General features: G+C 39.5%; 3 protein-coding genes and 1 pseudogene across 18 annotated transcripts in view; 2 read left to right on the forward strand and 2 right to left on the reverse strand.

Moving 5' to 3' along the window:
• Positions 1-43,383: 43,383 nt before the first annotated feature.
• Positions 43,384-75,268, reverse strand: ARHGAP36 (Rho GTPase activating protein 36; the record flags this gene model as incomplete). 6 transcript variants are annotated; one of them, XM_081124806.1, is made up of 13 exons in its annotated part: positions 43,384-44,636; positions 46,668-46,774; positions 46,911-47,008; positions 47,242-47,418; positions 47,597-47,745; positions 49,054-49,204; positions 49,414-49,469; positions 49,682-49,874; positions 50,114-50,364; positions 50,851-50,916; positions 52,129-52,287; positions 74,528-74,647; positions 75,092-75,210. In XM_081124806.1, 13 exons carry the CDS (start codon positions 75,147-75,149, stop codon positions 44,479-44,481), a joined length of 1,743 nt encoding a protein of 580 aa, XP_080980932.1. In that variant the 3' UTR covers positions 43,384-44,478. The 6 variants fall into 6 exon arrangements, with proteins under 6 accessions (XP_080980932.1, XP_080980934.1, XP_080980935.1 ...); XM_081124804.1 differs by having other exon boundaries at positions 43,386-44,636; positions 45,015-46,774; XM_081124808.1 differs by lacking the exon at positions 74,528-74,647.
• A 43,592-nt stretch (positions 75,269-118,860) lies between these two features.
• LOC308551201 (large ribosomal subunit protein eL18 pseudogene) lies at positions 118,861-119,434 on the forward strand (annotated as a pseudogene). Its single transcript has one exon. The product of its transcript is annotated as a large ribosomal subunit protein eL18 pseudogene (transcript).
• A 59,011-nt stretch (positions 119,435-178,445) lies between these two features.
• On the forward strand, positions 178,446-478,925 carry ENOX2 (ecto-NOX disulfide-thiol exchanger 2). 10 transcript variants are annotated; one of them, XM_081126174.1, is made up of 15 exons: positions 178,475-178,636; positions 180,088-180,147; positions 275,749-275,892; positions 419,525-419,659; positions 425,391-425,546; positions 434,697-434,903; positions 438,277-438,510; positions 441,192-441,404; positions 443,095-443,201; positions 455,117-455,231; positions 466,623-466,804; positions 469,012-469,119; positions 472,522-472,630; positions 475,239-475,324; positions 477,471-478,925. In XM_081126174.1, the coding sequence occupies exons 4-15, from the start codon at positions 419,563-419,565 to the stop codon at positions 477,600-477,602; spliced, it is 1,746 nt and encodes a 581-aa protein (XP_080982300.1). In that variant the 5' UTR covers positions 178,475-178,636; positions 180,088-180,147; positions 275,749-275,892; positions 419,525-419,562; the 3' UTR covers positions 477,603-478,925. The 10 variants fall into 10 exon arrangements, with proteins under 10 accessions (XP_080982302.1, XP_080982300.1, XP_080982303.1 ...); XM_081126177.1 differs by having other exon boundaries at positions 178,482-178,636; positions 466,629-466,804; XM_081126175.1 differs by having other exon boundaries at positions 178,482-178,636; positions 180,088-180,136.
• Positions 478,926-564,707: 85,782 nt separating this feature from the next.
• Positions 564,708-576,716, reverse strand: part of RBMX2 (RNA binding motif protein X-linked 2) — a 17,529-nt gene continuing 5,520 nt past the window's right edge. Inside the window, exons 5-8 of the mRNA XM_081126618.1 lie at positions 576,427-576,478; positions 571,022-571,151; positions 568,807-568,984; positions 564,708-568,369 (exon numbers count right to left, since the gene is read on the reverse strand). Coding sequence (XP_080982744.1) covers positions 567,861-568,369; positions 568,807-568,984; positions 571,022-571,151; positions 576,427-576,478 — 869 coding nt within the window. The 3' untranslated portion in view covers positions 564,708-567,860. The remainder of the gene's footprint in view (positions 568,370-568,806; positions 568,985-571,021; positions 571,152-576,426; positions 576,479-576,716) is intronic.

Here is a 576,716-nt window from a genome sequence, read left to right on the forward strand (position 1 = left end):
GGAGAAACTGAAGACCAACAGTGTATGATGACATGCTTAAGATACACAGAGCTAAGTAGTGTCAGAACTAGGTGTTAGACCTAAGTTTTTATGACTCTGCTGTCAATGCTTCTAAAACCATAGCACTGCATTTCTTGCTCCCTATTCCATGCCACCCTCCCCCAACACACACACAGAGTAAGGCCCTATTCTGGCTTTACCCTTTTCAGGCCACACTCAAGGCTTTTGTCCTCCCTTGCTCTTAACAAACATAACCTATTTTATATTTATTCCCCTGGACCATTTCCTCTATGCCCAAATGGACACTATTGTCTCATTTAATCTTTAGGAGGGGTTAAGTAACTTGCCAAATGTCACAGCCAAAAAAAATGTAGAGCCAAGGTTGCAATCCCAAGCCAATGGGCTTCAATGCCTTTGTTCTTGCTACATTACACTGCCTCACAGAGCTAATTTGTTAAACTAATCTGCTAATTGACTAATCCCATACAAACACTAATCAAAAGAAAGTTGCAATAGATGTATTTGCTTTATTATTGCAGTCAGTGTGACACAAGAGCAGTTTAATACATTTTTTTTTTTCCTAAATTCTGTTGTCAGGATATTGTCCAATGTTGTACCGTATACCTGGATAGATCTTGTGACATAATTAGGAATAATATAACACAGTGTAATAAAGCATTAAATAGAACACATTTAAATGCCCACTTGTAAATTGGAGGTAATAATATATTTTAAAAAGATATAAGGAAAATCAACAAGGAATACATTAAAGTTGGCTTGAATTATCAAAAAGCAAATAAAAGTTGAGCTTGGCTAGAAAGGATTTGGGAATTTATAGAGAAAAATAAGAGGGCTTTCCATACAAGAGGAAGGACATAAGCGAAGATGTAAAGGCAGGCTCACATGTATGGGAACATGGAAAAGGCTGGTTTGATTTCAATATAAAATACAGGTTGCAGAGGAGTTCAAAATAGTGTGTTGCTTTAGAATAGCTGGTTGTCCTCAACACAAGGAAAGTTTGCATTCACATAAATGCTGTTTTTGATATATCTACATTGAATGTTCATGAAAAAGATGGGGAGAAGGGCTTCCCTGCAAACTTTCTCAGACTTTTCTCTCCTTGGAAGCAAAAGCCTTAAAATTCCAGGGGTAGGGCAAAAAATCTTCTCACTTCCACGGTGCAGGCAAAGATCTATTGCTTTGGGGCAGGGCAGAGAAGCAAAACATGCTTTCCTCTGAGGAAAGGATAGGGAGTCTTTAGAACTCAAATGAAATCCTTTGTTCATGGGGGAATAATATAAATAAAATACCGTCTACCTCTGGAGCAAGGGCAGGATCTTACAAACATAGCAAGCATAGATATGCTACTACTGAAGGAGGGACAGGAAACTCCTGCCCAAGACCAAAGATGGATGCAAAGCTGAGTTTTATTGCCACAATGAATATGGCCAGGAATACTAGGAAACTGCATTCCTGAAGCCCAAGTGCATAGGGCCTGCCAGAGATTGATACTGGACCAAGAAAACAGAGTACATGTTATGCCCCCACAAGGAGCTAAACACAAAATAACAAGCAACAGCAGACTTTTTGCTGGAAGAGGGACAGGAGCATAGAAAGAACTCCCCTTTGTGGCCCAAGCATGCAAGGGCAAGTAAAAGCTGAAGAGGAAGTGGGAACACTGAGAAAAAACCTCTGGTAGTACAACTCACATTCTAAGGATATGATAACAGCAGCTTACCACCACAGAAATTTTTAAAAGGTGGTGCACTGATAGTAATGATAGCACAAATCACAAAGCCTGGTCAACTACTGAGTGGACTGATTAAATTTCATAATTAAATTGCCTTATAAAAGAAGAGGCAGGGACATCTCCAGGCACAACTATTTACCTTAGTTCCTACTATCCTTCTAAACACATTTCTGGCATTAAATGTAAAATAAGAGACAAACACTAAATCAAAAAAAATAATCCACTGTCAAGAAATAAAGCAATCATTCAACCTGATTGAGAGATGTAGCAGATATTTGAATGATTAGACAGATACTTTTTAATAATTATTATTAACATGATGAGTAATCTACTAGAAAAGATGGACATACATTCATGAATGGATGGAAAATTTCAGCACAGCAATGTAAACTAAATGAAAAGTAAAATGGAAATACTATAAATTTTAAAAATATATACAATAACAAAGTAATACTGTATTCTTTATCTTACACAGGTGAAAAATGTCTTTGATGAGCTAATTAATAGATGGATACAGCCAAAAAAAATTAGTGAACTTAAGGATAAGCAATTATAAGTTATCCAAACTATGATGCAAAGACAGAAAAAAAATGGGGGGAAAAACAAAGTGTCCAAAAGTTGTGAGACAATATATAGATGACTAAAATACAAGTAATTTCAATCTCAGTAAAGAAGGCCGAAAATAATAGGGCAGAAGAGTCATCTGAAAACATAATGACTGAGAATTTTACAAAAATAATGAAAGATTATAAACCACATATCCAAGAAACTCAGAGAAACAGAATGTGGATAAATATAAATATACACACTTCAAGATAGATCATAATCAAACTTCTCAAAATGAACTACAAAACAAACTACTGATGGTAAAAAGTCACATTACATACAGATGAACAAATATTAGAATCACAGTAGACTTCTCATCAGAAACTATGCAAGCCAGAAGATAACCGGGTGACTTATTTAAAATATTGAAAGAAAAATCTGTCAACCCAGAAATCTGTACCTACTAAAAATTTTTTTAAATAATGAAAAGAAAATAAAGACTTTCCAACATAGAAAAGCTGAGAGAATTTACATCTAGTAAACATGTGCAACAAGAAATTATAAGGGATTGGTGTTTTGGGTTTCTTAGGATATATTCCTAGAAGTGGGATAACTGGGTCAAATAGCAGTTCAGTTTTTAATTTTTTAAGGAAACTCCTCACTGTTTTTCATAGTGGCTGCACCAGTCTGCATTCCCACCAGCAGTGTACTAGGGTTCCCCTTTCTCCACACCCTCGTCAGCACATGTTGTTTGTTGATTTGTTGATGGAGCCATTCTGACAGGTGTGAAGTGATACCTCATTGTGGTTTTAATTTGCATCTCTCTGATGATCAGTGACTTTGAGCATCTTTTCATATGTCTCTTGGCCATCTGTATGGCCTCTTTGAAAAGTGTCTATTTAGGTCCTTTGCCCATTTTTTAATTGGATTGTTTGTCTTCCTTTTGTTAAGTTGTGTGAGTTCCTCATATCTTTTGGATATTAACCCTTTATCAGACTTGTCATTGGCAAATATGTTCTCCCACACAGTGGGCTCCCTTTTCATTTTGTTGATGGTTTCTTTTATTGTGCAGAAGCTTTTAATTTTGATTTAGTCTCATTCATTTATTTTCTCCTTTATTTCTCTTGCCCTAGGAGATGTATCTGCAAACATATTGCTACGAGAGATGTCTGAGATTTTGCTGCCTATGTTTTCTTCTAAGATTTTTATGGTTTCACATCTTACATTTAAGTCTTTTATCCATTTTGAGCTTATTTTTGTGTATGGTGTAAGTTGGTGGTCTAGACTTATGCTTCCTTATGTTGATAGCAGCACAATTTACAATAGCTAAGATCTGGAAACAGCCTAAGTACCCAACAGTAGATGAGTGGATAAAAAAGCTGTGGGTACATTTACACCATGGAATACTATGCAGCCGTAAAAAGGGGGGATTTCTTACCCTTTGGGACAGCATGGATGGAACTGGAGGGTCTTATGCTAAGCAAAATAAGCGATTCAGAGAAAGACAAGTACCACATGATCTCACTCATATGTGGAATATAATGAACAAAATAAACTTGTGAACAAAATAGATCTAGAGACATAGAAGCATGGAAAAAACTGAGGCATTTCAGAGGGAAGACAGGGGTGGGGGAGTAGGTGGGAAAAGATTAATCAAAGAACTTATGTGCTTATATGCATAACCCATGGACGCAGACATTAGTATGGGGAAGTCCTGAGGGTAGGGTGGATGCAGGGTGGAGGGGATCAATGGGGGAAAAAAGGGGACATCTGTAATACTCAACAATAAAGATAAAATTTTAAAAAAGAAATGATAAGGGAAGTTATTTAGGCAGAGAGAGTGTGATACCAGATGAAAACTTGTATCTACAGAAAGAAATAAGAAGTGCCAGGAATGATAAAAGTAAAAGTAAGTGTAAAGGCAGACTTTGAATATTTTAGACTCTTTAAAAGAAAACAGGTAGTTTCAAAATAAAATAGTAAAAATGTACATATGTATAAGTATATAAGTATTGCATAGTGACAATAGCACAACAGATATAAGAGAGGAATTAGAAACATTGGTGTAAGCTTCTTATACTATATGTGAGTTGTAAAATATAATTTGAAATTAGAATCTGCTTAGTAAAAGATGTATGTTGTAAACCATAATGAAACCAATAAACAAAATTTTGAAAACAAGGCAAAAATAACTGAATAGAGAAAATGACATCACAAAGGTTACTCAATTTATTCAAAACAAAACAAGAAAAGTGAAAAAATTAATAAAGAACAGGTGAGATAAAACAGAAAACAACTAGCAAGATATAGATGTAAATGTAACCATATCAATAATTCCATTAAATGTAAATGGTCTGAACACCTACAGAAAAGGTAGATATTGTCATATTGGTTATAAAAACAAATCCCAATTATATGCTTTTTTACAGGAAGCTCACTATAATTATAAAAACATTGATATATGAAAAGTTAAATGAAGAAAAATAAAATATACCATAAAAACCTTAACCAAAAGAAAGCTGGCATGGCTGTATGAATAAATATCAGACCAAGAATACTTCAGAACAAGTAATATTACTACCAAAGATCATAATTCTAAATGTGTGTGCACCTATCAACCGAATTTCAAAACACACAAAGCATAAACTGTCATAACTGAAAGGAGAAAAAAAACAAGTGTGCTATTACAGTTGAACATTTCAATATGTCTCCTTCATTTAACAATAGAACAAGCAGGCAGAAGATAAATATAGAAGGTCTGTATGATATTAGCAAAGAACTTGATCTAACTGACATTTATAGAACACTCCACCCAACAGCATAGAAGAATATGTACTGATTTCAGGTGCATGTGGTGCATTCATAAAAATAGCTTATTTTCTGGTTCATGAAAGAAACATAATACCTTAAAATAATTAGTATGATAGAAAGTATTTTCTGATCACAACAGAATTAAACTAAAAATCAATATTCTGGAAAATATCTAATTATTTGGAAATTAAACAATACCATTCTAAAAATCCATGGGTCAAAGAAAAAGTCACAGAAGAAACTGTGAATTATTTAAATTTGATGTACATAAAAATACTTTATATCAAAACATGTGGGACAGACATAGCACATGCATAGAGAGAAATTTATAGCAGTAAATGCTTATGCCAGAAAAGAAAAGAGTTTTCAAATCAATAATCTAAACTTCCAGCTTAAGAAACTAGAAAAAGGAACAAACCAAATCCCAAAGTCAAAAGAAGGTAAGGAAATATAAAGAGCACAAATCAATGGCAAAGAAAACAGAAAAACAATAAAAATCAGTGAAACCAAACCTTAGCTCTGAGACAAGCGTAAAATTTATAAACCTCAAGACAAATGAATCAAGAAGAAAAAAAAAGACATAAATTACCAATGTAACGAAGGAGGTACATTACTACAGATCTTAGAGAAATTTAAAAAGGATAATACATAAGCAATGTTGAAATAGCCAACATTCTTTCTAAAAAATAAAATAAAATTTAAAATTATTTATTTATGCATATTTTTCTTAAAGATAATGAAGGACTATTTTGAAAAATTTTTGCTAACACATTTAATCAGATAAAATGGACAGATTTATTGAAAGATATTACCATTGCTCACTCAGGAAAATATAATTACCCTAAATGGTCCTATATCTATTACAGAAATTAAACTCATAGTTAGAAACCTCAAAACAAACAAAAACAACAACATCATTATAAACAAATTCAGAAAATGTAAGAAATGCTGCCCAGCATGTATTATTATACCACCAGTGCTCTCATAAATACTGGACAAGGACATCACAAATAAAGAAAAGTACAGACAAATGTCTCTCAGGAACATAGATACAGAAAGGTTTAACAAAATATCAGTAAACTAAATCTATAAATATATACAAAGGAAAGTACATCATGATTGTGGTAGGCAGAATAATGACTCCTAAAAAAATATCTATGTTCTGAGCCCCAGAGCCTGTAGATATATTTTGTTACATGGCAAAAGAGAATTAAGGTTTTAGATAGAGTTTAGGTTCATAATCAGGCGACCTTAAAATAGGGAGATTATTCTGGATTACCCAGTGGTCCCAAACAGAAGCACAAGGATCCTTATAAGTAGAAGAGAGAGGCAGAAAAGTCAGTGTCAGAGTAATGTGACATGAGAAAGACTCGACTGGCCATTGCTAGCTTTGAAAGGTGCAAAGAGTTCACTATTCAAGTAATGTGGGCAACCTCTAGAAGCTGGAAAAAGTCAAGACAACAAATTCCACTCCCTTCAGCCTCCAAAAGAACACAGGCCCACCAATGTCTTCATATTAGCCCAGAGAGGCCTTAGTCAAACTTCTGATCTAGAAAGGTATAATATAATAAAGTTGGGTTGTTTTAAGCCACTAAGTTTGTGGCAATTTGTTATAATAGCACAATGAAATTAATACAGGGGCCTTATTTGGTGGGACCAAGTACAAAGTTGAAGTAATTTATTACGAGGTGCCATGCACTCTTTCAAAATTGGTAACAGGACATATTGGGCTGCTAAATGAACTTTAACTCATATGATGAACCATATTTAAAAAATTAACTTCAAATATATCACAGTACAAAATGTAAAATCAAAACCTATAACACTTCTAGAGAAATTCAATGTGACCTCAGTTAAGCAAAGATTTCTTAGAAAGGACACAAAAAGCACAGACAAGTAAAGAAAAGTCTGACAAATTTGACTGTGTCATAATTCAAAATTTCTCCTATTCTAATAACACAAAGGAAGTACAAAGGCAAGCAACAAACAAAGAGAAAATATTTCAGAACACATGTCTAATAAAGGTCTTATACTCATAAATTCACAACTCAATAATAAAACAAACAACCCATTGAAAACATGCACAACTTTAAACAGATACTCTAAGAAAGATGTCCAATATAATTTTTCTTTAGAGAAATCCAAATTAAAACCACAATAAAATAGAATACACATCTCCTAAATGACTAGAAAAAACAAGACAAAAATATCTTGACAATACCTGGTGAGGATGCAGAGCAACTGGAACTTATATACATTGTTTTTGGGAAAGCAAAATACTATATCCTCTTTGGAAAACAGTTTGGCAGTTTCCTATCAATTTAAATATATAATTTATGACTCAGGCACTTCACTCCTATGTATTTATTCAAAAGAAATGAAAACATATTTTCACAAAGACCTACACGAAAATACTTGTAACAGTTTTACTCAAAATACCTAACAAATGAAGATAAACCCAAATTTCCATAATGAATGATCAAATTGTGGTACATTTATGCAATGAAACAACACTCTTTAGCAGCAAAAGGAACAAACTACAACATGGATGAATCTTAAAACCTTTATGCTATGTAAAAGAGGACAGACACAAAAGGTTGTATGTTCTATAATTCCAGTTATATAACATCTGGAATGTTATATAAGACAAAGAAATCAAATTAGTGGTCTCAGGGGTGGGTGGAGGGCATTGACTGCAAATAAACATATGAAGACTTTTAGGGATGATGAAAATATTCTATATATTGATGTGGTGGTGGTTAAATGACTATATGTTTGTTGAAACGCAGAACTGTATACCTAAAAGGGTAAATTTTACTGTATATAGTACCTCAATAGACCTGCCTTTTAAAAAGGGCAACATAAAATAAACATCGGAGATAAACTTTAGGTTCTCAAGCAGGAAAGTAATGGAATAAAAGGGTTCTTTTTTATCTAATCTCTTTTTAAGATTATGTTTTTGCAAGATAAATTAGAAAGAAGGGTAGAAATTTGGTAGAGCAGTTGGGGGATACAGAATAATCCAGGTACTATACATATTAGGTAATGAGGGACAATAATAACCATCCTGAAACATTTGAAAAATTTGTCATGTCGAAGAAAGCTGAAACTTATTCTATGTAGCTCCAGAGGAGAACTAAAAGCAACTAAAGCTTTTCTGAAATGTAATATGTCTATACATCGATAAGCTCTCCATTAATAATAATAAAGATGCAAACTGAATATCTGCAAGTTTTAAGGCTACAAGCTGCAAGGGTTTGAATAGCAGAGGAAGAGGAACAAAGAAAAATGTTTTTCCCTTTATTTTTACTACTCCTAGACACTCCACACATTTTGTGCTGAGATCCCCATTTTGTTTCAATTTCTCCTTTGGAAGCCAGATCCCCATATAACCCAGCCTCAAATAGTCAAGTGAATCTGAAGAGATTAGTCTCTGTTCAAGCAATTTGCTCTTCAGAGCTTTAGACAAACACAGGAAGCAGTATTTCCCTCGGTGAAAGATATAAGAACCTGGTCGACAACAGCTCAAGGTGGGCTCTGGGAAGTTGATTCAATCTGCTTCAAAGAGTAGAGACTGTAGCAGGCATGATTTAGAGTCCTAGAGTATAACCAACATGTGGTTTTACATTGGTTTAATGCAGAGGCAGCTTTTCCTCTATATATGCATCTTTCATTCAGATAGAACAGTGATTCCTCAAGTCTAGCTTACACTAGTGCAAAGTTTTCATGGGCAAACATGGGTAAGTACTTCCTTTCTTCAAATAGTGCCAAGTTTTCTAAAATAATTTTATTTTTCCCTGAAGTCTTGGGAGGAAAGTTTCTCAACTCCCACACTTGCATTTTTTAAACTATCTGCTAAAAGATTATTCTACCAGTTTTCAGAACTGAGGGTGCCCTATATTCTACCTACCAACATTTTCCAAACAGTCCAGGATATGTGTCGTGCCTCATTTCAGAACTGCTGAAAAATTTTAGGTGATTTTTTTTTAAATCTAACATCAAGGCATTAAATCTCTCCCAGTATAAACATCCTTTCTCCCTCTGGAAGTATTATGGGGTCTTTCAAAAGTACTGACACATGGGATTTTATTCACAGTAACTGCTTTTGAGTTGTACCTGCTTTCTTTCCCCAGATCTTTTCACAATCTATTTAGTAAGGTTAGGGATGCCCTGAAGTTGTGCTTTAGGTTTGAGTTCTTCAGGAAATGGCTACTGGACCCTGGAATGTGGATCATTGGCAATATTACCTGGGGATGGTACCCCCTTACTTCATGCAACAGGCATGCTTCCCCCACCCTGAAAAGTGGTACATAGGTTGCTTTATTTTTACAAACCAAATTCTTTGAAAATGCACTGAGAATTAATAATAGAAAGACTTGATGTGCATTTGCTTTATAAATCTAGTGTTTTACCTACCATGCTGGCCTCAAGCAGAGTATTCAATTATAATTATGCTAGCCCTATAAATATCTCTCCCTCCAACTCTCACCCATCAGTAGTGTAGCTTAGGCTAGCTTACACTACATTGTGAGAATGAAGAAACAATGTTCTAGGTCTTGGCATTTACAATATCGGTCTGACGTCTCCCCTTGAATGCCACACAAGAATCTCAAACTAAACTCAACATTTCCCTGACTCTTCCTTCTGCTTCTCCCTGCTCAAATCAGTTCTTCCCTCCCTTACCATTGTCCCCTGTAGTTAATGGCATCACTCTCTACCAAGTTGTCTGAGCCAGAATCATGCCCCAGAGGCCTCCTGTTCCCTTATCTCTCCCTGTCCACCCCCACCCTATGTCCAATCCTGATGATTTTACTCCTATAATGCCTTATTAAACTGGGACACTACTTCAATATCCCCACTGCCAGGACTGTAACTCAAAGCATCACTACTTACTGCTTTCAGTCTTGCGAAAACCACCACTCACCGTTTCTTTCAAATCTCTATTGTTGGTTTCTCCTCTTCAATCCAAATGTTTAACATTACAACACCTCAGAGCTCAGTCCATAGACTAAATCTCTTTCTACAGTTGCTCACTTGTGATCTCGTACAGTCTCATCATATTAAATATCATCTATGTGCCATCAATTCCCCAATTTTTAGCTCCAGAATATATATCTCACCTAAAATACAGGTTCATATATCCAACTGCCCATTGGACACCATGGCTAATAAACATCTTAAATTTGACATCTCATAAAGCAAACTCAGTATCTTCCATTAATCTCAAGCCTGTTCCTATCTTAGGCTTCCTCATCTTGGCAAATGGTGACTCTGTTCTTCCTGTTGCTCAGGCCTTGCTGACCCTAGCACAAAACAAGCATACTCTTGCCCCAGTATCTTACTGTTTTATACATCCAATATGTTCTTCCACTAGATATATATTCGACTCACCCCTCATTTCATCTTGTTCTCTACTCAAATGATATCTTAGCAGAGATGACTTCCCTGACCATCCTGTATAAAACAGCAGAATTTATCCCCCATCACTATCTATCCCTTATTCTGCTTTTCTCTTAAAAATTATATATTTATTTGTTTATTATTTATTCCAGTGGTCTAGAATGCAAGCTCCATGGGGACAGGGAATTTCTTCTGTTCATTTCTGCATCCAAAGCACCGAGGAAGTTGCCTGGAATATAATAGGTACACAATGAATGTTTGCTAAATTAATGGATTAAATAAATAAATGTTATATTAGTAACTATATATACTCTACATTTCTCTGGCCTCCAATCACTTGCTTATGCTGTTCCATCTTCCTGGAATGTCCATGAAATTCTATTCCTAAGTTCCAGCTTAAGCGTTGCTTCCTCTATAAAGCTCCATCCAACTCTTCCCTTCCCCAAGCAGAATTAATCCTCTCCTTAATACTGTTGTACTGCTCTAACTCTAGCATACAGCTTTCTACAGCACTCATGACTTTCTGCCTTAAGTTGTACCAGGCTGATCCCATGACAAAACATTAAGCTCTTTAAAGTATGGTATTCTACCATACTTTAGTGCCTAGGATAGTACCTGGGACACTGTTAAATTGAATGGAAGGGAACTGAATGCTTACCAAAGTAGACAAATCCAATTAAGGATAATTAGCCTTGAGAATGGCAGTGTTACCAGCAACTCAATTAATGAACTCTAATTGCTCTTCCCAGACATGTACATTAACTGATACTCAGCTTTGGGATGTAACATGTATGGATCCCTTCATTGTTAACTTTAGGTCTATGAGTTGATGCTGCTGCCTGGGCAATGCTAGTGCTTTCTGTGCCTCCTCCTCAGGGCTACAGGCATAAGCACTAAAGAGCCCAGAGTTGGGGCCATGCCTTCCCCATTAGATTGGAGGAGTCTCTGATACAGAACAATTCCTTTCTCTTAAACTGGGGGTTACTTAAATTGGGTGGGAAATGTCTCCCTAGTCAGATTTGGAGATCTTTAGAGTAAGGAGAGCATTACTGCTCCATTGCATCGGGGATACTTCAGGGTAACAAAGTTTCTTGCAACAGACAAGCTTCCCCGGAGTGAAGACCATCCCCTCTTAAAAGTTGAAGTCCTCTTAGAGTAAAAAACAAACAAACAAACAAACAAAAACAACTGTGTCTCATCTATAGAAATTTAAGTACCACCATTTATGGGACTTGAATAGTTTATACAAGATGAGAGATCCATTTCTTAGTGATCTCAACCAGTCTGATGGTTTTAAATATCATGTATATGCTGAAGACTTCCAAATTAATATCTTCCCCTAGACCTCTCCCCTAAGCTACAGACTCCTATATCTACCCATCTAATCTTCTAATCTCTCAATTGGATTATTAAAAGAGCTTCTAATTGATATCCTTGCTCCTTCTCAACAGAGCAGCCAGAATGATCTTTTTAAAGTATAAATTATATCATGATACTCTTTTGTTCAAAACGTTTGGTTGGATCTAAATATTTTTATTATGGTAAAATACATATAACATAAAAATTACCATTAGTGATTTTTAGTGCATTCACAATATTGTAAAATTTAATTTAAGTGAAACTACACAATATGAGGCCTTTTATGTCTAGCTTTTTTTCACTTAGCATGATGTTTTCAAGGTTCGTGCACACTGTAGCCTGTGTCAGCATTTCACTTTTTTATGGCTGAATAATATTCCATTGTATGAATATACAATATTTTGTTTAGCCAATCATTTATTGTTGGCCATTTGGATTGTTTCCACTTTTTGGCTATTGTAAATTCTGCTATAAATATTCATATATAAGCATGTGTTTGAGTTCATTTTCAAATCTTTTGGATATATACTTAATTTTAGAATTGCTGGCTCATATGATAATTCAATCTTTAATGTGTTGATGAACTGAGAGTTTTCCACAAGTGGCTGGATTTAAATTTCAGTCCGAGTAAAATTTCATACAATAATCTGAAAGTTCTTACAAGATCTTTTTCACCATTTATTAACACTCTGACCTTTCTCTATTTTAGCCATCTTGACTTCCTTTACTTCTCAAACTTGCCAGGCACAACTCCACCTCAGGGCCTTTGCATTTGCTGTCTCCTCTACCTAGAAAATCCTTTCCTGGATATCTCTGTGTGGTACTCCTACACTTCCTCTAAATTTCTTTCTCAAATGTCACCTCATTCTCTAGGTAAAATTGCAACCCTAATTCCATCCCAGCACCCCCTATCCCATTTCCTTGCTGTATATATCCCAGTAGTTTGCTAGGGCTGCCATAACAAAGTACCAGAGGCTGGGTGGATCCAAGAGCAAAAGTTTATTTTTTTACACTTCTGGAGGTTAGAAGTCTGAGATCAAGAAGGGTTTATTTCTTCTAAAGCCTCTCTCCTTGGCTTACAGATGGCCATCTTCTCCCTATATTTTTACATGGTCTTCCCTTTGTATGTGTCTAGCATCTAAATGTCCTCTTCTTATAAGGACATATTGGATTAGGGGTCCCTCGAATAACCAAAGTTTAATTTAATTACTTCTTTGAAGCTCCTGTCTCCAAATACAGTAACATTCTGAGGCACTGGTGTTAGGACTTCAACATATGCATTTTGGCTTACACAATTCTGTTCATAACACCTGCTTTATATTTTTCCTTAGCACATATTTCTATCAAACATAATGTATATTTTACTTACATTTAAGTGTATTGATTATTGTCTTTCTCCTCCACTAAAATATAAGCTCAATTAAATCAATCACATGCATTTTTCTCACCAACATATCCCCAGTGCCTAAAACAGTATATAGAACACAGTACATTCCCAATAGATATATACTGGATAAATGAATATTTCCCTCACCAGACTAGAGGTTCCTGAAGACTAGGACTCCTTAGAGAATGAAAAATACCTCTCCTTCATCAGTCAGGTTTTTCTTCCTGGTCAGGAACCACATCACCTCCTGACTAGGCTATAAGTCTTATCTCATTAAATACTGAGGGTAGTGTGTTTTGTTCTTTATGAAATCACTCATTGCAAGTCCAATGCTAAAAGAAAATAATATCAATTCCTAGCAAATAAATTCTCTTCAATATGAGTCATGTTAACAAAAACTTTAGATTTATGACCCACCCATTTACCATTCTTGCTTTGATATTGGGCTTTTTTTATGTTAATTTGATTCATGTATCTCATACCAATGTACAAAGACTGCTGAACAGAGGAACTTTTATTAAACAAAAATGAAATAAAAAATGAGTTCTGCTAACCCCATTTGTCCCTAATTTTTAAAAAATTATTGATTTTTTTAAAGAGAGAAAGGAAGGGAGAGAGGGAGAGAGGGAGAGAGGGAGAGAGGGAGAGAGAGAGAGAGAGAGAGAGAGAGAGAGAGAGAGAGAGAGAGAGAGAGAGAGAGAGAGATTGTTGTTCCATTTATTTATGCATTCATTGGTTGTTCTCCAAAGCTCCAAGGGACCTTTCAAAGAGGACATCTCCAGTTTATCCTATGTGACCTCTTGACTAGGCACCCTTATACAGAGAACAGTCTGCACAGCTCTTCATAATGGATCAGATTCCCACAAAGACTCATTTACCACTTCAAAAAATATAGTCATATTTTTAATTTTTGTGCTTTTGCAACTCTGTTCTCTCTTCCCTAAATGAACTTCCCCCTTTTCAAGCTAGCAAGCACCTACTTATTAATCAAACCTCTGCTCAAGCGTTCTGTCCTTCTTGAAGTCATCCCTGTCTTTCAGGTAGCTAAACCGTTTCTTCATTCCTTGGAGTCCCATGGCATAGTATTTAGATTTATAGCACTTTTACACTGTTTTGTATTGAATGTATTCTGGTGACATTGGTTAATAAAAATTAAATAGATTTCAAGTGTACAATTCTATAATACTACATCATCTGTATATTGTATTGTGTGTTCACCACCCCAAGTCAAGTCCCCTTCTATCTCCATTTGTCCCCCTTTACCTCTTGCACCTCCCTCACCCCCTTTCCCTGTATGTAATCATCACACTGTTGTCTGTGTCTATGAGGTTTTTTGCTTAATCCCTTCACCTTTTTCACCCAGCCACACAACTCCCTTCTCCTCTGACAGCTGTCAGTCTGTTCTTTGTATCTATGAGTCTGTTTCTGTTTTGTTTGTTCATTTATATTGTTTTTTAGATTTCACATATAAGTGAAATCATATGATATTTGTCTTTCTCTGACTGGCTTATTTCACATAGCATAATACTCTCCAGGTTCATTCATGTTGTCACAGATGTTAAGATTTCCTTTTATTGGTTAAGTAATATTCTATTGTATATATGTACCACCACTTTTTTATTTCATCTACTGATGGGAACTTGGGCTGCTTCCAAATCTTGGCTATTGTAAATAACTGCAAAGAACATAGGAGTGGGCATATATTTTCTATTTTTTACTTTACTTTTATTGTTGACATTATTACAGATGTCCCCATCCCCCTCCCTTTGCCCAATTCCACCCAGGCCCCACCACACCTTCCCTCTGGCCATCACCACACTATTATCTGTGTCTATGGCTTATGCATATATTTTCTTTGGCTAATCCCTTCACCTTCTTTCATCCAGTCCTCCCCTCCTGCCTTCCTTCTGACAGCTGTCAGTCTCTTCCATGTATCCATGCCTCTGTTCCTATTTCATTCATCAGTTTATTCTGCTCATTAGATTCCACATATAAGTGAAATTATATGGTATTTGTCTTTATCCAACTTGCTTATTTCACTTAGCATAATAATTGCCAGGTCCACCGTGCTATCGCAAAGAGTAAGATGTCCTTTTTTATGGCTGCATAACATTCCGTTGTGTCAGTGGAACAGAACAGAGAGCATAGTAATAAATCCATACCATTATGGTCAATTAATATTGACAAAGGAGGCAAGAGCATACAGTGGAGTAAAGACAGTCTCTTCAATAAATTATGTTGGGAAAATTGAACAGGTACATGCAAAAAAATGAAACTACACCACCAACTTAAAACATACACAAGAATAAATTCAAAATGGATAAAAGATTTAAGTGTAAGTCACAAAACCACAAAAATCCTAGAAGAAAACATAGGTGGTAAAATTTCAGACATCTCTTGAAGCAATATTTTTGGTGATATATCTCCTAGGGCAAGAGAAACAAAGAAAAAAATAAATGGGATTACAGCAAACTAAAAAGCTTCTGCAGATCAAAAAAAAAAAATCAAAATGAAAAAGGAATCCACTGTATGGGATAACATATTTCAAAATAAACTGACATACAAAATAGGACCAGAGTCATGGACACATGGAACAGACTGACAGAAGGGAGGCAGGTGCAAGGGACTAGAAGGGATTAACCAAAGAACATATATGCATATATATATATAGCCCATGGACACAGACAAAGAGGACAATATGGAAACAGAGAAAAAAATAGTAACTTTACAGTGGAGAACCTGACAAACACTACTTCAAATCAAGTGATCAAATTTAACATATATTGATAGTATACCTTTGATATGGTATTATGAGAATGGCACTGTTTCTGAGGTTTTCTTCCCAAAAAACTTTATTCTAGTCTAATCATGAGGGGGGGAAATCAGGAAAAAAATAGAATTTGTTATACAAAATAGCTGACCAATAATCCTTAAATTTTTCAAGGAAAGTCTGAAAAACTGTCTGAAAGTTTGAAAAACTGTCATAACCCAGAGGAGCCTAAGGAGATATGGCATCTGAATGGAATGCAGTATTCTGGATAGAGTGCCATGGAACAGAAAATAGACATTAGGAAAAGAACTGACAAAATCTGAACAAAGTAAGGACTTTAATAATAATGTATCTGTATTGGTTCATTAATTGTGAAAAATGCAGCATACTAATATAAGATGTTAATAATAAAGGAAACTGGGTATGCAGTAAATGAGAATTCTCTGTACTATCTTTGAAATAATTCTGTAAATTTAAAACTATTCTAACATAAAAATATTTATTAAAAATAAACATATAGATAAAGGGAGATAGTGTGAATATCTTACAATGCAATAAAGTTATAACCGAGGTATGTCCTTGGATACTTGTGTGAGCACAAAAGCAGAAGAAATTGAATTTGCAGGGGGACAGAAGAGTCAAGGAGGGAATTAGAGGAAATGATTCTTGAGCTGGATTCATTTCATCATTCATTTTCCTAGTTGCTGGAGATATAACAGAGAGCAACACAGATGTGACCCCTGCTCTCATGAGGCTTATACTCTAGTTAGGCATGACTCAAATAAACTTAAATAAATAAAAATTTTTCTTTGGCTATGGCGAGGCAGGGATAATGAAAACAAAGGAACCATTGCAAAGGCACAGAGATGTAATGACACACCATGTCTTTGGGGACACAGAACACATCAGGCGTGTCTCCAGTACAAGAAAGGTTGGGACCAGGGTAAGCTAAATGAAGTACCTAGGGCACAAAAATTTAAGGAAGCACTCACTCTTAGGTTCATGACCTAAGCACCTTACTCTAATCCCAGCTTTGAGCACAGGGTTTATAATGAGGAGTTGGGGGAAATTAGATCAAGAGACCAGATTGGGACCAGATTGTGAAGGGTCTTGTATGCCTTCCTAAGAACTTGGGGCTTGAGGTTGTAGGTGATGGGAAAATCGTAAGAGGTTTTTAAACTAGGGTGAGAACTAGTCATATCTATGCTTAGATCATTTTAAAAACTATGGAAAAAGAGTAGGCACAGTGTAAGACAGGAGACTAGATGGCCATTGAGAGGACAACTGTTTTTTTCTATATGGGACACTCATGTCTATTTTTAAGTTCTGAGGGGAAGAAGACAGTAGAGAGAAAGACATTAAAGAACTGAATTGGGTGAGTTCCATGAAGGCAGTGACAGTTACTGTTCCATTCTCACTTGTAAACCTCAGTACCTTGGACAGTGCTTAGACCATTAGAAATTGTTTAATAACTAATTGTGAATGGATATATAAATAGGTGAAAATTATAGAAGTAAAGTCCCTCAAGATTTGAAAGATAAGAGATTTTCAGGGTATTAATTTGACTTATGAAGGAGAGGTACACCCTTTTCTTAGGAGAGGCTAATACAAAGGTGATAACTCTTTGCCAGGAAAGTTCCACCATGAATAGAGATGTAATAACTGGTCTTCTTAGAGGATGTAGAGGACAGTAATAAGATTGAGAATTGGAAGACAATGAAGCAAAATATGCATGGTCTTGGGTCAGTGGTAGAGTGACTTGTAAGGAATGACCACAAAGAAACAGATGTGGCCTCTATGGGTTTTCCATGGTCCAGGTAAGCTCCCAAGCTGTTGAATTGTTGTGATTTTCACAGAAGCTAAAGAAGCTATATTTATAAAACAATATGTCCAATCCTTTCCTTTGTTTTCTCTCTCTGTCTCTGTTTAATAGAGAAAGGAGAGGGAGGAGGAGAAAGGAGGGAGAGGGAGAGAGAGGAAGAGGAAGAGAGAAAAAACAGAATCCTCTTATGATGGTAAGGAATACTTTTCCCTGAGGATTATCAATGCCAAGTTGAAAGAAATGCAGTTGAGTAGTACAACTCTAATGTTTCTCATTTTATCCAGGGAAAAATAATCAAACAGAACTAATGAACTACAGTGAGCAGGACTAGCAATTTAAAAAGAACTTTATTTTTATAGTAAAAAGAAACAGAATGAATAACCAGACATTCCAAAATGATACATTGTGTGTAAAGTCACCAAGGTACTCATATACTCTGGGATAAAACAACTCTAGACAGACCAGAAGTTACACTGAGGAGTTGGGTCTTGGATGGCATACTCATACCAAGTTATTAAGAAGTCATTTGGAAGACATCCCCAGCCTTTTAAGATAATGTCAGGGTAACCCAAGTCCCTCCTGCCCTTTATAACTCTACTGCATTGGACAGTTAGTGTCTGAAGTTGCTCATTTAAGAGTCGCTTTATAGACTGTGTCCAAAATTCACCATTTAGCAGACATTAATAGATATGCAATGAAAGGAGGTCCTCTAGTCAAATAAGTAGGGAAAATGCTGGGTTATATACAATTAAGCTGTATGCCTTTGAACCCTTTAATATAGTAAGTTGGTTCAATAATTATCCAAGAAGAAAATAAAGTTTGCAGTTTGCCCAGTCATTTAACCTGGAATACATGACTAGTGTTCTACAGACCATCATTTAGGAAACATTGTTTTAAGGCATTATCTCTGTAAAGCCATTGTTAAAATGCAAATAAGATACTTGGTGAAAAGTAATATATTAAGTATTAACACCCACTTTTAAATTTGATGGCAACATGTTCCTGGAAGGATAGAGTATCAGAAATTTACATTGCTCTCAAAGAACTCACAGTCTATCAGTGAAATTGAGACTGACAAAGGTCAGAGGGATGGAGGATGGTGGGTGGGTGGAGGGGGAGAGAGTAACCAAAGAATTTATATGCATATATGCACAACCCAAGGAAAGGAAAAATGGTGGGGAGAGGGACTGGGGAGGGGGATGGGATGGGGTGGAACAGGTCATTGGGGAGAAAAAGGGACATCTGTAATACTTTAAACAAAAATTAAATTTTAAAAAAAGAAATACATGAAAGAATGAAATATACAATAAATATTATGGTAAGGAATTACATATGTTATGAGACGGTGGTGTCTTGGAAAAGAGTGGTAGCAGTGAAAATGCAAAGAAATGAACAGATTTTTAATATATTTTAGAGGTAAGTCCAAAAGGACTTAATAATGGATTGGAAGATGTAGGGTGAAGGAAAAGTGAAAGTTAAAAATGACCCTAAGGTGTTTGATTTTGCAACTATGTGGATGGTAATGTCACTCACTGACAATGGAAAAAAGGAGTCTGTTGAGGGAAGACAATGACTAACTGTGGGATTTCTAAAGAGTTATTCTCAGGATCACCCTACGTGGCTGGTATTGGTCTCTGCTATGCTACATGGTAAAATGAAGAATGAGTTCTCGAGAGATGTCCCGTTAAAGATTCTGTCTAAATCATTTATGCTCTCACTTATTTCTACGGTAGCTTTATTGATTAACTGAAATACCAGACATAGCCTACAGCAATTAAGACTTCACAGAAAAACAGAGCTATGCACAGAATAAGGTTGTTTCTGATCAAATAAGGAGATAGTCACATTAAGGATTAAGATTGTTAACATTCATAAGATTTCTAATATTAAAGGAGTGAAAATATAGCAATTTGAGTGTAGCTTAAAATTTTTTTATTTATCAATTAATCAATATTTGTTGTATGTCCAGTAATTGCCAAGTTCAATATTGAATTATACAAGGATAAACCTGTCAAGATTCTTTATATTGAGTTATTCAGAATCTTGAGGTAGGTGGGTGTCATAGACATGTAAAATTAAGTGAAATAAAGTTTTAGAAGTTTTATGATAGAAGGCCGTATTGAACTTAATAAGGGAACAATGATAGAAGTATTCCATTCTAGTGAAGGATGGGCAAAGAACTTGATACTTGAACTTATTCTTGCAAAATGGAAAAGATGTTTTCCAACTGGACAAAAAGGTGAGAAGGAATACAAGAAAGGTTTCAGGGAAAAAAAGAACATTTTTGCAAAAACTTAGATGTTTGAAAAATATCTTGCAGGTAATAAGATGCAACTTAAGGATTTTAAGCAGAGAAGTCAGATTTATGATTTATAAGGATAACCCCGGCAGTTACATGGAGGGCAAATTTGTTGGAATAAGATGCTCTTTGAGGGCAACAAAGCAAGTTAAAAGTTTCTGAAAGAGTTCAAACAGAATATAATGAAGTAGTATCAGGAGATAGATCACAGAGATGTCAAAAAGGTAGAATGTAAGAACTTATTGACTTTCTGCATGTGCTATGGACATCAAGAATAGAGTTAGGCTCTTAATTTTTTTCTACATGTACAACTTATTTGATGGTACTTTTTTCCATAAAATGGGAAGATGAATGGGAAGTTTGGGCTGGAAGATGATAATTTTAAGTTAAACATGAATGTGAAAGTATTTGAGAGATATGAAGATACTCAGTAAACATTTAGATATATGAGCCTGCATTCAGGTAAAAGGTCCAGGCTGGAAATATATTTAGGAGTAGACAAAGTGTAGATGTTATTTCATTACAAGGAGTGAAAGGACTTCTGCTTCCTAGTGGAATGGGCAAGCACTCCGGCCAAAAATACTGCAGAAAAAAATGGATAAAATACTAACACACACACATACACATATGCTTGGCAACACAGAAAACCCCAACACATTTATAAAAATTGGAATCATTCAGAGCATTTTCTTGACATTAGTGGAAGTAATCTGGAAACCAATAACAAAACAATAAATAGAATATATTATACAACACATTATTACATAATCAATATATCAAAGATGAAATAATTAAAATGTATTTCAAGATGAAATATAATAAATACAATGAATATATCAATATTTTTAGTATTCAGCTTTAGCAGATATTAGTGATATATATTTATCATTATATACATATATAATCACATTAGAATTGAGGAAACACTGAAAATAATTTTTTAAGCTTACATTTAAAGAAGTTAGAAAAAACAGTAAAATTTAACCTTAGAATTTTATAAGAAAGAAAATGACAAAGATTATAAATCAATTTAATAAAAAATAATTACAATATAGAGAAAAACAAAAAGGACAAAATTTTGTTCTTTGAAAAGCTGAATAATATTGATAAATATCCAGTAAGATTGATAAAGAAAAAAGAAAGCAGAAATTACTAATATCAGAAATTAAAAGGGGCATCACAAAAGTTCCTAAAGTTTTCTAAAAGTAACGAGGTTATTATGAACAAATTTATGTAATTAAAGTTAAAATTCAGACTAAAAAGACAAATTGCTTGAAAAATATAATTTACCAAAGCTGAAAGAATAATGTATAGGTAATCTGAGTAGTCTAATATCTATAAAGAAATTTACTCTATTGTTTAAAACCTTCCCATGAAGAAAACTCCAGAACCAATTTTTAAGAAAGAAGTAATATTAATATTACAAAATTCATTCATAGAACTAAATAAGAAAGACATTCCAACTCTTTTTAAGAAGTCAGCATAACTTTCCTTCAAAAATCTGACAGGGGTATTGAAAGAAGGAAAAATTATAGAAAAATCTCTCTTATTCATATAGATACAAAAAATCTTGCTAAAATTTAACATTTCTAACCTAGCAATAAATAAAACAATATAATGTATCATATTTAGGTGATATTCATTCTGGATATCCAAGAGTAGTTTATCATCCAAAAATCATTCAATGAAATTCAACATATTACCAAAGTTAAAAATAGAAAACTCAGGATCATCTTAAAAGAAGTAGAAATGGTATTTGACAAAATTCAAAACCCGGTCATGATAAACACTTGTAGTAAAATAGGAATGAAAGAGAACTTATTCACTCTAAGAAAATACATTCCCCCAAAACTTTAACAAAATCATATTTAATGGTTAAAGTGAAATATTTTACCATGATTAGTAAAACAAACAAATAAAAACAAACAAAACCAAAAAACAAGGATGACCTCTATTATCACTTTTAATCAAGTTTGAACTACAAGTCCAAACCAGCACAATAAAATAAGAAGCATAAATTAAAAACATAAGGACTAGAAAGGTTGAAATAAAAATTTCATTACTCACACACAAGATTGGATACCTAATGAGCCCAAGAAGTTATGACCAAACTATTAGAATTAAGAAGTGAATTTAGCAAGTCAATATACAAAAATCAATTTTATTTATTTCAGCAATAATTATTTAAATTGAAAAAGAAATTTAACAATATTGTACTGCAGCACTTTTTCCACTTTGCTAGGCTATACACCCCAGTTATTCAAACACTAATCTACATATTGCTATGAATGTATTTTGTAGATATAATAAACATCTATAATCAGTTGACTTGAAGTAAAGGAGATTATCCAAATATGGGTGGGCCTTCATGAGTACCTTGAAAGGTCTTAAGAGCAGAACTGAGGTTTCTCAGAAGATATTCTGCCTGTGGTCTGCAACTTTAGCTGATACTGAAGAATTCCAGTCTTCCTGTCAGCAGCCTGCCTGTAGATTTTAGATTTGTCTAGTCCCCACATTCACATAAACTGTTCTCTCCCTCTTCCTCCCCACCCCCATATATACAATTGCATAAGAAATCAAATGCTTAGAAATATATCTGATGACAGATGTGAAAGATCTTTATACTGAAATTTAAAATTATATTTTGAGAAAAAATAAAGACAAAACATGGGTAGACTATATTATTTATCAAAAGACTAAATATTGCTAGTAAGTAAAATCTCCCCTAATTAACATACAGATTCAACAAAGTCCCAATGAAAATCCAGGTGTGTTCTTTGGGGAATTTGCTAGGTAATTCTAAAATTCAAGAGGAAATGCAAAGGGCCAAGAATAATGGGGATTATGTAGAAGAGGTGCAAAGAGGAGGAATTCACTACCTGTAAAGAAGGCCTGGGGAGGAGGTTAATGGAGTGGGGGGGGGGGGATCAGACATCTGTAATACTTTCTACAATAAAGATAACTTAAAAATAAGTAAGTAAATTAAATAAATAAATAAATAAATAAATAAATAAATAAATAATAAATAAATAAAAGAATGCCTATTATAAAGAGATAGTATTAACAAAGTGAAGGCAGACTCATGGATACAGAGAACATACTGACAGCTGTCAGAGGTGGGAGGGTGGGGACTGTGTGAGAAAGATGAAGGGATTATGCAAAATACAGTGTACAGATGATGTGCTATAGAATCATATACCTGAAACCTACATAATTTTATTAACCAATGTCATCCCAATAAATTCAATAAAAAGAGGGTATAGTACAAGCAAAAGAACAGACAAACTAATTAATGGAAGAAAATGTAGAATACAGAATCAGACACATACCTATATGCTGACCTGATTTATGATAAGACACTGTAGTACTTTGCAGAAAGAATGGTTTGTTTAATAAATAGTTCTGAATCAAGTGAATATCCATATGGAAAAAATAAAATTTGGATAGAATCCAGAATGGTAGTTTGAGGAACACAGTAGACTTTATCTACAGCACAACAACTATTTAACTACTGGAAATTATTTTTTAAAGACATTTGAAGTTTCTGGAAATGTCCTAAGGGCCCAAAGCAAATGGAGAAATATTTAACAAAAAAAACCACCTAAAGTTCAATGAGAACAATGAAAGATAGTGGCATTTAAGCTTTGATATGTTTATATTACCACCACTGTCACCTCAGTGTGCTGGAAACTACTCCAAGCATCTGCAGTCAAGAAGATGGACGCCCTCTCCACCTAGTTCCTAGTCTAGGACCACAGTTTTATCCTGGGAGGGGTTGACCACCAGCATCACTTATCACCCTAAGCTCCATATTCAGAAATTTTATGCTGGGCAGTCACAGTGGCCCAGTCTTTCTCCCTGTACCCAGTACCTTCTCATAGGATAAAAGCTCTATTTCAAACATGGTAGGTAAAAAATATTCTACCATAAACACAATTGATCCAACTTTCTAGAAAGGCAGAGTCTAAAAGGGTTAAACAGAGACGATCAGGGCGCTCTCTGCTTCAGGCCCATAGCTCTGCTTCTAGAGCTGGGATGTCACTCTCTGAGAAACATGCTGCTGTCCCTACCTCTTGCTCCCTTGCTTGGCACATACATTCCTCCCAGAGGAAAAGGCTGACCTGAGAAACAAAATCTCCATAGATCACACTAACTGACTTTATTCTGAAAATAGTGTGGAGAAGTTTACACCCAAGGACATTGTTGAAAACAAGTTGATTTTACTGGTGAGCAATTAAGAGAAAACTTGTAGTTCCATGATACTTATAACAGCAAACTAAAGGGTAGAGCAGCTCAAAATTCATCAAAGAGAACTAGGAAAAAATACATCTAAGAAAAGTCCTCCTTAACTTCTATGGCAAATGAGGTTAGCTGTGGGTTTTAATAGATCTCCTTTATCACATTGAGGAACATCCTTTCTATTCTTTGTTGAGTGTTTTCCTTATGAACAGGTATTGAATTTTGTCAAGTGCTCTTTCAGCAACTATTGACATAGTCATGTGATTTTATCCTTTATTCAATTAATATGCCATTTAGATTGATTTTCATATGTTAAACAAACCTAGAATTCCTGTAATAAATCCCACTTGGTCATGATGTATAATCCTTTTTATATGTTACTGGACTCAGTCTGCTAGTATTTTCTTGAGGATTTTTTTAAATCTATATTCATAAGGAATATTGTCTGTAGTTTAATTTTCTTACATTATCTTTCTCTGGTTTTGGTATCAAAGTAATATTGGCTCCAACAAATTACTTGGGAGTGTCTTCTCTCCTATTTTTGAAAGAGTTTATAAAGGATAATATTAAAAATGTACAGGTTTCAACAAAAAAATTACAAGACAGACAAAGTAAAAAAAACTATGACCTATTCACAAGAGGAAAAAAGAAATACAAAGAAGCTGTCCTCAAGGAAGCACAGACATGGAAATTCTAGACAAAGATTTTAAATCATATGTCTTAAATATGCCACTTTCTCCTTTTTTTCTGTTTGTTTGGGGGTTTTTTGCTTAATCCTTTAACTTTTTTCACCCAGCCCCTACCACCCCTCTGCTCTGACAGCTGTCAGTCTGTTCTCAGTATCTATGGGTCTGTTTCTATTTTGTTTGTTTATTTTGTTCATTAGATTCCACATATGAGTGAAATCGTATGGTACTTGACTTACTTTCACATTTGGTTGTTTTAAAATTTTCACTCTTAACAACAATGCTGCAGTGAATGGCACATGCTGGGTCTCCCCAGGGATGATGTTAGGAGTGGAGCACATGAAATTTCAACTTTTTGTCACAGGCCACATGTGACCAACGACTTCAGTTTTACTCTCTAAAGTGGTTGAAACAGCATATCTCCCATCAATGGTATGTGCAATTAATAATTTCTCCTCAGTCTTGGTGTTATGAGTCACAAATTTTTTTCAATCTGATGTATGTGAAATGTTATCTCCTCATCATTTTACTTTGCATCTCCTTGATGTTTAGTAAGTTTGAGATGCTTTAATATTCCTAATGATCATTCAGGTTTTTACTTATGGAACTGTCTTTTTAATATCCTTTTCTCTGGAGCAATCAGAGGGCCTATGTCAGGTGCCATGGCCTTAAGCAGAGGAATACAGCCAACCTGCTCTAAACCCCTGAGCTCATTCTCCTCATGCCTCCCACTTTTCTTGGCAAAACCGGACTGAAAATCAGAGGATGCCTATTAACATAGTCTATAGAGGTCAGGGGGCAAGGATGACCATAGACACAGCCCATAAAGGTTGTTCATATTTCAAGACATGCTGGGTAGAGACAAGGAGTGTAGACTTGGAGGGACAAGTGGAGCAAATCCAGCCTAGGGGCAAGGTTAGTATGACTCTATTGTGAGTCTCTTAGAATAGACAGATGAGAGATGATGAGATGATGGTGGTTAGGATGGTGAAGATGCTCAGTTTCTGGATGTTTGTGAAAGGGTTGGTCAGAATTTGCTGAAGGATTGGCCATGGAGTGTGAGAGGAGAAAATTCAAGGATGACTTAAAGGTTTGTAGGGTTTGGAGGCAATTCACTCTCTTGGTTTTCTCTAATGCTCTCATTCTGTATATCAAGTACTCCTCATTCAATAGACTTCCACCACCCTGCTCACATTCAGTTATCATGGGAGGTTCCTCCCTTTCTCTGCTTTTGCATGGGGCCCTTTCTTGTTTCATAGAGCTCCTAAAGATTTGAGTTTGTTTTCTTTATTTATTGGGCTTTAGAAAAGAGGAAAGAGTAAACATGTAGGCACCTTGAAAAACAAATTTTAAAGCTTTATATTAATTAAATAGTTATTGACCTGATTCATTTAATGTAGAAAATTTGGAGATTTTCAAAAGTATTAAGTAACTTAAAACCAACTATAAGTATCCTTATGTAAAGTTTACCACTCTCAATATAGTGTTAGCATCCTACTTTTTTCTATATTTTATATTTATATTTTTATGCAATTGGGAACCATACTGTACACTCTTCCATAATTTAGAATTTCATTTAATAATAAACTCTAAGGATTTTCAAAACTGTAAAATTATTCAAAAGCATTATATAGTGAAACCATTTGATTTTATTTAGTCTTTCCACATATTATTTAGCTTATCCCTGAGAACTGATTAAGTTTTTCTAATTTTTAGGTATTATGAACAGTGTTTCAGTGAATATTCTTTTTTATTTATATTTGTATGTTTATCTGATTATTGTTTTCTTACAGGCAAAGTCCCCACAAGTTGAATTACTCATTTGATACTTTTCACCTCTTAAAGGTTTTTACTATACATTCCTAAAATGTATATTTTAAGATGCAAATATGCCACTTTCAACAATGGATAAAACATTTAGATGCAAGATCAAAAAGGAAATAGAGGGTTTTAATAACATTAAAAACCAATCAGACCTAACAGATATCTATAGAACACTGCACCCATCAAGAACAGAATACACATTCTTCTTAAGTGCATATGGAACATTTTCTAAGATAGACCATATGCTAGGCCACAAAACAAGACTCAATAAAATTTTAAAGTTTTAAATGTTACAAAGGTATCTCCTAAAGCAATGAAGTGACAGTAGAAATCAATAACAGAAGGAAAACTTGAAAATTAACAAATATATGGAAATTAAATAACATAATTAATTGGTCAAAAGAAAAATCAAAAGGGAAATTAGAAAATATTTTGAGATAAGTGAATATGAAAACACATCATACCAAAACTACGGTTAATCAGTATTCAGAGGAAATAGCTTCAAATGCTTACATTTTGAAAAAAGGAATTCAAATCAATAACTTAACTTTTCACTTTAAGTAACTATAAAAAGTGAAAGTTAAACAGAAGTTGGCATAAGGAACAAAATAATAAATATTAAAGCAGAGAGAAATGAAATAGAATATTTTTTAAATAACCAACACAACCAATAGTTGGTTCCTTTAAAAGATCAACCAAGTTGATAAAACTTTAGCTAGACTGACTAAGAAAAAAGAAAGGAGACTCTAATAATCTAATAACTATATAATCAGAAAGGAAAGTGGGATATTACTAATTACATTACAGAAATAAAACGTTATAAGAGAATATTGTGAAAAACTGTAAACCAACAAATTAGATAACCTAGATTAAATAGAAAAATTCCTACAAACACACAAACTATCAAAAATAACTTAAGAAGCAATAGAAATCTGAACAGACTTTTAAAAGGTAGAGATTGAGTTAATAATCAAATCTCCCCCCGCCTCCAAAAAAGAAAACTCAAGACCAAGTTGTGTCACTAATGAATTCCATTAAACATGTAAAGAATAATCAGTACCAATCCTTATTAAACTTTTCAACAAAACAGAAGAGTAGGGCACACTTCCAACCTATTATTTGAGGCCAGCATTAACCTGATATCAAATCCAGACAACGGCAACATGAGAAAATAAAGCTATACACCAATGCCCCTAATGAGCACAGATGCAAAACTCCTCAACAAAATAGTAGTAAATTAACTCAGCCTCATATTAAAAGGATTTATACACCATGCCAAGTGGGATTTATCTGTAATGCAAGGGTGGTTCAACATATGAAAATAGTCAATGTAATATGCATTAATAGAATGAAGGAAGAATAAAACATCACCTCAGTTGATGCAGAAAGTGTTTGATAGAATCCAGCTCCATTTCATGACAAAATACTCAGCAGATCCTACACCTTAGATTAGAATGTATAAAATAACAAAATACCATCAATGCCCACCCTATGAATGAGAATGAGCTGGATAACATACAAAAGTATTATGTTTTTCCAATACCATCAGAGGTTTAAGGCTGCAAAGTAACAGAAATGAGCTATTTTTCAGAAAATGATAAGCCAATCCTGGGAGATCCATGGCCATTTCATCCATAAAAGAGTGTCATGAATGGGGGTAAGGAGAAATCTGCCAAACTTGTTAAAGAAACAGTAAATGCCCCATGTTGACTAATGTGACATTTTAAATTCCCAAGGAGTCTCATTCAATGAGTTAATTTGTACCCACCAACCAAAGGCTTTACTAAGTACATGGGGTACTACACTAAAATCTGGTGACAAGGTAAAAGCTGACAAAGTATCTCACCCTAAATTGTGTTGTGCAAAAGAACTGATAGAATCCATTCTAAATCATTGCAGGTCCTCTAAGAGTACAAGTTAGAGGCTGATGAAAGTTAAGGGTGGGTCAAGACTGTTGAAAGACATTTCTCCAGAGCATTCTAAACATTCAGCTAGTACAAGGTAGCAGCTAATGTAGTCCTTTAAAGACTGATGACAGAGCATCACTGTAAAGTGGCATATCCTGTAGCACAGAAAAAATAGAAGCAGGACTGGAGAGCAAAGAGAACTAATCAGAGAACCAAAAAGCTGACATTCAAGCTCTGAAACAGAGATAAATTTTACATAGTTCTTGAAGTGATCTGCAGGGAGTAGAGCACAAAGAAATCTTCACATTCACATCTATGCTCAGAACCTAATCTCTGACAGAGGGAAAACCTACACACAAATGTTTATAACAGCTTTATTCATAATTGCCGAAACTTGGAAGCAATCAAGATGCCCTTCAGTAGGAGAATGGGCAAACAAACTGTCACATTCATACAATGGAATGTTGAACAGTGATAAAAATAAATGAGCTATCAAGTCATGAAAGACATGGAGAAACTTAAATGCACATCGCTAAGTGAGAGAAGCCAATCTGAAAAGGATACACACCACATGATTTTAACTTTATGACATTCTGGAAGGCAAAACTATGGAGACAATAAAAAGCTCAAGTAATTGACAAGAGTTTCAGGGGAGAGAGGAAGGGATGAATAAGTGGAACATTATAACGGGAATATTCTGTATGATACTGTAATGATGGATATATGTCATTATATGTTTGTCAAAGTGCATATAAAGTACAACACAAAGAGTGAACCCTCATACAACCTATAAACTTTATTTAATAATAATATACCAATATTGGCTCAGCAATTGTAAAAAATATACCAGAATAAGGCAAGATATTAAATACAGGGGAAATTGTAGGGGATTAAGAGGTATATGGATTTTCTTTACTTTTCCTAGAAACTTAAACTGATGAAAAAATAAAGTCTATCAATTAAACAAAAGCATAAAATGAAGTGAAAACAGTACTTAGAGGGAAATTGAGAGCTGTAAAATGCACAGTAAAAAGAAAAAATGAAGAAAAATATCAAATGAGCAACCTACAGTTCCACTTTGAGACACTGGAAAGAGACAGAATAAATCCAAAGCAGATAGAAGGAAGGACTAAATAAGGATTTGAGCAGAAATTAATTATAAATAGCGGTGATTACCAGAGCAAAAGAGGATGAAGGTGGTAGAAGAGGGTAAAGGTGGGGGGGAAGGGTGACAGAAAGACTTGACTTTGGGTGGTAAACACACAATCCAACATGCAGATGATGTATTCTAGAATTGTACACCTGAAACCTATTTAATTTTATTAACCAATGTCACCCCAATAAATTCAATAAAATATAAATGATAAAAAATAAAACATGGAGGGGGGAAAAGCAAATGTTGGTTCTTCATAAAGATAAAAGAAAATTGACAAACATTTAGCTAGCATGACCACAGAAAAGATTCAGATTACTAATGTAAATATACACATGCATAAGAATCAAATTAGACCCCTACCTCACATGATAAACAAAAATTAACTAAAAATGGGTCAAATAAATAAATGTAAGACTTGAAACTGTAATACTCTTAGAAGAAAATTTAGAAGCAAATCACAAGTGACAAAAGATGAAACATAAATTAGACTTCATCAAAATTAAAAGCTTTTATACCGTGAAGTATATCATAAGAGAAGTGAAAAGACAACCCACAGGATGAGAGAAAATGCATTAAAATTATATTTCTGATGAGACATATCCAGCATTTATAAAGAATACTCATATCTCAATAATAAAAGGACAAATAAAATAATATAAAAATAGGCAGACTTTATTTTTTATTGAATTTATTGGGGTGACACTGTTTCACAAAACCATACGGGCTTCAAGTGAACAACTCAACAAAACATCATCTGTACACTACGTGGTTTTCAAAACAAAGTTTCTTTTCTTCCCCATTTATCCCCCCTTTGTCCACCTCCACCTATCCCTACCCCTCTTTCCCTCTGGTTATCACAACACTGTTGTCTATGCCAGTGATACATATATATATATGAAGGTGAAGGGATTAAGCAGGACCCCTCTTCTTTAACAGCTATCAGTGTGTTCCATGTAACCATGTCTCTGTCTCTATTTGGTTCAACAGTTTATTTTGTTCATTAGATTCTACATATAAGTGAGATCATATGGTATTTGCCTTTCTTTGACTGGCTTATTTCACTTAGCATAATAATCTCCAAGTCCATCCATGCTGTCACAAAAGGTAAGATCTTCTTTTATACGGCCAAGTAGTATTCCATTGTGTAAATGGTCCCATAGTTTTTCATCCACTCATCTACTGATGGGCACTTGGGATGTTTCCATATCTTGGCCATTATAAATAATGCTGCAATGAACATAGGGGTGTATATATTCTTTTGAATTAGTATTTCAGGTTTCTTCTAATACATACTCAGATGTGGGATGGCTGGATCATAAGGAAGTTCTATTTTTAATTTTTTGAGTAAACTCCATACTGTTTTTCACAGTGGCTGCACTAGTCTGCATTCCCACCAACAGTGCATTAGGGTTTCCTCTTCTCCATATCCTCAACAACACTTGTGTTTTTTTGTTGATTTATTGATGGTAGCCATTCTGACAGGCATGAGGTGATATCTCACTGTGGTTTTAATTAGTGTCTCTCTGATGATTAGTGACAATGAACATTTTTCATATGCCTATTGGCCACCTTTATGACCTCTTTAGAGACTTGTCTATTCAGGCTCTTTGCCCAAAAAATAGACAGACTTTAAATAGACTTTTTTTTTAAGGAATACATATATGGCAAATAAACATACGAAAAGGTGCTCAATATCATGAATCATTAAGTAAATGTAAGTCAAAAGCACCAGATAAAAAATAGCAAGAATTGGCAAAGATGAAGAAATTGGACCCCTCATACATTGCTGGTTGGATGGGAAAATGATGTAGCTACTTTTGAAAACAGTGTGGCATTTCTTCAAAGTATTAAACAGAGTTTCTGTTTGACCCAAAATTTGCTCTCCTAGGATCTACCCAAAATAAATAAAAACACATGTTTACACAAAATCTTTACACAAATGTTCTTAGTAACATTATTCATAGCAGTAAACAGTGGAAACAACCCAAACCCCTGTCAGCTAACAAAGGGATAAATAAAATGTGGTATGTGTATAATATAAAATGTTTCTTGCCAATAAAAAATGAATGTAGTACTTATGTATAATGCAACATGTGTCAACCTTGAAAAAATTATGTGAAATAAAATAATCCAGTCACAAAAGGCCACATACTATAAGATAAAGAAAGTGTCCACAATAGGTAAATTTATAGACAGAATGTCGATTATCGATTGTCTAGGGCTGGGTGATAAGCAGGAATGGAGATTGCTAAGGTGCATGACTTTTCCTTTGGGGGGAAAGTAAAAGTTCTAAAATTAGGTGCTGATGATGGTTGCACAACTCTTAAAAGAGTAAAGCATTTACTAATAAATGACTTTAAATGAGTACATTTTATGTGAAACATTCCTCAATAAAGCTGTTTTTAAAAATTAAAGAAATCTGGAATGACTGTATTAATATCAGAGAATGTAAACTTCAAGCAATATTAATAGGGATTAAAATGGTCATTACATAATTATAAAGAGGTAAATTCACCAAGGAAACAACAATCCTAAATGTGTGTGTACCAAACAATGAAGTTTCCAAATAGATGAAGCAAATATAAAAATTAAAGGTAAGTAAAGAAACCCACATTTACATTTGGGAATTTTAACATTTCTTTCACAGTAATTGATAGAACAAAGACAGATCTTTACATATGTATATAAATGACATGAGTGATACTATTAATCAACTTGTCTTAATTGATGTATAGAAAATACTCCACCCAACAACAGAAGAATAAACATTGTTTCCAAGTGCACATCTAATATTTACACAAAGATATAACATACTTCTGGGTCATAAAACAAACTTCAAATTTACAGGATATGAGTCAGATAAAGTATGTTCTATGACCAACAGAATTAAATTAGAAATAAGTAACAGAAAGATATCTAGAAACTCCTAAACAGTGAGGAATGAATAAATAATTATTATTTTCCTTTTGGACAGGAAGGAATAGCAAGGGACAAATTTACCATTCCACTTAAAACAACTTTAAAAACTGTCAAAGTGTGTAAAATAATAGTTCATGCAACAAAGGATAGTGATCTCTGAAAAATGGCAAAAAAATGAGATGGGCTTGACAATTACATCAACTTTATGACTGTAAAAGGTACCAGGTTACAGTGCAGGGAGGGATAATCCAGGCATTGCCAGAAGTCTCCTTGAATTGAGAAGACAGAGCTGGAAGACCTAGGACATCAAGGTGACTGAAGTTCACAGGGCAGATAATCTTAGAGGAGAAATCCGTACAAATAAAGAACTGGGAAGATATCCAGAGGTTTCTCATACATTATTTGTCTCTGGGCTGATCAGATTGTGAATGGAAAAAAATCACACAAATTCAGAGAAATACATAACTGAAGCAATTAAAGAAAATAGTACCTGACACTCACACAGGGCTAGAAATAAGACGTATACCTGTCAGCTAGAGTTGAAGATCTCATAATTCATGAGGCATAAAGAGTACTACTCCAAAGGGTCTTATCTCAGTGATGGGGAAAATGAATCCTAGACAAAATGTTGCTTTGGTTCAGGTAGCAATGTACAAAAGCAAGACCTGTAAATACCAGCTTGTGTGCCAGTAACATGACTATGTCCTAGAACAAAGCTTAAGAATATTTACAGGAATACAAAATTTTCATCACCCTACAGGTCAAAGTTTACAATGTCTGCCATCAATAAAAAAATTACAGGACAAATAATGTAGCAGGAAAACACTATTCATGATAAGGAGAAAACCCAGCAAGTCAGAATGAACAAAACTGACACAGATGATAAAATTAGTAGACAAGAATATTATAACAGTTATTATAATTCCATTCTGTTTGTTCTAGAGGATAGAGGAAAGATTGAACATGTCAGCTAGAGAAATAGAAGATATAAAGACACAAATCTAATTTCTAGAGATGTAAACTATAGTGTATGTGGTAAAAATGCAGTAGATGGTATTAAAAACAACTTAAATATTCCAAAAGAAAAGATAAATGATCATAAATATGTAGGAATCAAAAGCCTACAAAATAAAATGCAAAAAGAAAAAAGATGCAAATAACATTAAGAGCATCATTGAATTGTGAGATAATTTAAAGTAGCCTAACTAATGTACATGTAATTGAAGTCCCTGGAGAAAAGTAAAATATATATATATATATATATATATATATATATATATATATATATATATATATATATATACACACACACATATCTATATATCTATATCTATATAGATATAGATATAGATATAGATATAGATATATATGTATATTTGAAGAAATAATGGTGGAAAACTTTCCAGAATTGATGAAAACTACAAACTCAAAGATCCAAGAATCTCAACACACCCCATGCACAAGAAACATGTAAAAGATAGCACCAAGGCACATGATAATAAAATAAAACAAAGCAAATGGAAAAGAGAAACTCTAAAAAATAAACATAGGAAAAAATGCACATTATGTACAGAGGAAGACAGAAAATTTCTCATCAGAAACCATGAAAACTATTAGACAGTAAAGCAATATCTTTAAAGAACTGAATAAAAACACAGTCAATCCAGAATTCTATCCCCACCCAAATATGTTTCAAAAAGATGGGAGAAATAACATTTTCAGAGATAAAAAAAACTGAAAGAATTAATCACCATCAGGCTTGCATTAAAAGAATTTTAAAGAAGCTCCTTCAACTAGATATATTTGGGATGTATGTGCATGTGTGTTTGTGAGTGCATGTAAATATGGATATATACAAACAAAAAAAAAAAGGGAAAAGCACTTGAAATAGTAACGGCATGAGAAAATGAATATGATTTATTTTTATTAATTTACTTTTTCAAAAAATTATTCTTTTTTTAAATTGTTGACAGTATTACAGATATCCTCCATTTTCCCCTTCTTTGTCAGTGTCCATGGGCTATGCCTATATGCATATATGTTCTTTGGTTAATCTCTTCCTGCCCCAACCGCCCTCTGAGATATGTCAGTCTGTTTCATACATCCACGTCTCTGGACCTATTTTGTTCATCAGCTGATTTTGTTCATTAGATTACACATATAAATGAGATCATGTGATATTTGTCTTGCTCTAATTGGCTGATTTCACTTAGCATAATAATTTCCAGGTCCATCTATGATGTCCTAAAGGGTAAGAGCTCCGTCTTTTTTACAGGCTCATGATATTCCATTGTGTAAATGTACCACAGCTTTTTTATCCACTCATCTACTGGTGGGCACCTGTGCTGTTTGTTTCCAGATTTAGATATTGTAAATATCTAAATTACATAATGCTGCTATTGGCATAGGGGTGCATATATTCTTCCTGATTTGTATTTTTGGGATTCTTAGAATATATTCCCAGTAGTGGGATTGCTGGGTCAAACAGCAGTTTCATTTTTAATTTTTCGAGGAAACTCCATACTGTCTGCATTCCCACCAATCATGCATGAGGGTCCCCTTTACTCCACATCCTAGCCAGCATTTGTTGTTTATTGCTTTAGTGATGGTAGCCATTCTGGCAGGTATAATGTGATACCTCATTGTAGATTTAATTTGCATCTCTCTGATGATTAGTGAAGTTGAGCATTTTTTCATATGTCTCTTGGCCATCTGTATGTCCTTTTGGGAGAAATGTCTATTCAGGTCTTTTGCACATTTTTTAATTGGATTGTTGGTCTTCATGGTGTTGAGTTGGATGAGTTCTTTGTATATTTTGGAGATTAATTGCATATCAGATGTATCATTGGCATGGGTCTATTTCTGGGGTCTCTATTCTGTTCCATTGGTCTAAGTGCATGTTGTTGTGCCAGTACCAGGCTGTTTTTATTACAATGGCTTTGTAGCATAGTTTGGTATCTGGTATTGTGATTCCCTCCAACTTTGTTCTTCTTTCTAAAGATTTCTGTGTTTTTTCAAGGTCTTTTTTGGTTCCATATAAATTTTTGGAATATTTGTTCTAGATCTGTGAAATATGGGGTTGATATTTTAATAGAATCTGTAGACTACTTTGAGTAGTATAGACATTTTAATGATGTTAATTCTTCCAATTCATGAACACAGTATATGCTTCCAATTATTTGTATATTCCTCTATTTCTTTTTGCAATGTCCTATAGTTTTCTGAGAAAAGGTCTCTAAACTCTTTGGTTAAATTTATTACCAGGTATCATTTTTTGTTGTTGCAATGGTAAATTGAATTGTTTTATTGGTCTATCTTTATGAAGTTCATTATTGGTGTATAAAAATTACATTGATTTCTGAATGTTAATTTTGTATTCTGCTACTTTGTTGAATTAATTTATTAACTGTAGCAGTTTTTTGGTGAAGTTTTTTGGGTTTTCTATGTACAATATCATGTCATCTGTAAATAATGACAGTTTTACTTCCTCCTTTCCAATTTGGATGCCTTTTAGTTCTCTTCTTCTCTGATCACTGTGGCTAGGACTTCCAGTGCTATGTTGAATAAGAGTGGGGAAAGAGGACATCCTCTCTTGTTTCTGATCTTAAAGGAAAGGATTTGGGGCTTTGCACATTAAATATGATGTTTGCTGTAGGTGTATCATATGTGGCCTTTATTATGTTATGTTCCCTCTACTCCCATTTTGCTGAGAGTTTGTATCATGAATGGGTGTTGGAGTTTATCAAATGCTTTTTCTGCATCTGTTGATATGATCATGTGATTTTTATTCTTCATTTTGTTTATGATGCTTGATATGATCTCAATCCTCTTAAATTGTAGAGATTTAGTTTGTGTTCTAACATGTGGTCTATATTTAAGAATGTCCCATTTGCACTTGAGAAGAATGTACATTCTGCAGCTTTGGGATGAAATGTTCTGTAAATATCAATTAAATCCATCTGATCTAGTGTGTCATTTAGAGTCCCTGTTTCCTTGTAGATTTTTTTTTGTCTGGAAGATCTACCCAGTGATGTCAATGGGGTGTTAAAACCCCCTATTATGACTGTTTTACTGTGGATCTCTCCCTTAAGGTCCAGCAAGATTTTTAAAATATATTTATGTGCTCCTATATTGGGCGCATATATGTTTTCAAGGGTTATATTTTCTTGTTGGATTAATCCTATTAGTATTACATAGTGATCTTATTTGCCTCTTGTTATGGTCTTTGTTTGGAAGCCTATTTTTTATATATGAGTATTGCTACCCCAGTTTTTTTTCATTTCCATTTGCATGGAATATTTTTTTCCATCCTTTCACTTTCAGTCTGTGTGAAACTTTTGCTCTGAGATGGGTCTCTTGTAGAGAGAATATATATGAGTCATGCATTCTTATCCCTTCAGCTACCTTTTGTCTTTTGATTGGAGCATTTAATCCATTTACGCATAAGGTTATTATTGATAGGCCCTTATTTATTGCCATTTTTTTCTTTCTACCTTTGTTCCTCTCTCTATTTCCTCTTCTTCTTATAGCAGTCCCTTTAACATTTCTTGCAATAATGGTTTGGTGGTAATGCAATCCTTTAGACTTTTTTGTCTGGGAAGCTCTTTATTTCACCTTCAATTTAAAATGATAGCCTTGCTGGATAGAGTAATCTTGGATTCAGATCCTTGCTTTTTATTACTCTGAATAATTTATGCCATTCCCTTCTAGCCTGAAGTGGTTATGTTGAGAAATCATCTGACAGCGTTATGTAAACTGACTTGTAGGTAACTAACTTTCTCTCTAATGCTGCTGTTAAGATTCTCTCTTTGTCTTTAATGTTTGCCATTTTAATTTTGAAGGGTCTTGGTGTAGGTCTCTTTGAGTTCATCTTGATTGGAACTTTGTGCTTCCTGAACTTGTATGACCTTTTCCTTAACCTGGTAAGGTACATTTCTTGTCATTATTTATTTAAACAGGTTCTCTATTCCTTGCTCTCTTTCTTCTCCTTCTGGTGTACCTATGATGTCGATGTTGGTTACATTTCATATTGTCCCAAAATTCCCTTAAAATACCCTCCTGCTTTTTTTCAATTTGTCTTTATTAATTTCAGAGAGAGGAAGGAGAGAGAGAGGTAGAAACATCAATTATGAGAGATTCATCAATTGGCTGCCTCCTGCAAGCCCCCTATTGGGGATCTAGTTCACAACCTGAGCATGTGCACTGACCAGGAATCAAACCATGTTCTCCTTGATCATAGATTGATGTTGAACTGCTGAGCCACACCGGTTGGACTCCTCCTGCTTTTTAATTCCTTTTTCTTTTTTGCTCCTGTAATTGGGTGTTTTTTTCTAACTTGTCTTCCAAATCACTGATTCGATCTTCTGCTTCATTCAATGTACTTTTAATTCCTTCCAGTGTATTCTTGATGTAATATATGCTATTCTTCATTTCCAACTGGTTCTTATTCATGGTTGCTATTTATTTTTTATGCTGTTTTAGTTCCCACTAAGTTTCTTGTAATTCTCACTAAGTTCCTTGAGCATCCTTATAACCATTACATTGAACTCTATATCTGATAAATTGCTTGTCTTCATTTCTTTTAGCTCTTTTCCTGGAGATTATTCCTTTTCTTTCATTTGGTGGTTGTTTTTTGTCTCCCCATTTTAGGTGTCTGTGTTTTTTTCTACGTATTAGATAGAACTGCTATACCTCCCAGTCTTTGTGGGGTGTCCTTATGTAGTAAGTGCTCTGTTGAACCAGTAGTACAGTCTCTTATCATTTGTGCTAGAGGTCTCTCTCTCTCCCTCTTGCTTCCTCTCTCTGAAGTCAATAAAAAAAAAAAAAAAGAAAGAAAGAAGAAGAAAAAAGAATCCAAAAGAATGAGGATAGCTTAAGGAGTTCCTGTGATAACTTCAAGCATACCAACATTTATATCACAGGTGTGCTGGAAGGAGAAGAGAGAGTAAGCAATTGAAACTTATCTGAAAAAAATAATGACAGAAAACTTCCCTAACCTGGTGAATAAAATAGGCATACAAGTCCAGGAAGTGCAGAGATTCAAACAAGATGAACCCAAAGAGACCACACCAACACACAACATAATTAAAATGCCTAGGTTAAAGACAAAGCAAGAATCTCAAAATCAAAAAGAGAAATGCAGTTAGTTACCTACAAGGAAGCTCCCATAAGACTGTCAAATACTTTCTCAACAGAAACTTTCCAGGCAAGAAGGAATTGGCATGAAACATTCAAAGTGATGAAAAGCAGGGACCTACAACGCAGATTACCCAGAAAAGTTATCATTCAGAATCGAAGCACAGATAAAGGTCTTTCCAGACAAGGACAGGGAAAAGGAGTTCATCACCACCAAACCAGTATAACAAGACATGTTAAAGGGTCTTCTTTAAGAAGAAGAAGAAACATCAAATGGCCAATAAATACTGTCTATTAACAATTACTTTAAATGTAAGTGGATTAAATGTTCCAATTAAAAGACATACAGTTGCTGAATAAACAACAAAATAAGACCCTTACATTTGCTATCTACAAGAGAATCACTTCAAATTGAAAGATACACACAGACTGAAAGTAACGGAATGGAAAAAATTATTTTATAAAAATTGCAACCAAAAAAGCTGGGGTAGAAATACTTATACCAAACAAAATGGACTTTAAAACAAAGGCTATAACAAGAGACAAAGAAGGACCCAGCACTTCCACTTCTGGGTATTTATCTGAAGAAACTCAAAACACTAAATTGAAAAGACATATACATCCATATATTTATTGTACCATTATTTACAATAGCCAAGCTATGGAAGCTACTTAAGTGTCCATCAATAAATGAATGGATAAAGAAGTGGATAATATATATATTATATATATGTATATATATGGATAATATATATATGTTATATATATATATTATATATATATAATGAAATATGGCTGAGCCATAAAATGGATGAAATCTTGCCCTCTGCAACAACATTGATGAACCTAGATGGTATTGTGCTGAGTGAAATAAGTCAGACAGAGAAAGATAAATTCCAGATGATATCACTTATATGTGGAATCCCTCCAAAATAATAAACAAGCATAACAAAAACATACTCATAGATACATAGAACATTTTGATGGTTGCCAAATGGGAGAGGGGTTGGGTGGATGGGTGAAAAAAGGTGAAGGGATTTAGAAGTACAAATTGGTAGTTACAGCATAGTCATGGGGATGTAAAGTACAGCATAGAGACTATAGTTAACAATATTGTAATAAAATCCATAGACTTTGTGAGAGATATTTCCCTTAATGGAATAGAGTTCTCTCTTACTATTCCTAATTTTTGGAACTCTTCAGTAAGTCTGCTTACTGGGAAAATATGTTGTTATTTTATTACATAATAAAAAATGTAGACTTTCCAAAAAACATATCATAGACAAAGAGAATTTTATTTCTTTTCCTATCTCAATGCCTTTTACTTCTTGATATTGTCTGGTTGTTCTAGCTAGGACTTCATTATTAGATTGAATAAGAGTGGTGAGAGTGGGCATCCTAGTATTGTTCCTGATCTTAGAGGAAAAGTTTTCAATCTTTCACTACTCAGAATAATGTTAGCTGTAGGTTTTTCATATATGGCCTTTATTATGTTGAGGTATGTTCTTTCTATACCCATTGGTTGAGGGTTTTTATATAGAAGGGATGTTGAATTTTGTCAAATGTTTTTTCTGCATCTATTCAGATGATCATATGAATTTTTTATTCTTTTTTTATTCAAGTGTAGTTGGCATACAATATTATACTAGTTGCAGGTGTACAACATAGTGATTTGACATTTATATATGCTACAATATGATCACCACAATAAGTCTAGTAGCCATCTGTCACTGTGAAAAGTTATTACAATAGTGTTGACTATATTTCCTGTGCTGTACACTACATCCCTATGTCTTATTTATTTCATAACTGCAAGTTTTAACCTCTTATTCCCCTCCACATTTTCACCCATACCTCTACCCCCATCCCCTCTGGCAACCATCAACTTGTTCTTTGTATCTATAAGTCTGTTTTTGTTTCGTTTGTTCACTCATTTGGGGTTTTTTTTAGATTCCACGTATAAGTGAAATAATGCAGTATTTGTCTTTTTCTTCTAACTTATTTCACTTAGCAGAATGCCCTCAAGTTTCATCCATCTTGACACAAATGGCAAGATTTTGTTCTTTTTAATTGCTGAATAATATTCTATTGTATGCACATATACCACCCCTTGTTTATCCATTCCTTTATTGATGGACATCTAGGTTGTGTCCATACCTAATGAATGGGAGAAAATATTTGCTTATTCAAGTGAAAGGGACTGTTATTTGAGGGGAATGATGTAGAAATTGAATATGAATGGGAGGAGAGTTAGAGAAGATGACGACTTGGGGCATGTGAAATGATTGCTGATTGGTCTGAGAACCCAGCTGAGGTTGGAAATTCTATTAGATGCACCAATATCTGGACGGCTACTACTTTCTCTCAACTGAGATGAAATAGTGCAGATGATGTATTTGGAGATCACAGGGATAAGGATGCAGTAATTTCTAAATCAACTTGTCCTGAGATCCTGGCTAGATAAGGAAAGAAGTGAAGAGAAAAGGGAAGACTTGGAGATACTGAACACCTCAATGAAGTAAAAAGGCAAATGAGGTGGGACCCAGCCATTGATAAGAGATTTGAGTGATAATGGGATATTGGAGTTAAGTCTTTTAGAAGTGAATTCATGCTCAGTGATGCCAAGTGACTGAGGGTGGTTGGAGTGCTAAGAAGTTAAAGAGCAGGGAGGTGAGGCCAGCGTGTGTGGGATGGGTCTTTCATGTGTATATTGTTGAAGTCACCTAAGATGATGACAGGACTTGGAGTCTCACGCCTTTTAAGCTGGTCCTTAGAGTATGGGGAAGAGTGAAGATAATGCCCACATCTATTCATCACTCTCGGCCCCAAACCCTTGGTTAGTAGTCAGCACTGGGGAAGAATATAGAGGAACCAATGGGATCAGGAGATAAGCTGGTGTCGGGGAAGGCCAGGAAGTCAAGGTAATGTTTTAAAACAATCTAATTTCCTGTTCATTATCTGGTTTATTGATTGGTTTTTAAGGTAAGTGGGAAAAGCACAAGACATATTTTACTATTTTGGCCCCATATAGTTCTGGAATGGCAATAAAAAGGCCTGCCTGATCTTAATTCAGATCTCTGAACTCAGGCAAATCATTATGAGCACTAGTGTGACCATTTTGTATAACAAGAGAGTTGGAATGGATGAGCTCTACATTTTTCATTGGCTTTAATATCTAAGGGTTCTAGATACACCTGCTAAAGTATGTCAGAGATATGACAGTTATTCTCTAACAGCTGGTCCTACCTGGAAAGAAAGGACCTATTAAGAAGGAACCTAAAGCTTGCTTGTTAAAATGCAAATTCTATCCAAAAAACACTGATTGCAGATATCACAATGCATCTTTGTGTCAATGGAATAATCCTAAAATTGATGGGCCAGTATAATCTAGTGGTTAAGCACTCCAGCTTTGGAGATTAGCTGTTTTTCATTAACCACATTTGAAATTTAGTTAGGTTATTTGGCCTCTCTGTATCTCATTTTCCTCAAGAAGAAAATGAGGATGACAGTAGTAATGTATTTGGTAGAATTGTTGTAAATATTAAATAAAATGATGCATGTAAAGCTTTTAACAGTGTCACTTTTTAAAAACTCAATGTGTGTTAACTATATTATTATTATAAAATAATTATTATTATATGAGAGACCAAATGTTATATTTCTGCTGTCTAAAGAATTATACACAAGATATATCCCAAATAAAAGTGTGTAAAAATAAATAATACAACCCAGTTCCCCTTTCTGGAGCCCTGTCCCTAACATGGGAAATTTCCAAGCATGTCATGAAGTCTCAAGCTTTCAAGAAAGGTTGGAGCTCCAATCAAACAGCAGCATATTCTTATCCTTGGAAATCATGTCTCCAGATGTTTAGGTTTTTATTTTTCACCAACCCAGGGTGACTTTCTCAATTGAGGATACCTAGTAATCTCTCTTTCTATTCCTCCTCATTTCCCTTTAGAGGTCTTTTTAAGCTTCATCCCTTTCTTTATTCCTGTTTCACCACTCCTTAACCATTTATTCTACTTTAACCCTTCCATTTTCTTTATTCAACTGCAGCTCTTCTTTCTTCCACTTTACCCCCTTTATTCCACATCATGCCCTCCTCTTTATTCTGCATCACCCCTCCTTTTAATTCCCCATCACCCTTCCCCTTTACTCTAACTCACCCCCTCCCCTTTATTCCATATCACCCCCTCCTCTGTCTGCATCACCCCCCTTTATTCCATATCTCTCCATTCCCTTATTCTATATCATCCTCTTCTCCTTTATTCCTCTTCCCCACCTCTCCTTCATCTTCAGCTCCAGCCAGAGCTTTCCAAATCACCAACAAAATTTTAAATTTAAAAAAACAAAAAACACAGTAAGCTATGAATATGCTGCTGTCACAATACAGATGTTTATTAATGATTAAATGCCAGAGAAGTTTTAACAATCACAAATCTTCGAGCTCTAAGGTTGTTACCCAATATGTGAACAATTTCTATCCCTCAATACAATACACTCTTCAGTCTATGGACATTAGCAGTTGTTATGCCTCAATATCAGGTATAATTTTGGATGTCATACATAGCCCATATCTATGTGTTACCAGAGCGTGTCCCGCAAATTTGTAACGTCCTGCATAGAGGAACTACAGAGACGATAGATAATATTTGTATTCAGGTGACTTTAACTAGCTGGAACTATGTGTCCATATCTAACTAGCTGTTTTGCTGACAACAGGGTGTGAACACCAGCTGTCTGTAAAACAAATCAAGGTATTAAAATCAAATTTTTCCTCTAAATTTGACCAAAGGAAAGCTAGTTAGACTTACACTTGAGATGGCCCTGTTGGCTCTACCTGAGCAAGACTGCACATAATTTTGGGAGTCGTTGTTTGACCAGCCATTGGTCTAAATAATTTGGCAAAAAGAAATAGCCTGAGGTGGTGGAGTTGCTGCGGGGACACGGCTGAGTTGGTGTGACATGGTTTAGCATTGATTGTTTGTCAGCAGTCAGTAGGCTGACCTAACATTCTAGCATGCCTCTTGAGGGCCTTTCCAATTGAGCTCTCAGGAGTAGAATAGGAAAGTCAGGAAAACATGCAATTCCTCTTTGGGGGAGGGAAAGCACCTCGAGATTTGTGAGCTTCTCTGAGACAGGTGTTTACCACAAATGTCACATCAATTAAAGGAAGGGCTGTAATGTGGAAAAGCCAGGATCAGGGGTAAAAGAGAAAGGCAAGATAGCACCCAGGGATCCTGGGTATGACACAGAAACTTCTCTGCTTTTACCAGCTGAAGGGACCAAGCATCCCCAGTGAAGGGGCTGGCAGTGTGTTTGGACTTCTCAGCCTGACCTGAGCATCAGGTGGAACTCCTCACCCTCAAATCTTTACCTTCAAGACACACTCTTTAATATTTCCTGTGATATTTCAGATATACCCCAACCCTTTTCCCCTGTCCTGCACCTTATAGAAGGAAAACCATCTAAGGTAAGAAGTAGCTGGTGCCAGTTTTGGCCTCCTTCTCCCGGGGCACACGGAGCAATGGGCGGTCTTGCTCCAGAATAGGAAGGTTACCCGCTCCTTCCTCATCGTCATGGGAACGGGCAGTGCCGGAAGGCACAGCTGGCTCCTCAGAGGAACCTGGAAAATAGTAACAATGTTAACTTCTTACTTTGCACAGCACCCAAGGGACTGAGACCTAATTTTGAGCTTCAAATACAGCATGAGGCAAGAAGTTAGGGCAGGAATGGTTATCTGAATTAGAATTGTAAGAAAACTGCAGCTTAAGAGTAGAATATAGATCTCTAAATCTAGGCCCACTGTGGAAGCTGGGGGGTGAGGGAGAAGAGCTTGGTTAAAGAACAGAAAGAGTTAGACAGATACCCCATGCTTAGAGCAAATAGACAATACCTTGCGGGAGGCATAGAAGAATGCAACCTCCAAATAACCACCACCCTACAAGCAGCCTAACTAGTTTTACTAAGCAAAGGAATAATAAAGCTGGAGCCAGAAGCTTACAGCACTTCATGGAGGGGAGAAAGCAGGAGTCGATCTTCAATGACTCTGAGAAGGGCTTGTAGTTCATTACTTGGCCAAGCTGAGACTTGTTTTTAAGCAGGGTAGTATCTAGAGGGAATGTAAAATCTGCATCTTCTTTATGGAACTGGATTGCCTTTGGATTCTGAACTTCTTTAGAGTCAAGATAATTAGGCATTGGTACCGCTTCCACATTCATGATTTCTTCAAGATTGACAGCAGGGTCTGGCTGAGGGTCTGGAATTGTACTGAAAATAGAGACATCTTCAGGCTCGGGAATCACATTTTGGTCTTCAAAAGTGTTGGCTCGGTCTTTCTGAGAATCTGAAATTTCGTTGTAAATTTGAGCATCCTCAGGCTCTAGAACCACACTGAGAACTGAGTCTTCTTCAAGATTGCAGTTTTCTTCAGAGTCTTGGATTTCACTGACATCAGAGGCTCCTTTGTGTCCTGGGGTTTCTTCAGCATCTGAGGCTTCTTCATTGTTTAAGACTCCACTCACATTTGAGTATTCTTCCTCATCTTGAATCTCATCAAAATCAGAGACATCTTCAGGGCTCTTTACCACATGGAGAGCTGGGGCCTCTTCAGAGTTGGATCTTTCTTCAGAACCTGTCATTCCACTGACCTCTGGAGTTTGTTCATGACCTGGGATTTCTTCAGTATCTGAGGTTTCTTCATCATTTGGGACTCCATCAAGAGCTGGAACCTCTTCGAGACTGGAATCTTCTTCAGAGTCTGAGAGTTCATTAACTTCTGGGGATTCTTCATGATTTGGAATTTCATAATCATCAGGGGCTTCTTCAGGGCTTGGGACCACATGAAGAGCTAGGACTTCTTCGAAATCAAGGTCTTTGTCAGAGTCTGAAATCCCATTGACTTCTGGGGCCTCTTCATGGTCTGAAATTTCTTCAGCATTTGAGGCTTCATCATTTGGGATTTCAGCAAGAGCTGGAACTTCTTCAAGATTGGAGTCTTCTTCAGAATATGGGTTTTCATCATTATCTGAGGCATCTGCATGGTCTTGGATTTCATCAGTATCTGAGGCTTCTTCATGGTTTGGGATTACATCAAGATAGGGAACTTCTGCAAGGACAATATTTTGGTAGTTTTCAAAATTTGGCCCTTCTCCAAGATCGTTGTTTTGGACTTCTCCAGGGTTTGGGATTTCTTGCACATCTGGGGCTCCTTCCGGGTCTGGGACTATATCAAAATATGGTATTTCTTCAAAGTCTGGGATTTCAATGAGTTCTGGAATTTCATCATCAGGATCTAGAATATCCTCAAGGGGAGGAAGATCATCAAAATTCACAGTATCATTGTCGTCATCGTCCTCATTGTCAACATCATCTTCTTCATCAAGCTCTGGTATGTCTTCAAGAATTGCACCTTGAATTTCAAAGTCATTTGGGATCTCAAGTCCTTGGACTTCTCCAAAGACTGCTCCTTGGTGGAGATATTCAAATACTAGCTCTTCGTTAACTGCCAAATCTTCCTCAGAGGACTCATCTTCCTCAAGGGGCTCATCTTCAGCAAGGACCTGGCCTTCAGGAAAGGCCTGACATTCACCAAGGGACTGACCTTCAGTAAGGGCCTGACCTTCACCAGGGATCTGATCTCCAGCAGGGAACTGACCTTCATCAAAGGGCTTGCTTTGAGGAAGGACAGCAGCCCGGACTTCAGCAGAGTTTTCCACTGGATCAGAAAGTAAAGCGTCCTCTTCCATCTTTATACGTGCACTCCTGAATGAAAATGAATTTGAAAAATCAAGTCAGTTTGTGTACATGGATGGATTAACAAAAAGATTGCCTGGGATTGGAAACTCCCATAAAAGATTCTGCTTCAGGCTAAGCATAAATAAACTGACAAAACACTCACTGGATCTTCCTCAAATTCCTGCGTCTGATAAAATCAAGGGCTTCAGGACTGGATTTCCACACACGCTTAGCAACCTGCCTCTGAATATTGGGAGGCACCTGAGGGTAAAATTAGCAATGTTAGTCTTTATTATATAACATTTAAAATTTTTACACTCATTTCTATCAATTACACAGGACTGAAGTCACCATGACCAGCTAATGTGAGACCTTCTAGACTAGGAAATTTTTAGGTACCTTTGGCTACCCTCAGGAATACATGTACAGCTTCTCCTTGCCTTGTGAACATGTGAGAGAGCTGTGAAATAAGTGTGTCCCAAACTTCCACCTACCTCAAAGAGAATATCCCAGTTATCAATCATAGCACGGACCACATTGACAGAAGCAACATAGTGGTCAATCCCCAGTTTTGTTTTCCTGGATTCCCTCTTGCCAACTTTCCCTTTCTTCAGGAGAGCAGATCCAAAGACCAATGCCAAATTGCTGGAAGTCATACGGTTGCCAAAAACCTAGATAAAAGAAAGCAGAAAGTGGTTGACTCTGAGGTAGTAATCAAAGTTATACAAATGAAAACATCTTTTTATTCTTGTTTCCCTTTTCCTCTGTCTCTTTGGCTCTGTCTCTCTCATATATTCCCACACATGTCCCTAACCACAGCCTTCACTACCCTTTCCCAGAGCTTTTTACCAACTGTCCATCAATGCCAATGGAGTCCTGGCAGTTCTCAGTGATTTTATGCAGGGCCGTCAGCAGACGCTCCAAGGTGTCACTGTGGCAGGGTGGCATCAGGTAAACCAGCAATTGCAGGGCAGAAAGCTGATCTTGTGGCTTCAGAGCTAGAGGAAGGAAAACAAGGGTTGGCTCAGGGGGCTAACCTTGGCAGCAGCCTGATACCAAGAAGTGATTCTGCTTGAAAATCACTGAAGGCTATGGAGAAAGTCCAGGGACATCTTTTCTTTGCTCATCCCCATAGCATTTGATCCCAGAAGCCCTAAAAACAAGAAGGGTTCTCATCAAAATTGAATGCCTTCTGCAGAAAGTAAATTCTTCTTTATCCTGATAAGACACACACAGCTTCAAGAAGCTCTGGAGAGATTTCCAAAGGGTACACTTATACTGGAATATTATGAGATATAAGGAAAGTAGTCTGAAAAGGTGTTTTCATCTTTATTTTATTTTTTTAATTTATCTTTACTGTTGAAAGTATTACAGAGGTACTCTTTTTTTCCCTACTGATCCCCTCCACCCAGAATCTGCCCCCCCCCCAGGCCTTCTCCACACTATTGTCTCTGTTCATGGGTTTTGCATATATGCATATAAGTTTTTTGATTAATCTCTCCCCCCACTTCTCCAACCCCACCTTCAGATGAATTTCAGAGGTATTTTCATCTTTATTTTTTAAATTTATTTTATTGTTGAAAGTATTACAGATGTCCTCCATTTTCTCCCCTTTACTCCCTTCCCCCCATCTCCTACCCTTCCTTAGGTCTTCACCTGTCTATCATCTGTGTCCATGGGCTGTGCATATATGCTTATAAATTCTTTGGTCAATCTCTTCCCACCCTCCTTTCCACCTTCCCTCTGAGATCTGTCAGTCTGTTTCATGTTTCCATGTCTGTGGTCCTATCTTGTTTGTCAATTTATTTTGTTCCTTAGATTCCACATATAAGTGAGATCATGTGATATTTGTCTTTCTTGGACTGGCTTATTTCTCTTACCATAATATTCTCCAGGTCCCTCCATGCTGTACCAAAAGGTAAGGGATCCTTCTTTTTACAGCTGCATAGTATTCCACTGGGTAAATGTGCCACAGCTTTTTTATCCACTCATCTACTGATGGTCACTTGGGCTGTTTCCTGATCTTAGCTATTGTAAAGAGTGCTGCTATGAACATAAGGGTGCATATATTCTTTCTGATTGGTGTTTTGGGATTCTTAGGATATATTCCTAGAAGTGAAATCACTGGATCAAATGGCAGTTCCATTTTTAATTTTTTAAGGAACCTCCATACTGTTTTCCATAGATGTGTATTCTGTCTTAATTCCTAGGGTCTTGCAGCCTGAGCTCTGTTTCTAGACCCCCACACTCCCTGTACTATTTCCTTTCCCTGCCCAACAAGAAAGAAGGGAGAGCAGAAAACTCACTTGCTGTTAGGAGGAAGGAAATGTACAGATCATCTGGCAGCAGAGAGTCCTTCATGTCACAGAAAAACTCCTTGAGAAGTGCGGCAACATCGTGCACATTCTGAGTGTCATCCAACACTACATCCAGACCTTGATCAAATTCTTCCCGGAGCTATAAAATGGGAGAAAATGCATGGACTGTCTGCCCTGTCCACCACAGGCTCCCTCCTGGTCATTTCTTCAATAAGTTTCAAACTTCAGTGGAGGAAGCTGGCAATATGATGTGCCTTCTACATGAAACTCCCTTCAGGAATTTGGGGGAGCCCCCACCTCACCTGTTTTTTCTCACTCGAAGAACAAGTGTAAACAAAGCCAATTTACCTCACGCACTCTCTCCTTGGAGTATTCCAGGGTGAAAATCCCTATTGTGGTTAAGCCTGAAAGAAAAGAGCAGGTATGCTAAGAATCTCTGGTCCCCTTCCCCAGGGCATTTCCCTTCTCCCAGCTGCATCCGGACCCCAACTGGTGGCAGAGGAATGTTCCAAGTCCTTCATCCTGCAACCCATTTTATTTCCCTATTTCTAGAACAGCATTTCTTCCTTTTAATTGCCTTCTACCTTAATTTGACCATTATTTTCGTCCCCCTTACCATGTTTCTCAATGAAGCTGCAGCAAGCCTCAACAACCTTGGGGATTTGCTTAGCAATCGGATTGAGGCTCATTTTCATTTTGGATCCCAGAAGTCGCTGGCCAATTGGAAAGGAAATCTTGGAAAGTTGCAGGGTCTGCAGCAGCAAGGCCCCGTCCTCCAGTTCAGCCAGGCTATCCACAGATATTGCACCCTGTGGAGAACCCAGACTATCTTAAAATGGGGAACCTGAAAGGTCGCTTCAAACCTTCCTGAAGACTGCATCACATTCATAATAGGATACATTCTTTCTGTGGCAAGCCAAGTACATGCTTCCAACATGTTCTTTTCACCTCTCCCTCCCTCTGAGGACACAGGCCTTGGCCCTCCCGACCCACAACCCTGAATATCTCAGGAAAGACCTCTGCTTGAAACCTGGAGGGTTCAACTCACTCGGCGCCCACGGCGAGTGAACTCCCGGGGTAAGGAGGGTTCTTCCCGTCTGCGACTGAAAAAGCGCCTCACTCGGCCAAGCATCCTTCGCACCACGTTTCCCCGACGACGGCGGCGGCCTGCAGTCTGACCCGTAGAATCTTCAACCTGCATAGCGGCTCTCAGTTCAAGTTGCTTGCCGCGGGCAAACTCATTCACCAGCACCTCTTCCAGACGAACGCCAAACGTCTTGAGTGATACGACTGAGGAACCTGGGGTAGAAAGACTGAGAAACGTCAACGTTCAGCAGCTCTTAAATCGGGAGGAACTGCCGGAGCTCTAGCACTCCTCTAAGCAACCTCTCGCAGCCAACCCCCACCCCTCGCGACCCGTCGCGCCCCTCTCTGGGGAGTGAGCCAAAAACACGCAGCTTTTTTCAACTACCCCGACGGAGCTCAAGATCCCTGCCCTAAGTCCTGCCAGGGGGTGACTACCTTGAAGCAATGCGGAAAACTTCTTCTGGGCAATCAGTCTGGGGTGGATTCTAAGCAGGAAGGCTTAGGCAGATCTGCAGGGACCGCCCCTCGCGTCCCCGCTGTTATTGCTCCACTTCCTGAACCCCCCCTTGATTTCTGGGAGAGGGGAGTGATTGCCCCCAGGAGCAGCGAGCACCGCCCAGTCTCCAGTAGCCCAGGACATAATAGTAGGGGGATGCAGCATCCCATTTCTTTCCTAAGTAAACTATAAGAACTCCTCACCCCTCTGTTGTCCTCTCAAAGTCAGAAACCACTTCTCAACGGTGTTTGGACTCTCAATAGGCAGAGCTACAGAAAGAAAAAAAGAAAAGACACTAACATAAATAGTACTTTATAAAAAGCATCGCAATGCATTGATCCACAGGAATTGGGGATGGGGGAATAAACAACTCTGTGCAGCCCGCAAAAAGTGTTTTGCTTTCTCTCAGCCTCAGTTTCCCCATTTAACAACGAGACTAATCCTATGTACCGCGTATGACACTCCAAGAATTTAACCAAACCAAACCAGGCAATCTTAGGCTCCATGTGGCACAGTGCATGGTGTTATGCACCGGTAATAGCTCAATACAACGCTTAAAACATAAATTCCAGGCCTGAGCCTTGGGACAGTGCAACAGGCAAAGGGAATGGCTCTGCCGGTGGCGCCTCCTCTAGTAGGAGTCGCCAAGTTACTGCGGGCACGCTCACACCCGGGATGGCATCGGCTCCACGCGCTGCGGCGGGAGAAGCAGCAACCCACGCAGTCCGCCCCCCGCCCCCCCCCCCAGCTCCAACACCCGCAGCTACGGCTGCCTGCGGGGTCTCCTCGCGCTCTGCTTCGCTCCTTTCTGCTGGCGTCCGCTGTGCGCGCCTGCCGAATCTGCTGCCCCTGCACTTTTCATTACTGCAGGAGGGCCCCTTGGCCCCGTGCGACCCCCCTCTCACCTCGTTTCAACTGCTAATCTGAGCCTTTACCCCTAAGAACCCTGGCACACTCAAACCCAGTCCACTGCTGGGTCCCTCTCGCTCTCCCGGCTGCCCGCTGAGCTGTGTGCAGCACTCTCAGCGCACCTCCCGCCTTTGCTCTACGCCGGGATTGGTGCGTGTCTCTCACAGTCTCCCTTACTCTCCATCTCTCAACCGCGCTGTCTCTGTCTGTCCCAGTCCTCTCTCAGAGTGTCCCCCTGTGCCTCGCTCCCACTCAGATTCTTTCTAGCACCGCACTTGATGCGTCTGTCTCTTCACCTGTCCTCTATCAACTTGTCTGTCCCTGACATGTACGGCATGCTGCCCCTCAAGCTCCTAGTCTTTAACCCAGCTCAACTAATCTGTCTCTTCTGCAATTCAACAAACACCCTTCAACTCCCTCTTGCTCAGTTCTCTCGGCGCCAGGAGAACTGACAGGGTCTGAGACCAGGGTCACGCCCCTCCTACCCTTCCATACCCCCAACTCGCCCCGTCCCACCCGGGAGGGTCCACTCGCTGGAGAGCGAGGACGCCACACTCCGGGGTACTGCTCACCTCGGTCAGGTTTGAATTCAGAGAGGAACTGTCTGGCCACGAGTTCGTGGTAAGCAGTCTCTTGCAGCTTCAGACGCTCCAGCTCCGAGAGACTGTGTATTGATATCATCTTCGTCCTGCGGTCCGGGTTGTGTCCTGGGGCTCCTCCCAGGACATTCACTAAAAAAATGAAGGCGGACATCAACAACAAAGGGAGCATGATTCTGGGGCACCGTGTCCTTGCTGCCTTCAGAAAAAGAATGTAGCCACCCATTCTGAAATCGGATGATTATCAAAGCTGCATCATCCAGTTGTCACTGGACCTAGTGAAGAGAACTGTGGGGGGGAAGGTTGGTAGAGGGGGAGGGAAAACTGGGAGGTGGCTTCACCCTGGAGCAGAGCTGCCTCTGGTTGCTTATTCAAAAAAAAAAAAAAAATCCAACTAAAAAAAAAAATCAGCCCTGAACTGACAGTCCAGAAAAGAGAAAACCTAATTTGACGGGGGTGGGGGTGGGGGGGGGGGAGTAGGGAGAACAAACCTCACTCACAGTTTTTAAATGCACATTGAGACAAGAATAATGTAATATTTTCCACTAATTAGAGTGCTGATGAAATTTATTTTTTTTACTTTTTAATGATAATGCTCGATGCTGTCCAGGTTGGGTGAAAATGGCACTTTCATCTAGGTTAAGAACCCTGTAAATTTGTACAGTTCTTCCATAAAGCAAACTGGACACATGAGTCTGAGTCAAAAATAATCCCCAGGTGCTTTGACCCAGTAATTCCCCTTCTAGGAATCTATCCTAATGGAATCTTCCTACAGACAGGAAAACCCATATTTACATGAGCCATAACTAAAAAATTAAGGTTAAAAAAGTTAACCCAGCAATGAGACTAATGATGCAAATTATGGAATGGTCACAGTATGGAAAATTATGCAAACATTAAAATTATGTGTTTTCTTTGTTATTTTTTATTGAATTTATTGGGGTGACATTGGTAAATAAAATTATATAGGTTTCAAGTGTACCATTCTATAATACATCATCTGTATATTGTATTGTGTATTCACCACTCCAAGTCGTCTCCTTCCATCACCATTTATCCCCCCATACCCTCTTCAACTTCCCCCCATCCCCTTTTCCCTCTGGGAATCACTAAAAAATGATATTTACAAAGAGCTCTTAAACCACAAATACAAAATACAGAGTGGTATTAATTATGATTACAACTATATGAAGAAAAACACTCATGAAAATAAGACCAAAAGGAATGCACTCAAATACTAACATACAGTATCTATATTCAGTGGTAAGAATTTGTTTGCCTTTTGCCTTTTATCTATCTACCAAAAATTGTGCAACTTGATATTATTTTTTATAAAAAAAAATCCATTTGTAGCAAAACAAACATCATTTCCAGGACAATTCTAGTGAGACTCCCTATTCAGGATGGGTGATCAGAGTGAAGTTTGTCTTAGTGTATTGGCAAACCTGTCCCTTCTCCGTGGTGCCCACTATCTCATACTGCTCCCAGGCTGCTTAGGATCCTCCAGTGGGATCTGCCTATCCTTTCCTCACATCCTCACCGCTATTATTCCTTTGTTATTTCATTTACCCATAAAAAAAGAAACTGTATTAAATGCCCACTTTGTGCCAGGCACTGAAGGTTCAAATATGAGCAAGATAATACTATTCCTTTCATAAAGGATTTAACTGTACAGTGAAAGAGATACACAGGTTAGCAACAATTTACAAAACCTTGTGATAAGTCAATTGGCCAAGATATAAACAAAGTACAGTGAGAGCAGAAAGGAGGAAACATCTAAGTCTGCCTGGAGACAGGGAGGGGTAGTGTCCACAAAGAGAGAACAGCTTGTGCAAAGGCAAGGAGATGGGAGAGAGGTCGTTATATTCTTAAAGCTGTATAAAGGAGATGGAAGGAAATAAATCTGGATAGGCAGGGGTGAGATCATGAATGTCCCTGTTAGCCATGTTAAGGAGCTGGACTTTCTCCTGAAGACAATAGGGGATTACTGCAGAGTTTTAAGTGGGGAGTGACAGAGTCAGAGTTGCAGCTTGGAAAAATCACATAGAGTAGTGAAAAGCCTGGTTAGGGTAGAGAGCCTGAAGTAGGTAGATCAGGCAAGAGATGCTGACACAAGTCAGTGTCACTAAAGCTAGAGCAGAGGATGGATTTTATGGGTATAATTGGCAGGACTTAGGGGAATTTTTTTATTGTAATAGAAAGGAAAGTATTTAAGACAGCTCTGAAGTTTATGATTTGGGTGAGTGTGCATGCTAGTTCCTGACAGAGAAGATAATTTGGAATATGGGAAACTAAACCCTTTGACAAAAAAGGAAGTTGTCACACACTACTTTCTGAGATTCTCTTTCCCATGGACTTTTATAATAATATTCTATATATTATTTGGGTGGGACTTAAATTCCAAAGTCCAAGTAATGTTACTTTGCAGAGAAAAAGTAGGTAGAAATTTATCATTCAATAATCTGTATAAACAAGCTCTATCAAAAAAAAAAAAAAAATCCACCCTACTTTTGTTTCCAAAATTCTCAATTCTCCTTTGCCCACTGTTCTTAATGATCAACACCACACATGTCAGAAATAAATGCTGGCCGATAACTAAAGTGCTGTATGAGAAAGGATGAGAAGTATTTCTATGGATTTTGAACTGAGCTAAGAGGAAAGTCCTTACCATGGGTTTTTTGAAAGATCCTTCAACTGCAAAGCACCATCCCCCAATCCAAAGAGAATGCCTAAGCTCGACCAACAAACTGCATCTACAAAATGACCACTTTAATCATGCACATAACCTTAGAATAAGCCTCTTGCAGTCCCCCATTCACAATAGCAGATCCAGAGCCTGTTAGCCAAGGGTCTCTTCCTGACACACAAAACCTAGCTCTGGCTTCATTTTTCTAACATAGCTCCCCCTCCCCCTTTGCCCCAATTCAGACATTGTTGTACCTGTTTTGGAGCTGCAGCTATTTCTTCTTGCCGAGGCTTACCACATCTGGTCCTCCAAAGAGTATAGCTGGTCTTTCACCCACAAAATCAAGATGAAAAATCAATCCCTCTCCCCCCACCTAAATAAGGTAAGAACAAACAAGAAAACCTCAAAACAACACCAGCCAAAAAGAGAGAGAAAAGCCTTTGAGAGATGAGTCAGCCTAGATGCTTACAATTCCGACGGAAATCAAAGGCCTTGAATAAACCGTTTGTCATTGCCTCCTGCTCAAAGATACAGGGCTAAACTTAAGAGCAATCATATGCTGCAGTTCTGCCAGCAAAACTGACACTGTCTTGCTTACCTTCAACCCTCACAAGGCACTAGAAGAATACACAACAGAAGCAGAGTTAGGAAGGCCAATGTGCCCAGAAAAGCAGCAGTTGGGTAGGGTTGGGAGGGGTGGGTGAGTAAACAGATTTCAATACTATGAGAGAGGCACATAACAGGTTCTTGAGATCTGAATACTTGCCCTCAGGCCTGACATTCTAAGCTGAACACAAAAGGATGTTCCTCACAGGGAATAAAGTGCCAAGAGACCTCTCTTGCTCCAAAGTGTCTTTCCTTTCCCCTGTAACATGGTGCTGGTCTAACGTGACCAGGACATCAAAAAGATACTCAAGAAGAAAGATGAAAGCAAGCCCTCCCTTGCAAAAACCATATCCTTAGACAAATACCTGTAGTGGCCACTGAAGTTGGAGCTTAATAGAACTGAGTTCAAAGCCAAGCTTTATGATTTCTTAGCTGTGTGACCTTAAGAAAGTTAGTTGAATTCTCTGAGCCTCAATATCTTCTTCTATAGCATGGTGAGGTGATGCAGTACCCATTTCAGCAGTTGTATGAGAATTAAATGAATAATGTATGTGTGATATTTAGCACTGGTTTTTAATAAACATGTTGATATTGAAGGTTTTTGCAGAGGGCCTGACTTTACCAGAAAATATCATGTTTCAAAAGTAATCACATAAAATTAGAATTTGTATAAATGCATCCAAGGACTTACTCTGATCTATCTCTACTAAATTTGAATTAAATTAAAACAGGTAAAGAGATCTTGAAAGATTGTTGGGAATAGATCTTTTTTCTTCAATCTCTGATGGCATCAGGGTCAAGTATAAAAAAAGCATCTTATAAAATTTAGAAAAAATACCTGCATAAATCAATTTTTCAAATACTATTATTCAGATTAGTAAAATGCTTATATGTCTCAAAATTTATCTATTTCAAACCATCCAATTTTACATGTCACTAGAAAAAGAATATTTAATTTCATTTGGATCACTAAAGGGGCTAGGATATAAGCAGATACCAAGAGAGAGAATTTGAACAAAGAGCAGAAGAACATCCAGATCAAGTCTCCAGCAATTCAAAAAGGGGAAACACACATGAGTGGCAGCAAACTGTTCCTCACGTCCTCCTGAAATGCATGGCACAGATGGAGAAACAAATTAATGTCAGAAAGGTCACCTGCTTTGACATTGCCAGGACGGAAATGCTCTCAGCTAGGCATAAATCCACAGCCTTCACAATTTGGAGGACTAATTAACTCCATTGCACCCACTGAATAGTTAGGGATGGTGCAGTGCTCACTAGTAAACTCCTGTGAGAAAAAGAAGCGAGGACTGTATTGATGTCATTGTTTGAATCCTTATAAATTAGTCACTTTATGGCAACATCAGAATTTTTCTCCAAGCCTCTGAGAACTCCTCAGAGTTTGAGATATTGATAGTGAACAGGGCTGGGTACCCAGAAGGCATTGCATCTATGTTATTCAAATGCATACAGGCTGTGACAACAAATAAAGACATTTTCATTAATTTGTCACAACACAAGGAAAAGATACGGGTCTATAGATGAAAACATTTGGGCACCAATTTGGTCTGCTGGCACATCATCTCATTCATCCCTGAGCATTAATGAGTTAGCCTTTAAGTTGTTGTACTATAACCTCCATTTCAGCAAAGGCAGCAGAATGAACAAAATGGCTCATTTTATCCTATGCAGTGATGAGGCTCCAAGATAATTAAATTTGGGGAAGGCATTCTTAAATATGTAGAGTCAGCCCATCATGCCATAGCAGAAGCTTACAAACTAAAGGTATACTGTTGAAATATATTGAGAAAAGCTCTGGCTTAAAAAAAGAATGTTTCATGAACTGCTTAGAATATTAGAATGGATTACCGATAAAAGGGACCTTAGCTATCACCTAATCCAAGGCTTCCATTCTAGAGTTCAGAAACCTGAAGCTCAGATAGAAACAAAAGTTTGCACAAGGTCACATGGCAGTTTAACAACAGATTCTAGACAAGAACCCAGTTCTTCTCAATCCCAGGGCTCTTTCTTCTTCTGTCCCATCCATCCTTAATCTTAATATCTGCAAAATATTGCACAGCTAAATAATTAAAATCGAAAGAATGGACACACAATCAAAGCATGATTCCATAAGCCAGAGGACATCATATCCAAAGGCAGACAGCCACTACAAATTACAACCTGTCTGTAAAATTAGTACAGTCATCATTCTATACAACGTGGGATGCCCTTTTAAAATTTTATTGACTAAAGAAACAACTCAAGCTCGGGATAGTGAAAGTCAATCTTTATGTTATAAACATTTCAAAGGATAGTGTAAACAAGATAATGTGACATCAACTACAAGATATAGATATTCTCACTGTTATCTGCAGTATGTGTCATAGTGCATAATAGTGCTAGCATCACAAGCTGTGTCACCATTTAATCTTTTTTCCCTTTTGGTTGCTGCTTCTATTATGTTGTGGCAGAAAAAGTAAAAAGTAAGATGTTCCATCAATAAGAGGTAAAAAGTTTTAAATGCCCTCTGTTTTTCATTTTCTCAAAAGTTTTCCATATATATGGCCATGATCTCCAGACCCTAACACATAGTAGGTGTTCAATAAGTTTTTGTTGCAGAAGTCATAGAATTATAAACTCTGAGGGTTTTTAGAGAACATAAAGGTCTTGTATTTAAAACAGCTATTCATGATTCATGAATAAATGAATCATGCCACTTTATTCTCACACCAACTCCTGGGAAGGAGGTAGGTTGGGTGTTATGTTTCTCCATTTTACAGATAACAACAAACTAGGGCTCTGGAGAGGTTGTGGCTTACCTTAAGTTGCACAAAAATGCCATGGAAGTATATGCTGAGGGAACCAGCTGTCCCTGTCTATACTTAGGCCTGGTCTTGCCCTTTCTACCAAACCTTGATATTTCTTGGTATACATCACCAACATTTGTTGTCTAGAACTGGCACAGTCTGAGTCAAGACTACCTTCTTTCCTAATGAGGTGACTGGATTTTTGAGGTCTTATTTATACACACTATTCTTTGAAAATGGAAATGAAGGTAGATGATTGATAGATTAGATAGACAGAACATTAAGGTAGGTAAATTAGATAGGTGATGATGATGATGATGTTAGATAGAAATGTAGATATACTGACAGATAGATATAAAGTTACAGATATATATGGTTTTGAAAAAGACTATTATGAAAGATATAGGAGAGGAGTGGATAGAGGAGAAAGACACCAAAAACCCTATGTATTCCTCCCATAACATCTCTCACTCCAGTGCACCCCCAAGCTGACAGCACAACATCCTGTAAAGGTCCTGAGGTATGGACTAGAACTTGGGTACAAATCCCAGCTTCACCACATTTAAGTTCACATTCACCAATCAAGTGACTTAGAACAAATTATCTCACTTTTCTGAGTCTCAGTTACAGCACCTTACAAAATAAGAATCATGATACCTATTAGGTATGGCTGTAGAAAGACTAAATAAAAGAGAGGAATGAAAGAATCCTCCAAAGGGTACCAAGGTGGGGAATTGCTTTCCAAAATATCTGAGAGTCAAATTTGAGGGGCAGACTGAGCAAAAGTGCTAATATCTGGAATGAGGCAGATAGTGCCTCCATTGAAGAATGCCCTCGCAGCATTCTTTGAAGGCAAAAATGGGTACTCGTCTCCTGTTAGCAGGATGAGTTGAACTATTTCATAATCAGATAAGCAAGGCAGCTAACTGTGGGAGTGGGGAGATTAGTCTGGGCTGTGAAATGTAGAAAAAAGTTAACTGGCCCACAAAAGAGATTTAGTTCCTACATTTGCTTTCCTCAGCACAGTGTACAAGCCATCTTTGCCAAAGATGGTGGAGGAAAGGTGGGAGCCATCTGGAGTGGAAAGCCCCAATTTCTGCCCTTGGGATTTTACAACCTACTTGGAGGTCCCATAAATATCAATAGTCTGAAAGACTGTCAAGAAAAGCCCATGGATATAACATCATCCTTCCCTGAACTAATTTAAATGCATTTCCTCTCCTTTGTTCCTTTAAGAAATATTAAGAACTGACTATTTCTTCAGGTCCACCAACTCTGAGCAGACCCTTACTCAGTTGTAGGTTTTCAGTATGTACTCAGTAAACTCATTCATTTTTCCCATCCTCTCAACTCCTCTGGCCTTGTAAGCCCCCCTCTTTAAGATACACTCCCTTTCAGACACATACATTTTCTCTCACAGTTATCCATGCATACATGCATCCTGATGCTCCCTCACATATGCATTTTTACACACATGGGGGAGGGAATAGACCTCTCTAATGTATTCACTACAACAAAAAGAAGGAAGGAAATGAGACTGGATTAAAGGAAGGGCCATCAAGTATTTGTCCCTCCAGACCACAGCTAGGGCTTCTACAGAATGGGCATGAGAGAGAAAAGACCACGTGGGGACACTCTGCTAAACCGTCTGGACAGAGACCTGTCAAGGAAACCTTCAGAATAAAGTTGTTCTCAGAATCTGTGCTAAGAGCTCCTCCTCCATCTTTGTTTCCCCACCCCCACCTGCTTCTCTCCTCTCTGATGAATTGTATCTTACCCAACAAGCATCCAATTTTCTGCCAGTTTTCTTTTTCAAAATCCTGTCTGAGTGACTGTCAGAGGGAATTGGGAGATATTTTCCCAGTAGTTTTCATGATAGGAATAGTATTTTAAAACTACACTAAAATAACCGTATTTTTCAAAACACTAACTACCTATCTATCCCTCTTTGAAATTAGACCACTGTCTCAGCTATGATGCAGTGAAAAAGCCCTAGACCAGGAGTCAGACTGGAGGCCTGCCTAATTACTAAGCAGCTGAGTGGCCTTAGGCAAGTCAGTGACCATCTCTAAGCTCTGAACACAACCAGGGTAATTTATTATTATCCTGCTTATCTAAGAATAAGGAAGAGACACAAGCCCTCACATCTGCAGAGTCCTTGATTATTCTACAGGACTTAGCCAACTCTAGGACACAGAGCCACAGTGCCTCTGTCCATAGCTATAAAGAGAGGGGGCCCTCTGCTCTGCAGGCCTAAGGGCTGGGGGGAGAGGAGAGTATTAAGCAGGTCTCCATCTCCCTCTTTACTGGAGCCCCAGCCCAACCCAGCAGCATGCCCTGGACACTGAGCTCCATGACTGGTGGCATCAGGATGGGGGTGGGGGAGGGAGTGGGGAGGGGGAGGAGGAGAGGGGTGGGAACCCACTGGCACATGACTATGTGCCCTCAGTCTGTAAGCGTAGTCTTGGGCCCCTATCTGCCTCTGTTCTGAAGAGCGTGTCCTTCCCCTAAGTGGCTCAAGAGGGTGTAGAACCTGCAATTAAACAAAGCCTTATGGCTCACAAAGACCACTCTTTGAGCCTACCATTGGGAGAATTCAAAAAATTAAATCATTTGCCTGCCCCCAGATTTGAACAACTTGTTCAGCACTCTCAGGCTTCCTCTTCCCTGACTCCCTCCCTCAAGTCCACTTGGAGTGCCCTCACCTCCCACTGTAGCCCCTCAATGGGCTGGACTCAGGTGCCTAGAGCCCTGCCCCTGCAGTACCTCTTGGCAACTCTCTAGGTCCGGCCAGTGAATAGTGGTGGCATGACCTGCTGGTCAGTCCTGCAGGACCTGTCCTGGGACTAGCTGCAGGTGCTGCTAGCACTTAGCTCTGCTGCTCAGATTCCCCAACTCCCTTTAAAGCTTTCCACAGAGGGGTAGGGGCTGATTCATTGCAGTTTTCCACATGGCAGCCAGTTCAGTGCCTTATGCATACCTGTTTGCTAAATTCCCTTGGCTACTCCCACTGTTTGTCATTGTACCCCACAATCTTTTCTCTCTCTATTCAAAGCTGATCCCTCCTTCAATATTCAGCCTAAGGAACTCTTCCTCTCAGGGTTTTGACTTTCCTCTCCCCTGGCCATGCCATATAATCTCACATTACAGGTAAAGGAAAGACAGATCTGGAGGTGTAGATGGCTAAAAAACTTACAGAGGGACACAGACCTAATTAGTGGCAGAGCCAAGAGGAAGGCCCATGACTCCTGGATTCCAGCTGAGCACACTTTTTGCTACCCCTAATTTCTTTCCTTCTGCCCTGACTTGTATGGAATTTGAGGGCAGGGAACATCTTTTGTTGGCCCTTTGCACACAAGGAACAACCCCTTCCCTCCTTGCCCTATTCTTCCTGCTCCTTGTTTCCCATCTTATCCAGGGACTCTACACTTCCAAACTCAGAGAGAAAAAGATCATTTTGTTCAAAATTCAATGAGCAGCAAGAGCAAACAGAAGTTAACTTCACAAAGTCCTCTACACATCTGGATGAGAATGGTCTCAGTAAACTTCCCGCTATCACACACACACACACACACACACACACACACACACACACCCCTATAGTCTTCATAGTTTTTTTTTCTATCTTGTTGGCATCTGGAGAAGTCAGAAGGCCATTCACACCTGCCCAAACCATGTTATCTTCTAATACTTCTTCCAAAAATGCCTTCTAATCTGCAGCCCAACAATCATATAAACATATCACTATTCAGCCAAACAAAAAAATGTATTTGTAAGCACTAAATATTCTCATCTGGCACAAGAAGGGCAATACTGAGTTATAAATGCAAGATCTCAAGTGGAGAAAATTTCAAATACACAACTATACCCCTTCCCAATTGAATTTCCTCTTCTCTTGTGTGAAGTAAATGGAAAAAAGGAGAGTTCTGTTGACACAAAGGGACAGGTATGGAAAAGAAAGAGGAGAGGAGAGTCAAGAATTTCAGACTATGCATGAGCCTGACAGAGGGAAGGAGAGGGAAGCAGAACCTCAGCAAAGAAGAGAGGGAAGGAAGGGAAGGGGAAAGGCTAGAGGGCAGCTGCTGACTCCAGGCATACATAGGTACTGGGGCAGCCCAGAAATACATGGACTTATTCCCCAAAGGCTCAGAGATGTAGTTTTTAGGGACCTAGATTGGAAGTGAGATCCAGAAGCTCAGTGGCAAGTCTCTCTTATGCTTTAGCAAAGGGAGAGAGCTTCTGGCTCTCGCAGCAGCATTAGTGGCACTCTTTAAGTACCACCTCACCACTATCACTACCAGGAAGATGCCTTCTTTCCTTCCTCTTTTTTACTAACCCACACCCCCAGTATTTATATAAATCTTACCCAACACAGGAATGTAATTTGAATGGTCACAATGGTTTTCCCTTCCATTGAAGGAGAGGATTTCTTCCTCTCCTCCTGCTGAAAATGGACTGGGTGCTGCCCCTTTATACATTTTAGAGCACCAAATCATGAAAAGGGGGAAAGGGAAAGAGTGGCAGTTTGAGACCAGTATAATTTTTCTCTGGCATTCATTCTCTCCTCTCCACCCCTTTGGGTCTTCTGAAACTCCTCCTTTTGATCCTGGCAGCTCTGCTCCCCTTCCTCACTGCAGCATTCTGCAGCAAGTTCTCCAACCCTTGTGATAGCGCATTGATATCAAGGTGCATCTTTCTGGTGATGCTTGTCTTCTAATGTGGGATCTTAGACTGATATGCCAGGGAAAGATCTGAGTTTGGGATGGGTGAGTGTCATGGAAGATGAAAACAGAAACCAAACCAGGTAGCCAACTGCCTTGCTGGGAAAACAACTTGAGTTGGCTTTGGGGGCAGTTGGGAGACATGACTTGAACCTGAGTGCACAGGGAGCCAATAGGCAGAGGGTGGCAGGTTGTTGGCTTGGGTTACAGTGATGCCTTGGTAACATAAATACAAAAAGACTGCATAATGTATTAGAGAGAAGGTGGATGACTGAATATCATTCAGCCTCAGTTTTGTCAACTGCAAAATAGGGGGATACATGCTCACCCCATAACAGTGTGGAGAAGAGTGTGTTAAGTAACACTGGTAAAATATTTAGCCCAAGGCCTGGCACAAAGCCCCTTGCCCCCTTAACTTCCCTTTGGTGTTGTACACAGGAAGGAAAAGGACTTGCCTAAGACCAAACAGCAAGTAGCAGAGTCAGGGTTAGAACCCAGGTCTTCTAAACATTCTGACATAAACGGGAGAGAGGAACATTTATAACGCCCCCCAGGAAGGCTGCTTCCCACTCTACTTCCTCTGCTAAGAAGGCTGCCAGGGCTACCTTTCTGGACTTGGTGGGGGTGGAAGTAAGGAGTAGTGTTAGGAGCTGACTCTATGCATATTTATATCGACACCATCACTTAGTCCCAGCCTCGAGGGCTCAGGCTTCTGCCTCATCCCCTTTCTCATCATCACTCAGGTAATCTCCCCATGCCATCTTGGACTGATTCATTGCCACTTTAGCACCACCTCTGCTGCCCAACTATGAGTCAGTGATTCACCCTCTAGCTGGCCAGGGTCTCTGCCCTCCAGGAAAGAGGCTTTCTTCTTAATTGACTGCAGAATCCTCAGCTGCAGTAAGACAACACCCTTCCAGGCAGGCAGAGCTTGAGGGCTTTGAGAAGCAATAGAATAGCCTGTTCTCCAAAAGCCACTGCCCTCCGTTCCCACAGTGCCTAGTGTACCAGTATTGGAGTCCTCTCTATAGATTCCTTGTAACTCCTTCTGTGTCCTCAGGTCTCAGTGTTTCCAAGGAGTTTCACCCAGGGCATCACTTTGCCTCATGTACATAGCCCGTGCTGTGTCCGGCACTGTGTTAGGCACTAGGGAGACAGAAGGTAAAAGGAGATATCCCTCCCTGACACCCAATGTGTTCTCACTACTAAATATAAAAAAATAACATGGGAAACTTGGAAAAAGAGAGAAGAATGTGGGGGGAGAGAATTAGGAAGTCCCTGAGAGGGGTGGAGATGATGGGAAGAATGTCCTCACTGCAGCCCCCATGGACTGGGTTGTGACCTGGAATTTCTTGTGGCTAGTGAGTGGCATCACTAAAATCACTGGTGCAGGCACTTCCCTTAAATACAATAGGAGAGTGAATGCTGACTGAATCCCTGTCTATCCACTGCCTTTGTGGGGGGCGAGGCATCACCTGATGCCCATATCTCCCTCTTAGCCTTTGATCCACCTTCTCTAAGACCCAATTTTTATCTTTGATGAGGGTGAGGGAGAGGAAAAGGGAATAGAAATTTGGAGGATCTTAACTGAGACACATTTACATGTTTCCTCCTTTAAACTTCACAACCCCCCAGCGACCTAAGCCAGTGACTTGTCAAGATAGTCAGCTTTAAAGCGGCAGAGTTGGGATTCGAACCTATAACGACTCAGAAGCCTGTGCCCTTTGCATGGCAAGGTGCCTCAGCGAGCCCAGCGGTTCTCTTCCTTCACCTCTCCATCCGCTCTCCATCTCAACAGAAAGGAGGCAAGCAGAGGAAAGAAACCAGAGAATTCTGGAGTGACCCTGTGGTCCGTTGCAGTGGGAGGGGACCTCAGTTTCCCGAAGGGGCTATACCGCCAGAAGTGCAAAACACCTTTGGCGACTCTACCGCCCTCTACCGCTGGTGGCTCCCGGGCCAAAACCTCTGTTCTGAGGGCTTGTGTGCTAAGGAAAAAAAGCTCACCCACTGCTCAAAAGCTGTCTGGGGCTGGTTCTGGGCTGCAGAAAGCCCTGACAGATTTGGTGACATAAACGGGAGAGAGGAACATTTATAACGCCCTACTATGTGTCCAGCACGGTATCAGTGATTTCTCACAGCCATTGCCTTTTATGTAAAAAATTAGTTGCTTTGCAAAATAGTGAGCTCTCCATTAAAAGAAGTCTTCAAGCTAGATTAGAATAGGTTTCGCAAAAAGCTTGTCTGCAGATCTAAACTCCTTGTTGAAACCAATAAAGTCCTCCTCCCCTAACAGTTGCCCATTATCTCGGATAGAGGGAGGAACAAGCAACACCCTCCGGGGGTGGGGAGCAGAGGTCAAGGCCGTAAAGGGATCTGGGGAGGGTGAAGGGAGGAGGAGCCTCTGGCGGGGTCTCCAGTAAGCTGAACCAGGGTCCCTGCCGAGCTTTCGCGCCAGTCGCCCATCAGAGGATTCCCCGTACTTTCCATTTTTCCTGGGTTCCGACTGAACCCTACTTGGACCCAACTCCCTCCCTCCCTTTGCTTGGGAATGGGTAACGGGCAAATCCCAGGTCAAGGGAGAAGAGCGTCTCTGCCCTCACCTCCTCGCCCGCCCATCCCCCCACCTTCCTTCCCCTCCTCCCCTGCTCGCCCCCTTCTCTTCCGCTGGGAGGGAAGGAGGGGGCGGGCTGTGTGTGTATGTATGTAAGCATGTTCGCGTGTTTGCGCGCGCGCGAGTGCTGTACTTCTGCATGTGCTGTCGGTGTGTGGCTGGATATGGGGGTGTGTGCGGTGCATGTTTTAGTCCGAGTACTTGATGTGGAGTGTATTTGGTTTACGCTTGGACATGGAGCATGTGCTAGTATGGTGTTTGTGTGTGCATGCTTGTAGGTTGTGTTTCTGTCCGATTATAGTGTGACTGTGTGGGTGTGGTCTGGATGTGGGCGTGTTCGATGTATGTTTCTGCAAGGGGTGGTGGTCGTGCTGCGGTGTGTTTGTGTGTGCTTACCCTTAGATGTGCTGTGTCAATGTGAATTTATGGGTGGTGTTTGCTGTGGTGTGCAGTGTGTGAGAGATAAGGTATTTTTATATGTTAGCCCACTTAAGGTGTGTGTTCAAAGGTTTATGTATTGAGGGTGCAGTATGTGCAGTATTTTTGGATGTGATGTGTCCATGTGTGTGGTGGGGATGCATGTGGTCAGTGTATGTACTCGGTTGGAGAGCTGGAAACTGTGTGTCTTGTGAGGGAGGGTTGCTGCGTGCGTGTACCGGTGTGTTGTGTGAAAGCACAGGGGTTGTCTAAAGAACCTGGTGATTGTGTGCCTGGTGTGTTTTTTGTTTGTTTGTTTTTAAATTGGGGAGGGGGGGCGTTGCTCCAGGATTGGCACGAGGAAGGAAGTAGGGGCCCGCAACCAGGGCAGGGTCTCCTGCTGGCTTTATCTGCTCCGTCTGAGTCTGACCCGGGCCCCTCCCATTGCTGTGCGTGGCCTGCAGGGGCAAGGTGTGTGCTCACCTGGCTGCTTAGAAGAAAGAAGAGGAGGGCGCTGCGCGTGATTGGCCAGGTAGGGAGCCTAGGGCGCGGTGCTGGGGCTGGTGGGAGTAAACTGGAAAGATTCTCTGTCACTTCCCCCACCCAGGGGATCCCAGGTTGTGCCCAACCGAGCCCAACTATTTGCTCAGGGCCTGGCTGTTTCACACCTCCTTGGTTTATGTGTGGCAGATCCAGCTGCTTGGGATCCCTCTCCCCCCTGGGAGTCCTGACCTAACTCAAGAGTCACAAAACTTTCTCTGCTTTTCTGTACCTCTCCCTCCCAACTGAGGGCCCTCTCCTTTGAGCCAACATAGTTACACTCTTCATACTTCTCATAACATGGTCATACATAACTGCAATTATTTCTCTCTCCTTTTAATTCTGAGCTCCTGTAGAGAATGCCTGGTATATAGTAAGAAAAATAATAGTGATCATAATAATAATGTTACCACTGATTAAGCACTTATTGTGTACCAGGCACTGTGCTAAGTGCTCTCTCTTACATGCATTATCACCTTGAGTCCTCACAATGACACGATAAGGTAGATAGAGCTATGATTATCTCTATTTTACACATCACACATCAACCTCAGAGTAGTTAAGTAACTTCCTCAAAGTCGCACAGCCAGTAGGAGGCAGAGCTGGTATTTGAACCCAGGTCTGCCATGCTCTCTAAAACTTTCTTCTGTACCAGGCAGCCTCACCAAGAGTATCCTGATTCCTTCTTGGCATTGAAGTCTATCAAACAGTATCACTTCCCAACAAATATTTATTTTACGTTTACTGACAGCACCAAGAGTGCTCAGCATAATTTCTTTCTTTGTCTCTCAGACAGCTGATACCTTCTCTATCTAATTACCTGCTTTGTTGACACCTCAAAATCTGTAATTACCCTAGGCTCATAAGCACCTCAACAGCTCCAGTTCTGGGAGCTCTTCTTAGGCTGGTGCTGAAAGAAAGCAGAGAATGAGCATTTTCCAGCCATATGGTCGGGAGAACTGGTTATGGAGGGGAATGGGGGTGATGGGGTCAGGATGGAGTTAAGGGAATGATTTCACAGCTCTCCCAGAACTTTTTAAAATAGCATTATCACCAGAAATTGGTACATTTCAAGCAGATCAATCATCTCCAATTCAAACTGCACATAGGAAAAGCAAGGCGAGACCCCTTAGAAAAGATTCCTAAATGGGCCCCATTTTGTATTATTCATGATTGAGGGGAGCACTATGCTTGCCTAATGGGGCTCATGCTGCTCTAATACCTTCAAAGCAGCCTCATCTGAGAAATCGAAATTAAAACAATACATTGCATTTTGGGGAACACATTTATTGGGGGGAGTCGGGCTCAGTCACAGCTAAAGGACACTGGAAGCTCTGGCTTCCAGCTCAGCTCCTAGGGAACCAGCCTAGACTCCAGCGAAGAGGTCAAGGGGTGGATCTAGAGGGACAATTCAATGGTGGTGAGTCATTTTGCCACTTTTCAAGGGGGAAGTGAGAAGCACGATTTAAATTGCTACTGTTATTATTGTGCCCTTTCAACTGGCACAAATGAGCCTGGTGTGCGGAGGAGAAGCAGCTGGAACATCCATAAAGCTTTCTCCTAGCTGAGCCTAGGTCAGCATCTCATCCTGGGTGGGCAGGAAAAACACTGTCTAAACTACTATGTAGCCAGCAAGTCTCCTTTTGAAAAATGGAAAAGAAAAAGGTTAGAGAGGCCAGTCTCAGCCACCCAGGGCTCAGACTAGCTGAAGCCCCTTGGTAAGTCCCTGCAAAGAATTCATGCAAACTTTGGTGTCTCCCAGGATCTGGTTTCAGGAAGTTGGCTTCCCTGCTGGTGTGGAGCTAATCTGAAACCTCCTCACTCTCCTCTGAATGTACTAGCTTCACTTTCACTCCCTCATAGTCCCTATGAAGCCTACTCTCCCTCTTTGAAGGTTTTCTCTCTGTCTCCCACTCCCCCACCCCCATACCACTGGACCATCTGTCTAAATCCTGTTGTACAAGTCCCACCTGGATGCATGACGACTCTGGTTCACTCCGGCTCAGTGCTCCTACCTGTGAAATGGGGAACAAACTTCAACTTTGAAGAAGCCAAAAGCTCAAGAGTTGTGGCTCCAAAGATGCAGTCCCAAAGCAGAGGCTCTAAATTATTATAATGGAAGGCTATCCTTACTCCCCCTCTCAAAACCCAGGACCCCTGCCAACACTGTCACCACCATGGGGTAGACACACACACACACACACACACTTTTCCTTGTAGTTTAAAAACCCCATTATAAATCTCTCTCTTTAAAGTCTATAACATGAGGATTATATGGGGAATTGTAAAACTGGAAAGATGCTTTAATAGCCCACATTACTACCAAATGTAAACAGAGATTTGCTTGTTTTCATCCCGACCTATACGGAGCAGGGCACCAAAAAGTGAATCTCATTAAGAGAGATCTTGATTTCCCCATGAGAGCAAAACCCTTTAAAGATTAGGACCTTCATCTTTTCCATAGGGGCAGAGGAGCTTTGGAGTAAGACAGCTTTGAGTTTTTATCCCAACTCCATCACTTACTTTCTGGGTGACCTTGGGAAGTTTACTTCATCTCTCTGAACCTCAGTTTTCTCATCTGTAAATTGGAGATGCTAACATCTGCCTTAGAAATGCTCAGATGACTGAAGGAGTCAATATGGAAAGCAGCAGCCTAATGCCTAATGTGTATAACAAATGCTCAAGGAAATGTTAGTTAATTTCCTCCCTCGATTTACTCCCTCCCACCCTATCCCTTCTCATATAGCTCAGATTGTCTCAATCAGCATGTTCAGGGACTGAAGCCTACTGACTGAGTTGCCAATTTTCCTCATTACTGGTTTGTCTGACACTCTTGAAATAGCCCCTCTTCTTTTAGGATGATGTTTTGATCAGCTTAATGCAGCCCCGGAAGAATTGGACCCTAAGTCCAATTCTCACTCTGCAGTTTCTCCTGGCAGTGTTAATGAGAGCTAGGTTTCAGATGTAATACTCCAGACAGGAAAGTTTCAAACTACTTGCTAGATTTCCCCCGACCCCAACTCCCAAACCCTTGCTGCAGACCCAGCCCCAACCTTATCCCTTAAATATGTACCTTTGTGTTCAAGAGAATGATGGCATGAATATTTCCTGGCTGAACTGCCCCAACGACCCTTGTTTTCTTTTTCTCACCTCTACCCTAGAAATTAAGAAGTGATCCCAAGGCAACCCTTTTTCTAGTAGCCACCAAGTTTGGGGGGGTAGATGGGACGGTGAGGGGAAAGATATTTCTTTAAGATATAGTTTCAGCACCTTAAATACAGCTCCAATGGTTGTTATTCATCTGTTTGCAGTTAAAGGAAAATAAAACCTACCCTTTACAAAAATGGTAAAGTGAGAGAAAACCCCAATCTGTGCCCTTTCCTCCCTGATGCTGTTGCCTCCCTCTAGAGACAAAAACAAGTCACTGCAAGCTAAAGCTGCATTTAAGAAAGGAGGGGGGAGTGGAGTTTAAGAAGTTGAAGGTAGGGGTGGATATAATTCTAAGGAGGGATAAGAAGGTTAGAGACTAAATAAGTATTGAGCTTCATGGCAGAAAAAGCTCTGAGAGGATGGGCTTCAGGTGTTTCAAGTGTATGGAAGATGCCTTCAACTCCTTCTCCTTCACCCTTTTCATCCTGCATACTACCCCTCAATGACTCTAGACTCCACCATGCAAGTTAATCTATTATAGAGTCCCTCTGAGGATTTAAGAATTTAGAAAAACTTCCCCAGCTCCTACCTGTGTCTGCTTCTGAGGTAGTCCTGTAGCCTCCACTTTGAGGAGGGAAGCAGGAGGGGTAACAATTAAGGGTCAACCATACCATGCAGAGAATAGTTGGAGTAGGTGTTCAGGATAGGCCCTGGACATTTAGTAAGCTTTCCTGAGCACAGAGACCTACCAGTAGCTGGGTACTGTGTTCTCATCTTGAGGAAGCTGCGTGGATTTCAAGAGGTGTATCTGAGATGTGACAGTAGCTGCCAACGTTCACCAAACATGCCATCTACCTATGTCTGCTGATACATATGAGAACAAATGATACTGCCAGAAGGAAACAGAAATCGTTTCCTAGTGACTCAGAGCCCCATTGATGAGGACACAGGTAGTATTTGCATTGCATCTTCCAGTTGAAAGGTGTACCTTTTCATAGAAAGGAATCTATAAGTAATCGAATAGTGCTAAAGACCAGAATTGGATTCTGGGCAAGGGAACATTATCAACATCATATTGACCACCTAGTAAATGTTTACTGCATATCAGCATAGTGCTAGAAGCTTTGCAAATGTTATCTGTTTTAATCTCACTCAAGCTTTGAAATCAGACCAAAGAAGTTGTAAACCTTGCTCAGTCACTGGGTGGCAGTGAGCAAGTTACTGAACCTCTCTGAGCTTTGTCTATAAAATAAAGATAATAATACCAGAGAGTTGTTATGAAAGTTAAATGAGATCATTTATGTAAAGTGACTGATATGTAGTAAATATTTGGAGAAGGAATAAAAAGCATCTTTTGATACCTGAGCCATAGAATACACTTAATATAATGTTATCAATAATAATAATAATAATGTTTATAACCTGGAAATGCCAGCATTATTAAATCACTTTAAGAGAAGTTGAATAACTTGCTCATAGCAACACTATAAATGCAGGCCTGGGATTCAAACCAGACTTCTTCCCACCCATTGTTAGGGAACACTTTATGATCATTGGGAAGATCACATATGGATGACCTAATCTATCCAATATATTTAATCTACAATTTGAAGAAAAAATCCTCATATTAAATTATGCACAGTGGGATTATAGATTATTGCATGAACTGTATGCATATCATAGGCCTTCAATTAGGCTTTTAAAAAACTCTTATAATTATTAGAGTTATTTAAGAACAAACCTGATAGAGAATTTAGGAAACAGAAAAAAAAATAACTATCATTCCACCAACTTAAAAGAATCTCTTACTTTATTTACCTCATTGCTGGATTTTCATGTTTCAGAAATGCATATTTGACAGTTATAATCATACTATTTTCCATGTTGTTACCTATTTTTCATAAACATCATTTTTATAGTTGTAGACTAGTCTAGCAAATGGATATGTCATATAGTTTAACCATTCCACTATTGTTGGACATTGAGGTTGTCTTAGTACATAAGTGTGAAAAAAGGAATGATGTTGCTTTCACCATTGCCATAAACACCCTCAGGGACCTGGTGTCCTGTTTTATCAATGTCCAATATGCTTTCTGTCATTTTATATTTAAGCATGATGATTGTCATCTTTAATGCTGGAGCATGAGGTACATTTGCAAGAGTACTATTTTTTGCATTTTTATCACACAGATTCTGTATTTTAACCTCATGGTGGGTAAAGTGTGGGCTAACCTAGAAACTTAAGCTCTACAGTGTCATTTTTTTTCCCTATGGCAAATGTTTTGTTGAGGTGCAAACAAGTGATTTACAAAGGAACTTTGGGAAGTTCTGCCATTGGTGAATGGAGGTGCTCATCTGATACCATAACAAAATGAGTGGGGTATTTCATTGGGAAACTCACTCCAGCTCCAGCTCTGGAAAATAATCCTGTTGCAGCTCAACCAAACCTGGCCTCAGCAAATCAATTGGATCCCATATCCAAGAAAAGATCAAATTTGTATAAAAAGTGGGCCCCAGGGTCCCTTTAGCTATAGAGTTTTGGCTGCTTTACAGAAGTCCAATTGTCTGAGGCAAACTTCAATGCCAAGAGTGAACTGGGGAGAGAATTTTCAAGTGGGTCAATCATGCTGTCCATTTCCCTGAGAAAGACCATTTTGGGACTCCATTCTTCCCAGGGTTCAATGATGCCTCTACCAGATGTCTTTGTATGATCATCCATTGTCCATTACCACCCTCAAAAGATTGCTCTGACATATCAACCATCTCCGGGGAAGGAGGGTGGGTCAGTGATAGAACATTTAGAATACCTTTTCCACTCTTACCCGTCAGTGGCCAGTTACTTCTCCCAACCTCTGACTTCTGAGGAGTTCTGGAAGGCATTTGAAGAGAGGCACCAAGGGCAATTATAGCCCTATAGAATATCAATAGTCAGTCACAAAGTTATTCTTTCATGTTGCACAGCACTTCTCAGGGGAAGTGCAACAGATGGGTTCTTACCTGGTCAAATAGACTGTACCCACAGACTAAGTACTTATTTCAGAGTGATGTTGTGTGATTTAAGTGAGATCATACATGGAAAGGAATGAACCTAAGGCTCAGCATCTGAGAAGTACTTCACGTATATTAGCTGCTATTGTATAAGTAAAAGAGCTGGTGTAGGCAGTGGTGTGCCACTGGCATCTGTGGGGTGATAGGTCTCATAAGACCGGAAATGCAAGAGCAAATATAAGGTCTTGTGCTTGGGTCCAAACAGCAACTAAATACAGAATGGAGACCGAAAGGAACTTGGATTTACTTTAAAAAGAAAAAAGAAAAAAAAAGAGTTGCTTCAGTTGAAAGTACTTCAATATAAACAAACTAGTTGTATGAACTGTGTGGCATGTACATGGAATTTTTGTGTGGTGTGTGCATGTGTCATATGGGTATATTGTGTTGTGTGTTAAAAGTACATGATGCATGTCAAGTGTGTGTGCATGTCTGAGTTTATGGGCATTTGTGGGTGTGGGAATGTGTATTTATGGCTCTGTATCTGTGTAACATGAGTGTGACGTGGGCTTCCAAAAGAGGGAAAGTCAGCCATCCAGGACTATATTTACAGTGGCACAGCTGGAAATCCTCTTTTGACCAGGTCACTGGGCATTCTCAACTTGGAGCATGTTCAAAGGAGAGCAGCTAGATATGGGTAGGAGCCTTGCAACCATGTCACATGTTATACAGATGAAGGAACTGGGGAGGTTTGGCCTGAGTAAGAACAGGTGTGAAGGAGGGTGGAGGAATAGGGAGGATTGGCACTGTTCCCTTGGGAAGATCATGAAGGCTAGCTCCAATGCCAGGACATAAATTTGGGTTCAGTTTAAGGAAAAGTCTTCTAATTCTAGTAGACATGGCTGTCTTTTGATGGGGATGGGCTTCCTGGTGTGATACTGACCCTCTCCAAGTGGGATTATTCATAAAGGATCCTTCATATCCTTGATCTCATTGGAGTCATAGGACAGCCTGGTAGGCCAGGCGGGGGTGTAATGGTCCCCCCTACCCCCTTTTAGAGGGTTGGGTGTTTGAGCAGTAAGGCCTTAAAAGGCATCTTATAAAACCCCCATTTTCCCCCACTCACCAATATCACATAAACAAAATATACGGAACAAAAATTAAACTGTGTGTATGTGGATCTCTTTCCTTCTCAGAGACCTTGGGGCCTGTCAGCAACTGTACTTGAACTAGCTAAGCATGCTGCAGTCCCTTAGCAATAGGTCAGGCTCCTAGGATGGTTCTCAGTAGAGTACTAGGGCTGGAAAGAACTAAAACAGGTTTCTGTTGAATTAAGTTGCTGAAGCCCCTCCTCTCCCTGCCTCCCTTCCCTGCCTGTGAGGAGGCAGAGGAAAGAGGAGACAACCCCAGGTTTGGTCTATGGCTGGTGACCAATGACGCACTCTCACTAATATAGATTTTGGAGGTGGAGACTATGGAAAAACAGGTGGCAGTGGGGGCAGGTGGCAGCCTGGAGGGGGTGGGGCCTACAAGAGGGAGTGAAGGACAGTGTGTGGGGGGCTCTGGAGAAATCTCAAAAAGAAAGTATCAGTCTCCTGAAACTGAAAGGAGGAAAAAATAATCAGTTTCTAAAATGTACTTTATAGAAGCAGTGCCAGGAAAAGGGTGAAATGCCACCCACATATTAATACTTGTGCTGTGATCTTTGCCCATCTATACCTCAACTGCACAGGGATAGGGGAACCAAGAATTAATCTCAAATACGCAAGGAAAGACCCAGACTAAAGACCCCAGGCTTCCATCATTGCGCATTTTGGGGCAGTGAGCAGTTGGCAGAACTTCAGCAGACCTGATTTGCTGACAACAGCTTGTATGACCTTGGGAGGGCCTTTCCCATCCCTGGGCTTCAGTGTCACCATCTCTTGAAGGGATTGAATTCCACGACTCTTAAATGGCCCATGTTGATATTCTGTAGTTGAGAATAGGATAAGGGGAATAAGTTTCAAGGCAAAAGCCCCCCCCCCCAATCTTAAGGGCCCCTGGGCCCTGTGTGCCCTGCCAGGAAAGTTCATCCATGGGCTTTTAGGTCCTTGGGTTGGGGGAGGCGCTCCTGCATGTCTGGCCCCAATGCGGCCAGTTTCTGAGGAAGGCTGAGCCAAAAGCTCCGCCCCCACGCTCGCTCCGCGTCCCGCTGAGCCATTAGCGCGATTGCTCTGTGTTCCGGGCAAAGCTGGTGATTTATGCCCGGGCCTCGACGGGGCAGTCCCTTGAGCCAGGAACAATTAGCTAAAAGCCAGCGGGAAGAGAGGCAAGGGGATGGCCAGCCAATCCCCAGGGCTCCCAGCTGGGGCTGCAGCCGCCCGCAGCCCCCGGCCAAGCACTCTAGCCCCCCTACTGGGTGGTCCCCACTCACCACGGCGGGGGCGGGGCTCAAAGGCCGACGCAAACAGGCAGTCCAGAATCCACGCCATGACCCTCGCTGAATGCTCTGCAGCCTGGAAACTAGCTTCCTCGCCGTCCCCCGCACTGGCCGCCCTAAGTAGCCCCCGCTGACCACGCCCTGAGCCGCACCCTGCACCCAGCTAAGAGTGTCTTGGTCACCGGACACCTCGGGCTTGTCACGAAGGGGGCAGGGCCTCAGGGAGCCCACCCCCACCCCCACCCCGCCGGAGGGCAAGCCGCTGGTCCCACAGCCCCTTCCCCCATGCGGAAGGAGGCGACGACACAGCTCCTGTCCCGGGAAGCTCTGACTGAAGGCAGGACCCTTCCCTTACCCCAGGGATCCCAGAGTCTGAGGGGAGACGCCATCTCAGTCCTGGTGAGCCCCGAATCTGAGAGGGAGGGGAGGTCCCTGCCCCCAGGAACCCTTAATCGGGCGCATAAGAGCGGGCCTGTCCCCAGAAGCTGGAATTTGAAGGCGAGATGGTGCACCTGTCCCAGGGAGCCTCAGATCTAAGGGCAAGGCGGTATCCCAGGCCTAAGAAACGCCACGTTTTAGCGGAGACGTCATCTCAGCCCTCAGGGGGCCCAATCCAGGCTGGGAGCGGTGTCTACCTCTGTAGCTCTGAACCGGAAGGGGAGGCACCGCCTAGCCCTTGGGAACACCCTGTCTTAGGGAAGGCATCACCTCACCCTTAGGCAGCTCCAGGTGTGATTTTATGTAACTTGGTTTTCTAGAAAACCAAGAATGTGAGTAGAAGAAAAGAGTTTCATCCCCCAAGGGGCCCCAAAGCTAAAAGTAATTTTACTATCCCAGTCCTGTGGATCCCTAGGGAAGAGGGAGATGCTTTCCTGTCTGGGAACCTTTGTTTTGAGGGAGGTGATCCCCAAATAAAATAACCCAGTGTAAAGTATGTATAAATATGGGATGCCACTCAGTTGCTGCTGATGTATGGACTCCACCACGTATGCTTTTGCTCAGGGCGCTGGCATAGGAGGGGCACTAACATTTTTAGAAATAATTTGATATTTCAATTGGGAGTGGTCCTATGCTGGATTTCAATACACTTGTTTTTATGGCTTTGTATTTTTAAATTTTAAGTACACCTGGGGCACATACTATAATGTGTTCAGTGTTGGGGGCATTTGGTGTGGTAAACCAAATTCTGGGGTAGAAGCAGCCACCAGAATTGGAACATATTGGGCAAGAAGTACTTTTAAACAAAAATTCCTTTTCTATATAAGTCCAGGGGCCCAAATTAATTTCTTCCTTCAATTCTCCATTGACAGTTGTATAGACATGACTCTATGCCTTGTTTTTCTCCACGGGAAAATGGGGCTCTGTCGATCAAAATGCTAGTGAGGATATCGAAAGAAATGTGAAAAACCCTCTTCCAGGTCTGAGGAGCGGAGGCTGTAATGATAGGTCCTTTGGGGAGAGCAGTTATTACATTTGCTTTGCTAACCACTGATATTAGCATTAATGTGGCAAAAGGGGTGCATAAAATGGAAAAATCACCTGTATTTTGCCATGCAACTCTTAGCAAAGTAGAGCTGTAGTCATAGTTTAAAGGGCTTCCACTCATTTTTCTTCCTGTCTGGGAAACATGCTACCTCTCTGCCTTTGCATCAATTTCTAAATCATTTCCAATTTCCTCTGTTTTCTAAAAGCAATCAAAGACAACAAACATTCACCAGGCCTTCTCTTTTACCAATTTCTGCTGTACAAATACCTAGTCATCCAAGCCAAACAAGGCTGACATCTAGAAATGTCCAGTTTCAGGCTCTGGACATTTAAATCTCGGCCTTGACCTTACCTCCTCCTATGAGCTTATTCACCACCAGCTTTTGTAATGGTCTCAATGGTTTCTTTTCCCCAGCTGAATGAGGTTTGTCGTTGTTGTTGTTGTTTTGGTTCCTTATGACATAAAGGCTTCCTGCCCATTCCAATCCAATGGGCCTCAGAAATTGAAGTCTCTCTGATTCCAGAGTGGTTCTACCTGGGATGCAAAGTCATGACACTTATCCTTCATTGTCTTTTTCTTCAAGGAGTGTTATGTAGTAAAGGAACAAAGCTAAGGATGATCACAGACCTAGATTGGAAGCCCAGTTCTGCTATGTACTAGCTATGTAATCTTAGGAAGATTATTTAACTTCTCTGAGGCTTGGTTTTCCTCAACTGTAAAATGGGAATATTAACAGTGTGAATGAGCACCAGGCAAGCCAAAGTATATTCTTTTGGAAAAAAAGAGGAGAAATTGAGTACAGAATTCTTAAAAAAATTATTTAGTTGTCAAGTTAGCAGTTCTCCTTCCTCGTTTTCCTTGGACCCGCCTCATCTACTACTTAATTACTTAGTGTTAAGTTTCTTTTGAAAATATTTACCCTTAACTAAATGTCACATAATAAGAGAATGCATTCGTTCATCAATTCACCCATTCATTCAACAGATATGTGTCCAATGTCCTCTGTGTGTAAGATATTGAGCTATGTATATATATGTAATGTTTACTCACTCAATGTATTATCGCACAATTATTTTTAAGTGTATAATTTGGAAACATATAATAATCTGAAAATACACTAATTATTATTTTAAATAAAAAAAATAATAATCCCTGACCAGGTTTCCCAATTGGTTGGAGCACCCTCCCATACACCAAAATGTTGCGGGTTTGATTCCCTGTCACGGCACATACCTAGGTTGCAGGTTCAGTCCCTAGTCAGGGTGCATATGGGAGGCAAACAATTGATGTTCTTCTCTCTCTCTTTCCCTCTTTCTCAAATCAATAAAAATATCCTCAGGTGAGGATTAAAATAATAATCAAAATGCTAAATGTATGCACACTATTATATAAATAGTGGAAATAAATAATAAGTCTATGCACAGAAAAAAAAAGGTTAACAGGAAACGCCAGAATCTTAATAGTAACTGTATTTAAGCAATGCAATTATGGGCAATTTTTAACTTTTATTAATTCCATATTTCAGTATTTTTCAAATTTTCTTTCATAAACATATTTCTGGAGTTAAAAAAGACTACTTATAGAAAAAATTATAGCCTTTCCTCTTCTGAATAAATGACTAGGATTTTTAAGCTAGGGTTGTGCTACTAGTACAGGGCACTGGGGCTGGCTTTGGTGACCAAGAAAAAGCTGAAAGTTGGTCTGTGGGTACAATGCAGGACTCCCTTCTTGTGCAGGGACACATAACCAGTTATAGCACCTCCTTTCCAAGAATGCAGAGGCCTTACCACCCCCACTGAGCAGCCAGGAGCCTGCTAGCCTGGTCCTGCAACCCCTTCACCCCAAAGTCTGTGCTCACAAAGGGCACATTAGGTATATCTGCCCTCACTCTGACAGCCCAAGGCCTAGAGCTCAACAGCTTGCTGCCTCTTAAGGGTCTCTCACTGCAATTCCAATTAATAGCTGAGCACCCTGCTTCTTACTTGAGTTATTGCTTGCAATGAGGTCTTTAGCAGGAAGGAAACGTGTTCTAACTTGGAAGAAGGCACAATGGTGAAGTCAAGCTGGAGGCTTGTTGACTATGAGAAGGAGGTCTTCAAACCTTCCTATCCTTTTTCCTAAAACACAAAAGTACTTGGTTAATAAAATTATATAGGTTTCAGGTAAAAAGAAAAAAGTACTTGGCACCCAGGCAAACAGTTGCTAATTAAAGGGGATCCCAAGAATCAAAGTTCCATAAACCTTGTTAAGGATCAGGAGTTCTTAAGGTGTGGTTCATTAGACCAGTGCATCAGAATCACTCAGGATGTGCTGTAACAATGCAGATTCCTTGCTCCCACTCCAGACTTACTGAACAACAATTTTGGGGCATGGGGATCAGGAAACAACATTTTTAGCAAGCTCCCTATTGGAGCTCTTGTACAAAATAAAGTTAAAGAAATTCTAATATAAAGGAAAGACATCTTTCCCTGAAAACCCTCCACCACTGTCTCTTCTCATTGCACTCCAGCTACAAGGAATACTGGGGAAGCCATCAGGAAAATTTGATCCCTTTAACCCCACTCTACTTATTTTGGGTATGTGAGTAAATACATAGCATGAGAACTTGAGCAAACCTCAAAACTTGACTCCTAATAGGGGCTAGTAGTATTCAAAATAAGCATATTCCATAGAGGTCATTCATTTGGATTTTCTAAGAATCCCTGTGTATGTCTACGTAACACTTTTCAGTCAGGTTATCTTGTTTGAACTTCTTACCTGCTGGGTTCCTTACATCAGGGAAGAGGCAGCTAAAGCACGGTGGAAATACCACGGCATTTAAAGTTGAAATATCAAGAGTGAGGCAGGGCATGCTGACTGACCAGCAGGATGAATGCAAGTATGTCTCTTTCCAACCTGAACCTCAGGCTCCTCTTCTATTAAATGGGGATCCCTGTCCTCATGCTTACCTCCCTCAATGGGTTGTTATGAAGGTCTCCACAATTTCAAAAGTAAGATAACAAAGAACTCTACTCCCAGGCCCATGGAGAACATTGGGAGATTAGCAACCCTGCCTCCTAACACCCCTTTTTGAGGAGTCCTATCAAAAGGTACACATGGTGTGTACAGGAATTATATGTACTATGTAAAAGGGGCTATAAGCCTTAGAACCTCAAGACTGCCTCCCTGTTTTTCTATTTGGGAAAGATTTATCTGGACTCATGGTGAACATAGAGTAAAATCATGGGCGACCTCTCTGAACTTCAGGTCTCAGTTTCATCACTTCTCAAATGGGGTTATACAAGAAAAACTTGCAGTTCTTTTCCAGCTACTTAGCATTCCTAGGATACTTCCATGGCACTCCCCTCCCCCCACTCCTGTAGCTCTATTACTTCCAAACATTTTCATATTGCAGAAGGCTGACAAGGTCCTGGAACCATCTTTGTGAGGTAAAAATGGGAGATAATTATTCGTATTTTTTAAGTTGTAAAAAGCTGAGGCAAAAGACAATAAGGGACCAGCCCAGGGAAGAGAGATGAACTGAGACCAGTTCCAGATCTCTTGAACCACCACCCCACCCCACCCCTGCGGCCTGTTCTTTTCCAGTACCACTCACTAGATCCCAGGACCTGTCAGTGTGCTGACACCACTCAGAAAATGCAAGTTTGATTCTGACACCAGGAAGACAGAACTGCGATTACGCTTCAGTCCCCAAGGAGGCAGAAAAATTGCTTTTAGTTGACAAGTGCATCACCCACACATGTACCCCCCTGGTTGAAAGAAATTATAAAATCAAGTTAAAAATCCCAAATGCTCACTTAATTTTGTAAAGCAGTTAGCTCTTTGAGCTAGGGGTAGGCAGAATGAGAGAATTTTCCAACTCTAGAAGTCTCGACCAGGTGGGAGAGAATAGTACAAATTAAGGGTAACTACAAAAAATGTCAAAAAGAAGAAAAACTAGAGGGGTGATCTTTTTGTTCTGTGTCATAATCCATAAGAGAAAATGGACTTATCTGAAAAAAGAACTAGAAAGAATTGGAATGTGTGTTTATGTTTTTGGAAAACTGCAAAATATGTGAGTCACTGAAATTTTAGATGAAAATTCTGTGGCTTCAAGTAATGAGATTTTGGGGGATTAGCTAGGGGACTATCCACTTCCAGAGACCTCCAGGCCTCAGCTTTACTAACTCTGAAAGTTATCTTTACAAGTCACTTCTTATATGTCTAAGTGTGGCAGCTATCAATGTGCTCTCATATCTGTTTCCACATCTGAACCCCATACAGCCTTCCCCATGAAACACAATGTTTTCCTCAGCCTTTCTCTACCTGCACTTGGGCCTGCAAAACTTCTCAAATGTATGGTCTGTGCCATCCACTCACTATTTAACCTCTTCCCACTCCACACCCACTATTTAAGACCTTCATCGCTTCCTAATTCTAGATTCAGTGGCCCTTTGTTAGTGTTCAGTCCTCTTCACCACTTGGCAGCATTTCCTCCCCCATGATGCCTTTCTCCTTATTGATTGAAATTCACTCTTTTCTTAGCTGTACTTCCCAGGTCTCATCTTTCAGACTTCTTCTGCCTGTTCAATAACCCTTTTGCTCATCTGCTTATCCATCTTTTCTTTCCCTATGGGCTTATTCTTCCCCATAGCCTACAAAAATGTTCAAACTATCCTATATGAAAACAGCCTTTCTTTGACCCTGAGTCCACTTGTAGCTATCATCCAATCTTCTTTTTCTCAGTCTTACTCCTTAACACCTTCACAGAGAAATGTAAACTTGCTCTCCTCACTTCTTAGCATATACTCATTTGTCAGTCCACATCAAGATGGTGCATTCTTCCCTCCACACACACATACACACACACACACACACACACACACACACACACACACACACACACACACTCTCCACCGAGATTCCTTTTACTGCAGCTACCAATGTCCATTTGGAAGCATAATCCAAAGGGACACATCTGTGTCTTAATTTCATTTGCCTTCTCTGCAAAATGCTACATTGTGAATCACTCCCCACTTATTGAAACTCTCCCCTTAGCTCTGAGGATGCAGTGCTATACTAGTGTTCTCATCAGTGATTATTCCTTCTGACTCTGCATTCTTCTCTGGTACCCTAAATGGGAGAATCCCTTAAGGTCCTGTCCTTAATACTGTTTTTGTGTGGAGGGGATTGTCCACTCTAATGTCCCTGATCTCTCTGGATCACTCACAGCACCTAAAACATTGCACTTGATATAGGAGACACTTAAATGTTTACTTAATTGATTAACATTTGTTAATTGCACAGTGCCTGGTACATAACAAATGTTCTGTAAAGGTTGTCATTGGGGTTTACAAACATTTCCTGTATATTTACCTGACTTCATTCTTGTAATACCCCAGTGAGGTTGATCTTTTATTATTCTCATTTTTACAGAAGAGAAGGGGAATGAAGCTAACATTTGTTTTCTGCTTATTCTGTGCCAAGTGTTTTATACACATTTTAATTTCATTTTCACAACAGCCCTGTGAAGTAGGTATTCTTGGCCACATTCTACAGATGAGAAAACTGAAGCTCAGAGAGATACCCAAGATCACAAGGAGTATATAATTTACCTCCACTGCTATTTTATTATTCTGTAAATTTGATCATACCAAATTTAGTGAGCAATACTGGAGAGGCATATAAAAAGTATCACAGAGTGATATTATAATTATTGTTTACATATAAGTATTTTTTGAGTTTGTATTCTTATGAAATGTAATGTCAGGCATATAAAGAGCTAAAGAAAAAATAAAACCCTTTAATTCCAAACATTTCTTGCCTTTTCCCCTCCCTGCATATTGTAATAAGAATTGTTTATTGAGTGCTTACTGTGTGCCAGGCATTATGCTTAGTGCTTTACAAGTGTGCTTTAATCCTCACTATCATCATATGTAGTAAGGGCTACTATTGTACCCCAATTTATAAATAAAATAATTGTTCATTGTAGTAGTTAAGTAACTTGTTTAAAGACCCTTAGTTTGTGAGGTGATTGAAATTTTAAGTCAGGTTGGTCCGACCTTAAACCTAATGTTCTCTCAATGCCACTAGGCTGCTTTTCCAAGAGGACAGGGAAACCAAGGCTCAGAGAGATTGTGACGTCAATTCTCCTGACTCTGTATTTTATATTTTTCTACTTTGTTCCAGCTGCTTGCATTTCTTTGTTGAAGAGACTGCTTTATATTGTCAATAATCTTTATATCTGTGGTCTATCTCCTCAACCACATTGTCAGCTCTGCCAAACCTCTTTAGATCCCCCACAGAGGGTTCTCACTAAATACTTGTCAATTGATAAGCACAGGGCTCTCTTCAGTTGAGAGAATTATTAATAAACCATCAGGCTTTGACAAAGCCCTTCTCATTTCCAAAGGAGTTGAGCCCTTGGTGCTGAGAAGATGTATCAATTTCTCCCCTTCCCACAGCTCGAAGTCAGTAGCCCACACTACCCGCCTCCGCAAGGCATCTAATCTCCAGGGAGCTTCAATAGCGTCAGAATCATTTCACTGAAGGCTGAATTATGTGTGTGATTCTGGGAGGATGAGGTCCCAGTAAAGGGGGAGAAGAATGTAGGCTGTGATTCTGCATGCAGGTGGACCTTGGGGATGTGTCTTGCCATCTGAGACAATGTGTCAACCTCTAGCAGCCACACTCCATAGAACAAGCTCTAAAGATTGATTGCTACTGTTATTATTGGGGATATTAATAATCATTCTTACATTTGTACAGTGAACTTCTATTTACACAAAAGGCTCCTGCATAAGGTTTCATTAGTTTTAGTTTTTGCTGGCCTTCTGCAAATCTTTTGGTTTCAAGATTTCCCAAAGGGGCGGGGGATGGGGAGTCCTCTGTCCAGCCTTTATGGAAGAGAACTGCCACAGGGAAGCTGACAGCTGAGACCCTAAGAAGAATGTTAGGCAGTTGTAATTGACAGCCAACAATTGATCCTGCTGAGCAACATGCTGTTGAGACCTGTTTAGGGCCTGAACACAGATCCCCAATATCTTCCCTTCTCTGTGCTTATTTTCAGAACCCCAGAAGCTGCCCAGTCCTCTGAGTCGAAGTAGAATCCTCAGCTCCTCCCATCATTAGAATTTTCCCTTCCAGGTCCCTTACCCCATCGATAGCCTCAGAGACACTTCTGTGGAAGCTGGTTCATCAATTATATTATCTCTTCACCTCCCCCAGACCAATTTTTCCATGCATTTGTATGAGATTTCTCAGCATCCTTCAAAGAGACAGGCAGTAGTAATAATCACAGCTAACACTCATGGAGTTTTACTATGAACCAGGCACTATATTAAGCACTTTACATGCATAATCTATCTTTATCCTCATAAGAGTTCTATGAGGAAGTTTTATTAGGATCCCTGTTTTATAGAGGAGGAAATTGAGGTTCTGAGTGAGTAACTGGCCAGCCCAAAACCACACAGCTAGCTAACACACAGCTCAGATTCAAACCCAGGTCTGTCTGAAAATTTCAGTGTCTCTTACTGTTGGCTTCCATTTCCTAGATAGAACAGTGAGACACAGAGATCAGAAGGCCACCTAGCATTCAGATGAAAGAGCCTCAGGTAGCCATAAAAATAGAATTTTCCTCCCATTTTAGTGAGTCACTTAAAAGCCCCGCTTCTGAATTTGCAAGCAAGGTCCACAGTGTGTGAGATTCTAAAGTGATGAGTAAAGGAAGCTTAATCTCTAAATTTATAAAGTTTAAAAGTATCATGCAAATGCAAAGTGTTCCTTATCATAATCCTTAATATTATTATTCCAGCCTATTCATCTACCAATGAACCTGGGATAGAGTCCTGGCTCTGCCCCTGGAATCTGGTGCCATTTAAATGCCAAGACAAATGGTCTCAGTGAGTCAGGGTAATCCATTATTCAGATATGGATTATTTCTCAGGAGTAAATCGTTATCCCTGTCGGGTGACTGATGAATTCTCCCACCTCACCTGGGGGCTCATTGCTCTGCATAGCACGTGCAGGGAATGCAAGCAGCGGCTGGAGTTGCAGTGTGACTTTGCAGACAGGGTCCTGGTGTCAGGTAGGGAGGATGTTTTGGTTAGGTTCCAAGAAGCAGCAACAACTCCACCCACCATTAAATGAGAAGACAGATAATGAAACGCACCCACCCATATCCCAGCTCAGGTTAGAAAAGGAAAACTGTCTCTTCATGCTTGAAGCATCTTTGGGGAAAACAAAATACAAAAGAGGCTGACAGATGAAAAGGATGGGCAGCATAAAGAGAATCAGGAAAAAAAGAAAAAGAAATGGAGACAGGGATAAAAGAGAGAGAGAGAGGGAGGGAGGAGAGAGAGAGAGAGAGAGAGAGAGAGAGAGAGAGAGAGAGAGAGAGAGAGAGAGAGAGAGAGAGATGGAGAGAAAAATGAATAATGGACCGCAAAATGAAACACATGGAGTAAGGGGAAAAGAGGAAAAAGAGAAATCCAGAAATAGGAGCTAAAAAGAAAAGGAGTAAGAAATAAAAACAGATTAAGAAAAAAGCCAAAAAGAAAAGGAAAAAGACACACACAGAAAATAGCTTATTTTAAAGGAAAATATTTGGAGAAAGATAAATCTAAAGAGAAAACAAATAAAAACAGAAGAGAAACAGAGAGAAATAAACTAGAAAAAATAATAAAGGCTTATAAAGAAATAGAAAAATCAGAGATAAAGAGACAGAGTGAAAGAAAAAGGGATGAGGGAGGGAGGTTGGGTGGGGAAAAGCAGATGAAAAAAGTAGAGAAAGATAGAAGAGACTGGGGTCTTTTGGAGTACCAGAAATGGCTTATTGTTTGTTTTTGTTCTTCCTATTTTTGCCTTTTCTCTTTGTGAGGCACATATGATTTTAGTGTGATGCTGCAGGCCTGGTCTTAAACATGACCAGAGTCACCAGGTTTCCCTCCTAGCTCAGAAAACTCCCCTCCTCCCATTCCCACCATTAGCCATTCTTGTGGGGTAAAATAAAGCATTGAAAGCAGAGACCAAAAAGCAAAGACAGCGACAGATAATAGAGTGCTGAACACATAGAAGAACACATGCACACACACGTGTACAAAATTAGACAGACATAGAGACACATTCTGCAGCAAAGAGGCACACAAGTGCTGGAAGACTTGAGACATAGGCAGGAACAGATCCACAGCAGACAGGGATGAGCATAGCCAACCTGAACACAAGGATGGGCATGGGCATAAACTGACAAGGAACTAGATACACTTCTGTGGAAGATGACACAGAGGCACAGAAAAATACAGGCACACAACCAGACAGGTGCAGAAGTAGACACAAGCTAGGGTGAGAGGAAGAGTTTCACCTTATCCCTGCTTTTCTTCTCTTCCTCTTGCCTTCTGGAAATACTGTAAAAAGGGCATTTATGCCTTGGCCAGTGTGGCTCACTTTGTTGGATTGTCATCCTCTACACCAAAAGGCTACAGGTTTGATTCCCAGTCAAGATACATACCCAAGTTGCAGGTTCAATACCAGTAGGGCAAGTGCGGGAAGCAACCCATCATTGTTTCTCTCTCACATTGATGTTTCTCTCTCTCTCTCCCTCCTTCTCTTCCTCCCTCCTTTCCTCTCTCTAAGATCAATTTAAAAAGGAGCATTTACTTTCCTGTGTCTCCTGCCCTCAGGATTTTCTTCTGGACTTCGTGACTGTCGGTAGCAATGTGTTTTATTTAAATAAATTCACTCCTGCTAATGAGTCTGCTAGTTGTGTCATCCTTTCCTGGGAACACATGTCCCTACCCAGTTTAAATTACGGTAGCTAAAAGGCCCCTTGTCAGGCATGAGTTTAAGTGGTGGAATATCAGATCCTGTGGCTAAGGCTGATTTGGAGTCTGTCTTGACTCTTACTCCAATACAATGACTCTACAATCCCCTTCCCCCAATCCAGTATTCCATGATCCTTTTTAACTTCATTTGACTTTCCATTTCTTCTCTGCAATTTGATGCAGATGAGAGCAGGAGGCCAAGCAGCAAGATCTAATACCTGCACCACCACACGAATGAGAGGAGTACCATAAGATTTCACAGGATTAATAAAAAAGTGTTTCTTGCAAAAGAAAAGTTTGAAAACCTCAGGGTTACACAGGGTCAGATAAGTTCTAGGGTCCTTCCAGTGCTGACATTCTGGGATTCTATGACTAAGAGCTAATTTGTTCAAATCTAAACACACAGTAATTGGACAAACCTTGATTGAATTTTCCAAGGAAACATGGCATCACTGTCTGCCCCAATAAATATTGATCCATGGCCCCAGTTTATTGATTTTGTGCAGTATCAATATTTCTTGGCACAGTTTCCAATACTTACTGGTAGACCCATGATAATGTGAAACATGCAAGCACAAGATGGCCTCCCAGGAAAGCCACAGATGGTTGTTGATGTGTTTATCTGGCTTGGGCTGACACATAGAGAGCACCACCCCTTCTGGCTTGTGCTGGGGACATGGAACAGTGAGACAACTGCCTTTGAATGGGGCATAGTGCTTGAATGGATGGATCAAGTTAGCTTACCAGTTCAGGGGTAGTGTAGCCAACTGATCACAAAGCTCTACTTTTTTTGCCTTTTTTTTTTCTCACACAAATAAAACTAATTTATTAGAATAATGGATTTCAAACCAAATCAAATGAAAGCTGCCAGCCACTAGATTTTTTTCTTGACAATTCAAAATAAGAAAATTGAATTAATATTTACCCTTTCATTTTTATGGCCAGTTTGAATATTAATTGCTTTAAGAGCTATAAATGTACTCTTTATTAACATTATTCCACTGCTGAAAATCACATTGCCAACCAGTCTGTATTTTTTATCAGTTAAAAAAAATATTTATTGCAGTGACATTGGTTAATAAGATCATATAGGCTTCAAGTATACATTTCTATGATACATGATCTGTATATTGCATTGTGTGCCCACCACCCAAACCAAATCATTTTCCATCACCATATGTTTGGAACCCTTTACCTTTACTACCCTCCCTACCACCTTCCCTCTGTGTCTATGAGTTTCAGTTTTATATCCCACATGTGAATGAAGTCATATGGTTCTTAGCCTTTTCTGACTGACTTATTTCACTTAGCATAATATTCTCAAGGTTTATCCGTGGTGTCCTAAATGGCAGTATTCCATTTTTCCTTATGGTTGAGTAGTATTCTATTGTATATATATATACCATATCTTCTTTATCCAGTCCTCTATTGAAGAATACTTTCGTTGTCTGCATGCCTTGACCACTGTGAATAAGGCTGCAATGAACATTGGGGTGCATATATCTTTGTGAATAAATGGTTTTTAGTTTTTTGGGTAGATACCCAGGAGAGGGATTGCAAAGTCATATAGTAACTCTATTCTTAATTCTTTGAGGAACCACCAGACTGTTTTCCATAGTGACTGTACCAGTTTACATACCCACCAGCAGTGAATGAAGGTTCCTTTTTCTTCACAACCTCTCCAACTCTTGTTATTACCTGTCTTGTTGATAACGGCCATTCTAACAGGTGTGAGGTGGTACCTCATTGTAGTTTTGATTTGCATTTCCCTAATAGCTACTGAAGTTGAACACTTTTTCATATACCTGTTGGCCATTTTTATGTCTTCTTGGGAGAGGTGTCTGTTCAGGACCTCTGCCCATTTTTAATTGGATTGTTTGTTTGTTCAGTTTGAGTTCTATGAGTTTTTTTATATATTTTTCACATTAACCCCTTGTCAGATCTGTTGTTTGCAAATATCATCTCCCATTCAGTTGGTTGCCTTTTGGTTTTGTTGGCAGTTTCTTTTGCTGTGCAGAAGCTTTTTAGTTTGATATAGTCCAATTCATTTATTTTTACCTTTACTTCCCTTGCCTTTGGGGTCGAATTCATAAAATGTTCTCTAAGACCAAGGCCCATAAGTTTAGTACCTACATTTTGTCCTATGTAATTTATTGTTTCAGGTCTTATATTTAGGTCTTTGATCCATTTTTAATTTTTTGTAGATGGGGACAAACTGGAACCTAGTTTTATTCTTTTGCATGTGGCTTTCCAATTTTCCCTGCACCATTTATTGAAGAGGATTTCTTTTCTCCATTGTGTGTTTTTGGCTCCTTTGTAAAAAATATTGGCCCATATACATGAGGTTTTATTTCTGGGCTCTCAATTCTGTTCCATTGGACTGTGTGTCTGTTTTCTTTAAATACCATTTTGTTTTTATTATCATAGCTCTGTAGCATTATTTGAAGTCATGTAGTGTGACACTTCCTGCTTTGTTCTTCTTCCTTAGGATTACTTTGGCTCTTCAGGGTCTTTTGTGGTTCCATACAAATCTGATGATTTTTTATTTTATTTCTTTAAAAAAATGCCATTAGAATTTTGCGGGGATTGCATTAGAATTGTATATTGTTTGGGGTAATATGGACATTTTAACTACATTGTTTCTTCCAATCCATGAACATGGAATATCTTTACATTTCTTTGTGTCTTTTTCAATCTCTTTTAATAATGCTTTGTAATTTTCAGTAGATAGGTCTTTGTAAAGCTCTATTTTGGTGATGGGAAACATCCCTTAGAGCTACTGTCTCACTTACTATTCATTCATTCATTTATTCATTCATTCTTCAGTGAGAGCTTCCTCTGTGCCAAGTTTCATGCTACAGCTAGGGATAGAGACGTGAACAAGATAAAGTTAAATACCTCTCAAATATCTCATTTGTAAATCAGAATTATGGTACAGTCAGAGGGACAGTATCTAAGCCAAAGTTGAGAAATATTGATGGTGCTTAGAGTCAACAAACTTAGGCTATGGGTAAATATTTATAAAAAGAAATAATTTGGTAGGAATATTACTGTATATGCACACTTTTAATTATTCCCACTGGCAAAACTGATGAATCAGAGACCTTTTTATGTATGCAGTATTCAAGATGCATAAAAAGTCTTATAATTAGTTCAGGTAAAATAACGATTATTTTCTAAGTAGAACTCTAAAAAGTATAAATTAACACTTTTTGTTAATATTTTAGTTGCACATTCTTGGTGATAGGGTTTTATTTGTTGGTGATAGTTTGAGAGCATGAGTTTTTTTGTTTGTGTGTTTTTTCTTTTGGTTTGGTTTGGGGGTTTTTTGGAAAGAATTAAGGCATTTACTGGAAAAGAAGATTCATTCCTTTCTTTAATGCTGCCATGACATTAGCCCTGTGATTCCCAAACAGAGATACATTTGTGTAAATTTTTCTCTCGTTCATTCATTGTTTTGCTTATTTAGTCTTTTATCCATCCATCCCCCAACTGTACATCAAGCACCTTGTCTGAAGTATGTGCTGGGTAAGGTATGGGAATACTGGAGAGATTCAGACTTAGACCCTGCTCTTGAGGGGCATATTTCCCAGGAGAGGAACCAGCAAATAACTTGAGAACTTTATGATGAATGCTGTAGCAGAGGTTTGGGCAAAGGGAAGCTGTGAAGAACAAGGACTAAGAGATGAGGGTAGTTGGAGAAGCTTTGAGAGATAAGGTGACTCATGGGTGGGAGACAGTCTGAAGGTCAGTCCTACTCATTACTGTGGGGCTACACAGAACTATCTCCATTCCCAAGCTTTTAAAAAATAAATAAATAGCGTGTATTTGTAAATAGCCAGAAAGCTACGCAACAAGCAGATCAGTTTGTGGCTAGAGCTAGCCTAGAAGCCAGCATCAGTTTCACTGTTTCAATTTAAGATGAACTATAGACACTCCTTTAAAAAATACAATGAAGCCCGGCCGGGCGTGCCTCAGCAGTTGAGTGTCGACCTAGGATCCAGGCAATCGGGGTTCCGTTCCCGGTCAGGGCACATGCCTGCGTTGTGGGCTCGATCCCCAGTCAGGGGTGTGCAGGAGGCAGCCGATCAGTGACGACTCTCTCATCATGGATGTTTCTATCTCTCCCTCTCTCTCCCTCTTCCTTCCTTTCTCTGAAATCAGTAAAGATATATTTTTTTTAAAAAAAGAATTAAAAAAATACAATGAAAGGGTTGGTCAGAGACTGGTTCCCATCCCTTAACTCCAGCTTCTTGAAATTAGACTTTCCTTGTTCATCTAACCCCCCTTTCTAGCAGAATTCCACTTTCATGGGGGCAAAGGGGGTTGAGTAGTACTGGATACTGTGGTGGATTTCAAATTATTCATATTCCAAAGGAGCCTTAATGATTTCCAAGATAATTGGTTGTAGAAATAAGTCCTCCTAAAGCCCCAACATTAGAATGTTCATGACGCCACAGGATGATTCAGAGCATTTGGCCTTAATTACTTTGATTGTCCGCCAGGATTTAATATATGAATATTACATTGTGATCTTCAATTTAATTTCTTGTGTAAATGGATTGTGGCAGAATCCTGTAGTCCTGGAACTGGCACATAATTCAGCGTGGGAGACACTATCTTAACTCATCTCATTACTCGAGCCATTTGTTGTCCTTCAGGCTTTGACAGCCAGGAGATGGGAAAGTAGCAGAGGTGATGTGATCTCTCAACCTAGGTCCAGACAGACATGAGCCATAGTCTCTGCCGATTACGTTGTTACACAGACAAAGACAGCACTTATTTTCAGGAATTAAAAAAAAACAACAACACTTCTCCATGTGCAGCTGTGCGTCCTAGTCTTTTCTAACATAGCGGAGTGGAAAATTCTAGGGCATGCATGCAAGAGTCCTGCGTTCCAGTCTTAGTTTGGCCATGAATTTGCAGTGTGACCTTGGGCAAGTCCCTTAATTTTTCTGAATTTTCAATTTTTCATCATTAAAGAGAGAACTCCACGATATCCAAGTGCTTTCCAGAGTAAAGATTTCCTAGCCTATGAGTAGCACATCGCAATTCTGACAGTCTTGGCACCGTGGCTGAAATAAGGTTCTTTTCATCCATCCTTTGAATAATAAGCAGACCTTTTGGCAGGCAAGAAGGAAGGAAGGAAGGAAGGAAGGAAGGAAGGAAGGAAGGAAGGAAGGAAGGAAGGAAGGAAGGAAGGGAGGGAGGGAGGGAGGGAGGGAGGGAGGGAGGGAGGGAGGGAGGGAGGGAGGGAGGAAGGAAGGAAGGAAGGAAGGAAGGAAGGAAGGAAGGAAGGAAGGAAAAAAGGAAGGAAGGAAAAAACACAGAAAGAAGGAGACAAGGAAGATAAGTGGGGGTGAGAGAGAGAAAAAGGAAGGAAAGGTGAAGGAAACAGCCCTGCAGCATTAGGGAGGTGTTCCCCAGGGCCTGGGTGGGCTTGCTAAGACCTTAGGAAAATTGGTGCCATTTGGGTTAGGGGAGCCTGATAGAAATTAGAGGAAGAAAATGAGACACAAAAGTAATAAATGAGAATCCGCACTGCTGGAGAATTTATTTGTAATACATATAAGAGACAAAGAGCTTGCATCTAGAATGTATAAAGAAATCCTACAAATGAATAAGAAAAGGGCAGACAATATAGCAGAAAAAAATTAGACAAAATATTTAAATATGAATTGTACAAAAAGTTTATCCAAAAGGCCAATAAACATAATTGAAAAGTGCTCAACCTTATTAGTCACCAGAGAAATGCAAATATAACCACAATGAGATAGTACTGCATACCCACCAGAGTGACTGCAATTGTAAAAGCTGACAATACTAAGTGTTAATGATAATTTGGAGCAATGGAAGAGTGTAAATTGGCATAACACTGAAAACTGTTTAGCAGCATCTACCAAAGTGCAACATGGGCAGCCTCTATGAATCAGTGATTCCACTGCTAACAGAAATGCATGCACATGTGCACCAAATGTCAAACAAAAATATCCACAGTAATATTAGTCATAATAGCTTCAAACAGGAAATGGTCCATATGCTCATTTACAGTAGAATGGATAAATAAGTTGTGGCACATTCACAAAAGGAAAAATTATACAGCAATAAGAAGGAACAAAATACGCTTCATGCAATAACATGGATGAATCTCACAAAGTGTTGAATGAAAGAAGCCAGATACAAAAGAATATATACTGAATGATTATATAAAAATTACTAACTGGTAAAACTATAGTGTTTAGGGATGAACACTAAGGAGCAGAAGTATAAAAAAAGCACAGAAGTGATTTATGTAAATGTCAGAATAGTTTTTAACCTTTATAAGGGAAGAAAGGTGTTGTGATTAGGGAAGGGGAACAAGTTGGGTATCAGGGGGTGATGATATTCTATTTTTTTTACTGGGTGATAGTTAACTAAGCTATACATTTATAATTAATGCACTTTTCTTTATGTATGGTGTATTTCACACGCAAGGGAAAGCTTTAAAAATACAAAAGTAGAAAAAAGAAAAAAATGAATCTTTGTCTCAGATTAATGTGACTCCAAGTTCTATCCATCCTCTCACGACCCACCTTCTGGGCAATGAAATTCTAGACTTTAGTCAAAAAGAAGGCTGAGATTGTGTCTCATTTTTCTCTGTACCCATCTGCCACATCTCTCCATCTTTAAAGCCAGCTTGACCCACACTTGCACCTAAACAGCCATCAGTCATTTGACTGGAGTCAAAGATACTATCCCTGCTGCTATCTAGGCCCCTTCTCATTCCTCCCATTCTTGAACTGTTCCTGTTCCATTTCAATTTTATCTTTCTTCTGAGTCATTTATTTTGCCTTCTATTTTCAGCCTTGTTCATGCCCTTTGGGCCAATGACAGTGACCCAACTGGGTTTCCTTTGCTTGAACCTCAGCAAGCCCTTTTTCTCCAAAGACTTGAATATCTATTCCCTTCACTAAGCAATTTCCTCTGCTCCTGGCCAAATCAGGTAGGCTATCCATCCGCACACTGCCCCCAAATATTACATGGCTAAAGGGCCTTATCCAAAATTCTTGGGAACAGATATGTTTCAGAATTCAGAATTTGGGGAATTTTATCAAGGTAATCCTGTGTATTTGTCTTTGTTACATATCTCTAGTAGACTGTGGCATAGCTCCCCATAATCAAAGACATTAATATTTCTATCATGAATATTCATACTGTGAGACAAATAAAATAAAGGCTATCAATGTTTTAATGTAAGTTAATATGAGTGTTAGCATCAAACTTGTGCGAAAGTTTTTGATTTTCAGAGCTTTGTGGTTTGGGAAGTACAAATAAGAATTAAAAACCTATAGTAGGAACCCAATGCTTATTTGGTGGATAGATGGAAGCATGGATGGATATAATGCATTACATATGTTTATCCCCCCAAATAAGTGACAAATGTGTATTTAAAAAGCATCTTCATAGCTTTAACCAAGATTCCCAATTGTGGTCATGGTAGATTCCACTGCTGGCAAGAGAAATAGCTATTAGGAAAATCCACCACATAAATCTGCTACCTCATCATGAATGGCCTGCCTAGCTTCAAGTGGCCACCCTCGGCCAATTAGTGACCACTTTTGTACATAAAACAGCCAGCTTTTCTTCCTAACTATGGGGCTGTGGGTGAAACAGGCTTAACTAGAACGGAAAGATGAGCATGACAAGTACCTGGGGCTATTTTGTTAGGTCTAAGGTGAAAGGAATGGGTGGACTGCATGTATCTTCAGGTGATCCTCCTTAAATAGTACTGCTTTCAGCCAGGCTTTGCAAAGATATTGAGTGGCAGTGGGTTTGAAGTTACCCCCCCCCCAGCAAGTACTCAGAGTACAGTGAGTTTATATTACTAGTTAAGGGTAGAGGTAGGTATTTGCCAGTCACATGGGGGTAGGGGTATTATATCTTGTTGTTCTGGGATGTTCCAGAGGCAAAGCAGAGAGTTATAGAAGATGCTATCAAGGGACTAGAGCATGAGTCAAAGCCAAGCCTTCAGGATCCCTTATCCAGGACACAACAAGGAATCATGGGAAGGTTAAAAACCACAATGCCTAGAGGGGAAACCCAAAGGGGAAGGTGTACTTGAGGACAAGGCTCAGACTCAGAGCTCCAGGGCACTGGGCTGTTTGCTTCCAGAAAGTGGAGGCTGAGTTACTAGCTTGCTATCTCCCATAGCAATGCCCCAGGCTGTTCAATCTTAAAACAAGGGGATAGGACTTACATGATCTCTGTGGTCTCTCCCTGCTCTATTTTTCATCACCCTTGAATCTATGATTTTCTTTACTTTTAAAAAAAAAATTTGTTGAATTTATTGAGGTGACATTCGTTAATGAAATTATATAGGTTTCTAGTATGATTTTCCCTAAAAAAAAAACCAACTTATTTTTCCTCATAGAAGTAATGCATGCTCCTTGCTGAAAATTTGGAAAACCAGGTAAATATATGAAAATTTACACTCACCTATCATCCCAGCTCTTGCATACTTGAATGTATTTCTTTTTTGCTTGCTTGTTTTTATTTTCTATCTCTTTATAAAATTGTTATCAGAGTTTTTGTATTTAGAGTTATACACTTAAGTATATTGTGAGCATTTCTAAGTTGTCACAAAAGTTATGATTCTAGTCTAATTTGAATGTCCACAAAACATCGTGGGGCACACTAAAAAGTATAAAATGTGTACCTTGTCCTTAGGGAACTTACAATCTGGTTGAGAAGATGAGACTGATATATATGAAACCAGTAGTGGAAAATAAAAAAGTGAAACATAATTAAATGTCATTTCTTGAGACAGGCTGGAAGAACAGTAAGAATCCAAAGGTGTAAGAGATTGACGTGGACAGCACCAATGAGGAAAGACTCCCAAAGAAGGCAGGTCTTAAGCTGTCCCTTAAAGGGCAGGAAGAGAATAAGGAAGTCAAAAGCAACAAAACATAAAGGGCTTTTCATTGTTCAACCCAGCCTCCCCTTTATGTTTTGTTGTTGATGATACAGAGCTACCCATAGCCAGTATTTCAGGACTCTCCAGAGGTTCATCTTACGTATGAACAAATAAACCCAGGTCCCTAACCTAAAGGGGATTTGCAGGATAATGCATGAAAAATAAAGCACTCATATTGATATGGCAGTAACTTAGGCTCAGCCCTTTTTCAATTTAGTAACTGACTTGCTTCTATGCTGCATCTCAAACAGCGATGGCTCAATTGTCATGGTGCTAGTGGCTAGAGTCCTCAGTTGGACAACTTCCTACCTAGAGAGTTGATTACATGACTCCTGACTCCAGAGCCCTGGTAACAGTCAATTCACTACTTTGGGTTGGTAATCACAAGAAAAGAGAAACAAGAAAATGCCTATGGCACAAACCTCCTCCAGCCACTGAAGACACAGCTGAAAACTCATTGAGAAAATTAATCACACTTCATCTGTGGTCCGAAGAGCTCCCCAGAGGGACTAAGAGTTTCTCAGGGAAAGAAAATCTGTGGTATGAAGAACAATAGAAAGGTACCCTTACAAGAAATACCACAGTTCTAGATTCATTTGTGATCCATCAGAAAGCTCCCTTGCCTATGGTCAGGAGACTTGCCACTAACTAGCTGTATGACTTTGTCCAAACTATATTACCTCTCTGAGTTCACCTCAGTTTTCTTCCTCATCTATAAAGTGGGAATGATTTCAAAGTTCCCTTTTGGCACAAAAATTCTATGAATCTATGATTTCTTTGGATCATCAGAGCCTTTCAGATTTTAGGAATCATCTACGACAATGCAAATAACCCTAATAAAAGGCTACTTCTTACCCTTGTGCTGCCAGTCACCACCATACCTGGGAATCGAAGTCCTTTGGGAAATGGGACCAGGAGAGGGAGCAGGCTCAGCCCAAGGGGAAAGGCACAAAAAGGAAAAGTGGGTGGGCCACCAAGATGTCACCAGTTAAGCAGAGGAAGGATCTTGATACCTCCTCCTCTATCTGCCTCTCCCCTGAGTGCCCAGCAGCAGGCTGTGCCTGACTGCATGCCTACGTAGGTGCCTGCTCAGCACAGGGTGCCCTGGCTGCCAGCATGTTGTTCCAAGCCAATGGGAGAACCCTGAGTTGAAGTACCTTGGGGCCAATCATAGTGGAAATATTTATTTAATGGCCAGAGAGACTGCATCTTTGGCTCCTTTTCATTGGTTCAGGCCAACTGAAGGCTCTCTGGACTCTCAACCAATGCTGAGCCATCAGCCAACAGAAGTGGGTTTGGCTGCTGGATCCTGTTTTCCTCTGAGGTTGATGGGTAGCCTTGCCTCAAGGGTTTCCCAATCTCCCCATTGTTATCCCTGACTGAAAATTTCTGCCATGAAGCACAGAAGGCATTAGCAGTGGGACCTAATCGAGGCAGCCTGATGAGAGGTAGGCATGCTGGGGTCCAGGAGCCATTCCCAATCCCAGCCCCTGCAGGTCGGTGCAGGTGAACCAGCAAAGGGAGAGAACAGCAAGTAGAACCGGTGGGAGTGGGCACTACAGGATTGAAGCTAAGGGCAGATCTTTACAGGTGAAACTCTTATTACTTCTTTTCCATAAGCCATGAGTATCCAAGTGGCTTTTCCAAAGCCCTATGGTACCCTCTCTATTCTTGCCCTATAGCCCAAGCCACAGCCAGGGAAGTTTCTTCTAAGACAATGAGAGAAATATGTTGGGAAAGGTGTGCTGGCTCTCAACTGGAAGCTATATTTCTTGCCTTAGGATACTCACAATGCCTAAAGATAGACTTGATGGCTCTGGACTGCAAGGACATGTGGATCTCATGATCTTAGTCTCTTACATCTCAGACTACAGTCTGATGAGTTCCTTATATGCTTTAAGGAAGACTAAGACTGTGGGTTCAACCCTGAGTAGATTAGGTAGCTTTCGTTTTACTGACCACTGACACTATTATCAGTTCCAGTCAAGGGCAAAGCCCCAAACCTAAGCAGCCATTTAAGCAATGTGTACACAGGAGGCAGAGTGAGAGTATAGAGGGTTCAGTGCAAGGTCTACCCTATGTCTGGAGTCATTCAGTCATTCATTGAACATTTGCTGAGTGCCTTTTATGTAGCAAGCACTCTGCTAGATGCTAAGGGGACAAAGAGGAATAATATATATGGGCTTTGGTGAACACCACCAGGGCAGGGCTAAGGGAAGAGTTTGTTTTGAGCATTGGTGATTGACTACTTTATGTTCTTTAGGGGTTGACCTGATGTTTTATTTGGCTTTGGATTGCTCCAAAACTGGTTTCCAGTAACCTGTGTTCAATATCCTTAAGATGCTCTCTTATTGAACATTTCTTTCAGAAAGTATTCTGCTACAAAATTGTTATAAGGCCTTGGGCAAGTCAATTCTCAGTTTCCTCCTCCTTAAAAAAAGGAGTTGGGGTTAAGGGCTGTAAAGCCCCTTTCAAATCTGAGAGATCATCAAGGAGTCTATAGTAGCAGTCATTTACTCCTTAGTATAAATTTAAATATAAATGTTCCTTCTCCCTGGGCTTAGCTAAATTTTTAAGCCTACTTTTTTCTCCAATTGTGGAATAAAAGGCTTTGTCAATTGCTAAAGAAATTTCAGAGTTCTGCCTATAAGACGGAGAAGTATTTGGGAAAGGGGAATAAGAAGGAAATGGGATATAATAAAAATCCCCAGTATCCTAACATCCTCTTTCTTTAGGCTGTAGGGTCCTGAATTCTAAGGCTAATCCCAAACCATAGTTACTGATAAAAAGTGATTAAATAATAAAGCCCTCTTTGGGGCTTATAATGCTTTAACACCAAGGGGCTCATATAACAATGAGCACAAAGAGTTTGGTGAAAAGTTCTGAGTACATATTCCACAGACCCAAGATGCAGATTTCACAACAGCATTACATTTGTCCATTACTTTCCCTCCACCTCCCCCACACACACACACACTTACCCCACCTGTTTCAGGTTCCTTTAGAGCCTGGATCTCATTTCCATTGGCCACTAATATTTTGAATTACACAGGTCAGGAAAAGGGACAGCAATTCAGAAATGCACATCATTCCTTAAGAACATTTAATTGTAAAAGACATCTAATCAATCCAGTCCCCTGTCTGAACATGGCAGCTAGAAGAGTTAAAGCAAAGCTTTTGCATTTTACTCCAAACCAAAACAAGAAGCCAAAGTGGGGAGGGGAAGAGGGTGGGATCAATGAATCCAATCAATGGTCTATATTAATGTTTCTTATATTGTAGTGCTGATTTGCAGCTCTCCAGGTGCCAAATAGCATCTGGGAAACATTACTCCATCCCCCAATTGACGTAATAATTAGATTGCATAAATGGCTCCTCTGTGCTCACTGCCAGCCCAAGAGACAAATGTTATTGGTGAGCCAATCAATCTTTTCCCCCGTTAAAGTTTCAACCTGCGTCAGCGATTATGCTGTGGAGGTCGACAACCACACAAATGAGTGAAAACTGGTGAAGATAAATTTCGGAAGTGGATTCTTCTGCATTATTTCCAAGCAGAGTGTGTATGGTCAGAACATGGACAGGTACATGAACAGGTCCACAACTGGACATATCACCAGGAGCCAAAAGAGGAAAAGAAAGCTAGTGACATCTTCTGCAATACTTTGCTTTTCTCTGTTCCAGCTGTCTGCTTCATACTTAGATAAATTGAGGGGTTGAGTAAAGTATGACAGGAGAAAGCACTAGTCATTTGGTATTAGTCTTTGTGGTAGGCTAAATATGTTCCTCCCAATATCTACATTCTAACCCTCAGAACCTGTGAATATTGCCTTAAATGAGACTTTGCAGATGTGATTAAGTTAAGGATCTTGAGATGGATAGATTATTTTGGATTATACACTGGGCTCTCAATACAAGTGTCCTTATAAGAGTGAGTCAGAGGCAGATTATAGACATAATGAAAGGAGAAGGCAATATGACCAGGGATGCAGGTATTGGAGGGATGCAGCCACAAGCCAAGGAATGCCAGCAGCCACCATAAGCTGGAAGAGGAAAAGAACGAATTCTCTCCTAGAGTGTCTGGAGGGAGCTTGGGCCTGCCAAGATTTTGATATTGGACCAGACTGCTAGCGTCTAGATTTTGAGATAATAAATTTCTGTTGTGTTGAGCCACACTTGTGGTAATTTGTTACAGCAGCCATAGGAATCTAATACAGTCCTCTATTACTAAGCTCAGGCCACAGGTAGAATGATGACCTTCTTCTTGTAGTATGCAGAGCATAAAAATGTTCCTCTACCCAAAATATGCTTTTGATTTATAACAATGCAATGTCAAGCACTAGGAATCCAAAATGTACATGTACATGTCAACATTTCTACTTTGGGGATAATTCGTACTTGCTGCTACATTGTAAACAGTACAGATAAGCCCTTGTTTTCTATTAGTATTTTTGCATGAATTTATTTATCCAATTACCTCCAATGACCAGGAAGGCCTTGGGGGGACAGGGAGGACACTGAGCAGGTAGGGAAATACAGTAAATACATCTAAATTGAAACCACAATTGGGCTCAAATCAAATCTCTTTAGTAATAACACTATGTAGGGCCTTTAGGAAAACAAGTCATGGCAGAACTAACTTAATTTACTCTTTTGATAAAGTTACAAGGCTTGTGGATCAGAAGAATGTTGTAGACAAGATGTATCTGGATTTTCACAAGGCTTTTGACTTAGGCTCTCATAAGCCTTTGTAGATCAAGTGAAGAAATACAGGCAGCAGGTAAGACTCCAGAGCATCCAGGAGATTGCTGATATGTAAATCAGAGTTGTTATTGACAAGTAACTGGTATGTAGATCAGTCCTAGTCAAGTCACCTCTATCCACAACTCACACAAATATGAAGATGACATTCTCTCTAAGAGTAAGGATGCTGGGAAGCCTGATGTCCAGCTGACAGACTGAATGTGGCAATCAGGATTCAAAACAATATCAGTAGCCTGAAACATCAGTTGATCTCTGTGAAATGTAATGTCCAGCACCAAGAATCTAAAATGTACATGAACAAAGACAGGTTTATATACAGAGCAACCATCAGGGTATAGAAGGCCAAGGGAGTCAACAAGCAGATAGCTCAATGATTCAGAAAAATGGTGAGTCTGGAAAAAAACCCAAGCTAAATTGAGTGAGAGTGTGCCTCTCTAGAAATAGGAGACAACCTTGCTCTCACTTGAGTATTGCTTATTGTCCAGACCATCCTGGGGTTCAGTTCTGGGCAAGATTCTTTTTATCTCCCAGGTGTGTGCTTTCTTTAAAAAATAACTTACCGGTGCGAGAAACAAGATGGTGGCATAGGTAACAGATGCACCCGCCGCCTCCCACAACCACATCAAAATTACAACTAAAATACAGAACAACCATCACTCAGAACCTCCCAAAATCTAGGTGAACAGAGTCCTACAACCAGGGAACTGAAGCAGCACCAAGACCGGTAGGAGGGGCAGAGACGTGGGCAGATTGGGGCTGAATCATGGAGACAGGGCCACGGGCCCACATCCGGTGCCATGGTTTAAACCTGGGAGGGATATCTCGGCGGTAGAGGTTTCCTGGAGGAGGGGTCCCAGCCCCACATCAGGCCCCAAGCCTAGGGCTCCAAGGCCGGGAATAGAAGTCCCTACAACTTCAGGCAGTAAAAACCAGTGGGGACTGTCACTGAGGAACACAGAGGCTGCGGGAGCCCAAGGCTTTCTTCTTAAAGGGCCAGCACACGGACTCACTCAGGCGCTCCCTCTGACCTCCAGTGCTGAGCAGTAGTTTGAAAGGAACCTGGGACATTTGGGGAGGAACTAAGTTGCCTGAAACTGGGGTGAGAGGTGGAGGGGCAGCTTTCTCCCAGGCAGAAGAGCTGGCAGAGGCCATTGCTCCTTTGGGGAAGCCTCCCCACACAGAGCTGGCAGACAGGTGCCATATTTGAATCTTCAGCATCTGACTCACACCTTTGGCCCTACCCTGGTGATTCCTGGAGACCCCACCCTTCCCTACCTGCAAGCTCATCCAAGCCACTTCCAGTGGCTTTTCTATGCAAGTGGCCTCTCGAGCCTCATGCTTAGGACTTTCCTAAAATCTCTCAAACAAGCAGCAGCGGGCCCCATACAGCTTGATAAGTGACCCCAGGCCTGGCACTAGCGGCAGCCTGCATTGGCTTATAGCTTGACCTCTCCTGGACAACGCCAAGCCTGGCACAATTAGCAGCCAACTACAATTTGCTGTGTAGCTCATACTGGGTGGCTCTGGGCAAGGCACTGGCAGAGGCTGACTTTGCACCTCCTGGGAGGCCCCAGAAACAGTGCACCTGGTGGTCAGACTCGACCATGCTGGATCACAACCCTACCACATCCACAAGTGACACACTCAAGGGGCACACTTGGTGAACACCAAAGCTCCACTGAAGTAAATCCTGATCCATAGAGGCATCTCCAACACAGCAGCTCTCTGGCTGTAGCTGCAGCTGGTCCTCACAGCTGATTGGCCTGGGGGTCAATTCCTCCCAGTGACGCCAGCAGCAATCAAGGCTCAACTACAAGTCAGAGCACACAGCCCACACTGGGGAGCACCTAGAAGGCCCAGCTCAAGTGACTGGGGAGGCTGAGCCACTGAACCCTACAGGACACTTACTACACAAAGCAACTCTAGAAATTCCAGGACACACAGCAGCTCTACCTAATACATAGAAACAAACACCAGGAAGCAGCCTAAATGTGGAGGCAAAGAAACATGTCACAAAGGAAAGAACAGAAGAAATCTCCAGAGAAAGAACTAAATGAAATAGAACCAAGCAAGCTAACAGATACAGAGTTCAGAATTATGATTATAAGGATGCTCAAGGATATTAGTAAGACTATTACAAAAACACCTGAGACCATCAATGACCTAATAAAATACTTATCAGAAAGAAAGGCTACACGAACTGAAATGAAGAATATTTTACAGGGAATCAACAGTACAGTAGAGGACGCTGAGAACCAAATCAGCAATTTGGATCATGAGGAAACAAAAAACACCCAACCAGAAGAGCAGAAAGAAAAATCCAGAAATATGAAGATAGTATAAGGAGCCTCTGGAACAACTTCAAGAAGCCCAACATTCATATTATTGGAGTGTCAGAAGGAAAAAAAAAGAGAGCAAGAAATTGAAAACCTATTTGAAAAAATAATGACAGAACACTTCCCTCACCTGGGGATAGAAATAGACTTACAAGTCCAGGAAGCACAGAGGGTCCCAAACAAGAGAAACCCAAAGAGGCCCACAGCAAGACACATCATAATTAAAATGCTAAAGGTTAAAGACAAAGAGAGAATCTTAAAAGCAGCAAGAGAAAAGCGGTTAGTTACCTACAAGGGAGCACCCATACCACTGTCAGCTGATTTCTCAACAGAAACTTTGCAGGCCAGAAGGGAGTGGCAAGAAATATTCAAAGTGATGAAAAATAAGAGCCTACAACCAAGATTGCTCTACCCAGCAAAGCTATCATTTAGAATTGAAGGTCAAATAAAGAGCTTCACAGATAAGAAAAAGCTAAAGGAGTTCATCACCACCAAACCAGCACTACAGGAAATGTTGAAGGGTCTTCTTAAAGAAGAAGCTAATGAATGAAAGAACCTAACAAACAAAATAGATCCAGAGACATTGACGCGGGCAACAGATGATCATATTTCAAAAGGAAAAGGAAGGGAGGTGGAGGGTGGGAGGAGATTAGCCAAAGAAGTTACATGCATATATGCATAACCCATGGACACAGACAATAACTGGGTGAAGGCCTGGGGAGGAGGTAGGAGTGAGTTGAATGGGGTCAATGGGGAGGAAAAATGAGACACCTATAATACTTTCAACAATAAAGATAAATAAAAAATAAATAAATTGAAATAATAACAAAGTATCTAAAGTAAAAGGTGGCAGTCTGAGTCCTTCTCAACCTCTAACCCCAAAGATAATTATTGTTAACAGAATAGTAAGTATCCTTCCACACTTGTTTTTCTATGAAATTATTTATTATATATAGCTTATTAACACAAATGAAAGCATGACATACATGTTGTCCTTGCCCTTGTTTTACATTTAACAATATGTCATGGGAATTTTCCCATGTCAGTGATCATCAGAGCTAATAATTATTGAGCATTTTCCATGTGCCAAGTAAATTTATTTATTTATTTATTTATTTATTTATTTATTTATTTATTTATTTATTTTTAGTCTGAGTTTTATTTCTTTTTTCTGTTTTCTTTTATATGGTACATCTTATTCTGTGATTTAAAATGACTTTGTACCATTGCACTCAGAAATTGGGGTGGAAGAAAAAATCTTATTTTCTTTTTAAGTTTCTTTATCTTTATTGTTGAAAATATTACAGACGTCCCCTTTCTCTCCCCATTCATTCCCTCCACCCCACCTCCATCCCACCCCAGGCTTTCCCCATACCAATGTCTGTGTCCATTGGTTATGCTTATAAACATATAAGTTCTTTCTTTAATCTCTCCCCACCCACTCACCCCTCCCCACCTTCCCTCTGAGACCCATCAGTCTGCTCCATGCTTCTATGTCTCTGGATCCATTTTGTCATCACTTTATTTTGTTTATTATATTCCACAAATAAGTGAGGTCATGTGGTATTTGTCTTTCTCTGACTGGCTTAGTTGATTTAACATAATACTTTCTAGTTCCCTCCATGCTGTGCCAAAGGATAAAAGATCCTTCTTTTTTACAGCTTCATAGTATTCCATGGTGTAAATGTGCCACAGTTTTTTGATCCACTCATCAACTGATGGGTACTTGGAGTGTTTCCAGATCTTAGCAATTGTAAATTGCACTGCTACAAACATAGGGGTGCATAAGTTCTTTGTGACTGGTGTTTCGGGTTCATTGGGATATATTCCTACAAGTGGGATCACTGGGTCAAATGGCAGGTCAATTTTTAATCTTTTGAGGAAACTCCATACTCTTTTCCATAGTGGCTGAACCAGTCTGCATTCCCACCAGCAGTGTACTAGGGCTCCCCTTTCTCCACATCCTCACCAGCACTTGTAGTTCGTTGATTTGTTGATGGCAGCCATTCAGACAGGTGTGACGTGATGCCTCATTGTGGTTTTAATTTGCATCTCTGATGGTTAGCGACATTGAGCATTTTTTCATATGCCTCTTAGCCATTTGCATGTCCTCTTTGGAGAAGTGTCTATTTAGGTCCTTTGCCCATTTTTTAATTGGATTGTTTGTCTTCCTTTTGTTAAGTTGTATGAGTTCCTTATATATCTTCAATATTAACCCTTTATCAGATGTGTCATTGGCAAATATGTTCTCCCATACAGTGGGCTCCCTTTGAGTTTTGTTGATGGTTTTTTGGCTGTGCAGAAGCTTTTTATTTTAATGCAGTCCCATTTGTTTGTTTTCTCCTTTATTTCTCTTGCCCTAGGAGATGTAGCAAACATATTGCTATGAGAGGTCTGAGATTTTGCTACCTACGTTTTCCTCTAGGATTTTTATGGTTCATGTCTTACATTTAAGTCATTTATCCATTTTGAATTTACTGTTGTGTATGGTGTAAGTTGGTGGTCTAGTTTCATTTTTTTGCATGTACCTGTCCAATTTTCCCAACACCACTTATTGAAGAGACTGTCTTTACTCCATTGTATGTTGTTGCTTCCTTTGTCAAATATTAATTGACCATAACGGCATGGGTCAATTTCTGGGTTCTCTGTTCTGTTTCATTGATCTATATGTCTGTTCTTGTACCAGTACCAGGCTGTTTTGATTACAGTGGCTTTGTAGTATAACTTGATAGCTGGTAATGTGATCCCTTCAACTTTGTTCTCCTTTCTCAAAATTGCTGTGGCTATTCAGGCTGTTTTTTGGTTTCATATAAATTTTTGAAGTGTTTGTTCTAGATCTGTGAAATATGCATTGAATTTACAGATTGCTTTGGGTAATATGGACATTTTAATGATGTTAATCCTTCCAATCCATGAACATGGTATATTTTTCCATTTGTTTATATTTTCCTCTATTTCTTTTTTCAGTGTCCTGTAATTTTCCAAGTAAAGGTCTTTTACATCTTTGGTTAAGTTTATTCCTAGGTATCTTATTTTTTTAGTTGCAATGGTAAATGGGATTTTCTTTTAGTTTCTGTTTCTGAGAGTTCATTATTGGTGTATAAAAATGCCATCAATTTCTGGGTGTTAATTTTATATCCTGCTACCTTGCTGAATTCATTTATTAAACCTAGTAGGGTTTTGGTGGAGTCTTTAGGATTCTCTATTACAATATCATGTCAACTACAAATAATGACAGTTTTGTTTCCTCCTTTCCAATTTGGATGCCTTTTATGTTTTCTTCTTGTTGATCGCTGTGGCTAGGACTTCCAGTACTATATTGAATAAGAGTGATGAAAATGGACACCCTTGTCTTGTTCCTGTACTTAGAGGAAATGGTTTTGATTTTGCTCATTGAGTATGATGTTGGCTGTAGGTTTGTCATATATGGCCTTTGTTATGTTGAGGTATGATGCCTCTATTCCCACTTTTCTGAGGATTTTTATTAAAAATTGGTGTTGGATTTTATTGAATGCTTTTTCTGCATCTATTAATATGATTGTGTGTTTTTTGTCTTTCAATTTGTTTATATGATGTATCACATTTATTGATTTGTGAATATTGTACTAGCCTTGCATCCCTGGAATAAATCCCACTTTGTCATGGTGTATGATCTTTTTATTATATTGCTGGATCTGATTTGCTAATATTTTGTTGAGGTTTTTAGCATCTATGTTCATCAGGGATATTGGCCTGTAATTCTCTCTGTAATGTCTTTTCTGGTTTTGGAATTAGGCTAATGCTGGCCTCATAAAAAGAGTTTGGAAGTGTTCCTTCCTCTTGGATTTTTTGAAATAGTTTGAGGAGGATAGGTGTTAATTCTTCTTTGAATGTTTGGTAAAACTCCCCTGTGAAGCCATCTGGGCCAGGGCTTTTGTGTGCTGGGAGCCCTTTGATTACTGCTTCAACTTCATCAGCAGGTATCTGCCTACTTAGGCTTTGTGACTCTTCCTGATTGAGTTTTAGACTGTTGTATTTTTCTAGGAATTTATCCATTTTATCCAGATTTTCCAGCTTGGTGGCATGTAATTGTTCATAGTATTTTCTTACAATCCTTTGTATTTCTGTTGAGTCAGTTGTTATTTCACCTCTTTCATTTCTGATTTTGTTTATTTGGGTCCTCTCTCTTTGTTTCTTGATGAGTCTGGCTAAAGGTCCATCAATCTTGTTTATCTTTTTCTAAGAACCAGTTCTTGGTTTCATTGATCTTTTGTATTGCTTTTTTAGTCTCTATGTCATTTATTTCTGCTCTGATCTTTATTATTTCTTTCCTTCTTCTTACTATGGGCTTTTCTTGTTCTCTTTCTAAGTTTTTAAATTGTAGGGTTAGAGAGTCTATTATAAGTTTTTCTTGATTTCTGAGGTAGACTTGTAGTGCTATGAACTTCCTTCTCAGGACTGCTTTCATTGTGTCCCATAGATTTGGAGTTGTTGTGTGTTCATTTTATTTTCCAGGAGGCTTTTTATTTCTTTCTTGATCTCTTTGGTAACCCATTCATTGTTTTAAAACATGCTTTTCAGCCTCCATGTGTTTAAATGTTTTTTAATGTTTTTATTGTAGTTGATTTCTAATTTCATGCCACTGTGGTCTGAGAAGATGCTTGATATGATTTCAATCTTCTTGAACTTGTAGAGACTTGTTTTGTGTCCCAGTATGTGGTCTATCTTTGAGAATGTCCCATGTGCACTTGAGAAGAATGTATATTCTGCAGCATTGGGGTAGAATGTTTTCTAAATGTCAATTAAATCCATCTGATCTAGTGTGTCATTTAGGATCACTGTTTCCTTGTTGATTTTTTTGTCTGGAAGACCTATCCAATGAAGCCAGTGGGGTTTTAAACTCCCCTAGCATGACTGTATTGCTGTCAGTCTCTCCCTTAAAGTCCTCTGGTTTTTTTAATAAATTTAGGTGCTCCTATATTGGGTGCTGATATGTTTATGAGGGTTCTATCCTCTTGTTGGATTGATCCTTTTAGTGTTATGTAGTGACCTTTCTTGTCTCTTGTTATGGTCTTCATTTTCAAGTATATTTTGTCCGACATGAGTATTGCTACCCCAGTTTTTTTTTCATTTCCATTTGCATGGAACATTTTTTTCCATCCCTTCACTCTTATCCTGTGTGAGTCTTTTGTTCTGAGGTGGGTTTCTTGTAGACGGCATATATTTGGGTCATGTTTTCTTATCCATTCAGCCACTCACCCTGTATCTTTTTCTTGGGGGCATTTAATCTATTTACATTTAAGGTTATTATTGAAAGATACTTATCTACTGCCATTTTGTTTCTTTATGCCTATGTTTCTCATTCTCTTTATTTCTACTTCTAATTATAGCAGCCCCTTTAACAATTCTTGTAATGCTGGTTTTGTAGTGATAAAGTCTTTTAGCCTTTTTTTTTTTTTTTTTTTTTGTCTGGGAAGCTCTTTATTTCACTATCTATCTCCACTGATAATCTTGATGAATAGAGTAGTCTTGGTTTCAGATCCTTGTTTTGCATTACCTTGAATACTTCATGCCATTCCCTTCTGGCCTGTAGAGTTTCTGATGAGAAGTCAGATGACAGCCTCATGGGGGCTCCTTTGTAGGTAACAGATTGTTTTTCTCTAGCTTCCTTTAAGATTCTCTCTTTGTCTTGAATTCTTGGCATTTTAATTATGATGTGTCTGGGCATGGACTTCTTTGGATTCTTCTTCCTTGGGTCTTTCTGTGCCTCCTGAACTTGTGTGACTTTTTCCTTGACCAGGTTAGGGAAGTTTTCTGCCATTATTTCAATGAACAAGTTCTCTAACCCCTGCTTACTTTCAACTTCCTCTGGCACTCCTATAATATGAATATTATTACATTTCATGCTGTCCCACACCTCCCTTAGACTGTCCTCCTGTTTTTTGTTTTTGGGCCTCTGATTGAGTGATTTTTTTCTACCCTGTCTTCTAATTCACTGATATGATCCTGAGCTTCCTCTAATCTGCTATTTATTCCTTCCAATGTATTCTTTATTTGTGCTACGTCATTATTCATTTATGACTGGTCATTTTTCATAGTTTCTGTATCTTCTTTCATGCTGTTGAGCATCCTTACAATCAGAATTCTGAACTCTATACCTGATAGATTGCTTATCTCCATTTCATTTAGCTCTTTTTCTGGAGACTTATTTTGTTCTTTCATTTGGGGCTTGTTTTTTGTCTCCCCATTTTGGCTACTTTTTTGGGTTTGTTTTTAAGTGTTAGGTAGATCTGCTAGGACTCTCAGTATTTTGGGAGGGTCTCTGGTACAGGCCAATGGCAGACACAGTTTGTGACTGGCCCTGAGTACCCTGTTTGGAGCCATGAACAACCTTTGGCTTTAAGTCTCCTCTGCTGGGGCTGGGTGCATTTGGACAGGACCAAGATGCCCACCAAAGTCAGCTTTTCTAAGGCCGGGTCCCAAAGCAGATCAGGCAAAGACTCAAAGCACCCTGAGGTCTTCCTCTGCCTGCAGACTGATTAATCTGATTCTCTTAATGAGCCTCAGGCTGTAGAAGCTCCACCGGGTGGGATGGCTGGTTGTTATCAGTCTCTCAACAAGCCTCAGGCTGTAGAAACTCCTCTGGGCAGGGTGAGAGGCTTTCCAGCAGGGTGGGGCAATTGCTTCCCCCCTCAGGCAAAAGCCAAAAATTGGCTGTCTGAGAAAGATGTCCTCCACAGTCTGGGGAAGTGACTCGGCACAGGAATCCTGATGGGCGTCCCCTGATCTCACTCTCCAGAGCCCACAACCCCAGACTCACCCCACACAGGTCCAGTCTACTCCACTCCCCCTCCGCCGGAGCCCAAGGTGAGTGTCTGCACATGAAACTTTGTGTGTTGGCTCTTTAAGATAGTGTCTGCAGTTCCAGCTGTCTCTCCCTGACAGGCAGAAACCAAGCTGCTTTTCACAGCCAGATGTTATGTGGGCACCCTTCTCAGTTCTGGTGCTCTTGGCTGGGAAGCCCAGCCTGGGGTTTAGGACTCAGAGACCTCAGTGGGAACCCCCACATTTGAGATCTCCCTCTGGACCTTCAGCTGCTGCTTGTGGGAGCCCAGTCAGCCCTCTCACATCCGTACTATGTGGTCTCCACTTTTCCTCCTTGGTTATGAGGGTACTCTCCAGCTAGTCTTCAGTTGGTTTTCAAGATAGTTTTTCTATGTTTTAGTTGTAAATCCAGATTGGTCCCGGGAGAGTGTCAGTGTAGCTTCCACTCAGTCCACCACCATCTTGGATCTCCCCTGTTTTAATTTATTTAAAACTCGCAATAACTCCATGATATGGGTACTATTATTACTATCGCCATTGTAGAGAAAAGAAAATAGGTTCAGAGAACTTTCTCAAGATCACATAGTAATTAAATGACATAGTTTGGATTTGAGTTCAGGCCTATTTAGGTCCAGAGCCTGTGCTCTTAACATCTATACCAGTATTTTGAGGGCTACTTCACTAAAAAAAATACAACATAAGAGTTGATTGTATCTGTGTCATAATTCATTTAATCTTATATTAGTGAACATAAGATTGTTTATAGAAGGACTTTTAATATGCTAATGTGTATTATGACTCTCCCAAGAAGGGGACCCAGCACTGAACCCAAAACTTCCTTAACCATGACATCCAGGACCTGAAGCATTGGGAATCAAATTTTAGTGTTCATCCGTATCACAGGGGATGCTTTTACAATGCAGATTCCCAGGCCTCAACTAAAGTGCTTCTGATATAGGCAGTTCATGGACCACACATTGGTAAATGCTGCTATGTGCTATAGGATTAATCTTTGATGTGGAAAGTAAATATGAGTAGCTATATAGCCACTGTTCACAGGGGATGCTTTTACAATGCAGATTCCCAGGCCTCAACTAAAGTACTTCTGATATAGGCAGTTCATGAACCACACATTGGTAAATGCTGCTGTGTGCTATGGGATTAATCTTTGATGTGGAAAGTAAATATGAGTAGCTATATAGCCACTGTTTTAGATAGAACAAATGCATGAATACTCAAGGAAGAGAGACACTCTCCTTCCCTCCTTGGACTACCTAATCATCTGAATCTTATCCATTCCAATGCTAGAAACCCACAGCTCAATGAAGCATTAATGTAAGATTCCCAGTGATCTAAGTTCCCGGGGGACTAAGCCAACAGTGACCATCACACAACTCCACCTCCCTCAGTAAAGAACTGTACCACCACCAAAAGTGTAAGCTAACAATAGGTGAATATTTCTGTGGAGTTTATTTTATATAGATTTGAACTCTTGCCTTTGGGACCTCTCTTCCATATTCTGTCATCTATAGAAACATTAAGAACAATCAAACACTTGAAGACCAATAATTAACTCAAAAGGGGGAAAAACGAATATGAGAGAAAAAAACGTTGATTTTTTTTTTAACTGCAAGCTTGAAAAAGTACAAGATGACCTGTTCATGCTCTGAAGTTATATTTAATATTATCAAATCCAATTCACCCTTGCAAGTTATTGCTTTAGGGTCACCTGAGGGTGGATTATAGACTGGAGAGAGGGGACTTAAGGAGAAAGAATGTGAGGTAGAGAGAACAGCCAAAATAGTGCTTAGTGTGGAGGCTCCTAGAAAAGTTTATCTCCAGTGAGTGGACAGGGAGCTTACTAGAGAAGGGGTGACAGTAGCCTATCACTGGTTTAACCCCTAGCCCTGCACTTGAAACCCTCTCCACATATCATATGCTGTGATTTTCAAAATACCCTTACCTTTAGAATCCCCAAAGATCTTCACTTTATCAGTAAGATTCTCATGTGGCATTGCTATAATCCCTATTTGAAAAATGGGAGTTTTGAAGTTTACAGGGGTTTGAAAGAGGATATGCATGGGGGGTAATAGTAGAGAAGGGAACTACACAGATCATGATGTGGTAGAAAATATGCTGGGGATACACAATTTTAGATTTAGCATAATCTCAAGTATGTCAAATTGTATACAAAAAATATGGATCAAATCAATATTGACCATTATCTCTAAGAGGTTGGATTCTGAGTGAATTATGTTTTCTCAATATTTGTCTGGGTCTCCCCTCTCCTCAAATGTTTGGCAATGAGCATTGTTGCTTTTATGCATGAGAAAAAAGGTAAATATTAAAGAAAATAAGCATCAGAGTAAAGTTCAAGTTCTAGCTCTGCCCCTTGTACAAGCTGCTTCTCTGAGTCTCATTTTCTCCAACCTTCTTCAGAGCTCTAAGGTTGGATGAAGATATTGGCTAAGAGAAAAGATGATGTGAGGAGAAGATAGGAAAGGTTAAGACAGAGATTCTGCAATAGTTGTCATTATCTTGGGAAGTGGAGATACTCTTTTATGATTTCAGAGATGATGGCTGCGAGAATGCTTTGCAAGTTGTCAGGGTTAATATGTAACTGATAAGAATTATTGCTATTAATGACCACTGATCCCCCCTCAGACACACACACTCCTTCCCCAAACTGCTTCAAAATCCACAGTTTGGTTCCATTTTTTCTTCCATTTCCCTGCAACATTGCCCCCATGATCTCATTACCAACTCCAGGCGATGTTGGTTTTCTGTTTGTTACTAGCCACTCTAGCTACCTTGGACTCTTCACCATATCTGAGCTCATCCCTCTTTCTATTGTTCTGCCATCTGCATAACTCAAAGTCATGTCCTAGGGCTCTGCTGCAGCCAGCATAGTGATTGAAAAAGCAGCTTGGTCCAACCAGGACAGGATCTGGATCTCCTTATTCCAAGCCAGACTAATTGCCTTGTTAATGACAGTGCTTCAGCTGAGTCCACAGTCTATTTTTGGAAAAAAAAAGAAAGAAAGAAATACCCTGTATACCCTGTATATTCCTTATCTTTCTGGGGCTTCACGGCAACACTGAGAGGGAGTCAGGGCAGCGATAGACACTCCTCTACAAAACTCAGAGAGGGCAAGTGATCTGTCCAACATTCACAGAGAGTGGGTAACAGATAATATCAGAATTTAAACCCTGGCCAGGATTGTTCCCCTATGTCATGGCATTTGCTCACAGCTGGATGTGGAGAATTGAAAATTAGTTACTGTGTACCTGACCACTGAGATATTTGGCATGATATAGCAAAACCTTTTTCTTATTGGAATAAGACCCATGATATGGAATACTCAGGAATGGGAAAGTACTCTGAGATTAGCACTAAGCTCTTCCACATATCACTTATTCATTCCTTCATTCATTCACTCATTTATTCTATACACATTTATTGAACATTTTGTATGTGCTAGGCATTGTACTTGGTGCTAGAGGATAAGACACAATGAAGGACAGGAATTTACCAGTCTAGAGAGAGAAATTAGAAACAGACATGGTTAACTCCAAATACATAACAAAGCAAGATTCATGCCATAAGAAAGTAAAATGCTCAGATAGTTTAGAGAGAAGACTCAGTTCTGTTTGCAAGATCTGGGATGACTTCATAGTGTATGAGGTTGACTTATGAAAGATAAGTAGAATTTCAAGGAATAGTAAATGTGTGGAACTGGAGGGAGTTCCAGAGAAAGAGAAAAACGTGACATAAGCACAGAGGTAAGAAACCAGATGGGTTAGATGGAAATCAATGGATAATTGTATTTCAGTAGAGCTGGGATTAGACATAGGAAAGGAAAGATGAGATGGGAAGATATGTTTGGGTTAGATTGTAGTAGGCTTTGAATACTGTGGAGCCAGCCTCAGTTTCTATCCTTCTCAAAGATCAGCAGCAGTGAATGTCCAAGGAAGGATTTAGAGAAAGCAGCAAAAGATGGATGCTGCAGCCTAATTGCCAGAGGCGAAGGGGGAAAAGGTGATATTTACGTGGATTTCAGAAAGGGAGAAGTCACACAGAGGCTCTTGGTCAGCATGGGTAATGATGGCAATCTGCTCTCAGAGAAAAAGTTTAATTTAGTTCACTGAAATTCTTGCCTTGGCACCTTCCACAGTTCACCTTCTGTGACTATATTTGTGATTTGTGCTCAACTCTAAACCTGTAGTGTCTTTCTCAGCCCCTCTTCCATCAATTCTGCTTGCTGAGAAAGCTGATTTATTTTAGAAGGTGTCCTTATTGCCCTTTGCCTCAATTGTCCTGAGTTCCCTATAGTTAAAACCACTGATACCTGTTTCTGCCAAGTCTCCTTCCTGGCTCCTCCTTGGCTCATCCCTTTAGAGTTAATCTTCCCCAGAATTAAGTCCTTGGTCTTTTTCTTAAAGTTTAATTCAAATATCCTATCCCTGGTCCACATTCATGACTACAACTGCTATGGCAATGGCAATGACCTCTCAATCTACATCTTCTATACATAACAAAACAAGATTTATGCCATAAGAAAGCAAGACTCTTTTGAGTCTTAGACATGCATCCAGCTGCCTATTAGACATCTATCTCTACCTTGATGTGCCACAGTTAACTACAACTCAAAATCTCTTCCACCATTCCAGAAGAAATACTCTTCCCCCACAAAACATACTTTACCACCTTATCTGCCATCATGTGCTCAATCACCCAAATCAAGCATCTGAAATTTTTCTGACTCCACACTCACTATCCCAAAGACATCCAATTAATCAGCAAGTCCTTAAGCTTCTACTTCTTTAATACTGGCTGAATATATCTGCTTCTCTCTATCCTTACTGCTGATCTCTCACATGGATTACTAAAATAACCTTCTAACTGACTTTCTTGACCCTAAACTATCTGCCACAATTCTCATACAAACCTTGAGTCAATGATCTTCTCAAATAATTACCTCTTCTAGGAAGCATTTCCTGATCTTTCCCAATCAGTGCTCTCTTTGATTGTTCTAAGGAAATATTGCCAAAAAAAAACTTTTAGGAATGCTGATATTATGCCTTGTTTCTATAAGAGAAAATGAAGGAAGGGGAGATCAGTGCTTCCAGAAATGTTTCCAGGTGTACATTGCTGTAGAGAATCCTAAGGTACATGTGTGCCCAAGGGAACAAGGTCTTGGGAGTGGACTTCAAGGGAGAAGCTAACTCTGGAAAGGCCATACTAATCTACCTTCAAACACTGTAAATTTTTTGAATTTACACTTTTTCTTTGGTTTTCTCACCGAAGATGTGACCCACTGCTGCAGGGATTTGGAAAATAAAATGTATCATTATCAAAAATTACTCTTCCTTAAAATAAAATATTAGCTCTGTTGGGTACTTAATTGTATTATCAGAATGAACAGCTCATCCTCTTTTACAAGGACTTTAAACCCTGATCACCTAATAAGTGCAGGAATTATAGTTAATCTAGCTCAAAATTTAATTATAATGAGTCATACATCACAAAGCAAAGCACACAGGGGCAAAACTCTGGTGAAGTCATGTCCAACTGACCTTGACCCCATGCCTGCTGGCTCTTTCTAAGTGGGAAACTGGAAATCCTTCCTGTTTGTGTGACAGCAGGGCCATTCAAAAATACCCACCCCAGTCTACCTCAGAGGTTTTACGGGAATGCCTGCCTTAATCAAATCTCACCATGAAAAAGCCCAGAAACAATTCTCCCTCTGGACAACTGCCTTACCAGATCTTGTTAGAATATTATGCAGTTGGATTTAAAGAACACTACTACAGTGGATCCAAGCCAGGACATGGTATTGAGGTATTGTGTGAGACCTTCAGGATTTCAAGAATGCATTAAAGACTGGCTGGTGTTTCTCAATGGTTGAGCATCAATCTATGCACCAAGAGGTCACAGGTTTGATTCCTGGTCAGGGCACATGCCAGGGTTGCAGGCACAATCCCCAGTCGGGAGCGTGCAGGAGGCAGCCAATAGATGTTTCTCTCTCATCGATGTTTCTATCTCTCCCCTCCTCTCTCTCTAAATCAATAAGAACATACTTTAAAAAAAATTTTAAATAAATTAATTTTTTGTTTTTTTAAAAAGTGCATCTAAAATTAGATTCAGAGACTCTTCAGGTTGACAAGGACCTAGAAGGTCAACTGTTCCTGCAGGTAATAGGGTTTTGAGTCCTCTCGTTCTCCTGATTGCTCACAGAACAATGTGTGTTTGCTGAGTAAAAAAGGATAATCAAACTTCTTCATATGAAATTTTCCACTTCTAATAATGTGATTTAAGGAGTTATTACCTCTCTGAGCAATTCCTGGCACCTGAATTATTATCTCACAGGTTGTGCTAATTATTTATTTTTGTACATATCCATGTTGGACTCAATCACACCACTTTTAATTAATGCTTGCTAAATTCTATCTTCTATGATAAACCCATTACTCCAGCCTATTGTGACTTTGGGGAATACTTTTTAAGCCATCCAACATAACTGCTACCTTTCCGTTCTCCTTATCATCTGTACTATTGAAAATCAAGCCTTTTTTCTGCCTGTTTATAAGTCATTTATATTTTATCTCCACCACTTAAATGGGACCAAACTCTATATATTTATTTCCTGCTAAAGGTATAAAGAGGACCTCTATTTGTCTTTATCTTTCTAGCCTCAAGACTGACTTCCTCCTCTTAGTATTTTGGAGCTTAGGAAAAAGGTTTTTACTCTAAACCTTCCATGATGATAGACATATTAGTTATATTCCCCTCTACTCCATTTCTGTTATCTATTACTGTGTAAAAGACCACCCGAAATTTAGTGGCCTAAAGCAACTGTTTTATTTTATTCACAATTCCATGGATCAGGAATTTGAGATGGCCTTGGCTAGTAGTTTGTCTTGAATTCATATGCAATCTGCTGGAGAGCTAGGGCAGGACACTCTACTTTCAAAATAGCTTCTTCACCTACACGTCTGGCACCACAAGATCTGACACCGCGTGGTCTCTCTCCCTCTCTCTCTCTCATCTCTCATCTCTCATCTCTCCCTCTCCCTCTCTTTTTCCCTCTCCCTCTCCCTCAACATGATATCACATCCTCCATGGCCTCTCCACATGACAACATTGGTGGTGTCAAGGTAGTCATACTTGGGTTAGCTTTCAAGAAGGAGGAAGTAGAAACTGCCAGACCAATTAGACATATTCCAAGAACTGTCACATTACCTTTGTTATATTTTATTGGTCAGAGTACTCACAGGACCCATGCAGATTCAAAGAAGTGGAAAAATAGACTAACTCTTGATGGGAGAGTGACATTGCAGAACAGCATGTGGAATATAAGATGTTGTTGCAGCTTTGCTGGAAAATACAAACTTCCATATCTTCTATAGATTTCTAGTCTTAAAATCTTATACTTTAAATACATGTGGAAAATTGGACAATGAAAGTGAGTGAGAGTGTGTGTGTGTGTTAGAGTTCAAAAATGACCAAATAATATCAAATAAGTCCAAATAGAGGAAACTTTAGAAAAAAAGAGTCAAGGAATTGGGGTATTTAACTTGAAGATAGGATCAGGTAGTGGATGAAGCAAGGATTTGAATTCATAAAAATATGGATTCAAATCCTGCCACACTTCTTACCAATTTTCTATCAATGGAACATAACTCTATACATCAATAAACATTTATTCAGCACTTTTCATATGTTAAACATTGTACCTAGAAATACAGAAACCTAGGAATACAGAAATCAAGTCAAGAAGCTCAAAGTATATTAAGAAAGACTGACATGAACAAATATCTGCAATAGAACATAATGAATGGTGTATTAGAGGTACCATGTACTTTGGTGGCTCAAAAAAAAAAGTTTTCACCATGAGAGCCTTAGGAAATGCTTCACAGAAAAATGAACTCTTGATATGAGTCTGAAAGAATAAGTAACAGTATGCCATACAGAAAGATGAAAGGATAGTTTAAGAAGAGGGAACACCCTAAGCAAAGACATAGAAGTATGAAACAACATAGGTTTTTCAAGGAACTGCAAATAGTCATCATGGATTACTTGAATTAAAACTTACGTTAGTGACCTGGCTGGTGTGACTCAGTTGGTTGGAGCATCCTCCCATGTACTACAGGTTCATGGGTTTGATTCCTAGTGAGGGCACATACCCAGGTCTGGGGTTCTATCTCTGGTTGGGACGCATGGCAACCAATCGATGTTTCTCTCACATTGATGGTTCTCTCTCTCCCCCTCTCCCTTGCTCGATCTCTAAAAAAATCAATTATCAAAAAACTTATGTTAGTGAAGTAAGCAAAGGATTGTGGGAGTCTTTGTATCTTATGTGAAGAAATATGAACTGTATCTTGTTGTCCATATCAACCAAGAGAATGATGTGATCAGATTTGCATAATAGAAGTTAATTCTGCAGTAGACAGAGTTCAGGAAGGATTGGAAGAGGCTTATAAAGACAAAGAGACGGTTGTAGTAGTGTAGATGAGAAAAGCCTAAAGCTTGAGCCAATGCAGTGGCAGTTTTAATAGAGAAAAGAACCACCTGAGTCACGTTAAGGAGCTAAAACTGACAAAATGTAGTCATCAAATAGATGTTGAGGTCTGGAAATAGGATGTGTGTTTTTAATGAGACCCATATTTCTGGTTTTGATAAATAGTTGTCTTGTGTTGTTTTGTGTTGCTACTTAGTATAATAGTAGAATATCAAGAGGAGATAATAGTTCTGTGTGAGCTTATGTGCCTTTGGGTAAAGCTGGGAAAGATGTCAAATAGGCAGTCAGAAATACTGGGATACTGAATGGTCTGGAGTAAAGATACAGTTTTAGCAGTGATCAGAATACAAATGGTAACTGAAGCCCTGGAAGTATATGAGTATGCAGAGTGAGATGAACAGGTGGGACAGGAAAGATCACTGGAGGAACATCAGTGTGTAAAGGGTGAATAGAGGAAAAAGAACCTGCAGACAGGATTACTGGGTTTGAAGACATAACATTAGAAACTACTGAAAATTAAACAAAGAAAGGAAAAGAAGAAAAAGTTAACACAGTGTTAGTGAGTAGTAGGACAATTCTCCTAAAGAATATTCATTAGGAGGACAAAAGGAGGAGGGAGGGCAGAAAAATATTGGAAGAAATAATGGCCGAACATTTTACAAATTAGATGAAAATTATAAACTTACAAATTTAAGAATGTCACTAAGTCCCAAGTTCAAAAAGCATGAAAAGATGCACCAAAGGAAATCATAGTCTAATTGATCACAATTAGTGATAAAGAGAAATAATAAAAGAAGCCAAGGGGGGGGGACATATATTACATACAGAAGAACAAATATAAAAAGACAGCAAAGTACTTAATGGAAACAATGCAAGTCAGAAGGTATAAGGAAAAATATCTTTAAAAGTACTGAAAGAAAAATGGCTAATCATGCTAACAATAGACCAAAGAAATCTACAGTGACGATATTAATTCATGCAAAGTCTATTTCAAACCAAAGAGGGTCATTTCATATGTCACAGAAGTCAATTCATTAAAAATATATAACAATCTTATATATCATGCTTCTAACGACAGAGATTCAAAAATACATGATGTGAACAGAGGGCGCCATCATGGGAGTCGACATCTGCCACAACAAAGACCAAAAGGTTCGGTGCAAGGAGCCCAAGAGCCAGGATATCTACCTAAGGCTGTTGGTCAAACTTATACAGGTTTCTGGTCAGATGAACCAACTCCACCTTCAACCAAGTGGTGCTGAAGAGGTTGTTCATGAGTTGCACCAACCGGCCGCCTGTGTCCCTTTTCCAGATGATCCAGAAGATGAAGCTTCCCTGCCTGGAGGGCAAAACTGCGGTAGTCATGGGGACTATAACTGATGACATGTGTGTCCAGGAGGTACCCAAACTGAAGATATGTGCACTTCACATGAGCAGCCACACCCGGACCCGCATCCTCAAGGCTTGGGTCAAGATCCTCATCTTCGACCAGCTGGCCCTGGACTCCCCCAAGGGCTGTGGCACCATCTTGCTTTCTGAACGAGGACCAAGAGGTGCACAGGTGTTTTGGTAAGACCCCAGGAACCCCTCACAGCCACACCAAACCCTACATAAAATCCAAGGGCCGGAAGTTCGAGCGTGGAAGAGGCTGAAGGGCCAGCCGGGGCTACAAAAATTAACTCATATCCTACCTTGTTATTAAAAAGATTGTGGATTCTGAAAGAAAAAAAAAAAATACATGATATAAGCACAGAGAGCTGAAAGGGAAAATCTATGTACCTTACAATTACAATTGGGGATTTCAATACCTCTCTCTCAAAAACAGAACAAATAGAAACTCAGTGAGATTACAATCAATAAAATGAAATTTATATAATACTCCACCAAAAAGAATCAAAATAAATAATTTTCCAAGTATATATACATTTATCATGTTACACCATATTCTAGCCCATGAAACAAGTCTAAATACATTTTTAGAGATTAAAATTATACAAATATGTTATCTGATCAAAATAAAATTGCATTAAAGATCAATAACAGAAAGATATATGGAGAATCTCCAAATACTTAAAAACAAAATAATACATTTATAAATAACCCATAAGTCAAATAAAAAACTCACAAGGAAAATTGAAAATATTTTGAACCAAATGAAGATGATAATGCATGATATCAAAATTTGTGCATTTCAGCTGAAGAAGTGCTTAGAAGGAAATTTATACCATGAAAAGCTACATTAGAAAACAAGAAAGGTCTCACATCAGTGATCTCAACTTTCACCTTAAGAAACTATAAAGTAAAAGCAAATTAAGTCCACCCCTGCCCTGGTGGCTCAGTTGGTTGGAGCATTGTCCAGTACACTGAAAGGCTGCTGGTTTGATATGCAGGTTTACAGGTTTGATCCCCAGTTGACGCACATGGGAGGCAACCAATCGATGTTTCTCTCTCACATCAATATTCTCCTCTCTCTCTCTCTCTCTCTCTCTAAAATCAATAAAACGAACAAACAAAAAACCAACAATATTCTTTTTTAATTTTTTTAAGTTTATATTTATTGTAAGTATTACAGATGTTGCCCCCCATTGACCCCCTCCACTCTACTCCCTCCCCCCTCCCCAGGCTTTCATTGCACTATTGTCTATGTCCATGCATTATGCATATAAGTTCTTTGGTTCTCCCACTGTATGGGAGAACATATTTGCAATGATACATCTGATAAGGGGTTAATTTTCAAAATATATAAAGTACTCATACAATTCAAAAAAAGGAAGACAAACAATCCAATTTAAAAATGGGCAGAGGAACTAAATAGACACTTCTGCAAAGAGGACATACAAGAGGCTTCTGCCAAGAGACATGAAAAAAATGCTCATAGTCACTAATCATCAGAGAAACACAAACTAAAGCAACAGTCAGGTACCACCTCACACCTGCCAGAATGGCTATCATCAATAAATCAACAAACAACAAGTGCTGGCAAGGATGTGGAGAAAACGGAACCATAGTACACTGTTGCTGGGAATTCAGATTGGTACAAGCACTATGGAAAAACAGTGTGGAGTTTCCTCAAAATTTTTTTAATTGGAACTGCGATTTGACCCAGTGATCCCACTTCTAGGAATATATCCTAAGAATCCTGAAACACTAATCACAAAGAATTTATGCACCCCTATGTTCATAGCAGCACAGTTTACAATAGCTAAGATCTGGAGACAGCCCAAGTGCCCATCAGTAGATGAGTAGGTAAAAAAGCTGTGGAGCATTTACACCATGGAATACTATGCAGCTGTAAAAAAAGAAAGAAGAGAAAAAAAAAAAAAAGAACCTCTTACCCTTTGAGACAACATGGATGAACCTGGAGATCATTATGCTAAGCGAAATAAGCCAGTCAGAGAAAGACAAGTATCACATGGTCTTACTTATATGTGAAATCTAATGAACAAAATAAACTGACAAACAAAATAGATCCAGAGACATGGGAGCATACAACAGACTGAGGGATCTCAGAGGGAAGGGGTAGGGGGGTTGCCAGGAAGAAATCAACCAAAGAACTTGTATGCATATATGCATAGCCCATGGACACAGATGGTGAAGGCCTGGGGAGGGGGTGGAAGGGGTGAGGAGGGGGTCAATGGGGAAAAAAGGGGACATCTGTAATACTTTCAGCAATAAAGATACATTTAAATTTAGAAAAAGAAGAAGAGGGGCAGTTGAGCATGTGAATAACATAAGATAAGGGGACTAATAGGGAGGTAGGGAATAAAGATTCAGGACAGAGCCACTACCAGGTGGCTCAGTTGGTTGGAGTGTCATCCTGTACACCAAAAGTTTGTCGGTTTGGTCCCAGGTCCGGGTGCATATGGGAGGCAACTGATCATGTTTTTCTCTCCTCTCTCTCTCTCTCTCTCTCTCTCTCTTTCTCTCTCTCTCTCTTTCTCTCTCTCCTCTCTGTCCCCCCCCCCAACCTTCCTCTCTCTCTAAATCAGTGAAAATATACCCTCAGGTGAGGATTTTTTTAAAAAAGAATAAACTATTATTACATGCAACACCTTGACAAATCTCCAGAGAATTCTACTGAGTGAAAAAGCCAATCCCAAAAGATTATAAACTACAGACAGTCTCCAATTTATGATTTAAAAAAAATTACTCAAGACAGAGAAGGGGTAATAATGTAAACAAGTTTCAATTGCAGATAAGAGGGCAGAGGAAGGGATACAGAACAAAGGTGGAGAAATTAGAAGAAGTAGGACAGCTCTTCTGAGACTGGAGAAATATGCAGTGAGGGCTGGTGAAGCCAAAGGGACATTTGTAGATGTAGGGATGAGGAGTTGAAGGGGAGCTTCAATTTCCTTTGGGAAGTAAGAGCCTAAGTAGTTGTTGGGGGTAGAGAAAGAGTAGAATGAAGGGGTCTGTGACTTGAGGAGATTGATGAAGAAACTTGGAATACAAATGTGAAGGTACAGAGATAAAGTGATGACCTGGAGTTTTTTAAAGGCTTGCTGAGTGGCCTGAAGGCCCAGCTGATGTTGAAAACTGACTATTATAAGGACCAATGTTTGGAGTGCTGCATTTTTCTTCCATAGTGGACATTATGGAATTGGAGAAATCAGATGTTTGGAGGTACTTAGAGCTGAGGCTAAATAGTGCAGAAATGATATTTGGCGGGCAAGGAGATGAAGATGCAATCAGTGTTAATAAATATGTCCCAAGACCTCGGCTGGACAAGGAAGAAAATGACGAGAAAAGGAAAAATTTGAGGCACTGGAAGTCTCAGTGAGGTCAAAGAGCCAATGACATGGAACTTAGCTATTGCTAAGTGATTTTGGTTACAATGAGATATTGGAGTTGAGTCTCTTAGGGATGAAGCCATGTCCAGTGATATCAAATGGCTAGTGATGGTTGAGTTAGTAAGAGATTAAAGTTCAGAGAGGTATGATGCCAGGATGTGTTAGATGGATCTTTTATGTGGATATTGTTGAGGTTGCCTAGGATGATGGCAGGACCTGGGCTGTCAAGGAATCCTGAGAGCCATTTTCTCAAAAAATGGGAAAGATTGACCAAGAGTTCAGAAAATGGTAATCACAATGGGGGATAGATGTTATGACAATGTGCCCTATGCCACCACTCATATATTTGTTTAGATACATGTGTGATCTTGAAATTTTATAGTGTTTTTGCATAAATTTTATCATACTATGAAATTCCCTTTATTACTTTTTCACTCAACAAAATTTTTAATATCCATTTTGCTTTAGGTCTATTGTTATGGCTTTGTCCCTCCATAATTCATTTGTTGAAACCCTAAATCCCAAAGTTATGGTAGTTGGGGATGGGGACCATTGAAAGGTAATTTGAGTTAGGTGAGGTCATGACAGTAGGAACCTCATGATGGGATTAGTGCTCTTATAAAAAGGGACACCAGAGAATTTGCTTCCTCTCTCTCTCTGACACATGAAGACTCAGTGAGAAGATAGCCATCTATAACTCAGAAAGAGAGCCCTCCCCTCACCAGAAACTCACCATGCTGTACCCTGATTTTGAACTCCTAGCTTCCAGAACTGTGAGAAAATAAATGTCTGTTATTTAAGCCACCTATGTTATTTTGTTTTGGCAGCCTGAGCTGACTAAGACATATATCTAGATTATTACTTCTGATTTTACATAGCATTCTTATCATGTGTACATATCACATTTTACTTATCCAGTCCCCTAGTTTTTGGTTGCCTTCATTGCTATCATAAAAAATGATCGCATAAACATCCTTGCACATGTCCTTTAATGGTTGTGTTCTAAAAGTATAAACTTTGTTATAGGGTTTATTCATATTTAATTTCATTAAGCACCTCCAGATTACTCTCCAGAGTAGCTGTACCGGTTCACATTTCCACCAGCAGTACATGAGAATATGATTCCCCATATCATCACCTGCTCATAGTATTATCTGACTTTCTAATCTTGCCATTCAAATGTGTGTTAAACTATATCTCATGGTTTTCAAATTCACATTTACCTGAGTACTACTGCAGTTGTACATTTTCCCATAACGTTAGATTTCCCATTCTGTGAAGTGCCAATTCAAATATTTTGTTCATTTGCTACTGAATAGATTTTTTCTTTTTTGTATAATTTGAAAGATTTATGTTTTATATGTCATTAATAACTCCATCTAGTTCCAAAATGGATATGAGACAGATTAACATAAAAAAATAAGAGAAATAGTGGAAGTCAATAAATATCAAAAGAGTGATAAGAAAACCATGTAGACATGTTTATCCAAGTGCCTTGTCTATTTTTTAAATTGGGTTTTTTAATTTTTTTGCTCTTGAGTTGAGTTGTAGGAGTTCCTTATATATTTTGGATACTAACCCCTTTTCAGATATATGGTTGGCAAATATTTTCTCCCAGTCTGTGGGTTTCCTTTTCATTCTATTGATAGTTTCCTTTGCTGTACAGAAGCTTTTTAGTATGATATAGTCCTCAGTTATCTACTTTTGCTTTTGTTGCCTGTGCTTTTGGTGTCATATTCAAGAAAACATTGTCAAGACCAATTTCAGGATGCTTTCCCCCTGTTTTCTTCTAGGAGTTTCACAGATAGACACTAAAATATTAATTAAAAAGATAGAACTTATATTAAGTGTTCTTGCCACAAAAGGGGGGAACAAAAGAAAACTTCTAAATGCAATGAATGTGTCTATTTCCTTGATTGTGGTTATAATTTCACAGATGTATGCATGCGTCCAAACTCATTGAATTGTATACATTAAATATGTGCTATTTTTGTATATCAGTTATACAAAAATATAAAGCTGTTCTGTTAAAAAGGTAGAGAAAGACAGAACCAAGAGTGAAATAGTTAACTCTACCTAACATAACTCTGAGGTTCCTGGTAGCCAAGAAAAATAGAAAAAGATGGTTCATTTACTCAACAAGTGTTTTATATTGAAGCATTAAGATTTAAAATTTCCTTGGTCCCTTGGCAGAGTCTGAAGATAGAAAATAGATATGGTTTTGAGACAATAACCTGACTAAATCAAGTCTGCAAAATACAATCATCAGAGCAACATTAGAAAAAATATTCTCTGGGGCTGAATCATCTCACTAATCATCATATCTGCAAAAAGCTTTTGAAACATTTGTTTTGATATGAAAAATATTTTTAAGACATGTTGATTTTTAAGTTTTTTTATACAATAAAAAACACACATTTGAACAGTGGGACACAGAATGCATAAAACCGTTTTGAAAATGTTTTCTCTAAACACTGTGATGCTAAACAGTGTTTAAAGAATTTTGATTTCTAAATGTTGATTTAAAATGGCCGTGAAAATTGCACTCCTCAGTGACAATAAAGTCTTCCATTATTAGACTGAGGCCAGCATACCATGCCTCTGAAAGAAGGCTGCACAGCCAGCCTTCCAAGAGAGAGTCCCAGTTGGGGACCTGGATCATTAGGAGTCAAGCCTTATGGACCAAAAAGAAAAAAAACACAAAAACATGCTTGGGTTTCACAGAGTCTATAGACCAATGGTCACGGGATATGTGATCATAAGGGTATGAACTGCCTTTTTTTACTTCTCTTGTACACCAATAGTGCCTAATACAGCTCTAGGAAAGAAGGAAAAGACTAATATTTATTCAGTACACAATATGTCCTAGACACTGTCCTGAGCATTTTATAATGCTTTATGTCATTAAAGCTTTACACCTCTATCATGTAAGTGGTATTAGTGTTCCTGTTATATAGACGAGGAAACTGAGGCTTAAAGAGTTTAAGTAACTTGCTCAGAAAGAAGCTAGACACATAAGAGTGGATTCTGTGTAGTTCCATTTACATGAATATTAAAAACAGGCAAAACCACTATATGGTGATAGAGGTTATAATAGTAGCTGCCTCTCCAAAAGGTAACTGATTGTGAAGGGGCATGAGGGAGTCTCCTGGCACACGTTGATCCAGGGGATGCTTACATTTGTCTGTGTATCTGTAAAAATTCATCTGGTTGTACACTTTAAGATTGATGCATGTTTTTGTACATAAATTATACCTCAGTTAAAAATAAGCAATAACTTTAAAAAATGACTTCCTTGTAGTACCATGATTAGTAAATGGTTGAGCTGAAATTTGAACCCAGGTCAATATGCTTCAACTCTCATAGTTCCAACTCCCTGCCTCCCCTCACATCTTCCATTTTTATAAGTGTCAATTTGATTCTTCTCTAGATAGCTTTTACTTCTCACAACTTCCCTAGCTGAACTTGAGCTGTGAGAACAGGATCTACTCAATATCCCACCCTTCAGCACCCACCACACCCCTCACTCAACAAAAGAGCTTCCTTTTAAATCTCATGTCAAAAATTCAAACAGAGGGATTCATCAAATGGACTCTAGTAATTAAAAGCTGATGATGTTGAAATAATTCTTCTGCTTACCTTCTAATGATTGGAAAGTTTTGCAACCATACATTGGAAGCAATGATAAACAGCTTCAATTTGGTTAGTCTAGTCAATTTACCTATATTTTTATTGGTCAGATACTCTGCACAAGCCATTGTGCTGGGGCCAGTGAAGACTACAAAGATGGCAATGAAAAAGTCCCTGAGGAGCTCTAAGTCAAGTGGAGAGGGGGAATGTGCATAGGTACCTGATAAGGTAGAACACTCTTATCAGTATACAGCTGCTGTGGGAACTGAGGGGAAGACGCTGCTTTTAATGGTGGTAAGGTAGGATGTGTCCAAGAAGGCTTCCCAGAGGAGGTGGCTTTGAACTAAGCCATGAAGAATGGGACTTGACTATTTTGTAACTACTTATTTGTACTTCTTAATCCCTTCACTTTTTCAATCCAGCCCCCCAACTCTTCTCCCATCTAGCGACCATCAGTTTGTTCTCTGTATCTATCTATGAGTTTGTTTTTGTTTTGTTTGTTTGTTTATTCCACAGATAAATGAAATCATATGGTATTTGTCTTTCTCTGTCTGACTTATTTCATTTAGCATAATACCCTCTAGGTAAGTACAGCATAGGAAATATAGTCAATAATATTGTAATAACTATGTATGGTGTCAGGTGAGTACTAGACTTATCAGGAGGATGCCTTTGTAAGTTATATAAAAGTCTAAGCACTATGCCATACACCTGAAACTAATATAATATTGAATGTCAACTGTAATTGAAAAAAATTTAAATGAATGATAATTTTTTTAAAAGAATAGGACTTGAACTAGATAAAATCCTCAGACTCATCCTTGATTCCTCTTTCTCTTTTTCTTATACCCTACATCCAAACTACCCACATGTCTATTGGCTGTGCATTAAAAATATATCTTGTCCAACTACTCTCACTCTCTCCTCACTTCCACCACTAACACGATGGATCAAGCTGTAGTCATTTGTCACCTGGCCTACTCCACTAGCTTTCTAACTCTATTTTCTTCTTCCACACTTTCCTCCTGGATTTTCTTCTCCAGGGTTCACAGATCTATTAAAAGCATCAACCAATTGTTGTCATTTGTCTACTTAAAATATTTTGTTTGCTTTTGATTTTATTTAGAATAACTTCTCAACTCTTTACTATGGGCTCTATACCCTTACATGATCTGGCCCCTGCCTAGCTCTCTGACCCTATCTCCTTCTCAGCTCCTTGCTCACTATGCTTTAGACACTGGTCTCCTTACATTTCCTGAAACTTGCCAAGCACATTCCTACATCAGGGTCTTTGCACTCTTCGTTCCCTTTCCTTGGAATGCCTCATCTGTCACCTCATCAGGTCTCTGTTCATATATTACCTACTCAGAGAGGCCCTCCTCAAAATCCCAAGTTAAAACAGGAATTCCCTCCATCATTCTATATCTTTTTGCCCTGCTTCATTTTTCTTCATAGCACTTATAACTACTTGACATTTGCTTATATAAATATATGCCCATTGATTTATCGACTGTCTTCCCCACTATTATATAAGCTCCATCAAAGCAGAAGTTTTTGTCTGTTTTGTTCACTGCTAAATTTCCAATGCCTATAACAGTGCCTTGCACATAAATAGGTATCCAATGAATGTATTGTCAGAGATGGAGGAAAAATACATTGCTAGTGGAAAATTCATCATGCATTCATTCAAAACAGTGCAAGGTGCTGGGTATAAGGTATGTCAGGGAAGGTGAACCTGACAGATGTGGTCCCTATCCTTATAGAATTACCAGTCTAGTAAACAAAGCAATTAAAATTTGTGGGATAAATTCTTTGCTAGGACAAACACTGTGGGCTGTGGAATGACATGGAAGGACCATGCTAAAATGACTAGCACAGTGACTGGCTTATGGTATTTATTCATTCATTTATTCATCTACCAAACATTTGTTGAGCACCTCTTCTGTGAAAAACATGGTACTTGGAAAACGGATTAATCGATTAACAAGATGAGTCAGTTCCTTTTCTCACATAGCTCATAGTCAAGTAGATGGACACATGATCAATGTTGGGATATAGAAAGATAAAGGTGAAGGGTGGTGAATATAAAAGAGGCAGGTAACTGGAGGCAAAGAGGCTGTTGCAATGATCCAGTCAGAAGGAAGAGGGGAGGTAGAGAGGAGGAGATTACCCTTGCCCATGACCAGTCAAGTAAGACATGGCCATTTTCCCCAAACCACCCTTAACATGGCCTAAAGAACCAATCCCATATTGGGTCTTTTACTCTGTCTCCCCTCCTACCATCCACACATGCTCATTTCTCATTTGGGAGTCCCCATTAATCCTTCCTGACATTTCATGAAGTCCTCAACATTGCTGTATTCCATTGCACAGAAATTAAATTTTCCACTGGAAATAAAAATGGTGTGTGGAGGTGTTTCCCTACTGCAAGGCAAGCTATATTAGCCCTACTAAGCATCGAAGTGCAAGAGAGGTGGAAGGCAGGCGGGAGGCAAACAGGAAGCAAGAGGAGTGTGAGAGGAGGAAAGCCCCTCCTTTAAGCCAGCCAACTGGGACAAAAGAGCATGAACCAGATTTGAGTTTCCAGGGGCCCATTCCATCTCTGACGACTGTTTTAGGCATTACTTTATTTATACCTCTGCTTCATTCCACACTGCCTTCTGATCTGATCTGCTGATCCCCTCCCCTCCCCTTACAATTTCAAATTAAATGTCATCAAGATAGATTTCCTCGGAGGCCAAGGCTACACCTGTTTCTTGCACGTGCTCAAATGGGAAAATGGCCAAGGACTAAATACAACCACTTCATCATTGGGGAGAAAACTGAGACCCAGAGAAGTGGATAAAACAGTTCAAGGTCACACAGCTAATGAATTGCTCTGTCCTAATTTTGTCTAGATATGAACCTAGGTCTTGTGATATTTCTAGTTTGCGGACAAGATTTTCTTATGTTTCAAATGACAGCAACTCAGTTCCCAGTAGAGATCTTTCCTAAATGGATTGAGAACATAATTTAGTGGACAAAGATGATTCCCTTTACAAGTTCAACTTTGCAAGAAGCTAGGCTTGTAAGTGTGAGAGTGTGGAAACAGTGTAGTATACACATGCCTATGTGGTGATTTCTATCTAGTCCACACACATATGCATACACACATACATGTGCACTTTCTCACTCTTCAGCTGCGGAGAAAACTGGGCTCATTATTGGTGCAAAAAATCTCTTTTTAGGATGCAGTAACCATTTGAAGCCTGATTCCACAGTGGTCTGCAAGACCTCAAAGTGGGTGAGAGGCAACCTTATTATTTGAGGCTTCTCCTGTTCAACTTCACGCCCTGGCCTCTCGCTTTTTTCCTCTCACTCCCTCCACTGCCTCTCAGTTTGTCACACTCTGTGTTGCTCTGGTCTCTGTCACACTTTGTTTCTATTTCACTCCTCTGTCTCTTGCACTGTCTTCTTTCCTCGCTCTCTCTCTCTCTCTCTCTCTCTCTCTCTCTCTCTCTGTCATTTCTGTATGTCTTTGTTTCTCATTCTCTTTCTCCATCACATGTTTTTTCTCTTTCTTGCACACTCTCTCTGTCTTTCTCCTCGTCCCTTCCTCTCTCTCTTCCAAAAAGCCCTCAAAGAATCTCAGACTTCTAAACTGACCAGCCAGAACTGTCCTGTTCAGCTCTCAATTGGCTATGTTTCTTAATCTTTCCCAAAAAATAAGTAACAAATTTTTACGTAGATTAAATGCTTTTTTGGGGAAAAACAAAAACTGGATCTTCGCTTCTGGGCACCCCCTTGCAGGACTTGGCATAAGGTTGGAAATACACCAGGTTCTCAAAGAATATTCATTCTCCTGCTTTGGTTCACCCCACTGACTGTTCAGCAATCACAAAGCTAATCTTAACCGCAACACCTCCTCTTTGAAGCTGAAATAAATCATGGCAGCCTGAAAGGAGAAGAGCCTCCCAGAGTGCAATGAGCACATATACCTCAAGAGGTCTTCAACTCCCACAGAGGTTTTCAACGCCCCGAGCAGCAGTACATCATTTGTTCCAGCACCTGGCCTCTGAAGCCACAGTAGGCCAGCCATGAGCAAAGGTATTCTGGTCTTATTTCCACAAGTACCTGTCACCTCAGTCCTTTAGACATCCTGCCTACAGCTTTCCACTACCATCAGATCCAAATCTTAGTCTTAATGTTTACTAGTTTAATGTTTGTTTCCTGTGGGCTCCATGGGGACAAAGTCTGTGCCTGTCTTTTTACCATGATATTGTCAGCACCTAGCACAGTTCCTGGCACAGAGTGGGCATACTCTAACATTTGTTGAATAAATCAGCAAATAAACCAATTATGCTTTGTAAATCTCCAAATAATTCCCAAGACTTTTAGAAGAGTAAACGATGAAAAATATATGTATAGTGACTGACATACAGTAGGTGTTCAGTAAATGTAAGAACCTTGCAGTGTTGTTGGGAGGACAAAATAAGATGACTGACTGGCACAATACCTGGCACAGAGGAGGCCCTCAATCAATGTTCATGCCCTTCCACTTCTTTGCCACAGCCTTTAACTATAGCTACATGAGCACTCCTCCCAACTGCCTCTGTGAATGGGAACTTGTGCCCTCAGGTAGCCTCTTTCAACAGTCCTAAGCAGGTGGACACTTAGATTGTAATCCCCAAGGCCCTGTTTTAAGCCCCTGCCCAACCTTTCCTGGCTAATTAGATGAGTAACGGTGTTTACTGTCGCTGGCTGGGCAGCTGACGAATGGTTGAGGCTGCAGATCATTAACCTTTCCAGGGTTCCCAAATGTTCTCATTAAAGAGCCCTGTCCTATGTCTTTATCCAGCCCCAAGCTGAGGACTGCGGGACTGGCTGGCAGGGTGCGATGTGACTGCAGAGGTTCTGGACAGAGTTCTCTGCTACAGCCTGAAGAATTCTGTCTGTTCTTCCCACCCCACCCCCTTGCTCCTTCCTTCAGGAAACCTCCTCCAGAGCTATATGCTCTTGGGAAACCTCCACCAAGAACATATCCCCTTTCTTGCCTCCTCTATATCTCACTAGGATGTCAGGATCAATTTGAGTCTGAAGGGCCTATAGAAAGACCCTCAGAACTCCAGGATAAAGGTAATAGACTCTCAGGACACCTGAGACTTACCCTGATCGGCTCTTTGACTTTGGGAAAACTGCTTTGCCTTTCTCTGCCCTGTTTACCAATCTTTGGAATGAGACTCTTTGTTCTTGAAGGGCTCTTCCAGCTCTTGGGATCTCTGTTTCAGAGGCAGGGGTGGTGACAAATTAGTATAAGACAGGACTCAAGAGATGGAGCTCACAAGTGGTAACTGAGCTCCAGTCTGTCAGCCTATCTAGTTTCTACTTCAAGGGACTCTCTACTCCCTTGATGCTTCTCAGAAGGCCTCTATGCAGGATTCTCGGTGCTCCTAGAGGCACACCACATGATGTGAGGAAGGGAGTCCAAAGAGCTGATGGTCGGAAATACTATGGAAAGTAGTGAGTGCTTTGGGGAAGATGAGCATGTAGCAAGGAAGGTTTTGGAAGAGAGCTATAAACAAACAAATAAACCATTAAATAAATTATCTGAGTACTTGTGGCAGAAACATGCTTTCAGATTTTGCATGTAACTACTTGTATGACTCTGGATGAGTTGCTTAACCTTTCTCGGCCTTAGTTTTTTAACAATAAAGTAGAAATAATAATAACCACAGTGGTTTGGAATATTAAATGAGACAACTGGTGTTAACTGCATTTGCCATGCTGGCATTCTCCATTTGAGCTCAGCTGCCTCTTTGCTCTCCAACCATTCTCATCAAGCCTGCAGAATCCCACCATTTGTTCTACCCACAGAGTAGTGTTTAGCTATGGGCCCTGGTTGCTGACCGCTATGCCTTTGAAACTTTCTTCCCAATTAATATAACTCTCATCTCCTTAATGGAATGAGCCAGTTTTGTTCCAAGAGCCATTTCATTTGGCTGTGGCTCTGAGTGGTGGTGGGGGAAGCAAGGGAGCTCTCTGAGTCTTCCAGAGTCATCATTTTCCTGTCCAGTACATCAATCCACTTACTTGAAGCACCTGTCAGGAAGAGGATGAAGTACTAACTGAGATGCTATGTCTAAAACCGACTGCTGCAGTGCGGGCCCATGCTGACACTGACCTGGGAGCCGGCCCAAGAAATTCACAGCATTCAACAAGTTAGCAGCCAATCAATATTGGCTTCTTGGGGATTGTGAACTGTAGAAAATTCAAACCAGAAATACCCTAGAGTGTTTCTAGTCTATCGTCTCATTGGGTTCATGAAAAACTGAAGTCTAGGAACACACAGCCTAGGAAGGATGTTTAGTAAATGTTACAGGTATTTCATCCATGTGTCTCCCTAAAGAGGACCATCTGGAAAAGTAAGTGACTGCTGTTTCAGCACCTATCTCTGTTTACTTTTTCTCAGTAAAGGCGGTCTCTCTGATTAATGGCTGGAGATCAGAATATGTTTCCTTATTGAAAACTCACTTTGTTCCCAGAGAAATAGCTTCCCTGTAGAAAAACCCTGAGAGTTGAAGATGCATACCTCAGGGATGTGAAGAGGCAGGATCATATGTAACAAAATGGCCTAATTCTCCCAAAGGCCTTATTCCCACCAATACCTGGCCCTAAAGTTTGGATTGGAGCAGCCTGGCTCTCATTCTCTAGTTTGTCTGTTCCTCATACTGAGCCGCACAATAAACGACTCTCCTTGTTATTGGAGACACAGTCCTTCTACTTTGAGAACTCTGGCCTGATGAGGGAAAAAGAGATCTTGCATTGTTGTAGAAAGATGATTGAACCTAAAGACAGAGAGATATGGATTTACAGTCCCAGCTCTTGTCACTTATTAATCATGAAATATTGGTCAAATCATGTCATCTCTCTGAGACCTATATTCCCCAGCTCTAAAATAAAGATCATAATGTCTACTTTCCAGAATTGTATAGATAAAACAATCTCCACAGAGTACTTAATACATGGTAAAGCACATAGTAGCAACTCACTAAATGATATCTGTTATACTTATTAGCTGGGTAATCTTGAGCAAGTCCACATCACGTTCCATATCATATTCCAAATGGAGATGACAATATCCACCAGATATGATTGTTATGATGGTAAATGAAGTCATGTTTCTAAAATGCCTTGCAAGATACCTGGCACATGGCAGACACTCACCACTTATCCATTGAATTTGAATATAGACCACAGAGAGTATATACCTAAGTAGAGTTTGGGTAGGGAGCACTTTAGCAGCTAGTTTTCCAAAAGCAGGGGTCTTGACATTCAATTAGAAAAGCTGGTAATTGCAGAGCCATCAGTGCTGGGTCATTTATCTTGAAGACAGGAAGCTGATTAGGGCTTGTTATGAGAAGATTTTCCAGTAGCACCAGCTTGTTCAACATCAGTTCCTATCACCTGGGTTTCCTGTTTCTAAAGTTCCTTGGGGGACTGTGACAGAGTTTGTTTTGGAAAAACAGGAAGAGCAGAGTCCAGGGCACAGACTGGCCACAGCCTGATGCTTTGATTCTATTCCTTTAACTATGGCAGCTTAGTTTGACTATTGCAGGAGGGTGAGGAGCACTCAGGCAAGTGGAATAAATAGCCTGTAGACAGCAAGAGAAGTGCTGAAAATTGGGCCTGAATAGGTGTTTTGGGAATATAAGGAGGGCACCAAAATGTCTGCTTGGGAGGGACAGGAATGAATTCCCAAAAGAGGGCACAATTGACCCTGTCTTTGAGGATGAGTAGGCATTCAACATGTAAGAGTAGAGGGGGGAAATAGCATGTGCAAGGGCAGGAGAAGTGAAATATCATGGCATGTTTGTGAAATGGATTCAATGAGGCTCAAGTGCAGAATGTGTAAACTGTGAACAGAAGGTTGGACAGGAAAAGAATTGTGGATGTCTTTGTAGGACAAAATAAGGAGTGTGGATTTGATCTTTAAAGAAATGGGGAGTATAAAAAGTTTTAAGCTGGAACACAGCGACATGATCAGATTTGTGTTTTGGAAAGATAATCTGGCTACACTGTGGAGAATGGGCTGCATGGAAGACAGACAGAGGCTGGGGAACCAGTTAGGAGGCTGTTGCAATAGTCCAGGCAAGAAACAATGAAGTTCTGTACTCAGAGACAATATGGGGCAACAGGAATAGAGAAGATAAACCAACATGAGTTTTGAAGGAAAGTAGGGGTAAAGATGATACTGAGGTTTAAATTTTAAGAAACTGGATTAATGATGATGCTAAGCTAAGGGACATATGGTTGGGGAATAATGAGTTTTGCTGAGTCTGAGATACATAAAAGATATCTAGGTGAAATTTACAATGGCAGCTATTTATATTCAGCATGCAAAGCATGGTATATTATCCATGTTTTTTTCTTGGATACTATAGTTTTATTTATTTTTTCCAACTTTATTGAGATATTATTGACATAAAACATATGTAAGTTTAAGATGTACAGTGTGATGATTTGATACACGTATGTATTACTAAATATACCACAATAAGGTTAGTTAACACCTCCATCCCCTCATACAACTACCATGCTTTTGTCAGGATAACATTCAAGATCTACTTTCGTAACAACTTTCAAGTATATAATAGAATACTGTTAATTATAGTCACCATGCTATACATTAGAAACAACCCTATGAGGTAGACACCATAATTACTCCTATTTAATGGATGAAGAAACTAAGGCCCAGAGAGGTTGAGTGACATGCCAAGTCTAGTCTGACTCCAGACTTCTAGTATTTGTCCTTTACCACTCTGCCAAGAGAGACAGACAAAGCCTTAAGGACAGGTCCGTGCATACAAACTGTGAAGTACCTATCATTCTGCAAATGGCCACCCAGAACCTAAATTGATGCTGTGCCAATTTCCAAAGTTATTTCTGTCATTCCACTTGAAACAACTTCTGGGGAAAGTTATACTCCAGCCTGGGAGGCTCTTTGCCACTTGGCTGTTGACAACTGAGAAAACCCTCAGATGCTCTTTCACCTGACCAATATCTAGAGGATTTCATGGGACAACATAGCACCTCTCATTTGCTCTGGACTTGAGCCCAGACACATTCTCAGTGGCTACTAAGAAAACAACTATGGTGACTGAAACACACACAGGCATCACACCATTTACACAGAAGCATGTAAGTTTTGAGGAGCTTTTAGTACCCAGGGGATGTATATCAGGGAAGACTTTTTGGAATTGTGGTATTTTGTCTGCTTACCTTTTTCCAAGTCTTAGACACCTCTCCATGCAAGAGACATCCTTTCAATGATTACCTCCTGAATGGTCTTTCTTGGCTTTATTCATTATTTGCCTCCTATCGACTACTTCCATCCTCAGGGGCTTTTCAGAGTCACTCCAAGACCTCTGCGGTTTTAATTAACCAAATGGTTTGGTGCCATCAGCCTCCTTCCATCAATTTATTAGTCATTTCCTTTTTGGGCTCATTAATGAACATTAATAATGGTCCCAAGTCTCTGGAGCCCTCCCCCAGCCCTCCACAATGCTTTACTCCTTGCCAGGAACTGCTGGACACTCATACCCTGGCCTCTTCCTTCTGCATCAGTTTGTAATTCATAAATATAAACTCACTTTCCAAGGCTGGAGAGAAATCTCTGGGCATGTGTGTGGGTGTGGGGATAAATATGCATGTGCAAAAGAGGGAGGGAGCAGGGGGACCCTGAGAGAAACAGACATAAAAGAGAACCACAGGGAAAGATAATGAAAAATTTTCCATAACACAGTTTTTATTCACAGACCTTTTGAAAATCAATTGCATATAATGCATATCCTTTATTCCCTCATCTGCAACTGGCCCTCACTACTGTCACTGTGCTCTCTCTCCCCCATACCATGAATGAATCACACAGGCTCATAAAATGTGACAACTAGAAGGGGCCTTGAAGAAAATTTAGCACAAGTTCCTAATTGTTCAGATGAGAAATTTGGGGCTCAGAGGGGGCCAGGCTATTACTCACCTGGGGTCACCAGTGGAGGCCCCTCCACCCACCTTCCTCAAGAGGTAGAAGACAAGCTGTCTGCTTTTGACAACAGAAACACACACACACACACACACACACACACACACACACGGTCATCTTCCACCCAAACTTCAGGAGCAAATCCCTGCCCTGATGTTAAGAGGCTAAAGTCAGGAGCCTACTGTTTGGGTTCAAATCTTAGCTCTGTAAGTCACTGCATTTGTTTCTTGGGGCTGGTGTAACAAATTACCACAAACTGGATGGCTTAAAGCAACAGGCATTTATTATCTCACAGTTCAAGAGGCAAAAGGTCTGAAATACTGGCATTGGCATGGTTGGTTCCTTTCAGAGGCTGTGAGAAAGAAACCATCCTATACCCTTCTCCTAGCTTCTGGCTTATAATCCTTGGTGTTCTTTCACTTATAGACACATAACTCCAATATCTGCATTCATCTTCACATGCATCTTACTTCTCTGTGTGTCTTCTCTTCTATAAGGACATCAGTTATTGGACTTATGACCCACCATAAATCCAGGATGATTTCATCTCAAGATCCTTAACTAATTACATCTGCAAAGACCCTATTTCCAAAAAAATTCACATCCTAAAGTTCCAGGTGGACATGAATTTTGGCAGACATTATTCAACTCACCACAATCACAAAACCCCTTTGAGCCTCAGTTTCCTCATCTGTAAAATAGAGATAATAATACTACTCATATTCTGTATTTTAGATTTTGAAGATTAAATAAGTTAATAGATGGTGAAGCCCTCAGAACAGTGCCTGGCACATAGTAAGCACAATACTGGCATTCTAACCCTATTGAATCCTAGTTCTAAGAGAATTCTGTCAGTGTCTTTTCTTCTCCTTTCCTTTTCTTTTTCTAAAATTTCATATTTTTTAGACTGTGAACAGTGTGTGTCACATAATAGGGCCTCATTAAATATTTATTAAATGAATACATGGTGTTTTGGAATCATACCCAAGGGAAGTCAATCTACACAAACTGATGGGCCCCTGGAGGACACACCCACACAATCCTCTAGCTAGGGAAGCTAGAAATCATCCAGTCCCTTGGGAAAACAACTGAAATGGCATGAGGGTTGTTGGGGGCTCAAGCTTACATTGTTGAAGGGCACCCCTAGGCCACACACAGCACTAGGGGAGACCACAGATTAGGAATAGTCGAATCACTTATCTCTGTGGGTACAGCTACAGCTATTGAGGTGGGAGGAGAGTTGGGAAGAAGGCAGGCAGGCAGGCACCAGCTGCTGGTTGACCAGGTCATTGTGTGCCAGTGGGTCTCTAAATACAATCCCCCAAAAAGGTTCTGGGGACATTGCTAGCGGGGCTAAGAGAAAGGGTCATGGAGTTCCCTATGGGCTGATTCTTCAATTGGATATTTTCTCTCAAAGGATGTCCTTACTAGGGAAGGTGCCTGGCAGGGACTGAGCCAGATGCCCAGCTGTCCAGCAAGGCTCAATTATCTTTCACTCTCTCCCCATGGTTGGAATTTTCTCCTGGAGTTTGGGTGGAAGATATCTGGGGGCGGGGGGGGGGGGGGGCTGTGTGTGTGTGTGTGTGTGTGTGTGTGTGTGTGTGTCAGTGTGAGGTGCTCATGTACCTGTTTGTTTTAGGGAAAGGTTGCTCTCCAGTTCAGGAATGTGTAATCTAAGCTAGTCTCCAAGGCCAAGACTAGCAGGGGAACTGAGATCCAAAATTAGCACACTGACCTGAGGCCTCAACCTGAATCCATAAGTGTGCACATGTCAGAGGGCTGGGTGGGGTAGGCATGGGTGAGAGACATCAGGGAACCTGAAATTGGGTGTCCCTTAGTGGGAATGTAGACTCACAGAATCATCACAGTCTTTTCCAGGACTGTGCAGTGTAAGATGGCCAGTTGAGAGACAGTTAGTGGCTGGTATTTGGAGCTCAGTGTGTGCCCTGATTGGGAATTTAGATAAGGGCTGAAATAGCTAACATTTATTGAGTATGTATCAGACACCAGGCACTGTGTTAAGATCTTTACAAACATTGACCATTTGTTCCTTAGAATCTTCCTGAGAAAGTTACCAATGGTATCCCCTTTTCCAGTAAAAAGGCTGAGTGTTAGAGGGTACACAGCTAGGAAGTGATAGACCCAGAATCAAAATTATCTTAACCATTACACTGTACTGTACTCAGAATAGGGCCCATCATGAGGCCAATATACAAAGCAGGGGCTGTGGCCAATGTTGGGGGTTTGATCTTCGCACAAATTTGGGGAAGGGTTGCTTAATTGTGGTTAGTATTCTGCCACTCCTCAGTTTGTTTGTTTTTTGTTTGTTTGTTTTTTAATATATCTATTGATTTCAGAGAGAGGAAAGGAGAGGGAGAGAGAGAGATAGAAACATCAATGATGAGAGAGTCATTGATCAGCTGCCTCCTGCACGCCCCCGACTGGAGATCGAGCCCGCAACCTGGGCATGTGCCCTGACCGGGAATTGAACCCTATTGCCTGGATCCCAGGTCCATGCTCAACTGCTAAGCCACTCCTGGCCTGGGTGCTCCTCAGTTTTAGATTAATCACTGCAGTAAAAATGTAAGGACTATATTGAAGTGGCGCCTCCTTGTGGGCAGAGCGGTGGTAACAAGTAAATGAGGGATTTTTGAAGATTTTGTTTTTCTTTTTTTTTCTTTTTTTAATTAATTTATTTTTAAAAAATATATCTTTATTGATTTCAGAGAGAAGGAGAGGGAGAGAGAGAGACAGAAACATCATTGATAACAGAATCATTGATCAGCTGCCTCCTGCACGCCTCCAACTGGGGATCAAAGCGCGCAACCCGGGCATGTGCCCTGACCGGGGACTGAACCCCGATTGCCTGGATCCTAGGTTGACGCTCAACCACTGAGCCACACCCAGCTGGGCTGTTTTTCTTTACTAATTCTAGTTGCGTGGTTGGGCTCAGGTTACATGCAGTCCCACCAGGGTCGGAAGATGAAAAGCACTGAGCTGTCATGAAATTATTGAGAGAATGACCCTAAAATGAGTCAAACTGAAGTAAAGGTCTGGGACATCAAATGTGCTTCAAAACTAAAGATGCTAAAAAGGAGTTGAGAGAAGAAACCAAGAGATCAGGTTCAGTTTCTCAGGGAAAATAAGAAAACAGAAATGAAGGAAAACCTGGTGGAGAAACCCCTAGGTCCCACCTGTTACAATAATAATCGTATTTTATTATAAATTAAGCAATCAGTGAATATTTAATAATATTAATACTAATAGTGATAGCTCCGATTTATGGAATTCCTACTACATACCAGGTTTTTACATATATAATCTTTGTAAAATTCCTGTATAGTGGAGACTATTATTTCCATTTTACAACTGAGGAAGCTGAACCTAGAGGATAAATTACTTGAGCAAGGCCACACAGCTAGGAAATGGCAGAGCATGGATCTAGACCCAAATCTGTCTGGCTTCAGAACCCATGCTTTTTCTATTGGAGAATATTTCCCCTTAAATTGTCATTAACATTTACAACTTCTGTCACTCTCTTTAGTTTCAAATGGTATTTATTACATGTCTTTTGTCTGACTGGCACTAATCTAGACTCATTTAATTTTCACAACAACCCTATGAGGCAGGCATTATTATTATCCCCTTTCTACAGATCAGAACACTGAAGCACTGAGAAGATATGTAACTTGCCAAAGGTCACATAGCTAGCAAGTGGCAGAATCCATATTCTAACTCCTGCCTGTCTGGCTTGAGGAGCCATGTTCTTACCATTCTTGTACACTGTGTCTCCACAGACTAAGCAGAACCCCCTCCCCCCGCAAAGTTTCAAAGCACCTTTCATTCTGTAATGTCCTTAGCATCAATGTGAGGAACTGAAGAGTAACCTCAGTGCCCTCTCCTAACCCTTCTCTCTATATTTCCTTACCTTGCTTCACTTCTCTTCAAAACACCTATCTACCTGTTAATAATATGATTCCCATATTTTTGTTCATTGTCTATCTCTCCCATCAGACTGTGTGCTCCTTGAAGACAGGGAGCTTGGCCATCTTGCTCTATTCCCAGCCCATAGATTGGTTCCTGGAGCATGGTACGTACTGAGTAAATGTGCACAGAATGAAACCTAGACTGCAGGTTTTTCTTGACTCCCCTTACATTTCTTCTAGGTTAAAGCTAGACTAGTCAGATCTGTTAAGGCCACAAGTGTCCTACAGGTCACCATAGCCAGCAGATATTGTAATCCCTAAATCATTGGATCTCTCAGTAGCCTTTGGCCCAGTTGACTTCCCCATCATTCATTCAACAAATATTTCTAAAACATTGCATAGTGGTTAAGTGAACAGACTCTGAAGCAAATGGTCTAAGCTTAAATCTGAGCTCTGCAAGTGACTAGCTGTATAACTTTGAGCAAGTTACTTATCCTCTTTGTGCTCTAATTTCCTCATGTATAAAAATGAAAATAATAAGAGTATCTATCACATTGAGCTCTTAGTAAGCATTAAATGAGCTAATATTTTTAAAGATCTTGGGATATACTAAGTACGTATTTCTTAATTAAAATAAAGTTATAGCAGCTACAAGGGATACAACAGTGACCAAAAAAGACAAATAGTGTGCACTCTTGGAACTGACCAGCTAGTAGGAGAGATAAACAATAAACAAAGAAATCCATAACTTTGCTGCCTCTTTCTCTTCTATCTACCCATTAAATGTACCTATTTAATGTTCTTATTTAATTGTTAAGAAATTCCTACAGGATCCTTTTCTCTGTTCCCTGTATCCATATTCACTCATTCCCTCTCTCTCCCTGTCTCTCTGCAATTCCACCCATCTATTGTATTTAGAGCAGAGCAGTCTTGCCTGAATTCAGACTGTCTCTACTTGAATTCTGCCTCTGCAATTTACCAGCTGTATGATCCTGGGTAAGTCATTTAACCTATATACCTGGGTTTTATCATCTTTTATATGAGGATAACAAAGCACCAACTTCACAGGGCTGCCATGAGAATTAAAGTAGAGTTGTTAATCCACATAAATCTCTTAGAACAGCACTGCTACATAGTGAGTGTCTAATAAATGTTAGCTATTTTTATCTATATGGTGAAGTCAGAAACCTCTGCTCAGATTTCTAAACCACACATCCACCTGTTTTCTTGGCATCTACAATTGGATATTTCAAATACACCTCAAACTTGATTTATACAAAAGTCAAACTCATGACCCCTTCACACATCCCAAACTAGTCCTCTTTTGTATTGTTGTCTTCGTGAATAACACCATCAACCACATAGTTACACAAGTCCTATCCTAGGAAGTTGTTATTGCCCTTTCCTCTCATTCAGTCCCCATAGCTAATTCACCAACAAATCCCATAGTAGTGATTATAAGGAATTTATCATCACAGTTAACAACAGAGACTTTGGAATCAAACATGGTTAAAATCCTAGTTCTACCACTTATTAGCTGTGTAGCTAGCCCTCTCTGTCTGCACAATGGGGAAAAAAAAATGGTATCTCTCTCCTTGGATTGTTATGATGATTAAATGAATTAGTACATATAAATGCCTTAGAACAGTTCCTAAAATATAGATAAAGAATTTTGGGGTGACTTTTTTATTAATGTGACTTGTTTTGTTGTTGTTATTTTAGCTGTAGTCTTGGCTTCCTTATTATTTGATGATTCTTCCATGTTTACTTTTCTGTAGGAAGCAAAACTGCAGAAAATGAGTGTATGAAATGCTAGTGGTAAAATCACTATGACAAAGCCACAGATGACCTTAAATCAAACAGAACAGTACAGATGGGTCAGACCCTCGTCTATATTCCATATTTCTTAAAGGGAGATCGGTGCCAACCTGGTATACAGTGAAACCTAGCATTTAGAGGAGACCAAAGCCAGCCCAGATGAAAATAATTAGAAACATTCATTCAATCACTAAATTTTAATAACTGAATCCCTACTATGTGCTAGACAATGGGGAGATAATTGGATCAGATCCAGCCTTGCCCTCAAAGACCTCACAGTATATAACAACTAGACCAAAACTGTGGAGGCTTCAAGTCACTGCTCCACTCCCCTCCAGGCTGTGATTTAAGCTAGTCATTAAAGATTGTTCAGCATCAATTCTCTCATCTTTGCAATGAGACAGTTGCTGAATAACTCTCTCTAATAAACCCTTCACTTGTCTGCTCTAGAACCTCTATGTTCAGGAATAGACCACAACCCCAAATCTGGAGTCACAAAGTCACACATGCCAAGGGTCAAATACCAGCTTGGCCATTTAGAAGCTGTGTAGCTTGGAGGTAGTCATTCAACTTCCCCAATTCTCTGTAACTTCATTTGTACAATAGAGTTAATAATAGTACCTCCCTCATAAGATTGTGGAGGAGGAAGAGAGCTCATTCACATAAAGTACTGAACACTGTACAGGGTAAGAGCTAAATTCCTATTGACCATTATTCTTATCCTAAAAGTATACAGAAATATTCTGAGAAGAAATGGAAAAGACCATGAGTATGTTTATATACTGAAAACATGGAAAGGTTTTCACAAAAGAAAATAATCTTTAATGTGCAAAAACTCTCACCACAGCCCAGGTTTATCACATAATCTTCAGCAAGGTCATAACAGGGCTCGTAGTGTACAAAGTTGACCTAACCTAGGGAGTTGAAATAATGAGATTAAAGCTCAGGAAATCCTGGCTTTGAAACCCACTTTGGTATTCCAAAGACAGCTTTCCAGAGGTGACATATTCCATAGTAGTTTGCATTCAGATATGCTGTCACTAGGGAAGAAGTGACACTAAGTTGGGGTCTCATGGACAACAAATCCAGAATTTTCATACTTCTTTGGTGGTAGGACAGAAATAGCATGTTTTTTCATCATTATTATTATTGTTTTACTTGTTTGTAGAGAGGCAGTGTAGGGTAATTGCTATGAATATGGTCTCTAGAACCAGACTGCCTGGGTTCAAATTCAAGCTCTGCCACTTACTTACTCTGTGACCCTGGGCAAATTACTTAACTTTTATGATCCTCAGTTTCATCATTCATCAAATAGTAATAAGAATATGCCTCACAGGATTGAACTAAGGATGAAATGTGATACATCTCCTAAGGCAAGAGAAACAAAGAAAAAATTAACAAATGGGCCTACATCAAACTAAAAAGCTTCTGCACAACAAAATTTACCATCATCAAAATGAAAAGGGAACCCACTGTAGGGGAGAACATATTAGCCAATGATATATCTGATAAAGGGTTAATTTCCAAAATATATAAAGAACTCATACAACTCAACAAAAGGAAGACAAACAATCAAAGTTAAAAATGGGTAAAATACCTGAATAGACACTTCTCCAAGGAGGACATACAGATGGCCAAGAAACATATGAAAAAATGCTGAAGTCACTAATCATCAGAGAGATGCAAATTAAAATGACAATGAGCCCGGCCAGGCGTGGCTCAGCGGTTGAGCATCGACCTGGGATCCAGGCAATCAGGGTTCGATTCCCGGTCAGGGCACATGCCCGGGTTGCGGGCTGCAGCCGATCAATGACTCTCTCATCATTGATGTTCTATCTCTCTCTCTCCCTCTCCTTTCCTCTCTCTGAAATCAATAAAGATATATTTAAAAAAAATAAAAATAAAATAAAATAAAATGACAATGAAGTATTACCTCACATTTGTCAAATTGGCTACCATCAATAAGTCAACAAACGGCAAGTGCTGGCAAGGATGTGGAGATAAGGGAACCCTAATACACTGTTCATGAGAATGCAGACTGGTGTCATCACTGTGGAAAACACCGTGGAGTTTTCTTAAAAAATTAAAAATGAAACTGCCTTTTGACCCAGTGTTACAACTTCTGGGAATATATCCTAAGAATCCTGAAACATCAGTTCGAAGGAACATATGCACCCCTACGTTCATATCAGCATTATTTACAACCAAGATCTGGAAACAGCCCAAGTAGATAAATGGATAAAAAGCTGTGTGGCATTTACACCATGGACTATTATGTGGCTGTAGAAAAGAAGGATCTCTTACTCTTTGGGATGGCATGGAGGGACCTGGAGAATATTATGCTAAGTGAAATAAGCCAGGCAGAGAAAGACAAGTATGAGATGACCTCACTTATTTGTGGAATCACAATGAACAAAATAAACTGACAAACAAAATAGGTCCAGAGTCATGCAAGCACACAACAGACTGACAGATCTCAGAGGGAAGGGAGGGAAGGGGGAGGAAAGAGATTAACCAAAGAACTTAAGTGCATATATGCATAACCCATGGACATAGACAATAGTGTGGTGAAGGCCTGGGGTGGGGCGGGGCAGGGTGGAAGAGGCAAAGTAGGGAACATCTGTAATACTGTCAACAATAAAAAATAAATTTAAAAAAAGAATAAAAGAATAAAATACTTCAAAGAAAAAAGATACAGATGTGAATAGGGGGTATGGGGATAGTTTATCACCTGATAACTTCTGTGTTCTCTATGAGAGAAGAGAGGCCAGTGACTGAGTGCAAGAAAGTGGGGTGGGCTGGATCCTGGAGGAACCTTGGAGTCATTCTTCAGTGCTAATTTTCATATTTTAATTGTGTATAGCTATTGGCCCAGTCTAGTGGCCTCACTGCCCACCTGAAAACCTGCTTGGATTAGGCACAGTGTGAATTCTCAGTGACAAACATTGTGCATGTAGCTTCTACTCTCCAATCATCTTTTCCCAGATCTAACTTTCACCTCCCCTGAGCTCTTTCAGACATGTTATATGCTGTGGCTTGTCATGAATTTTTCTCTTCCACTGTTCTGATGTCTGTGAATACAGTGATCCATCAGCAGTTTGGACTGGAAGCTTCCTGACAACACAATCAGGCTGGTGGACTTCTCTCCATGAAGAAGGCACAAGCACAGAAACTGACAGCATCGCCTCCTGTCATAGCCATTTGTACCACTTGGGAGCAACACAGACACCCAGAAGCCTCTTTGGCTTGTACTGATCTTTTCTATATGTTGAAATGGGTCTTAATTTTTTTCTTATTTCCCTTTCTTTTCTCTCCTCTTTCCTCCCCCTCTACTTTCTCTTCTTGTTTCTCTTTGGTTCTGTCTTTTTCTGTGTTTCTCCATCTCTCGCCCTCTATAAATGAATATCTCAATAAATATCTGTCTCTCTCTCTGCCTCTGTATGTCCCTCTCTCTCCTCCTCCTCTGCCTTTGCTTCTCTCTCTCTCTCTCTCTCTCTCTCTCTCTCTCTCTCTCCAATAGAAGAATCTCAGAATTTCTTTAACCTTGTGGAATTCCCTCACAACAGATTGAGAATCTAAGAAAGTGGCTTAAGGGAATGACAATGGCTGGGGCTGGGAAAGATTTACTACTGCCAGAGAAGGAGAGAGAAGGAGCGCTTCTTCCCTCCATCTATAAATGCCCTGAAAAAAGTCCTTTGGAACAACCCCTCCCCCTCAACTACACAGCTTCAAAAGAGGCCCTGCTGTCTGTCCCAGCCCCTCTGCCCCAAGATAAACAGGTTGCCCTCTGGGTTGCAATATAATGAAAGGAGCCTGGAGGGTGCATGTCATCACAGGCTAAGGGAGGACTGTAGTAGATGGTTGTGTGTGGGGGGGAGAGGGGGTTACATGGAAAAGGGAGGGGATACATTTTTATATATTTGGCCCAAGGACCTTTTCCACTTGTCAAATGTTCATATAAACATATTCAGGAAATATCCCAAGAACTCTTGGCATCAGGGACATAATGTTTGAATCAAACTTGCCCCCAAATGCTTCTTTATGTCACTCTAAACTGCCAACCTCATCCTCACCCCCTGACCCAGGCACTTGGCTTATAGAGAGGCTCAAGCTTTAGACAGGAGGCATGCCATGTGACCTTTATGAGCTTCTCCAATGTTAGACTCCTCTGATCACATGCTATGTTTAGGTTCAACACCTGTTTTATAGCACAGTTCTGCCTCCTCCTCACCAGCACTGGGGTGGTGATGTGAAAAGAACCCTGAAATTGAAGCCAGAAGCCTTAGTTTGGGGTTCCACCTCCCACAGTCCTCCTGTTATGCTACAATGGTCCCCAGTGGTTTCAGGAAGCATTTACCAGTTCAGTAATCCCTTTAAAAGAAATATATATATATATCTCCCAATGATTGACTCTTTTCTTTATTACAGTGTTAAACTATGTACAAAGAGAAAACAAGCTGCAAGCTCCTGATGCTTATGGCTGATGCACAATTATAAAGCTGAAACAAACTTCCAAATGAAGTGTAAACAAAACTGCAAAACCAATAAAAATCAAATGAACACACAATGATTTTAACAAGGTGGATGATGTTGTTTTCTAAAATTAAATTGCCATTCAGATCGTGACTGTGGTGCCGACTGGGATACAGGTTCTTTCGAGTTCATCGTGCTATACTACTGAATGCCAGGCGATGACTCAGCTCTAGCATCACTTTTTTTCCAATCAGATCTACTGCTAAACTGTCATTCCCACAGCCCTCAGGGACATCATTTGGCCTTTGCTGGGACTAAGCGATCTTTTATGTATTAAGTGTTCCTATGTTCTTTCTCATTAGTCCTTGACAATACAAGTAGGACAATGTGAAGCTAATGAGATCTTTTATACAAAATGTGGAAGCGATTGCTAGTTATCTACCCCCACAAAACACCCCCTTTCTTTCCTCATGTGCCCAACTAAAATGCTATATTCCACAGCCTCTCCTGTGTGGCCATATTACAAAGCTCTGGCCAATGAGATATAAGTGGAAGTGTTATTTGGGATTTTTGGAGCTCTCCTAAAAGGGAAAAGGACTGGCCCTTCTTTGCCCTTTCCTCCATATTACTGCTTGGAATGAGAAAGTATTAGCTGGAGCTACAGAAGTTTGTTTGAATCACAAGGGCAAAGGTTACACCTAAAGATGGCAGGACAAAGAACTGGGAGGAGCTGCAGTCCCTAACAACTTCATGGAGGTACCACAACAAACCTGCACCGTCTTATCTCCAGAATTCTTTGACATGATAGAGAATTAACCTTCTATCTTATTTAAATCACTGTCATTTTGGATTTCTTTTTATGTTACATGCAGCCTAATCTGATCTTAATACACCAAGGCAGATATAAATCAGGATCCAGAAATCTTATGGTTGCCCTTAATTTTATAAAGTGGCAGTCCAGATGTATGACACAGAACAGGCTTATATCATTTGGCTTATACTTTCATTGTAATAAAAAAAACAATTTAAACATTATCACAGAAAACTCTCTAACTACTAAAAACATTTCATACCCTAGAGATTGTCAGAGCTCAGTAGACACTCTGGCTTAGTAGCTGTCACCCAGAAAGGATCTAGGAACATAACACTCAGGTGATAAGGTACAGACCATTGAAGTTGTATTGGGGATCATCTAATCATGAGCTTGTATCTCAGGCTAGAAGAGGGCTATGTGGGAGCCTGAGTGAGGAGGGCATTAGTTTGGAGAAAGAGGGCAGACAGAGCCCCATCCTACCTACACCTACTCCCAGCCCTTTGTCAGACCCAGCTCCCTTTGTCCTCACCCCACAAAGCAGCGCAGAATACTGCTCCTAACATTTTGAGAAACCATAAGCCAAGAGAGTGACTCTCACTGTTTCCTAGAGCGCCAGGGACATGGAGCAGGTGACAGGAAGGATGGGGGCCAAAGTGCTAGCCAGAAAGAGTCAGCTTTCTATCCCTCTATGGGGCCCCAGCTGCTGGACTTAGCCAGGGCTCTGGAAACTTGACTCCTCTGACTGAAATCCCCATGCTAATTTCAAATTTAGCCCTGGGCCTTGGGCCACTTCATAAACTGCCTCCTCATTTGTTGCCCTCCCCACACCTCCTCAGAGTTCAGGGCCAGAATTTGGTAGAAGGGGGAAGCTATGAAATATGATTCTCAGTTTGGCCTACTTAACCTGTCTCCAAAAAATAAATCTTAATCAAGTCACTGGAGAGAATCCCTCCTGCCCTCACCACAATTATTTCTCTCTGCTCCTCTTTTCCCCTTCATCTCACCACCTTTTGTGCCTTCCTAGAGCCCTTGCCTTTGACCAGCCAGCCTTAGCTCCCCTTGCACACCTTGCTGGGCCTCACAGGGTGAAGTCGTGGAAAAAGCATGTGTTTGGGCTACAGAATAAAAGTTAATCCAGGATCTACCACTAACTAGCTGTGAGATCCAGGGCAAGTCACTTCAATCCTCTGAATTTGCTTCTACCCCTGAAGAATGGGAATAGTAATTCTAATAAAGCTCTCATCACAATCTACTTAAATGAAGCAAAATGTGTAAATGTCCTCAACACCTAGTAGAGGCTTTCAATCAATCTGTGTGTGTTCATGCATGTTCATGTGTAGCTTCCCAGCCATAGCTATCCCCAAACCTAGTTCTCTTCCACTGCTGCCAGCCTCAATGAATGGCACCTGCTTCCAGCCAGAGAGCAAGGAATCATTCCTGACTCATTCTTCTACCTTATCTTCTACATTCAGTCCATCACCAAGTAAAACCTGCTAATTTTACCTCCCTGTCTAGGTCAGATACTGTCTCATAATACCATGTATTTCTGTTCCTGCTTTGAAAAGTTAAAATTTTACATTTATGGATGTGATTTTTCATGCTTATCTCCCCTCTCATCATTGTATTCCCAGGTCCCAATGGCTGTCATGGTGTTAGGTGCTTAATATGTATTGTTGAATAAAAAAATGGGTAGAGGTAAGCTATTGGAGACTCAGAGAAATTAAATAACTTGCCCAAAGTCATACAGATAGTACACCATCAAGCCAAGATTTGAACTAAAACTTCTCTGATTCCTGAGTTGGTGCTCTTAAGCACAGTGCTAGCAGTGATAAGAATGCTACACCAACAGAGAGAGACATGGTACAAATATGAGGTAGGGCAGAATGGCTCTTAAGTAGCCTTTTGTATATAGTTGCTTGGGGACTGCACTTTAAGTTGAACTCTTTCCCTTCCTTGGTTAGGGGCTGTGTTAGTGTGAGTCTGCATCAGGATTCTAATCTTGTTGAGATGGGGTCTTCACCCTTTTCCATGTCCATGCCACCTGGACCTGGGCATGGTATAGGTGTGTGTGTGTGTGCGTGTGAGTGTGCGTGTGCGTGTGCGTGTGTGTGTGTGTGTGTGTGGAGAGATCAATAAAAAGGGACAGGCAGGCTTACACTGGTAAAATGGAGCAAGATATGGATCTAAACAGAGGCTCCCTGAAGTCTGAAGGTAGTTGGGATGGGGCGTTAGCACCACCTGGAGAACAAACAGCAATTATTTAAGGCTCCAGGTTCATTTCAAGTGGAAAATGACTGGTGAGCAAAGTGTTGGAGAGTGTGGGGTGGAAATGCAGGAGCAGAGAAGGAAAAAGAGCTGTATTAATTATTGAGACCTTAGTGTACTAGATGCTAGTTTAATCCTCACCAACCCAGATCAGGAACCAAAGACCAGGTGGCTAAGTGACTTTCTTGAAATCGCACAGCTAGGGGGTAATAGAAGTAGGACTTCGACCTGGGTCTATCTCTCCAGAGTGCACATTCTCTCCACTATGCCGTAATGCTGTATGCTGAAACCATGAGGAACATAGGAAGGAAATTTGGAGAAAGAATAGAAGTCAAAGCTCAGGCCAGTTCTGCTCAAGAAAAGCACCAAACCTCTGTGCTCTGATGTTCCCAGGTTCCCTCGCAAGCTACTGATGAACAGCTGGCGGTAATGTCAAAATGACCTGTCATGTTCCCAGGGCCTGCCACATTGCCCCAGCACCCTGTTGCTATGCCAACACCCTCACTCTGACTCTCATTTGCAGCAAGTTCTTGATGTCCTAGAGCAGGGGTGGGCAACCTATTTTCTGCCAAGGACCATTTAGATATTTATAACATCATTCAAAGACCATACAAAATTATCAAGTTAAAATTAGCTATGAAAAAAGCTCCTAGATTTATTGAATTTCGAGTCCCACCTGCAGTTGCCTTGGCAGGGCCAGACCAAATGATTTCATGGGCTGTATATGGCCCGTGGGATGGATGTTCCCCAGCCCTACCCTAGAGTCTCAAAATGTTAAGGGGTACCCTCTTGGACCCCTTTCTGCCCTGCCCTAAGGCAGGAGAGTGAGAAATTTTAGGAAGGACACCTATAAATCATAGGAATTTGGATTAAATTAATAATAATTGAGTGTTTATTGCAGCATAACATTTTAGTCTGCCCGGCCAGGCGTGGCTCAGTGGTTGAGCATTGACCTAGGATCCAGGCGATCGGGGTTCGATTCCCGGTCAGGGCACATGCCCGGGTTGCGGGCTGCAGCTGATCAATGACTCTCATCACTGATGTTTCTATCTCTCTCTCTCCATCTCCTTTCCTCTCTCTGAAATCAATAAAGATATATTTAAAAAAACAAACAAACAAACCAAAAAAAAAAAACATTTTAGTCTGGGTTTATGTGGTCTTTAAGATTATGAAATAGACATGCACCTGGAATGTTTAATTCCTGGCTCTACCGATTCCCACATATGAGATCTTAGGGAAGTCACTCCCTTTCTCTGATTCTCTGGTTCCTCATCTGTAAATGCAAATAATTGTTCCTTCCTTTCAGGGGCACTGAGAAAATTAAGAGAGATTGTATATAAAACACTCTAGCACAGTACAGGCATATGCAACGCTATTATTAATTACTAGCCACATCCAACATAACATATCCTGTTCTAGCAGATCTTAATAGTTATTAATAAAATGTTAAAAGGCTACATTTATTTATTTATTCATGCACTTCATTGTAAACAAAATTAACAATCTTATTCTATCCAATACAATCCTTAGTGAACTCAATGACCAAACTTCTGAGGAATCAAACTCATAAGAAAGCAGTCAGACTATCTCTGACAAAAAATGAGTTGAAAAGGTGTAAGCACTTTCTGTCAAAGGTCTTCACCTAGATGCAGAAGCACATATAATTCTAATAAATGCTTTCATACATTTATTAATTTTCAACACTACACGTTACAAGAAAATTCTGTGATTTATTTAAGTAAGACAATAAATGGTCAGAAAGATCTACAGTCTCATCTCTGAAATCTGTCAGTATAAACATTTATAAATTCAATGGCTTGGTTTTCTCATGACCACTGGATGCTTAGCATACATATTGGCCAAAGATATCTGTGAAAATCTCACCTAGCTGAACATTACAGAACACATCTGAGTATTTTATCTTGATTGAAGAAAATAGCAAGTGGCACTCTGGAGGCTCCCAGTGATCACAGTTGGGCCTATAGGCTTTGAAAATGGAATGAGCAAAGAACTCCTAAGTTGAATAAACCCACAGCAAGACACACAAGTGAAACTGTAGCACCAGAGTTACCATATACATTAGTAGAAATTCTAGGGGCACCATTTACCATGAAATGAATGACTCCCTCTGGAGTTGTGCAAGGTGCAGAACAGCAGGAAAAAAAAGGGGGAAGGCATTCTAGGTAAACAGGTAAATAATACATATCTATGGTTTGTGTGACTTGCCTGGGTTGACCAGAATCAAGCGTGACTATACAAGCCAGTCCAGGGTTCTGCCTGGTGGGTATTGTTATCTGCTTGATACACCTAAACTTATCATCCTTCCAGAGTAGTCAATGTTTCTAATTTGTCAATATGTCCAAAGTGTTCTGTCAGTAATCCAAACTATTGGTCATACCTCTGGATTTACCCTGTACCTTTCCTAGGCCTGTATGATGTTTCTCCAGCTGAATGTACAACAAAGAGTGGCCATGGTAGAGCCTGGAGCAGGAAAAGATTTGGGGTGGCTCAACAATTCCTTTTGGGACTCAGGGTCCCTTGGTCCTAGGAACATCCCTTTAGCCTGGCCCCTTAAAAAACTGTCTCCAATGGAAGACAGAGGGAGACCCAACCCACTCCAGCATGTTTTCCAGATCAGTAAACCACAGCCTCTCCTCAAGCCAGCCTTTCATTCCAATACAACCTTGCTTGCTACATAGCCACTGTGGACCCAGGACCTGCACATTCTGCCATTCTGCCCTTTGAACAGAAAAGGAAGGTAGGGCAGTTCTGCAATAGCCACAGCCATTCTGTCACAAGAAAACATGGTTCTAAAGTCAGAAACTCTGGATTTGAGGTCCTTCTTTGCCACTTAGCCAGCTGTGAAACCCTTGCAAGTTGCTTAACTTCTCTAAGTCTTTGTTCCCTTGTCTACAAAATGAGGTAGGATAACATCTACTTTACAGAGGTTTGTAGGATTAAAAAAGATAACCCATGTAAATTACAGCATAATCTTGGGCAAGTGACCTCTCTTCTCAGTTTCTTTGTCTTTAAAGTGGGAAGAATAATAGAATAGGGATTGTATGAGAATTAAATAAGTTAAAATTTATAAATCATTTATAGCAGTACACAGTAAATGCTATGTATATATGATTTTGTTGAATAAGTCAATGTCAGATTCTTCTTCATTCATTCCACAAATATCTATCAATTGCCTATTATGTGCTAGGCAATGAACAAGATTCCCTACTTTTGTGGACTCAGTCTTAACAGTGAGATAAGGCAAACAATAAGTAAGCCAATGATAAAATAAACAGAGCAAATATATTTTTCCAGGAAAGAAATGAAACAAAGTAATAAGAAAGAGTAATGTGGAGAAGGTGAGAGGCACTCTTCTATAAGGTTGTCAGGAGAAGCCTTTGTGAGAAGGTGACATTTAAGCTGGGACCTGAGTACAAAACCAGAGCCAAATCTTGGGAGACAGCCTTCTAGGCAGAGGGAAGAGGTAGTACAAAGGTCATGAGGTATAATTGGAATAGAATAAAGGAAAGAGAAAGTACTAGGAGATGAGGGCAAAAATGGAGACAGAGGCCTGATCATATAGGGCCTTGGAGTCCATGTAGAGTTTAAGTTGTGCCTTAGGTACTTTTGCTCAGTGGTTAGAGCGTCAGCCCGCGGACTGAAGTGTCCCAGGTTCTATTCCTGCCAAGGGCACATACCTCTCGGTTGCAGGCTCCATCCCAGGCACGCCCGTGTGGAAGACAACCAATCTCTCACATGGATGTTTCTCTCTCTCCCTTCCATTCTCTCTGAAAAGCAATGGAAAAAATATCCTAGGGTGAGGATTTTTTTTAAAAAAAGAGTTTAAGTTGTATTATAAATTCAGTATGGAACCAATTTCATAGTCCATCCACTTGTATTTCATTTGGGGAAACCAAAACCCACTGAGGAGAAGTTATTTTCTGGTATTTCACAAAAAACTCAGTAGCAAACCTGGGATGAAGACCAACCTTCTCTGATTCCTGAGCATCATGCATTTGATTCTCAGTCATATCACAATCTGTGCAAATTATATCATATCATAACATTGCAGATTGATTGAATGCAGTTTTCATTAAGGAAATTGATGACCTGAAAATGGGTTTCAGGTCATTTATTCAGCAAGTCCTACAGAGCAAATACTAGTGCTCAGCCCCATGCCAGACACTGACAGTAGGTGAGCACCACAGGTTTCTGCACAGAGAGACACTGAAAGCTGCCAGCCCAGCCCTGTCCCAATCCTTCCATTCTCATGAGAAGGTATTTTTCCATTAGTCAGTAGGATGTAGGAGTCTGGTGGGAGGAAACTCGAACCTGGTCCTTCCCACCAGCAGGCAATAAAGTATCTTTCTTCCAGAGGACAATTTGACATAGGTAATTGATTATATGTTCATTCCCTTCTCAAGGTATCTAAAGGAGAAGCACTTATTTGTAAGGAAATGTTATCTCACATTCCAGAGTCCAGCATTGGCCAAAAGAAAGCATCAGTCTAGCAGCCTGGACTACCACAGCCATTGCCTTGCTCGCCACAGGAACACAAAGCTCTACTTTTATAATGCTCCACTAATTCAATCAAGCACATTTGGGACATCCTGTCATTCCCTTCCCAAAGCTTAAATAATCTGGCATTTTCCCAAAAAGTATGATAAATATTTATAATAACAAGTAAATACGTTTAGAATGCATGAGATGGACAATTTGGCTTACAAAATATTGGTTTATGATATTTTATGGGTTATTTAAATAATATATTTATTTTGTAAACCATTAAGAAATTACAAGGCTATAAAGAAGAAGTTTAAAATTACCTGTAACTCCACAACTCAGAGATAACCACTACTAATTTTGTAGTTTTTCTGCTGCCATTTCTCATGCATAGAAAAAAATTAAACAAGATTATATTGTACATACAAATGTGTATTTTGTTTGCTAAACTTGTGAATACTTTCCCAATTCATTAAATATTCTCAAAAACATGATTTCACTAATTTCTATATTATATACCAATAAAAATATCTACCACAATTTATATAGTCCAACCCCCAGGGCAGCAGTTTCCAAAGTGTGAAGATATTATTAGAATTTGATTAAAAATATGTATAATATAAAAAAGGCAATCCATGTTCAAATGAGTTTTTGAACCTTCGTTCAAACAGGAATTTACGTTTCTTTTCAGCAAGACTGATTTATGAGCCTTATTACATCAATGTGTATTGGACTTTCCAAGGGAGCATGGTATGCAGCATTTCCTGTTTGTTCACACATCCCTTTTCTTTTTCTTTTTTTTCTTTTTTTTCATAATCTTGTTTTATTTCAAGCTAAGCCCCTCACTTTTCAATATGCTGCTAGAAGTCACTTTAACTGCATTGGTTTTTTTCCTGTGTGGTTTTGTTTGTTTGTTTGTTTTTTAATCCTCACCTGAAGCTTTTTTTTTCTTTCTTTCTTTCTTTTTTATTTTTTTACAGATCCCTTTTCTATGTGAAGCATCTCCTTGGACTGATGCTCTATAGAACAAACATAGTGAAATACTGCCCTAATGTGGACATTTAAGATATTGTAGTGTTTCACAAATCATTTTGCCATAACCATACTTACATAGAAATCTTTGTGCACTCATGTGGCTTTCTCTTTAGGAGAGATTCATTCGAAAGAAACTAATGGGCAAAAAAAAAAAAAAATAGAGTTCTGATTCTTCCCTGTCTAGCTATTTTTGCTGAGTCTCCATGGACCCCATCTCACAAGGGACCTTAAAAGAAAGAGTCTCACTCAGTGTGTTTCATTCTGCCCAGCTCAAGGTCTGCCTCTTTGTAGAAGATGTTATTTTTTTAATAAAGTTTTTTATTGTAGAAAAATTTTACATAGAAACTGATAAGATAGTACAGAAAGTTCTATTCAGATCTTCTTTTTACATAATGTCTTATTTCTGTTTCTGGATGCCATCCAGAATACCATATTAAATTTACTCATAATAACTCCTTTGATTTTCTTTGTTGTGGCAGTTTATCAAACTTTCCTTGTTTTTGATGACCTTGAAAATTAGGTATTTTGTAGAATGTCCCTCAATCTGGATTTGTTTGATGTTTCTCTCATGATTATACTGTGGTAAAGAGTTTCTGGCAGGGAAAAGTAAAAGGTCAAGTGCCATTCTCATCACATCATATCAAGAGTATACACTAATATTATAACATCACTATTCATTTTAACCTTGATCACCTGGCATGAGATACTGTTTGTCAAATTTATCCACTATAAAGTCACGCTTTTTCCCCCTTTCCATAATGTACTCTTTGGAAGGAAGTTACATGCAGAGCTTAGACTTAAAGAATAGTAGTTGTGCTCCACTTTAGAGATCATTTTCAAATAAAAGATATGGCTATTTATTTGTGCATTCATTCTTTGAATGATTTCTTTAGTCCATATAATATGCATGGTGTCATGGTTGCAATAAATCCAGTCCTTCTTCTTTAAGAACTTAATATCTACTTGAGCACATGGTCCAGTGATGATATCATACAGGCACAATGTAGCATTGACAACTGTGACAGTGTTTTCTTGGAATTCAGAATCCCTCTCAAGTTACAGGAAAAAAGTAGGCATCAAAAAAGTATATGATAATGAGGGTTTTCACATCCCAATAAAACAAGCATAATTGATAACATTATATTAAAAAACACACATTTAAAGCCTCTCAAAAACGTCCAAAACCAATATAGCAGGTGAAGAAATATGTAAGAAAATGTGCTAAATCTTGGTAAGAACAGAGAGAGTCTGTGGCCCTTGAGCCATGACCAACTCCCACCCTCTTCCTTCCCAGCTGAGCCTGGCATGGCTCCTTCTCCCTTCAGCTCCCAGTCAAAGGACTCAGTAACTCACCAGGAGGGACAGGACTTCAGAATTTATCATTTCCCCTTCCCAGCTATGAGTTGCAGAGGCTAAATTCCTAGTAACTGTGACAAAGAGTAATGATGAAGGTTTTTTTCTCCACTTAGTCCCCACTCATAAGGCAGAGACTTTATCCTAGGTATGGATGGATAAGAATATTGGGGTCCCAATTGCCCTTGTCTCAGCTCCCTCATTGGAGCGCAGTCTCACACTGGGAAAGGCAAACAGAGAACACCAGAGACTACTGCCCCTGCCAAGCAGCTTGGTCATAAACATGGCTGTCACATCCATCTCTGGAGCTATGGTGTAGAGAATTTTGCCCAGTGCCAGTAGCAAAAGTTATGAAGGAATGACTGATTCTTGGAAAATATAGTTTAATATACTGCCAGAGTCATCTTGGTCCTAGAAGAAGAAAGATACATATGCAGTAACTAGGCCTCATTGCCTCACAGAGATTCTCCCAGTTCTCTGATCCTGTCTCCATCAGCACATAGACAAGAGGGTGCAAGAACAGCCTATTTTTAGGAGTAAGAGTCCTCTGTGGGCTCAGTCATAGTTCACAGTGCGATCACTCTAAAAAGCAGTGAAGGAGTTGCAGACCTAGAGCTGGACCAGACTTCTCTAGCCTGGGATTCTACATCTTCAGTCACCTCTTCTTTGTGTCTCTTCTGGTGCTCCTCATTTTCTGCTTCACAGTTTAGGAAATGAGGTGTGACTTGTGAGGAATATATGAGTTCATGGAAAATACCTCTAGCCTATAAATGGCACACAGTAGGTACTTAATAAATGGAAGCCATTATTACCTCTCCTACTAGATTGAATTTCCTTCAGAATATAATTCTTATTCTAGGTAAGTGGTTCTCAGTCTTATAAGACCCATTCTCTTTTTTTAATACACTTTGTGAAATCTCCATTATCATCCTGAAATAAAATTCACAGATAATACCTACACACATGATTTCAAAAATATCAATATATTGCCCTATGATGTGAAAAAAGGCAAAATAATGTATTTTTTATTGAATTTATTGGCGTGACAAGGGTTAACCAAATTACATAGGTTTCAGGTGTACAGTTCCATAGCACATCATTTGTACACTGCATTGTGTGTTCACAATTATTTACATATTTATGCAACATGTAAATCAATATTTAAATCTCACTTATAAGATGAAGTGGTCAACATGAAATCACCACCAATAAAACACCAATTACAAATGCAGACTGATATAAGTACACAGTATCAGTGACTCTAATACTCTGAATGTTATTGATGTTGATAATACAATTTTCCAAAATGGAGAAAAATTTATATAGTTTCTAAGAAAAGAATTATGATTCCATCTCAATTCACATTGCAGTCCAGAGTCCAGATTTTAAAAAGACTTCAGGAGCCTACAAGGCATAGTGTCAGGGATCTGGTGTGTCTTTAAGGCCTAGATGTTTATATAGTAGCTGAGGCACCTGAGTGAGCCATAGTGACTAAGGAAAACCTTAAGGAAAAGATGTAGCCTTTCTCCAAGAATCAGGCTTCACCAGCTCCCTTATACCAGCCTCTTGGCCCTATAGTTTATCTCCTTTGGAGTTGGTTACATACCTCCAACAAGCCAGCCATGGTAGTTGTCAATACTGTGAGGCAGACACTGCCCTTCAGTAGCTTCTCTTAATGCTTTGAGCCTCAATATAATTGTCTATAAAATAGGCACAGGTGAAAGCAGAATTGGCTTCAGTCACCCTGAAAGTCCTTGCCAGAGAAAACCTACTACAACTTGTTCACCAAGCACACCATACTGCTTCCCCATGGTGGTAGTTTGTATTCACTATAATCAGTAATATTAGCCTTTTAGCAGGAGTGTTCTGGAAATACAAGGGTTTAACCCAATGTTTCACCAAGGTGGATTTTTGTCAGATAGGCATTAAGGGAGGGAAATGTGCTGTTGACCAATAATTTTTTTTTTTTTAAGTGCAAAGTTTTCTTTATTAATGAGTACATAAAATCATAGTACTGTGACTGTCATTGTTGCTTTTTTTTATTTATTTATCTTTATTGTTGAGAGTATTACAGGTATCCCATTTTTCCCCCAAATTGATCCCCTCCACTTCGCTCCCACCCCCTTCCCAGGCCTTCACCCCATTATTAACTGTGTCCATGGGTTATGCATATAACTTCTTTGGTTAATCTCTTCCCACCGTCCACCCCCCTTCCCTCTTTCCTTTAAAATATGATCATCAGTTGCATGAGTCAATGTCTCTGGATCTATTTAGTTTGTGAGATTCTTTTGTTCATTAGCTTCCTCTTAAAGAAGACCCTTCAACTTTTCCTGTAGTGCTGGTTTGGTGGTGATGAACTCCTTTAGCTTTTCCTTGTCCATGAAGCTCTTTATCTGACCTTCAATTCTAAATGATAGCTTTGCTGGGTTGAGTAATCTTGGTTGTAGTTCCATGTTTTTCATCACTTTGAATATTTCTTGCCACTCCCTTCTGGCCTGCAAAGTTTCTGTTGAGAAATCAGCTGACAGTCGTATGGGTGCTCCCTTGTAGATAACTAATTGCTTTTCTCTTGCTGCTTTTAATATTCTCTCTTTGTTTTTAACCTTTGGCATTTTAATTATGATGTGTCTTGCTGTGAGCCTCTTTGGGTTCCTCTTGTTTGGGACTCTCTGTGCTTCCTGGATTGTAAGTCTATTTCTTTCCCCAGGTAGGGGAAGTTTTCTGTCATTATTTTTTCAAATAGGTTTTCAATTCCTTGGTCTCTTTCTTCCCCTTCTTGCACCCCAATAATACAAATGTTGGGCCTCTTGAAGTTGTCCCAGAGACTCCTTATACTATTTTCATATTTCTGGATTCTTTTTCTTTTTGCTCTTCTGGTTGGGTGTTTTTTGTTTCTTCATGTTCCAAATTGCTGGTTTGATTCTCAGCGTCCTCTACTCTACTGTTGATTCCCTGTAAATTATTCTTCATTTCAGTTCCTGTAGCCTTCATTTCAAATTGGTACTTTATTATGTTATTGATTTTCTCAGTTATTTCCCTAATAGTCTGCTTAAACATCCTTATAAACAAAATTCTGAACTCTGTATCTGTTAGCTTGCTTGGATCTATTTCATTTAGTTCCTCTTCTAGAGATTTTTCCTGTTCTTTCCTTTTTGACATGTTTCTTTGCCTCCACATTTTTGCTGCTTCTGTGTTTGTTTCTGTGTATTAGGTAGAGCTGTTATGTCTCCTGAAATTTGTAAAGTGGCTGTGTAATAGGTGTCCTGTAGGGTCCAGTGGCTCAGCCTCCCCAGTCACCTGAGCTGGGCCTTCTAGGTGCTCCCCTGTGTGGGCTGTGTGCACTGTGCTGTTGTAGTTGAGCCTTGGTTGCTGTTGGTGTCCCTGGGAGGAACTGACCCCCAGGCCAATCAGCTGTGAGAACCAGCTGCAACTACAGCCAAAGAGCTGCTGTGCTGGAGACACCCCTATGGGGCAGGATTTACTTCAGTGGAGCTCTGGTGTTCACCAAGTGCACCCCTTGAGTGTGTCCCTCATGGATGTGGTAGGGTTGTAATCCAGCATGGTCGAGTCTGAGCACCAGATGCACTGTCTCTGGGGCCTCCCAGGAGGTGCAAAGTCAGCATGTGCCAGTGTCGTGCCCAGGGCCACCCAGCCTGAGCTACACAGCAAACCGTAGTTGGCTGCTACTTGTGCTGGGCTTTGCGTTGTCCAGGAGAGGCCAAGCTATGAGCCAATGCAGGCTGCCGCTAGTGCCAGGTCTGGGGCCGCTTTTCAAGCTGTATGGGGCCCACTGCTACTTGTTTGAGAGATTTTAGGAAAGTCCTAAGCATAAGGCTCAAGAGGCCACTTGCACAGAAAAGCCCCTGGAAATGGCCTGGATGAGCCTACAGGTGGGGAGGGGAGGGGCCTCCGGGAATCACGGGTCGGGGCCAACGGTGTGGGTCAGGTGCTGGTGATTCAAATATAGTGCCTGCCTGCTGGCTGTGTGTGGGGAGGCTTCGCCAAAGGAGCAATGGCCTCTGCCAGCTCTTCTACCTGGGAGAAAGCTGCCCTCCACCGGTCGCCCGACTTCAGGCAGGTTAGTTCCTCCCAGAGTGTCCCAGGTCCTTTCAGGCTGCTGCCCAGCGCTGGGCTCAGAGGGATCACGTCCAAGTGAGTCTGTGTGCGGGCCCTTTAAGAGGAGCTGCTGGGGCTCCCCCAGCTTCCACGACCCTCAGAGACAGTCCCCGCTGGTTTCACAGCCCGGAGTTGTGGGGACGTCTCTTTCCAGCCCTGAAGCCCTGGGCTGGGGGCCTGCTGTGGGGCTGGGACCCCTCCCTCCTCCGGGAAATCCCCACCGCCGAGATTCCCTCCCAGGTTTCCCCGCGGCACCGGGTGTGGGCCCGCGGCCAGCCGCGTCTCCGTGATTCAGCCCCGACCTGCCTGCGTCTCCACCCCTCCTCCCGGTCTCGATGCTCCTTCAGTTCCCTGGTTGTGGGGCTTCTGTGCAGCCAGATTTCAGGAGGCTCTGAGTGATGGTGGTTCTGTATTTTAGTTGTAATTTTGATGTGGTTGCGGAGGCGGGGATGTAGCTGTTACCTATGCCGCGATCTTTGTTGTCAAATAATTTTTAAAGCTCTAAGTTATACAAGATTTTATACTTATTTCAAAGAAGTACACTACTAGAATTTCAGACTCAGTGTCAGGCTGTTGGGGTAAAATTGTTTAATGAGGGAATTTGCAGTGTCAGTTCTTCCTATATGTAAAACCAGAGCTGCTGCTGTTTATCTCTCTATATTCACCTTTCCTTACTGCTCTTCTTCACACTCACATTCTCCATAACACCCTTGCTCTACCAGTAATATGCTCTTCCTTATTGGCACTTACCTTCTCTAGGCCTTGCCTTCCCTGATGTATAAAGCTAACAAGTCTTGCCTTAACTGTACCCCAAACCCCCATTCCAAGTCAGAGGAGCATTCCGAGCAGAGTGAAGAGTTAGTGTAAAGGCCCTGAGAAAGCAGCACATTTGTTCTGCTGAAGGAACATCAAAGAGGCCAGTGTGTCTGGAGCAGCATAAGTGAGTGAGAGAATAGTGGGAAATTAAGTTAGAGGTAACCAGGAGCCAGATCTCATAGAACTCTACAGACTACCATAGATATTCAGAACTATAGATTAAAGTTCTGAATGAAATAAGGAATCCTTATGAGGCTTTGAAGCAGAGGCAAAGCATGATCTACCTTAGGATTTAAAAGCATCAGCCTAGATGCACCAAAATACAAAACCTCAAAATAAATGAAACAAAATGGGCAGAATGAGCAAAGGAATAGACAAACTCTTAATTATAGTTGAGGACTTTAACACTCTCCTCTCAACAACTGGTAAAATTATTAGACAGAAAATCGTCAAGAATATCAAAGATCTAACAAACACAGTAAACCAACAGATTCTAATCTACATGTGTAGAACAGTTCACTCAATGACAGCAGAGTACACATTTATTCAAGAGCCTATGAAACATTTGCCAAGATAGATCATATCCTGGTACATAAAACAAGCTTCAATAAATTTAAAAGAATTGAAATCATAGAGTATGTTCACTGACCAGAATGCAATCAAGACAGAAAGATAACAAGTAAATACATGAACACTTGGGAACTAAATAACACTCTTCTAAATAATGCATGGGTTAAAAAGGAATTCTAAAGGAAAATTAAAAATTTATTAAACTAAATTAAAATGAAAATACAATATATAAAATTTGTGGTAAGCAGCTAAAGCAGAGCTGAGAAAGAAATTTCTAACACAAACTGCTTACATTAGAACTTTTTAAAAATCTCAAATCAACAATCTAACTTCCTATCTCAAGAAACTAGAAGAGTAAAATAAATTCAAAGCAAGGAAATGGAAGTAAACAATAAAGGCAAGTACATAAACCAGTGAAATTGAAAACAAACAACAGAGAAAATTAACGAAACAAAAAGCTGATTCTTTGAAAAAGACCAATAAAAGGGACAAACCATTGACAACACTGACAAATAAAATAAGAAAAAACACAAATTACCAATATCAGAAATAAAACAGTGGATATCAATGCAGTCCCTGCAAATATCAACAAAGAATAAGGGAATACTACAAAGAACTCTATATACATAAATTTGACAACTTAGGTGAAATGGACCAACTCCTCAAAAAACACAAACCATCAAAACTCAGCCAAGCTGAAACAAGCAATCTGAATACACCTACGTTTACCAAAAAAAAAAAAAATGAATTCATGATTGAAAACCTCCCAGAAAAAAAAAAATCTCCTACTGAATTAACACTGATTTTACACAACCTCTTCCAAAAAATAGAAGAGGGAGGAACCCAATACAAGTCATTTTATGAAGCCAGTATTACCCTGATAACAAAAAACAGGCAAAGCCAGTAAAAAAAAGCAAAATTAAAGAACAATATCTCTGATGAACTTACATGCAAAAATCCTCAATACTAGTAAACTGAATCTACAAATGTGGGAGGAAAAAACAAAACAGAATTATACACCAATGCCAAGTGGAATTTATTCCAGGCATGCAAGGCTAGTTCAATATTTGCAATTTAAATAATATAACTCACTATATCAATAGGCTGAAGAAAAATCATGTTATATCAATTAATGCATAAAAACATTTGACAAAACTTGTACCCATTCATGGCAACAACTCTTAGAAAATTGGGAATAGAGAGGAATTATAGATCATTTGGGGAAGAATTGACATTTACTACATTGACTCTTCCAATCATAGTTTTCTAATTCATGAACATGGTAAATCTGTTAACATAATATGAGCCTGTACTAAAGACCATTTATAAACTACAGCTAATATTATACTTATGATGGAGGACTGAATGCTTCCCTCTAAGGTCAAGAACAAGGCAAGGATATGTATTCTCACCACTTCCTATCTAACATAATATTGAAAGCTGTAGGCACTGCATTAAGGAAAGCAAAAGGAATAAAAGGCCAACATATTAGAAAAGAAGAAATAAAATTGTCCCTATTTGCAGATGACATAATGTTCTAAGTAGGAAATTCAAGAAAACCTATTTTTAAAACCCCTAGAACTAATAAGTATTTCAGTAGTTACCAGATACAAGACCAACACACAAAAATCAATTGCATTTCTAAATATTAAAAATAAACATGTAGAAACTGAAATTAAAAACACAATACTATTGACATTCACTTCAAAGAAAATGAAATACATTTTTATGCACTTAACATTTGCGCAGGAAGCTGAAAATAACAGAATGCTAATGAAACAATTTTTTCTCCTCACCCAAGGATATGTTTATTGATTTTAGAGAGAAGAAAAAGGAGAAGAAGAAGAGGTAAAAAGAGAGAGAGAGAGAGAGAGAGAGAGAGAGATGTGAGAGAGAAACATCCATCACTTGCCTTCCGTATGTGCCCTGACTGGGAATCAAACCCACAACCTATGTATTTGCCCTGACTGGGAATCGAATCCACAACATTCCTGTATACGAGGTGATGCTCTAATCAACTGAGCCACCCAGCCAGGGCTGGAACAAAATTTTAAAAGACCTAAGTAAATAGAGAGATACACTGTGTTCGTGTATTAGAAGACTTAACATAGTAAAAATGTCAGTTCTACCCAAAATAATTAATAGATTAAATACAATTCCTATAAAAACCCATGTAACATTTTTTTTTTAGACTTAGGTGAGCTTATTATAAAGTTTATATGAAAAGATGCAAGCCCTAGCATAGCTAAAACCATATTAACAAAGAAAAACAAAGGAGAAGGGGGAATTACTCCACTCCATTAAAACTTACTATATAGCTACAATAATCGTGACTGTGATATTGGCAGAGGGATATATACACAGATCAATGGAACTGAATAGAGAAGTCAGAAATAGATGCTGCCAAATATGTCCAACTGATTTTTTACAAAATTGCCAAAATGTTTCAATGGAGGAAGGATAAACTTTTCAACAAATGGTGCTGAAGACAATGGACTTTCATAGGTACATACAAAAACAACAACAACAACAAAAACACCACCAAAAAAACAGTGAGAGAAGCTCAATAAACCTCACATCTTATTTAAAAAAATATTCAAAATGAATCATGGATGTCAAGCAGAAACACCATTTGGGGATATGGGGGGTTGATGGAGGCCAATTGCCCTGCTGTGGTTGCCAGGACCAATGCCCACTATTGAAACTGATCTTGCTCTCTCTTGTCTGTGTAAGCAAACTGTTGTTCCATCCAGTGCTTGACCATATTGTGTTTTCCTTGATGACGCCAATACCAAGATGCTGCGAGTATCCTGGTGGCTGACATAGTTATTATCTTTGCCATCTTCTATTAAGGGTAGAAGGAAATATTTGCAAGACACATATCCAACAAAGGACAAATATTTTGAGTATATAAATAACTCTAAAAACTCAACCATTTAAAAAAATCCAATTGCAAAATGGGCAAAATACATGAACAGAGATGTCACTGAGGAAGATACATCAATAGTAAATAAGTACATGAAAGGAAATTCAACACCACTAGCCATTAGGGAAATGCAAATAAAACTACAATGAAAAATCTCTTCACACCTGGCAGAATGGCTAAAATAAAAAATCATGACAACACTAAATGCTGACAAAGACACAGAGATACTGGGTCACTCATACATTGCTGATGGGAATGGAAAATGGTATACTCTGGAAAACAGTCCTGTAGTTCTTCAATATGTTAAATATAAAGTTCCTCTATGACCTCATGTTATATAAATGAGCCAAAGATGGCTTCAGTATATTGGCCCTATGTTGTTTACTTCTTCAAAGCAGGCCAGAACCAGTTAGCTCAAAAGCCATTTGGAGCCTGCTTACTTTGCACACCCCACATAACTGCACCCAACATCTGCTAGCCATAGATAAGATAAATTCCTGGGCTATAAAGCTCCCAAGCCACTGCTGTCCTTCAGACCTCTCGGACCCAGAGACTCTACACCATTCTGATCTCCTCCCCTTAATAAAATAAAAAGGGGGAAATTTGGATACAGAGAAATACATACACAGAAGGAAGATGATATAAAGACAGCCATGTGATGATGGAGGTAGATATGGGACTGATGCACTGAAAGCCAAGGATAGCTGGCCACCACCAGAAGCTAGGAAGAGAAAAGGAAGGCCTCTACTAAAACAGAGTCTCATAGGGATCATGATCCTGCCATTATCTCAATATTGGACTTCTAGCTTCTGAAACTGTGAGACAATAAGTTCCTATTGCTTTAAGCCACAAAGTTTGTGGTACTTTGTTATGACAGCCCTAGAAAACTAATACACCATGGAATACTAGTTAGCAATAAAAGGAATGAGCTTTTGATAAACACAACTTACAAAATTATGCTGAGTATTTTAAAAAGACAATCCCAAAAGGTTATATACTGTATAATTCCACATAAAAATCATTTTTAAAATGATAAAATTTTAGAAATAGAATGGGTCTCAATGCTTACTTTACAGGGTTTCTGAGATAATTGGACAATGTGCCCTCTACTTAACTCCTAAACCATCTAAGAGCTAACTAACACCCCTTCTTGCTTCATATACGCAAGTCACACTGATTTCTTTACGTTCCTTGAAAACACTAAGCTCTTGCATGCCTTGAGGTCTTTGCACATTATATTCCTTTGGTCTGAAGTGCACTTTTACCAGTTCTTTATGAGGCCAGCTCTCCACTCACCATTTAGGTCACAGTTTAAATATCACCTCTACAGAGAGGCTGCAATATTTCTAAGCCAATTAGTAACATAGAGGGTGGTAAGGTTGCTCAGTCTGGAGAGGCAATCTAAAATAAAAAAGTCCTGGCTGATCCCCATTCCAGTCACTTTATCACATTATCTTATTTCATTTCCTCATAACACCAATAGCTGAACACAGAAGCAATATTGCTTAGTGTTATAGTGCCAAATTGCCTGGGTTTGGATCCTGGTTCTACCACTTCCTAGTTTTGTGACTTTGGGCAATTTATTTAACCACTCTGAGTTTCAGTTTTTTCATCTGTAAAAAGGAATAATAATAGTATCTACCTTACAGTGTTGCTGTGAGGATTAAATGAGTTAATACAAAGTGTTCAGCATGGTGTCTGGCACATGGTAAAACTCTCTCTTAATATTAGGTATTATGGTAGCCAGCCTCCAAAGTGGCCTTCCAATGATCCCCACCTCAGGGTATTCACACCAGGGTTGGTCTGTGTGGTAAGGCGAAAGTGTATGTCACTTCTGCAATTAGGATATAAAAGATTTCATCTTTCATCTTGGGCACTCTCACTCACTTCTCCTCTCATCTCTCTTGGATCATTCACTCTGAGAAAAGGAAACTAGTTGCCATGTGAAATAGCCCCATGGAGAAGTCCAGGTAGCATGTCAAAACATAGAGGCCTCTGGCCAACAGCTAGAGAGGAACTGAGGCCTTCCCACAAACACATGTGTGAGCTTGGTAGCAGATTCACAATCCATCATTAACAACTTTACTGCAACCTCATAAAAGATCCTGAGCCAGAACTATCCAGCAAAGTCACTGCTGGATTACCATCCCTCAGAAAGTATATGGAATAATAGATATTTGTTGTTTTAAGTCACTAAGTTTTAGAGTAATTCCTTATGCAACAACAGTTAACTAATACAGCAATTAAATTATCTTGTTGGTCTACCTGATTATTATCAGCTCTCTCTTCTCTATCCCTAGTACCTTTTAGTAGACTGTTGAGTTTAGAGTGATCACAGCATTTTGTGTGGTGATTAAACTTTGGAATTTCACTAGAGGGTTTGAGTAGGCCTTATTTAATTGTTACTATACTATTTCTGGTGTCATAGAAAGAACACTGGGTTAAGAATGTAAAGTATTTTCACTGGACACCTGAGTGATCTGGAATAAGTCATTTCACCCCTCAGAACATTCTCATCTCTCACATAGGGAAGATAATCCCTGACATACACATCTGTATGGGTAGTTATGAAAATGAAATGGATAATAGATAGAAACCTGGTAAAAGAATAAGTGGTGTCAGGACAACATCAAATTCCCTGTAACAATTGTTGTTGTTGTTGATAGCTAGTGGAAAAACATATTCTGAATTTAAATATATATATATATATATGTATATATATACATATTTATAGTTATAATTTCTACAGTGACAGTTTCTCAAGTAGCAATCTTTGTGTCAAAGGAGAATTTCCTCTAATGAGCCAAGGCATCATTCTCTTTCAATGACTGTAATTTTCCCCTTATCATACTAATTTCCTCCACTCTTAGTTTGATTGTGCAATTATTAATTGCATAATCATAATTATCAATTGTATTTCTGTATCATAGCAATGAAAAAATAGAAAACAATGTTAAGAAAAAAAGTCCACTTATAATAGCACCTAAACATAACACACTTAGGGGTAAATTTTAGCAAAATCTTTTATAAGATTGTGTCATAAAAACTATAAAATACTGTCAATAGAAACTAAAGAACACCTAAATGAATGTAATAATGTCCCAGGTTTATGAATGGGAAAGTAATTTTGATCTCAATTTTTCCCAGTTTGATCACACATTCAATATAATAGCATTTAAAATTCCAGCAGGTTTTTGGAAGTTGGCAATCTAATTCTAAAATGTATATGAAAAGTTAAAGAACCTAGAATACCCAAAATAATAAAGGAGAAAGAGAAAGAGAAGGGAGGAGACAAAGAAGGAGAGAAAGAATCACCACCTCAACCACCACCACCAAGCTAGAGTACTTACACTAATACATAGTGATAATTAATATAATGCTATAGTAACTAAACAGTGTGTTATTAGTGAAACCACAGATAAACAAGTCAGTGAAATAGAATAGGAAGCCAAGAAAAAACTCTATATTCGGTAACGCTTTGTTGACAGAGGCATTATTACTGCTGAGTGATGAAAAGATAATGCTGGACCAAGTGAATATCCACATGGAAAAATTAACCTTCACTGCTACCTAACATCATATACAAACATTAATTCTAGAAAAGATATAGAATAATTTTTATTACATTCAGGGAGACAAATTTTTCTTAAATATGGCACAAAAAAACACTAACCAAAAAAAGGGCAGACTGATAAATTAGACTTCATTAAAGCTAAGAATATCTTTAATCAAGATACAAGATAAAAATAAAAAGAGCAAAAGGGTCAGCCTATTGGGAGAAGATATGTATAGATTCCGACAAATATTCGGAACATATAAAGAATTCCTAAGTATCAATTTTAAAAGATTGACAAACCAAAGCTTTTTAATAATGGACATACAAAATGGACATGGAAAAAGATGCTCTCAACATTATTTATCAAAGAAACAAAGCAACAAGGAGATACCTTTAGGCCCTGGCTGGGTAGCTCGGTTGGTTGGAGCATCCTCCCGATGCGCCAAGGTTTCGGGTTTGATCTCTGGTCAGGGCACAAAGAAGAGGCAACTAATGAATCCATAAATGAGCAGAACAACAAATATATATCTCTCTCAAATTAATCAACAAAAAAAAGAGATACATTTACCCTGTCCCCTTCCCAAACAGAATGGCTCAAAATTAAAAGTACTGGTTAGTGAGTCTGTGAAACAACTTGAACTCTCATACATTGCTGGCTGAAGTATAAATTTAAGGCAATGACTTCGGAATATGCTTTGGTGATGCAGATGTATATGAGTGTAAAAATTTATCAAGGTGTACACTTAAAATTTGTGCATTCTTACCATCTATAAGTTACATCTCAATAAACAAGAAAAAAAACACAGAAAAAATTATAAATGACATGAAATGACAGGGAAATTTTGAAAACAAAATGTGTATTTGCTCACATGAAGAAATTAATACTAATTTTGCAGGTGTGAGAACAGTATGTTTTGTTAAAAATCCATACCTTTTAGAGGTGCATCCTGAAAATTTTGTGGGTAAAATAGATTCAATGACATAGAAGCATAGATGAGACTGATGAATGTCAGAGGGATGGAGGAGGGCGGGTGGGTGGAGGGGGAGAGAGTAACCAAAGAATTTATATGCATATATATACAACCCAAGGACAGGGACAATGGTGGGGAGAGGGACTGGGGAGGGGGGTGGGACAGGGTGGAATGGGTCATTGAGGAGAAAAAGGGACATCTGTAATATTTTAAACAAAAATAAAATTTTAAAAAATGCCATTATGTATGGAATTTACTTTTAAAAATCCAGTTTAGTGGGAGAGCGGAGATGGGAGTATAGATGAAATAAGATTGAGCATGGGGTAATGATTACTGAAACTGGATAATGGGTAAAATGGATTTCATTACACTATTATCTCCACTTTTCATTTGATTGAAATTTTCTATAATAAAAAAAGACACCCCTTTATTCTAAAGGAACATAGATTTTATAGTCATACAGAGCTCTCCCACTGATTAGTGTGTGAATATGGAAAATTTGCCTAACCTCCCTGAACCTTAGTTATCCTCATTTTTAAAAGGGGATAGTTACAGAACCTGCCTCACAGAAGTTGGTAGGGTTAGCTAAGATTCTGCAGTTAAGCACTCAGCATATAGCAGGTGCTTAGTGCTTGCTGATTCCCTATTTTCCATTTGTTTGTTTGTTTACCAAGATATTCCCTAATTTCCTGATCAGTATAGATGACATCTGCTTTTGGTCTTTTGTTCCCTATGAGACAGTGTTTTCTGAAAGACACACGGACACACTCATTGACCTGAGGTCTTTAAAAGACCTGGAATGTGTGTAAGAGGGGAGAAACAAATAATGCCAGCATACCAGAGCTCCTAGGGGGAAAAAATGCCCTGGATACAGCAGGTGCCTAAAATGTGCTTATTGATTGAGAGGGTGGGTGGGGGAATTCCGGATCAAATTCTGTTTGGTTTCCTCATATTTCAAGGTAAAGATGGTAGAGCAGGTGGTATGTATGATATTATTCCTTCCCTTCCCCACATCTGGCACCAGAGCCTATCTGACCCAAACACGAAGTACTTAAGCTCTTCCATGGTTTTTCTAATTTTACATCATATAATTACCCTTAAAAGTTGGTACAATTTATGACATCACGATTGAAAACTTGAACACTGTCTTTGCCTCTAACTAGTTCTGTGAGTTACTTAACCTTTCTGAGCCTCACTTCACTTGTCTACAAAATAGGGGTACTGCAAAAGGTAGCTGTAAGGATTAAAATTTTAAAACACGTGTGAAATTCTTAGCTTGGTCCCAGCGTGTGGTAAGCGCCTTTTGATGCAGTCGGGTCTGTAGGCCAGGAGCTCCTCAACTCCATTCCCGTGTCTCACCAGCCTCACTGGGCACCCAATTATCCTGAGGGTGTCCTGGACCCCCAAAGTGCCTGTCTACTACAGCATTATTAGTCATTCTTCCCCTCCAAACTTAACTGCCCAATTTCCTGTATCCTGTTCATTACTTACTGTTTTCCACCAGATGGCACCAGAGAATGTGGGAAGCCCTTGAGCTCTGAGCAAAACTTCCCAGAGGATTTTGGATTCTAAGGGGGCTTCCTCCAGAACCAAACAAGTCTTTCTTATGAGAAGAGAGGTTTTGTTTTTTGTTTGTTTAAAGGCTGCCCAAAACCACAATGCATGGGCCGTCTTAGCCCTTAAGTCAGGGAACAGCCCTTCCCATACTTTTCATTCATGTATTTCTACCTTCCCCCACCCCTCCTTTCCAGCATTTGGACCAGGAGACCTATTTTTTCTTTTTAAAAATTTATCTTTATTTGTTGAAAGTATTACAAATGTCCCTCTTTTTTCCCCCATTGACTCCCTCCACACCACCCACACCCCCTCCCCCAAGAGAAAGCCTTTCTTTTAAGAAAAAATGTCTCCTGACACACTTTCAAAATGTCTAAATCCTCTTAATCCCTTTGGCTGAGAGACAGCCACTCCACCTGCACTTCTAACCTCTCTGTTTCCCCGAAGTCACTCTCTGGTACTTCCTGGAAAATGCCCCATTGAGGACATTTCTCTGAGGATGGAAGGGGCAAAAGGGAAGATTAGTTAGCTCTGGGTGGTTAGATTTGCAAGGTGTCTTGACTCTAGTCCTCAAAATTCTAGACTATGAGCACTTCCCCTTATACACTAGAATATTATTGGAATAAAATGTTATCCAACGATAAGGCAGATCACTAGTGAAGTTGAGGATGGAAGGAGACAATTAAGAAGGAAAAAGAGCTCTGAGAAAAAGAGGTGGACAGTACTTACTGTGCTTCAGTTTCCACAACTGTAAAATCAGGAAAATAATAGTTATTATAATTCCATTATAATTGGAAAAAAGTTACTCCTTGTAAAGCACTTCTAACAACACATGGCATGTAGAAACTGCTATCTTTTTAAAAATATGTTTTTATTGATTTCAGAGAGAGGAAGGGAGAGGGAGAAAGAAACATTGATGGAAAAAAATCATTGATTGGCTTTCTTCTGCACACTTCCTACCAGGCACGTGCCCTGACCGGGAATCGAACTGGCAACCTCCTGGTGCATGGACGACACTCAACCAACTGAGCCACACTGGCTGGGCAGAAAGTGCTATTTTTAATTGATATAATTGTAGTACTATAATTATCTTATTATTACCAGTCCTTGGTCACACCGAAGCCCTCAGACAGGGTGCTTTAGGAAACTTGTTCCTAGTTCTCCGTCACTTCATTGACTCCAGGTTTCTATTTATCCTGAGTTCTTTCTGACACGTAAGATCTGTGATTAACCCCCACTTTTAGCTAAAATCAATGAGTAGCAAAGGGGCTGGTGACAAATGAGTAGAAAGGTGTCAGAGTGAGCAACATTTAACACCAGCAAGAGAGCTAGGACCTTCTCCCTATTCCCATTTCCCCCCTTCCTTCCTTGCAGTAGCTTTAGCCGTTGGACTCTGCAGCAGCTTCCCTGGCCTGAGTGATTATTTCCTAACCCCACCACATTGTGTCATCATGCACTGTTTTCTGTGACTCAATAATTGTTTATTTCTAGGAGAATGTGACTTTGGGATAGCAGCATTGCATACACCAAGGCCAAGTGTTAATAATAGGTGGCATCAGGAAGTAAAAGGCAAGCAGAGCAGCCCTGATTTGCTCATTTAATGTATTGAGTTCATGCTCCAGATTTTATCTGGAGGAAGGGTACTATATTATAACCAAAGAATATGTGTTAACAATAGCATTGAAAAATACATTGGATTGTATAAATGAAATTTGTTAAGAGAGTAGAACTTAAATGTTCTCACCGAAAAAAAAAGGTAAACGTGAGGTGATGGATATGTTAATTCAATGAGGAAAATCATTTCATAATGTATATGTATATCAAATCACCACATTGTACATTTTAAATATCTTACAATTTTGTCAATTATACATCAATAAAGCTGAAAAACAAAAGTGGGTCTTTCATTTTATTTTACTTGGAGTTTGTTGAATTCTTGGATATATAATTCACATATTTCATCAAATTAGGAAAGTTTTGACCATTATTTCCTCAAATACTCTTTCTTTCCCTTTCTCTCTCTTTTCTATTTCTAAGACTCCCATTATGAATATGTCAGTGTACTTGATGGAGTCCTGTAGATCCAGTAAGAGCTTACTCAGCCATACTGAAGGCATAAACATAATCAATCCCTCCTAGGAGATGTGGATGCCTGATACAATGTAGATAAACAAAGTCACGAGAAGACTGTGGAAATGATGGAAAGTTGGCTGTAAGTTCCTTTAGAAATACTGTTAGGAGGTCTGGTCCTTGAGCACAGAAAAAAAATTGGAGGCCTACTTCAAAAATCATTCACCTTTCTTACACCCCTATACCTTTCATATGCACAACACATCACCATTAATTCTCATTTTACACTCAGTGATTCTCACGGAGGGATGACATACAGCTACTGCACCCCCATGGAGCTCATGGTATACCTCATTCTGTGTACTCTCAGTCCCTCACAGATTCAAATCACTGTAGTGAATGGCATAGTGGAGGCCTAACATATCTCTACCACTAAATCCTTCCCTATATCATCCTGCACCAAAGTCCAAAATGCCCATCAAATGTCATTCTTGGAAGCTGAGGCATTCTGAGGCAGCATGATAAACCAGAAAAAAACTTCAGTTGAGAAGCAGACATATTTAGATTATAATCTCAGCTCTGCTACTTAGTAGCTGTATAACTTTGAGAAAAATCACTTACCCTTTCTCAACATGTTTCCTCAAATGTAAAAAGGGGATGATAATAAAACACACACACACACACACACACACACACAAAAAAAAAACACTTCACAGGGTTGTCCTGAGAATTAAATAGGACAGAGTTTATAGCTTAGAGGTGAAGATGAAGCATAAATCTCACACACTTAATATAGGCCAGTGGTGGCATGAAAAGAGCATAGAAGATTGCAGCCAGGTAAAACGGAATTTGAAACCTGGCTCTGCATTTACTAGCTATGTGACCCTTTCAAGCCACTTAATTACCTTAACTGGTTTCCTCATTTGTATAATGGTGATAAGAACACTTATCATAAAGGACTGTCATGAAGATTCAATGGGAGAACATAAGTGGAAACAAACATGCATGTATGTGTTCTACAAATATTTATTCAACATATGATATGATGGAGATCAGCGCAGTGTAGAGGAATGCTTTAGAAAGGGTGTCAGGAAAGCCCATTATGGGCACAAAGAATGTGATGGAAGAGTTTTTAAAACGCGAGTTTCATCCTTTGAAAATTTTTCCAATTTGCACTATTTCCACCTACACAACTTGTACAAGTTTTTCTCCTTCAAGAAGCACGTACCTATTTCTATGAGGTATCGGCTCCCTATTCACCAGTTCTTTCTTTCCCACAGTCTCTTAGGCTTGCCCTACCCCTCCTAAGCATAAAAGTCTGAGACATCAAGCACATTGCTTTCCCTTATTCAGTAATAAGCCTCTTTTCATTGTTCCTCCCCTGCATTATGACTGTTATTTTGTTTGTAGGAATCCTCTTTATTTTAACCATTTGGGGACAATTTTATTCAAATATAATTAATAAACCACTATCACTGATCACAGGCTGAGCAGCAGGTCTCTTAAGTCTGGTCATAGACAAGCTGCCAACACTGAACACAGTACCTGTGTTTAACCCTGGTCACCAACCAAACACCTAACCCAAGATGTAGCCTGAGCACCTAACTCTGGAATTAGAGACTTAACCTTAATTTCAGACTGAGCGCTTAACCCTGACCCCAGATGGAGACCTTAATTTTATCTATAAACTGAGCCTCACCTCGCCAGGCATGGCTCAGCAGTTGATTGTCAACCTAGGATCCAGGACATCGAGGTTCAATTCCTGGTCAGGGCACGTGCCGGGATTGTGGGCTCCATCCCCAGTCGGGGGCATGCAGGAGGCACCCCATCAATTACTTTCATCATTGATGCTTTCCCTCCCTCCCTCCCTCCCTCTCTCTCTCTCTCTCTCTCTCTCATCTCTCTTCCCCTCCCTTCCTCTCTCTGAAATCAATAAAGATATATATTTTTAAAAATAAAAATAAATAAATAAACTGAGCCTCTTTCTGGCCCTACTCCAAGGCTTTAACCCTGATTAAATTCAGTTCCTGGGTATAGTCTCGTACTTACTGCCTATGTCTGGTCAAAGAGGAAATACTTATGACTGGTCCCAGACTGAGTCTCTAACCCTGATATCCTGCTGAAGCCTTATTATGTCCATTAATAAGCCCTTAATTCATGATACCGAGATCAAACATATCATCAGACATAGCCCCTAAACCTGTCCCAGGCTGAGACTCAAGGCTAAGCTAAAGACTGATCTAACTCTGGGTATACTAAATATCTTACACTGACCACAAAATGAATGCTCAGCATAGATACTGACTGAGCTCTAAACCCTGACCACAGACAGTCTCTAACTCAGTAATAATCTGAGATCTGATCTTGGAAACCAACCCAGCTACAATTTCCACAGACTTAGCACTAACCAGAAAATGATCCCAAAATTGGCAGCCAAATGATTACTAAACTTGGCCTCATACAGAGACCAGAATATGTACAGAGACTGAAATACAAACTTGGCCAAAGACTGTGCCTTAATCCTGGCCAAGAAGTGAAACCAAATCATCTACTAATTTGAGGATGTATTCTGACCACAGCATATGCCCTAATTCTGCTCATAGCCACAGGCTGAGACTTAACTCTGTTCAAAGACCAAGTTCTAAACCTGGCCAGGTACTGGCTTCATAAATCTGACCACAGAATAATTCACTGAACCTGGTACACACTGAGCCCCATCACTGGCTAAGGATTTGGCCGGTAAATCTTATCACTTCTAAACTGTTTACAAACTAAGTCTCTGGCCACAGACTGAATTTCTAACTCTCATCACAAACTGCACCCGTAAGCCTAACTTCCAACCTGAGCTTACAACCTAAAAATAAAACTGATCCACCAATGTGACCAATGACTGATCCTGAATCTCTGAGATACACTGAACTCTCTCATTAACTGCTAGCCCCAGACTGAATCCTTAACCCTAGCCACAGACAGATTCTCAGTACCAGAAACTGAACTGTTCAACACTGGACAAAGACTGAACCCAAACCCTGAATATGAATTAAGGATAAAACAAAAGAAATACTTTTCATATTCTTTACATGATATCTCGCAAGAAATTTAACTTTAACCCTGAGAACAGATGCAACTCACCAATATCTGAGCCCTATTCTTGGCCACAATTTGAATACTGCCCTGGGAAGAAGACTGTAAATACTTCCCAGAATGTGAGACCTGAAGACTAACTCCTAAGCCTGGATAAAAAATAATTCCTGACACTACAGGGCTGAATCAAAATCCTGCTCATATTATTAGACCTAACAATAGGCTAAGACTAAGTAATAACCTTTGTCATGGAATGAGTCTTAAACCTGTAAACAAAGTTCACTATATCATTGGCCATAGACTAAGTTCTAGCATACTGAGGTTGAGCAATCAGTCTGGCCACAAACCTAGCCCTAAATTGGGGACAGATGTATGCATGACACTGGGCACAGTAAGGGTACTAAAAATTAGCACAGATTGAACTCTACTACTGATACCAGAATGCTTGCTACACTAGCCAGAGTCTAAGTCCCAAACCGACAATAGAACATGAACACTCTGAACTCAAACCCTGGCAACAGTCTGAGGCCAAGCCCCTGATTCCAGCCTGAGTCTCTAAACCTGAAGTCAGGTTGGATCCTATGTGTTGTCTATTCTCACACTAACATTATTTGTAGACTGACCTATAATGTCAACAGCCAATCTGAGAAACATATTTACACTCTTAGCCCCAAAACCTTCTTCATAATAAGCCTTAACCTGGCCATTGGTAACCCCCAAATTCTGGTAAGAGCTTAATGAGATACAAAAACTAGTTCCATTTCTATACATTAACAATGATCTGAAAATAAAATTAAGAAAACATCTCATATACAATAGTATCAAAATAACAAAATACAGGGTGTCCCCCCAAAATGTATACACACTCTTTTTCTGATAGCTCAATTGATGTTTCCTTTTTTTTTTTTTTTTTTGGATGTAACCCATTGGAATTAATAATTATTCAAAGTGGGTATATATTTTTTGGGACACCCTATATATAGCAATAAACTTAACCAAGGAGGTGAAAGACATATACTCTGAAAACTATAAAACACTGATGAAAAATTAAAGCAGACACAAATAAGTGGAAAGGTATCCCTTGTTTATGGATTGAAAAAAATCAATATTGATAAAATGTACATACTACCCAAAGTGATCTACAGATCTGATGCAACCCCTATAAAAATCCAATGGCATTTTAAACAGAAATAGAAAAATAATCATAAAATTCATACGGCTCTGAATAGACATTTCTCCAAAGAGATATACAAAAGGCGAACAGGTTTTTGAAAAGATGCTCAACATTATTAATCATCAAGGAAATGCAAATGAAAACCACAATGAGAAATCACCTCACACCTGTCAGAATGGCTATTACCAAAAACACAAGAGATAACAAGTGTTGATGAGGATGTGGAGAAATCAGAACTCATATACTGTTGGAGGGTATGGAGAATGATGTAGCCACTATGGAAAACAATATAGAGGTTCCTCAAAAAATGAAAAGTAGAACTACCATTTGATTTAGCAGTATCATTTATGGGTTTACATCCAAAGAAAATGAAATCAGTATGTAACATTTTTGTTCAAACATTTGATCCACAGTTGGTTGAATTCATGGATGTGGAAACTTTGGTTACAGTTAGAAGAGAAATTAGCCCAAATAAACAACCATTTTCCTCAACCTTCAAATCACTTAAAAGTGCTTAGGTGTCACCATCTATGCCTTGTCCACCTCTTTTAACATGACTTTACTAAAAAGAACAATAGTTTCTTAAAGAAGTGTCGTTATTTCTTATTATTCAAGTTGTATTATCTATCTGTTCTAAATAGTGGCCACTGTTCCTCATGGAAACAGTGTGGCTTTATTATGGGTTAAACAGGCTTCTTCTGTGCTGGCTTAAATCACATTTTTATACTTGTTATGTGTGACACCATTTCTAAGGAAAAATATGACTCCCAATTAGAAACAAAATACACATTTTTTCCAGATCCTTTAAATAAGTTACTCAATCAAAACAATGAAAATTTTAAATCACAATATAAAGTGCTTTCCCCTAAATGCTAACAGCTTAACCAACAGTAAAATAAATCTAGAACCTTCATCTGCTCCCACAAGCACAACCCCATAACCCAAGAAGGGAGATTCCGTTAGCCAGTGCACTCCAAACTACAATACCCAGAATGCTCTTTTCTGTCTGAACGGTGGGCACAATCACAAAAACGGGGTGGTGGTGGTGGGAATTGTGGGTATGTGTACAAACTAGTGTCTCAACTCCATCTCCCACAATCCTCTGTCTTCACTGAAGTCCTCCACCGAAGTCAATATTGGATCAAGCTATCTCAAACTACATTTCCCATGAGGACAAGGACTGGAGAGCTCCGGCTTCCCCGGTGACCAGTAACCAATAGGACGTGCCGCAGTAGGTGAGAGTCCCGCCTCCGGCCCGAGTGCCGAGCCTAAGCCGGCTGGCGCCAGGCGGCGAGGACGGAAGACAGTTCCGTGGCTCGTGGGGCGCGGCGAGGACACTTCCCGCCCAGAAGCTGCCGCACCGGCTCCATTTTCTGCGGCTGTATAAGGAATAGCGCTCCGGTAGCCGGGGAGCTGGAGGTCAGAAAGGCAGAAAGACTGAGTGGCTGTGGCTGGGGACCGTGGGACAGGGAGCCTAGGGAGGAGGGTGCTTCCGGGCCGGTGCCCTCGCGCGCAACTCCGCCCAGCTCCGCCTCTGCCAGGGAGGGGGCGTAGGGCCTGTGAGGCGGGGGTGGGCCCCTGAGCTCTCGCGCCAGTTCCCTTGAGGGCGCTCTTCCTTTTTTCTCCAGCTCGCCCTCCGTGCTTTTCTTCCACGGACCCCCACTCCCGCCTCGTGCCTCCCCCCGGAGGTATGAAGTTAGGGTTCTCGACCAGAGTCTTCCGTGGGTGGCCTCTGGACTCTCCTTACCGCTTGGAGGAGTTGGGTGATCTCTTTCCTCTAGTCCCTCAATTTAGGTTTCAGGTTTGGGCGCACCCCCCTCCCAGCGCACACGCCTCCCATTTTCTCTGGAGGCGGGGGAATTCCTTGCCACGCCCAGGGTATTACTTTTGGCAAATTTTTCAATGTCTGTCTCACGGATGGTGAGAGAAAGATAGTCGGCATTTTTTTATTTCTATTTTTTGGCCCCTCCAACCACCCGCCCCTTCCCTAACGAGGTCTTTGGAGTGGAAAAGGTTTCCTTTCCATTTTCAGAAGGGATAGGGAACCGAGGAGGGAAGGAATCGCACTTTTGAGATATGTGTTTAAGATTCAGTGCAGTGTTCTGATGAGAGTAAAGGGCAAGTTAGACATATTTTTAAAACAGCGCCTTAGGGGTTTCCAGCAAGTACTTTTAGCATTAATGTGGACAATTTTTTCTGTGGCACACCAACTACAAAATAAAGTAGGCTGTGGGAAACAGACTCCATCAATGATTTTAGTATTACAAATGCGTGAAAAAAGTTTTGAGGCATTAGTGGAAGGGTATACTTATAGAGTGGGGTGGGGGGCCTGACCTATGGAGTGCCAATCCAAACCCTGGAAGTGCTGAAGGCTTGAAACCCTCAGCTGTCTTCAGATCAATCCTGGTAGGCTTTGTGAAGAGGGTGAATTTTAACTTGGCCTCCAGAGGAAATTTGAAATGGGCAAAGAGGAGGGAGAAAATGCTTCCTGATCATACTAGGATTGGAATTTCAGAAGGGTAGATAGAAGAGGGAGCACTTGTGTGACAAGTGGGCTTGCCTGAATGGAATAAAAGGTGTCAGCAGGTTTAAACCGTACAACTCAACAAAACCTCATCTGCGCCCTGCATTGTGCGCCCATCGCCCAAAGGAGTCTCTTTCTGATGGTTTTGTGAACCAATGTCACCCCAATAAATTCAGTTTTTTTAAAAAGATGTCAGCAAGGATAGATTGGGAAAGAAATAGTGTTAAAAGTTTTGGGGTCATAATAGGACACTTTGAAGCATCCACATGATTTGGATATTATTCTGTATCAAATAAAATTAAAGACAAAAAATTAAGATTGGGTGATTTTTGTTTTTTCATCCTAGGGGAACCTGATTTGAGATCAATTCTTGGAGAACACAAAGAAGTGTGGTGGTATGTTCCAGGTGTGAGTTTAAACCCCAGAATAACTTTATCATATACACTGTTTTGTTTGTGGCTAGCTGCACTCTATAGTTGTCAGTTTTAAAGCTTGGTGACAGATTTCTTTTTTTAAAATTGATTTCAGATAGAGAGAAAAAAACCTGTGTCAAACATTAATCTGCTGCCTCCCCAGCATGCCCCAACTGGGCATTGAACCCGCAACCTGAGTCTGTGCCCTGACCAGGTATCAAACTGGCCACCTTTTGGTGCACGAGATGACACTTTAACCAACTGAGCTATACTGGCCAGGGCACAAATTTATTTTCTTAAGAAATTCATTTCCTCTTCTGTGCATTACATTATCTGAATTGTAGGCATTTCAATGGGTGACAATAATGACTATTAGTTATTGAGCCCATATAATGTTCCACACACTATCATAAGCATTTTGTTGCATTATCTTAACAGTCTTATGAAATAGGTACTATTCCCATTTTTCTAGAAGAGGAAACTAAAATGAAAAGCAACCTACCTAAAGTCATGTAGATTTTAATGAGTTGAGTTGGGGTTTGGGTGTGCTGATTTCTGACTGTAGAGCCCAGGCTCTGCCTACCATGGTTTCCTGGTCCTGCTGTTCACTTTTGTTCTTGACTTTCTGTTTGCGGTAAGGAGAAATTTTTGTGAGGTATAGACGATCATCTTGGCAGAAACCCAAATGATTCACTCTTATTTTCTATGTCAGTATGTGTCTGCTGTAAAGTAGCTGCCAAAACCAAATTAGCTTAACTGCTATTGCAGCTGTAGCTAATTGTGTCTGCCAAAACTATAGTCAGTATGGCTATTTCTGAATTAGATGATTCTCTTTGTAAAACGTCATGCCTCTAAGTTCTTTGGACCTGGACAGACTTTGGGTTTTATTTTATTTTAGCTTTTATTTTAAGTGACCTGGGTCACTAGGTCTCCTCCATTACCTTTGCCCACATGAAGTAATGGTGTGAGTTCTCCCTGGTTCTAGCTGGGGAGATAGAGGCCCATAATTCTGAGATAATGTAGTTTGTAGTATAGCGGAGACAGGCACAAAGTGCTATGGAAGGATAAAGGAAGGAGTGACTGACTATAAGGGAGAGTCAGGCAAAAGGCTTCTGTGAGGAGGTGACATGGCTGGTCTTGAAGGATAATGACTTTGCCAGGTAGAGAAGAGTGGAGGGGAGGTGTTTCAGACAGAGGAGCAGCCTGTGAGAGACATGTGGTTATATAAGAGCAATGCATAGCCATTCAATACTGAGAAGTTTAGCATGGTAGGGGTGCAGATTGTTTGGCAAAGGGAAGGTATAATGGCAGAAAAGTCTGGAAAGATAGGTTGAAGCTAAGAAGTTGGGATGTGCTCCCACAGGCCAGTGTTTCTCAAAATGTAGGGCATCTGCCATCGGTGGTTATGTTGTACTCCCACAAATATTTTAAATATTACTAATTACATATTCTAATGTGTCTTATAAAAGGTGAAACTGAATTGCATCATCAAATATAAGGCTACTTAGCACACAGCTTAGTAAAAAAAAAAGTGAACCAGTTTTAAGTTGATTTAAAGACAAATATAAGTACATGTGGTATATGAATTTGGAAAATCACCAAGTAATACTCAAATGATGGGAATTTAGGAAATGCTACTCTAGGAAAAAAAAAACAAAACATTAAAATGTTTCAGAAGAAGAACACCATGATCAGCTTTTCACTTTAGGATACACTGGAGGGGGACATGACCAGTTAGGAGGCCGGTGCTCTGTTCTACAGAGAGATGATGAGCTGAGGGAGCAACATAGATGAGGGAATAGATTTTAGAGACATTTAGGAGGTAGAATTAGTAGGACTTGGTAGATATAAATATTATTATTCTATCAATGTCATCAAAATTATTTTAAAAGTCTGTATGCCATTTGTTTGTTATCCTTCATATTCTAAGATGAGCATATTATTGCCCAGACTGGGTACATATATTCATTAAGGTAACAGTGGAGACTGCTGTCATAAATGGGTTTGGATTGCACACAAGCATCTTCACTGCCTTACCGAGTGTCCTTGAGAGCAGTAGCACAAAAATTTGAGGTGCTGGTAAGGAATATGAGTATGATCTGTGACCCTTAGCTATCTGAGGAATTTCTTGTCCTCCAAGACTCAGCTCAAATATCAATACCTCTATTAAGCCTTCCTTGCAATCCCCCCCCCACACACACACGCACACACATGCATGCATACATGAAGCAGTGCTAGGCTTCTGGCTTCAATAGGACCATGCACTTACCTCTGTACCACACTCTAGTGTGTCAGTCTGTGAATGTCTGTGTCCCCCCTAGACTGTGAGCTCCTTGAGAGCAAGGACTAGCTCTCATTCATCTCCATACCCATAGCATCCAGAACAGCACTTGGCACGTGGTAGACACCTAATAAGTGATTATTGGATGAAAACAATGGATCAACATATTTACATGAATATAACTCTGGACCTTGTAGTGCCAAGTGCTACAAAATAATTAGCTACATTTGCTGCTTTCACTGAATAAAGCAGTAAATTAAAATGAACTGAATGCACAACTCCACTAGAGGTTTCTTTTATTTTTCTTCATTTTTGACCCGCTCTCCTGTAGTTACCTTACCTTTTTTTCTCATCATTTATCCACCCAGCCACCTGTTCCTTAGGCCTGCCGATTGCTCTGCTGCTCTTGACAGAGTTCACATTGCTCCTGCCCTGATACTCTGTCAAGGATCCATCCCTGCTTTACACCCACCAAGTCCAATTGACTCCATCCAGGAAGTCGTTTTCAAACGGGTCTCCTCCTAGTTGTAGACCAAGGGTGGGGAACGTCCAGCCTGCAGGCTGTATACGGCCCTTGAAATCATCTGGTCTGGCCCTGCCAAGGCAACAGCAGGCGGGACTCAAAATTCAATAAATCTAGGAGCTTTTTTCATAGCTAATTTTTAAGTTGATAATTTTGTATGGCCCACGAATGATGTTATAAATATCCAAGTGGCCCTTGGCAGAAAAAAGGTTCCCCACTCCTGTGACACTGCTAGTGGAACTGTAATTTGATACAGCCCTTCTGGAGAGCAATTTGTCAATATGTGTCAAAAAATTAAAATTTAACATAGCTCTCAACCTACCAATTCAACTTCCAGGGTTCTGTCTTGAGGAAATAGATGTGATTTTCCAAAAACTTAGCTCTCGGTATATTTTTTTTAAATAGCAAAAACAAACAAAAAAATGTTTATAACGACAAAAACATAACAGAAGAAAAAAACATTTTAAATATCCAATACCAGAGGTTTGAATTAAATCAATTACAGTACATCTATACAATGAATTACTAATTACTCATGTAAGTGGATGTTACCAAAAAATATTTAGTGATGTAGAATGTTGTTTATGATATATTAAGAGAAAATTCAGCTTATAAAGTTGTCAGATCCTAGTTTAAATGCACTCATATCACACATACATCTGTGCGTGCATAAATAGGATAAATTCTGTAATGTGAAACAAAAAAAATTAATAGAAATCTGCTATAAAACTTAAGATTACATATGAGTTGTATTTTTAACCTTTTGCATATTTTTATTTTCTAATCTATAATTATACATTGGTTGATTTTTAAAAGTTATTTAAAAATATTTTCCCGGTGTCTACCCTTATCATCATTGCCTTAGTTTGGGGCACACTGCCCCATCCACACACACACACACATGACTTATAGTCTGGATTACTACTGCCTCTAGCCTGCCTCCCTTGCAATCCATTCTCCACCAAGGCTGACAGAATGATTTCTCTAAGTTGCAAATCTGAAGCTATCTGGCTTTATATAAAGTAGTTCAAAGCCTGCCCATTGTCCTCAAGATAAAATCCAAACTTCTTAGACTGGCTTATAAAACCCTTGAAAATCAGCTCTCTGCTTTTCTCTCCAATATCACTTCTTCCTCCTACAATTTACTTTTTCTTAGGGTCTTAGGCCACTGCCTGCCACATAATAGGTGTTTAGTTAATGCTAGCCAAATGCCGATGTGGCTTGTATGGGTCAACTATTATGTGCCAGGCAACCCACTAGTACTTCATTTCATCCTCAGAGTAAAAGTGTTAAATACATAAAAGTTATTTTTATTTTACAGATGAGGAAAATTAAATAAAAGTGGGAAGAAGAAAAAAATAATAATGAAGAATACTTTTTAGAGAAGAAATATACACTGTCTGCCACAACACAGCTCTCCTTATTTTCCTGCAGCCCTTGCCAGTCTTTGTCAGTCAGTGTGCAGGAAAAGAGAGTTTGTTCTTTCCCTTGGGCAACTTATATGTGACCACAGTGTCACAAGCACAGTTCAGACTGACATGATCTCATGTCACTGTTCATATTGTGCTAATGTACAGAGATAGTTCCTTCCTGTACATAACACTTCATGCAGGAGAGAAGGAATAGCTCCAACTGCTATGTTTTTCTTCTGTTTTGAAATTCTGTCTTTTGGGATGGGGATGTCAGCAGAGAGCTACAGAAATCTATGATAGAATTGAATGTACAAGAAACAATGTGCCTCATGGGAGCCAATGTCATTGGTTAATTTATTTTTTTAAATGTCATGTAGATGTATTTTCTAGCAATCTGTCCCCAGGGAAGGCCTAGGTTGAATTCAACTGTTAATCCTATTTACAGAATGCAGCCCATGCGTGCACTATATTCTTGCATTGTTAAGTGATCTTAGACATATGTAGTGGATTACTGTAATGACATAAATCAGGTGAATATGGGATATCTGATTTTCTCTACAAAAATGTATTGGTTTTCATAGTGTCATTCAGGATTCTGCAGTGTGGTCTTTCCTACATTTTCCTTATAAATACAATACCCATTGTGCAAAAAAAAAAAAAAAAAAAAGGATGCTCTTTAAAGGATAGAAGTCCTAAGCATGAATCATCTGTATAAAATGATATTATCTTGTAATGATATTATCTTGTAAGGAATGGTCACTTTTAAATACTCCAGAAAAAAATAATTTGTATTTCTCCTACTCTATCATCGAATAAATTGCACATAGAAATGAAAGATAGAGTTTTAATTCATTTGATGAATTATTGTGGGCTTACTATGTGCAAAGCACGCTGTTAGACACTGTACTAGATACTTATAAACACTCCCTTTAATGACAGAGAGAGAATATGAATCTAGCATACATACAAGAATGAGTGTGCAAGAGAAAGAAATGAATAAAAGAGAGAGAAGACATTTAACAACCAGGCCCATTCTATAAATGAAAATTTACCCAGGTGAAAATTGGGATATATGCCAGTAGGAATTTATTCTTCTTTTCCTGTCTCTTTTATCTGTGGGATATATAGGAGAAAATGAACAACCAGATAGTTGATAAGCAAATGATCTACTTCTCTGTTTACAAACAGTTTGAGAGATGGAACAGTGACTTTTGGTGTGTCCAGCCCTGCACAAGCCTGCTGGTGATGTGAGAGTTACGGCTATGTCAGCTTTTCCAGGGTTTCTGTCTCTGCTACAGAGACTTGGCAGACACCTCAGACAAATTTTATGTCTCTTAAATCTTCCTCAAGCTAGGCTTGGCTCTTAGATTTATATGTACAAAAAAGTGAAATGTTTGCCAGTTTGACATTCTGAAGATCAAAACAGACTCCATTGTATAAAAATTCAGAATATACCTCAGTTAAGTCTACAGATAAAGCTAATTGCTTTTGCTATTTGTTTAAAACAGCCAAAATGTTTACTTTCCAGAAGTGGTGACTGATCATGTCTAAAGATTTATATTCCAGGCTTCAGGGGTGCTTCCTCTTTTTCTTGCCTACAAAGTGTAAAGTTTTGCTAAAGTCTTCATTTTCCTTTTTTGCCTTTACTGACACATAGTTTAAAACAATGTAGGATGGGAGATGTGGTGAAATATATCGGCAATCTAGTAAGGGGGGAAAAAAGAAAAAAAAGATTGTTTTAATTAGCTCCACCCTGTCCCCCTTCTTGGCTCTCAGTTTTTCAGTGGCCCCTTACCCACAAAATGCTGCTCCTTGGCATAATAAGGATAAGTGAGAATAAGAACTGGAGAACTTTCAGTGACTACCCATTAACAAGGCTGGTCCAAATGTGTCTATCTGTAGGTGGAGCACAAATGAAAGTTTGGCTGTAATTCAGAATAGTTGAACCACTGTGTGGAGAATGTTATGTAAACAACATCGCCTCAGTGGTAAACTGTGAGAGGTAATGATGAGGAAATCCCTAGTAAGGGCCCTTCTCATACGCTCCAGCTGCTCTTCTTTTAAGCCAGCAACAACTGTCAGTAAGCTTCTGGGATCGATACTATCCCTCAGTAAGGCCCCATAATATGCCCTCCCACCATTCCTTCTTCAGTCAGGTCCTCAAACACACTTCACTAGGATTACTTTGGTCACATAGTGTAATTTTCACCTTTAAGAGATGCTGAATTTGAATTCAAGGAGCACTTGATATTCAAGCTCATTTATTCAATAGTCGTTTGAGCACATATACAGCACCAGACCCTATGCTAAGTGCTGGGAATACAGTGGTGAAGTAGAAGTCCCTGGCTGCCCTTATGTAGCTTACAGTCAAGTGTGGGAGATAGACACCCAAAGTAATAATTATATGCAGTGAGGAATGTGCTTAGAGAAAGAGGTGTGTATAAGGTGCCCTGGGATCATGATGGAGAGAATTACTGCTTAGGATGGGCAATTTACAGACAGGAGTCTGTGCTAAATCACAAAGGGCGAGTGAGCATTTCCTAGAATCTAGGTGGATAAAGAACTGGTGGGCAAGGATTCCAGGCGGAGGGACCACCAGCACATGAGAGGCAGTCACGTGTAAAAATGGGTAGTTCAGAAAAAGCAAAATACTGCATGTGAACTACTGGGAATGTGGGAGAAGGGAGAGAATAAGAATCTGGAAAGGTATCCTGTGGTCAGTTGGTGAAAGAAGTCTGCTTTTTAAGGAGCTTGGCCTTAATCCTATAGGCAGAGGTGAGCCAGCACAGGGTTTAAATGGGTGAGTAACAGGATTGGATTGGAGGATGGGCTTTACGGGGAGAAAACTGGAGACAGAAAAGTCCACCTATTTGGCAGTCTTTGAGAGTTCTTACGCTATTCAGCAGTGCCACCTCTGCTTGGTTTTCTTTCAGCATACAAAGATCACTTTGAACAGTTGCTTCCTTCTACACAGGGGACATACCTTCCTGTACTCCTTCTCATGTTGCTTTGCTGAATATTCATTCTTTCCAGCTCAAATCAGTGATCCCAGTAGAATTTGGGGCTTGATTATCATGAAGAAAATCAGACTTTCAAAGCATAGCAGGTTGGTTAAAAAAACTCTATTAGGCGCCCGGCCAGTGTGGCTTAGGGGTTGAGCTTTGACCTAGGATCCAGGAGATCGCGGTTCGATTCCCCGTCAGGGCACATGCCTGGATTGTGGGCTTGACCCCCGAGTAGGGGGTGTGCAGGAGGCAGCCGATCAGTGACTCTCTCATCATTGATGTTTCTCTCTCTCCCTCTCCCTTCCTCTCTCTGAAATCAATAAAGATATATTTAACAAAAAACCCCACCCCTATGAGGCTTACTTATTGCTTACTGAGTCAGCTCCCCTTGGGGGCTGGGGGAGGAAAAAACAGAGGCTGAAAAGATGGCAAGAAGTGGCTGTTTAAAACAAAATGCTCAGCATCCAGAATGTTGGAAATCCCTAAAGGCCATATCTAGATATGGGAAATAGGTATAAGAGGCAGAACTATATGAGTATAAAACAAATGCATATTGAAGGTCCCTGTGCCCAACCAAATTGCACTATCTAGCCAGTTTTAGAGCATGTTCTTTCTCTAACTCATACTGTAAATGGCTTCCCATTATCCATAGGATGACGTCCAAACTCTTTAGCCTGGCATTGAGTACTTTCTGCAGTCTGGCTTCGACCTACCTTTCCAGTTTTCATAGTTCTCTCTTAATGTCTCTGCTCTAGCCAGTCATTCTTTCAGACACTGCTCTGGCATTTCCTCACCTACTTTGTAAGCCCTCTTGAGGCAGGGGCTATGTTTTGTTTACCTCTTTGAATCCCCCACAATGCCTAGCACAGTATCTTGCATATAGTAGGTACCTAAGGTATACCTCTGGGTTGATTACTGTTCTCCCAATTCTTTCCAACTTTTCTGTTACTATTTGACCTAATACCCTCTCTACTGAAAATGGCAACACTAGGTGAAAGGAGTCAGTGTTCAACAAACTATCTTTTAACTTTTGATTTTGAAATAATTTTAAAAATAGAAAAATTACAAGAATCATATAAGGACTCTCATATGCCATTCACTTGGAATTACCAATTTTTAACATTTATCCCTAAAAGACTTATTATACTCTACAGAAATATGATTATTTTGTTCTCAAACATTTGAGGTTGAAAAAGCTGTACCCCTTACCCCTCTCATTTCTTCTTCAACCTCTTATGATGACAAATTTTAAATATACAGAAAAGTTGAAAGAATTGTACAGTCAACACCCATATACCTACTATTTAGATGCTGTAATTACCAGTTTTTTATTTGCTTTATTGCTTATCCATCCATCTTTTTATGCATTTCAAATTAAGTTGCAGACAACTATATATTTCTTCTCAGTTCTTTAGTATGCATATCATTAACTAGATGAACAAATTATTTTGTGCTCTGAAATCAACCAAATCATCCAGTTATACCTGCATTTACTGTCTTGCCAAAACTCCGGTCTACCTGTGCATCTTAGATCTGTTTGGCCATAGAACACATGTCCCTTGATTAACTTTTGGATGCCCCTCCACTTCACCTAGTGCAGTGCCAGGCACACATTACAGAAATACCACTTGATGCTGATGAGTGGAAACAGAACTAGAGCCAGGGGAAGAATCACAATAAAACTAGATTAAATTGAAGGAGGTGGGGAGTATATGAGAAGAGGGCCACAAGTGAATGGCAGAAAGAAAAGCTAGGGCTTGAAGAATTGGGGGGAAAGGGAGCTTTACTTAGCCCACCTAGTACTTCTAGCGGTACTTCTATCTGCTACTTTCCAGCCCTCTCTTTAGAAGGATAGGTTCCAGGAAACTAGGAACAATTGCTGCTCAGCAGAGCTCATGACAAGTATTCTTTTTTTAAAAAATATGTTTTTATTGATTTCAGAGAGAGGAAGGGAGAGGGAGAGAAAGATAAAAACATCAGTGAGTCAGTCATTGATCGTCTGCCTCCTGCACGCCTCCCACTGGGGACCAAGCCCACATGCCTGGGAGTTGAACCATGACCTCCTGGTTCATGGGTCGATGCTCAACCACTGAGCCATGCTGGCCAGGCATTACAAGTATTCTTGCTACTACTTAGGTACCACCAATTACTATATTCATGTTGCTCCATGAATATGCTAATCTACTGCAAGGTGGGGCTTAGTTTTAGAGGTTATAGGTGGGCTACTGAAACTTCTTTCAAACTAAATCTGTGCTTTAGACAAAAGAGCACTTGAGTTCAATTAATCCTATTTTTCTTTTTCTTTATAGCATTTTATTTCTTTCTGTGTTGCTTATGAATACAAGGATAGCTCAGATATGCATTGATTGAATAATTATTTTGTGCCAAGCACTGTGCTAGCTGCTATCACATCATTGATGCTTTCCAATAACTCAGTGAGGTAGGTACTACTTCTTTCCCCATTTGCCAGATAAGAAAAATTGAGACAGCATGGTTAAGTACCTTGTCCATAAGCCAGCATTTGAGAAACTCCAGTTTGTCTGACTCGAGCCTAGTGGTCTTAACCACATTGTCAGAAGAAATTTTTAAAAAAATTGTCAACCAAGTATAAATTCAAGAAAGTTAACTTTCACTGATTTATTCACTATTTATTCCAATTGAATCACTGAGTTAAGAAATTTAATCATTGAGATTTTAATCATTAGAATGTTGGTATAGTAATGAATTCAGATTGCTTGAGTTCAAGTCCCAGTTTCATCACTTACCAGTTGAGTGATTGTAAGAAAGTCACTTAACATAAGTAAGTCTCAGTTTCTTCAACTACGAAATGAGGATAATAATACCTACTGTATAGCTGTGTTGTGAGGACTAATTAAAAAAATGTAAAGTATCATGCCATGTCTGGCAAACAATAGGTGCTCAGCATATTCTAGATCCCTTTCTTTTTCTTCTTCCTTTTTGGGACCAGACCACTCACCTGTAGCTTTCATTTGAGGAAAGCAAACTGTTCCTGAAACATTTTTTTGAAGAGAATTATTCTGAAAAATAGTATTAGGCTGACTACTCCCAAGGATGAATAGTACAGTTGCCTAATTCTTATGTGAACTGTATTTCAAAATAAACTAGAAACATGAACCCTTAGGAGAGTTGGGGTGGTCCATCTCTCTGCCCCCTGGAGATTAGGGCCAAATTGTGACATCGTCTATTTTGTCACTAGACTATATTTTACTATTGGCATAGACTATTAGAGCTGGGGTATTGGTAATTCCAGACATTTCAAGACAAGTAAAATGAGGCTAAAAGAGTAAGTTACTTGTTTAAGGTCAAACAGTGAGAAAATCAGGAGAATCCAGTTCCTCCAATTCCTTATCCAGTGTTCATTATGTGATTCCTTTGTGAGCTCTAAGACTGGTGAAACCAAGTCTTGGTGTATGCTCTTCTCAGGAGTTTGAACTGATTGGACTTGCAGAGTTTGGTACAAGTTTGATTGGTTCAGAAAATACAAAGTTTTGTTCTGGTTCAAATTGATTCACTAGTTGTTGCTTTCAAACTTAACATTTCTTTTAGGGGTGTAGCAAATTAGTTTTGTTTCTCCCTGGTTAGATTCACAGTTTGGTTCAAGTTTTTGGTTCTTTGAAATCTTCCACTGTGATTTTTGTTCTTGACAAAATTACTCAGAATCCAAGGTGGTTAACAGCAGGAATTCATTTGAAAAGATCAGTCAGGCTTGGTGATGGCTACTGAAAAGGAGCTCAGGTGATTAGGGAACCATTAGTGCTTACAGCCTGGAGTTTGAAATCAGGGTAATGGAAACACTGTAATGGTTTTTGGTGTATATGTTTGTGTGTTTGTTTTTTTGGGGATTCTCTGATGCTTTCATTTCTGTTCTTGCTAATCTGGATTGAAACTGCTGCCTCCCACCTCATTGCGTTTTGTAACATGCTGTCAGTCATATTATTGATATGATTTTCATCTTAAATTGCCTTCCCTGTCTTTTCCCCTGTACTTTGAATGGCCCCCTTCTGAGGAACTTGGGGGATATGAATTTCAAGCTTAAATGTGTGAAGGATTTTGGGTGCAATGCCAAAAGGCAGAATGGCCTGGTTCTGAAATACAGCCTTTGTTTCTTTCTTTCCAATGTAGTTTTAAAAGTTAGGCAAGCCTCCTTTGCTGAATCTGAAATTGGGCTGACATCTTTATTTGTGGTCAGCCAGACCACAGGTAAGGCTGTGGTGGCAGGTTGGAGTGATAAGGCCCCTGGAGAACTGTATCCCACCTGCCTGGATTTCTCATATGTCAAAGGAAAGTAAGTTCTGGTGCAAGAGCTGTCAGTGATTTTTCAAGCTCTTGACTGTTTACCTAAGCATTTGGAAAGGTAGAATTACAGCTTGATGGTAAAGGGGCCATTCTTAGTAACTCAAAACACAAGCACTTTATAAGAGATGAGTTTGCAAATGATTCCATCAAGTGTGTTTGTTTCTGTTTAGAAATAAAAGTTCTCACTTTAGCTTCATTGTTTTCTCCTCCCTTTCCCTCTCCTCACTTCATTTCTTTTCTTTCCTCCCCATTTCTCTTCTCTCCTCACCATCTTCTCCTTTCTTTCCCTCTTTTAATGGCTAACTTGCTCTTAGCTACCAGTCACCTAACTCTTTGTCACTTATAATATCCATTTTCCCCATTGATTTAACATAGATTTTAGATATAGATTTTGCTGGCATTTTTAGTATTGGCAGTGACATTCAAAGGGGCCATTAGAAAAAGTTTTCTTTCTTCTCTCAGGAAGTGGGCTGGGCATTTGTTTGAAGACACAGATGGCATTGGAGGGGCCAAGGGGTGTGATATCTGATATTTCTGTTCTAGCTCCCACCTTTCTTTTGGCTGCTTTAGATTTGACCCATGTGGACAGACACACACTTGGGTAACTACCATACAGATGGAAATCAGGACATGTGGGATTTGGCTGAACCAAAGGTCCCCAAACATTGCCTGGATCATTTAGTGTCCCAGGTGTGGCCACCCCAGGACTTCATGTGCTAAAATTGTGTCCCAGCTTAAGCCAGCTGGTCACTGTATATATAGTATCAAGGCAGCTTAAAGACTCATAAAGCATGACTTTGGATTTTTACCTTGTGTGTTTAGATTTAGCTAATCAACCTGAATTCTTCCCCTCATACTGGGCAATGAGGGACGTACCAGGTTAATAGAAAGATTTAACAAAAGTAGGTGCACATTGTCCAGTAACTTGCATTTTAGATGGGACATAATACTCAACCATATAAAGAAAAATGGACCAACTTTTCAGAAAGGAAAGAAGGAATCAAAGGACTTCAGCCTCTTTAATAAACTTCTGATGTATTATATATCAGATTTAAATTTTTTTCTTTTCAAAAAAGTTCTCCTCTGTGGAATTTTAAGAGTAAACAGTGTTTCCTTCTAATTTTAAAACTGAAAAAATTGGAGACTTTTATGAAATTATATTGGTCCTTTTTATTTTCCTTATGTGATAGAGGTGGCTCAATTTAGTCATTTGGGCAAGATTTGTTTCAGGATATAATATTAATAATCCCATATAATTTTATAGCTCTTTACAGTTTACAAAAGGGGTTTCATTTCTATGATCTCATTAGTTCTTTGTAGCAATCCTGTGAAGCAGTAGGGGTAGGTACTATTATATCCAATTTATAAATAAGAAACTTATGCTCAGAGAAGTTAAGTGACTTATCCAGGGTAACACAGCTAGAAAGTTATAGAACTGGAACCTGAACCCAGCTTTCCTGATACTCAGCCCAAGTACTTCTTCATTGTGTAATGTTTGCTTTCTATCTCCTTTTTGTTCATACTCATGATTAATTTTGATATTGGTTTAGAAAAATATGCTTCAGGTTAGCAGATGAATAAAACTGAAGCACTTATAGGTAAAGTGTCTTCTTAATGTCACCTATGGAGAGTCCTGTACATAGCTCTTAGCTTTTCACCTTGACTTTAATTGAACTATTTTTAGGTATACATAGATTGCTTTTAAGTGCTAAATACATGCACAAAAGTTCTGTGATCCACTGATTATAGGTGTGAAAGCTGCACCTGGGGAATTGGACTAGAGATGAAAAGTTGACTTAAAATAATTAGCTTCTTGCCTTTTTGTTAAGAGTTGTCATGTTCAATAGAATTTAATTTCTTTATACTTCCTTTGCTTCCAGCCTTTTAAATGCAATTCTTTAGGGAAAATTAGCAAATATTCATTTTGAATGTTGATTTCTCAGGAACTAGGGTAGCTGGAGGAAAGAGAAAGCAGAGGGATGGCTTTCCATGCCCTATAAGAATGGGCAAGCATGATTTTGTTTGGTGCTGCAAGCTAGGATTTCTTCTAAGGCATGCAAATCGTAAAGTTCTGATTTGTCAACTGCATGCTGTTTCTTTAGGCGCTGATGTATGAAATCCTGAACAAATTCTCCGATGAACATACTGCTAATTGCTTCTCCACCTGCTCTCCAACCCCTTACACCCCACCCCCTCCACTCCCAATTCAGCCTATAAGTGTCCGTCATTGGAGATGGATGGTGACACATGCAGTAATAGCAATTCATAAAAGCCGGTTCCAGCCCTTGTCTTCAAGGCTCCTGGATTTTCCACTGCCTGCTTTTGTGTAAGTGAAGTGGATGGAAGTGCTACTGGCATCAGAATCCACCTCCCTATGCTCCGTTGCTAGAGCTCAGTTGCTCGGCTGGAGCTGAGCTAAACAGAAGCATCGGATCTGAGCTGAATTGTAGCTATTTTTTCCCCTCAATTGGGGGGGGGTTAGGGGTAGTGTGTAGTGAGGGTTTGGGGAGCTCTGGCTTTTCTTTTTGTCGAGAGAAGAGGGTAAGGAAAGAAAAACTCAAGGTAGGATACAACGTGAAACAGTTCCCTGAAGAGTATCACGATGTTCCTGGTACAATATACAGGTATAGTATGTTTTATTTAATCTGAAATGTGCCTTTTGTTTAAAAGTGCATTCCTCTCTGATTTTGCCTCCAGTTCAACTGTACTGAAGGACAGATAAGGTTCTAATGAGCTAAACAAAATATCTGCATAAAACATATCTTCTAGCTATAATGTTTGTAGCAGATTGCTATGTAAAATCTGGGTTTTCTGTTAAATTGGTAGTCCCGATCCCTTAATTGTGCACGCTTCTCTGCTGTATTCTTGTATTGAATTTCTCAAGTCTTATGTCTGCAACTGGTAGTATGTGATAGAGCCTAGAGTGTTTGCACAGAAGACACAGTGCTTTGGAAGCAAAAAAAGCAATTTTTAAACACTTAATATGTTGTGTTTCTCTTGAGTTTATTAACTCCTATATTTCTTAATTGGTTGTCTAGATTTGTTAAGAGTAAGGAAACCTCAAATAAGAAGCATTCCAGAACACATTTGTTTGGTAAATTTATTTTTATTTCATTATTTTAACTCAGATTGATGAACATTTTATTATTTTTATTTGTTTTTTCTCCTGGTAGAAAAAAAAAAGTGTTTAAGCAGCAAGGGTAATATGCCAGCTCAAAACCATTTGTGTTGTAAAATATCATTGGACCAGAAGTGTTCCAGTCTTTTCTTAAGCTTTCAGAAATATATTGGTCCATAATAATGAAGAAATTGGAGACTGGTCAGGTTTTGGTAAATGTTTAAAAGGCTTCTTATACATACAGCAGTTAGACAGAAAGGATCCTTCCAAATGAAAAAAAAAAACCTTGAGAAAGTTTCACTTTCTTGCTGAACAGAACAGAAGCTTAGTTCCCACAACCACATGTTTTAATAAGTTTGAGTATTATTTATTGTCAAGGACTTTCACTTCCATTCTTGCTAAGAGCTAAAAGATCATGTTCTGTTTTGATGCGTGGTTTGACAGTTGATTTCGCTCCTCATTAATTGGACAGCATGCAGATGATGTGGAGAAGGGAGTGAGTGACAATATTTCAAGGTTACGCTGAAGAGCATACAGTGAACCTTAGTGCCTGGACCAACAGCTGCTGAATTGAATTGTCTGCAATTAAAGCAACAGCAGGTTTGTGTAGTCTCCCTGCAGCCCATTTATTTGAATTTATAGCTTCAGTTTCTTCTTTGAGTCGCGGATGGTTTGTTTCACTAAGTGTTGAAGAGTTGTGCTTGGTGGATGTTTTCTCCATACTCCAATGCATGCCTGGCTCTAGAAGAGCTGTCTGTGTACATTTTTAATGTGAGAAGTTGTTGCAGTCTTTGTCTTTGGATTAAAACCAGAGAATGACTCTTTTTCTCCACTATAAAAGTAAACAGATATATTTTCATGGAAAATATTGCTTTATTCAATAAATAGAGGTTTCTCATGGACCTATGTTACTAGTTTAAATTTCTGGCAGTGAAAAATGTTAGACTTTATTATGCTACTGGGAAGAACTTCTCTATGTTAATAAGTGTTTATGTTTTAAAAATAGTGACATTTTCTCCTTGCCATGTCTCAGTTCCAGGGTGACTTAATGAATAATGTCAAATCCAACTAGGTGGCTTTTATGACTAATTTTTATTTATATGCTAACTATGAATACATATTTAATTTATTCATGGTTTTACTCTATTAAAAATAACAATTGCAGTATAATTGTTGGTTATCGACTCATAGGGGATGTGCTATAAAACATGTACATGGTGATTTAACATATACGTAATCAGTTCACCCTCAGAACAACCCTGTGTAAGGTGAATGCCAATATGATATACATTTCATAGTAAGAAAATTGAGACTCAGAGGATAACTAACTAGCCTGAGGTCTCGCATCTAACAAGTGGAAGAGGCTGAACTCATAAGTTAGATGATCTGATTCAAAAATCTGAGCTTTTTCTCCCCCTTACACCAGACTCTTGCTTGATGGATCCAGGGTAAATTGACTTAAGCTACTAGTCAAGAAGACTAAATTCAGTCATTTACTAAGAAATATGTTATTTATAGAAGTCTAGAGTTTTTTTCAAGCTGTTTTTAAGCCAATATTTATTTTAATATGCAAGTGCCTTCCAGATTAATTTTACAGATATATAAAGAAACATTAGTATTTTGATTAATTTATAATTCAATATGAATGAAGGGAGAGCCTTGTGAAATTACTGGGAAGTAAAATGTCCAGTCAAAAAGGTTAATTGGAATATTTTCCTTCTAAAACAAGCTAGTTTGTTTTTAATATTCTGTGCAAAAAGTATATGATTGGTTCATAAACGTATGTGTATTTTAAAATATACTGGCCGTAAATGTGAAGTGCTCTATGTTTTAAAATTTGAGTTTTTTATCCAGATCAACAGGAAAAATATACAGCTAACTCAGTTTCACATCTCCCTCCCTCCCTCCCTCCCTCCCTCCCTCCCTCCCTCCCTCCTTCCTTCCTTCCTTCCTTCCTTCCTTCCTTCCTTCCTTTCCTTCTTTGTATACCAGCTTTCCCATCTTTGTAAATTCCCAAATGGTTTCTCAATTATGGTTTCTCATTAGGTTAAAGGGAAAAATAAACATTTTCTGTACCACTGAAGAAGGGAATACTGTTTAAAACTGCATTATCACTTCAGCAGATGAACCCAGAAAATTGTGTAGCTCATACTAGTTCTCTGGTAAAATGTCTTTTAAAACCTCTTCAGGTAACATTCTTAAAGCAACAATTCTTAGAGACTGTCCTCATGTACTGGGGAAATGACTGCATGCTCACACCATAGACAACTCTTCAGCATTTGACAGTGAATATTTGAGAACATTGTCAAGCAAATGAGCCAGAGATGGGGCAAGTATTGTTATGACCCGTTTATGAGACTTTTAGAAAGCTGGTAATGGGTATATTGTCTCAGATACCATGTAATTAGAATTTATCCTTATCGAAGATGATATCTTTATACTTAACATATCTTAAAGTAAAGCTGTTCTTATATTAATCCCTTCTAGCCAAAAAGAAATTGACACAAAAAAATACAGGAGGGAACTTTGGGGAATGGGTCAGGGATAGAGGGAGGACAACTGGGAGAATTAGGCATGTTTTTAGAAGTTCCATATTAAATTTGGCTTCAGATGGCAAATTTCCTGTGCAGTTGGAAGCTCTGGCTAACCCACTTCATTCTTTTTTTTCCTTTTTATTGAATTTATTGGGGTGACACTGGTTAATAAAATTATATAGGTTTCAGGTGCAAAATTCCACAACACATCATATATACAATGTATTGTGTCTTCACCCAGGTCAAGTCTCCTTCCGTCAACATTCTATTCCTCTTTCTGGGAACAAACACTCTAAAACGCAAAAAGAGTTTATTGGGGCTTTTAAAGAAATCGACAGTTTCTGATTGGTGAAAGAAAAAGTCTTTCATTGGCAAAATCATTTTTCCCCTGTGTTGTTTGAGGTCAAGATAAATTAGAGGGAGTAGAGTTCTAGGTTCTGGTTGTTCAGGAGAGCTGAAGTTGGTTTTCTGATGATTTTTTTCCTTCAGTACACATCTGAGTGTGTTTTAGGAGAGTAAAAGTCAGGTCTTACAGATGGGGGGGTACTGGAATCGGCTTAATCTAGCTTACTGAAGGGGATCACTAAGAATATTTACAAATTTAAAATTTTACTCAATCTGGTTTTTTTCCTAAAAGGGCTTAAGATACTCAGTATGAGTAATAGTTAAGGTATGCTGTCTGCCCAGGACAAGGTACTGCAGATGCCCATAGGGTGCTACACTATACTAACCACCATCCCTTAGATATAGCACCAGTGCCTCCAAGGGTTATTGAACATAGCACGATTAAGTGTGTGTCCCCCACCCATACATACATACATATATGATAATAATAGCTAACATTTATTGAGTGCTTAATATGTGCCAGGCCATATTATAAATACCTTATCTGCATGAACTCATCAACTTTAACAGCACCCTTTGAGATAGGAAGTATTATTTCCATTTGAAGAGTAGAAAAACTGAGACACAGAGTTTAAGTAACTTGCGTACATAATTACTAAGTAGCAGAACCAGAATTTAATCATAGGAAGTCTGTCTCCAGAACCTATGTCCTTAACCACTATGTAGTATGTTGTATGTCTTTAAGGGCACTTCCCTGAAGAAGCTGTTTGCCCACTCATGTTCCTCCTGGAACAGATATCCCATTGCCTCTACCTTCAGAAGACATAGACTGTAGAGTTCTCGGCCCACCAGACTGAAAATTCTGGGCCATTCATTCTGGGTGCCTGGGACAAGACCATGAACACCATTTGGGGGGAAAAATTAATTTATTTTAGAGAGAGAGGAAGGGAGAGAGAGAAAAAGAGAGAGAAAGAAACATTGATGTGAGATAGAAACATCAGTCAGTTGCCTTCCACATGCTCCGCAACCTGGAATTGAACCCACAAAGTGTTAGTGTATGGGATGACGCTCTAACTAACCAAGCCACCCAGCCAGGGCTGAAAAAATATATATATTTTTAGAAGGTGTTTGAAGAGAGTAGTGATGTGTTAAGACCTGCATTTAGGAAGAACACTCTAACAGCCAGGCATAAAATGAAGTGGAGAGAGTAGATACAGGGAAGATGTGCTATGATTTGGTCATTTGGCTGCATGAAAGAAAAACTGAACTCTGGTTGGCAATGTTCATTCTTGCAAAAAGCTGAGAATTGAGAGAGAAAGAATGTAATATGAAAGAAATTTTTTTTTAAGACTGACAATCTGAAGAAAAAACATGAGTAGTGGCAGTGTTTAGAAGCTGCTGGAGATGCAGTGGTCCACATTGTCTCTGGCAATAAAAAGTACCAGCAATGTGGGTCAGAACAAAAGTAGAAAGCCGTCTGATAACTTAGAAGTGGTCTAGAGTGGCTGGTGAATAGGCTTTACAGAAGGTTGTATATTGGGAGATAGGTCACCAGGTAGAGCCTGAGAGTTCCAGAAGCTGAATAGCTAGCTATCTTCTGCCCTGCAGAGATATTCTGGAATATTCTGTCCAAAGATTTGTTTTGTTTCTAATGCAACTGTCTTCTTGTGTGTGTGTTTTTTCCTCTCTGTATTCTTCCTTGGTCAGATTACTGTACCTTGAAAGCTCCTTCTTTTTCCTTTGTGGAACACTTTGCACTTTTGTAGAGAGACAAGGGCTTGCCTGTGTGCACATGTTTAATACTTATCCATGCAAGAAAGTGAATCAGAATGTGTAAACTGATCACTGGAATTTTTTGATGCATAATCACAGTGTTCCTCAAAATGTGGTTTAGGGACTACCCGTGTAAGCAATACCTAGGGCATATGTTTAAAATGCAGATTCCTGGACCCCCATCCCAGACCTACTGAATCACTCTCTGAGTTATCTGCATTGAGCAAATTCCCCAGATGATTATGCTGTACAACTGACCTTTGAAAATCATGGTCCAAGTAAAAAAGAAAATGTTTAATCTTAATTTATATTGTCTATGGATATGAATACTAATTACGTTGTGGAAAAACTATCATTAAAATGGCTTGAATATTTTTTATCTGAAACTGAAAGTCTTGGTACCCTGGTGTCTAACCCCATGCTGTGCAATAGAACATTCTGTGATGATGAAATATTCTATATCTTCATTGTCCAACACAGAACCACTAGCCACATCTGGCTGTTGAGCACTGAAATGTGGCTACTGCAACTGAGGAACTGAATTTTTAATTTTATTTAAGTTTAATGAAATTGAGATTAAAATAGTTACATGTGGTTAGTGGGTACAATATTGGAAGCACAAGTCCAGAAAGCTTGGCTGTCCAGAAGGAATAATTTTCTTAGGGATCTAGATGGACACAGTGGTCATTGTATCTATGGGAAATAAAACAGGAACCTTGTTTACTTTGACATATAGAAAACTGCATTTCTTATTTTGAATAATTTAAAATTTTTAAATGGCCTCAAGTGAGTTATCTTCAGAAGTGATTTAACAAATTATGATCTCAATTAAATTTAAATGAGACCTGTGCTCCGCATTTCTCATCAGTACTGTTTTTCTAATCATATTGGCTTGCTATTGAGAGCTGACTGTTAAACCTTGATTTCTGAGCTAGGGATCAGAGGGAAGGTGTGGGAGCAGGGAAGAGATTAACCAAAGAACTTATATGCATTTATGCATAACCCATGGACAAACAATAGTGTGGGGAAGGCCTGGGGTGGGGTTGGGAGTGGGGGGGGGAATCAAGGGTGGGGAAACATCTGTAATACTTTCAAAAAAAAAAAAAAGGAAAAAAAAGAAAGAAAGTTGAGTTAATCAGAAGGAAAATGTCCTAGCTCTGATGTTTAGTTCATAGACAATTTTATACATTTTAGCTCTCTTAGACCCTTTAACTAGTCTCTTTTGGATTGATCAGTAAGTAACTTAGCCACTCATTACTGACTACTTTTACGCTTTCATTTTTTTTCCCTCTGACAGATCTTCCTTGAACTAGTAGTGTACCGTTTTATAGATGATTTTGTTATTTAAAATAGCATTAATGCTTGGGAAGATTTTGAATCAGAAATGGATTGTAGTTTCTCCATAAAGAAACATAAATCTAGGCACTCTTATTTTTGTGTGGAGTTCATCATGTGTATTGGTTGTACTTGGTGGCTTTCTAAGAAGAAGCCAGCGTTATACTCTATAGTATTGGAAAAAACACATAGGTAGAATAATATACTTGACTATTATTATCTGTGGCAACTGTGTGATAAATAATTGTGCCTGCTTGACCTGCCCTCTGTTGCCTAGATCCCAGTTATTAGTCCTCTTTTCAGTTGCTAAAAATTTTAGTGCATCCTGAAATTCCCTTCTCTCCCTTCATATTCTTCACCTTCTTTGGTTCTGCTTTCTGTTTTCAGTGGACAGCAAACCACCCCCCTCTTTTTTTGTACCATTCAAACTCACTCCCAGACTCTATTGTTGTATCCAGCCTCACTGAACTGCCTAGAGGAGTTCAAAACTGGTGTTTTAAAGTGCCACTAAGGGTCACTGTGGATCACTCTGCAAGTAGGTTCTTTTGTTTTGAGAACTAAAGAGAGAGTATCCCAACTAGAGTTTCAAGAAATGTGTAAAGACAAAACTCATTTGGATCTAGAGACATTTTAAACTCCTTACCTCTCTCTTCCTCCAAATTACCTCTACAATTTTCTGTGACATTTTTACTTTATTTAGGATGCTAGACATTTCTACTTTCAATGAAAAAGCTCATTCTGATCAGGACCCTTCTTAACTCAAGCCAGGATGGAAAAGAAGGAAAATATGTTTTATAGGTGTATATTATAGGACTATGCTGGGATCTTTATATAAGTTATTTCATTTAATTCTCATCACCCCTCTCAATAAATATACCACTAATTTGTCTATAGCTCTGTGTCCAGACTACAAATGATTGCCCTCCCTCTCTCTCATCTCTCTCTGTGAGAGAGAAGAGGGTTTCATGTCATTAGGGTGTTCCTCTACAAAAATCTCAGATCCATAGATCCGTGTAAAGTGGGAGAATGTAAAGAAAGCACTGCCTATGTTAATTGTCGTCCAAGTAGGAATTGGGAATATCCAGTTAAAGCTTCTGATGGAGAGGTTGTAAAGAAAGCCTTCTTTAAATTCTTTATACACTTTACTCATTGCCACTCCCTAGACTGCTAACTTTCTGCTAAACATAGTTGGCATTTTCCCAGACACTGTTCTTTGGTTTGGAGGAGGGGGAAACTGCAAAGAACTCCAACTGCAAGTAAGTCAGACTATTCTGGAAAAGTTTTTTGGGGTGACATATATAGGGTGTCCCCCAAAATGTTTACACACACTTTGAATAATGATAAAGGGAGTGTTTATTAAAATACATTTCATTTTCAAAATTGAGCTATCAGCTGATAAAGTGTATGTACATTTTGGGGGACACCCTGTATTTCTTCTTGGTTATAAATATCATACAAATAGATCATCAGAAGTAAACTTGATTCATACTTTTAAAAGTCTGTAGATGACAGGAGGTAGTAAACTATATTAAGAGTATGCAATATGATACAGCATTCACAAAGCCAATATTGTTTTGAGTAATTGACATGGATATGGAAAAATAACTTCTTAGAAAAAAAGTAGCGAGAATCCCTTCTTAATTGGTAATAAGACTATGCCCAAGTTTCTATTCTCTGGAATTGAGATGCTTGAAATAGAAAAGAGCAATTGAAGTGCTTAAGGGATCTGGGGAGAGTGGTTTATGAGGGTGGGATACAATGTAAATATAAAAAAGACAGCTTGAGTAGCTCTGAATATTGGCACTCATGGCTATTTTGAATGGTGTGAGCAATAAAGAGCACAATCGGGCAGAAAAGGGGATAAGCACAGGCAGAAATATGACCATTGGAGGAATGAGCCTGGGATTCCAGTAGTATCTTTCTCCCTCCCAAGTAACATTCCCTGAGTGCCCTGCCCTACCCATGGGCCTTGTGAGGCTTTTAACAAGAAGGGGGGGAAATGGTCTGAAGGAATTGAAGTGACAAGCGCATAGTGGTTTATCAAATATTTACAGCTATTTGAAATAGAAAGAATCCCCTCCTAGCAGCAAACCCTCCAGAACATTTCCTTTGTTGGCCTCACATCAAGACCCAGTGAAGCACAAGCTGTGGAGAAGAACCTCACTCTAACATGGAATATGATCTAAGGCAATGCCCTTCTTGGAACTTCTCCACGGGGCTTTATTACTGGAAGTAACAGAAAGTGTATGTTAGAACATTAGTACACAGTTCCAAGGCATGAACCCCGAGGTTAAGCTTTATGGTAAGGCTCGGTGTACTAGCTGGACAATGAGTACAATTTCACTGCAGATGTTTTCCATTTGAAATTTTTGATATAGGGTTTTTGTGTATGCCTAAGATGGCAGCAAGCCAGGATAAGTCAGCAGCACTACTTAGCTAGCACTGTACGTGTTGCCTGTACTTGACCAGTTCAGTGAGGGAGGTGCTTAATTTGGAGCTGTTTAGCCATTTCTGATCCATGTCACTCTTGATAAGCTACCCCTCCCAGGATATTTAGCTGTCCCTTGCTGTTGTGAAACAGATGATGGATAAGCAGCTTTTCTTATTGTATCTGAACTTCTCTTTTTCAGTATAGAATCCTTCCCAGTAGTTCTAAAATGTAGAGGACTGCTACCCCATGAGGTTTTAAATCTAGAACATAATGGACCACCTGACAAATGATTCCACTTTATGATTCCAAGTTAAAGTTATTGTCAGAGAGAAAGGCACTGCAGACTGGAGTGCCAGTTTCTTATGGCATTTGTGGACTTAAGCCAAAATATTTGAAACCTTCAGGCAAAAGGTTCATTCTGAAGCATTGAAAGCAACTTGTAAAAATTAGCAGTCTGCATATTCCATATCTGAGGAGAGGGGGGTAGAAAAAGAGAAAAAACAAAGTCTAGAAAGATTTTTATTCATTAACTTAATTATTATCAGCATTAAGTACAATGTAGGATTCTGTTCTTATTAATATTTATGAAGTGCTACCCTTGAAGCTATAGACTACACAAAGGAGTAATTTTTTAAAAGATAAGCCCACTGCTAAATGATTGAGCCAGAAACAGCATATAAATATTAGAAATAGCCTAAACCACAGCATCAAGTTTTATTCTTTCATTGGCAATCACTATTGGGACTTGTGAATCTAGTGGGAATATGTAAGTATTCATTTATTCTTGGCTAATAAGGAAATGATTGTGAATGAGAAAACAGTTTACAATGAAAGTTTGTAATATATGCATTTTAAAAGAATCTTAAAGTTATAAGAAATCTTAAAGTCTGTCCAGTCACATCTCCTCCCTCTACCACATACATATACAATCTGTTATGTAAAACTGTCTACTCCATCCTCAAGTGGTCATCCAGCTTATGCTTGAGTATTTCCAATAATTTTGCACTTTCCACTATAAGGTAGCAATTTATCTTTGAATAGCTCCAGTTATTGAATGTTTGCGTAAATAAGCCCAAATCTTTCTCCCTTCCCTGTCCACCTATTACTCCTACTCTTAGGCATATTACCATTCACACAAACTACAGCATGAATTGAGCCCCTTGGAGTTGTATTGTGCGGTGGCCCTGATTCTGTTTACACCTTGGGGTTTACACCAAGCAATCTCTTCCCACTTCCATATGGTAACCCCTCAAATGTTAGAAAACAATCATCATGTGCTTCCCCAGTGACTGATTTTTTATTAACAGCTTTACTGGGGTATGATTTTCATACCATACAACTTACCCACTTTAAGTATATGATTTAATGATCTTTAGTATATTCAGTGTTATGCAACCATCAGCAAAAATCCAATTTTATAACATTTTCATTACCCACAAAATAAATAAACCCTGATCCCCTTAGCCATTATCTCACAGTCTCCCCCATTCTCCTTAGAGCTAGGCAACCATTAATCTACTATCTCTCTATGGATTTGCCAGTTCTGGATATTCCATATGATTGGGATCATGAAAAATGTGTCCTTTTGTACTTCATTCCTTTTTAAGACTGCCTATCATGCCATTGTATCGCTATGCCACACTTTGTTTACCTACTCATGAGTTGATGGACGTTTGGATCATTTCCATTCTCTGGCTATTGTCAATAATGCTGCTATGAGCATTCATGTACAAGTTTTTGTATAGGTATATGTGTTTGTTTCTCTTGGGTATATACCTAGGAGTATATACATGGGTCATATGGTAACTTTATGTATAACTTTCTGAAGAGCTTCAAAATTGTTTCCAAAGTAGTCACTCAATTTTACAATATTATCAGCAATGAGTAAGGTTTACAGTTTCTTCACAGTCTTTTCAACACTTATTGTCTCTTTTTCAAAGCTGTTCTAATAGGTGTAAAGTGGTATCTCATGGTTTTGCAAATATTTTATACCACTCTGTAGGCTGTCTTTTAAATTTCGTGATTGTATCATTTGCAGCACACAAATTTTCTAATTCAGATAAAGCCAATTTATTAGTTTTCTTTTGTTGCTTATGTGTCATATATAAGAAACCATTGCCTAACAAAAGGTCACAAAGACTTACTCCTATGTTTTTCTCTAAGAGTTTTAAATTTTCAGCCTTTATATATAGCTCTGTAATCCATTTTTAGTTCATTGTTGTGTATGATGTGAGGTTGGGGTTCAACTTTATTCTTTTGCATGTGGATATCCAGTGTCCCAGCACCAGTCATTGAAAGGATTATTCTTTCTCCCTTGCATGATTCTGGCACTCTTGGAATAGGATTAAGGTGCATGATATAGATTAATTTGATGCTTAGTTTGTACTCCTTTACCTTTCTAGATTCTATCCAATCTACCAAACTCAATTTCCACACATCACAGAAAGCACCCCCTCTTCTGCCAGCCTACAATGATGTTCCCCTTCTCTGATCTGCAACACTATGTACTATACCATCGAAATCAATGTGCAATTGGGTATTGTATTTCCCCCTATTCTTTAGTGAGTTTATATGTGACTTTATATCTGGTGATGTATGTATACTATAAATGACTATTGGAAGGAAATGATTATAAGTTCTTCAAGGCAAGAACTGTGCCTTTCTTATTCCTTACTTTATTATTATTCATGGCATATAGGACAGTATATTTGATTCTAGGGAAAAATCAACTATAACTACTGTTACAATCAAGATTTTATTCTTTACTGTTATATACCTTAAAACATACCACATTTGCAGGTAGATGTTATGATGGATATACTTCCAGAAATGGCTTTAGTCACTCTGCCTAAACTTTGCACTAGCCTCAGCTCATGACACTGGCCATTCCTGATGGCAAAGGCCTTGATTATGGCTCCTTCTCAAAAATGAATAGTAGGAGCACTTAGAAATGCCATGGTATTCAGTAGCTTCATGAAATAAGATAGGAGCATTAAAATGTCGTAGCTCTCTCGTTTCCCAGATTTTCTTTTTTTTAAAAATATATCTTTATTGATTTCAGAGAGAGGAAAGGAGAGGGAGAGAGAGAGACAGAAACATCAATGAGAGAGTCATTGATCAAGCCCACAACCGGGCATGTGCCCTGACCGGGAATTGAACCCTGATTGCCTGGATCCCAGGTCGACGTTCAACCACTGAGCCATGCCCGGCCAGGCTCCCAGATTTTCAAAGTGTTAACTCATCTTACTGTGATATTCGTTTCACAATATATACATATATTAAATCATCATATTATACCCATTAAACTTGCACAATGTTGTATGTCAATTATATCTCAGTAAAACTTGGGGAAAAGATCTATACCTGATAATCTCAATTGTTTCTTTGTTAAATTTCTCTCTGTAGAACTTAGAGGAAAAACAGTTATTAAGACAGAACCATCCTTTTGTGGACATGGACTCAAGAGGGCAAAGAAGAATACCCTTCTAGAAAGACAGAGTGCCTTTTAATTCTCCTTAGCAGTTGCTGGAACAGTAAAACATAGTAGCCATTGGCAGAGTGTGTGTTAAAGGGATTTATATATTTAATCACTTCCCTCTCTACTGCCTTACCCTTGTACTTCTTCCTTGTAACATTAGGTAGAATACAGTGCTGACGGTTGCTTCTCTTTCCCCAGTTGAAGTTTAAATTTATGAACGCTGTATAATAAAATGGTGATTTTTATTCTGTCCTGGTGGTAAAAAGGGATTTGTGATGTGTAAAATGAGACAAAGATAAATAACAAACAGATGTTCTCACAAAATGTTCATTAAACTCCTGCCTAGTGGAAGATGCTAGATTATATGTGTTCAAACTCTAAATGTGTTAGAGAATAAGGAGCTTTTATACCTTAATGCTCAATTTAGGAAAGACTATATAGCTTTCTCTGTAAAAATCATAGTAATCAGTGACTTATATTCTCTTCCTCATTTCAGAGTGTCTTGTCATGATTGTTTTTAGACTTTTCTTATTGATTTTGACAGTTCCAATTATCCAAACAGACATCACCTTATTGAGGGATTATGAAGTGGGTGTAAGCCTCCTGGGTTGTGAGGCCCCAGATAGGGGTTATCCAATATGTAAAAGTTATGACTTTTGCTTCAGTCATCTAAAGGACTGTCTGTCATGAGGGGTGTGATAGGGATTACCGGAGAGTGGGGTTGGAAAGGGGGAACAGGAACAAAACCACCCTCACCTTGTTCTTCTCACTCTGCCATAAAAAGTAGAAAGTGTGGTGTACTGTTTCCAGCAAGGACTATCTGCTACTGGTAAACCACTGTTCCTCTGTACTACGTGCTAGGCAGATGTTTATTTCTGGTAAGTTGTAATATGTAGTTTACATTCCAAAGGTCTGAAGGAACACCTAACTTTACCTGGGGAATGGGTTAGCCAGAGAAGTAGCTCAGATAGATTGAAAGATGTTAGAAGTTCATTAGAAAGCAGGAACCATTTCCATCAGAGTGAATAGCAGATGCAAAGATGCAGAACCCCAAAACAACATGAGATAAACTCCCAATGGTTCAATTTAGCTTTGTGCTTCAGTTTCCTCGTCTGTAAAATGGGCTTCATAGTGATACCTATCTTAATGGTTGTGAGAACTAATGAGTCAATATATGTAATTTGGAACCATGCTTGGCATATAAGAAATAATTAGTAAGTCTTAATTCTATAGCTAAGGATAGAAAAGTGGAGAAAAGCTAAATTGAAGTAATAAGTGGAAGGAGGCAGATTATAGATTAGCATTGTGCTAATGTATAGAATGTATATTTTTTCTTGTAGGTAATTGGGAACTATAATGGGATTTTAAGCTAGGGTTTTAAATAAGTGACCAGATTTGCATCTTAGACCATGCTTTTTGCCTCCTGAAAGATAAATCTGGATGGTGCAGTAAGGGAAAGTATTTGTGGAAATTGGAGCCAGAGGGATCAGTTATAAGGCTATTGCAATAGTCTATATAAGAGATGATGGGGTCTAAAATAGAAGAATGGAGGCAGGGACTATTGGGAACCATCTTAGAAAACTTCCTATCACAGATTTGTTGATACCTCTTTAACCTTCAAAAGACAACTGAAGTTGTACAAAGAGGGAAGACACAGAGCTAAAGTCAACTTTTTATTGATGAAACCAGGAACACATCCTATCTCTTGAAGTATGAAAATTTATACCTTCTTCTATAAGTAAAGAATTTTAGAAAAATGTCAAAAGCTTAAATGCATTTATATTAATTTATATATAATCATATATACACATATATGCTTTCTAAAGACATTGTGTTTACTGAAACAGCATGAGAAGAAACTGCAAAGCCAAGTGAGAACAAAAGTTAACATCAAAAGATAAAATGTATCTGTGATTCCTACAATTATAAAACCACCCAGAAAGACAGCAGAGAACATTTGACATTAGCAGTAACTGCATTGTAATTTTAGTGCTGTAATTCAATTAGTATAAGTTAATATGGAATAAGTTACAAAGTGCAGTTAAATGTAGCTCCATATATTGTTTTTAGTGCATATTTCAAGGCAGAGATAGAAAAAGTAGACTACACCAGTAAGAAATTGAATTCTAAAAACAGATATTATAGATTTTTTCATAGTTCATATGTCAGAACTATCCATCTTTTCCTCTTAGATTTTCTTTACTTCTATTACATTTTAGTTTAATAACTGAAATTATAAAAATACATATTTTTGATGATAAAATGGTAATGTAGCAGGAAGCAGAACAATACTGTCTTGCAGCAGATCTTTAAATTCAATTTTATCTAAATTAATTTCATGAGGTCTAGGTTGTTCTCTCTGAATCCAGAAATTATAGGTATTCATTTAGATTCATAAAGCATATCCCATTTACTCCAAATAAAAGATATAAGCCTGTCCTTGTCTACAGAGACAAAGGAATAAGGTAAGAGAGAAAAGTGCTTTATTAATTATGAGAAAATCAGATGTCTATTTGAAACTGAGGAAGGAGAAAATATGTATAATATTTAAAAGAGATGTGTTTGTGTATGTGTTTCAAGTGGAACACATTATGCTGTAGTCCATTCTTTTTTAAAAAAATATATTTTTATTGTTAACAGTATTACAGATGTCCCCTATCCCCTCCTCCGCCCAGCCCCAATGCCACCTCCCCCCATTAGGCCTTCCCCACACTATTGTCTATGTCCATGGGCTATTCATATTAAGTATATAAGTTCTTTGGTTTTTCTCTTCTCACCATCCCCCCTCTGAGATATGTCCGTCTGTTCCATGCCGCGGGACTTTGAAGTAGTCCATTCTTATTGGGAGAGAACAGATATCTTTGCTCTTAAAAAGGAAAACAATAAGTGGAAAAGGAAGAGTTTGGATTAGATGATTACTAAGGTTCCTCCTAGCTTTAACATTCTATGAATTCATGTTAAGATTATACATTTTAGGTATAAGTCTTGGTTATTTGTGTTAAGGAGAATGAGATAACATATGAAATTCAAATCCGTACATCATCCCTAAACCTCATTTTAGTCTAAACTATTAGAGTCAGTACCAGATGTGTGTGTGTGTGTGTGTGTATGCGCGCACAGGTGTGTGTGTTCAAGGCATCTGGACTTGAAGGTTAAGGAAGTGGAGCAGTGCTGCGTACCTTGCAAGAGGATGCTCAGTCTTTCTGGGTCCTGCTAGGAAATGCAGATAATTTCTTTACAGACATAAATCACCTTTGTATTCTCTGCAGTGCAGGAATCCATTAGAATAAGAGGGTAGCTGTGATTAGCCCTTCCTATACTCCTTGGAAATTCTCTTCAAATAGGCTCTTCTCAAGTTTCCCATTCTCAGGTTTTGTTTTATACACATTCATTTATTCATCAAATATTATTGAGTGCCTATTATGTGCCAGGCATGGTTCTAGATGCTGGAAAACATCTGAGTGAAAAAATAAAAGAAAGAAAACGTATGTCCTATTACTTAGGTTCTAGAAGGAAGAGGTAGGCAAATCTCTATCTCTCCCCCTCTCTCTCTCTTTCTTACACACACACACACACACACACACACACGGTGATATATGCACATATATGGTGATAAGTGGTTTTATATATATGTATGTATATGTAGTCAGTGGTATGGAAGAAATAAAGCAGGATTAGGGGGATTGAGAGCATTGGTGGAATGAGTTTGCAATTTTAAATAGTTGTTCAGGGTAACCTCATTGACAAGGGACATTTCAACAGTTATTTGAAGGGGGGTGGCTATCTGATGGATGGACATTCAAGCAGAGGAAGCAACCAGCACAAAGACCTTCAGTCAAGAGTGTCCGGGTTGTTCAAGGGACTACTGGTCAAGGAGCTAGTGTGGCTAGATAGAGCAGATGAGCAAGGGGAATGATAGGAGGTTAATTTAGAAGTGTATAATTGGACAAGAGGGTACATATTATAGGGCCTTGAGACCATTGTAAGGACATTGATCTTTACTCTGAGTAAAAGTAGAAGACTTTGGAGGATTTTGAGCACAACAGTGATATGATCTGGCATTTAAAAGCATTGTGCTGGCTGCTATATTGAGAAGAGATTATAGGGGAAAGGGTAAGGTAGAAGCAGGGAGACCAGATAGAAATCTACTGCAAAAATCCAAACGAGATGATGGTGGCTGGAGGCAGGGTGGAAACAGTATTAGATAGTGAGAATCGGGTAGAGTCAGGATATATTAAGAGGGTACAATAAACAGGATTTGCTGATAGATCGGATATGAGGTATGCAAGGGAGAAGTCAAGGATAAATCCAGTTATTTGGCCTGAGGAAGGAGGTAACACAGAAATGGGAATGACTATAGGCAGAGTAAGCCTGACATGCAAAAGTTCAGTTTTGGTCATGTTAGTTTGAGTTGTTGATTAGACATCTAAGTGGAAATGTCAAGCAGGTAGGTGGGTATATGAATCTGGAGTGCAGTGGAAAGATCTGGGCAAGAGCCATGCATTTGGCAGTCTTTGGCACATAATATTTAAAGCCAAGGGAGTCAAGTAGAGAAGAGATCCAAGGACGAAGTCCGGGGTTGATCCACTTTTTAAAAGTTGGGGAGAAGGGGAGGAACCAGCAAAGAAAACTGAAAAGGAATGGCCAGCGAGAGGTAGGAGAAAAATCAAGAGTATGGCATCTTGAAAGCCAAATTAAGTAAATTCACCAGTGACCATAATCTGTTCTATCTTCTCTATTGCTGTTGCCCTCCCTAGTTCAACATCACATCATTGCTTTTCTAACCTACAACAATCTCTTAATTGGTTCTTGTTGCCTCCCTTCTTGTCCCTTCTGATGCATCCCTCACACTGCCAGACTTCTATTTAAAATAGGATCCTGTCACTCCCTTTCTTAAAGCACTTAATCTATTTGTAGTTTATTCTACTTCTCTCCTCCATGCCTCTGCCTTTGCTTATGTAGTCCATTGTGCCTGAAATGCCCTCTCTACATTTTTCATCACCTAGCTAATGCCTATTCATCCTTCAAGACTCATCTCAGGTACTGTCTCATTCAGAAAACTTTCCCTGGCCTCTCTTCTATACTTTAGTTATGTCTTGTACATATTTTTATTGTTGCCCTGACCATACTATTTTATAATTATCTGCTCATTTATTTGTTTCTCATTTAGGCTGTTATTTCTTGGAAGGCAATAATGCTATTTTACCCAACTCTAAAAGCTTGGCGCCTAGCACAGTGTTTGACACATAGTAGGCACTTAATAAATGCTTAATGAGTGGATAAATGAATGAATGAGTGGTCACTTTTTCTCCTTTCTCTGGGCATGTCAGTTTCAGTTTAGAGGGTTATAAATTTTTCTCTACAACTTAGAATCTTTTCCAATTCTTCAACTTAAATTTCTAATATAACTAGTTATGGAACAAAATAACTGATTTGCATCTCAGATGCAGGAGCAGCATGCCGATAAACAATATGCTATGGGTTTGATAGTGTTGGGATATCATCCCCCCAGTGTAATCAAGAATGTACATCTGCATTACTGTAATGTAGCCAGTGCTCACAAGTTGGATCTGGAATACCTTTACCATGTAAAATAAGTTCTAATGGGAAAACTGAAATTTGTTTGTACTTCTGAGCAGAAAGAAGAAGGTATTGCTATCATGGACTTTTTAAAGGGTATTAATATTTACTACTCATTTATCATAAGCTAAAGGATAAAGCTAGATTCCCTCCCCCCCCCCCCCGGTAGACTTTATAGGTAGAAATGTAAAAATGTTCATGATGAGGCATATCTGTTGTCCAGCCTCTACGTTATTCTATTTCTGAGAGGGCTTTGTTAGAAAATCATCACATGTCTCCCTAATACTAATCTCAAAATAAGTAGAAGTGTCCCTGGGAGTAAAAATAATTTCTTTCAGTAGTCCATTATGAATCTACTGTCTGTGAATTTATCTAAAATTATTTGAATTTGTAATTTGTTCTCTACTTACATTTTGCTATTTTTAAAAGTTTTTTAATATTGAGATAAAATTTACATAGTGATATGCACCGATCGTAAGTGTACAATTGGATGACTTTTAACAAATGCACATACACTTGTAATTATCACCACAATGAAGACATAAATCATTTCCATCACACCAGAAAGATCACCTATAACCCCTTCCGCTCCATCTCCAACTTACACAGACAACCACTATTCTGACTCCTGTTGCCATAAGTTACTAATCTTCACATAAATGAAATCATACACTATGTACTTTTTGTGTCTGGCTTCTTTCCTTCAGTATTTTAATTTTTTAGATTAATCCATATTGAGTGTTATCAGTAGTATGTTCCTTTTATTGTTGACTAATATTCTATTGTATGAATTAACAACAATTGATTTATCTACTCACTAGTTTATGTACATTTGTATTGTTTCCAATTTTTGTCTATTATGAATAAGTCTCCTATAAACATATAATTTATTCAATGCTACATATTCCACTCCAAGCACTGATTTAGCTAATCCCACAAATTTTGATATGGTCTGTTTTCATGTTCATTCAGTTCAAATACTTTTTAATATATTATGTGCTTTCTTCTTAGACACATGGATTATTTATATTTTCCAGGTATCTTTCTGTTATTGACTTCTAATTTAATTCCATTGTGTCAAAGATTATGCTCTATATGATTGAAGTAGTTTTAAAATTTATTGAGACTTGTTTTATGAACTTGAATATATTTTATCATGGAGAATGTTCCAGGAACTGTGACCTTAGTTCCCATTGAAACTAAGAAGACCTCTAGAAAAGCAGAGCCTAAAGTCATGGGGACAGAAAGCAAAAAATTTGCTAATGGATTACTAGGAATAATAGTGAGCCAAACCACTCCCATTTTCACCTGTAAAATTATTCCTGGATCCATAAATCCGGACTATTGGAAAAATAACACCATATTTTAGACATTGATTTAGAGCACTTATTGTATCTTGGAAGGCATTGCCACCAAGTTAGTCCTGTGTAGCTCAATTTTTTATAGGCCATTCCACCATTGTAGCAAGCCTGCAGCATACCATATGATGGGGAACATGGTAAAGCCTGTAAATCCCATGAACATGGAATTATTACCACTCTTCATTTGCTGTGAATGAATCCCTTGGTTAAAAGGGATTCTATGTGGGCTACCATGATGGTGGATAGGCATTCTATCTGTTTTTATGAAACTGACAAACTACTGTGCCATTTTACATTCCCACCAGCAACATGAGTGATCCAATTTCTTTGCAATTTTGGCAGCATTTAGCGGTGTCACTTTTTTATTTTAGCTATTTTGATAGGTAATAGTGATATCTCATTGTGATCTTAATTTGCATTTCCCTAAGGTCCAGTGATGTTGATATCTTTTTATCTGCTTATTTGCCGTTCCCATATCCTTTCTGGTAAACGTCTCTTCGTGTCCTTTGACTTTTTTCCTAATAGGATTGTTTGTCTATTTACTGTTGAGCTTTGAGGGTTCCTTATATATTCTATGTACGTGTGTACCTTGTCAGATGTGTGCTTTGAAAATATGTTTTTTGCCAATCTAGCTTGTTTTTCATCTGCTTAATGGTCTTTATAGAGCAACAGTTTAAAATTTTGATTAAGTATAATTTACCTTTTTTTTTTTCTTTTATGGATTGTACTTTTGATGTTATGTCTAAGAAATTTTTGCCAAACCCAAAGATTTTCCCCTATGTTTGCTCCTAAATGTTTTACAGTTTTACATTTAACATTTAAAGTCCATAATCCAAATTGAATTAATTTTTGCTTAATGTGTGAAGGCTACATCAAGGTTCATTTTTTTTACCTATGCATATTTAATTGCTCTAGCACCATTTGTTGAGTACTGTAACTTTATAAATCTTGAAATTGGATAGGCTAAGTCCTCCTATGTCATTCTTTTTTTTCAAAATTGTTTTTGCTATCTAGTTCCTTTGTCTATCCATATAAGTTTTAGGATGTTTGTCTATATCTAGAAAAAAATCTAGAAGGGTGCCTGATTCCTGCTCACCACATGGCCTCCATTGACACTGCCGGTTGGAAATGAAAGATCCATGTGGCCTTCTCTGGTACCCCAACACAGCAGGCATTCTGGGTCACCTCATCAGAGACTGGAGAAGGTGGATGTCTAGATTTCCCTCTTAGCCTTTCCTCACAGGGGTGAGAGTAAGGCCCAAGTTTTTCCTATATTGTTTGGCTACAGTAGGGTGGTTTATTGTCTAAAAGTTTTCTGAATTTGCTGTTTGCCCCTTTCTCATCTTTTGACTAGAGGGAACAGGCTTCCTTGAAACTATTTTTATCTGTGTCGATTGTCATCTCTAGGTTGCTGGCTTCTCCAATAACTTGTCTGGGATATATGAAGTAAAAGAAGATCCAGATAACTGTCATTCCTTAGGTCCTGAAGTCCCTATCCAGTCTGCCTTCTTTTCTCTACCTTTCAGTCTTCTAATGTTTGTTTTAGGTATAATTCCCAGGTTTTCAGTTTATTTAGTGGGAGAAATAGGTAGAAGTATATCTCTTTAACTCGCCCTGGAACCAGAAATTCAGATATACCTTTTATTATTCTAATTTTCCATTTGTAAGGCCTTTTTCTATAATTGGATGTATCGGCTTACAGACTCCCATTCATAATGTTCATAATGGTCATTAAAATGATATATTTCAATCATGTCCTCTCAGCTTTCTTTCATCCCTTGAATCATTTAGTTGACCTTCAGTGGATGATCTTTAGCTTCTTTATGACTTATTTGAATATCCTGATGGTACTTCCCAAATTTATCAACTCTATGTCAGTTCTTTCTTCCAACTCTGAACACAGTAATTTTAGTGGCCTGGGTTTTTTTTGAATGAAGATGAGTCCTCATTTCATTCAAAGTTGTGTTCAAATATCACCTCTTCAAAGTCGCCTTTTGTAACCATTCTATGCATACTCGCTCTGCTTTATTTTCTTCATGTCACTTATCACTAATATTTTATATTTATTTATTTGTTCATTGTTTCTCTCCCCCAAATACAAAAGCTTTATAAGGGCAGGGGCTGTGTTTTATTCACTGTTGTATCTCCAGTGCTTAGAGAAGTCCCTGGCATATAGTGGACTCTAAATATTTTAACTGATTGGTTGAATGAATAAATACTTCACTAGGGATTTGGGCGAAAGAGAGAAAATAAAAAATTCTGGACACTCAGTCTAAAAAATTTCAACTACCTCATGTGGTACTAAACGGTAACCTCCAGAGTAGACATATACCAACCAAACTTAGACCAAAATGTGTGAGTGGAAGAAAAATTTTTTTTATCTTTCTCCCCCCTCTCATCTATGTCACATTACTTGTTCTATGGAAATACTTTAGCATGGGAGTAAAGTATTTCTAAAGATAACAATTGTAGCCCTCTGATGGAAAATGACAATTTCAAAAGTTGAAAAGTCCTGACCAGAGATTTCCACATTTTGCTTAGATGACAATTGGGCCAGCTGCGTCAGGTACATTAACACTCATGTGGTCCCTGGAGTAACTGGATTTATTCCAAATGCAGGTCTTCCAAATGAAGCTCAAGACCTTGAATTGAATCCAGTTTTCACAGAGGAATAGTTAAAACAAACAGCAGAAAGCAGTGATGCCACCTATTCTGTGCAGTGAGAACCCTGCCATATTTCTCTCCTCAGTATGACTTTCACTGCAGCTACCTATGGAGCCCCACTTAAACTGGGATCTTTTCACTTGTTACAGCAGAGGAAGGGATATGACCTTTCCCCTAAGATTATATTGTACCTTGAAGGAAGACTAGAAAGGGGTGATATATTTTTCACTTCATCTATTAGTTTGATATCTCTCTAAGCAACTCAGGTATCAAGTGCCATAGATTGAAAGAAAAAACAACAACAACAAACCCCTTTAAAACCCTTCCAGGATGTTTATAAATATATGTCTATTCATAAGGCATATTCAGAATAGGAATAGTATACTATAATAAAATATTAGTGCTATGATAAAATAAAAATGGAATTTAAATCCACCATAATGTCCTTTCAAATGTAATAACCTTCTAGGGAAACACAGTTCAGGTTTGAGAACGTAAGTTATATACAACACTTGTCCTGGATAACTGATATCACCCGAGTTATAAAACTACAGAGCCACCTGGACCTTTCCAGAAAGATTTCTTCCAGAAATTATATTGTTCCTTGAACAGGCAAAGCTTTTACACAAATGAGCTGTCTCCAACAAGCTTTCTATCAAGTTTTCTGCCATTGGTGCAGTTGTCTTAATTTTACTTAAGTGCCTGCTGGCTGACTTTGAGTCTAAAAAGACAAAACATATCTTACATGACAGAATTTAAGCTTGGGAGGAAAAAGAGAAACAGATTCCTTCTTCTCGACCTCTCTGGCTTTTTCCTAGTACTAATGGAGATGAGAAGGAGGAGAGAGAAAATGGCCCTTGTTTTTAACTTGATTTACCTACTTTGGAGACTTGCTTACTTACAGCATATGAATGACCTCCATATAAACAGGTTCAGTGAAAGAATGATTTCCTGCCAAAGCAAAATTTAGTGTAATGATTTGCTCCCACAAAATTCTATTTCAAATGGTTAGGTAGAAGTTGCTTTTATTTTCTCTGCTAACTCAAGTTGGGGGCTACCATAATGGGTGTACTTTTTGCTTTGGTTTTATTCTAATAAGATATCACCATTGATAAGTAATAGTAGGCAGTGTATAGTAGAGTGAATAATGAAGAAATTAGGTTGCTTTTTTGTAACACTGCTTATAAGAAAAAATTCTCTAAAATATGGAAAGTACTTTTAACTCTATATCATTTGGCTGAATTTCAGTGAACATGGGTAAGATAACAACTTTATACATCCATTCATCCATCCACCCGTTTATTCATACATTCATTCATTCATCCTGTATTTATTTACCCCAGGAACTGATTATACTGCCACACAAAAAAATAGAGAAATAGATCTTCTATTCTATTGGACCCTTGGTGGTGTCCAGACTCTTAAAACCCTCTTTCCTTTGAAGTGCATCCTTATTTTATTTATTTTGTTTTTCCCCAGAGGAAAAGATAGTGAGCTCTTCCAGGGTAGAAATCCTATCTTGTGTTTTCTATGATGTTATACATTCAACAAATACTTGCTGAACTAGATTAAATAAAGATTTTTGAAGATGTAGGTGAGGGAATTTTCAGTTAGTCATAGGAGGTTAGATCTAAAAGGGACCTTAAAGATCATCTAGCCCATAGATTTTAAAAATGTCTCTGAATAGGGCTGCTTCCAGGGAATGGGGGAGGCCCTGCAAAGGAATTGTAGACTGTTATGACCTTCACTGTGCTTCAGGCATAAGATTTGCACTTTCAACCCTTTTATATGTAGCGCATTCCATCTATTTGAAGAAAGGGTTGACAACTTAAAAAGAAAAACACTTGAAAACCACTGATTGGTCCAACACCTCCATCTTATAGATCTTTTGAATAGGCCTGAGAAGGTTAAGTGATTTGTTCAGGGTCACATATATAGTTATTAATACTCTTAGACCATAACCTTCTAATTTCTAGTCTGAGATTCTTTCTGTGACCTTTTACTGTTTACTAGTTCACAACTGTTGTATGAGCAACACAATGCTTGACACATAGATGACATAACTGACAGAAGGAATGTTAAAATAAACTCTGACAGCACTTCATCTATTCCTTGGACAGAGCTCAGTAACTCTGCACTTAGCAAAGTGACTGTCACACAGTAAATGCTCAATGGTGGGAGTTGTACTGGTGGTGGTTACCCATGATTGACTTTTCCATCTTTGCAGATTAATGCACTCTAATCCTGTTCTTATAGCTCCCTCAACCCCCACCCCACCACCATCCCTTCAAACTCCTTTCCTGCTCTTGTTTTCTGACTGCAGTCCTTGGGGTGGACTGGATGTGGCAACTGGTTGTAACCATAGCTACCACTTAAATGCTTTTAGCTTACATGTTTAATTATACAAAAGTTAACAGTTGTCTACTGTCAAGATTAAGAAAATAAATAAGTAACTGTAAAATGAGTTGGACTAAAAATGCTTTTGAGAGTTAGGTTGGGTTTTCTTTGGTTTGTTTGATTGTTTTAAAACTTAAATATTGTTTTACCATCATTTTACTGTACCCTTCTCACAGCATCTCTACAGATGCAAGTTTTATTTATTTTATTTTTATTTTTTATTTATTTATTTATTTATAATTTTTTATTTTTGTTTAAAGTATTACAGATGTCCCTTTTTCTCCCCAATGACCCTCCCCCCCCATTCCTTCCCCCTCCCCAGTCCCTCTCCCCACCATTGTCCCTGTCCTTGGGTTGTGCATATATGCATATAAATTCTTTGGTTACTCTCTCCCCCTCCATCCCCTCTCCCCCCAGATGCAAGTTTTAATTAGTGCTTTTAGCTCTTCCTGTGGTAGCTTCTCTACTTTTGCAGGTTTAGTTGGTTCCTTCTTACTTTGCCTCCACTGTTGCCTGCTCACTCTGTTTTTCAGTTGGTTGCTTTCTGCAGTCTGGATTACCAATCTTACTGACAAGGATTTTGAGCTTTCTTCAAGGGGAGGTTACTTAGGATTGCAGTTTTTCACATTTTGCAGACAGATCCTCTACAACCAGTCTGGCCAGAATGTTTCTTGTCTGACACAGATAGGAAGACTGCTTTAGGGAGAGTCTGCTGCCACCAGCCACTGCTGCTACTGCAATTTCCAGGGCAGTGGGAAAAAGTGGATTGGCTTAGTGGCCAGACAGAATTGAGTTTTGTTATTCCAGTTTATTTTTACTTTTGGATGCAGTTGCCTTTATATTTTTAATTGAATTTATTGGGGTGACATTGGTTCACAAAACTATGCAGGTATCAAGTGTACAACTCAACAAAGCATCATCTGCACACTATCGTGCAGCCATCACCCAAAACAGAGTCTCTTTCTGTTCCCATTTATGCCTCCTTTGCCCACCTCCACCTACCCCCAACCCTCTACACCACGCCATTACCTCTTTCTTATTAGCACCCTAATAATAGAGAAAAGCATTATAACAAAAGTTTAGACTTCAAAGGTAGAATTTCAATCTCCATTTGGTAAACAAAATATGAACTCCACTTTAAAAGTTTATGCTAGGTTTTGCAATATTTGATTTAAGGCTACTTTCCAAGTTTTCTTTGCTCTCTACTTTTTTTTTTTTTTTGCCTTGGGGATGACTGTTATAGTGAATAACAAGTACATCCTCTCCTTGCCCATCATTTTTAAATGGATAGACTTTCACAGAGCAGTGTATCTATTGTGGTGCAGATTTTGATATTATGTACTGAGAGTTTATAGTTCAACCTTTTCAGGTGTTCATTTTTATTTGATGACATTGATAAATAGAGCTATCTTATATTTATAAGTTAAAATCTATTTCTAACTATATTTAATTATAATTATTGTGCAGTTATCATTTTTGAAATCTAGAGGTTTGGAGAAACCTGAACTAGTTTCATCATTTCCAGATAGAGGGTGACCAAGTGGGGTTATTTGATGATTTGAAGGTATGGAACTATTACTGACTTAGAAACTTGGGTGGTTTATCAGACTAAAACCTGAATTTCTACCCTAGAATCATACTGAAACTAAGATTTACTTAGAGTGGCTTTTATCTTTAACAGAATAGAATTCTTGAACATTATATCATGTAAAACAGTAGTTTGCATTTATCATATCCAATCAACAAACATGTATTATCTATGACCCTTCATCTTCGGAGTTAAGGTATTAGTTTCACAACAGCTGTTTTAAATGTGTTTTATTACTAAGTCAAGATCTTATACTGTGGATGTGAATAGATTATTCTTTAAGATGTGTGTCTGGGTTAGGCAGAAGAATAGGCAGCTGTCTGGGTTTTAGTCCTGATTTTTCTATGGATCCTTTGTCTTCTGGCCTTTATTCCTTAGAGGTCACCTAATAAATACCACTCTGCTAATGCATCAGCTTGACTACTTTTTATAATTGTACTCAAGGAAACATCTATCAGAAATTGAATTAATATCTAAGTGCTCTCTCTATGTAAAAGAATATATTTTTTTAAGCTTAATACATTTTTAAAATCCTGTATTCAGACTGAAGCCACCAGCTGCACACACAACCAGAAATTATGCTTGTATATTAATATACATAGACAACCAAGGACAGACTCAGGGGTTCCTCAAAACAATCATATTTCTATTTATTTATTCATAGGTACTAAGTGTGTCCCACCTATACTCAGATATAGGGTAAGAAACACTTCATCCTCCGTTAAACTAGACATCAGTGCAGACCTCACTTTCAGTTTTCCACAGAGATTCATCTTCAAACCATGTGAAAGCACACCTCTTCCTAAGCATAAACAATACAATCCACTCTTTGCAGAAGATTTTTAGGGACCTTCTTACCTCTCACTTATCATATTCTCTTGAATTTGGCCTCAGGTTTTTGAAATGGTTCAAGAATGTTTTGTAATTCACTTTTGTCTTGAAACTGTACTTCCTCAGTGGGGACAGTGATTTGTTGGACATAGTCTCAGCCCCCTGGTTTTAAATTACGAATTTCCTTCCTGCCTCCCACAGTACAAAACTTAGGCATTCTAAGCTTTAAGGATATGCAGTATACCAATATTCAAATGTATAAAAGAAAAGTCAAAAGCAGGTCTATATGAAGCTTGGTGGTACAGGGACACCTAATTTATTTTTTTAAATGTGTTTCTGAGGGGAAGGGGGTTTGGAAGGATGAAGAGGGTAAAGGGAGTTAACTATGTGGTGACGGAAGGGGACTAGACTATGGGTCATGAGCACACAGTGCAGTATACAAATGATGTATTATATAATTGCGCACTTGAAACTTATATGAAGTTATTAACCAAAGTCACCTCAATAAATTTAATTTAAAAAAGATTAAGCCAAAGAAAGAAAGAAAAAGAGAGAGAGAGAGAGAGAGAAACCTTATACACAGACAACAGCAGGGTGATTACCAGAGGGGAAGGGAGGTGGGGGAGGTGGAAGAGGGTATGGGGGGGGGATAAGTGGTGATGAAAGGAGACTTGGGGTGAACACACAATACAGTGTACAAATGATGTGTTACAGAATTATACACTTGAAACCTAAATAATTTTATTAACCAATGTCACCCCAATAAAAGAAAAAATGTGTTTCTGAGGAACTGAATAGGTAAATTCCATATTTTAAAAAACAAATCTGACTTAAATGTGAAATATTAGCTTGACATTTTAAAATATTTCTATGTGGAATAAAAAAAAATATTGCTCCTATAATACAAAGAACTGCTCCTCATTTCTGTGATTTGTAGATTGGATGTGGGTGGGAATAATGGGTTTTCTTAAAATAAGGCACACCTATACTCTGTATCCTCACATCGAGTTTATCAAGGAATGACCTCTTTGTTAAAACCTGATTTCTTGACCTGATCTCCCACAGTGTCTTGTGGTTTCTTCCCACTTAATTAGCCCAGTGACTCAAGTGTACTTTCCTGTCCCCTGATCTCTACTTAGCCATCATATATGCATATATCAAAAATAATTATGTGCTTGTATATTTATATATGAGATATAGCAGTAATTTGTATAGAAGCCCTATAAACATATGTATTTACCTATTTATCCAAGTTCCATGGTCTCCAAGACCAGCAGCCACAGTCCATATTGCTAGGGTTTTTCTATTTTTTTTCTATATGTTGCTATTTATTCTAAATATTCTTATTTTGCTTCTTAATCTTTTACATGACATACTAACTGTATTCAATACTGAAGTGTAACCACTTCTGAAGTGAAATGACATCTTATCTAACGGTACTGAAAATGTTATTTGTTTTATTTAGAATGGAAAGTGGACGCTCTTCTTTCTTTTTTGCACTGAAAGAGTTTAACCCATCTCCAGTGTTGGCAATGATAATGGTACTTGTGATTTGTTTTAAAAGGATATGCACTAGTAATCTCATTTTAGCCTTTCATTTTCTTACTACTCTGCCCCTTGGCTTCATTTGCCACTTTATGGGGAAGAATGCACCTGAGGTTTTCTTTGCTTCTACATTTGCCATGATATGTAGACTAGTTTATGGAGAAATATATCAGCTGCCTGCTGTGCATTTAAATTCGCCACTTCCCTGCTGCATTTGTATGTAGCAATGGAAAGACAAATAGATGAATGCAGGGCCATTTTTGTCAGGGAAAGTTTTTGGATGCATACATTACCAAGCACACATATCATTAAATATGAGTTTAATATCTGGAAGCAAAAGTGGTAGTACATCAACTTTGTCTACAGAGGAGAAAAGGGGTCACTGTTGATGGGAACTACATGGAAGCGTATTCTTCCTTATCAGTCAGAGAAATGAAGAGATGAGAATTGGTCTTTTAGGCCATCTGGTTCCTACCCCAGGGACCAGTAGAGGATTGGTCCTTCCATTATTACATTCTTAGTGCTGGTTATTTTTGTTACATATTTCCATAGCTTTGCAGTAACTTCAAATGCTTCAGCAACCATAGCTCCTCCACTTGTCTTGACCAGAAAAGTTCAGGTTATATCTCATTTCAAAGGACATGTTTCCTTTCCAACTTTTGGAAAGCCTTATTCCACCAAACTATGTTCAAGTTACTGGGATTCAGCCTTTAAGATAACTTATGTCTACTTGCCCCTATCTAACATTTTCCTTATCTTTTTTGTTTTGTTTTTCCTATTCTGAGTGTTCTTAAAAAATTTTAGGAATTTTGTTACTGTATAGTAATTTAACATCTTAAAATTACACCACTGAAACCAACTATTATTTTTTACAAAGGATAGAAATGGGAAGGGAGGGATGTCCAGGAAATGCCTCAATATATCTCTTTTTTCTCTCCTTCTTCTCCTCCTTCCCCTCCCTCCCTCTGCGCGCGCGCGCACACACACACACACACACACACACGCACACACACACACACACACACACACACACACACACACTGGCCTTGTGTCAAACCAGATATTCACAGTGCTATTTGGATGGGGGTGGGCATGCAGGGAAGGGAGTGGAGGACCTGAAGTGGGGTTTGGGGCATGAGAATCAGATATGCTAAGGAAGCAGTGAATTAGAGAATTTCCAAGTCATGACCATAGGGAACATTTCCTTAGTTATACAAATGAGGAAGATGAGGCCCAGAGAGTTAATGCCTAAATTGGCTGACTTCTCTGGAGCCCACCATTGTTTCCTACACCAAGCTGAAGGCAAAGATTGTGGGAATTAAGAGTACAAGGTCAAAGTCCTGGATTTGCCATCTGTCCATTTATTCATTCAGTTAATTAACATGTATTTATTGACCAAATATGATATGCCAGATACTGTACTACATTCTCAGGATACCATATTGTCCCTGACCTCAAGGAGCTTATAGTTTACTCACCAAACGCTAGTGGGAAATAGAGAATAGAGAAATAGGCAATAATAACACAGAATGATATATTTCCATAGCACATGTAGGAGGCTAGCAGAGCATATAAGAGGTGCCCCCTAACCCAGTTTTAGGTAACTAGGGATAGCTTCCTGGCAGAGGTTATCTGGGCCAAGGTGGGGCAGAGTATTACAGGCTGATGTTAAAGTATATGCAAATCTCTGAGGCAAGAATTGAAAATAGTTCAGTCTGACTAGAGAATTTAGCATAGCTAAGGGTTCGAGGAAAGTGTGGTTAGGGGTTGGTTAAGGGAGCTATGGTGTATGGACTGCAAAGATAAGCAGGAGCCAGGTCATAAAGGACCTTATTTACCATGCCAGGGAATTTGAAGTTCTATGGTCTAAAAGCAATAAAGAAGTCATTGAAGAATTTTTAAGTCAGGGTGTGACATGGTCATATTTTCCTTTTAGATGGATCACCCACTCTGCCTGTAACTGAAGAGTTGATTGGAGACAGAAAGATATGTGAGGAAGCTGTTGTGGTAATCTACCTGGGCTGAGATAATGGTGGCTGAGATGAAGCAGAGGGTTCACATTTGAGATAGGAAGTAGAGTTCATAGCTCTTGGTTACTGGATGTGGAGAATGAGGGAGAGAAAAACATGGATAACTCCTAGGCTTTTGGACTGAGCAGCTAGGTGGGTTGGATGCCATCTACTGACATGGAGAACCTGGGAGAAGGAGCACGATTATTGAGTAAAGATAATGGGTTAAGTATCCTTGGGATGCCAAGACTGAGAACAATATGGACTGAAGATATAGATATCAGAGTTATCAGCATATATAAAGATTTGAATTGAAGTCACAGGATCACCCCGAGCCAGTCTGAGGAAGGTGCCCTTAGACTTTATTTGGCCTTAGACTCCTTTAATTATATGACAGTTATGGACTCTCTCTCCATAAAATACACATATGCGATTCTGCCTGCAATTTTAGAAGGTTCCTAGACCTCTGGAAGCATATCTATGAACCCTTATGATGTTTAGATTAAGAACCCCTGGTTGTGAAATAGAATAAAAGAGACATAAAAATGAAACACTCGGATTTAAGAAATGGGTACCGGAAGAGAAGTCCATGAAGGAATCTGAGAAGGAGAAATGAGATACAGATAGTTAGGGGGTGTCACAGAAGGCAAGGGAAGAGTTTCAAACAAGCTTGGTGGTCAGCAGAGTTAAGTGCTGCCCAGAGAAAGAATAAGATAAGGACTGAAAAGTTACCATTGGCTTTAGCAACAAAGAGTGTCAGTGACCTTTGCAAGGGTTGTTTCATTAAAATGCTGTGGACAGAGCCCAGAATGCAATGATTTAAGAAGTGGGTGAGAGGAGGGGAAGTGGAAACAGTAAGTGCTGGCCACGCATTTCCAAGGTGGGGGAGTGAGGCTTGTCTTTTTTTCTTTTAAACTTCCTATGCTATTTTCTGGTTTCTTACCATTAAAAAAAAAGAACAAATAAACCAAAGAAATCAAATCCATAAGAAATGGAGTTTCACATATTTCCGATGCTTCTATCTAATATTAATAAACAATGATTTATTGTTTTAAATCCCTACAGTTCTATATCTCTTTCTCAGCTTTGCTTAAAGTGTCTATAGGCCCGGAATCTACAGTGCCTCAGGCAGTCCTAAATTAGCACTATAGGTGTATTCAGGTCAGCCTGGCTAGGATGAGAGAGGCAATAAGGCCGGCTTTAGACCCTTGATTGAAGAGCCAGCTTTGTAATACCCAGCTTAGTAATTATGGGGGCTTTATGTTTGCATGTGGGAACCTTAGTTAAGCTTTGTCATAGGTTTTCCAAAACAGCTGGGGCTTTTAGTCTATGAAGACATTAATTTGCGTCTCCAGGGGCTATGCATAAATCAAACTGGGAAAGAGGGCAGGAGGAGTGAATTTCTTTGTGTGAATCCCAGCTCCCTGTTAACTGTTTAATTGAGGAGAAGGAAGGAGTCCTATGACAATTACTGAATTAGGGATGCTCTATTATCTTCTGCTTGATGTATTCTTACTTGGTGCATTTATGCTAAGAAAGACATAAACCCTGTCTCTCCTAAGAGGATCCTGCTTTGTTGATGTTCAGCAGAAATGTAGACTCAGATTTCACAGTTCCCATTGTCTCAAAGGGAGGCTTAATGTTGGTGGTGATGGTTGTTCATTTAAACTTTGATCCTCTCTTCTTACCATCTGCTGTGTAGTGGCCTCTCAGTCACAGTTCAAGGATAACAGCAAGGATCCCACCTGGGAAAAGCAGAGTAATATCACAGGCATTTGGAAATTCTGCTCTTTCTTCCCTCCAGCCGCAGAGAAGATTATTGGGAGATTGCATCATCACTAAAGCATGTTGTCATGTTGGAGTGAATTAATGATTGGAAGTGAGCCTGTCCCTAAATTCTTCTGACCATTGGAAATATAAGTATAAATGATGCAATGATGAGCCAAGGTTTCTACCTCCCCCACTATTTGGGGCTTGTCTTTCAGCCACTGCATGAATCTAACTGAAGAATGCCAGAATATAGAAAACGGGTGTTCTTTGAGGTTTCCTTGTTTTCCTGTGTGCTGCCTTTTTAGTCTTATGGAGAAATAGGTGATAGCAAATAGAATATACTCTGCAAAATACTATAGGAACCTCTACCCCACCAGTGTGTGTGTGTGTGTGTGTGTGTGTGTGTGTATACACTCCTGCGCACGCGGGTGCATACATGTGTATGCGATTTACTAAACATTCTTGACATTTAGGAGCACACTCATAGAGGGAAAGAAACATACTGTCCTCTAAAACAGTCCTGTGATACCACTGTCAGAGTCCAAATACCAGAATTCATAGCCATGACTCAATATGATGTTTCTTGAATTAGAAGCCCCCCCAAAAAATACCCCCACAAATTGTACCAGTGTTCTATGGGACATTTTTTTAAATTAATTACTATAACCAGTGACTTAAGACTTCTGTTGGGTCATGTAGCTATAGGTTTTGTACAAGCAGAGTAAGAGCTTTAATAAAATACTTTCTTAAAGGATTATATAAAAGAGTTTGGCCTATCCAAAAGATCAGCCTGCACATGGAAACCTCCTATAAACCAATAATTTTATATGCACTAGGGGCCAAGAGCATTGCTTCACAGTACTTTGACTACTACGTTAACAGTTAAATTAATAACAACATTTTAAAACATGCTCAGTGTGTGATTGCTGATGCAGTCGTGGGTGATATATGTTCTCAGCCATTCTTACAGCATAGTACTAAGTTGAGCTGTGTATACTGAAGGTCAGGTTCCAAGCCATTTCTTATGGTTAATACATTGTAAATGGTCTTGCTCAGTGCAGCTCTCTCTATTGTACCTCAATTATAGATGTTGAACTCTTCCCTTCATCTTGGATATATAATGATAATCTTTGTAAAACACAATTTAATTAAGTACTTTAAAATTATATAAGCAAGAGGTTGGGAGAAGTGTTCAACTGTTTCAGTTCTCTATTAAAATTACAAAATTTGTTTAAAAATGCCATTTTGTCTGGGATATTCCTCAGCAATACCTAATTTTAAAAGGCATTTGTAGCCCTGTCGGCATGGCTCAGTGGATTGAGTGTTGACCCATGAACCAGGAGGTCATGGTTTGATTCCCTGTCAGGGCACATGCCCGGTTACAGTCTCGATGCCCAGTAAGGAGTGTGCAGGAGGCAGCTGATCAGTGATTCTCTCTCATCATTGATGTTTCTGTCTCTCTCTCCCTCTCCCTTCCTCTCTCTGAGATAAATAAAAAAACATATTTTTTAAATAAGGCAGTTGTGATGTGGGAAAATATGATTATTTAATTAGTCATAAGGCTACAGAATAGAACTACACATTATTGGGCCCAGAAGTGATATTAAAATTTAATCCAACCCTCTCATTTTACAGATTAGGAAACTATGATCTAAATAGGACAAATGATTTATTCAGAATCATATACTAATAAGTGGCATAGATAAGGCTCTATCTCAAGTTTCATGAATCTCAGTGATCTCAATAGTCTGTATTGCCTCCAGAACATTGGAAAGGTAGACTCGCTTTATACTTTCAAAGCATGCATTCTACCTCTCTGCATGCCTAGAGATACTTAATCAGTACCAACCAACAAGATTAAAATTATCTTTTTAATTCAATAGTTTACTTTGGAAAGCAACCACATAAAATGGATTGGAAGAGACACTTTGGCAGTAATGCCCCTCAATATGTGTGGCAGGAATTAGATTCTCTGCATTATGTATGCATTGCAGCCTGCTAAGACAGCAGATTCCTGGGAGAGAGCTACTGGAGCGGGCCCGTACAACTGCTCTAATTCAATAAGTAACTTGAAGTTTTGATGGGATCGATCACTCATTAGCCTGTGGGCCAGGAAAAAGGAAATCAATGAGCAAAAAAATCATGGTGATAAGAGAGTGTACCTAATCCCTGTCTTGCCACATATGCCTTTAGCTGAGCTGTATCTTCCCAAGATTAAAGAATTTTAAGGTTGAAGTCCCACTCTACTCTGCATGGCATACTTGGGTCACAAATTTGGAATAAGGCTTTCCATTCCAGATAAAGATGCTTGACAAACTAAAACAAAAATGGTCAGGGACTAGAAAACCCTGTCATATAAAGAAAAGTTAGAAATTGGTCTTTTTAATACCTGTGAAAGGAGAAACTTAGGCATGGAGAAAGGGATGGGAACTGATATATTTTTAAGTACCTACTGTGTGCCAAGCATTTTGCATATATTATCTTGTTCATACCACCCTATGCAGGAGGTATTACCTTTCTTGGAGGTTATCTGGTTTGAACTTATCAGATAACTTGCCTGTTATAGAATTAATAAGGAGCAGAGATTGATACAGAGCTCTAAAGCTCATGCTTTAAATAGGAGTCTTCAAATATTTGAGGAGCTGATATAAAGAAGAGGATTGGTGATTGATGTGGTCATGATAGTAATAGTTGAGCACTTATTTTGTGTCAGGAACTGTACTAAGCGCTTGTCTTATATTAATATGTTTAATCCCTTCAATAATCCTATGACATAGGTACTATTATTTCCATTTTACATATAAGGAAGCCAAAGCACAGATTAAGTAATGTCTAGATGCTACTATCAGGCATGATGTGCATGAGGTTCCTTCACTGTAAGATAAATTCAGAAGCCCATTTCAATTCTAAAATTATATGAATCTAAGTGGGCACATCTACTGGTTAGTGAGCAGCTATGCTCTTTCTAGGCCTTTTGGGGACTTAGATGGGCATTCATATCTCACAGATGGACAAGCTTCACTTCTGTTACTATGTATATAAGCTTTTAGCATGGAAGTATGAGTTAATGCCCTGGTCCATCAAATGGAGAGAAGCTATTCCAAGGCTCTGTTGCAAGAACAAATTTAGAAATCACTGGAGAAGGCCAAAAGAAATCTATTAATGAAAATTGATTAGCCTCTAGGATTCTCTTTTCTCATTGCAAGAGTTTATAATCTAAATGAATTAAGTACTCACATTCAAATTCCAACTCCTTCACTTTATCATAATTCCTTGCATTAACCTGCCATATGGTTCTTTCCTTTCCAGTCTTGTTATAATGTCACTTATCTATTCATTCAGACACCATTGTGTTTATAATATTGGCCTATTATAAAAGCCATCTGTGCTTTATAAAGCATTTTCACCCAGAGCACAAAGGGTTTCATTTAATTTTTAAAAAAATGTACCATGCCATGAGGAAAATAACCCACAGATATAGCTAAATAGCTAACCCTTTACCCTCTTCCTCAGCCTTTCTGTACCTTTCTTTGCCTACCTTTCTAAAACAAAATAAAGTATTTCAAAAGAAAAGTGACCTCTTCAGGAATTCCATCACTGTCAGTGGTAAAAGTGAGAAGATGCTATCGTTAACCTCCTTTGCTCAGTGGCTCTTGAGAGAATTGTAAAGGCACTAGTGTGGCTTATCAGTACTTCCTATGGCAAAGATGACACTGGGTGGGCCACCGGGGAAGGCAATGGCACAGAGAGAAGTTAGCCAAGAACTGCTCTGGAAAAATACAAACATAAAAGCTTAAGATTTTTTAATCAGCGGCTCCTCAAAGTGCCTGGAATACCTATAGTAGGTCGGTTGAATCTTTGAATGTGTCCATTCTTTCTGGAGACTCACTGATCAATTTGTCATTATGCATTGTACTAAAAATCAAAAATTAGAGTCCACCTACACTGACTGTGAGTCCATATGTCTTGCCAAAGTTATATGAAGTTTTTATAAAATTCCCAGATGCTCAATCCCCTAGAGAAGGGAATTTTCTAACCGTGGTCTCACTTCACAGCTAGCTTTTCTCTCAGTTCAACTTTACTTAAAGCACAAATGATATTTCAGAAACAGTGCATGAGGCTTATATTACTAGAACAATCTTTTATTGAATTTATTGCGGTGACATTGGTTAATAAAATTATATAGGTTTCCGGTGTACAATTCTATAATACATCATCTGTATATTGTATTGTGTCAAGTCTCCTTCAATGGCCATTTATCCCCCTTTACCCTTTTCTACCTCCCCCACCCCCCTTTCCCTCTGGTAATCACCATACTATTGTCTGTGTCTGTGAGCCAGTCAGAGAAAGAGAAGTACCATATGTTTTCACTTATATGTGGAATCTAATGAACAAAATAAACTAACAAACAAAATAGAAACAGACTCATAGATACAAAGAACAGACAGCTGTCAGAGTGGAGGGGACTTTGGGGGCTAGGAGGAAAAGGTGAAGGGATTAAGCAAAAAAAAAAAACACCCCAAAAACCAGTTTTATTGACCTAACTGAGACCTTTGATTTAGTCACCCATAAACATTTCTTCAAAAATCCCATGTTTCTGGGCTTAGCAGTGACCCTGTAAAATGGCTTTCTATCCATTTAGTTCTTGCCAACTTAGCCTTGACCTGGAGGTCCAAAATACTTGCAGACTGTCATTTTTAGTGAAGATTAACTGAAGCCTCTCTTTGGCTGATGGTGAAGGAGAGTTCAAAGACTAAGCTCCATTTGCTACCACAAAAAGGTTCTTTTGAAATCATCCCCCTCTTTCTAGCAGATCTGCTTGCATCAAGGGTACACGTTTTAGCAGAATTTATTTCTCGAGTTGCTTTCACTGTATGTTATCCCCAAAGGCAAAACATTCATGGTAATACATTGACATAGCTTATTTCGGTAGAGTAATAGAATGCCAGAGCTAAATGGGATGTGATAGAATCATGAGCTTGACATCCTTGTTTTATAGATGGGGAAAACTGAGACCTATAGGTGTTAAATGACTCATCTGAAGCCATAAAACTAATTAGCGTTAGAGCCTAGAATAGAACCCAGGTCTCAGGACTTCTAATCAAGTGCTTTTTCTACTATGTCATGCTGTTTCATGCCTAGCTAATTCACTGCATGACATTTTGATCAATGATGGACTGCACATGTGACATTGTTCCATCCCATTAGATTATAATGGAGCTGAAAAATTTCCTATTGCCTAGTGATATCATAGTCATTGTAATGCCCTAGTGCAAAGGTTGCAAAAGTCAACAGGGCTATGGTTGAGATGGCAAAAATTTTAACCTAGGTTTGTATAGCCTGGGTGATATTGACTAATGAGTTGTTGGAACTGGAATGGGAATGCATAGTTTAAGAAGATGCAAGAGAAGAGGAAACTACGGGAGAAGAAAAAGAGGAACTCCCAAGGAAATGCATAGTAATAGGTTTAGAAGAAACCTTCACAGACCTCAACAAACTCATTAAAAAGTTTGAAAACATGGACCACAACACCAAAAGGTTTCCATTAATAGAGAGGAATGTTCATGGTACATTATCTGCTTACAGGCAAATCTATGATGAAAGAAAAGGAAACAAACCGAGCAAACCCACCATGGACATATTTCTGAAAAGAGTGACACCTCCTCAAGAGAGCCTCGGGTGGGTCCTTCAGGAGGTGTCCCAGAAGAAGGAATTCTTATAGGAGATGACTGTTACTGCCCCTGAAGATCTTCCAGTAGGACAAGATGTGGAGATGGAAGACAGTGATATTGATGATCCTGACCTTGTGTAGGCGTAGACTAAAGTGTGTGTTTATGTCTTAGTTTTTAACAAAAAAAGTTTAAAAAGTAAAAAAAAAAAATTTTTTTTAATTTTCTATGGAAAAATTTCTATAGAAAAAACTTGTAGAATAAGGATATAAAGAAAGAAAATAGCCCGCCCGGGCATGGCTCAGCAGTTGAGTGTTGACCTAGGATCCAGGAGAACGAGGTTCAATTTCCAGTCAAGGCACATACCTGGTTGCAGGCTCGATCCCCAGTCGGGAGCAGGCAGGAGGCAGCTGATCAGTGACGACTCTCTCATCATTGATGTTTCCATCTCTCTCTCTCCTTCTCCCTTCCTCTCTCTGAAATCAATAAAGATATAAAAAGAAAAAGAAAGAAAATATTTTTGTATAGCTATACAATGTGTTTTTGTTTTAAGCTGATGTTACTACAAAAGAGTCAAAAAGTTAAATTAAAAAGCTTATAAGGTAAAAATGTTACAGCAAACTAAGGTTAATTATTGAAGAAAAATATTTTTTAAATTTAGTGTAGACTAAGGGTACAGTGTTTATAAAGTCTCCAGTAGTGTACAGTGATGTCCTAGGCCTTCACACTCATCACCACTCGCTGATTCACCCAGAGCAGCTTCCAGTCCTGAAAGATCCATTCATGATAAGTGCCCTAATCAGGTGCACTATTTTTATTTTTTATACTTGACTTTTACTGTACCTTTTCATGTTTAGATATATAAATACTTGCAGTTATGTTATAATTGCCTACAGTATTCAGTAAGCAATTATAAAAAAAGTTTTTTTAAATTTTCTATAGAAAAATTTCTATAGAAATTTTAGCTTAGGAGCAATAAACTATACCATATGGCCTAGGTGTGTAGTAGGCTATACCATCTAGGTTTGTGTAAGTGCACTCTATGATGTTTGCAAAATTATGAGATCACCTAATAATGTGTTTCTAAGAATGTATCTCAATCATTATACACATGACTGTATATCAGTATATATTATATAGATATGTCTGTTATATATTCTATGAGTGGCAACATAGCCTAGCAATTAAGAGCAGACCTGGGTTTGAATTTTACCCCTTATTACTTGTGTGAATTTACATATATAACCTTCTCTGAGCTTCAGTTGTCTCATCTGTAAAACTGAAATAATAACACCCATCTGTTAAAATTATAGTGAGGATTAAATGAGAAAATGTATATAAAGCACTTTGCAAAGTACCTTGCACATAGTAAAATCTCCATGAATGGTAGCTATTTTTATTATATAGCTTTTCCCTGAATAACTCATTCAGTTCCCCCTCCCCACTCCCTAGGATAAGAATTCTCTTGGAAATCTTAATCTTATTTAACTAGTATGCAAATGTGTTTAAATGAAGCAACATTCTTCTAGCTAACCTGAGTCTAGCGTATCAGGTTTGTTTCTAAGTTAATTGCATCCTGATTTGGTTTTGTTCAGTATAACATCTATTTCCACAAACAGGAAATTGTCTTTTCTAGCTTTTGATTGGCAGGGATGGTTTTATAAACTTTATTGAATTACATTAGTGTTGTTCTGTGGTAGAGGAGACACTTTCATTATAAGCCTTTGTTCCTAGGTGCTTATCTTTTTCATAAAATTACCCTTTGGACTGAAATATCTTCAACTTGTTTTCTATTTCAGATGGGATGGGAAAAAATTGGAGGATGGGAAAGATGGAGAGATTTCTTATAACATTTTATTTGACTACTGAGTAATCACATTTTAAGATTTTCCTGTTTGCCCCAGTGGTTTCAAAATGTTAAAACCCCATAAGAACCGTAGAAACACACAACACAATTATTTTAAATAACAGCTTGGAGAAATTCTACAGGAAGCAACAGTGTGTATATGAGATTAGAGTCTTATGAAGACATGGTACCTGGCCCCAGAAGCTTTCTTTTTCAAATCATCTTTGACAACCCAGAATTTTTTTAACAAATAGATTCATTTAAATTGAACCCTGCTCTTTCATATTTCCAACTATCTTCCTTTCTCAACTTGGTTGAGAAATGTTTAATGTTTGTCGGGGAAACGGGGTGTGGGAAACAGAGGTACAAAGTAAACAAAAAGAAAAGATTACCCAAGAGTTAAGGAAAACAATGATTTGTATATGGAGTTGGAGGCTCAGCTAAGAGGCTGAGAAAAGGTTAATCAGGATTTAGGAAAGATGGGGGCATCATTGTAAGGAGAACTCCATTCATTAGGGATAATCACAACTATAGGGGGTATACCTGAGAAACTGAGAGGGATGTGGAGGCAACTGAAAGAGCATAAAGGCTACACCTAGGAGTGGAAGTGGAGTATAGAAACATCAAAAGTAGCAAGAAGTTATAGGCCCAAAGGTTGGCCTCTAGAGTAGAAACTAGAGAAAGGAAGAACAGGAAGGGACCATTTAATCACCCAAACCAGTGTAAAGCTATGTGATTATTGCAAAATTGACTGTGACTTATCTCAACAACCCCCATTTAGAATGTAAACTCCATGAGAGTAGAGCTTATTATGTTTGTTCGCTGATATATTCCCAGCACCAAAAGCCATCCCTGGCTTATCGTAGGTACTCACTAAATATTTGTTGAATGAATGAGTAAACTTACTTTTGGGTTTCCTCCCACCCTAATAAAGATAATTGTGTACTTGAACTGCCTTCATGTGCTGCATTGGAGTGATGGGGAAAAAGGGGTAAAGAAGGACACTTGAACCCAGGACACAAAGCATGAGACAGTCGAGAACTGAGCTCAAGGCAGGGATGGTTTGGAGAGCTGCCTTTAGAGAGTGTTCCATTTGTCTCAGTTAAAAGTGTCTGCATTTTACAGGTTGCCTTTCCCTGGAGCTTGAGGTGTGCTATGATGGAATTAGAAAGGAGGGAAGCCGAAGTCAGGTTGCCCTGAGGAAGAGACTTCCTGTTTGACTACGGACAAGCCTGTAGCAGTTGCTGTTCCATTGCCTGATTAAAAACAAAACAAAAACAACAACAACAAACAAAAAAACAGCCTTAGAAATCAGAACTCCTTCTCTCCTTGTTACTATATTAAGCTCATTTAAACCTATACAGCCTCTCCGTGGGCTTGTTATGCCAGTTTCTAGAACAGAACCTGGCACCTAGAAGGCACTCAATGTAACATTCACTGAATGAATGACCCTGCCTGTTCATGTGGTTTTGAAATACCACCCAGTGTGTTGGGCCTCCTTCCACAGTCCCCTAAAGAACATAGGGCTATATCAGGAAGAGCAATTATGAGGAAATTGGAGAAAAGGAATGGGAAATAATTATAATTTCTATATGCTCAAATTCTGGTGCACTTTGGAATCTGCTAAGTGTCTGTCAGATGACTTGCAACTTCAAATCAACATGTAAAGCAGTTATTTTAAACGTTCAATGCTAAGACTGAAGAAGTTTAGCACCTGTTTTCCTTATAGGGTGAAAAGAAATTTAGTGCTATATGTATGCGTCCTTATACATGAATATTCACACTTGAGGTGACACTGTTAAAACATTTGTATCTTTCTTGTGTTTCTCTGGCCTATCAATTAATGTATTATACTTAAATATGTAATTTAAGACTTCCTCACTCCTAATCCCAAAGTATTTGAATTTAACCAACATTTTGCTACAAGGTGATATGTGTAGGTAGATGTGCTTTCTACAGGATGAAATTTGGAATTTGAATCTCAAAAGGTTTATAGGCAGGCCTTGGAGGCTCCTGCTCTAGAGTCCAGGAAGTCACATATCATGAGCAATATTTTTAATAGTACAGTAGATGTGTAGGATGTGAAACTTGTACAGGAAACGTAGAACAAGAACATTTGGCAACTTGTGCTTCCTGTCTAAAATAACTGTTATGGAACATTAGTGGGAGGTAGCAGGCTTTGGAGAATTCTAACATTTTTCTTATTAGACTTCTTATACTACTGATTTTTTGTATTTTATACATTTTTTCTCTTATTTTTTGTTTTTAGAAAGGTCACATCTCAGGTGTGTGTGTATAAGGTATCTATATTTAGTTTCTACCTTTAGGTGCATTTGTTTCCATGAGTTACCTCTTCAACAACTGACATGGTATTGTTTGGGCAAGACATTCATTTTGAGCACTATAAGCTTTCTGATGGGAGTGCTGAAAACTCTAGCTATCTAAATTGATGTTAAAGAATCGATAAACTACTTAGCAGAGAGATAAATGACTTGAGGTAAAAATAACCGAGTAAAATGTAACTCCCACTTTCCGTTCAAGTGTGTGTAGTGAGCATATTTGACAAAGAAAGCCTTAAGCAATTACCATTCTTAAGGTCCTGTCCCTCATCTAGGTTAACTTTACAGATATGCTTTTTGCATTATGATCACCACCACAGAAGGAGGTCAGAATTTGCTGATTACATTTTGGCAAAAGGTTTGGGATTATGAAACCAGCCAGATTGTTTTCTTAAAAAGTCAGAATTTTATTCCCGTTTAGAGTATTTTTATTTTATAGCAGTGTACTGATAAGTGATTTAGGAGACCCGGAAAAGAGCTCTCCAGGTGAATATTTTGGATGACACTTATGGACTTCTTCCTTTTTAAAAAATTTATTTCAAGAACTATGTCTCATCCCCATTTGACCATCGTCTCCGATAGTTTTCAGTGAGATCCAGGAATTAATTCATTTTCTAATCCAGCAAAAATATATTGAGTGCCCGCTTGGTGCCAGATACTCTGTTAGCTATTATAAATACAACAGTGAAAAAAAGATATACAAAGGTCCCTACCATCATTGAGTTTTGAGGCAGATCAGTGAATGAATGAATGAATGAATGAATGAATGAATGAATGAATGAATGAATAAATAATAAATAAATGTATACATAAAATTTTTAATGATGTTGATAAGTGCTAGAATAGCACTTATGGATAAGAAAATTAGGCAGGGCCTACTTAGATATCATGGAAGGAAGGTTTCTCCAAAAAGATGCATTTCAGATCTGATGAATGAGAAGGCATCTGTCACACAAAGAGCCTGGGAAAGAGCAAGCACAGGTCTGTGAGGCAAGATAAGACTGGGTGTGTTGCAAGAACAGTGGAAAGACCAGCATAGTTGAATGAAAGAGAACATGGCATGAGAACAAGTTGGGAGAGGAAAACGGGGGCCAAATCATACAAGGTTTATGGACCTCAATAAGTTTGAATTTTATTCTAAAAGCAGTGGGCATCCATAGAAAGGTTTTAAGCATGAGAGTGATATGAATTGTTTTATATTTTTGTAAAGACTACTGTGGATCCTCTTGGAGAATGTGTTAAAAGTGGACAAGAATGGAGGCATGACATTGTATTAGAAGATTATTTATTCTAGGGATCTAGATAAGAGAAGATGGTCACTTGGATAAAGATGTTAGCAAAGATGAAGGGAAATGGAGAGATTCAAGATGTATTTTGAAGTTAGAATCAAAAGGCAAGAGTTACTGATGGTTGGGAAATACAGGACGCTGAAAAAGTAGGAGTTGAGGCTGACTTCTAGTAAAAAGAGAAAAATGGGTATCTGCAGGAACAAAATCTTTGAACAGGCAGAAGAGGATGGGATTCAGGGACACTCTTTTCATCTTAACAGAAAAGAAGAAAGAGACTATAGATAAAGATGTAGGCCAGTTTGTAGATTTTGTGGTGGGAAGATGAGAGAGCTCTTTCTCATGGCTTTTGTTTTCTCCATAAAGTATGAGGCAGGTTCATCAGCTAAAGGCAGGAAGCAGGAGAGGAGTGGGGAAGATGTGGGAAGACTGAGGAGAGGTAAAGATATATCATAGTCACTTTGAAGAGTGGGAAAGCAAGTTTAATGCAGCAGTAGCAAAGATGAGTGCTCAGCTGAGGCTTGTGATCATAAATACTTTAAATGAAAGTGAAGCCCATCAGCTCAGCTATGTAAATTTTTTCAGCCTTTTTCAATAGCTCAGGTGCAGGCCCTGAAAAGGTAATTTAGCTGCATCCTACTCATATCTTGCCATATGAGTGTATCTGGCAGAGCATAATATGATATAATGGAACAAACATTTGACTAGGTTTTAGAAGACCTGGACTATAATGCAGGCTCCAGCTACTTGGTTAACCATGCTCTGCCTCCCTTTTTATCATTGGTAAAATAAGGTTAGACTAAATAATCTTTAAGGTCATTTCCAGTTCTAAAGCTATACGTTTATTTTTTTTCTCTTGAGACAATTCCTAATTGCAGCCAATTTTTTTATTAATGTAGTGTTGTGGTTAAGTGTGTAGACCCTGGAGCCATACTGCTTGAATTTGAATTCTAGCTCCACCACTTCCCAGCTGTGTGACTTTGAATAAGTCATTTCACCTTTCAGTGCCACTTTCTTTGTCTTTGTAATGGGCATCAAAATACCACACACCTTACTTAGTAGGGTTATTGGAGGATTAAATCAGTCAATGCATGTGAAGGTCTTAGAACAGTGCCTACACTGTGCCCTCAAACAAATGTTAGGCATTATTATTACCCCAAATTCTACATCATGCCTTTGGCAATAAAACATCTGAAAGATTGGAATTTCTTCTGCTTGAAGGCATGCATACCACCTGACACCACATTTAAAATACATCATTTTGCTTCATGTTTGGTAATGTGCCTTAGAAAAAAGGATTTTGGAACCAGATGAACCTTGGTTTAAATTCTGAGTCTGCCATGCCTTGAGATCTTGAGTAAATAATTAACCAGCTAATATTCAAATTCCTCTTCTGTAAAATGAGGACAATAGTAATATTTATCTGATTGTTTGTGGCAGAAAATTAAATCAGATTGTGAATTTAAAGTACCTGATAGTACAGGGTTTGTCATGTAGTAGGCATTTGGTCAAAATAGTTATTATGATTATGGTACCCTGCTCTCATATTTACCTTCTATATCAGTTCTTGGCATATAGGCAACTTTTGTCGTTACTTGTTATTTTTCTGGAGCACAGAGGAGCAATAAGTAGCCCATAAGAGAAAAAGACCTTAAAAATAGCAGGATCAGTACATTAGAGATGGGATGAAGCTGGAAGAGCTAGAATAAAGGGGCGCATATTGTGATTTGTTACAATAAGTATTGTAAACACATAGATTTACTTTAACATTGAAATCTTCTGTTAGAGTTTGAATGTTGTCTTCAGTAAGAATGACTTAATAGAGCCCAAGACAATAATATGTCCAATCTCCTCCACTCTGGGTCTAAGGTCACCATTGCCTTTCACCTCTGGACAAAAGCACCTTCCATGGATCCCTGCTGATCAAGCTCTTGGAAAATGCCATTCTTATGAGGTCCTTGAGCTCCTTGATGGAAAGGCTTCATGTGAGTCTAAAAATTTAATAAAATCTCATTCATAACTGACCCTCAGAACTGATTTGGGAGCCACACCTACTGTGCTTCCCGGGTTTAAAAACACCGTACTGAATTGTGTTGGTTTTTTTAAGGAAAAGAAGTATGGAGGAGGGCAGCTCATTTCAATACTTTTAAGTAAATCAAACTAGAACATATAGGGCTCAATAAGGAGCTCAATTAATATAGATTGTTTTAATCTCAGTGTTATTTTCCACATGGAATTAATTACAAAGATAAATCAGAGTCAATTTTTTCTTATTTATTAAATTTCAGAGAAAAATATTGGATTTAATTCTTCCAGCTGAAATCTTGTTCATTCTTCTTAAATGCATTTAATATTACCAGACTGCTGATTTCTTCTAGTAAACAGAACGACTGATGTTAATGAAAAATTTTATTAACTTAAAACAAGAAGTAAACTTTCACCTCAGCCCTAATATCCCCTTACATGTGCTAGTTCAGTAACTTTAACTCAGAAGCTAAATTACCTTTACTAAAGCCTGCAAAGCAGATTAGCCAGTATGAATTATGGGCTTTCTTTCTGTCTCAGATATTTGCTCGTATCTGTTTCTACCGCTCTAAAGAGATTGTGATAATAATTGTGATCCTACAATCTCTGAAGGGTACAATCTTCTAGTGGCTGGAGCATCAGCTCGGATATTGGGACACCATTTGCAGTTAGGCAAGTACATATCACTTCTCAATCCATTTCCCCTTTGGACAATGACAATATCTGTCCTTATCTACTTTACTCAGGGATTGTAAGAATAAATAAAACACGGGTGGAAGCAGTTTGAGCATACATACATAAATCTGAAAAATTATGACTCCTAAGGAATTATTTAGGCCTACTGGTATTTATGTTTTTAGCAAGTCTCTCCCTCTCATAAATACTTCATCGCCATCAAATTTAAAGAAACACGCTATGGAGAATTTGATCAGTACATTAATGTACTTATATCTGTTTATGCATCCATGCATTCATTCAGTAATATAGTCAACAGATATTTGTCAAGTCCCTACTATGTTCCAGGTACTGTGCTGTACTGAGGGAAAACTATAATAATCAAGACAGGACTGATTCTTGGCTCATGAGCTTATAGTCAAGTATGGAAGACAACATTCAGTTAAAATAAAGTTTAAGTACTGTAATGGGTGGTTGTAATAGAATACCTAGCAGGAGCGCAGAACCTGAGATGTGGAGAGTAGAGAAAGTGGAAAGACTTCCGTGGAAGTGCTGTTCACGCTGAGATTTACAGAACAAGTAATTGTAGCCCTAGCCCATTTGGCTCAGCGGTTAGTGTCGGCCTGTGGACTGAAGGGTCTGAAAGAGTAAGTCATCGTAGCCTAGCAAAGAGGAGTGAGGAAGAGTATTCCAGTCAGAGGGGATGATATCACTACAAAGCTTTTCAGTATTTTGGAGTGTGTATCCACATTTAGAAGTCAGCCCATTTAGAAGTAGCTGTGTCTCTGCCTAAATTTGGAGGAACTTCATGGCTTTTCGGACCTTGTGGATTGTTGGCTCTGTTCCTAGTTATGCAGCGTGAATGAAACCCTGTCCTAGCATGAACTGGTTTTGCTCTTTGATTACTTTTTTAAATCCTAAAAGTCAAGTTCTCAATCTCAAATGTTTTAGTAGGGCCTCCTTATGATTCTGAGTGTTGTTTGTTTTGGTTATCACAATTGCAGATAATTGCACATTTGCGTTTAACATGAATTTAAATGCTTTTAATGAGTTTCAGCATTTTTGGCTGGACTAATTAGTCTATTAGAGAGTTGTGTCCATCAACACACAGTCCGTTTTATCTATTTAAGCCCCAGCAAGCATGTATAATTTTCTGATATTAACATAGACTCAGAAGTCACTAGCCTGTGATTTGGATAGTGGCCATTTATTTATAAACCATTTTAAGACCATGTAAATCATTTTCTAAAATAGTTGAAGTCATTTTCCTCTCACACTTTCTAGGATTTTCTTCCTCACTGAGCTATGGCTACTAAAGAGCTTTCAAATGTATATGTTTGAACTATTTCTTGTTGACTTTTAAGAATTTTTCTACACTGTTTGCAAAGCATCAGGCCACTGCCATGTGTTTTCCTTAATATAAAAACTGTTTGTATTCCAAATTAATGTCTGGACCTAATCCAAGCACACAAAAGTTCACCTGAAAGTAGAAAACTTGTGTGTAATTAACAAAGGGGCATGGTGACTTATCTCCCTAGTTTGAATATGGAGCTGATGTTTGCAGATGCTGTCACAAATGAATGATTTAAAATGTGATCGTGGTAGGCACTTGACAGTATATATAGTGAAACTTTATGATATGTAATTACATATGCTTATCTCTTTGCAGCACTTTATTTAAAATAAAAAAGAGCGTCTAAGTCCAGCTCTCTCCGTTTGGACTGCATAAGCTGCTGGCTGACAAAACGGGGTTCAGAGTTCACATAATGTCTACCATATGACTAACTTTAGTTTTTGAATGTGAGCATTGGTAGTCATAAAGGAAATGAACTTCTGTATTTTCTCATAAAAGTATTGTATTATGAAAAACTTCAGATATATAGAAAAACATAGTATACAGCTATATCCACCATACAAATTTGCTAAACATTAACATTTCCGTATTTATTTCCAGACCTTTAAGAATACAGATATGGTTGTGTAGCTGAAGCTTAGTTTGTGTCCTGCGGTCACATTTCCCTCCCTTTCTCCCTAAAGGAACTTACCATTTTGAAGTTGGTATGGGTCTTTCCCATTTATGTGACTGTACACAGGTATGCACCTACAAACAGTATTTAGCATAGTTTTAATGCTTACAAAATGTGTATTATACTGTACATTATGATGTACATCATGAAGCAGCTTGCTTTTTTCACTAAATATTTGTATTTCTGCAATTTTTCTTCATTGATATACATACTTACTCATTTTAACAGATAGATAGAATAATTCATTTTATGAATGACTTTCTCAACATATTTATCTATTTCCTTGTTGATGGACTTTTTAGATTTTTTTCTCATTTTTCACTATTTCAAAAAGTACTCCAAATACATATCATTGTACATGTCTGCTTCTGTGTACGTGTGAAATGTTTTTCATCTTGAAGTAGCATTGTCATACCACTGTCTTACAGCTCAGTCTTCTATAATGAAGTACCACAGACTGAGTGGCTTATCAACAACAGAAATTTATTTCCTTCAGTAATGGAGATTGGAAGTCCGAGATCAGGGTGCCAGCATGGTAGGGCCCTCTTCCAGGTTTCAGGTTTATATATCCTCACATGGCAGAAAAGAGGGCTAGAGAGTTCTCTGGGCTCTCTTTAAAAGGACACTAATGCCATTCATGAGGGCTCCATTTTTATGACTTCTTTACCTCCCAAAAGCTCCACCTCCTAACACTAGCATATTGGGGGTAAAGATTTCAACATATGAATTTTGGGGGAACAGAAACATTCGGTCTATAACAACTACTTTATACTTTCACAAATAGTGTATAAGGGTTCCTACTTCTCCACATCCTCCAGCATTCAGTATTGTCAGACTTAAAACATCTTGCCAATTTTGTGGGTATGAAATGATGTTTTGCTGCATTTTAATATGCATTTTCTCATTTACTAATGAGGTTTACTATCCTCCCATGTGTTTATCCACCATGTGGGTTTCCTCTTCTATGAATTGCCTATTCCTATCATTTCATATTATTTGATTTTGTTGTTAGTCTTTTTCTTATTGATTTAAAGGAGATTACCTATTCTGCATACTATTCCTTTATGCTTTGTAAATATAATCTCCCAGCCTGCAGCTTGTCTTTTAATTTTTCTTATGCTGCCTCTGTTGAACAGAAGTTTTTTAAAAAATTTTTAACTGAATAAAAATTATCAAGGTCCCTATTCTTTAAATATAAAGCTCCGTGGAAGAGAGTATCATTCTCATACAATCTGGAGTCCTTCTCATTAAATTAAAATGAAGCAACTTAAAATAAAACACCAGATTATATTTATATGACTTCATATGAAATAAACTTGGAAGGTTATGTAGAAATAAGTGGGAGTTTCCATCACTAAAAATGTAACTTCAACAGATCATTAAAGAAGAAATTCTAGAGATCTGCTTTCCAAGAATGTGCATATTGTATAGTAATTCACAATACTGCAATGTACACTTACAAATTTGCTAAGAGGGTAAATTTCATGTTAAAATGTTGTCACAATAAAAAAAACTAAATAATTTAGTACGTTTTTTCAGCCTTAAAAACAGTAATTTTATAGAAAATCTAAGTGTTAGTTCCTTTATCAATAACTGTATTCCTTGGACAAGTCATTTCACCTCTCTTCTATTTTTTTTCCTTCATATATGAAGTGAGAAAATTGTATTATATGGTCTCTACAGCCCATCCCAGTTCTAAAAGTTCTATGGTTTGTATAAATAAAGAATGGCTTAAGTGTATCCTAATGATATTCCCAATTTCAGATCATACAGATTTTCAGTAATTCTACTAGTATTTCTTGTAGGCCTTTTAGTACACATCTGTAGTCCCTTTCAAACCTTGGGACTATAGATGTAGCATTGATGGTGCTAAAACAATTCCCATACATGCTCTTGGAAGACCTAAGTTAAGAGAGGAGAAAAGAATAAAGAAAAAAGACAAGTTATAGAAGATCAGAAAAAGAAGGGAGAGTGAAGGTAGGGAAGTGTGTATTTGGAGGGTAAACCTCAGGAGTATTCTGTAACACCAAAGCTATTGGTTGGTTTCCTATGTTTCAAAAGTAAGAAAAGATGCCTTTACTTTTATAAAAATACAAGGTCTACTATGTGGAAATGAACTGGTCAAACATGTGGATCTTGGTCAAATGCATTCATCAGCAGTATCTCATTTAAAAAGCACTGCCCTTGACGTTTAAAGATGACCCTTATCATGGCTACTGATCTCTGTTGGCAATGACTGCCTTTTGCAGACATGGCTTCCATGTGAAAACTACCCCCTGATTTGCAGCCAAAGCCACTACGAAAAGATTTTTTTTATGTGACTGTCCTGATACTCCTGTCCCAAATCCTGGCACAGAAACAACCATCCTATCCCTAAGGTCTGCTGCCACACCCCAATAATGTCTCAGGTGTGTTTGAGGTGAGCATCCTAAAATCATTCTCCTACTTCCATTGTCCAGTTTTTTTTTCTTGAAAGCTTTTCACTTCACATTTTTTCTACCTCTATCTGCCAGTAGCCTGGTTTCTTCAAAGAATCTTAGTGTGTGTGACATTCTCCTGTAAGACTTCTAGGTGATGCTAATGAAACTATGCAACAAGTCAGATAGTATCTAAACCTAATAGCAAAAATGGCTGCTCTGCTCCTCAGCACACTTTTACATTATTATCAAGCTTCACAGGACCCTAACTTTTCTTTGAATTTACTTTTGCACTCTCTGCCTTCTGGGCCTTTGCTCCAACAGTTATTTTTGCATGGAATATTCTCTCTTTTTCCTTCCCCCATGTGCTTTACTTATTCTTTAAGAACCAGCTCAAATATGACTAACTGAAGAAATCACCAAAGAATTTAGTCACTCCATTTGCGGCCACTTTGTTAACACTCATTACATTATATTATGGCTACTTGTTTACATCTGTTCTGTAGGTCCCCTAAACACACACTATATATATTCTGTAAACTGCTTGTGGAGACTTAATTTTCCCTTGTAATAAAAATGTACCGTTTTCTTAACAGTAACTATGATCTTCCTTATAAATTGCTCTACCCACAATTTAAATACATAAAGAATGAGAAGATGGGGACAAATATAAGGAGTGATTTAGTTGTGGACAACCAAAACAAACTTCGTGTTAGCCCAGTCCAAATGGTTATAAAGCTTATACCATGAGAAGAGAATAAGAAACAGCATTCTTGGACATATGCCTCGGCCTTGTTTAAATGACCATGAAAAAGTGAATTTTCATTGCCACCCCAGTAGAACCCAGTGCTGCAGCAGTGACACCAATATTGGCAAATGTGGAACTAGCATCATTACTTTAGGTAGTGTACTGTAAACTTGCTTCATGACTGTTACAGATGCTATCTGAAGTGGGTATTCCAGTATCAACACTTGTTAAAATTGTGGTGACTGCTTCATTGTCTTTGCAACAGCTGCACATAAATCAACTCCTCCTTTAATGGAATAGCTAGTGCAGCTACCAATAAAGATGAAACAAATTGTACTTTTCTGATATCTTTAGGTAACTAAAGCAGTATGTCTCTTTTAGTAAACTTAAAAGTCTCATGACTATTTTCACTTGCTTCTTTTGTCACCTTTAACACCATTTCCTGTTGGTCAATAGGAACATAACAGGAAATTGCTTCCAGGCCAGAGAATTTTGGGGAAAATATTGACCAGTCTTAGCTGATCAAAAGCAACTAAAAATCCACTAATCTTTATATCACACATCAGGGCAATTTGGGGCCTACCATAATTGTTCACTCTGTGGTAGGCCAAGAGAGGTATTGGTAGTGTTAAAAAAATAAAATTCAGCTGTGTAAATTTAAAGATCAAATTGGCTTTACTTGGCCATTCATGAATTGTACAGCATCCCATCTAGCGAATAGAAAGCAGCTCAATAGAGCTGTAGAAGAGGAAAGGTTTTTAAAGGCAGAAAGGGGCGGGGTGGGAAGGAAAGTATTAGCAAAGAATGCATTGTTTCAGGCAAGGTCAGGACTCTGTGGGGAACAGAATGGATCTACTGGGTAGATTATCTCACTAGTGCTGACCAGGAAATTCCATGATGACCTGTTGAAGGTTGTATTCTTTGGAAGCTAAAGTAGGTTAAGTATTAAATCTTGGTTTGCTGATGTGGGGCCTAGAGAAAGTGACTCCATTTTGGACCTGTCATCCCTTTTGTAACAATAGTTTAGTCTCTAGTTTTGTGAAGTGGGCAACAATATACAAAATGAAGATCTGAACATTCCTCAGCTCGATAAGGTGATTGAAACTACAAGTGCTTAGAGAATATATATATAAATTTTAGATTCTTTCTTTTCTTTTTAATTGTTCAAAATATTACAGATGCCCCTTTTTCTCCCCATTGATCCCTTCCACGCTCCTCCCCAGTCCCTCACCACACCATTGTCTGTGTCCATGGGTTATGCATATATACATATAAATTCTTTGGTTAATCTCTCCCCCCCAGCGCACCCCCCCCCTCCTTCCCTCTGAGGTTCGTCAGTCTGATCCATGCTTCCATGTCATTGAATCTATTCTGTTCATCAGTTTATTAAGTTCTTTAGATTCCACATATAAGTGAGATCAGGTGATGTTTGTCTTTCTCTGCCTGGCTTATTTCGCTTAGCATAATATTCTCCAGGTCCTTCCATACTGTCCCAAATGATACGAGATCCTTCTTCTTTACAGTTGCATAGTATTCCATGGTGTAAATGCCACACAGCTTTTTTATTCACTCATCTACTGATGGGCACTTGGGCTGTTTCCAGATCTTAGCTATTGTAAATTAATATCATTAAAATGTCCATACTACCCAAAGCAATTTATAGATTCAATGTAATTCCTACTAAAATGCCAACAGCATATTTCACAGAGCTAGAACAAATATTCCAAAAATTTATATGGAACCAAAAAAGACCCCAATTGCCACAGCCATCTTGAGAAAGAAAAACAGAGTGGGAAGGATCACTTTACCAGATATCAAACTGTACTACAAAGCCATTGTAATCAAAACAGCCTGGTATTGGTATAACAACAAATATATGGAACAGAACAGAGACCCCAGAAATAGACCCACGCCATTATGGTCAGTAAATATTTGACAAAAGAGGCAAGAGCATACAGTGGAGAAAAGACAGCCTCTTCAATAAATGGTGCTGGGAAAATTGGACAGCTACATGCAAAAAAATGAAACTAGACCACCATCTTGCACCATACACAAAAATAAACTCAAAATGGATAAAAGACTTAAATGTATGTTGCGAAACCATAAAAATACTAGAAGAAAACATGGGCAGTAAAGTCACAGACATCTCACATAGTGGAATTTTCACTGATACATCTCCTAGGGCAAGAGAAACAAAAGAAAAAATAAACCAATGGGACTACATCAAACTAAAAAGCTTCTGCACAGCAAAAATTCAGCCTCAAAATACAAAGGAACCCCACGGTATAGGAGAACATATTTGCCAAGGATATAATTGATAAGGGGATAATTTCCAAAGTGTACAAAGAACTCATGCTACTCAGCAATAGGAACACAAACAACCCAAATAAGAAATGGGCAAAGGACCTGAATAGGCACTTCTCTAAAGAGGACATACAGATGGCCAAGAGACACATGAGAAAATGCTCAATGTCGCTAATCATCAGAGAGATGCAAATTAAAACCACAATGAGGTATCACCTCACACCTGTGAGAATAGCTGCCATCAACAAATCTACAAATGACAAGTGATGGCGAGGCTGTGGAGAAAGGGGAACCCTAGTGCACTGCTGGTGGGAATGCAGACTGGTGCAGCCACTGTGGAAAACAGTATGGAGGTTCCTCAAAAAATTAAAAATGAAACTGCCTTTTGACCCAGTGATCCCACTTCTAGGAATATATCCTAAGAATCCTGAAACACTAATCAGAAAGAATGTATACACACCTATGTTCATAGTAGCACAATTTACAATAGCTAAGAGAATATATTTTTTTATAAATTAAAGAAAGGTTCTTATGATACAGGGTTATTTGCAGAAGGTTTTTTCATCTTTTTAGGCTATTTACTGTACCACCCAAATCATATTTGCCAAAGTTTGAAGTCTACCCTTTCTGGCACAATGAAAAGCAGATAGCTGAGAGCTTTGCAGATGTTAACAAATTTTGAAATTTCTTTCCAAAGTTGCATATGCCCTTTTTCATACCTAATTGATGGTGTTTTGTGCACATATTTGTTTGTTTATTTATTTCAATTTTATGGCTAAATACTGAAACCTGCTCTCCTATTAATTCAGTGGACCAGGAACATTCTAACCTATTCACATATATAATTCATCTATTCATATTCTATCCCATTTATCTTCACACCTCAAGACTGAAAGGTACTATGTCAAGTAGTCTTAGCTTTTTGTTGCTCTACTCTTTAAAAAAAACAAGTAGAGAAGAAAAGAGACTTCAAATGTTTCCTAGTCAAAGCTTTTTCTAATAAACTTAGTCTAATTTAGTTTTTGTATTTGGACAAAACACTTTATCATTTTTTGACATACAATACATTTTACTTGTTTACTTTGTTTATTTTCTATGTCTGCTACTAGAATGTGAGCTCCATGAGGGCAGAGATTTTTATCTCTTTTGTTCGCTGCTTTATTTCCAGAGCCTAATACATAATAATTGCTCAATAAATCTCCTAATTGAAAGAAAGGAAAGTTATCCAGATATTACTGAGGCCAATGTTAGCTTAGATAACTAAGGTAACTAGAAGTAAGGAAAAGTGAGTAAAAGATTACTAACCCATTTTTACTGAATATTTTTCTATATTTCAGATCCTCTGTTGATTATGTTTTACTTGGTTATCTCAAAAGCTCTGTGAAGTAGATAATATTCCCATTTACAGACAAGGTAATCACTGTTCAGGGAGCTAGTTATCTTATCCAAAGTTGCACAGTCACTAGGTAGCAGGGCAGGTTTGTTACGCTAGACAGTTTGACTCCAGAGTCTTTGTTTTTCTGCCACATTACTCTGATCTTCAGGAAAGGCCAGGGAAGCATTTATCTATAATACAACCTGCTGCCATTTACATTGTACTCTAAGGGGATCATATGTTCCCAAGTAGGGCTATAAAATGGTCACCTTGGTTAGCAAAGAACTTTAGAAGACAGGAAATCTCTTTAGAAGACACCTATAAAAAAGATATGATTCCCAACTCCTCTCGTTAAGAGGTCTTTCGGTAAGGGAACTAGAATCTAGTCCTGGATATCCCATTAATGAGCTATGACTTCCCCTTTCAACCACCTCAGAGTTCTCAGCAAAATGTCGATAGGGGTGTGGGTTAGACCAGGTGACTACCAAGGGCCCTGCCAACTCTGTAAAACTTCTTTTCTCAGACTGAATGAATGGAAGGCATAACAATTAAAAGGCATTGTTTACTTTCATATCAGGAGCTCAAATGCCTTTTCAAAATTTACTTTTCCTGTTCAATCATGTCAAAAGGTCCCATTGCCACAAAATAATGAGAGTCTTTATCACTTTTTAAACACCCTACAAAATTTTCACCAACTCTATTCCAAACTTCACAATGGCTGGACACTGAATATCTTACTCCTTCAACTTACAAGACATGCTACCCAATTCATGGCTGCATTAATCTTTATGATGTTTTTTTGCTTCCTTATTGGAAAGTAAATGACCTTGTCAACCATTCTGGATTGTAGTAATAGAACTGTTTGCGAATGAGTCAGTATAGTTAGGGGAGGTAGTATGATTAATTTAGTCAGTCAGTCAACAAATATTGAGTACCCATAGGTACCCATGTGTCTGGTGCTAGAACACTGAATTTGAAGTCTGAAGACAAGTTTAACGGCTTAAAAGCTATATTCAGCAAATTCATCTTTTTAAACCCCAGTTTTCTCATTTTTAAAAGAAACTAATAATAATAATACATGCTCTGCCTACTCCAACTTCCAGAGTTTTAAAAATTAAATCTGAAATGATAAATATTTTTATAAACTATAAATCATTCTTTAGCGTTGGTTTTTATCTTGGACTCCATGTGTAGGATTTTAATTAATGAAGTTCTTTTAGTCCTTGGACCCTCTATTAGAATATTTCAGAGTAAAAATCATAAACATGAACTCTAGTTCAGCGATTTTTCCAAAGTCTCTCACTGAGTCATAGGTAGTTCTAGAAGCAGAACTCAATCTCTACTAATGATAAAAGTTACATTATAGTAACCCTTGATGATTTATAAAGACTTCTTTCAAAAATCCTTATGATGTATTGTTAATATTTTAACATTCTTATAGACTATTCATTGACCTTCTTTTCTCCAAAGAATAATAGAAATATTTATGCAATTATACATTCCTTACTCGTATATTTTTAATTACTTTTGTTTAGTTTGTACATGGTGCTAAAGTTATTTGAATCTGTTAAGGGGAAGACACTTTCTCAGTAAGTCAGAAACAGCAATTCCCTACTCAGTTGCACAATGGCAATATTAATGACAGTGGTGTTAGGTAACAGTCGAAAGGTTTGAATGAGGTAAGTATGCTATAGGCTGCTGGCATGAAAAGTTGTGAATTTTTTCTCTTCCCATAGCAAAGGTTAAATATCAGCCAAACTGTGTTTGCTAGAGCAAAAGCTTTGCTGGTTCTATCCACTGTAACCCATAACATCCTTTTTTAATAACGATGATGCAGCTAAGACCACAGCCTGCCCAGTCTGATAAAGGGAATCATCTACAGATGCCAGTATGTCTATGTGAACTCTACCAGTTAAGCATATCACTGCAGTTAAGCATAAACATTTTTAATTTGCTTTTCTTCTCCTCCCATTCAGCTATAAGCAGGAGCAATAATTGTCATCACAAAATAGAATTGTGCCATCACAAAAATAGGTTTTAACATTGACATTGCTCCCTAAGTGAAAGAGACAGTAAATCCATTCACTGTGCCTACCTTAGTTCCATGTCTCTAAGGAGTGGGAGGAAGAAAATGAGTTATTACTAGGAAAAGGTGTTCAAAAGACCATTATAAAATATGTCACTAGGCATGTATTGAGTGTCTATGGAGTACACAGTGTGGTATGATGTACTATAGTGTATGAGTGTGTGTATGGACACCTGTGCTGGGGTTGGGAGCATGGTGAGCAGACAGAATGCCATCTGCTTAGGAGAAAAAAAGTACTTACATAGCATGACTTGGAAGCAATTATGAAACAAAAATGAATGCAGGTAGAGCATGAAATGGGCAGCCAGGGTAGGAAAAGGTGCTTATAGTGTTAGGCATGGTCATAAGAAATGATGTCACCTCAAACATCTTCCCTAGGAAACTGCCTTTCTATAAGTTAAGGAATCTGGGAGTTTTCCTTGCCCTTCACCATATTAAGATTAAATTTCTTCCAGAAGAAAATTTTCCTTTTATTGGTGATGTTATTTGCAGAAAGAACATTTTTGAAAATATGGAAAAGAATTTTTGAAGTCCAAAGCTGCCTTGAAACCACCACTGTAGTGGAACAGACAGTTTTACCAGGAAGTGTGAGAAATCTCTGGGAATTGAGATATTAATGGCTTATGCAATAGGGAAGATACCAGGTTTGAGAACATGGATTTGAGAAATGAATCTGTACCTGAGTAAAGTAGGAAGCCTGTCATAGATTGACATGAATGCTAAAGATGAAATCTACTACTTAGTAGCAGGGGATAGATAGTATTTTCGTGCAGAGGCCCCACTACATTAAGGAATGAGAAGTAGAAGAAGGAAAAGAGCTTTAAAGCAAAATCAAAGAGAAGTATTTTTGCTGAATGCAAAAGAACAGATCCTCCACAGCTGAAGTCTGACATATGCACTGTGAGGGAAATCAGATTCTTAATTCCTAAAAGGCAATTAGCCAATATACCAAAATACTAGTGTTCCTGGAATGTTGATTCCTAATGAATCAACTCACCCTTGCTTAAGGGAACAAGAGGTACGACTCCAGTTGCCAACCACCTCTTACAGTGTTCAGAGCTCCTGCAAAGGTTCACAGTATCTCTGGGTGCCTGAGATAAGGGAAATAGCAGAGGGAGTGTCAAGAGAGGCTACTAAAGAATGATCCCAGTACCAAAGTTTGTCCATCACTCCCTCCCCTCATTCCTCCAAACAAGGACTTAGTGATAAATTGCAATTCTGTTTAAGACACTAAAGAAAAGTATAGAACGATTGGACTAAGTAAGAAATAATTGAGGTTTTAGTCAAATCCATACCATTGGCATTCTTTATTCTCCATTCTGCTGTCTGCCTTTTGGTAATTTTGCTGCTCATTAGTTCTTTTACCAGAGGGTGGGCAAGGAAGAAATAGTAGGATGACACTTTTATCATCCAGTTTTGCTACCTGTTAGTGTTCTGGTGAAGACTCTGATAGGGAAGGAGGCAGAAACCAAGGGCCAAAATGAGAGGTTTGAGGTCTATATGAATTTCAGTTTTTTCACAAGCTGCATCCCCTGTGGAAAGGTGAATAAATTGAATAGCTTCTGGGAAAAATTCCCCAGTCAGGGAGTAAAGTCAGCCCCTTAAAGAAAGTACTGAAAGTTCTGTTTTTCAGACCTTTTCTATCACTATATTAGGCTAGAAAATATACTATACCTAACAAGCTTCCATCAGTCCTTGGGGAGGGGTAAATGAAATAATTTAATGTGACATTTACAATAAATATACTGTGGATTTTTTTTTAGTGGTGATAGCATTTTTTCTCTTTCTGACTCACCTCTAACAAGATTTATATTCATTAACACTATCATACATGTTTGATCACTCTCACAATTATCCCAGCTCCCATCTATAATCCCTTTTGCTAGGATGACTGGGCTGTGTTCCATTTAATTTATTTTCATATTCCTACACTAATTATTTGGGGTTGGTAATTAAGACATATATGTCATTTTTTGGCTTATTTATGAAGTACAGATCTAATCCTGTTATAATACATGTTTTTGAAACATAAATGGTTTTCATCATCAATAAATTGACTTGGATCACAAAGGGCTATCCTTTGTGGTCATCCAGGAATCAATAAAAGTGGGCATTTATTTTAATAAAATGTATGTGTGTAATATAGTTTGTGGTTTACTTATGGTGCGGGAAAAAGCAGTCAGAGGCTTAGAAAAATCAGTTAATAAAATCCTAGGTAATCCTCAAGAAGAAAAGGATTAGAAAGATGAAGAAATATAATTGTGTTTAATAAAACATTTTGAAAACAAAGTGTTGGGCCAATCTATTTTATAGAATCAAATAAGAAATGATAACAGTCAAAGACAGTTTTTTTTAAAATAAATTCTTGACTTTTAAAAATATTATATATGCCCCAACAAAAAAAAATTGTCAAATATGTGAAGCCAATACTCATATTTTAGAGGGAGTCTAGAAACAACAGAAATGCCTCATAAGTGATATTAGCCATGTTTTTATTATTTGTGAGTAAAAGATGTATCAAGGCATAATGAGCTTCATCCTTGCCGAATTAAAAAGAATTCTAATACAGAGAAACTATTTGTACCTTTTTTTTTTTTTTCTTTTGCTTATCTAAATCCTACCTTTTCCAGTTTAATTAATGTTTAATTTAAAAGAACTACAATTAAGAGTCAGTCGCTTGAAAGAAGTTTCTTGTTCAGAATTTCTTGCTTACCATGATGGTCTTCTCACTTCTTATTTCTAGAAAATCATTTCTAAATAATTAACTAGGCAGTGGCACAAACTGAGATAACTTATTAGCTTTTCATGACTCCTAGTAATTCTTAAAACTACAGTTCTCCTGATGACTAGGAGCCCTATCAGCCTGATCCCTGGAGTAGTAGTTGGGAGACCCAACTCTGCCACTGGCTTGCTGTGGAACTTTAAACAAGTCACTTAGCCTTCTGAGCCTTAGAGTTTCATATGTTAACTGTATAATCATACCTTCTCTGGTCACTTCACTAGGTAGCTGTCAGGTGAATGTGAAGGAGAGTTGAAAAGGAAATAGCTTTTTCTTGTCTGGGAAGCTCTTTATATGCCCTTCAATTTCACATGATAGCTTTGCTGGGTAGCAGAATCTTGGTTGTCGTTACTTTGAGTATTTCTTGCCACTCCCTTACATGAAATGTTGAATGGTCTTCTTTAAGAAGAAGAAGAAAGAGATAAAACATATGAACAATAAAATGGCAATAAATACATATCAGCAATTGAATCTAAAAACAAAATAAATGAACAAGCAGAACAGAAACAGACTCATAGATACAGAGAACATTTTAACAGTCGTCACCAGATGAGAGGGAGCTTAGGAGGATGGGTGAAAATGGTAAAGGGATTTAAGAAGTACAAATTCGTAGTTACAGAATAGTCATGGGTATGTAAAGTACATCAGAGAGAATATAGCCAATAATATTCTAATAATTATGTATAGTGTCAGATGGGTATGAGATTTATCAGGATGATCACTTAGTAAGTTATATAATATCTAATCACTGAGATGTACACCTGAAACTAACACAATATTCTATGTTAACTGTAATTAAAAATTAAAAATGATTTTAAAAAAGAGAAGGTAATAACAGTTTCTGAACATAAGTTATTATTGTCAAAATAAGAAAATCAAGCATCTATTTATTTATAGCAATGAGGGAATTTTCCTGCTTTTGCAGCTTTTTCAAATTTATCTACATCTTGTCTATAAGCCCTAACTTCTCACTGAATCAGATGAGACAGTACACTTAGTGATACAGTTCACCACTGTGCTGAGGGGCAGAAGCAACCATTTTTAAAATGTAGCTTGCCAGAAGATATCTGGGAAGCAGCAGCAGATATATTGCCATTTTGAGCCGAATCAATTTGTTGACCACAAGGCAGAACTGCAGCAAGCTCAGATGGGAGAACTGTGGTCATTATCCAAAGGTCAGACTTGATAAGCAGACTGTGCTATTTCTTCCCCTAACTCTCATATGTCTGGAGGGGCATGTGAGTGGCAGGGGGAGCCAGAAATCTCACTGTTAAAAAATAAAAAATAAAAAGTTTAAGTGATTTTCTGCAAATAGAACTGGCTATAATCTGTGCAGAATGACAGGATTCTTGTCTTCAAGGAGTTCTTAGTTTAAGGAAATAAGGTAGCAGCAGGAACTTCAAGCAGAATCTACACCTGCCTTGTTGCTTGGCTCAAAGTAGGCATTCCATAAATGTCATTTGGATGATTGGATGAATGACTGGGTGAACAGACAAGTAATGAATAAACAATGAATTTTGAAAGGCAATTTCTTGGATTTACTATTTGGAAAAGCAGAGGTGACATCTTGAAAACCTTTAGCATGTAACTTAGAATCAAGAATCTACTTCCACTAGAAATTTAAATAATTGAAATTTAGACCAAGGGTGGGGAATACATTTATTATTTTCATTAATTTGGAAAGCAAAATTTAAAATTAAGAACTCTGGCTCTTATACATGAAGTTACACTCCAGTGAATTGCCCTATTATGAAGATATAAGTTATGTTGAATAATTTATCATAATTATTTTTAATCAATTTGATTTCCTATCAAAATATCTTGAAGGCAACATTTACACTTTTCCTTTCATCAGTGGTAAAAACGTTAATCCCAAGATAAACCCTATAGGTGAGGTAACATGGTACAGGGGAAATTTGTGTAGTCAGAAGATCTAGGTTCCAGCTCTTCCACACATCCATATTATAACTTTTGTTAGATCACTGGAGATCCTCTGAGCTGCAGTTTTCTAACCCTTTCTCCATCTTTGGAATGTTGTGGAAGCACTTAGTAAGCTGTAAAATTCTATAATACTGTCAGTTATTTTAGGGAAGGAGTTAGAAATAGTGTCCTAATGCTGTAAGACTTTAGTTTCTGGCATTCTGGTTGTAGAGGGTGGAGGGGGGGTCCCTGAATGTTGGCCACCACCCTGAGAACATTTAACTTAAAGATGGTAGTATAAAAGATTTCTCAAAGTTACCATTAACGAAAATGTATTTAACATGACAGTTGAACAGATGGTAAGGTACAAGTTTAGACTCCATTTATTTATTTTTATTTTTATTTTTGTGTATATATATTTTTTAAATTTATCTTTATTGTTGAAAGAATTACAGGTGTCCCATTTTTCCCCCCTAATTGACCCCCTCCACCTCGCTCCCACCCCCTCCCCAGGCCTTCACCCCATCATTTCCATCATTCTCTGTGTCCACGGGTTATGTATATATGCATATAACTTCTTTGGTTAATCTCTTCCCACCGTCCACCCCCCTTCCCTCTTCCCTCTGAAATATGATCGTCTGTTACATGCATCAATGTCCCTGAATCTATTTAGTTCATCAGATTCTTTTGTTCATTAGCTTCTTCTTAAAGATGACCCTTCAACATTTCCTGTAGTGCTGGTTTGGTGGTGATGAACTCCTTTAGCTTTTCCTTGTCCATGAAGCTCTTTATCTGACCTTCAATTCTAAATGATAGCTTTGCTGGGTTGAGTAATCTTGGTTGTAGTTCCATGTTTTTCATCACTTTGAATATTTCTTGCCACTCCCTTCTGGCCTGCAAAGTTTCTGTTGAGAAATCAGCTGACAGCCGTATGGGTGCTCCCTTGTAGGTAATTAACTGCTTTTCTCTTGCTGCTTTTAAGATTCTCTCTTTGTCTTTAACCTTAGGCATTTTAATTATGATGTGCCTTGCTGTGAGACTCTGGGTTCCTCTTGTTTGGGACCCTCTGTGCTTCCTGGACTTGTAAGTCTATTTCTTTCCCCAGGTAGGGGAAGTTTTCTGTCATTTTTTCAAATAGGTTTTCAATTTCTTGCTCTCTTTCCTCTCCTTCAGGCACCCCAATAATACAAATGTTGGGCCTCTTGAAGTTGTCCCAGAGGCTCCTTATGTTATCTTTATATTTCTGGATTCTTTTTTCTTTTTTCTCTTCTGATTGGGTGTTTTTTGTTTCTTTATGTTCCAAATTGCTGATTTGATTCTCAGTGTCCTCTACTCTACTGTTGATTCCCTGTAAATTATTCTTCATTTCAGTTGGTGTAGCCTTCATTTCAAATTGGTACTTTATTATGTCATCGATTTTCTCAGTTATTTTCATCATACTCTTACTAATATCCTTGAGCATCCTTATAACGATTATTCTGAACTCTGTGTCTGTTAGCTTGCTTGGATCTATTTCATTTAGTTCCTTTTCTAGAGATTTCTTATATTCTTTCCTTTGTGACATGTTTCTTTGCCTCCGCATTTTGGCTGCTTCCTGGTGTTTGTTTCTATGTATTAGGTAGAGCTGCTATGTCTCCTGGAATTGGTAGAGTGGCTTTGTGTAGTAGGTGTCCTGTAGGGTCCAGTGGCTCAGCCTCCCCAGTCACCTGAGCTGGGCCTTCTAGGTGCTCCCTTGTATGGCCTGTGTGCACTGCCCTGTTGTAGTTGAGTCTTGGTTGCTGTTGGCGTCACTGGGGGGAATTGACCCCCAGGCCAATTGGCTATGAGGACCAGCTGCAACTACAGCCAGAGAGCTGCTGTGCTGGAGACACCCCTTTGGAGCAGGATTTACTTCAGTGGAGCTTTGGTGTTCACCAAGTGCACCCCTCGAGTGTGTCACTTGTGAATGTGGTAGGGTCGTAATCCAGCGTGGTCGAGTCTGCCCACCAGGTGCACTGTCTCTGGGGCCTCTCAGGAGGTGCAAAGTCAGCCTGTGCCAGTGCCTTGCCCAGGGCCACCCAGCATGAGCTACACAGCAAACCGTAGCTGGCTGCTACTTGTGCTGCGCTTGGAGGTGCCCAGGAGAGGCCAAGCTATGAGCCAATGCAGGCTACCACTAGTGCCAGGCCTGGGGCCACTGATCAAGCCGTGTGGGGCACCCTGCTGCTTGTTTGAGAGATTTTAGGAAAGTCCTAAGCATGAGGCTCGAGAGGCCACTTGCACAGAAAAGCCCCTGGAAATGGCCTGGATGAGCTGCAGGTGGGGAGGGGAGGGGCCAAAGGTGTGAGTCAGGCTCTGGGCATTCAAATATGGCGCCTGCCTGCCGGCTGTGTGCGGGAGGACTCGCCAAAGGAGCCATGGCCTCCGCCAGCCCTTCTTCTTGGGAGGAAGCCGCCCTCCACCTGTCGCCCGGATTCCAGGCAGGTTAGTTCCTCCCCGAGTGTCCCGGGTCCTTTCCGGCTGCTCCTGGCGCTGGGCTCAGAGGGAGCATCCGAGTGAGTCCGCGCCGGGCCCTTTAAGAGGAGCTGCTGGGGCTCCCGCAGCCTCCACGACCCTCAGGGACAGTCCCCGCTGGTTTCACAGCCCGGAGTTGTGGGGACATCTCTTCCCAGCCCTGGAGCCCTTGGCTGGGGGCCCGATGTTGGCCTTCAACCCCTCACTCCTCCGGGAAACCCCCGCCACTGAGATTCCCTCCCGAGTTTCAACCATGGCACCAGGTGTGGGCCCGCGGCCATGTCTCCGATTCAGCCCCGATCCACCCCCGTCTCCCCTCCTCCTCCCGGTCTTGATGCTCCTTCAGTTCCCTGGTTGTGGGGCTTCTGTGCAGCCAGATCTCAGGAGGCTCTGGGTGATGGTGGTTCTGTATTTTAGTTGTAATTCTGATGTGGTTGCGGGAGGCGGCACGTGCAGCTGTTCCCTACGCCGCCATCTTGTTTTTTCTAGATTCCATTTAGATGGTCCTACTCTTTTGAAGAGTTCTCTGGACTTCACTTATATTTGTCAATCCACATGGCATGTATCTTGCATTACTCTGGTTTGCAATGACCAGAAAGGAGGGTTTTTTTCATTGATAGGCCCTCATAGCATTTGACATGCAGTGAAGTTGTTAGAAGTGTTGCTTTAATATAATTTGATTTAGAGGATTATTATCCTACTAAACACAAATCAATTCACTATTCTCTAAGGTCTTTAAGAACAATAGGCAAGCCACAGCCAGTATCTGTATGTTGGATGAGGTTGTGTGTCACCAAATGCTCAGATCAGGTTGTTACTGAAGCACAATCCCATCTCCAACAGGGAAGACAGCTCTTAAGAATGAGCTTAGAAAAAAGACATTTTGTAGATGCATTAAAATAGAAAACATAAACTGATTAGGCAAAGTTCCAAAGATTCATTAGTTTATTAAAGTAGATTGTAATGAATGTTTGAGAGATTTAAATAAATTAACCTTTAATGAGTACCCAGGGGCCAAGGAAAAAGAATGACAGAGAATTAGGAGTATTTTGTCTGATTGTTGCATAATGCACACTGATTAGGTGTTTTTTTACTGAATGTTCATTGCTGTATAACAATACTAACAAATTAAAAAATTAAATTTAAAGTATCTCTAGATTATAATTGTTGCCTGCTATTATATGTACACAAATACCACGCTTGGATTTAATAGCATTCCCTGTAACTATAGCAGAGGGAGACGGGAAGATTTGTTATTGCCATCCATACATTTTGAAATGTCTCATGTGAGCAAAGCTCTGGTCAGTTAGGATCATTTACTCCTAATATCAGGACGTGCTTTTCACATTTCAGCATTTGAGTCTTTTTCTGAGTTTCTAATACTTATGCCCTAAATAATATTCATTGATAACAAGTTCCTTAGGACATATATTGGCATTTGAACATCTTTTTAAAAAACAAGTTTCTGCACTTCTTTGCAAGTTCTGGTTTATAATTAGCAAAATTCTTAAGAAGCTGTTTTGGAGCAGTATTGGAAATTCTATTATTTTTTTCTGGACGCCTTAACTGTACTACTATTAAATCATTTACTGACTGTGAAATACATTTTGAGTAGGTGGTTGTAGGAAGGCATTCTTCCAGGCCTCCCTCCTCTCTCATTTTCTACCCCATTACTGAGTTTTGTATCAGGATTTTATTACTGTCTCCCATCTAGACTTTTATGGTTTTTTTTCTTAAACTCAGAGCTTAGAGATCACATGACTCAAGTCTCATTTTTCAGATGAAGAAATCTAAACCAAGAATCACTTGCCAAAGTTTCCCCGCTGGGTTGATGGAAGAGCAGAAAGCAGAGCCTGTGTCTTTGTAGCCAGTTCTTCCACTATACTGTCTCATTTGCATTTTTAACATTTTACCAGATCCTTCCTAAAGTTCAGTGGAATTACTGAGGAATCATCGAGGTGACAGGTGACATAGTCAAACCACATTGCATACTGATTTTATTAAATATAGTTGTAGTTTAGATGAAGTGTTTCCCAATATCCTTCTTGACATTGTACATGTAGTGGAGTAAATGAATGATCTCCTTGAGGGCAGGGTTGACTGGTCTGGGGCTCCCTAGTGTTGTGAGATTTGAGGCCAATCCCCAAGGCAGTTTGGAAACTTTGTCTGTAAATAAGAAAGCAGACACAATATTTCTGAAGTATTTTAGCTGGTATTTCCTGGATTAAGGAAAGGAACATTATCTTATAATTATACTTTGCTTAAATTTTTTCCAAGACTTCAGGCTTCTAATCTTTCTGTCTTTTCCATAGAGGCATCATAAACTAAGTAAGTTTAATTCTAACCTATTTGTACCACACAACTAATACAGTTCCCTGCATGTTGTAGGTAATGAGTAAATGAACTTACACTCTAAGTGTTACCTGATTTTAAGTAAAAAACGAAACAAAAACCTAACACTTTGGGCAGTGCATGCATACTCCTTTGCTTCATTTACAGCAATGATTTCCAGTCCTGGCTGCACATTAAAATCGCCTGGTGGTTTTAAAAAACTAGATGCTTAGCCCTCACCTTGACCAATTAAATCAGAATTTCTGGGGGGTGGCGACCAGGCATTGGTATTTTCAAAAAGTTCCATGGGTGGTTTTAATGTGTAGTCCAGGATGAAACACACTGCCCTAAAGTCTCAATCTCTTCTGTGGACACTCCTAACAAATCTGTGAGGTTGGGGACTGGGTTGAGGCAGGGAATAGCTGGTGAAGAACAAAAGAATAAGGGAACTGCTTTTGTCACCCTTCCCTTTATAGAAAATCACATTTGAGTCACATGTGTATCAAAGATAACAACTGCCTCCTAGAAGCTATAAAGGAGGACTCCTGAATAAAATTGGTTTACTGCACTTCATCTGTATGTTCATGCTTCACATCAGCTCAGGAGACTAGGCTTCTTGGTCACATGTTTAGTGCCTTAGTTCATTGCTATTCCATTTCTTCTTTTCACCATCATCTTTGGCAAGTGTCCAATTTCCAGAAAATTCTGAACCTGTAAATTTTCCAAGGTTATAAACTAACCAACCCAAATCTGTTTTCAAAGGATGCATTTCTCCAAACCTGAGGGGGAGGGGGCTCAAAAAATAACAGAACAACCACAGTGGAAGATGAAGATGAATTCAATTAGGGAGGGAATGAAAGTAGAAATGGTCTTCAAAATCAGGGTAATACTTTGGCTTTTGAATTGTATTGCAAGATTCCAGTGACATCAGTTGGACTGGAAAGATTTTTAGGCCTTTTCTGGTCCTGCATTCTTCTAAAATGCGGTTTTGGAAAGTTACTATCACACTGACTTCACCTGGCACAACAGCTTCCTCTGTTGTTTAATTCAAATAATTGGGTTGTAAGCTTGCTACCCCTGGGGTGCCTAGAACTCTTGGGTGTTAAGAATCTGTGCAATGTTTAAAGCCTCTCTCCCACAATAGGGCATGATTCTAACTCCCATACAGTGCTTTCTTGTTGCAAAGAAACTCTTAAGTTGAAAATGTTCATGGAATAGAACTGGGCTATCTTCAACTCAGTCCAATCACTTCACAATCTCCTAGGAGCGCTGATTTGCTTTGTCAACTGTTTGTCTCAAAGCATCTTCCTGAAATGAATTTACTTTAAAGTTAAAGATGATTAGGGTGCTTCTTCTCCAGGAGACAATTACATTGCTATATTCTTTGGCAGGAGAAAAACAACATAGCATTAATTTTTCCAAGCTTTCTTTGGGTATTGTTAAAAGAATTGTCAGCTTAATCTAACATACTGTAATAACTAAAAGACAAAGTCTATTAAAATGCAAGATTTTCTAATAAGGCCATTTTGAGGAGTTGTTTAGGAGGAGAAGAAAAGGGAGAAGTATGAGGGGAGAAAGGGAAGGAATCTATTAAATCTTCCTGACCTTCAAAGACACTTTTGTCAGTGAATGCTGTAGACAAAATAAACCAAGTCTGAGCCCATTATTAAAATGTATTTTTCTCCCTCCTTAGTCCAATAGTATGTTATCCTTCCTCTGAGACTATTATGCTTTATTTTTTCCAGATACATTTATATCTTTTGACAGGCTTTGTTAAGGATACATAGTAAAGGTCAAGTGTAAACCATTTGCTGGTGTTTCCTGGCAGCCTTTATGTCATGGTAAATAGAGATTGGAAGCAGTTTTATTTTTCTTCATAGCTTTGTGGATATGTTTCCAATGAATTGTACTTTTTCTCATACCAAAGACCACAAACCTTGCAGGACATTCAGGACCGTGGCTTAAGAGTTTTAAAATGGAGTCAGCTCCGACTTTGCTTTCCCCACCAACTTCTAGATCCAGTCAGACACCAAATACAAATGATTCCACTTCATGAATATTTCTTTTTTTAAAAAATATATCTTTATTGATTTCAGAGAGAGGAAGGGAGAGGGAGAGATAGAAACATCAATGATGAGAGAGTCATTGATCAAGCCTGCAACCCGGGCATGTGCCCTGACCGGAATCGAACCGCAATCGCCTGGATCCTAGGTGAACGCTCAACCGCTGAGCCATGCCCAGCCGGGCATGAATATTTCTTAAATCCATTAATTTCTTTATATCCATCTCCACTGTCTCAGGTGACACTATTGTCATATTTCCACTGTATCACTTTGGTATTCTGACTGCCCTCTCTACCTCTGGTGCCTTGTCACCTCCAGTGCATCCTTTATTCTGCCATAAGTGTGAGCTTTCTAAGGCACAGATTGGATGTTGACACCCCCCTCCCCCTACCTAGAACACAAACAAATCCATAAACATCCAGAATGAATGCTGAGGTCCTGCAATAAGTGCTCTGATAAAAAGGCTCTGTGGAGAGAGCCTTTGGGGATTAGGAAACATTTCACTGAACACGTGACATTTGAGGAGGGTTTTGAAGGATGAGTAAAAGCTCTCCGTGTAGAAAAAGAGAAACGTGTAGCTTAAGACGAGATAATGGTATGTACAGAAGCACAGAATAGAGAGCCCAGAAATAAATCCATGCATATGCTGTTGACTGATCTTCAACAATGATGTCAAGAATGCACAATGGGAGAAAGACAGTCTCTTCAAAAAATGGTGTTAAGAAAACTGATATCCACATGCAAAAAGAAAAAAAATGAATTTGGACCCATATCTTATACAGAAAAATCAACTCATAAAAATTTAACTATAAAAGTTGGAACTAAAATTCCTAGAAGAAAACATAGGGGGAAAGCTTCATAGCATTGGTCTTTACAGTGATTTCATGATATGGTATCAAAAGCACAGGCAACAAAAGCAAAAATAGACAAGTGATATCACATTAAAGTAAAAAGCTTTAGCAGAGCAAAGTCAACAATCAACAGTGAAAAGGCAACTGAATGGGAGAAAACACAAGGGGTTAATTTCCAAAAAATGTGAAGAACTCCTACAACTCAATAGAAAAACAGATCCTCATAACCTAATTTAAAATAGGCTAACGACTTTTTAATATTTTTTCAATTACAGTTTATATTCAATATTATTTTGTATTAGTTTCAGGTGTACAGCATAGGGGTTATACAATCATATACTTTACAAAGTGTTCCCCCTGATATTTCCACTGTCCACCTGGCACCATACATGGTTATTACAATGTTATTGACTGTATTTCCTGTGTTGTACTTTACATTCCCAATGACTATGTTTTATCCACCAATCTGTACTTATCAAGCCCTTCACCTTTTTCACCCAGTCTCCCAAACCTCCTCCACTCTGGCAATCATCAGTCTGTTCTCTATATCTATTAGTCTGTTTCTGTTTTCTTTGTTCGTTTATATTGTTCTTTAGATCCCACATATGAGGGAACTTAAAATGGTATTTGTCTTTCTCTGACTGGCTTATTTCTCTTAGCATAATATCATTTAGGTTCATCTGTGCTGTCGCAAATGGTAAGATTTCATGCTTTTTTATCCACTCATCCACTGATGGGCAGTTGGGTTGCTTCCATATCTTGGCTATTGTAAATAATGCTGCAGTAAACATAGGGATGCACATATATTCTTTTGAATTAGTGTTTGCAGTTTCTTTGGATATATACTCAGAAGTGGAATCACTTAATGACATAAGGCAGTTTAATTTTTAATTTTTTTTTTAATTTTCACTCTTAAATCTCCATACCTTTTCCATAGCGGCTGCACCAATCTTCATTCCCACCAACAATGCTTGAGAGCCAAATTCTCTTGGCTCCACATCCTCACCAACACTTGTGGTTTGTGGATTTATTGATGATGGCCGTTCTGACATGTGTGAGGTGATATCTCATTGTAGTTTCAGTTTGCATTTCTCTGGTGATTGGTGATGTTGAGCATCTTTTCATGTCTATTTACCATCTGTATGTCTTCTTTGGAGAAGTGTCTATTCAGGTCCTTTGAAAAATGGGTTAAAGATTTGAATGGACATTTCTCTAAAGAAGATATACAAATGGCCAACATGTATTTGAATAGATGGTTAATGTCCCTAATCATCAGGGAAATGCAAATCTGAACTACAATGAGATATCACCACACTGGTGAGGATGGCTATTATATAAAAAAAAAAAAAATTAGATTATTGATAAGGATGTAGAGTATTTGGAACCCTTGTACACTGTTGGTGAGAATGCAAAGTGGTACATCTATTATGAAAAACATATGGAGATTCCTCAAAAAATTAGAATTAGAATTACCATATGATCCAACAATGCCGCTTGTGGGTATTTTTCCAAAAGAATTGAAATCAGGGTCTCGAAAAGATGTTAACATCCCAGTGGTCATTGCAGCACTATTCACACTAGCTAAGATGTGGAAATAACATCAATGTCCAACAGATGAATGGATAAAAATAACATGGTATATACATACAATGGTATTATTCAGCCATAAAAAAGAAGGAAATCCTGCAATATGCAAGAACATGGATGAACCTTGAAGACATTATGCTAAGTGAAATAAGCCAGTCACAGAAGGACAACTATTGCATGATTCCACTTATATGAGGTTTCTAAAATAGTCAGACTCATATAATCAGAAAGTAGAATGGTGGTTACTGGTGACTGGGGGGTGAGAGAGATGGAAAATTGCTAATCAGTGGGTATAGAATTTGAATTAGGCAAGATAAATTCTAGAGAACTGCCATATAACATCACTCCTAAAGTTAACAATATTGTATTGTACACTTAAAAATCTGTTACATGGGTAGATCTCATTAAGTGTTATTATCACAATAAAATAAAATAAAAATTTTAAAGCACAGAGACATGAAAAGGCATAGCGTATTTGAGGAATTTGCCAGTTAGGGTACAAATGAAATAAAGGATATTTGGGGGAAGTGGCAGGAGATAAAGCTAATGCAAGAATTTCGTTCTGATTTTCTGTGTATTTATCTGCCTCCCTTTTGGTTGTGATCTTTTTGAAAAAAGAAGCTGTGTCTTATCAAGTTTTGAAATCCGAGGGCCTAGCATAGTACTGCCAGGCACACAGAACTGTTTGAATGAATTGGATGAATAAGGAGAGACTACCTGTCAATATTATTTCATTGATTCATTTATTCCAGTGGGCATTGAATACCTCAGACTCCAGCCTGGAGCAAAATTAAGATCCTATGTATTCTTTTATACAAAAACAATTAGTAAGACTTATTTCAAACAGATTCTTTTTTTGCAGGCTTTTTCTTTTTTTAAATATATTTTTATTGATGTCAGAGAGAGAGGAAGGGAGAGGGAGAGAGAAATAGAAACATCAATGATGAGTCATTGATCAGCTGCCTCCTGCATGCCCCCTGCTGGGGATCGAGCCCGCAACCCAGGCATGTGCCCTGACCTGGAATCAAACCGAGATCTCCGGATCCTAGGTCGACGCTCAACTGCTGAGCCACACCAGACCAGCACAGGCTTTTTCTTTACAGGCATATTATCTTCTCAAGTAGATTCTAACTTTCTCCCCAGTAGTAGCTTTGACTTCAGCCCAGGGACCTCTCTGAAGGAGTTAATCAGTCACTTGTCTACCCTGTATTGATACTCCTGAAGTGGAATTTTTATAGAGGAGGTATGGATCTACAAAGAGGCATTGGCATATTACAGGAATCTCTGTTTTCTTCTGTGTGTTTAATTTCACAGCCAACAGCAGAGTTATCATACATTCTTGAAAAACTAGTTCAAATGGGGACCTAAAATTTGGAATGCAGAGAACATAACTCCAGAACATTAATGATACAGTATAGCAAAATTAATGGAGTGGGGGGAAGGAGAAAGGGTAGAATTTTTGAACATTTAAATGAAGATTTACTGTATTTATGCAGTTCTGTCTTTATGGATTGCTAAATCACAAACTCATTGGTTAATTAGAAGGTAATTAAAATTGTAGCACAGTGATTGGATAAATAGGTAATGAAGGCTGAATGAATGAAGAAAGGAAAGCTGGTGAGATTATTGTGTACATTTGGGGAAAAGCAAATATACAAATGTTATTGATGCAGTGCAGTGCATCAATCTTAAAGGATACATATATTCTAGCATTAATTCATAAAATTAATTCTCCAAAAGCAAAGATTTCCAGCTCTCATTCTCCCCTTCAGAGCATCCTGCACTGAAATGCAGATTTATCAGACTGCTACTCACTTACAGCATGTAAAAATTATTTTACCGAACCTTGTTTACCACTTATTTACTGTTGTCTTAAGAATCTATTAGAGTGAATTGCTGTACTCTGTGTGTAGTAACTGTTCCTACTGAAATGGCTGGCTCAGCCTAGGCTCCTTACCAGATCCAGCTGGCTACCTAGTTTTCAAAACCACTGGAGTGGTTTCTGCAAGGAGAACTGTGCTTGCTTTTGATAATTACCTCAGCTTTATGAAATCAATCAGCCTGAAGGGAAGACCTCATTACAGATCTGACAAGATAGACTCAAGTTTCAATACCAGAACAACTCTCTGTCCTCAGGCTCTGAAATCTGCAATTATTTATTTTATTTAGACATAGACACCCATAATACAATACCCCTGGGCACATTCTCATGCAAGTATTAAACAGATAACCTAATGGTCAGTGTGTTAAGAACCTGCCCTATTCCTGTCACTCAAGTGGAAAATTGGCCAAAAAGAATTGCAGCATGGCCTAGAGCCAGCACAAAGTAGGCACTGACTAATAACCACCTTTCTAACCCCCCACCCCCAAAGATACGGAGAGAAGAGTCATTGCTGTAACTGTTCCCAGGGCTGAACTACAGGAGAATGAGGCTTTCTCCTCTCAGTTCTTCTGAAGATTGCCAGACTTTATCCTAAGGAAAACGATACATCACCTGTTTACCATCTGTCACTTTGAACTGTTCTATTAAATCAACATATTTTTGAACTTGCTTTTCATTGAGGAGTGTGATTTTGCTTTGTTTTCCAGGCCTTTGAATCATACAGGGGAAAAGAGTGTGAAGCATTCTCCTTCTTGAAGTTGGAAATATGTGTTTTGCTTTTCTGCTCATGGAACTAAAACACCTTAACAGATTTAGTTTAGACTTTTCTCAAATAATTCACCTTTACCCGGCCTGGGATATGTCAATCCCACAGGAAAAACAGAGAACAGTCTGAGCGTAGGAAAATGTGGATTTAGAGAGAAATAGTCCTTCTCCATTCCAGCTCTAGTGTCACTATTAACAGTGTTCTAATTATAAAACGCCCAGCTGAATCCGAGCACTGATTAAAGCTTTGGGGCAGGGTGGGGGGGTGGATTTCACTTGTAAGGGGGAAAAGTGGTTCTTTAATGTTGGGAAGTTCAAGGTGGTGACAAATATAGTCTCCTCTCCTAAAAATAGTACAGGCAAAGAGCAATCACTTACTACTCCCAGCATTATTTATTAGTGTTTTACCATGATGTAACTGAAAGAAGCAGTTACAAAATTAACGCAAAGCTAACATCTTCCAAGCTGTAAATAGGATGTAGTCTGGAGGCCTAAGAAGCCACACTACTCTAATTCTCTTACTTCATTTAGGAGGCAAGTTCATATAAATTCCTGATTGGGTTAGAATGGAGCTAGCACCTATTTAGTGTCTAATACGCTCTAGACCCTAAACACATTCTCTCATTTAATTTTCCTCACTCCCCTGTAAGGGGGGGCATTGTCATCCCCATTTACAGTACAGAAACCATCTCACAGAGTTCAAATGACTTGTTTTACACCCTTTGTAAGTGGCACAGCTAGCAAGTAGCAGATGTGGGTTTGAATCTAGAGAAGCACTGTCCAGTAAAATTTTCTGTGATAAGGGAAATACATATGATGTTCTGTGCTGCCTAATACAGTAGCTACTGGCCACGTGTGGATCTTGAGCAATTGAAATGTGGCTAGTATAGCTGGGGAACTGAACTTTTCATTTTATTTAATTTTAATTCATTTAATCTTAGATTTAAATGACTGCATGCAGATAAGTCAACTGTGTTGGACAGTACATCTCCAGGGATTGCCTTTTCTTGACTGTAATTTGTAAAGCAGGAATCTGAACCTTGTGTCCATAGAACTATTAAGAGAAGATTCATATATGGGGTTTCCTTCACAGTGTTTTCTCCTATAAGGATCTTAGTCAATGGCAGGACTGTTTTGCCTCTTAAAAAGGGAGAATGAAGTTATGTAGAGTCAAGTTTAGAGGCAGAGTATATGATAGTCTGTCTACCATTACGTCCTCAAGAATCTTCAGGAATCCTAGAATAGATGGGATACCAGGAATGCTCAACAAAACCCCAAATCATACTTCCTTCTTCCCTTCATAACAGACCCATAAGCAGGTTTCTTGGTGTCTGAGACGGGAAACACAGCTAGTGCACCCAAAGTTGTAACCAAGTTAAGTTTAATACACATTTCTGGAGTGTACTAAGCACAATGCTAGGCATCTTGGAGGAGATGAGACTTTTAAAAGTGACTGGAATGTCCGCCCTCAAGGAATTTACAACTTAATGGTAGTGGGAAGGAAGGATAAGACAAATACTCAGCGAACCTCAACAGAAGACATGCTCTAAAATGCATAGGAAAAGTACAGAGTAAGGTCTGAGAAGGGCCAGAATAATGTTTTAGAACTTAAAAAAGCCCCAGTTCCTTGTTCTGCTTATTAGATGTGTGACCTTGGGAAATTTATTTAAACTCTGTAAGTTTCCCTTTCTTTGTTGTAAAATGGGAATAATAACTAGAAAATAAAATAATGGGATAATGCATGTAAACAGGGCACATTCTGAATAGCCAGTGAATGGTAGTTCTCCCTATGGCCCTGCCCCATGCTGTGTGTTACGTATTAGATTGGGTGAGATAAACCCTAAAGGAAGGATAGTATTGTGAAGGCTGGAAATCAAGAAGGAGGTGGAGGAGCAGCGTGAACCAAAAGTGTGGAGGTAGGAAAGTACTGTAATGATTTGATGAATTCTAGGTAGCCCCCTTTTCCCCTTTTGCTAGAGTGTCAGCCTTTTCTAATCAAAGTGTGTTTCCCACTGGAATCAGCATCATCTAGGAACTTGTTAGAAAAGCAGACCACAGCCCAGACTTGCTGAATCAAAATCTGCATTTTAACAAGATCCCCAGGGAACATGTGTTCACATTAAAGTTCAAGAAGTTTTGGGGTACAGTGTAAGCTAGGGCACAGTAGGAGACAAGGCTTGGAATGCGTGGAGCTTTATTATGAAGGACTCGAATGCCTGACCAAGTAGTTTGGGTAGTCACTAAAAGTGGCCGAAAGATCACAGTCAATGAAAATCCACCGTGACATGATCACACCTTGAAAAAGGTGACTTAAGGGTAAATTTTGCTCTGTTGGTCTTATGTTCACCACCATTCAAGCAAGCCCCTTAGTAGAAGAGGACTTTGGTCCTTTATTTTCTCATCACTTCCCTTCGCTTTCACTTAACCCATCAGTCTTTTACAGTTACCCTTGCTGCAGCTAAACCAGTTATACAGAATATTGAATTCACAAAATTCACAAAGTAGGTTTCATTTGTTTAATATCAGCTAAGACCTAGAACTGAGAAATGCTTATTTGTTTTGGCCTCTAACCTCTGTGGCTACAGAGTGATATTGCAGTCCAACTCTTTTAGACATTATAAATATTTCCTCAAGAAGTAGCAGATGGAGCCATTGGGTAGTGAGAGCTGAAAATATGGGGTCAGAGGTTTTCCGGGCTAGACTGAGGAAGGAGGAGGGGCTCCCAGAGATGGATAAATCTTACAAAAGCTCATGCCAGCACATTAAGCACCTGGCCATTATCCTAACCCCTTATTTCTCCAAATGTTGTGAATTAAAGACTAATTTGTAGATCCTTTTCTTCCCCTTACCTTGGAGACCCATATCTGATTTTAAACTGAAGTCAGTTGGAAAATAGGACTCAGATTATAGAAATTTGTTTTATACACAAATTAATTATAATATTCCTCTTGCACAAAAATTGTTAGTATATGTTTTTCAACATAAATATCTGTCTGGAAATTTCTGCCTTGGATTGAATTTACCAGATTTCTCAGGACCTAACCATTTTCTTTTCAAAGGAACTAAACTAGAGTAGAATTGTGTGCCTTTTTTGCTAAGGTTATACCATCTTAAGTCTGTGGGCCACAGATGCAAATAAGAAGTGGCGGGGACCCACAGGGTCACATTTCCCTGCTATAACCTGGGGCAATCATTAAAAGTGTTAGATTGCATCAGGAAGATTAGTCCTAATTTGACCTGATAGTAGAAAGCTCTGTAAAGTGAATTGTGACAGTAACTATTACAGCAGCTGGGCACAAAGAGATCATTGATCTTCTTTCACAAGAATCATGGAAATTCTTCAATGCTTTCCTCAAAGCCCAGGAATCATTTGCATCTGTAAGGCAGATATCACTGCCTGTGAACTCCTTGACCTGCAGATTGGAGGATTCGCAGAGAACCACACTTCATTTTGAGATTTTAAATCCCCTGGTTCCATGCGATCAGAAAAGTCATTATCCAAATCCCCAGCCCCACCCTTCTCCAGTATGCATACAGTACTTTGTAAAGTGGCCTCAGGTGTGTTAAGTCAGATAATCTGTATTTCTCTCATGGCATGAAATAACAACTGGTCAACTTGGTTTTAGATGAAATTACATTATCACATGGACTTGTTTAATTGTGAACATAATAAGGTACAGAAATAGCAGAAATCTATAACACTAATATTTATTTTCCTTTATCATGTCAATTTGTGCTTCCCTTTCAACAAGCTGTACATTTTGTAGGCTTTGACCATGAGGGCACAAGATATGAGGAGAAATGGATGATCAAGGTTCAAAGTGTTCCTAACTTTATCCTCAGGAATAAAAGCAAGGACTATAAGAAATGTATAAGAGTTTAGGAAACTTCTCACTTTGCTTTGTTAATTATTTGTGACTCCCTCATTTATTTTTCTTGCAGTGATTATCAGTAAAACCCTTAAAAAGGTAGACATCCATGTGCTTATTTTAGGGATTGTAAGTAAGTTAACAGTTAAACAAAATGCATTCTAGGCAGCTTTCAGAAGATGAAAGGAACCCTCAAAATAGAGTAGGTGGTAGTTTTTTTGAAGGTAAGGAAAACAAGCTGAATCCCCAGGAGCATTGCAAGGAATGATCCTCAGGCTAAGAAGTGCCCCCTGGATTTAGGCCTGTCAGGAATTTATAGATGATTCCTGTTTTGCATAGAAGAATGAATTAGATAACCTCAAAAGTTTCTTCCTAATCTATTTTCAGTTTCTTCATGTATAGTAGAAAATGGTAGAAATAACTTCCATAGAGATTTAAAGATCAATTCTATAGTTTGGGTGAGAAGTACAATATTGTAATTCATAATATCTTACTTTTAAATCATAATTGAAATTTTAGCAACAAGAATTCTTGAAATTAAAGTGGTGGTTTTCTTTGTCGAATTTAAATAGTTTTGATGGTGCAATTTTACTTAAAACAGCATTCAACATTGATCATATGTACATGACACAGAAAAGATCCTATTAGTACCTATTGATTTCCTGATTTATTGATTTATTTAGTGCTGTCCTAAGGGAGGACTGAAACAATACAATAAAAGTTGCTAGGAAGCAGCTAGTAGCTAGGATACAATAAAAGTATCATAGGATTTTGATACTTCTATAGCCCCTGTTCTCCAACTACAAATCTTTAGAGACTGTATTGGGTCCTGAACAATATAAAATATGGATTTGTATTCAGTGAATCAGCTTACTGAATGGCATTTCTCTTTCTCCTTGATATGAGATCTTTTTCTATAAGAAACAAAGCCTGAGATGGTATGCTGAATTATCAAGATTTTCACATATCTATATCACATGTGAGGTGGATACACAGAAAGTACTTGAAATCTCAATCTTACTCAGTGCCTAATCAAAAATCTGTATATTAGTATGAGGAACAAAATACCTAAATCCCCAGAGCATCATCTGGGACTAAGTAAAAGGCAAGCATGATTATAGTCAAGTGTCTATGACTGAATACCTTTAACTCATCAGATTTTTTTCCTGGACTCCTTCAACTTTTAGAAAAAGGTACAAACATCAATGAAAAGGTTTAATGAAGAAAGTAGGATATATCCTTAGATCAGGTTATACCAATTCAGAACAGTCTCCTCACATTGTACATCAACAATTCTATAAATTAAAAATGGAAATTCAAAATCATAATAATAGCAGTTAATATTTATTGAGCACCTGCTATATGCCAGATTTGATGCAGATTATTCTACATACAGGATCTAATTTAATCTTATTAATAGTCCCATGAGTAAGGTACTGCTATTAACCTCCTTTTACAGATCATGGCTCTGGCTCTGAAGCTCTGTAAGATCCTTAGTCATCTACTTAATAAGCTAGAGAAATGAATTAATATATTATTCTGTAAAATTAACAAATGCAAAAAAATAAGAAAAAATTCCCTGATTACCCATTATTAATCAGAACCTCCTAATCCCTGAGCATTCCTTTTGATCAAGATTTTACCATCCTGCAGCATAGTACTCAAGTGATGAAGATGCATTTGAAATCTAATTATGTCAAGTAATGTTGATATAATCAGCATCAGAACTTTTAAATTGTGGCATTAATTCTTGATTATCAGCTGTCAAGTCTTTAACTGCATGAGTTAATAGAATGAGTCACCTCTCCCTACCATACTGAGCATTCATTCATTCATTCATTCAATACCCATATAGGGCAGGCATGGTACTGGGCACCAGGGATAGCTGGAGGGGGCATCTTTTTGGGGGGAAGCTTACAAACTTACAGGGGAATAGTTTATTTTAATTTACTTAGAATAATAAGATAATCATAATTTTAAATATATATATTATACAAAGTATTATATATGTATATAGTGTGCTTATCTTTGCAACAACTCTGTGCAATGTTATAAACCCCCTTTTATACATTTTGAAAATTAAGACTAAGGGAAATTACAAGAATTGCCAAAAGCTACTCAGCGAGTAAAGGACAGAGCCAGCATTTGAACCCTGATATATCAGGCTTCAAAGCACATACTGTTTCCACTATACCATTCAATCTTCCATGGAACTTGTTTTGGTCAGTATGATATTGCAGAAAGAAATACCAAGAAAGGTTTGGAATAGTACACTAATCATATTTGACTCTGGGACTACTTAGGCAAAGGAAACATCTTTATTTGTAAATTATATAAACATCTGGTGTTCTTTGAAAATAGTCGTGGTCATGATCTCAGTGTTTTCTAATACAAAGGAATTGGTGTTTGTTTCTTTAGTTCTAGTCATGGTAGGGAATTAATAGGACATAGATGTGATACAGTGAATGGTTGACTTAAGATGCAAAAGCAAATTTTCATTATTTCACTTAGTTACTCAAATGATATAAAGGAAGGATATTTGACAAGTCCCAGGAGATATTTAATGGAGGTGTTCCAAGTGGAATCTGATTGCTGAAGAAATGGTACTTGTTGTGTGGGCTGAAACGTTAGTATAGGGATACTTTTTATTAAAAACAATAATATAAAGTCATTTTGTTAGAACCTTAGCATTCATTTTACTGAAACTCGATTGACCTTTGCCTGACTGGATCCCAAGATTTTATTGATATTTCACAACATTGCCTCAAGAATTATTATATAGCTCTGGGTCATAGAAAAATTGAGAGTTAAAGAATGAGCCACGGCAGGCCAACCTGATTCCTCTGATAGGATTAGAGAACCGGTGATTAAAAGGCTCAGGAGAGATTGCCTAACATTGGGTTTTAACAAGGCTTTTGATTCCACGTTTCAGGGAGTTTTAATTGAAGCACTTGAGAATTCAGGTGCTGCTGCCAGAGGAATAACAAACTATCTCTGCTCATCCCTGGCTGAATTGTGTAAGACTTAGCAGAAAATGACTTTTACCATTTTATGTGACGTAACAGCTACTCGTAAATGACCATGCTTCTGACATCATTTGAAGAGGATGTGATTAACACTTCCCAAAACTTGGGTCATAACTCCCCAACACCTCAACTACTGAATAAACCCCCTTTGCTAGTTCTGTATCTTTGTTTCCTTTTCTCATTGCTATGTAATTATGGTTTTCTTTTTTGGAAAACTCTGTATCATCATTGGAAGAGACTTTGACACCAGGATAGTCTAATGAGTATATCTGTATAAATTCAACAACCCTTGCAATGAAAACATGGGAAAATGTCAAGGGATAATCAATGGAATACGTGGCTGAGCTTTTCAAAGAAAGAGTGGGTTCAACTATAGCCACATTTAAAGAGGGTCCTATCACCCTAGCCAGTTTGGCTGAGTGGTTAGAGCATCAGCCCGCAGACTGAAGGGTCCCAGGTTCGAGTCCCGCCAACGGCAGGTACCGTGGTTGCAGGTTCCGCCCCAGTCAGGGCAAGAGCGGGAGGCAACCAATCCGATGTGTCTCTCTCGCATCGGTGTTTCTCTCTCTTTCTGAAAAGCTAAGGGAAAAAATATTCTTGGGTAAGGATAAATAAATAAATAAATAAAGAGGGTCCTATCTCTTTAAGGGAGAAGGGAGAAGATAACTGACAGTTTGTGGACAAACATGTTAATTTCCCAGAAACAGGAGGGATCTTACAAATGACAGAGCCACAGTCTTATAAGAACCTTTATTTTCATTGTATTTGTCAATAAGATCTGTAAAAATTATAGAGGGCAACTTGTTTCAAGAATTCACTGGTTACTCCTAGACTCTTAAGATTTAGAGTTTTCCTCTAGTGACTCATATAATAAAATCTGGAGACATCCCAGTCCTTAATGGAGTCTGGAATTTGGCTTCTTTTTCTTCTTTAGGATTGAACCAGCTGCCCTTTGACCCTGCCAACAACAACGAACCCCTGCAGTTTGGTAGTGCCGGTGGCCCTTTGGTCACAGAAGGCCTCATTGAGAATGGAGGGGAGTCAAGCAAGAAAAGAAAGAGAGCAAATACTCCTTCAGGTAAGCTAGGCGGTAATGCACTTTCTTAAGCCAGTGCTATTGATTCAACATTTTCCTAGGCCTGGTATGTGGCAGGCCTTGTGCTAGAATTTGTAGGAACTATGTAAATGAGAAAGTCCCCTGCCTTCAGGGAACTCATGGTGAGATGGGAGAAGGGGGGACACATACATAAATAACTCTAATTTAAAAAATCATCAGTGCTGTGGTGAATGTGTAAAAGAAAGAAAACCACAGGAGCTTCCTGTGACACTTCACAGCAGACATGACATTTGTAGCTGGCCCTTGAATGGCTAGGCTTGAGACAGGAAGAGATAAGTAAGGAACATTGATTTAGGTATAAGGAATTGTATGAGTGAATGGTTTCACTGTACATTTTTCTTTATATGTGCATGTGGCAGGCCCCCGCACTTTTACTACTAATGAAGATATTTGCATCTGTCCACCCTACCCGTTTCCCGAAGTACACGCTATGCCCAAATGTGTTTTATGCCCTCTTAGAACAGCTGATGAATAGATTTTCCTGAATCCTCTATAACAGCCTCCCATTGGCCTGTTCTCATGTTAAATTCTCTAAAACGAATGGGGAAACAATAAGAGAACCAGATCTTAATTGATGATTTGATATTTTAAAATTTCATCTCTTTGTTGCTTGACTATTAATTTGAAAATAGTATCCTTAGTATATAGAGACTGATCTGAGAATTTGGGATGGACCTAACAGACCTATTCATGGTGTTTTTGTTTTTGTTTTGTTCTGTATTTTTTTACCATTACTTCCCTTTTTTAATCCTCACTTGATGATAAGTTCTTGTTGATTTGAGAGAGACAGAAACATCAATGTGAGAGAAACATCAGTTGGTTGACTCCTCTTCACACTCCAACCAGGGATCAAACCCAAAACTTAAGTATGTGCCCTGACTGGGAATCAAACCCTGCAACCTTTTGGTGCACGGGACAAGGCTCTAACCAACTGAGCCACCCAGCCAGGGCTTTTTCCTGTTACTTTTACATTTAACTTACAACATAAAACATGTTTACAAACATATAACATCATATCTGACTCTTAGATCATAGGTCTTTCTGCTTATAAATCAAGATTTTTAAAAAATATACTTTGAGTTTTAGAGAAAGAGAGAGGAAGGGAGAGGGAGACACAGAGAAACATTGATGTGAGAAGGAAACATCAATAGGCTGCCTTCTGCATGCCCCGACCAGGGATTGAGCCCACAACCCAGGCATGCGCCCTGACCTGGAATCAGACCTGCAACCTTTCTGTGCAAAGGACAATGCCCAACTAACTTAGCCACACCAGCCGGGGCAAGATATTTTTTTAAATTTTTATTTATTTTTTATTGTTGACACTATTACAGATATCCCCCATTTTCCCCCGCTTTGCCCACCTCCACCCAGCCCCTAGCCCCACCCCAGGCCTTCACCACACTATTGTCTGTGTCCATGAGTTATGCATATATACATACAAGTTCTTTGGTTAATCTCTTCCTTTCCTCCCCAACCCCTTCCTCTCTGAGATCTGTCAATCTGTTCCATGCATCCATGCCTCTGGACCTATTTTGTTCATCAGTTTCATTTGTACATTAGATTCCACATATAAATGAGATCATGTGATATTTGTCTTTCTCTGACTGGGTTATTTCGCTTAGCATAAAACTCTCCAGGTCCCTCCATGCTGTTTCAAAGGGTAAGAGATCCTTCTTTTTTACAGATGCATAGTATTCCATGGTGTAAATGTACCACAACTTTTTTATCCACTCATCTACTGATGGGCACTTGGGCTGTTTCCAGATCTTAGCTATTGTAAATTGCACTGCTATGAACATAGGGGTGCATATATTCTTTCTGATTGGTGTTTTAGGTTTCTTAGGATATATTCCTAGAAGTGGGATCACTGGGTCAAACGGCAGTTTCATTTTTAATTTTTTGAGAAACCTCCATACTGTTTTCCATAGTGGCTGCACCAGTCTGCATTCCCACCAGCAGTGGACTAAGGTTCTCTTTTCTCCACACCCTCGCCAGCACTTGCTGTTTGTTGATTTATTGATGGTAGCCATTCTAGCAGTTGTGAGGTAATACGTTATTGTAGTTTTAATTTGCATCTCTCTGGTGATTAGTGACATTGGGCATTTTTTTATGTCTATTTGCCATCTATGTCTTCTTTGGGAAAGCATCTATTTAGGTCCTTTGCCCATTTTTTAATTTGATTGACTGTCTTCCTTTTGTTGAGTTGTATGAGTTCTTTATATACTTTGGCAATTAACCCCTTATCAGGTATATCATTGGCCAATATGTTCTCCCATACAGTGGGTCCCTTTTCATTTTGATGATGGTTTATTTTGCTGTGCAGAAGCTATTTTAGTTTGATGTAGTCCTATTCATTTATTTTTTCCTTTGTTTCTCTTGCCCTAAGAGATGTATCAGTGAAAATTCTGCTACGTGAGATGTCTGCAATTTTACTTTGTATGTTTTCTTCTAGGATTTTTATGGTTTCACAACTTACATTTAAGTCTTTTATCCATTTTGGGTTTACTCTTGTGTATGATGTGAGTTGGTAGTCTAGTTGCATTTTTTTTTGCATGTATCTGTTCAATTTTCCCAACACTATTTATTGAAGAGACTATCTTTACTCCACTGCTTACTCTTGCTTCCTTTGTCAAATACTAATTGAGCATAATGGCATCAGTCGATTTCTGGGGTCTCTCTTCTGTTCCATTGATCTATATACCTGTTCTTGTGCCAGTACTGGGGTATAAATCAAGATATTTGTTAACTACAAGTTTGGAATACAAAAATACAGTAAAACATTAACTAGTTGGAGCCCTCAAGAAAATAGTGATTCTTAGAGAGCTGTATTTTCTGGACCCCTGGAAACGCATAGTATATAGCCAAGGAACTGGCCTGAGTCCTAATCCCAGGCCTATCTCTGTCTGTGGCCTTGGTTTGGTTCTTTAACCTCTCCGAGATTCACTTTCCTCAACTGTAAAGTGGAAGTGATACTAAAACCGACTTCTTTATCTATGAGTCTGTTTCTATTTCATTTGTTAATTTATTTTGTTCATGAGATTCCACATATGAGTGAAATTATATGGCACTTGTCTTTCTCACTGGCTTATTTCACTTAGCATAATACTTTCAGAGGAGCGGGGTGTTACAGGGCTGAGAGAAAAAGGTAAAGGTATTAAGGAAAAAACAACTCATAGACACAGACAACAGGATGGTACCTACCAGAGGGAAAGGGGTGAGGGTGGAAGTAGAAGAGGGTCTAGGGGCAATAAATGGTGATGGAAGGAGACTTGACTTGAGGTGGTAAACGCACAATACAATATACAAATGATTTATTATGGAATTGTACACCTGAAACCTATATAATTTAAATAACCACTGTCACCCCACTGATTTCATTTTAAAAAAGTAAAAATAAAAATAAAACCTACTTCTTAGCATTGTTAGTTAAATTTAATGAAATTATACAGGTGAAGAGCTTAGCATGATATCTGCATATATTAATCACTGAATAAATGTTGCTTTTATTTTATTATTATCATAGGATAATATGTATTTCATCTTTTTAAGCATCACATTTTCAGGTTAACCATTATGGCTACAAGTCATATAAACTTATCTTCCATTTTAAAATAAATTTATTTTTCAATTACAGTTGACATACATTATAATATTAGTTTCAGGTATACAACATAGTGATTAGACATTTATACACCTTACTAAGTGATCATCCCCTATAAACTTATCTGCCTATTTAAGGCATATATTTAACATAATCTAAACTTCGCTTGATCATTTAGAGCAGAGGTGGGGAATATCTGGCCTGAGGGCTGTATACAGCCTGCAGAATCATTTGGTCTGGTTCTGCCAAGGCAGCCACAGGCGGGACTCGAAATTCAATAGATCTAGGAGCTTTTTTCATAGCTAATTTTTAAGTTGATAATTTTGTATGGCCCGCAAATGATGTTATAAATATCCAAGTGGCCCTTGGCGGAAAAAAGGTTCCTCACCCATGATTCAGAGACACAATTTTAGTCATTAGCTATTGTACTGCACTATAATACTCTATTATAGTTTTCAGGGTTTTGTAAGGAATATAGGTCTTGTAATTCTACACTAAATTGTCCTAGACTGGTGTTTTTTTATTTATTTACAGACACATTTTACACATGTCCTGTCTCCTTTCTGCAGTCTGCAGTCACTTCTAGTTTCTCTGTGTCCTTTCAAGTAGCAGCCCGTTTTCTCCTAATCAATTAGGAACTTTAAAAAGCCCACCAGCTCTCCAAATTGGTGTTACAGATTAGTATGTTAAGTAAGAGTTAAATCAGCTGTAAAAGAACCTGCTATGGAGAGAGTTACAGGACTTAGGGTATCAACTTCAAGACATCTGTGTTGGTTGCTCTAAGACCTTTTTTGATCACTTACTAGTTTTTCCACTGTGTTGGTGATAACTGATGTGCTAGTTTAGAGTAATACCTCCTGAACTGTTTTTAACTCATGAGGGAAAGAAGATATGCATTAATCTGAGCTGTGAACTAACTTTAAACAATTGCAGTTTTATTTCTAATGAGCATATTCAGTTAGACCAAAGTATCTGTTGCTGATATAGGATTTTAGCAGTAGATTATGCTAATCTATAATTAGCCGAATCAATTTGCATTCAAATAATGAATAGGCTGAAGTTCTTAAAAAACAGTATGTTCTTTAAAATAGGCAAAAAGGGCCCCTGGCAGGCAGAATCAGCTCCCTTGAAATCTTTCTCACTATTTGTTTACTGAACCCTTTCTTTGTAAGTATGAAGGTAACTAGCCCAGGTTAAATTACCACAAATTTCAAATTACTGTAGCCCAAGTTAATGAGGTTTTAATATATAGGGAGTGTCTTATAATTGTTCAGCTGGCAATCTTACAGTATTGTAAATGCACAGATTACTTTATAATAGTATTTTCTTCCTATGCAGTACTAGAAAAAAGGAAGAGGAAAGATATTTTGTAAGCAGAAATTCCTTTTTCCTTTGTCACCATTCCCTGCATCTTGGCAAGGAGGGAAAAAGCTAGGGTTGGAAGTTCTTAAAGGAGCCACAAGCCATTTCAGTTCTAAGCTGAGATACACATGTAGCCATTACATCACTCAGCCCTGTGACCCTTTGACTCAAAGCCCTCCTCTCTCTCCCTCCCCTCCCTCTCTCTGCCTCTTCATCGTCCGCCTTCTCTGTCATCTCAACAAATGAGGGAGGAGTCTTTGCCTGCAGCTCCAGTCACTCACTACAAATTCTTTTTTTCTTTTCTTGTCTTCCTTTCCCACCCCTCCTACCTCATCATTTTCTACAAACTGCCTCTCTTCTTTTATAATAAAAGTAATTTCTTAAAGGTCACTAGTGACCTTCAAATTGTCAAAGTAAGTGGCCTTTTGTCAGGTCTCGACCACCTTGACCTGTTTGCTTCATTTGATGCTGTTAACAACCTCTTCTTTGAATTCTCTCTACTTGTCTCTTCCTTGGCATTACACTTTGCAGGATCATCTTTCTTTTGTCTCCTTCAAGCATTCTTCCTCCTTTTCTCCCTACCTCCACTTTAACTATACGATTATCCATATTTATAGGCGAAGAAATAAAGGTTAAATAATACCCAAAGGTGAACACCCAGCAAGTACTTTGGCCAGGCCTCCAACTCCAAAGCCCATCTCTAACTATTATGCCATAATTACTATGTCTGTAGATATTAGGAATCTGAATCCATTACTAAAATGTAAATTAAACATTGGTGTCACACTAGGGAAATCTATGTTTGTGTGAGAATAAGGTGAGCAGAGCTTGGATTTGATCATTTCTAGGATTCCTCAAAACTCTGAGATGCCATGGTTCTTTCTTTTCAGCTTTTTTTCCTGCTAATCCCCCAAACAAGTCTTCTATTTCAGCCAAGGTTATCTGCTGCTTTCTCCAAATAGGCACTGTGCCTGCCTACTTCACTTCATGCCATTTCCTTTGCCTAGCATGCCGTTCCTTTTCTTGCACCTATTATAATCCTGTCCAACTGATAGCACCTAGTACAAGTCCTACCTTCTCTAAGAAGCCTTCTTGATCATCCTAGTCTGAATCGTTCAATTGTATCTCTGAAACCATTATATTCATATCAATCACTTGACGCTAATTATAGACCACCTTGAACTATTGGTTATCTGTGCATACAAATATGTCTTAGTCCTTCAATTCAGTCATCAGCCCCTTATTAGAAGGGCCCCTGACTCACATGTCTTACATACAATAGATGCTCAAGAAATATTTGTTGATTGATCACATATTTGGCTGAAGAATTGCTTTCTCTTTGCCTTAATCTTCTCTATTACTCTCTTTTCACTCCCAAGGTGGAGCTGTGTGCAAAACTGGGCACTTGCTATCTAATGTTGATCAACTGACTACCTCACTTTTCCCTAAAGGTCAAACTTCAGACATCTATGAAATTATATCCTTAGAGCAACCACACATCAAATCTGGTGCTTATGAAAAGAATTCCTGGCCCTAATGGGATCCTTGCGTCTTTACTAGATGAAACTTTATGAGTGCCCAAGGGAAACTGATAGGTGGAGTTTGGATGTCCTGCCCCAACTCCTTTGTGAAATAGATCAGTAATCTGGATTAGATATTACTGCAATATTTGACCAAAACCTCTTTTTTTGTGTATCTGACTGCTTTGCAGCTTTTATCTTAAGGTAAGCTCAGATTCTTCAGTGTGTTTGCTCAAATTTCATCTTTTCCCCCATGGAAATGTTTCCTCAGTGATGCTGCAGCTACACAAATTGTCTAAGATTGCAGTGATTCCACTCATACAGATGATACTCTATGGCCAAAGAGTAGAAGATTGTTAAACCCTTAACAAATTGTAATTCCAAGTCCCTGTCCAGAAGATTCCAGCTGTCTCCTGGCTTGAGATCCACATGGATTTGTAGGAATAAGAGATATCAACCCTCTTCTCAAATATTTCCACTAAAGTGGAAGAATCCACGAGGCCAACCAGATGATGACAAAAATAGAACGCATTCTTTTAAGAAGCATCATGGTACACTAATACCCAAAGAAGGTGTCAATTCTCTGAAAGGGGGGGATAATTATGATACCAGAGTTATCATCCAGGTGTGAATATAGTCCTGTTTCCATTGTCTTCGCTCATAGGCCTGTACTGAAAGATAGGTTTTCACTTAAATATGTGATGCCTAGTACTAAGCAGAATTGCCAGTATTCATGTAAATAATGAATAGCTAAGCATGAAAAGAGGGATCTTTAACCATTTTCCATTTGCAATAATGACTGAATCCCAAGAGTTCAATATCTGCAGGAAGACCTTTTGATTCAATAATTTTCATTAGTGTAGTGATTCTATCTCAATATATTTTCATATTCATTTCATTTCACAGAAGAGGTTCTAATAACCAGAAAGGAGAAATGACTTTGACTAAGGTAGACTAGCATCACCAGCAAGGTTATGATATGACAAGGACCTCCAGCTTGTATCTAAACTTGATTATAGACCCCTAACTCAGTTCTCAAGGTTCCCTTTAGAATTTCTATAACCAAAATGAGACTTGGCAATATGAAAGACAGTGAACAGTTCCAACACTACTAAGGCTAGATTAATAAAAGGAAGAGGGCCTACAAAGCAGCAAGGAGAGTTTCAGTCAGACAGACGGAAGAACTATATTGGAATGAGTTATCAGGGAAAGCTGTTTAAGCCCACTTGGAAGAGAAATATAAAAATGACATGAGCACTCATCAGCCTGGGAGTACTTTTTTCCTTTCTTACCTAAAAGCAGGACAGTGAACCAAGAAGCTTTTCTATGACACTTACGACCCTTTGATTTACCTCAGAATCACAGGGCTGAGACTTTTATTTCACATGTACTTTGAAGTCCACAAATGAAAGCATTGATTGCTTTTAAAGAAGGGGAAATGCCACCATTTTATATTTTGGTGTGTAGTATTTCTAGCATGTCAGCTGAATTGTAATATTGCGAAAGGCAAGAAGGACTTATTGTTCCTTCAGATAGAATTAAAATAAGAAAAAGAGTAGACTAATAGCCCTACTCAGTTTCTTCAGTCTTTGGACATTTTTATCTGATTACTGTCTCAAGACATAAAACCATATCTTGATAACTAGACAATCAAAAAGGTATTCTGACTTCTTTCTTTCTCAGGTCTGATAGAAACTCAGTATGAATTTTTTCATCTTCAAGGACTGTCAGGAGGAGAGGAGGTTGAGGGTGGTACAAAAGAGGCAGGACAGAAAAATACAAATACCCTCTCTTAAGTTATCCCAACTATTGGCATAGCTTTGGAATGATTTTGTGACTTCATTCCACCTAAGTTTTTAGGAGTTCTTTTCTCAGCAGACACAAAGTGTGAGTCAGCATCACATGTTGGTAACATAGAGTCTAATGGTAGATGTTGAATCATATTTTAGAATTGGAGGCAACTTCGTCTAATTCCATCATTTTCACAAATGAAGAAATTGAGACCTAGAGATGGAACATGGTTAATTCGTGGCAGAACCAGAACTAATTATTACCAGACCTATATAATCATTTCAAGTTGGCTAGCCCTGTGGCATGTGATTGATTCATTTGAACTCCAGAAAGTGTATCTATAACCAAGAGGAGTTGGCTTTCCCATGCTAATAGTATCACATGATTGTAGCAAGCTAACTCAGTGGTATATGAGGTCCGATATCTCCTCTGGGTGTCATACAGGGGGAGACCCTTTGATCTCAAGCTAGAAATGGAGTTTGTGACTGGGAAACACTATGAGGGAATTACTTCTGTAGAGCTAAACTCCAGCAGCTCATCAAATCATAGAAGAAACACTTTGTGACACCCACTTACTTGTCAGGGGAAGCTTTATGTCCCCTGTGCCAGCCCACCCTTAGGGCCACTCCATCCAGATAGGAAAACAGTCATAATCATGTTCTATCTGTGATTTAAACTTTGTTTCAAATATTATTTAGACAATCTCTTTCAGTTTCTTGATTTTTAGGTAAAGGCTTATCTGAAAAAAAAATCAGGTTTAGCTCAGTAAAACTCAATTTCAGAGTAAGAAGATTCTTAGATTTTGTTTTCCTCTCCTCTTAGTTTAGTAAAGTTATCAAAGCAACTGTCGTTCTCGACCTTGGGGCCCGTAAGGGCCTCACTGGCCTTAATAAAAGAAAGGAGAATACTCAGACATGTGAAAAGAATACTGAAGATTGTGACTTTAGTACTGGATATGCCACTTATTGCTACTATTTTGACCCTGGGTAGATCACAGAAAACTTTTTTAAAGCCTCAACATTCACATCTGTTAATTCATTTTTTATTTTTATTGAATTTATTGGGGTTACATTGGTTAATAAAATTATATAGGTTTCAGGTGTACAATTCTATAATACATCATTTGTATATTGTAGTGTGTGTTCACCACTCCCAGTCAAGTTTCCACATCTGTTAAATGAAGAAGTGTTTTGAAAACTCAGATACTACTCTTACAGTCACTGTTGCTGCTTGTTAGGGCTCGAGAGTGTGAGTTGCTTTTCTCCTTCCAGTTCTGCATCAGACTGAGAACAAACACAAAAATCCATGTGAGGGGAAAACGTGTTATCAGTTTTATTATAAGTAAAACTGGATTGAAGAACATGGCTTGAGGCTAAGGCCTAATGAGGCTTCCTACTATTTCCAGCTCCAAATCTATACCTCGATACCTATGGGGAAGACTGGGTCTGCAAAGCACACTACTTACCCTGCCAGTGTCATTGAGAGTGATGGCCTGTGTCACAATTCATTTGGAAGCTAGAAATTAAGAGCAAGGTAGGCCTGCGAGTCTGCCCCTGTTAAACAGCTCTGCTCACTTTGTAAGAGAAAAACGGTCATTTCAACTCAAGGACATTCTGACCTGAGAGCCTGATTGCAGAGGTTAAGCCACGAACGAGCACTTATTTTATTCTGATTTTACTAATCAAATTAAGTAAATCCTCCTCCTATTCCAAGGAGCAAGCAGGGGTGGTGTGAAAGCCCAGAGAAGTTTCTGTGCTACTCTCTGTCCTCTCACAAATAGTGTGGATATTCCCTTTTCCCCCTGAATGATGACAAGTGACAAGAACCCCAGAGTCCCAACATTGGTGTTTATTTGATGATTAACACGTTGCTGACTGGCTGTTTCAAGCCAGAACTCACCCCATGAGGCCTGCTACTTTGGTCAGCAAACTGTTTGAAATTACTTAAATTAATGTAACTGCATTATGTTCGTACACTAATGTATGTACATAATGTAACATGAGTTACCTCGTGACCAGTCAGCAAGTTAACATGACTTTTGATTCCAGAGTGCTATCCTTAGGATTTTTTAAACTAGCAATGACAGACCATTGTGTGGTATAAACAAATAGGGTTGTTCTAATATAAATATGTTACATTTAGATTTTTTAATTCGCCATATGAAAAATCAAGACAAATTTCAGATAGCCAACTTCATATCATCTGATTTACCTCAAAGTAGTACCTTACAGTGAAGAGATTATTTTTTTTTAATCCTCACTGAGGATATTTTTTCCATTGCTTTTCAGAGAGAGTGGAAGGGGGAGAGAGAGTGAGAGAGAGAGAAAAACACCAATGTGAGAGAGACACATCCGTTGGTTGCCTCCTGCACGCACCCTGACCAGGGCTGGGGATTGAGCGTGTAACCGAGGTACGTGCCCTTGGCTGGAATTGAACCCAGACCCTTCAGTCTGCAGGCTGACGCTCTAACTACTGATCCAAACCAGCTAGGACCAGTGAAGAGATTTTATTTTCATGAGTTGCAAGCATGGAACACCTCTGGTGCCATTTCAGCATTGTCATTCACAAGGGTTTGCAAACTCTACAAGTCTTCTTTCTCTTCCACGACACCAAAGTATAATAATTAAAATACTCGATTACTGCTACTGATAATAGCTAATATTATGAAACACCTACTGTGTGCCAGACAATGTATTACAGTATTTGATTTTCATAGCAACTCCTTGATTATCCTCATTTTAATGATAAGGAAACTTAAATGCAGAGAAGTTAAGTAATTTGTCCAAATAGTAAGTAGGGGAAATGAGATACTAACCCAGGCAGAGTAGCTTTAAAGTCAGTGTTCATAATCAGTTGAATCAGAATGGAAATTGTGGGGGAGGCAGGCATCACTGTTATTTAAAAGCACTCCAAATGATTCCAAATGCAGACAGGCTTAAAACCAGGGCAGCGACCCCTACTGCGTCGAGTTGAAACAGAACTCGTCTGGCTTGAAACAGGTGTACGTAGGCCACCGTGGTGCAGAATGTTGGCTGTTTGTATTAGCCTCTGGCTGCGTATGTCTAGTCTTCTGTAAAGAACTGAAGTGACAGTGAAGCAATAGGCCAAAAAGGTGGCAAATAAAGTGGTTATGTAATTGTTGACCACTCTAGGTATTTTAACACAGAAAGAAGAGACAATTTTCTCTTTTTCTGTTTTATTTTCTGATATCCATTTATTATCTATTGAAATAAATATCCATGGTGATGAAATTCCCCCTTATTATGGGCTAGGAGACAGTCTTCATTTTTTTTCCTAATCTTCAATTTCCTTGATAATGCGAGCTATTCAATTTAAGCCATACAAGTTGTAGTATTTCAAATTGAGCAATTGCTTATGTAATTGAATTAATTTCCAAATATTTTGCTTGTTCTACATTTGAATTTTAAGCAAAAGCAACTTTTATGTGCAAGCTGATTTATGGAATGTGGTGAGCGACGGTTGATGAGAGTGGTACAGAAAGTCATGTGAGATATGTCCAACTGCTGAAATGGAATGCACCATATTAGGGGTGGGGAAAGCTTTCAGCAGGTGGCATTCCCTAACTACAGTCACTTCCTTCTGTATGTTTGATTCAATAACAATACAGGAGTAGTAACTTTTATTAAACATTGATTACATGCCAGCCACTGTAACCAAGTGCTTTACACATATAAACTCGAGCAGACTTCACAAACAATCTGTAAAGTAGATACCATTTTTTCTTTGCTTATAGGTAACAAAGCAGAAGCTTAGAACTTTGTACACTTTTCTAGCCTACAGCTAGTAAGTAGTGGAACAGGACTTAAAAAGAGGAAGGCAGGATAACATGTGCTCAGAATCCTGGCTCTAAGGCAAGTTATTGCAGCTCTTTTAGCCTCAGTTTCCTCACCTATAAAATAGCGATAATAATACAGAGTGTACAGGTGGTTTAGGGATTAAGTGAGAAAATGGATAAATAGTGCTTAGTACATGGTGTTCTCTTCTTCAGTTAATATTTATTTAGTCTTAATAAATGTGGGGCATTGTGGTAGGCATTAAAAGGACAGCTGTGAATAAGACAAACTCTAACCCTGGCCTTGTGATGCTCACAGTCTAGTGAGGAAGACAGTCATTAAGCAAATAATTATTTGCAATTATGCAAAGTACAATGAAAGAGCTACTGCTTATAGTGAATACTCAGTAAATAAGAGCAAATATTTACTCAGTGGCTATTACGTGCTGGGCACTACGCCAGACAGAGAATTGAGTGCAAGTTCACAATTGGATGAAGAGTGGAAGCATTTTCATGAATTTCATTTCAGATCAGGGTGAGGTTAAGGAAGACATCTTTGCCCCTGTGGTCAATCAAGGAAGCTTTGGAAGGGAGGAGGTAAAATTTCAGAAGATGCTTGGTTGTGTTCACTTGGAAGAAGAGAGATCAAGTTAAGAATCTGCCTTATTTCCCCAAAATTAGTTCCCGGGCATCATGTGAGTCATTTAATGTGAGTGGCATCCCCAGGATGAGTGGCCTTTACATTTGGCAAGATAGTGATTTTAAGAAGCCACAGGGACCAGGCTTTCCCTCTGAGATGAATGATAAGGTCTGAATTTGCTTCAGAACTTGTCATAAAGTCTGAGCAGGCAACAAGACATAACTACATATTCTTTTCAGATGCTGATTTGAATATCATCCCATATGAATATAGTGCTGGGCTTAGAGGTGCTCAGGAGAGGCCAAGCGATGAACCAGGGTGGGCTGCAGCTAGTACCAGGCCTGGGGCTACTTACCAAGAGGTACAGGGTACAAAGTGTCCAGATACTGCTTGTTTGAGTGATTTCAGGAATGTCCAAAGCATGAGCCAAGAGAGGCCGTTTGTATGGAAAAGCCACTGGAAATGGCTTGGGTGGGCCATCAAGTTAGGTGGGGCAGGGTCTCAGGGAATCATCAGGGTGGGGCAGCAGTGTTAGCCAGTTTGATGGAGACTCAGATATGGCCCCAGCCAACCAGCTCTGGATGGGGACATTGGCCTCTGCCAGCACTTCTCTCTGGGAGAAATCGGCCCCTCCAGTCCTCGCCCTGATAATTCATTTCCTCCCTTTATGTTTCTGGTACCTTTCAAGCTGCTGCCCCAGCGCTGAAGCTCAGAATGAGTGAATTCGGTTAAGTCCATGCTCTGGCCCTTTAAGAGGAATGCCTCGGATTCCATGGGTCCTCCGCCTCATTCAGCCACAGTCTGGTTTTAACAGCCAGAAGTTATGGGGACTTTTCTTCCTGGCACTGAAATGATGGGCTGAGGTTTCTGATGTGGGGCTGGGATCCCTCGTTCCTTAGGGAGGACCTCCACAGTCAAGATATCTCTCCTGGCTTTTAACCACACGTGGGTGTGGGACCAGCCCATTCCTACCATTGTCAGTGTGGTTTCTTCTTTATGTCCTTAGTAGTAGGACTTCTGTTCAGCTAGATTTTAGGCATTCTGCATGATGATTGTTTTGTAATTTAGTTGTAATTGTGATGTGGTTGTGGGAGGTTCCGGGTACCACGGTTACTTACACTGCCATCTTGACTGGAACCTATTCTCTGTCTTGATTGGAGTGAGTCAAGTAAAGGTAACTAAGGAACTTGATTTTCTGCCTTCTCTCTGGGCTCCTAGCTGATGAAATTTAGTGTGACTTGGGACTGGAGGCATCAATAGCTAAAAGTCTATTCTACATAACTCTGTAAAGAAGGTCCCATTACTACTCTCATTTTACACATGGGGTACTGGAGTTTCAGAGGCTCAGTGGCTTGCCCAAGAATAGACAACCAGTAAGCTATTCAAGTATAGGTTTTTAGATGACTGGTCCTGTGCACCATGACCCCCTGCTTTCTAAGGTTTCTGAAAAAGGCAGTGACGTGATCTGAGCTATAATTTTAAAAGATACTCTGATCAAAGTGTTTTTATTATGGATTGTAAAGGGGCAGAACTAGAAGTAGAGAAACAAACTTGAAGACTTTTGAAATAGCCCAGTGAAGTGAAATATGGGCCCAAATCAGTATTATGGGAGTAGGAATGGAGAACAGGGGATATAAAAAAGAAATTTATGGAAGTAAATCATCGTGAACCAATATGGCTTAAAGAGTCATAAAGCCTAGAAATGAAAATTATTGGTCCCAGTTATTTATCTTTCAACAGAATATAATTGTCCTCACTTTTACAAATGAGTCAACTGTGATTCAGCCCAAGTGATTTGCCCAAGGCCCCAAACTAGTTTGGGCAGAAAGGAGCTGGACCTCAGAACTCCTTCCTAATACAATCCTCTTTCCACTAAAGCATGGGGTCCCCTAAATCTGTTTTTTATTTATTTGTGTTTTTTTCTCATTTTATTTAAAAAACAGTTTATTGAAGTGCATAAAAGTGCAAATTCATACATGTATATCAATGAACTTTCACAAGCAGCATACTTATGTAACCAGAACTGGAGACAAGGCACAGACCATTTCTGGCACCCCAGAAGACCCTTGTTCCCTTTTCCAGTCACTTACTTCCCCACCAAAGATAACTTCTGCCCTGACTTTCTCTCTCTCACTTTAATAACTGCCTAGTAAGCCATGTCAGAGATTGCCAAATTTACTATTGGAATCCTCCCATTGATGGATATTTAGATTATTCCTATCTTTTGGCTGCCTGAAATAATGCTGCAAAGAACATCCACTGACATGCTTCTCTTTACAAGTGAGCAAATATAACTCTAGAATACAGTCCAAGAAATAGGATTGCAGAGTTGACATGTTAAGAGCTTTCATTTGATGGATATAATACCATAATGACTTCTACAAAGGCTTCACCAAGTTACACCACAACCCCAGTGTTGAGAGGGTCATTCCTTGTATTCTTGCCAGCATGCAGTGTCATCAATTCTGACTTTTTTGCCCATTAGATGAGTGAGAAATTGTACCTTCTTATTGTTTTAACTTGCATTTTTCTAAGGAGTAATGAATTCAAGCATCTTTTTCAAATGTTTTCTAATCCTTTGTGTTTCTTTTATAAATCATTTGTGATATCCTTTCCCCATTTTTCTATGGTTGTCTTCTAATTTTGTGTCATGGAAATTAATCTGTTTTTTGTCAAATGTATTACAGATGTTTTCCCATGCATTTAAACAATGTTTATGCTGTGTCCTTTCACATCAAATTTATTTCTAAAAAGTTATTACTCTTTTGTAGATTCTCTTCTCATTCCTGTTAAGTATGGAAAACCACATATTCTGGATTTTTCGGAGCAGCCTCAGTGTTACATGTTCTATTCCTTTGTCCCCCAAAATACAAGTATATATGTCAAAATGTTACCAGAAAGGGGACCTGGCCCTGAATGGGTCTGCCTAGGGCCAGCCAGTAGTGTGTGGGTTCTTGACTTCATGCAGTAGAAATTTCACAGCACCAGTCCAGGTGAATTTTAGAGGACTTTTATTAAAGCTGGGAACACTGAAACAAGAAAGGGCTGGGGAAATGTGCTCAGGTTGGTCTGCTTTGGCTCACTAAGAAGTCAGAGAAAAGGGGCCTTGGGGACAGGTTCAGGGGCTTTGTCTGCTGCCCATTGCTGCCCTGGGGTCCCTTAGAGTTTAGGAAATGCACACCTGTGGGTAAGGAAGGGCAGGGAAGGAGTGGGCATGTTCCTGGGAAGGAGAGCTCGTGCTGGGTCCTTTGTCTTGAGGCTTTTATCTCTCTCTTGCAAGCAGGAATCTTAGAGGAGGTCTCGGGGGAGGGTTTCAGCAGAATATTCATCAGCTTTCTAGGTGGGCTCCTTCAGGGTCGTGGCCTCCACTGACTGGTCAGTGTCAGGGCAGGGGGTTGTCAGTCATCGCAGCTGGTCTTGGTGTCACCCACCTGGTTTTGCTACTTTTCTGGGTCTGGAACTGAAATGCAACTGAGGCCTAGATGTTATCTCTAAGGAGGTGACCTTCTGTATCTGCTGTAAATTGCTCTGTCAGTTTGTTCAGCTGTCTCAGTTTCCCTATTCCCCTTGTCCTGGCTTACCGGCCTGTCTCAAAATCATGCTTTTGCAATTGTAGAGTCAGAAAATTTAGTCATCCCACCTATAGTGTTTGGCAGTGCAGTTCTTGATCTGTTTTCCAGGCAGAATCCAGGTGCTCTTGGAGGGGAAAGTGTGGTGGCAGGACACACCTGTCTTATAGGTGTGGAATCTGGTATGCGCTAAAGGGAATGTGAATATTGTGTAAGCACTGATGATTCTCAAAACTGTGTCCCCAGTTGTCTTCTGCTCTGCCACTCAGACAGCTTAGGCTCTTTGGAATGTTTGGTTGCCACTTGAAAGTGTTTGGTTACAGCGAAGGATGTCTGGAAAAGTTTTGCCTGCTGTGTATAACAGAAAACGTCACTTCTTCCGTCACAAAGAGAAATCTCTTAAATTTCCATCCATATTCTTTAGGACTACAAAAATTAGTTGTATCTAAGAAATTAAAAGCTTGCTAATCAAATTTTTAAAGCTGTCAGGTTAGTATTTAGCCTATTTATGCAACCAGTTTAAAGCATTCTTAGCAGTGGACAGTTGCAAACAAATAATATGCTAATTTGTTAATTCAGTATTTATTGGATGCCTGCTGTGTGTCAGGTGATATTGAATAGAAGAAACTGAGAGATGAATAAGACCTGGCTCTTGTCTGCAAGGTGCTTACATCTGGTAAATGCAAATTATTCCCTTCCACTGATGCAAAACACATCCCTAGAAATTCTTTAAAATAAAAAAAATATTGGTTAGTTTTTAGTTAGAATTACTTCTGCATTAGCTTGAAAGCAATAAAACCAACTCCAGCCTCACTCAATCAGTACCAGTGTCTGTTTCCTGTTTTTTGTGTGTTTTTTGTCTCTCAGGATCCCATTATTAAGCTGATATGAGCATTCAAGAAAGCAAAAAGATGCCTTGTCCTTTGCCAAAATTTCCTTTGTACAAGTGTCAGTGACACCTTAAAGATATGAAATGGTAAAAATGATCTTGGTTTGGATTACTGGTTATTTAGATGGTAGAAATAAGAGAAAACAGTGATGTAGGGACTTGAAACATGCTTAAGCCTTAAGTGTCCTAAGGAATGGCACATTTTTCACTCATAACTCGCCTGGGGTGATAATTGGATTCCTGCTGCATAGTGAACATGGCTTGAGAAGAAAATGCTCCCCCTAGATTATAAAATAGACAGTGTTCGTACTGTATTTTTAGAATTAATTCAGTAAACATTTGCTCTGATAATTAGACCTCATAGAGCTTCGTGCTTAGTGTACATTTTTATATTTTTGTGTGCTAACTAAAAGTTTCTTAAGAGTAGGTCAGCTTAAAAAGTATCTATAAATATTGGAATGATTATCTTCCCACTCTCTACCCTACCTTCTCACCTCCATCCAAGCTTTACTTGAAGCTTAGACCCAGTGGGGAAGTTCTAAAGCCTAAGAACTTCCAGGATAGCTCTGCAATTTGGAATTTCATCTCTGCCCTCCCCATAGCACACATACTCACACCATTTATCACAATTGTTCTTTGAAGGGATCAGCATGCCTTTGCTTCCAAGAGATCTCCTGAGTTATTTTTGCAAGTTAGCAGCAGCCCAGTAATTCTGTTCCCTTCTCTGTGGAGCAGGTGCTCAAGTCTTTCAGATTCCTTTGGCCACACTTGACTAGTTTTCTTTCAAGACAAGAATTTGTAGCCCTCAGGACCTCCAGAAGAGCCACACTACCCCCACAAGGGTGGGGTGTCCACTGTTATACTGAAAGTTTAGTTAGGAATAAGAATAGAATGAGAACACTCAGTGGATATTGGGGAGAAGGGGTGGGGTGGGGTGGGGTGGGATGAAAGGGGGCACTTAAGAGATTATCTGGTTCAGTGGTTCTCAGTCAACATGCCTGAAGGGTGCATTCACATGCATTTGTATCTGTTTGGCACTAAAACAGTGATCTGTGTGAAGGTATGGTGGTGGCTGGGAACAGGTATTCCTCTTGTAGTGGCTTCTAAGAGTATATTTCCAGTGTGAAGGGCATATGTGTAGATTTTAAGAACTGCCCTCTCCCCCAGCTTTAACTGAAATAAGTTTCCAAACATCATGCAACAGCTCAGTGACAGAACTGTGACTTGATCCCAGGTCTCTGGACTCCCTGTGTTCTCTCTTTTTTTCCATTGTTCTCCACTATGAAATGAAAGAAAGAAAGAAAGACAGCAGGTGAGAAAGAAGGGAAAGGAAAAGAACTGCCTCTAATGGTGTACCTGCCTCCACTATCACTTAGTACATAAAAAGTTTCAAATAGCCTGGGCTCTTACCAGCCACCCTCCTTGAGCCTCGTTACAGCAACACTGGACTCCTTGACACATGTCCTGTGCTTTCAATCCATTCCCTCTTCCCAGAATATCCTCTTTTTTTTTTTAGCCAGGCAAAGTCCAATTTGCTCCCCACAATGAAAATTACTTATCACAGTGCTGCGTTCTTCATGCCAAAGTATCTGCAAGTAGTAGCTTTTGGCTAAATAAATATGTATTAAACTTCCACGATTTTCATTTTATTTGAAGGAAAACATTGCCAGGTCCCAGCTTCAACATGGTCACCTGTACCATTAAGCTTACCCTAATCTCCCAGGCTGAATTAAATTATTTCTCCCATGTTCAAATTATCATTTTGTTCCTCTTGTAGCACTTATTATTTCTATCTTGTATTATAGAAGTTTATATATACATGTAGATTACACTAAGCTTGTAAGTTCTTGAAGGCAAAGATTGTGTTTTATTCAACTTTATATCTCTTTCCTCAGTACCCATCACAGTTCTGCACACATAGTAAGTACACACTAAATGTCCTAAATGATGAGGAATTTTTAATCTTATTTTCATAGGAGTTCTTTTCTGGAACTCAACATATTCCCTGCTAGATTTTCAATTCTTCAGTAACAGAAGCCTTACATTGTTTATTCATTCACTCATTCACTCGTTCATTCATTCATTCATTTTATAAATACTTATTACATAGCTGCTATGTGCCAGACAGACACTGTTTTAGGTGATAGACATATGGAAATGATAAAACAATGTCTGTCCCTGCCCTCATGGAGCATACATTCTAATGAGGAAGACAGATAATAGACATAGATATGTAAGTTCAAGTACTTTGTTTTCTGAAAATAATAATATAGCAGGTTAAGGGTATATAGAATGAACAAGGGCTGCAGTTTAAAGGATGATCAGGGGAAAACTGAGTAAGTGACCCTTGAGCAGAGACCTTGTCTTTCCTTTACAGCACTACCCCAACCCTACCTCAAACCATTGAGTAGCTAGTACAGAGCTAAATATATAGTTTACTGCCTTTAATAATTACTGACTTCTACAACATCCTTATGAGGTGTAGAGTAAGTGCCAGTATTGATTACTGCTTAAAACCGTGGGCTCTGGAGTCTTGGGCTTAGAGCTGCCACAAGCTAGTCTGTGATCTTGCACAAGTAAGTAACCCTTCTAAGCTATAGTTTCCTAACTCTGTAAAATGGAGCAAATAGCACCTACCTCATGGGGTGATTTTGTGGGTTACATGAAATAATCAATATTAGGTTACATATTGTGACGACTACATGCAGTAATGAATTTTAAATTTTTACAAATGTAATAGTGAGCCCAGAAATAGACCCACACATATATGGCGCTCTGCTATATAAGAGAGGTAGCATGTCAGATCAGTGGGAAATGTAGGAACTATTTAAGAAATGAAACTGGAACAATGGTTTTCCATATGGAAAAATATGAAAATAAATCCTATCTCATACAGGATCCATTAACAGTATAAATTTTACAACTCTAAGTAGAAAATGTCAGTGAATATCTTCCTAACTTTGGAAGAAAAAGCTGTCTTAAGGCACAAAAAGAATTAACTATAAAATAAAAGACTGATAGATTTAACTATTTAAATTTAAAATGTTGTTCATCAAAATAATATACCTTTAAGAATAAGAAAAGACAAGTTACAAAATGGGATTGAATATTCACAAAACACAACTGACAAAGAAATAATGTCAAGAATACAGAAAGAAGGCGTAAAAATTATTAAGAAAGCACAAGCAATCCCACAGAAAAATGGACATAAGTTATGAACCGACATTTTACAGAATCGCAAACACATATAAGGGTGATTAACTTATGAAGAGATTCAAAATCATTATTAAGCAGGAAAATGCAGGTTAAATTATAATAAGATACCAGTTTATATCCAGTTTGGTGAAATGGAAAAAGGTCAATGCCAAGCAGCTTTTCTCAATTGGGGTTCCTGGAGAGAACAAAGTGCTGGTGCCCTAAAGCTTCCATTATATGTCAAGAATTAACTTCTCTCCTATTATCTAGGTCAGTACTAGCTGTGGTTCAAATAACAAATTCCATCCGAGAAAGGCAACTATTGGAGAAGATGTGGAATCACATGATTTTTTATATATTAATGGTAGGAATATATAGAAATTGCTGTAAGCACTTTGGAATGCATTTTGACATTATCTCCTAAAGTTCAACATTTATATACCATATGACCCTAAAATTCTACTCCTAGAGAAATACCTAATAGAATTATATTCATGTCTAACAGGAGACAAAAGTGAGTATGTTTATAACAGCATAGTTCACAATACAAAAATCTAGAAACAATCTAAATTCCATTAACATTAATAGTGGATTAATAAATTGTATATTCATATAGTAGAATATTATGTAACATTCATAACAAATGCACTACAGCCAAATACAAAAATATGGATTAATTTTAGCAATATAATATTCAATGAAAAAAATTAAAAATATATTACATAGAGCATGCTATATTTTTTTAAGTTAAAAATAAAAATATATAATTTTTATTACATATGGGTGTAATAATAAAACTAATTTTTTAAAAAGCCAAGGGACAATGAGCACAGGATTCAGGATGATGGTTATCTTGGCTGGGAAGTGGGGGGCATATAGAATGAGGTTAGAGGAATCCTTATGCAGGGCGTCCCCAAAAATATATACACTTTAACAGCTGATAGTTCAATTTTGAAAATGAAATATATTTGAATAAACACTGCCTTTATAATTTTTCAAAGTGTGTGTATACATTTTTTGGGATACCCTATAGTTAGATATAAACCGTTGTCAAAGTCTTCGTTTTTATTTTGGGTTGGAAGTTGGCAGGTGCTTATTACATTATTAAAAATAACTAGCTAAATAACTAGGGGACCAGTGCTGAGAGTGTGTCGTGAACCATATATCATGACTGATTCAATTGAATGTACCTGAGAGCCTAAAATAAAGACATAAATAATAAAGAACTTAGCCCAGTTTTTTTATATAAAATAAGGCTAGGTAAATGGCAGTTGTCATTTCTAACATTTCTTCTTCCTCCATTTCTTCTTTTTCCTCCTTCTTCTTGAACCCTCCTCATTTTGCCTCCTATCAAGCAATCATTATTTTTCTGTTGTGCCTGAGAATGATTAGAAATATTATTTTGCATTAAGTCACCCCAAATGACCGAGAGAACTAGGTTCAAACTTTAATAGTTCCTGAGTATTCAGTCTTGTACAAATCCATTAGACCTCTTTCATTGAACTGTGCTTTTTAAAAAATTATCAAAACTACTCTGCACATGTACTTTTAGGATGTTACCAACATAAAGAATACTTTAACTTCTGCATATTATGGCTTTGGTACTCAAAATCATAATAGTAATTTTATCTAATAGTGGCAGATGGTACTGAATTAGAGCATTCTGCTAGATTATAGTATGAGATGAATGGGTAGTTAGAGAAAAAAATTGTGCTCTTAGCCTAGATCTGTAAGTCTCTTAGCTATGATTATTTATTAGACTTTACATAGTACCTTTTCTTCATTTCCTTCCACAAACATTATTCTATCCCCACTATCAAAAGAGCTGAACTACAACTTCTTAGAAGAACAAATTTTTAATGTCACAATGTGGGCAAAAATGATTTGGAGGTGGTTGTCTGATTTCAGTGTATTTTTGTGGTAGGGGGTTTAGGGTTTAAGAGGAAAAAGAAAACTGAAGGACTGGCGGAAGATGAAATTGTATGAAAGAAAACAGGGCAAGAAAGGGTAGTATAGGAGGGAAAGTAAAAGAATGAGGATCCAGAGGATGTGGAGTTTAGTCTCAGCTCTGCCTTCATATTATTTTTTACCTTAGGCAAGTTACGCACCTCCTCCAAGTCTCTGTTTTCTGGGGTAAAATGAAGAGATTAAGCTATATATGTCCCTTCAAGCATGAACATCTTAAAATTTATAACAATTAGGGCGACTTCTATTTCCAAGAAAATGGAGTAAATAAACTTTTCCCTTTTCCTCCCACTAAGGACAATGAAACACTCTGGGTATTATATATTAAAAAGTTATAAGAGGACTGAAAGGTACAGAGGAGAAGGCAGGCTGTTTAGGGACCTCAGAACCTGAGGAATGACATGATGGTGAGTTCCCTCGGTTTCCTTTTTGCCTCATATATCTCACACTTGGAACTGAAGAAACTGGCAACTCAGAAATGCCAGTGAGTATAGACCAAAAAAGAAAAAATAGCCCCAGCGAAAAAGCCTACTCTTTGTAGCCAAAGGACCAGGAAAGAGCAACCCAGTAAAGTAGAACACTTGTAGACAATAGCTAAGTGCTTTCCCTCTGCCAAATAGCACAGAAAAAAAACCTGTAGCTCTGCCAAGGCAGGCATGGCTCAGCAGTTGAGCATCAGCCTAGGATCCAGGAGATCACTGTTCAATTCCTGGTCAAGGCATATGCCCAGGTTGCGGGCTCGATCCCCAATTGGGGGTGTGCAGGAGGCAGCCAGTCAGTGACAGCTCTCTCATTGATGTTTCAATCTTTCTCTCTCCCTCTCCCTTCCTCTCTCTGAAATCAAGAAAGATATATTTTTTAAACCAAAACAAGCAACAACAAAAAAACACTGTAGCCAAAAAGGTGGTTCAATATTTGAAAATCAAGCAATGAAATCTATCATATTAGCAAGCTAAAAATGAAAAATTACAAAATCACATCAATTAATGCAGAAAAACAATTTTTAGAATTAAACATCATTTATGATAAAAACTCTTAGAAAAAAATAGTAGAGAATAATATCCTCAACTTAATAAAGAACAACTACTAAGAAACTACAGCTAACATTGTACTTTCCAATGAAAGACTGAATTGCTTTTCTCCTAAGACCAGGAGAAAGATAAGGATGTCCACTCTCACCACTCTTATTCGACATAATGTTAGTAGCCTTAGCCAATGAAATAAAGCAGGAAAAGGAAATAAAAAGCATATAGATCAGAATAATAAAAAATGTCCTTATTTGCAGATGACGTTACTATCTACATAGAAAATCCCAAAGAATCTACAAAGGAGAAAAAAACTAATACATGAGTTCAGCAGGGTTGCAGGATATGAAATAAGCATACAGAACAATTGTATTTCTATATATTAGCAATAAGTGCACTGAAATTTAAAATATAACCAATTTAAAATCATCAAAATTGCCCGGCCGGGCGTGGCTCAGCAGTTGAGCATCGACCTAGGATCCAGGCGATCAGGGTTCAATTCCCGGTCAGGGCACAGGCCCGGGTTGCGGGCTGCAGCCGATCAATGACTCTCTCATCATTGATGTTTCTATCTCTGTCTCTCCCTCTCCCTTCCTCTCTCTGAAATCAATAAAGATATATTTTTTAAAAAATAAAAAGAAATAAAATCAAAATAAAATAAAATGAAATATTTACATATAAAATTACCAAAACATGTACAGGATCTATATGCTGAAAATTATAAAACAGTAACGAAAGAAATCAAATAAGACCTAAATAAATGGAGAAACACACATGTTCATGTATCAGAAGGCACAACATAGTAAAAATGTCAATACTGTCCAAACTGATCTTTAGGTTCAATGTAATTCCTATCAAAATTCCAGCAAGTTATTTCTGTAGACATAAACAAGTTTATCCTAATATTTATATGGAAAGGCACAGGCCCTAGAAAAGCTAAGTAAATGTTTAAAAAAAAAAAAGAATATATTCAGAGGAATCAATCTATCCAATGTTATCTTGCTATGTAGCTACAGTAATCAAGAGTATGTAGTACTGGTGGAACGATAGATACAGATCAGTGCAACAGAATAGAAAACAGAGAACTAGACCCACATAAATGCACCCAACTAATTTTTCAAAGTGCAGAAGTAATTTAGTGTCAGGAAAATAAGCTTTTCAACCAGTGGTGCTGGAGCAATTAGACATTCATATGCAAAAAAAAAAATCAACCTATGTATCTAAACTTAACTCTTTATACAAATAAATAAATAACTCAAATGGGTGATGGACTTAATTTTAAAATGTAAAATTTAAAACTTTTAGGGGAAAATAGGAGAAAATCTTTAAGAACTAGGGCCAAACAAAAAATTTACTTAGACAACACCAAAAGCACAATCCATAAAAAAATAAATTGATATATTAGAGTTCACCAAAATTCCATTTTCATTCTGTGATGAAAAGACAAGCTACAGACTAAGAGAAAAGACTTGAAAACCATATAGCTAACAAAGGATTAATACCTAGGATATATAAAGAATTCTCAAACTCAACAGTAAAAAGTGAAATAATCCAATTGAGAAATGGGCAAAAGACATTAACATATATTTCATCAAAGAATATTTACAGATGGTAAATAAGTAATTGAAAATATTTCAATATCATTAGCCATTAAGGAAATGCAAACTAAAATCTCAATGAGATATCACTTATCAGAATGACTAAAATAAAGTAAAAAATGACACCACCAAATTCTGGCCATGATGTGGAGAAACTGAATCATTAATACATTGCTGGTGGGAATGTAAAATGGTACAGCCACTATGGGGAAGTTTGGTTGTTACTTTAAAAAATTTAGACATGCAACCACCACAAGACCCAGTAATAATTGCACTCTTGGGCGTTGACCCCAGAGATATGAAGATTTATGTTCACACAGAAACCTGTACATGAATATTTATAGCAATTCTCTTTTTAATAGCTCATAACTCAAAATGACAAACAGCCCAAATATCCTGCAATGTGTGAATGGTTAAATGAATTGTGGTATATCCATACCATAGAATACTAATTAGCAATAAGGAGAATCAAAGTATTAATACATACAAAAACATGGATCAATCTCCAGAGAATTATGCTGAGGGGGGGAAAAACAAATCTGAAAGGTTATATACTATATGATTCCATTTATGTGACATTCTTGAAACTACAAAATTATAGAAATGGAGAACAGATTGGTGGTTGATAGAAGTTAAGAAGGGAGTTGGTGAGAGAAGCAAGTGGGTATGACTATAAAAGAGCTACATTAGGGATCCTTGTGATGGAAATGTTCTGTATCTTGATCATATTAATGTCAATATCCTGGTTGTTGTATTATGCTATAGTTTTGCAAGGTACTACCATTGAGGGGAAATGAGTAAAGGATACATAGTATCTCTCTGTACTAATTCTTATAACTGCAGGTGAATCTACAATTATCTCTAATTAAATGTTTAATTAAAAATAAAAATTTAAGGCAAATGAATCACCACGCAAGGGTCAGAACACTTAAGTACAGTTAAATCCCCTATCTGAAAAGCAGTGGTTAAAAAAAAAATTTGAAACAAGAATTGGAACAGAGCTTTTTTTTGAATTGATGACCTCTTCCCTTTCTTCTCTGCCATTTTAAGACATGGACAAATAATTCAGTCACAACAGTTAATTTTCTGTTGCTTGTCTAGCCTTATTGCAGAGAATGTGAAGCTATAGGAACTAAGCAGGATGCTTCCCAGAGGTATTCTGTGTTGATTGTATGGATCTGTCCCCCAAGGCCAATATCCCTTTGTATCACCTTATTCTTTCACCTGTACAGCTTGAACAAAATGCATTCTGCCTGACTGCAGAGATGAGGGGCATGAATTTGTAAAGGAGCAAGCATGTATATGAATGAGCACAGATATGCTAATGGTGGCAAGATTAGAGGAGCAGGGACAAGACAGGTAGGTGTTAAGGATAGATGAATGTTGCCACATACTCACAGGGAATTTGACTCCCTCATTCCAAGGAAAATAGTGAAGATGAAGAAAATAGAAGAGTGGGTAATTAAGCTTTGAGAATTCCTATAGAGTGTATGGAAATATTGTGCTTTAGTCATAGAAAATATTCTGAAAAAATTGTAGCTTTATGCCTCCAAAAGTGAAAATTCATTTACTACAGTACAGGGTAAATTATGCCAAGACATTTCAATGTAACAGTTTTTGCCTGAATAAATATGTTTTGTGCTTCCACAGTTTTCATCTTTTTTTAGAGGTAATCATTGCCAATTGTTTTGCCTAGCTATTAAGTTAGACTTTTTATGCCACAGGCTGTTTTCCCAGGCCCCAGGTCAATTTGCTGACTGATATTCTTCCTTTTCCCTAATAGGCCCCACCCCCAGCTTATCCATCCAGAAAATGGGAACAGTGTACCAAGAGATTATATTTATTGAGCACAGTTTTAAGTGTGAGATTCATTCAATCTGGAGAAAGTATTAATGAGCTTGCCAATAGTCAAATTACAGAGCCAAAATATCAGAAACAAAACATAGGTTTATACTAATGCAGTTCTCCTTAAAAGCTGCGTAGGAGAAGCAGTTTTGAAGAGAAACTCAATGTTAAACAATGTTCAAGGGCCCTTCAGCATGGGAGATGATTTAGACACAAATTGTATCCAAAGGAAAGTACACTCTCCACAAACAGTATTCCAAGGCAAAGTACAACATCCATAAACTACATTTCTGGGGAAGGTAGAACATCCATAAACAGTATTCCCAAGAAAGACACACAGCATCCATGAATACAGTTCCCAGGAAAAGTACAACACCCACAGATAGCAATTTGAAGCAAAGTGCCACATCCCTTTTGAAAAGTATGGCACTCTAGCTAATATGAGCATCCAAGTCCTCATCTCTTTGTGGAAATGTCAGCTACCCCATCTGTCTGATATGGGCAGCATTGTCGAAAAAATTAGAATGAAAGATGTTACTGAATTTTTTTTGTTTTGTTATGATTCGGTGAGTGGTAGATAAGTCAATGAGAAGGAAATAGTTTAAAAAAATTGAAACAAGAATTGGATAGAGCTATTTTTGAAAGCAGAGGTTTGCAGATGTCAGGTTGACTTTAGCAATGTTTAAAAAATCAAAAGTTTATCCTCGTGGCTTTTTTCTTTCCTTTGTAATTTACAGCTTGACAAACTTTTGAGGATAAAAAGTATATCATGGAGCGTGATCTAAAATATGACCCCACGTGCTTAGTATTCAGAGACACATGGAATTTTAGAACCATAGAACCATAAACGATCTTAGAGGTACATTTTCATTTTTTAGATAAGGGAACTGCCCAGAGAGCAGACTTGCTGTTTAGATGTTTATATAATAATAACAATGGCAACAACTGCAGTAATAACAATAATGAAGTAATAATAACTAACATTTTTGAACTCCTACTATGCCAGGCACTGTTCTAAGAGCTTTACATGAGTTAATTTATTCCTTATAATAACCCTCTGAGGTCATTGATTATCATAAACTCCATTTAATAGACAAAGAAACTGAGACACAGAGAGGTTTAATGACATTGTTCCATAATGCTTCTAAAGATTTCTTATTATTGGAGCTTGGATCATAAGATGAGCAAAGTAGACTGTCAAGCAAAAATCAAGTGATTGTTCTGATGTTATACAGTCTGCCAAATTCTGGATTGATCTATGGTTTAGTGAAGATACACTTTTTAAGGACAATCTGTTCAGGGTCTATAGTTTATGTGGTCTGTCCTTAACTCCTATTCCCATTAGAATGGAGTTTCTCATCCTTTTTGACTTCTGGAAACTTACTTAAGATATCAGCCTAATGAAAAGGTTTATAAGACATGCTTAGAGCACATAGATTTTGTTATACTTTTCAATAATGGACAAATAACTAATAATGCTTGAATGATATCAGTTAGTATATACCTGTGTTTTAAAGGTACCCAATTGACATTAGACTTATATTTCAGAAAATCGGCACAATCCATTTGTTTTTGGCAAGCCAGGGGCTGTAAGTCATTCTCTGAGATGCATGTGTTCAACTGGAAGAGGTTAGGAAGAGATTTACAGTTCATCTTTTATAAAAGACTAGTGCCATTAACATCAATCTTCATAGTGGTTTCAAAGGGGAGGCAGATTTGGACAGGCAGATGGCCAGAGAGAGACAGACAGACAAGCATAGAAACAGAAATGGATAGAGTTGGACAGAGGAAGGGGTAGGCAGACAGGGAAGGATAGATCAACCAAGACAGGGACAGACAGATGGGGGGCGGATAGAGACAGAGAGAAACATGGATAGGTGAAGGGATAGAGATCCACAGAAAAATATAGAGAGGTGGAAGCATATCAAAAGAGGTGGATAGACAGACACAGAGGCAGATAGATGGAGAGGTAGACACACTAGAGACAGATCTCCTATTTTTCTAGACAAGGATATCTATCTAGCCAAACTGGGAGACAGAAAAGGAAAGGGAAAAAAGAGGGACAGAAACAGCAATGAAGAACAAGGAGAGAGAAATAGAGACAGATTGAAACAATCAGAAAAGATAAGATGAGGGAGAAAGTCAGAAAGAGAGAGAGAAAGGGGTACAGAGAGAAAGAGCCCTAGAAACAGAAAAAGCTAAAGAACCAGAGGGAGACAGAAGAGAGACAGAAACTGAGGAATGAAGAGAGTCCAGAATAAAAGGGACATACTGAAACTGATGCCGAGAGAGAAGGAAGAGACATTCATAAAGAAAGACAGCTTGAAAGGCAGTCAGAAAAGTGGGGAGGGGAAACGCAGAGACAAAGGGAAATAGAGTGGGAGGTAGGACGACAGAGAGAGAAGCAGAGAGAATATACAGACTGAGAGAGAAGGAGCCAAGGGGCAGAGACAGGAGAGAGTAAGGTGCACACAGAGCCAGAGACACTACAAGAGACAGAAAGACAAAAAAGCAGACAAGAAGCGAGAGAAACAGATAGTGAAACAGTCAGACAGAGATAGTGGCCAGACAGAGATACACTGGAAAATCAGGAGAGAGAGAGATAGCGAAAGAGAGATGGGGAGGTAGATGGAGAGACAGACTAAAAGATGGACTACGAGCCTAACAGGCAGAGAATCGTCAAGGAGAGAAAAACAGAGACAAAAAGAAACCCTTGCGAGAGGCAGAAACCGATACAGAAAGAGAAAAACAGTAAAGGAAAGTCAAAAGGAATATGACAGAGACAGAGATTGAGAGACATACTGAGACGTATTTAGGGAGACAGAGACAGAGCAAAAGGCAAACAGAGACACATACAGAGAGACAGACCAAAAGAGATGAGAGAGATTGAGTGATCGACTAACTGACATGCAGACAAGCTAAAGGAGAGATGATCAGAAAGACACAGAGCAAGACAAAAAGTGGATTGAGAGATATAAAGAGAGCTAACTAAATGGACAGAGAGACAGAGAAATGGGGCAGGGAGAGAAAAATAGTGAGAAAAGGGGAGTCAGTGACAGACATGGAGACTGGACAGGAACACAAAGAGAAACTGAAAAAGAGAGAGGAGGGGGATGGGGAAACAAAGAGGGAGAAAGAGGGAGAAAGAACAAACAAATCCAGACATGGCAAAGATAGATTGATACAAAATGACCAACAGGAAACTAATCAGAAAAAGCAGACAAAGAGACTCAATCTATTGGAAAGACACAGAGAAAAACAAGAAAGAAAAAGAAATGGATGTTAACTAGACCTACTCTGGTTATCATTTCACAATATATACAAATATCGAATCATTATGTTGTATACCTGTAACTAATTTAATGTTATATGTCAAATCTCAAAAAAGTATGAAAAGCATAAAGAGAGCGGGAGAAACAGATTGGGGAGAAATATTTGCAAACCATATATCTGGTAAGGATCTAGTATGCAAAAAATATAAAGAACTCTTATAACTCAACAAAAAAAAGACACCCAAATCAAATAATAGGTTAAGAACTTGAATAGAAATTTCTACAAAAAGATATGTAAATGGTCACTAAGCATTTGAAAAGATGCTCCACATTATTAGTAATTAGAGAAATGCAAATAAAAACCACAAAGTGTCTAAAAGCTAAAAAATGGAAAATACCAACTATTCCAGGATGTGGGAAATTGTGATCCTCCTAAATTGCTGGTGAGGATTTAAAATAGTTCAGCTGCTGTGGAAAAGTTTGGTGGTTCCTCAAAAGTTAAACGTAGCCTTGGCTGGGTGGCCCTCAGTTGGTTAGATTGTCGTCCCAATACTCCAAGGTTGGTTCGATCTCTCGTCAGGGCATATACAGGAATCAACCAATGAATGCATAAATAAGTAGAACAACAAATTGATCTCTCTCTCCCTCATCAATAAATAACTTTTTTTAAATTAAAAAAAGTTAAACATAGAATTTTACTCCTAGGTATATACCCAAGAGAATTGGAAATAGGTACTCAAATACATGTACATACCAGCAATATTCACAATAACTAATGGTGGAAACAGCCCAAATGTCCACCAATGGATAAACAAATTGTGATATACCTCTACAATGGAATACTATTCATCCATGAAAAGAAATGAGCTAGGACTTCCAGTGTTCAATTCTGAATGTAGGGATCTTAGAATTTGACACTCTGTCCTAACAACAAGTTAGATGTTTATAGCAGTTATATTCATAATTGCCAAAACTTGGAAGCAACCTCAATGTCCTTCGATAGATGAATAGATAAATTGTGGTACATCCAGAAATAGAACATTATTCAGTGCTTAAAACAAATGAGCTGTCAAGCCATGAAAAAACATGGAGGAACCTTAAATGCATATTACTAAGTGAAAGAAGCTAATCTGAAAAGGCTATAAACTGTATGATTCTAACTATATGACACTTGGGAAAAGGCAGAACTATGGAGATGGTAAAAAGATCCATGGTTGCCAGAGGGTGGGGGTGGCTAAGAATGAATAGGCAGAGTATAGAAGATTTTTAAGGCAGTGAAATTGATACCATAGTGATGAAAACATGTCATTGTACATTTGTCTAAACCTTTAGAATATACAAGGCCAAGAGTGAACCCTAATGGAAACTGTGGGCTTTGAATGATTATGATGTGTCAATGCAGGTTCATCAATTGTAACAAATTGTACCACTTTGGTTGTACAACTGATGGGGGAATGTGGATAATGGGGGAGGCTACTCATGTATGGGAGCAGGGAGTATGTGGGAAATCTCTGTATCTTCCTCTCAATTGTGCTGTGAACCTTAAACATCTCTAAACAAATAAATTATTAATAAAAGAAAAGGGAAAAGTACATGAAAGACTGATACATGCTACAATGTGGATGTACCTTGAAAAGATTATGCTAAATGGAAAAAGCCAGACTCACAATTCACAGGTTATGTGATTCCATTTATATGTAATACCCAGAATAGGCAAATCTGTAGACACAGCAGATTAGTGGTTGCCAGTGGCTGGAGAGGAGGGGATGGGGAGCAGCTGTTTGATGAATATCGGCTTTCCTTTTGGGGTGATGAAACATTTTGGAACTAGATAGAGGCAGTGGTTATACAACATTATGAATGTATTAAATGCAACTGAATTGTTGTCTTTAAAATGATTAATTTCATATTATGAGTAGCTCACCTCAATAAAGAGAGACAGAAAGAGACAGAGAAGAAAAAGTGAGACCAAGAGAGTGAGGGAGACAGAGTGAGAGACACAGAGGAAGACAGACACACAAAGAGAAACAATGACAGACAAATTGACAGAAAGAGACAGGAAGACAGCCTGAGGAGAGCCAGGCAGACAGACAAACTAATATAGGGAAAGGTAAGCACAGACAGGCAGAGACACAGCCAGGCAGGCAGGCAGACAGGGAAACAGACAGATGGAGTGAGATAATGACAAAAACAGAGAGAGTAAAAAGACAGAAATATAGAAACACAGAACATGTAGAAACTCAGAAGAATGCAGAGAGGACTAATGTGGTGAGATACATAGAGTGGGATATAGGCAGAGAGAAACAGACAGATACAGAGAAGAGAGGGGGGGGAGAGAGAGAGAGAGAGAGGGAGAGGGAGAGAACGAGAACTAACAAAGGCATACACACTGACAGAGGGAAAGAACTAAATAGACCAAGAGACAGACAATGGGATAGAGAATAAAACAGACTATTAGAGAACAACAGAGAAGAGACTGACAGAGACAATGTGTGATAGACCAAAAGATAGCGAGGAGTTGAGAGCAAGTCAGCACGACAGAGAGGCCTACAGAGAGAATCACCAACAAAAAAGAGGCAGAGAGATGGATAGAGAGGGAGGAAGAGCAACAGAAAAAATATGGAGAAATATAGCTACACAAAGAGAAAGATAAGTTGACAATGATATAAATTCATGCAGACAATCAAAGTAACAAGCAGAGACAGGCTGATGGAGAGACAGACTGACAGATTGAACAGAAAACCAGAGTACAGACATATGGACAGAGAGGCAAACAGACAGGTATAGAAAGAAACTGGTATAGAGAGAATAACAAAAAGAGACATATTTAGAGATAGAATGACAGAAATAATTAAGAGACAAATAAGCAAATGAACAGAAAGAAAGAGGTCAGAGTGACAGCAAGACTGATGAGACAGGAAGGCAGATATGTAGCACCAAAATGTCAGACCAGAAGACAGACAGACAGACAAAGAACCAGACAAGGGCAGTTAAACAGAGACAGGTATTTAAACAGAGAGAGAAAAAGAAATGGAAAGAGATGGGCAAAGGTCATTGGTCAGAGACAGACCAGAAGGCAGGCAGGCAAAGACAGAATCGCAGACAGAGACAAAGTGAGTTGCAAACAGGCAGAGGAATGAAGGGATGGGGGGGGGGGGGGAGCAGGAGGGAGGGAGGGAGGAGAGAGAGGAGAGAGAGAGATTGAAAGGGAAAATGCACAATGAAAACCGCCAGACACAGCAACAGGCAGACAAAGACAAAAAGAGAGACAGAACCTGAGAGACATACAGTCAGGAAACAAAAAGTTTGCCAGACAGAATGTCATAATAGACGAGGACAGACAAGAAGAGATGGACAGACTGGGAGACAACAGAGAAATTGCAAAACAGAGACAGAACAAATTAAAAAAAGAACAGTCAGGCAGAAAAACAGCCATGCTGACATAGAGACAGACAAAAATGCAAGCAACCAAATTGAAAAAGAGAGAGGCACCTTCTCATGCTCCACCCCGACCATCCCCACCATCACCGCCACAAATGCCCTCCATTGTTTAGCCATAGACGAGAGACAACAGGGAGGAATTTTAGCACAGTGCTTGGAACATGGTAGAGATTTGGGGGAAGGTCCACATCATGCTGAGTAGTGTATGAAGTCTGAAGTCTGAACTTCGCCCTCTGAAAATATCCCAGGGCTCACGTGCTATTAGGGAGGAAAGCACTTGTCCCGTGTCAATAGTGCGAGCTTTTGTCATTTGTCAAGACCATGAGGTTGAGTTGTTGTTATTTTTGTTTTTAAGCAAACACATGAAATCCCATTGTTTGCAGATTTCCCATCATGCTTCCTTCCTCCCTGGAGGAAAATGCTTTGTTTCTTTGATAAAGCAAACTTATCACTTTTACAGTTTTCTATTCAGTGTCTTGTTTTCATAGTTTAGAATTCATATAGCTCTCAGGCAAGTTTTTCTAAGATGTTTTTAGTACTTAATATTCAGCTGCAGCTTCAAGGAGTTTAACATTTATTTTCATTTTTTAAATGAAAAATCTAGGGGAAACTTCTTTTTATAGGCACTTAACCTTAAATGTCTTCAAGGGACTTCTGGCTTTTCCTTAATTATGACTGGCATCTGATACTTTGTGCCCCCGACTGTATAAACAATGTGCAAATAAATAAGATGGACTCCATAGGTGGCCTTTTTGTTGCTTCAGGCTCTCAGGTGATTTTAGTCAGTCCAGATCCTGCCCATGAGAAAGCTATAGAGAGTGAAATAGATGATGAAGGGCAGCTACGCCTCCCTCCTAGAACCACTGGGCATTTGTCGTTTGGCCTGAGGGAACTGGAGAGCGAAAGGGAGTCTGCCTGGTTTGTTCCTTGCTAAGGTCGGGTGCAGGGAGCAGAATTAGCCTGGCCTCCTGGAGAGTTCCCCAGCCTACTTCATGGACACCACTCACCCTATAGAGAGATCAAGAGGACAGTCAGCCCTCCAAGGCATCAAGCACCTACTGTTCCAAGGGGGAAAAGTCACACAGAATATGATTTAAGATCCAAGTTGGTACTGGAACTATATCCCCACTTACCTAGGAGAAAAAAAACCAGCTTTTTTTTTTTACACTCTTTATGAAATTACTGGATTTTTAGACTTAGGAGGATTCCAATATCATCCAGGCCATAAGCCCCACTTGTAAGTGAGGAAACTAAGGAAGGGTGACAATATAGTAAATAGTCAGTGTAGCCTCATAAGTAGTGATTTTAGTGTGGAAGACAGGCAGTGATACAAAGAGGTTAGGCATCAGTCTAACCTGGGCTCTGGTTAACCTATATTATGTTCAGCAAATGTTTAACAACTCTGTGCTTCCTGTAAAATGGAGAAGATAATAGGACTCATAGGATGGTTATGAAGAAATAAATGAGATATGGTAAGCAAAGAGTAGTGTGCTTCCCACAATATCTGGCACAAAGTAGGAGTTTAACATATTAGCTCTTATTAGCTTAGAAAGAAGTGACTTGATAGAATTATGGCTTCTTGATCCCTGGTTCAGTTCTCTTTGAAAATTAAGTTGTAAGGAGTACACACTGAATGTGTAGCCATGTACTTAATATGCACTCCACCTTTGCAGCAGCAACCTTCTGTGCCCTTTGTTATTGTCATTCAGAATTTTCACAACTTTGGGGGAAACAAGAGCCTAATGAGCATTTTCCTCGAAACACATCACTCCACATTTGCTTCTAATCTTTAGTTATTGTCTGCAGGCCTTCATAAGAGGTGGCTACAGCCTGAGCTAGAATCTGAATTGTCCACAGGCCTCCAAATATTGACTAAATACATCTGTCCAAAGAAACCGAAGACTCCAGACTTAATGAGAGCCACGTGCCCAAACTGAGAACTTGGTTGATCTGAGTAATACTCCAAGTCTGGTAAACATTGCTGCTAATCTCTAATATTGGAAGACACAAGGATGGGGAAGTGCTGGTTAGACCTAATTGTAGTGTGCAAAGAGTTTGCTCAGCAGAGAAGCTCTTTGAAAAGCCCTGCTTCAGGGGCACTAACCCCACAGTTCAGAGCTGCTTTGTGTTTTAAAACAGGTCATCTATACACTGTATCCAGAGTCACCTGAGGGGTGAAACTCCGAAGTAAATTCAGGGAAATAATGATCGATATTCTGCTGAAACCAGGAGGCACATGGGTTCCTTTTATCTACATGGACTATTACAAAGTTGAACAGGGGAATTAAATTCTGAAAATAAGTTGAAACTCTTAGTATTGAAAGGGTCTTAAGCTGGGCATTGATTCCAACTTCTTTTATAGTTCAGCCTTTTTCATTTGAAAGCCATTGCATATATAAAGAGGTTGAGGGAATTCAAACTTTCTGCTAAGTGCTAATTGCTGTTTTAGGTGTATTGGAAAAAATAGAAACATGGTAGACTTGTTTTCTGTCTGCTAGGAGAGTATAATCTACGCCTACATGTAACTTATATGAGCTTCATTTAGAATAATTGTTTACATTGCAATTCACAGATATTTTTCATAACTTGACTCCCTTGCCTCAGTGGCCAAGAAAAGTGCCTCAAGTCACCCTTCCACACAAAGACTTCAGTTTGATGGTGCTAATGCCACCATCAAACAACTTTGACCAACTCTGTGATGCCAGTCTCTTTCTTCATATTCCAGTTAATATTTAAGAGTGGGAGATAAGCATGGATAGCAATCCTTTTACTTTTTCACTGTCATCATCAGCCTATGTTGTATTGTAATAGCCTCTTAACTGGCACCCTGGCCTTTAGATGTTTACTCATCTCTGGCTTGCACACAGCCGTTCTGTTGTGATGAAGAGAGAAGATCCTCATTGGAGCTCTCATTCTGGCTGTGCCAGTGCCTGCCCCACATGGACACAACACCCAGCTTGGTTTGGGGCTAGGGGTGAGGGACCAAATGTAATCATCTTCCCTATTTTCTCTTGAATTCAACTGAGTCTCATTTTCGCTTTCCTAATCAGCTAGTTGGAAATGGGATTGCTTCATGCTTAGAGTCTAGCTCAGTTGTTTAGTCTTTCCCTTATGGTCGGCAGTTTTGGCATGGGAAATCCTTACTGGAGAGAAATGGGGATCCCAGGTTCATATCAAGTTGGAGATGATGGCAGGGATTTTAAAAGCAGGGCTACTTAATGCAGGAAGAAACCTGCCCTCTGACAGACACCAAGAACTGGTTTGCAGCTGTTACATTACTATCCTCAGTACCTAAAACAAGGAGGACAGTGTTGTGTTTTTTTTTTAATTATCTTTATTGTTGAATGTATTACAGATGCTCCCCTTCCCCCCTCATCCACCCCACCCCCAGACCTTCCCCCTACCATTGTCTGTGTCCATGGCTTATGCATTTATGCATGTAAGTTCTTTGATTAATCAAGGAGGACAGTTTAACTAAAACATAAAAGAAGGCAAAAAGCAAGTTCCCAATTTAAAGAAAGATGAGGCTGTAAGTTTATGAGGACTCTCGTGTTGGCAGTAAAGCAGTTACACATTAGTCCACCAGGAAAATGAAGCTATGTGAGGATAGGGGTGTGGCTCAAGTTCATTATTCTGTAATTGTTCCTGGAGTGTCCTGTTGGGATGGGACAAAACGGTGGGTATAAACAGTGTCGCTGGCAAGCCCATTGACTCTCATTAACGGGAAGTTTAAGAGGAATGTGTAAGCTGGGAAATGCACTGGCCTTTCACCAATTGCTTGAATTGTCACAGTAGCAATTACTCTTCACACCACTTATGCCTTCTCGGAAATGAGAACCTGTGGTCTGTTTGATTCATGGATTATATTTCATCACAGGCTGTGGAGAACAAGTGACAGGTTCTGAGAAGGGGCTTAAAGATTGAGCTAACCAACCACATCTTTCCTGGCAGTTTTTAGTACTTCATTGCCACCTGTTGTCTCTATGCTTTAAACCCTTACTTAAGAACCAGTTAAACTCAGGACTTTCTCTAAACTTTATTTATTTATACTAATGGGGGGGGGGCATGAAGCTCCATCAAAGGGATAACTAGCCTTGTAGCAGTAGATCTCAAACTGATCAGGAAATTCACTGCATTGCTTTAGAATTCATTAATGACACCCTCTGACTGGGAACTCCCCCAGTTAGCTACCCCAATTTAGAAACTAGATTGCGGAAATAAAGGCGTACCTATTACTGTGCTTTTTCCCTCCAATGGTTCTTCAAGCACATTCTTCTGATCTTAAAAATCAAGCCCATAGTTTAGGCCAGGAATCTCCAAATTTCTCCCCATCTGTGCTAAAGAAACCAAGCTTTCTGTTAGAATGTACATTTTTTCAAGGCAGGGATTACGTAAATATGAATGTTGGATGTTATATTTGTTTATCAATGATAGCCATTACTATTTGTGCTATACTTTACATTTTCAAACTGCATTGTGCTAACAGAGGGAAGAAAAGAGGAGGTGGGTATTGCTTTAGCATAGTGGGCAGTATGAAGTCAAAAGTACTGTGTTCAAATCCTGGCACTGCTACGGCCTAACTGCACGATATTGGATTACTTGCTTCTCTTTGAGACTCTGCTTCCTCAACTTTAAAATAGAAATGATATCTTCATATCAACCTTGTCAGGTTGTTGAAAGTTTAAAATAAGGCAATATACGAAAGTCCTCTAGCACAGTGATGGACACAAAGTCAAAGTTAGGGCTCTATAAATCTTTATGTCTATGATTTACAAAGACGAAGCAAGAGAATGATCCTGTGATTCAGCCATTGAGATTAAATCCTTTGGAAATTTACATTTTCTATTTTTTCTCATTGTCTGTTTTTGAAAATGTGAGGTGGATTTCAATTCCTGACCATTATAAATGCAGCATATTCTATTTTCTCACTTTATTGCATGGGGTTAATTAATAGATTGACTATTGTTAGTAGTCCAAATCATTTGAAACCTTCACATATCCAGATCCCTGTCTTTCTCCTTAAACTCTGGTGTGTGTATGATTAAAAAAATAAATGTAGCCCTAGCTGGTTTTGCTCAGTGGTTAGAGCATCAGGCCTCGTACTGAAGGGTCCCGAGTTCAATTCCAGCCAAGGGCACGTACCTCGGTTGCAGGTTCGATCCCCGGCCCCGGTTGGGGCACGTGTGGGAGACAACCAATCAGTGTGTCTCTCTCACATCGATGTTTCTCTTTCTCTCCCCCCCACCCACTCTCCTGGAAAAGCAATGGGGAAAATATCCTCAGGTGAGGATAAAAATAAATAAGATATAATAACAAAACCAGGAAGTATTGACAGTCACTGCCTTCGAGCTAAGAATCGTCCCAGCAATTTATTAATCTAAGTGCTGTTTTTCACCGTCAACTTAGCACCACTCTGATCCTTCATGAAAGCCATAGTGAATCTGATTCTTCCTTGTTTCCCAGAACTTTCAGCCTCTGTTGTTTTGTCCTATCTGCAGGAGAAATCATTCTAGTCTAGTTTGGGTAAGACAGTGTAGAGTAGTAGCTGGCAATGTAGTATTTGAGAAAAAGCATGAGTTTACTAGCAGACAGATTTGGGTTTAAATCCTGGCAATGCCACTTACTAGCTGTGTAGCTTTGGACAAGCTACTTAAGGCCTCTCTAAACCTTAGTTTACTGGGAATTTAAGATTTCAGTGAGATGGCTCAAATACAGTAGTGCCTAAAAGATACTCAAGAAATGGTGATGACAATGATTTTTGAAACTCAATTCTTTCATCAAATCAGTTAAGTATACTCTCTATCTTTGTTGTAACAAGCAAGCCTGTTAGACCTTCATCCAAAATTCATAGATTAAAATATTAGAGGGCCCTATAGCAACTGTTAGAGACCTCCCCCCAAATTGTTGTCAACCCATTTATCACCACTCTTTGAGTACAGTTCTTCAGCCAACTAGGAATCCAGCTAAGTTATCATCTGATCCATATTTTTCTGTTTTTTTATAGGCAACTGTGAAAGATTTGCTATAAAGCTGTCATTAAAGTATCTTTTTCAAAGAAAAAAATAAACGAAATTATCTTTACTTAATTAGACATGTTCTTACACTGCTTCTCTAGTCACCACTTACTTTCCTAAGTGCTTATACATCATCTGTTTAATAAGCCATTCTTTAACAGTTATAGTCAACCATCTCAGTGAGATCCCATTTTTCGAATCTATGTTACCCCTCCCTTTGAAAAAGAAACAGGAGAAAAACATATGTAAGATGGTACATGTGGTCATAGAGGGTGGCTCCCCAAGCTTTACTTACTTCAAAAGCAGCACTGCATTCCACCGTGGAACAAGGAAAATTATATATGAGGACTATTGGAAAACATTTAACCTGGCACAGGTATTTAGGGGGTGGTTAGAACTACCTGGAGTTAATATGATAATTTTCTTTATCAGAAACAGCTAGTTTGATTCTTTTGAGTTCCTCACATTTAAATATTACATTGTTCTCTGTTCCTCCCTCTCTATCCCCCTTTAATTAGTGTATCCATCTGTTTTTCTGGTACTAAGGGGAGGCTCATTGGTTGATAATTACAGCAATGTCCCTGGGCTCCTATTTTGAAAATGCACTCCACATTCATGACCTTCTAGGCTCGGGTAACAGTTGCTCCTTCCTGGGATTCTGTTGCTTGTCATTGTTGGCACCTGTTATTTCCTCCTGCTTTGGTTAAGCCAGGAATTTATTCCCTAGATTTCTCAGACTACTCCTATGTGAGTCTGACCCTTTGCTTAGATGTCCCTGACCTCTTATTAGAAAGTGATTATACCCAGGGCCTCCAGGACAAAATGCTGATCCAAAATTCCCATTCATCAGAAAATATATGAAAGAAGGCAAATGTGCCCAGCATACCATACCTTTAAGAGATGCTCCTTAGAGAGAAAATGAGAGGAGCCGAGATTCTCAAATGGATAAGTAGATGAATGTAAGGATAAGCAGTTTGCAAGTTTGGGATACTTTTGCCAGCAGTTGGCTAAGTGCCCTTGAGCTGATTCCTCTGGCTCCTTCTCCTTAGTCAGAAAGGCATATGCATTCCCCACAGGACAATCTCCTCAAACCAACCGTGAAGGTCCTGCAGGGTCTGATGTTAGCTTCCTATTCAACACCACCTCTCACTCTGTTCTCACTACTATGTTCATCATGTATTTAAATCAAAATTTCAGTAAAAAATTAAAACAAGTGGTTGAACCAAAAACACTTTTTACTTTTCAGTGTATCTATATGAAAAACTTAAAGAAGGTATCCACATGAAGTCTCATTCAGTGGATCACCTTTATTATAGTTTCCATTCAATGAGTACTTACCATGTCCCAGCACTTTGCTGAGTACTTGATGCTCATTATGTCATAGGTTCCACACTACAGCCCCATTTTACAGAGGAGGAAACTAAGCCCCAAAAGGTTAATTAATTAACCCAAGGTAATACAGCAAGTTAGTGGTAATCCTGGTACCGAAACCCAAGTCTATCTGCCTCCAGAGCCAAACTCTTACAAATTGTTATATCTACCTTCAGTGCCATTTTATTCGTGAGTTAATAGAATGCTGTGAAAGGCAGGCAGCCCTCTCTAAACACTCAGGATGAACTGTGGCTGTACCAGACACTACCCCAGTGCTCTCCACTCAGGTCAGTATCCTCAAAGATGTCCAATCTCACGTATGCCTTCCCTTTGGTTTAGCTCATACTATTTTCTTCCACACCCTTGACTCACCCTTTAACCTGAAATCACCCTCTTTCTCCTTTCTGCCAGTAAAATTCTACCCACCCTTTAAGGGCTTTATTCAATTCCATTTCTTCCATGAAGATGTTCCTCGCTGACTTCTTCCTTCCCCATGTCCCTATAGCACTTATTGTTGTGGCCATAATATTGAACTATTTATTATACACTATTTAGTGTTTATGAATCTCTCTGAGGTCAGGAATTATGTTTTATACTTTTGTATATCTCCGTATCACCTTGTACAGAGCTGGTTATATAGATGCTCAATAAATATTTGCTTTGACTGTAGTAGAGATATAATGATCAGTTGGAGTCATTGTGTAATATGTATTTTTTCAGAAAGTTTTTCTAGCCACTGATCCCATTATGAGAAATTAAACCTATGTCAGAAGTCTTCAAATTAGTGGAAAATTATTTTGCAGTATCTAGACACAGTACTACAATTTCTGCTTTTTAACTTGCATTCCTGATAACATCTCACTATTAGTAAAACGGGAGAGTTGACAAAATGTATTGGTGAATTAGCTGAACCAGTCAATATGTGGATTCTATTCTTGGCGCTGCCACTTACTAAGAGATCTGAGACAAGTCCTTAACGTCTTTGAGCCCTAGTTTCCTTATTTGGTAAATGGGGATAATAATACCTATTTTACTCACCTAGGTGGATTGTTAAGAAAATTTAAATGAAAAAATAAATGTATTGGCCTGTGTTGTAAAATTTAAAGCATATGTAAAATTGGGCTATTATAATTACTAACAATTATATTTTCTAACCATTTTTAATTATCTAGGAAAGAGAGCCACTGTTATCAATTATTTAGAAGTAATTCCATCATTTCCTGTAGAAAGAACTTCAGTCTCATCCTCAAAGCAAGTGTTAGACTTGGCACAGAGTTTCTATGAGTTGTCCAGGATTCCTTCAGTGATAGAATCATATGTTCTGATCTAAAAATTGACCAGTGTGGGCACGAAGAGGAAACTACTTTGTTTTCACTAGGTAATAGAGCAGCTCTCTCTGGCTGCACAGTTGGGGCCTTTTGTAATAGCACTTGCTTGCTGTGCTGCCCAAGGGGTGAGTTAATGAACCACTAGAGAGCTGCTCTGAATTAAAAAGGTCATACCTGACATGAGCCATTTCAGCACAAATATCCTGTTCAAGGGGGAGATTTTTATTTAAGACCATCTGTGATTTACTGAAAACTTAAATTGTGTAGATGGCAGAATAGCCCTTGCAAATAAATGTCAGGCCAGAAAACCCACCAGGAAATACAGAATCATAAAATGCGAGAGGGGAAAGATCCTTTAGAGATTATGGAGCCCATCCTTCTCATCTCACAGGTCAAGAAACTAACATGCAGAGAGAGTGACTTAGTCATGACCACACAATCAACTGGGTGACAGAACTGTCACTAGAAGTCAAGATTCCTGATCTCCGCACTTCTTGTCCACTGTGCTTTCCTCTGCATCAGTTCAAGTTAAATATTTGAAATTTTTAAAGTAGTGATAGCAATTTTAGTGTCATTCTCTAAATTTGAAAAGCTGCCTCTGATCCACTAGCATGGAATAGCTGGAATGTCCCATCCCCATTTATTCAGAACCAGGCACCTACAGGTTTCAAAGTAGGTTGCACACCTTAAAATTTCTGCCATCTCCATAGAGTCAAGCAATTCTTTCATACCTACATACTACATAGTATTTATAAGTTTTTTAAATCTTCAGGAAAATGAACGGGCACCAGCTTAGTGAACACCTGGGTGGCATGGTGGGATATAACATCAGGGTAGAAACTGAGTGAATTTACATTTCAAGGTAACTGACAGGACCTTGAACAAGTCACTTACCCTGCCTCTTTAAGAGAGAAACCACGATACTAGCTATATGTCTGTGTTCCGTCTCTGGGCCTCCCTTTCATACTTAGCTCACATTTATCTCAACCAGCACCTTCACTCCATCCCCTACTGCCTTTTGAACCTTTGAAACACTGTCCGTTGAATATTATTGGTTGTCTTAAAGACCTTTTCCTGCTTCCCTTTCTTTTTTACCACCTTAGCCAACTCCCCACTTTTCTGAATGGCTGAAGTCACTCAAAAGGTGGCTGTGAATTCTTCAACCCTTTTGAGTTGCTTAGTGGGCTTCTGTAACCATGGCTTTGTCTATGGCAGATCTAGTTCCTTAGTGGGCTTCTGTAACCATGGCTTTATCTATGGCAGATCTAGTTGCTTAGCGGGCTTCTGTAACCATGGATTTATCTATGAGAGATCAAGTTGCTTAGTGGGCTTCTGTAACCATGGATTTATCTATGGCGGATCTAGTTCCTTAGTGGGCTTCTGTAACCATGGCTTTATCTATGACACACCTAGTTGCTTGGTGGGCTTCTGTAACCATGCCTTTATCCATGACACACCTAGTTGCTTGCTGGGCTTCTGTAACCATGGCTTTATCTATGGCAGATATAGTTGCTTAGTGGGGTTCTGTAAACATGGCTTTATCTATGACAGATCTAGTTGCTTAGTGCGCTTCTGTAACCATGGCTTTATCTATGACAGATCTAGTTGCTTAGTGAGCTTCTGTAACCGTGGCTTTATCTATGGAAGATCTAGTTGCTTAGTGGGCTTCTGTAACCGTGGCTTTATCTATGGGAGATCTAGTTGCTTGGTGGGCTTCTGTTACCATGGCTTTATCTATGGCACATTTAGGTGCTTAGTGGGCTTCTTTAACCATGGCTTTATTTATGACATTTCTAGTTGCTTTGTGGGCTTCTGTAGCCATGGCTTTATCTATTGCAGATCTAGTTGCTTTGTGGGCTTCTGTAACCATGGCTTTATCTATCACAGATCTAGTTGCTTGGTGGGCTTTTGTAACCATGGCTTTATCTATGACAGATCTAGTTGCTTGGTGGGCTTTTGTAACCATGGCTTTATCTCTGACATTTGTCGTTGCTTGGTGGGCTTCTGTAGCCATGGCTTTATCTATGGCAGATGTAGTTGCTTAGTGGGCTTCTGTAACCAAGGCTTTATCTATGGCAGATCTAGTTGCTTGGTGGGCTTCTGTAACCATGGCTTTATCTATGGCAGATGTACTTTCTTAGTGGGCTTCTGTAACCAGGGCTTTATTTATGGCAGATCTAGTTGCTTGGTGGGCTTCTGTAACCATGGCTTTATATATGGCAGATATACTTGCTTAGTGGGCTTCTGTAACCATGGCTTTATTTATGGCAGATCTAGTTGCTTAGTGGGCTTCTGTAACCAAGGCTTTATCTATGGCACATCTAGTTCCTTAATGGGCTTCTATAACCATGGCTTTATCTATGACAGATGTAGTTGCTTAATGGGCTTCTTCAACCGTAGCTTCATTTATGACAGATCTAGTTCCTTAGTGGGCTTTTGGAACCGTGGCTTTCTCTGTGTCAGATCTAGTTGCTTAGTGGGCTTCTGTAACCAGGGTTGTATCTATGGCAGATCTAGTTGCTTAGAGGGCTTCTGTAACCGTGGCTTTATCTATGGCAGATGTAGTTCCTTAGTGGGCTTCTCTAACCGTGCCTTTATCTACGGCAGATCTAGTTGCTTAGTGGGCTTCTGTAACCGTGGCTTTATCTATGACAGATCTAGTTGCTTGGTGGGCTTCTGTAACTGTGGCTTTATCTATGGAAGAACTAGATGCTTAGTGGGCTTCTGTAACCATTGCTTTATCTATGGCAGATCTAGTTGCTTAGTGGCCTTCTGTAACTGTGGCTTTATCTATGGCAGATCTAGTTGCTTAGTGGGCTTCTGTAACCGTAGCTTTATCTAAGACTAGTTGATTAGTGGGCTCCTATTACCATGGCTTTATCTATGGCAGATCTACTTGCTTAGTGGGCTTCAGTAACCATGGCTTTATCTATGACAAATCTAGTTGCTTACTGGGCTTCTGTAACCATGGCTTTATCTATGGCAGATGTAGTTGCTTAGTGGGCTTCTGTAACCATGGCTTTATCTATGGCAGATCTAGTTGCTTAGTGAGCTTCTTTATCCATGGCTTTATCTATGGCAGATGTAGTTGCTTAGTGGGCTTCTGTAACCACAGCTTTATCTTTGGCAGATCTAGTTGCTTAGTGGCCTTCTGTAACCATGGCTTTCTCTATGGCAGATCTAGTGGCTTAGTAGGCCTCTGTAACCATGGCTTTATCTATGGCAGATCTAGTTACTTAATGGGCTTCAGTAACCATGTCTTTATATCTGGCAGATCTTGTTGCTTATTGGGCTTCTTTATCCATGGCTTTATCTATGACAGATCTAGTTGCCTAGTGGGCTTCTGTAACCATGGCTTTTTCTATGGCAGATCTAGTTGCTTCGTGGACTTCTGTAACCGTGGCTTTCTCTATGGCGGATCTAGTTGCTTAGTGGGATTCTGTAAACATGGCTTTATCTATGGCAGATGTAGTTGCTTAGTGGGCTTCTGTAACCATGGTTTTATCTATGGCACACCTAGATGCTTAGTGGGCTTCTGCAACCATGGCTTTATCTATGGCATATGCACTTGCTTAGTGGGCTTCTTTAACCATGGCTTTATCTATGGCAGATCTAGTTCCTTAATGGGCTTCTGTAACCGTGGCTTTCTCTATGGCGGACCTAGTTGCTTAGTGGGCTTCTGTAACCGTCGCTTTATCTATGGCAGATCTAGTTCCTTAGTGGGCTTCTGTAACCGTGGCTTTATCTATGATTACTTGCTTAGTGTTCTTCTGTAACCCTGGCTTTATCTATGGAAGATCTAGTTGCATAGTGGGCTTCAGTAACCATGGCTTTATCTATGACAGATCTAGCTGCTTGATGGGCTTCAGTAATCATGACTTTATCTATGACAGATCTAGTTGCTTGGTGGGCTTCTGTAACCGTGGCTTTATCTGTGGCAGATGTAGTTGCTTAGTGGGCTTCTGTAACCATGGCTTTATCTATGGCAGATCTAGTTGCTTCGTGGGCTTCTGTAACAATGGCTTTATCTTTGGCAAATATAGTTGCTTAGTGGGCTTCTGTAACCGTGGCTTTATCTATGGGAGATGTAGTTGCTTAGTGGGCTTGTGTAACCATGGCTTTATCTCTGGCAGATGTAGTGGCTTAGTTGCCTTCTGTAACCATGGCTTTATCTATGACAGATCTACTTGCTTAGTGGTCTTCTGTAACCATGGCTTTATATATGAGTAGTTGCTTAGTGGGCTTCTGTAATTGTGGCTTTATCTATGGCAGATCTAGTTGCTTAGTGGCCTTCTGTAACCATGGCTTTATCTATGAGAGATCTACTTGCTTAGTGGGCTTCTGTAACCATGGCTTTATCTATGGCGGACCTAGTTGCTTAGTGGGCTTCTGTAACCGTGGCTTTATCTATGGCAGATCTAGTTCCTTAGTGGGCTTCTGTAACCGTGGCTTTATCTATGACTACTTGCTTAGTGGGCTTCTGTAACCATGGCTTTATCTATGGCAGATCTAGTTGCATAGTGGGCTTCATTAAACATGGCTTTATCTATGACAGATCTAGTTGCTTGGTGGGCTTCAGTAACCATGGCTTTATCTATGACAGATCTAGTTGCTTGGTGGACTTCTGTACCTGTGGCTTTATCTATGGCAGATGTAGTTCCTTAGTGGGCATCTATAACCATGGCTTTATCTATGGAAGAACTAGATGCTTAGTGGGCTACTGTAACCATTGCTTTATCTATGGCAGATCTAGTTGCTTAGTGGGCTTCTGTAACTGTGGCTTTATCTATGGCAGATCTAGTTGCTTAGTGGGCTTCTGTAACCGTGGCTTTATCTAAGACTAGTTGCTTAGTGGGCTCCTATTACCATGGCTTTATCTATGGCAGATCTAGTTGCTTAGTGGGCTTCAGTAACCATGGCTTTATCTATGACATATCTAGTTGCTTACTAGGCTTCTGTAACCATGGCTTTATCTATGGCAGATGTACTTTCTTAGTGGGCTTCTGTAACCAGGGCTTTATTTATGGCAGATCTAGTTGCTTGGTGGGCTTCTGTAACCATGGCTTTATATATGGCAGATGTACTTGCTTAGTGGGCTTCTGTAACCATGGCTTTATTTATGGCAGATCTAGTTGCTTAGTGGGCTTCTGTAACCAAGGCTTTATCTATGGCACATCTAGTTCCTTAATGGAATCTGTAACCATGGCTTTAGCTATGACAGATGTAGTTGCTTAATGGGCTTCTTCAACCGTGGCTTCATCTATGACAGATCTAGTTCCTTAGTGGGCTTTTGGAACCGTGGCTTTCTCTGTGTCAGATCTAGTTGCTGAGTGGGCTTCTGTAACCAGGGTTGTACCTATGGCAGATCTAGTTGCTTAGAGGGCTTCTGTAACCGTGGCTTTATCTATGGCAGATCTAGTTCCTTAGTGGGCTTCTGTAACCGTGCCTTTATCTATGGCAGATCTAGTTGCTTAGTGAGCTTCTGTAACCGTGGCTTTATCTATGACAGATCTAGTTGCTTGGTGGGCTTCTATAACTGTGGCTTTATCTATGGAAGAACTAGATGCTTAGTGCGCTTCTGTAACCATTGCTTTATCTATGGCAGATCTAGTTGCTTAGTGGCCTTCTGTAACTGTGGCTTTATCTATGGCAGATCTAGTTGCTTAGTGGGCTTCTGTAACCGTGGCTTTATCTAAACTAGTTGCTTAGTGAGCTCCTATTACCATGGCTTTATCTATGACAGATCTAGTTGCTTAGTGGGCTTCAGTAACCATGGCTTTATCTATGACATATCTAGTTGCTTACTGGGCTTCTGTAACCATGCCTTTATCTATGACAGATATAGTTGCTTAGTGGCCTTCTGTAACCATGGCTTTATCTATGACAGATCTAGTTGCTTGGTGGGCTTCTGTAACCATGGCTTTATCTATGGCAGAACTAGTTGCTTCGTGGGCTTCTATAAACATGGCTTTATCTATGACAGATCTAGTTGCTTGGTGGGCTTCTGTAACCAAGGCTTTATCTATGGCAGGTCAAGTTCCTTAATGGGATTCTATAACCATGGCTTTATCTATGGCAGATGTAGTTGCTTAATGGGCTTCTTCAACCGTGTCTTCATCTATGACAGATCTAGGTGCTTAGTGGGCTTTTGGAACCGTGGCTTTCTCTGTGTCACATCTAGTTGCTTAGTGGGCTTCTGTAACCGTGGCTTTATCTATGGCAGATCTAGTTGCTTAGTGGGTTTCTGTAACCATGGCTTTATCTATGGCAGATCTAGTTGCTTAGTAGGATTCTGTGACCATGGCTGTATCTATGGCAGATCTAGTTGCTTAGAGCACTTCTGTAACCATGGCTTTATCTATGGCAGATCTAGTTGCTTAGTGGGCTTTTGTAACCATAGCTTTATCTATGACTAGTTGCTTAGTGGGCTTCTGTAACCATGGCTTTATCTATAACAGATCTAGTTGCTTGGTGGGCTTCTGTAACCATGGCTTTATCTATGACAGATCTAGTTGCTTGGTGGACTTCTGTACCTGTGGCTTTATCTATGGCAGATGTAGTTCCTTAGTGGGCATCTATAACCATGGCTTTATCTATGGAAGAATTAGATGCTTAGTGGGCTACTGTAACCATTGCTTTATCTATGGCAGATCTAGTTGCTTAGTGGGCTTCTGTAACTGGGGCTTTATCTATGGCAGATCTAGTTGCTTAGTGGGCTTCTGTAACCGTGGCTTTATCTAAGACTAGTTGCTTAGTGGGCTCCTATTACCCTGGCTTTACCTATGGCAGATGTAGTTGTTTAGTGGGCTTCTCTAACCACAGCTTTATCTTTGGCAAATCTAGTTCCTTAGTGGCCTTCTGTAACCATGGCTTTATCTATGGTAGATCTAGTTGCTTAGTAGGCCTCTGTAACCATGGCTTTATCTATGGCAGATCTAATTGCTTAGTGGGCTTCTGTAACCATGGCTTTATCTATGGCAGATCTAGTTACTTAATGGGCTTCAGTAACCATGGCTTTATCTCTGGCAGATCTGGTTGCTTATTGGGCTTCTTTATCCATGGCTTTATCTATGACAGATCTAGTTGCCTAGTGGGCTTCTGTAACCGTGGCTTTTTCTATGGCAGATCTAGTTGCTTCATGGGCTTCTGTAACCGTGGCTTTCTCTATGGCGGATCTAGTTGCTTAGTGGGATTCTGTAACCATTGCTTTATCTATGGCAGATGTAGTTGCTTAGTGGGCTTCTGTAACCATGGCTTTATCTATGGCACACCTAGTTGCTTAGTGGGCTTCTGCAACCATGGCTTTATCTATGGCATATGCACTTGCTTAGTGGGCTTCTTTAACCATGGCTTTATCTATGGCAGATCTAGTTCCTTAATGGGCTTCTGTAACCGTGGCTTTCTCTATGGCGGACCTAGTTGCTTAGTGGGCTTCTGTAACCGTCGCTTTATCTATGGCAGATCTAGTTCCTTAGTGGGCTTCTGTAACCGTGGCTTTATCTATGATTACTTGCTTAGTGTTCTTCTGTAACCCTGGCTTTATCTATGGAAGATCTAGTTGCATAGTGGGCTTTAGTAACCATGGCTTTATCTATGACAGATCTAGTTGCTTGGTGGGCGTCAGTAACCATGACTTTATCTATGACAGATCTAGTTGCTTGGTGGGCTTCTGTAACCGTGGCTTTATCTATGGCAGATGTAGTTGCTTAGTGGGCTTCTGTAACCATGGCTTTATCTATAGCAGATCTAGTTGCTTCGTGGGCTTCTGTAACAATGGCTTTATCTTTGGCAAATATAGTTGCTTACTGGGCTTCTGTAACCGTGGCTTTATCTATGGGAGATGTAGTTGCTTACTGGGCTTGTGTAACCATGGCTTTATCTATGGCAGATGTAGTGGCTTAGTTGCCTTCTGTAACCATGGCTTTATCTATGACAGATCTACTTGCTTAGTGGGCTTCTGTAACCATGGCTTTATATATGAGTAGTTGCTTAGTGGGCTTCTGTAATTGTGGCTTTATCTATGGCAGATCTAGTTGCTTAGTGGCCTTCTGTAACCATGGCTTTATCTATGAGAGATCTACTTGCTTAGTGGGCTTCTGTAACCATGGCTTTATCTATGGCGGATCTAGTTGCTTAGTCGGCTTCTGTAATCGTGGCTTTATCTATGGCAGATCTATTTCCTTAGTGGGCTTCTGTAACCGTGGCTTTATCTATGACTACTTGCTTAGTGGGCTTTTGTAACCATGGCTTTATCTATGGCAGATCTAGTTCCATAGGGGGCTTCATTAAACATGGCTTTATCTATGACAGATCTAGTTGCTTGGTGGGCTTCAGTAACCATGGCTTTATCTATGACAGATCTAGTTGCTTGGTGGACTTCTGTACCTGTGGCTTTATCTATGGCAGATGTAGTTCCTTAGTGGGCATCTATAACCATAGCTTTATCTATGGAAGAACTAGATGCTTAGTGGGCTACTGTAACCATTGCTTTATCTATGGCAGATCTAGTTGCTTAGTGGGCTTCTGTAACTGTGGCTTTATCTATGGCAGATCCAGTTGCTTAGTGGGCTTCTGTAACCGTGGCTTTATCTAAGACTAGTTGCTTAGTGGGCTCCTATTACCATGGCTTTATCTATGGCAGATCTAGTTGCTTAGTGGGCTTCAGTAACCATGGCCTTATCTATGACATATCTAGTTGCTTACTAGGCTTCTGTAACCATGGCTTTATATATGGCAGATGTACTTGCTTAGTGGGCTTCTGTAACCATGGCTTTATTTATGGCAGATCTAGTTGCTTAGTGGGCTTCTGTAACCAAGGCTTTATCTATGGCACATCTAGTTCCTTAATGGGCTTCTGTAACCATGGCTTTAGCTATGACAGATGTAGTTGCTTAATGTGCTTCTTCAACCGTGGCTTCATCTATGACAGATCTAGTTCCTTAGTGGGCTTTTGGAACCGTGGCTTTCTCTGTGTCAGATCTAGTTGCTTAGTGGGCTTCTGTAACCAGGGTTGTACCTATGGCAGATCTAGTTGCTTAGAGGGCTTCTGTAACCGTGGCTTTATCTATGGCAGATATAGTTCCTTAGTGGGCTACTGTAACCGTGCCTTTATTTTTGGCAGATCTAGTTGCTTAGTGGGCTTCTGTAACCGTGGCTTTATCTATGACAGATCTAGTTGCTTGGTGGGCTTCTGTAACTGTGGCTTTATCTATGGAAGAACTAGATGCTTAGTGGGCTTCTGTAACCATTGCTTTATCTATGGCAGATCTAGTTGCTTAGTGGCCTTCTGTAACTGGGGCTTTATCTATGGAAGATCTAGTTGCTTAGTGGGCTTCTGTAACCGTGGCTTTATCTAAGACTAGTTGCTTAGTGAGCTCCTATTACCATGGCTTTATCTATGGCAGATCTAGTTGCTTAGTGGGCTTCAGTAACCATGGCTTTATCTATGACATATCTAGTTCCTTACTGGGCTTCTGTAACCATGACTTTATCTATGACAGATATAGTTGCTTAGTGGCCTTCTGTAACCATGGCTTTATCTATGACAGATCTAGTTGGTTGGTGGGCTTCTGTAACCATGGCTTTATCTATGGCAGAACTAGTGCTTCGTGGGCTTCTGTAACCATAGCTTTATCTATGACAGATCTAGTTGCTTGGTGGGTTTCTCTAACCAAGGCTTTATCTATGGCAGATCAAGTTCCTTAATGGGCTTCTATAACCATGGCTTTATCTATGGCAGATGTAGTTGCTTAATGGGCTTCTTCAACCGTGGCTTCATATATGACAGATCTAGGTGCTTAGTGGGCTTTTGGAACCGTGGCTTTCTCTGTGTCACATCTAGTTGCTTAGTGGGCTTTTGTAACCGTGGCTTTATCTATGGCAGATCTAGTTGCTTAGTGGGTTTCTGTAACCATGGCTTTATCTGTGGCAGATCTAGTTGCTTAGTAGGATTCTGTAACCATGGCTGTATCTATGGCAGATCTAGTTGCTTAGAGCACTTCTGTAACCATGTCTTTATCTATGGCAGATGTAGTTCCTTAGTGGGCTTCTGTAACCGTGGCTTTATCTATGACTGGTTCCTTAGTGGACTTCTGTAACCATGGCTTATCTATGGCAGATCTAGTTGCTTAGTGGGCTTCTGTAACCATGGCTTTATCTATAACAGATCTAGTGGCTTAGTGGGCTTCTGTAACCATGGCTTTATCTATGGCAGATCTAGTTGCTTAGTGGGCTTCTGTAACCATAGCTTTATCTATGACTAGTTGCTTAGTGGGCTTCTGTAACCATGGCTTTATCTATGACAGATCTCGTTGCTTAGTGGGCTTCTGTAACCATGGCTTTAACTATGGCAGATCTAGTTGCTTGGTGGGCTTCTGTAAACATGGCTTTATCTTTGGCAAATATAGTTGCTTAGTGGGCTTCTGTAACCATGGCTTTATATATGAGTAGTTGCTTAGTGGGCTTCTGTGACTGTGGCATTATCTATGACAGATCTACTTGCTTAGTGGCCTTCTGTAACCATGGCTTTAACTATGACAGATCTAGTTGCTTAGTGGGCTTCTGTAACCATGGCTTTATCTATGGCAGATCTAGTTGTGTAGTGGGCTTCAGTAACCATGTCTTTATCGATGACAGATCTAGTTGCTTTTTGGGCTTCTGTAACCATGGCTTTATCTATGACAGATCTAGTTGCTTCGTGGGCTTCTGTAACCATGGCTTTATCTATGGCAGAACTAGTTGCTTCGTGGGCTTCTGTAACCATGGCTTTATCTATGACAGATCTAGTTGCTTGGTGGGCTTTTGTAACCAAGGCTTTATCTATGGCAGATCAAGTTCCTTAAAGGGCTTCTATAACCATGGCATTATCTATGGCAGATGTAGTTGCTTAATGGGCTTCTTCAACCGTGTCTTCATCTATGACAGATCTAGGTGCTTAGTGGGCTTTTGGAACCGTGGCTTTCTCTGTGTCACATCTAGTTGCTTAGTGGGCTTCTGTAACCGTGGCTTTATCTATGGCAGATCTAGTTGCTTAGTGGGTTTCTGTAACCATGGCTTTATCTATGGCAGATCTAGTTGCTTAGTAGGATTCTGTCACCATTGCTCTATCTATGGCAGATCTAGTTGCTTAGAGCACTTCCGTAACCATGTCTTTATCTATGGCAGATCTAGTTCCTTAGTGGGCTTCTGTAACCGTGGCTTTATCTAAGACTAGTTGCTTAGTGAGCTCCTATTACCATGGCTTTATCTATGGCAGATCTAGTTGCTTAGTGGGCTTCAGTAACCATGGCTTTATCTATGACATATCTAGTTCCTTACTGGGCTTCTGTAACCATGACTTTATCTATGACAGATATAGTTGCTTAGTGGCCTTCTGTAACCATGGCTTTATCTATGACAGATCTAGTTGGTTGGTGGGCTTCTGTAACCATGGCTTTATCTATGGCAGAACTAGTGCTTCGTGGGCTTCTGTAACCATAGCTTTATCTATGACAGATCTAGTTGCTTGGTGGGTTTCTCTAACCAAGGCTTTATCTATGGCAGATCAAGTTCCTTAATGGGCTTCTATAACCATGGCTTTATCTATGGCAGATGTAGTTGCTTAATGGGCTTCTTCAACCGTGGCTTCATATATGACAGATCTAGGTGCTTAGTGGGCTTTTGGAACCGTGGCTTTCTCTGTGTCACATCTAGTTGCTTAGTGGGCTTTTGTAACCGTGGCTTTATCTATGGCAGATCTAGTTGCTTAGTGGGTTTCTGTAACCATGGCTTTATCTGTGGCAGATCTAGTTGCTTAGTAGGATTCTGTAACCATGGCTGTATCTATGGCAGATCTAGTTGCTTAGAGCACTTCTGTAACCATGTCTTTATCTATGGCAGATGTAGTTCCTTAGTGGGCTTCTGTAACCGTGGCTTTATCTATGACTGGTTCCTTAGTGGACTTCTGTAACCATGGCTTATCTATGGCAGATCTAGTTGCTTAGTGGGCTTCTGTAACCATGGCTTTATCTATAACAGATCTAGTGGCTTAGTGGGCTTCTGTAACCATGGCTTTATCTATGGCAGATCTAGTTGCTTAGTGGGCTTCTGTAACCATAGCTTTATCTATGACTAGTTGCTTAGTGGGCTTCTGTAACCATGGCTTTATCTATGACAGATCTCGTTGCTTAGTGGGCTTCTGTAACCATGGCTTTAACTATGGCAGATCTAGTTGCTTGGTGGGCTTCTGTAAACATGGCTTTATCTTTGGCAAATATAGTTGCTTAGTGGGCTTCTGTAACCATGGCTTTATATATGAGTAGTTGCTTAGTGGGCTTCTGTGACTGTGGCATTATCTATGACAGATCTACTTGCTTAGTGGCCTTCTGTAACCATGGCTTTAACTATGACAGATCTAGTTGCTTAGTGGGCTTCTGTAACCATGGCTTTATCTATGGCAGATCTAGTTGTGTAGTGGGCTTCAGTAACCATGTCTTTATCGATGACAGATCTAGTTGCTTTTTGGGCTTCTGTAACCATGGCTTTATCTATGACAGATCTAGTTGCTTCGTGGGCTTCTGTAACCATGGCTTTATCTATGGCAGAACTAGTTGCTTCGTGGGCTTCTGTAACCATGGCTTTATCTATGACAGATCTAGTTGCTTGGTGGGCTTTTGTAACCAAGGCTTTATCTATGGCAGATCAAGTTCCTTAAAGGGCTTCTATAACCATGGCATTATCTATGGCAGATGTAGTTGCTTAATGGGCTTCTTCAACCGTGTCTTCATCTATGACAGATCTAGGTGCTTAGTGGGCTTTTGGAACCGTGGCTTTCTCTGTGTCACATCTAGTTGCTTAGTGGGCTTCTGTAACCGTGGCTTTATCTATGGCAGATCTAGTTGCTTAGTGGGTTTCTGTAACCATGGCTTTATCTATGGCAGATCTAGTTGCTTAGTAGGATTCTGTCACCATTGCTCTATCTATGGCAGATCTAGTTGCTTAGAGCACTTCCGTAACCATGTCTTTATCTATGGCAGATCTAGTTCCTTAGTGGGCTTCTGTAACCGTGGCTTTATCTATGACTGGTGACTTAGTGGGCTTCTGTAACCATGGCTTTATCTATGGCAGATCTAGTTGCTTAGTGGGCTTCTGTAACCATAGCTTTATCTATGAGTAGTTGCTTAGTGGGCTTCTGTAACCATGGCTTTATCTATAACAGATCTAGTGGCTTAGTGGGCTTCTGTAATTGTGGCTTTATCTATGGCAGATCTAGTTGCTTAGTGGCCTTCTGTAACCATGGCTTTATCTATGAGAGATCTACTTGCTTAGTGGGCTTCTGTAACCATGGCTTTATCTATGGCGGATCTAGTTGCTTAGTCGGCTTCTGTAATCGTGGCTTTATCTATGGCAGATCTATTTCCTTAGTGGGCTTCTGTAACCGTGGCTTTATCTATGACTACTTGCTTAGTGGGCTTTTGTAACCATGGCTTTATCTATGGCAGATCTAGTTCCATAGGGGGCTTCATTAAACATGGCTTTATCTATGACAGATCTAGTTGCTTGGTGGGCTTCAGTAACCATGGCTTTATCTATGACAGATCTAGTTGCTTGGTGGACTTCTGTACCTGTGGCTTTATCTATGGCAGATGTAGTTCCTTAGTGGGCATCTATAACCATAGCTTTATCTATGGAAGAACTAGATGCTTAGTGGGCTACTGTAACCATTGCTTTATCTATGGCAGATCTAGTTGCTTAGTGGGCTTCTGTAACTGTAGCTTTATCTATGGCAGATCCAGTTGCTTAGTGGGCTTCTGTAACCGTGGCTTTATCTAAGACTAGTTGCTTAGTGGGCTCCTATTACCATGGCTTTATCTATGGCAGATCTAGTTGCTTAGTGGGCTTCAGTAACCATGGCCTTATCTATGACATATCTAGTTGCTTACTAGGCTTCTGTAACCATGGCTTTATATATGGCAGATGTACTTGCTTAGTGGGCTTCTGTAACCATGGCTTTATTTATGGCAGATCTAGTTGCTTAGTGGGCTTCTGTAACCAAGGCTTTATCTATGGCACATCTAGTTCCTTAATGGGCTTCTGTAACCATGGCTTTAGCTATGACAGATGTAGTTGCTTAATGTGCTTCTTCAACCGTGGCTTCATCTATGACAGATCTAGTTCCTTAGTGGGCTTTTGGAACCGTGGCTTTCTCTGTGTCAGATCTAGTTGCTTAGTGGGCTTCTGTAACCAGGGTTGTACCTATGGCAGATCTAGTTGCTTAGAGGGCTTCTGTAACCGTGGCTTTATCTATGGCAGATATAGTTCCTTAGTGGGCTACTGTAACCGTGCCTTTATTTTTGGCAGATCTAGTTGCTTAGTGGGCTTCTGTAACCGTGGCTTTATCTATGACAGATCTAGTTGCTTGGTGGGCTTCTGTAACTGTGGCTTTATCTATGGAAGAACTAGATGCTTAGTGGGCTTCTGTAACCATTGCTTTGTCTATGGCAGATCTAGTTGCTTAGTGGCCTTCTGTAACTGGGGCTTTATCTATGGAAGATCTAGTTGCTTAGTGGGCTTCTGTAACCGTGGCTTTATCTAAGACTAGTTGCTTAGTGAGCTCCTATTACCATGGCTTTATCTATGGCAGATCTAGTTGCTTAGTGGGCTTCAGTAACCATGGCTTTATCTATGACATATCTAGTTCCTTACTGGGCTTCTGTAACCATGACTTTATCTATGACAGATATAGTTGCTTAGTGGCCTTCTGTAACCATGGCTTTATCTATGACAGATCTAGTTGGTTGGTGGGCTTCTGTAACCATGGCTTTATCTATGGCAGAACTAGTGCTTCGTGGGCTTCTGTAACCATAGCTTTATCTATGACAGATCTAGTTGCTTGGTGGGTTTCTCTAACCAAGGTTTTATCTATGGCAGATCAAGTTCCTTAATGGGCTTCTATAACCATGGCTTTATCTATGGCAGATGTAGTTGCTTAATGGGCTTCTTCAACCGTGGCTTCATATATGACAGATCTAGGTGCTTAGTGGGCTTTTGGAACCGTGGCTTTCTCTGTGTCACATCTAGTTGCTTAGTGGGCTTTTGTAACCGTGGCTTTATCTATGGCAGATCTAGTTGCTTAGTGGGTTTCTGTAACCATGGCTTTATCTGTGGCAGATCTAGTTGCTTAGTAGGATTCTGTAACCATGGCTGTATCTATGGCAGATCTAGTTGCTTAGAGCACTTCTGTAACCATGTCTTTATCTATGGCAGATCTAGTTCCTTAGTGGGCTTCTGTAACCGTGGCTTTATCTATGACTGGTTCCTTAGTGGACTTCTGTAACCATGGCTTATCTATGGCAGATCTAGTTGCTTAGTGGGCTTCTGTAACCATGGCTTTATCTATAACAGATCTAGTGGCTTAGTGGGCTTCTGTAACCATGGCTTTATCTATGGCAGATCTAGTTGCTTAGTGGGCTTCTGTAACCATAGCTTTATCTATGACTAGTTGCTTAGTGGGCTTCTGTAACCATGGCTTTATCTATGACAGATCTCGTTGCTTAGTGGGCTTCTGTAACCATGGCTTTAACTATGGCAGATCTAGTTGCTTGGTGGGCTTCTGTAAACATGGCTTTATCTTTGGCAAATATAGTTGCTTAGTGGGCTTCTGTAACCATGGCTTTATATATGAGTAGTTGCTTAGTGGGCTTCTGTGACTGTGGCATTATCTATGACAGATCTACTTGCTTAGTGGCCTTCTGTAACCATGGCTTTAACTATGACAGATCTAGTTGCTTAGTGGGCTTCTGTAACCATGGCTTTATCTATGGCAGATCTAGTTGTGTAGTGGGCTTCAGTAACCATGTCTTTATCGATGACAGATCTAGTTGCTTTTTGGGCTTCTGTAACCATGGCTTTATCTATGACAGATCTAGTTGCTTCGTGGGCTTCTGTAACCATGGCTTTATCTATGGCAGAACTAGTTGCTTCGTGGGCTTCTGTAACCATGGCTTTATCTATGACAGATCTAGTTGCTTGGTGGGCTTTTGTAACCAAGGCTTTATCTATGGCAGATCAAGTTCCTTAAAGGGCTTCTATAACCATGGCATTATCTATGGCAGATGTAGTTGCTTAATGGGCTTCTTCAACCGTGTCTTCATCTATGACAGATCTAGGTGCTTAGTGGGCTTTTGGAACCGTGGCTTTCTCTGTGTCACATCTAGTTGCTTAGTGGGCTTCTGTAACCGTGGCTTTATCTATGGCAGATCTAGTTGCTTAGTGGGTTTCTGTAACCATGGCTTTATCTATGGCAGATCTAGTTGCTTAGTAGGATTCTGTCACCATTGCTCTATCTATGGCAGATCTAGTTGCTTAGAGCACTTCCGTAACCATGTCTTTATCTATGGCAGATCTAGTTCCTTACTGGGCTTCTGTAACCGTGGCTTTATCTATGACTGGTGACTTAGTGGGCTTCTGTAACCATGGCTTTATCTATGGCAGATCTAGTTGCTTAGTGGGCTTCTGTAACCATAGCTTTATCTATGATTAGTTGCTTAGTGGGCTTCTGTAACCATGGCTTTATCTATAACAGATCTAGTGGCTTAGTGAGCTTCTGTAAGCATGGCTTTATCTATGGCAGATCTAGTTGCTTAGTGGGCTTTTGTAACCATAGCTTTATCTATGACTAGTTGCTTAGTGGGCTTCTGTAACCATGGCTTTATCTATGACAGATCTAGTGGCTTAGTGGGCTTCTGTAACCATGGCTTTCTCTATGGCAGATCTAGTTGCTGGGTGGGCATCTGTAACCATGGCTTTATCTATGGCAGATCTAGTTGCTTGGTGGGCTTCTGTAAACATGGCTTTATATATGAGTAGTTGCTTAGTGGGCTTCTGTGACTGTGGCTTTATCTATGACAGATCTAGTTGCTTAGTGGCCTTCTGTAACCATGGCTTTAACTGTGACAGATCTAGTTGCTTAGTGGGCTTCTGTAACCATGGCTTTATCTATGGCAGATCTAGTTGCGTAGTGGGCTTCAGTAACCATGGCTTTATCGATGACAGATCTAGTTGCTTGGTGGGCTTTTGTAACCATGGCTTTATCTATGACAGATCTAGTTGCTTGGTGGGCTTGTGTAACCATGGCTTTATATATGGCAGATGCAGTGGCTTAGTTGCCTTTCTAACCATGGCTTTATGTATGACAGATCTACTTGCTTAGTGGGCTACTGTAACCATTGCTTTATCTATGGCAGATCTAGTTGCTTAGTGGGCTTCTGTAACTGTGGCTTTATCTATGGCAGATCCAGTTGCTTAGTGGGCTTCTGTAACCGTGGCTTTATCTAAGACTAGTTGCTTAGTGGGCTCCTATTACCATGGCTTTATCTATGGCAGATCTAGTTGCTTAGTGGGCTTCAGTAACCATGGCCTTATCTATGACATATCTAGTTGCTTACTAGGCTTCTGTAACCATGGCTTTATATATGGCAGATGTACTTGCTTAGTGGGCTTCTGTAACCATGGCTTTATTTATGGCAGATCTAGTTGCTTAGTGGGCTTCTGTAACCAAGGCTTTATCTATGGCACATCTAGTTCCTTAATGGGCTTCTGTAACCATGGCTTTAGCTATGACAGATGTAGTTGCTTAATGTGCTTCTTCAACCGTGGCTTCATCTATGACAGATCTAGTTCCTTAGTGGGCTTTTGGAACCGTGGCTTTCTCTGTGTCAGATCTAGTTGCTTAGTGGGCTTCTGTAACCAGGGTTGTACCTATGGCAGATCTAGTTGCTTAGAGGGCTTCTGTAACCGTGGCTTTATCTATGGCAGATATAGTTCCTTAGTGGGCTACTGTAACCGTGCCTTTATTTTTGGCAGATCTAGTTGCTTAGTGGGCTTCTGTAACCGTGGCTTTATCTATGACAGATCTAGTTGCTTGGTGGGCTTCTGTAACTGTGGCTTTATCTATGGAAGAACTAGATGCTTAGTGGGCTTCTGTAACCATTGCTTTGTCTATGGCAGATCTAGTTGCTTAGTGGCCTTCTGTAACTGGGGCTTTATCTATGGAAGATCTAGTTGCTTAGTGGGCTTCTGTAACCGTGGCTTTATCTAAGACTAGTTGCTTAGTGAGCTCCTATTACCATGGCTTTATCTATGGCAGATCTAGTTGCTTAGTGGGCTTCAGTAACCATGGCTTTATCTATGACATATCTAGTTCCTTACTGGGCTTCTGTAACCATGACTTTATCTATGACAGATATAGTTGCTTAGTGGCCTTCTGTAACCATGGCTTTATCTATGACAGATCTAGTTGGTTGGTGGGCTTCTGTAACCATGGCTTTATCTATGGCAGAACTAGTGCTTCGTGGGCTTCTGTAACCATAGCTTTATCTATGACAGATCTAGTTGCTTGGTGGGTTTCTCTAACCAAGGCTTTATCTATGGCAGATCAAGTTCCTTAATGGGCTTCTATAACCATGGCTTTATCTATGGCAGATGTAGTTGCTTAATGGGCTTCTTCAACCGTGGCTTCATATATGACAGATCTAGGTGCTTAGTGGGCTTTTGGAACCGTGGCTTTCTCTGTGTCACATCTAGTTGCTTAGTGGGCTTTTGTAACCGTGGCTTTATCTATGGCAGATCTAGTTGCTTAGTGGGTTTCTGTAACCATGGCTTTATCTGTGGCAGATCTAGTTGCTTAGTAGGATTCTGTAACCATGGCTGTATCTATGGCAGATCTAGTTGCTTAGAGCACTTCTGTAACCATGTCTTTATCTATGGCAGATCTAGTTCCTTAGTGGGCTTCTGTAACCGTGGCTTTATCTATGACTGGTTCCTTAGTGGACTTCTGTAACCATGGCTTATCTATGGCAGATCTAGTTGCTTAGTGGGCTTCTGTAACCATGGCTTTATCTATAACAGATCTAGTGGCTTAGTGGGCTTCTGTAACCATGGCTTTATCTATGGCAGATCTAGTTGCTTAGTGGGCTTCTGTAACCATAGCTTTATCTATGACTAGTTGCTTAGTGGGCTTCTGTAACCATGGCTTTATCTATGACAGATCTCGTTGCTTAGTGGGCTTCTGTAACCATGGCTTTAACTATGGCAGATCTAGTTGCTTGGTGGGCTTCTGTAAACATGGCTTTATCTTTGGCAAATATAGTTGCTTAGTGGGCTTCTGTAACCATGGCTTTATATATGAGTAGTTGCTTAGTGGGCTTCTGTGACTGTGGCATTATCTATGACAGATCTACTTGCTTAGTGGCCTTCTGTAACCATGGCTTTAACTATGACAGATCTAGTTGCTTAGTGGGCTTCTGTAACCATGGCTTTATCTATGGCAGATCTAGTTGTGTAGTGGGCTTCAGTAACCATGTCTTTATCGATGACAGATCTAGTTGCTTTTTGGGCTTCTGTAACCATGGCTTTATCTATGACAGATCTAGTTGCTTCGTGGGCTTCTGTAACCATGGCTTTATCTATGGCAGAACTAGTTGCTTCGTGGGCTTCTGTAACCATGGCTTTATCTATGACAGATCTAGTTGCTTGGTGGGCTTTTGTAACCAAGGCTTTATCTATGGCAGATCAAGTTCCTTAAAGGGCTTCTATAACCATGGCATTATCTATGGCAGATGTAGTTGCTTAATGGGCTTCTGTAACCGTGGCTTTATCTATGACTGGTGACTTAGTGGGCTTCTGTAACCATGGCTTTATCTATGGCAGATCTAGTTGCTTAGTGGGCTTCTGTAACCATAGCTTTATCTATGAGTAGTTGCTTAGTGGGCTTCTGTAACCATGGCTTTATCTATAACAGATCTAGTGGCTTAGTGGGCTTCTGTAAGCATGGCTTTATCTATGGCAGATCTAGTTGCTTAGTGGGCTTTTGTAACCATAGCTTTATCTATGACAGATCTAGTGGCTTAGTGGGCTTCTGTAACCATGGCTTTCTCTATGGCAGATCTAGTTGCTGGGTGGGCATCTGTAACCATGGCTTTATCTATGGCAGATCTAGTTGCTTGGTGGGCTTCTGTAAACATGGCTTTATCTTTGGCAAATATAGTTGCTTAGTGGGCTTCTGTAACCATGGCTTTATATATGAGTAGTTGCTTAGTGGGCTTCTGTGACTGTGGCTTTATCTATGACAGATCTAGTTGCTTAGTGGCCTTCTGTAACCATGGCTTTAACTGTGACAGATCTAGTTGCTTAGTGGGCTTCTGTAACCATGGCTTTATCTATGGCAGATCTAGTTGCGTAGTGGGCTTCAGTAACCATGGCTTTATCGATGACAGATCTAGTTGCTTGGTGGGCTTGTGTAACCATGGCTTTATATATGGCAGATGCAGTGGCTTAGTTGCCTTTCTAACCATGGCTTTATGTATGACAGATCTACTTGCTTAGTGGGCTACTGTAACCATTGCTTTATCTATGGCAGATCTAGTTGCTTAGTGGGCTTCTGTAACTGTGGCTTTATCTATGGCAGATCCAGTTGCTTAGTGGGCTTCTGTAACCGTGGCTTTATCTAAGACTAGTTGCTTAGTGGGCTCCTATTACCATGGCTTTATCTATGGCAGATCTAGTTGCTTAGTGGGCTTCAGTAACCATGGCCTTATCTATGACATATCTAGTTGCTTACTAGGCTTCTGTAACCATGGCTTTATATAGGGCAGATGTACTTGCTTAGTGGGCTTCTGTAACCATGGCTTTATTTATGGCAGATCTAGTTGCTTAGTGGGCTTCTGTAACCAAGGCTTTATCTATGGCACATCTAGTTCCTTAATGGGCTTCTGTAACCATGGCTTTAGCTATGACAGATGTAGTTGCTTAATGTGCTTCTTCAACCGTGGCTTCATCTATGACAGATCTAGTTCCTTAGTGGGCTTTTGGAACCGTGGCTTTCTCTGTGTCAGATCTAGTTGCTTAGTGGGCTTCTGTAACCAGGGTTGTACCTATGGCAGATCTAGTTGCTTAGAGGGCTTCTGTAACCGTGGCTTTATCTATGGCAGATATAGTTCCTTAGTGGGCTACTGTAACCGTGCCTTTATTTTTGGCAGATCTAGTTGCTTAGTGGGCTTCTTTAACCGTGGCTTTATCTATGACAGATCTAGTTGCTTGGTGGGCTTCTGTAACTGTGGCTTTATCTAAGGAAGAACTAGATGCTTAGTGGGCTTCTGTAACCATTGCTTTATCTATGGCTGATCTAGTTGCTTAGTGGCCTTCTGTAACTGGGGCTTTATCTATGGAAGATCTAGTTGCTTAGTGGGCTTCTGTAACCGTGGCTTTATCTAAGACTAGTTGCTTAGTGAGCTCCTATTACCATGGCTTTATCTATGGCAGATCTAGTTGCTTAGTGGGCTTCAGTAACCATGGCTTTATCTATGACATATCTAGTTCCTTACTGGGCTTCTGTAACCATGACTTTATCTATGACAGATATAGTTGCTTAGTGGCCTTCTGTAACCATGGCTTTATCTATGACAGATCTAGTTGGTTGGTGGGCTTCTGTAACCATGGCTTTATCTATGGCAGAACTAGTGCTTCGTGGGCTTCTGTAACCATAGCTTTATCTATGACAGATCTAGTTGCTTGGTGGGTTTCTCTAACCAAGGCTTTATCTATGGCAGATCAAGTTCCTTAATGGGCTTCTATAACCATGGCTTTATCTATGGCAGATGTAGTTGCTTAATGGGCTTCTTCAACCGTGGCTTCATATATGACAGATCTAGGTGCTTAGTGGGCTTTTGGAACCGTGGCTTTCTCTGTGTCACATCTAGTTGCTTAGTGGGCTTTTGTAACCGTGGCTTTATCTATGGCAGATCTAGTTGCTTAGTGGGTTTCTGTAACCATGGCTTTATCTGTGGCAGATCTAGTTGCTTAGTAGGATTCTGTAACCATGGCTGTATCTATGGCAGATCTAGTTGCTTAGAGCACTTCTGTAACCATGTCTTTATCTATGGCAGATCTAGTTCCTTAGTGGGCTTCTGTAACCGTGGCTTTATCTATGACTGGTGACTTAGTGGGCTTCTGTAACCATGGCTTTATCTATGGCAGATCTAGTTGCTTAGTGGGCTTCTGTAACCATAGCTTTATCTATGAGTAGTTGCTTAGTGGGCTTCTGTAACCATGGCTTTATCTATAACAGATCTAGTGGCTTAGTGGGCTTCTGTAAGCATGGCTTTATCTATGGCAGATCTAGTTGCTTAGTGGGCTTTTGTAACCATAGCTTTATCTATGACTAGTTGCTTAGTGGGCTTCTGTAACCATGGCTTTATCTATGACAGATCTAGCGGCTTAGTGGGCTTCTGTAACCATGGCTTTCTCTATGGCAGATCTAGTTGCTGGGTGGGCATCTGTAACCATGGCTTTATCTATGGCAGATCTAGTTGCTTGGTGGGCTTCTGTAAACATGGCTTTATCTTTGGCAAATATAGTTGCTTAGTGGGCTTCTGTAACCATGGCTTTATATATGAGTAGTTGCTTAGTGGGCTTCTGTGACTGTGGCTTTATCTATGACAGATCTAGTTGCTTAGTGGCCTTCTGTAACCATGGCTTTAACTGTGACAGATCTAGTTGCTTAGTGGGCTTCTGTAACCATGGCTTTATCTATGGCAGATCTAGTTGCGTAGTGGGCTTCAGTAACCATGGCTTTATCGATGACAGATCTAGTTGCTTGGTGGGCTTTTGTAACCATGGCTTTATCTATGACAGATCTAGTTGCTTGGTGGGCTTGTGTAACCATGGCTTTATATATGGCAGATGCAGTGGCTTAGTTGCCTTTCTAACCATGGCTTTATGTATGACAGATCTACTTGCTTAGTGGGCTTCTGTAACCATGGCTTTATATATGAGTAGTTGCTTAGTGGGCTTCTGTAACTGTGGCTTTATCTATGACAGATATAGTTGCTTAGTGGCCTTCTGTAACCATGGCTTTCTCTATGACAGATCTAGTTGCTTGGTGGGCTTCTGTAACCATGGCTTTATCTATGGCACAACTAGTTGCTTAGTGAGCTTCTGTAACCATAGCTTTATCTATGACAGATCTAGTTGCTTTGTGGGCTTCTGTAACCAAGGCTTTATCTATGGCAGATCTAGTTCCTTAATGGGCTTCTGTAACCATGGCTTTATCTATGGCAGATGTAGTTGCTGAATGGGCTTCTTCAACCGTGGCTTCATCTATGACAGATCTAGGTGCTTAGTGGGCTTTTGGAACCGTGGCTTTCTCTTTGTCACATCTAGTTCCTTAGTGGGCTTCTGTAACCGTGGCTTTATCTATGGCAGATCTAGTTGCTTAGTGGGTTTCTGTAACCATGGCTTTATCTATGACAGATCTAGTTGCTTAGTAGGCTTCTGTAACCATGGCTGTATCTATGGCAGATCTAGTTGCTTAGAGTACTTCTGTAACCATGTCTTTATCTATGGCAGATCTAGTTCCTTAGTGGGCTTCTGTAACCGTGGCTTTCTCTGTGTCAGATCTAGTTGCTTAGTGGTCTTCTTTAACCGTGGCTTTATCTATGGCAGATCTAGTCCGTTAGTGGGTTTCTCTAACCATGGCTTTATCTATGGCAGAACTAGTTGCTTAGTGGGCTTCTGTAACCATGGCTTTCTCTATGGCAGATCTAGTTGCTTAGTAGGCCTCTGTAACCATGGCTTTATATATGGCAGATCTAATAGCTTAGTGGGCTTCTGTAACCATGGCTTTCTTTATGGCAGATCTAGTTGCTTAGTAGGCCTCTGTAACCATGGCTTTATATATGGCAGATCTAATAGCTTAGTGGGCTTCTGTAACCATGGCTTTATCTATGGCAGATCTAGTTACTTAATGGGCTTCAGTAACCATGGCTTTATCTCTGGCAGATCTTGTTGCTTATTGGGCTTCTTTATCCATGGCTTTATCTATGACAGATCTAGTTGCCTAGTGGGCTTCTGTAACCGTGGCTTTTTCTATGGCAGATCTAGTTGCTTCATAGGCTTCTGTAACCGTGGCTTTCTCTATGGCGGATCTAGTTGCTTAGTGGGATTCTGTAACCATGGCTTTATCTATGGCAGATGTAGTTGCTTAGTGGGCTTCTGTAACCATGGCTTTATCTATGGCACACCTAGTTGCTTAGTGGGCTTCTGCAACCATGGCTTTATCTATGGCATATGCACTTGCTTAGTGGGCTTCTTTAACCATGGCTTTATCTATGGCAGATCTAGTTCCTTAATGGGCTTCTGTAACCGTGGCTTTCTCTATGGCGGACCTAGTTGCTTAGTGGGCTTCTGTAACCGTCGCTTTATCTATGGCAGATCTAGTTCCTTAGTGGGCTTCTGTAACCGTGGCTTTATCTATGATTACTTGCTTAGTGTTCTTCTGTAACCCTGGCTTTATCTATGGAAGATCTAGTTGCATAGTGGGCTTCAGTAACCATGGCTTTATCTATGACAGATCTAGTTGCTTGGTGGGCTTCAGTAACCATGACTTTATATATGACAGATCTAGTTGCTTGGTGGGCTTCTGTAACCGTGGCTTTATCTATGGCAGATGTAGTTGCTTAGTGGGCTTCTGTAACCATGGCTTTATCTATGGCAGATCGAGTTGCTTCGTGGGCTTCTGTAACAATGGCTTTATCTTTGGCAAATATAGTTGCTTAGTGGGCTTCTGTAACCGTGGCTTTACCTATGGGAGATGTAGTTGCTTAGTGGGCTTGTGTAACCATGGCTTTATCTATGGCAGATGTAGTGGCTTAGTTGCCTTCTGTAACCATGGCTTTATCTATGACAGATCTACTTGCTTAGTGGGCTTCTGTAACCATGGCTTTATATATGAGTAGTTGCTTAGTGGGCTTCTGTAATTGTGGCTTTATCTATGGCAGATCTAGTTGCTTAATGGCCTTCTGTAACCATGGCTTTATCTATGAGAGATCTACTTGCTTAGTGGGCTTCTGTAACCATGGCTTTATCTATGGCGGATCTAGTTGCTTAGTCGGCTTCTGTAATCATGGCTTTATCTATGGCAGATCTGTTTCCTTATTGGGTTCTGTAACCGTGGCTTTATCTATGACTACTTGCTTAGTGGGCTTCTGTAACCATGGCTTTATCTATGGCAGATCTAGTTCCATAGTGGGCTTCATTAAACATGGCTTTATCTATGACAGATCTAGTTGCTTGGTGGGCTTCAGTAACCATGGCTTTATCGATGACAGATCTAGTTGCTTGGTGGGCTTTTGTAACCATGGCTTTATCGATGACAGATCTAGTTGCTTGGTGGGCTTGTGTAACCATGGCTTTATATATGGCAGATGCAGTGGCTTAGTTGCCTTTCTAACCATGGCTTTATGTATGACAGATCTACTTGCTTAGTGGGCTTCTGTAACCATGGCTTTATATATGAGTAGTTGCTTAGTGGGCTTCTGTAACTGTGGCTTTATCTATGACAGATATAGTTGCTTAGTGGCCTTCTGTAACCATGGCTTTCTCTATGACAGATCTAGTTGCTTGGTGGGCTTCTGTAACCATGGCTTTATCTATGGCACAACTAGTTGCTTAGTGAGCTTCTGTAACCATAGCTTTATCTATGACAGATCTAGTTGCTTGGTGGGCTTCTGTAACCAAGGCTTTATCTATGGCAGATCTAGTTCCTTAATGGGCTTCTGTAACCATGGCTTTATCTATGGCAGATGTAGTTGCTGAATGGGCTTCTTCAACCGTGGCTTCATCTATGACAGATCTAGGTGCTTAGTGGGCTTTTGGAACCGTGGCTTTCTCTTTGTCACATCTAGTTCCTTAGTGGGCTTCTGTAACCGTGGCTTTATCTATGGCAGATCTAGTTGCTTAGTGGGTTTCTGTAACCATGGCTTTATCTATGACAGATCTAGTTGCTTAGTAGGCTTCTATAACCATGGCTGTATCTATGGCAGATCTAGTTGCTTAGAGTACTTCTGTAACCATGTCTTTATCTATGGCAGATCTAGTTCCTTAGTGGGCTTCTGTAACCGTGGCTTTCTCTGTGTCAGATCTAGTTGCTTAGTGGTCTTCTTTAACCGTGGCTTTATCTATGGCAGATCTAGTCCGTTAGTGGGTTTCTCTAACCATGGCTTTATCTATGGCAGAACTAGTTGCTTAGTGGGCTTCTGTAACCATGGCTTTCTCTATGGCAGATCTAGTTGCTTAGTAGGCCTCTGTAACCATGGCTTTATATATGGCAGATCTAATAGCTTAGTGGGCTTCTGTAACCATGGCTTTCTTTATGGCAGATCTAGTTGCTTAGTAGGCCTCTGTAACCATGGCTTTATATATGGCAGATCTAATAGCTTAGTGGGCTTCTGTAACCATGGCTTTATCTATGGCAGATCTAGTTACTTAATGGGCTTCAGTAACCATGGCTTTATCTCTGGCAGATCTTGTTGCTTATTGGGCTTCTTTATCCATGGCTTTATCTATGACAGATCTAGTTGCCTAGTGGGCTTCTGTAACGGTGGCTTTTTCTATGGCAGATCTAGTTGCTTCATGGGCTTCTGTAACCGTGGCTTTCTCTATGGCGGATCTAGTTGCTTAGTGGGATTCTGTAACCATGGCTTTATCTATGGCAGATGTAGTTGCTTAGTGGGCTTCTGTAACCATGGCTTTATCTATGGCACACCTAGTTGCTTAGTGGGCTTCTGCAACCATGGCTTTATCTATGGCATATGCACTTGCTTAGTGGGCTTCTTTAACCATGGCTTTATCTATGGCAGATCTAGTTCCTTAATGGGCTTCTGTAACCGTGGCTTTCTCTATGGCGGACCTAGTTGCTTAGTGGGCTTCTGTAACCGTCGCTTTATCTATGGCAGATCTAGTTCCTTAGTGGGCTTCTGTAACCGTGGCTTTATCTATGATTACTTGCTTAGTGTTCTTCTGTAACCCTGGCTTTATCTATGGAAGATCTAGTTGCATAGTGGGCTTGAGTAACCATGGCTTTATCTATGACAGATCTAGTTGCTTGGTGGGCTTCAGTAACCATGACTTTATATATGACAGATCTAGTTGCTTGGTGGGCTTCTGTAACCGTGGCTTTATCTATGGCAGATGTAGTTGCTTAGTGGGCTTCTGTAACCATGGCTTTATCTATGGCAGATCGAGTTGCTTCGTGGGCTTCTGTAACAATGGCTTTATCTTTGGCAAATATAGTTGCTTAGTGGGCTTCTGTAACCGTGGCTTTATCTATGGGAGATGTAGTTGCTTAGTGGGCTTGTGTAACCATGGCTTTATCTATGGCAGATGTAGTGGCTTAGTTGCCTTCTGTAACCATGGCTTTCTCTATGACAGATCTACTTGCTTAGTGGGCTTCTGTAACCATGGCTTTATATATGAGTAGTTGCTTAGTGGGCTTCTGTAATTGTGGCTTTATCTATGGCAGATCTAGTTGCTTAGTGGCCTTCTGTAACCATGGCTTTATCTATGAGAGATCTACTTGCTTAGTGGGCTTCTGTAACCATGGCTTTATCTATGGCGGATCTAGTTGCTTAGTCGGCTTCTGTAATCATGGCTTTATCTATGGCAGATCTGTTTCCTTATTGGGTTCTGTAACCGTGGCTTTATCTATGACTACTTGCTTAGTGGGCTTCTGTAACCATGGCTTTATCTATGGCAGATCTAGTTCCATAGTGGGCTTCATTAAACATGGCTTTATCTATGACAGATCTAGTTGCTTGGTGGGCTTCAGTAACCATGGCTTTATCTATGACAGATCTAGTTGCTTGGTGGTCTTATGTAACCATGGCTTTATATATGGCAGATGCAGTGGCTTAGTTGCCTTTCTAACCATGGCTTTCTCTATGACAGATCTAGTTGCTTGGTGGGCTTCTGTAACCATGGCTTTATCTATGGCAGAACTAGTTGCTTACTGGGCTTCTGTAACCATGGCTTTATCTATGACAGATCTAGTTGCTTGGTGGGCATCTGTAACCAAGGCTTTATCTATGGCAGATCTAGTTCCTTAATGGGCTTCTGTAACCATGGCTTTATCTATGGCAGATATAGTTGATTAATGGGCTTCTTCAACCGTGGCTTCATCTATGACAGATATAGGTGCTTAGTGGGCTTTTGGAACCGTGGCTTTCTCTGTGTCACATCTAGTTCCTTAGTGGGCTTCTGTAACCGTGGCTTTATCTATGGCAGATCTAGTTGCTTAGTGGGTTTCTGTAACCATGGCTTTATCTATGGCAGATCTAGTTGCTTAGTAGGCTTCTGTAACCATGGCTGTATCTATGGCAGATCTAGTTGCTTAGAGTACTTCTGTAACCATGCCTTTATCTATGGCAGATCTAGTTCCTTAGTGGGCTTCTGTAACCGTGGCTTTCTCTGTGTCAGATCTAGTTGCTTAGTGGTCTTCTTTAACCGTGGCTTTATCTATGGCAGATCTAGTCCGTTAGTGGGTTTCTCTAACCATGGCTTTATCTATGGCAGAACTAGTTGCTAGTGGGCTTCTGTAACCATGGCTTTATATATGAGTAGTTGCTTAGTGGGCTTCTGTAACTGTGGCTTTATCTCTGACAGATATAGTTGCTTAGTTGCCTTCTGTAACCATGGCTTTATCTCTGACAGATCTAGTTGCTTGGTGGGCTTCTGTAACCATGGCTTTATCTATGGCAGAACTAGTTGCTTAGTGTGCTTCTGTAACCATGGCTTTATCTATGACAGATCTACTTGCTTGGTGGGCTTCTGTAACCATGGCTTTATATTTGGCAGATATAGTTGCTTAGTGGGCTTCTATAACCATGGCTTTATATATGAGTAGTTGCTTAGTGGGCTTCTGTAACTGTGGCTTTATCTATGACAGATATAGTTGCTTAGTGGCCTTCTGTAACCATGGCTTTATCTATGACACATCTAGTTGTTTGGTGGGCTTCTGTAACCATGGCTTTATCTACGGCGGATCTAGTTGCTTAGTGGGCTTCTGTAACCTTGGCTTTATATATGACATTTGTCGTTGCTTGGTGGGCTTCTGTAACCATGGCTTTATCTATGGCAGATCTAATTGCTTGGTGGGCTTCTCTAACCATGGCTTTATGTTTGGCAGATATAGTTGCTTAGTGGGCTTCTGTAACCATGGCTTTATCTATGACAGATCTAATTGCTTAGTGGCCTTCTGTAACCATGGCTTTATCTATGACAGATCTAGTTGCTTAGTGGGCTTCTTTAAACATGGCTTTATCTATGGCTGATCTAGTTGCTTAGTGGGCTTCTCTAACCATGGCTTTATCTATGGGAGATGTAGTTGCTTAGTGGGCTTCTGTAACCATGGCTTTATCTATGGCACACCTAGTTGCTTAGTGGGCTTCTCCAACCATGGCTTTATCTATGGCATATGCACTTGCTTAGTGGGCTTCTTTAACCATGGCTTTATTTATGGCAGATCTAGTTCCTTAGTGCGCTTCTGTAACCGTGCCTTTATCTATGGCAGATCTAATTGCTTAGTGGGCTTCTCTAACCATGGCTTTATCTATGACAGATCTAGTTGCTTGGTGGGCTTCTGTAACTGTGGCTTTATCTATGGAAGAACAAGATGCTTAGTGGGCTACTGTAACCATTGCTTTATCTATGGCAGATCTAGTTGCTTAGTGGGCTTCTGTAACTGTGGCTTTATCTATGGCAGATCTGGTTGCTTAGTGGGCTTCTGTAACCGTGGCTTTATCTAAGACTAGTTGCTTAGTGGGCTCCTATTACCATGGCTTTACCTATGGCAGATGTAGTTGTTTAGTGGGCTTCTGTAACCACAGCTTTATCTTTGGCAGATCTAGTTGCTTAGTGGCCTTCTGTAACCATGGCTTTCTCTATGGCAGATCTAGTTGCTTAGTAGGCCTCTGTAACCATGGCTTTATATATGGCAGATCTAATTGCTTACTGGGCTTCTGTAACCATGGCTTTATCTATGAGAGATCTACTTGCTTAGTGGGCTTCTGTAACCATGGCTTTATCTATGGCGGATCTACTTGCCTAGTGGGCTTCTGTAACCGTGCCTTTTTCTATGGCAGATGTAGTTGCTTCATGGGCTTCTGTAACCGTGGCTTTCTCTATGGCGGATCTAGTTGCTTAGTGGGATTCTGTAACCATGGCTTTATCTATGGCAGATGTAGTTGCTTAGTGGCCTTCTGTAACCATGGCTTTATCTATGGCACACCTAGTTGCTTAGTGGGCTTCTGCAACCATGGCTTTATCTATGGCAGATCTAGTTCCTTAATGGGCTTCTGTAACCGTGGCTTTCTCTATGGCGGACCTAGTTGCTTAGTGGGCTTCTGTAACCGTCGCTTTATCTATGGCAGATCTAGTTCCTTAGTGGGCTTCTGTAACCGTGGCTTTATCTATGATTACTTGCTTAGTGTTCTTCTGTAACCCTGGCTTTATCTATGACAGATCTAGTTACTTGGTGGGCTTCAGTAACCATGGCTTTATCTATGACAGATCTAGCTGCTTGGTGGGCTTCAGTAACCATGACTTTATCTATGACAGATCTAGTTGCTTGGTGGGCTTCTGTAACCGTGGCTTTATCTATGGCAGATGTAGTTGCTTAGTGGGCTTCTGTATCCATGGCTTTATCTATGGCAGATCTAGTTGCTTCGTGGGCTTCTGTAACAATGGCTTTATCTTTGGCAAATATAGTTGCTTAGTGGGCTTCTGTAACCCTGGCTTTATCTATGGGAGATGTAGTTGCTTAGTGGGCTTGTGTAACCATGGCTTTATCTATGGCAGATGTAGTGGCTTAGTTGCCTTCTGTAACCATGGCTTTATCTATGACAGATCTACTTGCTTAGTAGTCTTCTGTAACCATGGCTTTATATATGAGTAGTTGCTTAGTGGACTTCTGTAATTGTGGCTTTATCTATGGCAGATCTAGTTGCTTAGTGGCCTTCTGTAACCATGGCTTTATCTATGAGAGATCTACTTGCTTAGTGGGCTTCTGTAACCATGGCTTTATCTATGGCGGATCTAGTTGCTTAGTCGGCTTCTGTAATCGTGGCTTTATCTATGGCAGATCTATTTCCTTAGTGGGCTTCTGTAACCGTGGCTTTATCTATGACTACTTGCTTAGTGGGCTTCTGTAACCATGGCTTTATCTATGGCAGATCTAGTTCCATAGTGGGCTTCATTAAACATGGCTTTATCTATGACAGATCTAGTTGCTTGGTGGGCTTCAGTAACCATGGGTTTATCTATGACGGATCTAGTTGCTTGGTGGACTTCTGTACCTGTGGCTTTATCTATGGCAGATGTAGTTCCTTAGTGGGCATCTATAACCATGGCTTTATCTATGGAAGAACTAGATGCTTAGTGGGCTACTGTAACCATTGCTTTATCTATGCCAGATCTAGTTGCTTAGGGGGCTTCTGTAACTGTGGCTTTATCTATGGCAGATCTAGTTGCTTAGTGGGCTTCTGTAACCGTGGCTTTATCTAAGACTAGTTGCTTAGTGGGCTCCTATTACCATGGCTTTATCTATGGCAGATCTAGTTGCTTAGTGGGCTTCAGTAACCATGGCTTTATCTATTACATATCTAGTTGCTTACTAGGCTTCTGTAACCATGGCTTTATATATGGCAGATGTACTTGCTTAGTGGGCTTCTGTAACCATGGCTTTATTTATGGCAGATCTAGTTGCTTAGTGGGCTTCTGTAACCAAGGCTTTATCTATGGCACATCTAGTTCCTTAATGGGCTTCTGTAACCATGGCTTTAGCTATGACAGATGTAGTTGCTTAATGTGCTTCTTCAACCGTGGCTTCATCTATGACAGATCTAGTTCCTTAGTGGGCTTTTGGAACCGTGGCTTTTTCTGTGTCAGATCTAGTTGCTTAGTGGGCTTCTGTAACCAGGGTTGTACCTATGGCAGATCTAGTTGCTTAGAGGGCTTCTGTAACCGTGGCTTTATCTATGGCAGATCTAGTTCCTTAGTGGGCTTCTGTAACCGTGCCTTTATCTATGGCAGATCTAGTTGCTTAGTGGGCTTCTGTAACCGTGGCTTTATCTATGACAGATCTAGTTGCTTGGTGGGCTTCTGTAACTGTGGCTTTATCTATGGAAGAACTAGATGCTTAGTGGGCTTCTGTAACTGTGGCTTTATCTATGGCAGATCTAGTTGCTTAGTGGCCTTCTGTAACTGTGGCTTTATCTATGGCAGATCTAGTTGCTTAGTGGGCTTTTCTAACCGTGGCTTTCTCTAAGACTAGTTGCTTAGTGAGCTCCTATTACCATGGCTTTATCTATGGCAGATCTAGTTGCTTAGTGGGCTTCAGTAACCATGGCTTTATCTATGACAGATCTAGTTGCTTGGTGGGCTTCTGTAACCATGGCTTTATCTTTGGCAGAACTAGTTGCTTCGTGGGCTTCTGTAACCATGGCTTTATCTATGACAGATCTAGTTGCTTGGTGGGTTTCTGTAACCAAGGCTTTATCTATGGCAGATTAAGTTCCTTAATGGGCTTCTATAACCATGGCTTTATCTATGGCAGATGTAGTTGCTTAATGGGCTTCTTCATCCGTGGCTTCATCTATGACAGATCTAGGTGCTTAGTGGGCTTTTGGAACCGTGGCTTTCTCTGTGTCACATCTAGTTGCTTAGTGGGCTTCTGTAACCGTGGCTTTATCTATGGCAGATCTAGTTGCTTAGTGGGTTTCTGTAACCATGGCTTTATCTATGGCAGATCTAGTTGCTTAGTAGGATTCTGTAACCATGGCTGTATCTATGGCAGATCTCGTTGCTTAGAGAACTTCTGTAACCATGTCTTTATCTATGGCAGATCTAGTTCCTTAGTGGGCTTCTGTAACCGTGGCTTTATCTATGACTGGTTCCTTAGTGGGCTTCTGTAACCATGGCTTTATCTATGGCAGATCTAGTTGCTTAGTGGGCTTCTGTAACCATAGCTTTATCTATGACTAGTTGCTTAGTGGGCTTCTGTAACCATGGCTTTATCTATAACTGATCTAGTGGCTTAGTGGGCTTCTGTAACCATGGCTTTATCTATTCCGGATCTAGTTGCTTAGTGGGCTTCTGTAACCATAGCTTTATCTATGACTAGTTGCTTAGTGGGCTTCTGTAACCATGACTTTATCTATGACAGATCTCGTTGCTTAGTGGCCTTCTGTAACCATGGCTTTATCTATGGCAGATCTAGTTGCTTGGTGGGCTTCTGTAAACATGGCTTTATCTTTGGCAAATATAGTTGCTTAGTGGGCTTCTGTAACCATGGCTTTATATATGAGTAGTTGCTTAGTGGGCTTCTGTGACTGTGGCTTTATCTATGACAGATCTAGTTGCTTAATGGGCTTCTGTAACCATGGCTTTATCTATGGCAGATCTAGTTGCGTAGTGGGCTTCAGTAACCATGTCTTTATCGATGACAGATCTAGTTGCTTGGTGGGCTTCTGTAACCATGGCTTTATCTATGACAGATCTAGTTGCTTGGTGGGCTTCTGTAACCATGGCTTTATCTATGGCAGAACTAGTTGCTTCCTGGGCTTCTGTAACCATGGCTTTATCTATGGCAGATGTAGTTGCTTAATGGGCTTCTTCAACCGTGTCTTCATCTATGACAGATCTAGGTGCTTAGTGGGCTTTTGGAACCGTGGCTTTCTCTGTGTCACATCTAGTTGCTTAGTGGGCTTCTGTAACCGTGGCTTTATCTATGGCAGATCTAGTTGCTTAGTGGGTTTCTGTAACCATGGCTTTATCTATGGCAGATCTATTTGCTTAGTAGGATTCTGTCACCATGGCTGTATCTATGGCAGATCTAGTTGCTTAGAGCACTTCTGTAACCATGTCTTTATCTATGGCAGATCTAGTTCCTTAGTGGGCTTCTGTAACCGTGGCTTTATCTATGACTGGTTACTTAGTGGGCTTCTGTAACCATGGCTTTATCTATGGCAGATCTAGTTGCTTAGTGGGCTTCTGTAACCATAGCTTTATCTATGACTAGTTGCTTAGTGGGCTTCTGTAACCGTGGCTTTATCTATAACAGATCTTGTGGCTTAGTGGGCTTCTGTAACCATGGCTTTATCTATGGCACATCTAGTTGCTTAGTGGGCTTTTGTAACCATAGCTTTATCTATGACTAGTTGCTTAGTGGGCTTCTGTAACCATGGCTTTATATATCAGTAGTTGCTTAGTGGGCTTCTGTGACTTTGGCTTTATCTATGGCAGATGTAGTTGCTTAGTGGCCTTCTGTAACCATGGCTTTAACTATGACAGATCTAGTTGCTTAGTGGGCTTCTGTAACCATGGCTTTATCTATGGCATATGTAGTTGCGTAGTGGGCTTCAGTAACCATGGCTTTATCGATGACAGATCTAGTTGCTTGGTGGGCTTCTGTAACCATGGCTTTATCTATGACAGATCTAGTTGCTTGGTGGGCTTGTGTAACCATGGCTTTATATATGGCAGATGCAGTGGCTTAGTTGCCTTTCTAACCATGGCTTGATGTATGACAGATCTACTTGCTTAGTGGGCTTCTGTAACCATGGCTTTATATATGAGTAGTTCCTTAGTGGGCTTCTGTAACTGTGGCTTTATCTATGACAGATATAGTTGCTTAGTGGCCTTCTGTAACCATGGCTTTCTCTATGACAGATCTAGTTGCTTGGTGGTCTTCTCTAACCATGGCTTTATCTATGGCAGAACTAGTTGCTTAGTGGGCTTCTGTAACCATGGCTTTATCTATTACAGATCTAGTTGCTTGGTGGGCTTCTGTAACCAAGGCTTTATCTATGGCAGATCTAGTTCCTTAATGCGCTTCTGTAACCATGGCTTTATCTATGGCAGATGTAGTTGCTTAATGGGCTTCTTCAACCGTAGCTTCATCTATGACAGATCTAGGTGCTTAGTGGGCTTTTGGAACGTGGCTTTCTCTGTGTCACATCTAGTTCCTTAGTGGGCTTCTGTAACCGTGGCTTTATCTATGGAAGATCTAGTTGATTAGTGGGTTTCTGTAACCATGGCTTTATCTATGGCAGATCTAGTTGCTTAGTAGGCTTCTGTAACCATGGCTGTATCTATGGCAGATCTAGTTGCTTAGAGTACATCTGTAACCATGTCTTTATCTATGGCAGATCTAGTTCCTTAGTGGGCTTCTGTAACCGTGGCTTTCTCTGTGTCAGATCTAGTTGCTTAGTGGTCTTCTTTAACCGTGGTTTATCTATGGCTGATCTAGTCCGTTAGTGGGTTTCTCTAACCATGGCTTTATCTATGGCAGAACTAGTTGCTTACTGGACTTCTGTAACCATGGCTTTATCTATGGCACATCTAGTTGCTTAGTGGGCTTTTGTAACCATAGCTTTATCTATGACTAGTTGCTTAGTGGGCTTCTGTAACCATGGCTTTATATATCAGTAGTTGCTTAGTGGGCTTCTGTGACTTTGGCTTTATCTATGGCAGATGTAGTTGCTTAGTGGCCTTCTGTAACCATGGCTTTAACTATGACAGATCTAGTTGCTTAGTGGGCTTCTGTAACCATGGCTTTATCTATGGCAGATGTAGTTGCGTAGTGGGCTTCAGTAACCCTGGCTTTATCGATGACAGATCTAGTTGCTTGGTGGGCTTCTGTAACCATGGCTTTATCTATGACAGATCTAGTTGCTTGGTGGGCTTGTGTAACCATGGCTTTATATATGGCAGATGCAGTGGCTTAGTTGCCTTTCTAACCATGGCTTGATGTATGACAGATCTACTTGCTTAGTGGGCTTCTGTAACCCTGGCTTTATATATGAGTAGTTCCTTAGTGGGCTTCTGTAACTGTGGCTTTATCTATGACAGATATAGTTGCTTAGTGGCCTTCTGTAACCATGGCTTTCTCTATGACAGATCTAGTTGCTTGGTGGGCTTCTCTAACCATGGCTTTATCTATGGCAGAACTAGTTGCTTAGTGGGCTTCTGTAACCATGGCTTTATCTATTACAGATCTAGTTGCTTGGTGGGCTTCTGTAACCAAGGCTTTATCTATGGCAGATCTAGTTCCTTAATGCGCTTCTGTAACCATGGCTTTATCTATGGCAGATGTATTTGCTTAATGGGCTTCTTCAACCGTGGCTTCATCTATGACAGATCTAGGTGCTTAGTGGGCTTTTGGAACGTGGCTTTCTCTGTGTCACATCTAGTTCCTTAGTGGGCTTCTGTAACCGTGGCTTTATCTATGGCAGATCTAGTTGCTTAGTGGGTTTCTGTAACCATGGCTTTATCTATGGCAGATCTAGTTGCTTAGTAGGCTTCTGTAACCATGGCTGTATCTATGGCAGATCTAGTTGCTTAGAGTACTTCTGTAACCATGTCTTTATCTATGGCAGATCTAGTTCCTTAGTGGGCTTCTGTAACCGTGGCTTTCTCTGTGTCAGATCTAGTTGCTTAGTGGTCTTCTTTAACCGTGGTTTATCTATGGCTGATCTAGTCCGTTAGTGGGTTTCTCTAACCATGGCTTTATCTATGGCAGAACTAGTTGCTTAGTGGGCTTCTGTAACCATGGCTTTATATATGAGTAGTTGCTTATTGGGCTTCTGTAACTGTGGCTTTATCTCTGACAAATATAGTTGCTTAGTGGACTTCTGTAACCATGGCTTTATCTCTGACAGATCTAGTTGCTTGGTGGGCTTCTGTAACCATGGCTTTATCTATGGCAGAACTAGTTGCTTAGTGGGCTTCTGTAACCATGGCTTTATCTATGACAGATCTAGTTGCTTGGTGGGCTTCTGTAACCATGGCTTTATATTTGGCAGATATAGTTGCTTAGTGGGCTTCTATAATCATGGCTTTATATATGAGTAGTTACTTAGTGGGCTTCTGTAACTGTGGCTTTATCTATGACAGATATAGTTGCTTAGTGGCTTTCTGTAACCATGGCTTTATCTATGACAGATCTAGTTGCTTGGTGGGCTTCTGTAACCATGCCTTTATCTACGGCAGATCTAGTTGCTTAGTGGGCTTCTGTAACCTTGGCTTTATATATGACATTTGTCGTTGCTTGGTGGGCTTCTGTAACCATGGCTTTATCTATGGCAGATCTAATTGCTTGGTGGGCTTCTCTAACCATGGCTTTATGTTTTGCAGATATAGTTGCTTAGTGGGCTTCTGTAACCATGGCTTTATCTATGACAGATCTAATTGCTTAGTGGCCTTCTGTAACCATGGCTTTATCTATGACAGATGTAGTTGCTTAGTGGGCTTCTTTAAACATGGCTTTATCTATGGCTGATCTAGTTGCTTAGTGGGCTTCTGTAACCATGGCTTTATCTATGGCAGATGTAGTTGCTTAGTGGGCTTCTGTAACCATGGCTTTATCTATGGCACACCTAGTTGCTTAGTGGGCTTCTCCAACCATGGCTTTATCTATGGCAGATGCACTTGCTTAGTGGGCTTCTTTAACCATGGCTTTATTTATGGCAGATCTAGTTCCTTAGTGGGCTTCTGTAACCGTGCCTTTATCTATGGCAGATCTAATTGCTTAGTGGGCTTCTCTAACCATGGCTTTATGTTTGGCAGATATAGTTGCTTAGTGGGCTTCTGTAACCAAGGCTTTATCTATGGCACATCTAGTTCCTTAATGGGCTTCTGTAACCATGGCTTTAGCTATGACAGATGTAGTTGCTTAATGGGCTTCTTCAACCGTGGCTTCATCTATGACAGATCTAGTTCCTTAGTGGGCTTTTGGAACCGTGGCTTTCTCTGTGTCAGATCTAGTTGCTTAGTGGGCTTCTGTAACCAGGGTTGTACCTATGGCAGATCTAGTTGCTTAGAGGGCTTCTGTAACCGTGGCTTTATCTATGGCAGATCTAGTTCCTTAGTGGGCTTCTGTAACCGTGCCTTTATCTATGGCAGATCTAGTTGCTTAGTGGGCTTCTGTAACCGTGGCTTTATCTATGACAGATCTAGTTGCTTGGTGGGCTTCTGTAACTGTGGCTTTATCTATGGAAGAACTAGATTCTTAGTGGGCTTCTGTAACCATTGCTTTATCTATGGCAGATCTAGTTGCTTAGTGGCCTTCTGTAACTGTGGCTTTATCTATGGCAGATCTAGTTGCTTAGTGGGCTTCTGTAACCGTGGCTTTATCTAAGACTAGTTGCTTAGTGAGCTCCTATTACCATTGCTTTATCTATGGCAGATCTAGTTGCTTAGTGGGCTTCAGTAACCATGGCTTTATCTATGACATATCTAGTTGCTTACTGGGCTTCTGTAACCATGACTTTATCTATGGCAGATCTAGTTGCTTGGTGGGCTTCTGTAAACATGGCTTTATCTTTGGCAAATATAGTTGCTTAGTGGGCTTCTGTAACCATGGCTTTATATATGAGTAGTTGCTTAGTGGGCTTCTGTGACTGTGGCTTTATCTATGACAGATCTAGTTGCTTAGTGGGCTTCTGTAACCATGGCTTTATCTATGGCAGATCTAGTTGCGTAGTGGGCTTCAGTAACCATGTCTTTATCGATGACAGATCTAGTTGCTTGGTGGGCTTCTGTAACCATGGCTTTATCTATGACAGATCTAGTTGCTTGGTGGGCTTCTGTAACCATGGCTTTATCTATGGCAGAACTAGTTGCTTCGTGGGCTTCTGTAACCATGGCTTTATCTATGGCAGATGTAGTTGCCTAATGGGCTTCTTCAACCGTGTCTTCATCTATGACAGATCTAGGTGCTTAGTGGGCTTTTGGAACCGTGGCTTTCTCTGTGTCACATCTAGTTGCTTAGTGGGCTTCTGTAACCGTGGTTTTATCTATGGCAGATCTAGTTGCTTAGTGGGTTTCTGTAACCATGGCTTTATCTATGGCAGATCTAGTTGCTTAGTACGATTCTGTCACCATGGCTGTATCTATGGCAGATCTAGTTCCTTAGTGGGCTTCTGTAACCGTGGCTTTATCTATGACTGGTTACTTAGTGGGCCTCTGTAACCATGGCTTTATCTATGGCAGATCTAGTTGCTTAGTGGGCTTCTGTAACCATGGCTTTATCTATGACAGATCTAGTTGCTTGGTGGGCTTCTGTAACCATGGCTTTATCTATGGCAGAACTAGTTGCTTAGTGGGCTTCTGTAACCATGGCTTTATCTATGACAGATCTAGTTGCTTGGTGGGCTTCTGTAACCATGGCTTTATATTTGGCAGATATAGTTGCTTAGTGGGCTTCTATAATCATGGCTTTATATATGAGTAGTTACTTAGTGGGCTTCTGTAACTGTGGCTCTATCTATGACAGATATAGTTGCTTAGTGGCCTTCTGTAAGCATGGCTTTATCTATGACAGATCTAGTTGCTTGGTGGGCTTCTGTAACCATGCCTTTATCTACGGCAGATCTAGTTGCTTAGTGGGCTTCTGTAACCTTGGCTTTATATATGACATTTGTCGTTGCTTGGTGGGCTTCTGTAACCATGGCTTTATCTATGGCAGATCTAATTGCTTGGTGGGCTTCTCTAACCATGGCTTTATGTTTGGCAGATATAGTTGCTTAGTGGGCTTCTGTAACCATGGCTTTATCTATGACAGATCTAATTGCTTAGTGGCCTTCTGTAACCATGGCTTTATCTATGATAGATGTAGTTGCTTAGTGGGCTTCTTTAAACATGGCTTTATCTATGGCTGATCTAGTTGCTTAGTGGGCTTCTGTAACCATGGCTTTATCTATGGCAGATGTAGTTGCTTAGTGGGCTTCTGTAACCATGGCTTTATCTATGGCACACCTAGTTGCTTAGTGGGCTTCTCCAACCATGGCTTTATCTATGGCAGATGCACTTGCTTAGTGGGCTTCTTTAACCATGGCTTTATTTATGGCAGATCTAGTTCCTTAGTGGGCTTCTGTAACCGTGCCTTTATCTATGGCAGATCTAATTGCTTAGTGGGCTTCTCTAACCATGGCTTTATCTATGACAGATCTAGTTGCTTGGTGGGCTTCTGTAACTGTGGCTTTATCTATGGAAGAACTAGATGCTTAGTGGGCTACTGTAACCATTGCTTTATCTATGGCAGATCTAGTTGCTTAGTGGGCTTCTGTAACTGTGGCTTTATCTATGGCAGATCTAGTTGCTTAGTGGGCTTCTGTAACCGTGGCTTTATCTAAGACTCGTTGCTTAGTGGGCTCCTATTAGCATGGCTTTACCTATGGCAGATGTAGTTGTTTAGTGGGCTTCTGTAACCACAGCTTTATCTTTGGCAGATCTAGTTGCTTAGTGGCTTTCTGTAACCATGTCTTTATCTATGGCAGATCTAGTTGCTTAGTAGGCCTCTGTAATCATGGCTTTATATATGGCAGATCTAATTGCTTAGTGGGCTTCTGTAACCATGGCTTTATCTATGGCAGATCTAGTTACTTAATGGGATTCAGTAACCATGGCTTTATCTCTGGCAGATCTTGTTGCTTATTGGGCTTCTTTATCCATGGCTTTATCTATGACAAATCTAGTTGCCTAGTGGGCTTCTGTAACCGTGGCTTTTTCTATGGCAGATCTAGTTGCTTCATGGGCTTCTGTAACCGTGGCTTTCTCTATGGTGGATCTAGTTGCTTAGTGGGATTCTGTAACCATGGCTTTATCTATGGCAGCTGTAGTTGCTTAGTGGGCTTCTGTAACCATGGCTTTATCTATGGCACACCTAGTTGCTTAGTGGGCTTCTGCAACCATGGCTTTATCTATGGCATATGCACTTGCTTAGTGGGCTTCTTTAACCATGGCTTTATCTATGGCAGATCTAGTTCCTTAATGGGCTTCTGTAACCGTGGCTTTCTCTATGGCGGACCTAGTTGCTTAGTGGGCTTCTGTAACCGTCGCTTTATATATGGCAGATCTAGTTCCTTAGTGGGCTTCTGTAACCGTCGCTTTATCTATGATTACTTGCTTAGTGTTCTTCTGTAACCCTGGCTTTATCTATGGAAGATCTAGTTGCATAGTGGGCTTCAGTTATCATGGCTTTATCTATGACAGATCTAGGTGCTTGGTGGGCTTCAGTAACCATGACTTTATCTATGACAGATCTAGTTGCTTGGTGGGCTTCTGTAACCGTGGCTTTATCTATGGCAGATGTAGTTGCTTAGTGGGCTTCTGTAACCATGGCTTTATCTATGGCAGATCTAGTTGCTTCGTGGGCTTCTGTAACAATGGCTTTCTCTTTGGCAAATATAGTTGCTTAGTGGGCTTCTGTAACCGTGGCTTTATCTATGGGAGATGTAGTTGCTTAGTGGACTTGTGTAACCATGGCTTTATCTATGGCAGATGTAGTGACTTAGTTGCCTTCTGTAACCATGGCTTTATCTATGACAGATCTACTTGCTTAGTGGGCTTCTGTAACCATGGCTTTATATATGAGTAGTTGCTTAGTGGGCTTCTGTAATTGTGGCTTTATCTATGGCAGATCTAGTTGCTTAGTGGCCTTCTGTAACCATGGCTTTATCTATGAGAGATCTACTTGCTTAGTGGGCTTCTGTAACCATGCCTTTATCTATGGCGGATCTAGTTGCTTAGTCGGCTTCTGTAATCGTAGCTTTATCTATGGCAGATCTATTTCCTTAGTGGGCTTCTGTAACCGTGGCTTTATCTATGACTACTTGCTTAGTGGGCTTCTGTAACCATGGCTTTATCTATGACAGATCTAGTTCCATAGTGGGCTTCATTAAACATGGCTTTATCTATGACAGATCTAGTTGCTTGGTGGGCTTCAGTAACCATGGGTTTATCTATGACGGATCTAGTTGCTTGGTGGACTTCTGTACCTGTGGCTTTATCTATGGCAGATGTAGTTCCTTAGTGGGCATCTATAACCATGGCTTTATCTATGGAAGAACTAGATGCTTAGTGGGCTACTGTAACCATTGCTTTATCTATGGCAGATCTAGTTGCTTAGGGGGCTTCTGTAACTGTGGCTTTATCTATGGCAGATCTAGTTGCTTAGTGGGCTTCTGTAACCGTGGCTTTATCTAAGACTAGTTGCTTAGTGGGCTCCTATTACCATGGCTTTATCTATGGCAGATCTAGTTGCTTAGTGGGCTTCAGTAACCATGGCTTTATCTATTACATATCTAGTTGCTTACTAGGCTTCTGTAACCATGGCTTTATATATGGCAGATGTACTTGCTTAGTGGGCTTCTGTAACCATGGCTTTATTTATGGCAGATCTAGTTGCTTAGTGGGCTTCTGTAACCAAGGCTTTATCTATGGCACATCTAGTTCCTTAATGGGCTTCTGTAACCATGGCTTTAGCTATGACAGATGTAGTTGCTTAATGTGCTTCTTCAACCGTGGCTTCATCTATGACAGATCTAGTTCCTTAGTGGGCTTTTGGAACCGTGGCTTTTTCTGTGTCAGATCTAGTTGCTTAGTGGGCTTCTGTAACCAGGGTTGTACCTATGGCAGATCTAGTTGCTTAGAGGGCTTCTGTAACCGTGGCTTTATCTATGGCAGATCTAGTTCCTTAGAGGGCTTCTGTAACCGTGGCTTTATCTATGACAGATCTAGTTGCTTGGTGGGCTTCTGTAACTGTGGCTTTATCTATGGAAGAACTAGATGCTTAGTGGGCTTCTGTAACCATTGCTTTATCTATGGCAGATCTAGTTGCTTAGTGGCCTTCTGTAACTGTGGCTTTATTTATGGCAGATCTAGTTGCTTAGTGGGCTTTTGTAACCGTGGCTTTCTCTAAGACTAGTTGCTTAGTGAGCTCCTATTACCATGGCTTTATCTATGGCAGATCTAGTTGCTTATTGGGCTTCAGTAACCATGGCTTTATGACAGATCTAGTTGCTTGGTGGGCTTCTGTAACCATGGCTTTATCTTTGGCAGAACTAGTTGCTTCGTGGGCTTCTGTAACCATGGCTTTATCTATGACAGATCTAGTTGCTTGGTGGGTTTCTGTAACCAAGGCTTTATCTATGGCAGATCAAGGTCCTTAATGGGCTTCTATAACCATGGCTTTATCTATGGCAGATGTAGTTGCTTAATGGGCTTCTTCAACCGTGGCTTCATCTATGACAGATCTAGGTGCTTAGTGGGCTTTTGGAACCGTGGCTTTCTCTGTGTCACATCTAGTTGCTTAGTGGGCTTCTGTAACCGTGGCTTTATCTATGGCAGATCTAGTTGCTTAGTGGGTTTCTGTAACCATGGCTGTATCTATGGCAGATCTAGTTGCTTAGTAGGATTCTGTAACCATGTCTTTATCTATGGCAGATCTAGTTCCTTAGTGGTCTTCTGTAACCGTGGCTTTATCTATGACTGGTTACTTAGTGGGCTTCTGTAACCATGGCTTTATCTATGGCAGATCTAGTTGCTTAGTGGGCTTCTGTAACCATAGCTTTATCTATGACTAGTTGCTTAGTGGGCTTCTGTAACCGTGGCTTTATCTATAACAGATCTTGTGGCTTAGTGGGCTTCTGTAACCATGGCTTTATCTATGGCAGATCTAGTTGCTTAGTGGGCTTTTGTAACCATAGCTTTATCTATGACTAGTTGCTTAGTGGGCTTCTGTAACCATGGCTTTATATATCAGTAGTTGCTTAGTGGGCTTCTGTGACTTTGGCTTTATCTATGGCAGATGTAGTTGCTTAGTGGCCTTCTGTAACCATGGCTTTAACTATGACAGATCTAGTTGCTTAGTGGGCTTCTGTAACCATGGCTTTATCTATGGCAGATGTAGTTGCGTAGTGGGCTTCAGTAACCATGGCTTTATCGATGACGGATCTAGTTGCTTGGTCGGCTTCTGTAACCATGGCTTTATCTATGACAGATCTAGTTGCTTGGTGGGCTTGTGTAACCATGGCTTTATATATGGCAGATGCAGTGGCTTAGTTGCCTTTCTAACCATGGCTTGATGTATGACAGATCTACTTGCTTAGTGGGCTTCTGTAACAATGGCTTTATATATGAGTAGTTCCTTAGTGGGCTTCTGTAACTGTGGCTTTATCTATGACAGATATAGTTGCTTAGTGGCCTTCTGTAACCATGGCTTTCTCTATGACAGATCTAGTTGCTTGGTGGGCTTCTGTAACCATGGCTTTATCTATGGCAGAACTAGTTGCTTAGTGGGCTTCTGTAACCATGGCTTTATCTATTACAGATCCAGTTGCTTGGTGGGCTTCTGTAACCAAGGCTTTATCTATGGCAGATCTAGTTCCTTAATGCGCTTCTGTAACCATGGCTTTATCTATGGCAGATGTAGTTGCTTAATGGGCTTCTTCAACCGTGGCTTCATCTATGACAGATCTAGGTGCTTAGTGGGCTTTTGGAACGTGGCTTTCTCTGTATCACATCTAGTTCCTTAGTGGGCTTCTGTAACCGTGGCTTTATCTATGGCAGATCTATTTGCTTAGTGGGTTTCTGTAACCATGGCTTTATCTATGGCAGATCTAGTTGCTTAGTAGCCTTCTGTAACCATGGCTGTATCTATGGCAGATCTAGTTGCTTAGAGTACTTCTGTAACCATGTCTTTATCTATTGCAGATCTAGTTCCTTAGTGGGCTTCTGTAACCGTGGCTTTCTCTGTGTCAGATCTAGTTGCTTAGTGGTCTTCTTTAACCGTGGTTTATCTATGGCAGATCTAGTCCGTTAGTGGGTTTCTCTAACCATGGCTTTATCTATGGCAGAACTAGTTGCTTAGTGGGCTTCTGTAACCATGGCTTTATATATGAGTAGTTGCTTAGTGGGCTTCTGTAACTGTGGCTTTATCTCTGACAAATATAGTTGCTTAGTGGACTTCTGTAACCATGGCTTTATCTCTGACAGATCTAGTTGCTTGGTGGGCTTCTGTAACCATGGCTTTATCTATGGCAGAACTAGTTGCTTAGTGGGCTTCTGTAACCATGGCTTTATCTATGACAGATCTAGTTGCTTGGTGGGCTTCTGTAACCATGGCTTTATATTTGGCAGATATAGTTGCTTAGTGGGCTTCTATAATCATGGCTTTATATATGAGTAGTTACTTAGTGGGCTTCTCTAACTGTGGCTTTATCTATGACAGATATAGTTGCTTAGTGGCCTTCTGTAACCATGGCTTTATCTATGACAGATCTAGTTGCTTGGTGGGCTTCTGTAACCATGCCTTTATCTACGGCAGATCTAGTTGCTTAGTCGGCTTCTGTAACCTTGGCTTTATATATGACATTTGTCGTTGCTTGGTGGGCTTCTGTAACCATGGCTTTATCTATGGCAGATCTAATTGCTTGGTGGGCTTCTCTAACCATGGCTTTATGTTTGGCAGATATAGTTGCTTAGTGGGCTTCTGTAACCATGGCTTTATCTAAGACAGATCTAATTGCTTAGTGGCCTTCTGTAACCATGGCTTTATCTATGACAGATGTAGTTGCTTAGTGGGCTTCTTTAAACATGGCTTTATCTATGGCTGATCTAGTTGCTTACTGGGCTTCTGTAACCATGGCTTTATCTATGGCAGATGTAGTTGCTTAGTGGGCTTCTGTAACCATGGCTTTATCTATGGCACACCTAGTTGCTTAGTGGGCTTCTCCAACCATGGCTTTATCTATGGCAGATGCACTTGCTTAGTGGGCTTCTTTAACCATGGCTTTATTTATGGCAGATCTAGTTCCTTAGTGGGCTTCTGTAACCGTGCCTTTATCTATGGCAGATCTAATTGCTTAGTGGGCTTCTCTAACCATGGCTTTATCTATGACAGATCTAGTTGCTTGGTGGGCTTCTGTAACTGTGGCTTTATCTATGGAAGAACTAGATGCTTAGTGGGCTACTGTAACCATTGCTTTATCTATGGCAGATCTAGTTGCTTAGTGGGCTTCTGTAACTGTGGCTTTATCTATGGCAGATCTAGTTGCTTAGTGGGCTTCTGTAACCGTGGCTTTATCTAAGACTAGTTGCTTAGTTGGCTCCTATTACCATGGCTTTACCTATGGCAGATGTAGTTGTTTAGTGGGCTTCTGTAACCACAGCTTTATCTTTGGCAGATCTAGTTGCTTAGTGGCCTTCTGTAACCATGTCTTTATCTATGGCAGATCTAGTTGCTTAGTAGGCCTCTGTAATCATGGCTTTATATATGGCAGATCTAATTGCTTAGTGGGCTTCTGTAACCATGGCTTTATCTATGGCAGATCTAGTTACTTAATGGGATTCAGTAACCATGCCTTTATCTCTGGCAGATCTTGTTGCTTATTGGGCTTCTTTATCCATGGCTTTATCTATGACAAATCTAGTTGCCTAGTGGGCTTCTGTAACCGTGGCTTTTTCTATCGCAGATCTAGTTGCTTCATGGGCTTCTGTAACCGTGGCGTTCTCTATGGTAGATCTAGTTGCTTAGTGGGATTCTGTAACCATGGCTTTATCTATGGCAGATGTAGTTGCTTAGTGGGCTTCTGTAACCATGGCTTTATCTATGGCACACCTAGTTGCTTAGTGGGCTTCTGCAACCATGGCTTTATCTATGGCATATGCACTTGCTTAGTGGGCTTCTTTAACCATGGCTTTATCTATGGCAGATCTAGTTCCTTAATGGGCTTCTGTAACCGTGGCTTTCTCTATGGCGGACCTAGTTGCTTAGTGGGCTTCTGTAACCGTCGCTTTATATATGGCAGATCTAGTTCCTTAGTGGGCTTCTGTAACCGTGGCTTTATCTATGATTACTTGCTTAGTGTTCTTCTGTAAGCCTGGCTTTATCTATGGAAGATCTAGTTGCATAGTGGGCTTCAGTTATCATGCCTTTATCTATGACAGATCTAGGTGCTTGGTGGGCTTCAGTAACCATGACTTTATCTATGACAGATCTAGTTGCTTGGTGGGCTTCTGTAACCGTGGCTTTATCTATGGCAGATGTAGTTGCTTAGTGGGCTTCTGTAACCATGGCTTTATCTATGGCAGATCTAGTTGCTTCGTGGGCTTCTGTAACAATGGCTTTCTCTTTGGCAAATATAGTTGCTTAGTGGGCTTTTGTAACCGTGGCTTTATCTATGGGAGATGTAGTTGCTTAGTGGGCTTGTGTAACCATGGCTTTATCTATGGCAGATGTAGTGACTTAGTTGCCTTCTGTAACCATGGCTTTATCTGTGACAGATCTACTTGCTTAGTGGGCTTCTGTAACCATGGCTTTATATATGAGTAGTTGCTTAGTGGGCTTCTGTAACCATGGCTTTATCTATGGCATATCTAGTTGCTTAGTGGTCTTCTGTAACCATGGCTTTATCTATGAGAGATCTACTTGCTTAGTGGGCTTCTGTAACCATGGCTTTATCTATGGCGGATCTAGTTGCTTAGTCGGCTTCTGTAATCGTGGCTTTATCTATGGCAGATCTAGTTCCTTAGTGGGCTTCTGTAACCGTGGCTTTATCTATGACTACTTGCTTAGTGGGCTTCTGTAACCATGGCTTTATCTATGGCAGATCTAGTTGCATAGTGGGCTTCATTAAACATGGCTTTATCTATGACAGATCTAGTTGCTTGGTGGGCTTCAGTAACCATGGCTTTATCTATGACAGATCTAGTTGCTTGGTGGACTTCTGTACCTGTGGCTTTATCTATGGCAGATGTAGTTCCTTAGTGGGCATCTATAACCATGGCTTTATCTATGGAAGAACTAGATGCTTAGTGGGCTACTGTAACCATTGCTTTATCTATGGCAGATCTAGTTGCTTAGTGGGCTTCTGTAACTGTGGCTTTATCTATGGCAGATCTAGTTGCTTAGTGGGCTTCTGTAACCGTGGCTTTATCTAAGACTAGTTGCTTAGTAGGCTCCTATTACCATGGCTTTATCTATGGCAGATCTAGTTGCTTAGTGGGCTTCAGTAACCATGGCTTTATCTATGACATATCTAGTTGCTTACTAGACTTCTGTAACCATGGCTTTATATATGGCAGATGTACTTGCTTAGTGGGCTTCTGTAACCATGGCTTTATTTACGGCAGATCTAGTTGCATAGTGGGCTTCTGTAACCAAGGCTTTATCTATGGCACATCTAGTTCCTTAATGGGCTTCTGTAACCATGGCTTTAGCTATGACAGATGTAGTTGCTTAATGGGCTTCTTCAACCGTGGCTTCATCTATGACAGATCTAGTTCCTTAGTGGGCTTTTGGAACCGTGGCTTTCTCTGTGTCAGATCTAGTTGCTTAGTGGGCTTCTGTAACCAGGGTTGTACCTATGGCAGATCTAGTTGCTTAGAGGGCTTCTGTAACCGTGGCTTTATCTATGGCAGATCTAGTTCCTTAGTGGGCTTCTGTAACCGTGCCTTTATCTATGGCAGATCTAGTTGCTTAGTGGGCTTCTGTAACCGTGGCTTTATCTATGACAGATCTAGTTGCTTGGTGGGCTTCTGTAACTGTGGCTTTATCTATGGAAGAACTAGATGCTTAGTGGGCTTCTGTAACCATTGCTTTATCTATGGCAGATCTAGTTGCTTAGTGGGCTTCTGTAACCGTGGCTTTATCTATGGCAGATCTAGTTGCTTAGTGGCCTTCTGTAACTGTGGCTTTATCTATGGCAGATCTAGTTGCTTAGTGGGCTTCTGTAACCGTGGCTTTATCTAAGACTAGTTGCTTAGTGAGCTCCTATTACCATTGCTTTATCTATGACAGATCTAGTTGCTTAGTGGGCTTCAGTAACCATGGCTTTATCTATGACATATCTAGTTGCTTACTGGGCTTCTGTAACCATGACTTTATCTATGGCAGATCTAGTTGCTTGGTGGGCTTCTGTAAACATGGCTTTATCTTTGGCAAATATAGTTGCTTAGTGGGCTTCTGTAACCATGGCTTTATATATGAGTAGTTGCTTAGTGGGCTTCTGTGACTGTGGCTTTATCTATGACAGATCTAGTTGCTTAGTGGGCTTCTGTAACCATGGCTTTATCTATGGCAGATCTAGTTGCGTAGTGGGCTTCAGTAACCATGTCTTTATCGATGACAGATCTAGTTGCTTGGTGGGCTTCTGTAACCATGGCTTTATCTATGACAGATCTAGTTGCTTGGTGGGCTTCTGTAACCATGGCTTTATCTATGGCAGAACTAGTTGCTTCGTGGGCTTCTGTAACCATGGCTTTATCTATGGCAGATGTAGTTGCTTAATGGGCTTCTTCAACCGTGTCTTCATCTATGACAGATCTAGGTGCTTAGTGGGCTTTTGGAACCGTGGCTTTCTCTGTGTCACATCTAGTTGCTTAGTGGGCTTCTGTAACCGTGGCTTTATCTATGGCAGATCTAGTTGCTTAGTGGGTATCTGTAACCATGGCTTTATCTATGGCAGATCTAGTTGCTTAGTAGGATTCTATCACCATGGCTGTATCTATGGCAGATCTAGTTGCTTAGAGCACTTCTGTAACCATGTCTTTATCTATGGCAGATCTAGTTCCTTAGTGGGCTTCTGTAACCGTGGCTTTATCTATGACTGGTTACTTAGTGGGCTTCTGTAACCATGGCTTTATCTATGGCAGATCTAGTTGCTTAGTGGGCTTCTGTAACCATAGCTTTATCTATGACTAGTTGCTTAGTGGGCTTCTGTAACCGTGGCTTTATCTATAACAGATCTTGTGGCTTAGTGGGCTTCTGTAACCATGGCTTTATCTATGGCAGATCTAGTTGCTTAGTGGGCTTTTGTAACCATAGCTTTATCTATGACTAGTTGCTTAGTGGGCTTCTGTAACCATGGCTTTATATATCAGTAGTTGCTTAGTGGGCTTCTGTGACTTTGGCTTTATCTATGGCAGATGTAGTTGCTTAGTGGCCTTCTGTAACCATGGCTTTAACTATGACAGATCTAGTTGCTTAGTGGGCTTCTGTAACCATGGCTTTATCTATGGCAGATGTAGTTGCGTAGTGGGCTTCAGTAACCATGGCTTTATCGATGACAGATCTAGTTGCTTGGTGGGCTTCTGTAACCATGGCTTTATCTATGACAGATCTAGTTGCTTGGTGGGCTTGTGTAACCATGGCTTTATATATGGCAGATGCAGTGGCTTAGTTGCCTTTCTAACCATGGCTTGATGTATGACAGATCTACTTGCTTAGTGGGCTTCTGTAACCATGGCTTTATATATGAGTAGTTCCTTAGTGGGCTTCTGTAACTGTGGCTTTATCTATGACAGATATAGTTGCTTAGTGGCCTTCTGTAACCATGGCTTTCTCTATGACAGATCTAGTTGCTTGGTGGGCTTCTGTAACCATGGCTTTATCTATGGCAGAACTAGTTGCTTAGTGGGCTTCTGTAACCATGGCTTTATCTATTACAGATCTAGTTGCTTGGTGGGCTTCTGTAACCAAGGCTTTATCTATGGCAGATCTAGTTCCTTAATGCGCTTCTGTAACCATTGCTTTATCTATGGCAGATGTAGTTGCTTAATGGGCTTCTTCAACCGTGGCTTCATCTATGACAGATCTAGGTGCTTAGTGGGCTTTTGGAACGTGGCTTTCTCTGTGTCACATCTATTTCCTTAGTGGGCTTCTGTAACCGTGGCTTTATCTATGGCAGATCTAGTTGCTTAGTGGGTTTCTGTAACCATGGCTTTATCTATGGCAGATCTAGTTGCTTAGTAGGCTTCTGTAACCATGGCTGTATCTATGGCAGATCTAGTTGCTTAGAGTACTTCTGTAACCATGTCTTTATCTATCGCAGATCTAGTTCCTTAGTGGGCTTCTGTAACCGTGGCTTTCTCTGTGTCAGATCTAGTTGCTTAGTGGTCTTCTTTAACCGTGGTTTATCTATGGCAGATCTAGTCCGTTAGTGGGTTTCTCTAACCATGGCTTTATCTATGGCAGAACTAGTTGCTTAGTGGGCTTCTGTAACCATGGCTTTATATATGAGTAGTTGCTTAGTGGGCTTCTGTAACTGTGGCTTTATCTCTGACAAATATAGTTGCTTAGTGGACTTCTGTAACCATGGCTTTATCTCTGACAGATCTAGTTGCTTGGTGGGCTTCTGTAACCATGGCTTTATCTATGGCAGAACTAGTTGCTTAGTGGGCTTCTGTAACCATGGCTTTATCTATGACAGATCTAGTTGCTTGGTGGGCTTCTGTAACCATGGCTTTATATTTGGCAGATATAGTTGCTTAGTGGGCTTCTATAATCATGGCTTTATATATGAGTAGTTACTTAGTGGGCTTCTGTAACTGTGGCTTTATCTATGACAGATATAGTTGCTTAGTGGCCTCCTGTAACCATGGCTTTATCTATGACAGATCTAGTTGCCTGGTGGGCTTCTGTAACCATGCCTTTATCTACGGCAGATCTAGTTGCTTAGTGGGCTTCTGTAACCTTGGCTTTATATATGACAGATCTAGTTGCTTGGTGGGCTTCTGTAACGATGGCTTTATCTATGGCAGAACTAGTTGCTTCGTGGGCTTCTGTAACCATGGCTTTATCTATGACAGACCTAGTTGCTTGGTGGGTTTCTGTAACCAAGGCTTTATCTATGGCAGATCAAGTTCCTTAATGGGCTTCTATAACCATGGCTTTATCTATGGCAGATGTAGTTGCTTAATAGGCTTCTTCAACCTTGGCTTCATCTATGACAGATCTAGGTGCTTAGTGGGCTTTTAGAACCGTGGCTTTCTCTGTGTCACATCTAGTTGCTTAGTGGACTTCTGTAACCGTGGCTTTATCTATAGCAGATCTAGTTGCTTAGTGGGTTCTGTAACCATGGCTTTATCTATGGCAGATCTAGTTGCTTAGTAGGATTCTGTAACCATGGCTGTACTATGGCAGATCTAGTTGCTTAGAGCACTTCTGTAACCATGTCTTTATCTATGGCAGATCTAATTCCTTAGTGGGCTTCTGTAACCATAGCTTTATCTATGACTAGTTGCTTAGTGGGCTTCTGTAACCATGGCTTTATCTATAACAGATCTAGTGGCTTAGTGGGCTTCTGTAACCATGGCTTTATCTATGGCAGATCTAGTTGCTTAGTGGGCTTCTATAACCATAGCTTTATCTATGACTAGTTGCTTAGTGGGCTTCTGTGACTGTGGCTTTATCTATGACAGATCTCGTTGCTTAGTGGGCTTCTGTAACCATGGCTTTATCTATGGCAGATCTAGTTGCTTGGTGGGCTTCTGTAAACATGGCTTTATCTTTATCAAATATAGTTGCTTAGTGGGCTTCTGTAACCATGGCTTTATATATGAGTAGTTGCTTACTGGGCTTCTGTGACTGTGGCTTTATCTATGACAGATCTAATTGCTTAGTGGCGTTCTGTAACCATGGGTTTAACTATGACAGATCTAGTTGCTTAGTGGGCTTCTGTAACCATGGCTTTATCTATGGCAGATCTAGTTGCGTAGTGGGCTTCAGTAACCATGGCTTTATCGATGACAGATCTAGTTGCTTGGTGGTCTTCTGTAACCATGGCTTTATCGATGACAGATCTAGTTCCTTAGTGGGCTTCAGTAACCATGGCTATATCGATGACAGATCTAGTTGCGTAGTGGGCTTCAGTAACCATGGCTATATCGATGACAGATCTCGTTGCTTAGTGGCCTTCTGTAACCATGGCTTTCTCTATGACAGATCTAGTTGCTTGGTGGGCTTCTGTAACCATGGCTTTATCTATGGCAGAACTAGTTGCTTAGTGGGCTTCTGTAACCATGGCTTTATCTATTACAGATCCAGTTGCTTGGTGGGCTTCTGTAACCAAGGCTTTATCTATGGCAGATCTAGTTCCTTAATGCGCTTCTGTAACCATGGCTTTATCTATGGCAGATGTAGTTGCTTAATGGGCTTCTTCAACCGTGGCTTCATCTATGACAGATCTAGGTGCTTAGTGGGCTTTTGGAACGTGGCTTTCTCTGTATCACATCTAGTTCCTTAGTGGGCTTCTGTAACCGTGGCTTTATCTATGGCAGATCTATTTGCTTAGTGGGTTTCTGTAACCATGGCTTTATCTATGGCAGATCTAGTTGCTTAGTAGGCTTCTGTAACCATGGCTGTATCTATGGCAGATCTAGTTGCTTAGAGTACTTCTGTAACCATGTCTTTATCTATTGCAGATCTAGTTCCTTAGTGGGCTTCTGTAACCGTGGCTTTCTCTGTGTCAGATCTAGTTGCTTAGTGGTCTTCTTTAACCGTGGTTTATCTATGGCAGATCTAGTCCGTTAGTGGGTTTCTCTAACCATGGCTTTATCTATGGCAGAACTAGTTGCTTAGTGGGCTTCTGTAACCATGGCTTTATATATGAGTAGTTGCTTAGTGGGCTTCTGTAACTGTGGCTTTATCTCTGACAAATATAGTTGCTTAGTGGACTTCTGTAACCATGGCTTTATCTCTGACAGATCTAGTTGCTTGGTGGGCTTCTGTAACCATGGCTTTATCTATGGCAGAACTAGTTGCTTAGTGGGCTTCTGTAACCATGGCTTTATCTATGACAGATCTAGTTGCTTGGTGGGCTTCTGTAACCATGGCTTTATATTTGGCAGATATAGTTGCTTAGTGGGCTTCTATAATCATGGCTTTATATATGAGTAGTTACTTAGTGGGCTTCTCTAACTGTGGCTTTATCTATGACAGATATAGTTGCTTAGTGGCCTTCTGTAACCATGGCTTTATCTATGACAGATCTAGTTGCTTGGTGGGCTTCTGTAACCATGCCTTTATCTACGGCAGATCTAGTTGCTTAGTGGGCTTCTGTAACCTTGGCTTTATATATGACATTTGTCGTTGCTTGGTGGGCTTCTGTAACCATGGCTTTATCTATGGCAGATCTAATTGCTTGGTGGGCTTCTCTAACCATGGCTTTATGTTTGGCAGATATAGTTGCTTAGTGGGCTTCTGTAACCATGGCTTTATCTAAGACAGATCTAATTGCTTAGTGGCCTTCTGTAACCATGGCTTTATCTATGACAGATGTAGTTGCTTAGTGGGCTTCTTTAAACATGGCTTTATCTATGGCTGATCTAGTTGCTTACTGGGCTTCTGTAACCATGGCTTTATCTATGGCAGATGTAGTTGCTTAGTGGGCTTCTGTAACCATGGCTTTATCTATGGCACACCTAGTTGCTTAGTGGGCTTCTCCAACCATGGCTTTATCTATGGCAGATGCACTTGCTTAGTGGGCTTCTTTAACCATGGCTTTATTTATGGCAGATCTAGTTCCTTAGTGGGCTTCTGTAACCGTGCCTTTATCTATGGCAGATCTAATTGCTTAGTGGGCTTCTCTAACCATGGCTTTATCTATGACAGATCTAGTTGCTTGGTGGGCTTCTGTAACTGTGGCTTTATCTATGGAAGAACTAGATGCTTAGTGGGCTACTGTAACCATTGCTTTATCTATGGCAGATCTAGTTGCTTAGTGGGCTTCTCTAACTGTGGCTTTATCTATGGCAGATCTAGTTGCTTAGTGGGCTTCTGTAACCGTGGCTTTATCTAAGACTAGTTGCTTAGTTGGCTCCTATTACCATGGCTTTACCTATGGCAGATGTAGTTGTTTAGTGGGCTTCTGTAACCACAGCTTTATCTTTGGCAGATCTAGTTGCTTAGTGGCCTTCTGTAACCATGTCTTTATCTATGGCAGATCTAGTTGCTTAGTAGGCCTCTGTAATCATGGCTTTATATATGGCAGATCTAATTGCTTAGTGGGCTTCTGTAACCATGGCTTTATCTATGGCAGATCTAGTTACTTAATGGGATTCAGTAACCATGCCTTTATCTCTGGCAGATCTTGTTGCTTATTGGGCTTCTTTATCCATGGCTTTATCTATGACAAATCTAGTTGCCTAGTGGGCTTCTGTAACCGTGGCTTTTTCTATCGCAGATCTAGTTGCTTCATGGGCTTCTGTAACCGTGGCGTTCTCTATGGTAGATCTAGTTGCTTAGTGGGATTCTGTAACCATGGCTTTATCTATGGCAGATGTAGTTGCTTAGTGGGCTTCTGTAACCATGGCTTTATCTATGGCACACCTAGTTGCTTAGTGGGCTTCTGCAACCATGGCTTTATCTATGGCATATGCACTTGCTTAGTGGGCTTCTTTAACCATGGCTTTATCTATGGCAGATCTAGTTCCTTAATGGGCTTCTGTAACCGTGGCTTTCTCTATGGCGGACCTAGTTGCTTAGTGGGCTTCTGTAACCGTCGCTTTATATATGGCAGATCTAGTTCCTTAGTGGGCTTCTGTAACCGTGGCTTTATCTATGATTACTTGCTTAGTGTTCTTCTGTAAGCCTGGCTTTATCTATGGAAGATCTAGTTGCATAGTGGGCTTCAGTTATCATGCCTTTATCTATGACAGATCTAGGTGCTTGGTGGGCTTCAGTAACCATGACTTTATCTATGACAGATCTAGTTGCTTGGTGGGCTTCTGTAACCGTGGCTTTATCTATGGCAGATGTAGTTGCTTAGTGGGCTTCTGTAACCATGGCTTTATCTATGGCAGATCTAGTTGCTTCGTGGGCTTCTGTAACAATGGCTTTCTCTTTGGCAAATATAGTTGCTTAGTGGGCTTTTGTAACCGTGGCTTTATCTATGGGAGATGTAGTTGCTTAGTGGGCTTGTGTAACCATGGCTTTATCTATGGCAGATGTAGTGACTTAGTTGCCTTCTGTAACCATGGCTTTATCTGTGACAGATCTACTTGCTTAGTGGGCTTCTGTAACCATGGCTTTATATATGAGTAGTTGCTTAGTGGGCTTCTGTAACCATGGCTTTATCTATGGCATATCTAGTTGCTTAGTGGTCTTCTGTAACCATGGCTTTATCTATGAGAGATCTACTTGCTTAGTGGGCTTCTGTAACCATGGCTTTATCTATGGCGGATCTAGTTGCTTAGTCGGCTTCTGTAATCGTGGCTTTATCTATGGCAGATCTAGTTCCTTAGTGGGCTTCTGTAACCGTGGCTTTATCTATGACTACTTGCTTAGTGGGCTTCTGTAACCATGGCTTTATCTATGGCAGATCTAGTTGCATAGTGGGCTTCATTAAACATGGCTTTATCTATGACAGATCTAGTTGCTTGGTGGGCTTCAGTAACCATGGCTTTATCTATGACAGATCTAGTTGCTTGGTGGACTTCTGTACCTGTGGCTTTATCTATGGCAGATGTAGTTCCTTAGTGGGCATCTATAACCATGGCTTTATCTATGGAAGAACTAGATGCTTAGTGGGCTACTGTAACCATTGCTTTATCTATGGCAGATCTAGTTGCTTAGTGGGCTTCTGTAACTGTGGCTTTATCTATGGCAGATCTAGTTGCTTAGTGGGCTTCTGTAACCGTGGCTTTATCTAAGACTAGTTGCTTAGTAGGCTCCTATTACCATGGCTTTATCTATGGCAGATCTAGTTGCTTAGTGGGCTTCAGTAACCATGGCTTTATCTATGACATATCTAGTTGCTTACTAGACTTCTGTAACCATGGCTTTATATATGGCAGATGTACTTGCTTAGTGGGCTTCTGTAACCATGGCTTTATTTACGGCAGATCTAGTTGCATAGTGGGCTTCTGTAACCAAGGCTTTATCTATGGCACATCTAGTTCCTTAATGGGCTTCTGTAACCATGGCTTTAGCTATGACAGATGTAGTTGCTTAATGGGCTTCTTCAACCGTGGCTTCATCTATGACAGATCTAGTTCCTTAGTGGGCTTTTGGAACCGTGGCTTTCTCTGTGTCAGATCTAGTTGCTTAGTGGGCTTCTGTAACCAGGGTTGTACCTATGGCAGATCTAGTTGCTTAGAGGGCTTCTGTAACCGTGGCTTTATCTATGGCAGATCTAGTTCCTTAGTGGGCTTCTGTAACCGTGCCTTTATCTATGGCAGATCTAGTTGCTTAGTGGGCTTCTGTAACCGTGGCTTTATCTATGACAGATCTAGTTGCTTGGTGGGCTTCTGTAACTGTGGCTTTATCTATGGAAGAACTAGATGCTTAGTGGGCTTCTGTAACCATTGCTTTATCTATGGCAGATCTAGTTGCTTAGTGGGCTTCTGTAACCGTGGCTTTATCTATGGCAGATCTAGTTGCTTAGTGGCCTTCTGTAACTGTGGCTTTATCTATGGCAGATCTAGTTGCTTAGTGGGCTTCTGTAACCGTGGCTTTATCTAAGACTAGTTGCTTAGTGAGCTCCTATTACCATTGCTTTATCTATGACAGATCTAGTTGCTTAGTGGGCTTCAGTAACCATGGCTTTATCTATGACATATCTAGTTGCTTACTGGGCTTCTGTAACCATGACTTTATCTATGGCAGATCTAGTTGCTTGGTGGGCTTCTGTAAACATGGCTTTATCTTTGGCAAATATAGTTGCTTAGTGGGCTTCTGTAACCATGGCTTTATATATGAGTAGTTGCTTAGTGGGCTTCTGTGACTGTGGCTTTATCTATGACAGATCTAGTTGCTTAGTGGGCTTCTGTAACCATGGCTTTATCTATGGCAGATCTAGTTGCGTAGTGGGCTTCAGTAACCATGTCTTTATCGATGACAGATCTAGTTGCTTGGTGGGCTTCTGTAACCATGGCTTTATCTATGACAGATCTAGTTGCTTGGTGGGCTTCTGTAACCATGGCTTTATCTATGGCAGAACTAGTTGCTTCGTGGGCTTCTGTAACCATGGCTTTATCTATGGCAGATGTAGTTGCTTAATGGGCTTCTTCAACCGTGTCTTCATCTATGACAGATCTAGGTGCTTAGTGGGCTTTTGGAACCGTGGCTTTCTCTGTGTCACATCTAGTTGCTTAGTGGGCTTCTGTAACCGTGGCTTTATCTATGGCAGATCTAGTTGCTTAGTGGGTATCTGTAACCATGGCTTTATCTATGGCAGATCTAGTTGCTTAGTAGGATTCTATCACCATGGCTGTATCTATGGCAGATCTAGTTGCTTAGAGCACTTCTGTAACCATGTCTTTATCTATGGCAGATCTAGTTCCTTAGTGGGCTTCTGTAACCGTGGCTTTATCTATGACTGGTTACTTAGTGGGCTTCTGTAACCATGGCTTTATCTATGGCAGATCTAGTTGCTTAGTGGGCTTCTGTAACCATAGCTTTATCTATGACTAGTTGCTTAGTGGGCTTCTGTAACCGTGGCTTTATCTATAACAGATCTTGTGGCTTAGTGGGCTTCTGTAACCATGGCTTTATCTATGGCAGATCTAGTTGCTTAGTGGGCTTTTGTAACCATAGCTTTATCTATGACTAGTTGCTTAGTGGGCTTCTGTAACCATGGCTTTATATATCAGTAGTTGCTTAGTGGGCTTCTGTGACTTTGGCTTTATCTATGGCAGATGTAGTTGCTTAGTGGCCTTCTGTAACCATGGCTTTAACTATGACAGATCTAGTTGCTTAGTGGGCTTCTGTAACCATGGCTTTATCTATGGCAGATGTAGTTGCGTAGTGGGCTTCAGTAACCATGGCTTTATCGATGACAGATCTAGTTGCTTGGTGGGCTTCTGTAACCATGGCTTTATCTATGACAGATCTAGTTGCTTGGTGGGCTTGTGTAACCATGGCTTTATATATGGCAGATGCAGTGGCTTAGTTGCCTTTCTAACCATGGCTTGATGTATGACAGATCTACTTGCTTAGTGGGCTTCTGTAACCATGGCTTTATATATGAGTAGTTCCTTAGTGGGCTTCTGTAACTGTGGCTTTATCTATGACAGATATAGTTGCTTAGTGGCCTTCTGTAACCATGGCTTTCTCTATGACAGATCTAGTTGCTTGGTGGGCTTCTGTAACCATGGCTTTATCTATGGCAGAACTAGTTGCTTAGTGGGCTTCTGTAACCATGGCTTTATCTATTACAGATCTAGTTGCTTGGTGGGCTTCTGTAACCAAGGCTTTATCTATGGCAGATCTAGTTCCTTAATGCGCTTCTGTAACCATTGCTTTATCTATGGCAGATGTAGTTGCTTAATGGGCTTCTTCAACCGTGGCTTCATCTATGACAGATCTAGGTGCTTAGTGGGCTTTTGGAACGTGGCTTTCTCTGTGTCACATCTAGTTCCTTAGTGGGCTTCTGTAACCGTGGCTTTATCTATGGCAGATCTAGTTGCTTAGTGGGTTTCTGTAACCATGGCTTTATCTATGGCAGATCTAGTTGCTTAGTAGGCTTCTGTAACCATGGCTGTATCTATGGCAGATCTAGTTGCTTAGAGTACTTCTGTAACCATGTCTTTATCTATCGCAGATCTAGTTCCTTAGTGGGCTTCTGTAACCGTGGCTTTCTCTGTGTCAGATCTAGTTGCTTAGTGGTCTTCTTTAACCGTGGTTTATCTATGGCAGATCTAGTCCGTTAGTGGGTTTCTCTAACCATGGCTTTATCTATGGCAGAACTAGTTGCTTAGTGGGCTTCTGTAACCATGGCTTTATATATGAGTAGTTGCTTAGTGGGCTTCTGTAACTGTGGCTTTATCTCTGACAAATATAGTTGCTTAGTGGACTTCTGTAACCATGGCTTTATCTCTGACAGATCTAGTTGCTTGGTGGGCTTCTGTAACCATGGCTTTATCTATGGCAGAACTAGTTGCTTAGTGGGCTTCTGTAACCATGGCTTTATCTATGACAGATCTAGTTGCTTGGTGGGCTTCTGTAACCATGGCTTTATATTTGGCAGATATAGTTGCTTAGTGGGCTTCTATAATCATGGCTTTATATATGAGTAGTTACTTAGTGGGCTTCTGTAACTGTGGCTTTATCTATGACAGATATAGTTGCTTAGTGGCCTCCTGTAACCATGGCTTTATCTATGACAGATCTAGTTGCCTGGTGGGCTTCTGTAACCATGCCTTTATCTACGGCAGATCTAGTTGCTTAGTGGGCTTCTGTAACCTTGGCTTTATATATGACAGATCTAGTTGCTTGGTGGGCTTCTGTAACGATGGCTTTATCTATGGCAGAACTAGTTGCTTCGTGGGCTTCTGTAACCATGGCTTTATCTATGACAGACCTAGTTGCTTGGTGGGTTTCTGTAACCAAGGCTTTATCTATGGCAGATCAAGTTCCTTAATGGGCTTCTATAACCATGGCTTTATCTATGGCAGATGTAGTTGCTTAATAGGCTTCTTCAACCTTGGCTTCATCTATGACAGATCTAGGTGCTTAGTGGGCTTTTAGAACCGTGGCTTTCTCTGTGTCACATCTAGTTGCTTAGTGGACTTCTGTAACCGTGGCTTTATCTATAGCAGATCTAGTTGCTTAGTGGGTTCTGTAACCATGGCTTTATCTATGGCAGATCTAGTTGCTTAGTAGGATTCTGTAACCATGGCTGTACTATGGCAGATCTAGTTGCTTAGAGCACTTCTGTAACCATGTCTTTATCTATGGCAGATCTAATTCCTTAGTGGGCTTCTGTAACCATAGCTTTATCTATGACTAGTTGCTTAGTGGGCTTCTGTAACCATGGCTTTATCTATAACAGATCTAGTGGCTTAGTGGGCTTCTGTAACCATGGCTTTATCTATGGCAGATCTAGTTGCTTAGTGGGCTTCTATAACCATAGCTTTATCTATGACTAGTTGCTTAGTGGGCTTCTGTGACTGTGGCTTTATCTATGACAGATCTCGTTGCTTAGTGGGCTTCTGTAACCATGGCTTTATCTATGGCAGATCTAGTTGCTTGGTGGGCTTCTGTAAACATGGCTTTATCTTTATCAAATATAGTTGCTTAGTGGGCTTCTGTAACCATGGCTTTATATATGAGTAGTTGCTTACTGGGCTTCTGTGACTGTGGCTTTATCTATGACAGATCTAATTGCTTAGTGGCGTTCTGTAACCATGGGTTTAACTATGACAGATCTAGTTGCTTAGTGGGCTTCTGTAACCATGGCTTTATCTATGGCAGATCTAGTTGCGTAGTGGGCTTCAGTAACCATGGCTTTATCGATGACAGATCTAGTTGCTTGGTGGTCTTCTGTAACCATGGCTTTATCGATGACAGATCTAGTTCCTTAGTGGGCTTCAGTAACCATGGCTATATCGATGACAGATCTAGTTGCGTAGTGGGCTTCAGTAACCATGGCTATATCGATGACAGATCTAGTTGCTTAGTGGGCTTCAATAACCATGGCTTTATCGATGACAGATCTAGTTGCTTGGTGGGCTTGTGTAACCATGGCTTTATCTATGGCAGATGTAGTGGCTTAGTTGCCTTTCTAACCATGGCTTTATGTATGACACATCTACTTGCTTAGTGGGCTTCTGTAACCATGGCTTTATATATGAGTAGTTGCTTAGTGGGCTTCTGTAACTGTGGCTTTATCTATGACAGATATAGTTGCTTAGTGGCCTTCTGTAACCATGGCTTTTCTATGGCAGATCTAGTTGCTTGGTGGGCTTCTGTAACCATGGCTTTATCTATGGCAGAACTAGTTCCTTGCTGGGCTTCTGTAACCATGGCTTTATCTTTGGCAGATATAGTTGCTTAGTGGGCTTCTGTAACCATGGCTTTATATATGAGTAGTTTCTTAGTGGGCTTCTGTAACTGTGGCTTTATCTATGACAGATATAGTTGCTTAGTGGCCTTCTGTAACCATGGCTTTATCTATGACAGATCTAGTTGCTCGGTGGGCTTTTGTAACCATGGCTTTATCTATGGCAGAACTAGTTGCTTAGTGGGCTTCTGTAACCATGGCTTTATCTATGACAGTTCTAGTTGCTTGGTGGGCTTCTGTAACCGTGGCTTTATCTATGGAAGATCTAGTTGCTTAGTGGGCTTCTGTAACTGTGGCTTTATCTATGGGAGTTCTAGTTGCTTAGTGGGCTTCTGTAACCATGGCTTTATCTTTGCCACATTTACTTGCTTAGTGGGCTTCTGTAACCATGGCTTTATCTATGGCAGATCTAGTTGCTTACTGGGCTTTTGTAACCATGGCTTTATGTTTGGCAGATATTGTTGCTTAGTGGGCTTCTGTAACCATTGGTTTATCTATGGCAGATGTACTGGCTTAGTGGGATTCTGTATCCATGGCTTCATCTATGACAGATCTACTTGCTTAGTGGGCTTGTGTAACCATGACTTTATCTATGGCAGATCTAGTTGCTCACTGGGATTCTGTAACCGTGGCTTTATCTATGGAAGATCTAGTTGCTTAGTGGGCTTCTGTAACTGTGGCTTTATCTATGGGAGTTCTAGTTGCTTAGTGGGCTTCTGTAACCATGGCTTTACCTATGCCACATTTAGTTCCTTAGTGGGCTTCTGTAACCATGGATTTATCTATGGCAGATCTAGTTGCTTGGTGGGCTTCTGTAACCATGGCTTTATGTTTGGCAGATATAGTTGCTTAGTGGGCTTCTGTAACCATGGCTTTATCTATGACAGATCTAGTTGCTTAGTGGCCTTCTGTAACCATGGCTTTATCTATGAGAGATCTAGTTGCTTAGTGGGCTTCTTTAAACATGGCTTTATCTATGGCAGATCTAGTTGCTTACTGGGCTTCTGTAACCATGCTTTTATCTATGGCAGATCTAGTTGCTTGGTGGGCTTCTGTAACCATGGCTTTATCTTTGGCAGATCTAGTTGCTTAGTGGGCTTCTGTAACCATGCTTTTATCTATGGCAGATCTAGTTGCTTGGTGGGCTTCTGTAACCATGGCTTTATCTTTGGCAGATATACTTGCTTAGTGGGCTTTTGTAACCATGGCTTTATATATGAGTAGTTGCTTAGTGGGCTTCTGTAACTGTGGCTTTATCTATGACAGATATAGTTGCTTACTGGCCTTCTGTAACCATGGCTTTATCTATGACATATCTAGTTGCTTGGTGGGCTTCTGTAACCATGGCTTTATCTATGGCGGATCTAGTTGCTTAGTGGGCTTCTGTAACCATGGCCTTATATATGAGTAGTTGCTTAGTGGGCTTATGTAACTGTGGCTTTATCTATGACAGATATAGTTGCTTAGTGGCCTTCTGTAACCATGGCTTTATCTATGACAGATCTAGTTGCTTGGTGGGCTTCTGTAACCATGGCTTTATCTATGGCAGAACTAGTTGCTTAGTGAGCCTCTCTAACCATGGCTTTATCTATGGCAGATCTAGTTGCTTAGTGGGCTTCTCTAACCATGGCTTTATCTATGGCAGATGTAGCTTCTTACTGGGCTTCTGTAACCATGGCTTTATGTATGGCACACCTAGTTTCTTCGTGGGCTCCGCAACCATGGCTTTATCTATGGCAGATGTAGTTGCATAGTGGGCTTCATTAACCATGGCTTTATCTATGTCAGATCTAGTTGCTTGGTGGACTTCTGTAACTGTGGCTTTATCTATGGCAGATGTAGTTGCTTAGTGGGCTTCTGTAACTATGGCTTAATATATGGCAGAACTATTTGCTTAGTGGACTTCTGTAACCATGGCTTAATCTATGGCAGATCTAGTTCCTTAGTGGGCTTCTGTAAACATCTCTTCCTCTATGGCAGATCTAGTTGCTTAGTGGGCTTCTGTAACCAAGGTTTTATCTATGGCAGATCTAGTTGCTTGGTGGGCTTCTGTAACCATGGCTTTATCTATGGCATATCTAGTTGCTTAGTGGGCTTCTGTAACCATGGTTTTATCTATGGCAGATCTAGTTGCTTGGTGGGCTTCTGTAACCATGGCTTTATCTTTGGCAGATATAGTTGCTTAGTTGGCTTCTGTAACCATGGCTTTATATATGAGTAGTTGCTTAGTGGGCTTCTCTAACTGTGGCTTTATCTATGACAGATATAGTTGCTTAGTGGGCTTCTGTAACCGAGGCTTTATCTGTGGCAGATCTAATTGCTTGGTGCGCTTCTGTAACCATGGCTTTATCTATGGCAGATCTAGTTGTTTAGTGGGCTTCTTTAACCGTGGCTTTATCTGTGGAAGATCTAGTTGCTTAGTGAGCTTCTCTAACCGTGGGTTTGTCTATGGGAGATCTAATTGCTTAGTGGGCCTCTGTAACCATGGCTTTACCTATGTCACATTTACTTGCTTAGTGGGCTTCTGTAACCATGGCTTTATCTATGTCACATTTACTTGCTTAGTGGGCTTCTGTAACCATGGCTTTATCTATGTCACATTTACTTGCTTCGTGGGCTTCTGTAACCATGGCTTTATGTTTGGCAGATCTAGTTGCTTAGTGGGCTTCTGTAACCATGGCTTTATCTATGACTAGTTGCTCAGTGGGCTTCTGTAACCATGGCTTTATCTATGGCAGATCTAGTCGCTTAGTGGGCTTCTGTAACTGTGGCTTTATCTCTGGAAGATCTAGTTGCTTAGTGGGCTTCTCTAACCGTGGGTTTATCTATGGGAGATCTAATTGCTTAGTGGGCTTCTGTAACCTTGGCTTTATCTACGTCACATTTAGTTGCTTAGTGGGCTTCTGTAACCATGGCTTTATCTATGGCAGATCTAGTTGCTTACTGGTCTTTTGTAACCATGGCTTTATCTATGGCAGATCTAGTTGCTTGTTGGGCTTCTGTTACCATGGCTTTATGTTTGGCAGATATAGTTGCTTAGTGGGATTCTGTAACCATGGCTTTATATATGAGTAGTTTCGTAGTGGGCTTCTGTAACCATGGCTTTATCTATGGCAGATCTAGTCGCTTAGTGGGCTTCTGTAACCGTGGCTTTATCTATGACAAATCTAGTTGCTTAGTGGCCTTCTGTAACCATGGCTTTATCTATGACAAATCTAGTTCCTTAGTGGGCTTTTTTAACCATGGCTTTATTTTTGGCAGATATAGTTACTTAGTGGGCTTCTGTAACCATGGCTTTATGTATGAGTAGTTGCTTAGTGAGCTTCTGTAACTGTGGCTTTTTCTATGGCATATCTAGTTGCTTAGTGGCCTTCTGTAACCATGATTTTATCTATGACAGATCTAGTTGCTTGGTGGGCTTCTGTAACCATGACTTTATCTATGACAGATCTAGTTGCTTGGTGGGCGTCTTTAACCATGGCTTTATTTTTGGTAGATATACTTGCTTAGTGGGCTTCTGTAACCATGGCTTTATATATGAGTAGTTGCTTAGTGGGCTTCTGTAACTGTGGCTTTTTCTATGGCACATCTAGTTGCTTACTGGCCTTCTGTAACCATGGTTTTCTCTATGACAGATCTAGTTGCTTAGCGGGCTTCTGTAACCGTGGCTTTATCAATGAGAGATCTAGTTGCTCAGTGGGCTTCTGTAACCATGGCTTTATCTATGCAGGATCTAGTTGCTTAGTGGCCTTTGTAACCGTGGCTTTATCTATGGCAGATCTAGTTCCTTAGTGGACTTCTGTAACCGTGGCTTTATCTATGATTACTTGCTTAGTGGGCTTCTGTAACCATGGCTTTATCTATGACAGATCTACTTGCTTAGTGGGCTTTTGTAACCATGGCTTAATATATGGCAGAACTATTTGATTAGTGGGCTTCTGTAACCATGGCTTTATCTATGGCAGTTCTAGTTGCTTAGTGGGCTTCTGTAACCATGGATTTATCTATGGCAGATCTAATTGCTTAGTGGGCTTCTGTAACCATGGCTTTATCTATGGCGGATCTAGTTGCTTAGTGGGCTTCTGTAACCATGGCTTTATATATGAGTAGTTGCTCAGTGGGCTTCTGTAACTGTGGCTTTACCTATGACAGATGTAGTTGCTTAGTGGCCTTCTGTAACCATGGCTTTATCTATGACAGATCTAGTTGTTTGGTGGGCTTCTGTAACCATGGCTTTATCTATGGCAGATCTAGTTGCTTAGTTGGCTTCTGTAACCATGGCTTTATCTATGACATTTGTCGTTGCTTCGTGGGCTTCTGTAGCCATGGCTTTATCTATGGCAGATCTAAGTGCTTAGTGGGCTTCTGTAACCATGGCTTTATCTATGGCAGATCTAGTTGGTTGGTGGGCTTCTGTAACCATGGCTTTATGTTTGGCAGATATAGTTGCTTAGTGGGTTTTTGTAACCATGGCTTTATCTATGACAGATCTAATTGCTTAGTGGCCTTCTGTAACCATGGCTTTATCTATTACAGACCCAGTTGCTTAGTGGGCTTCTTTAAACATGGCTTTATCTATGGCAGATATAGTTGCTTAGTGGGCTTCTCTAACCATGGCTTTATCTATGGCACACGTAGTTTCTTAGTGGGCTCCTGCAACCATGGCTTTATCTATGGCAGATGCACTTGCTTAGTGGGCTTCTTTAACCATGGCTTTATTTATGGCAGATCTAGTTGCTTAGTGGGCTTCTGTAACCGAGGCTTTATCTGTGGCGGATCTACTTGCTTGGTGGGCTTCTGTAACCATGGCTTTATCTATGGCAGATGTACTTGCTTAGTGGGCTTCTGTAACCAGGGCTTTATTTATGGCAGATCTATTTACTTGGTGGGCTTCTGTAACCATGGGTTTATCTATGGCAGATGTACTTGCTTAGTGGGCTTCTGTAACCATGGCTTTATTTATGGCACATCTAGTTGCTTAGTGGGCTTCTGTAACCTAGGCTTTATCTATGGCAGATCTAGTTCCTTAATGGGCTTCTGTAACCATGGTTTTATCTATGGCAGATATAGTTGCTTAATGGGCTTCTTCAACCATGGCTTCATCTATGACAGATCTAGGTGCCTAGTGGGCTTTTGGAACCGTGGCTTTCTCTGTGTCAGATCTAGTTGCTTAGTGGTCTTCTGTAACCGTTGCTTTATCTATGGCAGATCTAGTTCCTTAGGGGGCTACTCTAACCATGGCTTTATCTATGGCAGAGCTTGTTGCTTGGTGGGATTCTGTAACCATGGCTTTATCTTTGGCAAATATAGTTGCTTAGTGGGCTTCTGTAACCATGGCTTTATCTATGGCAGATCTAGTTGCTTAGTAGGCTTCTGTAACAATGGCTTTATCTATGACTAGTTGCTTAGTGGGCTTCTGTAACCATGGCTTTATCTATGGCAGACCTAGTTCGTAGTGGGCTTCTGTAACCATGGCTTTATCTATGGCAGATCTAGTTGCTTAGTGGGCTTCTCTAACCGTGGGTTTATCTATGGGATATCTAATTGCTTAATGGGCTTCTGTAACCATGGCTTTATCTATGTCACATTTAGTTCCTTAGTGGGCTTTTGTAACCATGGCTTTATCAATTGCAGATCTAGTTGCTTGTTAGGCTTCTGTAACCATGGCTTTATGTTTGGCAGATATAGTTGCTTAGTGGGATTCTGTAACCATAGCTTTATATATGAGTAGTTGCTTAGTGACCTTCTGTAACTGTGGCTTTATCTATGGCAGATCTAGTTGCTTAGTGGCCTTCTGTAACCATGGTTTTATCTATGACAGATCTAGTTGCTTGGTGGACTTCTCTAACCATGACTTTATCTATGACAGATCTACTTGCTTGGTGGGCTTCTTTAACCATGGCTTTATTTTTGGTATATATACTTGCGTAGTGGGCTTCTATAACCATGGCTTTATATATGAGTATTTGCTTAGTCGGCTTCTGTAACTGTGGCTTTTTCTATGGCAGATCTAGTTGCTTAGTGGCCTTTTGTAACCATGGCTTTATCTATGAGAGATCTAGTTGCTTAGTGGGCTTCTGTAACCGTTGCTTTATCTATGGCAGATCTAGTTCCTTAGTGGGCTTCTGTAACCGTGGCTTTATCTATGATTACTTGCTTAGTGGGTTTCTGTAACCATGGCTTTATCTATTTCAGATCTAGTTGCATAGTGGGCTTCAGTAACCATGGCTTTATCTATGACACATCTTGTTACTTGGTGGGCTTCAGTAACCATGGCTTTATCTATGACAGATCTAGTTGCCTGGTCGGCTTCTGTAACCATGGCTTTATCTTTGGCAATCATAGTTGCTTATTGGGCTTCTGTAACCATGGCTTTATCTATGGCAGATCTAGTTGCTTGGTGGGCTTCTGTAACCGTGGCTTCATCTATGGGAGATGTAGTTGCTTAGTGGGCTTCAATAACCATGGCTTTATCTATGACAGATCCAGTTGCTTGGTGGGCTTCAGTAACCATGGCTTTATCTATGACAGATCTAGTTGCTTAGTGGCCTTCTGTAACCCGGCTTTATCTATGACAGATCTAGTTGCTTGGTGGGCTTCAGTAACCATGGCTTTATCTATGACAGATCTAGTTGCTTGGTGGACTTCTGTAACTGTGGCTTTATCTATGACAGATCTAGTTGGTTAGTGGCCTTCTGTAACCATGGCTTTGTCTATGACAAATCTAGTTGCTTAATGGGCTTCTTTAAACATGGCTTTATCTATGGCACACTTAGTTTCTTAGTGTGCTTCTGCAACCATGGCTTTATCTATGGCAGATGCACTTGCTTAGTGGGCTTCTTTAACCATGGCTTTATTTATGGCAGATCTAGTTGCTTAGTGGGCTTCTGTAACCGAGGCTTTATCTATGGCAGATCTAGTTGCTTCGTGGGCTTCTGTAACCATGGCTTTATCTATGGCAGATGTACTTGCTTAGTGGGCTTCTGTAACCAGGCCTTTATTTATGGCAGATCTAGTTGCTTGGTGGGGTTCTCTAACCATGGCTTTATCTATGACAGATCTAGTTGCTTGGTGGTCTTCTGTATCCATGACTTTATCTATGACAGATCTAGTTGGTCCGTGGGCTTCTGTAACCGTGGCTTTATCTATGGGAGATGTAGTTGATTAGTGGGCTTGTGTAACCATGACTTTGTCTATGGCAGATGTAGTGGTTTAGTTGGCTTCTGTAACCATGGCTTTATCTATGACAGATCTACTTCCTTAGTGGGCTTCTGTAACCATGGCTTTATATATGAGTAGTTGCTTAGTAGGCTTCTGTAACTGTGGCTTTATCTATGGCAGATCTAGTTACTTAGTGGCCTTCTGTAACCATGGTTTTATCTATGACAGATCTAGTTGCTTGGTGGGCTTCTGTAACCATGACTTTATCTATGACAGATCTACTTGCTTGGTGGGCTTCTTTAACCATGGCTTTATTTTTGGTAGATATACTTGCTTCGTGGGCTTCTATAACCATGGTTTTATATATGAGTAGTTGCTTAGTGGGCTTCTGTAACTGTGGCTTTTTCTATGGCAGATCTAGTTGCTTAGTGGCCTTTTGTAACCATGGTTTTATCTATGAGAGATCTAGTTGCTTAGCGGGCTTCTGTAACCATGGCTTTATCTATGAGAGATCTAGTTGCTTAGTGGGCTTCTGTAACCGTGGCTTTATCTATGAATACTTTCTTAGTGGGTTTCTGTAAGCATGGCTTTATCTATGGCTGATCTAGTTGCATAGTGGGCTTCAGTAACCATGGCTTTATCTATGACAGATCTAGTTACTTGGTGGGCTTCAGTAACCATGGCTTTATCTATAACAGATCTAGTTGCCTGGTCGGCTTCTGTAACCATGGCTTTATCTTTGGCAATTATAGTTGCTTATTGGGCTTCTGTAACCATGGCTTTATCTATGGCAGATCTAGTTGCTTGGTGGGCTTCTGTAACCGTGGCTTTATCTATGGGAGATGTAGTTGCTTAGTGGGCTTCTGTAACCATGACTTTATCCATGGCAGATGTAGTTTCTTAGTGGCCTTCTCTAACCATGGCTTTATCTATGGCAGATGTAGTTGCTTAGTGGGGTTCTGTTACCATGACTTTATCTATGGCACATCTAGTTGCTTAGTGGGCTTCTGTAATCATGGCTTTATCTATGGCTGTTCTAGTTGCTTAGTGGGTTTCTGTAACCGTGGCTTTATCTATGGCAGATATAGTTGCTTAGTAGTCTTCTGTAACCATGGCTTTATCTATGGCAGATCTAGTTGCTTAGTGTGCTTCTGTAACCATGTCTTTATCTCTGACATTTGTCGTTGCTTGGTGGGCTTCTGTAGCCATGGCTTTATCTATGGCAGATCTAGTTGCTTAGTGGTCTTCTGTAGCCATGGCTCTATCTATGGCATTTCTTGTTGCTTGGTGGGCTTCTGTAGCCATGGCTTCATCTATGGCAGATCTAGTTGCTTGGTGGGCTTCTGTAACCATGGCTTTCTCTTTGGCAGATATAGTTGCTTAGTGGGCTTCTGTAACTATGGCTTTATCTATGACAGATCAAGTTGCTTAGTGGCCTTCTGTAACCATGGCTTTATCTATGGCAGATCTAGTTGCCTAGTGGGCTTCTGTAACCATGGCTTTACCGATAGTAGATCTAGTTGCTTAGTGGGCTTCTGTAACCATGGCTTTACCTATGGCACACCTAGTTGCTTAGTGGGCTTGTGCAACCATGGCTTTATCTATGGCAGATGCACTTGCTTAGTGGACTTCTTTAACCATGGCTTTATTTATGGCAGATCTAGTTGCTTAGTGGGCTTCTGTAACCAAGGCTTTATCTATGACAGATCTAGTTTCTTGGTGGGCTTCTGTAACCATGGCTTTATCTATGGCAGATGTACTTGCTTAGTGGGCTTATGTAACCAGGGCTTTAATTATGGCAGATCTAGTTGCTTGGTGGGCTTCTGTAACCATGGCTTTATCTATGGCATATATACTTGCTTAGTGGGCTTCTGTAACCATGGCTTTATCTATGGCACATCTAGTTGCTTAGTGGGCTTCTGTAACCGTGGCTTTATCAATGGCAGATGTAGTTGCTTAGTGGGCTTTTGTAACCATGGCTTTATCTATGACAGATGTAGTTGTTTAGTGGGCTTCTGTAACCATGGCTTTATCTATGGCAGATCTAGTTGCTTAGTGACCTTCTTTATCCATGGCTTTATCTATGGCAGATCTAGTTCCTTAGTGGGCTTCTGTAACCGTGGCTTTCTCTATGGCGGATCTAGTTGCTTTGTGGGCTTCTGTAACCATGGCTTTATCTATGGCAGATTTGGTTGCTTAATGGCCTTTATGACCGTAGCTTTATCTATGACAGATCTAGTTGTTTAGTGGGCTTCTGTAACCATGGCTTTATCTATGGCAGATGTAGTTGCTTAGTGGGCTTCTGTAACCATAGCTTTATCTATGGCTGATCTAGTTGCTTAGTGGGCTTCTGTAATCATGGCTTTATCTATGGCAGATCTAGTTGCTTAGTGGGCTTTTGTAACCGTGGCTTTATCTATGGCAGATCTAGTTCCTTAATGGGCTTTTGTAACCGTGGGTTTATCTATGACTAGTTGCTTAGTGGGATTCTGTAACCCTGGCTTTATCTATGGCAGATCTAGTTGCTTAGTGGGCTTCTATAACCATGGCTTTATCTATGGCAGATGTAGTTGCTTAGTGGGCTTCTGTAACCATAGCTTTATCTATGGCTGATCTAGTTGCGTAGTGGGCTTCTATAGCCATGGCTTTATCTATGGCAGATCTAGTTGCGTAGTTGGCTTCAGTAACCATGGCTTTATCTAAGGCATATCTATTTGCTTATTGGGCTTCTGTAACCATGGCATTATCTATGACAGATCTAGTTGCTTAGTGGGCTTCTGTAACCATGGCTTTTTCTATGCCAGATCTTGTTGCTTAGTAGACTTCTGTAACCATGGCTTTATCTATGACTAGTTACTTAGTGGGCTTTTGTAACCATGTCTTTATCTCTGGCAGATCTTGTTGCTTAGTGGGTTTCAGTAACCATAGCTTTATCTATGGCAGATCTAGTTCCTTAGTGGGCTTTTGTATCCGTGGCTTTATCAATGGCATATCTAGTTGCTCAGTGGGCTTCTGTAACCATGGCTTTATCTATGACAGATCTAGTTGCTTAGTGGGCTTCTGTAACCATGGCTTTATCTATGGCAGATCTAGTTGCTTAGTGGGCTTCTGTAACCATTGCTTTATCTATGGCATATCTAGTTGCTTATTGGGCTTCTGTAACCATGGCTTTATCTATGACAGATCTAGTTGCTTAGGGGGCTTCTGTAACCATGGCTTTATCTATGGCACATCTAGTTGCTTAGTGGGCTTCTGTAACCGTGGCTTTATCAATGACAGATGTAGTTGCTTAGTGGGCTTCTGTAACCATGGCTTTATCTATGACAGATGTAGTTGCTTAGTGGGCTTCTGTAACCGTGGCTTTCTCTATGGCAGATCTAGTTGCTTGGTGGGCTTCTGTAACCATGGCTTTATCTATGGCAAATCTAGTTGCTTAGTGACCTTCTTTATCCATGGCTTTATCTGTGGCAGATCTAGTTCCTTAGTGGGCTTCTGTAACCGTGGCTTTCTCTATGGTGGATCTAGTTGCTTCGTGGGCTTCTGTAACCATGGCTTTATCTATGGCAGATTTGGTTGCTTAATGGGCTTCTATGACCGTGGCTTTATCTATGACAGATCTAGTTGCTTAGTGGGCTTCTGTAACCGTGGCTTTATCTATGGTAGATCTAGTTGCTTAATGGGCTTCTGTAACCGTGGCTTCATCTATAGCAGATCTAGTTGTTTAGTGGGCTTCTGTAACCATGACTTTATCCATGGCAGATGTAGTTTCTTAGTGGCCTTCTCTAACCATGGCTTTATCTATGGCAGATGTAGTTGCTTAGTGGGCTTCTGTAACCATGACTTTATCTATGGCACATCTAGTTGCTTAGTGGGCTTCTGTAATCATGGCTTTATCTATGGCAGTTCTAGTTGCTTAGTGGGTTTCTGTAACCGTGGCTTTATCTATGGCAGATATAGTTGCTTAGTAGTCTTCTGTAACCATGGCTTTATCTATGGCAGATCTAGTTGCTTAGTGTGCTTCTGTAACCATGTCTTTATCTCTGACATTTGTCGTTGCTTGGTGGGCTTCTGTAGCCATGGCTTTATCTATGGCAGATCTAGTTGCTTAGTGGTCTTCTGTAGCCATGGCTTTATCTATGGCCTTTGTCGTTGCTTGGTGGGCTTCTGTAGCCATGGCTTCATCTATGGCAGATCTAGTTGCTTGGTGGGCTTCTGTAACCATGGCTTTATCTTTGGCAGATATAGTTGCTTAGTAGGCTTCTGTAACTATGGCTTTATCTATGACAGATCAAGTTGCTTAGTGGCCTTCTGTAACCATGGCTTTATCTATGGCAGATCTAGTTGCCTAGTGGGCTTCTGTAACCATGGCTTTACCTATAGTAGATCTAGTTGCTTAGTGGGCTTCTGTAACCATGGCTTTACCTATGGCACACCTAGTTGCTTAGTGAGCTTCTGCAACCATGGCTTTATCTATGGTAGATGCACTTGCTTAGTGGGCTTCTTTAACCATGGCTTTATTTATGGCAGATCTCGTTGCTTAGTGGGCTTCTGTAACCAAGGCTTTATCTATGGCAGATCTAGTTGCTTAGTGGGCTTCTGTAACCGTTGCTTTATCTATGGGAGATCTAGTTCCTTAATGGTCTTCTGTAATCCTGGCTTTATCTATGACTTGTTGCTTAGTGGGTTTCTGTAACCATGGCTTTATCTATGCCAGATCTAGTTGCTTGGTGGGCGTCTGTAACCATGGCTTTATCTATGGCACATCTAGTTGCTTAGTGGGCTTCTGTAACCATGCCTTTATCTATGGCAGATCCAGTTGCTTAGTGGGCTTCTGTAACCATGGCTTCATCTATGACAGATGTAGTTGCTTAGTGGGCTTCTGTAACCGTGGCTTTATCTATGGCAGATCTAGGATTCACTTCGGTGGGCAGCGTGGCTCTAAACAAAGCAAGTCCCAAGTATCAAGTAGGCAAAATTCTCCACACAAGTAACAAGAAAGTAACTACTTCCAGTTGAGTGTTTCCTAGTTTATTTTCTCCTTATAGTAATACCATAATAGACATTTGTTGTATGTACATATTTCCACATTTGAATTTTTTATATTTTTCCAGTGTTTTTGGAAATCATTTTCTTTGATGTTTTCAGAAAAAAATCTTACTGCCGTCACTTCTAGGGCAAAGAGATGTTTTCATACCTGGCAACAGGTTTCAGCTATATTAATGCAGACATGGAGCCAGAGGGACTAGGCGGTCACCTTGTCTCATGGGCAAGTTGAATTAGTGTACCCACCCAATATCTTTGAATAACAGCTTTGCCATTTAAAGCATGTGCATTTCAATATGTTTTGTGAAAGCTTCTAGTTACATGAAATACTAATGACTGATGGCAGAACATCACTTCAGGAAAACATAATGGCCCAAAGGAAACTGGAAGGCTCTATTTGAAAAATCAGACCCATCCCACAAGGAAACCTAAGGCACTACTAGCAGGATCACATTTCTGATGTACATATTAGAGCTGGCAGCCAGAAAAGAAGGTAAGGAACGCAGGAAGGCACTATACCATGTGAAAATGGGTGAACACAAAATGCAGTTGGAAGCACAAGAAGCTCCTCTCTACCCTTGGAGCATTAGAGAAGATGGGCAGTGGGCACAGACAGAGCTATCCCTGACCTGCTCCTGTGAGACAGCCACATCCTGATTGTCACAGCAGGCGTACACATAGGTGGGGCTCTCAGTTCACCTTAGAATGCCCTAGTTCAGGCACATTGGATATTCCCCTGGCCCTAAGCAGCTCTGCAGATTGTAGGTAGACTGCCTGGACTGGGCATTTTTCCATTGATTTCGTAAACAGGGAGCCAGTATGTGTGGAGGCCTAAAAGTCAGTGTTAATCACATCAAATAGTTTAATCACTTAATGGAAGAGAATTGCAAGAAAGACTATTGTGTCAGTTTGAAGGTACTGAGCCAGTGGTAGAAATGCATTATCCCTGTAGTGATCCATTGTCCAGACGGAAAAGCAGACTGGTCTTCAGTATTCTGCACTACCATTCACACGTGAACAGTTATCTTTTAAAAATGAGATGTCAACACTCAGTTGGTCTTTACCCAACATTTTTCTTCCAAGTTGCCTGAAGTATTGTATGACATCCATCATAGGTAAAGAGATGCCCAATTACCCAAACGCATGGAGACAGAGAAATGTTTGCTTTCTTCCGTGTCAAACCTGTGATACTGTCTTTTCTCTGCTGCCACTCTCAGGCCTCACTTTTCCTTCACACTGTCTTCAAGAAGAGAACCATCCTATGGCTAGTCTCCCTTGTCTCTGTTCTTCAGAGGCCAAGCAAAAGAATACTATTTCTTCTGAGGTCCCCTCTGCTTAAATGATCTCAAAGGAGGCTTATTCAGTAGCAGCCTAGGTACCAGCAACAGAGCTGCTTGGAGGATTTTCAGGAACTTTACTAGTTCTGGCTCTAACCCAGAGCTTCTTAACCTTCATTAATTGTGTCGTATGCCTCCCAGTTTCCAAATTTGTGAGAGCAATAACTAATGTCCCAGTTAGAGGAGCAAGTGCTATCTCCACAGGCAAACTCTGCCTTGCTTTCCTACATTAGTGGGCCTCTGCAGTACATTGCAGTAGTTTGCCAAGATGGAAACCCCGCCATCATCTGAGACACATACCTGAACTGTATTGGAAAGAGCAAGGTCTATTTCTGTTCTGCTTTTTCTATCCATATATTTTTTTCCTTTTTTTTTTGTTAAATTATTTTTTTTATTTTGAGATAATTGAAAACTCACATGTAGTTATAAGAAATAATAAAAGAGAGAGCCCATATACTCTTCTTCCAATAACATCTTACAAAGTTATAGTACAATAGGACAACCAGAATATTGATATTGGTACAGTCAATATGCAGAACAATACATCACCTCAAGGATCCCTTGTGGCCTGGCCGGGCGTGGCTCAGCGGTTGAGCATCGACCTAGGATCCAGGCAATCCGGGTTCGATTCCCGGTCAGGGCACATGTCCAGGTTGCGGGCTCGATCAATGACTCTCTCATCATTGATGTTTCTATCTCTCTCTCCCTCTCCTTTCCTCTCTCTGAAACCAATAAAGATATATTTAAAAAAAAGGATCCCTTGTGTTACCCTACTTCCCTGCTGCCTTATACCAGCCACTAATATGTTATCCATTTCTATAATTTTGGCATTTCAACAATATTATATAAATGGAATTATACAGTATGTAATCTTTCTGGGTAGGCTTTTTTCACTCAGCATAATTCCTTTGAGATTCATTCATATAATTCTGTCTCAATAGTTGATTTTGTAGTATTCCATTGTTTGGATGTGCCACAGTTTTGCATTCAACTGTTGAGAAAATCTTGGGGTTTTTTTCTAGTTTTTTGCTATTGTGAATAAAGCTTCTATACACATTTAGATGCATGTTATTGTGTGAATATAAGTCTTTATTTTGGAGAGGATAAATGCTCAGAGTACAATTGCTGGTTTGTTTTGTAGTTACATGTTTAATTTTTTTAAAGTAACATCCAAACAGTTCCCGAGTGACTGTATCATTTAACATTTCCATCAGCAATGTATAAGTGATTCAGTCTCTTCACATCTTCAGCAGTATTTTATGTAGTCTTTTTTATTTTTTATATTAGCCATTCTGACAAGTGTGTAGTGATGTCTCATTGTGGCTTTAATTTGCATTTCCCTAGTGGTTATTAATGTTAAACATCTCTTCATGTACAAATTTGCTATTTATATATCCTCTTTGGTGAAATGTCTCTTCACATCTTTTACCCAATTTCTAATTGAATCATTTGTTTTCTTTTTCTGTTGGGGCTTGAGAGTTCTTTATATATTCTAGATACTAGTCCTTTGTCAGATATATGGTTCACAAATATTTTCTACCACTTTGTAACATTTCTTTTCATCCTCTTAACAGGGTCTTTCACAGATCATAAGTTTTAAATTTTTTCCTTTATGGGTCTTGGTTTTGGAGTCAAATCTTAGAACTCTTTGCCTATCATCAGATCCCAAAGATTTCCCCCCTTGTTTTTTCCTAAAGTTTCCTTTTGAGTTAATTTTTGTATAAGGTGTATGAATTAAGTCGCCCCCCCCCCCCCAAGTTGTACAATTGCTGCAGCAGCATTTGTTGAAAAACACTGAATTGGTTTTGCACTAATGTAAAAAATCAATTGCAGATATCTGTGTGGGCCACATCTTTTTACTCCTGACAACATCACCTCCATCTATACCTCCAAAACTGGCAAAAGAGAGCAAGGCAATCAAGCATATATGACAGTGTGCTTTTTGGTAAGCAATACTATAGAAATAACAGTAGATAACATATAATTTTCTGTTGTGTGCCAAAAACTTCACATACCTCATTATATTTATTTTTCACAACAACCTGTATTACACATACTATTATCACTATTTTGCAGATGGGAAAACTGACTCAGAGAGGCTAATTACCTTATTCATCTTTAGTAGTGAATCTGGGAGTCAAACCCAGGCTTTGATCTTAGGGCCCATCTTAAACACTAGGCTACTACTTCTCTCAAAACCAGTACTTCATGGGCCAGGCCATGCAACCACCCTGGGTAAGAACCAATGCTCTAATCTATAATTATTATAATGGCAGCAACAGAGGAGCGATTCCTGCTTTGAAAGTGAAAGCAAGTGAGCACTGCTTTACAGCAACACCTGGTTTATATCAATGGCTTTCTGACTTCTCAGGAAGAAGTTCTAACTAAGGCAGAAAATCCTGCATGTCACCTTTTCTATCTGTCACCACCAGCTGCTACAGTATAAGCTATCAAACTGCTCCAAGTCACTACTCCTTTCCCCATTCTATTCTTGGCTATGTGATACCTCTGTGTGTATATGTGTGTACACATATGGGGGAGAGAGGGAAAGAGGAAAGGCTAGGGAGGGTTTGCAGGGACTTACGCCAGGGCCAGGGCCAGGGCCAGGGCCAAGAATGGAAGGAGCAAACACAGGAAGGGAAGCAGAGACTAGGGTTGGACCGATTTTCTAAAACTCCAATTGGTTAGTTTTCTAGTCAAAAATATCATACTGTGTAAAATGGCTCAAACTTCTCTCTTTCACCCATGCTGAGGGATCTTCACCAAAACATGAATACATGGTACCATGATCATCCAGAGAACCACCTGGAAGCCTCTGAAAGTCCTTTGGTATTACAGGCAACTCTGAATAAACACCCGATATTGAAAGCTGCTGCATCTCCAAATGTAGTTGTTATTGCTGTGAGTCCTCTAAGATATGGGAAGTGTATACTGGAAACTTGCTTGCAATTAAGCAGTCTGGCTGATTAACTATGATGCTTTTAGTGTCTCTGAATTTGATCTGGGCCAGTCCTTCCTAAATTCTCCAAAGATGACCTTATATCATGTACAAGGAGCATTTTAGTTGATTATCAGACCTGGAGATTTACATTTCCTTATTCTCTCCTACTTAAATGCTTACCTTCTAGTTTGCATTTATTGAGCTTTGGGGAGGCAGTATCGTAGTTTGAGGTGGTTGGAGGAAGGAGGATGCATGAAGGCATAGAGAGAACAAAAGTAGCCCTGACCAATTTGCTCAGTTGGTTGAAGCATCGTCCCATACACCAAAAAGTTGTGGGTTCAATCCCTGCTCAGGGCACATATCTAAGTTGTGGGTTCCATCCCCAGTCAGGGTGCGTGCAAGAGGAAGCCAATCAATGTTTCTCTCTCACACTCTCTGTCCCTTCCTCTCTCTCTCTAATCAATAAACATAGTCTTAGGTGAGGACTGAAAAAAAGAGAGAGAGAGAGAGAGAGAACTAAACCGGTAAGGTAGTGGTTAATTACCAGCACGTGTTTTGGAAAACATTTTATTTAAATTTAAAAAGAACTCAACTGCACAAATCCATGAGTAATATAAAAATTATGACAGTGTTCTTTCACTGGTGAAAACCATTTCTCTTTGTGGCACTTGGAAAGCATCCTGACACAACAACTCTAAACACCTGTCTTCTATCCTGAGGTTTCCAAAGTTTTTCCAGCATTCATGCCATTTTAAGCTGTCTGGAAATTTCTATAAATATGTCCACAGGAAATCCAGGTGAAAAGAGGAAAATATTTTATCTCTGGCGGTGGAGGGAACATAACCTTGAACTTTGAAGAGAGATTCTGTGGGCAGTTATAGAGATTTTGAGTTCAATATTTGTCATTTTCTTATAAGGGGAGTGGTCATTTTGAGGTTGTCATCATAAATACTCACTTCCCCTTTGGAGAACCCAAGCTAAAGAACTTCAAGTACATGCCCTAGCCTGTTTTGCTCAGTGGATAGAGTGTCGGCCCACAGACTGAAGGGTCCTGGGTTTGATTCTGGCCAAGGGCACGTACCTCGCTTGCAGATTCAATCCCCAGCACCTGGTCAGGGCGCATGCAGAAGGCAACCAATTGATGTGTCTCTCACATCGATGTTTCTCTCTCTCTCTCCCTTCCACTCTCTCTGAAAAAGCAATGGAAAAAATATCCCCTGGCGAAGATTGAAAAAAAAAAAGAAGAAGAAGAACTTCAAGTACATTTTGGACTAGGAATGATCATAATCCCTTTGCGTCTCACGGCCCAACCAGTCCTCAGACTCCAGTTTCCTCTACAATCTAGCAGCTTTTTTCCTCCTCATTGAATGAATTCCAGCAGTTGAGAGGCCACAGCTGTTCAATTAATTTTCTTGTACTGGAAAGCAAGACAGAGAAGTAATCTCCTGCCTTTTGAAAAAATAAGATTGTTCTTGTCTCTTTGACCTTGTCCCTGGGAAAAGGTTATCCTCCCTACCTGCACTTTCCTCCAGAAGCATCCTTTTGCCCTAGGAATCACCTTACTTTGAGATCTGGGAAGAGAGTATTAATTGTATTGGTCTGGGATAAATCAGGAAAGAGAAACCACACAGTAATTTGAACAGAAAAAGTTTAATATAAATATTAACTATAATGGAATTGGCTAGTAAGAATTAAAGAGAACTGTAGCCCTAGCCATTCTGGTTCAGTGGTTAGAGCGTCGGTCCGCGGACTGAAGGGTCCCAGGTTCGATTCCTGGTCAAGGGCACGTACCTTGGTTGCAGGCTTGATCCCTGGCCCCAGTCGGGGGGTGTGCAGGAGGCAACCAATCCATGTGTCTCTCTCACATTGATGTTTCTCTCTCTCTCCGTCCCTCCCTTCCACTGTCTCTGAAAAGCAATGGAAAAAAATATCCTTAGTGAGGATTAAAAATAAATAAATACATACATACATACATACATAAAACTGTAAAGATGTAGGAACAGCAGATATAAGGAGCAGGCACTACCCCTAGAGCTGAGTTAGACACCCAAAAGATAACCCTTCTCCCAGGGATGAGATCCAGACTTGGAGAAAAGGTCGCAGTTGTGGCTCACTGAATAGCAGAGAAGTTGCTGTGGGGTTTTGCCTGCAGAACTTGCTGGAATTCTGTCTCCTGAATCTTTCTAGAAATCTGCCCTGTGCAACTTTTGGGAAATCTACCCACTACAGTGCCAAAGAAAGCTGTTCATGGGAGGTATCTCAGCATGGGCACTCCACTACACAACCACCTGAGCAAGGGTTACTAGGAGAAACTGCTGGGTGCCGTTCATCACCATGTACCACAGGAACTGAATACTGGAAAAGCAGCAGGCACTACAGGGTCTGGAGCTGGGGAAGGTGTGTGTGGTGCTGGAGCTAGGCACTGGGGAAGGTAGGTGCTGGTATTGCAGGAGCCGCCAAAAGCGAGCACTCCAGCACCCCAGAACCAGGAAGAAAAGCCCCTTCCTCCTGAAATGTCTCTCTGTGTCCCCTACTGGCAAAGCTTAACACTGTGCCAGCTAGTAAAGGTAAAATATTTAAAGGGCCCAGAACCCTTTCACAGAGCAAGCAACAAGGATGAGTTTGGAGCTAAGAGGCAACCAACCCAGCTCAGGTAATAGTACCTCTCTAATAGTGTTAGATCCTAGCCCCAGCTCATGTTCTAAATGGTCTCTGTTCCTCTTAAAATTTGGGCGTGAGGGAATAGAAAGCAGTTACCCTTTGTCTCCTTATGTCTTTCATTACCACTCCTGACACCCTATGAATACCGGGAAAATAGAAGCTTTATCTCCAGTTCCATTACTCAACCTCTCCTGCTCTGATTACCAAATTCAGGTTACCTTCAACTCTGTCCGCCACCTACCTTCACTGTACCAGTCAGGATAGGGACAGTTACCGAATGTCTAACATATACCAGGTTGCATTAGAAGTGGCAGAGTTTAGTGGTTAAGAGCATAGGGTGTGGAGTCAGGCTTGAATGAGAATCCTCGCTCTGCCAGTTACTGCCTGTGTGACCTTGGGCAAGTTGCTTAACTTCTTTGCATTCAACTGTTAATGATCATCATACCTTCAGCTCAAGAGTATTGTGATGATTAAGTGTATGTAATGTGCCAAACATAATGCCTGACACCTAAGGTCAAAAGAAAGAAACCTAGGTTCAAATCTTGGCCTATCTTTTACTAGTTGTGAGGCCTTTGAACAAGTTACTTCAACGTCCAAGACTCAGTTTGCTCCTCCACAAAATGAGGATGATAATAATACCTGCCTCATAAGGTTGTTGCAAGGATAAAATGCATATAAATTGCTTAATACAGTAATTTAGACAGAGAAGGTACTCAATAAGCAGTAGCTATATGTAGAGGTGTGCCCATCAGGCAGGCACGCTCATGCTCTATACTTTACATCTGCTAATTTGTTTACTGTCCTATTTCCTTTGTCTTTCCCCACACCCACCCCAGCCTCCTGCCTCCAATATTCTTGAGCATCTGGCTGCCTGCTGCTTCACTGAGCAAACCTAGACCACCAGCCAGACATTCCTCTCAGCCCAGAGGCCCTCTTCAGATGGAGACAGAAGGGCTTAGTTATTCATTCCTGCTTATGACAAAAGGCCTCTCCTTTGGCAAATAACTAATTTCCTTAGTAGTTACACAATTGCTTCTTTGAACTTGGCCACACACCAAGGAAAGAAAAAGCCAACTCACAGACCTCTAAATCATCCTAAAATCGAAGTCTCATTCTACTTCCAGTCGTTAGAAAGAGACTGGGAAGAAAAGGGAAATGAGACTAAATCTTGTTGAAAAGAACACGTTTTTCTAGTGTCAGTGCAATGTGCCCCTGGCAGGGTGCAGACCAAGTGACACATACAAACTCTTCCTTTATTGGAAAAACTTCAGGTGCTTCACAAGCAGCCATTTATATTTGTGTGTAAATATTTGTTTACACTGTTGCAAAAGTGAAATCCCTGGGTAAGATGTCTTAACCTTTGTGTTTGAAGCTCAGGCAATTTAGCAGGAGGCAGGGGAAGGTGTGAAAGTTGGAGAAATCTGTAACTGTCCAGTCTATCCCACTGGGCATGCTTGTCAGAGTTCTTCTATGCTGTGGACCCCCAGCCATTAGTTTTAATGTGTATTCCATAGGCATCCATCCTACCCAAGGAGCCTCTGCTTCTCAGGGAGATCCTACACATAAGGCAAAGGGCTTTGCTTTGTTGATCTCCTTATTTTACAGTTGATGAGGAGTAAATGGCCCATTTCTGGGATATATCCTTGGATCTCACAGGTAAATTCTCGTCGCAAGTCCTCTGCCTCAGAGCTACAGTGCAGCATGCCATTTGAGACTGTTCATTAGTGTGTACTCCAAGTTCCTCTGTTCAGCTTGCAACATGAATGGTGTCCCAGAAAGTAAGGTTTATGTGATGCTCTTGAGCTCTTCTTTTAAACATATATCAGTGAGAATTCCTACTTTTTAATTTTATTATGGTTGGTTGTATTATTTTATTTATTTCTACTTATTTGGTGTTACTACTAAGAGAGAATCTCAGGTTTGACTCCCCAGCACTAGAGTATACTGAACACCTCATGCCAAATATTGTTGCTTAGACATTCCCTCCAGGCAGAAATTATGATTCTGACTTAACCCCTTTACCCAGCCTATACCTAAGGAACTTTGCAAGTAGCATCTACTCACAATAGCTGCAGCCACCACCTATAGAATCAGGAATTAGTCACCTTGCCAGTTTCCCACATGTCCTATCCAACTTTCTGACTAGTTTCACTAGCATTCCTACAAGTTAAAATTAACACGGAATGTCAAACACAAGCTTACCCAAATCAAGGTTTTGTGATCCAGCCAGTCCCCCAGAAGAGAAGCAATTACTATTCATTGTGACAGGGCCCTAATGAGTAGACGTGCAGGTGAGGATAGGTGACAGTGAGGTAGCTAAGCAGCTACTGTGTGTCGAGGTGGAGTATATCTACCACCCAGAGACCTGGATATTGGAATAGGATAACAAAGGATTTTTAAAGGACACAAAAACATATCACATTTTTCATTGCTTCTAATGGAGTAAAGGAAGAAGCCCCTGTTATCTAGCCTCTGCCATTTTTTTAAATTTTTGCTTTCTCTACTCAAGCAGAAAACAGCAAGATGGCTACTCAGTCTCCTATCATATGTCTCTTCTTCCCAAACTACCCCTACCTGACTTACCTTCTATTGCATGAAGTGGAAAAGCTATAGATGTTGGGTTCTGTTTTTTATTTTTTGTGGCATGGGGAATGGCTCAAAACACCACTGGGAGAAAATTTTAAATAATAATTTCTTTAAAGGAAAAAAAAAAAGCACATTTAACAGATAAAAAGCAATTCATCCCCCGGGGAAAATAAAGACAGAATAAAAGTAGGTTCATATTTCTGTAGGAAAGGTTTTTGCATTTAGGTGTACTATAAGGAATAACTGTTCACAATGGTTTCGTTGAACATTAAGACAGATTACTTCAGGTGACTACAGCTGTGGGTAGGAGTATCTGTTACTTACCTGAATGTTCAGGTGAAAATAGATCCCTATCCTCCAGGCTGATAATAAGCCTGTGTGCACTGGATGGCTATACAGTTTTAAAATATTGAAAAACTTCTGTACCAGTTGGTAAATAGGAACTTCCAGGAGACCCCTAAATGATAATCAGCCACCCAGGCCAATAAATAGTCACTGTTCAGAACCCCCTAAGTGACTATCCATCACCCAGGCTACCCTGATTGCCGTAGTATCCTCCAGGGTTCCCCATAGTCTAACAAAAATGGATTGACCTCTGGTACAACAACAGAGTCTCCCAGGCCCTGCTCTAGTGCTAAGGTTTGGCATCTAAATCTGTTTGGTTGCTTATGCCATTCTGGTGTTTGAATATTTTTAATATCATTCCTGGATCTTCTTATCTTATTCCCATGATGTAAGGTCATTTTTGTAGACAGAACCAACCAGCTTACCAGAGGACCCTAATAGAGTCTATTGCTCTTATGTAGGCTAAATTCAGTTAGTGAAAGAAGAAATTAATATGGAAAAGATTAGCAGGATTAACTTGGGAAAAATATTTATAAAAGTCAGGGAAAGTGTTTCTACTTTCAACAAAAATGTGAGCCACAATTATCGTTAGGCATTATAATGCTATCAGCAGGTAAAAATTAATAGTGCTATACTGGCCATTTGTTCATTCACTATGCCATAATCTGGGGGTAGTAAACAGTGTATAAGGTACTATCCTTGCCCTCAGAGTTCTTACAATCCAGCAGGGAAAACATCACAGACACCCATTTAACTATTCATATAAGGTAAAATGCTGATAGCCATTTAGAGAATCATATTAGTGCTGTCTTTTAGAAAAATACAATGTCAGCATTCTGTGATACAAGAGAACCCCCAGAGAACTGGAAATTTTTCAGTTCCAGTGGAAAAATATGAGAGGGGTTTCACTTAGATGAAACCATATTATCTCTCTGATATTAAATTAATATTAAAGTAAAACTTACTGAAATCAGTAGAATGATACAAAACAGACCATTGAAGAATTCCTTCTGCTCCTATGATGGAAACAAGTTAGGTAAATTTGATTCCCTTATCATGCTCTATGAAATTATATTTGCTAATAAAATGCAAATATCATTGGTAAAGAAAGAAGAGCAGAGATGAGTCATTATAATGGATGTTCAAATAAAAAGCATCAGATTCAGAAAGTTACATTATTACATTGCTTAGATAAAACCGACCAGGATTTCCTACTGTCAACAGGCCTTTGTGTACAGCACACTTGCTAAAGTGTAGAGACTAGAACACTTATTTCTCCTGGGTAATGCTGGAGTTGGTACTACTGTTACAGAGGCTGTCTGAAAACCCAACAGAGTTCTCCTATTTGAGGCTTCTTAACCATCTTGGAGAGGATACATCCTTCTTAATTCGTTGGTATCCATTTGACTTTCTTCATTTCTGATTAGCAGTCTCTTGCCCCAGACTTCTTACCAGCCGCTGGAATGGGAGGGGAATGCAAGATGGCCTGTCTTGTACCATCCCTAACCCACTCACCTTCCGGGCTCACTGTGGGGTCTCTGGCACTTGTCAGATGTCTTCCCTGTGTGAGAAGCTCATCGGAATTGATGTTGCATCAGTGGGTGCTAGAGAAGGGGCTCCCTAGGTGTCACACATCAGATTTGGCTCACTTTTTGCCTCATTCATTGAATCAGTTCTCATTGAGTGCCTACTGAGTACCATGTGTAGCCCCTTTCACTTTATCCCTGGAAGTCTCTCTTCCTTTCCTTGTTGGCCATGTGGTTTGGCCAATTCGCCAGTGTCCTGAAAAGCATCAACCTCAGTCCTCCCCTCTGATGAGCTTAAGTGGAATTTAATAATCCCTGCTAAATTGTCTTGTTACTCTGTCATATAAAGAAAGCCTATGGACTCTGGGTTAGATTGTAAGCATCAAATTAATTTTACTATGAAGGTCAGGCAGCTCTCCTAGCATTCTGTTGTGCTTGAAGGTTAGTCTCTACATGCTTGACCAAAACCTTTCTGTCTGTGCTGTATTCAAAACAGATTTCAAGATATATCCAGGTTGAAAACCAGACATTTGGAGATAAAAGACTGTGTACTCTGACCCCCTGGAAATAGCAAGCATCTGCAGTGATTTTATGTGCATATACAATACATCATCATCTCCGGGAGATGATGGGCATTAAGCTCAGCACCTCTTGCTCCCAAAGCAAATGTCTGCTCATCTTTTACACCTAGCTGCTCATGTCAGAGGAAAGAAATATTTCTTCCCAAATGACTTCCAAGCTTGCTTGCTTGAGAAGTGCAGCCTCTGGGGAAGCAGTACCTATCTATCAGTGGAGTTGGCTTAAAAAAAAAAAAAAAAAAGACATAATTATACTTAGATAATGGCAGACACCTTCATCCTGGTTCCCTTTAACCTTCATCTGTCTTCCTAATTTACCATGGGCTGTCTTTCTAGCTCACCTCCTTTGACCAACCCCGTTGTGAGTTCATGTACTCCTGATGTATGTGTCTAATATACTCATCAGTTCAAGTTATACAAGTACGTTCATATAATAACTTTCCATTTATATTCCTGCAAAAATCCAAAGGTGGGTTCTGAGGTTATAAAGCAGCATTCAGGCTATTATCAGAACTATAATACCTTTAAGCTATAGGGGCTGGGGTCACAAACTTACAGCATGACAATTCCTTTGGGCATAATTGTGGTCTCTTTCAAATTTCCTTAAAAGAAATAGCAATGGACAATTTTCTATTCCAGAGAATAGGTTCTACAGAAGGAGATATAGTCAGATTGGAATTTTGAATTTAATTCTTATCAATGAGGATTGTACTAGTAGATCTAGGAAAGCTCTGTAGCCTGTTGCTCCTTGTAACATTCAGCTTTCATCTATGACAGTCACACTGCTGACCCACTGTATGCAGGACAATATGTGTAGTCAGTGGCTAGGTTTTATAGAGTAATCCACATCCCCTGCCCAAGTCTCCTACAGCTACTTGTGTTTGCAAGACAAGCAAGGTGGAATGTGTAGTCTGAGGCTGTGGAGCAGAGAAGAGTTGAGGGTGAAGTGGTTTAGGAAGGCATCATCTGGAATATCGATGAATACCAGCTAATTCACTAAAACAGATCCAAAACGCTTTTTCAGGAAAATTTAATCCCTCCTTGAGGGAGCTAACACTCCATCTGGACAGACACACAAATCAAACACCTTAATTTTTGAAACAGGATGACAGCTTAGCCACTTTGTATGTCTAATAGCTAAAACATGTGGGCCTCTCTTTAGCCCACAACACAGATTATCTGCCTTTCATATGTTCACCAGAGCACTCCATCTTGAGTCATCTGCCCTCTAGCTCTTTGCTGTATATAGGGATATGCCAACCAGATGTGCTTACCTGAGAAGCACTGGCCCCAGGGAAGCCGGTCCTATCAGTGGAGTTTGGTTCAAAAATGACATGATCATGTTCAAATAATGGCAGACATCTCCATCCTGGTTCTCTTTAACTTCATTTGTCCTCCTAATTTACTTCATGCTCTCTCCTGTTCATTTGTTTTGGCCACCGCCATTTGTGAGTACATTCACTGCTGATGGAAGTGCCTTAATGTACTTGTCAGTTTAAGTTTTACTGGTAGTATTTAGGCAAGAACTTACCAACTTTCCACTTTTCAGGTTTTCTCATTCTTTTTCTCTAACCAGTAAGACAAAGAGGATTATACTTTATACTTAGTACTTTATACTCAGGCTTTCTATGGAGTCTTGTTTGGTCTTTATTTTGTGTGTGACTTTGCCCACCTCCACCCCTAGTAAATTATAAGCTCTCTGAGGAAAGGAACTGTCTTTTGCTTCTCTTGTGTCCCTCTCAGATACTAAAAAAAATCATAATAGGAGCTCAATTAAGTATCATTTGTTCATTTGTGAAACCTGGAAGTACTATCCAAATGGATTATACTGGTGTAATTGTACTCTTCTTTCCTTCTCAGAAGTAAAATTTTACTCTGAGCTTGCATTATATTCTGCCAGAAGTAAAAATGTATTCTGTGCTTCTGTGCTCTGAGCTACAATCAGAAATTCCTACTGTAGTGGCGTAAGGAATCTACATTTTCTCTGTAGCTGAAAGTGGGACTGAAAACTCTGATCCACGGCATTCAGTAGGCACTGCCATCATTGAAAGAACAGCCCAAAGCCCTTTGCTCTGTACCTTGTCTCCCTTTATAACCCACATTCTGTTATGGAACGGTGGTGCCGCCTCTGGTAATTTACACTTAACCTCTCCACACCTCCCTGTTTTCTTCAAAAAAAGCCCATCAATATAGACCTGTCCTCCAGGGATGTTTTGAAGACATAATGCTGATAAGAAAACATTTTCTATAGGAGAATATTGATGACAGTTATTCTGTAGCCACAAAAGGAGAGGGCACTCAGCAGTAATTGGGGACCGTGTTTAGCCACCCAACCACCTATTATCATTAGCTCTCAGATTGATTCTAATGCATCGTAATAATGCAGCTTGTAATCCACATGTAAGGCAGTAATTTATTGTCAGGTGGTGGTTGTTAGTAATAACAAACTGTTTGAACATACTCAGAACATACACATCTCTTGTTTTTTCTTCCACCGTTGGCAAGTCTAATTTTACACCTTTTTACCTGTCCTATTTTCTCCTATTATACTGCATATCATGGTATTGTTTCTATTCTTTAAACAAGTGTAGTGTCTCAATGAACAACTAGAACACAGGAGACTGATTTGGAAATGCAGTTTAAGTAGCCAAGCCCAATTTAAGAATGGTGGTGGATTTTATCACTCAGCTTTATTAATGGACCTCCTCCTTGCTGTATGGAGTTTCTTTACCTAATGCATTTGTATAAAAGGCCCTGCCTCTCCCATTAACCCCTTTGGCTGGTGCTAACTCATTCCTGGGCATTTGTTGCCATAGCTGCAGCCGCCCCCTCAGCAGGAGCCCTAGTGCCAGCCCCTGCACAATCCATGTGTGGCTGGCCTCTTGTTCCAGGCGTCAGCTGTTAGGTGGAGGGCAAGAGCCTTGCAACCTCAGAGGTCAAACAGCCTGTCCCATGTGTTTAAGCCCTATCTGGTTTTTGTTTGTTTTTTCTTAACAGCAGATGGGCATGTGGCTGTCTAGCCTCAAGGCTGGGAAACGTGTGGGAATATTACCCACACTCTTCCTCCCTTACCCCCTCCTGGGCACCCAAGCAGGTAGCCTGGCTTCCTACTCAAAAAGATGATCGATATTTCCCCTCTGTTGTTTGAAGCTCTTCCTTCAACACCTGTGGCAGCTGGGGGGAATCGGGCACAATTTGCGTCTGTTCACTGAAATAATTGCCAGCAGTTTTATAGAGCGTCTCTTGTGTATATTTTTGCCCATTTACAGTTTTGATTATATCGTTTGCAGAATGGAAGCGTGGCTTTCCACTGCTTACTCTCATTCCCGTAGCTCTTCAAGGAGATACCCTTTTAAAAAACAAAATGGAAATGACATGCAAATGATTATGGTAATATCACACAGGCAAAAGTCAGGACCTTCAGAAGGTTCCTCAGGCACGAAGTGATCAGGTGATGAGCGAGTCTTGCATACATTTCTACTGGAGTTTCCAGCTAGCACCTTCCTCTGAGGAATGACTAAGAAGAGATAATGTTAGATGCCTGTAATGTGGCTTGCTTTCTGCCCTAGGGTCCAGCACTGACGTAGTTTAGAGCAAACACAACTCCCACACATGCCACTTGGGCAGGAATAATGGGATTTAAGGAAGATGTTTCACTAGGTGGAAAGTTTCCACATAGACTGGTAATACAGATTTAGAAAAGAAAATTTAATTTTGTCTGTGTTGTGCCAGCTTTGCCAGACAGCTGGCAAGGATAAATCTGTGAATTAGCTTCAGACTTTGAAAATTCATAACCATCTAGTCCTTTACCTTGACTTTAACAGAATTGATATTACAGCATCAACAATAGCGACAGAGAAACAGCATCATTAACCAACATTTTTAAAGTTCCTTACAGTTTTCAAAACATTTTTACAATTAATAATTTCTTGTTTAACCATCTTACCAACCCTGGAATTAGTATTATCATTGTCTGCATTTTTGTGAAGAGGAAACCAAAACTCGGAGACATTAAGTGACTTGTCCAAGGTCACACATCATTGTCTTCTGACTCCAAACCCCCTCAGGTACCCACGCTAGGCGATATACACAGCCCTGTCACCCTGACCTCTAGCCCACTGCCATTTCCATGTCCCCAAACCTCCAGGTAAACAAATTAAGGCCATGCAGGGATTTGCTTGTAAAACAAAATGAAAGTAGCTGTGTTACAAAAGAATTAGTGTCTTTCCACATGGATTCATTACTAAATGATACCTTTGACACTCATGTTCATAGATCACTAACTGCTGGGCAAGCTGGGTGAGGAGATTGAGGGAGAGGAGAGGAATGTGAGGGAGAACAGCACGAATTAAAGCTCCTGGCAACTAAAGAATCCTTCAGAAATTCAGATAAAACATTTCTGAAAGGACAGCCTCATCGAATGTAGCAGTACCGTAAAAATAAGCAAGAAATGATTACCACAAAATTCAGAACCATGGTTATCTCTAAGGGGAGATGGAAGGACTCAGGGAGGGGCACATGGAGACCTTTAAAGGTAATGGTTATGTTCTTTTTCTTAAACTGCATGTTGAATATACAATTTTCATTGCATCATTGTTTTGTACTTTACACTTGTATCTTATAAACTCCCCTTTGTATCTACTCAATATTTAATTTAAGCATTGAGAAAAAGACAGTGTGAGTCAGTGGAAAATAGGATTTGATATACAGAAACTAGCTTTACATTTTTAAGGAATGGTACTCTTAAAAGCTAGGTGCGCTTTTATTAAAAGCTCAGCCCGTTTGCCCTGACTGTGTCTCCCAGTGACATCCCAGTTAGTTTCTCAAGAAGTTGTGATTTGTGAGGAGAGCATGCTTTCCCAGAATTTTCCCGGGCTCATTGAGTATTTCAGCTGCCTTGCCTCCCCCCTTCCCGCCTCCCCCTTTCTGACCGTGAACTTCTAGCTCCTGGGAGAGCAAAGAACAGAGGCATGGCCATTTGGGAATTTGAAGTTAAGTGCTTGAACTGTAACCATGGACTTATGGGTTGTTACCCAAAGACTTATTATCATTATGGCTTTCCTTGGTGTTGGACCTGACAGAAAATGCAGTGAATGGGTGGGCTTGTATATTTACTTTCATCACTGGTTGGTTTCTCTTTGGCCAGTGTAGGCATGCTGTAAGCACAGGCTGACAGGAATTATGACTTTTCTTCCATGTGGAAATAAGTGCATAAGCAAACACCCAGCCTGATTTTCTTTCCAATTCATTATTTACAGGGAATTCACCCTTTGTAATCATTTTCAAATCAAATTTGCTCTACCAATCCCTGGAAGGTTTGCTCTGAAGATCATCACCAACCTAGTTGTCTTATTTTTTAACAGCTTTTGTCTCCTCCATGTTAATGCCAATTTTTAAAAAAGCACAAATGGATTAAAAGTGATGTCACTAGTGGCCTGGAGATTCACTCAAGAAGAAAATTTAAGTTTCGGCAGAAATGGATAAAAGGAAGGAAAATCAATAACTCACATGTGTTTGTTATTTGGACTATTGCTATGTTAAAATATTCAGGATAACTCTTGAATTCAGTGGGGCAAAATATGTCATATATAAGAATTATGTCTGGAAAGAGAAGCAGCCTTGTTCTTTTTTGTTTGAATACATTCCCCACTATTAATGGCTGGTTCCTGTACTGATACTGTCCTGTCCTATTATTCATACTGTCCCAGAATCAAAAACTGACGACCAGATCAGTTGCATGTGGATTGTTCCTCAACTAGACTGATACAGTGAGTGTCCTCTGCCAGCTGTACAGAGGTCAGAGCCATGGCCGTAACCTCCCTGTTTTATTGGAAAGCTGATGATGAATAGCAAGTTCTTCTCTTGCCTACGCCATTGCCTCCTGTCCTCATCAAATGGGGTGATTGCGAGAGAAAGAGCACAGATGCAAATGCCATCCATGCTTTCGGAGAAAAAAGCAAATGGTTTTGACAGCAGGTCTGATGGATGGGGGATATATACAGTGGGGGAGGAGGGTAACGCCAGAAAATATTCTGAGGATTTTATTAGCAGTACCACTTTTAGAAAATGCATCAATCACACGAGAGGCGTATAAATGAGCCCTGCTGTTCTTCCTGGCAGTGTTCTTGGTAAAGAACTGGTTAAAGAGAAGCCACCTTGTTCTTTTTTGTTTAAACACCCCCCCCACTCTTTCAATGGCTGGTTTCAGTACTGGTACTGACTTCTCCTTTTCACCTGAAGGAATTATACCACTGCGCTCTCCCTCCACCCGCAGTGGCCCCTGCTTTCCATAAGCTATCCGAGATAATGTCCACTGTGGTTAATATATTAATAATAATTACTAGTATTGTACTACTACTTACTGAAGCTAGGCGCTGCAGTGGGTCCCCTTTTCACATTTTTTCTCCTTTACCCCTTACCACAGCCCGGTAAGATAGGTACTATTATTGTCCTCATTTCTCAGATGTAGAAAATGAAGAATGGAGACGTTATGTCATGTCTCTAGCATCACACAGCTAATAAGCGGCGGGTCAGGATTGGAACTCAGATCTAATCCAAAGACCATGATCTTAACTACTGTTATAACCACATTTTTTCTTCTTTCAGGGTCACATAGCATTAAGGCTTGAGAGTTTATCATGCTTGGTCTACCCAAAGACATAATGGGGTTTGAGGGATGTGTGTTGCAGAAAAAAAATCACTTTAAAACATGAAGGTGGGACAGTGTGAAGCTCTGTATACTAAAGGTTTCTGATTATTTGTCAAATTGAGGTAGAGTTTGAAAACTCAAGTTAGGCTGCCTGTAGAGTCAAAGAAGCTAGAAAGGGGCCGGGCCTGCTGGCCTAAAGCAGAGCCATTAGGCACTGCCTCCTGCGTCCGTGTGTGTATATATAACATTGCCCTTAATAAGTGAAGATGACTCTGCTGAGGCGGCTAGTTCTCAAGCCAAAGTTCCCATTATCAGTAGGATTTAACACCTTGTTTATAGTGGTCATGGCCAGTGTCCTACCGCAGTTACCTAGACCATGGCCTTATAAGTAGTGACTTGCAAAGCAAGTCAACAGTATAGTCTCATACTCATCCTCTCAAAGTCCAACCAACTGGAAAATACAAAATGATTCCAGTTGTTTAACATTCTAGTTGTAGGAGAGAGAAATAATAAGTAAACAGATATGAAAAGTATTTGACACAAATGCCCATCCCCCAAACAACAATTTCTATTCCAGGTTTTAGACTTAGCACAGATACAGCCTTATCTCCTACACATTTTAAGATATCCAGAGTGCCATAATAATTGACTTATCTTTCAAAACTCACTTTAAAGTCTCCTTCTCCAGCTTCGCATCACATCCTCTATGCTCCCTTCGTCTTCCTAGCAGAGTAACTGCCTCCCCCTTCTTCACATCTCTCTGTGTAGCCATTATCCAACTATGCAGTAGTTTTTCTTTTCATGTTTGTCTCTCCTGCTAGTCTATGAGCCCCTCAAAGGGCAGGAAACCATGGATTTTTCACCTTGATGCCACCCAGTAGTGATGGATTTAACATGTTTAATTTAATATTCAGGTGATTCTGATGTACATGGTGGACTGCATTTTGAGAAACACAGGTGTGATTGTTACACAGCAAGTGAATAGTTTAGCCAGAGTTTAAACTCAGCCCTCCTAATTCCATACCTAGTCCATGCTGTATTTCTCTTTGTTGTACTCTATCTCCTGTGGCAAGGAAGTGGACTGAAACATGTTGTAAAGATTTTCAGCAATCAAAGCTAATGGAAAAATGGCTTGTGGATTAACCCCAGGGCTGTTCTTTTTTTTTTTCTCCAAGAGATCTTGCCAGACTTCCAACAATGTAGCAGTAGGGTTGCCAAGTCAACTTACCTCAGAAAAGCATAGGCCACAGAGCTTTGGGCACTTACGGAGCTCATTCTTCTGTCTTCCCTTTCTCCATCCCCCCTTTACCACCAGCCATGCCATTAATTTAAAGAGCATTCTCAGTACCTGAAATGCAATTAGTTGACTTGATAGATATTAAGATTTCTAGTTGAAAATCAGTAGCTACAACTTTTGGGATCCTGACAGTAATATTAATATGTATGTTTCAAAACCAGGAAAGAACTATGTGACTTAACGCAATTAGTGCAGATGTTGAAAGAGCTGGGGTAAGGTAGCATTTTTGCCATCTATGCGTTCAGTGTTGTTTATCTAAATATTAAGTGAGGAAATATGGAATGGATGTGATGATGCAATCCTAAAAACTAGAGGGCCACAGTCAATCAATCACCCTAGACCAGAATAGTATGAGTTCACTGGCATTTCAGAAGCCCAAGAAGCCAGGGGTGAGGAATTATGGTTCTTAGTCCAGAGAACCTCTTAGTGCAGTTAGCCACTGCTCTTACTAACTGTGGCTCACATTTAGCTAATGACCTTGAAGTGACAAAGACTATCCTTGAGATTCTTCAACCTGTGCCAGCCCACCCTGAAATAACAAAGGAGGCCCCTAACTTCAGTTCAGAGAAATGGGAGAAGCAACCCCAACATGACAAATGAATGGTTTCTTCCTTGACTGGTAAAAAGAAAGGGAAAGATAAAGGAAGTGGGACTAAGATCATGACTGAGTACTTGCTCTGAGTCAGATTTCCGGCTCAGCATTCTTTATAGTATAGTGATGACATATAACTCAGTGGCTAAAAGTGTGGGCTCTGGAGCCATATTACCTGAATTTGAATTTCAACACCAGTATTAACTCCATCTGTGACCTTGTGTAACTTCCTAACTTCTTTGTGTCTCATTTTCCTTATCTGTAAAATGGGTCTAATGATAAATATTACCTACCTCATGGGTTTGTGAGGATTGTATTACATAATATATATAAAGCCTTAAAACAGTGTTTGGTACATAATAAGGAGCTAAGTCAATATTAGGAATCAGCATTATTACCATTAGCTTAGTACCTGAGAGAAAGGTATCATTATCTCCAACTACAGGTGAATACACAGGCTACAGAATTTGTGGAACTTGCCTAAAGTCACAAAGCAAGTAAATAATAGAGCAGAGATCTATCTGGCCCCAAGGTCTGTATTCTTTCCACTACACCCTGTTGCCTTTATAAATGTAGGGTATGTACCGTGAGTTCCTTGGAGAGGCACATGCCCAAACCTGTGGACTTCCTCCTTAACACACTCCCACCCTCACTGCAGCTGCCATCTAGAAGTCTGGCTTGGTGCCCTAGCTTCTTATAGATCTAGTTGAAAGCCTTGAACAGCCTTATCACTGCTCTAACATGGATGTGGCTACCTCCAGGACCCTGCAGCTTATAGACCAGAGCAGTGATTCTCCCTGGATGCGTGAGGCTCAGTTTGTGAAAGCACCCCCTACCCAGAAGTTTTCACCTGCATACCTTGAGGGTCAAGCTACTGTCTCCCACCCTCCGCCCTGCCACACTCACAGTCCACATGAGAATGAGTCCCTACTATATAGGCTAGCATAAAAACTCCCTTTCCCTTTTATTTTTCCCTCCCCTTCCCCAAGGAAGAATATGCTGTGACATCCGGATCCCCTTGAGGGCTACAAGGAGACAAAGCCCTTGCCTGACTAATAGCGTCATCTCTCTTAAGCCACCTGGGAACCTTGTCTTACAAACGCCTGTCAGTTGCTTCACCCTGCATAGCAGTGTTGTAAGCTGTGGCGTCACTGGTGGTGATGACTGTGGTCAGAGAAAGAGCAGGGCTTCAGTGCATTGATCACAAACAATGATGGATTGTTACTTTTCAAAGAAAATGAAGAGGGATTCAAAATAACACTTACAATGCACAATATATTGCTTCATGGGCAATAAATACCAAACAGAAGATAAAACCTTGAGCCCTAGGCTTAATGCAGACCCAAAACATGATTTATCCTGCTGTTTCCTTTTTCTTAACCAGAGACAGGAAGCACAATGTTATTTAGTTCTAGGACACCAAATTGTGCCCTTGTGCTGTAATCTTTCGCAGGAAATATTTCTTGAGTGCCTACTGTATGGGTGTGATATGCCAGAGATGGGGATTTCTTCCCTGTTCTATGCAAGCATTTTCTGAACTTCCTCTCCCCTTCCTTTGTCACGGTATTCCTAGTGCTATTCCCAGGACCACTCTGTAAACCAGTACCCTGTCAGCCTTCCATGGCACCTGGACTCCCCACCATAAGGATCGTTTCTTTGGTGTGAAGCATGAAAGTAACCATGCTAAACATGTTCATAGCTTCTTGGTTGGGGGGAGGTGATCAGGTTAGTTTTACCATGGTAGCATAAGGGAGTAGAGTGTAAACTGCAGATGTTAGGATTGGCTGCACATGTGGTGGATGGGAAGGAATTGTGAGAAAACAGGTATAAGGGACTGTCCAGTAAGAACACATGACAATTGCTGCAACAGAGCAGGGCTTCTCAACATTGGCACTGTTGACATTTTGGGCCAGATAATTGTTTGCTGTTGGGTTGGGGGGTGGCTATCCTGTACACTGTTGGATGTTTAACAGTATCCCTGGCCTCTATGCACTAGATGTCAGTAGCACCTCCCAGCTCCTAATTGTGACAACCAAAGATGTTTTCAAATATTACCATATGTAACCTGGGGGAGGGGGCAAAATTAGCCCCAGTTAAGACCCACTGAAATAGATGGGAGCCCCTGTTGATATGATGATGAGCTCTATAGCCCTCCCAGCTCAAATATTCTATAACCTCATGACTTCCGTAGTTTAGTGTAGCATAGTAGTTAAGAGCATGAATTGTGGAGCCAAACTGCCTGGGTTTGAACCCTGGCTCCACTGCAATCTAGCCGTATGACCATGAACAGGTTGCTTAAACTCTATTCCTGGTACCTCAGCAGGAAAATGGGAATAATGACAGGAATAACGAGAGGCTGTCCTTCATAGGGTGTTGTGTTTTAAAGTAATGTACATAAAGTACTTAGAAAAGTGCCTAGCATATTTATATTAAATAAATGTTAATTATTATTAGTCTTGCTATAATTACTATCATTAATACTATTATTCACCATTTATATAAGTCCTGGTATATTCCAGAGGTCTAATGTCTCACCCAGCTTTGGACCACTATCTTCCTTCTACAGAAATGACTAGAGAGCCAAGTCCATGGTTCAGGACTGCACAATGCAAAGAGATTTTATGTGGATGTTGGTCTATGAAATAGGCATTGCGGGTAAGCCACACTTTGTACAACTGCTAAGTTCTTGCAGAGTTAACTTATTTAAAAGTGCACTTATTGGCACCTACTTTGAGCTAGTCACTGTAGAATATACAAAAGTAGATGAGCTTTATATCCTCTGCCCTCAAGGAACTAACAAATATGGCTGCTATATGCACATTTATTTTATTAAATTTAATTACCTTAAATACTCAAAGAAATTCCAGTCCGTTTTTTCTTACCCATGAAGAATTTCTCTGTGATGAAAATTATTTTCCCACCTCCAGATTTGTATTTCTGTAATTGTGATTTTTCTCATATTTTCAGCATATTAGGATTATAATACCTCAAATTATCATAATTTTATTTTCCTCTCACTCTTCATTTAAAATGTTTAATATTCTGTACTCAGAAGAAAACCACCAAAAGAAATTTTATCTTAATACAACAACAGAGTAGTATCCCATTCTGGATAGCTTGGCACCTGCTTCTGGGAAGAAGAATGTCTGTGCAGGACTCTCTTATATATAGTCATATATTTCTTCATTAATTTGTTTAAAATAGTTTATTGAACATCTACTCCATGCCAGCCATGTGTGTCTAAGTAATAGGAATAACAAGGAGGAATACAGGGTTCCAGAGTCTAAGGGGATATATAGAAATAGAAAGAGGTAATAAAAATATAATCTAGTAAGGACTATAATAGTAATGTGCTCAATGAGCTAAGAGAACAGAGAAAATAAAAGTGCTCTTTGGGAGAGAGTTCAGTGTGACAGATAAGACTGTGGTCATTGGCATCAGAGCTGTCTGGGTTCATACTTCTACCACTTTTAGCTGTGTGATATTGATCTGATTACTTAAATTCTCTGTGCCTCAGTTTCATATCCATATGATGTATTATAATAATTCATACATATACGGTGTCTTTCAGTAGACTTCAAGCCCTTCAAGGGCTGGGCCCACCTCATCATCATCTTAACTATTACCATGTTATTATTGCCACTTACCAAGTGCTCAATATGAGCCAGAAGCCATGTTAAATTGTTTACCCACATTATCTAATTTAATCTTCAACAAACCTATCAGGTAGTTACTATCATTTTCCTAACTTTGTCATTTACTTTTTTTCTCATCAAACCCAGTTATTTATTCAGAGCACTATCACAATATGTAACTAGTTTATATTCATTCGTATTTTAATGTCTCCCACCTGCACTGGAGTATAGCTTTATAATACCAAAGATGAGACCTGTTTGACACACCATAAAGTTTCCAACAACTAGAATAGTGCCTGACACTTAGAAAATGTTCAGTGAATGAACAATAAATATGAAAAGAAGTCTGGAAGGCAGACCAACAAAAAAAAAGAAGAGAAGAGAGAGAAGAGAAGAGAAGGAGAAGGAGAAGGAGAAGGAGAAGGAGAAGGAGAAGGAGAAGGAGAAGGAGAAGGAGAAAGAAGGAGAAGGGAAGAAGAGAGAAGAGAATGAGCACATTACAGTAGTAGAGCTAGACTCTAGTCCAGAGCCCTCTGACTCCCAAATCCATGTTCTCGATCACTATGCAGGATTGCTTCCTACTCTTAGCAGACTTTCAATAGATGTTTGTTGACAAAATCCTCTATCAACTTTGTGCAATACTATGTAACAAAATTACAACAAGCATAAACTAATGCATATAACCCTGGACATAAGAAAAAGAATTATAAGAGTAAATTGTCAGAAAAGGAGAGCTTTTGCTAAGATGACTTATGGTTATATCTCTCCCAACTGTGCAGTCTATACATGCACATGCATATATAACCCACTTCATTGTCTTGGTTTATGTTATCCATGTTCCTGGAATATCTTCCCGCCTCTTTTTTACCTCTCTAATAACTACCTATCACTCAAGACATATTCTATGGAAATCTGGCTTATTCTTTCAAATTCTATCTTCCCCGTGAAGCATTTCCCACCTACTCAAGTCACAGTAGCTCTTCATTCCTTAAACTTCAGTAGTATTTTTAACTACACTATTTGAGTTTTTCATGTTTCCTAATTGTTTAATTGGAGAGAGTAAAACATAGTGGCTAAACGTACACATCCTGTGTGACCTTGGACAGTATATGTGACCTTTCAATTCCTCTCATCTATTAAATGGAGATATAAATAGTCCCTATCTCATGGGGTTGTTTGAAAGTTAAATGAGAATAATACATGCTAAGTGCTCTACTACCTAGCATATGGCAAGTGTTCAATAATTAGTGGTAGTAATGGATGGAGATAGAGTAGCAATAACAATAATCATCATCACCATCATCATCGTTCTCTTCAATTAGATTGTATAACCTTTGGATGCGGAGACTATGTCTCTTATCTGCTTATCCTCTGGTATCCCTCTAACTCTAAAAATACTCAGTTGGCTAATTTAATGTCTATTGATTGTATGTCCAGTTCTATTCAATAATACTGCCTCAAAGATATGAAATTATATCAGGAATATAATTTTTTATTTTTATTGCTACTGTGGAATCCCTTGGATGTTTTTTTTTCCTGGGCTGGAATGCATAGTAGTTTGAATGGAAGCTTTGTTGAAGTAATCATATGGAACTAGGCTATGAAAAGAATGGGAAACCTCTTAATCATCCCAAGCTCCTGTGGTGTTTATGCTTGAAAAAAACAAAACAGAAAACCACACAACTCTGATGAGTAAAATAAGTAAATAGAAAGATATTTCATAGTCATGGATAGGAAGACTCCATATTATCAATATGTCAGTTCTTCCCAATTGATTCAATATAATTTTTATCAAAACCCAAGCAAGTTACTTGTTGATATCAATAAACTGATTCTAAAATTTATATGGAGAGGCAAAGGACCCAGAATAACCAACACAATATTGAAGGAGAAGAACAAACCTGGAAGACTGATGCTACCCAACTTCAAAATTTACTGTAGAGTTACAGTTATCAAGACAGTATGGTATTGGTAAAAGAATAAATAGGTCAATAGAATAAAATAGAGCACCCAGAAATAGACCAGAGTCAACTGATCTTTAACAAAGAATCAAATACAATACAATGAAGCAAAAATAGCCTTTTTAACAAATAGTTCTGAACAACTGGACATCCACGTGCAAAGAAAAAAAAAATGAATTTAGACACAGACCTTATGCCCTTCACAAAAGTTAACTCAAAGTAGATTGAAGACCGAAATGTAAAACACAAAACTATAAAACTCCTGGAAGATAACAGAGGAGAAAATCTAGATGACCATGGGTATGGTGATGACTTTTTAGATATACCACCAAAGACACAGTCCATGGAAGAAATAATTGATAAGATGGACTTAATTAAAATTAAAAATTTATTCTCCGTGAAAGACAATGTCAAGAGAATGAAAAGACAAGCCACAGACAGATTGGAAGAAAATATTTGCAATATACACATCCAATAAAGGACTGTTATCTAAAATACGCAAAGTACTCTTAAAACTCAGCAATAAAAACAAAAATAACCCGATTAAAAATTGGCCAAAGACTTTAATAGGCACCTCACCAAAGTAGATATACAGATGGCAAATAAGCATATGAAAAGATGTTCCACATCATATATTATTAGGGAAATGCAAATTAAAATGAGATACCACTATATACCTGTAAGAATGTCCAAAATCCAGAACACTGACACTAAATACTGGTGAGGATGTAGAGCAGCAGGAACTCTCATTCGTTGCTGGTGGAAATGCAAAATGGCATGGCCACTTTGGAAGAAAGGTCGACAGTTTCTTACAAAATTAAGCATGCTCTTACCATACGATCTAGTGATTATGTTGCTTGGTATTTACCCAAAGGAGTTGAAAATTTATGTCCACACAAAAACATGCACACAAATGTTTACAGCAGTTTTATTCATAATTGCCAAAACTTGGAAACAGCCACAATGTTCTGCCGTAGGTGAATGGATAAATAAACTGTATTATATCCAGAAAATGGAATATTATTCAACACTAAAAAGAAATGAGCTATCAAGCCATGAAAAGACATGGAGAAACCTTAAGTGCATATTACTAAATTGAAAAAGCATATCTGGAAAGGCTATATACTGTACCATTCCAACAATAGGACATTCTAGAAAAGGCAGAACTATGCAGACAGTGAAAAAGATCAGTGGTTACCAGGGCTGGAAGGTGGAGAAGAATGAATAAGCAGAACACAGAGGATTTTTAGAGCAGTGAAAATACTCTGTATGATACTATAATGATGGACATTTGTCCAAACCCATAGAATGTACAACATCAGAGTGAATCCTAATGTGTTAAAACTATGGCTTTTGGATGATTATGATATGTCAATATAGGTTCATCAGCTGTAACAAATGTACCACTCTGGTGGCAGATGTTGATAATGGGGGAAGTTATAATACATGTGTGGGGACAGGGATTATATGTGAAATCCCTCTACCTTCCCTTCAATTTTTCTGTGAACCTAAAACTGCTCTTTAAAAAAAAAGGGGGGGGGAGGGGAAGAAAGGGAGAGAAATAGGGATGGAGGGAGTGAGGGGAGGAGCAGGGAAAGAAAGGAGAGAGAGAGAGAGAGAGAAAGAAATACTCTAAAATGCCATCTGGTAAACTGTTTTCAAATTCTGTAACTTCCTGCCAGTTTGAGCTGTTATTGTTTTAACCCTTGTGAAGAGCTGGAATTAAGTCCTTGCCCACCACTTGTCCATCAGTCAATTTCTGTAAAGAGTTTGCCAGAGTGTACATTGATAAGTAATCTAGACACTGAAACTGTAATACAACAAATTATTTTGCTTGTCATTTCTTTTTAGCTGATAATAGTAGAACCCTGAATGTGGATTCCACTGCAATGACGCTACCTATGTCTGATCCAACTGCATGGGCCACGGCAATGAATAATCTTGGAATGGCACCACTGGGAGTTGCTGGACAACCAATTTTACCTGGTATGCTATTTTTAATCACCTTACAAGTGTTTCTTTTTATTGACCATGTGGTCATAAATATAACAGTATGACACAATGTATTTTGATGTTGACATTTGCTAGAGTGTGCATATTTTTTTGTAACATGAACTGTATAGGTATATGTCCCAGGAAAAATCTTGAGGCCCGATCTGCCCTGATACCAAGAAGACTAAATGTTAGCTTATTTCAGATTATGTATAAATTATCACATCTAAACATAAATCTATGCCCACAAAATAATCTTCAGTGCTTAGCCACCTGTATATAATGTGGAGCAGTGTATACTATTGATTGAGAGCATAGTTAGTAAAAGCTACTTTTTGGGTGGCCTTACTATGTTACCTCTGTGAGTTTAAATTTCCTCATCTGTAAAATAGGGAATACAGTAATAATATTGCCTATTCTTTGGATTGTTGTGAAGATTAAGTGAGATGATGTATATAAAACTTGGAAATTCATACACTCAATTAATGAGTAGCAAAACTTTGGACACCATCCCCCATCCCTGCCACAAAAGTGGAGGTTGCTTTCTACGGGAAGAAAACAGAGTGAACTGGCCTGCCAGAAAATATCAAGAATTGAACTACAAAACTGGCCTGTGTGCTATCTTTGTCAGGCATCAAAAATGGGAAGCCTCTGAGGTTTCTAGTGTTTTGTAGACATCATTAGCCTTAGTACATCTAGTACAGTGTCAGCCATCTGCCATTGTTCCAACTGGTCCTTCCACACAGCAATAATACAGTGACAACAGTTGCTCAAAACAGTGTCTCTGGGGCCCTGCTGGGTCCCAAAGCACCTTTTCAATAATCAGAAAAATCATAGTAAGTCTAGTTTGGGTGCTTAGTATATTTTCTGTTTTCACTCTCTGAAAATAGCTAACTCTATTAACCAGTCACACCCCAGACCCCAAGCATGCAGCATATTCTGTTTACCTATCGCTGTATGACAAACTACTTTATAACTTAGTGACTTAAAACACAATCATTTTTTTTTATTTTAAGATTTTTCTGGACGAAGAATTTGGCCAGGACTCAAATGGGTGTTCTTCTGTTTCGTATGGTATCAACTGGAATGCCTCGGCTCTAGCAGGCTAGTATGGAGGCTCCAAGACAACTTCACTCATATGCATGGCACCTTGGCAAGGACAGATAAAAGACGTGCCTCAGCTAGATCCTTCCCTTTCTATTTACTCCAAGATCCTCTCCACATGGTCTCCCTGGCATGGTAGTTGGACATGTTACATGGTGACTTGGAGCTCCCATAGCAAGTGTTCCCAGAGATATGTGGAAATTTTTTCTCTCTTAAGGCCTGGGCCTAAAAACAGATGCAATATCCCTTCTGCCATATTCTCTTGGTCAAATCAGTTCTAGAGCCCATCTAGGTTCTCAAGGGGGTGGGACCTAGACCTCACCTTTTAATGAGAGTAGTATCAAAGACCTGTATCTATCTTTAATCCACCACACTCGGAAAAATTATGTAGAAGTATTTTGTTACTCATCTGCCATGTTTTTCAGCACACCTGCTTCACCTTATACCTGCAGTTAAATTAATTCATTAAAACAATTGTCATATTACAGTGAGTAGCAGTGCAGTGGTTAAGAGCATCAGAGTTAGACTAACCTGAGTTTGAATCCTAGGTCTGCCCCTTACTGGCTGTGTAACCTTGGGCAAGTAACTAAACCCCTCTGAGCCCCTGTTTCTTTATCTATAAAATGAAGAATAATAATATCTAGCTCACAGGTCTTTTGGAATGAGATTATATAAAATGCTTAGCATAATGCCTAGCATACTGTAAGCACCCAATAAACAATTATAGTGATGATAATTATTGATGATACAGCATTGTAACTGTTTACTTGACTTTTTCCAAACTAAACTATGAGGTCAAGGGTTTTGTCTTGCTCATTCCTCTAACCTCAACACCCGGTAGAGGGCATGGCATCAAAATGTGGAATGGATGGACAAATGTATAACTGAACTGCAGCATAGAAGGGGCATTTGCCTCCACTGTAACTCCTTAACTCAAATATGTGCAGAGAATGGAGGATGATAATATTGCCGGGTAACTACTCTAGGTAAGTAAGTGCAAGTTGCTAGGCAGCCAGAAGGCTCAAGGCTACACTGAAACATTACATGATTTTAACTCTGAGGAGCAAGCTGGCTCAACTAACACACGGCATTTGCAGCATTTCCAGTAAGCTGGGGTTTGGGAAAGTGCACGATTCAGAAAAGGGAATACAAACCAACATCTTACGACACTCCCACCAATGACTGTGCCAAGAGTCAAGAAAGCAGTGAGGAAAGGGTGCTAGAAAAAGAGATGGTAAAAGCAAAACAAAACAAGATATTTATTGGAAAAAGGAGTTTGGAGGAATACCTCTTGTCCTTTTCCACAGCACTTTATAAAGCAATTTCAGTCTCCTTCAGAAGATTAAATTCTTAATATAAATGGTAGTACTAAGTACTTATTGGCAGTGCTCCTCAAGCCAGGTCAGGGGCCTGGAAAAGGGAGAGAATTTCTGGTGTTCTATTGCCAAGGTGTTTTAAATTGCTGGACTTCTTTTATTTTTCAGGTTCTACAATGCTTGTATAAGACCCATGATTTTCAAATGGTTATTTTCTTAGTTGGCATTGGAAATTCACATCTCCTTTGCTGCTTAATGGTTGAAAATAAAGAAAAGAAATAATCATTGTAATAGGAACCTTTGAAATGTCATGTACAACTTGCCCTCTAGCAAGCCCTGCTGGGCAGTGTAGTCTGTGGAACTCTTGGCATATTGAACACAAGGAAGAAAGGGGTTTATCTGCTCTGGCTTTAGCCCTATGTCATGAATACATTTGCTTTTAAATGAATTTCATAAAATATTAATGTAATCATACCAAACAGCAGAGCGGTGAGTACATTAGTCAGGAGTTATATTTATCCTGTGTATTTGTTTTTTGTTTGTCTCCATTTATTAGTAGACAGTACATGGAGACAGGCATTTCTTTCTCAGGAAGTGGCAGGACTTGTTTAATGAACTGATATTTCTGTAATCTGTGGTAAAGTAGAGTTGTGAGTGACAGAGCTGTATGAATAACAATGAGGAGGCAGGCAGAACAATGAAAGGAAGACAAACATTTCAGTAGGAGGGAAAAATAGATGGGATTGTTTAGTTGGCACACAATCTAATCTAATCTTTTCCTGCTGAAAATTAACAGTTTGTAAATGGGTAAAGTAATGTTAACAGGTTTTCCAAAATCTTACATGCAAGGAGTGAAATTTTCCAAAGACATAAATGATATTCTTAACCACAGTGCTCTCACCCTACAGCATAGGAACAGAGTATCAGGGGCCTTAAGTTCTCCAAGATGGAAAGGAAGACCTGGACCCCCGTCTCCATCTGTCTAGAGCCTGAAATATGGAAGGCTATCACAAATGTTTGAGGAATGTGGAATGAATGCCTGCATAAGTGAATTTATTAGTGTGTGTGTGCATGCTTTGAATGACAAGAGGGAAAGTTACCTATCAGGACTACCGCCTATCATGCCAGAGGTTTTCTTATCTGTTCTGTCCTTTCATTCTTTGAGATAAATGTCATTATTTATCTCCATGTTTACAAAAAAAAGGAAATGGAGGCACACAGATATTAATGAAACCTGCCTCCAGGTCATATAACTAGTATGTAGAGAGTAGGGATATGAGAACCACAGGGAGGAAGGGAAGGAGTGTGTGTGTACACATGTATGTTGGGTGAGGTGACATATGAGGGCTAAAAGTATATTTGTTTTCAGAAAAATCAAGTTTCCTCTTGGAAGAAATTTTTTTCTTCCCATACATGTCGAGGGTCTTGACATCTCAGCATGACAGGCATGTGAGAGCATGCGGAATGCCCTGAGAACCTTGGGCTGGCTTGCAATGGGGGATGCCCATGTGTCACCCACCTGCCTGATCACGAGACTCCCTCCCACTGGGCCCATTGTACCCGAAGTTCTGCTTTTGTGAGAACCACAGATTCTTCCCACTGCTTAGATCTACATCCTTCAAAATCTTAGAGAGCCACCCAGGGGATTCCGAGCCACCTTAAGGACATTATTACAAGCATTGCCCCTGTGTGTTGAGCAGAGTAAAGTTTTCAGGCATAGGACCTGCAACTGCTCCTACATTACCAGAACACCGTATGTAATACTTTGTTTGCAGTCCACCGGACATTCTGTAGCAGAGAGCAGGGTTGAAAGGTGGGAAAATAAAGAAGTAAAATGTGCACCCTTCTCTCAAAGAGCTTGCATTTTGATATAGAGACAAAATGTAAACAGTGAAGTACCACCTTTACACCCAGGCAAATAGAGGCCCTGCCCTGGGCCCACACCTCAGGGGATCTCATTCTTCAGAATGCCTGTCTTGATATTTTCTAAGTTCCCTTCCATTACTGAGCACTGACTAGGCGGGTAGTGCCATCCGGGTAGGTACCCCAAGTCCAGAGCAAGTCCTGTGTGGTGTTTGATAGCAAGAGCACCTTTCTTGAGATTTTCTAAGTTCCCCTCCAGTGTCTAGAACTGACCAGGGCTTTCAATGTCATCTAAGCAAGGAGCCCCAATCTCAAAATGAATCTGCATGGACACCAGTTCCCATGTCCCCCTTTGGAGGTACTCTCCAACCCTCAATCCGAAATGTGTAGTCAACTAGATGCCCCCAAGGAGCCTCAGTGCCCATGCCTATGGAGTCCTTCCAGAGTCTTGGTTCCAGGAGAGTAGCTTGGCAAGTAAAGCACTCCAGCTGCCTGGTATGGTATTTCTTTTGTGGTATCTTGTGAGATTGTGCCAACAGAATAGTGTTGATGCTGATTTGGAGTGAATCAAATTGTGTATATAGGCAAGCCCCACAAAAAATATTTGTTTTGGGGCCCCCATGCATCCTAGAAGCATCCCTGAATTAAACAAAGGATGATGTAAAATAAAATTCAGTGGCAACGTGTGTAGAACAAATAGTTTTTAGACACAGAGTTAAGAATGAACCAGAATTATCTGGAAAGCATTCTTTAGTGAGATTGGGCCTTGAGCCAGGCCTGTGGGCATGGGGAGAATTTGGGGAGGCTCAAATGATTCCACACAGGGAAATCAACATGAAAGAAAGCACAGAAAAGAGTTTTTATTGGGCATTTTGTACTATACATTATGATTCATCATTTTGTTTATTCCTCACAATTCCCTATAAGGTAGATGGAATTAACCCTGTTTTGCAAATGAAGAAATGGACGGTCAGAAGATTCATTCTGCTAAGCAAATGGTAGAACTAGGACCCAGGTCTGCCTGGTCCCCAAAACTGTATTCTCTTAACACCATGCTATTCTGCAGAGAGCCGGGAAGTGTTACAAGGGATAGCAAGAAGCCTTGTCTGAACTGAGCAGAGGATGTGTGCTGGGAACCAGGGGAAAGCAAGACCAGTAGACAAGGCACAGTCATATTATGAAAGGCCTTGGATGGCATAATGAGATGCAGAGACAAAGAGGCACTGGTCAAATATAACCAAAAGCCCCATCCCAAAAGGAAAATTCATGAGTATACTATAATACAGTATTTAAGACCTGGAAAATGCTAATACCGTGTTTTCTTAAGTGTCCTGCCTCTGTGTTAGAGAGGTCTTTGGTGTGAAGTTTGTAAGGTAACATTCGGCCTCCACTTGACTTTGCCTGGTGTCATTTATTGCTCTCTCTTTCCTTTCCTTTTTTAGACTTTGATCCTGCTCTTGGAATGATGACCGGAATTCCACCAATAACGCCAATGATGCCTGGCTTGGGAATAGTACCTCCTCCAATTCCACCAGATATGCCCGTCGTAAAGGAGATCATACACTGTAAAAGCTGCACGCTTTTCCCTCCAAATCCAAGTAATGTTCTGCTTTCTCTCCGCACAGATCACAGTGTTTTCTTGTCTAGAAACACTTTCTTCTTTTTCAAAAGAGTACCCAAGGGTTTCATAGATGTATGTGCAGAAGCTTCACCTAGAAAACAGAAGACAGGGAAATTTACTCTTAGTAGGCAAAGATGAATTTTATGCACAGAGCAGTAGATTTCTGTATGCTGGTTGCAGTACAAATGATAAAACATATTTTTAATGTCATCTAGTAAGGAATTCTAGTGTGTTGGTACAGAAGGAGGCACCTGACACAAATTGCTCAACACTGTCATTTGCAGTCTCTCCTTTTCATAACTGGCTTACATTCTGATGGTGACAGAAATAGAGTATGTTCTGAGCCTTCCTGAGGCACATGAGAATATAAATTTGGTGCTAACAGTCCTCCACTACTAGCAGCTATTCACACATCACTCAAACTACTGCTGTTCAACTGATGGACTGCAGGAGACAGTGAGGTCAGGTTCAGCTCACTGTGAGGGCAAAGAGGAATATTGAGACTAAGTCAGACTACTTGTAGCCATTCAGTCAATGCAGTTCATGTGGAAATTATCTCCGTATCTATCTTGTCAGTAATTAATAGGTTTCTCCTTAGACTCTTAAAAACATCTGCAAAGATATGGTGGCCATTTTTCAGTTTAAATGTAGCAGCAATAAGAATTGATTCAGTCTGTTTTCCAGATCCATTTGGGGTTTTATTTACTTTAAACGATCAAAATCTACATCTTCACATAACCCAAGCCTCATTAAAGCTTTTCCCACAGTTCTAGTGGTAATGGGTGGCCTACTTAAGGGTGCCACCACAATGGTGCTAAGAGATTAAAACTGTTTGTTAAGGGCCCTGGATGGTGTGGCTCAGTTGGTTGGGCGTCGTCCAGTGCATTGAAAGGTTGCCGGTTCAATTCCTGGTCAGGGCCCACTCTGGGTTTGCAGGCTCAATCCAGGGTAGGGGGCCTGCAGGAGGCAGCCAATCGATGTTTCCCTCTCTCTCTCCCTTCCTCTCTCTCTCTAAAAATCAATAAAAATCTTTTTTTGAGAACTGTTTGTTAAGGGACACACTCAGGGGTACAGGCCATACCTCAAATTAACTTACCTAACACAATAAACATGAACCTTTCACATGTGACTTCAGACAACTATTTTATTTGCTACCTTACATAGGAATCAGTTAATCGTTAAATCAGGCCTTCACAGGGATCCACATTCTATTTAGTATGGTCTGCTCATAACTGAGAGAATTTTAGAATCAGTCAGGGTTGGTTGAACAAATCATCTTGGCCCCTCTTGCTAGTAAAAAATGTTCTTATACCTTCTTCCAATCTTTGAACTTGTTTGTCGTCAGGGAATTCCTTCCAAACCAGTAAGAAATTTAGGAGTCCAGCATCTCAGAGGACCAAATTAGGAGAATAATTAGCATGTCGCAGGAGAATTAGGGAATGGCGAAAAAGATGGTCCTAGTACGTCTTACCGGCCAGCTCATGTGACCGTTTCTGGATTTGTGTTTAGTGCCTAGGTGAATGAGTGGCATTGTTGTACCCTTGTCTCTTACTCTTCTTAGTGCCAACATCACTACAAATGGGCAATGGATTTTTTTCCCTTTCTTCCAGTGTGTTGCTTTTAGAATAGAGAAGGCCGTGCATCCCTGATACTACCTTTTTTTCACTTCAAAAGCCATGCACTTAGGCACTGCAGTGTTAAAACCTCCTGCTTGTATAAAAGTAGAATCCTGCTGGCTTAATCATTCATTTATCACATTATCAGCCTACACTAGGCTTTCATAGTCTTAATCAAGTCTAATCTAACAGGATGGCTCATAACCTGTAATTTCTACGTTGGGTGCAAGGAATGACTTTGCGGTATGTTCAGTTCCTGAATTTCGAAAGAATAGTTCAGATACCTTGTGTATAACACATAGACCTCATTGTTGACTAGTCTTTAAATGAATGTAGAAATATATTGCTTAAGGAGGCTCTAATTTTTAATAGTCTCTAGTAAAGGAAACAGACATCTCTCAAAAGCATTTATATTTTCTCACCTACAGCCATGCCCTCTCAGTTCTGAGTTGGAAGGGCCACAGAGTGCAAGGGAGCATTTACCTCCACAACTCAATCCTTTAGTTCTTTAGGTTTGTTTTAAGGATGCTGACAGGGTAATTAGTACCAATAAAGTGGTGGCTTCTGGGAAGGAAACTGGCTTTGAAAATGAATTCAAAAAATAACACTCCTGACTCAACTTAAAGTAAACTGGTATTCTATTTCCTTTTTAGGACTTGAATTTTATTTAAGAGGGCGCTCAGTTTGAGTGGGGAAAATACTAATGCAGAGGCCTCCCTTAGTTCTCTGCTAAAACCATGGCAAAAGTGCCACTTTTGTTAACAGGCCTAAGACTTTGTCAAGCAAGGTGAGATGGGAACAGCAGTTGAGACAGAAAAAGCAGGGATTTGGTATGACTGGATCCCTTATCTTCTCCAGAGCCCACCAACCCTGTCTGATATAAACCCCGGTGCTTAACCCTGCCTGTCTCTGGTATATTCTCTTGTACTCAGTGGCCTCTCAGCAATAAGGTCATGTGATTTAGGGGCTGTTTATGAACCCATTTAATCTGTTTCTGTCTTGTTGCTTCATTAGAAAGTATCTTTAGCATCAATTCCTTCCCCTCTCTCCCACCTGACATTTCGTCCAGGTGTTGTCACATATACAGAACCCTAAAAGTCCTGGGGTTCCCAGTAACCATAAATTCACTCCAAAAGCCTCTCACTGATCTGCTTCATGTGACTATCTTCAATCCATCATTTCTACTTGCCACTTCCCCATACTTTAGTTAAGTTCAACTGCTTCCTGGTCTCACATACCTCTCCAGCCCAACTCCAAGTCTACCCTCTCCTGGAACACTTTCATGTAAAAGGTACTGAAAATAAAACAGTAGTTAATGATTCATCACTCTAATGCATTTCCATTTAGATATTGGGTGCTAAATCCAATGGATACTTTTTAGTCCTTAAATGATTTTATCTCTCTGCTATATTTAGTATAATGACCCCTTCATCTTTCTTGAAACATTGGGTCATTTGAAGATGTAAGAATGAATGAGACCACCAGAGAGATTATATAGATTAAGAATGGAACACAACCAAGCAGAGCACCCTGAGGAGTTCCAACATTTCGAAATTTAAAAGAGTAAAAATAGTTTGCATTTATGTACACCCCTTAGCAGCAAAAATCCTCAAGAGACTTAATCTTTCCATTTTTTCTCTTCTCTTAAATCTTTTTCATTTATGCTTTTGCCCCACCCCTCTATCAAAATATCCTTTGTTTAAAGACACTAGTGACCTTACAATACTAAAGCCAGTGGTTAACTCTCAGTTCTCTTCTTAATTGACCTAATAACGATATATGATACAGTTGATTACTCCTTACTCATTGATATACTTTCTTCACTTGGCTTCCAGAAACACTACTGGTTTTCCTCCCACTGCACTGGTTTGTCTTTCGCAGTCTCCTTTGGTTATACCGTCCTGTTCTCCTTGACTCCTTGTCATTGGAGAGACGCATGGCTCAGTACTTGGACCTGTACTCTGGCTACACTCATACCGTTGAAGATCTAATCCAATCTCATGGCTGCAAAACTATCTATATGCCAGTGACCCTAAAATATATTTTTAGCTCAGACCTTGTCTCTGAACCCCAAATTTATATTCAGCGGCCTACCTGTTATCTCCACTTAGATGTCAAATAGACATCTCAACTTAATATGTTCAAAACAAAACTACTACTCTTTGCCCTCAAACCTTTTCCACTAGTACCCTTCTCCATCTCAGATAGTAGTAGCAGCTCCATCCATTCAGTGGCTCAGGTTAAAACTTAAAGGTCATCTTTACCTACTTTATTTCCCTCACACTCCGTGTTTAATCTGTTAGAAAATTCTATCAGGTCTACCCTCAAATATACATAGATAAATCTAGAATTCTACTATCCTCATGATAACCACTACTATGATGCAGGTTATATTCACAACTATACATTTTCTGAACTATTGCAATAGCCTCCTAAATTGTTTTTTTCTTTCACTCTTGCTCCTCATAGCCTATTCTCAAGAGAGCAGGCAGAGTAGTCCTTTTAAAAGCCTGAGCCAGATCATGTCCCTCTACTCAAAACCCTTTAATGGCTCCCTATTACTCATAATAAAGCCAAAGTCAATTTAGTGCATTAAAAGGCCTTTTATGATCTTTCCTCCCTCTCTCATATTGTCTCTTTGACTTTGTCTCCCACTACTATCCTGCCTTTCACTCACAATTACAGTTATATTGACCTCCATGTTATTCCATGAACACACCAGGCAATCTTCCATTACAGGGCCTTTGAACTGGCTTTTCCCTCTACCTGGAATACTCTTCCCCTGAATAGCTACATGGCTAACTCAATCATGTTCTTCAAATATTTGTTCAAATGTCTCATTTGTCAGTGACCCTGACAACCTATTTAAAAATGCAGCCCTCTCTACCACACTCCCAATCCTACCTACCCTCTCTATTTTTTACATAATACATTATCTTTTAACAGACTATATAATTTATAGAATGTAAACCCCACAAAGGTAGGGATTTTTTTCTTTTTTTTCCAATGTATTCCTAGCAGTTAGAAAAGTATCTGACATATAGTAGATATTCAAAAAATATATCTAGAGTGATGGATGGTTAGATGGATGGATAGATGGGTACAAAAAGAGAGGTCAGATGTCTAGAAAGAGAACCAAGATAGCCTGGAATAATTACCCCACGTGCTGACAATTTCCAAACCTATATTTTCAGTCCATATTTCTCTTCTGAGCTTCAGACACATATAGCCAACTGACCACTAGACTTTTCTAGGTGAATATACATCCACTGTGCAAAAATGGTATTATATAATAGTGGACAAACTACCAGATAAAAATTCAAGAGAATTGCGTTCTACTCCCAGCTCTGTCACCAAATCTTGGGCTAGTCACACAACCTCTCTGGATCTAAGTTTCCTTGTCTGTGATGTGAGGATACTGAGTTTGTTTAACCTAGACATCGCCAAGGTTTCATCCAGATCTAAAAATATGATTCTTAACATTAAAAATGTAGCTACCACAATAATTATTCATCTAGGCAAAACCCCCACAAAATGTATGAGGAAAAGCAAGGGGAAATTTTAGATGCCACACAGAGCTTTATTCCTTCAGTGCAGTGGGCAGTATGGTGTAATGGTTAAGTGTCCAAGCCCTCGAGTGACACAGTCCTGCCCTCATATCCCAGATATACACCACTAAATAGCCATGAGATCTTGGGTGACTTAAGCCTTTGATCTAGACTACGCAAAATCAGTTCTGGTGTAAAAATGCAATGGGTCAAACTGGAGCTGAATGTGCATAAATCTTCTAAAGATAAATGGTGAGTGAGTAGCCCATTATTCTAGAAGCAGAATCCCCTGATTTCCAGGAGTCAGAGATATAGCAAAAGCAAGCTTTCTGGAACACGGTTTCTTTTTTCCCCCATAGGGTGGCTATCCGAAATTTACTGCATTCTCGATTAGCAGTTCTCATCTGGTGGTAAAAGAGGGTAGCAGCGTCTCTCCAGAGAACTCAGTTTTGCCAAGATTTTTTTACTCCAGTTGATAGCCCTTCTGTATGGATAGGTTGCATTTTGAAACAACTTTGAAATAACAGTAAATGTAGAATAAATGGTGGAATATCATCTATCTGTGTCCAGGCACGTGGGGAAGCACCCAGGAGCCAGGAAAGAGCAATTATTTTCATTTTACCATCTCAAGACACGCCTACCTCATTCATTTTCGTTCCTAGAAATGGGTTCTATAAAGAAAATTTGAGGAAGTGGGTAAATTGAGAATTAATAAAGACTTGCCAACCTTCTGATTATTTCCAATCAGCTGGGATTACATTAAAATATATCTTACCCCTGTTGATTGTTTAGGGGGCCTTCAATTTGGGGCTATCTAATAAAATCTACTCAAAGATTTGCAGTAGGTAAATTCTGGCAAACCAGTTGAGTGATCTGTGATGCTCCTTTGAAAAGCAAGATACAAGTGGTTTATAGGTCCTCTATGCTGCTTCCTGCCTCAAATATCAGCAGTGACTCTGATCTTAGTGCTGATTGCCTCAACACAGCTCCCAAGAGTGAGTGCTTAGTTGTAATTATAATTGCAACTATCTCGACTCTTTTTACACAGAAGTTTTCTTTTCCATCCAGAGTGGTGATTGAGGTCTTACAAGAGCTTAGCACATTACCTGATTCATAGCTTAGCACTTTGAATTTGCTCTCCTATGGAGTTATCGTTGCTGTGCCCAGATCACTGTATTTCAGTAGGATTAGAAAATCAGGCCCAGACAACAAAGTGCTTTGAGCTGTTAATTAAAGAACAAGTACTATCCATTAAGGAAGATAGTGCAGCCTATTGCCTTGCTTGGTGGCATACACCTAAATCTCAGCAGATGTTAGCAAAGAGGCTTTCTACATTTACGTAATGACAATAAATAAATCCCCAGCATTCTTGACACTACTTTTAGTAGCTTTTATGCTCCTTTACTTAGCAGACAGTCAGCACAGAATAATCAAAGCATCTAAATGGGTGATGATGTCATCACAGAATTTTTAAATCCCACCAATGTAGTCAAGGAAAGGAGCTGTTGTATTTACAGTGTTACATGTAACTGCAGCAGTGAACAGACATTCCTGGGAACTTCTCAATGGACCTAAAGGTAGACCTAACGAAGCAAACTCTGTAATATAAAAAGGTGATTATTTGCTTCACAACAAGATTCTTTACCATCAAATTCCTTTACACAGTAAATTTCGGAAGGATCCTGAAACAGGATTTTATTCTGAAGTCTTTGATTTGGAAACATTGCTCTAACTATACATTTGCTCTTGCAAATTCTTTACCTATATAGTTAGTGGCTGGGTTATGTTCCATGGTCAAAACCATATGTGTCTTCACAGCTGTAGATTCCTCTATCAATAAGAGTCATTTCTTCCCAAACCCAGTCTTATCTAAAGATCTGGATAAAGCAAGGAGCTGTGAGTTCAGTTTAGAAGTCCAAGTCTCTACTCCAGACTTGTGGTAGGGCTTTAGAAAGCCCCAGATTGGTAATTAGGAAACCTGGGTTCTATAATAGTAAATAATAATAACGTTATAATAACTACTGTTTATTGAGAACCTATCAAGTGCTAAGCATTGTACCACATGAAATATAGACAGGAGACTATCAATTACCCCACAATAAACCTTATAAGTTAGAAGACAGTATCCTTATCTTAGAGATGAAAAGTGAGATTCTCAGAGGTTCTCCCACAGTCACGCAGACAGTGGGTAATTAAGTTAAGGTTTAAATCCAGGTTTACCTGCTCCAAGTTCACGTTCCTTATCTTTCTACCTAACTTGATGACTTTGAATGAGTCATTCAACCTTACTCAGCTAAGATTTTTGCTCTGTAGTATGAGTTTAGATCAAGTCAATGGGTTTTAATCCTAGTTACATATTAGACTTGCCTGAGAAGCTTTAGAAAAAATAATGTACAGGCTGAACTCCAGGCTAATTAAATCAGATTAATTAGAGTGGGGCCTACGCATTTAAAACCTCAGAAGCATAGGTCTCAAGAGATTCTGGACATCGTCTTCCCCCTTTTGATTAAAACTATAACCTCTCCAGTGTCCATGACTAAGACATTTCAGATTCCTGCTCACTAGGTTATCTTCTTTTTCCCTTTAAATTTCTCATATGGATCAAAAAACCAATACAGTGAGTTCTTAAAATTACAGACATTTAAAAACAGAAACATTGTAAGTTCCCTGAATCCCTCTCCCCTTTTATTGACTAAATAGAGGGAAAGAGAGCATCGTGAGAGCCTGATTATTCTGAGCCACTCTGCTAAGACAGACAGCGGTAGCAAAGTGATGAAGCTACAGATGCTGATACCCAAGGCAGCTCCCAAATCACGCGCTTGCCAACTTGGGTAAGAGCCAGGTGGGGGCCTTGACTTGATCCACAAGTGAGACTCATTTATTTTTGTATGTGAGCTGTAATCACTGATTGTTGAGCTCTCCAAATCTTGAGCTGGGAGAATTATTGTTAAGAGCTGAATGGAGAGAACAGATTACACAAAATAAATCCTCGTAGATCCAAAAACAACACTAGAAAAGCCCTTGGCCATCATACTTTGTTTTGGGGGCTGTGAACTGTGGGATTTTCCTTGGAAAATGCTTTGAGACATATAAATAGCAACAAGGAGCTGTCAGATATAACAGGCTTCATTTGTAAGATGAGTGAGTAGGAAGCCCATTTTTTTAAAGCAGAGGGTGCATCATCTCATTAAGTAGGTTTTTAATGTCTCTCTATAGCCAAATTTATCTCACTTTAGTTAATGATTTCCCAGATGAGTTTACTTCCTCTGCTGTCTTGCATAGTTTCCTCTAAATGCTGCATGGTTGGCTCTCAACCTCAGCTCTCCATCAAGGAATTTGAGGAAGGGCTCACTGGTATTAAAAAAAAAAAAAAAAAAAAAGCCTTAAAAGAATCATTTGTACTCTGGCTGACACTGTCAATCAAATCATTCTGAGAGCTATAAATATTTTTGTAAATGTTCACCCCATCATTGTCGAATTAATTCTAAAAGAGTTTTTTCAGTGAGGATGAACAGAGAGAATATGGTAACTACAGACTGAATTACACAAACCCTTGTCTCAGGGACCCTTGTTCTGAGAATCCCTGAAACCAGGAATTTAAATTAAGTGTGATTTCCCACAAATAACTGTCTTCTTAATAAAAATTACTGAAAGTCAAGCATAGCTAGGTTGTCACAACAAAAGTAAAAAACAAAATTAAAGAACTCTGGATGGGACAAACGGGTCTGAGCCTTTATCCTGTAGCCGTTACAGGCACCAAACCATCAAATAAAATGATTTTCAGGTTCATGCAACCAATTTGCTGTGGAGCAGAGATGAGCACCTTGGGGCCACATGCTTCTGGCACTGTTAGGCAGAAGTCTGGTAGGGACAGTAAGGCTATCTCTGGGGTATGTTAGGTTTCAAAGAGGTCTGTCCCAAGCAAACAATTTAATTTCAAATTGTTTTCTCGTTTACATTTAGATCTTCCACCTCCTGCAACCCGAGAACGACCACCAGGATGCAAAACAGTGTTTGTGGGTGGCCTGCCTGAAAATGGGACAGAGCAGATCATCGTGGAAGTGTTTGAACAGTGTGGAGAGATCATTGCTATTCGGAAGAGCAAAAAGAACTTTTGTCACATTCGCTTTGCCGAGGAGTACATGGTGGACAAAGCTCTTTATCTTTCCGGTAGGTGTTTAGTCATGAGGATTGTGCCTATCAGGCACAATGCAGATTGGGGATCAATGTATTTGCATCTTTGGGACTAATAGTACCCCTCTTGCCTTCAGAGAAACAAAATGCATGTTACCATACAACTTCTTCCTTTAAAGTTATTTAGTAATTCCCAGTTTTCCATGGGATAGCTCCAGACTACTTATTGTAGCATCTAAAAGCCTTGATTACCTGTTTTACCTCTCAGAATTATCTCCCAGTCCCCTCACACACACATCCCAACAACACTAAATTAAATTCTAGTTCCAAGAATGTGCCATGGTGTTTTATGCCTTTTCCTCTGACTAGAAGTACCTTTTCCATCCCCCACTCACAGTACATACAGCTTCACACCCTAAAGCTCCAGCTCAAGCATAACCTCTCCTGGAAAGCTTTCTCTGACCTCTCCCCACTCCGCCGCAGGCTGGCTTGGGCACCCCTTCCTCAGTGATTCCACAGCACCCACTGCTTTCTCCTAGCATGACACCTATAACACCATGCTAGAACTGCCTCTTTCTACATCTGTGTCCCCTGCCAGAGCGTGAACTCCTTAGGGGAAGGGATTGTGTCTTATTTAACTTTGAATCCGGAGCATCTAGCACGTGACCTAGAACAAAAGTAGGTACTCAAAATTACCTATGGAAGTCAGTTAATGAATATTTGTTAACTGCTAGGCAGAATACTGGGTTGCTGAGATACAGTAAAGACCAAGGCAGCAGACAAACTTGGAGGAAGGGAGGGGGAGGGGAGAGAGAGAGATTTCTGACCCCTCACTGGGAGTATCAAGAAAGGTAACATTTGGACCAAGTCTCTGTCAAAGAGAAAACATTTGGATGTAAGCAGTGAGGCACAGATATAGCATGAGCAAATGTACAAAGATGGTAAGTTTTGGTGAACATTCAAGGAAACAATGAGTAGTGGTTTGTGTACTGAGTAGACATGAAAGTAGGAGGGAAAATCATCGGTTGTTAGCACGCTTTGAGTGACTTCGTTGGGTCTTTATTCATCAAGTAATAGAGAATTGTTGAAATAATGTTTGAACAAGGAATATGATTGTTTTTAAAAGATTAATCTGACAGCTCTGTATAAAAATGAATTAGAGGAAAGAAGAAAAAAGAGAGGAGGTCAGTAGACTTCTGTTGCAATAGCCCAGGGAAAAGGTAATCAGGGTTTGAAAAAGTAGGCTGGTAACAGGGGAAAGGAGAAGAGGAGGCAGATGTGGAAAACTGATTAAATTTTCTAGGTGCTAGAAAATCTAAATGCTGAAGATTCAACGGCAATGACAACAGAGCATCCCACAATAGAATATTTTAATAAGAACTTAAAAGTTTTGAAAAGCCCTGAACAGTTGTACATAAAAGACAGCATGATGCTCAGGAGGCATCCATCTATATGTCATTGAAATCAGCTCTCTGGTAACACTCCTAAGGCTGCCAAAGGAAAGGGAATTGCAATCAGTGATGTGAAAACAACTAAATTTTGCCATTTAAATAAAAATTCACAGATGCTAGAAATCTTCTGAATTGGATGGCAGTTCTCCCACATTGTAAAAAATAAATAAATAAATAATTTTTAAATGAGGTAAAACGCAACAAAAATCGCTTAGGAAAAAAAGGGAGGGCTACAAATGTAGAAATAATCATTTTTTCTATTGGAGTTTGAACAGCTTTGGGAGCTGGCATTGTGTACAGGACACCATCTTAGCGTCACAGTATTTTTCGTGTGTTTACACAAAGCTTTCCAATCATCCTCTCATTTGACCCTCTCTGAGATCCTGGTAGAATAGGCAATATAATCATAATAGCTCCATTTTTCTGATGGCTCAGATGATCAAATAAGATGAATGGGTGTGAAAGTACATTGTAAACTGTAAAGGGCCCTAGCAAAGTTTGCTTATGAGATGTATATATTCTTCCTCTTTCTAAAAAAGAGGCATTTTTAGTGTTGCTAGGCATTATTTTTTATGACAGCTTTATTGAGGTATAATAGTTGACATACAGTGAACTTTATGTATTTCAAAAATATAATTTGATATTATTGACACATACATACATATAGCTGTGAAACCATCACTAGAATCAAAATAATGAATATGTCCACTTCATCCAAAAGCTTTCTTTATGCCTCTTTTGTAATCCTGTCCTCCTTTGACTTTTCATTTCCCTCCCCAGGCAACCTCTGATCCTTTTTTATGTTTGATTAGTGTGCATTTTCTAGAGTTTCATATAAATGCAATTATATATATCTTCTTGTTTCTTTGTATAGATCCATATTTTCATGTGGTACCATTTTTCCTGTACTTGAATTTCCTTTAACCTTTTTTTATATATATAATGCAAGTGTGCTTCTGGTGAATTATTTCAGCATTTGTATCAAAAAGAATTTATTATACCTTTCTTTTTGAAAGACATGTTCTCGGTATAGAATTCTAGGTTGACAGGTTCCCATCTCCTCAGATGTTGCTCCACTATCTTCTTGATTGCATTGTTTCTGACAAGAAATATCACATTATTTCCTTTGGGTATGTACCCAGAAGTAGAATTACTGGATAGTATGGTAGATCTATTTTTAATTTTTGGAGAAACCTCCAAATTGTTTTCCATAGTGGTTGGACAAATTTACATCCCTGCCAACAATGTATAAGGGTTCCCTCTTCTCCACATCCTCACCATACCTGTTGTCACTTGTCTTGTTGATTATAGCCATTCTGACAGGTATGAGGTGACATCTCATTGTGGTTTTGATTTACATTTCCCTCATGATTAGGGATGTTGAGCATCTTTTCATGTGCCTGTTGTCCATTTGAAGCCCTCTTTGAGGAATTGTCTATTTAGTTCTGTTTATTTTCTATTGGATTTTTCTTGTTATTGAGTTGATTGAGTTCTTTATATATTTTGGGTATTACCCCCTTATCAGATATATGGTTTGCAAAATTTTTCTCCCCTTCTGTAAGCTGTCTTTTCTTTTTTTTTTCTGGTTGTTTCTTCTGAGTGTGATGTATTCCCATTTGATTTTTTATTATTTGTGTTTTTGGCATCATAAGACTAGTTCTTGATACCATTACCCAGACAGCCTGCCTCTGCCAGAGGTAAGATTGCAGATGGAGGTATGGAACTCCTACAGACAAGACTCACCCAACACCTAGAATAGTAAACCGTTATCAGAGATAAGACTATAATCCAAGTCTTTTGATAGTTCACCTTGCTAGTAGTGGGGAGAGAATTGGGGGTTATGTGGTCACTTGAAACTGCTGCAACCGCATCTGAAGCACTAAACTTGGAAAGGTCCTTACAGTTGCTCAGTCACTGGGCTGCTCTTGTATTCCTCTGTCTCCCTCTTGTGCACTTAGGTTACCGCATTCGCCTGGGCTCTAGCACTGACAAGAAGGACACAGGCCGCCTTCACGTTGACTTTGCACAGGCTCGAGATGACCTGTATGAGTGGGAATGCAAACAACGTATGCTGGCAAGGGAGGAGCGCCACCGAAGAAGGATGGAAGAAGAAAGATTGCGCCCACCATCCCCACCCCCAGTGGTTCACTATTCAGATCACGAATGCAGCATTGTTGCTGAAAAACTAAAAGGTATAGAAAGGGTTAAAGCTTTGTGAGTAAAAGAACTCTTTCCTTTGAGGAAATTTAATAAATATATTTGTGGTTTTTGCAATTATTCTTTGAATTTTCCACTAATAGATTCTAACATTTCTTGTGTTGGAGCCTTACAGATAGAGAGGTGTACCTAGTAGTTCAGAAGCCAGAAAATCTGTCCGTCCCACCTGTGTCTCTATTCCCTCACTGTCTCAAGGGATGGCATTTTTCTCTCAACACATCAAGTTTCTAGAAAGAAACAAGTTTTCCCCCTTCCCACATCAGAGATTTTAGCTGTAATCCATGACTAGGAACATGTAAGCACCTTCCCTTTCATCATTGATAACAAGTTAGTTTGAATTCTAAATCAGAATAAATTAGAATGATGGAACTTGATATGAGCCTGGAAAACTCTGGTAAAAATCCCCATTTTACAGATAAGAAAACAGAGGACCCAAGAGTAGTCACAGTGTACATTCTTCTTAAATTATTCAAAGACTTAGCTACCACCAACAAAAGAGGACTTGTTCAATCACTAAAAACGGTCAACTTATTTCACACAGTGTCCATGGAAACTTCTAGACATTGCTAAATGAGACTGCTTCCCTTTTAGTTTTGATTCCTATTTCTCTTGCTTGACCCTCAGAACCATTTTGTCAATTTAACATTAATTGCCCTGCCTACTCTCCTGTGTTAGTAGCTCAAATTCAGTCTTTTCATTTGTGAGTATGGTTGATTTTATCAGATGAATGCTGGTGTCCCATTGATCTTATTGATGACACCAAACCAGGTTTAAAGGTATGAATTTCCCCTGCTTCTTCTGCTGTAGGCTCAGCAAGATGCTGCTAATTCTACTTTCAATGGGCCTCATTCACCAAACTTGTTTGCACCATATACCCTAAGGCAGCGATTTTCAACCAATGTGCCACAAGAATTTTTAAAACATGCAAATACCTGACTCTTTAGTCAGGGGCACTGACCTCTTTCCCCTTGTACTGTCAAATGAAAAAATGACTACAGCCACCACAACAATAGCCATCCGGTGTGAATGAATCAAAATTATACCATTTTTTGTCAGACTGGCAAAAAATATAGTTTTGGGTGTGCTGCAGAATTTTAGTAATTAGTTTATGTGTGCCATGAGGTGAAAAAGGTTGAAAATCGCTGACCTAAGGGATTCACACACTTAAGAAATCCTTTGTTTGCATTGACTTTGTCTTCCCATAAGAAAAAAGCAGAAAACAGAGTCTAGAATGGAGACACAGAAATAATGGTACATTTTTAAAAAACTGGGAAGGCTGAAAGCATTGGTAAGATGCCAGTCCAAGAATAACCTGTTCACATACACCAAACAGGTCAATTTGATTTCTTTAATGAATTTGCCGCTCATGCGGATCTCAAGCATAAAGTGAGCATTAACATAAAGACTATACGCAAGTAGTGAAATGAAAAGCTGCTGTAAAGTGCAGGCTGGCCTCAGTATATGTCTACACTGAAAAAAGTCAAGAGGCAAGAGGTTCAAATTGCAGCGAGAGGTATTCCCATTGTACATAAGGGTTTCTGGCCAGAGAAGGATGTGGAGCCCTAGAACATGCTTTCAATAGAATATTAATGGACTCTCCCTCTCAGGAGTTCTTAACAGCAGAATATATAAGTGGCTATCTCAGGAAGCTGGACCAGAAGCTTTGGAAGAGCTCTGCTACTATTTTAACATTAGAGAATAACTCTTAACTAGCTGCAGAACTATACCTGGAGGTTTCCTCAGGCAAGTGAAACAGGATGTGAAGAAATGTAGAAACAGAATGAATTACATCAAAATAGATTGTGACTGGGACTGGGTGGAAGGCCTGGGGCTGTGGATTGAATGTAGTCGTGAGGTTATAAAAGGTCAAAGATGTAAGTGTTTATTCCTAAAGAATTACCCATTAAACTCCTTCTTAAGGCTCCTTCTAACACTGTAATTACAAATCAAGGAAAAAGTTACTGTCAAATTCAAGTTAGACTCAATTTTACTTTTCCTTATTAAAAAATAAGATTGTAGAATTCTGAAGTTCTCTCGCTGCTAATTCCATACATTACACACATGCACACATACACACAATCAGAGAGATTAAGAAATTTGCAATATGTGAGAACTGTATCAGTAAAGAAAACTTTTTAAAGGAAAGGATAAACTGAACTAACAAGCATAATAGAGACAGACTCATAGATAGGGAATAATAGGCTGACAGCCGTCAGAGGGGTGGGAGTGGGGCTGGGAGTAGGTGGAAGGATTGAGCAAAAAAGAAAAAAGAGAAAGAACTCATCGACATGGACAACAGCGTGGTGATTGCAGGGGGAAGGGGTGGGGGAAGGTGGAAGAGGGTATAGGTGGGAGATAAATGGTGATGGAAAAAAATAAAATAAAGAAAAAAATCTGAAAAAGAAAGAATAAACAATTGCCTTTCTGAAAATTCTTCATGGACTACGATCAATGTACTTTACGCGTCCTTCCTTCTTCCCGCCTGCTTGCCTGCTGCCCGTGTGCACATGTCGGTGCGTGCATGACGCCGCATCCTCAGCAGTTCATTTAAGAACCCCTGCCAAAAGGTCATGGTGGCGTCCTTCCCGGCACGTTGGGAAAATAGATCAAGATTTGGTTACTTTTGATGATTCTAAAAATAAATTCTTGTTTTCAGATGATTCCAAATTCTCAGAAGCCGTGCAGACCTTGCTCACTTGGATTGAGCGAGGCGAGGTGAACCGTCGCAGTGCCAACAACTTCTACTCCATGATCCAGTCTGCTAACAGCCATATCCGTCGCCTGGTGAATGAGAAAGCTGCCCACGAGAAAGACATGGAAGAAGCAAAGGAGAAGTTCAAGCAGGCCCTGTCTGCAATTCTCATTCAGTGTGAGTGGAAATCAGAGTTCTGCTGAAAAGAGGAGAGGGTACCTCACTTTATCACCATTTTTTCTGCACAGGAGCCAAGCCTCCAACACCATTCTGTGTCAAGGAGCAAGGTTTCCTTCACTGCCTTATGGTCTCATATTGTCAAATGCCTGAGTTCCAATTTCACAGGCTACATGGGGGGAACCTATGTTTATTTTCTCTGGTATATCTCCTTCAGCTCCTTAGAAACAAACACTGACACTTATGCCACAACCCTGTGCTTCTACTTTGGGTTGTTCTCAAGTTACAAGCAGCCTCAGGCCTCGATGAAAGTTGGGAATTTTGTTGCTGAAGTTAAAACGTAGCATCAACATTTGTAAGATTTGCATCATTCTTATCATATAATATGCTTTTTAGGTAACAAATTATAGTAATTAATATAATCATATTTCCCAAGGTGACTGAATAAAAGCCAAATTTGCTACTGCAATCTTTTGCTTTTAGTTTCCTGTCTTCTATGTTTCCTTGCTGAATGTCATTGACAGTGGAACAGGATGGGAAGCCACTGAAATGGCCATTTTTCAAAAAGAAATACTACTCTAAACCTACCCACAGTCTCTTAAATGAGACAGATCAGATAAACTCTCAAGCAATGTTTTACTTCACTGTACTGCGCTCATATCTTTTGAGTAAGGAGCTCTATTTACCTTAAGAATAAAGGTGCAGTTTTATGATTTTGCCTTTAAACAGTATGGCCCACTGTTCTCATACTTGACTCATATGTAATTGGAATTAAGGAGGAATCGTTTCACTTTCCATTTTTATTTTGAAATTATATATGGGCATAGAATCCAGGAGGAGAAAGCACATTTTTGTCAGACTAAAGGATATAGAAAAAGACAGGAGCAAGTATCATGGCGATATAAATTCTTAAATCATTAGTACACAGGGTACAAACTGTGCTATAAAGAAATAGAAACCTCTGGATTTTCTTACTGTGAACACTGGCCAAGGTGTTCTTGTCCTTTTCTGTTCTCAAAAATGTCATGTCTAAGTTTCCCTTCTCTTAAACTGGTTAGGATAAAGCCCCAAAATATTTGTATACATTTCCTCTTTTGACATTTTAGGAGACCCTGAAAAATACTATCTAAGACTGTACTTACACAGTATTCTTTCATAAAACTTACATTTCTGTAGTTAATGAGCCTATCCTGACAGGCTTAAAATGCATTCCATCCATCTTAGGTTTTGATTGCATAGCTCAGAATAGGAGAAGAATGGATTATGTTGAAGTGAAGCATCCAGGCTTGCTTTGGAGGGCTAGTTTATGAAAGAAGCAGGCAGTCAAAAAGAGCTGGTATAGTTTGCTGCTTGACACCATGCCCTGCGGAGTCAGGAGCACTAAATCACCAGGACCCTTGCCATTCCTGCCTGAATGGATACAGACTGCCTGTATTAAAACTTTGTCGCCATTTCACCTCAAACCTCCTGGAGTTCCCTTTTCTCTCTGTGTATATTGATATCTCTGCCTTTGAGTCCCCTATAAAATCACGGCACTCCAACACACATAGCCTCTTCCGAATACAGCCATAGTCTAATAGTGTCATACAGGAAGATACAACAAGCCTGATGCTTCTCTTATGTGTTTTGTTCCTTTTGCCATCCCTGGATGCCACTCTGACCTGATTCCACTGCTGATCTGATGCTGCAGTTGAGCAGATAGTTGCTGTGTACCATTCTGCCTCCAAACAAAAGGCATGGGACCACTTCACAAAAGCCCAGCGTAAAAACATCAGCGTTTGGTGCAAACAAGCTGAGGTTGGTAACTTTTTACTCTTGGAGCCCCTAAGGGAGACAGTTTCTTTCTTGAACAAGTTATTGATTTGGACTTTAGCCAGAATTAAATAGTGCCAAGCTCCCATGGTCACAACAAGGCCCTAATGAAACACTAAGATGTGCTCTATCACCTGTCACTGTGTCCAGACCACCTGCTGCCAAAAGGGTAATAAATGTGCACATTCTGCTCAACAGAAACCTTAGTAGTGAAAATGTAGCTGTGATAATTATAAGTTTACTTCTCTAAGCTAGCTAGTCTTGGATACAACAATAATTACTGACCTGTGCATTCAGTGTTAGTATTATTAGGGCTGTCTTACATTTATTAGAGCGTCTTGACAGTTCGGCTGGAAGCTGCCTGACGTTACATTGGAGCATTGAAATTTCTGAGCTTCTTTTATCAAACCTCCTCAGCCATCTCTATAGGTGTCAGCTTTAAAGATAACAGAGGACTCTGATTTCAGATTAAGGTTGACACATACCTCTCTGCTTGTGCTGAAGTGACATTTTTAGCATAACACTAGAATATGTCTGATGTGACTAGGTTGCTATTCTGAATCCAAGATTAAAAAGCAAGATGGGAGGGGTTTTTTCACTTTTATGTCTTTAAAATGGTGTTACAAATATCTCAAGTTCTTCTGTTCCTATGGGCAGCTTCATTACTCAGCCCTGACATGTCTGATCTATGTATGCAGCAACTTTTTCAACTTTGTTTCTGAGTCCTCCTTGCCAGTCTGGTAACAGTCCCATTTTATATATATATGTATATATGTGTGTGTGTATATATATATATGTATATATGTATATGTATATATCAATGCAGATTGTCATATTCTTTAACATTTAAATAGCATTCATAAGACATTTACATTTTACAAAGCATTTTCACATTGGTTGTCTCACCTACCTCCCAGTAGATGTGGTGTAGTTGGAAAGAACACTGAACTTGGACTCAGGCATGAATCCAAATCTCAGCTTTGACATGTTATAGCTGTATGACTTTGAGCAAGTCAGCCTTTCTCAGTCTCTATTTCTTCACCTGTAAATTGGAGTTAATAATGAAACTAGTCTTAGAGGTTTAAATAAGGTAAGAGATGTGTAGACAGCTTGAAAAATGTAAATGCTATATAAATGATAAATAGTATTATTTCAATTTATCATTAACAACTCCCCAAGGGCTAATAAGTAGGTATAGTATCCATGTTTTACATGTGAGGAAACTGAGACAGAAGTGTAAAGTGATGCACACAAAATTACACAGCTAGTAAGTGGTAATTCAGGACTAGAAATTCTCACTCTGATATAAACTGCCTTGTGGTCTTGAGCAAGTCATTTAATCTTTGCAGACCTCAGTTTTCTAACCTATAAAATGAAGATAATAATCTATTCGTTCTGTCCTTCGTGAGAATACATGACATAGTTTGGGTGACAACAATATAAAAAGTGTGAAGAGCATTTAGAGGAAAATAAGCCAAACCCTGTTCATATACTGTCTCTGAGCCATCAGTTCTGGCTCAGCAAGGGATCTGGGCGTCACTGGGGAGAAATTCCTGAACACATCAGCCCAATGGATGGGTAGAGTCATAAAAAGCCAGTAATGCTTTAAATTGTTTTTAAAAGGGAATTAGGAATTTTTAAAAGGGAGCTATTGTCTTACTGTAGCACAAAATGATTTTAGAATCCTAGGGTGCACCTCATGTTGCTGAGCTTCAACAAACAAGATTCAGCATTTCAATTCAAACGTTTACTGAGCAATTCTCTGTCTCAAGCATTATGACAGGCAACGCAGGATGTGATGGTACTTGCTTTCAGGGAGCTAGAAGGGTAGCAAAAGTGATCAAGGGGAGGAGTGGAGTTTAGTACCCTAAAATAAAAATATCCAAACTCTTTAGTGTAGTTTGAATAGTTCGGAAGAATAAAGATTGAAAGAAAAATGCTCAATGTCTTACAATTGTAGAAAAGCAGTAGTAAGTCTCCATCTTCCCTTTTAATACACATACATGTGTATCCCCTTTAGGGGACGAAAGAAGCTGTCTGAACTGCCCCACCTATTACCAGAAGCCCTGCTAGTACAATATGGTCCAAGCTTACAATGGTTCAAATTAAGACTTTTTTTACTTTACGCTGGTGAGAAAATCATACATATTCAGTAGAAACTGTATTTCAAGTTTTTAATTTTGATCTTTTCTTGGGCTGGTGATATGTGGTGCCATATTCTCTCATGATGCTGGCCAGCAGCAGCCAGCCACAGCTCCCAGTCAGCCACGTGATCGCAAGGATAAACAGCCGATACTCTACAGTGTACTGTGTTGCCAGAGTTTTTTTAGATACCGTGTTCTAAGAACATTTAAGGTAGGCTAGGCTAAGCTATGATATTTGGTAGGTTGGGTGTATTAAATGCATTTTTGACATACAAAATTTTCAACTTCCAATGGGTTTATCAGGTTGTAACCCCATCATAAGTGGAGGAGCAGCTGTATTGCCCTCTTGTAGGAGGAAGGCAACCTCTGGTTGGGGCCTTGACTTGCCTAGGCCATGACTCTTGTAAATACCTTTGCAATAAAATATTCTCCATTAATATTATTCATCAAGGCTCTCTACAGTTACGTCAAGCTTACCTATCTAGTGGGTATATATTTTCATTTTAATTACCTTCTCAGTAAAGATAGCTATGCCAGCGATCTGACCATTTCTCTGGGTATGTGGACAACCGAGAGCTATACACCCTGTCACCTAATATCGTAGCACAGCTTCCTTGGCAGGGTGAGGAGGATAAGCCATATGGTTAGCAGGACTTACCATGAGCTACATGTTTCATGATGTGCCTCAGAGAATTTCTAGAAGCCCAGAACAATACTTCCTGCCTGTTGGTTTGGACTAAGTTAAGATCTGCCTAGGATATCTCAATCTTGATAAGTAAAACAACTGAGAGTGGAGCATAGGTCATCACGTTCCTGTGCATTGTATTCCCTAAACCTAAAAGACCTCTTCTGTGTCATATTGGTGCCTCTTTATTTTTTTTAAAGATTTTTAAATTGATTTTTAGAGAGGGGGGAGAGAGAAACATTCATATGAGAGTGAAATATCAATAGGCTGTCTCCTGAGCATGTGCCCTGACCTGGAATCGAACCAGCAACCTTTCGGTGCACAGGACGATGCCCAACCAACTGAGCCACACCGGCCAGGACTATTGGTGCCTCTTTAAATCATAGCTTTTTAAATAAATATGTATATATCTTTTATTGATTTTAGAAAGAGGAAGGGAGAGGGAAAGGGAGATGGAAACATCAATGATGAGTGATTGATCGGCTGCCTCCTGCACGCCCCTGACTTGGGATGGAGCCCACAACCCAGCATGTGCCCTGACAGGGAATTGAACCATGATCTCCTAGATCATAGGTCGATGCTCAACCGCTGAGCCACACCGGCTGGGCAGTTGTGGCTTTTTTAACCTCTGAGTACTTTCACTTGATAACAGGCAACTCTGAGGACTAAAAGTAAGTATCCTATAGAAAGTGACAAAACTGCCCTCTTAAATTGAGGCTGCCATATAGCACCCCACTGAAAATCAGAGCAATTTAGTGACTTAATCAACTAGACTGGCTTTTTTTTTTTTTACCTAGGCTACAACTCCTAAATCAGGGATACCTATTCCTTGTCTGCATCCTCCTCCTAGCAGCCAACACTGACTTACTCTGGTTAAAGAGAAGTTGTGGAGTAAGAATAAAGAGTCCCTGAAGGTAGAGCGCTTAGGCAAGCACTTTAGTAGCATATGCTAGGCAGACTAGTTTACTAATGAGTCTTTTTCATTGGTTTACTTTCTTGATTTATATGTGTGTGAGGCTCCTACTGATACAATTGGAAAGGCTAATAAAAGAAGGCTAAAGTCCCTCCCCTTACTAAAAGTTAGTGTCTAGTGACTTTAATGACAGTTCTCTGTGTTGTGGGAACTCTTTACCTACAAAATCATTTAAAACCTGCATGTTTCCCTCACTGAAAAACTGGCCTAGATTAGAAGTTAAACCTTGGATGATATATCGAAACTAGAGCCATGGCAGTAGGCACTAAAAGATACCCCCTTGCATGCTCCCTAATATGTGATTTATGTCATTGAGCCAGAGGAAAAGGAATTTGGTTGATTACTAGCATTCTCGTAAAATGAAATACTGTGATTGCTAAAATAACTTTGTCTCTAGATTTCCAGGCCTACCATTCCAAACAGTGAAGAACCATTTACAGATAGATGTTCAAGCCATCTGCATACCCTTGTTTTAGGACTGATTTGCACTAACATGAGCTATTGGCTTTTGGCCATCAAAATACATATAACACAATTTGGATCAACCTAATTTGTATTTCCTTTATGTATCATATAATAGATGTTGATTAAAAACCTGTTTGTGCTTTACTTCATTGTATTAAATGATATCACAGAATCAAATTTCTACATAAAAGTAGAAGCTAACTCTCTGTTCTCTGCTCCTTTTCATTCCTTCATCTCACCCTTTCCCCACCAAATGTCCTAATAATGCTGAAAATTTGAGTAAGTACAATTTTGTTACACAATTAACAAAGAATTCTGCTTTTCTGATAATCAAGTTTCTATAAAAAATATGAGTATATAAAAGATGAATTTAAGTCCACATAAAATTTTTTGAAACTGTATAGTAGTTTTAGATAATTAACATGCAATGATTTATGATTTGCTTACTTTATGATATATCAAGAATGTCAACAGGTACACAGATGATTCTTTTGATGCATTTTCCTCTGGCTAGGATTTCAGTTTTATTCTATGTTGAAAGTGCTTTGTCCTCCATTGTGGAGCAGTGTGTGTATTTCTGAGCTTCAGAAAAGTTACCATTAGAACAGACTCAGAAATCACTAACGGTTCACTGTTTAAATGAAAAATATCACAGGTCTACTATAGGCAAGAGAGTGGTATAGATACTTTAGGAGGGCTGTCTTACCTTTTTTTATGTAGTGTGTCAGTGACATAACCCATTCAATTTCAGGAAGAGATTTACAAATGAAAATTTCTGGAAAATGTTTTTGCATGCCATTGCCACTCTTTTGCTTTTGTACTGGATCCAAATGTCAGGATGGGAAAGGAAGCAAATTTGGGAGGTGCAGCTATTACTCATGTTCCCTGAACTTCAGTGGCTCAGAATCCTCCTCTTGGAATTAAAGATGGCAGCGAACTGAGTGGAAGCTACACTAACACTCTCCCGGAACCAACTGGAATTACAACTAAAATATAGGAAAACAACTCTAAATAATCAATTGAAACTGAAGACAAGCTGGAGAGCACCCTCATAACCAAGGAAGAAAAGTGGAGACCACATAGAGACTGGTAGGAAGTGCAGAGGCACGAGAGGGCTGGCTGGGCTCCCACAGGCAGCAGCTGAAGGTCTGGAGGGATATCTCAGCTGTGGGGGGTTCCCAATGAGGACTCTGGGGCCTAAACCCCAGGCTGGGCTTCCCAACCAAGAGCACCAGAACTGAGAAAGGTGCTCACGTAACATCTGGCTGTGAAAAGCAGCAAGGTTTCCATCAGCCAGGGAGAGGTGGCCGGAAATGCAGGCACCCTCTTAAAGGGCCAACTCACAAAGTTTTGTGTGCAGCCACTCACCTTGGGTTCCAGCAGAGAGAGGGCAGCGTGGACTGGAGCTGTATGAGGAGAATCTAGAGTTGTTGGCTCTGGAGTTAGAGCTCAGAGGGCACCCCTCTGGATTCCTGTGCCAAGTCATTTCCCCATACTGCAGAGGTAGACATTTACCTTTCAAGCAGTTTTTGCCTAAGGAGGAAGCAATTGCCTTACCCTGCTGGAAAACATCTGTCCCTACCCTGTGAAGTTTCTACAGCCTGAGGCTCAGTAAGAGAATCAGATTAATCAGCCTGCAGCCAGAGGCAGACTTCAGAGTGCTTTGAGTCTTTGCGTGATCTGCATCTGGACCCAGGTCTTGGAAAAGTAGACTTCATTGTGCATCTTAGTCCAGTTCAAACACACCCAGCCCCAACAAAGAGGACCTCAAGCTGTGAGTTGTTGATAGCTCCTAACAGGATACTCGGCCAGCCACAAACAACGTCTGACATTGGCCTGCACCAGAAACCCGCCCAAAACACTGAGAGCCCTAGCAGGCCTACCTAATACATAGAAACAAACCCAAACAGGCAGCCAAAATGGGGAGACAAAAAACAAGCCCCAAATGAAAGAACAAGAGAAGTTTCCAGAAAAAGAGCTGAAGGAAATGGAGATTAGCAATTTCTCAGATACAGAGTTTAGAATACTGATTGTCAGGATGCTCAACAGCATGAAAAAAGATATGGAAACTATGAAGAAAATTAGGAATGACATAGAAATAAAAAATACATTGGAAGAAATAAACAGCAGATTAGAGGAAGCGGGGGATCAGATCAGTGATTTAGAAGACAGGGTAGAAAAAAATCACTGAATCAGAAATCCAAAAAGAAAAAAACAATTAAAAAACAGGAGAGTTTAAGGGAGCTGTGGGACAGCATGAAACATAACAATATTCACATCATAGGAGTGCCAGAGGAGGTCAAAAGTAAGCAAGGGTTAGAGAACCTGTTTGAAGAAATAATGGCAGAAAACTTCACTAACCTAGTGAAGGAAAAAGTCACTCAAGTTCAGGAGGCACAGAGAGTCCCAAGCAAGAAGAATCCAAAGAGGCCCATGCCCAGACACGTTATAATTAAAATTACAAAAATTCAAGACAAACAAAGAATCTTAAAGGCAGCAAGAGAAAAATAATCTGTTACCTACAAAGGAGCTCCCATGAGGTTGTCATCTGACTTCTTATCAGAAACTCTATAGGCCAGAAGGGAATGGCATGAAGCATTCAAGGCAATGCAAAACAAGGATCTGAAACCAAGACTACTCTATCCAGCAAGACTATCATTCAAAATAGATGGTGAAATAAAGAGCTTCCCAAACAAAAAAAGGCTGAAGGAGTTTATCACCACCAAACCAGTATTGCAGGAAGTGTTAGAGGAACTGCTGTAATTAGAAATAGAAATAGAGAGAGAGAGAAACATAGGCATAAAGAATTAAAATGGCAATAAATAAGGACCTATCAATAATAACCTTAAGGACTTTAAGGGAGAGATCAACAGCAATACAGTCATAGTTGTGGACTTTAACACCCCATTGACTTCACTGGATAGATATTCCAGATAAAAAGTAAACACAGAAACAGTGACTAAATGGCACACTAGGTCAGATGGATTTAATTCATATTTACAGAACATTTCACCCCAAAGCTGCAGAATATATATTCCTTTCAAGTGCACATGGGTCATTCTCAAAGATAGACCACATGTTAGGACACAAAACCAGTCTGCAAGTTCAAGAAGATTGAAATCATATTATGCATCTCAGATCACAAGGGCATGAAATTAGAAATCAGTAAAACTACAGTAAAAACACTCAAAAACATTCAAACACATGGAGGCTAAGTAACACGTTATTAAACAATGAATGGGTTACCAATAAGATCAAGAAAGAAATCAAAAACTTCCTGGAAACAAATGAAAATGAACACACAACAACCCAAATCTATGGGACACAGAGAAAGCAGTCCTAAGAGGGTAAGTTCATAGCACTACAGGCCTACCTCAAAAAGCAAGAAAAATTTTTAGTAAACTATCTAACCCTATAGCTTAAAGAATTAGAAAGCTCCCCTGTGAAGCTGTCTGGACCAGGGCTTTTGTTTGCCTTGGAGGTTTTTTATTGCTGCTTCAATTTCATCAGTTGTTATTAGCCTATTTAGGTTTTCTGATTCTTCCTGTTTCAGTTATACATGATCTCATTCATATGTGGAATCTAATAAACAAAATAGACTGAGGAACAAAATAGATCCAGAGACATAGAAGCATGGAACAGACTGATGAATCTCAGTGGGAAGGTGGGGGTGGGGGAGTGAGTGAGGAGAGATTAATCAAAGAACTTATATGCATAACCCATGGACACACAATAGTGTGGTGAAGGCCTGGGGAGGAGCAGATGCGGGATGGAGGGGATCAATGGAGGGGAAAAGAGGGGATATCTGTAATGCTTTCAACAATAAAGATAATTTTTTTAAAAAAAAAGAACCAATAATAATTTCTTAATCAAAATTTAAAAAAAAAAAAAATCCTCCTCCTGCCTGCACCTGTGTGGAGCTAGGTGGAGTACCTATCTTAGGTAAATCCCACCTTACAGCCTTCTGCTCTGAAGGTATTTATTAGGGTTTGCTTCCCAAAGTAGAGCTCTTTCGATTCACCGTAGAATACAGAAAACAGGTATCTGAGATATCAAGTGTTTTTTACGGTAAGGTTGTCAAAGAATTAAAATCTTACTTGCTTTACTTAGAGGTACTGTCAGTTACTAAATGCTCCCCATATGTTCACTGTAGTATTGTACCCTTTAACCTCTGATGTTCTCTTTGCTTTCTATTCCATTCATGTGTCTCGGTATGAGATATTTATAGAAGAGCAATGATACAGGTCTTAGTTTCTTTGTTGTTAAGAAAGATTGCCTAGTGGTTAAAGGGTTCTAACCACTTTGCCTACTGAAAAACTAAGAGCAAGTGCCCTCTTAGTTTTTCCTACCTTTATTTCATTACCAACTAAAAGAACCAGTAACTCCTGTTCCTGAAGTATTTTGAGGCATTGAGGTAAAATTTGTCAATAGGTATATTTCTAGGGGTTTTTAAAAGATGTGAGATACCTCTGGATAAGCTGTATCACTTAGTTATTAAACTTTTTATACTTCTAAGAGATTACGCTTTCTTGCCCAGCTGGAAACAGAAAGATGCTTTGTGGATGCTGAGCAGCTACAGGGCATGTCTTAGCTCTCAGTAAGATCTTCCTGCCCTGGAACATTTCTCTAGAATGAACACAATTTATTCTGAAAAACACAATAACTTTCCTAGAGTTAGACAACATGTTTGTGAATTGAGAGTTGGTCTTTGCTTATACCCTCTGACAGTTTACATTTTTGTTAGGCAACTAAGAGAGCCGTGACTTTTCCTGATGCAGTAAGTTTTACAATACTTGAATTTGTCAGTGTCAAACCTCATTAGAATCACCTTTCCAGGAACAGCTCTTTGATGATAACTGAAATCCAGACTCATGACATAGAATGAATTCTTAGAAATGAGCGATTTATTTATTTTTCTCTGGACAATGGGTTTAAATCAGACATAACAAATCTCTCTCTTGACACAGCCCTTTAAGGTTCATTTTTCTCAAGCAACTCATTATATTCTTCTATTTTATGTAATGCCCCTGCAGCACATGAGGGATGCTATGTTAGTATTTCTATTTTCTGTTACTTCTGTTTTTCTATTACTTCTTAACTATCAGTGATAATATTGAGTAGCTCACTTTTTTCAAAGGTACTTTTATTTATCTTGAGTGAAAACTTAACTTGATATAGAAATCATTATTTTTCCTGATAAAAGGAATAACAAAGGAGAATATTAGTTTAGATAGTGATTAACTATGGCATTAATTATTTAGAAATCTATTTGAAATATTTATAATCCCTCTAAATGGAAGCAGTTTTCATCAGACAACTTTGGATATTTCCTGTGCTATGGCTCATTTGGGGCTAACCTGGCAAGGAATTCACAGCTCAGTGCTAAGGAGCCTCTAACACACACCAAATGGCCTCTAAATGATTACAAGCTGCTCCAAAATACATAATTCTCATATTTACTCTTTTTTAAAAAGTGACTTTCCCTGTGTGATCTTGATCATTTCCAGTGTTTTCATGCCTTCCTGAAGACCTGCATTTACATCTGGTAGCATTTCCCTTCAGCCTGAAGAACTTTCTTCAGCATTTCTTATGGTGCAGATCTTTGGGTGACAAATTCTTGCATTTACATTTGTCTGAAAATATATTTATCTCATCTTCATTCTTGAAAGATATTTTCTGTGAATATAGAATTCTGAATAAACAGATATTTTTATTTTCTCTTGCACTTTAAAGGTATTGTTCTCCTGACCTCTGGCCTTTTTTGTTTCTGAAAAACATCAAAATATTCAAATTGTTGTTCCCCTGCATTTAATGTGTTGTTTTTCTGGCTGCTTTGAAGATTTCTCTTTTTTGAAGTTTTACTAAAACATAAACTATATACAGCACTGTATAAGTTTAAAATGTAATTGATTACTTTAATTACATATATCATGAAATGATTATTGCAATAAATTTAAAGAGTTTCTCTTTATGTTTAGTTGTCAGCAGTTTTTCTGTGGTGTTCCTAGACATACCTTTTTCCACACATATCCTGCTTGGGATTCACTGAGTTCTTTGAATATATAGATTAATGTCTTTCATCAAATTTGAGAATCTTCAGCTATTTTTTCTTCAAAGGTTTTGAATGATTTAATCTCTCCTATTTCTGTGATTCCGGTTGGTTTCTCTCTGTTCTTCAGATTGGATAAATTTGTATTATTCTCTTTAAGTTCTCTCTTTATTCTGTCATCATCATTGTACTGGTAAGTTCATCCAATTACTTCATTTCAGATATCTTCAGGTATTGTATTTTTCCATTTTAGAATTTCCATTTGGTTCTTTTTAAAATTTTCTATTTCTCAGCTAAGGTTTTCTATCTTTTCATTCATCATAAGCATATTTTATTTACATCATTGAAATAATTGTAATAGCTGCTTTAACTCCTTGTTGGTAAATGCCATATCCAGTAGGTTTCAAGTTTGGTCTCTGTTGATTGTCTTTTCTCTTGAAAATTGATCGTCTCATACTAGTTCTTTACATGTCAAATAATTTGGGGCTTTTTCTGCATATTATGAATATTTTCTCTTTTAAGACTCAGGATTCTTTTATGTTCTTCCAAAGAATGTTGACTTTGTTTTCCTTTGTTTTAATGGCTAATTTTCTTCATTAGAGTAAAGTTGAAAATTCTCTGTCTTAAATGGCAGCTCAAATCTCAGTTCACCTATTTTAGCCTTAGCTGTGTTGTTTGGAATCTACACTGTGCTTTAATAATCCAGGAGTCGTGAAGAAATTTGAACAGATCTTATACACAGAATTTGAATTTCTCTATGTTTGACTGTCTTCTTTCTGAGACTATGGGTGCTCTGAACTCTTCCTTGATTTCTTTAAGATATAAAGACTGTGGTTTTTCTATTAAAAATTTAGCTACCCTGTGAGGTAGTCTGCTCCCAGACTAAAAGGCCCTTAAAAACTGAGAGACCCACTCCCTTCTTCCAAGTGTCAGCTCCTCTTCAGAATATGCCTGCTTTTGTTCACTCTCCAATGCCATTAAGGGTTTGATTTGGTTTGGTTTGGTTTTGTGTCTTGTATACAAAGTATTATTATCTATGGAAGGGGTGATCTGGTAGAAGCTCGTTCTTGACCACTCATTTTTGCTGTAACTTCTAAACCTGCAAAAGTTTGATTAAGAGTACTTTCTGGCCCGGCCAGGAGTGGCTCAGCCATTGAGCGTCGACCTAGGATCCAGGCGATCAGGATTCAATTCCCGGTCAGGGCACATGCCCGGGTTGCGGGCTCGATCAATGACTCTCTCATCATTGATGTTTCTGTCTCTCTCTCCCTCTCCTTTCCTCTCTGAAATCAATAAAGATATATTTTTAGAAAAAGAGTACTTTCTGATATGAGAGGGATACAAGAATTATCAACTGCCAGAGCTCTGGGTATGGAAAGGAAACCTAATGCAAAACAGTGTACAAAGTCTGCTTTGTTCTACTGAGATGATTTCAGCCTCAATATATCCCTTTGCCTTTGCCTTAAGAGTGCTCTGAAATTTTGTTACATGTCAAAAAACCTGCTTTATCTTATCCTTAACTCTGTTTATTTTCTCAACATTTTCAAGGCTTTCCCACCTAAAAAGCATACCTTTTAACTTTAGGAAATTCGTAACATACATAATGATGAATTAATGGGAATCAGGAGAGAAGAAGAAATGGAGATGTCTGATGATGAAATAGAAGAAACAACAGAAACAAAAGAAACTGAGGAATCAGGTAAAGATAATTCTGCTTTGTTTTATTTAAATAACATCTACTTGCAGGGAGGATATTTTAAAACCGTTAATACCCAGTAAGTGATGGGCACAAACCCATCAAATTGAAACTAGCTAGAAACAATTTGTGAGGTCATATAAGTACAAACTGGCTGAATACCAGCCCTGTGAGTACAGGATTTTCTGTACAGGATTGTCTCCATTTATCCCCCATCTTTCGTCACAGTACCTAATTAAAACTAGACTTTCTTTTCCTAGAAGCATTGTTCTGTGTTTGGTTTGGATTTATTAATAATATGTTCTACAGTAGAAATTACAAGACAACATATGCATAAATAGATAACTAGCCAAACTTTTAGGAAAAATAGCTAGATCCCTACATCACTTATACCTTACACCAAAATTAATAACAGATGAATTTGAGATTCAAATGTAAAAAAAATACATATAGCAAAAGAAATTCTGGGAAATATAAGAGTTGGTTACATAATTTGGGATAAAGGTTTCCAAAGATAGAAATCATAAAAAAATATTTTTGATAAATGTATCTGTATAAAAATTAAATCTTTCTCTTTAAAAATCACAAATTTAAAAGAGAATCTACCAGCTAAAGGGAAATGTCTCTAATACATGAGTCTACCTATCTGCTTCCTTCCATTGTGGTTACTTGGAGGTTTATTAGGAACCAAACAGGAGTCTACAACGACTTGTCTGGGAGACAGAAGCCATAGTGTAGGTCTCCAGTAGAACTCATAAAGCAAACCTGTTTAACAGTATAACACACCACTCTTCAATTTCATAGCAAACTATCTTGGAGGGAGATGACCATGGGGGAGATTAAAATATAGGCTGAAAGACCAGTGTTTTCAGGTAAACCACTCCAGAAAATATTAGAAGTAAAAAATGTACAGTGGACAAAGCATCGGCCCTAAAGTTAGAACACCTGAGTTCTAGTCCCAACTCCATTTTTTTTTTTTTGGAGATACTGAGATATTTTTTATCTTATTTTTATTTTTTAAATAGCTATCTTTATTGCGGTGAAGGCCTGGGGAGGGAGCAGGAGCAAGGAGGAGGGGGTCAATGGTGGTGGGGGGGAGAGGGAAACATCTGGAAACTATTACTCTAGTGGAGGAAATAAAAAAGCACACAAACAATTGCTCTACAGTGCAAGGAGTACCACACATAGGGGAGAGCTCAAGAGCAAATGAGCCAACTCTGTTCTTCTTGACATAAAACGTTCTTTGTCACTGAGCCTCAGCTTCCATACTTGTAAGAAGTACATTACAAACACCATCTAACAGAGATTTTATTAATTCATTCATTTCATAACTATTACATGCCAAGAACTGTGCTAGACATTAGAGATATAGTAGTATGCTGTCTCTACTGTGTGTGTGTGTGTGTGTGTGTGTGTGTGTGAGAGAGAGAGAGAGAGAGAGAGAGAGAGAGAGAGAGAGAGAGAGAGAGAGAGAGAGAGAAACTAGATTGGTTATAATGAAAATCAGAATTTCTTTGTTCCAGTAGTTGCATATTGAAGTCAGCAGTTCTATATCCACTTTAGTGGTCCTATAATCTTCACTCCATGAACAGAAAATCTTAAGGAAAGAAAACTACCAAGTCAGACTTTTTCAAAGGTATTTGTTAGCTGTTACACCTGAATTTCCTCTATTTATGCCATATGTTATATCCCTAAACATCTAAACCCACATATACATTAAATAATCAGTGAATACTTAGCATTTTCAGAACAGTTAACTAATTACTTCAAACACATACTATAAACTTATAACCAAAAATAAACAAAAGAGTTTAATGATAATTGAGCTATTCAAATTATTTAAGTACTTAAGATGTTTTAGAGATGATTAATTTTTTGACTTGTAGAATTGCCTCCACCTAAGAATCCTGCAGTATTGTATACAGTGTTAATCCAGTGTTACCCTGAAATGAATGCAACCATAAGTTTGAGCATCTACTTGATAAATTGCTGAATTTAAAGAGTTATTAGAGGAGTAGAGTTGTTGTATGGGAGAGTCAGACTGAATGCACTTACTAGGGTTATATAATTGCATTTTGCTTCTGTATCTCTTTTGAGTTAAAAGCTGTATTGGCTACTGCACAGAATCTTATTCGTTTAGAAACGAGAAACTCCCTGACAGATCATCTTATAGCTGTTTTCTTTCCTGTTCCACATGCCAGGATGCTTTGTCAAATAAAGCTATCTACAATAGACTTAATGGGGCTTACCAAATAGCTTTTCTCCCAGAAGGTTTCAATTCATTTTAATTCAAGGACTTTTGCGCATTTTTCTTCCCCTAGATCGTATCTAATTTTGTTATCTTGCTTCCGTAGTATTCAACTGCCGAAATCCTGTTCACTATGAGCCAGTAAGCAGGTCCTCAGTTTTTATCTAAATTAGCTACATGTTTTAGTTATCACTTGGTTCTAATTAAAAGCTTAAGCAACTAGATCTCCAAGTTGATTTTTTTTTCTCTTTCTGTGCTACCAAAGTTGAATTCCAGGAGCGTATAGCATGTTTCTGGTTAAACTTTACTTCCCAGACACACTAAGAGTCAAAGCAGGCCTAGCAGTGTCAGTTACATTTCCTTGGAGTGCCACAGAATTTCTGTTCTTCAAGGTACTCTATAGTAGCCAGTCCATTTTTGTGTTACACTGTTGGAAATACTCTTGCCATAAAAGAAAAGACTTCTATGCTCAAAGCAACATATTGAAGAGGGAGAATCAAGTCAAAGCAAATCATGATAGTGTGAAACTATTTCATTCTATTATTAGCCATGATGGAAAGTACATGTACCCAGTAAACATAAGAAGAGCTGTTCCCTTTCAGGATCTATCGTTTGCCTTGTTCACTTAAACTAGTGGTTCTCAGATTTGGTATATATAAGAATCATTGGATTCCCTTCAAAATTTTTTATTTCTGGGCTATAGAGTTTGATTCAATAGGTCTGTAATGGGGTTTGGGAATCTGCATTTTACCAGGCATCCTAAATGATTTAGATGCTTGTTGTCCAGAGAGCACAGTTGGCAATCATTGACTTAGACTAATTCTCCTTCATTATTCTAGCCAAGTTTTCTCTTCTCTTGGTATCCAGTCTCCTTCCTTCTCTCTTCCAACCCCCCATTATTCCAGCTTCAGGATTTTTCAATTAATTAACAAGCACTATGTCCTCTAAACTGATGGAAATAGAGATTTAATATATGTAAAGCCACATAAAATCTAAAAAATACCACTTGGTGCTAACCTTGAAGTTACTGATTAGAGTGCAGTAAAAGGCAAGAGATTATTAGCGCTGGTCAGAGTAGTCACAGTCAGCAAAAGTTGATCAGGGCCTTGAAAGATGAATAGTTTTGGATAAGAGGGGGAAAGTAAGAAAGCATCTTGATGCAGAGAGGGAAGAGAAGGAGCAGGGCTCAAAGATGGAAATAAGGATGATATGCATAGGGGAGTAAAAGGTGGAGCAGATAAGATGGGTACAGATTATGGGAACCATGAATGTCAAGGTGAGATTTGGCCTAGTAGGCAATATGGCTCTATAAGCATGTCTCAACCATGGCACTAGTTATATGATAAAAGCAACATGAATTGCATATTTTAGGAGATAATTTTGGATTAAGAGAGACCAGCCAGAGACTTTTATAGGAACTGAGATATGACATGATGAAGGTTGGGACAAGAGTAAAGGCAACAGAAACTGATTTTTTAAATGGTAGAAGAAAAGGAAACAATAGAAAGTATGAAATTAAAGATGCTGGGAGTCATGAAAATCTATGGTACCAGATTGTATATAGATGATGAAGGAAAGGAAAAAACCCAAAATGAGTCTAGGTTTTCTAGTCTGGGAGATTGGAAGTTTAGTAGTTGTATTAGTTCGCTAAGACTGTTATAATAAAGTACCACAAACGGAGTGGTTGAAACTACAGGGATTTATTTTCTCACACTTAGTTCTGGAGGCTAGAAATCTGAGATCAAGATGTCAGCAGGGTTGGTTCCTTCTGAGGGCTGTGAGAGAAAATCTGTCCCATGTTTCTCTCCTAGCTTCTGGTGGTTTGCTGGCAATCTTTGACCTTCCATGGCTTGCAGGTGCATCACCCCAATCTGCCTTCATGTTCACATGACATTCTTTCTGTGTGTATGTCTGTCTCTGTGTCCAAATTTCCCCTTTCTATAAGGACATCAATCATATAAGTCTAGAAACCCACCCTAATGACCTCATTTTAACTTGATTGCCTCTGCAAAAAGTCTATTTCCAAATAAAGTCCCATTCTGAGGGCTGCAACATATCTTTGGAGGGGGGAGTCAAATTCAATCCATTACAGTAGAACTGACAGGAATGGACTGATGGATGGAACTGATTTGCAGAATATGATGAGATCAGCTTCAGAGCTGATGGTTAGGAAATTAATATAAAGGATTTGTATACAAATCAGGGTTGAAGAAAGTAGAAGAAGTAGAAAATGATAGTATAGAAGTGTTGGCTAAAGCCCGGAGGATATCAATAAATGAGTCTGAAAGACAAGTGAGAAAGAAGAGCAAAGGGCTGAATGTAGAACTTTGGGGGCTGCGCCCAGTAGGGGAAAAGAAAAGGAAGAGGAGTTTTCACAGGAGTTAGATAAAGGGCAGTCTCTAGGCTGGTTTTGCTCAGTGGTTGAGCGTTGACCCATGAACCAAGAGGTCATGGGTTCGATTCCTGGTCAGAGCACATGCCTGGGTTGTGGGCTGGATCCCCAGTAGGGGGTGGGGAGGAGGCAGCCAATCAATGTTTCTCTCTCATCGATGTTTCTATTTCTCTATCCCTCTCCCTTCCTCTCTCTCTAAAAATCAATAAAAATAAAATAAATATTTTTTAAAAGGGCAGTCTGAGAGACTGGAAGAAAACTAGAAAAGCATTGGATTATAGAGCCCACAAGAAGAATTTATAGAAGTAAGGAATAATCAACATTATTAGATATTATAAAAAAGGAATGAATTGAGAACAGTGTTGAGCAAGAGCTATTTTAGTAGAGTAATAGAGGTAGTTGCGAGAAATTTGACATTAAGGAGAGAAAGTAGACAAAGATCACAGGTGAATAAGTTGGGTACTGAGCAAAAACAAATACAAGCATTATAAATGGTGACTAAAATTCGTAACGAAGTTAGTTAAGTTGTTGTTTGTGTTAAATAGATGAGAAGGAGAGTGTGAGGTTGAAGATACATGAGAATAAAGGAGTATTCATGAGTAATTATAGAAGTGGAATCCAGGAGAAGAATGGGAAGTGATCCAAGTTCAGGTGTAGTTTGCTTCAGAGATAGGAGAACCCTCTTCCTCTGAAATAAGAGAGGTGAAGCTCATGAAGCCCATGCTTCTCCATATAGCAAGAGATTCATTATCCATTGATTAGAGAAATGATTTGAAAATTAGTCCCTGAGGAGAAATGAGCATATCTCTTATATATGCTCTGGGAGGATTTGTATTGGAAGTACGGAAAGGAGAAATCAGTCAGAGGTGAAAGACCCATCAGCAAGGACCAACTTGAATCTGTATTGACCAGGAATGCCCAGCTCTACAACTTCCTATAAGTCTTCTGCAGCCCAAGATAAGGAGCAAAGAAACTTGAGTCAAGTGATCATGAGTTAAGATTGACATAGTAAACCCTGCCAAAGGTTTTCAGGAAGTTTGATGTACTAAGTAGTTTGCAGTGGAATCTGTTTAGACAGAAAGCAATTAATGGACCGGGTGAAGTTGGCCACTCCTAGAGATTAACGGTTCCAGTGAGGAAGAGAGTGGTGTCTCAGGGTGATGCGGGGCAGTGAAATAATTCATAGATGAAGATGCTGTGTCGAAGAGGGGACTTAGAGATCTGAGTAGAAACAATGAGGTCCCAGGTGCATCCATGCTGATAGAAGCCTGATTGGAGTAATAACCTGCAGAGGCAAGAAAAGAAAAGTATTATGAGACAGGAAACTCACTTGAGATTTTACCTGAACTGGCCTATAGCCACTCCCAATGGATTGTGCTCTTATCATCTCCATCTCTTTCTTCCCACTCTTTGTTCTTTTTGGCATTTTCTCTTTGTGCATCACTCCAGTTCAAATTTTTATGAACCTTTAGGGAAATGTGGCCCATTTTCCCTTCTCTAATTTGGTAACATTTCTTAGCACCTTCCTTCTAAAATTTGGTGACTTTTTTTTAATGTCTTCATTGATTTCAGAGAGAGGAAGAGAGAGAGAGAAACATCAATGATGAGAGAGAGACATTGATGGGCTGCCTCCTGCATGCCCCCTACTTGGGATTAAGCCCGCAACACAGGGAATCAAACTGATCTCCTGGATCATAGGTCAATGTTCAACTGTTGAGCCATGCTGGCCGGGCTGGTGACATTTTTTTTAGCATCTCTTGTAATCTGGCTTTGTAAGAGCCAACCCTCTGAATTTACTTCCATTAATTTGTTTTCTTTGTACCATTGAAGAAACTTAGGCATTAGTATTTTAATGGCACAAAATTCTTTTAGATTGTTTTGTTATGGAAAAACATCCCTGGGGTTTTGCTCTGAGTGGCTCCTCTAAAAGAAGGAGTTCACAGCAGCCTTCATACTTCCATATTTCTATGATGAACTGACAGTCATCAGAACTGAGGAGAAATCCCCATAAAGAGGGATGTTTTTCCCACATATCAAATAGTAAAAAAGGAGAAGCCAAGAACTAATGGTGGCAGGATATGAATTAATTTACTGTATTATGCTCTATAGTATCAGAACTGATGGATTCACCTACTCAAACATATTATTTAAAGGCAATATTGAAAAAAATAAAAATAAAAAAATAAAGGCAATATTGAACTTTTTAATGTTATGGCAATATACAAAGAACTCCAACTTCAGAAATGGGCCCAATTAATACTCAGTAAAAGTAAAGGCTTGGCTTCCTCATTAAAATGGAAAAAAACATTTCAGAGAGTGGGAATACATTTTGTGAGTGGGGTCCCCTAGTAGCGTTATAGGAGATCACATTTTCTTTTGCTTAGTGACAGACCCAGATTATTATCTGCTCCTTCCTGTCAGCAAGTACCCATCTCTGCTCATCAGCATGCCCTTTTCCCCAGGAAGGAAGCATCCGCTCCTCCTTGTTTTCTCAGAGGGAAAATATTTTCACTTTTAAACTGAGAATATGCCTCTAACCATCCTCCTAGATTGCTGCCCTTTCCTTTCCATGTTTCTCCACATGACTTGTAGGACTTGAGCATGATTACTGGCCTGTTGTACAAAAAGAAACAAAAGGAAGAAGATGAAATACTACTATTTTGTATTGAGTCATGTGGCTTGCCAGAGGACAAACATGCAAACTGAAGCAGAAATAAATAACTCCATCTGTAGCAGTCACTTGATTTACAGAGTAACTAACCTCTGTGCTATTCAGCCAAACTCCAGCTCAAGATGCTATCCTTGGTACTGACCCAGCAAGCAAATAAAATATTTCTTTCCTTGTTTGGCAGATAGTTAATGTCCCTTTTTCCATATAGTTTTCTATATATAGTCATCTTCACTTTTAGCATCTTCTTTTGGTATTGTGATTGTTAGGAACATGCTATATGATGACAAGTATCCCAGATGCTGGGAGAGATGACAAGGATATCTATTATTTGGAGTGCTATGAGTCCAAGTCTGTGTGTAACAGTTTTCTCTTCAAAGACACAAAATCTTTGTGATTGCAGCAGAAATTAAAACCAAACATAAATTGAATGTGTCATGCCAAAGGTCTTTTGTAATTTTTTTAAACAAAAATTTAAGTTTTAAAGCAGCCATATCAGGATAATTGCATGGCCATACACAGAAAACAAATGTGGACAGAGAATCATGTCTCAACACTACCAGAAAATATTTCTCACCAAAACCCTTCCTGATACATTGACATTCTCTGCTTTGGATAGACTGTCTGATCACACCATCCTACATCAGTACCTGATTGTTTTAGGAAAATCCTCTAGTTAAAGGCATTGAGTTAAACCTAGCACCTCCCTAAGAGACACGTTCCTTTTAGGACTAAGGAATATTTACCCTCAGAATATGGCTTTCTTCTGTATATTTAATCTTTGTAAAGCACAACTTTTTTTCATTCATTATGTAGAGGATAAATCTTGTCTTTAGAATACCTCTAGAAATCCCTTTAGAAAACTCTTGTTTCACCATTTATAACAAACAACCTTGAAGATTTTATTTTCATTACTTTCTTTTACTTTTTTCTACCCAAAGTCCCTTCCCATAAGTAGCTGACAAAATCCCCACCTTTGTCAAATTGCCTTTCAACATTCTTATATATTTAATATACAGATTTGTAATTTTGATCCATTTTGATAATGTCTCTTTTCCGGGCCTATATTCTGTTAAGAATCAAAAATGGAATAAACTACAAATTTTTCCATTAATTTGGAGTGTAAACAATAGACATTAGTGGAATCTCAATTTTTTCCATAGTTATAATTCTGGAACATGAAAGGTACTCTCCTCTGATTAAATATTTTTGAAATAACTTTATGATTTTTGACCTTGAAAAATGTTTCAGAACCATAAATAATTAAATTTAACCTAGGTTTTCCCGGGTGTCTTAGGTTCTTGTTAAAATTAATAAACTTTAAATTTTGAAGCAGCTTTAGGTTCACAACAAAATTGAACAGGAAGTACAGAGTTCCCAAATACCCCCTACCCTTGCACACACACAGCCTCCACCATTATTGACATCCCGCAGCACAGGTGTACATTTGTTACAATCAGTGAATATGTCTTATCACCCAAAGTCCATAGTTTGCATTAGAGTTCACTCTTGGAGTTGTCCATTGTATATGTTTGGACAGATGTTCAAAATGTATGTATTCACCATTACAGTATCATACAGAATAGTTTCACTGCCCTAAATATCCTCTGTGCTCTGATTGTTCATCCTTCCCTCCCCTCTCTAAACTCTGGAACCACTGATCTTTTCACTGTGCCCATAGTTTTCCCTTTTCCAGAACGTCGTATAGTTGGAATCATACAGTATGTGGACCTTCTAATTGGTTTCTTTCACTTAGTAATATGCATTTATTTTTTTTCTCCAGGTCTTTGCATGTCTTGATTCCTCATTTCTTTTTAGTACTGAGTAATAGTCCATTGTCTTGATATACCACAGTTAGGTTATCCATTCACCTACTAAAGAATATTGTGGTTATTTCCAAGTTTTGGCTATTATGAATAAAGCTGCTATAAAATCCATGTACAGGTTTTGGTGGAGACATAAGTTTTCAGTTCACTTGGGTAAATGCCAAGGACCATGATTGCTGGATTATATGTAAGAGTATGTGTAATTTTATAAGAAACTACCAAACTTTTCCACAATGGCTGCACCATTTTGCATTCCCACCAGCAGTAAAGGAGAGTTCCTGTTTGCTCCACACCCTCACCAGCACTTGGCATTGTCTTTCTTTTGGATTTTGGCAATTCTATTAGGTGTGTAGTAATATCACATTGTGGTTTATAATTTGCAATTCTCTAATGACATATGATGGCACTTACTTGACATCGGTCTACCTTTGATGAGATGTCTGTTCAGGTCTAGTTTTTTGGCATTTGTCATGTTTGATGTTCTCTGAGCGTCCTGGGTCTGTGGTTTGATGTCTGACATTAATTCGGGGAAATTTTCAGCCATTATTGCTTCAAATATTGCTTCTGTTCCTTTCTTTCCCTTTTGATATTCTCATTTCATGTGTGCTACATCTTTTGTAGTTAGTTGTTCCACTGTTTTTGAATATTCTGTTTGGGGTTTTCTTCAGTCTTTTTTTCTCTTTGCTTTTCAGTTTAGGTAGTTTCTATCATCATGTTCTCGAGCTCAGAGGGTTTTTTCCCCCACAGCTTGTCCAGTCTATTAATAAACATGTCAAGAGTATTTTTCATTTCTGTTACAATGTTTTTTATTTCTAGATATCTATTTGGTTCTTTCTTAGAATTTCCATTACTCTACTTCCATTACTCTGTTTTTGCATGTTGCCTACTTTTTCCATTAAAGCCTAGCATACTAATCATAGTTGTTTTAAACTCAAAGTCTGATCATTCCAACTTTCCTGCTATATCTGACTCTGATTCTGATCCCTGTTTAGTCTCTTCAAATTGTTTTTCACCTTTTAGTATTCCTTGTAATTTTTTTGGTTGAAATCTGGACATGTTGTACTAGGTAAAAGGAACTCTAGTAAATAGGACTTAAGTAGTGCAGCAGTAAGGTGTGGGGGAGGGGAATCATTCCATAGTCCTATGATTAGATCTCAGTCCTTTAGTGAGCCTGTACCTCTGGACTGTGAACTTTACAAGTTTTTCTTGGTTTATTTCTCCCCCCTTAGGTAGAACAGGATGAGAAGAGGGGGCTAGAGTTGGATATTTTCCTTCCCCAGGTGATTCAGGCTCTGGTAAAACCAAAGCAGGTTAGACTCTGATAAAATAGTTTCTTCTGAAGTCAGGCCTTTTTAAGAACAGAATGTTTGGGCACACAAAATGTTTTCTATTTCCAACCCCCTCCTGGAAATACAAGGGGATTTTTCTCAGATACTTACTGTGAGGACCTTGTTGAGCTCCTGGAGATAAAACTCATAAAAGTGTAGGGGCCTCACTATGACTGGGACCCCCTTGACATTTTAAGTCTCAGACTTGTCCATATGGTGCCTCCAGCAATTTGCCAATTATAGTTTAGATTTTCTTACTTTGGCACTGGTTCCTGTGGAGGTTTCTGCTCATGGGTTTCTGGTCTGATAAGTTAAGATATTCTGTATTCACCCATCTCTCTCCCCAGTTTTGGGGATAGCAGTTTGCCCTATTATTTCACTGCTCTTATGAATCTAAGAAGAGTTGTTGATTTTTTCAGTTTGTTCAGCTTTTTACATGTTGTTAGGATGGAGTGGCAACTTCTAAGCTATACTAAAAACCAAAGTCTTGTGTTTTAGTTTTTATATCTACTTTTCTTCTATAGGATCAGTCAAGGCTACATTTTTTAAAACAACTATCAGCAGAAATATTGTGTGGACCGTCATCAGTTCAAGACAATTAGCTCTATATTTTCTTATTACAGAGCTCATATCATTTGCTGCAATTCAAAGAAAAGTAGCTGATGTTACCTGAAAATATCTTAGTTATATTTGGGGTGAAGAATATGAAGCACGATGAGGACTTTCATGTGTTGGAATCCTGTATTCAGTTGCAAAAATGGACCTGTGTGCTTTTGTGCCCATCCCTTGCTGCCATGGCCAACTCAGACCTAAAGTTTCTCGTTGAGAGGCTTTTTATGCATGTCATTTAAAATACCAAGTTTTCATGTTAATAAGATGAAGCACAAAGGAATCTGCATATATGGTTTCACTACTTTATATTGATTGTTTAGCCTTAGTATCACAGGCAGAAGCTCTGAAGGAAGAAAATGACAGCCTCCGTTGGCAGCTCGATGCTTATCGGAATGAAGTAGAACTGCTTAAGCAAGAACAAGGCAAAGCCCAAAGAGACGATGACCCAAGCAAGGAACAGCAGTTGAAACTCCTGCAACAAGCCCTGCAAGGAATGCAACAGGTAAACACATTTTGGTTTTCTGAGCTTTTTGAAAGAATAGCATCAGCTCCTCACATGTAAAAGGGCCCCCTGCAAGCAAGTAGAATAGCAAATCTCTTATAATTCTTGGTGCTCTGTTCTCTGGCATACATGAGGAAGGGATTCTGTGTTGTGGTAAATGAAATACTCTGGTTAATACAGCGGTAGCAATGGATCACCAATTTTCAGAAAATGAGCACTTTGTGAAAAATACTTAATAAAACTACACTGAACATAATCTACTTTGGGATCTGGACAGGGCCTCAGGGCCCTTATGAAGAACCACAGATACTTAGATATGAAAAAGTGCTGGTGCATAAGTATCTAGTCAATACAATGCTGAATAATACAGCCTTTTAGAAGGAATGGCAGGAGTCCTTCCCTTGATTTGGATGGAAGCGGGGGTGTTATGGGTTTTTAAGTATCAATGCTTTGGGCATATAATACCAATTTGCTTTTATTTTGTTATGTTATCACAGTCATTTATATGAGTGAGTATACCTGCACGTTTTTCCTGTTATAAAAAGTAAACTAAATAAGTGCATCTAACTGCAACTGCATAAGTACAACGTTGTGTAATAGGTGTTCAATATCTAGAAGTTTCATGCAGTCATCACCACAGTGAGCCTATAATTTAAAAGATACCAACAGCTGTCCTCATAACAGTAAAGGAGTAGTACTTCTGAGTAAGTGTACTATCCTCTTCTGTCTTGCCAGACTACCAGCCATTTTCCTTACAACTTAAATTGTGCAATAGTTTTTTTTTAATTTATTGGGGTGACATTGGTTTGCAAAACAATATGTTTTAAGTGTAAATTCAGTAAGACATCATCTGCACGCCTCATCATGCGCCCATTGCCCCAAGCAAAGTCTCTTTCTGGCCCCATTTTCCGCCCCTTTGCCCACCTCCACCTAAAAATTGTGCAATAATTTTTTAATTGTATGCCTTAGAATTATCTAGAACAAAGCTTATTGCTGCTTGGAAATCACAAATTGTAAACAGGTAGTCTCTTCTGGCACTAAGAGCCCCATATTCCTATTACTTATGCTACCATTGTCTTCATGTGTGACAAACAATATCACATTAATATTTCACCTTTCCTATTAGCAAAATGTGTGAAGGAATGCTTACCTTTATTTTACTATCACCATGGAGTTTAATTAGAACATGCAAATTACATCAGAGATCTTTGCACCGAAAATTGCATCTCCTCAGCTAGACTTCAAAGAATTTTGACAGTGCACATTATACTGTGTCTTTTAGCCCTTCCAGTGGTCTTTTGCAAACCTCTGAAAAGCAAGACTTTGGAAACATTTTCTTGTTTTGTTCTCTTACCTTGATTTTGAAACCATTCCACATAAGGAGAGTTCTGCAATTTAAGTGCAATTTTAAAATGATGAGCTTTTTTTTTCTCTCTCATTTCATCACTTCAAAGACTCAGTGAGACAATTTGGTCTCTAACTCCTAAAAAATTAATTTCACTCATTTTGATTACTTTTTATTAGAAAATAGCCTTGTAAACACTGATAAAATTTCTCCCATATTATCCCAAAATGATGTATAGTCTAATATGGTGATTACAAACATGGACTAGAGGGTTGATGCAACCTGGGACTAAATCCCAGCTCTGCCGCTGAATGACCTTAGGCAAACCACTAACCTTCTCTAAGCTCAGGATTATGTATCATGGGAAAATTGTGAGGCTTAAATGAGATAATGGGTATGGAACGCTTTGCCCAGTGCTTGGCACATCTTAAATGCTAAATAACAGTATTTGTTGTAATCATAAATAATGGTGAATCTAGGCTTGGCTTGGAAAATGGATATTTGCAAGGATGCTTTACAGCATTAAATTCAGTTCTATGCAGCAATCAAGATATTGTCCACACGGTATTAACTGCACTCTTCCCTTACCCCTGGCTGAAATAGGAAAATTAAGTGATTAGATCAGTCAGTTTCTTAGACTCTTTCTAAAATATTAACAAATACAAAGGAAGTTCATAAGAGCCAAATAAAAATAACTTTAAGTTAAAAGTATCTTGATTTTCCCTTTAGTATCTCTGCATAGAGAAATGATTATGTGTGCTGGAGTAAAGTGAGGCAGACCAGCCTAATATATAATCTCAGCCAAGGTTATTAAGTGAAATGTGACTCCTTAAGATTTGATTGTCTTTGGTCTTTCTTGTAGCATCTACTCAAAGTCCAAGAGGAATACAAAAAGAAAGAAGCTGAACTTGAAAAAATCAAAGATGACAAGTTACAGGTGGAAAAAATGTTGGAAAATCTTAAAGAAAAGGTACATGAGTCCTAAGTGAACCTTTTTGCTTGCCCATTTCCCCCTTTCCAGTGACAATAAAATGCCCTGGAAGTTGCTACAATAGGAAAATGTTTGGAATGTTTAGCTGATTGGGGATTAAAAGCCCCATCTCCAAGGTAATTCTTGAATCAAGGGCTCTGCTTTTAAGTGTGAGTCCTTGGTATTTATAAGCGTTCTGGAGAGTGTACTTTTCAATGAATAAAAAATCAATACATCCCTAAAATTCCTCAGTCTTCCCTCTTGGAGAAGACCAGTATACACCTTATCTTGTCAAGACCAGAGTACACACTTGATCTTGTCAAGCAAATAACAACATAGAAAACTCCTGTGACACGAGTACCTTTAATTAAACATATCATTAAAAGAAGAAACACAGAGCAACTAGAACGTTGACATTTTTGTGTGGACACTCCATCTAGTGTAATAATGAACAGTTGCAGGTGACATAGCTATAACCAAAAAGGGAGAAACCTTGGAAAGCAAACAAGGAGACACAGTATTCTAAAGCTAGATAATAGTAACGTGGAAGGCAAGATGGGACTTGGCCTAATGAGAACCTGCAGTGATAAGAAACACCAGTGAGGACCTCTGAGAGAGCCTGCTAACATCTGGATGGATTAATGTATCACAGCCATGAATGAGGTGACCAGTCTGTTTAAGGATGCGAAAGTCTACTAATGGTGTCTCCATCATACCTCTCTAATGTCTCTTATGCCTGAACATTCAACTAAAGTTATTCTCTGATAAGGAAGGCTCATTGACCGAAATTGACCGATTTTAATGTCTTGGAAGGAAGAGATTAGGATCTTACACCAAGAGCGAGAAATCAACAATGCTCCACTTCCACAAGAGCTCATGCTCTTTAACTTGTGTGCTCAGCTCGGGAAGATGCAAGGCACGCTGGGCATGTGTGCCAGCGTAGAGACTTCCCCCAGAGTGCCATTAAGAACTGGCAACCTTGGTGTAGTTGAAATGAATGATTAAAAGTGTTTTATTCTGGAGACCATTTGCAATACGCTTTTAATTCATCCACCTCGTAAAACCAACTCACTTCCCAGTTTTGTGTATGCTATTAAAGAAACAAGCATAATCCCAGAGAAATTTATTTATCAAGCTTTTAATTGAAAAGTACCAAAGCTGCTCTATTTATCAGGACTTTCCTCTTACTATCAGAGCTTCTAAAATGTCCCAGAGCTGCTACATAGCTGTTTTGCTTCTTACATAAAATGGAGTGTGTAGCCAAAGGCCTACAGATAGACATGGGATTATGCTAATGGCATTAAGCTTAAAATCACCCTTTGGGATTGACATCGCAAATTGACTTAAGGGCATTTTTAGTGCTTTAGTGTAAGCAGCTTTCTCTTTGTAAAGTATTTCATTTAAAGAAGCAAGAGGTCAAATGACATAGAAGAAACTTGCCATATTGTGCATAAGTTTAAGTGTTTCCCAGTCTGAAACTGAGTATATCATGACGTACCAGCTAAAGATGACAAGGAAAGAGATCCAACTGATAATCAGGAAAATGTGAGTCAGAATATGTTTTTTCCTGTTATTTTAAGCAAAGCTTTGTTCAGAAAAAATCATGACAGTTCATTATAAACTGATCTTCTCTGGGAAGCTGATTTGTGACCAAATATTTAAACCTGACACAATTAGGTTAGGAAGCAAAGTACCATCACATTAGACTGCAAAAGTAATTTTAGGTTGAAAGGAAAGCAATAAGTTTTGGTGAGAAGGGATTTTTGTTTGTTTGTTTTTGTTTGGGTTGCTTCACTGTAAACCACAGTGTGACTTATTGTCAGTGATTTGCAATATAACAACGTGACTTATATCTACTACAGAAAGAACTACCTCTTTCAATCTGCTAGTAAAATTCAAGGTGATAAGCATCCCTTCAATATGCCTTCTAATTTTTTAAATGCCAGCTATATAATAAAGCTGAAGTCAACTTTCAGTAAGGCTACATTTCTATTCCAGATGGCTAGAACTTCTCAGGATGTCTTCATATCTTAAATCACCCAGGATCTGTTAAACTCTCACACTTAAGAAATGGTTTCCTAGATCCTTTAATGTTGTAAGGGGGTTAGAAGCAGATGTACAGCCCATGGCTTAGAAGTGAGCCAGTACTCTAAATCAGACTTGGCATGGTAGTTACTGCCTGGATTGGATTCTAAAGGCCAAAGATTGAGCAGGTCATCAAGAAAGGTTTCCCTTCTCACTACATCCAGGAAGCCTGTAAATCCAAAAAACAACATGCCTGGCAGCATAGACCATTCATTTGGTTCAGAGGCAGCATCCTGGAAGCTTTGAAGACATCTTTAAAGAAAACAGAAGGAAATCTGTCCCTGCTGAGGGCTTGCAGAAGGGAAGAAGTGACAGGGCATCTGAGTCAGGCGTGATCTGCGCCGCCCCAGGAGCATAGCCCCTGCATTTTCTTCTACAATAGCAGTGAGACTGAAGCAGTGGTTTCTTTTATTCCTTCTTCTGAAGGCTTCCCTTCACATTTAGAGTACAGACAAGATGCTCTCAGTATCCAAAAAGAGAAAGATCCATGAAAGGTCTGGAGGTATTTTTCAATTTTATTGCTGGTCGTGAATTTCATCTGAATATCTCTTATGAAACATACCTGCCATTGCTCAGAAAGAGGAAACTCTCAACAACAAAGAATGCCACTAAGTAATGATATTTAGGGTTATGGCAATTTCTTGCTGGAAAGTCAGGAATATCCTAACCAATAATGTCCTTATCAGAGAGAAGAGACAGAGAGAGAATTGATAGTTAATAAATAGGGACTCTATTTTTTTAGTTTAAAAGCCAAAAGTTGATTACCTGCTAAATTGTATATTAGCTAAATTGTAGATTCTCCATTCAGAGATGGGACTTCCCTTAGGAAAATGTGGGCCTAAAATAAGAAAAAAATGCCCCTTTTAACAGTGAATGGGTTGGGATGAAATCCAGCCTCTACCACTTCACAGCAATGTGATATTAGGTAATTTACCTTATTTATCTGAGCCCCACTTTTCTCATCTGTAGAATGGAGATAATATATGCCTAGCAGGGTCTGGCATCTAGGAAACAGTAAATGTTGAGTCTGGTCCTCGAGATTACTTGTATAGAGTCAAGAGTGATGAAGGCAGAAAACTGAAACTCGTGACAATGAATGTCTAATTTTTTCTGTTATGAAGCCATTGTATAAAGGAGCTTTGGATTGTCTGGGGTGCTTTTGTAATTTATGCTGTCTTCCTTCTTCCCCTTCAATAATCACAATTGGACAGTATTGCTTTCAGAGTGCTGCGTTACAAAAGTTCCCTGTTGTCATTGAAACCAAGCCTGTTATCAAATATAAGGTGAACTGACCCAGGAAGCATATTATTCCCACAGGAAAATGGTGCTTCTGGACTGTGTGCATCAAGCCAGGATAGCGACTGCCCTCTTGAGAAGACCATGAACAGCAGTCCTATCAAATCGGAACGTGAAGCGCTGCTAGTGGGTAAGGAAGCTAAAGACGCTCACATACGGTGTAGAGAATGCAGTGCAGAGGAGGATGGGCCTGCCTCAGATGAACAAGTGCACCCCAAGCATTTATGAAGCATGACAGTGCAAGAACCCAGAGTCCTGAGGACTACAGGATAAGGTCAAGTACAGATTTCAATAAAAACGGTAACAGCAGCTCCCAGCCCTCTTCAAGCTCCTCGTGGCCACTGCCACATCAAGTGTAAAGGCATAAGCACTATGCCTAGACAGGCTCCACTAGAGAAGCACATTATAGATTTTTAAAATCTCTATGCAAGGCTAGCTGAGCCTTTCTCAGTCCCATTCAAGGGACAGTGCAGACACTGCACAGCAGAGAGCTTTTCCATGTGAGCCTCCGGAGGAAGTGTTTGCCTCTCTTAAGTTTTCCAGGTTACTGGCAGATGATTCAGAAGGTTGTCTAAGGTGCTGGGCGCTGGTGGACTCTGATGAAATAAATGCTAGAATTGCCCTCATTATATAGAAATTCATTCAAAGAGGCAAGATTGCATACATGGATAAGGAATCCGACAGACCTGGCTTCCTGTTTTGACTCCACCATTTCCATTCTGAGCTTTAGTTCTTCCATCTGCAAAATGGTCATAATAATATTACCTGTTTCAAAGGACAGCTGTGAGTATTAAATATAATAATTCATCAAAATCATTTTATACAGTGCCAAGCCCATAAGACCTCAATAAATGCAAACCATTTGGCACTTGCAGCACTATTCACAGATGTTTGTTTACTTACATTCCATTTGGAGAACAGTGGCCAACTGATATCCTATAAAATATTTTGTCATTTAAAAGGGGCTGATCTTGGGCCTCAGCAGATAATTCCTACCTGCCTTCTGGGAATCTGAGCCACACAGTAGCCCCACCCCTATCTCAAAAGTTCTCCACACTGATCGGCTTCTGCATATTTTTAAAATATCTGCCTCCTTTGGTAATGGATATTATACTCAGATTTAACAGTTTGATATGTTAATAAAGATGCACAGGGGGATCTGCCATTGAGTCTTCAAGAAAAGTGACAGCTTATTTCCATTTTCCAACTCAAAGTTCTTTAACAAATTGGCATGGCAACTGGGAGACCTGTCAGAGAAGAGCTGGGGGTAGGAGGAAGCTTCTGTAAATGGATAATTCTAGAAACAAAGATTCTTAAGATAAGTGTTTCTTGTTTTGTTTTTCTAAGGAAAGTAGTCCTGGGCTGACAGTGAAAATGGAAAATCTATTTTTTAAATTGGTTCTTTGGGTATGAACCAACAAAGCTGCTCAGTGTTTTGAAACCTATAGAGTTGTTTGTTGGCATTTGACAGCCCATCTTGACCAAAGCATCTATAATTCCTTTGAAAATGGACTGTCTTCTTCAGAATTTAAGTTTCTCAACTTGAGTCAGTGTTTAGAGATCCAATTTGCCTCGTCATTTAAGACTAAAGAAGTGTTATAAGTAATAACATCCATTTTGAACAGATTTGGAGTCCTACCATTAGTTCCTCCTGTATTCCCCAACCTATTCCCTTGCCATCTAATATTTGGAGGATTTTAACAAAGAACTGATTTGAACTTCAAGCTACAATTTAAACTTATGATATTCTTTGTCAGTCTCTAAAAGGGACAGATAGGTTGTAGTTTATGAAGTAAATCATACTTAGCTTTTATTTCCTGGCAGTTTTTAGCAAATTCAATTCTGGGTCTATTTGAGGTACCTACAATCTTATAAAAGGAGATGAATTCAAAAAAATGTAAAGAAAGAAATAGTAGACTTTTGAACAAAAGAAGTATTAGAACAATTAACCTGGTGGACAGAACAATCAAGGCAGTATGTGTAGCTGCCAATCACCCCATAGTTACACTGAGTAGACATTATGACCATTCCTAAAAGCTGTAAACTGCCATGAGAATTCTGAGATTCAGGGGTTTGAGCACAAACAAAATGCTAGTGACTACTTGAGTGGGAGAGGGGAGTAGTTTGGCTTTTCTTATGGAGATAGTTACAGAATAAAACTCTTAATACAATCAGCAAATTCTCTTGTGAGAGGCATAAGGTTAATCAGGCAAAGTACATGATTTGTACTTTTATCAGAACAAGACATTATTAAAGCATAAGAGGCTAAAGTCCAATTTAAAGACTGTGCAGAGGAACTGTAAAAACCTAGCACAATCTAAATTCATTGTAAAATTCAAAATTCATTGCAAAATGTAGAACTTGGGTCATCTTTAGCCATCAAAAACAATGGAAGTGACTCCTCAAATGCCAGCTTTTCTACATGTTACGTCATGTAGTGAGACGCAGTATATTAAGAGTGATTGTCTGGGTTCAAATACCAGCCCTGCCACTTAGCTGCTGTGTGACCTTGGGCAAATTGCTTAAATTTTCTGTGCCTCAGTGTCTCATGTGTGAAATGGGGATGGTAATACCTACTTCACAGGGTTGTTGTAAAAACTGAATGAGTAAAATAGATGTAAACTTAGAATAGTGCATAATACGTTGTACATATTGAGTTAGCTCTTGCTATACATTATCGTGTGGCATCTCAAAGAATACATTGCTCAAGTGTAACCTCCATGGTATTGTCTTTATAGGGATTATCTCCACATTCCTTCATGTTCATCCATTTGGAGCAAGCATTGAATATATCTGTTCCTATTTACACCGTCTAGATAATAAGGTATGTGGGGACCTGAAATGGGATGTAAGGTTCTTTGTGAAGAGGTGACCTTGCCTTCCTCAAGCATAGATAAATCATTACTAATTGCTCTAAAGAAATGTCCCTCAGCTATTCTGTCACTGTGATCCTGTGTGGAGCCTCTCTCTGGCAAGTAGGATGACCATCTGTCTCTATTTGCTTGGGACTGAGTGGTGTTCTGGGACTTGGGACTTCCAATGCTGAAAATGGGGGAATCCTGGGCAAACCTGAATGAGTTGGCCACCCAACTTCCAAGATACATCTTAAAAGAATTAACGCCCAGCAGAACTGAGGAGGACCCTCCCTCCAGCTCCAGGAAAACTTAGGGTGATGGCAATTTGGGGTTTCTATAAGGATTCCCTAGTGTCAAGCCCTAGTGCCCAGGTTCACAGTTAAGAAGGTTACTACTAACCTAACGATGACCACCTCAAGCAAACCCTAAAGGGGTCCACAGATTGGTTTTTGTTTTTATATTGATGTGAGTGTGTGTGTGTGCGCGCGCGCGAGAGAGAGAGAGAGAGAGAGAGAGAGAGAGAGACATGGGAGGGAGATAATGCACAGAATTAGGAACTCAAAGCATTCCCTACTCCTATCACTTTTCCTTTGTGAACTAATGCATGTATGGAGAATTCTGGTCTGGTAGCAGCCACTTCTGCCTCACTCCCCAAAAGGCTTTGCAACTTCAGTAGGCCTGCCAGCAGCATCACCAACACTGATCTGCTGCCATTCAGCTGGCTACAAACACAGGCCTCTCCATTATGACTGATACCAGCTCTTTCCAACAGAAAGCTCAGAGTTAGAAAACAGTGTGGAGGTTCCTGAAAAAATTAAAAATGGAACTGCCTTATGACTCAGCCATTCCACTTCTGGGTATATATCTGAAGAAACTCAAAACACTAATTCGAAATAATACATGCACCCCTATGTTCACTGCAGCATTATTTACAATAGCCAAGATATTGAAGCAACCCAAGTGCCCATCAGTAGATGAGTGGATAAAAAAGCAGCGGTACATTTACACAATGGAATATTATTCGACCATTAAAAAGAATGGATTCTTACCATGTGTGACAGTATGGATGGACCTAGAGGGTATTATGTTATGTGAAATAAATCAGACAGAGAAAGACAAAAACCATATGATTTTACTTATATGTGGAATCTAAAGAAGAAAATAAACAAATTAGAAACAGTCTCATAGATGCAGAGAACACACTGATGGTTGCCAGAGGGGAGGGAAGTGGGCTACTGGGCGAAATAGGTGAAGGCATTAAAGAAGTACTAATTGGTAGTTACAGAATAGTCACGAGGATGTAAGGTACAGCATAGAGAATATAGTCAATAATATTGTAATAACTATGAATAGTGCCAGGTGGGTACTGGAAATATCAAGGGGAACGCTTTGTAAAGTATATGATTGTCTAATCACTATGCTGCACACCTGAAACTAATACAAAATAATATTGAATAAACTGTAATTGAAAAATTAAATTATATAAGGTTATACAATTAGTAGTATTTTAATACATTTTTATTAATATAAAAAGGCATGATAAATAAATCTCAAAAAAGAAAGAACACTAAGTGGTGATCAATCTCAAAAACATCATTTGAAGCAAAGAAACGAGTCACAAAAGACTATATATTGTATGATTGCACATATGTGAAATTTTCAGAAAATGCAAAACCACAATGAAAAAATCTAAGTGAGGACTGAATACAAGAGGGCACAAAGGAACTTTTTGGAGGTGACGGAATGTTCTAAAACTGAATTGTGCTAAGAGTTGTAAAATTGTATAAATTTACTAAAATTCCTCAACATGTAAAATAAGTGAATTTATTGTATGTAAATTATACTTTATGTTTTATTTAGTAAAGCAGTTATGAAATACATAAATAAAAAAAGTTCAGTGCACTCTGTCTAGTGGTCACAACAGAAGAAGGCTGCCACCTGGGAGCCACTCACCCAGTACATTCATATGTACAAGGAGGGAGCCGAGGTCAGCCCTACCCCTGACGTCGCACGTGTCCGCATCAGCGCCCTAAAGTAGGCAACACTGTGGGGGGAAAGAGCCAGATTAGGAAGGTGAAACTTGTTTTGAATGGAGATGTACTCTCTGTCCCGTAGATCTGCACGAGTGATGTGGAATGTCTCATGGGCAAACTTCAGCATACCTTCAAGCAAGAAATGACTGGAGTTGGAGCCAGTCTGGAAAAGAGATGGAAATTCTGTGGCTTTGAGGGCTTGAAACTCACCTGAATTCATCTGCCTAACAACCTGGGATCCTGAAAATAAATGTGTTGGACAAGCTTAGAAAGTGATTTGTATTTTCAATAGTTTTCAAGTGGAAATTGCTTTAAATTTGTCAATTCATTCCTGGAGTCTATTTTAACTTAAAATAAGGATCCTACAGCAGCACCTCAAGCTACAGGCCCTAAAAAGAAATTGACTCAAACCTCAAGTGCTGTAACTTTCTCCCTTTCTGTCAATTGTCTATTTTATTAGTAGTATTGAAAAAGGCCTGAGGCTGAAGAGTATTTGGGGTGTCTTTGATGTCTGTACTACTGTTGTGGACTTTGGTATTTTTTAAACACTGTTAACTGAAATATTTTGATGATTTGTGTGTGATTTATGTTTCAAAACTTCTCTGACATTAATGTTGCTACTGCTGAGAGGAATGTGAGGAGCACTAGGTACTCCATAACTGACTTTGTCTTTCCTATCCCTAGTAAGTAACACGTCAGTGTCTTCTAGAAGGTGCTTGACCAGGTTCACCTTTTAAAAGACAAAGCATGATTTGTGGCTCTTGCAAAATTACTGTCAAACAAAAGTTGGCAACTGTTCTAAACTTATTTTCTCTAATATATCAAATAAAAGATTTATTTCAGAATTTTTTTTAAAAAATCTAGGTGTATGTGCAGAAAGCAAGTGGCCAGTATGACTGGCACGTGTATGTGCTATTCAGAATCACCTTGTAAATAGTCTGCTTTTAAAGGAGGGCATGTTTAGTTTTCTATGAACTAAAACGTGTGTTCGTATACGCACATGCACACACACATTAGCAAAAGGGATTTATTTTAATGTTTTCCCTCTGGCCTTCTTACAAAATCTGTTGGTCCCTTTTCTTCTATTGTCAGTGTGTTGAGTTGCAAACTGTACTGCTGTAAATACTGTGTTTACTTTGTGCTGAATGTTTTCAAAGAGCTGATATGAGTATTGATAGAAAACTCTTGGTAATGAATTGGGCCAGTGTGTGTGAGGCTTCCTGCAAATAGGTCAGCTCCACCTGGAGCACCAGGGACACCTCCAGATTGCAATATCAGTGCTTGATGGAAAAGAAAGGGAAAAACTGAGGATTTGGGGCTAATATCCTAAGTCAGAGATGATCTTTTCTTTTGTGGTGTTGCTGGTGCCTATAATAACACAAGCATGCCCTCCCTTGAGTCTTGATTCAAAATAACTGAATGTACTAAGTAAGCAAAGCCGATGAAGAGTATTTCAGGAAAATACTTTGTAAATGAGATATCAGTAGTGTTCAAAGTTGTATTTTTGAAAGATAAATATTCTTTTTTTATACCTCAATTTGGTGTTCTGTTTTGAATTACTTACTCTCTAAGTAATCCTTCAGTAAATCATTTCTGTTTCTTCCTTTCAGTTACTGGGATGTTGGAAGAAGATGCTAAACCTGCTGCCTTGACAACTAGAAATAGGGTTCCATGGCAGCCCATTCATGCTGAAGCTGGCCTCCCCCTTAAGCACCCAGCTGTTGAACCAGCAGGAAGCTAAGGTTATTTTTACACTAGTTTCCTCACTGAAGCATCTCTGTCATCAACACTACAGAAGGCTTTTATTCATCTGTCTAAGAGGTCCTGGAATGTATTATTTTAACAATATCAATGAACTCAAAGGAAATTTGCCACTTATCAATTATTTTTTTCTTTTTTGTATGCTTAATAGATATTTTTAACTTTATTTTCATTGCTGACACTATTACAGATGTCCCCATTTCCCCCCTCCTTTGCCCACCTCCACCCAGCCCTCACCACCCTTTCCCTCTGGCCATCACCACACTGTTGTCTGTCTCTATGGGTTATGCATAAAGGTTCTTTGGCTAATCTCATCACCTTTCATCCAGCCCGCTCCTGTCCCTTCCCCTCTAACAGCTATCGGTCTGTTCCATGTATCTATTCCTGTATTTCTATTTTGATCATCAGTTTATTTTGTTAATTAGATTCCACATATAAGTGAGATCATATGGCGTTTGTCTTTATCTGACTGTCTTATTTCACTTAGCCATAATAATTTCCAGGTACATCCATACTGTCACAAAAGGTAAGATTTCCTTCCTTTTTAAGGCCACGTACTATTCCATTGTATAAATGTATAACAGCCTTTTTTATTCACTCACCTACTGATAGGCACTTGGGCTGTTTCCAGATATTGGCTATTGTAAATAACACTGCTATGAAAATAGGGGTGCATATATTCTTTCTGATGGGTGTTTCAAAATTCTTAGGATATATTCCCAGAAGTGTGATTGCTGAGTAAAAAGGCAGTTCTGTTTTTAATTTTTTGAGGAAACTCCACATTGTTTTCCACAGTGGCTGCCCCAGTCTGCATTGCCACCAGCAGTATACTAGGGCTCCTTTTTCTCCACATCCTTGACAGCACTTGTTGTTTGTTGATTTATTGATAGTAGCCATTCTGACAGGTGTGAGGTGATGACTCATTGTGGTTTTAATTTGCATCTCCCTGATGATTAGTGATGTTGAGCATTATTTCATATGTCTATTGGCCATCTGTATGTCCTCTTTGGAGAAGTGTCTACTGGAGTCCTTTGCCCATTTTTTTTTTATTAATTTATCTTTATTGTTGAAAGTATTACAGATGTCCCCTTTTTCCCCCCCCATTGATCCCCTCCACCTGGCATCCACCCCACTCCCAGACCTTCCCCACAATGTCTGTGTCCATGGGTTGTGCTTACAGACATACAAGTTCTTTGATTAATCTCTCCCCACCCACTTCCCCACTCCCACCTTCCCTCTGAGATCCCTCAGTCTGTTTCATGCTTCTGTGTCTTTGGATCTATTTTGTTCATTAGTTTATTTTATTTATTACATTCCACATATGAGTGGGATTATGTGGTACTTGTCTTTCTCTGACTGGCTTATTTCGCTTAGTATAATACTCTCCAGTTCCCTCCATGCTGTCCCAAAGGATAACTGATCCTTCATTTTTACAGCTGCATAGTATTCCATGGTGTAAATGTACCACAGCTTTGTAATACATTCATCTATTGATGGGCACTTGAGAAGAATGTATGTTCTGCAGCTTTGGGGTGGGATATTCTGTAAATGTCAATTAAATCCTTCTGATCTAGTGTGTCATTTAGGGTCACTGTTTCCTTGTTGATTTTTTGTCTGGAAGATTTATCCAGTGAAATCAGTGGGGTATTAAAGTCCCCTAGTATGACTGTCTTGCTGTCAATCTTTCCCTTAAAGTCCTCTAGAAGTTTTTTATAAATTTAGGTGCTCCTATATTGGATGCATATATGTTTATTGGGGTTATATCCTCTTGTTGGATTCATCCTTTTAGTATTATGTAGTGACCGTCCTTGTCTCTCGTTATGATCTTCATTTTAAAGTCCATTTTGTCCGATATGAGTATTGCTACCCTAGCTTTTTTTTTTTGCTTTTTTTTTTTTCATTCCCATTTGCGTGGAAAAATTTTTTTTTATCCCTTCACTCTCATCGTGTGTGAGTCTTTTGTTTTGAGGTATATCTCTTGTAGACAGCATATATTTGGGTCATGTTTTCTTATCCATTCAGTCACCCTATGTCTTTTTCTTGGAGCATTTAATCCATTTACATTTAAGGTTATTATTGAAAGATACTTATCTACTGCCATTTTAATTCTTTATGCCTATGTTTCTCTCTCTCTCTATTTCCACTTTTAATTACAGCAGTTCCTTTAACACTTCCTGTAATGCTGGTTTGGTGGTGATAAACTCCTTTAGCCTTTTTTGGTCTAGGAATAGAGTAGCCTTGGTTTCAGATCCTTGTTTTGCATTACCTTGAATACTTCATGCCATTCCCTTCTGGCCTGTAGAGTTTCTGATAAGAAGTCGGATGACAGTCTTATGGAAGCTCCTTTGTAGGTAACAAATTGCTTTTCTCTTGCTGCCTTTAATATTCTCTCTGTCTTGAATTTTTGGCATTTTAATTATGATGTGTCTGGGCGTGGGCCTCTTTGGATTCTTCTTGCTTGGGACTCTCTGTGCCTCCTGAACTTGAGTGACTTTTTCCTTCACTAGGTTAGTGAAGTTTTCTGCCATTATTTCTTCAAACAGGTTCTCTAACCCTTACTTACTTTCAACCTCCTCTGGCACTCCTATAATACAAATATTGTTATGTTCCCACAGCTCCCTTAAACTGTCCTCCTGTTTTTTAATTGTTTTTTCTTTTTGGATCTCTGATTCAGTGATTTTTTTCTACCCTGTCTTCTAAATCACTGATCCAGTCCTCAGTTTCCTCTAATCTACTGTTTATTCCTTCCAATGTATTCTTTATTTCTATGTCATTCCTAATTTTCTTCATAGTTTCCATATCTTTTTTCATGCTGTTGAGCATCCTAACAATCAGTATTCTAAACTCTGTATCTGAGAGATTGCTTATCTCTATTTCATTCAGTTCTTTTTCTGGAAACTCCTCTTGTTCTTTCATTTGGGGCTTGTTTTTTTGTCTCCCCATTTTGGCTGCCTGTTTTAGTTTGTTTCTGTGTATTAGGTACATCTGTTAGGACTCTCAGTGTTTTTGGCGGGTCTCTGGCCCAGGCCAATGTCAGACGCTGTTTGTGGCTGGCCCTGAGTATCCTGTTTGGAGCTATCAACAACTCACGGCTTGAGGTTTCCTCTGCTGGGGCTGGGTGCGGTTGGACAGGACCAAGATGCACACCAAAGTCTGCTTTTCCAAAACCTGGGTCCAGAAGCAGATCAGGCAAAGACTCAAGGCACTCTGAAGTCTGCCTCTGGCTGCAGACTGATTAATCTGATTCTCTTAATGAGCCTCAGGCTGTAGAAACTCCACAAGGTGGGGTGGCTGATTGTTATCAGTCTCTTAATGAGCCTCAGGCTATAGAAACTCCTCTGGGTAGGGATGAGAGGTTTTCCAGCAGGGTGGAGCAATTGCTTCCCCTCAGGCAAAAGCAGCAAATTGCCTGAGAAAGATGTCCTCTCCAGTATGGCGGAATGACAGGAATCCAGAGGGGTGCCCTTTGAGCTCTAGCTCCAGAGCCCACAACGCTAGACTCCCCTCACACAGCTCCAGTCCACTCTGCCCTCCTTCTGCTGGAGCCCAAGGTGAGTGGCTGCACACGAAACTTTGTGTGTTGGCTCTTTAAGAGGGCGCCTGCATTTTCAGCCATCTCTCCCTGGCTGACAGAAACCCTGCTGCTTTTCACAGCCAGTTGTTATGTGGGCACCTTTCTTAGTTCTGGTGCTCTTGGCTGGGAAGCCTAGTGTGGGATTTAGGCCCCAGAGTCTTCAGTGGAAACCCCCCACAGCTGAGATAGCCCTCGGGACCTTCAGCTGCTGCCTGTGGGGGCCCAGCCAGCCCTCTCATGCCTCTGCACTTCCTACCAGTCTCTATGTGGTCTCCACTTTTCCCCCTTGGCTATGAGGGTGCTCTCCAGCTCGTCTTCCATTGCAGTTGATTATTCAGGATGGTTTTTCTATATTTTAGTTGTAATTCCAGTTTGGTTCTAGGAGAATGTTAGTGTAGCTTCCACTCAGTCCGCTGCCATCTTTAATGTCCCTTTTGCCCATTTTTAATTGGATGGTTTGTCTTCCTGGTGTTGAGTTGTATAAGTTCTTTATATATTTTGGATATTAACTCTTTATCTGATGTATTGTTGGCAAATATGTTCTCCATTCAATGGGTTCCCTTTTCATTTAGTTTGATGGTTTCTTTTGCTGTGCAGAAGCTTTTTATCTTGATGTAGCCCCACTTGTTCATTTTCTCCTTTGTTTCTCTTGCCCTAAGAGATGTATCTGTGAAAGTTCTGCTATGTAAGATGTCTGAGATTTTACTGCCTATGTTTTCTTCTAGGATTTTTATGGTTCACAACTTACAGTTAAGCCTTTTATCCATTTTGAGTTTATTCTTGTGTATGGTGTAAGTTGGTGGTCTAGTTTCTTTTTTTCTTTTCATGTACCTGTCCAATTTTCCCAACACCATTTATTGAAGAGCCTGTCTTTACTCCATTGTGTGCTATTGCCTCCTTTGTCAAATAATAATTGACCATAAAGGTGTGGGTTTATTTCGGGGCTCTCTGTTCTGGTCCATTAATGTATATGCCTGTTGTTATACCAGTACCAGGCTATTTTATTACAATGGCCTGTAGTTTAGTTTGATACCAGATATTGTGACACCTACCACTTTGTTCTTCTTTCTCAAGAGTTCTGAGGCTATTCAGGGTCTTTTATAAAATGTATCTTTATTGTTGAAAGTATTACCAATGTCCCCCTTTCCCCCCCATTGATCCCTTCCACCTGGCATCTTCCCCCATTCCCCAGGCTCCTCTTCCCATCTCTGTTGCTCTGGATTAAGTATCCCTGTGTGGGGTTGAGACCCCATGCTCCTAGAGGAAGGGAGTTTTGCAGCCGTGATATTCCTCAGCCATCACCACACATGAGTGCAGGGCCTATCTCTTTCCACATCTCTGCCCTTCTTACTACTCTCTATGTGGCTTCTTCTGTAAATCCTTGATTATAATACTTCAGTGCAGCTAACCTTCAGTTGATTATCAGGTTGCTTGATCTATAATTTAGCTGTAAATCCGGTTTGGGGCTGGGAGCATGTGGGTGTAGCTTACACCTACTCTGCAGTCATATTGGAAAAAAATAAATTATATCTTCTTTAAACAAGTTAAATAAAATGAAATTTTAAAGCAACAACTGCCACACCCAGGCCCCTTGCTGTCCTTCACTTAATCTACTTGTACTACAAATGGTCTCTTTCTAACCCTGGCCGGGTGGCTTAGTTGGTTGGAGGATTATCCAGTACACCAAAAGGTTATAGGTTCCCTGTCAGGGCACATATCTAGGTTGCAGGTTCAATCCCTGGTCGGGGTGCATAGAGGAGGCAACCAATCAATGTTTCTCTCTCACATCGATGTTTCTCTCTCTCCCTCTAAAATCAATAAAAACATATCCTCAGGTGAGGATTTAAAAAGAAAGAAATGGTCTCTTTCTAGTATTCCTGCCAATTTAGTCCAGGTATACACCTCCCACCCTGCTCGAATATACTAGTTGTGATGGTTAATATTATGTGTCAAGTTGACTAGGCTACAGTGTCCAGTGGCTTGATCAAATATCAGTCTAGTTGTTACTGGAAAGGTATTTCCAAGATGTAATTAACTTTTAAAGCAACAGATTTTGAATAAATCAGGTTACCCTTCATAAGGTGGGTGGGCCTCATCCAATCAGTTGAAGGCCTTTAGAGAAAAGACTTAAGTCCTCTGAGGAGAAAGTAATTGCTACTCCAGATTGCCTCTCAACTCAAGACTGCAGCATTAACAGTAGCCAGAATTATTTGCAGACTGCCGGCCAGCCCTGCAAATTTCAAACTTGCCAACAACCCCCATAATCACATGAGCCAATTGCTTAAAATAAATATGTCTCTCATTCCCATGCATACACACATACACACACACACCATTGGTTCTGTTTCTTTGGAGAATCCTGACTAATACACTATTCCAGAGTTGTTATGATATGTAAAAATAGAATATGTTTGGATTATATTCCATAATCAAATTGCAACACATATCTCTCACAAAACTTTCCATTCAACATAGAAATCTAGTAATGAAGCTATTTTTCCCTACAAATGCTCAGTGCTCTTTATTCTGTTATTTCTCCTGAATTTTAAAATATTATTGTTTACTTATTTTTAGACGATACAGTAGTTAGATTTTTCCAGATACTAATGAATAGAAGCATTCTTTTATTTTAAAAACGTTTTTCCATCTTCCTCCCTAGTCCTGTGACGTCTCCAGTTCTTTTGTTGTTGTTTAATTCTCACCTGAGGATATATCTTTAGTGATCTTTAGGAAGAAGAAGGGAGAGAGAGAGTGAGAGAGAGAGAAACATTGACGTGAGAGAGAAACATCCACTGACTGCCTCCCGTACACGCCCTGATCAGGAATGGAACCCACAACCTAGGTATGTGACCTTACTGGGAATTGAACCAACAGCCCTTTGGTATACGGGACAACACTCCAATCAACTGAGCCACCTGGCCAGGGCTCTAGTTCTGATTTATTTTGTATCACCAAGTTGCTTGTTAAATGTCTTCAATGCAAATGAAAAAGTTAGTTTACAGAGAAAATTAGGCACATATCTGTATTCAAGTTATATAGAGTTTTGTTTTTAATTGGGCTCAGTAATGTACACTTTTCATATAATGCAGAATCAACTGTATTACTGTAAAAGACAGCATATATGTGCAAAACCTTTTGACTCACCTGGTAGAACCGGGTGAGCCCTAGGGATTCTTAGCTGTCTCGGACAGTCCATCAAATAGACCTGGATTCACTTTTCAACACAATTGCTACCATCTGCTGAGCACCTATTATGCAATCATTCTGCCCAAAGTCACCTCCTGCTGGTATACCTTTAGGCAAGTTACATGGACACAATGAGAGCTTCAATTTCCTTGTAAGTAAAATTAAGGAAAAACAGTACCTACCTCAGAGAGTGGTGGTAAAGATTCAATGACATCACATCTGTAAATTGCCCAGCCAGTTCTTGGCCCATAGTGAGTTTCAAATAAAGAGTTATGGTTATGATTATGATTCAGTCAAAAGTAATTGTAAGTCAGATCTTAACCTCATTTTAAGAAAAAATGTTTTGGGGTTCACAACTAGGATTGTGGAGATACATCATATTGCTGGGCTTCAAGAAGGGAAAGTCAACTGTTCAAACCTATTCCAAACATCTACTCAGCCTCAGATACTCTGCCAGGCACTGTGGGATACGAAAGAAGTATGGCTGGTCCTTGCCCTCAAAGAGCTAGAAGGGTAGGCTTTAACACACTGAACTTAAATCCTTCACTCTTTAGCCAAGACCATCAAATCTCAGCATGAAAATATTTACTGCTGAACAACCATGAATGGTGTGGATAATTTGATAATGATGGCTTGCTCTTGAGACCTGAACTATTACTCTCTGTGCCCCCACCCACCCCCTATTCAATCTCACAGTGTAAGTTCCAGGAGAGTATAGTCCTCATTTGTCTGTTCACTGCCATATCCTCAAAACCTAGTGTGTTGTAGGTGCTCAGTAAATATTTGTTAAATGGGCATTTGTGTAGCACTCTACACAAACTACATTCACATGCACTAATAATAAAAGCTAACATTGATTAATGAATCCTATTTACCAGTAAATAAATAGAGAAATTCATTCATTTTTACTATAACTGTGAAAAGTAGATAGCATTATCCTGTTACAGCTGAGTCTCTGAGATGTAAAGTAGTTTGCTTAGGTTTCTAAAAGGCAGAAATGAGATTTGAGTCTTGGTCTGTCCAACTGCAAACTCAAAACATGCTACTGATCCATATTTTATTTAACCTTCATATCAACCTAATTGGTAAGTATTATTATAAACTCCACATTGCTCATTTACATGTCATTATAGAGCGCCTGATATGTACAACTTTTGGTCCTAGCAATTCAAAGAGGAATAAAACATGACCTCTTCCCTCAAGAGTTTACACTCTAGTGGAGATACCTGCTAAATGATACAGTCATGTACAAGTGCTGCAAGAGGACATCATGAAAGGCCTCACAAATTTCAGGAAGCTTGAAGCATGTTAAGAGGAGAAAAGAGGCTCAGAAAGCTTAATTTACTTGCCTGAGGCACACAGCTGGTACATGACAAAGCTCAGGATTAGAACTCAACTCTTCCTGGCTTCAATTCATGCTTTTTATTAATACCATGATGCCCAAAGTCACTTTGTGTCATTGTCACTTAACATCTCTGAATATATATAATGGAAATATATATATAGTGGAAATCTAAGTATTGTTCCCACAAAGGATCATTTACGAGGCTTTTCTCAGTGCAAAGTACCCAATAATAACTGTGCCTGGCAAAATAAGTGCTCAATAACTGGCTATAATTATTATTCAACTAATAGTCATATTAACAATGCTTTAATGACACCAGAGCTACCTTCCAGTCCTGGGGATCCCATAAGGCCACATGGTAACTTTAAAGAAGAATGATACCTGCTGGTTCAGAGAAATTCAGACTTTACTGAACAATGCTCCATCAGAGGTAAGTAAGGCATGGCCCAAGCCTGACATAAGGAATAAACTTCCTTTTGTTGTGTTATGATAGTCTCCAGTATCCTTCCAATTTCACCCCTTCCCATCACAGGACAGACCACATCACATTAACAAGGAGGCCAGAGGGGCCTTATTGTTTCTCCCATATTCCAAGATTTATAACATCATTCCATTCTTTCAGCTTGGCAGGAAGCTTTAAAGATCTCATCTGGCCTAAATGCTCTATCTGGGTGGAAGGTCTCAGAGGCACACAGAAGCAATTACTTGGGGCAACAGAAGGAAGGAAAAGGAATGGGTTGCACACCAAAGTATGAGCATTCAAGGCTATAGAGCATTATGGAGATGTTCTCAGATCTTGGGTAGAAAATGGGATGCAGGACATACGTATTAAAGTGTGTTCTACCTAACTGCATTCACTCCAAGTCTGTTTGAATGTTAGACTATTCTAAAATCAATCATCCTCTTGAGCATCAGAGCCCTGCAACCTTAACTCATTAATATTCTTCAACAAATACCTTATATTGTGTTTAAAGTGTTTTCAAAGCAACTCTGTACACAGACATTATGTTGCCTGATCTTTGCAACACCCTGTGAGCTAACAAGGGCAGGTAGTTCCCTCACCATTACTGCAGATAAGGCAAACAAGTCTCAGAAGGATGAAGATCCATACCCTAGGTCGCACAGCTAAGTGGATAGTGAAGCTGAGATGAGAATTCAGGACTCCTGAGTCCTCCATTTCCACTCACTTCAGCTCCAGCCTCTGCCTAGTATGGCCAAGGAAATGTAAAGTAGGGATTCTTAATTTTTGGTGCCATGGACCCTTGGGAAGTCTGGTGAAGCCTGTGAACTTCTTATCAAAAATAACATTTTTAATTTTAATTTTTTTCAATTACAGTTGACATACAATATTCTATTAGTCTCAGGTGTACAACATAGTGGTTAGACATTTATATAACTTACAAAGTAATCCCCCTGATAATTCCAGTGCCCACCTGGCACCATACATAGTTATTAAAATATTATTGACTATATTTCTTATGCTGTACTTTATATCCACATGTCTGTTCTGTAACTACCAATCTGTACTTCTTAAACCCTTTACTTTTTCCACTCAGTCCCCCACCCCCCCTCCCATCTGGCAACCATCAGTTTGTTCTCTGTATCTATGAGTCTGTTTTATCAGAATAACATTTTTAATGCATGAAATGAAATACTAAAGAAACCAACTATATTAAAATGATACACTTATCCAAACACATTTGCGATATAGTAACATATGTGTTCCTTTAACACATTAAATAGCAATATGTAATGACAGGTCTAAAAACTACTATAATTTTGAGGTAGTGATGAACATAAATATTTCAAGAAATCTGCAATAACTTGTGATATGATACTATCTGTAATACTGGTAAAAAAAAAAAAATCACAGTTACTGCCAATACCTCTGTACCTTGCTGCCTACATTTATAGAAGAATAAAATGCTAAATTTCAGTTAGAGGTTAGTGAAAATCTAAATATGTTTCCCTCAAAATTCACATGCTTCCTAATTCTACCCACAGTCTCTAGGTAAAGAACCCCTGATAGAGGAGGTTGGTGAAATGTAAGGTTAGAGCCCTCAAAATGGGGCCAGGATTAATTTCATTAAATACAATGGTATTTACAAAGTACTTACAACAGTGTCCATCACATAGTAACCTCCATATATGTTTATTAAATAGAAATACATTTTAAACAAATTTTATAAATTATAGAAATACTGATTCTTTGCACATTTTGAGACTGAAATTCTAACAATGCATTAATGGTAGGAGGGTCCTTCAAGCCTGAATTTCTGGGTGAAGAAATGACAGATGAGCTTTAATGTGAACAAATACAAAGTACTGCATTTAGGAGAAAATGAGCCAAAAGCTATTCACAAGATGTTCGTCTCCAAACCATCAGTTCTGGCACAGGAAAGGGATCTGGGAATTGTTGGAGAGAAGTCCTTGAAGACATCTGTCCAATGTATGGTTGGAATCATAAAAAGGCAACAAATTCTAAACACCATTTAAAAAATAGAAATAAAATATAAGACATTATCTTACTCTCTTTAAAAAAAAAAAAGTTTTGTGCCCACACCAAGAAAACTGTGTTTCACGTGGCGGGGCCTAAAGACATGAAACTCAACATTTCATTTTATATGTTGTTCAAGAACGTGCTTTCTCTGACCAAAACACTCTGCCAGCTGATAGGGGATGCAAGAATGAATATGCCATGGTACCTGCCCTTAAGGAATTTAAAGAGCTCAAAGAATCAAGAGTGTGGGTGGATTTTAATAGGTTAACAAAGCACATTCTACCCTCTGAACCAGAACCATATAGTCCGGGAGGAAAAAACCTGGAATGTTGAATCCAATGTTTTTCACATAGTAATCCCCCCCCCCCCTCTCTCTCTCTCTCTCTCACTCACACACACACACACACACACACACACACACACACACACACACCACTCTCTCATACAGCAATGTTTGCAGCACTTGGTAAAGCCAGTATTACAATTATCTCTTATTTATTCAGCAAGAGAAGACATCAGGCTACTTAATGTAAGTGATTTGACTAGATGACTGAAACATACCCCTTCCAGTACCAGTCTTTTGATTTTAATTATTTTAAATGAAAACATTTCTAAAATGTTTTATATATTTTCTTGTGCTCCTAAGTCACTCAACCTCTAGGTCCCATGAGTGGGACAGCAGGGGAGAGGATACTGACAGTGCTGGCTAGATTTTTGTGGTGACCCTAGTTGATGAGCATTGTGTTCTGGCCAGTGTCCAGAAAGTGAGTCTTCACTGTTATCAACTTGGTGAGCCACTGACAGTGCAGGGCCTGTGGCATGCAAGAGTCCTGAAGGGCAAGGGTGAAAGAAGGCACAAATAAAGACTTTGTTGCCACCATCTTCCATGTGAACCCTCCAGCAAATGTACTCACCCCTCCTGCCCCCAGTTGACCCATGACTCCTTATTTGCTTGGAAGAACACAGGGCCAAAATAAAACCATTCCTACTACAGACACCAAGCCCCAAGGCCAGTCTAAAATAAGACTCTACAGGTTAGCTTGGCATAACTCCCTGCCACATCCAGCATCAGAGTTGGGGCCTTTTAGCAGCAGCTGCTTCAGCTAGTGCTCATCCTTGAGTCTGTCCTCTACACGAGAGTAAAGGACGCTTGTTGAGTCTGACTCCAAAGGCAGGTTGCTCTCATCTCACTCGCTCATCGTGACAGTGGGCTAGAATAGAACATCCCAACTGATGTTCAAGGGAAGCAAGTCTATCTCACATAAAGGCTCTTGGGCCAGAAGTGCACACACTCGGGAGTAGGATTCAGTGGCCCTTCTAGTTCTTTGTTTCTCTCTGAAACATCAAGATAGGCTTATACAGCATCAACATACACATTGGTTACTGATGGATGATATCCTTTATGCACAGGCTACAGATCCCAAGAGATGAAAATCTCTTATCTATCTAGCTGGGTCCCTGTTGAGTGACTGATACCCTCTTCAGCTTCTAATAGCCAATCTCATGGGCTCTTGCCCTTCTTAGTCCTAAGAACTTCCCTGGCCAGCAGCACTGCACGGGGGGTGTTGCTGTCACCTCTGTTCATTCTAGGGCTAAGACTCAATCAATCTCAGTTGGATGCAGACAGCTGCCTCCTGGTTCTCACAGATCTCTTGGCACATGCTGAAGCATAGGGTGATCATGTTGTGCTTCTCACTGTCCCCGGGGCATCCGTGTTTGATGTAGTTGAGTGGGGCCATCTTCAGAGTATGACTGCACAGAGAAAAAAGGGAATACCAAGTTCTCAACTGGTGACTGCAAGGCAGGCAGGATTGGCTGAGTCCCTTGGTTCTGAAAGTTTCCTTAAAAACTCCCAAGAAAAAGATAAGAAAAAATTAAAACGAATACAGAAATTTATGCTATCCTGAGCATAAGGAAATAAGCACATCCTCTCTGCTGGTGGGAGTGTGAACAGTAAAACCTTTCAGAAGGGACAAGTCTTAAAAAGGTGTAATTATTTGTTCTAACAGTTCTACTTCTAGAAATCTATCCCTAAAGAAATAAGTGAGAAAAGTGCAAAGATGAATGTAACAAGAATATTTAATAGTAAACAATTAGAAATAATGCAGATGTCTGAAATAAGGATTATGAGAATAGCATGTATCCATTAAAACTAATGCTAATTTGGGAAATATTCATAATATGCTTATTGTTAAGTGAGAAAAGCAGGCTATTTTATATCTACACAGCATGATATAAGTTTTGTTTAAAATATATAAACGTATACAGTATGTGTATCTGTTTTTGGACACGTGTGCAATGAAAGGGCCTATACAAAATTGTTAGCAGTGACTGTCTCCAGATGGTAGATAGGCAGAGAAGGCTTTTTTCTGTGTTGTTTTCCAAGTGTCTTACATTGAATATGCATTACTTTTATAATCAGAAAATTTTTGTAAAAGAATATTTAAGTGCAGAACCAAAAAAAAAATAGTTATTAGATTGTAGACTACCAGAGGTTCAAGCCTACAATTTAGGGTTTCCATATTAATCTTTCAGGCCAAGCAGCCATCTCCCCCTTCTCTCCCTGGAGATGTATGTTTTCAGATTAAAACTCTCCTCCTTCTTTTCGTCTTTGATTTTTTTCTGTGGTAGGTTAGGAGCCATATTATCAAGCCTGCAAAGAACTTAGAGTTAAGTAGGAGACAACTGAGTCAAGAACCAAAAGTTAAATCAGAGAAAACTATTGATTTATGACTCAAATTTTTACTCTCAATTTTATAACTTTCATATCCACTCAATTTCATGCCACACTCAAAGGCAAAACTTATTAACCTGGCATTCAGAGACCTTCATTATTTGGCCCCAGACTTCATTTTTAATCGTTTTTTCCAGTTCTACTACCCTTCATAAACCCTACTTCAGCCTGACTGAACTCCTCGTGCTTCCCCATACATCAGAGAGAGAGAAGAGTCAAGGATGACTTCAAGGTTTTGACCTGAGTGGCTTGAAGGACGGGGAGTCATCGAGAAGGAATTCCATTTTTGGCATGCTAAGTTTGAGTCATCTATTACAAATCCAAGTGAAAATGTGAAGTAGGCAGTTAGATCTATGTCTGGAGTTCAGAGGAGAGATCTGTGCCAGAGATACAAGTTTGGGAGTTGTTAGCATATAGATGATATTTAAAGATATAATACTGGGTGAAATTACAAAGAAAGTAGGCATTGATAGAGAAGAAAAGGAGTTCAAAGGCTGAGCCTTGGGGCACCTAATATAAATTGGAGAGATGAGTAGGAAATTGCAAAGAACACTGAGAAGGACCAGAAAGAAGTGAAGCAGGAAACCATTTTTTTAATACTTAAAATGTGAGAGAGGGAAGCTCTTCTTTCAGTATTATTTTGTATTAGTTTCAGGTGTACTTCATAGTAGTTAGACAACCATATACCTCACAAAGTAGTCCCCTTGATATTTCAAATACACATCTGGCACTGTACATAGCTATTACAATATTATTGACTGTATTTCCTATGCTGTACTTTATATCACCGTGACTATTTCATAACAATCAATCTGCACTTCTCAATCCCTTCACCTTTTTCACCCAGTCCTCCAAGCACCCTCCCCTCTGGCAACCACTGGTCTGTTCTCTGTATCTATGAATCTGTTTCTATTTTGTTTATTTATTTGGCTTTTTAGATTCAACATATAAGTGAAATCACATGGTATTCATCTTTCTCTGTCTGACTTATTGCACTTAGCATAATACCCTCTGGGTCCATCCATGCTGTCACAAATGGTAAAATTTCATTCTTTTTTATGGCAGGGTAATATTCCATTGTGTATATATACCACCACTTTTTTATACACTTGTCTATTGATGGGCACTTGGATTGTTTACATAGTTTGGCTATTGTAAATAACACTGCAAGGAACATAAGGGTGCATATATTCTTTTGATTTAGTGTTTTGGGTTTCTTTGGATATATACCCAGAACTGAAATCACTGATCACATGGCTGTTCCATTTTTAATTTTTTGAGAAACCTCAAAACTGCTTTCCATAGTGGCTGCACCAATCTGCATTCCCACCAACAGTGCACAAGGGTTTCCTTTTCTCCACATCCTCACCAACACTTGTTATTTGTTGATTTATTGATGGTAGCCATTCTGGCAGGTATGAGGTGACATCTCATTGTGGATTTAATTTGCATTTCTCTGATGATTAGTGATGTTGAACATCTTTTCATATGTCTATTGGCCATCTGTATGTTCTCTTTAGAGAAGTATCTAGTCAGGTCCTCTGCCCACGTTTTTTTTTTTTTTTTAAACATAAAACCAATGCATTTTATTTTTTTTTATTTTTTTTAATTTATCTTTATTGTTGAAAGTATTACAGGGATCCCATTTTTTCCCCTATTGACCCCCTCCACCTCACTCCCACCCCTCCCCAGGCCTTCACCCCATTATTGTCTGTGTCCATGGGTTATGCATATATGCATATAACTTCTTTGGTTAATCTCTTCTAACCCTCCACCCCGCTTCTCTCTTCCCTCTGAGATATAACTGTCTGTTGCATGCTTCCATGCCTCTGGATCTATATGGTTTGTCAGATTCTTTTGTTCATTAGCTTCTTCTTAAAGAAGGCCCTTCAACATTTCCTGTAGTGCTGGTTTGGTGGTGATGAACTCCTTTAGCTTTTCCTTGTCTGAGAAGCTCTTTATCTGACTATCAATTCTAAATGATAGCTTTGCTGGGTAATCTTGGTTGTAGGTTCTTGCTTTTCATCACTTTGAATATTTTTTGCCACTCCCTTCTGGCCTGCAAGGTTTCTGTTGAGAATTCAGCTGACAGTCATATGGGTGCTCCCTTGTAGGTAACTAACTGCATTTCTCTTGCTGCTTTTAAGGTTCTCTCTTTGTCTCTAACCTTTGGCATTTTAATTATGATGTGTCTTGCTCTGGGCCTCTTTGGGTTCCTCTTGTTTGGGACTCTCTGTGCTTCCTGGACTTGTAAGTGTATTTCTTTCCCCAGATAGGGGAAGTTTTCTGTCAATTTTTCAAATAGGTTTTCAATTTCTTGCTCTTCTCCTCCTGGCACCCCAATAATACGAATGTTGGGCCACTTGAAGTTGTCCCAGAGACTCCTTATACTATCTTCATATTTCTGGATTCTTTTTTCTTTTTGCTCTTCTGGTTGGGTGCTTTTTGTTTCCTCATGTTCCAAATTGCTGATTTGATTCTCAGTGTCCTCTACTGTTGATTCCCTGTAAATTATTCTTCATTTCAATTCCTGTAGCCTTCATTTCAAATTGGTATTTTATTAGGTCATTGATGGTCTCACTTGTTTTCATAATAGTCTTACTAATATCCTTGAGCATCCTTATAACCAAAATTCTGAACTCTCTATCTGTTAGTTTGCTTGGTTCTATTTCATTTAGTCCCTTTTCTGGAGATTTCTTTTGTTCTTTCCTTTGTGACATGTTTCTTTGCCTCCGCATTTTGGCTGCTTCCAGGTGTTTGTCTCTATGTATTAGGTAGAGCTGCTATGTCTCCTGGAATTTGTAGAGTGGCTTTGTGTAGTAGGTGTCCTGTAGGGTCCAGTGGCTCAGCCTCCCCAGTCACCTGAGCTGGGCCTTCTAGGTGCTCCCCTGTGTGGGCTGTGTGCTCTGACCTGTTGTAGTTGAGCCTTGGTTGCTGTTGGCATCACTGGGAGGAATTGACCTCCAGGCCAATCAGTTGTGAGGACCAGCTGCAATTGCAGCCAAAGAGCTGCTGTGCTGGAGACACCCCTATGGAGCAGGATTTACTTCAGTGGAGCTTTGGTGTTCACCAAGTGTGCCCCTTGAGTGTGTCACTTGTGAATGTGGTAGGGTTGTAACCCAGCATGAGCTACACAGCAAACCAAGGATGGCTGCTACTTGTGCTGGGCTTGGAGGTGTCCAGGAGAGGCCAGGGTGTGAACCAATGCAGGCTGCCACTAGTGCCAGGCCTGGAGCCACTTATCAACAGGTCTGGGGCGCACTGAGACCAGCTGCTGCTTGTTTAATTTTAGGAAAGTCCTAAGTATGAGGCTAGAGAGGCCACTTACATAGAAAAGCCACTGGAAATGGCTTGGAAGAGCTTGGAAGTGGGAAGGGGTGGAGTCTCCAGGAATCACCAGGGCGGGGCCAAAGGTGTGAGTCAGATTGATGGAGATTCAGAGAAGGCACACCTGCCTGCAGGCTCTGTTGGGAAAGGGCTCGTCAAAGGAGCAACGACTTCTGCCAGCTCTCCTGTCTGGGAGAAAGCCGCCCCTCCAGCTGTCACCCTGTTTCCAGGCCAGTTAGTTCCTCCCTGAATGTCCCAAGTTCTTCTCAAGCTGCTGCCCAGCGCTGGAGCTCAGAGGAAGTGAATCTGAGTAAGTTCATGCGCCGGCCCATTAAGAGGAGCTGCTGGGGCTCCTGCAGCCTCTGCTCCCTCAGCCACAGTCCCCACTGGTTTTCACAGCCCAAAGTTGTGGGACTTATCTTTCCCGCCCTGGAGCCCTGGGCTGGGGGTGCGTGTTGTGGGGCTGAGACCCCTTGCTCCTCCGGGAAACCTCCACCGCCGAGATATCCCTCCCAGTTTTAAGCTGCGGCACCTGGGTGTGGGCCCACAGCTGCGTCTCCAGGATTCAGTCCTGATCCGCCCGCGTCTCCGCCCCTCCTACTGGTCTCGATGCTTCTTCAGTTCCCTGGTTGTAGGGCTTCTGTTCAGCTAGATTTCAGGAGGTTCTGAGGGATGGTGGTTCTGTATTTTAGTTGTAATTTTGATGAGGTTGTGGCAGGCGGTGGGTATCACGGTTACTTATGCCACCATCTTGTCTCTCCCACTGCCCACTTTTTAATTGGATTGTTTGAGTGTTTGTCCGGTGTTGAGTTGTATGAGTTCTTTATAAATTTTAGATACCCATTCAGTGGGTTGTCTTTTCATTTAGTTGATGGCTTCCTGTGCTCTGCAAAAGCTTTAGTTTGATGTAGTCCCATTTGTTTGTTTTCTCTTTTGTAACCTTGCCTAAGGGGATATATCAGAAAAAATTGCTACAAGAAATGTCCGAGATTTTACTGCCTATGTTTTCTTCTAGGATTTTTATGGTTTTGAGTCTAACATTTAAGTCTTTAATCCATTTTGAGTTTATTCTTGTGTATGGTGTAAGAAGGTGGTCTAGTTTCATTTTTTTTTGCACTTATCTGTCCAATGTATTGAATAGATTGTATGTTCTTGCCTCCTTTGTCAAATATTAATTGATGACATAGGTGTCTTACCATTTTTGAGTTGCTTTTATGTTACATGCCAGTACATTAAGTAGTTGAATGGACTTTGGAGGAGTACTTGAGGTCATCAGGCAATTTTGCCATCATTTGGGGCATACCGTTTACTTTTCAGCTTTCTCCCTCCTCCTAAATTTCCAGTAATAAAGTCCCTGGTTCTAATCTGATACATTTCTAGATTCCCTTCACCAGATTCTGTGCCCAAGCCTGGCTTTGGAAAATTAACTCACTCTGAAATACTTAGGAAGCTTTGTAATGAGCTTGATTTTCAGCTGTTAAAATTGATGGAACTCACAGAATCTAAAAAAAAAAAAAAAATCAACTGTGACAGCCCTGACAGGAGATGGGAATGCTATTAGCAGCCCCTATTAGCAGTGAGTGAGTACCAGTACGTATACTGATGTCCCCAAGAGTAAAACACAAGTGGCTTCCCTGAGAAACAATCACCAAAATGGGTTAGGGCAAGCATAAAAGGAGGGGACTTTATTTTCCTTCACTCATTACATTTCCACTTCTTTTTTTACCATTAAGATATATCAGTTATATAAACACCTCTAGATAAAAAAACCCACAGAGAAACAGCGAAAAGATCTTCAAATGTTATTTGCTTCTCTAAATATCTATAGAAAAGAATATTAACTCTAATAGTTCTCTTGTGATAGTTCTATCATTATGGCTGCAGCCTGTAGGAAATTCTAATTTTGAAATCCCATCTCTGAGGCTTATTATTGAGAGAAAAGAAATATTTTTTTCAAACATGCTACTGCCAGTGTTACCAATTCAGTTTTGTATATATATATGTGTATATTTTAAAAACCAATGAAAATAGCATATTTAATTGGAATTGCAAAATATCAAAGCTGGCGGGGCCCTTCAAGACCATCCAGTTCAAGCCTCCCTCCCCCCCCATTTTTGTTAATCCTCACTGGAGGATATTTTTTCCATTGATTTTCAGAGAGTGAAAGGGAGAGAAGGAGGGAGAGAGAGAAACATGGATGTGAAAGAGACATATCAATTGGTTACCCCCTGCAATCCTCAACCAAGGCTAGGAAATGAACCTGCAACCGAGGTACTTGCCCTTAACCAGGAATTGAACCTGAGACCCATCAGTGAGTGGGCTGACACTCCAAGTGCTGAGTCACACTGGCCATGGCCAAGCCCCTCCTTTTACAAATGAAAGAATTGAGGCCCATAGAAAAAAAACAAATGACCTGACCATGGTCACAGAGTGAGAGAATAGCAGAGCTGGAACATTCTCAATCTCCCACTCCTAGCTCAGTGCTCTTTCTTTTCACTACACTTGAGCATGTACTAATGGAAAACAAATTAAAGCAGAAGATTGCAAAATGGTTTGTAAACCTGAAATTGCTCACAAAGGGTGGTTATTTTCTCAACTGGTTTTCTGCAGCACCAGAAATTCTAACTGAAGTAATCCACAGAGCAGAACAAAGTGAATGACAGTCAAATACTAATCACTACTTTCATTTGAAAGCATTGTATTTACAGCATTTTTTTTCCTTCACAGGGTGAGACTCCACATATGTAAAAACTGAATTTAATGTCATTGAAAGTTTGTTATAATGACTTGAAAATCACAGGTGATTCCTGGTCCCTCAAGCATACCTGTTATGCCAACAAACAGCTCAAATTACCTTGCCAGCAAGTTTGGAGCTCAAGGGTCAGTTCTTCTGGGAGATGGACAGAGCAGATTAAATCACTGATGACATCAGACAGTAATTTTAATAACCAAAGATAGGGAAAGACAAGGCTAAGGAGATTGATCATGTGTGCATGTATATGGGGCCAAGTGTGTGGAACTAAGTATCACTCTCTTCTAAGCTCCACAGGGATGTGCAGGGAGCTCACTGGTGAGTGCTGTCGTTACTACCTCAACTGGGAGCTGAGAATGTAGTGAGAGCCTCTTTCATTGGCCATGGGAATAGAAAAAAAAGGAAGTAGTGGTGTGTTTCCTTACACACTTCTTCCCTCATGTATTTTCTATGTGCACTTTAAGCTGGGTGAGAGGGGTGAAAGGATTAAGCAAAGAAAATAAAGACTCATGGATACAGACAACAGTATGTTGATTGCCAAAGGGAAGGGGGGTAGGGGAGAAGTAGAAGGTAAAGGGGGGATAAATGGTGATGGGAGGAGACTTGACTTGGGGTGGTGACCACACAATACAAGATACAGATGATGTATCACAATCGTACACCTGAAACCTGTATAAGTTTATTAACCAATGTCACCCCAATAAATTCAATTTTAAAAAGTAACACTTTAAAAAAATGTTTTCCCAGGGAAGTTTCTTCCTTCACTCAGTCAGGATATAGCAGCCACTGCAGCCAGGATAAAGTCCTTTGAAGAGGGTGATCTTTGTCTTTGCCAGGGCAACCATGGGTTAAATGAGGGGGCCAGTTTCTTGCCTTTTTCTGATGTCTGAGAGAGAGAATATTCACTCTTCAGCCATCTGTCTCTGAAATTAGAGACAAACTTCTAGCATAAAAAAAAAATTCTAGCATGGAATTAGAGTATATTGGCTTCCCATCCACCTCCTAACCTGTGAAGAGAATGAAGAAATTGGGTGGAGTTGCCATAGTTGTCCTTCCATAGAAGTCCTTCCTCTTTCCAGGAGAACAAAGGTATCAATGCCAACAGATGAAATGATAAGGCAATTCTAAAAGTAAAAGGCACCTTTTTATTTATTTTAAGTTGGCATTTACTTTAATCAGTGAAAAAAATGTTAAAATAATCCAGGAAGCATTTATGTACTTAGCATTGCAGAGGACGAAAGATATAGGATATAGTCTTTGCACTCACACAGCCACTATTTCAGTTGGGGAGACAAGATGTACACAATAATAGCAAACAAAATAAGAAAATGTAGATGCTGAGTGGAGAATGTGATAAGAATTCACAATTAAAGGACAATGATTAGGCTACAGACATCAATAAAGTCTTTGTAGAGAGGGTGGCATGTGAAGAAAGACAACTGCATGAACGAAAGTACAGTGGCAGGGATTAATACAGGTATCTATGGTAAAGAGAGGACACCAGCCTATTAGGGGAAAAGTTAGAAGATATGGGGCCTTGAGAGCCAGACAGAAGAGTCTGGGCTAGATGGGGTTAGAGAACAGGGCACTGTGAAGATCTGAGGTTAGAAACAATTTAGGGAAAGCAGCATTGCAAAGAAATTAGTCTGAGAGGATTCGCCTAGGAGAGAAACAGCCAGAAAGGAGGTAGTTATAGAGTACCTAGAAGGAGATAATGATGGCTTAGATTACATAATTGGAAAGATAACTAAAATTGCCATGGTAAAATGTGCCAGAGCTGAAAGAAGAAGCGTTAGACAATTTGGATTTAAACTAATTTTGTCACTGGCTGCTGTGTAACTATGATGATTCTGTATGTCATTGCTCTTCAGTAAACAGGAATGAGAATCTCTCTGTCTCCGTGTGTGTGTGGTATGTTTTACACACTTAGGTAATTTCCCCTATGCCTTCTCCTGCTTTTCTGAATGGAAATGTTATCAAGAAAACAGGGAGGTGATCATAGGAATCAATACATATGGATACTTTTTTGGCTTAACTTAATGACAGTTATTATTTATTATTTCACATAATAGGAAGTTCAGAAGTAGAGCAGACTTTAGGCACAGTCCAATCAGGTGTTGGAACAATTGGGTATTCATACAATGTAAAATGAATCTCAAACCTTACCTCGTGCCAATAATTAACTCAAATGATACTCACAATCCAAATATTTGACATAGGACTTCTATCCAGAATATATAAAGAATTTTGCAACTCAATAATAAGAAAACAATCTAATTTTTAAATAAACAACAGATTTAAACTAACATTTCTCAAATAACATACAGGAATGGCCAATAGGCATGTAAAAAGGTGCTCAATAGTATTAGTCACCAGCAAAATCCAGATTAAACCGCAGTGAGCTACCATTACTCACCTATTGAATGGCTAAAATTAAAAAGACTGATAATACCAAGTGTTGGTGAGCATGTAGATCAACTGGAACTCTCATATATTGCTGGTAGGAATGTAAAATGGTACAAGCACTTTGGAAAACACTTTGATAGCATCTGGTAAAGTTAAACATACACTTACCATGTCTCAGAAACCCCTCTCCTGGCTAGTTACCTAAGAGAAATAGAAACCAATGTCCACAAAAAAGACTTACATATGAATGTTCGTACTAATTTTATTGATAACAGCCAAACACAGGAAACAACTTTAATGTCTAACAGCAGATGAATAAACAAATAGTGTGTATCCATTCACTGAAATACCAGTCAGCAATACAAAGGGACATACTACTGATACACTTATTACATGTATGAATCTCAAAATCCTTATGCTGAATAAAAGAAGCGAAACACAAAATTGAACCTAATATATGATTCATTTACATCCTTTGCTATAAAAAGTAAAGCTAATGGCATAAAGCAGATCCGTGATTGCCTGGGGCAAGAGGTAGTGGGATTGACTGCAAAGGTGCATAAGTGAACTTTTGGAGTGGTGCCCATGCTCTACATTTTTATTGTGGTGATGGCGTCATTGGTGTATATTTTGTCAAAACTCATCCAACTGCACAATTTAAAAATTTCTGATTTTTAGAGAGAGAGGAAGGGAGAAAGGGAGAGAGACAGAGTTAGAGACAGAGACAGAGAGACATCAATGTGAGACACAAACATTGATAGGCTGCCTCCTGCACATCTCCTACCGGGGATCGAGCCTGAAACCCAGACATTTGCCCTGACCAGGAATGAAACCAACAACCTTTAGGTGCACAGGACGAAACCCAACCAACTGAGCCACACTGGCCAGGGTGAAACTGTACATTTAAAAAGGGTGTGCATTTTGTAGTATACAGAGATTTTAAAATCTTTATTGTTAATCATGGCCCCCAAAATGGAGATAATATATTGTAGTGATTAATGAGTATATATCCAATTTTACCCCTCTTTTTAGTAAAAATTATAAAATATGAGTGAATTCAGGCACACAAATTACAGAAAACAATACAGCATACACCTTTGTGCCTACCACTAAGATAAAACAGATATAAACACTTTATCTTATGGAGCTCTAAAAAAAGAAATAACAAAAGAAAAAAAGATAAAACATTACAGGTAAAGCCCCACTTCCAACCCTTCTTTCTCCCTTTCCCCTCTCCAGAGAGAACCATTTTCCTCAAGTTGATGTTTATTAATCACCTGCTTGGTTTTATACATTTACTGTAACAATGTAGGCCCATAATAATGTGTAGCATTGTTTGTATATATTTGAATGTATATAAATAGAATCTGCTGCATGTATCTTCTTGCAAATTGCTGTTACCACTTAACATTATTTTTTAGACTTTACATGTTGATACAGATAGATCTACTTCATTCATTATAAACACTGTATGAATAAGCCACAGTTTATTTAGCCATTCCCAACTGAGGAATGACACATTATTTCAACGTTTTCACTTTCATACAGAGTGCTGTAATAAATATCCTCATATATGCTTTTTTTACTCACACATCCAAGAGTTTATTAGGGTAAACATATAAATTGCTGGTTTGAAGAATATTTTGGTTATTAATGCTACATACCAAACCACCCTAAAACTTAGTGGCTTAAAATAGTAACTATCATGTATTTTCATAAATCTGCAATTTGGGTAGAAATGGTTCATTTCTACTACACAGTATCACCTGGACGACTCCACTGAAACTAGATTATCACTTCCATTCTCATTATTGGCAAAGTGGTGTTGGGTGTCAGCTGGGAGCTCGGCAAGCACTATCACCTAGAGTCCTCAGTTCCTCCTACATGTTATTCTCCATGTGGCTGCTTAGATTTCCTCACAGCATGGTAGATAGAGTACAAAAAGTCCCAGGCAGATCAAGGTTTCTTCTGATCTTGTGACTAAAGTTCTAGAACATCACATCCATTATATTCCATTATTCCAAGCAAGTCACTAAAGCCAGCCCAGATTCAATGGGATGAGTGACAAAGCACTTGCAACCATTTAAAATCTATCATATTCCCCATCTAAATTATTCATATTTCACATACATGCAGAATACACTCAACCCCTCACAAAGGCCTCTAGAAATCTCACCCTATTTTGACATCAGATTCAGGTTTGAGGACCAGGATGTCATCAGCTAAATCACGTCTAGCTGGGGATAAGGCTCTTCCAGTGAAGTTCCTTGAGTATCATCTAGATCAGACGACCTGTGAAACAAAGAAACAATCCATGTGCCCCCACATTCCCAACATAAAATGGTGAAATAGAAATATGATAACCACGTGCCAGTCTGGCATGGCTCAGTGGCTGAGCATCGACCCATGAACCAAGAGGTCACTGGTTGAATTCCCAGTCATAGCATATGCCTGGGTTGTGGGCTTGATCCCCAGTAGGGGGCATGCAGGAAGCAGCCAATTGATATTTCTGTCTCATCGATGTTTCTGTCTCTATCCCACTGTCTTCCTCTCTCTCTAAAAATCAATTTAAAAACATTTTTAAAAAGAATAGTGAGGGTCTGTGGCATCTCAGCCACAACCTGCTTCCATGGCCCACCCCATAGCTCTATACAATGAAATGTCTACTCAGGACTGGTGTGGACAGGAAGACAGGTGTTCCCTTTCCCCACAACTCCTAGTCTAGGGACACAGTTTCACCCTGAGAAGGGAAGGAAGACTTCTGGTATCTTTCTTCCTCTCCAGCCCTGTGTTGCAGAAGCTCTACTCTAAGGAGGTGAGTCTGAGACTGAAACTCCCTTTCCATGTTCATCTCCCACTCATAGGACAAGGAACTATGAGAGTGTAGCCCTTTGAGGGTTCTAGTTTTATATAGGAATCTCAATTCTATCTCCTCCTCTCATACAGGCCAATGGGCTTATCTCCTATACTTATATAAACTACAAACTCAGGTCCTTGGATTGCCAAGACTAACATTCCCCCATGCCAGGCAAGCCTTAGGTTCAGCTCACATACTTTCCACTCAGTTTCAGTTTCCTTTTTAGGCCTTTATTTCTGGAGATTTCCCTTCTTAATTATTTACTTAACTATGCATTTGCAGTAACATGGGTGGATCTTGAGAATATCATGCTAAGCAAAATAAGTCAGATAGAAAAAGTAACCCATGTGATTTTATTCATATATGGGACACAAAACTGAAAACAACCGATGAACAAACAAGACAAATGGACAAAAACTCATAAACACAGACAAAGTATGGTGGTTACCAGAGGGAAGGAGGGGGGTGGGTAGAAGAGGGTAAAGGGGATCAAATATATGGTGACAGAAGAAGATTTGACTTTGGGTGGCAAAGACACAATGCAATATACAGAAGATGTATTGTAGAATTGTATACTAGAAACCTATGTCATTTCACTAAACATTTAAAGAACTCCTGGAACAAATAAAGCCCTTGAAAAGATCTTTCAAATTGGAAAAAAAAAGAAAACTGAAGCTCAAAAGTCACAGCTAGTAATAGAAAAAGATGCCAAAGCTAATGGTATTTATCACTGGACTATACTGCTCCCACTCCATTCCCCAAATTACCTCCTCCAAAATACCTTCTCCTGCACTTAATACAGTCCATATACTCTTTCCAGATATTAGTATTCTTAGAAACAAAAGCATTTTTAATATTTTTAAAAATACTGACCATGTGTTAAGCACTGTGCTAAGTGTTTCTCATAATGTATGCTATTTAATGGTACCCACAAAATCCAGTACCCTATTGCATAGTGCATGATGAAGCAATATGGTTACTAGTTAAGAGTACAGGTTTAGGAGTCAGACAAACATTTCACAGAAGATGAAGAAACCAATGCTCAGAGAGGTTAAATAACTTCTATAAGCTATTGTAGTAAGTGGCAGAACTAAAACGTGAACTTAAAATTATCTGACTCCAGAAGCTGTGCTCTTCTACAAAAGAAAAATCTTTTAAAAAGATTTAATGCAACGTTAAGACTATTGTTCACCTGAGTTTATACTATTTTAATGAGGTGGAGAAAATGTGTAGATGTCTAGCTTCATTTTCCCTTTCCTGTGACATTTTTCCTTTCCTCTGTCCCTCTCTAGGTGACAGTCTCACATGCAGTAATTTGCACTAACATGAGCATAATGAGACAGAGCCTAGGCACTGTGCATACATAAGCCAAACAATGCACAAAACTTCCAATCACCTAAGCCAGTAATGCCAGATTTATGAAAAGGGCAGAAGACATGACCAAAATACACACTCACTGAGAAGGACTTTTTGTCCACCCAACCCCCAATTTATTGCCTTATTAAACAACAATTATGGCATAAAGTATATGGCTTATATCACAGGCAGATCACGTATAGTTCTGATGACCTACAGCTCTCATCTACCCCTTGCAGATTCACTTGCAGCCCTCTTCTGTCTTTGCACACTTCCCTGAATATAAACGTACTTGTTAAGTGTTCTGTGCCTTGCTTCCATTTTTCCGTTGAACTTGCCTTGGGTAGGGAACACACAGCATCCAGGGACCAGTCTTCATTTAAAAAAAAAAAAAAAAAGGGGGCTACTGTGTCACTGTTACAGATGGCATTAGGGGAGGGGGAGAAGTAGTCAGAATATTAAATCACCTTTGTTTGTATGCATGGTCAGATTTTCTATTCCAAATTCAGCAAGCTTTGAAAACATGTAGCTCTTTGCACTGCCTCCAGGCTTGGCAGCTCTTCTCTTTCTGTTGGGATGAGTGTCTGGCCTCAGGGAATAGTTCCTTTAGATGTAAGCTACACACCTTGCCCAGACAAAGCTTCTAACAGCTTGACTTATTCCAAAGAACCCCCAAAGCAACTGAGAGGCTATTAGCAGTTAGATGTCAGGTAGGCTGAGCTTCATTTGTAGAAATGTAGAGAAATGGAGATGAGAGGGATATTGTTGATAGAAAATTTACAAGTGGGGGAAAAAGCCACTGAAAATTTCTTGTAAAAGAACCTTAGGCATTTTTCACCGAAGTGGCATGAGGATGTACATTGAGGGTAGCTTCTGGAGAATTCTTCAGCTCCATTTTTAATATCCCAAGAAAAGTATACTTCTTAGGAAAAATTGGAACCTTTCCAGTGTGATACTTGGAAATAACATTTTTCCTCTGCTGAGCCTGTTCCCTGCAGGGGTGGGCTCCATGTCTGAATGTCCATCAACCTGGCTAACATTGTTAGTATGCCCTGTCCTGGTAATCCCCTGAGACTCCAATGCATACAACTTGCAAGCCCACCCAAGCCACTTCCTGTGGCTTTTCCACACAAATAGCCTGTCTTGGCTCGTGCTGCAGACTTTCCTAAAATCTCTCAAAGTTTCACAAACCTCAAAAAAACAGTATTTGGCTTCAGCATGCCCTGTACCACTTGCTAAGTGGCCCCAGACCCTGCACTAGCAGCAGTGGGACTCAGTTTTCAGCTCGGCCTTTTCCCAGCACCATCAAGCCCAGCACAAGTAGCAGCCATCTGCAGATCACTCTGTAGCTCATGCCAGGTGGCCCCAGGCAGGGCACAGGCAGCAGCTGACCTTGGCCTGTACCCCCCATAAATAAGTACCTATCAATAATCACTTAAAATATAAATGGATTAAATGCTCCAATCAAAGCACATAGGGTAGCTGAATGGATAAGAAAATAAGACCCATATATATGCTAACTACAAGAGACCTACCTCAGAATGAAAGACATACATAGACTAAAAGTAAACGAATGAAAAAAGATATTTCAGGCAAATGGAAATTTTTAAAAAGCTGAGGTAGCAATACTTACATTCAGACCAAATAAAGGATAAAAAATACATGATCACATCAGTAGATGCAGAAAAAGCATTCTACAAAATCCAGCACCCATTTTTTATAAAAACTCTCAGTAAATAGAACATACTTCAACATAATAAAGGCCATATATGACAAATGTACAGCCAACATCATACTCAGTGGGCAAAAGCTAAAACCATTTCCCCTAAGAACAAAAACAAGACAGGGATGTCTGCTTTCCCCACTCTTATTCAACGTAGTACTCGTATCCTAGCCACAGCAATCAGACAAGAATAAGAAATAAAAGGCATCACTATCTTGGTTTGAAATTCTTGGATTGGTTTCTTTCACTCAGCATAATTCCATCTAGATTCATCCAAGTAGATGCATGTATTAATAGTTTATTCATTTGCATTGCTGAGTAGTATTCCATGATGTAGATGTATCACACTGTTCAACCATTCACCAGTAGAACAATGTCTGGGTTGTTACAGTTTGCGGCTATTAAAAATAAAGCTGCTATAAACATTTGTGTATAGGGTTTTTGTGTGAACATAAATTTGCAAAAGCAGCTTAAAACAACACCCACTTATTAGCTCACAGTCCTGTAGGTCAAAAGTCTGGCATGCCATGACTGGGTTCTCTCCTCAGGGCTTCACAAGGATGAAATTAAGGTGCTTTCCAGACTGAGTCTCATCTTGAGGCTCTGAAGGGAAAAAAATATGCGTCCAAGCTCATTCTTGTTGGGAGAATGGAGTTCCTTGTGATTGTAGGACTAAGGCACTTATTTTCTGATTAACATCTGGAGGTCTTCTCTGAGTTCCTAGAGACAACTGATATCCTTGCCCTCTCCATTTTCAAGCAGCAATAGCATGTCAAATCTTTGTCATATTTCAAATCTCTGACTTCCCCCTCTAGACCAGCCAGAGAACTCTCTCAACTTTTAAAGGTCTCAGGTTATTAAGTCAGACCCACCTGGATCGTATCCCTATCAATTAACTCAATTAGGACTTTAATCATATCTGAAAAATTGCTTCAAAACAGTAACTAGATCAGTGTTTGATTAAATAATTGAGAAAAGGTGTGTGTAATCTTGGAAGACAATATTAGAATTCTGCCTTTCACACTAATATTTTGTTAATGGTATTTCCATCTACAGTAATGAGAGATATTGGTTTGTACTTTTCTTTAATTGTGGTATCTTTGTCTCACTTGGGTATCAGGTAACACGGACCTCTAGAATAAGTTGGGAAATGATCCTTTTTCTTTATTTCTGAAAGTGTTTGTGAATGATTGGTATTGTTCATTCCTTAAAAATTGAAAAATGCATATTTTATGCCACCTAAATTTTATATGAAATTTAATATATGTATATGTCTCTGTATGTATCTTTGGACTCTTCTGTTCTGTTAGGTTGTTTCTCCTTATGCAAATACCACCTATCTATTACTATAGTTTTATAATGTCTTGATAACAGTAAAACCATAGATTGACTTGGGGGAGAATTGTCATCTTTCATATATTAAGATTACATCTAATTTTTCTCTGTGAATTTTCAAGGTGGAAGAATTACATCAATTTGTTTTCTTGTGTTAAGCCAACTTTACGTTCCTAGTATGAACCTAATTTGATCATTATATTTTTAAACATGGCTGTTTCAATTTGCTAATATTTTGCTTAAGATTTTTGCATCAATGTTCATGAATGAGATTAGCCTATAAATTTTTCATAGTTTCCATGTTAGGTTTTGTTATTAAGGTTAAAATAGCTTCATAAAATGAGTTAAGTGTCCACTTTTTCTATTCTATGGATATATTTGTGTAAGTTTAGAATTATTTCATTCTTGAATATTTGGTAAAACTCAGTGGTAAAGCCATCTGGACCTGTTTGGGTTTTTTTATGCAAAGATTTTTAATGACAGATTCAATGTGTTTAATGCTTATAAGAAAATTTCAGGTTTCTCTATACTTTCTTGGGTCAGTTTTGGTAAGATGTCTTTTTACCTCCACTCTAACTCTCCCCAAACCATCTTGTACATATCAGTTGATGAAACTGTTGTTCCAAAAAAGCAAAACAAATCATTTCATTCCTCTACTTAAAACCTCTTAATGGCTTTTGACTTCATTAAAAACAAAAACTACTTGCTTTCACCTACAAATCCTTGCGTGAGTTGGCCCCTGCCTAACTCTCCAGCCTCATTTTATTCCAATCTTCTGGCTCACTCTGCTCTAGCCACAATGGCCTTTTTTTCTGTTCTTCAACACAAAACCAAGCTTGTTCCTACCTTAGAACTTTGGCATTTGCTGTTTCCTCTCTCTAGAATGTTCTTCTCTCAAAGAATAAAATGCTGGCTTCTCATTCTTCGTATCTCCTTGCTTGAATGTCATCTCCTCAGAAATACCTTCCCTGACCATCCCATCTAAAGTATGCTCCTCTGTCCTTATTTTCCTTCATGCCACTTAATTATCATTTGCAGCCTTAATTGTTTTTTTTAATTCATTTAGCCTTTTTTTTCTTGTTCCATACTGTAAAGTCTTTGAGGCCTGGGATGTTGGCTGTCTTATTCACTGTCATATACCCAGTACACAGCACAGTGCCTAGAACATGGTAGACACACAACAATTTTTATGAATTATTAATGAGCCTAATCAGAGCTCAGATATGGATGGAGAACACAGTTTGGTTGAGCATAAATCAGGATATAAGCAAATTCACCCCAAAGAATTAGTAAAGTAAAGAAGGGAAGGCTCAAGTAGATCTAATACTCAAAAACAGTGAACAAACTAGAACTGAATAAGAGCTTTGAATGCCAGACTAAGGAACTTTGATTTTTATCTTAAAAGCAACTGAGCCCAGCCGAGCGTGGCTCAGCGGTTGAGTGTCGACCTAGGATCCAGGCGATCAGGGTTGGATTCCCGGTCAGGGCACGTGCCCGGGTTGCGGGCTGCAGCTGATCAATGACTCTCTCATCATTGATGTTTCTATCTCTCTCTCTCCCTCTCCTTTCCTCTCTCTGAAGTCAATAAAGATATATATTTTTTTAAAAAAACAACTGAGAGCCATTGAAGTTGTGGTAGGAAGAGATTAAACAAGGTGCCCAAGCTCTAAAGGCTGATTAATGGCTGAGCCAGAGCTAAAATTAAGGTGTTTGACTCCAATATCTGTGTATTGGGTTGCTTCTCTAAGTAACAGCACTTGGGACAGAAATATAAAAGCACAGTGGTTAAGATATTGGGCTCTAGATTCAGACTGACTGTGTTCAAATCTCAACTCCACCACTTCTTGAGTGTGTGACCTTGGACCCCAGTTTCTACATGTGCAAAATGGGTATAATACAAGCACTCATATCATCAGATTGTTTCGAAGATTAAATGAGATAGTGTATAGGACATAGTAAGTGCTCAGTAAATGGTGGTTCCTGTTAAACACATATGTCATCCTATTTCTTTTTGTTCAGCAGTATTTTCTAATTTTTATACAATGTGCATATTTTGTATGAAAAGACTAAATGGTGGAATTTAGATAGATGATAAAGTGATCTTAAAAATAGAATTCCTTCAGCCTAGAAGAACCATCCCATCCCATTTTTTTTGGATCCTCACCTTCATCATCTTTTGAAAAGACTCACATAAAGTCCCAACAATAAAGTCTCATCATTGTCTCTCCAAACGTCTTTTTGATACAATATTAGAAGGAGTAACACCAGGTTGGATTTCGACCACATCATATTAAAAAGCTTCTGCACAGCAAAGGGAACTAGCAACAAAAGGAAAGGTAACCTACTGAATGGGAAAAAATATTTGCAAATAATGTATCTGATAAGGGGCTAATGTCCAAACTATATAAAGAACTCATACAGCTCAATAGCAAGAAAAAACAACAACAATCCAATTTAAAAATGAGCAGAACTCTGTGCAGGTGCACACCAGTCTAGCTTCCTCCCTTACGCCTTCTCCAACCTGAGAGGGAACCATTCTCCTTGGCAACACTGGATCTGTGCAGGAGCAGAGGCTGTGCACCTGGGGGTGACCCTGAGGATCAGCTGAACCTTCAGTTTTTTTACATTCTTGCAGGAGCAGCAGAAAATGAACATAGCTCAGGGATCAGTGTCATTCGAAGACATGACTATGGTGTTCACCAAAGATGATTGGCAGTACATGGGTCATGCTGGAGAACTACAGCCACCTTGTCTCTGTGGGGTATTGCATTACCAAACCCCAGGTGATCTTCAAATTGGAGCAAGGTATAGAGCCCTGGTCCTTAGAGGAAGAATTCCTAAACCACAGGTACCCAGGATATTACAAAGTTGATGTCCACATTGAGGGGAACCAGGAAAAACAAGAGAAACCTCTGTGGATTTAACTTAAAATTTTTGTTTATCTTCACATTTCATCATAGAAGTGGTGCTCTATACCTCTTAATCCTTTGAGTTTGGACTTTGAGTAATTAAAGGACTGAAAGAAAATTTGTCTGCATTTTATGAGCCAATCAACCCAGAGGTTATCTATCATATTAACCCAAATAACAACAGTAGATACAAAGAATGACTAGCCATAACTAAGAAATCTATGATGATAGGAGAAATAAGTCAGGCTTGAGAGTGAGATGGGGTATCAAAAGCAAAATGCCTGCATTGGATTTTTTTAAAAAAAACGTGGATAAATTATATGGTACTACAAGAAGATTTTAAAAGGAATGGGTATATTATCATTCAAAAGTTAAGTTTGGGCCTATAGGTCATAGTCAGATGAAATAATAGATAGATATATAAAAGATTAGAAGCAGATGGTCACTCCCAGATAATAACTTAATAGTCAAACCAGGAAAGGGTTATAGAGAAGCAAGAATTACTAGTGAAGCAATTGTTATTACTAGTGTGCATGTGTCATTGCACACGTACAATGCATATTATCAGACATAAGTGTGCATGAAATGAAAATCTAATGGGAACTCTTATAAAAGCAACACCTCTGGGAGAGAACTATATTGATTGGAGTACATGTGGGGAACAGTTCTATCGATAACATGCTCTCAAAACAGGTGTGCACCTCTGATAGAAGATAATAACCCAACAGCACAGATAGAATGTAATCATGGCCCTATTGTGATAAACAGGAATAAGACTTGTTAGACTGCTCAGGAAACCTGAGAAGATTGTGTTCGTGGTCAGAGTTCACTGTGAATCCAAGAGAAATAGAAACCAGCAAGCACACTGTGAAAGTCAGCACAGAAAATGAGGGGAGGAACAAAAGAGACCACTGAATAAACACCATAAAAAAGAACTATTATACATGCCTTATGGTTAGATAAGTCATGAGAGAGAAAAGGGTTATCCATTGAGAAGTAGCCGCAAAGCCTGAAACTACAGAACTGCCACATTCCAAGAAATGTGGTGCACTACCAGTGACAGTTAAATAGAGTTAAATTGCTAAAGAAGACTCAGGACCCAAAATGGCAATACTTACAAATTTAAAACTTATTAAGGAAAAAGGGCACATTGCGTCATAGCCAAAGGCTGCCTCACAGCAAGGGATGTGGATGAGAGCCACCATGAATTCCCATTTTTCTCCATTGTACAGACATAATTTCACTCTCAGGTAAGAACTAACATGTGCACAGAACACCTCAAAAGACAAAAAAAAAAAAATGATTTACTGCTGAGGTTTCTTAACTGTGCTAGCTATGTAGTCATATTTTTGCTGTGTTACCAGCCACAACAGCAGAGAACGCTGAAGGTCTTAATGAGAACAGGTGTAAATTATCAATTGCTGATAAGCTGTTAAAAAAAAAAAATGGCAGAAGATCTAAACAGTTTTCCAAAGAGCACATACAGATGGCAAACAAGTACATGAAAAGATGCTCAATATCATTAATCATCAGGGAAATATAAATCAAAACCACAATGAGATATCACCTCAGACCTGTTAGAATGACTATCATGAAAAAGGCAAGAGATAAGTGTTGGTGAGGATGTGGGGAAAAGAAAACCATTGTACACAGTTGGTGGGGTTGTAAATTGGTGAAGCTACTATGAAAAGTAGTGTGGAGGTTCCTCAAAAATTAAAAATAGAACTAACATATGATCCAGCAATTCCACTTCTGTGTATTAATCCAAGGAAAACAAAAACACTAATTTGAAAAGATATATGCACCCCCATTTTCATTGCAGCATTATTTATAACCTCGATTTCCAATTAGTGTACTGCAAGAATTTTTAAAACACAATATCTGACTACAAGGGCGCTGACCTCTTTTCCCTTAGATTTTCTAATTTAAAAAATGACAACAGCCATCACAACAATAGCCATCCAGTGTGAATGCCCTGTCATGAACCATAAATATATAGGTCATATAATAGAATTGCATCTTATTGGTCACGTCGCATAATAAAATTATGGTTAATTCTTAGTACCATAAATCCTTATATACAAGTACAGGCACCTGATTTTTTAAAAAGCCACTTTGGAGCATAAAGGGTAGGTAATTACTATTATTTTTTAATCAATCAAAGTTATACCTATTTTTGTCAGATTGGCAAAAAATATATTTTTTTGGTGTGCTGCAGGATTTTAGTAATTAGTTTATGTGTGCCATGAGATGGAAATATTTGAAAATTGCTGATTTACAATAGCCAAGATATGAAAACAACCTAAGTGTCCGTCAATGGTGCATAAAGAAAGAAATCATGGCATATATATATATATATATATATATATATATATATATATATATATAAAATGAAATATTATTCAGCCATAAAAAAGAACGAACTATTGCAACAACATGGATCGACCTCGAGGGAATTATGCTAAGTGAAATAAGTCAGACAGAGAAAGACAAATACTGTATGTACTGTCATATACGTAGAATCTAAAAAACAAACAAAAAACCAAGCTTACAGATACAGAGAACAGATGGGTGGTTACCAGAGGCAGGGGTGGGAGGTGGGAGAAATCAATGAAGGGGTCTAAAGGTAAAAAGAAAAACAAAGAGCTTATTGATTTTAATAATGACAAATAAATAAAATGCCTTTTATGTTTTTTATTGTTAAATGACCAGGGTGAGTTCATGAGGGTAAACTTGTAGCTATTTCCTAATATAACCTTTTAAGTATGCAGGATTAGGTTGTTGCAATATGAGGGGAGGCCCATAAACATTTGTATTTTCCCAGAAGATAGGTACGATTAAAATTAGAGGGAATTCCATCTGCAATGTTCCTTTTCCCTAACATAAAACTGACTTCTATTTTTTTAAATCAATTTTTACTGATTTTTATTATTACTAGTTGATCAGCTAAAGCTCATTATGAGAAAAGGCAGAGAGCTGAAAATAGAATCAGTGAGAGAAAAACAGAAGAAAAAAAAAATTCATAAGGATCCAAGATGCAGGAGAGAGAAAATTTAAAGGGGGAGTTTTCATTATTTTATTTAGAAATCAAATTTCTGAATTTCAACTCATTCCCTTGTTAAAAGGATGCAAAGAGGGAGTTCTCAAGCTGAAGAATTAACTTCCAACCTGCTTAGAATTTCAGGAAGCGCTTATGTGAACAAGCTCAATTTCACACTTTGTTCTTCTCATTTTCAATATCCAAGAAAGTAAATTCAACAGGAAACAGTTCTTTTAGGCTAACGCCACATCAATTTACTTTGTGTTTCTCAAGTGTTAGTGAGCAGGGAAAAGGCAGTTTTGCTCAATCCAGAACTGTAGGAGTATGGGCATTCCTGCTTGCTGGGCTGCAATGCCCCTAGTGGCCTAACAGATTTGTAAAACACATTGGCCCATTTCTTTCAGTTCCATTTCTGGAGGATTGCTGGTCTCCAGAGTTAAGTGTCCTAGAAACTCTCTATGTGACAACTTTTTAATCTGTGACCTATTGATGGGCTTCAGGGGTTCTATGCTACCACAAATATTGTATACTAGTTTTGTGTATATGTGCTTTCATCAGATTTCCGAAGGACACCATGACCCCAAAGCAGGCACCATTCTAAAAGATGTGGCTTTACACTGATCATTAGTATAGTTTATAAGTGCAAAAACTCAAAACCTTACTGGAAAGCCACAATGAGGAAGGCCAGCAGCATAGATTGGAGAGCTGCATAAATGATTTAAATCGAGAGACTCTGTAAAGCCCATTTGCCTTAAATATATCCCCTCCATTGTTTTTTCAGGGTACCTAAAACTCTTTCCATTAGCATGTAGGGGCCTTGTAGGGGCCTCCTTTGATTAGTTTCAAAAGCTTCTGGGACTTCCATTTCCTTTAATGACAGGCTAGGTTATTCAGAGGGACCCTACTGCCAAAAATAACAAAAAATGCTGGAAAATGTACAAAAATATTCCCTAAAAAATATTTATATGATTAAAAGATAATATGGGAACTGCCAGGTCAGATTTCTCAGGAGAAAACCTGATCCCAGAGAAGTAGGCTAAGTATCGGAACACCCTGAGAGCATCTGCTGGTACTGCACACTTTGAGCATCAGTTCCTCAGTCTCAAGAGGCAATGTGCAGAGAAGTTAAATCCCACAGTTCATCTAAGGTAAGGAGTCTTAAAGGAGACCCAATGAAACTGACACTTTAAAAGGCTGTAAGTTAGGGGATGGATGAACCACAACTAAATTGCCCCCCTATATCATTAAGCCCTTAGGACATCAGATTCTGGTCAGTATCAAACTGTCTTAAGAACAAACCTCAGGTCTGTTGACCACAGAAACAGAGTTTCAGTCAAGCTAAAAATAACATCTTGACCTCAGTTGTGTTTCAGCCCCAGGCCCATGAAAGCAGAATGACCCTACAAACCACTTTCATGAAACCAGAACAGTGCCTTAACTGATATCAGGACCTGAGACAGTGATCAACTACTCCCGACCCTGGCCCCAACCAATCACTGGAGCCCACGTCCCCAACTCCTTTAGCTACCATGATTATTTTTTCACCTACATAACTCATCTCCTGGAGGCCGTCAGGGAGCCAGGTCTTTGAGAACTAGCTTACCTGTGACTCTAGGCTTGTCATCATTTCTTCAAATAATAAAACCTTACTTTCTTGGCTGCTAACTCCTGTTTGCATTTGACTGGGCTTTGATGCACTCAGGCATACGGACCTCTTTAGTCTGGTAACAGAAGCACTATTATAATACCCCAAAACTAGAAATAAACTAAATAATGATCATCAATAACATATTTATACAATGAAAATATTATACAGCAGAGTAATGATTTGTGACATCATGAATGCACCCCTAAAATGATGTTAAATTGTTGCAAAAGAGTAAAAAAATGAAATAGCCCCCCTATATCAATCAGAAATCAGTCAAAAAAACACAGAAGTCCCTTTATGTATACCAATTATAAAGAGTTTTAATACAAAGAAACAGAGACTTATACATTTGTCGGACAGCTAAGAGGACAAGGGTCAGGGAAGTTGCTCTCAGAGTTCTCAGCCTGCTGCACCAAAGCAAGTGATTCTTAGGAACTCACCTGGAAACCACTGCAAACCTCAAACATTTCTGGGTAGCTCCCATCAATATGACTTATATTTCTGATTCTTTTACAGTAAAAAATCTCAGTTCCTAATACAGTTAGCCTATTTATCTGCTTTATCTTATGGCATACATAAAATTGCTTCAAAAATTAAAATACAATTAACAGTAAACCTAATGAAGAAAGCTGTCTTCATAGTTCTTTGTCCTTATAATACACCTCACTAAGTATTTACATACAGAGTACTATGTTCCAAAGTTCCTTGAAAAGTTACATATACAATTAGGTTGTTTGAATATATGGTAGAACTCTGGTGGAGCCATGTAGCCCACAAGTTTCTTTATAGAACAATTTTCTACAATTAAAAAAAAATTTCAAACAAAAAAGCTGATTTTTACAATGCATCACCATATACCCTATACCTAGATCAAACAACATTCAACATTTTGCCATATTTGCTTTATATAGATAGATAGTAGATGTACACATTTTGTTTTGCTTAACAATTTGAAAGTTGCAGGGATCATGAGAGTTCAGACTCAGATCTTTCAGCAGGCATCTCCTAAGAATGAAGACATTCTCTCCATACCACAATATTATCATACTCAAGAAAATTAATAATTCCCTAGAAGCATCTACTATGCAGTTCACATTAAAATTTCCCCAGTTGTCTCTAAAGTATTTATAGCTTTTATAAAAACATGACATGAAGTATGTAAAATGCATTTGTTTCTTATTGTCTCTTTAGTCTCTTTTAATCAAGAGCATTTCCTCCATCTTTTCCCCCATCACATTCACTTTTCGAGGAGTCCAGGCGCATTTTCTTAACAGAATGTCCCAATTCTGGATTTATCTGATTGTTTCCTTCTAATGGCTTTAATCTGTTCTTCTATCCCCTGAATTTCCTATAAACTTGAAGTTAGACCTAGAGCTGTGCTATCCAATATGTTAGACGCTAGCAATAAGTGTTTGCAATGTGCTTAAAGTAAAATGGCATGTAACTATAAAATATACAATAGAATTTGAAGACTTATTGTGAAAAAAGAATATAAAATGTTTCATTAATAATTTTATATTGATTCTATCCTGAAATAATACTTTTCATCTCTTTGAATAAGTAATATATATTATCACATTAACATCATCTATTTCTTTTTACTTTTAATGTGGCTAATTGAAATTTCAAGTTATATGTGTGACTTGCATTATGTATATATTTTTGCATTATATTTATTTTGGACAGCATTGGTATGGACTTGGCTAGATTTAGGTTTAACATTTGCGGCAAGAAAACCTTACTGGTAGTTGTGTGTACTTTATATTGCATAACATAAGGAAGCTATCTTAGTTCATTCAGACTTCTGTAAAAAATATGATAGACTGGGTGGCTCAAACAACATTTATTTCTCACAATCAGGAGGCCAGAATGCCCAAGATTGAGGTGCTGGAAGATTTAGTATCTGGTGAGAGTCCATCTCCTGGTTCATAGACATCCCAACAGTCTAAAAAGTCTTAATTGATTCCAGCATCAACTCTAAGATTTATGTCCAAAGTCTCATCTAAATATAACCAAAGTATAATGAATAAAACAAACTACCAAACATTATAGAAACAGACTCATAGATACAGAGAACAGACAGACAGCTGTCAGAAGGGAGGGGCGTTGGGAAGGCTGGGTGAAAAAGGTGAAGGGATTAAGCAAAGAAAAAAAGAACTCATAAACACACAACAGTATGGTGATTACCAGAGGGAAAGGAGGGGTGGCAGGTAGAAGAGGGTAAAAGGGGGTAAGTGGTGATGGAAGGAGACTTGACTTGGAGTGGTGAATACATAATAAACTATACAGATGATGTGTTATAGAATTGTGTACCTGAAACCTATATAATTGTATTAACCAATGCCACTCCAATAAATCCAATTAAAAATCCATATACTTAAAAAAAAATCAGACATGCATGAGGTTCGAGGTATGATTCACCCCGAGACAAAATTCCTTTCTAGCTGTGAACTTGTGAAACCAAACAAGTTATGTGCTTCCAAAATACAATGGTGGGCATTGAAAATACATTCCCATTCCCTTTCTGTGGGGTGCCCACCCCTGACTCCTGAACCAGAAAGGCAGCTTCATCCTTTGAAACTGCTCTGCCCCCGGTGCTCTTACACTCTGGACCTTAGTAGGAATGGTAGCCCTGATGATCTCTGAATTGTCTTAGGGAGGGAGGAGGGGGTTCATTCTTCCCTTGTCTTGAAGAATACCAGTTGACTTCTGTTGAGATGGCTGTTTAGGTCTATAGTTGATATCTGTTTTAATCTCCTAATCAAATGGTTGCTTGGCTACACCCTTAGTATTCTCTTCTGAACATGTTTTCTTGTTTTTTGCTATATAGATAGGGTAAGAATTTTCCAAGTCTTTAAGTTCTGGTTCCTTTTTGCTTAATAATTCTGTCTTCAAAACATTTCTCTCTTCTTCCATTTTACAATAAGCACTCAAGAGGAATCAGACCACTCTTCAACACTTTGCTTAGAAATCTCTTCAGTTAAATATGACGTTTTACATCTTGCTAGTTAAACCTTTCACAAAACACTAGAACATGAAGTTCTAGTGTTCTGCCAAGTTCTTTGCCACTTTTTAACAAGGATCACCTTTACTTGATCATGTTCCTCATTTCTGTCTGAGACTTAATCAGAATGGCCTTTACCGTCCATATTTCTACCAATATTCTGTTTGTGATTGCTTAAGCATTCTCTACGAAGACAGAAGCTTTCTCTACAGCTCTCTTCTTTTTGAGTTTTCATTAGAATCACTTTTAAAATTCTATTCACAGGTAAAGTTTTCCTTTTGCAATTACTAAGTAAACTGTGTAGTGATTCTTCAGCACTGTGTGAATATGCCTTTCCCCAACAATCTTTTATCCAGTGGTTTCCAAATCCAATAATAATCTCTGCCTGACTCAATGAGCAATTATTACATTGAGAGTTGTAAAATGATGACATTTTAATTCTATCATTTTGACATTCTATTTTGAAGAAAAGCTTTTCTTTTTCTGCTATTCAGATAGATAGATGATAGATTAGATTATAGATAGATGATAGAGATAGATGATAGATGATAGGTAGATAGATGATAGATAATCACAATGGACTCATAAATTTTTTAAATTAATGTGTTACAAACAATTATAATCATTATTTTTTTGATATTCACATTGTCCCAAATTCGACCAGAGAGTTCCCCCTAGGGCTGGCTCAGATGGTCCTATGATATGACTCCATTATTCTTTAAGTACTTTGTTGCTTTCTGTCACAGCAGTATATTCCAGGTTGACTTTGTAGTTTCCCTGCCCCAGACCTGGAATCAGCTATTTCTATAAAAATCTTGGGGGTTTTTTCAGTAGCAAATAGTATTTAGAAACCAAGATCTCAGTGCTAGATGTGTTCATTGATACTGGGGTAGCATTACTTCTAAGCCATTTTAGTGGACAAAAATAGAAAATATGTTTTTTGAGTCATAAGTTCATATTTATGTAAGTAAAATTACTCTGACAAACATCTTTAAGAAAAGCACAATTTTCTTCAATACTTTTTATATTCTCAACATCTATATATTTCTTACTTTTTTCTGGGGTTATACTTAATTATTTCTGGTCATCAGATTAATCTATTCTCATTCTAGAAAATGTATATAGAAACATGTAAAAAGAGCAAAAAAAGAAATCACTCAAAATCCCAGCAACACTACTTTTGACATGAATGAATATTTCTTTGCAGCCTTTTATCTGTTATTTTCTTTAGTGCTCCTAGGAAATCTTGTAAGTATAGTAGTTCCCCTTATCCGTGGTTTTGCTTTCCATGGTTTCAGATACCCAGTCAAAAATATTCAATGGAAAATTTCAGAAATAAACAATTTATAAGCTTTAAGTTGCACACCATTCTGAGTATCATGATGAAACCTCCTGCCATCCCACTTCAACCCACCCAGGATGTGAATCATACCTTTTTCCAGCATATCTATACTGCATATGCCACCTACCAGTTTGTCACTCAGTACCTGTCTGTTATCAGATTGATAATCAGAGACAGAGAGAGAGGGACCACATTTACATAACTGTTTTCATTATTAGTTATTGTTGTTAATCTTTTACTGTGCCTAATTTGTCAATTAAATGTTGTCATAGAAGTGTATGTATAGGAAAAAACATACTATATATAGGACTCAATACTATCTGTGGTTTATAGCATCCACTGGAAGATATACCCCATGGATAAGTGGGTACTACTGTAGTTTCAAAAATGATTTAATACATTTTCATAAACATATTTTAAATGGCTATTGTATTAATTTTCTATTGTTGAATAACCAATTACCACAAAATTAGTGGCTTAAAACACAAATTTGTTGTCTCACACTTTCTAGAGGTCAGGATTCCAGGCATGAGTTAGCTACGTCATCTACTCAAGGTCTCACCAAGCTGAAATCAAGGGTTGGCTGTGGCTGTGGCCATGACCTCATCTAAGGCTCAGGGTCCTCTTCTGAGCTCATTCCAGGTTTTAGCAGAATTCATTTCCTTGAGATTGTGTTCTTGGTAGCTGTCTGTCAAGAGTTACTCTAAGATCTTAGAGGCCACTCTCCTATCCTAGCACGCAGCCCTCTCATGACATGACAACTTATTTTTTTAGAACATACAAGAGAATCCATCCAGTCTGCTACAATATAATCACAGGAGTCACTATCTTGTCACTTTTTTTCACATATTGTAACCTAATCAAGGGAGAAATTATCCTATCATATTCATATGTCTTGCCCACATTTCAGAGGAGAGTATTATGCCAGGTATGTACATCATGGTCTGGAAACTTGGAGGTGATCTTAGAATTCTGCCAAACACAACTACATAATATTTGATTCTATCATTGTACCATAAGTTATTTAACAAATATCCTATTGTATGTCATTTAGTTTGATTCCAAATTTTTAAAATTATAAGGAATATTGCACTGACCATCACTAAGAACAGCATATACTTTATCAAAAGTTTTATAATATATATGTGTGTATATGTGTGTATATCTATCCAATTATAATTCTAAAGACAAGAATTTACATTAACATTTAATCTTTATTGTATGACACTTGAACTTTTAGACATTGGTTTATGAACAGAATGTACTGGCAACAGAGATTGTATTGTAACATTTTTACTCAACTCTGCTATTGGGTCTCCAAAGCAGCCACTGATAACTGTAATGCTTTTGTGAAATGAATAAATGGCAAATCCTTTGACATTTTTCGTTAAGATTTTGACATGAAGACACTTGACCCAATGGATACATAAATTGGTTCCTGGAAACACAATTCTGCCTGCAATATCAAGAACATTTTGCCCACCCTTAAGTATAATACAAGAAAAAAGTCTGAATAAACTCTGAAAAAATACAAAAGGGAGGTAAACAAGCATCTTTTTTAAGGTTTAAGGAGAAACACTAGTCAAAACTAGAGGGACTAAACTGTAATTTAATTTGAGAAGTGGATTCTTAAACTCAGAAATCTGAGATGACAGCATGGATTTTTAGATGTCTTTCCAAGTTTCCCTCACCTTACTCCCTCACACACATAAAACATGGGAAAGTTAAGCATGAAAGAATATTCCAGATGACCTGAGGACAAAGTCCCACCTGTAAGAGTGGGCTCTACTGATGTCCCATACACCTTGCCCTCAGTTATATGCAAAGGCATCTTCTAGATCTAGACTTCAATGTTTCTATGATACCCTGACTTGGGATTCATATTACTTTCTAAATAAATTGAAATGAGTTTTAAGATTCAGCATAACACAAAAATGGGACAAAAACATGAGAGCAGAACAAAGGCCATTAAGAAACTAGAGAGATTCATACTTATCAGAAACTTAAGGAGACAAATATCAAGTTAATGTCTTTCACAATAATGAGAAACTTGGACACATTTGGAAGTCATCGTCAATATCTAGCTAAAGAAGCACTTGGTGCCATTATCTTTTGTCTTCTGCAAAAAAGGATTTTGGACCACTGGCTCCAGGGCAGCATTGTCTGTGCTCTAATCCTTGCTAACACCATGAGTGGCCCTCCATGATCTTCCCCATACCTGATCTCCATCCTCACAACTGTCAGCATCCCCTTCTCACACCAGGCTCTGGACATACAGAAGTATTTGCACTTATCTGAATGTACCATGCTACTTCAAACCTCCATGCCTTTGCTCCTGTTGTCTCTCTGCCTGGTCTAGCCTCGCCTTCACCCCAATCTATCTCATCTATGAAGTCTTCCCTGAATCTATGGTAGAACTGACCATTTCCTCATATATGGCTCTTCCATCCATTGCAACACTGTAGAACACTTACGTATTTCCTGCTACATCACTATGAGCTCCTGAAGAAGAAAGAACATGTCTTTTCATCTCTGTATCCCCAGTGCCTGGTACATAGTAAATAACAGTTAATCCATTTTGAGGCTGTCCTGTAAAAGTAATTTAATAACTGTTTTTAACATCATTTAAATTATTACATAATCCTACAGTGACTACTTTGAAGACAAGAACATTAATTTGGGGGATTACAAATTTTGGCAAGTTGTTAAAAATCAGTCACATTAATTTTATCCTCACTTTTCAAACTATGTCCTCAAAGACACTAGTAGGTATTAAATAAAGGGACATTTCGATTATACTTTTGGGGGGCATATAAATCAGGATAGGCCAGGTTATGCTGCAATAGTAAATGATTTCTCAAGATTTCAGTGGGTTAAAACAGCACAAGTTTCTTATAGTTTACAAAGTATTCCCCCTAATATTTCCAGTAGCCACCTGGCACCGTACATGGTTATCACAATATTATTGACTATATTTCCTATGCTGTACTTTACATCCCTATGACTATTTTGTAACTACCAATCTGTACTTCTTAATCCCTTCACCTTTTTCACCCAGTCCCCCAATTCCCCTCCCTTCTGGCAACCGTCAGTCTGTTCTCTATATCTGGGTCTGTTTCTGTTTTGTGTGTTCGTTTATATTGTTCTTTAGATTCCACATATAAGTGAAATCTTTCTTTCCCAAAGGGTTCACTGCAGGTCTGGGTGACTGTCTAGGGCAGCTGTCCTCCATTAGATGGCTCAGCATTTTATTTCCATTATCAATAAGTGCTTTCCCATTTGACAAGGCAGAGGAAGAGAGCACTGGTGAGTTGATAGCTAACAAATGCTTCCACTTAAGAAATGGCACATGTTACTTGTGCTCATATTCCACTTACCAAAGCAAGTCATATGGCCACATCTAACTTCAAGAGAGGAGAAAAGTATAATCCTACTCTCTGCCCAGAAAGAAAAGCACCAGGATTATTAGTGAGCAGCACTAACACCTACCACAGTGGGCACTAGTGCACCCAATCTAGGCAAGGAACAATATTCCTTAGGCTACCTTTTAAATTATGAGCCAAATTTATATGTGCTAATTCCATTTTACTCCTTCCAATATCTCTGCATTTTCCTGCATCGTTTCTTTATTGAGCACCCCTAGGTGCCAGACTCTAAGATAGGTGCTTTCCCATCTGTTATCTCATTGGATTCTCACAACTACCCTAAAGAAATAAACCCTATCATTACCTCCATTTGAAAGTTATGGAGACTGAGGCTGAGAAAGATTAAGTGACTTAAACAATGTCATAAATTAATAAGTAGTTGAACAAAAAACAGAACCAAGTCTGTAACACTGTAAAACCTGTGTTGTGTCCCTTGCACCACATGTATCCTCCTGTCCAAAGCTTAGCTCTCCAACTCCACTCAGTCCCCTTTCCCTCTCAGTTCCTCCAGGAATTCACCCCATTAATGATTTAACACCCTCACTTGCTGATTTGCTTGAACCCCAGTCTTCCCTCTACTATCCCCTCCCAGTCAGTCATTCAAAATCATTTAGTATCCTCCATCTAAAATTTATTTTCTTCAACCTGAGATCGCCCCTTCCTCTATTTGCTGTCTCCACCCAACCTCAGCATCACCTTGTGCTCTGTTCTCTGCTTCTTTAATCCTCTGAAGTCTGTCCTTAGTCCCTAATGCTCTGCCGTCTACAACTACTCTGAAGCATCCCTAGTGACGAAATACAATGTTTTGGCACTTCATGTGACCTTGTCCACTGAAGTGACTTAAAAACATTCAAAACTCTTGGCCACACCTCCTAGAAACCTCTTCCCTGCCTCATCCTCCAGAGTATAGTACTTCTCTGACAAGTGTCTCAGTCTCCACTGGCTCTTTTGCCTCCTCTGTCTTCATGTGGACTCTCTCAGGTTCTGTTCAATTTTTATTCTCTTTCTCTTCTCTTCCCTTCTGCTACAGACTGAAGTGTGTCCCCACAAAATTCATATTTTGAAGCCCTAACCATCAGTATGATGGTATTTGGAGATGGGGATTTAGGGAGGTAATAAGGGTTATATGAGGCCATGAAGTGAGGTCATAATGGGATTAGTGCCCCAGTTATCCTCCTCAATGACCACATCTACTCCTGGAGTATCAACTATCACCATTATGTACATAGCTATACAATATATTCACAGTAAAACTTTAGGCAAGTTACTCTACCTCTCTGAGACACAGTTTCCTCATTTATAAAGTGAGAGTAAATATAGTGCTCTCCTTTATAGCACTGCTGGAAATGCTAATTGAGCTATTGAATGCACAGCAGTTTGTCCAATTTGTGGCATATAGTAAGTGCTCAAAATATGTTTTATTTTGTTGGGCTTTTTTGGTTTTTTTGAATGGCTGAGTAGCTAGAGCCAATGGATAGGAAGCACTTGAGAAAATGATACAGACCTCAGACTCTGACATCACTTGAACCTCAGTTAAATTCTAGTTCTACCACTTACTAAACTTGAAAACACGAGAAGCTTTCTTAGCTTTATGAGCCTCAGTTTTCTCATCTGTAAAATCAAAATAAGTATAGATTCCTTAGGTGGGCATTTAAGTGCCTCCCCCCAATAATCTGGCCTCATTGTACTTTTCTAGTTTTCTGACCCATTATTTTCCTATATATACTATATGTTGTAGCCAAACCAGACTACTCAGTGTTCCCTTTGAAAAATTGAGTCATTAAATTGAATTCTTACAAGGCAGCACAGTGTAGTAGAGTCAAACAGACCTGGATTTGAATCCCAGCTCTGCCACTGAGTAGCTTTGAAACCATGAGCAAATTATTTATCCTCTCTGAGACTCAGTTTCCTTACATGTAGAAAGAATACACATCTAGAAAGAATGTATTTCTTGCTCAGGGGAGGTAAATATGCATTCTCTTAAGGCCTTCAACTGATCAGCTGAGGCCCGTCCAAATTGTGGAGGGTAATCTGCTTTACTCAAAGTCCACCAATTTCAATGTTAATCTCATCCAAAACAAGGCCCTCACAGAAATAGCCAGAATAATGTTCAACCAAATATATGAGCACTGTGACCCAGCCAAGTTAATACAGAAACTTACCCATCACTCTCACATAAAGCCAATGTGTACTAAGAACTCAATACAAGGACTAACTAATCTAGTCTTGTTCAGAAAATAATACAGCCTACTAGAAATCTAATATTTTCCCAGCAGATTCTAATTAATATTTTAAAAATAAAAGTAGCATCTATGACTTCCCTAAAAAAACCCTTTTACTAATCTTTCACCTAATATGTTAATTAAACCTACAATAAGAGAGTCTCTACCAGCTAAATGACATGTTACTAAACAATGAATGGGTTAACAATGAGATCAAGGAAGAAATCAAAAGATACCTTGAAACAAATGAAAATGAGAACACAACAACCCCAAATCTATGGGACACAGTAAAAGCAGTCCTAAGAGGGAAATTCATAGCATTTCAGGCCTACCCCAAGAAACAAGAAAAAACTCAAACAATCTAGCTTTACACTTTAAAAAACTAAAAAAGAACATTAAACCATCCCAAAGTGAGCAAAAGAAAGAATATATTCACTCCTATGTTCATTGCAGTATTATTTACAATAGCCAAGATTTGGAAGCAACCCAAGAGTCCATCAGTAGATGAATGGATAAAAAGCTGTGGTACATTTACATAATGGAATACTATGAAGCTGTAAAAAAGAAGGAAATCTTACCTTTTGCAACAGCAGGGATGGGCCTAGAAAACATTATGCTCAGTGAAATAAGCCAGTCAGTCATCGAAAGATAAGTACTGTATGATTTCACTCATATGTGGAATCTAATGAACAAAATAAACTAACAAGAAAAATTGAGACAGATAGAGAGTAGGCTGACAATTTTCGGAGGAGGGGATGGTTGGTGGAGGAATTGAGCAAAAAAGAATAAAAAAGAGAAAGAACTCATGGATATGAGCATCAGTGTGGTGATTGCTGAGGGGAGGGGTGGAGGGAGGTAGAGGAGAGTATAGGGGGGAATAAATGGTGATGGAAGAAAACTTGACTTGGGATGGTGAATACACAATACAGTATACAGATGATGTATTGTAGAATTGTGCACCTGAAACCTGTATAATTTTGTTAACCAATGTCACCCCAATAAATTCAATAAAAAGGTCCAAAAAAAGAGAGTCTTTACCAACCTCTGCCAATTCAGAAGCAATTTTACTTTCTATATGTCAGAGCCTTTTTAACTGTTCAATATTAATCGCTTCAAGTGTGTTTGTGGTGGGACTGGGGAGAGTGGCAGGGTCCCAGAGCAAGGAGGCAAATGTGCTTGGGGAAGGATATACATGAGGTTACAACTGTATTTGTGATATATAATTATTTTAAAACTTGGTGGTGAGTACATTTATGTATACTATATTTTTCTTTTTTACCTTTGGAATGTTTGGAATTTTTCATATAAGTACTTTTTAATCTGAGGCTCAGTAAATTTTGGTCATATTTCCAAAGTCACACAGAATTGAAATCCAAGACTGGGTGATGCCAAATCCATTGCTGTTTCATTCTGCCCAGTACCCATTAATAATGCCCTTTGTAAAGTTACACCAATTTTCATCATCATTTATTTTAGCCATGGTTAAATAACCCCTGTTTCTTCTCCTCGACCTCAATGCAGTCTTCACAGCACACTCTTGGCCATCTAAGTTTCAGCAGCACTACAAGCACAGCACTGGGAAAACACTATCACAGGGATTAAAAGTGAAGGTCCCTGTTTATGAAAATTTCCAACATCTGTCATGAGATCTGGTCTGGGTATTTCCCAGTGTAGATTAGCACTACATGTGCATTGACAATTCTTAGTAACTGCAACAATGTCAGGACGAGGAAGAAGGTAGTTATTGCTATAAATTTCTTGACTTTGATGCTTAGCAAAAAGTATATAATCCTGGATCTTGTCACTGTCCTGTGAGATAGTAGTGACAGCTGTATTACTAAGGCATTAATATAAAGGGCCTTATGCTAACATGGCCTAAATGCATTGGCTTGAAAGCAAGAGGAGAGAACAAAGGTATAGCTGGATAGTGCCACACAAGTAGGGACCTATAATAATCCTCAAAAACTATAATTATGTCTAAAGAAAGTGTTGGCAACGTGTCTACCCTATGCAACCACCAATGAGAACATATTCCTCAGAAATCTTCCAAGTCTCAGAATAAGCACAAGCAACAAAACAACAACAAAACAATTTTACAGATTTAATAGAAAGCATGGGCAACAATCATGACAATGACACCATGGACATTTTTTTTTTCTTCAAGTACAAATGCAATGTAATCTAAAACAGACAAATTTTGTGCGCTACATACTTGCTCTTTTGACAAATTCCTCTGGCTTTAATAATATTTACTTTTTGAAGATTACAAGAGTATCCAAGGTGGGTATATTAGTTTCCTAGAGCTGCCATAACTAACTACCACAAACTGGGTGACTTAAACAACAAATATGTATTGTCTAATATTTGCTGAGACAAAATCAAGGTATCAGCAGGACCGTGCTTTTTCTGATGGCTCTAGGGGAGAATTCTTCCTTGCCTCTTAGCTTCTGGCATTTGCTGGCAATCCTTGGCATTCTTTGGCTTATAGATGCATCATTCTAGTCAAATGGCCACCTTCCTGTTGTGTGTTTTTGCACTATCTTTCCTCTATGTATACCTCTGTCTCCAATTTTCCCTTTTTATAAGAACAACAGTCATACTGAATGAGGGTCCACCCTAATGACCTCATTTTAACTTGATATATCTGCAAAGACCCTATTTCCAAATAAGGCCACATTCTGAGGTACTGATGGAGAAGACTGAAACTTAGTCTTCTACAGAAACGATTCACAGATTGTTTTTATGAATTCCATTCTAAGTGACCATGAGGACTAGGGAGATTTTTGGAGGAAAGAGAGAGACCAAGAAGGAGGACTAGCCATGGGAGGCAGCCAGTTAACAAACAGATGCTCTAAGTGAGAGAGAGAGAGAGAGAGAGAGAGAGAGAGAGAGAGAGAGAGAGAGAGAGAGAGAGTTGAGAAAATCAAGGCAAAATAAATAGCAGATGCTGAAGTCATGCTCTCCCTTTGGGGGAATGGAAGTTGGGATAGGACATGCAGCTATAACGCAAAAGAAAAGCATCCCAAGGAGATTGTTACTGTGAACACTTGTTATCCCATGGAAATGACCTTCGATTACAATGAATAATCACCATACTGCATTCAATTACAAGTTAAATATGAAATATGATTGCTGGTGTCATGTTTGTATCTAATCAGAAGTTGGGAGACAATTATGATAATGATGTGGGGTGCTGAGGTGAGCTCATATCAGGAGGAGAGGGCAAACCTTGCTTAAGGACTCATGTCTACTCTGCAGGAGATTAATAGAAGTGAACTAGAGTTCTAAAGCCATGCCAACTAAAGGATACTAAGGAATCTCAGACCACAGACTTATTTACAGCATGGAATGGCCAGAGGTGCCATTGGGGTATGTATAGGATGGATCCCACTGACCCATGGTTTTCAAGTTCTGACTCTTGGACCCTGGCATCTCAATCACCTTTGGTGCTTCTGATTCCTGGGCCCATTCCAATCCTCTTGAACCTGAACCTCTGAGGATGGGGGCCCAAGAAACTGCAGTTTTAGAGGATACCCAGGTGTCAATTATTCTGATGTGTCCACCAAAAAAATGGTGGATCAAAGAGAAATGAGACGCTGGATACCTCAGCTAATACCAAGTATAGGCTTCTGGGTTCCATCACTTGATAAATTTTTAAGAACATGTATTGTTACCCACAGTAATAGCGATGTTATAAGTTATGGGTGACAAAACACAGAACTTTGTTACAGTCTTAGTTTGAGTTTTAAGAATTTGAGCAAAGGCAGATTATTACACCCTTCTCATTGTAACTTAGTTTAAAATCTTAATTATGAAAACTTAGGATACAAAGAAAATAGACATGTGAATATATATTTCTTTACCTACCCCTGTGTCCTCATGTTTATGCATTCCTTTTCAAAACACCTTTAATCGGGTCAAATAAAAAGAAGCCTCAAGGTACACACATTTCCAATTCACTACATATTTGCTTTAAGTGGCTGTTAGTGTTACCATTAAAGAGCTATAATTTACTTAGTACTTACTGTGTGTTAGGCCCTGTGCTAACCACTCCAAATGCATTATTTTACTGAACACCCTCAACAAGTCTCAGAGGTAAGTCCCATTATTACCTCTATCTTACATAGGAGGAACTGAGGTTCAGAGGAGTTAAGTAATTCAACCAAGATCACAGAGCCAGTCAGTGGGGAAGCCAGGATAATAATAACCCCTGTGTGCCTTGTCCTGTAGGAAAGAAGGAAAGCAGTAAGGCAGATGCTCCAAAGCAATAGAAAACCTGCGAGCACAGTAGGTTTGGTTTCAGAATACAGTAGGTGATTTTTGACAGCAGCAAAACCTCCCTGATTGTTTGCTTAGGCCGGCATTAAAGTTAGTCAGCTGCTTTTGGATTCTTGTCAGCTGAGGCCACCAAGGAACAAGGCCTAACCCTGTTTTTTTAAAAAAAAATGAATAATCCAAAATTTACAGTATTTCAAAAGTAAAAAGTGCTATGAAGTTAGTGAAGTGGGAATCTGAGCCACTCACACAGTGGCTTGGTGTTCACATCTTGAACAGAAGCGCCTGCTTACACATTGAAACCACCTACTTCTTCTAGCCAATTTATAGCTTAATCTTCATGCTCCCTACAGATTTACTCTTTATAGTAATATCCATGTCATCTAATGACAAGATGCGATAACTAATGTGAGGTTGCGCCTGACCCCTAATATTCCCACACTGAAACTCTATTAGATTCCATGTTGACAGCTCCTCCTGACTCCAATCTACCAGCCTCTCACTGAGCCAAAGAGTACAAGGTCCCTCAAGAGCAAAGCAATTTATTTAAATATCACACTTAAGTAGATGGGAAAGTGTGTTGCATTCAGAAAGTCAACATTTTTCTGAAGAAAGCAAAAGGCCCAGTGTGACCACTCCTGACGCAGTGGTATAACTTACACGCATCCCTCTGCCCATCTCCCATTTCAGTCCTTCTGTTAGGTCATTTCCCAGTTCATTTCAATGGAACCAGCTACAGTAGTTTCTGAAAGAGGCATTTGCAATAGGACCGTAGCCTTTCTCTGGGGAAACCCCAGACTTTAGTCTACTGTGCTCAACACCCAGGGACCTCACTTACAAACCCCCAGGAAGGACAAATACTGAGAAATTGACGTGCCTGTTCCAGATGGGTGCAACAGAGCAAAAACCTTGAGTTTCCGACCGTTTAAAGAGTTTCCTGGATTCTTTTCTATTCAAAAAGATTAAAGGGATCTTGACCACCAGCTAACAAGTAAGATCTTCTGAGACTCCCCCTTAGAGAAAATGAAAGAATCTCCTGTTTCTAAGATCACGTTTGCATCTTCCCCTTGCAGTGGTAGAGAACTCCTTGACTGTAAGACTGCAACATGTGTGAATGTGGAAATGCAAAGTCTACTCAAGCAGACCTTGGATTGCCATTGATTCCTTTCAAGTGGTAGCAGTTTAATTGGTTGTGTAATGAGGCTGCCTAGGTGCCAAGCATAGGCTTCTCTCAGGGGAGAGCTATTTATACTGTCTTTGAAGCCCACCAGAGATGGTGTCGACTCACTGCAAGGAGGGCTGAGCCGACTGCAGTTGTCAGGTTGTCTCTGACTGAAGCTGAAGAGAATCAATCAGGCCATAAATCTTTTGGAGGAGCCTGCATGATGGGCAAGCTTTGAGAAATGTGTTCAGAGCATTCTGACAAGAGAGTTGGGCTCTATGTGTAAGTCTAAACAAACTTTTGTTACTCTTTCCTTTTCTTGTGGCTCATTCTCTTCCTTAAAACATTTCCTTTCATCTCTCTCTCTCTTCCATTAGTTTCATATCTGAAAAAGAAAGCAATGCTCCTGTACAAGGAAACCCCTTTCACTAACTCCCATCTCAGCCATCCTCCTGTGATCTCTTAGTATGAATTAACCAATCTGGCCCTCATTTCCAGGGTTTCCCTCTCCACAGGCCCCTTCCTTTCTCTACCTTCAAAGATGCTCGGCTCCACAAGCCATCCCTTCAGGCTCCTGGGTCCCTGAGCTGCTAAGGCTAGCTCACCTCCCTTCCACCATCACACTTATCCATTTATATCTTTGAAATCTGGCTTCTACCCCCACCATTCTACCAAAAATGTTCTTTAGGGGAAGACTTGAATGCAGCCTGATCACCAAATATAGTGGCCCTTTTCTTCATGCTCATTCTCTTGACCTCTCTCCAACTGTTGTTTAAAAAAAAATTGGCCAACAATTCTGTCATCAGAGTTATGTTATTAAATAAACCTATGTCATTATTCTAGTGCTCAAAAATCTTCAGTGGCTCCCTAATGCCTGCTCAATAAAAGGCAAAATTCTTAGCCTAGCATTCCAGGCCATGATCCTCCTTGCCAGCGTCACTCCCCACTCCTCCCTCACATTTCACATTGGCCTAAACTACTTCCTGTTTAGTATATATTATGACCATTCTTTTTTATTTTATTTGACTTTATTTTGATAAGAACACTTAACATGAGATCTACCCTAAACAAAATTTTAAGCGTACAATGCAATGCTGTTGACTTTAGGTACAAGGTTGTAGAGATCTGAGCTTATTCATCTGCTTAATTGAAATGAAACTAAGCAGTTTGATAAGTAACTCCCTATTCCCCCTAACCCCAGCCAACATTCCGCTCTTTGATTCTATGCATTTGACTATTTAAGATGCCTCAAATAAGTGGAACCATGCAGTATTTGTCTTTCTGTGACTAACTTATTTCACTTACCATAATGTCCTCCAGGTTCATCCATATTGTTACATATTGCAAAATTTTCTTCTTTTTTAAATGCTGAATGGTATTTTATTTATGTAAATACCACATTATCTTCATCCATTCATCTGTCAATGGACATTTAGGTTGTTTTCACTTCTTGGCTATTGTGAATAGTCCTGCAGAGAACATGGGGTTGCAGATATCTCTTTGAGATCCTGATTTCCATGCTTTTAGATAAATACACAGAGGTGGGATTGCTGGACAATATGGTAATGCTATTTTTAACTTTTTAAGGAAACTCCATAGTGTTTTCCATAGTGGCTGCACCATTTTGCAGTCCCAACCAACAGTGCACAAGGGTTCCCTTTCTCCACATCCTCACCATTACTTACTTTTTTTTAATAATAGTCATCCTGACATTATGACTGTTTCTGCCTCCACAATATTTTTCACACTGTTCCCTCCATTTACAATGCCCTTTGTCATATTGTATCTGTCTAACTCCAATTTAATAAATATTTCTTGAGCATCTATTTTGTGTCAGAGCCAGATATCACTTCCTTTGTGAGGCTTTCTCTGTATTCCCATAGTCTTTTTTCTATTTTGTATTTTCCTTGAGGACTTCAAATTCTACAAAGATTTTAAAGGTTGTTTTAGTCTTCTATTAACTCATATGCTTCATAAGGACAGAGATCATATCTTTGTACTCCTGCAGTATTCAACACAATGCTTTCTTCATAATACACATGCAATAATTTTCTGCCAAATAAATTCACACCATGCAATTAATAATGATTCCCACTGCCCTGGCTGGGTAGCTCAGATGGTTATTGTGTCATCCCCACATGTGAAGGTTGCAGGTTCAATCCCCAGTCAGAGCACATACAAGAATCAACCAATGAATGCATAAATAAGTGGAACAACAAATTGATGTTTCTCTCTCTTTCTCTCTCTCCCCCTGCCTCTCTCTCTCTAAAACAAAAATCAAGCCCAGCCTGGTGTGGCTCAGTGGTAGACTGTAGACCCAGAAACCAAGCAGTCTCTGTTCAATTACCTGTCAGGGACCATGCCAAGGTTTAGGGCTTGATCCCCAGTAAGGGGGGTGCAGGAGGCAGCTGATCGATGATTCTCCCTCATTATTGATGTTTCTATCTCTCTTTCCCTCTCCCTTCCTCTCTCTAAAAATCAATAAAAACATTTTTTAATCTAAAAAAAAATACTGATTCCCACTCACAATTCCATTAATTTCCCTGAGGCATTAATCCTACAGAATCCTTGCTCTCCCCAAGTTCAGCAAGATAAGTGTGCCCCTTTTCACCCCTCTGCTGGGTAACAATAGTGAGGCTCTAGGAACACCATATGCCAGCAGTACTAAAAGGGCATGCTATTTCAGAAAAGAAGTATCACCGAAGCTGCAGAGATTATCAATGCCAGAGCCAGCAGTACCATATGCCAAAAAAACACTGAAGCCAAATGTGTGAATGCGGCATCATGTAAGGGATGACAGAAGCAGGTAGGGCTTCTGAAAATGTGAGATCTATAATTTCTTATATAATGCAAGCCCAGCACTAGCATCATTCTCACAAAGATATTGAGGCTCCAGAAAGTCCTTAGACCTGAGGCGTTTGTGTTTGGGGCAGCAGTCATCTAACTGAAAATAAAAACCTGCCAAAAGGTGAATGCTAAGTGAGAGATGAAAAGGCTGAAACATCAGAAACACCTTTGTTTCATGGAAACAACACTATATTACTAAAAAGGGGAAGAGGGCTTTGAAGAAGAAGAAAAAATAACTCCACCAAACTGTAGGTAACAAACAGCTCCTTTACCGTGGAGTTGAAAGCAAGTGAAATGAACATCCAGGGTACCTCAAGGGCTAAGGAGCATGTTTGGGGTTTGATGTTGTTATTATTTTAAGGTGATAACTAACCTTGTGCTGCTCATTTAGGATTGTTAAAAATTAATGAGAATAATGTTTCTGGGAAACATCATAGGCTTTGGGGCAGATTTATCATAGTTCAAATTCTAGCCCATCCAGCATGGCTCAGCAGGAGATCGCAGTTCGATTCTGGGTCAGGGCACATGCCTGGGTTGCCGGCTCGATCCCCAGTAGGGGGCTTGCAGGACACAGCCGATCAATGACTCTCTCTCACAATTGATGTTCTATCTCTCTCTCCCACTCCCTTCCCCTCTCTGAAATCAATAAAGATATATTTTTTTAAAATTCTAGCCTTGAGCTTATTAATTGTTCCTTGAACAAGCCCTCTAAGTCTTGATTTTCTAAACTGTAAAATGGGGGTACTCATGCTTACTTTGCATGGTGGTTGGAATATTATTAATAATAACAACAACATTTACTAGGTAGAAGACACTCTAAAGTTACTTCACATTTATTACTTATTATCTCATATGTGTTATCACATAACCTTCTGAATTAAATTCTATTAGCACCTCCATTTTACAGATGAAGAAATTGAGACTGAATAGTTCAGTGATTTATTAAAGGTCATACAGCCAGTAAATGACACAGCTAGGACTGAAACCCAAATCTGGATGTGCTCTTATTCACTTCAATAGTTAGCCTTGCTAGAGACTGTCTTCAAAAGTAGTCATACCTTGGCCAAGAGACACATGAGAAAATGCTCGACGTCGCTAATCATCAGAGAGATGCAAATTAAAACCACAATTAGGTATCACTTCACACCTGTCAGAATGGCTCCATCAACAAATCAACAAACGACATGTGCTGGCGAGGGTGTGGAGAAAGGGGAACCCTGGTACACTGTTGGTGGGAATGCAGACTGGTGCAGCCACTATGGAAAACAGTATGGAGTTTCCTCAAAAAATTAAAAATGAAACTGCCGTTTGACCCAGTGATTCCGCTCCTAGGAATGTATCCTAAGAATCCTGAAACATTCCTCAGAAAGGATTTATGCACCCCTATGTTCATAGCAGCACAGTTTACAATAGCTAAGATCTGGAAACAGCCCAAGTGCCCATCAGTAGATAGATGAGTGGATTAAAAAGCTGTGGGACATTTACACCATGGAATACTATGCAGCTGTAAAGAAGAAGAAGCTCGTACCCTTTGGGACAGCATGGAGGGACCTGGAGAAAATTATGCTAAGTGAAATAAGCCAGGCAGCAAAAGAAAAATATCACATGATCTCGCTTATACGTGGAATCTAAAGAACTTAATAAATTGACGAGCAGAATAGATTCAATGACATGGAAGCATAGTTGAGACTGACCAAATGTCAGAGGGATGGAGGGAGGTGGGGGGATGGAGGGGGAGAGAGTAACCAAAGAATTTTTGTCCATATATACACAACCCAAGGACACGGACAATGGTGGGGAGAGTGACTGGGGAGGGGGAAGGAACGGGGGGAATGGGTCATTGGGGAGGAAAAGGGACATCTGTAATACTTTAAACAAAAATAAAAATTAAAAAAAAAAAAAGTAGTCATATCTTGAGTTCTGGTTGAGATGGTGCCGTAGGTAAACGTGGTACTCAGAACTTCCCACAACCACATCCAAATTACAACTCAACTACAGAACAATTATCATGCAAAATGCCTGAAATCTAAATGAATAGAAGTCCTATAACTAAGGATATAAAGAAGAAGCCACATCCATACTGATAGAAGGGGCAGAGACACAGAATGGGCTGGTGTGGAGGTTAAAAATTGGGTGGAATGTCTCGCTGTGGAGGACCCCCTGAGGAGCGAGGGCTCTCAGCCCCACACCAGGTCCCCCAGCCCAGGGTTCCAGTGCCAGGAAGAGAAGTCCCCATAACTTCTGGCTGTAAAAACAAGTGAGGACTGTGGCTGAGTGAACAGAGGCTGCTGGAGTCCCAGGCATTCCTCCTAAAGGACCCACATACAGACTTATTCAGACTCACTCCCTCTGAGCGCCAGCTCTGGGACAGCAGCTTGAAAGGCACCAGGGACTTATGAGGAGGAACTGAATTGCTGGCATCAGGGCAAGAGCTGGAGGGGCAGCTTCTCCCAGACAAAAGGGCTGGCAGAGGCCATTGTTCCTTTTCTGAGCCGTCCCCACCCCCACAGCAGGTGGGCACCATATCTGAGTCTCCATCAACCCAGCCCACACTGTTCACCCCACCGTGGTGATTCCCTGAGACCCCGCTTCACCCAGCTTGTGTTCCCACCCAAGCCATTTCAAGTGGCTTTTCCATACAAATGACTTGTCTTGGTTCATGCTTCAAACTTTCCTAAAATCTCTCAAACAAGCAGCACTTGGCCTCTGTGTACCCTGTACTGCTTGATAAGTGGCCCCAGGCCCGGCACTAGTAGCAGCCAGCCTTGGTTTGCAGTTTGGCCTCCTGGGCACCTCCAAGCCCAGCAGCCATCTGTAGATCATTCTGTAGATCATTTTGAGTGGCCCTGGGCAGGACACAGGCAGCGGCTGACCTTGCACCTCCTGGGAGGTCCCAGGGCCAGTGCACCCAGTGGACAGCTTCAGACCATGCCAGATTGCAACCCAAACATCTCCACAAGTGACACACTCAAGGAGTGGACCAGTGGGCACCAGAGCCCCATTGAAGTGAGTCCTACTCCATGGGTCAGCCCCATATAGCAGTTCCTCTGCTGTAGTCAAAGCCTGTCCTCAAAACCAGTTGGCCTGGGGGGGGGTCAATATCTCCCAGTGATGTGCCAACAGCAATCAAGGCTCAACTACAACAGGACAGTGGACACAGCCCACATAGAGGGGAGTAGCAGGAATGCTGAGGTTGGGGGCCCTATAGGACATCTATTACATCAGGCCAGTGAACCAAGTCCAGGAGACATAGCAGCTCTAGAGAATACATAAAAACAAACACGGGGAAGCAGCCAAAATGAGGAGTCAAAGAAAGAGGTCCTAAATGAAAGAACAGGAGAAATATTCTGAAAAAGAACCAAATGAAACATAGACAAGCAAACTACCAGATATGGAGTTCCAAACAATGGTAATAAGGGTGCTCAAGAAACTCTGTGAGACCTTCAACAGCATGAAAAACAACATGGACACTATAAAAAAGAACCAGTCAGAAATGAAGAATACACTAACTGAAATGAAGAATAAATTACAGGGAATCCACGGTAGAGTAGATGAAGCAGAAAATCAAATCAGTGATTTGGAAGAAAAGGAAACAGAAAATACCCAATCAGAACAGCATAAAGAACTTCCAGTCAAGATGGCAACACAGATAAACATGGACTCAGAACCTCCCACAACCACATCAAAATTACAACTAAACTACAAAACAATCATCATTCAGAACCACCTGAAATCAAGCTGAATGGAAGTCCTACAACTATGAAATTAAAGAAGCCACATTCAGACTGGTAAGAGGGGCAGAGATGCAGAAGGGCTGGTCACACACCCATGTGTGGCAGATAAAAATCTGGACGGAGCCCTGGCCAGTTTGTCTCAGTGGTTAGAGAGTGAGCCTGCAGGCTGAAGGGTCATAGGTTTGATATCCAGTCAAGGGCACATACCTCAGTTGCAGGTTTGATCCCCGGCCCTGGTAACGTCTCACGTGGGAGGCAACTGATGGATTGTGTCTTTCTCACATTGATGTTTCACTCTCCCTCACTCCCTTTGTCTCCCTCCCTCCCTCCCTCCTACCCTCTCTAAAAAGCAATGGAAAAAGTATCTTCAGGTGATGATTAACAAAACAAATTAAAAAAAGAAGATGGAAAAAATGAAGAAAAATATGAATAATCAAATGGCAATCAACACATATCTATCAACAATTACTTCAAATGCAAATGGATTAAATACTCCAATCAAAAGACATAAGGTAACAGAATGGATAACAAAGCAGACCCTTACATATGCTGTCTACAAGAGACTCACTTCAGATTGAAAGACACACACAGACTGAAAGGAAAGGGATGAAAAAGATATTCATGAAAATGGAAACAAACAAAAAGCTGGGGTAGCAATACTTATATCAGACAAAATAGACTTTAAACAAAGGCTATAACAAGACAAAAAGAAGGACCCAGCAACTCCACTTCTGGGTATTTATCCAAAGAAACCCAAACACTAAATTGAAAAGACATATATATTATATGTTTATTGCAGTATTATTTATAATAGCCAAGATATGGAAGCAACTGAAATGTCCACCAATGGATGAATGGATAAAGAAGAAGTGGTGCATATATACAATGGAATATGACTGAGCCATACAGAAGAATGAAATCTTGCCATCTGCAACAGCATGGATGGACCTAGGGGGTACTGAGCTGAGTGAAAGAAATCAAAGACAAATGTCAGAAGATTTTATTTATACATGGAATATAACGAAACAAAACAAATAAGCAGAACAGAAACAGACTCATAGATACATAGAACATTTTGACAGTTGCCAGAGGCAATGGGGTTGCGAGGATGGGTGAAAAAGATGAAGGAATTAAGAAGTACAAAGTGGTAGTTACAGAATAGTCATGGGGATGTAAAGTACAGCATAGGGAATATAGTCAATAATATTGTAAAACTGTACACGGTGTCAGATGGGTACTAGATTTATAGGGGTAATCATTTCATAAGTTATATAATTGTCTAATCACAGGGTTGTACACCTGAAACTAATATAGTGTTGATAGTGTTGCACATCAGCTGTAATTTAAAAATTAAAAATAATAACAAAATGTGTGTTTGTGGGATTTTTTAAAAAGTAGTCACCCTTTATTCCCAAGGCTGGAAGTGAGGCAGTTGTCAGCCTATTCTTTACTTTCTGCTGCTTCCAGACCATTATTCCTCTGCCATATCTCTAGAATCTTGTGCTATCCTATTCCCAGCTGCTTTGCTCTATCTAGCAAGAATTTTGGTCATTATACCCTGAACTTTGCTTTTTCAAGGCCCCTGGTTGTGTCTGTTCCAATAACTCAATAATAGTAATAGTAGTAACAATAACAGTAATAATCACCCACTTTTATTGACGCTTACTATATGCCAGGCACTGCACTAAGCACTTCATATACATGAGCTTCCTCACTCTTCACGACAGTCCTGTGGGGTGGGTAAGACAATATATGTAGTCCTTGGCACAGAGTAAGCTCAACCAATAATTGCTTGTTATTATTATGAATATTATTTCTCAGTAGGTCTGCAAAATACAAAGCCTCCACAGAAGGGATGGGATATCTTTTATATACTAAGAGCAAGTATTCCAAAGGAGGCAAATTCGTTTTTGAAAATATTTAAATGGGTTTTATGGGCAAGAAAGATAAGAACTCCCACTCGTTTTTTTACAACAAAAAGGTAAAACTGTTGAATAAATAAAAGTTAATAAAGAAAACTTTGCTTCCATTTTGTGTATAAATAAGGGAAAGAGGAACTAAGGGAAGGAAATGACTTAAAGAAAAGAGAACTTTCAAAGAAGAGGGCTCTAAAGGTTCATAACGAAAGACCTTGGATTAGATGGGAGACAGAGCAGAGAAGAGGAGTTCTGGATCTGAACAAATCAGAAGCTTACACAGAAGTACAGATCTTTCCCTTTACTGAAATTTCAAGGAGTCTATAGCCTCTTGGAAGCCCAGTCCTGGCACTTCTACCCCTAAGAAGAAGAGGGAGGAAGAATGAAATCAAGCCAGAAAGAGAAGGATATGAACACTAAAGTAAGAGAGAAAAATTAAACGACCAGCCAGCATGCCCTGCCTGACAACTTACCAGCCACAGTTCCAGAAGCCTTTACCCCTACATCCCCTCCACCTTTGCCACCTTAATATCACCTCCAGTTAGCACTCAGCAAGCTTGACCTACCCAAGATCAGCAACCCCACACCTTCGCTAACTTCCTCTCAAATTTAATGTCGCTCAACCCAAAGGTGGTACAGGCTCCATCACTTGTCCTATTGCTATCATCTACCCAATGCCTCCCCCTGAAAATTAGGTCTCTATACAAAGCATCTCTCCCTCTCAAAAGCCGTATCAGGATACTGGGGTCTGCCTTTTAACATCCAGAGGTCTCTTTTGAATTCACACAACATTCACAGTAAGACTCAACTTGAAGAATTCACCTATATATGTGTGTGGGTCAGTATTGGGGGAAAAGGGTAAGAACTCAGAAAATTGCTTCAAGTTGTACTAAGTTAAGCCCATGGTCACATCCAAATGATAAGTCCAAGGTTTCTTATCTTTGCACTATGGTATAAAAATAGCTTCTCTTTCTTATTCATGATTCTTCTCTATGGCAGGATAAATAGAACTTTTTCCCCCAGGCAACCTCTATTTTCAATTTGGGTCTTTGGCACACTAACCTACTTTACTCCTCTGAGAAAGCCTAATACTATGATGCATTATAAGACTTTTAGGAACTCCAAGCACTAGAATTCAAGTGTTGTTGCAACCCACTGATGGAGAATTGAAACAGGTTGATAGTTATCACTAGTATGTGCACAATGAATATTAGCAATCAGAAGTTCAAGGTTATAAACTGCTACATGAAAGCCATTGCCTTAATACATTGTGCCTGTGAGATATTCATAAAAGATGAACCTTTTTTAAAAATTAAATTTCTTTTTCAGCCAGAAGGAGCATCTGCTGGGCCAGTAATTTTCTGGAAGGAATGGAATTTGACACCTGTCACAAAGACTATACCCTGTTAGGCCTTTTAAATTAGAAAAGGTTAATTATCGCATGTCTGGTTATAATGACTTCATCAAGGTTTCTTGTGAAATCTTATTAGAAGGCAAATATCTAATTGTTGGCATGATAGAGATCACCACAGTGTCTTCTGCAGTGCGGTTGGTCTGCCTAAACTGAAAGAAGAGCACATGTGGTGGTCGATAATGAAGAGTAGTGAGTTCACATTAAAGAGTTTAGAGAGTTGGCATTAGCCAAGCATACATTACTGTGGCTTATTCTTTGTAACTAAAGAATATTAAAAAGAATCTTGGAGTTTTCCGATTTTAGGCATGATAGAAACCAGTCTTATCTAGACCATATTAGGGTATTTTTTGTTAGTTTTACTACACATTAATTTAGGAATTGAGGTTAAAAACTATAAGGCTCTAAGTATTGCTTCCATTTCCAAAATTACAGGAATTTGGGGACACTGCTCCAGATGATGTGGTTCCCATGGCCCATCAACTTGCAACCAATGTTGGCATGCTCTTCATTTTCCTAAGCCCTTGCCAGCTGCTCAGTTGGCTACTACATTCAACTTTGGCCTTGTGTCTACAACACACACAAATGGGCTTCCCTTCAAGGGCTTTGTTAATAGTTTTCAGCATCTGCTCACATTCCAAGCATCAAGTACTAAATCCAGAGAGGGACTGGCATATGGCTGCATTGTTCTACTTGTAGAAAATGAAAAACACAGGAATGTGGCCTCAACTACTGAACTTTAAACTTCCAACTGCTGCTGACTTAAAACAAAAAAACTCAAAGAGCCCCTTTTGTTTGAATGCGCTTATGTGTGTGTGAGTATGTGTGCACACACACATTTATTTTAAATGCATAGAAAAGATCTGAAAGTATTCACATCAAACACACATCAATATCTTCATGGTTACCCATGAGGACTGGGATTAGGGGTGAGGATGTGAGGAATTTTCACTCTATAGGTCTTGTTTGAAAATTTTTACAATTACACAATCCTTCTATTATTAAAAATCAAGACTAAAAAAATATATCTAAGCATAGAAAAAGTTGGTAGGGCTCACATCTATGTGTTTAGAATTGTTACCTCTGGCAGGTAGGATTAAAGAGGATTTTGCCTCTATAGGTTATATATTTTTAAGTGTTAAATGATTTTATTATGGGCATGTTTTCTTTTTTATATGTAATACTATGGTATTTTTAAATTAAACTTTTATATTACATTTTTAAAAACCACAGTTACAGAAAAGTGTTCTAGGCCTCATAAATCATGTTAATGTCTATAACTTGCAAGTATTCATTTGGTACTCCCATGTGCTAGTAATATGATTTTAAGTCTGACAACTTCCATTTTGTTTTCTCATCATCATGAAGGATTTAGGGTTATAAACGAATCATTGTTATATGAGTCTTGTCCTGATTGGAGAAAGTTGAGGAGTGGGGCATAAACTTTCTCTGCATTCTGTAGAATCTAAGCTTCACAAGGTCAGAGATCTTGTCTGCTTTGTTCACCACTGTATCCTCAGTGGCTTGCATTATTGCTTGGCTACCCACTGTCTAATTACAACACAACAGCCAGAATGGTCCTGTTAAACCTTTGAGTCAGATCATGTCACTTATCTCTTTAAAATCCTGTGATAACTCTACTTTTCATTCAGAGTGAAAGCCTTACAAAGGTTTGTAAATCCTTCTAAAATCTGGTGCCCTTTTATTAATCTGCTCTCTTCTATTACTCTCCCCCTCACTCAGTCTCCTTTAGGCACACTGGCCTACTTTATGCCTCTCAAACTTCCACACAGGCTTCCATCAGGTATTTTCACTCCATGTTCTCGGTTGTGATAAGAGCATGTGCCAAGTGCAAATTCCTGATGGCTTGGTCAACTTTAAGCTGAGTGTGGCCCATATGCACTTCTTTGCCCATTTGCTTATACAACTTTACATAAACAGATGCATACAGGATGTGATTGGGCAGAGGGAGCATAGCGTTACAAACTACCTATTTGTGAAGGCCACATAGTTTAATGGTTTAGTAAATAAGACTTAGAGTTCAACACACCTAAGTTAAGTGATCAAATCATTTAAAGGTTAAACAGTAAAATTACCTATTTGATTTTAATGTTAAAAAATCACCCCCTGCAGAATAAAGGTTCCTCACAAAATTAAAAATTAAAATGCCTTATGACCCAGCAATTCCACTTCTGAGTATATATCTGAAGAAACCCAAAACACTAATTCAAAAGAATATATGCACCCCTATGTGCATTGCAGTATTATTTACAATAGCCAAGATTTGGAAGTAGCCCAAGTGCCCATCAATAGACAAGCAGATTAAAATAAAAGTAGTGGTGCATATATACAATGGAATATTACTTGGCCATAAAAGAATGAAATCTCACCATTTGTAACAGTATGGATGGACCTAGAGGGTATTATGCTAAGTGAAATAAGTCAGTCAGAGAAAAAGAAATACTACATGATTTAACTTGTATGTGGAATCTAATGAACAATATAAATGAACAAACAAAATTGAAACAGACTCATAGAAACAGAGAACAGACTGACAGCTGTCAGAGGGGAGGGGTGTTGGAGGGATGAGAGAAAAGGTAAAGGGATTGAGAAGCACAAATTGGTAGTTTAAAAATAGACACAGGGATGTAAACACCATATAGGGAATACAGTAAAAAATATTGTAATAATTATGTATGGTGTCAGGCGGCTACTGAAAATATCAGGGGGAACACTTTCTAAAGTATATGATTGTCTAACCAATATGTTGTATACCTGAAACTAAAACAATATAATATGGAATGTAAACTGTAATTGAAAAAATAAATTTTTAAAAATTACCCCCTGAGCCTTTGTTCGCTCACCGACAAAGTGGGAAAGTAACAATGTTAACCACCCTGTTAAATCCAATGATGCATGCAAAGTGCTTGCCACATAGTAAGCATTCAGTAAATATCAGCTATTTTTATTAATCAATGAAATTTAGAAGAAGTTTAAATGTGAGTACTGAGATAGCAAGAGTCATTCTTTTGAGGCACACCCCAGAGTAAGCTAGCTGACATTTGAGTGTACATATTGCCCTTTAAAGTGCAAATTTGAGCTTTAAAACTTCTTAATAAAATTCACATCAAACATTTATGGAAGCGTAAGATTTCACTAAATACTGATAGGAAACCACGTTGTTTGTTTAGGTCTCTCTCGCCGCTGACAATCTCAGCACCTCCATGATGTGTTCATCATAGCAACAGTGAACTGGCACAATCTTGGGTCTGGCAAAGTTTGCTTCATGGCCAAAGATCTGCCAGCCATTACTGCCACCCCCAACGCCTCCTCAAATAAGCCCAGATCCTACGCTCCTCCTAAGCACACGAATATCAAGATTACTTTGGCTTTTGCACAAGGAAAAAAATAATTTACCTTTTTCTCAAAACTATCAAACTCACAAGATAAAACTCTTAATCTATAAAAATAAAAACCAGTCTCATAGCTCCAAAAGGAGGGTGACATATTTAGGACAGGACCACTGACAGGGTAGTTGTGAGAATTTCACCTCTGTGGAAGTGTGAGAAAATTGTAGGGAGAAGCTACAGAACCTCAAGAGGGTTAATGCTATTACTTAGGGCAAAGAGGTAGAATTAAACTTAGAAAATCCACTCTTTTGACAGCCACTATGTATACAACAGTAGATTCCACAGATTATTATTCTAAAAGTAAAGTAAGCAGATATAAGATAAATGAAAAGGATACCAGAATACCATGCTGGTGTTTTAAAAGAGGGATGAAAGTTTATTTGAAGTTTTTTGTTTTGTTTTGTTTTGTTTTTAGATTTCAAAAAACATTACATTTGATTTTCAGAACTTTGTATATGGTCTTTGATAGTCGTGCGCCCTCTAGTGACTCGAGCAGTGACTTGCAAGTGAACAGGCACCTTAAATCTAGCACTAACTTGAGCAATTGCAACTTTTCCTCTAAAGGTGAAAAAAGGAAAGTGACCTGATCTTACCTTTAAAAAAATCTCTGCCCTTTAAAAGTTGATACCATCAAGTTTGGTTTACTTCGATAATTCTCTTTTTTTAACATAAAGGAAATATACCCAGTGTTAACAGTGTCTTTGGGCGATGAGTTCATGAGTGGTTTACTTTCTTCTTTTCTATTATAAGCGTGCATTACCTTTCATTTTTAATAATTTTTATTTTGAAATGTTATAATATGATAGAAAACTAGAGATAGCATAGTAAGTACCTGTGAATATACTACCCAGGTCTCTAGAATTATAACGTGTTGCCATATTTGCTTCCGAGTTTTTAATTATTTTCCATTTTGAAACTTACAGAAAAGTTACAAGTCAAAGAGGTTTTTCTAGTTGCTTATTTGATGCCCCAAATACTTTAGTATTAATATGAGTGGATACATTTTCCTAAATAACCACAATACAACCATGAAAAGTTTCAGACCTTGTTTAAGTTCTGCCACTTGTCTCAATAATGTCCCATGATGACTCTGAAAACCCATGCCTGGCTGTCCAAATAAATAAATAGTCACCCTCCTCACTTTGCTTGGACTCCAGCACTGTAAGCTAGGCTGTCCCTCCTATATGTATGCCTCTCTCCTCCCATGAGGCTCTAACAACCCATCCCAGACTCCTCTACCCCCATGTAGAGCACACTCTTGCTCACCTTGTTCAGACTCAGAAACCCAGCACACTTCTCACAGATGCTCTCCTCATCCCGCTCAGGCTCAGACCCCATAAATAGACTTTCCCCTGCCCAGGTGCCCTGCTCCATGTGCTCAGAATCTGACAGCCCACACCATGCCATGCACATGTGTGAATGCCCTCTTCACCCTGCCCCACCTCTGATTCCTCACATGAGAAGACCCTCCTTGCCTTATTTAGGCTCTGTTATGGGTTTAATTGTATCCTCTCAAACAAAATATGTTGAATTCCTAACCCATAGTACCTCGGGATGTTGCAGATGTGATTAGTTCATATGAAATCATGCTGGAGTAGGAAGGGCCCTTAACCCAATACAACTGGTGTGCTTATGAGAAGATGGCCACATGAAGGCAAAGACACCCAGGGAGAATGTCACATGATTATGAAGACAGAGACTGCAGCTATGCAGTTGAAAAGCCAAAGAATACCAAAGACTGCTGGAAAAGCATCAGAAGCTGGAAAAGGGCACAGAAAGATTCCCCTGAAGGTTTCAGGGGAAGCCTGGCCCTGATGATGCCTCAGTTTCAGACTCCCAGCCTCCATAACTGATACAATAAGTTTCTGTTGTGTTAAGCCACCCAGTTTGTGGTAATTTGTTAAGGAAGCCCTAGAAAATTAATACAGATTTCGCTATCAGGAAGTGAGGTACTGCTCTAACAAATACCTAAAAATGTGGAAGTGACTTTGGATTTAGGTAATGGGTAGAGGCTGTGAGATTTTTGAGGTTCATGATAGAAGCAGCCTAGATTGCCTTGAAGAGAATGTTGCTTCACATAAGAATGTTAAAGGTTCTTCTGGTGAGGTCCCAAGCAGAAATGAGAAACAACTGTTGGGCACTGGAAGAAAGGCAATCAATCCTTGTTATGAAGTGGCAGAGGACTTGGCTGAATTATCTTCTATTGGGAGGAAAGTAGAACTCATAAGCGATGTACTTAGATAGTTAGCTAAGGAAATTTCCAAGCAATGTGTGGAAGGTACAGCCTGGTTTCTCCTTGCTGCTTATAGCAAGATGAGAGAGGAAAAAAGACAAATTAAGGAATGAATTGTTAGGCAAAAAGGAACAAGAACTTCAAGATTTGAAATACTCTCAGCCCGGCCATATTGAAAAAGTGAGAAACTTCACTCTGGAGAGAACAACAAAGGTGTGACTTGAGGACCCAGTCAACCATCTAAGCAGAAGCTAGGACTAGAGATGCAGTTATCTGGTAAAGATCTGTGGAGAACCCTCTTAATGGCTCAGACTTCTGTGAATTGCAGGGGAGGCTGACAATATTTTTGAGAATTTTATACCTCAGAAACACTACCACCCTGGACTGGAAGGAACTGAGGCGCAAAATGAAGGACTAATGACTGAAAGAGCCATGGGTGCAGACACCTGGGCCAACTGGGTCTCCTGGGCTCCAGAGGGCAGAGTCACCACTTCCTTTTAGAGGGCAGAGCCACTGCTGAGGAATGAGGGAGTGCAGCTACCATCCAGTATCCAATGAAGCTGCTATTAAGGGCAAGGGCCAGGACCACTGCCATGATTCCAGAGGGCAGGGCTGCTGCCCAGGGCTGAGGGGGCGGAGCCAGTGCTAGATTTCCAAGGGTGGGCCTGTTGCACAGGGCCAAGGGATGAGATCTATGCCCAGGTCTGAGAGGGTGGGATCTCTGTCCAGGAAAAGAGGGTGGGGATCAGTACCCAGAGATGGGGACATAGTTGCCACTCAGGGCCTAGGGGGTCAGGGCACTTCCTGGTTTCCTGAGGGGGGGGCACCTCCTCTGATGCAGAGGATGGGGTAGCTGACAGGGTATCAGGGGGTGGAACCTCCACCTAGGGCTCAGGGGCAGAGTTGCTGTCCAAGGGTGAGGATCAGGGACACAATCCAGGGCTGAGGCGGTAGGTCACCCAGTGAACAAAGACATAGAGAATTATTCTAAAGCTGTAAATACTAATAGAATTTTCCTTTTAACTGCGAACTGCTTTAAACAAGTGATACCTTCCAATTTCTCCCTTTTGGAATGGAAATGATTATCCTATGCCTATCCCACCATTGTATCTTGGGAGCAGATAACTTGTTTTCTAGGTTTCACAGATGCACAGCTGGAGAGAAATTTTGCCCCAGTATGGACCAGACCTGGAGTCTCACCCACACTGATTCATATGATACTTAGATGAGATTTTGAACTTAGAACTAATGATGAAATGGATTAAGACTTTTGAGGCTGTTGGAATGAAGTGAATGTCTTTTGCATTTGGGAAGAACATGAATGAGGAGGGCAAAGGGCGGACTGTTATCGGCTGAATTGTGTCCCCGGTGTGGATGAAAAAGAGGCCACATACTAAATGTGACAAGCTCAAGGGAGGCCTGCATGGCAGGCCTTACAAACTCGGAGACCTAAAGTAACCACATAGGATGGTTTCAGCATAAAAATCCCTAACTAAAAGCAGGTCATGGCAGGTAGTCCCATCCTAGACCTGTAGCTTCCTTGACAAGGGTCAATTTCTACCCTAAGTGAGCCTGCATCTAAGATAATATACCTTTGAAATGTCAGAGTAATCTTTTCTAGATCCCTCAGGGCACAACCCTGGCACCAGAGCAGGAGACCACAGAGCCCCTCATTGTTATCTTGTCCCCTGAATACCATATCTATGTGCTGTAAATGTTAATTATTAACTATCCTGTACCAACCAATGTAAAAGAAATATGTTTTTCCACTTTACTTTTTTTATCCAATCCCAGAGATTCCCACGCCTCCTTAATCTACCACCAATGGATTCTAGGCTTGACCATGTGACTTTCTTTGGCCAATGTGATGCAAGCAAAATCTTGAATGTACTTGCACTTTGGGGCTTGCCCTTTCTTGCCCTAAGACCACTGTGGGAAGAAATATGGCTTTGACTCCTAGAAGATGAAAAAACTCTTGGAGAGAAAGTCCAAATATCCCAGGCATTCCAGCTGAGGCCCCAGAATTAGCCAAGCAAAGAAGGAGCATAGTCATGCAAGGCAGAGGGAACAGCATAAGCAATAAACAGAGCCATGAACCAGCAGGCTGTGTGCAGAGAACCAACTAAAAGTAGTTCTATATTACTGTAGGGTCAAATTTTTGAGGTGGTAGAGCAACAGTGTCTTGGAGATGTAGACAGGGACCAAGTCACAAAGATATCTTATGCTTTGTTTTCATTCTTCCTGAGGGTTATTGGGGGTTTTAAGAGGGAAGAGACATGATCAGTTTGCAGTTTAAAAAGATCACTTTGTTGGCAATATGAAAGATGGGTTGGAGAGGTAAAAGTTGGAAGGGAGATATTAGGAAGCTGTGATAATGGTGTGGACAAGAATTGATGAGTGCCTTATAGGAGCAGTGGTAGAAGAAATGGCAAGGAAGGGAGAGACATGGGAAATATTTAGGTCAAAAGAGTAGGATTTAGGGATTGACTGAATGTCAAGGTTGCAGAGAGGAGGGTTGAGAGATGAAGAGCCCAAGACAGGACAGAGGAAGACATGGGAAGAAATCATTAAGCCCTAGAAAAAGCAATGTGTCCTAAGTGAGGCCTGGGGGATGGTATGGCTAGGGGAAGTGGGGAAAGGGTCACAGTGTCTATAAAGGGTGCAGATGTGGAAAGCCAGCCTTCTGGCCATTGTACAACCTACCATAATTACTCATGGACATATGATGAACAGAATCATAGCTCCTTAGGAAGAATTAGGAGAATTACAGCTAGATACCATTGGCAAAGCTTGATAGATTCTGGTTTAGTTTAAATAAGGTCTGTTAGTTCCAGAGAGAAATGTAATCTCAACTGTAGCCCTCTCACACCAAACCCTTTGGATTACTTTTCTAACTCTGAGTTGCTTTAACCTGGGGCTTGGGTATTGCGCATGCACAGAAAGATCAAGTGGCTGCCCGAATAGGTGCTGTTCACCCTACCCTCCCTAGAGGCGGACACCCGTTGGGTAGGCGCAGATTGAGGACGTCAGACGTCCGCCTGGCTTGCCGCATATAAGGGGCGTGGCCTGAAGGACGCATTGCCGTGGCGACCACTGTCTTGGTGAACAGCCCTGGGGCCCCTGGAGGCTGATGGTAAGCCTTGGATCTGTACTTGAGTCGCTGCCATAAGGCTGCTGAAGCCGCTTCCACCAAGGCAGCCGCCAGCAGCCTCATTGATGATGCAGAGCAGTGTGGCATTGTGAGTGGAGGCCAGTCTGTAGTCGTCCTCCTTGAGGCTCCTGGGTGAGGTTTCGGGAAGGTGGGCTGATGGAAGGGGTGGAGATCTCAGAAGAGCTACGGCGTAGGGGGATGGGCGGGTGCTTGAGGACTCAGCTTCTGGTTCCCAGGTCCTGGGCAGCCAGTGGCTGAGTGTTTCTCTGGCCAGAACTAGACATGGGCAGGACCAAAAGATAGGGCTGGTGAACCCGGGAAGCTGGGAGGTCTTCTGGGGTGTTGGCAGCGCGGATTCTTTCAAACCTGAGTGTATGATCCTTTGGTTTGTTTGGAGGTATTAGCCCACTAAAGTATGAGTACAATGGTCTAAACTAAAAGACTAGTTCAAGAAAAAAAGACAGACTTTCTAATTATCTGACAGCTTGTGAAAAAAAAAAACACAAAAAAAAAACCATTACAGAGGTAGGAACATCTCATCGGTTAGATCTGCCTCTTGGGGTCAAGCTGCCTGTTCTCCCAGGAAGCAATAATGTATTCTACACTACAAACATAAGTGAAAAGGTGAACAGAGTTTTAATAGTGCTTATGTGATTTTCTTTACCCTTTTTAGCTTGCTATTAAACTTGAAACACCAATGTTGTTTTCCTTTGAGTCAACTTCAATTTCACATACCAAGTGAAATTAAATAACTTGAAGTGTTTAATGTCTAAACCTCATTTTAATGATAGACGGCCCCATGATATGCCTCAGCCACACAATTCAGCCTTACCTCCAACCCAGAGCCTTAGCTCAAAAGGTTGGGATCTTTCTGCCTACCCACACGTACCATGCTAATTCCTACTTTCATGCCTTTGTACATCTAGTGTGCACTTTCCTCCTCTCCTTCCTGACCTTCAGTGTGAGCCATCTTTCAAGAGCTACTATATGAAGTCTTTCCCAAGTGTTACACCCCTAATTATATTTCCTTAGAATTTACATTGCCCTTGGTCTACACTATCTCACCCAGCACTGAATCAGTACTGTTAGTAAAACACTGTGCCACACTCATATCGTACACATTTTAAGTCCTCTGTGTAACACTCCTCACCCTGTCCTTAGCTAGGCCAAACCTGAAAGAGGTTCAGAACTTTTTGGTTGATGAGTGCTTTGGTCACAATAAGAAAAAGGTTCTACAGGAATAATTATGACATCTTTACCCTTCCACTGTCTAGGGCGTCATCAAGAATGAGTAGGGGCTCCTTTGTATTTCTGATGTTTTCCTAATATATATGATTTTTTTTTAAGTTTTATTGCTGGAGAACAATATAATTTCTCTTTTGAAAACCAATATGTCCTATTAAGTATATGCCAACCTCACAGAAATTGAGTCTCACTCCCACTAATTAGCCTTCCTAAAACATACTCAGAACCCATTTCACTACTAGTAATAACACTCTTTTTTAGTTTGTAACTGGAGTCCTATCTGTTGGTTGCTTCCTCAAATATCTTCTAGTTGCTGTATTTCTATTCTGTTCCTCTGTTGTTCACTTTTTTCCTCTTAGAAAATGGTTATAAACCAAGTAAGCCCATGAAAGTGCATGGTTCCATGAATGGCTTTTTTTTTTTTAATTTTATTTTTGTTTAAAATATTACAGATGTCCCTTTTTCTCCCCAATGACCCGTTCCCCCCAAGTCCTCCCCCCTCCCCAGTCCCTTTCCCCACCATTGTCCATGTCCTTGGGTTGTGCATATCTGCATATAAATTCTTTGGTTACTCTCTCCCCCTCCATCCACCCGCCCTCCTCCATCCCTCTACATTCATCAGTCTCATCTACACTTCCATGTCATTGAATCTATTCTGCTCATCAGTTTATTAAGTTCTTTAGATTCCACGTATAAGCGAGATCATGTGATATTTTTCTTTCACTGCCTGGCTTATTTCACTTAGCATAATATTCTCCAGGTCCATCCATACTGTTCCAAAGGGTACGAGATTCTTCTTCTTTACAGCTGTGTAGTATTCCATGGTGTAAATGTCCCACAGCTTTTTAATCCACTCATCTACTGATGGGCAAGAACGCAAGCAACTCCAGACCAAGAACTATTAATACATAACAGGTACAGTTAAAGCTAATGCATATTTGGGGACATATTGTGAACCCCAGAAAGTTGTAAAAGTACTAGAAAGAATTGAAAGTAAGATGAAAAAAATTAGACACTATTATTTAACTATAGTCTTCAACCTGAAAAGAAAGGAAAAATAATTAATAGGTAAAAGGGATTGGGAACCTTGGTTCCAAGGCTAGGGATGAGAGTTTCTACCTGAGTAACTGAAGTCAATAGGAGCCCAAGAGGTAAGCTGGTATTTGTAGAAGAAATCCAAAGTACAAATTCCTGAACTTGGAAAACCCAAGCCAATAGTAGCAGAGAGAGAGGAGGTATCTTTAGCATGTTTCAAGCTTAAGTTTAAAGAAATTACTGTGAGGTCAAAAAGGGAAAGTTGCTATGATTTTATGCTAATATAAAGAGGTGGTGTTCCCCAACCAACTGTATATGTTCATAGAGCTATTGCCCTCACATACTCAATGTTACCATTCAGAGACCAAACCCAGGCCCCAGGAGGCAAAGAAATGAGTTATAGTTCTTTCCATTTCTCCTTTATCAGGGTGAGGGCCATTTCCCCATCACCTGGCTCTTATATTCCATGGATTCATCATGTCCTATGCGAGAATACATACTGATCATCCAGAGTCCCAGACTGGTAGTCTGCAGACATGTATACATAAAAGGTTGTTCAAGGAGCTGGAAATTACAGAGAGGCCAATACCCACTTATTTTTAAAGGAAATTCAAATCTAATTGTTTTTTGAAGCAAATCCTTTTTTTCAGGGCTATATCAATTTTTATTAACAGGAATTATTCTATCTATACAGATATTTTGTATACACATATATGTGCATATGAACATTATGCAAAATTGCAGTTGCCTATATTATCTTTATGAAATGGAGTTCTCCATGAGTATAGATTATTATTCACACAAGATCTGAACACACACAAATGTTAACCTACTTTAATTTGTACTCTAATTCCTATTAAGAAAAGATAGACAAATATTCAAAGCAACGTGGGAAGTTTATTTGAATTAAACTGATATATCTTCCTTAACTTTTTTTGAAAAGCACTTTTCTATTCAGTGTGACTTTTCAGAATTGCTTAAAGAAATTGTAAATTAACTTTTGATAATTTAGTGCTTAATTTTTATTCTTTCATGCTTAGCCTGCAAGGAACACCATTTCAATGTTCCTTTGTGATGGGGATGCTGATGGTGACATTTCCTGATTATCATATCAAACATTGGCACTGACTTCCAGTACAGTCCATTGACTGAGCTTTTTTGCAATAATCCTTAAGGGGAAAATACTTGCACTGACTTGAATATCAGAGAAAAGTTTAAAACTTAGTTCAGAATTCAGTTGATATTTCTTACCCATCTTATTTCTTTATAGTTCTTAGTGTACGAGGAGGTCAGAAGTTCCTAGAGTGTCAGCACCGGAATTTTAGGAATATAAACTTTTTGATATGGAAAGGACTCTAACATATTTCTTGCATTGCTTGCATTAACATAAGTTATAGCAGCACCTTGTGGTTTCCCAGTCTCATTACTTCTTAATCATCTGCAGGCATATCCATCAGTTCTTAGTTACCTGATTTCTTCTTTTCCATCCTTTATCAGTACTTTATCTCATTATAGCCCAGATGAAACTGGAAGAGAAAATTCAAAACAACTAGAGCTGCTACTCTTAAAGGAAGCAAAAGCTGTGTTAAGGAAAGTAAACAGACATAGATGGCTCAGCTAAGACGGATGTTTTGTAGCTATCTGGATAGCAGTGCCATCCATCCCCAGCATGGGGATGGCGGTTGTAAAAAGAACTAAATCAGCTGAGGGAACCCAGGCAACTCCCGTGGTATTTCTCAGTCAGGACTCCACAACCAGGGCTACATTTGCTATTTCAAGATACCAAAACTTCCCAACACACCAGACTCATGTCTATTAAAGGCTTATAAAGTGACATATTTCAAAGCCATACAGATTTATTTGTTATTTATTTTGAACCAGTTTCTCTCCATCACCACAGATAATCAAAATTATCCTGTTTCCATTTCTTACAGAAGTTCTTGCTTCATTTTGTTTTGCACAAAAGATACTACTTTAAGGCAGCATTTATCCGAAAATTTGGTTTGCACTGTTATAAAGAGATCTAAACTTGATAACTCAAATTAATTTAAAGATTCTGTGGCATCATCAAAGACTACAGAAATGGGGAAAGTCATTCATATAATTATAACTGCCTTTTCCTTGATCTGTCTTTAACACTGCAAAATGGGAAGTGACATTTAACTAGGGAGGTGAGGAGAAATGAAGATTTACTCTTTGAAGATTCCTTTGGAACATATGTTCAAAGGATTAGTGTATGGGTGGGTGAGGAGTGAACATTCAAGGTCCTTCACAATTTTGGCTATTATTCATCATTTTTTAAAATCTAGGTCAGCAATACCTTGTCTTTTTTCATGAACATATCTGTATTTTCTGCTCTATAATTAGTTCCCTACTAAGAAGTTTAGAGAAACATGTTATCGTGTCTAAATCTGTTATAAAACTTTCAAGATAAATGATGAAACAGAATGTAATTAAAGTATTTGTGTACTTTGCATTTCTTGGCAAGTAAAAAAATTTGAAGCAAAAGTAAGAACCTCAGTTAGGTTCTCTTCTTTGGACTGCAGTGATATTCTTGAATGCAAAAAATGTATAGAAACAAGCAAATATTCCTTATTATTCTTATTTCTTCTTTTATATATACCACTAATAATATAAGTAAATGGCATTTGAAAGATAAACATACTAAATTGAAACCAGAAACCATGTGAAAATCATCCTGTAGAACTACAGGAAAAATGACTAAGGCAATAGTTTTCATTATTCACTGTCTCTTCAATTCCAGACTGCTAGTAGGAATTCATTTCAGAATTCAATCAAGCCTGATATCAGCAAAGTGGAACTTCTAAAAGATGTCCAAAGCACAAAAGATCTTATCATCCTGTTCGTAACTCGACATTAATCAAGAAGTTTCAGAAAATGAAGAAGAGAGCTTAAATTCTGATGAAGATGAAGTTGTTTTACAAGAGGTTGTAAAAGAAGAATTTCCAGACTACCCATTAGAAGATCAAAGCCCATTGAAAGCACAGTGGCTTTTCCCAAGCCACTGATGAGCAAGAGCATTCTGAAAAAAATTTTGTCACTCGGAAAATGTTGTCATCCCAAATCCAGCGTAACTACAACAAATATTGAAGCATCACCAACTCAATGGACAGAATGTGAGGGGACACAAATGAGAAGAATTGTGCCTAAGGCTAATGTGACTACTTCAAAATCCTTGACTGACACAGACTTTTCCTTTTGGGAAAGACACAACTAAGTGTAAATAAAAAATATGACTATTGGTGAATGGGTTTCTATGGAAAGGGTAGAGAGTTTTACAAACTTATTCCAAGTAATATATGTTGGGTAGGAAGAAAAGGGCATAAACTGGATCCAGGCAATCTCTCCTAACTCTGATGATATTTACAACGAAAGAAAAATGACTGACAGATGAAGCCAGGAGCCTTGATTGAAGAAAAACAGGTCAGGGATCTCCCTCATATTCAAGCTAACTGAGGTTTTACTATATTTTTTCTAGAAACCTTAGCCCAAAGGATAATCCAGAGAGTCCTCTCATCTTGGTCCTTTATGACTATACACATATAAAATGCATATGAAATGCATACACATGATTTCATTTGGTCCTCTTGTGAGAAAGTAGTTACATACTCATGGTACATCAGAGGAACCAGAGAAGTTAGAAGTAACTTTCCTGTGTTCACTGAGCTCTAAGCAGTGAAGTTAAGCCTCAGATGTAGTTTTTCTGATTCCCAACAAGTCCAGTGCTCTTTTTACTACTTGTTGCCCCCTCACTGTAGGTCTTTTGAAACTTCTCTCTCAGTATCATTTCTACCTCCGTAGGCCAAATGTTAATCACTGATGTCTCCTGGAACTCAGAATAATGCCTCAGCAAGCTCCTGATTTTCACAGGAAATAAGTATTGTCTAAGACCAGCACCTTCCTTTCTAGCATTTCTTTAGCTGGCAGTCTCATTCAACTCTCAACACTGCAGGTGTCCACAGTTTGTAGTGTATTTTGTACAAATATGGTTTTACTTGAGAATCTAAATCAGCTCGTGGTATGAGATGTTCATCTGTAGCATTTGGCATGTGTCATGGCCCATTCACTTTGGCCATAAACACCCCAGGCACTTTTCTGTCTCTTCAGCAACCAGTGCCAACCTGGTGAAGCCCACTACACTGCCCACAAAGGGATCAAAGCAGCATCAGGGTATCTTGAAAGAGAGTTGGTCTCACCAAGCTGACTTCATTTTGACATATGTAACTCCTACTTCCAGTACACCATGAATGCCATGCCTACTTCTTGATTTCTCTTTTCAGCAGTTTTGCTTTGAAAGGAGTATGAACTATTAGCCAAAGGGTTCACGGTGCACCTAGGGATGAGCTTTGCACATGCTATTATCCATCCAGTGCCAATCTTAAATAATATGCAGTAGCTACTAGTTACAGCAAGTTGCGGGCAGTGCCTCAAAATGTCAGTCAGGGACTGCTTACATCAGGATCACCCAGGATGCTTAGTAAGAATGCAGAATTCTGGCCACACCCTAGACTTGCCCAGTTCGTATCTCTGGGAAATGGTGTCCAGGCATCTGCATTGTTAACAAGATCCTCAAATTGCAGAAACAAAGGTGCATTTCTTCCCCTCCAGTGAGATTTTCAGAACATGGTCTTGCAGCGCATACCTCAATCCTATAACTAAGTCTCTGTCTTGCTTTTTTCAGACTGTAGACCTCTCTATTTGAGCCTGTCTTTGCATCTACAGATTTTGCTTTTTATTTATTAATTTCTACCAGCACATTCTAGTAAGGCATTACAAATTTAGAGAGCTAAACTTTTTCCCCTTTATTTGGGGGTAAATGTGCTATGCGCTACCTTACTTTCAATCATAGACTCTTGAGGTTCCCAAGGTTATATTGCTGGAGAAGATAAAAACTAGGTAACTGCAGAAAGAATAGGAGAACTTTGTCTTTTACTGGAAATAAAGTATGTGCTTTATTGCCCTGTTCCTTTTCATGACATCCTGTTATGATGCATCAGCAACATAGATAAATATTCATTTCTGTCCTTACAGATACAGTAATCATTTTATTAACATCAACTATGATATGTTTTAAGAGCCCTTTGGACAGGACAAGTGGTGCAGAAAAATGGGTCCAAATGGAGACTCTTATTGGCCACACAAGTCCTTTATCGCTCACACAATAAACAGATCACTTGGGTTCAGTCAACTGAAAATTTACCCAAAGTGGATGAGAAATGATCGCCTTTTCAATGCACTGCTGCTTTTACCTGGACATTCTAACATGGACACCCACAGTGCTGAGAGTTAAAAGTTACCATTTTATGTGGAATTAGCTTATCAGGCTTTTTGGGGGTAGTCATCTGCTAGCATGAGGGAGACTGGTGCTGCTGAGCTAGGTGAAGAAGCATCAGGGTGCCGAGAGTGCAGAACTGGGCAGCACATCGGAAAGCCTGGGCCCTATTGCCAACTTGGCCACTTCCTACCCTTATAACCTTAGATGAGGTATCTGACCTCACTGAATTTCTCCTTCTTCCTTCCCAAGGGTATCAGAGGGGGCAAATAAAGACTCTTTTGAAAGCCCTTTAAAATCCAAAAGTTCTGCCCAGCTGGTGTGACTCAGTGGTTGAGTGTCAACCCAGGAACCTGTGGGTCAGAGTTCAATTTCAAGTCAGGGCACATGCCTGGGTTGTGCGCTCAATCCCCAGTAGGGGGCATGCAGGAGGCAGCTGATCATTGGCTCTTTCTCATCATTGATGTCTCTCTCTCCTTCTCCCTTCCTGAAATCAATAAAAACATACCAAAAAACCCAAAAGTTATTATACAAATGCTTCTTTCTGAATCCTAAATTATCAATCCCCTAGCCTCACAGCCTCAATTGAAAAGCCCAGTAAATGACCATGGTTCTCATTTGATTTGTTCACAGACACTGATAAGCCTAGTACTTCAGGGTCTGAAATAAAAAGGAAGGTATGTTCAGCCCTGTCCAAAGTATTTTCAAGATCTAAAGATAATGTTCCCAAATCTTCCTCACCCTCTCCCGCTCCCTGGGACAGAAGCTGAGGCTGCTACACTGAACATCAATAAACCTGCTGAAATTCCTCAATGATTTTTGAAACAATCCTACATGCTGAATCTATAAATAAGAGCAAAGGTAGTACAAAAAGGCAGCTGGAAAAAAGGAGGGTTTGATAAATACTTTTGATAGGCATTTTGGCATGAGAAGAGGGGTGGTGCCTTACATGTAGATGCAACTACCAGGCAGTGTGGATTTAATCTCTGCTCTTGAGGGCCCTGCAGCCTTGCTGGGAAGATAAAACCAACTTAGAAGCAGAAGTGTGACACAATAAGATAGTGTGTCATCACGTATTTTGAGTGCTCTCAGGGTTCAAAGAAGGAAGTCATCGCTGTGAGCTGGCGTGGTTGGGATAAGTTTCATGGAGGAACTGGAATTGAGGCAATCCTCACAGGACAGGTAGGGTTAGGTAGGCCTGGAAAATACCAGGAAGATTTTCACCTCAGGTCATGCAGCTGCATACAATGCTACCATGCCTAAACAGTCTAATTCAGCGTGGTATCATAGCCATGATGGAAATAGCCAATATATACTCAGTACAGTACAGTAGCCACTAGCCCCACGTGGCTACTGAGTCACTAGTATAATTGAGAAACTAAATTTTTCATTTTGATTTATTTCAGTTTAGACAGCAACATGGGCTAGTGGCTCCCCTCTTGGACAGTCAAGTTAGTACATGGCCTCACAGGCACTAGTGAATTCAGATTAGGTTGACTAGTTCCCTGAAAGTTCATTTCCAAATACCTAGAGCAGTACAGTGATCTGAGTCCTCAGAGAGGCTTTGAAGCCCCCAGGCATCCTCTTGGCACTTTCAGGATACACGTGCCACCCATGTGGTCAGGGCAAGTTCATGCTTTCCAGTAATACCTGTGCTCCTGCGCTTGCCAAAACTCAATTGATGGAGGAAGGATCTAGAGCACCACATCTAGAACACCAAAGTCAAGGAATCACAAAGAGTAAATCAGAAGCTGTTCTTGCCAGCTAGCCTCAAACATAGTGACTACCTAGAAACTGCTTCTGTGGGACAGAAACACCGATCTGGTACTGAAACCACCACTCTGGCATCCCTCTATCCACTTAGTGAACAGGATGATCACTAAACTAGTCATTTTCGTACCCCAGCCTTATCCAAAACTTCCCAGGGAAATATTTCTAGACAAATAAATCTCCTTTGTGCTGTACCTGTATAGTCCATGAATGCCAACTGAATTTTAGCAAACAGAAGGGCATGCAGTTCTACCCAAATATTACCTACACCCAAATTTGGCTGCTGCATCTGCTCACTCATTCCTGTCTTTAAATATTGAAGTTCATCACATGTGACAGCATAACTTATAAAGTTATTTTTTAATTTATCTTTATTGTTGAAAGGATTACAGATGTCCCCCTTTTTTCCCCAATGACCCCCTCCACCCCACCCCCACCCCCAGGCCTTTGCCACACTATTGTCTGTGCCCATGAGTTATGCATATATGCATATAAATTCTTTGGTTAATCTCTCCCCACACACTTTATTTATGTATTTATTTATTTAATCCTCATGTGAGGATATTTTTTCCATAGCTTTTCAGAGAGAGTGGAAAGGAGAGAGAGAGAAACATCAGTGTGAGAGAGACACATCGATTGGTTGCCTCCCACACACTCCCCAACCAGGGCTGGGGGTTGAGCCTGCAACCGAGGTACATACCCTTGGCTGGAATCAAACCCGGGACCCTTCAGTCCACAGGCCAATACTCTAAACACTGAGCCAAACCAGTTAGGGCCCACCTTATTTTTTAAAGTTTCACAATAATGACAAACACCGATCTTACATATATGGCTTTAATTTGTTAATAAATAATAAAAATCCAGTTTGGATTTCAAAAGTACAAACGGTACAGTGAAAAGTAACCTCTTCCCCTCTTCTCCCAGCTGCTACCTGGTTCTCTCCAGAAGCAATCTCTTTGACAGTGGATCAAGTATCCTTCCTGAGATACTCTATGGATAACAAGTATATTAACATAGGACTTTAGAAAGAAGTCTAACTGAAGATCCTACCTCAAAAAGGCAGAAAACAGAGCGAGAGGCAGAGAGGGAGGGCCTTGAGCACAGAAGAGACAGGGAATGCTAGCGTGCTATTTGACAGCTACTATTTCCTGGCGCCACTGCTTTGGTCTGTTTCTATGGTTGCATTTGGAGCTTCAATTAAAGTCCTCATTTTAAAAAATGCTCTTTGTCTCATGAACTAAGTGTCAAAAGGAAAACACCGAAATGAGGGAAAGGTGCCTACCATAGCTGTTCAAAGCCTGTTGGCCCAAATACATTAAGAACGTATAAGCTAGTGTCTATAATCCTTGGAGATGAAACCATAAAGAAAAAATAAACAGACGAAAGCACTAAAAACAAAAATGCATGGCTTCATCCCTTTGTAACAGCATGGAGGGACCTGGAGAGCATTATGCTAAGTGAAATAAGCCAGTCAGAGAAAGACACCATATGATGTCACTCATATGTGAACAAAACGAACTAACAAGCAAAATAGCAACAGACTCATAGCAGGCTGACAGCTGTCGGGTGGGGGGCTGGATGTAGGGGGTAGAGGGATTGAGCAAAAAAGAAAAGAGAGAAAAAACTCATGGACAACAGTGCAGTGATTGCCAGGGGAGGGGGCGAGGGAGGTGGAGGAGGGCATAGTGGGGATAAATGATGATGGAAGGAGACTTGACTTGGGGTGGTGAACACACAATACAGTGTACAGATGATGTGTTGCAGAATTGTGCACCTGAACCTTGTATAATTTTGTTAACCAATGTTGCCCCAATAAATTCAATAAAAAGGAAAAAAAATTCATGGCCTCACTTGCAATGAAAGAAAATGCAAATTAGAATAACTTGAAGGTATCACAATATACCTTTCAGAGAAGAAAAAATGAGTTAAATGATAAAAACCCAGTGTTGTCCAGAATGTAGGGAAAGAATTATGTTTGAACTCTACAGTGCTGATAGTTTCACAAATTTGATCTTTCTGAAAAGCAATCTAACAATAAGTAAGACAAGCTATGCTTCTATCTGTACTTTTGGATCTGGTAACTCCACTTTGGGGAATGCAGTACAAGGGAAAAATACAAAAGGAAAAAATGTAAAAAGGACTCTGTATAAAAATGTTCATAGAAGTACTATTAATTATGATGAAAAATTAAAACAATCCAAGTGAGGAATTGGTACAGTGTGTTAATAACAGGGAAGTATGCTATCCAGTCACTGAAGATTAAAAGGATAGTGAAAACATAAACATATGGAAATGCAGATATGAAATAAGTGAAATCATCTCACAAAGTAAGATGTACACTCTGATAACAATCAGACAATATACTTATGATTTAGCAATCATGTGGTGAACTAATAAAAACCCAAAGAACTTAAATTTAAATTAATAATCATGGAGGGGTTTTTTGCTGCTGTTAGCTGCTTGCTAATAAATGCCTTTCTCTTAAAGAAACATTATCATGATAGTCATCCACATCACACCCTAAGCCAATTCTAACCCTAACCTAAAGTGAATGGAATGATACCAAACGCCTCAGCTTATGAGACATGAGAAAGTGTTAGTTCAGACTTTTTTCAAGAGGCTAGGTCATCTTCAGTCATCCCCAAAGTACTCTTGTAAATTCTATGCTGGCAAAAGGTAACCAAATTTTTGACTGATGTTCATTATAGAGAGTATATCAGCCTTAAATTAAATATACAATTACAACAGCTACATAGCTGTGTGACAAGCATACACTTTCAAGTAACTTAACATGTGTCATATGGTTTTGCCCCTTTATAGGACCTTGCACATAATTTCAATATTTTTAATGATTCATCTAGAGATCAACACATCTTTGATGGCATACTGTTGGTCATACTTAATTTATAGAATACCAAATGCTTATCACAAGTGTAATTGTGGATTATTTCCTACTGAAAAAAATATGACCTGCTCTTATCATCTGTTTTACAACACAGTGTCCAGTAACACAGAAATCAGGGTTCACTTGTTTAGGAAAGGTAGAATGCTAGGTTAAGTCCTAGTGCAAATAATCACACTCAAAATTATGACTTCTAAGTTTACATTTCAGATAAAAGGCATCAGGAAGTAGTTAACTTTATTCTTTGGTCGTAACATTACATTGCGGAACACTTTCTGCTTCACTAGATACCATTTAACAATGACCAGGTTATGCCTTTCAAGGATCTTCAGAACATGTTTACAGAAGGGGCGTCCTGTACCAGACAGGGATTATTTGCAATTCAGGATTCAGTGAGTCCATAAACTGCCACAGCAGATACTTATTAGATATATCTCAACAGGTTAAAAGGAGCAAAGACAGACAGATTAGGGTGTTAATTAGGCCACATGAAGGAAATATTGATATGCCAAGAACCAAGAAGCATTCTTAAGGAGCATTTCATTCAGTGGGGCTTTTTAGCTTTGAGGTCACAGGGAATGTGCCCACCAATGAATTCCAACTGTCTTCTGTGAAGTGAACCCAGGAAAGGAACAGGCAAGTCACTGTTCCCAAAGATCAGCTAAAACCATTGGCTAGCTTATTGTCTCAGGCTGGGTCCAATGTGAAGAGTTTGTGTGCCTCTCAGATCTCGAATTGCAGGGAGAGGGAGCATAAGTGACTGACGGACACAGCTGCTGAGCTCTAAAATCCAACACTGCTGCAGCTGGAACCCACTATCGCTGCGTCTTCACCAAGGCTGTGTTTCCCACGGGCTGCTCTCGGCCAACATCCAAATGTGGCATAGATATTAAGACAGGCCATTCCTAAAAGACACAGAACTCCCCTAACAGGCGACTTTGGGTCAGAGATGCTGTCAGGGAAGAACACCAACCTCACAAAGGATAGCACGGAATAGACCTGACACTACTTCACAGGTGTAGGAAACAGACAGTAAGACTTAATGGTTAGAACAAGACAATTTATTACAACGCAGCAAACAGCATGATTATCAGTGTAGTTTTGCCAGTTGCCCTGTCCCCAAGGCCCCCAGGGCCATGCAACAGGCTCAGATGGATGCTACCCATGCAGTGGGATGTATCACACCACTGAGGAATGTGGGGTCAAGGGCCTCGGACTTTTTGAGCAATGAGCAAACAAACCAGTGTCCCTCCCCTGGGGATCGAGCAGTTAAATGTTAGTCACACTGGTCAACTTGCCCTACAGAAATGGCTCAGTATCAGGAGACAGATAAGCCTTGCTTTAAAGACCCTGAACAAGTACGCGCAGGGATGCTCAGGGTCCATGGTGGGCTGTCTCTCCCAACGGATACATTTGCTTTGCCAAAATGTTCTTAGAATTGCACCACATAGTTTAAGACTCTTCCTATCCACTCCCTTTCCTTTGGTCCTCCACAGGGGTTAAGCTTGCATCTAGTCTGACAGCTCTCCCTGACTCCTCTGGCCCCCTCCCCATTTTCCCTCACAGGTGTTTTCCCTAATAAATCTCTAATATGTCCAATCTCATCTTGACATCTGCTTCTTGGAGAACCCAAACTAACACAAGTGGTGCCAGTGGTGGTCCAAGAAAAAAGGCTGTGATGAGATAGGGTTCTGGGACTGCTTCAGTCATTGCCTGGTGAACAAAATGGACACTATCCTGAGGGGCGTGTGGGGCATGGATAGTCCCAGGCACAGGGTTGCAGTCCAACTGCTAAAGATTTCTCGGGAGATAACCTGGGAAAACAGATTGGCCTTGCAGAAGTGGTGATTCAGACTTTGGAAAAATATGGGAGGAATAAGGTCTACAGAGACGGTAGGGATGGCTGGATACTGCCCTGCAGCAGGGTAATGAGAAGCGGGTGACAGTTAATAAGTAGCTAAAGACTAAGTGTGAGAGCCAGTGGGCTTGTGTGGAGTTTACAAAGAGGCCCTTTGCGGTGGAGCAGACACGGCTGAGCAATGAGAGGACATTATTAATAGAGTTGCAAAACTCCAGGGACATGCTCAGTATTTAAAAGGTCACAGGTCTGCTTTGCTGAAGTCAGGGCCACATGACTTCATGTGGTTGGAAAATCCTGGGACCCTGAAACATGGGTGGGAACATCAGGTCAGACTTCCCTGATGGTTTTAGCTCTGTAGACACCCCCACCCAGCTCTCAGCAAAGGGGGCCACTCTTACCTCGTAAGAGCTTACACTTGCCCTGTGCTGATAAGACGCTGCAGAGGCTGCTCCTCCCACCCACCAATGCCCCTCTCCTTGTTAACTAGGCTGATAACTAGGGTTAAATCCCAGCACAGCATGACTGGGGAAGTGCCTGGGCCTGATAAAGAGTAGACACTGAAGAGCTGCAACCATTAGCTGGAGGGTATTGCCAGGAGACAAGGAAGCACTGGGTTTGGATTTTTTTTAAATGTTTTTATTGATTTCAGGGAGAACAGAGAGGGAGACAGAGACAAAAACATCAATGATGAGTCACTGATCACCTGCCTCCTGCATGCCCCCCACTGGGGATGGAGCCCAGGCAGCCATGTGCTCTGACTGGGAATCAAACCGTGACCTCTAGGTTCCTAGGTCAATGCTCAACCACTGAGGTAAAAGCTGTCACAATGAGGAAAACCAAGCAGAAACCTCTAAAACTGCCCCCCTACCACCATCAAGAGTAAATTGTGATGGTTACTTTTTGGTGCCAAGTTGGCTTAGGCTACAGCATCCAATTAGTCAAACACAAATTCAGGTGTTGCTGTATTTTGTAGATGTGATTAACATCTACAGTCAGTTGATTTTAAGATTAGCCTGGATAATTTGGGTGGGCCTTATCCAATCAGTTGAAGGCCTTAAGAGCAAAATTGAGATTTCCCTGCAGAAATTCTGCCTGTGGACTGCAGTGTCAGCTCCTGCCCAAGAGTTTCCAGCCTGCCGGCCTGCCTTATAAATATGAAATTTGCTTAACCAGCCCCCACAACTGTGTAAGGCATATTCCTTGCTATATATAAATAATATCCCAGGGGAGATGGAGCAGATCAGTGCCACTACTGAAAACCTAAAAGACGCAGAGAGGTAGCCCCTTTCATATATCTGGGGGTTCCTGTATGACCAGATTACAGAGATCAGCTTCAGCTCGGTTTACAGATGGGTCAGCTCAGTATGTGAGTTCAAAATGTAGATGGATGGTATCTGCATTACAGCCATAAGGGGTGGAGAAAAAATTGTTTTCAATGGACAGAACCACAAGCAGTGCACTTGACTTGGTTTAGAAGTGGCCTAACATGAGACTACAGAATATACAGATTCCTGGGCAGTAGTGAATGGCCTGGCCTTCTAGTTAGCCTGGAAGGAAAAGGGCTGGAAGATCAGTGACAAGGTCTGATGTAAAGGCTGTGGACTGAGATGTGGGAGCAGGCAAAGTGTGAAGATTTCTGCATCACATGATAACCCCTAGCAAAGAGCATCCACCACGGAAGAGGCTCTAAACCACCAAGCAGACAAAATGATTCAGCCAGGTGAATGGGCCTTCATTAGTGGGTACCAAACAACTGGCTTGACGGTCACACAAGCAGAGTGGTCACATGGCTGATGAAAGCCCTGCTTACCAAGGCTGATCTAGCAGGATTCCTCTGACAGGCAACTTTGGCTCAAGGACTCACCACTGGTCTTGCTGAAACATTCTTAGAACTCCACAGCAATATGACTTTTCCTACCCAACCTTCTCTCTTCCTTGCCTCTCTTCTCCAGAGGTCAGACTTATATCAGTGTTACAGCTTTCCCAGACTCCTTCAGCTCCCTCCCCATTTTCCCTCTTAGGCATTTCCCCCCAAAAAACCTCTTGCACATCTAATCTAGGAGCCAAACTCACACACCAGGTAACCTAACTTAGTGCATTCGTTGTTAAAGCTCTAGTGCTCTATTTTGCAGGGTCAAAAATTCAATTTTGATAATTCAGCAGGGGTGTTAAGATCCTGTGAACTAGTTCCTACCAAACTTAGAAATAACTGCTAAATCAGAAAGACAACACTCTCAAAATGTAGAACTGCCAAGCAGACCAGACAGATATGCAATGAGGGGACAAAGTGTACCCATCTCAGCAAGAGCAGCTACTCGAAAAGCAGACTAAACCTCGAAGTAGCCTGGTATGCCTGGAACACGGAAAGGGAGCTGGCTCAGAGAGACAAGTACCATATGATTTCACTTATATGTGGACTCTAATGAACAAAATGAACTAACAAAGTGGAGACAGACTCCTGGATACAGAGAACAGACTGGCAGCTGTCAGGGGAAGGGGTTGGGGGCTGGGCGAGAAGGGTGAAGGGATTAAGCAAAGAAAAAAAAGGAAGACTTATGGATACAGACAACAGTATGGTGACTGCCAGAGGGAAGGGGGAGAGGGATAGAAGGTAAATGGTGATAAATGGTGATGGAAGGAGACTTGACTTGGGGTGGTGAACACACCATACAGATGCTGTATTGTAGAACTGTATATCTGAAACCTGTTTAATTTTATTAAACAATGTCACCCCAATTAATTCAATAAATAGTTTTTTACAAAGAAAAGAAAGAGAGCTGGCTAACCAACCCAGATGTCCATCCACTGAGGAATTGATAAACAGAATGCGGTATATCCAGACAAGGAGATATTATTCAGCCATAAATAAGAATTAAGTACTGATACTTGCGACAACATGGATGAACCTTAAAAACATACTAAGTGAAAGATACCATACACAAAAGGCCACATACTGTATGACTCCATTCCCATGAAATGTCCAGAAGAGGTAAATTCACAGAAATGGAAATCACAGTCGTGGTAGCCAGGCCCGAGGAGGAGGAAATGGGGAGTAACTGTTTACTGGGTACAGGGTTTCACAGTGGGGTAATGAGAATGTTCTAGAACTAGACAGGGCTGGTGGCTTTACAACACTGAATGGGCTACATGCCACTGAATTGTTCCCTTTAAAATGGTTCCTTTTATGTTACATGAATTTCACCTCAATAAAAGTAAATAAATAAATTGTAAGGAAAAAAACATGCGGAGACATATACCAACCAAAACAGGAGAGAGGAAAAAGCTGTTTTAAATTTTCAGAAACAGGAAGGGGTAGAGAGGGAGCGAGCTAATGTAATGAATCATTTTCACATTCACAGCCAGCAGTCTAAACCCCGTCAAGCCACACTTCTCTACTCCATGGGTCTCCCTGCCAACCAGAGGGGTCACTGCAAGGGTTCTAAACATCTATCACAAAGACTAGAATTCTAGAATTACCTGGTATTTCCCCTTTCCTGGGCATTTCATCATTAACTGGGGTCATAAAGTCAAGGGCCATATTTTAGGATACACACTCAGATAAATGCCAAGCATATTCCCAGGGACAATGGGTTTTGCTCAAAACTCCAGGACATTCGGCTATTGAAACTACTGCTCTCTCAATAACTCTAATAACTCAAGGGATTAAAGAATGCAATCTCAGAGATTCTACATACAGAAACGGTAAAAGCATAACTGAGTTTGACTGAATTTTTAGAATGTAGTTCATTTCCAATTCGAGTGAGCGGCTGCCCAGGCTGCTTCAGTGATGCCTGCGGTCACTGGGATCCGAGGGGTCCAGGTCTCGGGAGTGCCGGGCCTTTTTAGGCCTATGTGATCTGTCTCGGCTCCTACTTCTACTTCGGTGGCTATGTCCCTCAGAACGCCCCTCATGCCGGCTGGAATATGTGTCTGAGCTTCGACCCCTGTCCCGATCCCTGTGTTTTTCTTCTCTTTCTTCTCTCCTGCTTGAGGACTTGTGCTCGTGCCTGGGCTTCTCCTTCTTCGGCTCCCTCTCCCGGTCCTCTGCTCCCCCACGGCAGGCTGTCTTGACCTCGGGGGAGCTGGGGTGGCGCTTCCGAACCTCCCTCGGCTCTGCCTTCTGACCCCTCTCTGAGTTCCTGCCACTGTGCTTTTTAGGGCCGGGGTCGTCCTTTTCCTTTATCGTCTTGCTTCGGGCAGTTGAAGAGGAGGCTGGCTTATTTTGCTCTGCCAGTACCTCCCGATCAGTCTTCTCTTTTTCTTTCTTTCTTTTCTTTTTTTCCTTTTTGTCTGGAGGGGAAAAAGGGGGGGGGGGCACAATCAATGAGAAAAGGAAAATGGAGGAGATGGAGAACATGCAGAAGGAAAGTGTCCTTGGCAGTAGCATCAAGCGACCATAGTCTATCCTTCCAGAAAAGTGCCTCTGAGAAGCCAAGTAGCTGTATAAGGCAATTCCCACCCTTAATAACCGCTTTAAAGATCCTACTTCCAAATACAGTCATTTTTGGAGGTACCAGTGGTTAGGACTTCAACGTATGAATTTTAAGGGACACAATGTAGCCCAAAATATTAGCCTTCTGCTGATACCACCTCTTTTCTCCCAATTAAAGGTTCCCTACCCCTTGACCCCCTCCATACTTAAGAACTGATTATCAAGTCTCAGTGAATGCTAGGAAGATCAAACACTAACACTACTCAGAATCTTCTCTTAGGTCCCAAGGCTTTACCTTTTTTGTGTTTTTTGGTGGGTTTCTCATCTTCAGAGCCCTCAGATGAATTCGGTGAGGGGGTGTGAGCCCCACAGCCCTTTTCCTGGAGCTCTCTGGTCACAGTATCTGTTTCTTCTGAGTCCTTAGGAGTCCGATAGTTAGACACATGATCTACTCGGATAGTTCTTCCTTTGATCTAAGGAAGACAGGCAATGCTTCAGCAAAGACTGCCCTGTGATCATACTATATGAACCCAGCTGCAGAGAGCCATGGTTTGAACTACACCCATTACCTTCCTGCTAATTCTATTTCTGGGAAAATCTCTAAAACAGACCTGCCCAACTGGTGTGTCACAGCACATATACCAAGATATTTATTCGCTCAGCTCTCAGGACAGCCAGGTGGGGCCTGGGGCAGCTGGAGCTCACGGGGCAGTTGGACTAGGTAGCCTCCTCAGCTTACCCCAGGGTGCCATACAAGTATCTTACGTTTTATGTATGGCATGAAGTGAAAAAGTCTGGGAAGTTCTTCCCACAAGCAGCTGAGAAAAGTGTCATAATTTAGATGCACAGTGAATTACCTTCAATCTGTAACAGTAATTTATAGTGAAATATACCATGGCAGCCAGAAAAAATTCCTGAAATCAAGCTCAATGCTACAGCTGCTTCCTCGACACAGCAATTAGGGTGAGGCCAAGGCAGACCAACAGTTGGGAGGGGGGAAGGAATCTAGAAAGACCACTGTGTTGTTTTATTTTGTCCTTTGTTTTTTTCCTGGCTATATTCAATCACTTGGTTATTTCATCCAGTCCTGAAAAGACCACTGTCTTTTTTTCTTAAGTCCTCACACCTTGTTCCATCCCCACCCTACTAGAACAGCTGGCTCACACTCCAGCTGGCTCATAGTTCCACTGAAATCACACTCCCCAAGTGAGCAACAAAAAAATTAATCCCTCACTTAAAACAAAAACATTCAGGCAGATACAGACTTATTCTATAGGCAAAGCCATCTGAAATTTGAAAAATATCTGGCTTTTCTAGCTCTGATACAAGAGCAGATTTTTTTTTAATCCTCACTTGAGGATATTTTTTCCATTGCTTTTTACAGAGTGGAAAGGAGGGCGGAGGAAGAGGAGGGGGGGTGGGGGGGGTGAGAGAGAGAGAGACATTGATGTCAAAGATACACATCAACTGGTTGTCTCCCGCATGTGCCCCAACCAGGGCCAGGAATCGAACCTGCAACGGAAGGTACGTGCCCTTGACCAGGGATCAAACACTTTGACTCAAGAGCCAACACTCCAACCACTGGGCAACACTGGCCAGGATCAAGAGCAGATTTTTATTCTTATCTTTGGCCTAAGCAGCTTGTCATTTATCCTGTTCCCCATTTCAAAACATCTTTGAAAACCTTCCCTTTATTGTGACTCCCTTTGACTGCTGGCTCTCTTAAAAATCAAGCCTGGAACCTTGCTCTGCCCTGTCCTGTAGTCTCCAGCTGATACTGGTGTAATCTGTGACAAACTCTCCAAGTCAGGATTCAACTCCCAGCCTGTGGCAACGCTTGTTCAACTGCAGTGCTTTTCCTAAATGAGCGCAGGGACTATGTGGAACATAGATAAGCCTGACTTGCCCTATCCCCTTTTCTCAGCCTAATGTCTCACTTACAAGGGTTGGGGTTAGAGGAAAAAGAAGAGAGAAAACTTTGGAATGAGTTGCTTTTGTAGAATCTGTCATCATATTTTACCCAGAGACTGTCCAGGGCCCAGTATTGATTGCTATGTCAGTAGAGACATATAACAGACGTACACAACTATGTCCTAGGTCATGAGGCCATGATAGAGCCCCAAATTCCCTAACAGGACAGCATGGAAGAGCAGTGTTTGCTAGTCCCTGTTCTCCGATACACCAGAGACAAGAGAGGAATGTGAGGAGGAAAAGGTGAGAAATAGAGGCCTGCGGGGGGCGGGGGGGGGGGGGGGGGGAGCATGGCACCTATGCTCCTGGAGAGACAGTTGTTAAGAGATGGGGAAAAGGGATAGGATGAAAGGGTCATGAACCAATGGAACTATTTCCTGGGATCATTTGTTGGTCAGTATGTCCCCACACCTCTACAACCCTCACAACATACTCAGATGACCAGTACTGTCCTTGAGCCTGTGGAGATCAGGTGGGAATGAAACCAAACCCCTACATGGTAAAAGTCCAGCCAAACCCTGCTTAGTAAGCGAACTCACCTTGATCCCATTAAAATTGTCAACAGCCAGGATTGTGCTCCTCTGGTCTTCATAGCAGAGGAAACAGAATCCTTTGGATTTCCCAGTCTTCTTGTCGCGCACCAGATTAATGTTAACAACCTCCCCATATCTATTTATTTATAAAAAAGTAAAGACACTATTGATTTAAAATGCAAAAACTTTCAGATTGCATGGCAAAATAAACTTCAAATATTATAATCCGTACAGGAGACATATCTAGAACAAGATAACACAGAGAAGTTAAAAATAAAAATTTAGACAAGGATATGGCAAGACCACCCAATTAAAACGTGGGTGGTAATATTAAGACTGAAGATGAATTCAAGGCCCCAAAAAAGGTCCTAATACAGAATAAAACTATAAGTCATGAAATTTTATGCATAAATTAACAAATCAAAATTTTTTAATTAAAAAACTTAGAAATACAAAGAGAAATATAATGAAAGTTATGAGAGATTTTAACATACCACTTCAAACTGATAACACAAAGTTGACGAAAATAAGGTCAGGGGAATTAAGGTAATTAATATATAATTATGTAATATAAATACAAATAAACGTAATTAAAATATAACAATTAAATTGTTAACAAATATTAATGTCAGACTAGTAGATATAGAGATATATTTGAATCTTATAAAAAGATGACAATTTCTTCTCAAGAATCCATGAAGCATGTATTAAAACTGACTACAGCACAGGATTCAAAGTAAACTTAGAACGTGCAACCTACTCTCCTGGTAATGAATGAGAGAGAAAATGAAACAAAATAAAGAAAAAGTCAATGACAGACTATTTAGAAAATTATAAAAATGAGAATAATATATATTAAAACTTATGGGATGTAGCTAAAACCAAGAAAGCAAATCTAAGGAAAGCAGATGAGAGTTAATAAAAGTCTCCCTTACTCCTTATCCAAAGGTAAAGTCCAGATAAGTTAAAGCACCACAAATTAAAAAATAAGGTCATAAAATTAAAATGGGAATTGATGGATACATTACATAACATGATCAAATACATACACCTGGGCCCAGAATCTAGCATCTTATTTAACAGAAATTACTAGAGCCCTGGCCGGTGTGGCTCAGGTGGTTGAGCACTGTGCAATGCACAAAAAGGTCACCAGTTCGATTCCTGGTCGGGGCACGTGCCCAGGTTGTGGACTCAATCCCCAGTAGGGGGGCGCAGGAGGCAGCTTATCAATGCTTCCCTTTCACATCGATGTTTCTCTCTCTCTCTCCCTTCTTCTCTCTATAAAATCAATAAAAAACATATTTAAAAAAATAAAAATAGACTTTAAAAAAAGAAATTACTAGAGATGATTCAACTAAGATCAGGAACTATTTAAGTCTATTTAACATTGTAGGTATTGGCCAATGCAATTAGAAGAAAGAGATATAAGAAATTAAAAAAGTAAAACTATCTCTTTTTAAAGATGATATATAGTAGTATATATAGAAAACCCAAGAGAATCAATGATAAACAATGATAAAAACAAACAGTATAACAATTCAGTAAGTTAACAAAAATAAATCATCCTCTTACATACAAGCAATACTCAGAAGATATAATCAATGGATAAAACCTATATAAAGAAAACTTTTTAAAATTCCTGAAAGATACAAACATAGACTTAAACAAATATAAAGACATCCCTTGTTCTTTGATAGAACGAGTCAACATCGTAAAGATATAAAAATCTTCCCCAAAGTTAATACTGAAATTTAATGTAATCCCAATTTAAAATACAAGTTGTTTTTTTTCCCTCTGGAGCTAGATAAGTTGATTCTAAAGTCCTCATGGAAAAATGAACAGAATAGCTGGGAAAACTTTAAAAAAAAAAACAATAAATAGAAGTAATTCTCCCAGATATTAAACACACTAAAAAGCTTCTACGATTAATCCATGTTTTACTGGCACATGAAGGGACAGACAGAATAGAACAGAAAAGAAAACCAAGAAAGAGACTCAGGTATGTATGAAAAAATCATGTATAATAAGGGTGACATTCCACTTTGCTGGGGAAAATATGGGCACCTTTATAAACGTTGCTGGACAACTAGATAGCCATCTGAAAAAAACATGAAATTGGATCCATATCTCACACACATCAGAATAACTCTAAATGGACCAGAGATTTCAATGCATAAAACTGAAACCATACAAGCACTAGACAAGAACACAGATGACTGGGTAGGGAGAAATACTTTTTTTTTTTTAATCCTCACCTGACGATATTTTTTCCAGTGCTTTTCATAGAGAGTGGGAGAGAGAGAGAGCGAGAGAGAAACACTGATGTGAGAAAGACACATCGATTGATTGCCTCCCACAAGTGCCCTGACTGGGGCTGGGGATCGAGCCTGCAACCGAGGTACATGCCCTTGGCCGGAATCAAACCTGGGACCCTTCAGTCCGTGGGCCAAGGCTCTAACTACTGAGCAAAACTGTCTAAGGTGATTACACAAATCTATACTTGTATTAAAACTCATAGGACCATATACCCCTAAAAAGTCCATTTTACCATAAAATAATTTAAACATACAAATGAATGCCTAAAAATAAAAATAATAATTCTGCATAGCATGAAAATCACAATAAGCAAAGACAAGTGGCAAATTAGGAGAAAATATTATCTGCAATTTACATCACAGATTAAGGACAAGTAAGCTACTTTTTTCCTTTTGCTATAAAGGACATTATCAGGATAAGTGATGAAGTGGAATAAAGTCTTTAGATAGTGATACTGCATCAGTGTTGGTTTCCTGAATTTGATCACTATACGAGATTAAACAAGAGAATGTCCTTGTTTTTTGAGAAATACACATTGAAGAATTTAGGGATAAATGGGCATCATGTCTGCATCTGACTCTCAAATGGCTCAGAAAAAAATAATATGTATACGTGGAGAGAAATAACAATAAAGCACATATGGTAAAATGCTAACATCTGGGGGCTCTGAGTAAAACGGATAATGGTATTCTTTATACTATTTTGTAACTTCTCAGTTTTAAGCCTGAAATTATTTCAAAAGAAAAAGTTAAAGAAAAATAGAACATAGGAGCTGGCTTGAAGGGACTCCTAACAGATCCAACTGGAACAATATGAGCATCAAGAAGTAATAATGATGGCAATGTAGTATAATACATCAAACTTTTAAAAAATAAGGCCACAGTAATACGATACATGACAAACTGTTAGAACAAAGAGTTAATATCCTTACTACATGAAAGGCTCTTATAAAATCAATAAGAAAATGAGGAACACACTAATAGAAAGGACAGGCAAAGGATATGAATAGGCAATTGACAAAAACAAAAGAAATAACAATGGCCTGTAAATCTATGAGAAAATGTACTCCTCGCTGATGATGAAATAAAGGCAAAGTAAAATAATAATGAGGAGCCATATGGCAAATATTTTTTAAGATAATGCTTGCTGATTAGGGGTCAGAAAAATGGGCATTCTAGTGAGAGTGGAAATTGATATAACTTTTTCAGAGAGTAACAGAGCAATGTTTATAAAACATCTTAAAAATGCTAACACATGGATCCAGTAATTTCACCAAGGAAACTATCAGGAATGCATACAAAGATGCAGATACCACAATGAACATGGCAGCATAATTTATAACAGTAAATATTGGAAATTATGCCCAGCAATTTTCAAAAGATGATAAAGAAGTACAGCAAATTGTTAACAGTTTTTCCTTAAAGTATATTCTATTTTCTTCTTTATACCTTTTCTTTTCACCAAAAGTTCTATAACGGCCCTGACCAGTTTGGCTCAGTGGTTAGAGCACTGGCCTGTGGACCAAAGGGTCTCGAGTTCAATTCCTGGTCAAGGGCATGTACTTCGGTTACAGGTTCGATCTCCAGTAGGGACAAGTGCGGGAGGCAACCAATCGATGTGTCTGTCTCACAATGATGTTTCTCTCTCTGTTTGTCTCTCTCTCTTTCCTCTCTCCTCTCTCCCTCTCTCTAAAAATCAATGGAAAAAATATCGAGTGAGGATTTTTAAAAAAAGTTCTATGATACTGATAATTGATATTGATATCAATGATATCAAAAGTTCTATGATATTGATATTGATAATACCTTGATGATCAGAAAACAAACTATTTTTTGAAAGCCAGTTATCAGTGACAAAGGCAATCTTCATGGAGTGCAATGTGCGTAGCGTAACAGAGAATTAAAATAAACTCACACACTAGCTGATCACTACTCAATGCAAATAAGACAAAAACGGCTCCTAGACGGAAGGCTGGAGCAAGCAGGGGTACCATGAAGGGGTGGAAATTATAGGCTGCACTTGCTGTGGACTTCCTGAAGCCCAGAAGTTGTAGGAGGCAACCTCTATCCCTGCCATGACCCTCTCTCTGCCTGTGCGTCCGCCCAGGCCCTCCATCATGGCCCTCTCACGTGTATTGCCCGATTTCTTTCTCATGGCCTTCTGCCCTGTATGCTGCCCAACCCACTCAGCCAGGGTCTTCTGCCTATGGGACAGCACCAGCCATCCCCTGCCATGGCAATGTCTCTGCCAGGGTGTGCTGGCTGTGTTTGCTTGCTACATCCTGTTTGCCATGGTCCTCTGCTTGTCCATGCTATCCAGCTTCTCTGCAACAGTCCTCTGCCCCTGATACCTACACAACCCAGGGGCTGTGGTCCTCTGCTCCCGTGAGCTGCCAAGGCCCTCGGGCCCTATGGACTGTCTAATCACTCTGTGTAGCTCTGGGGTTGTGCCCAGCCCCTCTCATACCAGCTGCCACTACCAGTGTGAGCTGCCAAGACCCTCTCCTACCCAGTGCTGCTGCTATTATCTCACAGAAAAAAGAACATTAGGTTCTCCTATTCATTCGTGTTCCTCATCAACCTGTGATTCTCAGCCTCTGGGTAAAGACATCGACTCTACTCACCTAGAAACAAAGAAAGCAAACTACTGCCTAAACCTTTTGCTTTTTTTCACCAATTCCTCTGCGCGTTGCCCTAATTCTACAAGGTGTGGGTCAGAAGGACCCTGTGATCATGAATTAACCCTAGTTTATAGGAGGCTGAGGAGATGGGCCAACATAGTATCTTCCTGGGAGTTGCAGTCTGTTCCAACGTAGGCCCACACTGAACAAGCCCCACTGAAAAAGCAGTAAAAGGAGACTGGAATCCCCGACAGCCTCCTAAAACATCCAACTTCTTGGATTTTTCCATATTGGGAGAGTTCTAGAACCATGTCTTGTGACTGAGCTAGACTAGAGTAGGAGCTCCAGCCCTCCCTATGCAGGCAGGCCAGTTAACCTCAAATTAAAATAAATGGCTTTTGTGATGCCACAAAAAGGCATTATGGAAGTAAACTACTCTGACAGCCCAGAAGGCAGGAAATGAAAGAGGACTTACTGTGAGAACACACAGATGATGTCCCCTTCAGTTAGTTCATATGGAAGTCCTCCTAGAAGAGAAAACCACATTTCAGTTCAACAAACATTTACCAAATGCCTGTTACATACCATGCACTAGGCCAGGCACTGAGGGTGTGAAAAAGAGTAAGTCACAGGGCCTGCCCTCAGAGAACTCAGTTTGATGCAATGACAGAAGCACATATACAACTGCAACAGTAGCACAGAAAAAGGAGTGACTGAGTGGAAAGGTCTAAGTCACCACTAACCAAACTAATCCTCCTCACACCT

Source organism: Miniopterus schreibersii (genome assembly GCF_964146895.1).
Source record: "Miniopterus schreibersii genome assembly, chromosome: X".
Taxonomy (NCBI): Eukaryota; Metazoa; Chordata; class Mammalia; order Chiroptera; family Miniopteridae; genus Miniopterus; species Miniopterus schreibersii.

Excerpts from the sequence above, each read along its gene's own strand:
- ENOX2 (XM_081126170.1), top strand. The coding sequence starts at position 194,295 with ATGTTCCTGGTACAATATACAG. Across the intron at positions 419,660-425,390 it reads TGGACAACCAATTTTACCTG|ACTTTGATCCTGCTCTTGGA; the intron begins GTATGCTATTTT and ends TTCCTTTTTTAG. Across the intron at positions 438,511-441,191 it reads TGTTGCTGAAAAACTAAAAG|ATGATTCCAAATTCTCAGAA; the intron begins GTATAGAAAGGG and ends TCTTGTTTTCAG.